The 520,237-nt window shown below is 34.1% G+C and overlaps 1 protein-coding gene and 1 pseudogene across 6 annotated transcripts in view; one reads left to right on the forward strand and one right to left on the reverse strand.

Annotated features, from left to right (window-relative positions):
- The first annotated feature begins 23,679 nt into the window (after positions 1-23,679).
- GPM6A (glycoprotein M6A) lies at positions 23,680-348,738 on the forward strand. Of its 5 annotated transcripts, XM_081269582.1 has the most exons (9): positions 23,680-23,884; positions 75,605-75,626; positions 199,251-199,309; positions 303,231-303,423; positions 319,484-319,640; positions 334,338-334,491; positions 342,277-342,353; positions 342,875-342,940; positions 346,638-348,738. In XM_081269582.1, the coding sequence occupies exons 3-9, from the start codon at positions 199,273-199,275 to the stop codon at positions 346,788-346,790; spliced, it is 837 nt and encodes a 278-aa protein (XP_081125708.1). In that variant the 5' UTR covers positions 23,680-23,884; positions 75,605-75,626; positions 199,251-199,272; the 3' UTR covers positions 346,791-348,738. The 5 variants fall into 5 exon arrangements, with proteins under 5 accessions (XP_081125708.1, XP_081125709.1, XP_081125710.1 ...); XM_081269583.1 differs by lacking the exon at positions 75,605-75,626; XM_081269584.1 differs by lacking the exons at positions 75,605-75,626; positions 199,251-199,309 and having other exon boundaries at positions 23,682-23,884.
- Positions 348,739-452,701: 103,963 nt separating this feature from the next.
- LOC308635318 (disintegrin and metalloproteinase domain-containing protein 21-like) overlaps positions 452,702-520,237 on the reverse strand; it is a 99,240-nt pseudogene continuing 31,704 nt past the window's right edge. The window contains exons 5-6 of the transcript in view: positions 453,062-453,228; positions 452,702-452,749 (exon numbers count right to left, since the gene is read on the reverse strand). The product of the transcript in view is annotated as a disintegrin and metalloproteinase domain-containing protein 21-like (transcript). The remainder of the gene's footprint in view (positions 452,750-453,061; positions 453,229-520,237) is intronic.

Genomic DNA, 520,237 nt, shown 5'->3' on the forward strand with positions numbered 1-520,237 from the left:
GTCTAAATGAATTTTAAAAAATATATACTAGCCAAACTCAAAAGTTTAAGAGTCACTGCAATAAGGTGAACAACTTCCCCTAGTTTATCCAGGGCTTTCATGGTTTTAATACTGCAAAGTCCATGACCTTGGACCTTGGAGTTCTCTAGAGTAGTTAATCACCCTATAAATAGAATATATTGTGAAGATTTAGCTATTGTACCAAGACCACACAATGTTTACAAGGTCTTAGTTTTTCAAATAGGCATTGGTAAATAAGAAAGAAAAATAAGATATTTGAGTTACAATTTCACTAATACTGTATTTTCTAAAGAATCTTTGCTTTGAAAACGTTAACAATCCTTTTCTGTGGTTAGGCTGACCTCTGGTGGGAATGTGCTTTCGACTACAATTATTTGAAAGCAGATACTATGGATGAGTTGGATTTGATCATTCTTTAAAGTTTTCTGTTTTTTAGTTTTTTCTGTTAGGAATGAAATATTTTTCATATGGAGTTTCTTCTTTAATATTAAACTTATGGAGGAAGTTCTGTAGTTATTCTGCAGATGTATATTATCATGCTGTGAGCCTATGCTATGTAATAAGAATAGGGAAAAGATTAGTCATTGGTGTTATTAGTACCCTATGTTCTTAGTTATTAATAGAGAGAATCTTATTTAATGTGAAATCCATAACAGGATTGGTAATTTAAAATTGAGACTCTAAGTACTGGTCTTCTCATTTGGCATGCCCTTGACTTTTCTCCCAGATTTCCACGTGCATTTCTCTTTTGCTTCCTTCAGATCTTTGATCAAATGTTACCTGTTAAAGACTCCTTCCTGATCATTGCATTTAATAACAAATATTTCCCTGATGCTTTCTTTCATTTTCATACTGCTTTAGTCTTCTTAAGAACACCTAGCTACACCTGTTATCCATTTGTCTGTCTTTCTTTCTATCTTGGTATCTGTCAATTTCTCACTATTCCAATTAGAATATAAAGTCAGGGACTTTGACTGTATTATCTACTATTATTCATAGTATCTAGGACAACACATCTACTCAGGTACCAATAGGTACACATATATATTGAATGAATAAATGAATGTCAGCTTTTAATTAGCATTATATCAACTCTTACACACAATGCTTGAGTCCTTGCAAAGAAAGTTTTAGTTAAAAGAAATCACACTGCAAACTGCCCTTTCAGAAGTAAATGACCTATTTACCTAATTTCAAAAAGTAGCTAGAGCGGTATTGATAACGTGTCACTCATGCAAGCCCAGAGGCATGCTGACTGTGAAGACTGTATAAGACCCCAAATGTAAGACTGACTTGTTAAAATATTTTTCTTGAGTGGCCACAAATTGCATGTAAGTTATAAGTTATGTGGGCCCAGAGATCAGGAGATCAGGGCTAGAAAAGCTACATTAAGTTCCAAGTTAACTGGATGAACTAAATCAATAATTAGGAAAGAGGAAGAAAAAAGAGGGGCAAGACAATTAGGCCAGGCTCCATAATGGTTTGGACAAATCACAGAAGCATTTCTGTGTGAGGTCAGTTGCTTAGGGACTAAATAGCTATGTAAATGTAACCAGTTTACTTACTGCTTCATAATAATGCTCCATAAATAAGTGAGATCATCTATTATAAAGACACATTTGTCACATTGTAAGAACTTAGTGTTAGCTGTGCTGTTTTATTTTAAGTTGTAGTTGTTGCATATAAATAGTCTAGGTACATTAAAATATCAAACATGAGGCCTGGTTCAGTCCACCTGTAATCCCAGTGGCCTGGGAGGCTGAGGCAGAAGGATTGCAAGTTCAAAGCCAGCCTCAGCAATGGCAAGGCATTAAGCAACTCAGTGAAACCCTGTCTCTAAATAAAATACAAAATAGGGCTGGGGATGTGACTCAGTGGTTGAGTGCCCCTGACTTCAATCCCTGTTACCAAAGGGGAAAAAAAAATCAAACATGACTAGGGCAATTCATGGCATCAGAAATTTGATTAAATTCCAATCCATTCTATATGTGTCTCACTGCACCTTTCACATGAAATCTCCACTTTCAACATTCCAAATGCTAACTTAGTCATTCCCATTCTTTCCTGATATCTCTATATCCCAATTGGCCAGATGATCAGAGACCAGCATGGTAAAATATGATCATACCACATCTCTAGAGCACCACAAGATCCTTAGATTCTTTTTTCATTTATTAGTTGAAGACAAAAGCAGATATGCTTTGAAACATACAGATGTTATCACTTTAGACCGCCTATTGAACTTCTTTTAAATGAGCAGGGAATCCATGTGTATGCTCTTTTAGTTATTCAAAATCAAATTACCATAATAAAATTATGTGTTTTTTTCTATTTTATAATCCACAGGTTTTGGGGGATTTTTTTTTTTTTTTGGTTTGCTATTTGGTTTAAAGTCCCTTCTAGAAATATTCTGTGTAGACCTCATCATCAATTGTGTTAATTATTTGGTCTCATACCAAAAAAACTGCTTTGCAGTAGATCAACATTTTATTATTTTTATGCTATACTAATTACAGTAAGATTTTATAAATGGTTCTGTGTCATCTAAAGGTTTATAATATCGATAACTGGAAATCTGGTAATAAATTAAATAACCTTTTGGAGTTATTTCAAGCAACAATTGTTAAACTTATTTTCATGGACCAATTATTGATCACCTCGAATATCAGTTTAAATAGAGAATCTTGTATTCCAATACAGGTATCCAAATGAGACAATATTTATTTTCAGAGTATTCATTAACTGTTTATATACAGATATGGTACAAGAAGATGTGATACCTTTCTTCCACGTAAGAGTCAAAGCTGGGCTGGGGTTGTGGTTCAGTGGAAGAGTGCTTGCTTAGCATGTGTGAGCACTGGATTCAATCCTCAGCACCACATTATATAAGTAAACAAATAAACAAACAAATAAATAAATTAAATGTACTGTGTCCATCTACAACTAAAAACAAAAATTAAAAACAAAAAAAGAGTCAAGGCCAATGCCCCTTTACCAAAGACATGTTAACAAGAGAAAAACAGGACATTTATTTTATCAAAAGTTCAATGACTTGGGAGACTTCAGAAGTGAAGATCTTAAGACTCAGGGTCTATTTTTATGCTTAATTTCAACAAAAAATGGACATCTGTCTAGAAATGTGGTTGGACAAAAAAGGGTATGAGCTCATGATAATAGACTGGGAGGGGAAACCCAGGAAGGCCTGTCTGTTGGGAATATTCTTCACTTCTCCATGTAGCATTCCCTCTTCCCCAATTAGACCTACTAATCAGACCAGGTAGGTCAGAGAATTTCTTTATGGGTAGATCTGACAAAGAAAGTCAGGGGACCTTTAAAGCAATATTTCTAGTATTATGACTGGCTTTGGGGAACATGGTTCTAGTTTTTATGATTTGCCTTGTGGAAGAGGAATTTTTAGTTTTTACGGAGTGCCTTGGAGGAGAAAGGGGAGAAGAAGAAAGAAAGGCAGGAGAAGGTCCAAGAGAGACTTATTTCTAAGACCTTTCCAATGTTCTTCAGTTCAAGTTACTCAGCATGTGAATGCCTCATTCTTTGGGGGTATCTTTTTCTGAGCCACAACATTAATTTGCATATTTATTGTTATGGCTCATAAGTATGTGTTATCTCAATCAGTTGGAAAGCTCTTTAAGCACAATGATGAAAACTCTTCCTTTTGTTCATGTTAATACCAGGGCTTTCTGTGCATTTTTGTTCATAGAAAGGTTGTAGATTTTGTGTTCATTTTTATCATTTCTACTTTTTGTTTTATAAATCAAGTCAAACAATATTTTCAGAGTCTTTTCTCATTTATCTGAATATACTGAATACATATTAAAACTTTTTAATAGCCTGGAATATTATTAGGCACACATATTTTGCTATTCAAACTATGTTTACCTCATATAGATTAATAATACCATTGTTATATATTCTAACTGTTATTACTCATTTCAAAAAACACCTGGTGTGTAGACATGAAAACATACAAACAAACCTTACAGTAATCCATGTCACATGCTTTTAATATTGGAGAGGAAATAAGAACTATTTTCTTTGTTAATATCCTTTGATTAAACAGGACTTACCTATGGAATCTTGGACTTTTAACTAAAAATGTGCCTGAGATGATCATAATTAATAGTTCTTGACACAGATAAAAAAATTGTTCTTAAGGTTTTTTTTTCAAGTTTTTACTTTGACAGTTTCAGATCAATGAGAAAGCTTTGAGAATATCTACAGTACTTCCACATACCTTCTATCCAGATGTGTTAACATTGGCCACATATGTTTTGTTTTATTGTTCTTTCTCTTTCATATAATTCTCCCTCCCTCCCTCCCTCCCTCTCTCTCTCTCTCTCTCTCCCACACACACACACATATAATTTTCTCTTTACATAATTTTTCCCTCTATTGAGACAAAGTAGCAGACTTGGTGTTCCTTCTAAATATTTCTGTGAGTAGTTCCTAAACTCAAAGACATTATCTTATATGACCCAATTACAATTATCCAAATCAGGAAATTAACATTAAAAATTTACTTAATTTACAGACATTCAAGACATTCAAATTTTACCAGTCTTCCCAATAATGTTCATTATAGCAAATGAAATTCCTGAATTATACATTGCTCTCTGTTGTCTGTCTTTTTGATCTGCTGTAGTCTGGAATATTCTTAGGGGTTCTTGATTTGTTTTTATAACCTTAGTTGCTGAGAGCCATAGTCAAGTAGGAATGACGCATGGCAATTTCCTTGTCAGCCTACCCAATGTTGCTTAGAGGGAGGACTCTCCATTGTGGAAATGGGCTTTTTGAAAAAAATTACTAATAATCTCCTTGTTCTTCTATTTTATCCAATATTTGACTTTAAACTTCTCTCTTCTACCTTTTTCTATCTTGAATGTCTGTATCTAATAGTTGTCTTAGCTTTTTGTATTTTTTATCTGAAATACCTTTATTTGACATTTTCAACCATTTTCTATCTTATTTCTATCTTCTAGGTTTTTATTGTTTGTTTGTTTGTTTTTTTAAGGTTTGTACATTCATCCTTAGTTGCTTTTTTTCCTCCTAGTTTTCTTTTGTTTCCTATTTTGTGGGTTTAAAATTCTTGTCTTTCTACATCTTCTCTATCTTCCTACGTCTTTTCTATCTTTTTTTCACCTTCCTATACTTCTGTCTTCAAAGTTTTTCACTTCAAATTTCTAATAGTCTTTCTCCAAATTGCTTTTATCCTATTATCTTCCCATTTTCATGTTTTTTTTAAGTAATGCTTTTAAGATTAACTAGGCTTCGAATGACGCAATCTTTCCTCTGTCATGAAGGCATCTTAACCACCTTCAATTTAACCTTTTAAAGCCTTTTGCAACTTACTTAGACATTTTACAACTTTTTACTTTACCACACAAAGATTATCTCATCTAGAAACATTTCTTTTTCTTTTAACCTTCCATATTAAAATATATTTCCACATCTTGAATCTTTTTATATCTCTATTTTCTTTTTTCCGCCATGAAGGTATCTCAACCACCTTCAATTTAACCTTTTAAAATCTTCCAATTATCATCTATACTGTACTTTTAAATGTACCTTTTCACCACCTACAGTTTCACTCTTTTAAACGAAGCTTAAATTCTGTTTAAATGCTTAATGTTAGTTTACATGGCTGCTCTTCAACTAAAGGCTTTTTTTTTTACTCCATTAAGAAGCTTTGTCTCAATCTGACATGTACAAATACCTTTTTCTTCTTTCTTCCTTTCTCAAGCTTTTAAAGTAAGTCTAGTTTCCTCAAAATCTTTTTAAATGGCATTTTACAACTTTTTACTTTACCACACAGAGATTATCTCATCTAGAAACATTTCTATTTTCTTTAACCTCTTATATTAAAATACATTTCCACATCTTGAATCTTTTTATATCTCTTTTTTAGCCGTTAACCCTTTTTATAAATTCACATTCTGAAAAAACTCTTATAAAATTTCTGATTTAGACAAATTACTCCACTTTAATAAGATGAAGTATTTTCATGTTTTTTTTATGGTACTATAATAATTGAAACCCAACTGAAACTTCTTATACTCTTTGTATGTAAATTTCACCTGATAGAATCTTAACTCTTAGTAACCTTGTTTCAGCAAAGACATAGACACAAAGCAATATTAAACTTTTTTTCCATTTACCAATTTATGAAAACACATATAATGTTTAAATATATTACCTTATGGATCTTAATAAGTAAAGAGTACTTGATTTTATATTTAGTGGTTGATATTTAACACTTTAGCTTTGTAAATTAATCAGATGTCTGTAAAAACCAAGATCTTAGACAAATGTAGTAAACAGAATTAGCCATCTCTTTCTTGTTGAAGAAAAATCCTTCTACAGGATACCATGATGGTCCCATTGATATACTTAATAACTCATCTTTAAAAAGCCATGGGCTACATTTTTGTGTTGTATCAACATATGCCCTAATTATTCTTGGTCTTACTGGGGTGCCTCCTTCCTCTAACAATTTCTCTTCCTCAGAGGCAAACAACTTCAAACTTTGAGCCAACCATTTTCCCCAGTTTGCCTGATAATGTTCTAGGGAGAGGCAACTTGAAATAAAAACAAAATAAATCAAAACAAGAACATATTGTTTTTTGAAATGGTCACCCATTCTCTCGCCTTCCCTCAGGGGCGAGCAATTTCACTTACCTCCAAGCTTCAGACATTCCCCATACGGGCCACCAAATGCCGCAGTCTGGCTGGACACAAAATAACCAAGACACCACAAAAACTTGTAGATTCCAACAGCAATTCTTTATTCCTGAACTCTCACCGGCACTCTATACGCACGTTCTGGGGAAAAATCCACACCTCCACCGGGCTCTGCATCCCAAATACTCTCTGAATCCCGCGAGAACTCAACTGGAACTCAAAGAGCGGGCGCCTGAGGCAGCAGGATACGCCCTATTCCCAGCAGGATCCACCTTAAACCTGGAACCGCCCTATTTCCAGCAGGATCCACACCCTAAACCTGGAACTGCCCTAAACCTGGATCCGCCCTGGTCCTTGAGCAGGGTCACCTTTCTCAAACATTCATGCAATGTCACTGCAAATGACCTGGGTCCAAGGCAAGCCCATTTCCATAATGGAGAGTCCTCCCTCTAAGCAACATTGGGTAGGCTGACAAGGAAATTGCCATGCGTCATTCCTACTTGGCTATGGCTCTCAGCACTTAGTAATTTTAAAGAATATAACTCTATTATTTTGTAGAATCTGAAACTTGTGCATATGGGGCACTTCTACACTAGATTCAGTTCATGTGTTTGAATAGGAATATCACAGAAGTGCATTGTATTCCCCGTCCATTGTATCAGGAAGTGTATGATGTCAGTTTGTCTGATTACTAGTGATATTAATTTTGATCATTTCAAGATTTTACTGTCTGCCATTGACCCCATGCAAAGTTACATTTTTCCCTGGTAACTAACAAGGATATTATGTGGGATAATCTGAAATTTAGATGTATAAATATCCTATTACTCATCAGACTTTCCTCCACTGGTTTGAGAATATGCTAATTATTCTTTGGAATCAATTATTACTACAATGGCTGCCAAATGGTTATTATCTTATTTTGTGATAGTTCTGTTTTAATCAGAAAAAAAGATATATTCTATAATTGTTTTTATCCTTTAGTAGCTTAATTATTTTCTTAATGGATTTTTATATCCCTATTTCTTTTCCTCTGCTAGTTTTATCTAAAAGTTCTCTAAAATTTGCATAGGTCATTTGGTTAAAAAGCTACTGACTTTATAGTTCATTTCCTTCTTATACAATAAGTAATTGTTTCCATTAACCATATTATTTTAATAATTTTTAAAGTAATGATGCTTAATATCTTAAGAGTGTGACACTTTTATATAAAACAGAATGTTCTTGAGACAGTTGAATGTTTTCCATTAGACTTAGGGTTAGATTTCTTCATAAATCTTAATTTACCACATCTGGGTCAGGTTTTTTTAACAGTATTATAATAATAAGAGTGAAGAGCAGAAGCCATAAAAAGATTTTTTTAAATTCACAAATGATGTTCAGTTTAGGCAAGTCTTCTGCCACTGGGCTACATCCCCAGCCCCATTTTATTTTTATTTTTGGTACCAGTGATTGAACTCTTAACCACTGAGCCACATCCCCAGTCTTTTTTTTTGTTGTTGTTGTAGTACTTTTTTTTTGAGACAGGGTCTCGTTACATTGCTGAGGCTGGTCTTGAACTTTCAGTCCTCCTGCCTCAGGTTCCCAGCATCACTGGGATTACAAGCGTGAGCCACAGCACCTGGTAGGTCAGTTTAATATGTCTCTTTTTCTTAATAATGTGGCACCATGTGGTTAGTATTGCATGATACAACCAACAGTTTACTTTTATATTATGAATCATAGTTTAAAGAAAATGTCACCTAAGTAATAATACCACTGAGCAAAAACTTTTGAAAGTATCATTGAATAGACACAGCAATGGCAGCATTTAAATTTACTAACCAAAGCTAGACTCTCTTTGTTTTCTAGGAATTTTTCTCTTTATTTACACATAGTATAGGGATATGAAGGGGAAAGATAATGTATAGCAATATACAAACATTATTTCTAAATTTATATACTTTACCTCTGGTTTTTAAAATGTGATAATTGCTAAATTTTAGTGAATTATTTGAAAGGGATGGAATAAGTCTTCATTTTTAAGATGAGATATAATTTTGTACAATGAAAATTATTTTGTGACAAATGGGAAAAAATCTTATCATGGAACTCTGGAGTGACATTTATTCATGGTTTACTGATAATAAAATTTAATATCTATTTTATTTTTAAGTCATCAAACAATGCCCGGAGGAATGCTTGGTTATTACTTTCAGGTCTATACTTTTTGTATAACTTGTTATACTTTTGAATCTCTACCATATTGTCACTATAAATGTATCTAAAGGGGATAATGATTTAAATTATAGCATCTTAGGTATACATTTCATGGTTTTTGATAATTCAGATTTACTTTTTTTGTTTCTTCTTTCTTTGCTTTGCAAAGTTTGAGGAAATAAATTTATCAAAAAGATGTTAACTTTCTTTTTTTGTCCAAAATGAAATCGGATGACATTCCAATGAGGAAATAATATTTATGGCAAAGAGGACAAATCATAATTTTGTGAGGATAGCAATCATGTATATGTTCTCTTTCCTTCCTTTATATCTTTATAAAGATTTTTATAATTAACCCTGTCCCATATCATCCCCCCCCCTCTGCATATCCACTCCATTTCCATCCTTTTTTTCAATTCCTAAACATTCCTGATCTGCTTTTCTTATAGCGTAACTACAACTATCTTTGTTTCCCCCTCTTTTTATTGTGGTAAAATACAAATGACATGAAATGTGTCTTCATAACCATTTTGGGGCTTACATTTCAGTGGTATTAAACACATTCATAATATTATATAACAATTACCACCCATCTACCTCCAAAACTCTTTTCTTCATGTGAAACTGAACTCTATACACATTAGACAATAACTCACCATTATCCTCACCACAAGTCCCCAGAAAACACCATTCTACTTTCTGCCTATATGGTTTTGACTATGATAACGATGTCTTATAAGTGTAATTACACAGTTTTTGTCTTATATTTATGAGTGGCCTCTTTCACTTAGCAAAATGTCTTCAAATTGTACCCATGTTGTAGCATATGTCAGAATGTTCATTCTTTTTTAGTCTAAATAGCATTCCCTCATGGATATTCACCACATTTTGCTCATCCTCTCTTCTGTCAGTATCCCGGTTGCTTTAATGAATTAGCTATTGCTAATATTGATGCTATAAACATGGATTACAAGTGTCTCTTGTATATACACTGCTTTCAATTATTTGGAATATATACTCAAAAGTGGCATTACTGTATCATGTGGTCATTATATTTTTTAGTATTGGGCAGGGAGCCACCATATTGTTTTTTTCAGCAGCTGTATTATTTTACATTCCTACCAATAGTACACAAGGATTCCAATGCCTTTATATCCTAACACTTGTTCTTATCTTTTCTTTTTTAAAAATAATGATGGTGGAATGTGATGGACATTATTATCCAAAGTACATGTATGAAGACACGAATTGGTGTGAATATACTTTGTATTCAACAAGAGATATGAAAAATTGTGCTATATATGTGTAATAAGAATTATAATGCATTCTGCTGTCACATATAAATAAAAAATAAATTACTATTCTCTTAAAAATTACATACCAAACTTTCCTATCAAGATTTATCCTTTTATCATTGTTACCACATATGAAGTAATATTACTTGTGATTTGGTGCATCTGAAAATCTTGAAGCACATTTTCTCCTTGAACTATAAAAGATGGAAAAAGATTGAACTAACTTACTGAGTACAATACTAAGTATAAGAAGGCAAGGATCAATCAGCAAAATAAAATACCAGATATTTTTCTAAATAATCATGTTATATGTAATGGAACTTTGATTTTTTTTGGATTCTTAATTTGGCAATTTATTTAGCATTTATTTAGTCTGTTCTTAGGCTCTATGTGCTGTGTCATATCTTGTCTTCATTTCAATTTTATGAACTGAGTGGCATAGTAAGTTATAATAGCTTTCTTTACACTTATGACTATAATATGATTATTTTCACACATCATCACATAATAAGTTAAAGATGTGAAATAACGGTTTTTTTATTCTCTTTTGCACTTCAGGATTTTAGCATAAATATACAAAGAAAGAATGAAGGAAGAGTCATAAATCATTGTTTATAGACTGGATAGGAGCATAATTGTGTTCTTATTTCCTTTTTCTGAAGAAAAATGTAAACTTTTTTCTTTAACTATTGCTTTTGTTTATTTAAGAAGTTCATCTCCTTTTCTTTGTGTATCTTTTCTGTACTTGAGGAGATATTAAAAAATATGATACTATGATTATACTAAATTTTTCTTTAAGAAACAAATACAAATAAAAAAATAATAGCCATCCTAATAAGTGTGAGATGTATCTCATTTTAATTTCCATTTGTGTTTCACTAATAGTAACATTGAGCATCTTTCATGTGCTTATTAGTTATTTGTGTATTTTCTTTAAAAAATGTCTACTCAAGTCCTTTGCCCATTTTGAATCAGGTTGTTTGTATTTTGGTATTGAGTTTAGGAGTTCTTTATATTCTGGGTATTTATTAAATATATGTTTTAAAATATTTTCCCCATCCTGTGAGTTGCATTTTTACTCTGTTAATTGACTAGAATCGATTTTATTTTCAGAGATGGATGTTTGAAGTAAGTAATTTTTCACAGATTGAACATATTTATGGAACAGAATATGGAATCTTTATTCCAATCACCAAGAAATTTTTCAAATTTAACAGAAACCCTTAAATATATTTAAGTGCAAGTATTTAAAGTGTTATATTTTTAAAATCACATTTCACAAATTCTAAACAATCTCATTCTTAAAATATACCACTGGCCCTGAAATAACATAGTCTTTTATATATATAAAATATATAACAAATTAAATGTTCTTTAGAATATATACTCAGAATATATGCTCATTGTAATTTTTAACGTAACTATAGCCAACAGGTAAGACATCTCTTATTCTGATTAAATGATTTGTTAGTAGATCTTCAGGCTATTTTCATATGATTTTTAGAGATCAGTGAAGCAAAAAGAAACATCATAGTAATGACAGGTCTCCATAGCCTCACAACTGTCTTTTGATCTTATTTATTTTTTGTAAGTAAGACAAACCAGAATATAGTTTTATCAGTTTTCTCTGGTCAATTAAAAATATCAAATTTGTTATACAATGTTTGTCAAACTTCAAGTTTTTTTTCTTGAATGATCTCATTAGCTCTCCAATTTATTTATTTATTTTGGTCAGAATCTAAATTTTGGTATTGGCCTTTTTTTCAATCTAGATCACATATAGCAGTTGTGTATGCTTGTCCCAGTGAACCAATTAGGTGACAGAAGTCACTGTGATTCCAGGAAGATGAGTTGACAAGGACACTAGACATGTTGGTTTTCTCCCTTTGCTTCTCCTTTTATCAGGTGATAGAATCTGTGCTTCTATCTGTGGAATATTCTTTCAAGAAGTAAAGAAATAGAATGTTTACCTTTCGATATGTAGCCAACCACCTCAAAATTTGGTAGTTCAACAATGACTTATTCCTTTTCATGATTGACCACCTGAGTTGTTCTTCTTTCCATAAAGGGTTGGCTAGGGTCTTCAATATCACTGCATTCCACTGATAACTATATGGGCTGGGAGATTCCAAGCCCTTAGTGCTTTCTGTTGTCTGAGGCATGTCTTTTCCAGGTAGTCTAATTCTACATGGGTCCTCTTTCCATCAGGATGCCCTGGACATTTTAACTCAAGGATTCAAGGGAACAAAGTGGTGGGCTGGCAGAGTGCTACTTCCACTATACTTTTGGGGGCATAAGACTTCACAAGATCAGCCTGATTAAAAACCAGGGGAAATGGACTCTACTTATATGTACAATGAATATATTACATGAACCTAAGGAGGGGATAATGTATTGGCACCGAATTTCTTAAACTCTCTATAGGAAAGCAATTATCTTATTATGTTATTCAGGTTAAATTCTCTTGTTTTTCAGCAAATATCATTCCCCATCAGAAAATTGTTCTTTCTGCACTCTGTACATGTGCTTTGGATAAAGTACTGTCCCTAGAGCAAATGCAAAGTATGGAACCTGAATTTAAGGCCCTCAGGATATGACATATTGTCTGGCTCATTGAGTTCAGGAATGAAAACATGATCTTGTGAAAATCAAGCAGGTGGAATAAAGTTTATTTTTCTGTTGGTTTTGGGAAAGAGACTCTCATTCTCTTAATGGAATTGAAGCAAGTTGGTTCTGTTATCCAGAGATGATAAATAGAAAATCAGTTAGAGGATAAATAGAATGAGACAAAGTAGAACCAAAAGCTGAATACAGGAAAAACCATACCTTTTTGACATAATGCAAGCCCTGGAATCCTGCTTGCTGGAAGATGGAGCTATACCTTGGTTTTCTCAGTGTTGTGACCCATTTGTTTGCATGAAGTTGTATGAATTGGGCTGTGCTCACTTGCAGTCAGAAAGGCTTTAACTAATAATAGCAGAACGCTAAGATAGTCTGCAGTTCCGTTCTATTCTTGGCTTTTGTGGACCAAAGTTCAAGGGTCTTGAAGTGAGTGGACAGAATCCCTCTGTGAGAAATCTGAAGAGAGAATGAAAGATTTCTGCAATATTAAAGTGGCATTTCTCAGACTTTAAATTGGAAGAAGAGTGGATAAAAGATCAGTAGGGATCTGATATTGTTCCAATTAGGTACCCTGAGGAGGTGGTTGTGCCTCAAAAGAAATGGCAGAGTGGTGTTTTATGAGAAATAAGACCCTGAATTCCAAAGAGACCATAGCCAAGCATGATGTGGAAGATACAGAGGTGGCTGGATTGTAGGATTTATGAGATATGAAAGCCTGAGAACACGACTTAAAGGATACCACTAGGACTCCAGAGACTGCAATATCCCTGAGATGGGAGGAGCCCTGGTACTCCCAAGGTTGAATGCTCAGCCACCCCAGTTTAGATTGAAGTTGATATTAGAGTTAACTTTCAGAAAATAAGTGATATTTTTGCATATCTGTATTTATAGACTGAGATTTATAATCAATAAGCTCTACCTAATATATGAGCTCAAGAGAATTATTTAGGTTTCTAGATAACAGTTTTCTTTGATACACAAGCTAGAAGATGAGTGATTTAGTCTGATACCTTCAGTGATTAGAGACATAGATGCCACCCATCGTTCTCATTCACAGAGTACAACTTTGGAGTAACTTCAGTATTTGAAACTCAGTTAGTTATATAAAAACTCCTCTGAATCAGCCTCTCTTTCCTATTTGTGTATCCCTCTACACACACACACACACACACACACACACACACACACACATGTAACCATTTCAGGGTTGTTGGGATATTTTATTATGTTCATACAAAAGGACCAGGCACATAAAAGACATTACAATGAAACATATTTACTATTTTCAACCTATCTGACCTTTCTTGAGTTCCTTCCTTATCTTATCTTATCTTATCTCATCTTAGCTTATCTGAGTGTTCTTTTGTTTCCCCAGTTGCCTAATCAAAATAACTTCTTACCATATTTAGGACTGTCAACATAAAAGAAAATGAAAACTCAAATACAGCAGTAAAAAAATATATAGTATCCAGCATTTCCAAAGATGCAAATGAATACAGAAACTTGAAAGTGCTTATCTTTATTAAAGAAATGTATGAGGTGTGACTTAAGTGATGTATCTTAAATGGGGCTTTGAATTCTGGCTCTATAGCCACGAAAAATTAATCTTGTCATTTTATAGTCCACAGAAGTGATATGGGTGTTGATATAGATACAGGATTTCCAGTTCTTGTACGTTAAATGTAGATCTCATTTGAATTGTATTTTAGCTGCGTATTTCTGGTGTCCTGGAAATAATTTACTATAGCATAAATACATTTGATTTGTGAAACTCTTCAAAAAATTTTCAGGAATTATCCTTATGGTGTCTAAAGTAAAATGAACAACATTTAAAACTGCTTAATTGGCAGAAAGAAAATTATGTCTCATTTGCTTTTGGTAATTGGGCCATATTTTACAATAAATTTAAAGTGAAGTTTCTTAACTTTCCCCTGTATCCTGTGGTGCATACAGAATGACATATTGTTAAAAAGCCTTTTTTATATGCAGAACCTACAATTCTTCTTGCATAAATCATTCTAACTTCTGTCTTTCACACTTCCACATTTGTTATCTGGAGGTTCTGTGTCATTTCTTAAAAAATTTTTATGTGACTTGAAAACTATTTGCTGTACTTATTTATACTAGGAGTATACATGAACATTCTTAATGCATTATGTGACCTAACACCTATGGATGAAATTATAGATCATGGTCATATTTCCTAATTTTTCTTATAAGTCAGTGAGTGTCAAACACTCAAAAAATATTTCTTATTTTTTCCTACATGTCTGGGATAAAATATTTTAAATTTGAAAGTATTATTTATTGAAATTACTAATGTATAGACATACACTGGCCTTTGGCAACTCTTCTAAATAATTATCAGTAAGCCATTGTGTACACCTTTCTAAGACTGCTTTTTTTTAAAAGTGCTATGTCCCTTAATCCATTTCATTTTGATCAGACTGTCAAATATAAAATTATATGCTACCATTCCTTGGTCCTACAAGTCATGGCTTAGGGATGGTACATGTTCCATCCAGATTGAGCAGAAATAGATAAAATATTCTAAAAAACTTGTGTAATTCTTAGATATAGTTGACAATCTGACTTTGAAGTTGATAGCAAGTTAAGTGTATTTACTCAATGTGAGTGATGGAATCAGAATTTTTTGGGTTTCTTTGTGAATTTGGTATAAGTTACTTAAATTTCCTTTGTTTCAGTTTTCTCATCTGCAACAAGGGAATAGTGTGGTTATTTTTGCGACAAAAGGTAGGTAATCCAGGCAAAGTACTTAGCAAATAAAATGGTACATATTAATACATGGGAAAGAGGGAATTATAATCAGATACAATATGTATAGTGTATTAGAACAGTACTTTAATTAGATCTTCATTCAATGTACATGACAGTTTCAGTAGCCTTGCTCTATACTAAGTGATTTCTTAGAGACCTTGTATTCTGTAGGGGCTGGGATATGACTTAGTTGGTAGAGTTCTTGCCTTGCATGCACAAGGCTCTGGGATCCATCCACAGCCCCACTAAAAACAAAACAAAACAAAACCTAAAAACAACAACAACAAAACAGAGAGTCTGTATTCTGAAGTTTTATTACAAATATTATGAGAAGCATTTAGTGGTAGTTGTTGGTGCTTGGTGAAACTATAGATATTGTTATAGTGAGAGGATATTATTTCAAAAATTTTTATCCCCCACAAAGTGTGGTAGGGAAGGAGCAAATAAAGTTAGAAAATAATTTTTAGTTTTAATGTCTGAACAATACATGAAATTTAAAAAGGACTGAAGTTTATACTAAGGGATTGTGTTAATCAGCTTTCTATTACTATATAAAATATCTTAGACAAATAATTTTATAAAGAGAAAAGGTTTATCCATGACCAGTTGGGGCCTATAACAAAGAAGCATATCATGGTGGGAGTGCATGATCAAACCAAGCTGCTTACCTCATTGTGTGAAAGCAAAGGGCCCAGGTTCTCACTATCACCTTTCAGGGTATACTCCCAAACACAGGAAGCCCTCCCCCTGAAAACCCACCTCTTAAAGGTTTCATCACCTTCCACTCCCAATACCACCAAGCTGGAAAACAAACCTTTAACACATGGGCCTTTCTGGGACATTTCAGATCCAAATGATTGAAGGGATCATATTGCACAGGGGTTTTTAAAGTTTGTTTTAAAGTTATACAAATAGGACTAACTTGAAAGAGAATCTAAAATGATTATAATTGTCTACTGCCTCAAGGACAAGGCAAGAAATATAGTATATTCTTTACATATGCATGAATGCAAAATAGGTCTTCTATTTCAAGACCCTTAAGAGTATCAGCTTTAACTACTGGAGTGGTGTGGTTGCAAAATCTCTGGAAGCAGATCAGATACTAATGGGGGAGTATTTCAGTAGTTAGAGCTGGAAACAGAGGGATAATGGGAACAAGCACAAAAGAGGAATGAAGTCACCATTGAGAGATTTGAATTAGATTAGGGTCAGCATTGTTCAGGAGAAGGATGATGATTTCTGTGCCAGTTCTTACTCTGAAATTTAGTAGCTGCATAATGTTGGGGAACCACTTGACATATTTGAATCTCAGTGTTCTCATCTGCATTGTGAATTATGCTAATGTATTACTTACTCTTTTGTTGTAAGGTTTTCAGAAATGAAAAATGTAAAGAGACTAAGGGAGTATGTTCAATAAAACTTACTGACTAAACATTTATCAGCATGTATTCTGGAAGTAATGCTCATGAAACCAAACCAACTAGGCGAGGTGGTTTAGCACAGTGACTCTCAACCCTGGTTGCACTAGAAAGCTTTCAAAAAACAAAAAAAGAAAGCAAAAAACACCCATGAGCCAGGCAAAGTGGCACATACCTGTCATTCCAGTGGCTCAGGAATGCTGAGGCAGGAGGATCACATGTTCAAAGCCAGCCTCCGCCACTTAGTGAGGCCCTAGGCAACTTATCGAGACCCCACCTCTAAATAAAATCCCCCCTCCAAAAAAAGGTTGGGGATGTGACTCAGTGGTTAAGCACTCCTAGGTTCCTTTCCCAGTATCAAACAATGCTCATGATGCAAAATTCTAATACATTTAAACTGTGGTGAGTTCCAGGTATTATTTTAAAAGTTCTGGGGCAAGTCAGGCCAGGGTTGAGAACCACTGGTATAGCCAAAGGTGAAAGAGGAGTGCTTTGCTGTAATTGGTTTTATATGAAAGTCAGCATCCTCAGACTTAGATAAAAGGCCAGGTTTTAAGTGCCCACCAACACACTTATCAGTGTACAAAATAATGGTTAGTAATTTCTAGGGCACAATGCATAAAATAACAATGGTAGTAAAAAAGGAATATCAGAAATTCTTTTACTAAATTGTCAACTATTTATTTTGAAAATATGTAAGGCTATTTTCATTAGCTTTTACAAATGCTTTCAGTTCTTTTCCAATTAGATGTCTGCTTCCTAGACTAAACGTATGAGGAGTGGAGAATAATAAAAATTTGATTTTAAAAGCAATTGTGGAAAACTCAAGGAGAAATTAATATCATTAATAAAAACCATAAGAATTCTATTAGCTTAGGAGTGAGTTTATTAACACTGATAAGTAGAAGAGGAGGCTACAAATCCCTTTGTGCTTAGAACATGTGACAGATTCAGTGCAAGTACTAATATGGTTTTACATCTGTCAGATAATGTATTCATAGAGGCAGATGTTGGAAAACTCCCTTTCCCAGTTGTATATTTAAACTCTGTAATAATGTGTACAAAGAGGAGCCAATATTCTTGGGTAAAAAAATACGGCATTGTCTACAACTCTACTAGGACTTGTTTTTGATCACTGGACACACATCTAGTTTTTAAATCAGTTAACTCAATACAGAGATACTGGTAGAGGGCTAGGGTTGTGGTTCAGCAGTAGAGCACTTGCCTAGCACGTGTGAGGCCCTGGGTTCGAGCCTCAGCACCACATAAAAAATTAAAAAATAAAATAAAGGTATTGTGTCAAATTACAACTAAAAAATAATTTTTTTAAAAAAAGGTACTGGTAGAGTTAAAGTCTTAATACTTGGCCCATTTGTATTTTGGCAATGTTTAAGATAACATATCATAATATCTTGCTAATGTGTGGAAATTGTGAAACTGGAACTCTTGGTCTCATGTGTATACTTTTACAAATTCATGCAATTCACTTACTACTAAAGGGACCAGTGAATATTTATTTTCACTATTGCAGAAACTTCAGTGGCAGTTGTTTCCAGCAAAGCAATACTCACTATGCAGCTTTTATGTGGTCTGGTTTAAATGTGTAATCATATTTAATTATTAAAGTATGCTGAATGTGATTCTTAAGACACACGGTGGGAGAAAATATTTGTAAAAATATATCTTATAAAGGACTGTTATCCAAAATATACAAAGAACTTTTAAAACTGGAAAATTAGAAAACAACCTGGTTAAAAATAGACAAAAGATCCAAACAGAAACCTCACCAAGATGATATTATAGTATGTAAAATAAGCATATGAAAAGAAGCTCCATATTATATATCTATAATTAATCTCTCTAATTGAGCAGAGTAGAGCAATCAAACATCAATGGTGGGCAGCAGAAGCACACAAGACAGTGACAAAATCAACACCAATATCAGGACTCTAAGCTGCACTCTTGTGCTTTACAAAAAGCATGAGGATCATGAGCGCCATGGAGCCCACTGTGATGCTATGGGTGATCAGTCAGGAGCTGGATGCAAACAACTGCAAATGAAGTTGAGCAAGAGGTACAAGTTGCTGTGCACGTAAAATCCAACAGATAGACAAAGCTTTGTGCAGTGGTGGATGAATGTGTGCAAACTCTCTGGAAGGCATCTTCTCTACAGGGTTAAAATTAATATGATATCCGGCCTCTTCAATTTCTTCAAAAGCATTGTCTCCAATAACTTCTAAGCTTAAGGGGCTGCTAGTAGCCATTAGAGGCTAACAGAATAGACTTCTGGCCATACCTGTAGTCTTGGTTCTTTGGCCCCCAACTGGGTGAAACTTCAGATACTGGACTATTCTCTGAGGCACTTTCCCCTCCTTTACTCTTCTTTGTCTTTGTCTTTTTTTTTTTAAATGAGGGAGAGAAGATTATTCCATAGAAATAAAAAAAAAAAGAAAGAAAATTTAAAACATGCTGTGTTTAAATACTTCAAGGAAATTAAAAACACCCCCGCTTTATTGTTACAGTTCTCATAAGATACTTCCTTATATCTTTTTGAAGAGGAGGCCTTGAATCTTTCAAAAATTCTCTTGTGACCCAATTGAAAAACAAAACTGAAAATCAAAACAAAACAAAACAAAACACTTCCTTCAAAGGAAATCATCCTTAAGAATAGAACAAATGCCAATGGATCATAATTGGGGACTATATCTGGGAGCTGAGGTGTTAGTTTTTCTTCCTGGGTAAAAAAGACCCCTGAGGGTCACATATATATGACAAAATTGCTGTGAAACAGCCTATTGTAGCTTGGATCTGGAGTGTCCCTCAAAGTCTCATGTGTTAAAGATTTGGTTGCCAGCCTTGGCCCAATTGGGAGGTGTTGGGACCTTCAGAAGGTGTGGGGCCTAGTGGAAGGAAGTTAGGTACTGGGGTTGTGCCCTCCAAAGAGTATATTCAAACCTTAGTCCCTTCACTCTTCTCTGTTTGTTTCCTGAATGTCATGAGGTAAGCGATTTATTCTACCATGTGCTCACCATCATGATGTTCTGCCTCACCAGGGGTCCAAAAACCAATGTACAAGTGGTCATGTACTGAACCCTCTTAAACTAAGCCAAAATAGAACTTTCCTCCTATAAGTTATTTGCTCAAGTAATTTGTCACAGCATGGGAGCTAACATATAACCACTACAATATTTATAAGACTAAGACAACTCAACAAAAGTGAAACCAAGCAAACAAAACCTATCATCAATGAAACGACATAAGTCTTAAGGATGGAAACTTCATTTTCTAAAAAACCAGGTTGATCTCTACAGTATCCCTTTTATCATTTGTTACCCTGCTTGAGGATCTGTGATTTCCTCTTGATTGTTTATCCATATGTAGATGATGACAACTTATCATTGAATTTTATGGCCATCCATGGAGTGTTTCCATTTATTCTCTCAAATAATATTTATAATTGTGATTAACGTTTGTGTAACTCATTAACATTTCAGTCTCTAAATGCATTAGGTCATTTTAATTGCACTTAGACAGTTTTTTCTTTCTCACCATTTCCTACAATCATGGTATTATACTTTAGTATCCTTGTTGATGACACTCCTAATACTCATTTCCAAAGACTTGCCTCAATATCAAGGATTGTCACCTTTATTGATTTCCTCCTTTGGTCTTACTCTGGGTTTCATTTTTATTCAATATCTATAATCTTAAATGCAAATATAGCAATAATGGTTTGTCTATTCCATCCATCCTCCTCTTTCATGCTTTATTTCCACTGAATTTGCTCTTAAATTTTATTTATATTCTCAGTATTTTCACTGTCCTTTAATCTTAGTCAACTTATTTCTAAAAGCATCATCTTCTATATTCATTAGCATATTAAACATTCTCACATTTCTTTTATTTTTGTAAAATAAACTTCCTTTACCCCACACACATTCTGGGCACCACCCTACTGCTTTCCTGATGAGCTATGAAGATGTTGTCTACACTCTTCCTACCCTCCTCTTCCTCATTACTCATTCTCTTCTGAATTTCTCTATTCCTTCTCCTTTGACAATATTCTTGCTAATGTTTTACCAGTGACCTCTGAATTGCCAATCAAAAGGCAATTTGGTAGTCCTCATGTTAATTTGCTCATTCTGCAGTATGCAATCCAGTTGACTATTTTTTTCTTGAAATTTTCCTTAGATAACTTTCTCTGGGTTCTCACCATAGCCCGTAATTATTTTTGTACTGATTTTTATAAGCTCCTCTTGCCTACAGTTATTCAATATTTGTGCGCTCTGATTTCTCACTTTTTGGTATTCTTCTTATTTGACATTCTCCCTCAATGAATCAAACCATTAGTAATGCTGAAATGATATCTGGCTGGGCCATAAAATGCTCAACGAACCCATCATTACTCTATGCCTAGATGAAGTCCCTTTAATCTGTAATTTGGCTGTGTAATCAAAAATTTCCATTCATGTCAGAAGTTTAGAATTTCAGTTAAAGCCTCAATTTTGAGTTTATAGTTGTTAAGAACTTCATATTCTAAAAAAGATATATTCATAGTATATCCATAGGACTTGATGGAAGGTGGTATAAACAATGGGACTAGAGATGAAGGGTATGTATGAAGTTGTTTTAGAGGCAGAACCTTCAGATTTAATGGACAATTCATTGGTAAGAATGGAAAGCAGAAATACTAAAGAGTTGGAGTCATAAAAAGAGCATATACTCACTGATACAGTGGATTAATTGGCATGTCTATTAAATCTCAAAACTGTATAATTTGTAAAATCTCAGACGAGATAATGGCCTCCAATTTATATGGTTACTGTAAGATAGATACTTAAAAATCAAAAATTTGATAATATTCACTTACAATAGTCCAAAAGAGAAATAACATCATGGTTTTGATTATTAGATGGCAGGATATGATTTATAGCTTTATTGAATTTTGAAATTCTTATTTATTGAGAATGTTTAAAATATTTATAAATTATATTCAGTGTTGAAGGATTCCACAATATTTTTTCAAGCAGCTGACATTCCACTTGGAGACTATGAGTGTGCTGAATTGATTAAGGTCATGGATTCTGGAGCATTTCTATTTGGGTATAAATCTCACCTTTCTATTACCTATATGAATTTGGAAAAATGATTAATATTATAGTGCCTTAGTTTATTCATTTGTAAAGTGAAAATAACAGTATTTCTCTTTTGCTGTGAAAATTATATGAGGTGGTAAAAAGCCCTAGGAATATTGCCTGATACAACCAATTGTACTCAGTTTGTGTTATTGTTATTATTATTTTGTATTTCAGAATCATGATAGAATTACACTGGAAAAGCCTTGAATGGTTCTAACTTTCAGAATTAGAATATTAACTTGGAATAGGCACTTAATAAATAGGCAGTAAATTGTTGGAGGCAATTCTAAATTTGATTTTATAAATTAATCTCCAAAATTACTAACATCATTATTGACCCAACATATAAGTGATATACTTTGCTACAGTTACAGTTCACGTTTATTAATTTCTAGAATGGTGATGCATTTCTGAATGATATGTTGAACACTTTTAACTTTTATGGACTACTTCCTTTCCCCTCCCAAAAGAAAGACTTCCTGTTTCCATTTAACTGAAATGCATTTACAACATCCCTGCAGGGAGTGTACTTCTTTCATTACATGATAAATAATTGTGCAAATGTTTCTGTGCCGTTTTAATGAATATTATCTGCATTTATCCATAGATTCTACTAAAGATATTTTTATTTTTCCTATCAACTCTTCTTAGACAGCAATATCCCTCAAATTAGGAATCATTTCCACTTTATTTTGTTCTTCCGGTTGCTCATGGTATAGCATGGTATAGATCTGTATACTTTAGGGTGTGTTTTGCAAGAAAAAAAAAATCTTAAGACACTTTGGGGACTGACTTACTGAAATAACTTTTCCAGGAGGAATCCTAAAAGAACTAGGTCAAAAACCCATAGAATTATATAAGTTTTTTTTGTTGTTGTTGGAGGGACCTTAGAGATGACTTTTTCCATATCCTTCATTTTACACATTAGGAAACTGAGTGCCAGCATACCAGGGGCAGATACAGAATCACCATCCATCCTTGCAATTGATAAGCCCCAATGCTCATTCAACAGCATCCACCCACTTTCCGATTGAGTCGCTTTATTTTCCAGTTGATATCTGCATATTATGGGGTGTGTGTGTGTGTGTGTGTGTGTGTGTGTGTGTGTGTGTGTTTTAGGACTTCACAGCCTTGTGAGATAACAGAAACAAACTTTACGAGAAAGAAGAGATGATAAAGTATAAAGTAAAGGGAGATTTTTCTCTTATATTTATCTTTATTAACATTATTATTAAGAAGAATTGTTTGTACTGAAGACAAGAGAAAAATTTAGGGAATATAAAAGCATCCTATCAAACCATCTTTTCTTTCGGAACAATCTTTTCTGAGACCCTACTTTAGGGATCATTATTTTGGATAAGGGGTCATTCGTGGGGTTCTGAGATGTGTTGTGGAATGCGTACTTAATGTGTAGAAGAGGGAGACATTTGCCTGAGGCTAATCTGAAAGTGAAAGGGGGCAGGGTAGAGACCTCTAGGGAGGGGTGCTCTGAAGGGAAATAGGTTTCAACCAGGGCAGGCAGGTGGAAAGAGGGAGGGGTCTGCATGCGCACAGAGTTTCTAGGCAGCGCGTGAGCTGTCTCCGCTGGGAGGGGCGAGGCTGTCACTCGCTGGGGCGTTAGAAGCCGGAGAGGCGCTTGGAAAACTTGGCCCTCCGGAGAATCTGGTCACTCGCACTCCTCTGGGGACCTCAGAAGAAGGAGGACCTTTGGCCATGGGTGAGTGTGCGAGTTGGTGCGGATAAGTAGCCTAAAGGCTGGGCGTGGGGACGAGTGCTATAGAAAGTGAATGTTTGTAGTCCTCAGATTGCACAGAACACCCGAGCCCCCCCCCAACCCCCACCCACAGCGGGGAGCCTGCCTCTGGACTTTTCCCGCAGGCGAGGAGGGGATAAGGTGGCGGTAGAGGCTGGGGCAGGTGCTGGGCCATTTAAAATGGGAGAGAGCAATAATCCTGCAGCCCGGGGGCGTTCGGTGTACGGTGCTCAGTGCTCTGGACGGTGTCTGAGGAATAAAGAAAGGATTAGAAGTAGTGGATGGATTCCAGGAAGATCGTCGTTCTTACTTGTTGTGGGGTTTGGGGAGCAAGTGGAGACGGGCACAAGAGATGGAAACTTCATAAAACTTCCAGCTCGCACAGGTTGAGTAGAGGGAGGCGCTGGGGCAAGGGGAGATGAGATTGGGGACAAGTTGCAGCCCTCGAGTCAAGTGAATGCTCATTTGCATAAAACGCTTGGAGTCTTAAGGCTGTTTCACCCTGGGCTAGACCTGGATAAATAACCATTATGGTTAAAGGACGTCCAGACTGGCTTAGGTCACTGGAAGGTACAGCTCCAAGCCGTTTAGATTCACTCGCGTTTCTAGGAGTCCTCCTCCTGGGAGTTCAGCAGCGCAGCTTGGAAAAGTCCCAGGAATGTTGGAGGGGTGGGCTGGAGGGGCGGAGAACTGGGTGTCGGTCGATCCAAACCCTGCAGGAGGAGGTGGTGGAAAAAGTTCAGGGAAGAGCAAGAGAGAGAGGCCAGAGGGAAGAAATCACCCACTCCCTGAAGACTTGGTGTGGTTTGTTCAGCGTATCTGTACCCGGGCAATACTGCATTTCCACGGTTACTTATTAGCTATCCACCAGTGATTGGGGTTTACTATTCAAACGCCAGAATACTCACTTCTTCCGGTCCAAGTCCTTTACCCACTCCTCCCCCGCAACCCCCTTGTCCTTTGTTGTGAGGGATTTCTTCAAGAGTAAAGGAGGCCTTTGGGACTGGTGTGCTCCTGTTGAAATTCCTAAATTCCCACAGGCTCGAGGGTTAGGGGATGCTTTGACTACTAATCGGTGGAGTTTATAGACACTGGCCAACTTGGAAGAAAGGAAAAAAGAGAAGGCTGAGGACATTTTTGCCTATGAATGTTAGCTCTGATCAAGACATTCATAGTCTCTTCTTGCTTGACCCTGGAAGAGCCTTAGAAAGAACCATTTTTAGGACCTTTGAATAAAACACTGTTGGGAATGATCTACAAAATAGATTTTTTAAAAGATGTTTTCCAAAAAGAAAACAATATTTTCAGGGTGTAAGAGAGAAACATTCTCTCAAGTGGGACAGAACTGTACTTTAGGCTTTAAAAAAAAATGCAGCATATAAACTCTTGTTAGAATAACACAGGAAGGGGGATTCTTACAAATGGAAAGCCAAAATAATTAACTCAATGTAATCTATTAATTGATTACTAAATGCATTAAGATGCTGTTTGGATCCAACATAATAAAGTATCTACAAAGAATGACATAATTTACCCTTATAAACTTGAGCTTGAGGATAAACTGCTCACAATTTTATAGTTAATGATTTCTTTAAGTTGCTTTTTCAGACTATAATAAGAGCAATTAGTCCTGAATTTTGCTTCAATTTCTACGGATAAATTGCCCATGCCAAATTACAGATAAGTATCCTGGAAAGGGGGCGGAGTTAACAACTGAGTTGTTACAATAATCTGGAGCTTGGCCTATAACTCTTAGAAACTATCTGTAATCTCACAGATACCCCAAATTTGTTTATTCTTTCTTCTGCCAGGAATGGATTATGTTTTTCCTTTTGTCCTTGAGGTGACCCAAACTCATGTAGATTTCAGGTACCTAGTGGGAGAAAGGGAGTGTGGAGGATGTTTAGTAAGTCAGAGGTCAGGAAAGCAAAGGAAAGAACAGGTAACTATGAATAGTGGAAGCCTGAAGTCAGGACTCAAGGGGCAGAGACTCAGAAAAGCAGTGCAAAATAAATCAGGAAGAGCCAACTAGCAGATGAGGGGTGAATGAGAGAAAGAAGGAGGGAAACACCTCCAGAAACTAGAGAAACATTTGGTCATTCAATTCATATTACTCTTCTTTAAATTTGCTGTGTAAAGCAGAACTTCATTACTTCATACCTCGTTTATTTAGTGGTAGTAGGGTAGGGATAGTAGGGGTTCAAAATTGGAGTCAGGATTGCTTGAAAAAGGGGGAATAACTGAAGGAGAATGCTGGATCCATCTTTTTCCTGTTATGCTGACTGAAATTTATCATTTACAGAAAGAAAGATGGTGCTATGGGGTGAATATGTTTCTTGTTTGTGTAAGAAGAAGAAATTCCTCCTGTAGCATTGTGGAAGAGTGAGAGTAATTGGTTAATCAAACATTCTGAATAATTTATAGTCATATTTGTAATGCACAAGGCCAATTCTCAACAGAACTTATTTGTATAGTAGGCATATTGAGATTTTTGGCATCTCTTACTTTTTCTTTTTGTTCTCTTTTCTTTCCTCAGTGATGCCCTTGGCTTGTGTGGGTATGCAGGAAGGTTTTCCTTTGCTCCCAAATTCTGCTTCCCTGAAAGGATACAGCAAAGTATTTCATATTAAAAAGGCAGAGCTCACCATTTGCAAAGAGTGTTTACAGGTCAGCTGTAAGACTGACTTTAACCATCAAGTTGCTTAATTGTGGAATTTTAGGCTCCAGTAGAAAGATAGAGTCAAGGAATATATTTAATTTAGTTCCTAACCATGATACTCACTGCCCTACTTGACCACATTTGTGTCATAAATATTTACTCTGACGCGTTAATCTTTGTTTTGTTTATCAAATGATATTGAATATTGTTTAGTTTAACAGGTATTATTATAGAAAGTTTCATGAAGGGAGTAATATTGAATTTGATTTGGAGATGAGAAGGATTTGGGAAGGGAAGAGGTGAAATCTTTGGTAGATTGGAAACACATAATAAAGATTTAAATTTAATAAAGGAAAAAGAATAAGAAAGTAAAAATATGATTTGAAGATTACCAACCTTTAGTGAGAGCTAAAGCCACTTATTGAATTATCTGTTTGAAGGTGGGAGCATAGGAAATACTAGTTGAGAAAGGATAAACCCTTTCTCAACTAGTTTGGAGAAAGAAGAAGAATACAAGCTACTTAATATGTTCTAATTGCCCCCAAATTAGAACGATGAAATGTGACATCTTATATGATTGACATTAGATTCAAGAGTCCATATATTTTGATAAGAAAAAAACAAGATGGAAATGGTTGTTCAACTTAAGTAAAAGTGGATTGGTTGTGGATCTATAAAATTGTTTACGAATTTAGGTAAAAAATAATGAGATACAGTATTATCCTGAATTTATGCTTTTATTTCAGGAAAAATATGACACTTTAAAAGCAGTCATGAATAAAGTACAAAGTGGTTAGGTTTGAAATAGGAGAGGCAGAGGACAATCCCATGTGTTTCGGGGTGGACCCTCAAACCTCTGAAATCTTGTTTTCTCTCTTTTTTTAAAAAAAAATTTGTAGATCAGATCTTAATTCAATAATAATTAGAAGAAAAACATGGACAAAAGATAAGGTTGAAGTACTTTCATTAAGAAAATTGAACATATTTTTATGACTCTAGACTACTAGGTAATACTTAAAGGATCATTTGATCTCTAGTATGTTACTTTTCTGAGATGATTATAATGATCTGATTATATTCTGAATGAGAGAAAGATAAACTAATGTAGGCATCTATTGCTGCATAATAACATCCCCCAAACAAGTGGATTATAATGATTCATTATTCTCTCTCATGGTTCTTGTGGGCTGACTCTCTGCTGAACAATTTTCATTTGAAGTCTCATGCTGTTACCATCTGATGTTGGCTGGGGATTCAGCCATCTGAAGACTTGATGGAACTGGTCTTTTAAGATAGCTCACACAAACCAGGGGCAGTGACACAGGCCTATAATCCCAGCAACTCAGGAGGTTGAGACAGGAGGATTGCCAAGTTTAAGGTCAGCATCAGCAATTTAGCAAGGCCCTAAGCAACTTAGTAAGACTCTGTCTCAAAATAAAAAAAGAGGGGTGGGAGGACTGGGGGATGTGATTCAGTGGTAAAATCCCTCTGGATTCAATCCCCAGGACCAAAAAAAAGATTGCTTGCACATACAGCTAGTAGTTGATGCTGCTCTGCTTGTGTTGGGAGTTTATCTGGGCCTACTCTTTTTTTTTTTTTTTTTTTTTTATTTCCTTCGTGAAATGATGGCAGGGTTCCAAGAACAAGCACTTCAAGAATGAGTATCCCACGAAACCTAAACAGAAGCTACAAGAATTCTTAGGATTTAGCATCAGGGAAACATCAGAACATGACTTTTGCTGCATGCCATTAGCCACAAAAGTCATCAAAAAGCAGTAAGATTCAAGGGTAGGGAGATTAGGCCTGTCCTCTTGATATCAAGAGTAGCATGCTTACATGAGGAAAGAAGCAATTAACTAATTAATCAACTAATTGATCTCATTCCTAAAAGTTATGTCCCATAAGTGTGCTTCACATTACAACTAAAATCTCTGTGTAATTTCTCTGAAATTTTGCATATGCATATGATCAATGACTGAACCTTTAATTACAAATATGAGGAAATATGTCACACTAAAATCTCACAGCAAAACATTTCAGCGTGGAAATTCATGCCTGGGTGGAAGGAAATGTGTTGGTAGAATACTGGGATAAAATCTGCTCAATATAGTTTCAAATAAAAGCAGTTAATCTTTCTATTTTCATTTAAATCTGAAGTTTTAAGACTATTATAAATTATTGTTCATTTTATTTATAATTGAGTTTGTGTCATAAATTGGAATATAGATGAATTATGAAAAATCTATATTAACTATTTTTTGTTACAATAAATAAATGCTTTATAATGATCTGCTTAGGAGCTGGCTTTATTTTGTAAGAATGGGCTACTTTTACATAATACATTATTTGAGTGGGTATGGAGTCATTAGAGACTTAAATATACTTATTTTTGGAAAAGATATAGTTAATTATGTTAAGATTCAACTTCATAAAACTTTTCATGTAATTTTTAATTGGCAATTAAAAGCATCAATTTGATTAGGAAAAAATATAGGTCCTTTCTGAGACAATTGAAAAACAAAATAAAAAATAATTAGGTGAGTTGGGTTTAAATTTAAGGACAGAATTAGTTTCAACCTAGAAACTTACAGGCCTTAAAAAAAATTAGATTCTTAACTGTGTTTCAACTCATTTGACTTGAGGTCATTCTATTTTCAACTGTTTGAAAAGAGGTAAGAAAATGAGGATAGATGATGGGAAGCCATATACTCATTACCCACTGTCCATAATATAACAAGCCCCAAACCCAGCATCCCAACAAGAAATGAAAACTAGTTACATAAACACTATGACTGGAATAACATATGAGAATTCAGGAGGAAATATGACACGTAGTTAAGAGAAATTCATCTATAGTTTGTTAAGATATTCATTCACTATAAGAGATCTATACCTAAACTATATAATAGTTAAATAAATACTTTTGCTATTTCTGTAAAACTTCTTTTCCTAGAACCTGTAATTTTACTGTGTACTTGAAAAAACTTACAGAATATATTAAACACTGATTCTTGGATCCTGACTCTGAAGCTCCAGATTCAGAAGGCTGCGGCTGCAGAGCTGGCCCTATAATGTTAGTTAGTGTACAGTCCCACTGATTTCCAGGCAGGAAGTCTGGGGTGTGCTTTGAGATTGGAACTCCAGAATGCTTGTCTCCCTCACAAGCTAAATGTTATTCCTTTACTTGTATCTGTAATATATTGTTTTAAATTCATTATTTGGTTATGACTCAAAAATATAATCAAAAGCTCCATTTACATTTCTATTTCATTTCACTATAAACTTCCTAAGTCTCTATAGTTGCTGACACTTTGTCCTTACTAAGTCACCCATCAGCTTTATGGGGTGATGCTCTCCAGAGTATACTGAAATGTCTTTCCTGAAAATGACTAACAACTTCTATCTTCAGGGTTTTGAGTATTATTTATGTTTATGTAAATTCTAGATCTGTTTTTCTGTGCTTAGCTGTCAACTGTCTTCACCTAGTTGTCCCTCTAGTTCTTCAATATCAATATGTTCAAAACTGAAACCATCCTTCCAAGATCTGACTAGCTCTCTCCATTCTCCATCCCCTCTCCTTCCTCTTCAATACTTATTGTAGAGGGGTGCTAGTAGAAAAAGGAAAGTGAAAGAACTATCAAGGCTCGTCGTCGGAGAAAATGCCCATTTATTGAAGAACAGCTCTGCATATTGAGCCGGGGGTGGTTGGGCAGTTATGACAGTTTAATGGTTGAAGGGTTTGACAGTTGGCATGGGTGCTTTCTGATTGGTGGGTAAGGATCATGTGAGTTAGCAGGGCTAGTCTGATTGGTGGGTAAGGATCATATGAGTCAGCAGGGCTAGTGTGATTGGTGGGTAAGGATCATGTGAGCCAGAAGGGCTAGTCTGATTGGTGGGTAAGGATCATGTGAGCCAGCAGGGCTAGTCTGATTTCTGGGTAAGGATCATGTGAGCCAGAAGGGGTCACCATTGGAAGGCTCTTCTTGGGGGATGGGGAAGTTAGTCTTTGGAGCCGCGGCAACTCCCAGCAGAAGGGACACTGGGAAAATGATTTGAATGTGATAAATGCTCAAGAGATAATTAAATTTTTACACATTGTTAGAATATGGTCAAGCCAAGAATACAGAGCACAAACACCTGGAGTTTAGTAACCACTGCATCTAGTGCAATTCTGCCTTTTCTGCATGCTCTCAATGTCTTGCCTGGGCATCTGTTCTGGCAGCTATCCTCTGTGTTGTAGTTATTTGTTAATATGTATTTTATTCTTCATTATTTGAGGTCACATCTAGACTCCGAAGGCAGTAACTTCTAGACAGCAAAGAAATCATCAAATACCTATACCGTTATGCTATTTTTTCTAAGGTCGAGTGTCATGCTAACGTAGAAAGTTTCAGAAACATAAGATTTGAGTGTTTTTACAGAATATGCATTTAGCTTTAGTAATGGCAGGAGACACAAAAGAAGGCAAGACTGTGGAGTGAGTGTATCTGTCCAGAACAGGTTAGGGATACTACTGTGAGAAGGATTTGACACTAGACCAGAGGCCTTTATGAAATAAGAAACATTAAGACAAGAAGGACTTGGAAGATTCAACTGAGATGTGGATCTGAGAAACTTAGTGCAATTTCAAGAGAGTCAAAGAAGGAAAGGGTTTTGATCTATGTGACCTATAGAGTTCAGTACAATAGAAAGAACAGAGAAGAGGAAAACTTATTTTTCTTTAAGGAATTTTAAAAATTGATATAAGCCTACTAAAATTCATATAGTTTTTTGGTTGCTTTACATTGTGTTATAATTGCCCAGTTGAGAGGTATCATGTCCATTTTGATAACTGTATTGTTTTTTTTATTATTCTTTATTTTATTTATAGAGCGTAGTTATACCTTGAATAGCAGGAATATACAGATCAATACATGATCTATGTTCAAACTATGAAATGGGTCAACAGAGATTAAACATATTGTGGTTAAACTTTCATTAGGTCAGAAGTCAGATGACGATCATTTGTATTTCAGTAACTTTGTATTATTGATAAGTGCTACCTTTTTCCACAGGTGTAGATGAAGGACTTGGATTAAATGTTCAGCATGAGTTTAGTCAGCTCTAATTGCTTGTAAACTAATACCTGACTGACTAAATTAAAAAAAAAAAAGTACGTTCAGCCCCACATCCTTATCAGATGATGAGGAGATACTTTCATAGCATGTGTCTCAAAACCACCATATAGATCTTTCCTTGTTAGCAATGCTCTGTGGTTTCAAGCCTGACTTTTAATCAGAGGAGACTCCCAGTGCTCAACCACAAGATTTGGCATTTTTCTTCTTCTATTTTTTTTTTTTTTTTGGTATCCGTAGATTTTTAAAAATAACTTGTATCAAAGAGGATTAAAAAAATCAACTGAAATGAAAAAAAAACAAAACATGCATGCAATATTTCTTGGAATTATCTGAAGCTTCATTAGTCCACATACACGTTGCTCACTTTAAATTCATTGTGTATTACTTTGTATAAACAATTAACATGTACTAACAATTTATTTTTCATATATGAGAGAATAAATTGACATATTTTAACAAGTAAGTTTCTATTTCTTTTGCCAGTAGCTAGCACCCTAAACTGTTAATGTTTATTGATACTTGTGTTTGTGTATGTGGGAGAGAGGTTCTTATTTTACATTTTTTTTTTTTTTTACTTTCATATGTGAGTCTAAGACAGTGTCTTGTGAAGCCAATATAATGCAAGAGGGATCATTTCACAAGTCCTAGAAATGGTATTTTTAAGGACTTTCTCTGTTCTTTGATGGTAAAAATTACCTCCCTGGTTAAATCCTGGAGTCTAAATCCCAGACAAATATATTGCTTTCATTATAAATATCAAGGGATACAGAGGGGATTGATATCTGGTAGAACATAACTCATTGCCAACTTATACCTTTTGGATATAGTATTTTGTGTTTGTTGTTTCTTTTAGTAAAGAAAAACATAAATATTCAAAAGAAAAGTGCTGAAATGGTGCTGAGCTTTCACAAATTCTGGACACTGTATAATATTTAGTAGGCATTTTCTATTAAGATAGGTCAACTATCTAGTCAATATTTGAAGAACAGATTATGAGCACTGCCTACTTAGGGAGCTTTCTGCATTCTTTTTTGATTTTTCTATTAAGTAGTACAAAAAGGGTAAAATAAAAGTCTACATACTAGACATATGAGAGGGTGACAAAGAATATCTGCTATTTTCATTATTTCATTCTTTTAAAAAATTAAAAAGAATACAATTTTATTCTTAAAATTAGATATCAGAAAGCAAACTCAAGATGCTATTCCTAGAGAGAAAAGTGTCAGAGCAGCTATTGATGCAAGTGCACAATTTGAATCTTTAATATACAAATGATATAGAAATCACTAGAAAAAATTAGCTTTAATTAATTTTATTCATCTCATAGTAATTACCTTAATGGCGTCCCTTTAAAATATATTGTGGTTTCAATAAGCCAAGATGCAAAGTGATACTCAACTCAAAACAGGTAAAAATTTAAGAATACCAATAATAATTCACAAATCTCATTTCATCATCTTAAAACTCTGTTGTTGCAGAATTTTTGTATGTAGTAGAGCCACCAACAAGTCCATAGTGGAAGAGTACTCCTCTCAGAAAATATCAGCCTGTTGATTTGATTGGACAGGTATTTCCAAGCCACATGCTCACTCTGGTTCTACCCCAAATGGCACAATGATACAGAGTAAGGATAATTTCTAATTCCATAGCACTTTGTGCTCTTTTGGAAATATAAAACTTTGCACACAGAAAACTATATGAGGGGCTGCGGGCATCCCTCAGTTGGTAGAGTACTTGCCTACCATGCACAAGGGCCTGAGTTCAATCCCCAGCACCACAAAAAAACAAAACAACAAAATAACCACAGAAAACTATATGAGAATTCTGTAAGATTAGATAAAGAAACATAGATTAAACACAATAATTGCTAAAATCATTGGCCAGGAATGGATTGGAGGTTACAATCATAGTTTTTTTCTGAATGAGACTCTTGAAGAGAAGCTGGAGGGCTTGTGACTTTCGAAGTAGGGGTGTGGGAGTAGCCCAAGAAGAGCAGGGGAAAAGCTGTGGAGGTGGGATGAACATGGTCTTCAGAACCCATCTGAATCAGCTTCCCTCTAGCTCTTATTCAAAGGCTACTAATTTTTCCATCTTCTGGAAATGGTTTTGGGGCCACACTATTATAGAAATTGTAGAAACCTTGCAAACAGTGACCTGGTGGTATGCAAAGGAGGGGTTCTGCTAACCCCAGCACCTTACTCTTCCTGTTCTCTCACCCTGATACTCCAACTCTAAGTCTCCTTGTTTCCCCACAGAGCACTTACAGACTTGTCCTATTTGCTGTGTGTGTACTCTGATCATCATGACTTTCTTTCTGTTCAATTAGACCTTAGTCAACAATCCAGCTATTCTTGATACGGCAGTTACCTTGAAAAGTCTGCTTCCTGAAATACTGAAGTATAACACCAGAGAAACACCAAGGCAAGCATAGAGTAGAAAATAAAAAGTTTTATATAAAGAGTAGTAAAACAGACTTCTCAAGGGGGAAGATGGGAATCCAAAGGTGGAATCCGTGAGATGAGGAAGTCCCATCCCTTTTATACATCTGAAGTTTCCTTTGTTCTCCTGCATTCTTCTTTATCTTGTTCATTTCCCCCAATCCTGCTTACATGACTGAGAGATGCTGGGGTGGCCAGAAGGTGAGCAGGTGGGCTGGAAGGGCCAAGGTGGACTGCTGGGCAGGAAGAGAATTGGCAGCCCAGGGGGCCTTAATTAGCAGCTCCCAGTCTGCTCAGGAGCTGCTCCATTAACATCCTTTTGGAAGAGGTAGTATAGGCAGGGAATCTTGGTAATCAAAGGGCTCTGGAGACATGAACATTCCAATCTCCCATTTTCTCCATCTGACCTGATCACCTGTTGACATATCTGCCTGTCTTTAATTCTTGCTTCATTCTTACACAAGAATTCTTCACTCTCTAGTTCTTTGTTCCAAAACACATGGCTTATGGTAGCATACTATGGAGGAAGGCTTGACATAGGATTAAGAAAATCATTCTATTACATGGTTGCTCATTTCCAACATTGAGGGATAGCCATCTGAACAGATTCGGTTAGAGATGTTAACAGAAAAGAAGGAAATACTAAAAATGATGAGAAGAAAATGCAAAACTAGTAGATAGGGTATTCCCTATGGCAGAGAGGAAGGAGTCACCTAGAATAAGCACAAACAAGGCAAGAGAATTGAAAATTTGAGGCTTGCCTGGCAACTTAGGAAGAAATTGACTCAAAATAAGATAAAAAAGAAGGATTGGGGATGCAGTTCAAAGGTTGAGTATCTCTAAGCTTAATTGCCAGTATTACAGAAAAAGTCTTAAAAATAAAAATTATAAACTTCACTTATCAGAAAATGCAGTAGAATTCAATATGATAATGAATAATAAGATATCAACAGTTATTTCAAAATATTTTATTTTTTTCTGAAATATTCGCATGATTTAATTGGGAGGAAGGGCAAAGAAGAAAGATCCCTTTCTCTTAGCAACTTAAATTTCACATTCTTGGGCTGGGATTATGGCTCAGTGGTAGAGCACTTGCCTAGCACGTGTGAGGCACTGGGTTCGATCCTCAGCACCACATACAAATGAATAAATAAAGATCAAATACATGTTTGAAGATGTGAATTTGGTGTCAACATACCTTATATACAAACAGAGATATGATAAATTTTGGTATAAAGGTGTATTAAGAATTGTGATGCAAAAAAAATAAGAGAGCTCATGTATAATGGCATAATTTGGTGTGAACATACTCTATATACAGAGTTATGAAAAATTTTGTTGTGAATGGATAATTATGAATGTAATAATGCACTCCACTATTAGCATGTATGCAAGAAATAAATAAAAAAATAAATAAATCAGAAAAGAAAAAAAAAGATATTGTGTCCATATACAACTAAAAAAAATTCACATTTTTACCTTTAGGTCTGTATAATCCTAGCCCTCTCTTGCAATTTCTTTTTTTGCTACCCTGCCCCCACCCCCACCCCCACTTTCTTGCTTTTTGATGGCTTTTAAAATTCAGATGGTGAATGTTTGAAGAAGGCTATTATCTTGGGGTTGAAAGACTCATTCAGTTCTCTCCTATCTTCTGTGTCAAGGACTGATCCAAAATAGCACAATTAAAATAAAACACAACATAATTAAAACAAAGCATTCTGAATAGGTAATTGAAAAAAAAATCTAATTGGATATTTGCAATTATGCCTGTTCATTTTTCACTGAAGCTTTCTTAATACATAGTGCTATGTGCAGAGGATTTTTGTGAAGCAGATGTACACAGGGAGTATGTCCCTACTGGTAGAACTTTAATATGGTCTTCCAATTCTTGCAAGGATTTCAGAATTGAGGTACAAGTAGCTATTTGCTCTCCTCGAGTTGAGTCCTGTTTTCTTTGTCACTGGCTTTCTTCCTTGGTCCCAGTGGCTGTAGCTCACTGTTTATTTATTGGCTGTTTAGTATGGAAAAACATCTAGTCTTTTAACATCGACAACAAATCAGAGTAATGAGCCTGCCCATCACGCTAGATTGGGTATAATCTTTGCCTGTTAGGTTCTTGGCTGGTTTTGCTGTATTTCACTATCCTGAAAGTTTGAGAAATCTGACTGCTTTGTTGGTTGTTGTTTTCCCATTCTTATTAACATTTGCCAAACCTTTTGTCATGCATCTTTAGACTCATGACAGCTTCTAGGTCAAATTTCAGTTTTGATCATTGCATCCTTTAGAAGTAAAGCTAAGGACCGAAATAGCCAGTTCCTTTTCAGTGGTTGCAATGGATGCTGATTAGCTGCATGCTGCTTGTGGAAGTCATAGCAACAGGTCCTACTTACTATCTTTTAGGCATCTCAATTAAGTTTCTTTAGTCTTTGAAAATATAACTACAAAAAAAGTTTCATCTCCTGGGGAAGATGAATATTTCCTTTCATTGGAGAACAACTTCATAGAGTTCATTAGGAATTCTTTTCTAGTGTTCATTTCTGAACAAGTAAGCTAGAAATTGTTTGTATTTCTTCCTTTCCTTTTTTCCTTCCAATTTTCGTAATTAGACTTTCAATGGATATAATCTTTTAATTTTTAAAATGATTAATTTCCAAGTGGTTTGGGGCCATTCCTTAGGTTACAAAGCTAAACATACTCATCAATAACAAGAAAAACATATTAAAATTGATAACAGAAAGATGATAGCTATGGTTACTTTATTTTTCTAGAGAAAGATAGATGTAGGAAGAAAACCTGTATTAAATTTTACTACTATATAAAATGTGAATAAAAGTGGATTTTTTTCACTTTTTTATAAGTCACAAATAATTGTAATTTCTCCCTATATAAAATCTCTTTGTAAGGACTTAAAAATAGCATACTACAGGGAAACAGTTTATAGCAGCACAATTCACAATACCTAAACTGTGGAACCAACCTAAATGCCCTTCAGTAGATGAATGGATTAAACAAATGTGACATATATACACAATGGAATATTACTCAGCAATAAAAGAGAATAAAATCATGGCATTTGCAGGTAAATGGATACAGTTGGAGAAGATAATGCTAAGTGAAGTTAGCCAATCCCAAGAAAACAAATGGTGAATGTTTTCTCTGATACAAGGAAGCTGACTCATAGTTGGGTAGGGAGAGGGAGCATGTGAGGAGTTGATGAACTCTAGAAGGGCAGAAGGGTGGGAGAGGAAGGAAGGGGTCAGGGAGTTAGCAATGATGAAGGAATGTGATGGACGTCATTATCCAAAGTACATGTATGAAGACATGAATTGGTGTGAGCATACTTTATATGAAAAATTATTCTATACATTTAATAAGAATAGTGATGCATTCGGTTGTCATATATTTTAAAAATAAAAGCAATTAAAAAAATCTCTTTGTGGCATAGAATTATAAGGTTTAGACATAATCCATTCATCAAGTGATTTTTAAACTTGCTGCCTGCTAGACAGAACACTTAATGCTAGATATTGCCAATACAAAGCTAAAATATGATACCTGGTATATTGTAAGAAAACATTAGGAGTTACATGGTATAACACAGGCTGAGGTAGAAGTTTATATATTGTATATGAGTAGAAGAGACTAGTTAAAATTCCTCCTAAAATGTCAGTTTGGGATGCCTAGAGTTTTGTTAGAGATGACCTATAAAACTTGAAGATGGTTTGCCTGGCATATGGATCAGAGTTAAAGCTAATTCTAGCCAGATAAGAAGATTAGTCCTCCGTTACCTATGGTTTTGCTCTCTGTGGTTTCAGCTATAAGAAGGTTAGTAGTGGACTAGCACTGTGTTATTTTATCATCATTTTATCATCATTGTTATCTCTTGATGTGCCTTATTTGTAAATTAAACTCTATCATAGGTATGTATGTATAGGAGAAACCATAGTATATATAGGGTTCAGTTCTGTTGGTGATTTTAGGCATCCACCCACCTGGGGGATCTTTGAAGGTATCTCCCATGAATAAGAGGGGACTATTGTAGTACAAATAAAGTATTAAAGCAACAAAGGAAGTGTTCAATGATTTGTAAGCTGAATACAGTTAACTGAAGAATAGAAATGGGGCAGATGTGCACTGATTTAGAAGACTGAAGAGGTAAACAAGAGATAGTTAAGGAGTCTGAAATGACGCACTAACTGGTTGGCCTTTACTGCAATTAGACAGGGGAGGCGCTGTTGGGTATTTGCAGGATGGATAAGATAATTACAAACAGTTTTAGCAGCAGTGGAGCTGAATATGATGAGTGGGATAGTCGAAACAACAAAAAGTATAAGAAAGTATTTTTAAGAACAGATTTAAAATTATCAAACAAAATCCTAAAAATATAGAAATATTTTCTAATAATTATTTTCAAATAAAAGTTACTGGAATGGAGGGGTAGTGAAAGGTCTGAAATTTCATTTTCAGTTTAAAGAAGAAATACCCAATAATTATCTTAGTAGATACAGAAAAAATATTTAATGAAATTTTATAATAATATATGGTAAAAATTAGAGGCAAATTAAAAAAAGAATAGATACTTATAAACTGATTAAAGTTTTTACATAAATCAATAAGTAACATTAAATTTAACATCAAAACACTAGAAGCATAAAAAAATGTTAAGAACAGGTTAAACATGTTTACTCTCACTGTCCTTCATTTTCTAACCAGGAGAATCAGAAAAGGAAAAAAAAATAATTACAAATGGAAAAACTAGAAAGAAATGGTCATTTTTCCATTAATGAAGATTATACACTTGTCTACATAGTAGCTTAAAGAGATTGCAAACAACTAGAAATGAGTTCAGAGAGGGTGCTTGGCCTAGATCAACATATCTAATTATGAGCATTACTGTAAAACAACAATGCCAAAAATTAATTAAAGATCTAATTTACTATAGCAAAAACTTTTATAAGAATCCTAGAAATGAATGTACCCAAAGTATCTGAGTTTTCAATATCAGAAAGTAAAGGTGAATACTTGATATTTTATCTGGTTAGTACATATGAAATTTCATTATCTGAAATATTCCCATTCCTTTTGAAATGTGTGTGTGTGTGTGTGTGTGTGTATATACACATATATATGTATATATGTGTGTGTATATATATATATATATATATATATATATATATATATATACACTTTTCCAATTGAATTTTAACAATATTTCAAAAACAAAGGAGTTTTTATGAAATTGACAAACTGATTGTACGCCTATGTATGCAAAAGTTACATTCTACATATTGACCTAATTCTGAAAAAGGATTAAAAATAGAGGGAGACTTAGGCCTATTAAATATCCAGATTTATTCTGATATAGTAGTACTTATAACTATAGTTGAAATACTAAATAAGTACATCAATATATAGAACTCAGTGAAGGTTCCTAAACATATTCAGATTTCTGTGTATCTTTAATAGTGGTGGGAGAAATTACTAATTAATGTAGGACTATTCAAGAAAAGATGTTCAAACAACAGGTTTGTATGAATAAATAATTTTACTGTTTCACTTTTGTCCCCTATGTAAAGATAAAATTATTGCTGGATAGACTAAAGATATAATTTGAAGCCCGATCTTAAAATTATAAAGAAAATATAAAAGAGTACAGGTTAAACATACTTCTATAACGCCAATCATGAAAATACACAATGGTACAACCATTTGGGAAAATTATTTGGCTGATTTTTATAAAATTAAAAGTATGCTTAAAATGATCAGATTAACTAAGAGAAATTATTGGTGTGTGTGTGTGTGTGTGTGTGTGTGTGTGTGTGTGTGTGCGCGCGCGCGCGTTCATGCTTGTGCTAGTCAGGTTTTTGTTGCTGTTACCAAAATATCTGACAAGAACAACTTAAAGGAGGAAAGATTTATTTTGGCTCAGTTTCAGAAATTCAGCCCATCACTGGCAGGCTCCAAGGTGGAAACTCTGCAGAAGGATGTGGCACACACAGGAGAACTGCTCAGCTCAGGGTAACAGGGAAGGAGAGAGAGAGAGAGAGAGAGAGAGAGAGAGAGAGAGAGAGAGAGAGAGAGAGAGAGACACAAGATATAGTCCCCAGTGGGACAAACCCAGTGACCTACTTCCTCCAACCATGCCCCACTTGCCAACAGTCACCACCCAGCAGTCCATTCAAATTATTAAACCTTCAAATGTGTGAGGTTAAAGCTCTCACGATTCATTCTTTTCACTTCTAAACATTTCCTAACACATCAGCTTTTTCTGGTAATATTTCTAGGTCTAAACTATAACAGTTCACACTCAAGAATCTGGAGATGAGTGTTCTTAATAGTATAATTTGTATCCCTGTACAACGGGGGAAAAAAAAACCAATGTCCTTCAACTGGTAAATGAATAAACACACTGTGGTGCTGCAATAGAATAGAATTATATTCAACAATGAAAAGGGAGAAACTACTGATCATAGAGCAGAGATAATGCAAGCTATGTAAAAGAAGCCAGACTCGAAAAGTTATCAATCCATTTCCATGACAAGCTAGGAAAGGCAACTTTTTGAATATAAAAGACATTATCAGTGACTAACAGAGGCTGAAAGTAGGGTGAGTGAGCATAAAGAAATGATAAATTTTGTGGAAACTTGTTCTATATCTTGATTGTGGTGGGGGTTATGTGACTGTATACATTTTCCCAAAGTGGTAGAACTGTAATTTAAAAGCAGTTGTATTTACTATATAGCAAAATAATATCCCACTTAAAAACAGATCAAATCAGAAGCAGGTAAGATTAAATATTAACGTGATTGATTTTGAGTGGCAGGTCATTTTTGTTATACTGCTTTATCTTTTTGTTTTGAGAATAACAATAACAAAGTAAAAATTATTTTTCTCCATTTTTAGTATATTAAGAATTCCTTCTAGAAAACATTTTCCCCCTCTGCTCCAAGCCCTATATTTCTACCTCCCTAATCTTTATATTTTTTCTCCATGTCCTTTATTCTCATACAATTTACAAAGTCTCTTAGGCATAATAGAAGTGAGAATTTTTGTTAACTATTTTCAATTAAAATCTTTCAATTTATTTGGTCATTAATGAATAATACATTCCATTTTAGTATGTTTTGAAATTGTTTACAGTTTAAATGGCAAAATGCTAACCAAAATCAAACCCTTTGCCAGGGAGCTGTTGTACTGATAGAAGTGGAACCTTGGAATCCTTACCTTCTGAGAACCAATATGTACATAAATAATTTCAGAGATTAAATCACTACTTTAATTGACAACATAAATATTTATGTTTTTTCAAATTTGAAATTTTTTTTTTTCAAAATTGAAAACTTTTACAAAAATCTGTCTTGAGGCTGGGGTTGTGGCTCAATGGTAGAGTGCTTGCGTAACTGATCCCAAACACCACATAAAAATAAATAAATTAATATATTGTATCCAACTACAACTAAAAAATAAATATTAAAAAAAGAAAAAAACGTTAAAAATCCTGTCTTGATTTCTACCCCATAGAATTTGAAAACATAATTATTATTATATCTTATCAACCAATTCAGTTTCCTGTAAGGGACCCGCGAAATGTTGGAGGAAGAGACCACAAGAGACTGGCTTCATGCAATTGACAGAAGGGGATTTATTGATTCAGCATGCTGAGGCTCCAGGCTCACTCAGGAAGATAGAGCAGCCCAGAGCCCAGAGCAGGGGTTGAGCAATGCTTACGTACACTTTTTTGGGGGAGGGCAGAAGCTTTGCATACATCAGGGCAAATCATCATGAGGCACGGGAAAATCAAACAACAACTCTTAGACATGATTAGTACATTCATTGGCGGGAACAGGCTGGGCAGGGGTGATTGGTCACTTCTAAGCGGGCTACACATTCAAACTGATTGGTTTTGGGGCCTGGATGCCTACGTGCTGGGCTACTCAGAGCCCTTAGTTATTAAACAGCCAGAGGATCAGGAGGAATATTTACTGGGCAGTTCGGGTATTGTCCTAACAGAGGAATTTAACAATACCTGGTCCTTCACTTTTTAACTCAGGCCCTGCAGCTTGGAAACTTTACAATGCCCGGTCATTTACACTTTAACTTCAATTTCTTTTACTCTTACATTTTCAATTTCTTTTACTCTTACAGTCCATTTGAAGAACTTGATTTTTGATAAACATTCACATATTTACTAGAATATTTTTTCTTAGTAGAAATTGATCTTAAATATATGGAATGCCACAGTCTGGCGAGTGGCCACAAAGCCTTGTAGGTTCAAACAGCAACTCTTTATTCCCGAACTCTCATGGCACTGCACGTGTGCTTTTCTGCCAATGCTACCCACTCAGCCCTTCCAGAACCCCCCACACCGGAAATCCCTCCTCCAGGCACTTCCCCAACCAATGGGTACTCTCCTCTCCGGAATCCCGCAAGAACTCCAAAGTAGCTGGAGAACTCCAAAGTAGGGGGCGCCCGAGGCAGCAAGAGCCACCCCATTGCCCGATAGTAAAGGTCAAATATACAATACAATCAATCCAGCATCACAGCAATTATATATAGCTTAACTCAAATCATCATCTCAACGGTTCTCTGGCATTACCTTTCAAACATTCCCTCTGGCAAATGCCAAGCGTCATTCTGACCCTCTTAACAATGGAAGACAATAATAAGGCCTGTCTCAGCAAGCTAAATATTCATGGTTCTGGGTTCAAATACTACTTTCATTAGTAGATTTTCAAAATTAGGTGTTTTAAATTTTGGGGGATGAGTAAAATATTACTGCTAATTACAGTTAGGACAAAATAGTAAATCAGCCAATATACTCAACTTCATAGGAGAAGCTATAAAATTCACAGAGCAAGAATCCAATGACTCTATTTGTAATATTACTGTTACTCCTAGCTCTTACTATTATTATTTACTTTTAATTAACATAGTACAAATAGAATGAAGCTATTATCTGTTTGTTGTTGAAGAATAAGTCACTTATATTTTCAGCAGAATATGGTATGTAAAATTCATTTTTTCCCCCTATTTCTTCCTGTGAACTGCTGTGGGTCCAGATCTATGAGACTGACTTTAAAAACTTAGGAGCTGCACAAATAAAGGTTTAATAAGATTGATATTTGCTTTTGATCATGGTTTTGAATTAGAATGCTGAACTTAAGAACAGAATAATTGACTCAATGATGTGATGATTTTTACTTATCTCATACCATCTGTAAAAGGTGTGTTTAAATAATCTCTTGGAAGTGTTATGATTAAATAATCAGCAGTATAGGTTAGAGCTTCCTTGAAAAACAAACCATTAATTTATGGGATTGAAATAGAATTGAGGAGTCTGCAGTATTTGTGAATTTATATCTCATAGAACTATAGCCAGTCTTTAAATTATCATGGCAGTTGTTTCTTAGTGAAAACTAAATTTTTATTCAAACATTTGATCCTCATCAAATGATTATGTATTTTAATTAAGGAAAGACTAACATTTACCTGAAATTGAAGGACAAATTTTGGGGGACTGATTGTAAAATATTCATATAATTTTTTCCTAAAAACGTTCTGTGTTTCAGTATGTAAAAATTTGGTCATGAACTAAGGCTTTACGTGGGCCATGATGGACTAGGTAATACACTGGATTAAGTCACCATTTTTGCTATGATTGAATGTAAATATAGCTGCATGGTTAGTGGTGGTTTTCCATCCTGCTCAATGTGATTCTCAATCAGAATTGCTTGGAGACCTTTTAAAAAGTAGAGATATTTGGCCCACTGTAGAGATACAATTTCATTTGATCCAAATTAATGCCCAGACATTGGTACTTTTTTTAAGAGCTCAGTACTTGAATCTAATATGCAGCCAAGATTAAGAACACCTGAATTAGACACTGGGGCCTTTTGATGCTGTATCCTTCATTAACTCAGGATAGACTCATTGCTGCAAATAATGATGCCTGCATATCAGTGGGTCATGCAACAAATATTTCTTTCTCCTGTAAACTACAGTCCAGTGCGGGTGTGGGGAAGGTACGCGGAAGCAAATACCGGGATATTGACCACTTTCACCTAAAAGTACCATCATTCCCTAAATAACTCAGAATTTTCCACATGGGAAATCAGAGAAGGGAGAAAAAGGAGGAATCAATGGGACAGTTTTGTGTTCAACCCTGAATTGACATACATAACAGCCACAATCCATTAGCTAAATTGAGTCAAAAGGCCTCGTATAAATTCAAGAAAGTCTGGAATTCTAGCCTAAGATGAGAAAAGGAAATAGGGTTCTGGGTATAGAGAACAACCTCTGCTATAGTCTCTTAATCTGGTACAGAAGACAGATTTTGATTAAAATAGTACAAAGATATTCTAACATAATAGTGTATCACCAGCTAGCTGGGCTGGCGACCTGTGCTGGGTCACACAATCTGACTACATCAATAATTTGAGAAAATTGTGAAAGAAGCACACAACACACAGAAAAAATACCTTTTGCTTGCTGGAATCAGGGATGGCTCTTGACCTTAAGGATCTGTTGGGGGCTGGGGATGTGGCTCAAGCGGTAGCGCGCTCGCTTGGCATGCGTGCGGCCCGGTTTCGATCCTCAGCACCACATACCAACAAAGATGTTGTGTCTGCCAAAAACTGAAAAATAAATATTAAAAAATTCTCTCTCTCTCTCTCTCTTAAAAAAAAAAAAGGATCTGTTGGAAGGAGAGAGCAAGCCATCTGAAAATCCTCTACTTATTGGGGAGAAGGGACATTCAAAAATGTTGAACCCAAATGAGGCAACGAATTGGGTCTCAAGGTGTGTAGCCCAGTATCATTGGGTGACACCCACTTCCAGAGCATCAGTCCCCAGATGAGTGCAGTGGAAACAGGTGGATCTCACCTTTGTTGCTTAAGGCAAAGGGTTCGTGCTCACTCCTCTGTGGCAACAATAGTGAATGGTAGAACCTCAAAGTTTGCTTTACTTTTTCAACACTTGTACAGCATTTTGAAAAACAGCATGTATTTATTTTTGAATGTTCATAAAATTTGGACTAAAAACTTTTTAAAGATGATAGTAATGATGTGGGGAATATGTAACTGTTATATAGAGAATAATGTGTTATGAATCAGAAGAGGAAAGATTAAACTGAAGTGTTTAGGAATTTAAGAGTGTTCAGTTAAGAGTCACACTTTCTCCCTTTTATTATAAAATATCGCCTCTTAAGAATAATCAGAAGTCCTTACTTTTATTTAGATATTAATGTTAGTGCATCAAATGGATATTTGATATGATATATACACTTTAGACCTTTAGATTTGTAGTTCATAGGCTTAACTACTCATGTTAGAGCAAGTTATTGAGTTTGCTTTTGATTTTATATAATTATTGTATTGTGCAAATGTAATTTTCTAATCATAAGGCTTTTTTTGACAATGATTCTTTTTTTTTAAAGAGAGAGTGAGAGAGAGGGAGAGAGAGAGAAAATTTTTTTAATATTTATTTTTTAGTATTTGGCGGACACAACATCTTTGTATGTGGTGCTGAGGATCGAACCCGGGCCGCACGCATGCGAGGCGAGCGTGCTACCGCTTGAGCCACATCCCCAGCCCAACAATGATTCTTTTTAAATAGGTTCATACATTACTGGTTTCGGATGTTGAGAAGAATGTTTCCATTTACTAGTAATGTCTAGGTTCTTTTCTAAAACTCTTATTTCAAAATACTATAAAACCTTGGTATTTATCCAAAAGATCTGAAAATCAGCGTACTATAGTGTGATACATGCATACCAATGTTTATAGCAGTGCAATTCATAATGACTGAGTTTTGGAACCATCCTAGGTGTCTGTCAACAGATGAGTGGATAAAGAAAATGTGGTATATATAAACAATGGAGTTCTGAACCATAAAGAAGAATGAAATTATGGCATTGCAGGTACAGGGGCGTAACCAGAGAACATCATACTAGGTGAAATAAGCCAGACTCACAAAGTGAAGAGTCTAATATTTTCTCTCATGTGTGGAAATGAGAGAGAGAGAGAGAGAGAGAGAGAGAGAGAGAGAGAGAGAGAGAGAGACAGGGGGAAAAAGAACATAAAAGAAAGAAAGAATCTCATGAAATCATAAGGAAGAACAATAGAGTAGAAGAAGGTATTTGAGAGGGAGGGAGGAGGGGAAGGCATGGGGAAGTACTGGGGAATGAAATCGACTAAATTATGAAATGTTTATGTTTGAATATAGCACAATGAATCCCGTGTATGTATTAAATTATAATGTGCTAATTAAAATTGATATCAGTAGAGCAAGCTGATCAAAGGGGTAAGGAGGGGAGGGAAAGGGAAGGCACAGGGAAATGAGATTAATCAAATTATGTACATGTACAAATGGCATAATGATTTCCACTATTGTCCACAATTATAATGTGCCAATAAAAATAATATTATTATATAGCAATGAGGCTTTTATTTTCATTTTCCTTTGTTATAAACACAAGATATTGAAATAAGTTGCTTATTTTAATAATATTTGACTGCATTCTCAAAAGAGAGGGCTAGGTAAAATACTGTAAAACTTTTGTTTTTTATATAGAAATATTAAAGATATGATCATTTATTTTCAGTTCATGATAGGAATTTTGATTATTGGGACATCAAACATCAATCAGAGATTCAAGTCAGATTCTGAAGTCTAGCTTTGATGATTTCTTCTGTCTTAGATGTGATTTCTTTTGATGACCAATTTTTCAAACTCGCTTAAATTTTATTTCTTCTGCTTTTTAACTAACCATTTACTCAAGAAATAAAGTATTACTGCAGTATTTCAACCTTATTTTAATGCATTTATTAGCATATTCACTTGCAGAATATTTATAAAATTTTAGAGAACCAGGTGGTTTTTCAGTGATTTAGTAAGGTAAAGCACCTCTGCTTACGTCCAGTTACATTAGTGAGTGAAGGATTTAATATTTGCTTTGTTTTTTTTTCTATATTTATTGAATTCTGAGTTTTTTTCTGTTTAAATTGAGGCACTTCTACTTATTGCTGATGCAACTTCTGTGATTTACTTGAATTCTGAGTTGGAGCTTCTGTACGTGGGTGGTTTTCCTTGCTGGTAGGGCTGTCATGCTGGTCAGAAGTAGAAGGCTTGGTGTGACCACCTTTCTCCTGGCGCATAGGGGGATGGAGTCAGAGAGCTCTCTTTACATGATCATTCTTCTGTGTACCCCTTCACATGAAGCCAAGCCACCATGTACTAAGGTCTCTGTTATGAGCCTTCACTTCATGATACTTATTGTTGGTTCTGAATCCATGTGGTTCTACAATGTTTTGTTTACTTAACAAGTACCTGCAATAAGCAAAGAGGTCAGGTTTATCAGTAAGAAACTGGCTTGAGAGGCAGCATGTTTAAACCATGAAAGAGTTAAAATTGTGAAGTAATCAGATGTGAAAAAATCAGTGTAAAGCATCATATTAAAATGGGATAAGTCAAATCTGAATTAGAAGAAAGCCTATTTGTGTTTTCAAACAGAAATAGCATATTTTTAATTCCTAGCATAAAATAAAGCTTCAAAACAATTCTTACTATAGTTTTGGAAAGAAAGATCTTATATTTCTAACTCAGTAAGTAGACAAGAATCATTTAAAATTACTTCAGTACTTTGTACATAGAAATTAATTTGGTGTTATTTAAGTATGGTTTATCTTCCAGAAAAATAAGAAATTAATTTGGCATTATTTAAGCATGGTTTCTTTTCCAGATAATAACTAATAAAGCACTAATATTTTCTTTTGTGGTGCTGGGGATTGAACCCAGGAGTTTGTGCATGTAAGTCAAGCACTCTATCGACTGAGCTGTTTCCCCAGCCCCAAGAACTAATATTTTTAAAACCAGTTTATTATCTAATTTTTGATTACTATATTCCATTAAATGAGGTACATTTAAACCTATGACAGATTAAGTGATCGAATACTAAAGTAATGGAATAAGAATTAGTTAATGTTTTAGGTAGAGCTATTTCAGTGCAAGGTCCTGGATTTGATCTCTAGTACTGGGGGGAGGGCAATAATCAGAATTGGTAGTGTTTTACTATATGGTGTAAATGTTTAAATATTTTTAAAGTTAACTAGGAGCTGCTGAGAAATGAAATTCCAGAGGCCTTACTCTAATGCTGATAAGTTTGGAGTTCTTTTGTTATTTGGCCATTTATTTATTCACAAAATAATTGTTGGTTGAATATCTGTCATGTACCTACTATGTTCCAGGCACTGTGCTAGGTGTTGAAAAATATAATGATGGTCAAAATAAACATGATTAGTGATACTAAAAATGGGGGAGAAATACAAATAGATACTTGCAACTCAGACATTGGTATTTGACAAGACAAATCATTAGTAATCTGAATTATCCAAATTTGGATTGAAGACAAATGCTTTGGCAGATGGAGCTCAAAATGTTCTTTTAACGGATCAAGAGTTTTGGAGAACAGGACTTTAGTCTGTGCAAGTTAACTCAGAGTTGGGCAGACTCACCCGTCCACAAACAAAGTCCACCAGTGGCTGCTTCTCAGAGCCTGTCCAGTTGACTGTGTCTGGCAGAGAGGAGGAGGGCATGCAGGTAGAAACTGGTGTATGACAGACAGTGGAAAGGCCTGGGCAAAGGCTGAAAGTGGAGAGTTTAGAGATGACAATCTCAAAGAGTCAAGGCAGTTCAGATTGGCTGGTGTACAAGGAAGAGGTTGGGTGAGAGGCCTGGAGGATGGGAGCAGGAAGGTATGTCGGCCACACTATGGACATGTTCAGTTGTTCAGGGAGCCACTGGTTTTACGGAGATAGTTGACAAAGCTTTAGTGGTTTTAAAATATCATTTGGAGAACTTTGGGCAGAGTGAAACTGAAAGGGACAAAACAGAATAAAGGTTCTACTTAATAGGCTCTTTTAATTATACCAATTACTATGTGCCGCAGTCTGGCTGGGCACAAAATCACGAGCCACTCACAGCCTTGTAGATTCAAACAGCAATTCTTTATTCCCGAACTCACACTGGCACTCCACACACGTTCTGGGGAAATCCACGTACTCCACCAGGCTCTGAATCCGAAATACTCTCTGAATCCCATGAGAACTCAAGGAGAACTCAATGGGAACTCAAGGAGCGGGCGCACCTGAGGCAGCAGGATACGCCCTATTCCCAGCAGGGTACACCTTAAACCTGGAACCGCCCTAAACCCAAGGAGGGCTCTAAACCCTGATCCGCCCTAAACCCGGATCCGCCCTGGTCCTTGAGCAAGGTCACCTTACATGCAATGTCACTTCAAATGACTTGGGTCATGCCATGCGTCATACCTACTTGGCAATGGCTCTCAGCAACTATAAAAGCACGGAAGATGAATTAAAAATTGTGAAGTAGTAAGAAAAAAAGTAGAAAAAATAAAACAGTGTTAAGTATCATAGAATTGTTTGGGATAAGGTTAGCTACAGGTGTTAGCAGGAGGAATCATGGTTTGGGTAAGTAGGTTGGAAGACATGGGATATTTCATCTTGCTGTCCCTTCTTAGTCATGTCACTGCTCATTAGCACTTCTACTGAGAGGGTGGACAAGGAAGGAAGCTGAATCAAACCTTTGTAATGTTCTTTCAGAACAGCCGTTCTGAAGAACAGTTAGTAATTTTTTAAAATTGCAATTAATAGTCACAGTGTGGTCTGGGATTCACTGAAGATTTCATTTATTCATCCTGTCCCAAGATCTCATTAGCATATACAATTGAGTCAAAATGATTTTAATTATTTAGTTGACCCTTTTAATTACCTCATTTTGCCTGTGATAGTTTGTGAACTTCCTGCAAATTTTTTTTAATTGGTTGTTCACAACATTACAAAGCTCTTGACATATCATATTTCATACATTAGATTGAAGTGGGTTATGAACCCCCAATTTTACCCCAAATGCAGATTGCAGAATCACGTCGGTTACACATCCACAATTTTACATAATGCCCTATTAGTAATTGTTGTGTTCTGCTACCTTTCTTATCCCCTACTATCCCCCCTCCCCTCCCCTCCCATCTTCTCTCTCTACCCCATCTACTGTAATTCATTTCTCTCCTTGTTTATGTTCCCATTCCCCTCACAACCTCTTACATGTAATTTTGTATAGCAATGAGGGTCTCCCTTCATTTCCATGCAATTTCCCTTTTCTCTCCCTTTCCCTCCCATCTCATGTCTCTGTTTAATGTTACTCTTTTCTTCCTATTCTTCCTCCCTGCTCTGTTCATAGTTGCTCTCATTATATCAAAGAAGACATTTGGTATTTGTTTTTTAGGGATTGGCTAGCTTCACTAAGCATAATCTGCTCTAGTGCCATCCATTTCCCTGCAAATTCTATGATTTTGTCATTTTTTATTGCTGCATAGTACTCCATTGTGTATAGATGCCACATTTTTTTTATCCATTCATCTATTGAAGGGCATCTGTGTTGGTTCCACAGTCTAGCTATTGTGAATTGTGCTGCTATGAACATCGATGTGGCAGTATCCCTGTAGCATGCTCTTTTAAGGTCTTCAGGAAATAGTCCGAGAAGGGCAATAGCAGGGTCAAATGGTGGTTCCATTCCCATCTTTCCCAGGAATCTCCAAACTGCTTTCCAAATTGGCCGCACCAATTTGCAGTCCCACCAGCAATGTACAAGTGTACCCTTTTCTCCACATCCTCGCCAGCACTTGTTGTTGTTTGACTTCATAGTGGCTGCCAATCTTACTGGAATGAGATGGTATCTTAGGGTGGTTTTGATTTGCATTTCTCTGACTGCTAGAGATGGTGAGCATTTTTCCATGTACTTGTTGATTGATTGTATATCCTCCTCTGAGAAGTGTCTGTTCAGGTCCTTGGCCCATTTGTTGATTGGGTTATTAGTTATCTTATTGTCTAATTTTTTTGAGTTCTTTGTATACTCTGGATATTAGGGCTCTATCTGAAGTGTGAGGAGTAAAAATTTGTTCCCAGGATGTAGGCTCCCTCTCTTATTGTTTCTCTTGCTGAGAAAAAACTTTTTAGTTTAAGTAAGTCCCATTTGTTGATTCTTGTTATTAACTCTTGTGCTATGGGTGTCCTATTAAGGAATTTGGAGCCCGACCCCACAATATGTAGATCGGAGCCAACTTTTTCTTCTATCAGACGCAGAGTCTCTGATTTGATATCAAGCTCCTTGATCCATTTTGAGTTAACTTTTGTGCATGGCGAGAGAAAGGGATTCAGTTTGATTTTGTTGCATATGGAGTTCCAGTTTTCCCAACACCATTTGTTGAAGATGCTATCCTTCCTCCATTGCATGCTTTTAGCCCCTTTATCAAATATAAGATAGTTGTAACTTTGTGGATTAGTCTCTGTGTCCTCTATTCTATACCATTGGTCCACCCGCCTGTTTTGGTACCAGTACCATGCTGTTTTTGTCACTATTGCTCTGTAATATAGTTTGAAATCTGGTATCGCTATACCGCCTGATTCACACTTCCTGTTTAGAATTGCTTTTGTTATTCTGGGTCTTTTATTTTTCCATATGAATTTCATGATTGCTTTATCTATTTCTACAAGAAATTTTAATTTGACCACATCAAAGGAATCACATCTTCAGTAAGAGGGCCTTACAGAAACCATAGCAATACAAGCAGCAAAACCATGTTCTTAAACTTTGTGAAGTTCACTTTGGGATTAGATGAAAACCTAATTTATAGCATACACACACACACACACTATATATATATATATATATATATATATATATATATATATATATATACATATATATATATATATATATATATATATACACACACACACACATTAAGATACACGCACACACACATATATAAATGTTTTCTTGTGTAAAATTGTGGAAGTGGACTGTTTTGGGTTTGTGACCTACAGTGGACACTTACTGCTTCAAGCCTTGCTGTTCCTTGACTTTAGAAGCTATTGTGTCTATAAAGTTGTCTTCGCACTGCTGTCAGATCTATTTCTTCAACCATTTGGTTCATGTTTTGCCATCTTTTTGAATGAGTATTCACTGTTATGCACACATTTTGTTTTTCTGGACATAACACTGTGAAAATATTTATATTCATAGATGATAGTCCTGTGATCATCCATTTATTTCCACTAATACCCAGTGAGCACTCAGGGTCACCCAGAATTGTTTACTGCCCTGTGGGTTCAAAGACAATTTTTTATATATATATATATCTCAACTATCTCAAGGTTCAAGGTAAATATTAACAAAGATACCTGTTAGATAGCATAGAAAAAGGAGAAATTAATTTCCCTTTTATATTCAAGGGAGGAAAATTCAGGTAAGAATGGAAAAGGGCAGTCAAACCACAGAGAGGAAGACTACACCAAATTAGAGGTATTAGCATATACAAAACACATTGAAAATGCCTTATATTTATTTTTCTTTATATTAACAAGAAAAAGGCTCTCTCAATTTTGCATCATAGGCTGTATCTGTTGATCCTAGTGATGTAAACTATTTTTGATGACCTTAGTACAACGTCTTTTATTTTATAATGTGGAACCTGAGTCCACAGAAGTGAAGTGACTTAGCCAAGGTTGTGTGGCTGAAATGAGGCAAAGTAATTGGATCTGTCCGCAGTTGGCTGCTCTGACACTGCCTGATATCCCGCATGAACATGAGAACCCTCTTTTGCTATTATCTTTGATACTTCATATATATTTTTTTCTTGTTTATAAGTTCTTAAGAAAAGTTCAGAAATGTTAACTTAAACTCTTGTGAGAAGAGTGATATTATTGGGTTAGCCATGGTTTTGTTTGAGATGTTCAGTGTCATCCTGAGCCCAGTGTTCATGCTCTGCCATGTTATTTGCTGCTGAAGGTACTTGGAGTAGAGAAATGTTTACGGACAACTAAAGATAGTTTCAGACCAGCGCTCCAAATAAAAGTTCTCTTTAGAAGAGTAGTGATTTTTTTTCTACTTTCTTTCAGTGTGGACAAAAATATATTAGGAAGGAAATAAAATTACAGTGTGAGAGAGGATTTGAGTCTGCAATTCATGTCCCAGGAGATTTCTAATGAATAAGCAAGACTATGAAGAAACATTTACCCTTATCTTTTGGAGGAGAAAGGGAATACCAGAGGAATTTGTTCTACTCAAGAGGCTTATGTTTACGGCTACGAGTTCAGCGGTCTAAGGGTACAGGGATTACATTAATTCTCTATGGGACAGCTGCCATATTTCTTGGTAGATATAAATACATGCCAAGTCTGCTATCTTAAATTATGGAAAGATATAGGGAGATGTTTTTTTCCATTTACTTTTATCTGCCCAGGCGGCAGATATTACAAATTCATTTTCAACAAATCTCCTGTCTTTTAAAAATATGTAAACTCATAGTTTTCAGTAATAAAGATTTCCAAGAAAATTTAAAAGATTGGTGCTAAAGTAATACTGTTTTCAAGCGGACATATTTGAGTTCAAATTGATTTTAAAACACCATGTTTGGGTTTTTTTGTTGTTGTTTCTATCTGTAAGTCCTGTTAGAAATAATTATTGGCATGAATTTAATGCACATTGGTGAGTTTGTATTCTGATGCAAGTAAAATAGTTTTTAAGCAAAATATCCACAAGTTATTTTTTTGTTTGTTTTTATTAAGAGATACTGGAGGAGCTAGAACTGTGGCTCAGTTGTGGCTATGGGGTATCTACCATGTTTCTTGGTAAATAGAAAACATACCAAGTCTGCTATCTTAAATTATGGAAAGATATAGGGAGAATTTTTTCCCCATTTACTTTTATCTGCCCAGGCTGTAGAGCGCTTGTCTGGCACGTGTGAGGCCCTGGGTTCGATCCTCAGCACCACATATAAATAAATAAATAAATAAAAGATCCATTGACAACTAAAAAAAATTTAAAAATAAGAGACCCTGGAATATTATATGGCTCTTAAACCCATTTAAAGCAAAAGAAAATTTAAATAAAAATACTGGTGCTTTTAATAGTTGACTCAGATATAAATCTAAAAACATTTTGCTGTTTTATAAATTTCCGAGCTAATCTAGGGTTCTTTGAATTGATGGGTAATAAAATATATGCAAGGAATCATAATGTGAAGGGGAGGGGAGACTAAACAGAAGCACTGTAGCCGAATTTAGGTCAAATACACTGCTCGTGACTGTCTTCTGACTTGGAATATTTTTCAAGTAGACAGCAGAGAACAATGTACTCCGCTGCATGCCCTTGCACTGTGGCTGTGTGTATCCTGCCAGGGAAATAGCTGTTTCACCTCCCAGAGGCAAGAGGACGCATAACTGACTTGTGCAAGATTAGTATTTGCCTCTGTTGGTTTCTGTTGGTAAAACCAAAGGGCTAGAAATCCTGCAGACTGTAGCTTTTCATTTTGTTGCTTTCAACAGCATTGCTATCCTACTTTCATTTTTCTAGAAAAAATACATTACTTTACTTCAAAGATTTCAGTATAGAAAGACACAGTCAACCAGGGACTTCTAGACCACTGTATCTCCCCTACCATCTCTCTGATCCTTTGTTTGGCTTCTTCTCTTCCCATTTGCTTCTCTTGGTATCTCAGTCAGCTCCCAGATGCCTCCTGCTTTCTATTCTATCTTTCTTTCCCAAGAGTGGGATATAATAAAGTTGGAAAGAACTATAAAGAAGAAGGAGGGGAAAAATTGAGAGGAGGTATGGGATGTCATTCTTTAGAAATGTGTTTGGTTCTCATTTTTATATGAAAAAAGAAAAATTTTTTCAAAGAAAACAATGTTCACATAATATTTTAGGCATGTTAAGTGCATATTTCCTCTGAGTTCAGCTGTGAAAATAAGTATAATTTCTGACATAGGCATGTGTAGGTTTGGATAAGGAGTAATCTAAAGGTAAATTCAGCCTCCTTTAAATGACCCTGCATTTTTTTTTTTTTTAACAAAAGAAAAAAGACAAGCATATCTCAATAGTGACTCTCATGACAGGTATCAGGATTCAGAGAGGCTTGGCAACAGTGGTAAACCTTGCAGTCTACAATTTTAACCGAAGTCACTAAAATATTTAGGGCTAATACAAAACCTCAGCATGCTCTATGTTAGAATATAGGGCATGAAAATGAAAATGAAAAAATGTCTGCAGATGGTTGATGCTACAGACAAACAGGAATTCTGGGAATCTGAGCCTTCCTGGGGTCTGTATCTATCCCTTTCCTAACTGAGGCTATATTGTAGTTGCAAGTTTACTCAATTCCCCAGGACATCTCTGTGCTGTCCATGGTAGGATCTGACTTCATGCCCTTGTCCTGCAGTCTGTGTTCTTCAACAGGACAAAAAGGCTGTGAGTATCAGGTGATGCCAATCGTTGGTGGACACAGGGCGCCTAACAATCAGAAGATTCCTTCTCCTGAGAGCTTCCTAATTTGAATGGAAGTGGTGACAAAAGAAAATAAAGTCTTTTGTTGGAGTTGCTGTTTGGGCATTTGAATGTGATCTTTTATTTCAGCACAGGAAGTTTCTTGTGGCTTTGAAGGTAAAGCTTTCTTCCAGCGCCTTCTCCCTTTTCCTTTTCTCACTTTTTAAAAAAAAATTTTAACTTATTTATTTGTTCTAATCAGTTATACATGACAGCAGAATGGTCTTCGATTCATTATATACAACTGGAGCACAATTTTTTTAAATAAATGTATTTATTTATTTTAATTAGGTATATGTGACAGCAGAATGTGTTTTGATTCATTTTACAAAATTGCAACACAACTTTTCATTTCTCTGATGGTACACGATGTAGTGTTGCACCATATGTTCAGTCACACATGTACCTAGGGTAATAATGTCCATCGTACTGTACCATCTTTTCTGCTCCCATACTCCCTCCCCCCCCCACCCTTTACCCAAAGTTCCTCCATTTTCCCCATGCCACCTTCCCCCATTATGGATCAGTATCCACTTATTAGAACATTCAGCCTTTTGAGTTTTGGGGATTGGCTTACTTTGCTTAGCATGATATTCTCCAACTCCATCTATTTATCTGCAAATGCCGTAATTATATTCTCTTTTAATGCTGAATAATATTCCTTTGTGTATATATACCACAGTTTCTTTATCCATTCATCTATTGAGGGGCATCTAGGTTGCTTCCACAATTTAGCTGTTGTGAATTGAGCTGCTATAAACATTGATGTGGCTGCATCACTATAGTATGCTGATTTTAAGTCCTTTGGGCATAAACTAAGGAGTGGGATAGTTGGGTCAGATGCTGGTTCCATTCCAAGTTTTCTAAGGAATCTCCATACTGCTTTCCAGAGTAGTTGCACCAATTTGCAGTCCTACCAGCAATGTATGAGTGTGCCTTTTCTCCTACATCCTTGCCAACACTTATTGTTGTTTGTATTCTTGATAGCTGCCATTCTGACTGGCATAAGATAAAATCTTAGAGTAGTTTTAATTTGCATTTCTCTCATTACTAGAGATGTTGAACACTTTTTCATGTATTTGTTGATTGATTGTATATCTTCTTCTGAGAAATGTCTGTTCAGGTCCTTGGCCCATTTATTGATTGAGTTGTTTGGTGGAGCACATTTTTTGACTTCTCTAGTTGTACCCAAAGTAGGGTCACACCATTCGTGCAATTATGCGTGTTCCTAGAGTAATGATGTCTATCTCATTTCACCATCTTTCCTATCTCCATGCTCCCTTCCCACCTCCCTTTTGTCCATCCAAAGTTCCTCCACGCATTCCATGCCCCCCACCCCATTATTAGCATTCCATGCCCCCCACCCCATTATTAGCATCCACTTATCAGAGAAAACATAAGGCCTTTTGTTTTTGAGATTGGCTTCCTTCATTTAGCATGATATTCTCTAACTATCCATTTACCTGTAAATGCCATAATTTTATTCTCTCTCTCTCTCTCTTTTTTTTTTTCTGAGTAATACTGTTAAGCTTCACATCCTATATATGACCCTTGAAGTTTAATTTGAATAAAGAGAGGAATAGGCTTTTGTGATGGGCCAGCCATAGGCTGTGTGTGTATGAACTATGACATAAGTACATGAATGGACTGGACTGACATTGCCTCTCTGGGCTGTATGTGTCCTTTTTGCTCACTCTGCCCATGATCCCCACATAGCACCTGAGAAGGGTGTGGCCTTCCAAGATGTCACTCAATCTGCTGATCAGAAGACATCCGGAAGCTAAACTCAACCCCCTGAAACATGAGCCCCCTTATTGGGGTGGAACTTTCTTAAGAATTTCCTCCTCCTCTTTTTTCTGCCTCCCTTGTGGGAACTGGAGCAGAGAAGCCATCACTGAAGAATCCCAAGAAAAAGGTCTCTGTCTCAATGTGTTTTTTTTTTAGTGCCAACCCAAATCTCACCTGGAGTGACCCTGAATGTCTTTGAAAGAATTTCTTTTTCTTTCAAGAACTATGCCAACTTTTTTGTATATTCCTTATTGCTCCCTATTTTATAAACATTTGTTGGTGCTTAAACACACGGACCATGGGCCCAAAGGAACCAAGAACCATCTCACCCAGTCTATTGTAATTGTTTACCAGTATTTTTCTTCATTTCTTTATGATTTTTTAATTGAAATTTTTCCTATTGTGTCTAAGATCTTAACATGCCCACTGGTCCATGCATTTATTGCAACAATAGGACCTGTAACACTCCGTTTCCTTCCCTGTTGTAAAGCACAAGTCTGGTGTATTTTAGTAAATGCCAAAAAAAGCAGTTTTCCAGTGAAAACAAACTTGTTTATTGGGGGATGGCAAAGTCCATGGGCACTTTATTTTATTTCCAGAAAATTTGCCAAATATTTATTTATTTATTTTTTTGGAAGGAAACGTTTTCTTTGATGAGAGAGAGAGAGAAAGATGGAAAAAAGGAGAGAGAGACAGACATACATACAGGGAGAGATGGTGGAATATTTCAGTATCTTTTAATGAACATTAATATCAGAATGCCAATGCTGAATTGGCATTGAAAGTAAAATAGTTTTAATTTTTATTGTTTAATGATTACTTGTCTTCCAAAACTCATTGTCTTCTGTTCTGTGGTATTTAAAAAAGATTAATAGGCCTTACTCTTTAGAGCAGTTTTGATTCATAACAATAATTGAGCAGAAAGTACATAAAATGCCTACTTGCTCCTTTACTCCTCCACACATAGATCACACATAGATTTCTAGTATTATTAGTGTTTTGCATTAGTGTGGCACTGAAGCCAGAATTAAAGACTGGCAGATGGGCAAGGGTCAGATCATGAATGGAGGCCAATTTGGTTCTGGGAAGTTGGAAACCACCTCTGAGGAATTGAAATGCTAATCTTCCTCCACCCTTATCAAAATAATCTGCCCCTGATCCAATCTGTTGCTAAAGTAACCTGTCCCAGGGATTGTCCCTCCCTATAGGGAGTTATAAAAGTTGTTAATGCACTCTGTGCCCCACTTCCTTCCTGGATGTCTCCACCTTGGCGCCTCCTGTCCATCTGCTTCTCACCTTTTGGCCATCCTACCAGAGCATCTCCTGGGCCTAGTCACTTATGCAGGTAGGAGAGAGATAAGGGGGAAGAGAGCAGGAAAACAAAGAAAATCTAGGATGTATAAAAGAGGCAGACCACTCTCATTTCTTGGGATACAAGGATACCTACTATAGCTCCTTACTCCCTCCTGGAAGATGTCTGTTACCTCTTTTTAAATAAACCCTGCTTTATATGCTTGCCTCTGCGTGCTTCTCTAATGTTATATTTCAACTGTGAGAAAGCAGGACTCATAAGTGGTAACTAGTGGTCTTCTGCTAAAAATGATAAACTCCTGTGGATACATTATTATTAAATGAAGTCCATAATTTGCATAAGAGTTCACCCTTGATGTTGCAACCTCTATGGGTTTTACAAGAATATAACGACACATGACACATAGCTTCCTTCATAGTAACATTTGGAATAGATTTTCTTTTCTAAAAACTCCCTGTATTTCATGTGTTCATCTCTTCCTCCCTTACACTGGTCTCTGGCCACCAGTGAACTTTTTAACTGTCTTCATAGCTTTGTCTTTTCCAGGATGTGATAGAGTTGGGAACACGTAGTATGTAGCCTTTTGAGATTGGCTTGTTCATTTAATTATATGCATTTAAGGTTTCTTCATGTCTTTTCCTGGTTTTTTAATTACTTTTTATTGTTATAAAATACTGCATTGTATGATATACCATTGTTTATTCATTCACCCATTGAAGGGCATCTTGGTTGCTTCCAGGTTTTTGCAATTGTGAGTGAAACTAATACAAATATCCTTTTTTTGTGTGTGAACATACGCTTCCAGCTCATGTTGGTAAATACTGAGAAGCGTGATTGCTGGATCATTTGTTAAAGAGTATGTTTAGTTTTATAGGCTCTGCCAAACTCTCTTCCAAACTGGCTATACCACTTTACATTCCTTCAGCCCAGAAATGCGTGAATGTTTCTGTTTCTCTATATCCTTGTCAGCATTTGGTATTATCTGTATTTTGGATTTTGCCATTCTCACAGTTGTATAAACGTATCTTTCTGGTGTTATAATTTGTGTGCTTCAAATTACATGTGATATGAAGCATCTTTTCATATGCTTATGTGAAATCTCTCCATCTTCCTTGATAAGGTATATGTTCAGATGTATTATGCATGCTTTTACTGGGTTGTTTTTTTAAATTGTGACTGTTTTAAGAAATCTTTGTGTATTTTGGATATCATATCTTCATCATATATGTGTTTTGTAGAGATTTTCTCGTAACCTGTGGCTTTTCTTTTCATTCTCTTTACATCATTTTCCACAGAGCAGAAAATTTTGATTTTAATGAAGTCCATCTAATTAATATTTTCCTTCATACTTTGGTTTTCTACTTAAACATTCTCAAAGAAAACTAAAATCACCTACATTTATCTTCTATGTTATCTTCTAGGACTTTTATAGTTCGATATTTTACATTTAGTCTATGATACACTTTGAGTTAATTTAAATGAAAATGTAACAACTGTGTTTAATATTCACTTTTTTAAATATAGATATTCATCATTAGTTGAATAGACTATACTTTCCTCATTGAATTGCCTTTGCTTTTTTTTCTTTTTGGGTACTAGGGATTAAACCCAGGGGCACTTAACCACTGAGCCACAAATCCCAGCCTTGTTTTGTATTTTATTTAGACAGGGTCTTCCTGAGTTGATCAGGGACTCATTAAGTTACTGAGGCTGGCTTTGAACTTGTGATCCTCTTGCCTCAGCTGGGATTATAGGCATGTGCCCCCAAAGCCTTTGCTTTTTTGTCAGAAATCAGTTGACAATATTTATGTAATTCTATTCTGTTCCATTGATTTTATTTGCTTTTCCTCCCACATTTTTTAGTGGTGCCTTATAGTTGTGCATACTGATGGGATTTATTGTCACCTATTTGTACATGCACACAATATGACAATATAATTTGGCCAAGGTCACTCCCCAGCTCTTCTCCCTCCATCCTCACCTCCCACACCCTTTAGTCCCTTTCCTCTTTTCATGAGATCTTCCCCACCTTTCTTTTCCTTTTTCTTCTCTAGCTTCTGCATACGAGAGAAAACATATGCACCACATTTTCTTATCTTTTCATCTGTTGATGGACACCTCAGCTGGTTCCATAGTTGGTCTTTTGTGAATTGTGTTGCTATGAACATGGTTATACATGTATACTGTAGTATGATGACTTATTTCTTCAGAATAAAGTATAGTTGGGTCATGTGGTGGTTATATGCCTAGCCTTTTGAGGAACCTCCTTACTTTTCCATTGCAGTTGTACTAATTTACAGTCCCAGCAACAGTGTAAAAGTGTTCCATTTTCTCCACATCCTCTCCAGCATTAATTATTATTTGTATTCTTGATAACTGCCATTCTGACTGGTGTGAGATGAAATCTCAGTATAGTTTTGATTTGCATTTCCCTTTGCAAGTAATATTGAAGAGTTTTTCATATGTTTGTCAGACATTTGCATTTCTTCTTTTGAAAGTTGTTCTTAATTCATTTGCCCATTAATTGGATTATTTTATTTTTTAGTATAACGTTTTGGAGTTCTTTAAATATTCTAAATATTGATCCTCTGTTAGCAAAGATTTTCTCTCATTTTGTATGTTCTCTCTTCACATTCCTAATTGTTTCCTTTGCATTTTCAATATGATGTTATCCCATTTATTAACTATTGGCATTATTTCCTGAACTTTAGATACCCTATTGAGAAAAGCATTGTCTGTGCCTTTATGTTGGAGTGTTGACCCTACATTTTCTTCTAGGAATTGCACAGTTTCTAATCTAATTCCTAGGTCTTTGATCCGTTTTGAGATGATTTTTGTGGAGGGTGAGAGCTAAAAGTCTAGTTTCATTCTCCTACATATATAACCAGGTTTTCTCAGCACCATTTGTTACAAAGGTTGTCTTTTCTCCAATATTTGTTTTTGGCATCTTGGTTAAGGATCAGATGTCAGTACATGTGTGGGTTTGTCTAATTGTTGTCTATTCTGTATTATTGGTTTATGTCTCTGTTTTTATGTCAATATTATGCAGTTTTTGTTACTAAAGCTCTGTAGTAAAGTTAGAAGCCATTCTGTCTTGGTTTCTGTAATTTTGTAAGTCTTGAAGTCAGGTAGTTTCAGGTCTCCAACCTTGTTCTTCCTCAGTATTATTGACTGTTCTCTGTTTGTGGAGTTTTTTTTTTTTTTTTTTTTTTTTTGCATTTCCATATAATCTCATAATTAGGTTTTTGACATTCACAAAATAGGTAGCTGGGATTTTGATTAGTATTGCATTTGAATACATATATCAAATGGGAAGAAATGACATCTTGAAAGTACTGAGTCTTCCTATCCATGTACATGGAATAAATCTCTCCATTATTTAAATCTTCTTTGGTTTATTAGAGTTATGTATCATTTTATATAGATATTGTGCAAATTTTGTTATATTTATACCTAAGTAGTTCATTTTACTGATACTAATGTGAATGGTAGTTTGTTTTCAAGTTTGAATTCCAAATGTCATTGCTGATATGTTAGAAAATTACTATTGTATATTATTAACCTTGTACCCTGAAACCTTACAGTAATCACTAATTAGTTCCAATAGTTTATTTCTTGATTCTTTAAGATTTTCTACATAGAAACCACATTATCTGCTATGCATACAATCTTCTTTCCCAATCTTTATATCTTTTACTTGCTTTGATGGCTTTAGTAGTCTTAATAGCTAAATTTCCATTACATTGTTGTAAAGGAATGGTGAGAGGGCCATCCTTCCCTTTTCCCAGGAAAGCTTTTAGTTTCTTACCATTAAATATGATGTTATCTGTAGGGATTTGGGGGGTATTCTTTATCAAGTTGGGAAAGTTTACCTCTGTTTCTAATTTGCTGAGAATTTTTATCATGAGGGGGTATTAGATTTGTTAAATGCTTTTTCTTCATCTGTTGATAAGATCATGTGATTTTTATTCTTTTCTTACTGATGTGATAAATTTGCTTCATCAATTTTTGAAAATTGAATCAGCCTTGCATACATTTTTAATTTTTACTACATCTTTTTAAATTCTTTTAAATTTTTACTATTTCTTTATTATTATTATTATTTACTTTAGATTTCATTTCTAATTTTCTAATTTCCTTGGGTGGAAGTTTAGATATTTATTTTGGGTATTTCTTCTTTTCTAATATATGAATTCATGATTGAAATTTCTTTTTAATCAATAATGATCCCTCTGTATTGATTCATAGCTTTTTCTTTGTTATTGATTTCTAGTTTCATTCCCTTTTGGTCTGGGAGCACATTTTGTATGATTTCTGTTCTTTCACATTTGTTAAGGTATGTTTTTAGACACACATTTTTGTCTCTACTGGTGCTGTGTTCTGAATGTCTACACAAAAAGTCATGCTGAAATTTAATCGCCACAATGAGATACTAAGGTGATGAAACTCAATCCAACTATGGTATTTGGATTCAATACTTTGGGGAAGAAATTAAGATTAAGTGAGACAATAAGGATGGAGCCCTAAATCCCATAAGACTGTGGCATTAAAAGAAGAGGAGGTGAAACCTGATCTAAGATGGTCAATTCCTTTTACCATGTGATGCCCTAATCTGTTCTGGGAGTCTGTATAGATTTCTCCACCAGGAAGAAGGACCTTACTAGATATAGCCACAAAATCTTGAATTTGCTGGCCTTGAAAACTGTGAGCCAAATAAACGTGTGTTCCTATCCGTGGCATTCAGTTATAGCAATAGAAAACAGACAAAGAAGATTGGTGAATACTCTGTATGAACCTGAGAAGAATGCATATTCTGGTATTATGAAGTGTCTTAAACATGCCAAGTAGATTCGGCTGTTTGTGTTGTCTAGTTCACTGCTTATCTGCCTTCTGCCAATCACTGATAAGTCTCCAACTAAAATAGTGGATTTTTCTTTTTATCTTTGCAGTTCTATTAGTTTTTGCCTCATATATTGAAAATCTGTGGTTAGGTGCATGCATATTAATGATTATTATGTCTTCTGGAGAATCGGCCTCTTTATTTTCATGTAATGCCCCTTTTTACTCCTGATAACTTTCCTTGCCCTTCAGTCTATTGTCTGAAATTAATACAATTACTATGGGCTTCTTGTGATTTGTGATGGCAGTATTATGAGCCGAATTGTGTGCCTCAAAATTCAGAATGTGCTTGTATTTAGAGATAAGGTCTTAAAAAAGGTAATTGAGTTAAAATGAGGTTATTAGGGTGGCACTAATCAAATATGAATGTAGTCCTTATAACAAGAGGAAACTAGGACATAGGAACACAAAGAGCGAAGACCCTGTGAAGGCAAAGACAAGAGATTATGGCCATCTACAGGACAAGGAGAGAGGCCTTAGAACAAGGCAACATGGCGGACTTTCATCTTGGACTTCTAGCTTCCAGAACTGTGGGAAAATAAATTTCTGATATTTTAGTTACACATTCTATGGTACTTTATTTGGTAGCCCTAATAAATTAATAATAGCATCATGTATCTTTTGCCTAACCTAGTTTCATCTACCTGTGTTTATATTTAAATGGGAATTTTGTAGACAACAAATAGTTGTGTGCAGTATTTTATATATTTGAATCTATCTCTTTCTTTTTTAAAAATTTGTGTATTTAAACCCTTGACGTTTAATGTGGTTATTGATCTAATTGGATTATTTTCTACAATGTTTGTTTTTGTTACTATTTTATATTTGCTTTTATTGCTCCTTGTTGGCTTATTTTTTTGTCCTGTTTTTCTTCCTTTTCTGGGTTTAATTGAGGATTTAGTATAATTTCATTTTTTTCTACTTTTTTAGTCTATAAATTATACATCCTAAAAATACTTTTTAGTGGTTGCCTTTGAGCTTACAATATATCTTTACAACTAATCCTAGTCTATTCTCAAAGAATACAACACTATTTAACACCACTTAACTTTTAATACTATAACACTTCCAGGTTTAATACAATTGCCTTTTAACAAATCATTCCAAGTTCTTCCCTGTTATCCATATAACATGGATGTCATTCATTTCACTTACCCATATATATGGTCAGTCAGTAATTGGTGCTATTATTATTTTGAACAAACTTCTAACTACTAGATAAATTTAAAATAAGAAAATTAAAATGTTTCATTTTACTTTTATTTATTCCATCTTTAATGCTCTTTCTTTCTTAATGTAGATACGAGTTTCTGACATAATTTTCCTTCTTTCAGAAGAACTTCTTTTAACAAATCTACTGGTGACAAATTCCTTCAATGTTTAGTTTTTTAATAAAGATCCACTTTGAAAGATAATTTTGGATTTTTTTCTGTTCAAATTTAATATTTTATTTAAAAAATATTTATTTTCTTCTAGTTTGCATAGTTTTGGAGAAAAATTTGACATCATTCTTATCTTTACTACTCTTTAGGTGGGTCCCTCATTGCCCCAGTTTCTTTCAATATTTTCTCTCTGTTTGATTTTCGGAAATTTTAATATGATGTTCCCAGGTTTCATTTTTGTTTTGTTTGTTATCCTGCTTGATGTTCTGTCAGCATCCTAGATCTGTGATTTGGTGTCTGACATTAATTTAGGGAACTGTCAGTCAATTGCTTCAAATATTTCTTTTGTTCCTTTTGTGTTTTCTTCTCACATTCCCATTATGCATATCTATGCCTTTTGTAATTGTCCTACAGTTCTATTTTATTCCATCTTCTTTTTCCCCTTGCATTTCAACATCCTAAATTTCTATTGAAAAAAATTTAAGCTCACTGATCATTGACTGTGTCCAATCCATTGATGAGTCTATCAAAGGTAAGGTAGTCTTACTTTGTCCACGGGTTTTTTTTTTCTTTCTTTTTTCTTTTTAAAATTTCTAGCACTTTTTAAATTCTTGGCGCTCACCTTTTTGTTTACATTACCTCACAGTTTTTGCATGCCATTTACTTTAGAGTCCCTAGTCTATTGATCACTGTTGTTTTAAATTTATAGTGTGTTAATCCCAACATATCTGCCAATTTTGAGTTTGGTTCTGATGGTTGAAATACTGTGTGTGTGTGTGTGTGTGTGTGTGTGTGTGTGTGTGTGTGTCTTAGTGTACCTGGTATTTTTTGTTGAAAGGAGAACATTATAGATTGCTGAGAATAAATGAGGTGAATAGGGCTTAAGTGTGAGGTTCATGTTTATATGGTTAGGAATTAGCCCATGTTTCTATTTGCTCTAGCCACAGTGTCAGACTAAAAATTTTCTCTGGAGCTCTTGTTTTTATTTCCCTTTGTCTTTAAGTTTTCCTGGAAGTTTCATAAGTTAGGTGTGAGATGTGTAGGTCTTAAGTGGCACTTCCCTGTCATACAAGAGTCCTGTTGATATGATGATTAGACTTTAGTCTTTTAATGAGCCTGTGCCTTTTATCCTCCTTCTTCTTCTATCCTTGAGGGAGACAGGAAGACTGAGTGGGATGGAGTTGGGGCTTTCCCTTCTTCCAGGTAAGTTAAGGTCCTGTAAAATATTTCCCCTTGAGGGCAGGTCTTTAAGAAGAACAGAATTCTCTGGGTATATTTTAAAATGCCTAGGTTCCTCTCTCCATAATTAGAAATGGTGATATGATCCAGTGAGGGGTTTTGTATGAAATTGATGAGATGATAATGTTAACCAGATGATAATGTCTGAAATTACAGTTCATCACTCAAAAAGTGTTTTATAATTTCAGCTACCTTGTAAGAAAGTTTGGATTAATGAAGTTTCAGGAATTAGCATACTGTATTGCTAAAGCTTAGGATACCCAAACTAGTGTTATTGTATAAGGTACATATTTTCGTGTATTAAATAGTATACATATAAGCATCAAATGATATTATTTAATCTTGTCCCTAATTTTTAATGAAAAAGTATCTATGACCTTCAATTAGATTTTTTTCCCAGAATTAAAACACACTTGTAGTTAAAAATAACTTACATTTTATACATTTTAACCTAACAATGTTCTGGGATTAGTCATGATATCATAGATTGTTAGAATTTGATGAAATCTTTGAAATTGTTCAGTTTTATTTTTATATTTTATAGATCAAGCCTATAAAAAGTTAATTGTGTCATCTAGTGTCAAAAAGCTAATACGTGGCTCTATTATATTATGATGTTTTAAAATGTGAATTTTAGTCACACAGTGCCACAGTGCCTAAATCAAAGTTATACCATCTTTACTTTTGATCAGGGCATTTCCACACAGTGAAGTTAATAATGAGGATTCTGAAATCCTGAAGGAATCAAAGCAATATCTGACTCATCACAAAATTCTATGCCTGGACTTTTAGTTTCTCCCTTATAATTCTAAAAAAATGTTATGTTATTATATCCAAGTTATTAAAAAAAACTAATCCAAGTTTGTCAATTCTGTTTAAAAAAGTTTAATTAGAACATATTGGTTCCAATCTGTATAAGAGCTTATTTAAGAAAGTAAGTCAGGACATTTGTGAATTCCAAAGTAGACTATTTGGCAATGATTTTGTGTTATTTGATAAGGACACTACTCAGTGGTTGGGTAACCTTGGTCCAGTTATTTAATCTTTCTGTACTTCAATTTTCTGTAAAATGGGATGTGGACAATGGTTTCCAATTCACAGTGCCATGGTAAAGATTAAATATATAAGTTGCTTAGAACAATATCTAGCAGTGATTTCCTACATTAATGTCAGTCATTATAATTAAAGCCCCCTTGGCCATTTTAGAGGTATGATCGTTCATTTTCTATGCTACCTTTAAAATGTTTCTTTTCATTCTGATAATTTTGCATGGATTTGTATGTGTGTGTGTAGCAGGGATGGGTAATGGTGGTGAGGCAGGAATATGTCCAATTTCAACAATTGTCATACAGAATGACAAAGCCTGGTTCTAAAACTCATTGTTTATAACCATACATCTGTGTTGAGTGAACTAGTGCCACCCCAAAATTCTTAGTTTTTTTTCTTTTTTAATTGATTTTTTTAAAAAAATAAATGACAGCAGAATGCATTACAATTCTTATTACACATATACAGCACAATTTTTTCATATCTCTGGTTGTATATAAAGTATGTTGACATCAGTTCGTGTCTTCATACCTGTACTTTGGATAATGATGTTCATCACATTCCACCATCATTGCTAAATGCCTGCCTCCTCCCTTTCCCTCCCACCCCTCTGCCCTATCTAGAGTTGTCTATTCCTCCCCTGCTCCCCCTCCCTACCCCACTATGAGTCAGCCTCCTTATATCAGAGAAAACATTCAGCATTTGTTTTTTGGGGATTTTTAAAAAAGTATGCTGCTTTGCTCATCTTTTCTGTTATTTTTGTTTAAGATAATTTTTAGTAAACCTCTGCAATTGCAGAAATCCTTGAATTGCATGTATGTATTGAATTGCTTCAAGTGTGAGTGTTTGCATGTGTAGAGAATCATTTTTATGTGAATGACAGGCTATTATATTGCAATTTACAGTACCTCAAAAATGTAAAGCTAGATATATTGTGAGCTCTTCTCATGGATAGACTATTAAACATATTAAAATAGTTAAGTGATATATTAAACTGTGCTTTCATTTATGAAAATGGGGACTTACATGTTATGAAATATGAATATAAAGAGTTCTCTATAATTTCCTGCCCTCATTCCCAGCAATTTGATGTGTTTACAGATGGTAATTATGCATCTTTATGGGATATAGGATGATATTTATACATTGTACATTAATCAACTCATAATATTTAGTTTATCCATCATATCAAGCATTTTTCATTTCTTTGTGATGAAAACATTCAAAATCCTTTCTTCTAGCTATTTTTATATGGTACAACATTTTTACTACAATCACCTTTCCATATAACAGACTGAGGTATCATTTCACCCCAGTTAGAATGCTAATAAAATCAAATTTAAAAGTGAAAAATGTTGGCAAAGATATGGAGAAAGGGGAACTCATATGCACTGTTGGTGAAAAGGTAAGTAAGTACAGAAATTATGGAAAACAGTATGGAATTCCCTTTAAAAATAAAAAATAGAACTACCATATGATCTGGTAATCCCACTACTGGTTATATATCCAAAGGAAATATAACAAAGAAGCACCAGTAATTTTGCAAATAATTTTACTTATATAATTATTTTGTGTTTCTACATCTTGCAAACTGTTTTCTGTGTGAAAAGCTTTATTCTTTTAGTTGATCCATGGTACATGTTGGTGAATAGCACGGGATGTTTTGATATGTTATATATTGTGTAATGATCAAGTCAGGGTAAACATATCTGTCCATTAAAACATTTGTCACTACTTGTAGTGAAAGTATTCAGTCTTTTTTCACCCTTAATGTGGTCATTTAATATTTCTTGAATTGATTACATTGTATAATATGGTCTTTCTTTCATCTACCCTGCATATACAGTCTGATCTTTTATTTATTTATATTTGTTCGAATTAGTTATACATGATAGCAGAATGCATTTCGATTCATTGTACACAGATAGAGTGCAACTTTCATTTCTTTGGTTGTACATAATGTAGAGTCACACAACACGTGTAATCATACATGTTCCCACGGTAAGGATGTTCATCTTATTCCACCATCTTTTCTACCCCCATTATGGGTCAGCATCCACTTTTCAGAGAGAATATCCACCCTTTTTGTGGGGGGGATTGGTTTACTTTGCTTAGAGTGATATTCTTCAACTCCATCCATTTACCTGCAAGTGCCATAATTTTATTCTTTTAATGCTGAATAACATTCTATTGTGCATATATACCACAGTTTTTTTTAATCCATTTATCTATTGAAGGACATTTAGATTGATTCTACAGTTTAGCTATTGTAAATTGAGCTGCTACAAACATTGATATGGCTGTGTCAATATACTATGCTGATTTTAAGTCCTTTGGGTATATTCTGACAAGTAGCATAGCTGGGTCAAATGGTTGTTCCATTCCAAGTTTTTTAAGGAATCTCCCTACTGCTTTCCAGAGTGGTTGCACCAATTTGCAGTGCCACCAGAGGGGATAGAGGAAGGCACAGAGTGTATGGTCTTTTGGACAGTAGATTAAGTGGAAGTGTTAAACACACAGACACACACACACACACACACACACACACACACACACACACACACCACCCCTGAGACTCCTGGCGAGTTTATTATGTATTCAGACAGTAATTATATTCTTCATTGATTTACCCCATCTACAGGCATGTGAAATTGAGCCTTCATATGAAGACGAGAAATTTTCGTTCTTTTTATTGGGGAGGAAAATGAATTAGAATAGCTTTTTGAAAGGGCAATAGCAAAAGACTAAACTGTGGCTTCATAGGATGAAATAAAAAGCTTCCTTTAACGTCAGTGAAGCTTTCTTTAATGTCAGCAATGCTCCCTTTGGAAACCCTAGTGCTGTGGCAAAGTAGATAACACAGATGTTGGTGGATAACACTATAGTTCATTTCAAGCTTAATGGGCTGCTAATATATTCTCAAAGTGACCAGAGGCAAATATTCTCTAGGGACCTTCCAAGATCTGTGGAAATGTGTGTTTCTGGTCAAGGGAGGAGGGAAGAAAATCATTTTTTAGAATACAGTTTTGGCCATTTCTACATGTCACCCAGCAAATGAATTTATAAAGAGATTTTTGAAAGCTGTTTTGTGGTTCTCAATGATGGAGGCTTTGAAAATACCCTTGAAATATAATTGCAGTATGTAGATCTGTAATCTAATGCTGTATAGAACAGCAGACTTGCCTCTGAATGAACAATGCTTTCCTAAGGTTTGTGGAGTTTTTTACTTTATTTGGCTACCATTCAATTACTTTTTAGGTGAATGATATCATTCAGGTATTTTATTTGTGCCAAATAGCTTTGTACAGGAAATCAAAAAAATAAACAATGCTCTATCATACCTATTTATTCTGAAACACTGAAATATTGATAACATTCTGGGACCACAAGTTGCATAAATGTTAGAAAGGCAGGAGCAGAAAGAAAATAGGTTGCTTTTTATATCATTATTTCTTTTAAATATTGATCAGCACAAGGCAGATAAATTACTTTGGGTTTTTAGAGAATTAACAAACACATTTAATCCATTGATTTCAATTTCACAAATCTGGAAAATTTATGTAACATTAAGTAAAATTTTTATTTTTAATATTGCCCTTCTACATATTTAAAGGGGTCACTGTTTGATGTTGACTTTGGTTTTCTTGGAACAATGAGGGAAAAGGCACTCTGACACTTTGGAATTTGCTTTGGATTAGTTATAGTTATTATAATTGATGAGTTTTCTCCTGCATTTCTGGTATCCCAAGACTTAACTCAAAAAGGTATTCTATATTTTTATTTAAATTCTCTTCAATATTTTGTTTGAAAATATTGTCCTAACTTAGACTATGCTACAGAAACTGTTTATAAAAATTTCATTTCTCTTTATTTATTTATTGTACTATTTTATGATATTCATTACTTTTTTCATAAACATAGAATACACTTGTTAAGCTGCACTCTACTTTGATTTGTAAATTCATACAGCAATTTTTATCACATCCTCTTGACCTTCCCTAGCCTTTGGACCTCTTCAAGAAGTTTCTTACATCTTTATAAATGCATTTTTATCAAAAAGTTTGCTGCCAAACAGATTTTTGTGATAGTTTTCAGTATTTGTGTTTTTGAGATTGTAGGGTATTCTTACAGTGCCCAGTATTGGGTCTGGTTACATAAGTTTGGGCTTATTGGACAAGTTCAGTAAAGTGTTCCATGCTTTATTTCATGATGCTGTTTTGCAGGTGTACTTCCAAAATATAGTGATATGCATTCATAATTTTCCGAGGAACAGTTTTCATAGCTTTACACTTGTTATATTTGCTGGCTATTTTTTAAAGGCATAGAAAATAAATAATTTAGTGCTTTTGATATTTATACCACTCTCCATGAAATTCAGAGAAGGAAAAGCTGGTATTCTTCTTGGCCCATATCAATATTTAGAAATCTTCCCTGGAGTGGCTATGTAACAGCCAAGATACTGAGACTCTGTTATCAAGAGAGAGGCATGCTGGGCTCTGGTTATTGAGTTTATTAAGTTTTTCTGCATAAGTGACACTCATCTCCACTCTTTTTCAGCAGCCCGTGGGCATCCAATTTATAGCACAGAGTCATTCCACTTCTGAAACAATAAAACCCATGATTTTAACTTGCAAATTAACCTTTAACTTTCGAATCTTATCATCTCTGCCTTTTCCATTGCAACAGCCATAATTTATGCTTTTATTTTGTGCCTGGATTATGAACACATCTTCCTTTGCCCCCAGAACTATCTTCTTTCGGTGCTAATCTATAAATGTCAAACTAATCAGCCCTCCCACCAGGCTAACCCCTCCTGTGACTCCTTATTAACTTTGTGATCTTTAGCGTGCCAAGAGGCCCTCAGAGTCTTTCCTTCATTTCCTTATTCATCTGATGCACAACCTTTACCTGTGCACACACTTTTCCATGACTCTTTGGATTTTTGAATTCTGCAGAACTCTGAAAAGGATGTGTCAGTCTTGACTCTTTCTCCTTCTTCCTGTAGATCCTTACATATCCAGCAAATACTTAATTCTGATCATCATGCCTAATATAAAATAAATGATAATATTTTAATCATTAGCATGATGACCCACTTTCTTCTACTCCATCTCTGTTTGCTTGATTGTCTTGCTCAACCTTTGTGTTCCTATTTCTCAGACAATTTTCACATTTGGTCATCAGAATCCTTTCATTTGTATTTTCAACCAGTCTTTTGGTTGTTCATGAGTGGGGATTGCAGTATTTCTTTAGACTATTTTGTAGAGTGCCTCGTTTCTAGATACAAAGTGGGAACTTATAGATTTGTTCAATTAGCATGCAAATTAATGAATATAGTTCCTTGAGAGGAGGTATCCTTGTCATATATTTCTTTGATATCTGCCTTAATGTTTGGTCTAAAGTACAAAGTTTTGGATCAATAAGTTTTGTAGATGGAGATTATAGGGTGGAAGAAAACTGAAGGAAACCCAGTGAGGGATCCAGAGCTCTCATAATGGGAAAAATGTGTCCATTATATTTGCATCTTCATTTTTCACTCTCCTTTAAAGCCCAAGCATTCAATTCTAGACATTTCAAAGCTGCATGCTCCATAAGAACTTTTCTTTTGCAAGCTTTTCTGGAGAGCAGCCCCCCCCCCATTTCTCTTCTGCATACATTTTATTTGAGCAATAGTTAAATATACAGACGGTCCCTGACTTATAATGTTTCAACTTATGATTTTTCAGCTTTAGGATGGTGTGAAAGCAGTGTGCATTCAGTAGAAATCATACTCTGAATTTTGAATTTGGATCTTCTCCCAACCAAACTGTAGTTCCTGGTCAACCACCAATACTCCACAGTGTTCTACTGTGTTGCTAAGTTAGATACTAGGTAGCTTAGGTGTATTACATGCATTATTAATTTAGGATCTTTCACTAACTTATGATGGGCTTATCAAGGTTAACACCATTGCAAGTTGAGGAGCATCTGTATTTTAGTTTTTGTTTTTTCCTTTGGTACTGAGGATTGAATCCAGGGGTGGTTTTTACCACTGAGCTGAATCCCCAGTTCCTTTTCATTCTTTTTTTTTTTTAAATTTTGAAATAGGGTCTCTCTAAATTGCTGAGGCTGACCTTGAATTTGCAATCCTCCTACCTCAGCCTCCAGAGTCACTAGGATTATAGTTGTATGCCACTGTGCCCAACAAGCATCAGTATTTTGATATACTTATTTCAGTACAAAGCATGTACTTTCTGATACTTACCCCACTAAAGTATTATGAAGAAATCACTGATTTTGTGTACTCTACTAGAATAAGAGATTTATTTGATTCTCATGTTTGTGTTTCAGAGAAATAAAAATCATCACATTATTCTCCGTCTCTGCCGCTATTGAATTTGTATTTGGTTTTCTTCAAATATAATTAGGATTAAAATTACATTACATTGTTTAGGAATATAGTATAGTATTCAGTTAGAAAGAATGCTTAAAAGTTTAAAAGTAAGGGTCAGAGGATGGATTGATCAACTTCCTTTTATACTTTTAACTTAAGCTGAATCAATTGAATACCGCCTAGTATAGTTTAACTGGTGGATTATTTCCTTTTTCATTGAATCTGGGCCTAAGTAATTTTTAAAAATCTTCTTTGAACAAGAGGTAACTTAGAATTTGACAGAGTGAAATTATGCAGATTATTTATTTAAAACTATAAAAATTTTAGTATCTTATCAATATACAAATTCCTAGATATAAGCAAACGAATCCAAAGTTAAGATTTAAGAAATGATGACAAGCGTGAGTGCAAAGGACGAGGTGTGATGGTGTACACCTGTAATCCCAGTGGCTCAAGAGGCTGAGGGAGAAAATCAAAAGTTCAAAATCAGCTTCAGTTACTTAGGGAGGCCCTAAGCAACATAGACCCTGTCTTAGAGTAAAACATTAAAACAAGGGCTGGGAGTATAGCTCAGTGGTTAAGCACCCCAGGGTCAGTCCCTGCTACCAAAAAAAAAAAAAAAAAAAAAAAAAAAGGACATTAGGGCAAAGGGAATTTAAATTTAATGAGGTAGAGAAAAATGAGAAAAATCAGGTGAACTTTGGTGAAATTGTGAAGCAATCATTCATATATATATATATATAAATATATATATATATATATATATTTATCATTAAGTTCTATTTTAATTTATAAATAAATAAAACAATATCAAAATAAAATCTGCCTGAAAAGATATTTCTTTACTTCTATACTGACCAAAATATACCATAGCTACCATCATATTTGAGCAAATGTACCCAGATGCTGTTGCAAATGCTTTAAATGTAATGGTTTATTTCAGTCTTACCAAAATCCCAAGGGTTGAATATTGTTACCCTTTTTTTATAAGGTCAGAGCGTGTAAGTTGTGCATCTGGGATTGGAACCTGGGGCACTTGATTTCATAAGTCTGTCATTTTCTGATTTTTCAGAACATGTTTTCTATTATGGAGTATTTCTTGATGAAAAAAAAAAAAAACAACCAAGGGACATGAGACAAAGAAATCAGCTATTTCTCCAATGAACTAACTAGACTTTGCTTTTTCCCATGGACCCTGGGAAGAGGTGTGGTATTATCCTGTTGATACAAGTGGAAAAACTATCATCCCAGAAATTCCTTTCTAGCACAAGACTGAAAAATGAAGTGTAGCCTTTGTCTAGTTGTGGAAAAATCTGTGTGGCCAAAGCTAAGGTACTTGAACTTCCAGGCATTGTGTGTTGGAGAGGAGGGATATTTCTTTCCACATCTCAGGATCCTTCTTAAGCAAAAATGTGGAATTTACATTGGATCCACAAATTGATATAGGTTTTTAAAACTATTTAATAACATTATCTGTCCCCTTGACTTAAATATTATGAGACTCTCCTAGCTTCTGAACTACTTTCTCAGTACTATTTTGATAATCTCTTTTGCTCATCTGATAGCTCTTTGCTACCAGACAACCAGAGAAGATGTTTCTCTTTTCCTAGTTAAATAGAAAATTTGTTAGGTCCAGATCATTTTTAAAGACTCAAAGACATAGAGACATATGAAGTCCTCTGAGTAACAGGTGCAGGGATACAGTTGGACTATAAGGATAACTTTACAATTATAGATACCTTATTTTTTTAAACTGACCATGTTTCAGAACATAAAAATGTATTGAAGTGAGAAAGAGAAATGATGACTTCTATCTCTATCCAGAGATGACCAACTTATGATCTCAGATTCACTGATCCTTGGACTCTCCTAGGGCTTTTCTTTGAACTCTTCTAGGACTTTCCTAGACTTTTAAAGTGAGAAAATAAGATAACACTGACTGTCATGTTTACTGCTTTCTAGTTATTGTTCTAAGTATTCTATATACACATTGATTACAATTCTATTTGTTTTATTTTCTTTGTTTTACAGATGAGGAAACTGGCAGAGAGAGGTGAGGAAACTTTTGCTTAAGCTAATATTGCTCTTAAGAGTTTGAACTGGGGGTGCTGGGTCATACCTGAGCGGTAGAGTGCATGCCTTGCGTGTGTTCGAGGCACTGGGTTCGATCCTCAGCATCACATATAAATAAATAAAGGTATTGTGTCCACCTACAACTAAAAAAAATAAATAAATAAATAAAAGAGTTTGAGCTGGGATTTGTATTGAGGTTGCTTCACAGCAGGGACTACACACATAACCAAGGAAGCAGTACTATCCAGTGGAACTTTCTGGGGTGTTGAAAATGTTGTCTGAGTTCTCCAGTACCACAGTGATTATCGAGCACTTGAAATGTAGACAGGGCACCTGAGCAAATGCATTTTAATTTTAATTAATTCAAATTTAAATAGCTACATGTGACTGATAACTACCTTACTTGTCAGCACAATCCTATACTGCAGTGACTCTTTAGGAAAAGTCAAAGTATACACTGGGTCAGAAAAGGACTAAACATATTTAATTGGACAAGTTTGTTTCACCCAGAGATCTTTGCTGTCAGTGTTTACTATGACTGCAAAAAAAAAATGTTCTTAAACCAATTAGGTTACTATCCTAACTCCAATTTAACAGTCACCTTGACAGGTTTTCTGTTTTTTTCCCCTAGTACTGAGAATTAAACCCCAGAGCACTTTACCACTGAGCTACCTCCTCAGCCTTTTAAAATTCCATCTTATTTTGAGATATACTCTCTGAAAATTGCTCTGGCTGCCCTCAAACTTGTAATCTTCCTGTCTCAGACTCCAGAGTAACTGGATTATGGGCACATACCTGGCTTCATGGCAGTTTTAATAAGCTGTGTAAATCTGCCACATGTCTTGCAAGCTTCAGAGCTATATGGTGTCTGGCAATAAAATACTAAATGATCATAACTAAGAATACTGGTAATTAAGGGAAGCATCAAGTAAATTTCTACCATATACGGCTTTATAGGCAATTGGCTGCTTCTATTGTGACTAAAAACTTCATTCTTCCCAAAGCTTTGTGCTTCATGTCTCAAAAGGGAAATCATTTAGATGTCTGAAAATGCTGTTTCCTGAGCCATTTTCACATCTATTTCACAAATGATCACTGCTTTAGAATACCTCTCTGTGGAAAATCATCATGATATAGCAGAGGTTCCAATGGAATATATTTATAGGTTTTTCAGCTGCAAAAAGTACACAATTCTGGGAACTTCTTTGATGTTGAATGAAATTCCCCTGCCCTTTGATATCCTTTATTATTTAATAAAATTTAGGATTGTAGTTATTTAGAATACAGACTGTGTTCTTGAATCAAAGCAGAACCTTGCCATTACTTAACTCTTATGACAAGGGGATTTCTGTTTTCTTTGGCCATTGTACTACAGCAGACCTGGACTTCTCAGTGGACAGGATGACTCATTATATTATTGTATGACTTAATGGGTTCTGGGAAAGCACTTATACAAATATTTGCACAAAAATATCTGTGGAATGGGAGAATGGATTAATGCTTTCTAATATTCTTTATTATATGTTGCTTAGATGGAAGAATTAAAAATTTTCTGTTAGAATAGTCCTTTCCCAAGAAGGCAGTGTAACTGTGACATCAGTTTCTTGTCACAATGAGGACCTGGGAAAATAATTGAATTATATCTTACCCCAATTCCTTTGGGGATATCCATATTATGATCCCTGCCTTATGTCACAATCTATGATAGAAATTCATTCTGCAGTTCAGAACATGGTTCTAGGATTCCTGGACATCTAACTTTGTAGTACTGGGGACATAGAAATAAACCTCTATTGGAGCCCCCTTGAGAAACATGTTTCTTTTGTCCTAAATATTTTTTTTTAAATATTTTCTTAGTTGTATATAGACACAATATGTTTATTAATTTATTTATATGGGGTGCTGAGGATGGAACCCAGTGCCTCATGCATGCAAGGCAAGTGCTCTACCACTGAGCTACAGCCCCAGGTCTTTCCCTAAATATTTGTTTCTATTATATACTTGCAATATTTCCAACATAAGAGAAAGTTGAAGAGATTTTTGGCTTTTGAAAGGGAGTGTTTTAGTTACATGTCTCAAGTAATGGTTGGCTCACCTGGGCCCTTAAATATAATTGTATTAGTCACGGTCTCCAAAGAAATATATATAGAGTGTGCGTGTGTGTGTGTGCGTGGTGTGTGTGCGTGGTGTGCGTGTGTGCGTGTGTGTGTGAGAGAGAGAAAGAGAGAGAGAGAGAGAGAGAGAGAGAGAGAGAGAGAGAGCGCGAGAGAGAAGGAATTGAGTCACATGATTATAGGGTCTAGTGAGTCCTCAACCTGAAGTGTGACCTGGCTAACTGGAGATCAGGAGATACAGTAGTGCAGATCCACCCACATCATGGAGGGCAATTTATTTACTTAGAGTTCACCAATTTAAATCTTAATTTCATTCAAAAACACCCTTCATGAAGAGGAATACAATATCTCAGTAATATAAATGTGAGGAATCCTTGATTTTTTTTTAGATTGTATTTATTTTTTATTTGTTCTTTTGAGACATACATGAAAGTGTAGTACATTTTGACATATTATACATTCATGGAGTGTAATGTCCCATTCTTGTGGTTGTGCATGATGTGGAGTTACACTGGTCATGTATTCATATATAAATATAGGGAAGCTATGTCCAGTTCATTCCACTGTCTTTCCTCAGTCCACTCCCCCCACTTCCCTTCATTCTCTTTTGTTTAATACAGTGAACTTTTTTTCCTCCCCACCTTGTTGTGTGTTAGCATTTGCACTTCAGAGAGAAGACTCAGCCTTTGGCTTTTGGGATTGGTTTATTTCATTTAGCATGATAAACTCCAGTTCCCTTCATTTACTGGCAAATGCCATAATTTCATTATTATTTTTATGGCTGAGTAATATTTTATTGTATATATGCACCACATTTTCTTTATCCATTCATCTGTTCTAAGACACCAAGGTTGGTTCCATAGCTTAGCTATTGTGAATTGAGCTGCTATAAATATTGATGTGGCTGTGTCACTAGAGTATGCTGATTTTAAGTCCTTAGGGTATATACTGAGGAGTGAGTTAACTGGGTCAAATGGTGGTTCTGTTCCAAGTTTTCTGAAGAATCTCCATACTGCTTTCCAGAGTGGTTGCACCAATTTGCAATCCCGCTAGCAATGTACGAGTGTACCTTTTCCCCTACATCCTCACCAACATTTATTGTTATTTGTATTCTTTATAATTGCCATTCTATCTGCAGTGAGATGAAATTTCAGTATAGTTTTCATTTGCATTTCTCTAATTGCTAGAGATGTTGAACACTTTTTCATATATTTTTTGACCAGCTGTGTTTCTTCTTTTGTGAAGTATCTGTACAGTTCTTTTTTACCCATTTATTAATTGGATTATTTGTTTATTGAGTTCTTGACGTATCCTGGAGATTAATGCTCTATCTGAGGTTCAGGGGGCAAAGATTTTCTCCCATTCTGTAGGCTTTGTCTTCATACTCTTCCTTTGCTGTGAAGAAGCTTTTTAGTTTGATACCATCTCATTTAATGATTCTTGATTTTACTCCTTGCAATTTAGGAGTCTTGTTGAGGAATTTGATTCCTAAGCCAACATGATGGAGAGTTTGGCCTATATTTTCTTCTGGTAGGCTCAGGGTCTCTGGTCTAACACCTAAGTCTTTGATCCACTTTGAGTTGAGTTTTATGCAGCGTGACAGAAAGGGGTTTAATTTCATTTTGCTACATAATTTCATTTTCCAGTTTTCCCAGCATCATTTGTTAAAGAGGCTGTCTTTTCTCCAATGTGTGTTTATGGTGCCTTTGTCTAGTATGAGATAACTGTATTGATGTGGGTTTATCTCTGTGTCTTTTGTTCTGTACCATTGCCCTTCATGTGTGTTTTGGTGCCAATGCCATAATGTTTTTTATTACTCTAACTCTTTAGTGTAATTTAAAGTTGGCATTGTGATGCCTTCTGCTTCACTTTTCTCACTAAAGATCACTTTGGCTGTTTTGGACCTCTTATTTTTCCAAATGAATTTTCTGTTTCTATGAAAACCATCTTTGGAATTTCAATAGGAATTGCATTAAGTCTGTACAGCACTTTTGGTACCATCCCAATATTAATTCTGCTTATCAAGAACATAGGAGATCTTTCCTTCTTCTAAGGTCTTCTTCAATTTCTTTCTTTAGTGTTCTATATAGTTCATTGTAAAGGTCTTTCACTGCTTTTGTTAAATTCCTTCCCAAATATTTTATTTTTTTCAAGGCTATTGTGAATGGGACAATTTTCTTAATTACTCTTTTCAGTTGATTCATCACTGATGTGCTGAATGCAATTGATTTATGGGTGTTAATTTTATATCCTGCTGCTTTGCTGAATTCATTAATGAGCACTAGAAGTTTTCTGGGTCTTCTAAATATAGAATAATGTTTGTAGACAAAGCCTTGATTTATATAAAGGTACATAATTCTGGGATTGGCGCTAGTTTTTTTTTTTTTTTCCAGAAAATTGTTACAATCTATTCATACTTGTCATCAGCTACTTATTATGATGTGTGTATATTTCAGATGACTTACATGCCTAATCCCTTACTGTTTGAACAGTCTTCCAAGGTACATGGTGTTCTCCACAGTGATGTTAGGGACACAGATGGTTAAGAGGTCATCTGCTCTGTTACTAGAAGAATGAGGATTCAATCCAGAACTGCCTGATTCCAAGGCCAGTGCTCTTTTCACTCTGCCTGCTGCATTAACTTCTCTGTCTGTTCAGGACCTGATGGTATGGAAACCCTGAGTGTCAATACCTGTTTCTAATGTTTGATCTCCACCTTCAATTCTGTTTCCACTGAGCAAGGAATTCACAATGTATGTTTCTTTCATTCAGTTTTTCCACTGAAAACTACAGACAAAAATTTATAAAGAAAAATGGCTTATTTCAGGGTTCCTTAATAGATAGATAGTCATCAAGAGAAGGCATTATTTCCCCCCCATGGGGGGGGGGAATAGGCAGGATGAGAGATCAAGGCTTTCAAACATTTATTAATGTGTTACAACGAAGAGTAGTAAATTCTAGGTTAAAGAGAGGAAACATCCTTTCCTGTGGCCATTTGGAACGGTGGCATTCACTGTAACAGAAGTCTGAAACAATCAAAAGAGCCTTTCTAAATATTATGGGGAAGATATGTCTTACAAAATACCATGTTTTAAAATTCAATATCCTTCCACCCCTTTCCATTTTGAGAAATCTACTTCATGACATATGTAAACATTTTGATACTTTGTAAATAAATGCTGAATTTATGGTTGGAAATTTTAGCAGGAATATTAAGAGTCTTGTTAGTAATCATTTAAGATGACAGGAAGAACCAAGGCATTTAAAAGTATTGTGGCCCAATTTAAAATATTTTATTAAGATAATTTTTTTCCTAAAATTAGTATTTTGTCTTTTTGCACGTAGGCATAGCAAAAAATAGCACTGCTCTGTTGGTTGACTGGAGCAGATTGTCCTAGGTTCTTCTGAGAGTAAAGTATATATGAAACTCTCCAGAGCTTTTTTTGTTTTCATTTTTGAAACACATTTCAATAACCGGAAATGATTTTGCAATTCCTCTCCTTGAAACTAGTGGTTGAACCTGGAATATTTACATTTTGTTAAGTCAGGAATAATGCACAAGTATATTTTTATTTTCATATTTTAGAATTGCCTCTATATTTGTGTAGGAAATATTGCTATGTGCATGCAACTTTCTATTTTAAGAGTCAGTGGAACTTGCAATTATTGAAATTTTTATAAAGTCACTAATATAATTTGAATAAAATTTGAGTAAAAATAAATGTGTGTTATAGCTCACCAGTCACAGCTGATTTTATTTCTTTATTTAGGATTGAACCTGGGGTGCTTAACCACTGAACCACATCCCCAGCTCTTTTTATTTTGAAACAGGGCCTTTCTAAGTTGCTGAGGCTGGTCTCAAACTTCCATCCTCCTGCCCCAGCCTCCAGTGACCCCAAGACACTGGGATTACAGGTGTGTCACCATGCCATAGCTTACTTATTTATTTTTTAATGATTTTTTATGTGTCATTTGGGTGGGTGTTCCTTCTCTTAAAATATCTCAATACTGTAGAAAGCAAATATATTCACTTCCTCAAAGTGTATTGAATTTTCTTGCTGCTATTCATTATCAAATGAATCGCTTTTCTTAACAGTGAACTTTGTGTTCATCCTTGTGTGAATACAATATGTGCTTTTAAGATTTTCTGATGGGGAAACTGTATGGAAATGGAAGGAGACCCTCATTGTTACACAAAATTAAATATAAGAGTTTGTGAGGGGAAAGGGGGAAAAAAAACAAGGGAGAGAATTGAATAACAAGCAGATGGGGTAGAGAGGGAAGATGAGAGGGAAGGGGAGGGGGGATAGTAGGGGATAGGAAAGGTAGCAGAATACAACAGTCACTAGTATGGTATTATGTAAAAATGTGGATGTGTAACCGATGTGATTCTGCAACTTGTATTTGGGGTAAAAATGGGAGTTCATAACCCACTTGAATCAAATGTATGAAAGATGATATGTCATGAGCTTTGTAATGTTTTGAACAACCAATAAAAAATAAAATGGAAAAAAAATAAAAATAAAATTTATATATGACAGCAAAAAAAAAAAAGATTTTCTGATGGAGTTCTTTTTTCTTTATTAAGTCATTTGTCATTCAGTGGTGCTTATATGTTGTCTGACTACTAAATAAGAATTTTATCTTCTTTCCCTCATGTGAAATTCATTGGACATACCGTTTGAGACTCAGAAAGCTACCAGTGCTTTTCCTATTTGATTTCACGGATTATCATCCAAACAACTTAATGCAGATAGTCAGATAATGTTTAAACAAGCTGTTTGCAATACATATACTCAAGGAATGTACTAAATGTGAAGAATGAACAGATACTATAAAGACTATCAGTTCAACTTTATCTTCTTCATGCATTTAAAGTCAAACTGCTGAAGGACTGTGGGAGAACCAGCCAGAGAATACGCCCTCATTTTTTTGTTGGTTCCAAGGAATTTGTTCTGAGGTCAGCTCTTGATAAGAAGAAACAAGGAGTGCTAGGTACGATTCAGTCAAACAGCTCTTCATTAATTTTCTTAATTAAGAAGACAAACTTTTTGACACAAAATATATGCCAAAGACAGCTAGTGATATCTTTAAGATAGATAAGATATGAAATTTATATAACTTGACTTTTAATAAAAAACCTTTCCCTTTATGAAAACATAATGTTTTTATTATAGACAAATAAGAAATTACAGAAAAGAATGAAAAAGAACATCAAAATCATTTTTATTAATACCACCCATTGGTAATTACTTTTGATATTTCTGAGCATTTCTTTTGAAATCATTTTATGATATGCTAGGGTTATGTGAAGTTTGAGTGAGCTGCTCAATTTAGCAGCTGTTTATGAATTCCTTAGTAGTATGAAGGGAGTTTTGCCGTGGGAGAAGAGATGTCCAGATCCCCCTCTCCATCACCCTCACAAAGACACCCAAATGCAGCTTCATTGGTAGAATAGGAAAAGGGCATTCGTGTTCTTAGGAAATTATCATCTGCAAGGATCCAAAGTTTATTCAACAACTGCCCTTTACTTACCAGAGTAACACTGATTGATGGTAATTATTATTGTAAACAGTATTATTATTTTATTGGAAGGGACATAGATCTATGGCAGAACTTTGTGGCAACTGCTTCAAGAGTTCTGTGAAAGGAATTCTTCTCTTTTTCTACTGATCATTTCTGCCCTCCTCTGTGGTTATATTAATCTGTATGATATATTTATATATTTCTCATTTTTATAATGCATTGTAAAAGATTTGGTGGCATAATCAGGGTTTCAGAGGTTAGGTTCTCTAAAGTCAGACAGTTTAAAGGAGATGAAGTAAGATGTGGTGTCCTTGTTTAGACTGCTGTGGTAGAACACCATAGTCTGGTGGTTTAAACATATGTTTACTTTGCACAGTTTTGGAGTCTGGGAGTCTGAGATCAAGGTTTCCTTGTGGTTGGGTTCTTGGTGAGGGCCTTCCTCTTATTTCACAGATGGTCGTCTTCTCATTGTATCCTCTTGTGGCAGGAAGAAAAATCATATCTCTGCTCAAAGGGGAACTACTCCCATGCATGAGAGGCTATACAACACCTTCATGTCCTAAATACCTCCCAAAGCCCTCAACACTAATGTCATCACATTGGGAGATGACAATTTCAACATATGAATTTCGGGGGACACATTCATTCCATATCATGAGGATACTATGATACTGAAGAAAAAATCACAAAGGCCTATTCTCCATAGGGCTTATTAAGCTGTAAGTAGTACTCTAAGATGTCCTCTTCAGTTACTAACTCTGACCTGGGATGTGATTGGAAAGTCAGTAAATATCATTTTTGTAAGATGCTATGTTGACAAGAGTGTTGTAGAGAAAAAGCAAAATTTCATTTGCTCACTCTGCTTTTCATTCACATATTGATGTACCCAAATATTCCATAATATCTGTCTATATATTCAAGGTATTTTCATAAAAATCTACAATATCATGAGAAGCTTGAAACTATAAAGATTTTCCATCATTTTTTTTCTTGAAGAGAAAATATAATGTACTTGTAAAAAATAGTCAGACCTCAATTCTAATATTGACTGTGAAATCTAAATGTTGGGTGCCTTTGATTAAATCATTTGTGTTTTTATACAATTATGTGTAATTTTTATTACTATAATACAATAATGTCTATTCTTCTAACCATTTATTTGGAGATACAAATAAGGTAATGAAATTAAAAGCATTTGTGGAAAACATAATTAATAATTTTTAGCAGTAATAATTAAAAATGCATATTGGATTTATGATATGCTTTTTATAATAATAATAATAATAATAATAATAATAATAATAATAATAATAAAATAATTGACCCTGAATACATCATTATTCTTGATTTCCTGAAACATGAAATAAGTAAACTTTTTTGACTTTCTTCAGTAGAAGTTTTCCCTCTAGTGGTTGCTGTGAAAATCACATAGAGATTTTCTAATGCTTAATGTTCGAATGGAAAATAAGCTAAATAGAATCGAAAAATGAATAACCTGAAATATTGAGGAGCTATTAGTTGTTTTTGTTGTTTTTTTTTAAAGAGGCTATTCATCTGGATTTTAAAGTTGCACAATGGCACTCAAATTTTGAAAATTAGAAAGGAATTCTTTGCTCCATTTATTGTATCCAGTGGATTTTAATGGATATGATTATTAAGATAATAATATGATTTGGGAGAAGCAGTAATAAAGCTGCACCCTTTCTATTTTGTCATATACATGAAGTACTTTTCAAAAACAGGCTTTTTTTTTTTTAATTTTGCTTTCTTTCCTGAGCTGGCTTCCAGTACAGCAGTAATCTCTAATCTTGGCTTCCTCATCGGAAGCCAAGCAGAAGTTCCGCATGAGTAAGCATATTTGATCTTTCTTAAAGGCATCTTCTTAGAAACAATTCCAAAAGGCAAAAACACTTTAATTTGTTGGGAAGATAGATACACTTAAACCATTTAACCCCTGGCACACCTACCAGGCCTACTCTTATCTGCTGTCAATCCCCTCTGTTGCCTCTTCTAGTCCTGTTCAGAGTGCTGTGAGCTGCTTCTTTATGCCTCTCCACATTGCTCTTACTGTTCCCTGTCTTAGCATATTCTGCATCTCTTTGCTGGCTCCTAGGGACCATCTACCTCCAAATCTCACCTCTCAGAAAGGTCTTCCATGACCAACCTAGCAAAATTCATCTTCATTACATCACCTATTTATTTACTCCTACATCACCCATTTATTTACTCCAGAACTCCTATCTCAATCTAAATTGCTATGTAATTTATCTATTTATTTTTTGTATAATTTTTAAAATTTATATATGATAGCAAAATGCATTACAATTCTTATTACATATATAGAGCACAATTTTTCATATCTCTGGTTATATACATATTATACTCACACCCATTCGTGTCCTCATACATGTACTTTGGATAGTAATGACCATCATATTCCACCATCATTAATTACCCCCTGTCCCCTCCCTTCCCCTCCAACCCCTCTGCCCTATCTAGTGTTCCTTTATTCCTCCCATGCTCCCTCTCCCTATCCCACTATGAATCAGCCTCCTTATATCAAAGAAAACATTTGGCATTTGTTTTTTTAGGATTGGCTAACTTCACTTATCATTATCTTCTCTAACTCCATCCATTTACCTGCAAATGTCATGATTTTACTTTCTTTTGTTGCTTAGTAATATTCCATTGGGTATATATGCCACATTTTTTTTATCCATTCATCTATTGAAGGGCATCTAGGTTGGTTCCACAGTTTAGTTATTGTGAATTGTGCTGCTATAAACATTGATGTGGCTGTGTCCCTGTTGTATGCTGTTTTTAAGTTTTTTGGGTATAGACTGAGGAAAGAGAAAGCTGGGTCAAATGGTGGTTCCATTCCCAGTTTTCTAAGAAATCTCCATACTGCTTTCCATATTGGCTACACCAATTTGTAGTCCCACCAGCAATGTATGAGTGTACCTTTTTCCCCACATCTTTGCCAACACTTATTGTTTGTATGCATAATAGCTGCCATTCTAACAGGAGTGAGATGAAATCTTAGAGTGGTTTTAATTTGCATTTCTCTAATTGCTAGAGATGATGAACATTTTTTTTTCATGTATTTGTTGATTGATTGTACATCCTCTTCTGAGAAGTGTCTCTTCAGGTCCTTGGCCCATTTATTGATTGGGTTATTTGTTTTTTTGGTGTTTAGCTTTTTGAGTTCTTTATATACCCTAGTGATTAGTGCTCTATCTGATGTGTGAGGGGTAAAGATTTATTCCCAAGATGCAGGCTCTCTAATCACCTCACATTATTTTTTTGCTGAGAAGAATCTTTTAAGTTTGAGTCCATCCCATTTATTGATTCTTGATTTTAATTCTTGTGCCACAGGAATCTTATTAAGGAAGTTGGGGTCTAATCCCACATGATGGAGATTAGGGCCTATTTTTTCTTCTATAAGATGCAGGGTCTCTGGTTGTATTCCTAAGTCCTTGATCCATTTTCAGTTGAGTTTTGTGCATGCTGAGAGATAAGGGTTTAATCTCATTAATTTTATTTTTAATTAATTCACTATAAGTGTCCCTCAGAAGAATGGAAGCTTCATGAGGCATGCTTATACCTCTTGTTCATGAGTGCATCCCCAAACTTAGAATAGTACTTGACGCAGGGCCGATGCTCAGTGTAGGTTGGCACAATGAATATATGAATGGAAGATGATATGAACATTGACTAATGCACATCTATTGTTTAATAGTCTTACTACAATATTGAAGAGTTTTTTCTGCCCTATTTTAGTTGAGACTCATTTTTCTTCCATTTTTGAAATAAAATTCATCGTCAACTTTACATTCAGATAGAGTCTGTAGAAATTTTGGAATCTTTTACACAGAGGCTTTGCTGTAGATTCATTCAATTTATACATGGGAGAGTGTTTAGTGAGTCCTTGTTTATACTAAATGAGAACATGATATTTTTCCCTTATTTAATAAATTCAGTTAGATTCCACAGCTTATTTGGTGATGTGTTCAATTTATTTTATCTGCTCAGAGGGTATTCCATAAATTAAAGACTTTTTTTTCCCTGAAATTTCTGTTCTTCTATCTTGTCTCTGTGGAGATAATTGCTGTTCACACACACACACACCTGACTTCATCACAGTCTTTTCTAGTCTCAATAATGATTAAAGAAATAACCTCTTCTCAAAAGGCTTTAAAAACCTTTAATTAGTTTTGATTGATGTTCTCCTCTGAAACTGCTTTAATTTCTTCTCATATTACTTCATGGTTTTGAGACCAAAATGTATACATGAAGCCTAAGGATTCAAGGTATCTGAAATGAAGGCTTCTAAATTTACATCCCTCAAAGACTGCCATGGATGCTCTGTAAAACATGTTATTAGGGCATGGTTGTGCTTAGTGGCTTTTCTACTTGTGTTTGTGGCCTATTAATGTGAATTGGTTGCCCAATGCAAATAAAACAGATAGTTTTGCCGAAATGTGTGATGAAAAAGCTAAGACTCCAAATTCTGTGAATTTCCGTGAATTTTCTGCTCTGTCATTTTCTTTGTGCAGCCCTGTGACAACAAGGGAGATGTGCATATATTGTGACAGTGTTCCCCTGGTAATATTTTTTTAAGAGCTGTATGCTTTCTAAATGTGATTTCTCTAAATGTGATAACAGTCCAAGTTGTTCTGGCTGATACTGTGTGTGTGTGTGTGTGTGTGTGTGTGTGTGTGTGTGTTTAAGGAATATATTTTTAATCTATTATAAATTAAAGATAGGAATTGGAATAAAATTGATATGTATTTTGTAGATAGTTGTGTTTGTAACGAAGATTTAAAGATAAATAGATGGAAAACAGCTTCTTTGAGTTATTCAGACTCTTTCCTTTTGCACTCATCCTTTCTTGCTAGCGTTTCCATAGTTACTGGCTTAATCATGATGCACAGAACCATTTCTAATTACAGTATATGCCAGCACAAAAATTAATTCTTTGCATATCTTAGGCCACAAACAGCTTGTAACTTGTTTTTTGGCACTTTATTACCACATAGTCTGAAAAAGACATTTGTACATGATTCTAAATCTGTTATTATCTGTTATTTGTTATTAAAATGAAAATAAGTCTCTAAAGTGGATTGATGTTAAAATAATGGATACACAAAATTTTAAGATATGAAAGTTGAATACAAATTAGGCAACATTAGTAAAATCCCTAACATATTAATAGCAATTATAAGCATTTAATGATCTTTTTCTTATCAGAAAACAACACTAATTGGATGTTCGTCATTTAGAAACTGAAATTACTAGATTGCTGTAATGATTAACCAGAAATCACTCTTTGACATTCATATGTTATAAACCATGGACTGCTTATATCAAAATTCCCTTTGTTAAAATTTTTAAAGGATCTTATAGATCACTTAGTGCAACCTAGTATTTCTTAATGTATTTGAAACTCTTACTGGGGACACTAGGTAATGTCTCCCAATGTCATACAATGAGATGGAACAGTAGACCAATTTAAATTTAGCTTCTTAGCTCTCTATCAATAATCCTATGTTGATCTAGTTAAGGCAGATATTGGAAAAAAAACATTATAGGTATTACACATTCACTTCCATTATTATTTTGTATCTGAGCAGCTATTATAAAATATCAATTATTATCAACAATAGAGATTTTGGAACATGGTTATTTATATGTAAATTTTATTATTACTGTGAAAATGCTATTTGATTCTTAATTAAAATATATTATATTTCATTTCTGCCTTTGGAAAGTGATAATAAACTTAAATATTATTGTTCGTCACAGAATTACCATATTTTTTTTTCTAAACCTAGAGGCACAGGTTTTTATTCGATTGTTCAAGGTATTTATTTATTTATTTATTTGAGGTGCTGGGGATTGAACCCAGAGCCTTGCTCATGGTAGGCAAGTACTTTGTCATTGAGTTACATCCCCAGTCCCCAAGGTAATTTTTGCTACAGGTTGTGAGGTTGCTCTAGAATATACCTGAATCATACTGACACTGGCAGACATGGGAAGGTACACATATTTTCAAAAGCAATTAATACATGGTTCTTTTGTGAGTTCATTAATCTAAAATCTCTTATGTATTTCACAAGGGGTAGTCTATAAGACATTTCAAATTTCACTGATAAAACTGGTCACAATCATAAAAGTTCATTTCTTTTATAGAATAATGAATGAACTACCACGGATCTGACCCTAAAATTACTGTATTCCTACCCAGCCTGGCCCCGGATCTTCATGGCATGTGTGCATTTTCACAGAAATAATACATGTAGGCCTGAGGTACCATTTGTGCTTCTGGGAAAACCCAGAATTGTCAAATTAGAAGTGCTGTTCTGCCTGTTAAGAAGATAAATGTAAAAGAAACAAGAAAAAAATTCCTGCTGCAAAGACAAGACTTGTTTTCTTTTTGCTCCTCTTTAAAATCATCATACTCTAGTTCTAGACCTAAGATAAGTATCCATTCAGATACACTTTATTACAAAATAAATTTTATCTTCAAGTGAATTTTATTCTGACTTTTTCCATCTGGCAGACTTAGTATTGCAGTTTATGGACATACAGATCAAGCATATTGTATTGTTAAATAGACTTAAAATTAGTGGACTACTTAATTGCCATTTAAATTGATGAGAGTGGGCTCTCTTTTATTGGGGAAGACATTGGCTTTCTCATTTGGTATTTTTAACTTGCTTGGCAGAAAATGTAAACCAGCCAGGGAAGCATAATTCTATGAAATACAACTGTAAAGATTTAAGAGACATGAAAATCCCTTAATTTGGGTAACAGATTTTACATCAAAAAGAACACAGATTAATAAGTCATTCACAGTTCCAAATACTCTAGAAGTAAAATTGTTGACAGGAACATTGCTCCATGCGTTTGTTTATCCTCCCTCGGGGTACTCTGGCAGGCAGCAGCTGAGTAGTATTCATTTGCTACAATATTGGGTCTTCTCAGCATTCTTTTGAATTCTAACTCTAATGCAGAGGTGGGAAGTTGAAATTTAGAATTCCACGCAGATACCTTCAATTGACAGTTTTAAGCAGGTGAAGATTCCCAGGTACAAGCAGATTTTAAAACAATTTTAATGACAGTGAATCATTAAAATTGTTTCAATAAAAAAACATGAAGAATTAGCATAACACAGAATGATAAAACTCAAACTGTATGTTGCTGTTTCACTTGAAGTCACATCTATAGAAGTGATTGATTAACCACTTCAGAATTGAATGAGTTGATTGATAGTCATCCTATTGGCCAAACTATTTACATTATTTGATTTTAGCTTTTGCTCTATCTAAGGGCATTTGTCAATTTGGGTACAGTTTTTCATTCATTGTTCAACAGGATTACACATTTAACTTGACTTTGCTTTCAACTTAGTGTCTTTACATTAATGTTATCTTAATAGCCATTCTCTTTGTTTAGATGCTAATTTAAATTAACTTTAAATTCGTTATTTAAAATGCAACTTGTTAAAAAAATAAATATATAAAGTAAAATGTTATAGTCTCCTTCATATCTCCCAACAGTTTCCCTCCTTCATTTTAAACCCTAATAAGTAGGTAATCACTATTATCAACATACTGGATAATTGATGGTATATTTCTAATTATTAATTGACTAGTTTCTTCCTTGATTAAACAGTTTAAGTGATAACTGTCATGAAGAGTACCAGGTCCATTTGTATGTATCAGGCATATTTCCATATATTCATGATATGAATTGAGTCACACTATACAAGTTTTATAATTTTTTTTTTTTAGTTTTGAATTTCTTTAAGTTTTTCTTGAGTGCATGTAATGATTTCTGCAGAGTTCAAATTCACCAAGTGAAATAGCTGAGTTAAGGAACAAGCACATTTATAATTTTGATATTTTGATAAATTGCCTTCCCCCCAAACTATTTCCATTTTTTTGTTACATTAAAAGTGGATGGTGGTTTCTGCTTTTTCTGCCTGTGGCAATATTGAATGTTTAGTAATGTTATCATGAATGTTGAGTAATGATATCATGAATCTTAATTCTAGGTATATAGTAAAAAGGTATCTTTTGATTTAAATTTCTTTGATTCTGAGATTGTCCAATTTTCACATATTATTAAGACATTTATATTTATATCTATTTTCTGTGACTTATTTATTGTATCTGTATCCTTTATTTACTTGTTTTTTATCACTTACTTTTAGGAATTCTATGTATATTTTAAATATTAATCCTTTTCCTAATATAATTTAGCAAGTAGTTTCTTAGTAATATGCTTATCTTAAAACTTCATGGTATATTCACTCTATAGATGTTTTAAACTGGGTTTTTTTCAATCTTTTTCTCTATTTTTTTGTTTTTATATTTTGTTAGGCTATCTTTTCATATAAAAATATTTTGAGATATTTCATATATATTTTCTTAGATTTTTTAAAGATTTATTTTAATTTAATTTATTAATTCATAAAATACTCATGGAGTGTCTATTGGCTGCTTAGATTTCTGTCAGATGCTGTATTGCTGAATGGAACAAATAGAGCAATAGCCCAGCTCTTAGGGTAACTACACTCTAGTTGGCTAAAATCTATAAAATTGTAAAAGTTTTAACTGGGATTTTATTGAATTGAAATATTAATTAGCTGAGAAATGATATCTTTATATTAATGAGTTCTTGAATTCAGGAATATGATAATTTTTAAATTTATTCATCATATTTTATTCCTTGTATTAAGTATGTTTATTTCTTATTTATAAGCTTTACATATATATATGTATATATACACACACATATATATTTCCTTTTATTGTACTGGTATTGAATACAGAAATTTCTAAAATTTCGATTTCTCTCAGTATTTCTTTTGTTCTAGCAGTGGTTTTAATGGTTTGGGAGAGGCTGTAGGAAAGCAGATAATGTCAAGTTGGACAGATGTTCTTTATTATTTGAGGGTAACTTTAATGAGGGTGACTTTAATATTGAGGGTCTGTGCCTTTGACTGCCATAAGTTACCCTGAGCAGTGTCCTGCTTCTTTTTCCTAATAACCACTCAAAGGCCAGTGAGAAATTCATGAGACCTGGGATAAACAACCAAACTCAATATCTAAGGGAACTACCAAGGAGGAGATCAGGGGTGGCGAGGTGGGGCGGCTTTTGGGTAGCAGTAGCTTTGGTAATTCAAGGATGGTGACTTAAAGCCATGCTGTCTAAAGAGCATGAGAAGATGACTAGCATTAAACAGGGATGAGAGGTGGGAGGGACAGGGAGAGAGAAGGGAAATTGCTTGGAAATGGAAGGAGACCCTTAGGGTTATACAAAATTACATACAAGAGGAAGTGAGGGGAAAGGGAAAAATAATACAAGGGGGAGAAATGAATTACAGTAGAGGGGGTAGAGAGAGAAGAGGGCAGGGGAGGGGAGGGGAGGAGGGATAGTAGAGGATAGGAAAGGCAGCAGAATACAACAGACATGAGTATGTCAATATGTAAATCAGTGGAAGTGTAACTGATGTGACTCTGCAATCTGTATACGGGGTAAAAATGGGAGTTCATAACCCACTTGAATCAAAGTGTGAAATATGATATATCAAGAACTATGTAATGTTTTGAACAACCAATAAAAAATTTTAAAAAAAGAATTTAGGAAGTAGAAGTAGAATATAGGAAGAAAAGAAGATGACATGAAGTAGTAGGGTGACTATCAGGGAAAGGCAAGGAGACAAGGGGATGTAAGAAGGAGGGTAAGAGTGTAGATACAATCAAAGCATGTTGAATGCATGTATGGAAATTTCACATTGAAACCAATTATTTTTTGCAATTTACATGTGTTAATAATTGTGTATTGAAATAGTTTAAATACTTAAGGTCTGTCTTGAAAGAATTGTTGATTTGCCAGTGCCTGAGCAATTGCCCTGAAAAGACAGCTGCTTTCCCAGAGGAGCAAACTCTTTCCTTGTTACATTGGTTGCAGAGTCTTCATTGGTTTCCAATTTGCCTTCAGGATGAGTATTCCCTAGAATAAAAAGTTATTCTTTTTGACAGAAGAAAAAAAAAAAGCCATGCTGTCTAAACAGTATATTGTGCTATTGGAACTCAGAAGGGACAATACTACATCCTGAGGTGTCTTGCCTCTGTGGAGGGAATTTTAGCAATGATATCTTCGCAGTCAAGAAATGGCTGCGCATGGTGGCTCATACCTATAATCCCAGTGACTCAGGAAGCTGAGGCAGGATGTTTGCCAAGTTCAAGGCCAGCCTGAGCAACTTAGTAAGACCCTAAGCAAATTAGTGAGACCCTGTCTCAAAATAAAAAAAAAAAATGGGCTGGGGATGTGATTCAGTGATAAAGGGCCCTGGTTAAATCCCTAGTACCAAAACAAAACAAAACAAAACAAAAACAAAAAAACAAGTATTCAAGAAACGCATGTGTAATTAAATGGGACAGAGATTATCATTCCTTTTAAAGTAACAGTTCTTAGTATCCTTTTTAGAACTTTATAGTTGGTTGTGACCTTTGAACCTGATGTAGAAATTTAAGCAATAATTTAATTTTAGCATTATTATTTTTAAGGATATATACAGAGGGTTAGTTAGTTTAAGATAACAATTTTTCAAAAGTGAAACTATACTTTAAGGTAATATAGAATAAAGCAATTTAATTGTCAAGACAATTTGTTATTGTGCCTGGAGGCATAAATATTAGCTTTAGAATTATAAATCCAAGAAAAATAAATTATATGGAATGGTTTTACTATTCGGATGTTGTGTTAAAGCATATCTGAAACCATTTATAGAAAGCTGACTTTTATGTTTATTTTTATTGAGCTAGTTAATTTCAAAAATCACATAAATTTTGGAACCAAGAACAAAATATGGCTGTGTACCCTTGAAAAAATATACATTTTAGTGTTTGAACAGTACCTTTTGAAAACTATATTGTTGAAATTTATTGAAAAGCATATAGTTTATGTGATTTCTCCTGTGTTTTCAGATTTGGGTGATATAGTGTTCATTACAGCTTGAATTTAGCAGCTTAATTAAATGATTCACTTTTAAATTAAGATATACACTATTTATCTAACATATAGTCAATATTTGGTGTAGATTCATTAGATTCATTTAGATTCATTCCTAAATTCCTAGATTCATGGATATAATTCCTTTCCTCTTAGGTAATCATTTATAAAAATTTAGAAATCACTGATTTACCAAAGAGTAACTGCTACAAAGTTATCACTCATGGTAATTGTGTTAGCTTTGCATTCCTGTGACCAACATACCTGACACATCAATTTAAAGGAGGAAAGATTTATTTTGTCATGATTTCAGACATTTCAGTCCATAGTTGGTTGGATGCTGCCTTGGCTCTAAGGTGAGGCTGAATGTCATGGCAGAAGGGTTTGGTAGAGAAAAGCTGTTAAGGTAATGGCAGCAAGGAAACAGAGATTAAGGGTCCAGGGACAAGATATAGTCCCCAAAGACCTGCCCTCAGTGACATATTTCCTCCAATTATGCCCTACCTGCCTACAGTTTCCATTACCTCCCACTAGTCCATTCAGCTATCAATGGATTAATACACAGATGAGGTCAGAGTCCTCATGATGATGATCCAGTTCATTCCCAACAATGTCCCCACCTCTGGACATTGTTGCACTGGGGACCAAGTCTTCAATACATGAGCTTTTCATGGATACTACTCCAAACCATAATGGTCAAATTTATGGAGGAAAAATTTACCTGCAATAAAATCCACCTATTTCAAGTATATAGGTCAATGAAGTTCAACAAATATGAAATCTAAGTAACCATTATCACTCTTCTGAAAGATTCCTGTGCCCTTTGCCAGTCACACAGCCCTAGCCTGCCCCGACCATCATGGATGGGATCTGCTTTTCCACCATAGATTAATTTTGCATACTGAAGAATTTTATATAAATAGTTGAAATTTTTGTGTCTTGTTTTTTTCACTCAACATAAAGCCTTTGAGATTCATACATATTATTCTATGTTTTATTAGCCCATTTCTTTTAAATGTTGACTAATATCCCAATATATGGATTTACATTGTTTATGGGCATTTCGGTTGTTTTTGTTCGGGGGCAACTATGTCTAAAACTTTTAAGAACATTGTATACAAATCCTTGTATAGACATACTTTTCATTTTTTTCACTAAATACATAGAGTATAATTACTGAATTATGTGGTAAGCGTATGTTTGTTATGTTTTTCTTTGTAAGAAACTGCAACATTGTTTTCAAAATTATACCACTTTACATTCCTACTAGCAGTGTATGATACTTAGTATTATTCTATATTTTCTCTAATGTGAAGTATTATAAATTTTTAAATTTTAATACTCAGAGTATATATTATAGTGGTATCTTCATTGCATTTCTCTGAAGATTGGAGAGGATGAGCATCTTTTTATGAGACTATTGTGTGTATGTGTATATATATGTGTGTGTGTACACAAACACACACACACATATTTGAAGTGTCCCATCCTTTTGTCCATTTTTAGTGAACTTGCTGTTTTTGTGATTAGTATTTTCTAATTTTTTGTGTTGTTATTGCTATAAAAGAGTACCACAGATTGGGGAACTTACAAGGAGTGCAATTTACTTTCTCACATGTTTTGGAGGCTGGGAAGACCAAAAATCAATCTCCCAGACGCTCAGGGTCTGGTGAGTGTTGCTTTCAAGTAATCTTGAGATGGTACCTTGATGTTGTTTTGATGGAGTGGAGGAACTTTGTATCCTCATGAGGTACAAGGCTGAAGGACAAGAGGGCCAATGGCTATGTGAAGCCTCTTTTATAAGGATCTTAATCTGATTCATGAACAAAGAACCCTATGATGTCATCACCTTTTAAAGACACTACATTTTAATATTATCACATTGGCAACACTTAAATTTTGGAGGGGACACATTCAAAAAACAGCATATATACTATGTATTCATAATTTCTAACACTCTTCATTCCTTTGTGTAGACATGAGATTTAATGTCATTTAATTGAAGATTTTCATTTAATCATTTTTTTTTTAGTGCAGAATCATTGATATATAGTACAGATCTGCTAGGAATGGAGTCCTTAAGCTTTTGTTTATTTGAAAAATCTTTATTTCACCTTTATTCTTAAAAAATAATAATATATACACATTTATATAACTAGATAAAGAATTTGAGGTTAATAGGGTTTCTCCTCAGCACTTTGAAAAAATGTTCCATTATTTCCTATGTTCAACTAATAGTAAAATATAGAAAAATAAGAATAATTCATCAAGATTTCCATCAATCATATATATAAAATTCAAACCACTTGTTTATTCCCTTCTGTATCCTGAGACAGAAATTGTTAAAACATTTCTAAAAATTCCTTTGTGAATATAAAAAGTTAGACCACATCTGGGAATTTGAATCTGTAGCTCAAATACTATAGCTCAGGTTTCAATAGTGTTTATTTATTTATTTAAATTTTTTAGTTGTAGCTGGACACAATACCTTTATTTTATTTACTTTTATGTGGTGCTGAGGATTGAACTCAGTGTCTCGCACTTGCTAGGCGAGCGCTCTACCACTGAGCCACAACCCTAGCCCCTCAACAGTGTTTTAAATATATACATTCCTCTCAGCTTGAGTTTTCTCATCTTTAAAAAGGGTATGATAATAATAATTACTTTCTAGAATGACAGGAATGATTGAGATAGGAGAAATAAATTTTTAGAGTTATGCCTGTCTCAATGTAAGTGTTCAGTAAATTTTCACTATGATGCAGATATTGGTGATTATACTTACCATGCCAAAAGACTGTGATTGCTACAATTGCTTGCTGTTTTTAAAATTAGATATGCTTTCTTGTCCCAAGAATCTGACATTTTAGCTAGGAAGAACTAAATACCATCACAATATTAAATAGGTACATCTATGTCATGTCCTGTGTAATGCTCTTGCATTATATTACATAGTTTTTGATCAATTAACAATTATTCCATAACATTGTGTAAAATTATGCAATGTTAACATAGAAGAAAAAAAAATCTATGTTTAGGAAACAGTTGCATTGCCTTCACTGTTTGGAATGTGGGAAGAAAGGAATGCCCTTTTTATCTGCAGGAAAAGTGCCAGGATTCTTGATAGAAGTCTTCAAATTATTTGAATAGCTTTTATTCTTAAGAATTCAAAGGGATTAAAATGAGGTTCAGCTTTTGAGTCTCAAAAACGATTTATCTATTTCTTTCCCTTACTAAACTGAAGCATCAGTTCTTTTGAGGTTTTCAAAAGAATCTCACCATGAGAGGAAAAAAAAAAAGAGATTCTTGTAAAACTTAAATTCAGAGTTGAGTATAATTATCTAAATTTAGTTTGTGAACCACATAAAGTAAGCTGTATAATATCCAAAATGCTCTTTAGAAAGATGAGTTCATCTTGAAACTTTTTTTCAAAAATAACAAGAAAAGTTTCTAAAGATTTTTAAGTCTAGGCTTATATTATGCTCTTTGTTGTTGCTCTGGTCTGGGTTAAAAACCGTTATTAAAAAGAAGGATATTTACATGGAAGTAATCTTCACGGTGAGCTAAACTCCTCTGGCATTTTGTTTTGAAATTTCTGGTGTTCTTTTCAAGCAGTGGCAAGAAGGCACAATTTTTACAGAATGTTTTTATTAACAGAAGAACTGTGCCTCCATTGGGAGTGACTTAACACTGCCTCTGTGCTTCTTGACTGTGGCATTATTCATCTTTCCAGCTCATATAGCATGAAATAAAGTGAAACAAATGTTGATGGCTGTTTGTGTTGGAAAAAAAAAAAACAAGAACCAGGGAAAAGGAAGGTAAGATGAAATAGTTTTTATGTTAGTCTTCTTCCATAGGGTATAGACTCCTTGGAGATAGAGGTGAGATAGAATAACTCCTTGTTTCAAAATATGGTTTGGCATCAATCATTTCAAGATAAGGTGCAAAGGCACGATATGTCTCAATCATTATGTTTATCTATAAGCCTCTATATCCATACCTGTATCTTTATATCAATTATCTATAAACCTCCATATTATCTATATATCTCTATTTGTATATATAATATATATTATTATATATGTAATATATGTATACAGATAGAGAGATATATCTCCATATTCCTTCTACCATTTTTTTGAAATATTCATTACACTCTTTACTCTGTGTGCTTCTACTTCTCAAGTATTTAGATATTTTTCTTTATAATTTAATGGTTTATGTACTTCTCTCTCTTACTAAATTGCAGCATCATCGTATTAAATATACTTTTTGTTTATTTTCACAGAATTACAGTAACCAACATAGTGGCTTAAACATGTATAGGGCTCTGTATACATTGCATGTGAGGGGGTAGTGGTAGAATTAATGGGTCAGGACAATATAATCTCACTCTTCTCCAAAGGGAAAAGTTTGAGGAGTGAAGAAGAGCATCAGTATAGATTTAAGAAGGAATTCTATTAGAATTGGCAAGTTGTATACATGACTCATGCAACCATGTGTTCCAGGACATTTTACAAGTGCAGAATGGTTTTAATTTGCATTTTATGTATTGAAGCTATCCTTCTTGAACCCATTGTCCTACCATTGGGGATATATTTTTTCAGAGAATAACTGTAGAGCGTGAGTTCTATTAGATCTGACTCAATGCTTCTAAAGCACTCTTGGCTTATTGAAGCCTAAGCTAATGAGGCTTCATTATAAGATTTAGCTTTCAAAATATTTTGACTGAGATAGGTGGTTTTAAGAATATGAAGATGTTCCTTTTTGTTTATGAAAGTGTCTTAGGTACAGAAAAAAATAATTAGTGTTCTAAAATTGAAGCCTGCTGTTTTGTTCCATGTCAAAGTGCTGTCATCTTCAATTTTGTTGGTATTTCTGGGAAGGCTATAGCTTTTTAAGTTTTGTTTATTTCATTTACTTAATCGCAGCTCAGAAGTGATTGAGAGTTAATGCATGTATGTTTATCCTACATAAGCCTTATATTCCTAGTGTGAAGTGGCGTCATCCATGTCTACCTTCTTCATTGGCCACATAATAAAAGTTAAACGTTCCTGAGATGGGGATAGTGTAGAAAGGGTGCATAAAGTGTGTTTTCAGAAAACACCATCCATGTAAATTCCCAAGGATATAACCAATTAATAATTTTTGTTTTTCCATGAAACCTCTAATCATAGACAGTTGACTATGAGACAGAAATTCCTGTGATAAGCCTGAGTTCTTTGGCCAAGCTGCACTACAAAAACAAATATATTAAAATGTGATGAATCAGAGTTCACTGCTTATTTATATCCTATCTCTTTTGCACATGATAATTCAAATAGGAAAACAAAATATCTGATGTTTTTATGGCTGCATTTCTTGGTGTATTTTCAGTTCCCTGCATTGCCCACCACATGCCAGCCTGGCCCACTGCAGCGCCCACTCACTTGGACAGTAAATATTTTCTTTCTGAAATGGCTCTGAAATAGACCCCTCTTTTGTGCCAAGCTCTTCTCAAAACAATAAAAATTTTAATGTTGAGATTTTGAATAGAGGAAATGGTAATGGAACTGGGTAGCAAAGCCTTTTCAACTTGTAATGCCCAGACACCACATAAGGGTCTATACACAATAAAGAGGAAAAAAAGTGGGATAACTTCTCATTATGGGTTTATGCAGGGTTTCACCAACATTTTAGAGTAATCCTCTGTATTATTTTATTCCACTTACTCAAGACTTTGTACCCTAAGTCCCCATGGATTATTGAGCAGGTTTATGTCAATAATTAGTTTATTGATTTGACAGTTTGTAACTTCTTGCATGCATCCATTTTCCCAGGTCTTCAGGATTCAGAAAATAAGAGTATGCTCAATTCAGGACACTTTGATTTATAAAGTATAAGTATGTGAAAAAGTAAGAAACTTCCCATTTTTTGAATCTGTAGCAGTTTCATATGCTTCTTAAAAAGTAAGGACATGGCTGGGGTTGTAGCTCAGTGGTAGAGCACTTGCCTAGCACGTGTGAGTAACTGGGTTCTATCCTCAGCACCACATATAAATAAAATATAATAAATGTTTATCAACAAGTAAAATTTTTTTTAAAAAGTAAGGACAATAATTTATTAAGGAGTGATGAACCTCCTGGCTCCTGTTAACCTACTGCCAAGAATTTTTAACATTTAGGAACAAATCCAGCAGAAAGGAGATTCATTATCATGACATGAGTTATACCTTTATTACTAATCAGTACTCTTCTACGTACAGCCAACCTTAAACAAACCATCCAGCATAGTGAAGAGAAAAGGAGGATAGGAGTTAGGTGGCCTAAGTCTAATACAGCCACTGACTGACAGGAAGTGCGTCCCTGGGCCTCAGTTCTCCCAGAGACTAAAACGTCTCTGCTTGCCAGAAACCAGTCTGTATTCAACATGTAATGGCTACTCTTGGGCTTCTTTTTGGAGTGAAAACACAGCAGCCATCTGCTGTGGATGTCTGTATTTCATCTATGTCCAGTGAACTGGGCAGTGTTTCAGAAATGATTGAACATTTCTTAATAGAACAAATCATCCCTTCACAGCCATTTTCTTCTATTCCAATAGGCTGTCTCAGAAGAGAAGCTATACATTTCTTCTATTGGTCTCCAAGCATTATTTTTATGCACCCTAGAAATAAAAACATTTTCTACATGCATATACAATAGGTGTACATTTATTATAAATCTACACATATTATATGTAATTATAAAAATGACAAAGAAATTATAGAAGCATTAATAAAGTAATTATTTAAAAAATCTCATTAGTAGCATTGATATCTATTTGGTATAGAATGTTTGAAATAATATTTTTATTGCAAACCCTGTGACAAAATATGATCTGGTATGTACCTATGAAAATGGGTAAAGGCCAGGATTCAAAGAACTGATTCTTAAGGCTTATTTTATTATATAGTTATTATATTAAAAATTAGTACTCCTTCAATTGACATTTCTCTATAAACATTAATATTTTGAATTGTCAATATCCTCTCTCTAAAATGCTAATGTTCCCATAGCACAAGAGAAAATTTTAGTAATTGGAAGATGTTATTCTAATATTTTCATACTGTAAAATAATAAATACTTCAGCTAGATACAGTGGCACTTTCCTGTGATTTCATCTACTTGGGAGGCTGAGGCAGGAAGATTCTAAGTATGAGACTAGCCTAGGAGCAACTTAGGAAGACCTTGTCTTAAAATAAACTTTAAAAGAGGAGGATCAGGGGACATAGCTCAGAGGTAGAACCCTCCAGAGTTCAATCCCCAGTATAAGTGTAATAATTTTACCTCAAATATTTTCACAAATAACGTCTTTGTGTTTTGATTTAGAGTAATTTTCTTGGATAAATAATTTTATCAAATAAAAATTCTAAAGTAAGTTTGATCTTTTAGAATGTTTACCAAATTTCAATTGTAGGTCATCTCAATTTCATTTAAATCTCCTATAGAGTGTAAAATTACCTAATGAAAACTAAAAGCTCAATTAAAAATTCTTCCTATTAGTCAAACTAGTATTAAACAACAAAAAATTAATTAAATTGTTTTAAATAATTGAAAATTTATTAAAAAATTTAATAATTAATTCTTGAAATCTGTTTGGTCTCTCATTTGATTTATCAGTTATTTTCTTGCTTTTCTTTATTTTTTTATTCCAGCTTATTCTCAGTAATTGCAGTTGTTCCAAAGCTTCAGCCGAAACACACACACACACACACACACACACACACACACACACACATATATATGACATGAGATAAAGTAAATATTTTATATTTATATATATATTTATATATATGTACACACATATATATATTTTAGTTGTACTTTAACCCAAGCCAATACATATATATGTGTATATATATATATATATATATATACACACACACATACACATATGTATATATATGAGCATGAGATAAAGTAAATAGTTTATATTTATATGTGTGTGTGTGTGTGTGTGTGTGTGTGTGTGTGTATTAGTTGTAGTTGGACCCAATACCTTTATTTTATTTGTTTATTTTTATGTGGTGCTGAGGATCGACCCCAGGGCCTTGCATGTGCTAGGTAAGCGCTCTACTGCTGAGCCACAACCCAGCTCCTCAAGCCAATACTTTTTGGTGCTCCACTTATTGAGAACTTTGAATAAACATTTTAAAATGTTTTGAATCATGTACATTAACAATCTAGAGAACTTATTTACAAATAAATACACACATACATACACACACATATATATGTATATATATAAATAGACATATAAATTTTGATAACTACATCCCTATTCTGATGAGAACAATATTGAGACTAACAAGTAGTTTGGATGCAACTATGAACTGTAATTCACTTTTGTCACTTTCAAATGCATTTATTAAGAACACTTTTTTAATTTCCAAGGCTGTTCTACAGTAAAAATTAAATTCACATTATCATAAAGGTAAATAATTTTTATCAATAATGATATTTAACTAGATTTACAATAGTATTCACTATAATTTTATACATTTCAGTTTCAACAGAATGAGCTTCTAAAAGCTTTGTTTTGAATATATAAATTAGATTTTAAAATTGAAATTATTCAGGGAATTAAATTTAGCTGATTTTCTATTTTCATTTCTATGTTCCTATTGATTAAATAGGATTATTTAATTGTGAAGATCATTTGCAAAATGGAGGCAATAAATTAATAATGTTTCTATGTGTATAAGAAAACTTTAATACAATAATGTACAAACTGAATCTAGAATAGTCAGGCACTTGTAAATTCAAAATCACCCTTTACAGAGTTATTTGTAAACATCCATTTTGTAGTTTCTCATCTTAAATCACTGTGTTCAGGTACACGTTTCTTATGCTAACAGTTAACTTTTAAGAAGTTTCTGAATCTTTCTCAGCAGATTTGTGTTTTCTGCTTTTTACATAGGCATATTACTATGATTCCCCCATCAAGACACATTTTGAAAAGTCACCTGTTCATTAGCACCTTTTTTTGAGAAATGGGAATTTGATACTTAATATTTTTATTAAACACAAACTTTAGAGATAGTTGTTGGCAAAATGGTTCTTTGCAAAATAAAAGACTTTAAGAGATAAGTTGCATGAATAATTGAGGATTTGCTCCATAAAATAAATGATGAAACTACTGTAGGACAGGTGTTGACTTCTCCTGATCTGTTCTCAGGTAGAACTGCTCACCTTCCATTTCCCTCATAGGTTTCATGATCCCTAACCTGTCATTTCCTATGTTTCTCACTGATCCCTCTGGCTAGTGATGTGATAGCTGTGGGCTCACAGTCGTTGGCAGTGGAACCAAGACATCTGGCTGGTGCAACATGTTGCGAGAGTGGACACAGCATCAAATAGTTCTTCACTGCCCCTCAGTCTGTCCCTAGCTACTGCTGTCCAGTCTGTTTTGGTTTATCTTTGATCACATTTTTGTAAGAAGATTTTCATAACATTTCATTTGGAAAGGGTCACAAATGGAGACAGGTCATTGCTAGTTTTTGTTTGTTTTTTTTTTGTTGTTGTTCTTTTTTTTTTTTTTTTAATTAAACCATACGTTAAAACGAGAGCTCTGTTGCACAAGTTAAATGCTCCTAGATATGGACATGCTAGAAGCGGGAAATAGAATGTAGAGAACCATCAAACCCATCTTTGCTTATTTGAGTGCAGTTATTAATCATATACATTATTTAAGAAAGAACAACTGATCAAGTACTCAAGTCCACCCCAGGAAAACCTGGATGATCTTAGGCAAATCAGGAATAAAGACCATTTTTAATCCTCAAGGCTGTTGTCTTCAACAACCTTTTTATGGGTAATTTGTCAAGATGGCTGCTGCAATGCCAGCCAGAAACACTTAATCCAGAAACAGGAAGTGAGGGTTGGGGATATAGCTCAGTTGGTAGAGTGCTTGCCTTGCATGCACAAGGCCCTGGGTTTAATCCCCAGCACCGTGAAAAAAAAACAAACAAAAATAGGAAGTGAGCTTGGAGTGTCAGAAACAATTCTTGGAAGTTTCCCCATCCCTCCATAGATTTCTGCACATTTCGTCTGCTTATAACATGAAATCTCATTGTTTAATGTACATTATTTTCTCAGGCTTATCTTGGCCACAACTTGAACTCTATGTTCAATGTCCTTTTCCGTGTACATTCTTATAACTGCCTTTGTTTGAAATAAAATATTCTTCTTAGAAATTTTATCAAGTTATTAATTTTTTCACTTGTATTATGTATCTGTATTATTCATGCTGCCAAATGTCAGGGACTACAAAGATTATGTTTGACAAAGTATTTAAAATCTGTTTAATCTTGCCTAGATCTTACTCGAGACTTGGAATTTTTTTTTCAGTAGAAAAACATGTACAAACCAATGGTTATATGAATAATAACAAAGTATCCATAAACTCATTATTTTTGTGATACTCTAGATAAATAATAAGTGTGGATTGTATTTTAATTTGCCATCACTGAGAAAAAGAGATGAAAAATATACTGTTTAAATAATATGGCAATATTATTCTTTTGTGGTCAATGATGTGCTTTCATTTATAACTGCTAACATAAAATCTCCTTATTTGTTAAAAAAATGGAGAAAAGCTAGTGAAAACAAGTTTAAAGAGCTTTTCATATTCAATTAGATTTTGTTTAGAAAAATATAAAATTACCAGTAGCTATAAATTTTGTATTTAAAATTTATATTATATAATATAAATATTCTTGTAAACCCCAAATGAACTGATTCTGATTAGATTCCGGGGAAAGCGAAATCCACTGAGCTAGTTTCATCCATATAGAGGTATTAAAATTGGGTTCCCTGCATTGCCTCTTCCTTTATTTCATTATGCCACCTTAGAAATGTTTTGATTGCACCAGTATTACATTTCTTCCTTTTGGTGTGGGCCTCAGAGCAGAAATAAGCCTTAGCAAACCATTACAGCTTGGCTGAAGTATAAGAACAAGGCAATCCCTAGCCAACACCTTAGGATCTTTAGGGGTTCCAAGATCCTCAAGAAGCTAGGGAGTCTAAAAGGATCATCAGCATCAACGTTTGAGAGAGGTAAAAATATGTTACTGCAGAATCATTTCTGATATTGGGATACTTAAGAAGACTGTTGTGGAACATACAGGACATTTGGGTATCATCAGATACTGAATTACTGGAAATTCCTTAAATTCTGATTTCAGCCTGGGAAGGAGATTGGCATTGTTTATTTTGTATCAGGTTTTTATGTGCCTTGTCTCATGCAATCTTCACGTAAACCCTGGGAGATAATGTATGTTGGTATACATACTACATGCTTCAACCCACATTATATCAGTCACATGTATGTTAGATAGGCAAGAAGATTTGAACTCATCCCTCTTGGCCTTCAGGGCTGGTGTTCAGTTACTGTACAAACTGGATCCTCCACTGCTTATCTCTAGCATTATTGCCCCATGAGAAATCAAGCACCAGAGAGGGATAACCAACCTGGAAAGGCTTCTAGTACCAGCTGTATATGGCAAATATAATTTGGGTTGCTGTTTTGCTGATTTTTCAAAATAGGATTATTGCAAAATCCCACTCCAAAACTAAAAAAATTTAGTTACATGCTTGGTCATGGTCAGACCTCGGAATATTTTCTATAATGTAAAAACCCACCCCTTTCTGTTCTCCTAAATGACACTGGGTTTTAAAAAATACGTTAAACTTACTACATAACAAAATTGAGTCCTTATCTAATTTATTTATTTATTTAGGAATTTCTTGATACTTTAGTTATTTCACATTATTTAACAGGTTATGGGGTATTTATTCTTTATATGTACTTTTATTTGAAACAATGGTCTTTGATTTTTGTTAAGATGGGGCATAGACTTATTTGGAGAATCTGATTAAAATATTGTGATTTTTCTCTCCACATTTAAACAATATTTGTCTCACAAGCTCAGGCAGTTCCCGGGTTTTGAAGGGCATACATGAAGCCATGCTCTCTGGTTAAAATCCCTTTTCCTGTGCCTGACTAATATACCAAATTGGGTTTATCATATATCTGGGAACATTCTTTTTTTTATTTTGCCAAAGGAAAGAATTAGTCATGGTTGTGTGCTTTAAGTATTCTTTTAAGAGGATGATTTTAATTTAATTATGTAAATTGATATGTTTAACATAGTCTGGTGAAATCTGTGTCTGCATATCTTGGATGTTTTGTGGTTTGTGTTTAATCTGGAGTTTTTTTTTTAATACATACTTTTGCTACCTCTTTATCTTTTCAGAGTAATTTCTTATCTTTTACAACTCTGATATGTAGTACTGTAGAATCATTTTCACATAAGCCAACCAAGGATTCTCAGCTGGGAAAGAGACACTCCTCTTAGGGTTAAACATGATTACTACTTTTCTCCTACTCTTATCAGCTTCTCAAGGTACTATGTGGCCCTTAATAAGGACTTTCTTCAAGATGTTTGTGGATAGCATAATGATTTTTGGTACAGTGTTTGGGAAATATTTTTAGCCATTTTGCATTTTATTACAGAAGGGTGATAAATGATCACAGTATGTTAATGCAGTGCAGCTTAAAGTTATACTTTAATTAAGCATGAATTACTGTGAGCAACCACAGAAAGGAAGATCAATCCACAAGAAAGGCCCATTGGCAAAGCATAAAAGGAAATTACTAGAATGATTCATCATGCATCTGTTTTATTCAGATAATGTGTTTTGAATTTCATCATTGCAACTGCTACCAAAGACTGTAATACCAAAAAAAAAAAAAAAAAAACCCTGAAGGAATTGCTTTTTAAAAAACTTTTCATAATTTCATTCTTTGTCTTAGTGCCTTATATAAAACTTTGCTATTCATCTTACCAATAACTGATAAAAACCAACGTGTCGCAATGAACCCTCCTGGCAATAATGACTATTTCTGTGATGGTGATTTAAAATAGTTTATTTGGGTTAACCAAAGAATGGGGTTTTACCTCCTTATTTAATATAAGACTGCCTTGTTAAATGCTTCAATGAACTGAAAAAAGAGCATGCTGAGTTTGGAGGAAGCAAAGCAAACTGACATCTAAGCTAAACTTGAGATTAGATGATTGAGAGGGGATGTGATTTTTTTTTTTGAGATTAGGTAATCTAAGACTAAATGTGCCTCTTTTTAAATAGATAAAGTCAAACTTGATAAATTAAAATATATGATTCTGAATTCTTTATTCTCAAAAGCTGTTAAGTAAAATAAAGGTAATTCCACAAAGATTTCACATTCTCTAAAGTTCCAGGGCATGTTAAGAATCACATTCCACTCAGCGAATATATTACAATGTGTAAATAAATTGGTTTTATGTATGATAGTCCTAATTTTCTTCATGGTAGAAATGATTTCCTTTTTGATGAATAGTACTAGCATTACAGTGACATTTCCTCAAGTACTACATAAGTATATGCTTTGACAAAGTTCTGATGAAAGGAAGTATTTGTAATCAATCACACATGTCAGTTGTGCAATTTAATTAAGAATAACAATATTCCATGGGGCCTAGCTGTGGCTTAGTGGTGAAGCACTCACCTAGTATGTGTGGGGCACTGGGTTCAATCCTCAGCACCATGTAAAAATAAATAAAGAAAGGTATTGTGTCCCTTAAAAAAATAACCATGTTCCAGATATTTTTGGCATATATTCAAAGCATAATTCCTAAGAATAGTAGTTTAGCTATTATTTCTGTAAAATGTGTTTGAACCCAATAAATGACTAAACTACCAAATGGAAACATTATGTAGATTGACTGCAACAAAAATGTTACTACCACTTATTTAGTGCTTTCTGTGAGAAGGGAACAGTTCTAATTTCTTTATTTTTTGTGTCATTTGATACTCAATAATTTGAAGATTTAATTAACCTCTTTATACTGGTAAGGAAACTAAACCACAGAGAGATCAAGTGACTTTCGTGTTAATACACAACTAGTAGGTAACAGAGGTGGGAACAATTAAATATTATGTCTTACTAAAGTGCCAGATGTTTCGGTTTGTATCTTAAATGTCTCCCAAAGTCCTATGTCAAAGGTTTGGTTGTTAGTCTACTGGAGGTGGTAGAACCTTTAAGAGGTGGTACGCAGTGGAACTAGGTTAACTCATTGAGGACTGTGCACTTGAAGTGAATATTGGGATCCCCACCTCTTCCTGTTTTTTTCTGTGCTTCATGGCTGCCATGAAGTGAACAGGTGTCCCCCACCATGTGCATCTGTCATGATGTTCTGCCTTGCTACAAGCCCCAAAGCAACAGGGCCAAGCAGCCATGGACTGAAATCTCTGAAACTGTGAGCCAAAATAAGTCTTTCCTCCTTATAAGTTGATTTTCTCAGGTATTTTGTCACAGTGACTGAAGGCTGACTAATACACCAGACAACTAGGATCCCAGTGGCTAATATCAGTAATAATTAATGTTGCTGATTCCATCAGACATTGCATTCTTGAGAATGGCATCTTTCCCTTCTGTTTACAAGTATAGTAACACATGCACAGACATCAGCATACATGTACACTTTGTTGGCATAAACCAGGCTGTTACCTTTTAAGACTACTTTCCTGTGACTGAATAATAATCTGTAGTGTATGTATAACACATTTTTAAAATTTATCCATCATCCATAGCTTGGCTATTCACTGTATTGTGAATATTACTCCAGTAAACCCAGGTATGTAGGCATCTCTTTCATATAGTAATTTCAATTTCTTTGTATATTTACCCAGAGGTGGGACTACTGGATCCTGTGGTAGTGCTGTTGTCCATAACAGTTGCCCTAATTTACATTCCTACTCAGTATATAAGAATCCCTCTTTCAGCATTTGTCATTTTTTATGCATTTCAGAATAACTAGAGAGAAAGAGTTTAATGCTTCCCAACAAATAGAAATGATAATATATGAGGGTAATAGAAATTCTAATTACCCTGATTGTTTATTGCACATTTCATATATCTATTGAATTATAATACTGTACTCACTAAATAAGTATAAATAATATGTTGATTAAAATAAAAAGGAATTAAATGTTTTTACCACATACACAAAATATTTTGGTGAGGTGATGAATGTTAATCAGTAATGCCACAATGCAGACATATGTCAAAAGGTCACACAACACCCCATAGATACAATCATTTGTCAGATACAATGATTAAATAAATCATTTTAATTCAATTAAATAAATCTATTTTAATTGAATTAAAATAGATACAATGATTTGTTAATTTGTATAGATAGACACAATGATTTGTCAGTTAAAAATAAAATATTTTAAAGTAAAAAAAAAACGCTACTTTTCTTTTAATGAGACTTACTCATGATCAAAGATGGCTAGGTATGATAAGACAATCTGTTGGTAATATTAATAGAGGTCTAGGCAAAGGATAAAGATCTGACCAGACAGACAGCACTCTTTGCACAGATGACACTCCTTGGCCTGAAACAACATGAAGACATTTCTGGAGCTATGTAGCTATCCATTATAGGGAAGTCCTAAGGTGGCAGTCAGATTTCAGGCTGAATTGGATCCCTGCTCGATTACAGCTGTCTATGAGGTAGTCAATAACCATCCCTAGCTTCATCATAGGCCAAGAAATGTAGTCTTTTAATAGTGTGCCCAATTCTAAATGGGAATTTTCTTAATTTGTGAGAAAAGGAGAAAATGGATGCTTGGAAGGCAATTAGCAGTCATGGATTCACTATTGACTACATCTCTTTATTAAAAGCAAAAGCTTTGACCTAATTCTTTTTCATTTACCCTTGCATACTGTTGAATAGAAGCCCACTTGAAAATCTTAGAGGAACTTCACTAATGCATTTAATTAACGGTGAATTTTTTTGAGGATAAAAAAAATATAAAGACCAGTTTTAAATTATAAATGTTTATGTAAAATTTCCAATTGCTCTTTTTTTTTTTTAAAGAGAGAGTGAGAGAGAGAGAGAGAGAGAAGGAGAGCGAGAGAGAGAATTTTTTTTTAATACTTATTTTTTAGTTTTCGGCTGACACAACATCTTTGTTTGTATGTGGTGCTGAGGATCCAACCGGGGCCTCACGCACGCCAGGCGAGCGCGCTACCACTTGAGCCACATCCCCAGGCCCTCCAATTGCTCTTTATAAGCTTTTTTGGACATATGAATCTCTGGTCTGTGGATCTTACTAATTAAAGAGGTGAGGTGCTAGGTTTAAGAAGGTTGTAGGAGAGAGGCCCACTTATAGGAGGTTATAGATGAGTGAGGCTCACCTTTTATGAATCATAATTTTAGGACCTCAACAGAAAATGATTACCTTTGGGCTGTGGTTATAGTTCAAGGATAGAGTACCCCTGGAGGTGGAAAAAAGTAAAAGAAAAGAAAAAGTGAAAGTCAATACCTTCGATTAGACTCCTGGAGACTTCACTTTCACAAGAAGAATCATAAGAATAATTGAATTTTTTTTTTAAAAAAAGGTGGAAAACAACTGTACTTAACAAACAGATATTTCAATTAAATATAAAGTTAATTTTAAACGTACTGAAAGTATACCTCATCCTATCCTAACTACTAAAGGTAATTTTTCTGCTTCCCTACTTTATGTCAATTAATTAGTGTTTTAAAATATAAGGCTGGAAAATCAGCAACTGTGAAGAAAGGTCTTTGAACTTATTATGCAGAAATAGTTTATGAAATAATAAGATAAATACAAATAATTCATGAAGAAGTGAATAAGGGATATAAACAGACAAATGAGAAAGGAATGGTGGGAGCATAAAGAGGGAAATAATTCTTTCATTTTCATCAGATACATATCAGATATAGAAAGCATGATGTGCTATTGTTAACATTGCAAGTTAAAAAAATGCACATTTCTGTATTTCAAATATTCCACTAGAAGCCATTTTTTAACCCAAAATATTAAGAAATTATAAACAGCTATCTCACTAAACACCAGAAAACCAAAGTAAGAGACTTTTGGTCAAAAATCTTCTGTAAAGGAAATGCTTGTTTTGTTTGTTTTTGGTTTTTGATCATTTGTTTAGTTTTACTGGGAATTGAATCCTGGGTACTTTACCGCTGAGCTACATCCTCAAATCTTTTATTTATTTATTTATCTATCTATCTATCTATCTATCTATCTATCTATCTATCTATTTATTTTTTATTTTGAGACAGAATCTTGCTAATTTCCTAAGCTGGCCTTGACTTTGCAATCCTCCCGTCTCAGCTTCTTGAGTCTAGAGGGTTATAGGCATGCACCACCGCACCTGGCATGAGGAAATACTGTTTTGTAGTTGCAAGCATTCTATTAAATCTTGCTAAGATTTCTTCCATATGGAAATAATAAACAATAGTTTAAGACATTTTCCAGAATTTACTTGTCAAACTTCATCCTCTTTGTTAAGAACAGTTTTTCTTCAGAAAATGCTGCAATATTATTTTGTGTGCCCCCTTTCTTTCCTCTAAAGGTTGTACTTTTCGGATTCTTTATTTTTTTCTAATGCTTTTTCACCTGTAGCTCAATAATTATTTCCTCCTTTATCAGTTCTCTTACCTAAGTAAAGCTTTGTGTTTCCTTAAAATCCAATAGATCCCAGCTTATATCTTTGTAGTTTCTTTAATGTTTTTAAAGAAAATGCATAGCTTGTACATATGGTTATCATCACTATTGTTGGAAGTGTATTAAAAAGTGCCCCTTTTTTTCCTTTCATTTTGCTGTTTGTGTTCAATTTCAGTTTTTTACAATTATGTTTGAAACGTATGGCCCTATAGAAACCTTTATGGTAGGGATAAGGGCTTATGGAATGTGTTGAGGGCTTACAGAATGTGTTAGGAAAAGAATTATGATAACATAATTTTTAATTTCATGGGATTTATCATGAAAACAGTTATTTTTGTTTAAAAATGTTTAAAATGAAGTAGATAATTTAAAGAGTTAAATGAGAAATGGGAAATGAGGGGAAAAGTCTCTGATTATTTAAAATTTATATAATAGTGTACAGTTCCTTATGAATTACCTACTGATACTTATGAGGCAACAACTTGGTTGTCTCTGCAGTGTACATGTTCTTTAGAAAACTTTTTTCTCCTCTGGTAGGGATTTCTTGAACTACTGAATATAATTTTTCCACTGCCTTTTTATTTGTGGGTTTTTTTTTGTACTAACTCATTCTTCCCCAATACCACAGTCTTTAACATGCCCATCTTGGATTATTTTGATGCCCTCTCCCTATTTTGTTCCAGGGAGAATGAATGAAAAGAAATCACCTGTGAAGTGGATTTTTAATAGATTCCCAGGCTATGATGATAATATATGAGAAAATATAAAAATCCAGGTAGCCTTTTTGATTTTTTTGTTCTGGTTAGAATTATGTCTTTTTTAGATAGGAATTCTTTTGCTATCTCGAGCCCTCACATCTCTTTGTTTTGTTTGTTTATTGATAATATTTCATTTCTGGCAACAGTGTATCTCTGTAGCCTCCATAGTGGCTTCATAATATAGACCAGGTATGGTGCTAAAAGAAGAAGGTTGCTCTTTCAGAAAATGTTAAAACAGAGAGTGCATCTTAAAATTGATTCCTGTAAAGACAAAGAAATGTGGCTGTGTGGAGAGAGGAAGATATAAAACTTCCAGGGAGCCATTTGCTTGCTTTACTGGGGGTTAACACCTCTCTATCCTGGCTGGGGGAAACAGAGGAGACTGGCGACCCAGTCTAATGTCCTTGTTAAGAACATTCCTAGAGATAAATGCCATTTGTTGGGAGAAATAGGCTTTGTGTCTTCCACTGGATGACTTTAGCAGAGTATTCTTGGGTAAAGAATTGCTGATAGTAAATAAACCCTGGATCTATGGATTTATGAGTCAGGATTCTCCCATCAACCACAAAACACTTGAAGGCTATAAAATGAAGATGCTTCATAACTTCACAACTCTCTCCTGCCTGAGTAATAACCTGCAAAACCTCACTTTTGTACCTCAGCTATTATTGATGAGGGTCACCTTTTCCAACGCAGAAGTAGGGATAGAGGTAAAGAGGTGTTGCATGAAATGTCCCAGATCTCTTTATCTGAGCCTCTTGATTGCTGACTTTGAAAATCTTAGTAAAACTTGACACAGTCTAAAAACTCTGATTTATGGCTTCTGATTTTACAACTGAAAATTGTAGGTTAGTTCAGATTATTACCTTCCCTCTGTTTTTTAAGTTGTAACCTTCTCCACTATTTCCTCTTTTCAGATGCCACTGATAAAGATAAGGTGTGATAAAGAATGAGATGTGATGATGAAAGGAGAGAATATATAAAATCAGCACTAGATTCAAGAAATTCATGCTCAAAGACCCTGATAATATGATCTATAGTTCATAGGTTTATTTTTTTTAACAATCCCTCATAACTTCCCTTTGGAATTGTAGGTACAAAAACAGACAAAATTCTAACGTTTCTAAAAAGCAGAACTTACAAGTTTGAGAAAATATGTGATAATTTTGATTTACTTCCAAAGCTGATGGAATTGGGTAGCTAGTATATGTTATATCTTTTGATTCACCCCTATTTCATGAGTTAGAGAGTCAGAAAATGTAGTAAACAGGAAATTAAGCTGTCATAATAGTATAAAATGAATGATATTCTTTAACCCAAACTCCCTACTGTATCTTACAACCCAGAAGAAAAATAGGGAGGAAGTGGCATGTGGGAAAGGGTCAGGGGAGATATGGTCAGGGAGAACTTTGTGGCCTGTGTAGCAGGGAGTTTTGGAGTGTTGTGTAATGTTGATCTACCTTATATGGCCAGTCTGTGAGAGAACCTGGCAATGGGAGTAGAAACATGGGATACCCCAGTCCAAGAACAACAGGCTGGAAGACAACCCGGGAGATTGCTGTGAGTGCCAGGACCACTCCTCCCTTTCTCCTTAGCTCTGAGAATGGGATGGATGGATGATGGCATCTATGTCAGTAGGCAGGGTGGAGAGCAGGAAAGGGAAGGTCTGAATGTTACCTTAGCATTTGTAGATGAACAAACCAACAAAGCAAAAAATGAACAACAAGCAAAACACCACAAGGACCAAAGTAAATAAGTAGAACTTTGCAAAAAGACTAATACACTATCCAGACTAATACACTATCCAGATGTTGCCATTGTGGCAGAAGAAAAATAATATTGTTTTGCTTCCTCTGCATTTATCTAATGGTGATTGGTTCATTATAATTTTGTTATCATTTGTGTTGCTTCATCTGTGAAATAACTCTTTTTTGACAAATTTTCTGTGTGGCTTTTTTTTTCCTTGTTGACTTACAGAAACTATTTTTAATTGAGGAAGAATAGCCTACTCTTTCATACTCATGAATATTTTTTCTCTGTTAATCATTTGTCTCTTGGTTTCAGATAGATAACTTATATTATGATTAAATTTGTTAATGATTTTTCTTTTTATTTATGACATTTGATTTTCATATCCTTCATTGAAAGCTCTCATCACTCAATACTGTGATGGTCTTATTTTGTATATTTATCTTTCTGTTTGGGAAAGAAATGTAAAAAAAGTTAGGATGACAATTTATTAAAATCTTTTTAACATTTCAAACAAATATTAATTAAAATGTATTAAAATATTGAAACCACAAAATTAGTTCTTGGGGTATATTAAATGGTTTGTGCCGCATGAAATTTATGATATAAAATAAAAATGTGCTTTATAAACAAGATTTTTATACCACGTAACAAGATGATAAGACTTCTGGAGAAAGAAATTTGAGCAGTGCACATTGGGTCAAGAATTCCATGCCACTGGGGTAGGTTTGCAATTTTAAAGATGGTGGCAAGAGTCAGTCTCATTGAGATAGAGATGTTATGGCGAAGACTTGAAGGAGCAAAGGGTTTGAAGATGGGAAGGGCATGGATAATCCTTCCAGCAAATGCAGCAGGCAGTGCAAGCATTCTGAGGCAGGAATATTCCTGGACAGTTCTAGGAGCAGCACAGAGCCTGGTGTGGTCAAATCAAGTGATCAAAAGGCTGAGTATTGGGAGATGGGGACTATAATGTGAGGACGTCTGGTCACACATAGTGCTGTGGTCTAGTGCAAGAACTATGACTTTTATCCTGAACAAATTAGGAATCTCTGCAGGGTTGTGAGCAAAGATGTGACCAATTTGGTTTGCATTTTAAAAGGGCTACTCTTTGCTATTTTGGGTAGAGACCATAAGGGGAAAGGAAGCAAGATGCCGAACAGAAGTATAATATGAACTCATGTGTTTAACAAAGTATATAAGTATAGATAGATTCTTTTTTTTCATATGTAAGTATTAAGACACATGAATATACATGCAAAGAAAAAAATCTTGAAGGATAAAAGTAAATGACTCCTTTAGTTGGAAGTTATCTTTTTGTTAAACATATGTTTTTCTGTGGAGCATACACTTGTCTAGGAAATTGAGATTATCATAACTACAAAATGAAGAGTCAATTTGAAATGATACCAGAGCAATGCATAAAAAGAAATTGTGACATATTTTCCCACTTATTTGCAACAATATATACTCTTTAATATTAATCATGCACAAGAGTTAGTAAATTTTCTGGAGAAAATTCTAGCTATATATTTATATAGCTACCATATAATGGATCACTTTGCCATGTATGAACATGTGCCATATGTTAAGTCACATTTAGGAAAAAAGATAAAGGCACACAAACACACCAACAACACATACAAGGCACATGAACAAGCAGTCAATGAACTATATTGTATTCCATTAAGTAGAGAAACAAAAGTGTAGTTGCTCTCATTTTGTTTATTTATAATCATCATAATGATATTTTACATTTATTCATTTCCAACATGGCTTTTGGCTCTATTTTTATTATTTCACTTAATTTTCTTGATCACTCTTAGGATATAGGTACAGACCAGGCATGATGGTGCATGAATGTAATCCCAATGACTGGGGAGGCTAAGGCAGGAAGGTTGCAAGTTCCATGTCAGCCTGGGTAAATTAGCAAGACCCTGTCTCAGAATAAAATAAGAAATGGCTACAGGTGTAGCTCAGTGTTAAAAGAGTCCCTTGGTTAAATCCCCAGTGTCATAAGTAAATACATAAATACATACATATATACATACATACATACATACATAAATGGATGTAGGTGTTTAGGTGCACTAGTAAAAACAAAGATATGAGGCTTAGAGCTGTAATCTGAACTGCCATCTGAATGGTACTGTGTTTTCTGAAGGTAGGCTGACTGAGACCTAAGTGCTTAAACCATGACTTCATACTCAGAAGTCATATATAAATCAATATGAAAATGCCTCATTTTTCATTGTATATCAAATATTTAAACATGTTATAAACATTGATTTTAAGGATTTTTTGTCTTTGTCAAATTAAATAATTTACTTTTTCCTAAGAAATCCTGCTTTGAGTTAATAAAAAAATAATCTCAATTTGTTTGCTTTTATTTTTATTTCCTCCTCCAGCCTCTGCCTGGGCACATTTCCAAAAGTTTACGTCTCTTGTCAGTCTGTATTCTTTTGCTGTGTGACACCATCCTGTATCTGGTTAATATAATTTTCTTGTTTGGTTTTCAAAACCTCCATTGGCATAGCCACATCTAAGCCTTAGTTATTACGTCTTTTGCTGCCTCTTTAACAGTCTGGGTTGTGCATTGAAATCACCTTGAACTATGCCTGTCCTGGAGATAATTAATTATTTTCATCATTAGTGTATTTCTCTTCTGCTTGATTTGCTTATTTATCTATCATTTTTATGGTATTTAAACATGAAAGGAAAAAATTATTCACTCTTCTTTCATTTCCTGCAATTAGTCATCTTCAGGTATTTGCTCTCTTTTACATATCTCTTTAGGTCACCATTTTCATGCATATAATTCTAGTTTGGGTTATTGCATTTTCTGTAAGAACCTACTAATTAATTTCCCTGCCGTCAGAATATTTCCTGATTTTCAATACATCCAACTCATTACCAAGTTTATGTTTTTGTTAGAGTAATTTTCTTGTGTTACTCATCACCTTGTGCTCTAAATACTTACCTGCTACTCACTGAATGTAGTTAAAAATCTCTTTGCCTGGGATACTTGGACTGTTATGATCTATGCCTGTTTTCCTCTCAGACCTTTTATAATTGAGTGCTAAAATGGAAGTCTGGGGTTTAATATAAGTGATAATAGTTAATATACCTAAAGACGGTACTGGACCTTAAGTAACATTTAAGACAGATATAAAAAGAGTTACGACTTTTCCAATGGACAGAGGAGTTTTGAGGATTCTAGAAAAAGTGTACCTTCTGTATTTTGATAGTCCTTTACCCACCTCCCTCTAAAACTTGTATTAAACTTTCCATTTGTGTACAAAAACTAGGGTTCTTAGGAATAATGTTGTGTCCCTGCTATTTGATGGACCAAGTAGACTGGTATCCGAGACATCTAAGAACTCTAAATGGGAAGAGTTTGGCCCATTCAGCCCAAGGTTTGGAAGTTATTTCTCCCTCCTTGTTTTATAAGGCCCAGGATGTGTGAGTGTCTGCTATGGTCTGTGTGTGAGAGTGAGTCAGCAAGATCCCAATTCATGTTGTCCAAAGCTGTCTAAACCAGGAGTAGGCAAGCTATGCCCTCAGGCCAAATCTTATTGCCTCCTTTTGTAAATATTTGAACATAGTCCTGCTCATTCATTTATGTATTGTATATAGTTGCTTTGGGCTATGGTAGTGAATTGAGTAGTTGCTTCAGAGACCATCTGTTTCCCAAAGCCTAAAATATTTATCATCTGGCCTTTTACAGAAAAAGATGGTTGAACCCTGGTTTAGGGAGGTGAGCAGATTTTAGCAGAAAAAGGCGATAATTATAGTTTGATTATTCAGGCTAGAGGGAGGAGATAGCAAATGACTAGAATAGGGAGGCAATCACCACAGTTATGAAAGGTCTAGTTGAGAGGTATAAAGACAGAAATTCAAAAACTCAGTTGATGTGGAAAGAGTCTGTTCGCTTTATCCATCTTCCATGTCCTGTGATTATAGCACCGGTCTGTTGTGGTCTCATTCAAGATGGTGTGTGCTGCCCTCTTTTCTTATTCTTTGCTATCCACCAGCCCAAGAGGGCTGAGAAAGTTGGATTCTAATCAGAGGGGGAGGAGGTGGAATAACACTGGGAGGGAAAGGGAAGGTAAGTTCACCCAGGAGTACCTGCCCTTGTCCAGCTCTAAATCAGGTCTAAAGCTTTTATTATTACATAGGCATCTTCACTTTAATTTTGCAAAGGAAGGTGTGTTTTGCAACTTAAAGACACTATGCAATATTTATGACCTAAGAGTAACCAGAGGAGACATATGAAAAACCTAAATTTTTGCAAAGGCCAAGGAGGAAGTGAGTGGCCAAGCTGGAGGAAGGTTCCTACCCTTGAGGAAGCTGGTTGTTAAGTATTCAGGAACAATGGGAGCCTGGGTTAAAACTACAGTAGCTTGAAATTGGCCACAGTGGCAGTATTGACACAACAGAAGTTAGTACATACTAATAATAGGACTTCCCTGGAAAACCAGTTTACTAGCATACCACTAGATTGCAGCAATTCCCGTTGACTACCTTGAAATTTTTTTTTGCAAAGTGCAACAAAAATTAATTATTTTTACTCTACCCTGTGAATTATTCATGTTTAATTTCATGGTTATATGTGATTCCTTTTCCTTTGATTAAAACACATGTCATTCTCACTATACCCTGAACAACTCTGGTTATTTCTTGTTTATCATGCTATTTTATCTAGTTTGCTCTCTGCTTGTCCCATCTGACAAGTCTTACTAATTTTTAAGATTAACCATCTTTCCTAAATCTTTTTCAGATTACTCCGATTTATATTGAATTTCTCTTTAGTTCTCTTGCTTTAGTATTTGTGTTTCATTGCATAACACATGATGTAATCTGCTGCCTGGCTTTTAGATTTTTTGCCCTCTATATTTTCTTCCTTCACTTATACTATATGCTGATGGAAATAGGAATCATAGTTTCTTTTTAATTCTTGTGTCCTGCCATTTCCATATTCATAGTTATCATTATGTAATTTATTTATAAATAAATATATCAATAAAATTATCCTTATGAATGACTATATTAAAATACATCCTGTTATTAATTACTTTTAATATGGTTTATTGCCAAAGTTCTGAAGGTCTTAGAAACTGAACCAGCAGATGGCTATTAGCTATGTATGAAAGGAAGGTCATTAAACTTCAGAATTAGAAGATTTATATTCTTCCCTCCCTTGTTGACTTAAACAGCTGTTCTTTTTTTTCTGAGAGAGTTTTTTTTTTTATTCTATGAACTGAAATTAATAACATCTACCTTCTTAGATAATTGTCATGGTTAAATCAAATAATTCATGTGAAAGGTTTTGTGACGTATGATTGTTTATCCATATGCATTAAGAAGGGTATGGAAAGATTTAGACATCCTGAGCAAACCCTGATATGTATTTGACTAAAGCTAAATTTGCTTTTTTGGGGCAAACTGGCTCCTCCCTGCATTTATAATCATTGATGATTATTAGCTAATTAGTAATATTTTGTGGCTTAAATTTACTGATAAGAGCTGGTATTAACATCATTTTATCTTTCACTTACTATTTGTGAGTTGTAGCAAGACCTGATTAAGTTGCTTAGAAGAGATTTGTTCCCTCTTTTTTGTTGTGTACCTCTAGTGGCAAAATAGTTACCTATGGAGATAATAGGGAGCACCCTGTTTCTGGAATCATTGGAAATAGTAAACACAAAGTTACTGTGTGCTTGTATGGATATGGTAAATAAAGGGACAAAGACAATAAAGCTGACTCAATCTTATTTTTCAATAATTTTATTTGCAGAAGCAAACAAAACCTAATATAAGAGAAACAATCTCTTGCTATGTGACTCATAATGAATTTATTTGTATTGTTTTTCCATAGTCTATTTCTAGTTGATATGAAATAAAGTCCCAGTGGTAATTCTATATTAAAATGGTCCTTTGTTCCTCCTCAGGAGAGCCTAATAATATTAGCCTTGCTGGAACCAACTGAGGCAACTTTCCTATAGGAACTGCTTTGTATGACACAAAACATTTCTTAAAGTTTGTCCCTAAATCTTCTGTTTTAATTATCATTGGTTTTCTTTTTGGAAAACTTGGGGGTTTTGACTCTGTCTTTCATGATTTTAGTTTATTGTGTTCAGACTAAAGCTAAGGGAACAAGTAAAACTAACCTTTAGAAATGATTAGTATCTTGGCAGGCATTGAATCTGTTTCATTTTGGGAAGAAAAATATAGAAGGCACAGGAATATGAAGAAAGGGAATTTTCAAGGCCAGATAGATTAGAAGTGGATGGTCCCTTTGGTAAGCATAGCATCATTAGCATGCTGGTATATCTGTGTAAGAGGTAATGAGGTGTCTGCTGTGGACAAATTATTTAGATTCTCTAGTTTAATTATAATTGATTAGCTTTAAAAAATTATTACCAAAAGAATGGAGCCTGGTTATTCTTACAAATTACAGGCACTACCTTATTATTCAAATAATAACTAATAGCCAAATGTTTATTTAGTGAATATTCTTTTTAATATTTATTTTTCTCTCCTTGCATTCACTCATTATATTTAATTCTTCCCTGCCTCCTGTTGAATCATTGAGACTTTACTACTCAACAGTGTTGGGGATGAAAACTATGTTTTCTTACCTATTCTAGGTTCATGGCTTAGGTTCCTATAAAAAACAAAAAACAACCCACCAAAAAAACAAATAGGTTAACTGGAGGCAAGCATGCAAACTTACTTAATACAAGTTTTATGTAATAGAGGAGCTTTCATAAGAAATTGAAGACTCAATGAAATGAGCAAAACTATACATATTTCTATGCTGTTTGATGAGAAAGTGAAGAGCCATGGGACATAATGTTTGAATAAGAAAAGAAAGGCCTAATAGTAATAACTGGAGGAAACATGGAAGTCTCCTTTGTTCAGATTCTTCTCTGTGTCCTTGTATCTAGAGTTGTAAGGATCTTCCTTTCCTGACATCAAAGTCCTATGACCTGTTTCACAGGAGCTTTATCCAATCCCAAGGTGCCATATTTTAGGGTAGTATGTCCTGAACCTTGTTAACAGTTTTGAATTTTGATGTTGAGGATAGGACTGTCTGCATGAATACTGTATGGCTGTAGCATACATGGAACACCAGATGACATACGTATACTGCATGCTTATTTGTATTACAATTAAAAAGTTCTGTAACTTCAAACAGATGAGGCTTTGAGACTAGGCAATTTAATGAAATTTAAGAGGGAAGGAAAAAAATAAAGGACTTTAGTCAGGATTGAGACTGGAACACTAAAATTAGAGGATTCTTATGGGAGATATTCAGTCTTCTCCAGTGTATACATGTGTGAATATGATTGTAGGTGGAAGAGTCAAATGTAGGAGAGGAAAACCTGAGATCTGAGGCCGCATGTGTTTTCTAAGGCTGAGCAGAAAGAGGTAGCATGACAACCAGGAAGCCATCACAGCAAGTCAGTTGTGAGGTGCCCACTGAGCCTGTCAGCTGCAATGGCTAAGGGGTCAGTTGCCCTTCAGAGGTTGATGGAGAAATGCTAACCAATCAACTGTAATGGCCACAGATCATGTGGCCTTATGGCAGTTGGTGGTTGTCTATGATGCTAAAGGTAATTTTACATCTTGGAAGAACCCAAAAGCTACAAATGCTCTTCGTTTTGATGGATTTCAATGGCTGATGACATTTGTGACTGAGGTTTCCCAACTTTGGGTTCTCATCAGGGTAGATTCTATAAAAAGTCAACAGTAGCATCTGTGTCTATAGTTCTGAGAAGGAAAGAATGTCTTGATGGGCTCCCCAAGTCAGCAGCATCAAATTGACTTCATTAGAATGACAACAAGATTAAACAGAGCAAGCAAGGTCAAACTACATTTCAAGGGGATCCTGAGTGTGGCTGCTGTGGGGGAGATGGTAATATGCAGATATGCAAGTTCAAAAGCTGTGCAAGGAACAGCACTGTGTTTCTGAATATCACCATGGTTACCATCTACAAAAATAATGAGGAGAGAAAAATAAGAGCACTGGAGTTTGAAGACTATTTCCCCCAAGATTGTTTTTTATCTACTTGATAAAATGAAAAGATTCCTTCGTTTTGTATTATCTTGTCTTAATAAAAAAAAAACCAAAGCACATTATAAATTTCTTTTTAAATGCTCACTCCTTAAACATTCAAGAATGTTTGTGCTTTCTCTCTCTCTCCTCTAGATATGCATCTTATGTTTAAGACATCCTTGCAAAATATCGAGTCATCTTTAAACTGACTGCTGAGCTACAATCAAAATTCAGTGATGACTTTATGTCTTTCACCCATTCACTGCTTCTTAGGCTCATTATCACTGATGCAGTGACATAGTTCTTGAATTTCAATGCTTCTTGTATCCAGCTGTGGCCATTGATTTCCTCATTGAATTTGATGGTGTTAAGCACAATAAGAAAGATGACTTAATGGGTCTTAAATGTTTACCGTCATTGAAGCTATTCTGCAATTTTCATTACCAGGAGAAGTCCCTGCTGAAATGTTATTCTTTTCTGCTCCCAAATGCTTTTGGTAAGCAAAGTTACAAGGAAATGCAGTCCATACCAGCTGTTTCAGTCTAATTGAGAAACTAAGTGCTCCTATTCAGTAAAATTCCACTAAAATACTCTTCTTCTCTTAATGATAAAAGGAAAAAGGGGGGCTGGGGATGTGGCTCAAGCAGTAGCGCGCTCGCTTAGCATGCGTGCGGCCCGGGTTCGATCCTCAGCACCACATACCAACAAAGATGTTGTGTCTGCCGAGAACTAAAAAATAAATATTAAAAAAAAATTCTCTCTCTCTCTCTCTCTCTCTCTCTCCTCTCTCACTCTCTCTTCAAAAAAAAAAAAAAAAAAAAGAAGGAAAAAGGGCACTGCATTTCCACAATTTAATGAAAGCATGAGTTTGACATTTTCCCAGTAAGCATTCTTATCCATCATGAAGACCAGTATTTTTACACTAATTCCGTAATGTTAGCAGATATGTGTGAAAGGAGTCTGAGTGTGCTATCCCAATGTATGCCACTTTGACATAAGGATTCTTTTGAATTGAAGGTCATAGAGAAACAGCAGACACAGGAAGGTCCTCTCCTCTCCCCCAGTTTGCCCAAAATCTTAGCACAGATGTCTGTGTGAAAGTTTTGATACAAGTTCTTTGTTTCTGCCTTTTTATTTTTTGTACCAGGGATTGAACCCAGGGGTGCTTAACCACTGAGCCACATCCCCAGCCCTTTATATATTTTATTTTGAAACAGGGTCTCTCTATGTTGCTTAGGGCCTTGCTAAGTTATGGAGGCTGACTTTGCACTTGAGGTCTCTTGGATTACAGACGAGCGCCAAAGCTCCCATATGTCTCCTGGTCACCTGTGTCAGCGGGGATGTATTAGCAATGTTACTGCAGAAAAATGACATGGCCTTGTTTATTTATTTTGAAGGCTAACTTTGGTGGCTTTTATAGTTAGTGGTAGAAAGAAGCGAGTTTGGAATATTTTGTGTTGCGTTTAGTCATTCATTCAGCATATTTTTATGGAGGGTCATTGCATGCCTCATATAATTCTTGGTTTTGCCATGGATAAAATGATTGAATCTTGCTCTCAAGGGGCTCCCATGTGGCAGAGGAGGCAGAAACCAAACAGACAATTCATCACAATGCAGACTTCACTGTGATGACTGTTTTCCTAGAGGGAGTGTGTGTGCAAGATCGTCCTTGGGAACTAGGATCCCTTTAACTTGAGTCAGATCTACCTGGGTATCCACCAGAAGAAGGAAATCGTACAAATGTTTCTACAGATTTATGGAATGAACAAAGACACTCCCTGAGGCTTAGCACTGGGTTCTCATGCAGTGAATAAGAAGCAGTTTGAATTCATAGAGGTGTGAAATCAACACAGGGGAAGGTGAGAGACAGTCGTGTAGATCTTGGAGAACTTGTAATTATCGATGGGAAAATTTGAGTTTTATCCGGCTGTTGGTATGGAAATACTGAAGTGATACATAGCATGATCAGATTTATATGCTGTATGGAGTACCTTTAAATTTATGTGCAAATGAGTTGAAAGAAGGTAGGAGTGGTGTGCATCAATTAGTTGCACTATTTGAGGGAGAAATAATTAGGAAAGCTAGAGAATTTCTGCTCAGATTGGTAGCTCTGATAAATTAATCAAAATTAATTTATGATTTCATGGTAACCTGGTATGATTCTGATTTAATATAGTGTTATTTTTGCCTGTCTCTAATTATTCACAAGCCAAAATTAAAAGGAGATGCTTAAAGTTGTATTTCTTGCCAACTCCAGTAAAATATAATGGACATCATTAATAGAGTCAAGGAAAAGGGATTCTAATTTAAGTACAGTCATTTAATAGATTCAGTAGTATATAGGGAGGATCTAATTGTGCAGCTTTGAAATCTAGGCTGATTGTATTCTTTGATCACAGCAGTTCAGTGGGCTCAGTGGACAGTGACTTTCCAGATACACTTTAGATATTCTGGAAGGGATTTTAGGAAGGGTATGCAGAGTCCTGTAAGAAAACCCTCTCTTTTGACACTTCAATTGTATGCCTCCTTTATCTTAAAAATCTTATACTTCCCAGAATGAGTGTATCATATTTTTCCAGTTTAGGCAGGAAGTAAACTCGCTAAAGGATTCCATTGCTAACCAGAAATCCTGTGCTATATGTGGGTCTAATCCTGTCCTCTGTTATGAGAATTGCTAAGATAGGCCAGTCTCTGGACTATTTTATTCCAAGTTCCTGCACTCGCCTTTCCCCTGCTCAGTGTACAGGAGATCCTGACCTCTGCCAGCTGCATTTCACTGGCTTCCTGTCAGCTAACTTCCTTCCAGCTGGATTTGATCAATGGCAAGTGTGGAAATGGGGAAGTGGGAGGTAGGAAGAAACCTGGGTGTTCTCTGTCTCTGACTGTACAGCATCTCTCAGGAGAGCAGCTTTTCTGAACCTCCAGCTCCCAACATTTAAGCTCATCATGGGCCAGCTGGACTTCACCACCTCCCCCCTCCTGCCTCTGCAGAAAACCAACTTCTTACTTCTTACTCTTATTAACCCCTAGGATGTCTCCCTATGTTCTGTTTGGCTTTTCAGCACTTCCATTTCCTGTACAACCTGTTTCCTGTATTGACTATTCAATTTAAATGTTCAGAATGTTTTTGTTTTCTGTGTTGGTCCCGACTGGTGTATGAGACAAGTGAGTTTTTTTTTTTTTTAAGGGTTTGAGTTAATCAACTTGAACATTTTCAGTAAATATAATTATGACCCGTGTTGCACTATTCAAATGAAAGGTGCCACTCTACAGAAGATGATTCGGGGGTTATTAAAAACATACAAGAACCAAAAATCTTGATTAAGCTTCAATATTTTTTCATTCACAAATGCAGAAATGTACGTTTGAATAATAAATACAATGATAAGTTCCTTTATTGAAATGCTGTTTTATATCTCTTCTCAGATTCCACCCTGCCTCCCCACCACACTGTGTAAGAAGTTTGGACTTTAGATACTCCATGTTTTTTATAACATTTTCTAAGGAGTTATTAAATGAAACATTTTTAGAATTTGTCTAAATTTTAGTGGTCTTATCATAAAAGGAAGAAATGAATTTTTGGATTCTTTTTTTTTTTTTTTTTTTTGGTACCAGGGGATGTTTGAACTCAGGGCAGTCAATATCCCCCAGCCCTATTTTGTATTTAATTAATTAATTAATTAATTAATTTTATTTATTTATATATGATAACACAATGCATTATAATTTTTATTACACATATAGAGCACATTTTTCATATTTCTGGTTGTATACACAGTATATTCACACCAATTCATGTCTTCATTTCTGTACTTTGGATAATAAAGAAAATCACATTCCACCATCATTAATAACTCCATGTCCCCTCCCTTCCCCTCCAACCCCTCTGCCCTATCTAGAGTTCATCTATTCCTCCCGTGTTCCCACTCCCTATCTGTATTTTATTTAAAGACAGGGTCTCATTGCATTGCTTAGTACCTTGCTTTTGCTGAGACTGGCTTTGAACTTTCAATCCTCCTGCCTCAGCCTCCCAAGCCACTGGGATTATATGTATGTGCCACTGCACCCTGTGAATTTCTGGATTTATTATGATTTTCTTTCCTATGGCATATCACAGTAGGATTATTTTCTTCATATTCCAAGTTCCCCTGGAGTCATCAGTAATGTGCAAAATTTCCTTGGTAACATTCGGCTGTAGTTTAAGAAACTGAACAGTTACTCACATGTTCTTTGGAATGATCAGGCAGTTGATGTTAAGAAAACCTGAGAATCAGGCCCTTCAATCTATCATTACTATCCCCAACATCATTTCTTCCATGGGGGTTAGCCACTATGTAGTGAAACAAAGCAAATAAAAAAGCTTTGCTAAGAACAATAAAGATGCTAGAACATGGGCTTGTGCAGTGCTTTCAGACAAAGGGAGCAGAGCACCAGCCTCAAGACTGGCCCAAAGTCTAGTCACTAGGACTCCAAACAAAGCAGATGATGGCAAGGTGCCTGGCATGTTGCTGACCCAGGCTGAGCACAGAAAACTCAGTCATGATCTGAGTCTTGGCATTGAAGCTGTGAAAGAAAATCACCCAGAATAACATCAGTAAAAGCTTTATTTTAAAAACTGCCCAGCATAGGGGCTCAGAGGGAAAATGGAACTTGTAATGGGTTCAGCAAGAAGGATCACTTGAGGTTCACTTAGTTTTAGAAATAATTGATCCAAGATGCATTTGCTGCCATTGTTTGAGCCATTAGGGTAAAGGTCTCCTGTTTGAAGGGATGGGCTCCACGTGGTGGTGGTGTGGGCCTATAATCCTAGCTACTCAGGAATCTGAGGTAGAAGAATTCCAAGTTTGAGGCCAGCCTGAGAAATTGAGCAAGACCCTGTCTCAAAAAGTGAATACAAAGGGTTGGGAATGTAGCTCAGTGGGAAAAGCACTTAACTGGCGTGTAAGTATTTCACTCTCCACTGAAAATTAAATAAATAAATAAATAAATAAATAAATAAATAAATAAATAAATAAATAAATAAATAAGAGGACAGGGAAGGAGGTAACAGGTGCAGGGATATCTTGTGGATTAGTATCTCTTACAAAGTGATTAAAACTATTTGCTGAATAAATAAATAAACAAGAATCAACAAGAAAAAATTTTAAAAAATAATGAGTGCAACAAGGTTTCTCAAGAGTTATCCATTACTTATAGTAGGATTGTTAAGAATGTTTCATGAAATAATTGGCTTATGAATTACCAATTGAATGATAGAGTTTTCTAAATCTGAGAGGAAGAAAAGCTATTCTATTATAGAGTTTTCTAAAACTGAGAGAAAAAAAAGACCCAAAATAATGACTAGAATTAAGAAAGGGAAAGAATGGGATAAAATAAGCAGTTATTTTATTACATTTTATTTTTACACATTTTTTTCTGAATCATGTTTTCTTAGGGTTAATAAAATAAGATGGAATGAAATAAGAGAGTACCCTCAGTTCCTATGTAAAGATTTTAATGACTCAAATTTAAATGCCTCTGACATTATCTTTTAATTGGATTTAGATAGTAAGATGACATGATGTTTAGTTTGTTTTTTGAGAATGTATGTTGTAATTTTCTTCAGTTACCAAAAGGCAGCAAAGTTATGTGCTTGCTCCTCATTTTAAACCAAACAAGTCCTCTGATTTCCTCCAGTCTGTGTCAACATACATGCAACATACAATATAAGAACAGGCCCAAGCCACAGTGAAACTTTCAGTACTGCGTGTTGATCTCTCTTCTTGGCAATATTACCGCATCGCAGCTTGCAATATTGTGAATCATAGCCTTGCCTTTTCATTTTATTCTTTATTTAGTACTATAATTATCTAAATGAGCTTTGAAATTATGAGTTGAAGCTTCAGACTAGACTCTGAATCTGCTATTCCAAGTATAAATTTGGTTCAATACTTTATACATCTAAAAAGAAAAGAGCAATGTGATTTTGAAGATACAGTTCAGGTTCTCACCACCCACCCTTCTCCCTTTACCTTCCCAAGAAATAACCACTGTCCTGAAAATAGAGTGATTTTTTTTTCTAAGTGTGTTTCTATGTTAATTACTTTCACTTGTCAGTATGCTCCAAACAATGACCACCAGCAAAACTCCTGTAGAGTCATCTCTCTGCATTTGTTGGGGATTGGTTCCGGGAACCTCTGAAGACACCTGAATCTGGAGATGCTCAAATCCCTAACACAAAATGGTGTAGTGCTTTCAGAGAACTTAGGCACACCCTCCACATTCTTTAGATGATTACTAGATTTCTTACAATACCTAATAAGATATACATGCTATGTAATTTGTTATTATACTTTATTGTTTAGGGAATGATGGCAAGAAAACATTCTGTACACATTTAGTACAGACTCAATTTAATTTTTTTTTTTGTAGTTGTAAAAGGTCAGAATGCCTTTATTTGTTTGTTTGTTTATTTATTCTTTATGTGGTGCTGAAGATTGAACTCAGTACCTCATACATGCTAGGCAAGTGCTGTGCCACTGAGCTACAGCCCCAACCTCAGACTCATTTTTTGTTTTTTAAGTTTTAATCCATAGTTGGTTGAATCCAAGGATAAGGAGCACATGGATATGGAGGGCCAACTGATTTGACTAAGTATATGTCAGTGATAGAGAATGCACTTCAAGAGGAAAGCATAAAGCATCTCAGTAAGAAGATGTTAAAGAGGCATTTATTATAGTTTGGAATTATATGAAGTCAGCCTGAATAGGGTTCTGAACTGTTTACTGTTACGAAACAGAAATAATTCTATTATTGAATATCAACCATCTTACTTTTTAAAAATATTTATTTTTTAATTGTAGGTGGACACAATACCTTTATTTTATTTTTATGTAGGGCTGAGGATCAAACCCAGTACATACCTCACGCGCATTAGGCGAGCACCATACCACTGAGCCCAACCCCAGCACCTCAATCATCTTACTTAGAAGGAGGGAATAGGACAAGACTAACCTATAGTTGGTAAAGAAGCAAGTCACTCCTTAGCAAGGATAAGGGATGTCTGGTATTGCTTGTGGTTGGGACACTATTCCTAGATCCTTTGTTTAACATGAATTCATGGTCACATTTTATTGTGACCCTAATGGTCACAAGGTAGTCTTCTCATAAGTTGATGTTCTGTGAAATGATTTATGTTCAATAGAAGAACAAAAATACTATTATAATCCTTATAAATCTTGTGAATGCTAGTTTCAGGCCAGCTCCTGGTTGATAGTGCCTGTCCCACCCCTATAGTGAAGGGACTGCCTTTTTCTCCTGTATCTGTGTATGTAGCTCTCTATGCATATACATAGGTATTTTTCATTTGTGCTGTGTGTAAGTTTGATGTTTTTTATTTTTAGATTTATATAATTGACATCATAATGTATGCATGGTCATTAGTAATTTGGTTCTTAAAGTATTCATTCTCCATACATCTAGTTTATTCCTTTTAACAGTATATAAGATATTCCATTGTACAAATAAATCACACTGAATCCTCTATAGATGGACAATCAATTTAATTATGCTATTTTGCTATAATAGGTAGTGCTTTCATAATATAACTAGAAATAGCTCTTTATATACAAGCATGTGGGCTTCTCTGAGTGTTTATTCTAAAACAAAATTGCCGGATTCCACAGGATGGGCATTTCATCTTTACTAGGAATTGCCAGATTGGTCTCTAAAATTAATTGTATGTATTTTTACTCTGACTTGCATTGTTGGAGAGTTTGGTTTCCTATATATTTCAACTGCAGTTATTATCAGATAAATTTTCCAGTCTTCTGGATATGTTATTTCAATGTGATTTTCTGTTATTATTGGAGAACCCACATATTTTTATGAGTTTTTTTTTAATTTGGTATTTTCAATTTGTGCATGACTGACTTATGTTAGTTAGTCATCTTTGCTTAATTGAGTCTTTTGCTTGTTGATTTGTAGTAGGTTTTTACTACATGCCCTTGTCTTGGGTACTAGTCATATGTACAGTCTGTTATGTATCTTTTTCCCTTTTTTGTGGTATTTTCTCACTCAGGAATTTTAAATTTCAATGTGATCAAATGTACCAGTCTCTTGCTTTATTGTGTATATTATTTGTGCCTTTAAAAAACATATACCCTATCCTGAAGACATAACATTGTTCTCTTTAATCTTCTTCTAAATATCTTGAAGTTTTATTTCTTATACCTAGATTTTAGTTTGCCTGATTATGTATGTGTGTACTTTGAGTGTAGGAGTCTGTTTTTCTTTCCTTTTCTTTCTTTCCTTTTTTTTAGCATTTTTCCTTTTCATTTGTAATGTTACTTATTTCTGAGTCAATTTTCATATATGCATGGATCTATTTCTAAGGTGTGTATTTTCTTACATTCTTCAGTTTGTCTAACTCTATGGTGATATCACAATGCTTCGGTGACACATCCCTTATTTCTTCTTGAAGGATGATTTAGTTATTGGTGATTCTTTGTATTTCTTTGTTGCTTTATATATACCATGTTAGCTTCTTTGGAATCCCTTTGAAAATTCAATAAGAAATGCTTTTTTATATATATAATTATGGGGGAAATATCCATCTTAAAATATTGGGACATTTTAATCAGTAAACAAGGTATATTATCCCTAGCTACTTAGGCAATTTATGTTCTTTAATGATTACTAAATTTTCTCAGTAAAGTTCTACAGATATTTATAGACTTAACCCAAAAATACAGAATGGATTGTTGTTATTGAATGTTATATGTGACTTTAATTTTTGTTGATATTGTATTCAGTAACCTTGCAGAAATCTCATGTTTGCTAACATACAAAATATATTTTTTTCTGATTTTCTATAACAGATTAATTTTATTTGTGAAAACAACTTTGTTTCATATATAAAATTTCTATTTTTTTCTCTATTTTTTAGAAGTAGACATGCTAGTGTGTTCCTGAATTTAAAGGAAATGCTTCTTATGATTCACTATGTAGTATGCTACATTCTATAAACTCTTGTAGGTAATATTTAACAGGCTAGGACAATTTTATTCTATTTCTGGCTTGTTTAAACATTTTTTACTAAACGCATACTGAACTTTATCAAGTTATTTGTATTGCATAAATGCATAAAATCTGTTGGTATGGTATGTTACAATATGATTTTATAATGTTGAATTATCTCTGTTCAGATATTAAACTATCCTTGAATTCTTCTTGGTTATTATATATTATTTTTACATTTAATTAGATTTTTTGGGTGGGCTGGGGATGTGGCTCAAGCGCTAACGCGCTCGCCTGGCATGCACGGGGCGCTGGGTTTGATCCTCAGTACCACATACAAATAAAATAAAGATGTTGTGTCCACCGAAAACTAAAAAATAAATATTAAAAAATTCCTTCTCTCTTTAAAAAATAGATTTTTGAGTTTCTATTTATAAGTAAAATCAACCTTAAAATCTTTCTAGTAATATCCTTATCTGTCATAAGTATGATTTATATCTAGCATCATTAAATTGAATTGAAAATTTTTCTTTTTTTTCTGTTCTGCAACAATCTGTTTAAAATCAAAGTTCTTTCTTTAATGAAATTATGGCATTTGCTGGTAAATGGATGGAAATAGAGAATATCATGCTAAGTGAAATGAGCCAAACTCAGAAACTTAAAGGGTGAATGTTTTCTATCATATGTGGAAGCCAGAGTAAAATAAAGGAAAGGGCAAGGGAAGCATAAAGATAAAGGGAAGATCAGTAATGTAGAAAGAGATCAAGAGGTAGAGTGGAGGGATGGGTAATGGGAGGCAATGCAGAATGAATCCTTAAGATTGTGTTATGTGCATGTATACATGTACAACAGAGAACTTCACCTTTATGTAGGGGTAGAAAGAACCAATAAAATATAAATTAATAGAAAGGAAGTCTAATAGAGTAGAGGAAGCAGAATGGGAAAGGGGAGGGAGGATGAAAGGGAAAAGGGGAGGTCATGAACTGAAATAGAATTCCATGCATATATCAGTTTGTCAGGATGAACCCAATTACTGTGTGTAACTATAAAGTTCTAATAGAAAATTTAAAAATTATCTTTCTTTAAAGTTTTCAGAGGGTTCTCATTTAATACTCTATCAAACTGGCCTATTCATCAGGTAAATTTTCAACTACTGGCTCATTATTTACATTCTTATACAATTCACATTTGCTGCTTTGTTTGAAACACCTAAAATGAGCATTTGATCAACATTTTAATTTTATGAAGTTGTTCTTATTGTTTTCATTTTCAAAACTTTCATCGTAATTGTCTTTTTAATGTCATTGCCTTTTCTCTCTCTCTCTTTCCCATCATGCTCATCCTTGTCTGTATTACACAACAATGTATATTTTCATTCTGACATTAGTGGATATTTGTACTATTTCAAGGTTAAGGATACTGTGACGGGTACTACTTCAAAACACTTCTAAAGTACAAGCATAAAAATTCTGAAAGTTGTATTCCTATGAAGTGAATCAGAGATTTCAGCTATATTCAAATTTAGTAGGTATGCCAAACAATTTTCCAGGGTAAATTCCTTGCAGCAGTGTGTGAGAGTTACAGTTGCTTTATATTTCTTCCAGCACTCAGTGTTGTCTCTCTTTCATTTTAGCAGTCTTTCTTAAGTTCCTAATTTGCAAAGAAATATGAACTCAACAGTAGATCTTTAAAGTCCTTTTACATATGTCAAGGAAGCATTCCATCTAGAAATGAAAAGAAATCCTGTCATTATAAATGGTTTAGGAGACAAAATCTGGATTTATTAGAATTTACAAACAAAAAAATAAACCAAATTTTGCCTTATTGTTTTTTTTTTTTCAGTGCAAGGTACATGTTGATAAAATGTGTACTGAGTTTCTTTAAACAGGATATATGATAAAACAATGGATATAGTTGTTAAAACTGTTCGAATATATGTGTGAATGATATGAATCATTACTGGTGTATGAAAATGTTGAAAGAAATAGAAGACAATGAATCTTGTGTTCTTCGCAAATGCTTGTTGGTTGAATCATGGAAGAGTTTTACAAAGATTTGCAGTTCTGTTAATTCTGATTCAAAATTTCTTTAAACAAAAGTAATGCTTGCCAAATATTCAATAATCAGGGATAAAAATGGCAATGTGATTTATGTTTTGCCATCAAAATCACACTGCACCCTATATGAATTAGCTAAATTTGAAGCTTCAAGGAAAGGAAAAGCTTATTTTTAATCTAGTAAGATAGATATGAGAATATATTTTGAAATTGAAATTTTTCATAATACAATCCAACATACTGACTTTACACATTTTTCTGTATAAATTTTCAATGTGTAGAAAATTTTAATCATAATCAACGATATTATGTAAATTGGCTGAAAAAGCTACAAGGAAAATTTGAGCAGCACCTCTTTACCATTGATAAATACAGAATGGCTTTTCAATTGTGCAATTCCCTAGTGCATTTTATCCCTGGAGGAGGCTCAAGGGGTACTAACAGAGGGGGACTCAACATGGAAACATCCAGTTTCTTGACATTTGACACAGAAATAATCACAGGATGAGTTAGTAAGAAAGGTACAGATAAAGATCCCATGTTCCTGGGTAGCCAGAATTAATAATTATCAAAATGGACATATTATCAAAAGCATTATATAGAATTGATACTTTACCAATCAAAAAAATACCAATGACATTCTTCACAGAATTAGAAAAAAGTAGTTCTAAAATTCATTTAGGAAAACAAGACACCCTGAACAGCCAAAGCAATCCTGAACAGAAAGAATGATGCTGAAGGCATCACAATACCAGACCTCAAGTTATATTACAGAGCTTAGCAATCAAAACAGTATGGTACTGGCACCAAAACAGACGTGGAAACCAGTGGAATAGAATAGAAAACACGGAAACAAGCACACATAAATACAGTTATCTGAGACTAGACAAAGGTGCCAAAATCATATGTTGAAGAAAAGGTAGCCTTTTAACAAATGGTGGTGGGAATACTGGATATCCACTAGCAGAAGAATGAAACTTGACTGCTATCTCTGATGCTCCACAAGTGTGAAATTAATGTGGATTAAAGTCCTAGAAATTAGACCCCAAACTCTACAACTTCTAGAAGAAAATGTAGGCCCAACACTTCATGTCAGCACAGGAACTGACTACTTTAACAAGACTCCTAACGTATAAGAAATAAAACCAAGAATTGATAAGTGGGATGGTATCAAATTAAAAAAAAAAAACTTTTGCACAGCAAAGGAAACAAGAATGTGAAGAAAGAGCCAAGAGCATGGGAGAAGATCTCTGCCACCTGTTCCTTAGCGGATTGATATCCAGAGCATATAAAAACTCAAAAAAACCCCTTAACACCAAAAAAAAAAAAAAGCCCAATTAATAAATTGGCAAAAGAACTAAATATACACTTTTTAAAAGAAGCCATACAAATGCCCAGCAAACACATGAAAAATGTTCAATATCTTAACAATTAGAGAACTGCAAATCAAAACTATATTTAGATTTCAGCTCATTCCAATCAGAATGGTAATTCTCAAGAATACAAATAATAAAAAGTGTTGGTGAGGAAATGAGGGAAAAAAAGTACATTCATACATGGTTGATGGGACCGCAAACTAGTGCAAACACTCTGGAAAACAGTATGGAAATTTCTCAAAAAACTAGGAATGGGACCATCATATGTGTCCCAGCTATGTTTACAATATTCCTTGGAGATTAAGTTCCATGGTGACCACCCTATACTTGGAGGTCAGAATGTTCCTCTTTGGTCAGTCTAGACTCTAATCATTTGTGAGCACATTGTGTAAATTCCTCAGTTGGGTGACATTTTAAATAACACATCTAATCTCTTATAATCTTACACTGAATGTTCTGTTTATCTTTAACTGAAGAAGCAAGCTTGACATAACTTTTAATGATTTTAGAGGTTTCTATATACTAAGGGTCTCCATTTTCATTTACCTGTCAAATTTGATGTTAATACTGAATTGACATAGGTCGTTAATATTCTTATTTTGAACAGATGAAGTTTTCAGACATAGTTTTGAAACTTGTTTCAAATTTAACTTTTGTTTAGAAGTTAAATCTATTGTTTTAAAAATGAAAATGTGAACCAGAGTTTTCAATCTTATTTTAGATATTAAAGGAAGTATTTTTTAGAGATAATCCAGTCATTCTTTCAAGTATGTTTGAAATAATTTAGGAACAGGACTGATATTCTTACTGTAAATTCTATGAAATATAAAGGCAGCTGATGTATTTCTGATTAAATTTAGCATCCAAATTGAGATAGGCTACCAATATAAAGTATGTTCTGATTTTGAAGCCCAGAATGAAAAGTAATGCGATATATTTTAATCATTAAAAATATTGATTAGATGTTATTTTGGTAATATTTGGTTCTGTATATTTGGTTAAAAATTTGTTGTCAAAATTTCTGTTATTTTCACTTTTTAATATGACTAATCAAAAATTTAAAATTATGTTTCACCTTATATGTCTATTGTATAGCAATAATCTCTAATAATGCCTTAGATACGAATATATTTGGCACAAGACATCTCAAACAAATAAATTACAAAGCAAATTAGAATTAGTTACCTATGTTTCAATCCAATAGTTTCCCATTGGCTTCAATAATAAAACAAACACCTTAAGCTTGTACAGACTGCATGATTAGACAATGTGTGCGTCCTCTTCTGGTCATATGACCAGTTCTTTCCCCATTGCACTTTAGTGTGCATTAAATAAAACCCATATTTTTAATATCTTTGCATATATTGTACTTTTCTACAGGTTTCAAAAGTTGCACAATCTGTTTTTGCTACTTAGAATGCTTTGATTCTCTTGACTGTGGTGAATTCCTATTGTGTCCAACACCACATTTATTTTTACTGCTTGTTATACTCCTTGAATTTACAAGTGGGAGGTTAATCACTATCTCATCTCTACTAGCTCTGTGTTTTCCACACATCTCTCTTTATTTCCTTCTATCATGATATTCTTGTTCTATGAATTTGTTTCCTTACCAGCCTGAAAATTCTTTTTGGCCTTATCCTTCACATTTCCTTCATGTCTGGCAAAGCACCTGGCTCATAATATGTGTATGAATATTTTTTTAAATGTACGAAAGAGGAAAAGTTAAAGTAATGTAAAACATTTAATTTTAAAGATAGAATGAAATAAGGGGAAATTTTTAAAAATTCAAAGTTTCTAAAAATGGTAGTCTGGGCCTGTCTGGCAGTCTTAGCATTGAAGGAAGAATAATTTTAAGTATTTGTCAAAATCTTCCAATAAGTAGTAGGAAAAAGATGAAATTTTCATTGTCTATTTAATGTGAACAAAGATATTATATTATTATTGAATCCTTTTTCTTTACTCTTAGTTTTATTAAGCATCCAATTTATTAAGCATCCAATAGCATAAAATAATTTCATTGTTCATGCATGCATCAAATTACCAGTGACGTCAGGGACATCAAATATTTTGATGAGTACATAGAAGAGCACATGGAAAACATTAAAGAAAACTTATATCACTAAACAAATAAAAGGCATTATTAAAGCACACACTACTTCAATGGAAAACGTGTTTTCTCGTATGTTAACTGGGAATGGATGAAGTAATGCATAAGGTTTCTAATTTTGGTTGATTAAAATGACAATAATTTATGGATAAAAATGTATCACCAACTATTAATATAGAAAATTAGATGTAAATTATTCTAATTGGTTTCTCTCCTAAGTATTTGCTTAACATTCTTTGACTTCAAATTACGTGTTGATTGTTGCTTAACATAGTGGGTGTTTAGAAAAGACTTTAAAATTTTTAGTTTTTAATTATTGTTGTTATTTTCTCAAACATCCAGTAATTGCCTTCTTGTTTAATCAAATAAAATTTTAAAGTATTCACGGTTATTAAAAAAAATCTATGTGTCACACTTAATATTTAGGAATGGTAGAAAGCCATTTCTATCACTATAAAGGTGCTCAACTGTGCTCTTTTTGAAGGTAAAAACTGTAGCTGCATTGTTGTCCTTGAACACCTAGAATTATTTTTCTTCTGATTTTCACATAAAAATGACTGTATTTAGCTGTCCTACCTTCCTCACCTGCTGATGAAGCTGGAACACAACTTCTTCCTGGAATTTGTGCCCTGGCCTATACCTGCCTGTGCTCACAATGAGTCCTCTGACTGCATTCACTTCAGGGCAAATATCACTTCCTGCTGTTGGGCAGCCAGTTATTTTAATTTCCCTGGTGACAGGGAATACTGGAGGCATACTCCTTCTACTGGTGCTTCTAGAACCTCCAAAACTGGAGGGCTGGTTTCTGTCAGAGGAGGGACACCTGCCCACTTTGACTTGGAGTCAGTCTGTGTTTATGCAGAATCCTGTCCAGCAAGTGTTACCAGGCTTTGTTACCCTTCTTACCTTTAACTCAAATCTTGTGATTTCTGGCCCTTTCTTTTCTATCCATGGGCTTCTACCCCAAAGCAGAGGACTAGGTAAGGAGCAAACACCAGACTATGATTTAAGGTGAGAATAGGCAATAGGGGAAAAGAAGCTTTGGATTCTTCAGAGCAATGGCAAAAGTTTCTGGATTGGTTGAGTCTTGTTCTTCCTCATCATTCTTGGCATTTCATTTTAGTTAACACTAACAATTTTTTTCACTTTCATGTTAAAGCATACCCTTTCAGGTCTGTGTAGTGTTATCTTTTTAGGTGGCATTTTCAAATGTCTTAAATTGCGCATCCCACAGGACAGACTTGACTGAAGGGATGTGGTTACCATGGTACTCAAAAGACAGCTTCCAGAAAGAAGTGTATCTCCTCCACATACAGAAGTAAAAACTGAAAATAGATAGAGTGGCATATTTTTCCTCCAGAAATTGAGGACAAAAAGTACAGTATATGTTAGTAAAATGCAAAGTCTAATTTTAGTTTTTAAAACTCCTTATTATTTTAAATCTAATCTATTTAATGAATTTCAGTTATGACTTTGGCTCTTGCATGAGTCATTACTTCTATAGCTCAGTCTGATAAGAAAGTCAATATTCGTGCATTCTAATATAAGTACTTTATGAAACTGCTCATCTGAAACTCATGGGACCGTCACCACACTCCCCCTAGGTCTCTTCCCACATTAATATTATTTTTAGATCTAAGCACCATATGGGAATCAAAATACATAGAGGAATCACAGTGCAGACTTCAGAAGGTTTGAAATGGATAAAAATTTATCTAAGCTTCTCAATTTATGGATGAAGAAAGTTAAAGCCAAAAAAGGTTATCTGAGATGTCCAGTAAATAAATTGATTAGAAATAAAACCAGCACTTGCATTTAGATCTCTTATGATTTTTCTTGCACTTTCTTCTATATTTCTCACTGCTTGCTTGATCACTACTTAGGCAAGTTTTATATCAAGGGCTATTCTACCAATGGCAAGCCATAGCTCTCAAAGATAGGTGCTCCTCTATAAAGTCTGTCCTTGAAAACCAAAGCAATAGTTTTGCTTTCAAGGCATCTGTTTTTAAAAAGGCTTAAGGGATCTTGGAATGATCCTGAATGATCATTCTATTTTTCTTCAGGTTGCTGAGTCTGGAACATTTCTGTTATTCTGTAATTCTGCTCTGTCTGGATGTCTCTGCATCTTTAGTCGACATACGTGATAGTGACTATAGGGATATGGTTTACCAGTAACCGGAATCTTGACCATATTTTGGGAAACATCACATAATTTGCTATAAAAAATGTAAAGTGTGGAAAATAGTCATTGTATAAGTCATTACACTTAGATATATATAAGTTTGTGTTATTTAATTTTATTTCGGTTCTCAGTACTACTGGTGATTTGTGTCTTCTCCTGTTGACTCAATTATTTATCTCATGATCACTATTACAAGTAATTTCTCTTTTCCTTCCATCTTCAAACCCTTTGCCTCTTACACTTGAGTGTTAGTGTTGGGGGTGAGTTGGGAATCATGTGAAAGAAATAAAACTACTTAGTCTAACTTAAGTAAAAAGAAATTTAGTGGCTTCAATTTAGTGGCCTCAGAGAGGACAAGACCAAGTAGCTTTGGATGCCCCAAAGTGAGAGCTTTGGGTATGGTTGTTTGGCAGGAGCCTATCAGGTACATCTGCAAGGGAGCCTGTGTTCCCTACCTTACTCTAGTGAATCAATATTCAGTGTCCTAGGAGAAAATCTTCTGGCTAAGCCCAGATGCATGTCTGCTGTCTTGTCCTGCCACTTTGCTGAATTCATTTATTAGTTCTAGTAGTTTCTTTGTAGACCCTTTTGGGTCTTCTAGGTATAGAATCATGTCATCTGCAAATAGTGATAATTTAAGTTCTTCTTTTCCTATTTTTATGCCTTTAATTTCTTTCGTCTGTCTAATTGCTCTGGCCAGTGTTTCGAGAACTATATTGAATAGAAGTGGTGATAGAGGGCATCCCTGTCTTGTTCCAGATTTTAGAGGGAATGCCTTTAACTTTTGTCCATTCAGAATAATGCTAGCCTGAGGCTTAGCATAGATAGCTTTTACAATGTCAAGGTAAGTTCCTGTTATCCCTAGTTTTTCTAATGTTTTGAACATAAAGGGATGCTGTACTTTGTCGAATGCTTTCTCTGCGTCTATCGAGATGATCATATGGTTCTTATCTTTAAGTCTATTGATGTGGTGAATAACATTTATTGATTTCCATATATTATTTTCTGTATAGTTTTTCAGACCTGAAACTCAAAATGACAGAGTATTTAATTGAATAAAAGATTACCTTAATGTGACAATTAAATATGAGTAGTCGGTAAATGATTGTCAATTTTTTTAAGGATATGATGTTAGCTCATTAAGTTGAGTAAAGAATACATAATTTCCTCATTATTTGTTTGAAAATTAACATATCTTTCTACCTATCTAGTCAATGGAACATTGCCAGAAGATATACATAAAATAACAAAAGAAATTTAAAAATACATGTTAATATTTTAATCTTTCTTCTTCCCCAATGTATCCTAAAATAAAGTCAATAGGTATTTATTGTCTAGTAAATAATTTCACTTCTTTTTAGTCCTCTTCCTCTATGACAGTTAATTAACATTCTTTCTAAACCTCAGGGGCTATAATTTAATCAATCCTAATAAGACTTGTTAGAGAGAACTCTGATAATCACATTTGGTTTCACAGAAGTGTAAATTTTAGAATCTTATTTTCACAAGAAGGTTATACCATCTGTCTACATGTTAATTTATTGCTTCAAATTGCATTAACTTTCTTGCACCTTTTATTTGTCACATAAATTTTGGCATTGTTTACATATTAACCCTTATGTTCCTAAGAAAAATATCGAGGAACTTTTACTCTACTCCAAATAATAATGGAAGTTTAAAGACAAGAGAATAAATTTCATATTCACTACGATGGAAGAGATTTATAATGCTTCTTCTAAATCTCGAAGAAAGCCAAACAGAAATCCATTCTCTGAGCTGTGGGAATATTTTAATCTTTCTCTTTACTTCAGTTTTACATACTTTAATGGCATAATAATTCACCATAGCTACTTTGTGGTAATATTTTAAGCTTTCCGGGCAAAAGTCAAGATGTCTGATGCTTCAGAAAGAAAGAAACAAATAATAGAAGTTCTTGGTACAGTTTTAGGAAGTGCATGGAAACAGAGGAGAAAGGTGTGAGACTGGAGTAGACCATTGACAAAGGAGATAGAGCCTACAGTGGATGGTAGTGCACCATAGTGGAAAGGAGGGCCCAGGTTTATTACAGAGGTGAGCAGAATCAGAAACTTGGGAATATCTGGAGCGGGAAAAAGGGAATACATTTCTTAACTGTTCCCCAGCACCATAGGGGGAAAATTCTTATCTGTTGGTGAGCAAATCAGTTATTCTCATATAAAATGGTCACTCTAGGTTGTATTCGTTTAAGGTTAGAGATAATACTATAAATTTTGCATAAAGACCCTGAACATGCAATGTTTCTGTGGAGAAGGCCCCAAGGCACATACCTGACAAATGCGCACATTTGTAACTTGTGCAAAAATGAGAGGAGAGATGATTAAAAAAGAAGTTACTTTCACTATTGATTTAACATGCTTGTTTATCTAATTAACAAGTTGAAAAAGGAAAGGCCAGTAGAGGTAAAAGAATGAACAAGTGAAATCTTTGAGGTTAAGAGAAAAAAAAAAGATATAAAAAGGGTGTATTTCTTAAGCTACAATTGCAGTTTCCCAGTGGAATGAGTCAGGCATTTTCTCTGGAATGCACATGTCAGGAACAAAAAACAAATGTGTTAGTTGAGCTTTAGTAAAGAAATGATCTCACATCTCTTTGGGAATATCTGTAGGGGGAAAAAAAAGGAAATAAAATTTTCTGTTTCTGCAGCAAAAATTGTGAGCAGATCACAGATATTCTTGTACAAAATGGTAGCTCAAAGTTGTATTTGTTGGTTAAAGGAATGTGAAGCTGTGGATTGTTGCACAAAGACTATGAATATGCAATGTTCCTACAGAGGAAAAATAGTATGCAGGTATAGGGGATGGTGTCTTTACTTGATTACAGAGGTAACGAAGAGAAGAGAAATAAAGCTATGTTGACTAAGGTGAAAGAAGAGGTTGAGAAACATTCAGGAATCAGGAGGTATAGGCAACTACTTTTGTTGGTAAGACTTTTGAAGATAAATATTTCAATATTTTGGTTAAACCATTTGTTCAAGGTAAGGAATATAAGATATATAACAAGACTGGAAATATGAAGCAAGGAAGATGAATGGTTTTACAGAAGTCCTAAAATATGATATTAATATAATGATGATAATAGAAACTCACATTTATTGAGCATTTCTTGTTTGTTTGCTTCAATTTTTTTTTTTTTTTTGTATCGTGGATGTATTTGTTTTGTCCTCACAGTGACTGTTTAGAATTAGGATTCTTTTTATCACCATTTTATACAAAGAAATATAAGACTTTGAAAGACAAAATTTAGGATCCAAGATAGCTGGTAGCAGAAATGGTTTCACATCTTGGCTGTCTAACCATAGGAGAACCATAGGAACTAGACTCTAAACAGAAGAAGAGAGAATCTATTCAAAGAGCAAATTTTTGTATTAAAAAGCCATGGGAGTAAGAACAGAGAGGAGAAGTCATATAGTGGAAATGAAATTAGTATATATTAGAAGAGGAAATTTTTAGAAATTGAGATAGCAGTTCAGAGGAAGAATTATGAGATTCAGAGTTTAAAGTAATAACTTAAGAAAGTTTTTAAATGTAGATATTAAAAAATTATGTACATTATTTATTTTTGTAGCCTTGGTATTCAGCATATAAGTGACTCTAAAATTTTGTTGAAAGAGTATAGAGATGAAAGAAAACCTCATAGTTGAATGTTCAATGTCAATGAGATAGCCTGAGAACCTGAATTAAAAGGATTAGAGTATTCCCCCCCACACACACACAGGTACTCTTCTAATGCATTGCTATTTGAAATGTGAAGACGTGAATTATTTCACTGAAAAATTTCATAAGTCATTAACTTGGTTCAAGGAAAGAAAACAGATCTTATATTTTAATGGGAAATCGAGATACTTTATTCTGGCTTAAAATAAAAACACTAATAAATTTTTAAGAACAAACATAAAACAAAAGTGTTATATGTTCTTCTGAATAATAGCATTCACTATGCTATCTATCTGTGTCAGAACTGTAATTTGTTTGTTAACTGTTGAGTGGGGAAAAAAAGGATGAGAGGCTTATCATATACATTAGTAATTTAGAACACAGAGTCTAGAATCAGTTCAAATGCCAGTGCTACCAATTATTAGCTGTGTGACCTGTGTAAACTTTATAATGTCTCTGTGCTGTTTTTTTTTTGCACTTGTATAATAGAAATAATAATTGTACTTACGTCATAAATTAATCAGGAGGATTAAATAAGCTAGAATTGATGAAATGGTTAGAAAAACATTTGGCACATATAGTAAGTTTATGCTGATATTTATTAAAAATAAATAAATATATTTATAAGCAATCCAAAGAAGCTATTTGGGTAGGTGAGCCATCTTGTTCTTTTTCATTTTTCCTATACACAAAAATTGTACATTTTTATAAAGATGAGACTAGTAGGCCAAATATAATATTAGAGGAAAATGCCAGATACACTTTGCTTCACTTAATTTTTATAAACTCTTATTACAACTGTGTAAAACTGCACAGAAAAACAAGTGCAATAAACATTGATGTTGATGGTTTTGAGTATTGAAATTGTTACGGATTGAGAGTGGCCTTGAAATTCTGTGAAGTTTACTCATTTGTGATTCTCTTAGACTTGGTCTTGCTTTGAAGTAAATCACTGTGACTAAATCAAGTCAAATACCCTGAATTAGCATTTAGAATGTTATGTACTTATTTAAATGCAATCATAAGATGTGAATTAGGGAGGGATTTAGGAACTGATATAGACTGTCCCACGTTATGAACAGTTCAGGTTATGGAGACTGAATCATGTGTACACTTCCTGAGTCTCATATCTAATGAGGACAAAAGAGGATAAGGATGTCATCCATTCATTCACCAAATCAGGACTTAACCTAATAAAGACTGTCACTGAATAATAACTAGATGTACCAAGTAGGCCATATTCTAGGCCATGAAATCAGTCTTGATGAATTTGAAATGACTGAAATCATACATAGCTTGTCTCTGTACACAACAACAAAATCAAATCACCTAGTCATAAAAGAAAGATAATTGGAAAATCCTCATGTATTTGGAGTCTGTTCAACACATGTCTATAGAACACATAAGGAAAAGTCACAAAATTAAGAAAATATTTGCAAGTAAAAAAAGAGCAAAATATGGCAAAACTTGTGGGAAACAGCTAAAGCTCAGCTTAGAAGTATTAAGTGTGTACATTGAGGAAAATAAATGAATTGAAAGAAGAAGAAAAAAAAAATGTCTCAAATCAATGACCTATGTCTCAACTTAAGAAATCGAAAAAGAGCAATCTATCCTCAAAATAAGTAGAGGAAATGTAATAATTAGAAGAAATTAATGATACAGAAAATATGAAAATTAACAGACAAAAATCAATGAAGTAAAATCTAGTTAGGTGAAATTGACAAACCTTTAGCCAGATTGTTTAGTAAAAAAAAGACAAATTATTCTATTTAGTGGGAAGACATAAATTATCAATATCAGGAATGACAAAGGGTATATCACTGCAGATACTAAACCAGCAATGCAAATTAGTTTTTAGTTCTCCATAATGAGGAACTTTGATGTCTCCATTACATCATAACAAGTAAGAAAACTGAACAGAAGAGCAAATCAACAACTCCTCTTGGCTCTGAAAGAAAGCTTAGATTACAGGGCAAACTGCTGCCTACCACTGTAGAGACACACAGGGGAATTCAAGGAATCAGGTTTACCAGAATATAGACTCCTGCATGGAAACAACTTCTGGAACTAGTGCCAGGATACAGCAGCCTGAGGCTCAATATGGACAATTCTAAAGTCTAAAACTCCAGGGAAACTCAATCATGGTGGGGAGTCATGGAGAATTACCTCCATGAGTTCATCTGGGTCAGCCTGGTTTCTACAGTGCATATAAAAGAAACAGCTTCTTAGGTTGCTGGCAGAGGCAGGGGAAAGGAACCAATCTGAAATACACCTGAGCATGCTGTTCTTTTTAACAAGATAGGTCCTTAGGAGGAAAGAGCCTAACCTGTTGGATATTACTCTAATTGATCTACAGGAAAGAAAATTGCCCGATCCCAATCAGCTGTAGCCATTCACATTAGAGAAGGGGCATAGCAACCTTAATGGCCCACACAACACCCAATAAGAGGAAGAGAGTGGAAAGACTGACACACACTGACTTCAGCACATGTACTGTAAAGTAGCATTAATGAAGATGGTATGATATCGGTGAAAGGACAGATGAATATAGCTAGGGAAATAGAGACTATTGGAAATAAAAATAAATCAGTGTGGGGCTGGGGATGTGGCTCAAGCGGTAGCGCGCTCGCCTGGCATGCGTGCGGCCCGGGTTCGATCCTCAGCACCACATACCAACAAAGATGTTGTGTCCGCCAAGAACTAAAAAATAAATATTAAAAAAAAATTCTCTCTCTCTCTCTCTCTCTCTCTCTCTCTCTCTCTCAAAAAAAAAAATCAGTGTGAAACAATGAACGTGGAAAAAGATTTTACACCTTTCACAAAAATTAACTCAAAAAGGTTCATAGATGATGGGACAAAACCTAAAGGACTTTAAATTTGGTGACTTTTAGATACAACACCAAGATACAATCCTAGAGAGAAATAATTAATATGCTGAATTTCATTAAAATTAAAAACTAGTTCAGCATGCAAAAGACAATGTCAATAGAATGAGAAAAGAAACCATAGACTTGGAGAAAATATTTGCAAAACATGTATTGGACAGTGACTGTAAAAATGTGCCAAAAGTCTTCAAATTCAATAATAAGAAGTATAAAACTCCTTGATTTCAAAATGAGCCAAAGATCTTAACAGATATGTCACCGAAGCAGTTATATAGATGGTAATGAGCATATGAAGAGACAAGTTCGTATCATATATCATCAAGAAAATATGCATTAAACATCAATGGCAAGTACAGACCTATGGCCAGGTCTGAAAAAGAAGGAAGTCTCATTCATTACTTGTGGTAATACAAAATGGTAGAACCACATGGGATGATTATTTTGTGATTTCTTACAGAGGTAAATATAATATCTAATAATCTAGCAATCTCACTCTTTAATATTTATCCCAATACACATTACAAAGTATAAGAAGCCAATCTGAAAAGGCTACATACTCTTTGATTCCAACAATATTACATTCTCAGAAAGGTAAAATTATGGGGACAGCAAAAATATCAGTGGTTTCCAGGGACTGAGGGATAAAAAGATGAAGCAAGGGGGATTTTTAGGGCAGTTAAAATAATTTGTATGATATTATAATAATATATGCATGCAATTATACATTTTCCAAACTCATAGAAAATATCACACACCAAGAGCAAACCCTAATGTGAACCATGGACTTTAAGTGATTATGATGTGAAAGCAGATTTATCAATTTTAAAAAATGCACAGTCATTGAGGATGTTGATAATGTGGGAGATTATAAGTGTGTGAGCAGAGGAGTTTATTGAAATCTCTGTACTTTCCATTTGAGGCTATGAACTTAAAAGTGCTATAAAAATAAAGTTTTATACTGGTGTATTATGGTATATTATGTGCATGTATGAATATGTAACAATGAATTCTACCATTACATGTAATTATAATCCAACAATAAAAATCTAGAAAAGTATCAGTTTTCAAAGGTAAAGAAATATTGTGGCTATTGTGACAATAAATTCACCAACTTAGGTAAAATTTTGAAATTCCATGGAAGATTCAAACCATCAAAATTCATTGAAGATTAACAGAGATATTAATAATCTTTATAGCTATTAACTAAATAGATTTTTTTAGTTGTAATATTTTTTTTAGTTGTACTTGGACACAATACATTTATTTTATTTATTTATTTTTATGTGGTGCTGAGGATCGAACCCAGGGCCTCCCATATGCTAGGCAAGTGCTCTACTGCTGAGCCACAACCCCAGCCCCTAGGAAATAGATTTTTTTAATTAAAGCCCTTCTACAAAGAAGCTCTGGGCTTAAATGACTTCAGTGATGAATTCAGCCAAAGATTTAAAGAAAAAAATAGTGTGAATTCTATGTAAACTCTTTCAGCTCACAGAAAGGATATACTGTTTATACTATCAAACCTCTATTCCCTTGATACCAGAACTAGAAAAAGATGATCCAAGAACATAAAAGTGCAGACAAATATTACTTCAACATAGACCAACATATTTTTAATTAAATATTGATTAATACTGCCAAATGATATGTAATAAACATGATACTTCATGATCAATTGGATTTTACCCCAGTAAATTAAGGTCATTTTAACATTTTCTAAAATGAGTACTGTATTTCGCTGTATTATAGTAGATTAAAAATCAAATTATTTTCAACAAAATTCAATATTCATTTTGTGATATAAATAATAGCAAATTACAATTATCTCAATAGTGAAATGGGATCTTTTTAACAAGCTGTGCTAAAAGGATACCCACATACAAAAAGTGCTCTTCAGTGAATTTAATATGGAACAAAAACTTAGACATTAGAGCAGAAACTATGAACTTCTAGAAGAAAATGTAAGTTCAATTCTCCAACATTTAGGAACAAGAAACAACTTTCTCAATAAAATTCCTAAAGCTCAGGAAATAATAGACAGAATTAATGAATGGGATGACATTAAATTAAAAAGCCTCTGCCTAGAAAAGAAAACAAGAATATGAAGAGAGAACCTACAGAATGGAGGAAATATTTGTTAGCTTCTCTTATATCAGAGCATTAATATCCAGAATATATACTCAAAATACATTCCAAAAGGAAAAAAACAAATTAATAAACGGGTAAAGGAAGTAAGCAGACATTTCTCAAAAGAAGAAATACAAATGGCCAACAAATGTTTGAAAAATTTTCAACATTTTCAGCAATTAGAGAAATGCAAGTCGAAATTATGCTGAGATTTCATTTCTGTCCAGTTAGAATGGCAGCCATCAAGAATGCAAACAAATAATAAATGCTCGAGAGGATGTGAAGAAAAAGGAATATTTTTACATTATTGATGGGATTGTGAATTGGTATAACCACTATGCAAATCAGTGTGGAGCTTTCTCAAAAGACTAGGAATGGTCACTATATGATCCAGATGTACAACTCACTGGTATTTAAACTCACCATGCTATGGCAATACATACATACCCACGTTGATAGCAGTACAATTCACAATAGCCATTATATTTATAACAGTCCAGGTTGTTATAAATGGATGGTTGGATAAAGAAATGTGATATATACACAGATGAGGTTTTTTTTTTCAGCCAAAAACAATGTTATTTGCAGGAAAATGGATGAACTTGAGAATATTATGTTATGCAAAGTAAGCCAAACTTGGAAAGTTTAGGGTTCTATACTTTCTATCATGAGGAAAATAGAAAGAATAGAGGAAAAGAAAAGAGGAATGGAGCTTATGAAAATCTAAGGAAAGGGACTAGGGGGAGGGAGGAGGGAAGGGAAAGGGAAAATACTGGGGAATGATATTGGCCAAATCTGTACAAATGTGTAAGAACAAATCTCACCACATTATGTGCAATTATAATATACCACTAAAAATATGAAAAAATGTGTTTTTTTCAGTATTACTTCATGATATGTGAAAAAAACCCACCTCAAATTGTATTACAGATATAAAAAAGTAACTCCCAATAGAAAACTTGTAGAAGAAAACAGAATAGTCTCAGTGACCTTGAATTAGACAAAAATAACAGGTAGTACAATAAAAACCACTATAATAATACACACAAAAGATAAAAACAAAATATAATAAATTGGATTTAACCAAAATTAAAGATGTTCACACTTTAAAGGATAGTTAAAATATTTAAGAGACTAGCCACAGGAAATAAATTTGTAAATCATATCAGATAACAAATTACACTATTTAGGATATAATAGGAAAGATATTAGTCAACATTTGAAAGGAAACAATACTTTTTTAAATTGCAAAAATATTCAAAAAGAGATATCACCAAAGAACATATTTGTATGGAAGTAGATGCATGAAAAATATGTTCAATCTCACTGTATGAGGCAAATACAAGATTAAATCTCAGTGAGATATCATAACACACCTACTTGAATGGCAAAATTTAAAAAGTCTGACAACAAGTGTGGGCAATGCTGTAGAGTAAATGGAACTTTCATGCATTGCTGGTGAGAATATAAAATTGTGTAATTTTGTAAAATCATTAAGAAATTACTTATTAAATTAAGATACACTTAGCATATGAACAAGCAATTTTACTTCTGGGTATTACCCTAGAAAATATGAAATTGTATATTTATGCAAAGACTCAAACACAAATGTTCTTTATCATAGCAGCCCATCTGAAAGCAAAGTCCATCAAAAGAATTATGAATAAAACAGTTATGGTATATCAGTATAATATACTACTACTCAATAAAAAGGAATGAATTATTGATATTGAAGTACTACAGATTAATTTTAAAATAATACTGAATGAAAACGTTTCAGAATAGGTGTGTATACTACACAGTTTAATTTATCTAAAATTCTATAGAATGTAAGGATATCATAAGATCTGTGGTTGTCTGAGTATGGAGCTATGGATCACAAAGAGGCATAAGAAAATTTAAGAAAGTGCTGGAAATGTTCTTTTTATTGTGGTAATGTTTTAGTATATGTATGAACAATTGTCAGCTCATCAAATTGTACACTTTGAATCTATCTAGTTTATTGTATGTCAGTTATCCTTTAATGCAGCTATTAAAAGTGTCTGTTTAGTATATTTTCCAGAAAGAGTAAAATGTAAAGAAAGTCTGGAAGACAGACAGGAGATAGGAGAAAGAAGAGAGAAATGGAAAGAGAAAGAGAGAGAGTGGGTGGGTTAGGGTAGGGAAGGTGGAGATAGAAAGATAACAAACAGAAAAAAAAGTTTGGAGAAACAGAAATGCTCATACTCCTGTGGAAATTTAACTGGGACATTTCCAAAGTTTAATTTTGAAAAATGCAAAGTTGAGATGACCCTATTTCTAACAGTAACCAAAGATTCAAAATCAACATCAAATATATCCACTAATTTACAAAAAAACCTATAAATAAATTGCAGAAAGATCAGTAGAGTAGAGGGAGGGGAGCAAAGAAAGGGAGGGGGAGAAGTTCTGGTGACCGAATTAGAGCAAATTTTATTCTATGCTTTAGTAATTATGTTAAAATGCATGCTAATATTATATATCACTAAATATAATAAATAAAATTTTAAAAAATAAAAAGTAAAAGGATTTAGCAACTTCTAGGTAAAAAAATTCTTGGTTAAAAAATCATTTTAATACTATGTAGCATTTATATAAATACCCACTGAATATACTTGACAGGATTGCTTAAATTAAATTAGCCTATCACTCCATCTCCCCATCAAAACAAAAAATAAAACAAAAACAAACAAACACAAAAGAACCCAACTGTGCTGCTGGGAATAAATGGAATGATAAATAACACCATTGGAGATTAAATTGGTTACTAAAGCAGAAGATTGGCATGTGTTCCAGAAAACTGTGCACTGTTTACTAAAGGATCTGTAGAAGAAGGTCCAAAGAACACTATTTTTAGTAGTGAAACAAAGCCAATAGTGTATAGGCGTTCTTAACAGTAGGTTGGACTAATAAACTGTCCATCCTAATACTCTGAGGATATTACACAGTACTGAGGATACTGCCCAACAGGAATGGATCTCACAAGCATAATGTTGACCAAATACAGACTCAGAAGCATTCATAGTGTATGGTTTTCTGAATAGCTCAAAAGCAGGCAGTCCTCATCTGTTTTGTTAGAACTCAGGAAGGATTATCTTTGGGTAGTGACTGTGAGTGGTCTGGAGGGAGTCTTCTGGAACCATGGCAATCTCCTATTATCTGGGACAACCAGTTTATGGAAATCCACTGGGATTTATTCTTTCCATGTGCACTCTTTTTTATATGTCTGATATGACTAAATAAAACCTTTTTGAAGAATCTAAACCTTAACCAAATATAAATATATTTAGGCCATAAATAAGATATAAATATAAAATTAAGGTTTGGATAGTATAACTTAAAAATGCAAATCTGACTTCTGCCTTCAGTTAATCTACATGCTTTCAATTATAAGAGATGGTTTTAGATCAACAGAATAATTAAAACTACATCTGCAAGGATAAATATGATTATTTATATTAATAAAAACTTTTTTGATAGAAAACTGTATGATGTGTTCCTTTCATATTATTTACTGCCCATTCACTTTATTCATTCCATTCCTGTGATGCACGATGAAATTCATTTTAAACTTGAAAAATCAATCAACATTAGGTATAGAAAATAGAAATAGAAGTGTCTTTAATCTCATCTCTACCAAGTTGATTTATGTATAAATTTTCATGTAGTTGATGATGTGTGAAGTTATGAATGGAGGCTCTATGGGACATTTTTATGTCCTGTTCTACACTCTTTATAACTGAATGGTGACTGTTTTCTGTTTTCTGGTGTTTTAGTTTTGAACTATGGCAGCAATACTGCCCAGCTGAATATTTAATAATAATTTTTCTTGTTATGGACTGAATTGTGGATATTTCAAGCAATATATAAGAGGTATGATTATCAGAATGGTTAGATGAATCATAACTCTGGCATGGCTTGTATTAAGCCTCTACTTTAAGTAATTTTCTCTACCAAAGTTGATAAGAAATCAGGTTTTCTATAATAATTTATCGTTATCTAATAAAGATGCTCATGGTGAAAATTAGAAGAAAAAATTTGACTCAAATTTACAAATACCATAAACTCTCAAAACATGAAAAATATATGTGATGTGATAATCCTTATCCTTTAGGTATTATTTTTTAATTTTAAATTTTAAGTGTATGTGATTTAAAGGATGTCATAGGAATCAAGCAGTAAACTACACATGAGGACTTCTCTCCTGTCTCTCAAACAGAACTCTGTTAAAGCACAATCTTGCCATAGATTCCATAAGAGCAGTATAAGAATAAGCTAGCCCTAGGATACTGTTTTCTTTCATAGAGTTCCATATTTATATCTTATTAATAAGTGGGAATGTATGTATTTGAAGTTTAGGGAAAACTTTTTTAATATCATAGGATTTCTTGGATAATAACTGTCCATTGTAGACTATATTTGAAGTAATTATAGGCAGGAAGCACAAGTTTCACTTTTTAAAATTGGATACACATGGGTAATATAGGTCGGGTATATATAGCAAAAAAATTCTAGTATCTATTTAATATTCCATAAATATTTAAAGCATATAAACTTCATGGGAAAGGATAAATTATTTAGTAGACTATATTGAAATAAAGATTAAGAACTTGGAAATTAGGAAGCGGAATACTTAGATAATATGTAAGAACTCTTTTTTTGATTAGGTTTCAGAATAAGTAAATAGGACACAACTATGTCTAGTCTTTTATAACCAACTTGGGAATAACAGCCTTAGAAAGCCATTTGGAATCATGTGAGGCTTAGTTTGCCTGTGATTCATTATAATAATAACACCAGAATTATGGACAGCATCCAACAAAAGTTAATCCCCACTAGTCCCCATCTTATTGAAATTTCTTCATGTATACACAGTTAATTAATGAAATAATGCACAAATAGGTATTCTGTTTCCAAATTTGCCTTCTAAAAGATATTATTATTCTATGCTGTATTTCCATTTCTTCTTCCTTTGCTTTGAAAGTTTTTAAATTCTGAATTTAATTTCTTTCAGAAATATAGCATTATTCAGATTTTTCAAATATCCTTGTATGGATTTTGATAACTTTTCTTTTTCATGGAATTGGTTCATTTCACCTAAGTTTTCAATTTGTGGGCATAGAATTATTTGTAATATCCTTTTAAAAATATACTTTTAGTGTTCATGGGATCAGTAATGATTATTCTTCTTTCATTTCTGATATCAGCATTCTGTTTCTTCTTAATATTTTATTCTTGGTAAGACTGGAAGAAGATCTGTGAATTTTATTCTTCTTTTCCAAATAACAACTTTTGGTTTTATTGGTTTGTCTCTGTTTTCTTCTTTTCAATTCCATTAGTTTCTACTCTTTTCTACTTGCTTTAGGCTTAATTTGTTTTTTCTCTACTGTAAGACAAAACTTAGTGTTTTGTCTTAATTCACTTTAAATTAAAAGTTATAAATGTGCTTCTAAGTGCTTCTTTCTTGATATCCCAGAAATTTGAAAAAACCTGTACAATTGTTTTTATTTATGTAAAGTATCTCTTGAAGTCTTCTTTAATTCATATATTATTTCGAAGTTAATAGCTTATTTTTGATATATCTAATATTTTCCAGCTATTTTTATGCTGTCTACTTTTTACATTAAATTCCTTAACATATTGCTTATGGTTATTTTAAACTCATAGATACATGATATGGCTGGTCTTTTATCTGGACTTCAAGCTCCAACATATTTCATTATAGAAAATATCAAAGAAAACCCCAGAGCACTGCATCTGGATTCTTGTCCTCTCTGTCTTAGTATCAGGAATCCAACAAGGAAGTGTAATCATGTGAATGAGGAATGGGGAGAGAGTTTTGTCTAAATACTCTGGGTTCATTTGTGTCTTCCTTCTGTGGTACACTCAGTTTCTATGTACATCTGTCACCCAGAACACCAAAAGTTCAATGAAGGATATTGATATATTTTCTCTACTGGAAAGAAATTTCATGGAACACATTATTATTAATTAAAAGTGAATAATACAACTGGGAGTGGTGGTACACATCTGTAATCCCATACTTTGAGGCTGGAGGATCAAAAGTTCAAGGTCAGCCTCAACAACTTAGTGAGTCCCCAAGTAATTTGGTGAGCACTTGTCTCAAAGCGAATAATGAATGAATGGATACGTAAACAAACAAACAAACAAATAAATAAATAAATAAAAGGACTGGACATGTGGTTCAGTGGTTATGAGCCCCTGAGTTAAATCTCTGGTATGAAAAACAGAAAGAATAATACATCCTTGATTTTATGTTCCTTGATTAGCTTATTATTAAAGCTTAAATTGTTCTTACATTTTGTTATTTTTCACTTATTATACAGATATTTCTTTATTCTCAAACTTTGAGACTCTAGTTACTGAAATTTTTGCAGTTTTAATTTAGACTTTTTTTAACTTTTTTTCTTTTTAGTCAGACTTTTCATAGTTTTTTTGAAATATAATTGACATATGAAAGTTGTACAATTAAATTCACATAATTTAATTGTTAAGTTTCAACATGTTTATGTATCTGTAAAATTATAACTAAGGTCAAGATATGGAATATATTCACCCCCTCCTTACTTTGGTTCTTGACCATTTTTGTCAGATTAACCACTAAGTATTTTGTGTTAAGTTTTTAAACCATGGCTAAATACTAAATATGTAAATAGCATTTTTGATGCTACTTAAATGAAATTTTTAAAATTTCAGTTTCTAATTTTCATTGGCAAGACATGTTTCATTTTTTTCTTTCACATGGGAGCTAGGCCCTTGAGAATATTGTTGAATAAAAATGGCATCTAAAAATATTCTCATTTTATTCTTGACCTTATGTGGAAAGCATTCAGAATTTAATTATTCTTATCTTAAGTTTAGTTTTATTTGTGAAGACTTTTTATCAAATTTAGTGTTCTTTTCATTCCCAGATTGCAGTAAGAACTCAATAAATATCAAGAATATCATGAATGGGTACTGTATTCTCTCAAAAACTTTTTTTCAAACATTACAAAATTTAGAGAATTTACATTTCTTTCTTCTTTTTAAATTCTCTTTCATTTTTTCTTTTGTATTTTTTATGATTTCATTTCACATCTTTTCTATGCTTGTTAGCTATAATGTTTTATTTTAGAGACTGTTATGGTATTTATAATATATATTTTAACTTAAAACTACTTTAAACATAAGAAACATGCAATTTTGTGTTTCATTTTACTTCTATCACATTTTATACTGAGATGAACTGTTTTCACGCATTTGTATCTTTTATATGTCTATAATTTACATGATAGATTGCTAATTTTGTTAAACTTATCATATTTCTAAGAACTTAAGCTTTAATTTTTAGAATAATTTTTGTTTGTTTTCTGTTTCTAGCAATTGAATTTAGGACTTTGCATATGGTAAAAACTCATTCTACCACCAAGCTACACATCTAAAATAGTGTTAGATTTACAGATAAATTTACAGAAAAAAAAAATTGAGACTTTAGTAAAAACAATTCTTTTGCACCACACACTTTCCTTTCTTATTTAAATTCTTACATTAGTGTGATGTATTTGTTACAAGTTCATGTATTTTTCAGATTTTCTCAGTGTTCCATTAGTGGTTTCCATTAGTTTTTACCTAGTGACTTTCTGTTGCAGGAAACCACACACACTATCAGTGTGTTATCAATATATTCTTGTTTTTTGAGCATTTCCTCATTTTCTATCACTATAAGATTCTCCAGGCTCATCTTGTATATTTCTTGTCCTATAATTGGCTATTTTTTCTATGAGGACTCTTCTTCTTATTTTTTTTGGTGAATGGTATCAAAAACTAAGAGTTGAGTGCTAGGTTATTGCTTCTAGGTCCTCTCAGGTATAACAGAAAAAAAAAAATGTGTGTAGATTAATCTGTATATATGCACATATTTACAAATATTTCTGTGTGTAAAATCTGTGTTTATATTAGCATGCATTCTTACTGATGTCTTCCATTGTAATCAATAACCACATAAATCATTCTAGCCTCCTTCCCTTGATGACCTTTAAATTTCCACTCCACATAAAAGGAATCTTATGCTCTCTGTGTTCAGTTCCAGTGCACTTGTACAGTGGTGTCAGAATTGTTGTCCTCTACCTGAGAGGAAAATAACTTTATTGACTAGAGTACAGTACTGTGTGCTTGTGTTTTTCGCTTTTGTCTTACAAGCTCTGTTCATTTCCAGTTATTTTGGTTAGCACCTTATTCTTAACCTCTTGAGTGAGTTTGTTTCAAACATTATATTTCAGTTAGATTCTGTTCAAATAGTTTATTCTTCCAGTGATCCTCTGTCCTAATAAATGGTTAAAAAAATCTTGCATACAGTTTGCACAATCTTTTTGTTTTAAAGTTATATAGTTTCGCATAATCAAGTTAATTTTTTAATATTTGAAATTATAATGGCTTTAATTTCCCTGCTTGCAAACTCTAATATTTAGTTCAGATCTTACTCTGTTTAGCTAATTTAATCTCATCCTTTGATAGAGCATTTTTTCCTTCTTTGTATTTGTGGTAATTTTTGATTGCTTCCTAAACAATTAAACATTTTTGTAGATTTTCTTTTCTTTCCTTCCTTCTTCTTTTCTGTTTTTCACATTCTTGAGCTATTCCAGGATATATTTAATTACTTGGAAACAGCTTAATCCCTTCAGGGCTTCCTTTTAAGCCTTCTTAGTTGAGACTAGAGCAGTGTTTTGTTAAATTATTTTAACTACTGAGGTAACCCTTCTCAGTCATTTACCTTTTCTCTGGGAATTATGAGATTTTCTATTCTGGAGAAAAGAGGCACAATTTCCAGCCCTGTGTAAGCAACAGGTGTTTTTACTTTTAATCCTGCTGGGTGGCTCATTCTTGTAGTTTCCTCACATACATGTGTTGATCAGCACCCTGATGAATGCTCAAGGAAGACACTCTCTGGATCTCCAGTGTTCTGTGTTTGCAGCTGTCTTCTCTTTGCTTCTCGGTTCCTTGAACATCTGATGTCTAGGTCTTCTTTCTTTTATTTATATTTTTAGAAAAATTCATTTACTTTTATGTGGTGATGAATCCAGTGCCTCACACATGTTAGGCAAGCGCCCTACCATTGAGCCACAACCCCAGCCCTTAAGTCTTCTTGAACTCTAAATTCAGTGTCTTCAACTTCAGCAGACTCTGCCTGGATTTTCCTTCTATGCCCCACTGCCAAGGAATTCTTTCATAGTGATAAGTGGACAATTATAGATCTCACTTCCTGTATAGTCTCTGTCTCAGGGATGTTTGTCTTTTGTTGTATGAATCCTTTTCCCTGAAGACAAGTGCTACATATATATTATTCAACCTGTGTTGTTTCAGGTGTGAGTGTAAATCCAGTCCTACTTACTCCATCCTGAAGTCACCATCCTGGAGCCAAAGTCTACCTGGTAGTCATTCATCAGGACTTTTTCTTTCTCTAGTCCTAAAATTATTTCATACCTAAACTTTCATTAATATCGGATGAATACAGTCTTTTATGAAACTTGAATTTTGGCATTACTCATCTTTAATTTCAAGAAGCTTCATGTAATTTCTGGATCACATCTCTACCCTGCATTTTATCTTTCTTACTTACTTTTTATTTCCTGTATTTTTTTAAAAATCATTTTTCTAAGACCTCGGTGATCTTGGTATCTTTACCCTAGATATGTTGATCTTATGCTATCTTGTGCATACATAATTATATTTCCAAATATATGCTTCTTCTATGATCAAAATTAGTTCCCCAGAATTTTGTTTAGCAACATTTTTGGTTAACCTGATGCTTGAGAAATAAGTTGCTCCTCTGTTTCATTTGATTTCTGCTATTATGGGAGTGAAGTCCCTTTGTTTTCAAATGTATTGAGAGATTTAAATCAATTTGGCAGTTTTCATTTAATTTCAACATCAGATAGTCATCTACAACTCAAGTTAACCTGTACCAGTTAAAACATCCATTTTAGAAATACTGTTTGATAATGAAATAGTTAAAGGGATTTTGGCTAGCAACAATTGTTTGAACTTGCTAAGAAGGATTAAAGTTTTTATTTTTGGTAACTGAGTGATATTAATATCATAATATCTTCACACAAAAGTACTCCTTAGAAATAAAGCCTGAGAGGATCATGTGAGTTCTCAAGTTGCCACAACTCATATTTGTTGGGTATTTTCCTTTTTTTAATTCCTTAGAAAATAACCCCTTACATAAAAGCGTAGAACAACTCTACTGTTAATCTTATTAATTCTTTGTAAAAAAGAAATGAAGATTTCCTGATTTTTCTAACTTGATTTCATTGTTTCTGTGGCTTTGCCTAGCTGAGAAAGAGAGAAGAAAAAAAAAAACTTGTTTGATTTTCAATTATTGTCTGATTTGTGCTATGCTATTATCTGATACTTTCTTAATATTATAATAAGCTTCGACTTCAAGTTTTTAGTTAAGATTCCGTGAGAGTAAAAGAAAACTTGTTAGCCATTTTTTTGTAAACTTAGCTTCAGGATTTATTTTCTTTATTTTTAATAAGTAATCCTTTTGATGTTACACTAAAAGGACACATTTCAATATTTGTGAGTCGAATTGAAATAACCACTCTAAATATGTTATTAGGAATACAAGTAGGAAATTATTCTTGAAGTATTTTAACCTTGTGAATGAAAGTAGTTTGAAAATTTCTTTTAAATTGTAAACAATAGAGGAAAGTAAGGCAATTCACTCATGTTCAGTTGTCTGCTGTGGTTCTCTGTAAATGGGTTTTGCGGAATTTATATACCCTAAAAATACAATGTTAGACCTGAGAAAAAATATTATGTTAGCAATAACTGGATGGCCTATTTGGGATAAAATGTTAATAAAAGGAAAAAAAATCTGTACTGATCCTTGATTCAGACACTTCACCATATCTTAATCTATCAGTTACTTTGAATGCGGTTAAACCAATTTTCTGATTCCTTTGTTGCTGTAAGAATGTGAAATGTTTAATTTCATTAGCATTTCCACATTTTCATTAAAGCTTCAGGATTTTTTTTCAGAGAACAACAATAACAACAAAAGAGTTCTTTTTAATGTTTTGAAGGCAGCAGAATACTTATAGGAAAGAACTTAAAATCTATATCATTAGGAACTCTGAAATGATTTTCCAGATTCCTTTCATTGGATTTTTAAAACAGTAATCCTATGTGCATTTTCAAGTTTGGTTGCAGCAACCCTTAATAAGAACTCCAAGGGATTTCAGACAGAAAAGACTTGGAATGAAGATGTAACATAAGACAAGTAAGGCTGTTTCACCTTTTCTTTGTCATCTCTAATAAAGTAGAAATAAGAGCAAGAATATGGATGGCTCTGAGCCCTGAAAGAAGGCTTAAATTTTTAAAAACTCATCTTTATTTGGTCTCATTGCATCTGTCCTTTGTATCAAAGTACTTCCCTGGTGATTCATCTACCTCTGAAACCCCTTGCTTCTTATCAGTTTCTTTTCTTATCACAATCTTTTAAAAATTTAGATCTTCCAAAAGTGTCATTTTTTCCCAATCTTGTTTCTCTGGATATTCTCTATTGAGTTTTTTTTTTCCCATTTCCTCTAGTCACATGTTCATTCCAAATTGTTTTATTCTTATGTATCAGAAATAATGCCAATTGCTAGAAATAAAAGATTTACTCTTCTGGTATCATCCTTTTATTTAATGTTTAATAAGACACCTAATGCTCCCATTCCAAATATTATCGGGAATCCAGCACCCTGCCTTAGGAGCTTCTTTAATTGTGTTTGTCTTTTCCTGAAAATTTTTAATTTTTGTTAGTTGTAGATGTACACAATAACTTTATTTTATTTTTATGTGGAACTGAGGATGGAACCCAGTGCCTCATACATGTTAGGCAAGCACTCTGCCACTGAGCGCCAGCCCAAGCCCCTTGTGTTTGTCTCCTACTTGAATTCCTGCTCCAACTGATCTTTTACCATCCAGTCATTTCCTGTACCTAAGATTTCCTTTCCATATTGCTTCACCCTGTGTGTGGTCACTGCCCTGCTTTGTTAAGGCACCTTTGACACATGCCTGATGCATCACACAGATTGTTATGGAAAACTAAAAGATAAATGAAAAAGACTAGAGTCCAATATAACTGGGAAATTATTTAAAATTCTTATTAAATTGAAAACTAAACTAATCCTTGAAAAGTAAATGAAATTTCTACAACATGCAAACTGAACTTACAAATCACAATTGCTGTGCATTTTTTGCTACCTGTAGGTGCAGCGAATAGTGTGGGTCTGACAGAAAGTAAGGTGATGTGCTTTTCCCTCCTTACTCTGAAGCTTAGGTATCTGCAATTTCTGGTTGCCACCAATTAGAGAACGAGGTGCCTCTCCCTCTTCAATGTAACCTGAATATGATTCCCTCTAATTGCACATTAAGAGTATTTGTTAGCTGGGCAAGGTGGTGCATGCCTGTAGTCCCAGTGGCTTGGGAGATTGAGACAGGAGAATGGCGAATTCAAAGCCAGCCAGCCTCAACAACTTCGAGGTACTAAGCAACTCAATGATACCCTGTCTCTAAATAAAATACAAAATAGGGTTGGGGATGTGGCTCAGTGGTCGAGTACCCCTGAGTTCAATACCTGGTACCAAAAAAAAAAAAAAAATTTGTGTATACATTTGGAGACTATATCCTTCAGAAAGCAAAGGGATTAGGAACCATGAGAGTAGGTTGCAGTTATGTGCACTATATCCTACAAGAAATATTGTTAATTAGAAAAACTGTTGAAAGTAGACTGGGAAAAGAAACCTGTTATGATGGGTTAATTTATAATATGTAACATATATTAAAACTAATATTCCCATAATACAGATACCGTTTTCATATATATATTATAAAATGAATATATATAGTTTTTCATATGTAAATATTTCTTGCAATATATTAGAAAAACAGGTGCTGGAATCCAAGAAGATTCCACCTCAGATCATTTGAGGTCAAATAGTTCAGACTATTATTGCAGTCAAGTGTGTATCTTCCACACTATTTCTCAACCAGAGTTCCAAACCACCTTCATTTTTTTTCTTGCATGATCTGTTAGTATAGCAAAGACAACATGTCCCAAACTGAATTGCCTCAGCCCCAATCCATTATGTTCATGTACTTCTTATTTTTGTTCTTTACTAATGACATCCTTTAACCACTTGGATCTGTATGTTCTTCTTCCCTGTTGTCCTCATATCCAGAATTTTCCCTTCTTGAAACTTTAAACCTGTATTCATAAAAATGTTCTGATTCATGCTCTCTCTTGCATTCCAACTGTAACACCCTTGCCATGCTAATTCTGTTTCTTGTTATATCCCGTGGAGGCTATTAATAAACTTGTAACTATTTGGCATGTCTCTAATCCCTTTCTTTTAGAGCTTAAGATTCTAAATTAAGAGTTAAGAATCATGCTCCTCTCTTGACTAACATCCTTCAGGATTTTTTCTCTCAGTCTGACTAAGATTTTTCATTTTTCTCTTCATATTTTTACTTAAATGCCACTCTTGAATTTACTTTTATTTTTTATAGAACTACATGAGGTTGGATGGCAACTCTTTGCTGATTTATTGACATCTTTCTTTCCTTCCAGACTCAACAGTCAAGTCCCTATTCATGATTTAGTTCATCCAGCCTCTTCGGGAATTCCACTCCCTATTTTACTCATCTACACATGTCCAAATACATGTAATTCTTCAAGTCTTAAATCACATAACACCTCTTCCAAGAAATCTACCAGGACTCATCTTTCTTTCCTAGAATTCATTTTACATTTTATTTATACTTACATTCTCTATTTTATGATAAAAATTTGTCATTTCATTCTTACCCTGACTCTGAGCAGGACAGTGCTTACATATAACAAGTTCCAATGTATATTTGTTAAATGAAAGAAACGTCATAAAATCGGCAGTAGTAAAGATAAGGGAAATTATTGAGGGGTAATTCTTAATGTGGTACAATTATTATTTTCATGGTTTTGTCAGTGAAACCATTTTTTTAATTAATTGAGGCAGTGTATATTATGCAGCGGTAGCACATTAACTCCCAAATCTTAAAGGTTTAACCTATCAAAGGATTATATTTTGCTGGTATCACATATGGGGCATCAAGGGAATCTGTACCACATTGCTATTTAGGGCACTGGGTCACTGGAGTCTCAATATCCGATTATATTCACCAAAAAAAATAATCTAGAAAAGCACACATTATATTTTATTCCTGTTATCCAGGATTCTGCTCAGAAGTGACAATCATATATTCTGCTCAGTCCATTGGCCAGAATTACTTATAAGGCACCCCCAATCAAGAGGAGGCTGGAAGAATTGGGAAGCATGTGGGCATTTGGTGCACTCTGTTTACCACTCCCTCCCTACCAGAATAATTTGCATTTAGAAAACATGCCTTATGTTTCCAGATAGGAAATATTTATTATACTATTAAACCTAGAAATATGTATAAGATGAATTACATATTTTGAAAGTAATAAATTTTATATGTAGAAATAATTATGCAATAACATTTAAGACAGTTTAATATCATCTCTTATTAAAGAATCAATTGAACAACAAAACACACAAAATTAAAATTGAATGATTTATCAATTTTCTTAACAAAAATTTGAACTGTATGTACCTTCTAATTATTTTCTTAATTTTCCTTTTATGTTTACAGATATTACTTGTATATATACCCACAGATAAATGAAACTCTACTATTGTAATATTTCCTTTGTTTAATGATAACAATATTTATGAAATGTTTGTGTTAGTTAATAAATAACAATTCTTTATTGTATACTAGAAATGTGTTGACAGCTTTATGTATGTAATCTCTTAAAATTTCAGAATATTCCTCTTTGGTAGGTAAATTATTAATATTATCAGTTTATATGTAAGAGAATTGAAGCTAGGGTGGGATGATAGCTTTCTGAAATTATCACAGTGCAAGTTAAAGCTAGAAGTTGATTCTCATTATTTGTGACTCTAGTCTCTTAACCATGCTGAGTCTTCGAGTAAACTTTCTCTAAAGATATTAGCTAAAGGTACTTAATTTGGCTGTCAACGTCCAGAATTTTATGTACATATTTGATTTTAAAGACTGTAAGTGTTTGGCTAGTTTTAGAAGTTAAGTATAAAATGAAAAGGAAGATCTAGGGCCTTCCTTTTAAGAACTCATTCATTTGATTCAATTCCCAAAAGAATTGAAAAGTTTTAAGTTATTGACTTTCAGAAGTGAATGGGAATGTATTCATGTGGGAAAGGCCTTACTGGGACCTCCCATCTTTGAAACTAAGAAGGCCAGACAGCTATAAACAACCCGTCATTAAACATTCCACATTACTGCAAATGGTCAAGAAAACACTGTTCTAGCACTTAGCTTTTGGGGTCTCTAGATTATAGTGTTGGTGCTTTGACAGTAGTCCAAGAAAAGAGAGATATGAGAAATAATGGGGAAAAAAAGTTGGGAAGGAGGCGGACAGAGGAAAAATAAAGATGTGAACTTAAGAGGGAATTAAATAATTTAGCATTTCATTTTTTAGGATATTGCCCTTGGTTAGAAAACACTTTTAGATTTTTAAAAAAATATTTTTATTAGTTATTCATGGACCTTTATTTATTTATTTGCTTATATGTGGTGCTATGAATCAAACCCAGTGCCTCATACATGCTAGGCAAGCACTCTACTACTGAACCACAACCCCAAACAGGAACTCTTAGCTTTTTCAGAGGAGGAGATACATACCCGAAGAAATTTTATTGGCTGAAAGAATGGAGGGCATCTAGTATGTAGTATTAAACAAAAATATGTGTGTCATTGACGAATTCTTGGGTTCATTTTGTGTTAAATTGTGTATTCAATTTCTTTTTCTGTATTTAGCCAAACTTCTTTCTGCTTTTACCCTGAGTAACTATTTTGGCTTAGTAGCTATCTGTATTATGCCTTTTCCTGCATGTTTTAGAATGCTTAAAGAGAGAAATTCATTGATTATTGGCTCTTATCTAAAAGGCGCATATTGGCAACAAAGATATTCCAAAAATATTTTGTTTTGAGCTCAAAACGAGGCCATGTAAGACAAGCGTATTGGACAGCTTTATTCTTTTATCTTTATTTATTTGTTTATTTTATATATATAAATTTATTATTTTATTTTTTTAAATACATGACAGCAGAATACATTATAATTTTTATTACACATATAGAGAACAATTTTCATATATTTGTGTATAAAGTAAGTTTATGACAATTTATGTCTTATATATGTACTCTCTTTTATTTTGCATTATAATTCTTATTATATATTTATACCACCATTTTTTATGTTATTTTTTTTATTGATTGTTCAAAACATTACAGAGCTCATGATATATCATCTTTCATACATTTGACTCAATTGGGTTTTGAACTCCCATTTTTACCCTAAATACAGATTGCAGAATCACATCTGTTACTTACTCACATTTTTACATAATGCCATATCAGTGACTGTTGTATTCTGCTACCTTTCCTATCCCCTACTACCCCCCCTCCCCTCCCTTCCCCTCCCATCTTCCCTCTCTACCTCCTCTGCTGTTGTTCAATTCTCTCCCTTTTTTTCCCTCCCCCTTGCCCCTCATAACCTCTTATAATTTTGTGTATCATTGAAGGTCTCCTACCATTTCCATATGCTTTCCCTTCTCTCTCCCTTTCTCTCCCCCCATTCGTGTTTGTTTACTGTTAGTCTTTTCCTCATGCTCTTCCTTCCTGTTCTGTTCTCAGTTGCTCTCTTTATATCAAAGAAGACATTTGGCATTTGTTTTTTAGGGCTTGGCTAGCTTCACTTAGCATAATCTGCTCTAATGCCATCCATTTCCCTGCAAATTCTATGATTTTGTCATTTCTTAGTGCTGCATAATACTCCATTGTGTATAGATGCCACATTTTTTTATCCATTCATCTATTGAAGGGCATCTAGGTTGGTTCCATAGTCTAGCTATTGTGAATTGTGCCGCTATAATCATTGATGTGGCCGTATCCCTATAGTGCACTCTTTTAAGGTCCTCAGGGAATAGTCCGAGAAGGGCGATAGCTGGGTCAAATGGTGGATCCATTCCCAGCTTTCCCAGGAATCTCCATACTGCTTTCCAAATTGGCCTCACCATTTTGCAGTCCCACCAGCAGTATACAAGTGTACCCTTTTCCCCACATCCTCGCCAACACTTATTGTTGTTTGACTTCATAATGGCTGCCAATCTTACTGGAGTGAGATGGTATCTTAGGGTGGTTTTGATTTGCATTTCTCTGATTGCTAGAGATGGTGAGCATTTTTTCATGTACTTGTTGATTGATTGTATGTCCTCCTCTGAGAAGTGTCTGTTCAGGTCCTTGGCCCATTTGTTGATTGGGTTATTTGTTATCTTATTGTTTAGTTTTTTGAGTTCTTTGTACATTCTGGATATTAGGGCTCTATCTGAGGTGTGGGGGGTAAAAATTTGTTCCCAGGATGCAGGCTCTCTATTTACCTCTTTTATTGTTTCTCTTGCTGAGAAAAAAACTTTTTAGTTTAAGTAAGTCCCATTTGTTTATTCTTGTTATTAACTCTTGGGCTATGGGCGCCCTATTAAGGAATTTGGAGCCCGACCCCACAATATGTAGATCGTAGCCAACTTTTTATTCTATCAGACGCAGTGTTTCTGATTTGATATCTAGATTCTTGATCCATTTTGAGTTAACTTTTGTGGATGGCGAGAGAAAGGGATTCAATTTCATTTTGTTGCATATGGATTTCCAATTTTCCCAGCACCATTTGTTGAAGATGCTATCCTTCCTCCATTGCATGTTTTTAGCCCCTTTATCAAATATAAGATAGTTGTAACTTTGTGGATTAGTCTCTGTGTCCTCTATTCTGTACCATTGGTCCACCTGCCTGTTTTGGTACCAGTACCATGCTGTTTTTGTTACTATTGCTTTGTAGTACAGTTTGAACTCTGGTATCGCTATACCTCCAGATTCACACTTCCTGCTTAGAATTGCTTTTGCTATTCTGGATGTTTTGTTTTTCCATATGAATTTCATGATTGCTTTATCTATTTCTACAAGAAATGCCGTTGGGATTTTGATTGGCATCGCATTAAACCTGTAGAGAACTTTTGGTAATATCGCCATTTTGATGATGTTAGTTCTGCCTATCCATGAACAGGGTACATTTTTCCATCTTCTGAGATCTTCTTCTATCTCTCTCTTTAGGGTTCTGTAGTTTTCATTGTATAAATCTTTCACCTCTTTTGTTAGGTTGATTCCCAAGTATCTTATTTTTTTTTTTTTGAGGATATTGTGAATGGAGTGGTTTTCCTTATTTCCATTTCAGAGGTTTTGTTGCTGATATACAGGAATGCCTTTGATTTATGCGTGTTGATTTTATAACCTGCCACTTTGCTGAATTCATTTATTAACTCTAGCAGCTTCTTTGTAGACCCTTTTGGGTCTGTTAAGTATATTATCATGTCATCCGCAAATAGCGATAATTTAATTTCTTCTTTTCCTCTTTTTATGCCTTTAATTTCTTTTGTCTGTCTAATTGCTCTGGCTAGTACTTCGAGAACTAAATTGAATAGAAGTGGTGATAGAGGGCATCCCTGTCTTGTTCCAGATTTTAGAGGGAATGCCTTCAGTTTTTCTCCGTTTAGGATGATGCTAGCCTGAGGTTTAGCATATATAGCTTTTACAATGTTGAGGTAAGTTCCTGTTATCCCTAGTTTTTCTAGTGTTTTGAACATAAAGGGATGCTGTACTTTGTCAAATGCTTTTTCTGCATCTATCGAGATGATCATATGGTTCTTGTCTCTAAGTCTATTGATGTGGTGAATAGCATTTATTGATTTCCATATATTGAACCAGCCTTGCATCCCAGGGATGAATCCTACTTGATCATGGTGCACAAGTTTTCTGATATGTTTTTGTATTCGATTCGCCAGAATTTTATTGAGAATTTTTGCATCCAAGTTCAATAGAGATATTGGTCTGTAGTTTTCTTTCTTTGAAGTATCTTTGTCTGGTTTTGGGATCAGAGTGATGTTGGCCTCATAGAATGAATTTGGAGGAGCTCCTTCTTTTTCTATTTCTTGAAATAGCTTGAAAAGTATTGGTATTAATTCTTCTTTGAAGGTTTTGTAGAACTCCGCTGTATACCCATCTGGTCCAGGGCTTTTCTTGGTTGGTAGTCTTTTGATGGTTTCTTCTATTTCTTCGGTCTGTTTAAATTGTGTGTGTCTTCCTGTCTCAATCTGGGCAAATCATATGCCTTAAGAAATTTATCGATATCTTCACTATCTTCTATTTTATTGGAATATAGGGTTTCAAAATACTTTCTAATTATCTTCTGTATTTCTGTAGTGTCTGTTGTGATATTGCCTTTTTCATCCCGTATGTTAGTAATTTGAGTTCTCTCTCTTCTTCTTTTCGTTAGCATGGCTAAGGGCTTGTCTATCTTATTTATTTTTTCAAAGAACCAACTTTTAGTTTTATCAATTTTTTCAATGGTTTTTTTTTTTTCAATTTCGTTGATTTCCGCTCTGATTTTAATTATGTCTTGCCTTCTGCTACATTTGCTGTTGTTTTGCTCTTCCTTTTCTAGGTTTTTGAGGTGTAGTGTGAGTTCATTTATTTGTTGGGTTTTTCTTTTTTTGAGGAAAGAACTCCAAGAAATGAATTTCCCTCTTAAAACTGCTTTCATTGTGTCCCATAGATTCCGGTATGTTGTGTCTGTGTTATCATTTGATTCTAAGAATTTTTTCATCTCCTCCTTTATGTCTTCTATAACCCATTGATCATTGAATAACATATTGTTTATTTTCCATGTGATGTAGGATTTTTCCTTCCTTCTTTTATCATTGATTTCCAATTTCATTCCATTATGATCAGATATGGTGCATGGTATTATCTCCACGCCTTTATATTTACTAAGAGTTGCCTTATGGCACAATATATGGTCTATCTTTGAGTAGGATCCATGTGCTACTGAGAAGAACGTGTATCCACTTGATGATGGTTGATATATTCTATATATGTCGGTTAAGTTTAGGTTATTGATTGTGCTGTTGAGTTCTATAGTTTCTTTATTCAGTTTTTGTCTAGAGGATCTGTCTAATGGCGAGAGTGGTGTGTTGAAGTCACCCATAATTATTGTGTTGTGGTCTATTTGACTCTTGAACTTGAGGAGAGTTTGTTTTATGAACATTGCAGCTCCATTGTTTGGTGCATACAAATTGATAATTGTTATGTCTTGTTGGTGGATGGTTCCTTTTAACAGTATATAGTGTCCTTCTTTATCCTTCTTGATTAACTTAGGTTTGAAGTTGATTTTATTCGATATGAGTATGGCCACTCCTGCTTGCTTCCGAGGGCCATGTGAGTGGTATGATTTTCCCAACCTTTTACCTTCAGCCTGTGTATGTCTTTTCCTATCATGAGTCTCCTGAAGGCAGCATATTGTTGGATTTGTTTTTTTGATCCAGGTTACTAGCCTATGTCTCTTCATTGGTGAGTTTAGGCCGTTAACATTTAACGTTACAATTGAGATATGATTTTTACTTCCAGTCATGCTTCTTCATTATTTATTTTAGTTTGGCTAGTTTTACTTTTTGGTTATTTTCCTCCCCCTTTACTGAGATACCTCCTGCTGTTAGTTTTGGGCACTATTTTTCAATTCCTCTTCTTGTAGTATTTTGCTCAAAATGCTTTGCAGTGCTGGTTTTCTTGCTGTGAATTCTTTTAGCTTTTGTTTATCGTGAAAGATTTTAATTTCATTGTCAAATCTGAAGCTCAATTTTGCTGGATACAGTATTCTTGGTTGGAATCCATTATTTTTCAGCGTTTGAAATACATTGTTCCGGGATCTTCTCGCTTTCAAAGTCTGTGATGAGAAATCGGTCGTTCACCTAATTACTGAATGTAATCTGCCTCTTTTCTCTCGTAGCTTTTAATATTCTCTCCTTGTTCTGTACGTTGGCTATCTTCATAATTATATGTCTTGGAGTTGGTCTATTATGGTTTTGAATGTTTGAGGTCCTGTAGGCTTCCAGGATTTGGCAATCCATTCTATCTTTCATCTCTGGGAAGTTTTCTAGAATTATTTCATTTAATATGCTGTCCATTCCTTTGGTTTGAATCTCTGTGCCTTCTTCTATCCCTATGACTCTCAAATTTGGTTTTTTTATGACATCCCATATCTCTTGAATGGATTGCTCGTGGGATTTAAGCATCTTTTCTGTGTTGACTATATTCTTTTCAAGTTGATAAACCTTGTCTTCATTATCTGATGTTCTGACTTCTACTTGATCAAGTCTATTTGTAATATTCTCGTTTGAGTTTTTAATTTGGTTTATAGTTTCCTGCAATTCTAGGATTATTGTTTGATTTTTTTTAAAGATCTCTATCTCCTGGTAGAGCTCGTTCTTTGCCATTTGAATTTGTTTGTTTAATTCATTTTCAAAATATACTTTTATTGCTTGGACTTGCTGTCTCATGTCTTCTCTAATATTCCTTTCCATTCGAGTTAGGTATGCCTTGAGTTCTTTCCCTATCCCTGTTTCTGATGTTTCTATGTCCTCCTGTAGAATTAAGTTGTCTTGCATTGTTTGTAATCCTTTTTTCCCTTGTTTTCTCATGTTGTCCACGTTACTTTCCAGCTCTATTTGATTATCGTGTTTCTGCTCTCTTCTATAGATTTGTTTTGGTTCTGTATTACTCTGATGTCTCTCCTTTGTGTTGTTAAACTATGCCTGCTAACGTGGATTCCTCTGGGAAGGAATTCCGACGTCCGAGCTCCAGTGACGACACTACTCTGCTATGACGGGCCCCAGGCTCCTTGCCGGGGTGTCCTAATGGGGGTGTGTGACTGGACTGTCTCTGTTTGGTTTCAGCTCCCGGTCGTGGCAGGCGGGCGGTCTCCAGCTGCCCAGTATCACAGGCCGCGGGCAGGTGATCTGTCACCAGCGGGCGGGCATTCTCCTACCGCCCAGTTACGCGGGCAGTGAGTGAACTGTTGCCGGCGGGCCTGCAGTTTCCAGCCGCCCAGTCGCGAAGGCCTTGCCTCTAGACCCCTGGTTTCTCCTGCTAGTGTTGGTTTCTCCTGCTAGACCAGATTTCCCCTGAGTGATGGTTCTTGGCAGTTCAAACTGTACTCTGGGCCTGCCGTTTGTTGAGTGTGGAGGGTGGCTATTGGGAACCCCGGCACTCTATTGTTTTGTTTCCCTTGTGGGGGATAGAACTGTACCACTTCCTTCCCCCTCTGAAATCCCATGCTCAGCCCGGGGATCAGTGCGGGCTTGGCTGGCGGGATTCCACCGAATCGCAGCCACTTTTCTCCCTGCTTGCTAATTAATCGCTTCTCTGTGGCGCCACGCCTTCTGTAGCCGTGGGGCAGGCCGCGCGAATCAGTCAGCCCAGCTCTCAGGGGTCACACAGTTGCCTATTGGGATCCCTGGCACTCTATCGTTTTGATTTTTTCTGCTTGCCCCTCCCCCAGCGCTGGCTAGACAGGTTTCGTTTTGGCTGATTATGGGAGGGGGGGTTGAAGGTCAGGTGTCTCTAGTTTTCCCCTAGTCTTTATGCAGGCTCACTCTGATACTCCCTCCCCCGGAAAGCTTAGGAGAGATTTTATTCGAATTCCCCGATGTATGGGGGATGAGCTGAGTGACACACACCTGTTTTATTGTTGCAATCTGTCGCAGAGTGGCGGTGGATACTTCAGCTCTCCAAGATGGTGGCCACTGATTGCCTTGGTGGAGTGTCTGCTGTGGGGGATAGGACTGTACTGCTTCCTTCCCCATCTGAAATCCCGTTCTCCCCACCATTTTTCTTTTATATTTAAATGAGTCATATTGAGACATATATCTCATAGTTGAAAAGACTGAATAAACAGAAAAAACCTTTGCATTTTTGTCTTAAAGTACTTGATATGATTTGTTTCATGTCTGTGATTATTGAAATTTAATATTATGTACCTCAGTTTTTGATGCTCTGAGTAACATCACACTATAATGATCGTATATAAATTGGTAAAAGCAAATAAACAAAGACAGATCTTGTACTTCAATATAAACATCTCTTAATAACTAAGAAAATCAGATTTTTAAAATATTAAAAGATTTAAATGTATTAATCAGGTTTTTACTATATGATAGTTTCATTTTGAAAAGAAATCTTAGTGATTTACTTGGCATCTAATCCAGGCAACCTCATAGGTAATAGGTCTTACAACATGTACAGAGGGCATATTGGCTCAGGGTCACAGTGATTAGTTAGCCACAAAGACTCCAAAGATAGTTCTCTATAAATTTCTTAAGGGAAGAATCAATGATTTAATTTTCTTTCCAACATTCAAGGGTTTTTGTTTGTTTGTTTGTTTGTTTCTTGTATCAGGGATTGAACCCTAGGGCACATCCTTAGTCCTTTATTATTTTTCTTTTTTTGAGACAGGGCCTCACTAAGTTGCTGATGCTGCCTTTGAACTTGCAATCCTCCTGCCTCAGCCTTCTAAGATACTGTCATTCTAGGAATTTTTAAGATGAAGTTTTAGAGCCTTAAAGTATGATTTCATGTTGGTCTTCATGAAACAGCAAAACTATACAGTTTTTTAGGTTTTCAATATTCAGTTGTAGCGGGTAAGATGGAAGGTTCAAAGCTTCTATCAGATTATCAAAGGGACTTATTTGCACACAAATTGAGAATCATCGAAATAATTGTTTCTTTCTTTTATTGTTAAGTATAAGGTAAACTGGAATAAATTACCTAAAATCAAATGGAGAACAGAGATACAATATTGTGGCCCTCTATGTTTGGAAAAGAGCACTTCAAGGACTATTTCATATAGGTAATATTATACTTTTGAGGTGGGCTAATATTTCAAATGAAATGGAGAGAAATGCAGACTGGATTGAGGGAAGCATGTGGATACATATGGTGTATATTCATTTGTTCCTATATTAAATACAGGAAAGAATACAGTGCTACATACATTTGACAAGAAGATTAGAGCCAGTTTCTTTTTTCCTTAAAGTCACTAATTCACATTCTTATCAATATATAACTAAATTTAACTATGATGTAAATTAGTCTTTCAAATTACCTAGGGGATATAGCATCATATACTAGGGAAAAGATCTGAACATAGAAATAAGAAGAATCATGTTTATTCTTTTTATGGTTAGTATGTGATGTTTCTGAGCATCAAATAACTCACCTGTCAACAAAGATTGATAAGAGTATCTGCTGTTTCTACATTACACTGGGTTGCTGTGAAGATCAAAATCAATTACATAATAACACCTTTAAAGTTTGTAATGTGATATAAGAGATTTTAAATAGCATGTTCAAAATTGTCTTACATAGTTTAAAGCTAAATTTGCTTTTGGAGATTTTTCTTACATTTATGAAGGCTTTGAAGCATAATCCCCAAAAGAAATTCTATTCAAAATATTGTTGTTACCCCAGAGAGGAAAAGCTATTTTTCCCAAATATTCTTCTGTGTTTTATGTCTATAACACCAAAAAACTCTAAATTTTAATTGAAAAAATTGCATATGAATATAGATTTATCTTATATCATAAAATGATATTGATTTCATTAAAATTAAAAATTATTATGACAACATATATATCCATTGTAATTCTGTCTTTAAACAATGTGGTTAATTGGGAAGTTTTCAAAATGATAGATTACAGATACGGAAGCTGTAAAACTCATTTTCTTATTGAATATCAGTTTATATTTTATATTTTGTTTCTTCATTTCCCAGAATTAATAGAAAAAGTTGTTGAATGTGTTTATGATTACTAAACATATCAGCTCCCCCACCCGGTATAAAGGGCCGTCATGTGTCATGTTTCATGTTGACATCTATTTGTTGTTTAACGTGTATATGAAAGCCTGTTCCTCTTGAAAATGTTTTGGATGATTGAATGTGTCGACAGCACACTGCAAAATGTGCTGGCCCTTTAATGCTCTGTTTCTGTTGTCATGGAAATAAGATTTTCAAGTAGGTTTGTCTGCTGTGCTTTGCTTTTTATAGACTCATTTCAAGTTGGTTTTGGACAAGCATCCTTATCCTTCAAATAAAAACACTGATCTTTACTTTACCTTCTTCTTCAGTGTTTTTCCCAGTCGGGTTTCTCAAAACCCTGGGGGGTCAGCAGTGTTAGAATTTTGAGGCATGTACATTACACACACACACACACACACACACACACACACACACACACACACACTGAGCTATTGAATTTAAAACCAAAGATTTAAAAAATTATTACAATATAGATACAGGTTCCAGTTCCAATTTCAAACTTTTCAAAAAATTATTAATTATATTATTCCAGTTTCAATTTATATAAGAAAACATTTTGGAATATAAACAGAACCATTAACTACTCATGTCGTTTACTAAAATTCCTAAACTTGGTGTACATTTTTCTTCATGAATCGGCCTTTATTTATGTCTACAATGCAGTTCTACAGAGAGACTGGTTGGATTTGATTCTGTTCCTAATTAGTTTGGATCTGAAATGTCCCCCAAAGCCCATGTGCTAAAATGATCCTGGAAAGTGGTAGAGCTCTAAGAAATGGAGCCTCCTGGGAGATCTTAGGTCACGGAGGTGATTATGGGATAATGTTCTCTTCCTTTCCCACTCTGCTTCTGGCCTCCATGAGGTGCTGTGTCTGGCCTCCAGGAGGTGCAGTGTCTTGTCTGTTCCTCCATGTGCTCCCAGCCATGCTGGGCTACCTCAGTATGGGCCCAAAGGTGATGGGGTCAAAATACTATAGACTGAAACCTCTGTAATTGTGAACCAAAGAAAAACTTCCATTCTAATAATATGGTTATCCCAGGTATTTGTTACAGCATGGAAAGCTGATAAACAGAAATTATTCCCAGCTTCCCAAATCAGGCCTTTTTCCTATGTGATGGGAAATTTATCATAGGTTAGGCTTATAGTTAAATGTGAGAAATTCTTTTTTCTATCTATAGTGAGTTGTAGCTATAAACATCTTCCAGTATCTAGCACCATGGCTAAAAAATTATTTTTCTCCCTGTTTTGTTGGAAATATGTATCTTCCTGATGAATTGGCCTGAAGAATCTCATTACTAAAGAATCCATTGTATTGGTTCTGATTTAAATATCAATTACATTTTCTCTCTCTTTAGGAGTTATTTTAATTTCTAAATTTTTAATTTTAGTTATGTCTTAAAAATATTGTGGTAGACTATATTAGCATTCTCCATTGATTCTTCAGATAAATGTATGTATTTGTGGATGTAAATAAAGATGAAGAACCAATTATTAAGTATTTTACTAGAAATCTCGTCTTCAAACCTACTCTTTTCCCACCAACACTTTTGATGATGTGTCTGTTTCTATTCAACTTATATCACAATTTTTTAAAAATTTTGTGAGTTTCTTTTTTCTTATTTTTGGATCGGAAGAATCCCTTATATATTCAGAATACAACCTTGTAATCCAATAAGGCAAGCACAGTTCCCAGTCCATAAGTGTCTTGATTTCAATTTTCTTAACAATGTCTTTCAGAAAGGGAATATTTTTGTCTTTGATAAAGACAAAACTGTTTTCTCCCAATTTGTCACTGTGTTTCGTTTTGCTTATTTTTTAAGTAAATCATTTAAAAATATTAGTATAGAATATTTTCATATTCTTTTCTTGCATGTGGGATATTAGTTACAGTTACATATGCTTCTCTCATTCAGGCAACAAAGGAATTTATCCATGTTTTATTTCGGTTTTCATTTAATTCTAACCATTTGTTTTCCTCTTATTCATCAGGAGATCATTCCAGTACATGATGTGAAATTCTTCTTTTTCAAAATGGCTGGCTTGCACCAATACCATCTATTTAGAAGTCTAGCTTGTTAAAAGAGGCTTTCCAGGTTTACTTGAACTTGAAAAATCTTAAGTGAAAAATACAACATGAAGATCAAATTAAGATCAAATATTAAGAATGTTAAGATCAAATAAGATCAAATATTACAATCAAGGTTAAGATTGAATTAAGATCAAATGTTAAGATGAGCATTAAGGTAGTAGAAAATGGTTACTCAAATGGCTGTTTCTTTTTGTTGTTCTTGAAACCAGTCTGTTGAGATATATATATATACACAAATTTACTCATTTGAAGCAACATATCCAATACTCACATAAAGTTTTCTTAAGTGTTCAGGAGGGAGTAATAGGTGAAATGTGAGTGGGAAGGTAGTAACAAAGTTCAATTATATTTTTTTGTAATAGGTTTTGCTTCATCAGAGTCAATTGCTGATTCTGTTGCAGGCAACTAATGTTTAGTGCAATAGACAGAAAAAGAAAAGTTGCAACTTTCCTTATGTAGGACAGTAATATTTTGTGTGGTTTTTTACTTCTGATTTTATTTTCCAAGGTAAATGGAAATATGAATTTTCATTTTTAAAGATAATAAGCGTTAGGTTCTTCTGAGTGGATTTAGGTTTGGGGGAGGGAGCAGAATCAGTAGGTCATTTTTGAAAATGTTGATGTGAGATGCCTACAGAACGTTACTGGAATGGTGTCCCATGCCTGTAATCCCAGTGGCTGAGAAGGCTGAGGCAGGAGGATCATGAGTTCAAAGCCAGCCTTAGCAAAAGTGAGGCGCTAAGCAATTCAGTGAGACTCTGTCTCTAAATAAAATACAAAATAGGACTGGCTATGTGGCGCAGTAGTTGAGTGCCCCAGAATTCAAAACAAACAAACAAACAAACAAATGAAATGTTAATGGGGCTCTCTCTGGTGGGAGTCCAGTGTTCAAGGACATTATTTCCTCAAATGCTAAGGACAACGAGTTGAGTTTGGTAAATCATAAAAGTCACTGCATTAGTCTCCAAATTAATGTGTATCTGTTATTTCAAGTCCAAACAACCTTACTCTCTGAAGCTTAAATGATGGTATAATGTTCATTTCTACATTTTTGAGGGGCAGTGCAATAATTCCACATTGAATGGTAGTTTAAGAACTGTTTTGGGATTTCTTCTTATTTATTTATTTATTTATTTATTTTTAATTTGTTTGTTTCCCTTGATCACTTATCTTGAAAATCCAAGCAGAACATGGTGTAAGTCATTATTAGAAGATTGTGTATGGTTTAACCAACACCTATTAAGTGTCTATTCTTCCTTTAAGATATTACCAGAATTTGACTTTCTCACTAACCATATACTCTTTTGGTTTGGCCTGTTATCCTATCTCTTTTGGTTATCATAGTAGATCTCTAATAAGTCTCCAGTTCTGCTCTTGCTCCTTGCAGTCTACTTTTAACATAGTAAGCTTGGTTTATTAGTTTCCTATTATTCTTGTAACAAATGACCACCAATTTGGTAGGTTAAAACAATGCAAATTTATTATAGATATTTTTGGCCCCGAGTCTGCAATGGGTATCAGTGGGCTAAAATCAAGGTATAGGCAGTGCAGTTCTTTCTGAAGACTCAGGAGAAAATCTGTTGCCTTACTTTTTCAACTTTCTAAAGTTTACTTGATGTATATGGAGATGTGGTTCCATAGTGAAGAATGATAGTGAGGACAAGCATAGAGAGTGTAGGGTTTTCAGGGAATATCGATTATAGAGCATCTCATGGCCGAGAGAATCAGCTGTTCTCCATAGTGTCTTGCCCTTTTGTAATATGGAGCATCTGCTGGGAAGTGGCTGCCCTACTGGGAACCACATCTTCTAGCCCCCTACAGTGAGGGACAGCCAAGTAAGGAGTTCGAGGCAAGATTCTGTCAGTGGACTCAAGGACATTCCCCCCCAGGCCAGCCCCATAAAACACTGCCTGTGTTCTACACCTTTTTGCACTTTTCTCTTTCTGCTTTTTGAATAGGAGATAATTCCCAGGTTAACAATAGAAGTCACATGTTTAAGATGGCAGGGCTTACTTGGGTGCTGTGGCCCATGCCCATAATCCCAACAACTCTGTAAAGATAAAGTCAAAGGACCACAAGTTCAAGGCCAGCCTCAGCAGCTTAGAGATCTCATATTAAAAAATAAAAGGGGACTGGAGATGTAGACTAGTAATATGGCATGCCTGGGTTTAACTTCCAGTACTGCAAAATAAATAAATAAAAATAAAATAATAGTAATAAAATAAAGATGGCAGAACTAACATCAACCTAAATTTCTGAATAACTACTTATAGAAATGTGGTCCTGCCAAATATTTCACCTTCCTAATTCTGTAAACAAAAGCAAGAAATTAGCTTCTATTGTGTTTGATTCATTTTCTGTTTTGGGACCTTTTTGTTACAACAATTAGTTTACCCCCTTATTATGTAGGAATGGTACTCTAGTGGTTTAGAAATCTGTAAAGTTAATTGTAATGAAGTAATTTTGGAAAGTTAAAAAGATTAAAAATAATTTTTATAACAAAATTATTAATTGTAGAAAATTATAAAGCACAGATAATCAGAAAGATAAATAGATTCATAATCCTATCTTAAATGTCTAGTTTCTGTTAATATCATTAATATATACTTGTATATGCATTATTCTCTCTTTGCTAAAAATTTAGGATTAAATAACAGTGGTATTTTGTAATATTTTTGTATCTTAATATTTTTGGTACTTTGTAAAACTATAGCCTCTGGTTTTTCAAATAGACCCAAATAAAACACACACACATGCACACACACGTGCACACACATTCACACACACACACACACTTAGGTACTTACATGTATTTATATGAGTTATTAACAAAAAGGAGTTGAAAGACACATACCAGGAATTAACATTGGTCTTTTGGTTAGTTTAGTGGGGATGGGAATGCAGAGGGATAGAGAAGATCATTAATTGCAAATATATTTTTGTATCATCCCTTAGATTTTCTTCTTCAGTCGCTTCTGGGGCTACAGAATTTTCTTGAAAGCTTCCCAGATGATTCAGATATAAAGCAAAGTTTATTGGATGATCTCTGATTTCTCAAGGCAGCCATATTCTTTGCAGGTAGTAAGCCATTTTCTAGAAAGTTAGTATACAGAAGCTAACAAGGGTAATCGGGTAAATTTCCACCATGTGATAAAATTAATGTTTCCTAATCATTTAAATGGGTCCTGGTGAATGATATTCTCTCATATTGTTTATATAATGGTTTGTTCCCAAGGAGAAAATCTATAGCTGGGGCTTACCAGAGTAAACAGACCTGGCAAGTTTTAACAAGCACCCAAGAAAATTAGATCTAGTTCTGCAGCTGTCTTAACTATGCAGGGAGAATAGGATGGGACCCCATGGTGTGCTCAGCAGGAGGACCTGGAGGGACTGAGAATGGAAGCAAGAGCAAGGGCAGAGTAGTAAGTGCCAGCAAAGGAGAATGGGTGCCATGTGGCTTACTCATGGGCTTGTGACCCTGTCTGGAACATAAAGGGATGAAAAGAAACACATTTACAAGCAATCCACTTTAATGCTCCTTTATTCTCTCTCTTTGGGAGAGAGACATGATGTAAGATTCATGAGAGCTTCACCAAAGCGAAGAAGGGATCTGTTTAATAGTAGTCATGGTAATAATAATTCTAAAATGTATTATAAGTCTTATTTTTACAATTCAGGTTCTCTCAGCTCTTGTCAGTGCAAAAGGTATAAACAGTTTTTTTCTTTTCTTTTTTTTTTTCCTTTTAAATTCTTGTTAAGGGAAAAGTTCACAGGTGAGAGAATGCTGATAGTTTAATCCATTCCATTCCGGATTACAAATATAATGGAGACATTGTGTACATACTGGAGCAAAGCGAGTTTACAGTACACTTTCAATACAAAAGGAGTAAAGAAGGAAAAGGCAATCTGTGAAGGTCAGAGCCACACACTGATTGTAAATATGCTAGCAGACTGCATGCTTGAGTGGGAGTGCTGAGAATTCTGCACCCTTTCTCACTTTTTTAAAGATTTTGTAATCGTCCCAGCAAACAACACAAGCCAAGAATAGAAAGAAAAAGAAAGAAAGAAAAAAAACACTAAAAAAAGCAGTTGAACAATTCTAAGGCATGGTAGAGTCTTTTGTCCTTTCTCCTAAGTATAAACTAACCCTTCCCCCTGCACTGGGCTGGGTGCCCAAATGGAGGCATGGGGACATTCTATAGCAGATTTTCTCCTTGCTTTGTGAAAGCCAGGCCATCATTTTCAGATTAAAGTCCTCACAAATAAATAGTTGTAGTAAATCTTAACACATCTCTTTCGGTTGAGTAGTCAACAGCCTTTTGGCAGCACCGTCTCTGTTTTCCTCTGAAGTTTGGTGCAGATATCCATCTCACATGTACCTAGCAGGATGCCTATACAAAGCCCAGGAGGACTAGCTTTTTTTCTGAAATGTGATTGTTCTAAGATTTTGCATTGCAGCCTTTCTCTTGAGGGGCCTTGGGGCCTTCTACCCATTTTCCTCTATTATAATTCGAGAAATGGTGTTCTGTTCTTTCTTCTCTGAGACCTGGCAACTGCATCTTGGTTCAATGTACTGGGTGTAGGTGATTTGAGATGCCCCTTAGGGACCAACAATCTCTTGGGGCTGGTGTTTGAGGGGAAAGTTCAGATGGCCACAATGAATCACTGTTTTGGCTGTGAGTCATCTGTGATCAGGGTATACTCCTTAATTTTTCTGTCCCTTATTTTCCTTATTTGTTAATTGAGAAAATAATATATTTTAATTTCTCTGTGGTGAACAATGTGAAGCTCAATTAGATTTCACTAAAAATATTTATCTATTTGCATGTTCATACCTTGTCTCATTTCTAGAGATATCTGTTGGCGACATACAAAAGCATAAAAGGTTAAAAGTTGCTTTATGGCTGGCTTAAGGATATGGTAAAGGGACTTCAAGTCATACCAAACAAGCAAACCAGCATTATATTGAGTCTGCATGTTTATCCAGCATTCTGCAAGTGGTAAGAAGCAGAAACTGGGAAGAGGGTCTGTCCCTAGAACTGCTTGATATACTGTCATCTTTCATTGGCTGTCATTTTTGGAACTGCATCTGTGCCTCTTATTTGGTTCCTATTCTTCATTATTTCATTTGCTTCCTTTAATTCTACCCATCTAATACCACACAGGAGTCTTTAACTGTACTCATGGTTTTAACCAGAATTTTTTACAGTTGTTCTTTTTCCCTTTTTATTAAAAGCCTATCCAGAGTGGGTAACATTATTGACCCAGCTCCTCCTGTATTTAGGGAAAGCAGTCTTCTTATCTTTGGGGGGAAATGCTCTTCCCAACCAGTGCTGCTCATACCAGTAATCAAGAGGAATGATTCTTCTTCCTGGTGCTATTTTGAGGCATGAATATTGGCAGCTAGCAGTTGTTGACAGTCATATTCCCTAGCTCCTGGGAAAGTTTGGAATATAAATGATGATTCCATAATACAGAAACCATCCTTCTCATCTTTAGGGGAAGGCATACTTGTGACCCAGACACTCCTCTTATGACTTACCCATTTTGTGGATGTGCATGGTGAAACTCCTCATTTGCTTTAAATTAGCTACAGCTGTGTTTCAAAAAAACCTTAAACAATATGCCACATTTACCATGTATAATTTGGATATTATATTATGTATAATTTAAACTTTTTAAAAGTTACCCACTTTTTGGAAGATGTGAAATAAATAGTAAGACATAAAACAGTCTAGTCTCTATCAAGTATGTTAAAATTTTATAGGAAAATAAATAATGCTGATATTAATGTTTCTTTCCTCTTGGTCTAGTTACCACTGCTTCCCTCTGCTAGAACTGAAGCAGATTAAGTTCTTGGAGGGCAGAAATGTTTTATTTATTTCTATGTTGTTATTACCTAGCACAACTTCTGATACTTAATAAGAACGATATTCATAATTTTGAATAGAAATAAACAATATGTTGCCTGAAAAAATAATCCTTGGCATATTCAGATATCTTATATTACATTATGTACCAAAATCTTTTCTTATATACTCCTTGTCATTATAAAGATGTTTCCCTTTACTGTCAGATAATTTATCTAAAAGGATAAAATAACTGTCTTATTTACTTGGGGTTGAGGTTTAAATCTCAAATACTGATAAAAGGTTAAGATTAAAAAATAATCTCAGGGTCACTTGATCTAAGAATAACAGTTTCTTATTTACTTGTTTTTAAGTTAATTGCTGAGACAGAGATTAGATAGCTTGGATTTATGAGGAAATAGAGGGAAGAGAGAAGGAGCTAGCAATCAGAGGAAAAACCAATGGGGCTGTAATCTAGACATGGGAGTACTAGTAAAGGTATTTTCAGTGTTGAGAAATCAAGTAGAATTAAGGTGGTGAAATGGCTCTGACAAAGTTCAAAAGTGAATGGAACTTGAATTATAGGGGACTTTCTAGTGGGTGGAGAGGGAGGGAAGAAGCTGTCAACTAATCTAAGAAACACAGAATTTGTTTTGCAAAACAGAGAAATGTGTTATTTGCCTGCCATTGGGTCCATCAAATAGGTATGTTGAATTTCATGTTGAGGAATTTGTCTTCGATTCAATGGGCATTGGTCTGTTCAAAATAAATTACTCTCTATGGTCATCCATAAAGTAATATAGACACTGGAACTGTGAACCTAGTGTTTTAGGCTTTTGTTTTTAAAAATGTGTCAAAGGAACTAACGTTGCCATGAACACAGCACAGCCATACAGAGACACCTTTAGCTTTGACTAATAGTCTTTATACTTCGCCTATTAGCTACACAATCTTGGTGGAATCACTTAAATCCTTTGTGCCTCACTTGTAGTATATTAAAAATGGGAATGATAATTGTATCTACCTAACAGAGTTGTGGAAATTAATTGTAATGATATATGTCATATTTTTAGAACAGTTTCTGTTATATAAAAAGGGCTGATATAAATATTAGCTGCTATCATTATCATCATCATCATTACCATTATTTTTATTTAAACTATAGGCTATGGAGTTATAATACATAAAGGTATGAATAGTATGTGTGTAACAAATGTGAGATAATAAACATGCCTAAATCTAACATCTAGCTCTCAGATCAGACTGGTGTAAAATACAACCTCACTAATGTTTACTGCTCAATAAAAATAAAAGGTTTTCATTGTTGTGGCTAACTCATATGTGATAAATTCACTTGGACAGCTCAATTGTGTCAATGCCCAAGTATAAATCTTTCTTGGTCCTCCTATCTCTACCTGTCGGTGTCCCTATGCATTCCTCCCTCCCCCCAACTCCCTCTGTGTTCCTGGCCCTCCTCTCCCTTTCTCCAGCCAATGGCAGGCTATCCAGTAGCCTCTGGAAATGGACATCTACCTCGTGAAGGGGCAAGCACATACCTGGACACTGGGCTTAGTTAGGTCTCCTTTGCCCAGGTCATGATAATGACCAGAAGTTAATCATTCATATTTAATATGAAGACTAATAAGTTTTAAGTAAAAGTGGTGTAAGGGATCATTTCAGTGCAGTTTAAGTCTACCATGTTTGAGGTGGATTTAGATTTAGTTTCTTAGCAACTTTCCATATTCTCCAAGAATAGTGACTTTATACTCTTTCATTCATTTTAATATTTTATTTACCTTTTTATATTATACTTTCCCCAGCATGGAGTACAGTAATAGTTTTCACCATACTTTGTTGTAAAATTAATCTATTAAGTAATCTTTCAACTTGAAAACGTCCCCCTTTAATATAATGCTTTATTACTCAAATACATCAAATTCATTTTCCATTTATTTTATATGTATAAAAAGTTTAACATTCTTTACAAGTTTAAAAATTGGAAAGAGCTTTTAATGCTGATATTAAACAGAAAACACTGTTTTACATTCATTCTACTTATACAGACCACTCATTGTACCATTAAAAGATAAAATTTAATGTACCAATGGTCCCTGACTTAGGATGTTTTCATTTATGACTTTTTTTGAATAAATTATGGTGTAAAGATGTACACATTCAGCAGAAACCATAGTTTGAAATTTTGTGTGTGTGTGTGTGTGTGTGTGTGTGTGTGTGTGTGTTGGGGGGGAGTGGATAAAACCCAGGAGCACTTAACCACTGAGCCACAACCCCAGCCCTTTTTATTTCTTATTTTAAGACAGGGTCTCACTAAGTTGCTTAAGGCCTTGCTGAGTTGTTGAGGTTGGCTTCGAATTTGCAGTCCTCCTGCCTCAGCCTCTGGCATTACAGGCATGAGCCATCAGTGCCCAGCTTTTGAATTTTAAATTTTGATCTTTACCCAGGCTAATAATATGTAGTAAGACATTCTCATGATGATGGACAGCAACAGTGGGGTGCCAATCTGTTAGTCTTGTGATCAGGAAGGGAAATGATGATATGCTACCTCATACTGTGTTGTTAAGCTGTGATGTTCAGTAGGATCAGTGCATCAATACCATTTTTTGGATTACTGTGCTTTCAGCTTACAGTGAGTTCCTTTGGATATTATCTCACTGTAAGTCAAGGAGTATCTGTGATTGAAATTTACCTTACAAATACTGACTATTCATGAACCCTTTAAAGTGGTTTCTTAAAACTCCTAATTCATTTTGATAATTCATAGGGTCTGTGAGTTCTGCCATTCTTTTTGTAATTACTGTATTTGCTATTGCTTTTAGCTTAGTAAATTTCAAAGACTCATTGACAAATTTGGGATTTGGAAATGTAACCAGGTCAAAAAAAGTACAAATTTTTGGTAGCAAATAAGCTCATTTTGTTAACTTTAATTTAAAAAAATTCTTTTCATGGGAGATTATAGAGCTTTTATAATCTGAAAAACTCTCTTTAAAACAGATAATTTGTTCATAAATAGCACAACCATTCTGCAAAGAATAACAATTGTCTTGAAACAACACAGTGAGATTTTTGTCTGCCTAGTTTTTTCTGCTTCAGTAACAATTAAAATGAAGTTTTAAAATGAGGTCACAGAAGATTCCCAAGTTCAAACACATGACATGTCCAAAAATGCCCTCTTATTAAGTCTTGAGCAAAATTTACCATATGAGAACCTCAGGTACTCTCAGATATTTCAATGTGGTTTATTTGCAGGCTGTAAATACCATGCTTTCTCTTCTACAGTTACAAGACATTTCTACTTTGTGATCAAATTTGTCTGGGGAGACCTATGACATACATGAGTCTAAAGCTGACACAAGGAATTACTAAAGCAGATCATTCTACCAGTCTATCAAATCAAATATACTTACCACTGAGAAATTGATATATACTGTTTTAGGGAGAAAAAAATCCTATTTATAGATACAAAAACAGATTACTTTATGAATCAGGAAAATATACTGTAGATTTAAGACCTAACATTTTTGACCTGAGGTCTTTCAAGAAAAAGGTCTTTTCCTAAACAGCTTGTGGGAGAGTAAATTATTTGAACTGACACCAGAGTGGAGGACAGATAAAGGAAACAAATAATTTACCAAGTGTCAACCATGTCTGTGCCAAGATTCGTGCTGAATGCACTCATTCTCACTAAACCCCTGTTTAATGTGAGATGTTTTTCTTCTTTTATAACTGAGAAACAGAATCATAAAGAGGTTATGGAGGATGCACAGGATTGGCAAAGCTGTCATTTGAATTCTGCTGGATCCAAGCTCCTTTTAGCACCTCATGCTAGCCCAACAGCACCTTAGAAAATGGCCAAAAGCCTTCTATGTGAGAAAAAAATAATCCATCCATTTGTTCCCTAAACTTATTGAATAAATGACTACATTGTTTCCTTTTCACCCTAATTCACAGAGGTAGTTTAGTGTGATCATTAAGAGTCTGGACTTAAAAAAGCAAACTGCCTTGCTTCTAATCCCAGCTCTGCCATTTAGTGGCTGTTATATGGGGCAAGTTAGCTTGTACTTTCTGTCCCTGTTCCATATGGGTAAAATGGGGACAATAATACCGTGTTCCTTATGGGGTATTTGAAAAATGAGTGAATGAAAGTATGAACAAAAATGCTAAAAACTGTGGCTGGCATAAAATAAGCCCTGATTGTTTTGGGTTATTGCTCTGAATTGTGTGGCATGGGCTAATGAGCTGCCATCGGCATTTGCTAGCGGTCCTATAGTTGATGACATTCTTTATACACACGATCCACTTCTTCCTGTTTAATAATGGTTATAATTACACTGTATTCATATACCATGTTATGTTTTTCAAAGACATTTTTCATCTTTGTTCATCTGGAAAATTTGCTTTTCTGAAGCCCCTGCATCTGTGAAATGGTTCTAATTGATACCTACCTCATGAGAATACTGGAGCGATAAGATGAGACAGTGTCTATAAAACAGCACAGTATTTGGCATTTGGTACATCACTTTGGGAATTCAGCAGGACAAGTATTAATAAATTCTATTTTATCTGAGGAAATGGAGAAAGATCATTTTTGCCTAAAATTATACAGTGAGTTAAAAGTGCATCTTAATACATAGCATGTCATCCTGTTAATCCATCAAGAAGACTAGTTATGGGGCTTGGGATGTGGCTCAACTGGTAGCGCACTCGCCTGGCGTGTGTGAGGTACTGGGTTCGATCCTCAGCACCACATAAAAATAAAATAAAGATATTGTGTCCACCTAAAACTAAAAAAAAAAAAAAAACCATTAAAAAAGACTAGTTATTACCACCCACCTTTACCACCCAGTATTGTGTACTGTCCTTGGTTTTATGTATGTCAATATTTACCTCATTTAGTACATGTAAAATCAAAAGTAAACATAATGTTTAAACTACTACATTGACAACTTAGAAATGCTGACTGGCCATCTGACAGATATATTTCAAAAGTAAGTGTGTTATAAAGGAATGTGGCTGCTTTGGAGTCACACAAACTTGTGTCCCAGGTATATGGGACTCACCCTATTATGGGATTCACACGCACACTTGCTTGTGCACACACTAAGAAAGAGGGAGAATGAGGAATGAATTTCTGCATTAAGTAATGTTTTATGGTCTTCTAAGCCTCAGGACACAGGTTGGTGGCAAATGGTTTTTGAAATTGAATGCAGTAAACCATGCTTTTTGTTTTTCTATTAAGTAAAACTTTGAGGATCTTTTCAACTTGACTTAGGAATGTTCAACTTGCAAATGTTAGATTGTCCAACATATCAAAACAATTACAGAATCTCACATATGAACAGAAAACACAAATGACTGATGGCTCACATCATTCATTGTCTTGCTTTTCTTCCCACAAATATTGTACAAATAGTCTTATGATAAAATTCTATTGATGGCAATTTCATGTAGAGGTTTTTAGACATACTTTATGTCTATGGGTAACATTAAAGGGCCTCAGGTTCCCACCCACTCTTTGCATAATCTTGATTTATTTTTGGTATTATACATACCAGAACCCCAAATTGTCTTTTTATATTTATGACCCTGTATGTCCCAATTTTAGTGAATAAATGTCATGAGAGCAGACATATGAGAGCTGGTATATATTTTCTGACTTGCCACAGAACTTAGATTTGAATGTAGACAATGATAGGCACTCACATATAGTTGAGGAATTAATGAATAAAAGAGTACTCTTCTGCAGAATTCTTTTGGTGAACTTGCATTTTCTTTTTTCATGAATGATTATGGGTTCTATTTGATACTTTGACTCTCATGAAATATACTTTTGATGTTAGAATTTCTATAGCCCAAAGTAATCTCGTACACTTACATATGAAACCTTACTTATACAATTCTAACCTTCATCCTTTCTCTAAGAAAATTATTTTTTAAATTTAAAAGGCATAAAGAGATGCCTAAAAGGTACTTAGAAATTTGCATTAATATCATGTTCACTTAGTGACAAGTGTTAAGAATGTTAAATTAAGGTAACTTTTTTTTTTTATTGGAGCTATATATTTAACCCAGGGGTACTTAATTATTAAGGTTTGTCCTCAGCCTTTTTTATTTTAAGACAGGATCTCACTAAGTTGTTTAGGGCCTTGCTAAGTTGCTAAGGTTGGCCTTGAACTTGTGATCCTTCTGTCTCAGCCTCCTGAACCACTTAAGAATTTATTCGAATCACTAATTTTCAGAAAATTAAATTCAACTCCTTGTTTACATTTTGTTTACCAAGTCATTTAATGTACTAGAAACAAAAAAGTTTTGAGAAGATTTTGTATTCAAATTTTGCTTCTTCATAGTCAAGGAGCTTGAAAAATCATTTTTTAAAAAAATCTCATGTTTACCACCTAGGGAATAGAAATAACACTCATGGGTTTATAATTAATCAATAAGAAAAAATATATGCCTAGCACTGGAATATGAATGCCTCACATATTTGTTAATTGTTGTTGCATAAAAAGGGCTAAACACAGAAAGCTGGTCATTTCACAGTAAGTGTATCCTCAGTCTGGCTTCTTGAACTGTGAGAGAGAAACAAGGACAGCTCATGGTGTGCTGCTCTCAGTGACAGGCAGGGGAAATGAATAGCATTCATGCTGAAATATTAAAAATGAAAAAATGTATGAAACCTGGCACATACAAACTGTAGACAAATGCTATTGAAATTCAAGCTGTGGAATAGAGGGAGGAATAAATCACATCGGTCTCAATATTTGCAATATTAAATGCTAAAAACAGCTTTGCATTTTATCTAGGACAACTGCAGTGGGATATTTATTGGTGACTTGAGCCTACTGCTGGAAAACCAGAAAGGATTGTTGTAGGTTGACGGATTGCAGGGCTGTTGTATGAACACGGTGAAGTCAAGTGGTGCTCTTCAGGGTTGATTTGAAACTACCAGTGTGCACATGAAGGCAAAAATAACTTTTAGGATGTAAATTATTATGTAAATTAGTTGTGCTGTTTGAAGTATCCAGTCCTTTGCTCTTCCTGGAGCTATAGTCTGTGCAAATATCTATCCAAATAAACTGTTGCATCAATTTTTTGTTGCTATGACCCAAATACTGGACAAGAACAACTTAGAGGAGGAAAAGTTTATTTGGGGCTCATGGTTTCAAAGGTCTTAGTCCATGGTTAACTCTCTCCATTGCCCTGGGTCCAAAGTAAAGCAGAACATCATGGTGGAAGGGTGTGGCAGAGGGAAACTGCTCAGTTCCTGGTAACCAGGAAGCACAGGGGTGGGGCGTGGGGGGGGCAAGAGATAGAACTCAAGTCCATGCCCCAGTGACCTTCTTCCCCAGCCATGCCCCACCTGCCTCCAGTTACCACCCAGTAGTCTGTTCATATTATCAATCTAAATGGATTATTGCACTGATTAACTTCTGGACATTGCTGCATTGCCTAACACGTGGGCTTTTGGGTATATATCAGATTCAAACCATAACAGCTATATTTCATTGCCAATAAAACTTGCTTCAGAAAATGTAGAAAATGTTTTCTGGATGTTTCTAGCACAGTCAGCTCTTGGGCCTGCTTTCCCTACTTGGTTATTAGATCACAATCAAAATCTTCTGGCTCAAAACTAACATGGCTCCCAAATGTCCTCAGATATTGTATAGTTTGCACATGATTTATCTCCCTAAAATCCATAGGCTGGAAGCATGGTCCTCAATTTAATGGTATTAAGAGGTGGTGAGAATTTTAAGAGAGAGGTGGGGCGTAGTGAAAAGTAATTAAGTCAATGAGCTACCACTCTTAGAAGGGATTAAGTGGGTTAAGTCTCATAGGACTGTATTAGTTAAAAACAAAAGAAATTTTTAGAAATTTTTAAAAAGTGAGATTACTCATGCATTTGGTCTGTTTGCACTGTTTGTAGCTACTACTGTGGCCCCCATCAATGTAATGCCATCTTCCTTGAAGATCTCACTAGATATTGCCTCCAGAGCTTAGATTTTTCAGCCTTCAAAGCTGAGAGTCAAAATAAGTTTTATTTCTTTATAAAGTTCCAACCTTAGGTATTTTGTTATAGCAACAGAAAACAGACTAAGACAGGCATCTAATTCACACACACACACACACACACACACACACACACACACGGAAAACAGTACATAAAATCACACATTCCTTTCAGAAGAAAGAAAGGAGAAGTCGATTGCTCTCTGTTTCCTCAGTCATTAATTCAGCTGTGTTACTAGAAAGCAATTTGAAGAATGAGAAAAATTATCAGTCTATCAGTACTCTTTTTGGAGACAAGAATTTTTAGGTTACCTAGGATGATCTCTGGAAATGTAAGAATACATTTATTTTTTTTTTTTAATCCACAAAAGGACTTGCAATCTAATGTATAAGCAGAAAGGGTAAAATGCTTATGGTAAAGCTAAGAAGACTTGAATTTTATTTTTCCTCATCAGTTCTCTTTGCACCATGTAGAGCAATCAGCTTTTTCAGAGAATATCTTTCACCATCTGCATCTTCAGCAAGAGCCAAGGAAAGAGATTTAAAATCACTACTTGAAAACTCAGAAATTATGACAAGCTACTATCTTTTCATAGCATGTGTCTGCCCACTTCCTTTCTTGGGCCCTCTTTCCTTCTTTCTTTCTCTGGCTCTCTCTTCCTCTCATTTATACAAGCCTGTTATTGGTAAAATGCAATCTGATATATAAGGTTAGTCTTACCTGAGATTTCTAAATTGTTGAACTTTGATTCAAGTGAATGAAACAAAACTCAAAACCATTTATTCTTCAAGTAAGTTGTATCCTATCTTCCATTGTTGTAAACAATATTGACTCCCCCCGAAAACTGGAGAAATTCTTGCATTAAGTGTCTTATAATTCTGTTATTTAAGTACTGAATACCTTATTTTTGTGTGATGTAAGTTTAATATTAGAGTGACCAAAATTCAAATTTGAATCCCTTTACTCACTGGCTGTGTAGCCTTAAGAAGCTGTTTAACTTTTGAAAGCTTCAAGTTTTCTCACACGAAAGAATGCTGTCCTCAGACATGTTGCAAATGTTAGAAATCACAAAAATCGCTAGCTCCATACCTAGAACATAGTAGGTACACAAGTAGTTATAAGCAAGTTACTATGATTAGTTTTATAAACTGATAATTATAATATTGTAGTAAGCCATTTAAATAGTATGGAAAGCATGCAAAGAACAAAAACCTCAAATCCCACTATTTGGAGATAATCATTAACATTTTCAAATATATGTCTGGAGTTGTTCTATGCATATATTTATGAGTATTCTAAAATGCAAGAGTATGCTCATCATGCTATTTTGTTTTATACTTCTATCATTTTATCATAAATAACTTTCCATTGTTAACAAGAATTATTTACATGATTATTAAGTGCTATATACTATTTCTGATTTTGAACACTTTAAAAATATTTTTAGTTTTAGATGGACACAATATCTTTATTTTATTTATTCACATGTGTGAGGCAAGTGCTCAAGTACCATTGAGCTACAACCCCAGTTCTGTTTTTGAACATTTTTATAACTGATTTTCTTCTAAAGTGGACAATTAAATAAGAAGAGTTGCCAGGCATGGTGGTGCATGCTTATTATTTCAGTGACTTAGGAGACTAAAGCAGGAGGTTCTAAATGTTGAGGCCAACTTTGGCAATTTAGGGATAACCTGTTTCAGAATTTTACAAAAGTTAAAAAAAGAAGAAAAAATGTAGCTCACTGGTAGAGTGCCCTGGATTCAGTTCTCAGCCACACACATACACATACACACACATACCATGACTGGGCCCAGTACAGGGTGCCTGTAGTCACAGATACTTGGGAGGCTGAGACAGGAAGATTACTTGAACTCAGGAGTTTGAGACGTGCCTGGACAATATATCCAGAGCCCATCTCAAGACAACACCATACATTATTTATGTTTAGACAAACTGGATGGAAAAGGAGAATATTTTCAATTAAAAATCTTTCAAAATATTAAAAACAAATTAAATTAATTACCTACCACAACCAAATTGAGTTTATAGCAGGAATGCAAACATTTTAACATCAGAAGACCTACAAATGTAATTCTCTAATGTGTTAATGGAGATAATATATACAATCATCTTTATATAGAAATAATTTGCAACATGCTTAAGATAAGTGGCTCTCTGCAATATGAAATAGAACTTATTTAAACAGATAAAATACATATATCAAAACCTACTACAAACATCACACAATGGTAAAACCATCAAAGAATTCCTTTTAAAAATAGTGTTCAATTAAACATCACATTTGTGATCCCAGATTGCCAGTAAGATAGATAAAATAAACAAAAGTATATGGATTGGAAAGAGAATTTTCTTTTTAAATGTAAAGAAACACAAGTCACCAAGGAAAAATTGGTTATAAGAACTCCATTTAGTATCTTACCATGAAGAGAGTGAAATGCAAACCACACTGTAAAAAGATATTGGTAATACATTTATGTGCTGAAGAATTAGTCTTCAGAACTTAACAACATCTGTAGAATAGAACCCAAAGCAAACAACATTGAGAACTTGAGCATAGCATGTGAATAAGCACTTTTCACAAGAGGAAAACCCAAGGCCAGTAAGCCTGAAAGTGCTCTCAATTTTTGAATACGGAAGGAAATATCTATTAAAGCAGATATATAGTTTTCATTTGAATTTAAATATTTTTGGCAAACTTTATATAAATTTTCAAATATCATTGAAGATATAGAGCAGAGTACTTCCAGACAGTTCATATGGAAGTTTAAAATTGGCACAAGGGTTTTGAAGAGTTTCTGATATATTTTCATATCTCATAATATTGAATATGTACCTAATATCATTTCCCACTCAACAATCCCACACCAGGATATGTATGTATGTGTGTATGTATATATATATATATATATATATACATACATACACACATGTATATATATATATGTGTGTGTGTGCGCGTTTGAGTACACATGTATTATATATATATATATATATATATATATATATATATATATATACTTCTATATATGCACAAGGAGACATGTATAAGAGTATTTATGGTAAATTTTTTAGTATTTTCAAAATTAGCATAGCAAATGTTCATTAACAGAATAGATCCACATATGTCGTCAAAAATTTGAGAAAAAGTTGTGGAAAGATAAATAAACAAGTTCAGTATCCTTTGTGTGAAATGATCAAGATTGGACGTTTAGATGTTAGAATATTTGCAAACATTTAATGAGTTATCTGGGGAATGTGATTTAAGTCTGAATCCTAAATTTACTTAGGTTTCATATGCACCTTATCCACATAGCCTAAAGGTGACTTTATATAATAGTTTTAGTGCTCTTGACTTTAGACTTGACCTATGACCTGAGGTCTGCTGTAGAATTTTTAACTTGTGGCACCAAGTTGTTAAAAATTTCAGATTTTGGAGCATTTTCAGTTTTGAGATTTTAAGATTGGGCATATTTAACCTGTAATATAATACCATCCATATACAATCAAAGCTTGAAAAACAAACAATACAAAATAAAGTGTGTGTATGAGTGTGTGTGTGTGTGTGTGTGTGTGTGTGTGTGTGTTTAATTTTGAAGAAAACACACAGGAATAAGAATAACCCAAATTCTCCTAGCAGTTCAGAAAGCTGGGGCAGGAGGATCTCGAGTTCAAAGCCAGGCTCAGCAAAGCAAAGTGCTAAGCTTCTCAGTGAGACCCTGTCTTTATATAAAATACAAAATAGGGCCAGGGATGTGTCCCTGAGTTCAACCCCCAGTTCCTCCCCCCAAAAAATCCTCAAATTCTTAGTGATTAGCAGGAGGCAAAATTGGAGGAGATGAAAAGGAGAGGAATACAATTAAAGAAGGCATAGGATTCCTTTATATTTTATTTTGTGCACAATTTGGTAGATATGCAGGTGTTTATTATTGAGGTTTTATATTGCATCTGAAAAGTTAATTTTAATTTAAGATAAAAGAAAATAAGAAAAGAACTATTCATAATGTTTTAGCTGCTAAATTGTTTCATTGAGTAGGGTTTTAAAGTAAAAAATCATCTATTAAAATCTCTGGATTTTTACAGAAATACTTGGATACTAACTGTGTTTTTAACTAGTTCTACCAAAACATATTCCAAATCCCAAATAACTTTCTCTATTTCCACTCCCTATAGTGGTTTTAATCTGAAACCACCTTTCTTTGTTGAGTTATTGATGTTTAAAATTAGTATATTAGTATATTTAAATTGTATGATCTTTAAATATGAGAATCATTTCTTCAGCTGTTGTGTCCCTTATAGCAACTGGCAGTAGATTACACACACTGGTTTGTTGTGGTGGTTTTTTGATGAATACAAATATTTATGTTGAAATAGGACTTGATGACAGGGAAGTCAGCCCATACTAAATGTTCTTGGTTTGGTAGACTGGGGAAGTTCAAAGAATGGACTTTGGAGTTAGAATACCTCAGTTTGAATTCTAGCCTCATTTGTACAAATATTTATACTTTCTGCTTCTATTTCCTCATCTATAAAATTTTCTCATATTCTGTAGTCATTCATTGAATGAATACAAACAAGTTGAGTGACTTATATAGTTTACTTTTCGATGAGTCCAATTTAGCATTTTTGAGACCCTAAAGAAGTATCTTGGGCCATTCTTTATTAGGTCTATTTGAATTAATGTTTGAATTTTGAGCAATAGACAAGCTACTGCTACTTACCCATTGCATCTTGGAAGCCTAGTTTTTACTTATGATGGTTTCTGCAGTGTTTTCTAGAAAACATGATTACCCAAGAAAAACTTTTGTTTTCTATCATTTTGGAGAGAGGCATATTAGAAACTAGTTAGAAGTTTTAATATTTGTGTCAACTCTTAGCTTGTATGAAGATATGAACACTTATAACTGGTTCCTTCTTCCTATTTTAAAAGGGCAACTTTGGTCTATGGAGAGTCATCCTTGAATTTTTGTATCTCTCCTTTCTTTTATCTGTGCTTATGACAATAAGGCTCCCCTTTTAATGGGAAACAGGGCAAATATTTTCATTGTTCCCTTTTTGTTTCACTGTTTGCTCTTTGAAATACAATTTTGTCATTCTATCATCAACTTTTAAGGCATGGCATTTCTTATATATGAACATAACATATTCTCCTGGAATTGCTCTAAGTTACGTTAACACTTAAAAATGTTTTGTGGAAGCTGCTAAACATAAGATAAGGTATATTTTAAGCCACTGAATTCATTCATTCATTTATTTATCTATCATTCATTCATTCATGCATGCATTCAACAAATATTTTTTTGAAAGCTCACTGTTTCCTTGGGTTGTGGGAGGTAGAAGTATAGATCTAATGGGGCTTAGAGGCTGGAGGCTGTGTAGAAGAAATATGCAGAATGAAAACTTTGGAATATCACACTGTAATGACATATGCTCTGTGTACCAAAGGAGGCCTATTCTGTGGGATAGGGAAGTTTCACCTGAGGATAATGTCCCAGCTGAGATCTAAGGAATAAATCAATCTGGTGACCTGGGGCTACAGGGAAAAGTGCTTTAGGCAGAAGGAACAAATTGAAACTTTTGAGAAATTAGTAAGGGAAGAAGAACAGTAGGGGTTGGAAGAAGATGGGTTTCCTCCAGGTCGTATCCCATCTTTCTGTCCATTCTAGGTGGTTGAATGTCATCCTAAGAACACCAGGAAATAAGTGACCAAGTGTAAACAGGCTATGACATTGTTGTGGCAGGATGCCTGGCTAACTGTGAAAATATGGTACTAACAGACTGGAGAGAAAAGGTATTGGTATGAAATGCTTGAGGGACCAAGGATAAAATAAGCACAGGATGCTACAGAGGACCAGGGTAATTTCTTGGAATTAAACACTAATGGTTTTCCCATGGTCTCCCCTTTAGACTCCAGCTTTGTAGGACTCATGTTAAATCTGAGGAGGGTCTTTCTCTTTCTTTATTTAACTCCAGGAAATTTGGGGACCACAATTTGAATTAGAATTGGATTTTCCTTCATAGACTACTAAAAACCTTGGGGAGAAGATGCCTAATAAACTAAGTAAGAGAGGGCTTACCCCCTGTCACCAGGCGTTAGTCATTACATGTAGTCAGAAGAATATCTCTCCTATGGGCCTTTGTGTGTTCAGTTTCAGTAGTCTAGGATAACTTTCCTTTCTCACCTGCGCTCTACCAGATTCTTTCCTGGCTATTTTTATCTCTCTTAGGTGAAAGGTCTTCTGCTTTGATCAGGTCAGATAAAACTGTACCTTCTGGAAGATGAGGGAACTTTCAAAACTATCAAAACTAAATATTAGGTTAGATATTCCTGTTTTAGTTTCCTGTAACATCTTGTGCTTGCGTGACACTTATTAGGTAGCACTTGTTATTTAGCATTATGATTTGGGGACTGTCTTGTGATGCTAGGTTCTAAGCATAATTAGATCAGAGATTTGTCTCTTTTTACCTACTTAAGTTCCTTTTTATGTAGGAATGCTTAATAAACATTTGTTCAATTAAGAATGAAAGGAAGGCTGTAGGCTGTGGTGCACCCCTGTAATCCCCGCATCTCTGGAGGCTGAGGCAGGAGGATCGCGGGTTGGAAATCAGCCTTAGCAATTTAGTGAGGCCCTAAGCAATCTATCCAGACACTGTCTCAAAATAAAAGATAAAAAGAAAAGGGCTGGGGATGTGGATCAGTGGTTAAGTGCCCCTAGTTCAATCTCAGTACCAAAAAAAAAAAAAAGGAGGAGGTTACAAAATGACAAGTATAGCAAGACTTGTGAATGCCATGACCATTCTGTGAATTGACTGTTTTGAATAATTACATAACTCTAAAGAGTGTCATTTTAATTTTATGTGTATATTTTACATTTTACATATATATGTAAAATATACTTTCTACCCTTGGTGGTGCTTTTGGTTTTTTTTAAAAAAAATTACGGAAGTCAATTGTTGACCCTAGAGTGTAAAGCAGCAGTGTGGCCTTTTTCTTTGTCAAAATGTGGGAAAAACCAACCAAGACATTTTATTCTTGAGATGATACTGCATCTGTCTCTGTCTCTGACTCTCTCCTCTGTCTCTCCCCTTTCTCTATCAGCAAAAATACAGTTTCTAAGCAGTGTTTATATCTGTTAGTTCTGTACACTATACTTGATTCACATAATCATATTTCCCACATGTCCGCTTTGTTCTCTGACTCAGAAACCATGAACATTTTTTTCTCATGTTTTACAGTTGATGCTGAACTTGGAATGACCAATTTCTTGTTTAATCTGTAACTCTGTTTACTTGACTATGTTTTGAATTTTGAATCACAAAGATAACTGCCCTATGTAATAGAAGAACGACTAGATATTTACTCAGTTCACATAGTATGTTTATCCACAAGATAAGATGGACCATTAAAGAAAGAGTTCTCTCTAACTTAAATAAGAAAAGTGAGAGGGACTTAAATGACAAATATGTCTTCTAGCTTACACATAAAAAATGATACATATTATAAATATTGCTTAGGTGATATTTGAAAGGGAAATATCACTTGACATTTGTGATCATAGCTTTTTAACTATGTAGTGAACTTATAATCATGCATTTTGAATACATGACTAAGAGTAGAATGAAGCAAATGTAATGTGTATAATGAAAAGAATATTAGTTGAGGCACCATGGCCTTCTCGACTTGTTGTGGGTAATGGAGATACAGAGGGATCATCTTTGCCAGCAATTAAGGTTCATAACAGTGTATGTGGAATTCATAGTTAATGGACCCTAAGATCAGTCATTTTTCTTTTTCTAGTTCATTTCACATACTTGGATATTCTAAATATTTTTACTTCAAATGAGAACAGATCTTTAGAAAATAATCCTAAAGTCAACAAGCATTCAACCACAATACTTCAACTGCTGTCCTTTAGGAGAAGGGAAAATGGAGAGCTACTGTGTAGTAGGTACAGTATCTCAGTTTAGAAAGATAAGAAAGTTCTGGAAATGGATGGTAGAGATGACTGTATAACAATGGGAATGTACTTATTACCACAAAACTATAGACTTAAATAATTAAAACGATAAAGTTTTACATATATTTTACCACAATAAGACAAAAGATGAGTCTTGGCTTACCAGCAGTTGAGTTTTGCTAGAATGTTATATGTGCCTGTGTTTTTCTTCAACTGTTTGGCAGGAGTCCATTAGACTGAAGTGGAGGTAGATCTTTGTATATTTACAAAGTTGCTATAAGTGTCTATTGTCTATTTTTAGAAACAATTGTTGAGTGGGAAAAAAATGTCTCTTCTAGTGGAAAAAGTTGATGATTACAGGAATGTATTGTTTTGTTGCATTTTCTGGAAGAAAAAAAATACTTTCCCTTCATCTTATCCAGGAAATAATTTTAATTTTTTCTTTTCTCTATAGTTTCCCTCTCTTTTGCTTTACTTGTACAGTGAAAAAGAAAGCAAAGAACTGAAGATGATTTTTGAACGCTGAAGGCACTCATAGTCATTTACTAGCCCTATCCCTTGGTGTCCTTAAGTGTCAATTTTCCCCTAACATATAGTTTGGGAAACAATGCTTTCCCCATTTGCCTTACAAATGGGAGAGTGCATGTGAATATATTTTATAGATTATAAAGTATTATAAACATTTCAGGAAATGTTGTTATTTTCATGGGTAGTACTATTAATAATTTGTTTCACTAACGATTTCTGTGATATAATGTGAATAAAGAATATAAATGAGAAGTGATGCTCCTTCTGTTTTGACTGTATGCCAGGTTATGTCAGCCTAGGGATGAATTGAAGCAGAGAGACTGCTATGATTGGGCTCTTTTGATTTCCCTTATGGTTTCTCTCTCAATCTGTTCCCTAAGCAAGCAATTCTCTCAAAAGCACTTGAATACATACCACACACACACACACACACACACACACACACACACACACATTCAGAGAGAGGTTTTGAGCTATTGAAATAAATTGGAATCATCATTATCTTTGGGTTAAAAAAAGCAATAGCAAGTGATAATGGAAACAGGAAAATTGAACATTCATTTATGATCAAATGGAATGCACACTTGTCTTTCCTCTAAATACTTGCTTTTGAAATGATTTAGAGGGTGGTGTGCAACATGTTAATGACGTACTTTACAGAATGTATGTGAACTATTTGCTATTATGCAAGAAACTTATGCTGTGGATAATGAGGATGTGAATTAATATTTTTCACAGTTGTAGTTGTGTATGTGTATGTTTGTGGTGTGTGTGTGTGTGTGTGTGTGTGTGTGTGTGTGTGTGTGTTTGAGCCTTTCCTCTATGCTTGCTTATTTGAGACAGGAATGCGTAAGTCTTCCTTCCTTTATACCCTAGTAAAGGTTTGTGTTGCCTTGAAAGAGACACTGTTTATTTCCTTGTATACCTCTTGTGAAGTATTGAAACTCTGATTGTGTCTTGTCACTCAATAGGTTGAAGTACAAATGCTAATTTATTGCCAGACTGCAGCATTGTGGTTCGAATTCCAAATCAGACTGCAGATTTCCATTATAAATTGCTACCCTGTTTTTCCTTATCTAGAATTCCTTCCTTCTTTTTATCACCCTACTCATTCCTCAATAAGGACCCTTTAAAAATTCTCTTTCAAGAGAGTCCCATTTGAAATCAGCAGTTTAGTGGGATAAAATCATAACAATAAATTACAAAGACATCAATAGATTCCTTTTTCCCCCAGTGGTTTTCCTCCTTTCATGTAGGAGTCCTATAGCACTAAGTAAGACACTTGCTTAAAACATGTATCTCTCAGGCTTAAAGGTTTATACTTAGTCCTTTGAAAACCTTGCTTCTGTTTCTTTTCAAATGTGAAAGATGTGAGCTTACAGGTCCTCTCTTAATAATAACCTTTTAGAAATAAACCCTGAGATAGTATAATTGCATCCCTTCTTGGCACCTTTAAATCAAATTAACTAGATACTTAGAGAGGAGAGAGAACAGGAAAACACATTTTTGCAACGCATCTGACTGGGTGAGAAGCAACTGCTGCAGCATAAAGAACCGACGGGATCTGGGCTTTCCCACTCTGGTAGCAAAGGGGGGTGGATTATGGGTTGGTGGTCTGCTTCATGTTAGGAGGACACCCCTCCATCTGTTCACAGCTCAGCCTGTTTCCAATTTAAAGCCCAGATTTCAATACAAACCTCAATTTCTTTCCCCCATTTTAAATGCAAAGCAAGGCTTATGAATCATAGTGTCTTTGCTCCTGGAATTCAGACCACATTTCCCCCCAAAATTCTCAGGCTGTTTGTTTGAATACCTGCTTACTGTGGTACACAATGGGCAGCTTTGAGAAGAAAAATTGATAATCTTCACGGAAGAGTAATTTGAATGAAATTACACTTGACAGCCAGTCTCCAAGCAAACAAGAGGAGCGAGGGAGCCTTAGCTAAGCTCTAAGGACTTGCCCAAGCCACTGCTGTTGGAGCTTCCCAGGGAAAAAAAAAAAAGTCACCAGTTTTTTCAACATCTAATTGAGCTTTTGATTAATTCCGTGTACCAGATTCTACTGAAGAAAGGTAGCCATGGAAGAGAATATGGAAGAGGGACAGACACAAAAAGGTACTGTGCTAAAAAGGGTTTATTTGTAACTAAGTAATTATTTTGCAGTTTCCTTGTTTGCTTTAGACACTTGCCAGTAAGGCTAATGAATGTTTCTCTCTTGGAAGGCGTTTTTTTCCCCTCTCCTTTAGTCTGATCCTCACTTGCAGTAATGTCTGGCATGAATGTTGTCATTATTTGCAAGTCTTTCAGATATAAGTATCCAAATGCAGAATCAAGCATTAGTGATAAGAGCATTGTGGTATTGTGAACTGTTCCTTAGACCAGTCTTTGTTAACCTTCATTTATGTTATGTTTTCACGGTTGTCGAGCTCCGTCAAGAGATTCATGGTGTGAGCCACAAACACAATATTTGGAGCAAGTTGCAGTTGAATCTGATGATGTAACCATTATCGATACCTTTGCATGGCCATCTGATAGAACAAAGACCAAGATCATTTATTATATTTTGGCTGGTGCACCTTTTTAAACAATCTCTTTTCTTTTTCTTTGTATGAATGCAGTATGGTTTTAATATAGATGGGGGAAAGTTCATGGATTTTTCAGAGCATATATGTAATGACATTTAGGTTTTCTTTTCTATATGGTTGACCGTAATCAACTTCTGGGTAATAAATTTTAAGAAAATTTTCTGATGCATCAAAAAAGCTTGCATAGGTCTGTCTGGCTATATCACTTAATGGGAAATTGCCATTTTTATAGGTTAATACTTGGCCAATGTTGGCAATTTAAATGACTCAAATGCCTCTGTTTTTTATGTGTCAGTGATAGCTTCAGAGAGAACTGGCTTTCATCCCAACATAGGCAGCGTTTTTCTCTCCTATTTGCTCTCAGGCTTATGTAATGTTACAGAAAATGCTCTTGTTTTCTTAGGATTGAAACAGTAACACAGGTAATAATTAAGAGTAGTATTAAAAAAGATTTAGCTGTCAATAAAGTTGATTTTAAAAGTATACAAATGCATTTTTTAAACTGCATTTTATATATAAAATAGGTGGTTTGGAAGTATAGTGTGGATTTTCCTATTTTGAGATATTGAGATATGCTGCGTCTTCTCACTTAACACACACACACATTGAGATATATGTGGTGTACACACATATGTAATCCGAGAATTGATAATAAGTGCATAAAGGATTTATCAAACAATAGAGAAAATAATAAAATAATAGATAAGCTGATCTTCAAGTTTTAGTCTTTACTATCCTTATTAGTGATACTCTGTAATAGAAATGCAATAACCTACGTAAATGTAATATGATCTATTTTTTTAATTAAAAACTTCAACTACCTTTAGTATATGCACTAGTAACCTAGGTGCTCATTGGTGATTTTAAATGGCAAATTTTCTTGCTAATTTCTGTCCTTATAAAGACTCTCAATAGACTATGTCATTTTATGAATAATATATCTTAGTTTAATTTATTTTCTAGCACATTATGTTACTGCTTTTTGGCTATTCAGTTTGTATAAGGAAAGATAAGCTGATTACTTCACATGGAGAAAAGATATTCATTACATGAAATAAAACCTTGAGTTAAATCATGGATTGTGGTAACAGGTTGGATGTGTCTGAGCAAGCCTGGGTAGATGCAGGAACAAGAAAAATGATGTAATTAGTTATGATGTTGTTTTCTCAGGTAACACTGAGAACCTTGCTCTCACGGGGGTGGGGCAGTAGGCTGAGAGGGGGACTTGCCTCTCATGGTGGGTTTCTCATCATTAAGGTGTGTATAGAAAATCAGGATCAGTGGTGGAAAACAATTTCAAATCAGAAAAACTGTAATGGTCTGTAAGCACATAGACATATATAATTATTTTTCTTGTAAAAGAAGATTTAGTCCCCTTCATTCCTAATCTGTTTGCCTGCATTATGCCCATAATGCCTTTTCTGTGGAAATAAGTTGTTAGAAAGTTACATTTGAATATAAAATGATCTTTCTACATGTGTGGGGTAAGGGGAAGGATTTGAAAATGTGATGTGAAAAGGATTTAAGTTGGAGGAACTACTATCTTGACAAGCATACAAGGGTCTGGGCAGACAGATATGATCCATCTCCTGTAAAGGGCAGCACTGTGTTTTTCACCCTGTTTTTCTTGATCTACATGGAAATTTCACTAAGAATTCAGATACCAAGAGTTCCCCTCCATTTGGAAGATGCTTTCCTGACCCTTCTTAGGCTTTAATTTTTTTTTTTTTTTTTTTTTTAGTATATAACAATGTTGTTTCTTGATCAGTTTGTTTAAGGAAAGATAAAGTGAATATTTTAAACAGCAAATGATATTCATTACATTTAATAAAACCTTGAGTTAAATCATAGATTGGGGTAGTAGGTTGGATGTGTCTGAGCAAGTCTTAGAAGATTCTGGAACAAGAAAAATAATGTAATTAGTTATATATATATTTTTTTTCTCTCAAGTAACTGAAAATCCTTCTGTCATAGGGGCAAGAAGCAGCTATTCTTTCCTGTTTTAACTCAGAAGGACTTAGAATTATATCAGTGTTCACCCATATCACCTTCCAAATTCAACTGGACTGTAAAAAGGAAGTCAGTGGTTTTATTATTTAAAGAAACATACATGGTTGAAACTTAGAGATGTAAAATGATCCAACATAAAAATATGTATTTTATATATATAAAATACCCCCCCACACACACACACACACTAAGTCTGTAAAAGGTAATTCAGAGCAGTCCTATTTTCATCTTGATTTAACTCTCTGTGTTCAGCCCAGGAGGGAGGATGATTTAAAAGTTTGGGTGACTTCAATCTGCTTCTGTTCAATCAGCTCATGTTTTGATGTGAAACTGAAATGAGGTCATTAATCTGTTGCTTCATCCATTTCTGCAGCCCTTGTCAAAGGTGAGTATTTCATTGTGGTCATGAAATTCTAGTGTTTTAAAAATCATGTAGTTCTTGTAAAGCATGCCCTGTAAATGAAAACCAATTACTGTTGCTTGTATTCAACCAAAGCAATAGTGTTCTAGTGCTAAAAAAAAAAAAAAAAGGAACCATAAAAATAGACTGTTTTGAACTTGACCCACAGGTATGGTTATAATAAACCTACCATTATTGTCATCAAAAATCAAGATATATGGTAGCCAAGCCATGAAAACAATGGCTCCAATTAGTGTAGCAAGGTTAACCAAAGTTCATGAAAATATTTTTTTATGAAGATTTAAAAGTTATACTATTCCCTCTTAATCGGTTTGCTTTCTGAAGTTTCAGTTACCCTTAGTCAAATGTAGTATGAAAATATTAAATAAAATATTCCAGAAATAAACAATTTACCGGTTTTAAATTTCATGCTGTTCTGAGTAAAGTGATGAAATCTCATGCCATCCTGCTTCATCCTACATGGTATGTGACTCTCCCTTTGTCCAGTGTATCCAAGCTGTATATGCTACCCACCCAGTAGTCTCTTAGTAGCTGTCTTGATTAGAAAATCAAATATCAACTAAGGACTGTTGATTTTTCACAGTTATCACAGTTCTTGTGTTCAAGTAACCCATATTTTACTTAACAATGGTTCCAAAGCACAAGAGAAGTAATGTAAACAATTCATATATGCCAAAAATAATCTGCCAATGCTTCCTTTAATAAAAAGGTAAAAGTTATGAATACAATTAATAAAGAAAAAAGTCTTATGTTGAGATTGTTAAGAATGAATCTTTCGTATTTGAAAATATTAAGAACGGGCTGGGGATGTGGCTCAAGCGGTAGCGCGCTCGCCTGGTATGCGTGCGGCCCGGGTTCGATCCTCAGCACCACATACAAACAAAGATGTTGTGTCTGCCGAGAACTAAAAAATAAATATAAAAAAAAAAATTCTCTCTCACTCTCTCTTTAAAAAAAAAAGAAAGAAAGCTGTGCTTCCTTGTCATAGACAGATTCTTAAAAAAAAAAAAGAAAAAAAATATTAAGAAGGATAAAATAAATTCATGCTAGTTTTACTGTCACAGCTCAAAGTACAAAAGCTATAGCTATAGCACGTGATAAGTTCTTCCCCGCCACTTTATCTCATTACATCAAGTCATCATGAAAAGGAGAAGGGTAAGTATAAAAATAAGATATTTTGTGGGGGAGAGGGAGAAAGGGGGAGGGGCCATATTTGCATAATTTTTATTGTTATGATATATTATCATAATTGTTCTACTTTATTAGTATTTTTGTTAATCTCTTACCCTGCCTAATTTATAAATTTAACTCCATTAAGGTGTAAACATATAAGAAAACTATCATGCATATAATGTTCAATACTATACATGGTTTCAAGCATCCACTATGGGTCTCAGAACATATTTCCTGCAAATAAAGAGGGACTGCTGTTTACATTTATGACTCATAACCATGAGATTATGTCTGAAACATTTTGGCAAATCCTATGGGGAAAGATGTGAATTTGGGAATTTTGAATGCATGTTTAGGTAGCCAAATGGGCAACCATTTATTTTTAGATAAGTTCAAGGAATGCATTACATATTAGAGGGGATTTTCAGAGGAAGTCTGATGAATCAATGAGTGGAGGCATCGAGGAGCACAAAAGGCAACAGCCTCAGTATTATTTACTAGGTATGATAATCCAGCAGCATACACCTAAGCTGTCAACTTCTCAAGCTGAACCAAAGTCAACCATGGACTTCTTCTCCAACTCTGATGCCTGGATACTAAGTCTTCAATAGCATAAGCTTTTGGTGACCTTCAAGGAATGGCTCACTAGTAGAAGCAGAACATCAGGCTCAGTGTGTACAGAGACCAGTTTCATCAATTCACCTTCATCACTTGGCTGTTTAATGTCATCATTCATCCTTAGCCCGACGCCACTAAATGTCAGCATAGATTTAACTTCTTAAAACAGCAAGACTATCTAGAGGAAAAGGCAGTGTATAGGCTTATTTAGTTATTTAATTTTTGATGGTAATGCCTGTATCATAATTAAAATATATACATTCTTATATTTGACAAGTGAACTAATAATTACTTTTGACATTATACATGTAGTCATGTATATTACTATAAAGGAGTCTTATATGCATGAATGCATATGTCATACATAGGTTGACTGAAAGTCTTTTAAAGTTTTTTGACTAGGTTTATTTTTGCCTTGAAAAATTACTCTAGAACCATATTTTTTCCTTAAGCAGACATATTCTCTGAAGAAGAGACTCCATTAAAATAGTGAAGCAACTTTGGCTGTATCATACTAGCATACTTTGGTCAACCTAAATTGCCCAGTGATTTTAGTAGCAGATACTGCCAAAGGAATTAACTTAAATTAACACATTGACTCTTCACAATAACCTTAAGTGGTATTAACATTGAGGGAACTAAAAATCAAATAGGTTAATTAACTAGAAAAGAGTTACACACTAGAGGAGTAAGTTGTAGAGCTGGGTTCAATATAGTAATTCTGAGTCTAGAATCTGTGCTTCCACCCTGTGCTAGGATCAGAAATGACCTGCTCAGCACACCCCTTTCTAAGCAATTCTGCTGTAGTCACACACTTCTACTCTAGTCAGCCATGTCCTGTCATTTATAACCACATTCTTTACTACCAATTCTGGATTTTGGCAGGATGTGAAGTTTTCCCGAGAGCAATCCATCCTAAGTACACCAACCATTTACTACCTATAAATCCTCCATTTTGGTCCATAAAGATGAGCTAGGTCAATTTAATTCCTCTCTGGAGAACTGGGAAAAGATAATTCTTGATATGTCTCTATTTCTCCAAATATATTTATAAAAGTAATATTCATCCACCACGTAATCTGAGCCCATCTCTATTCATTATAATCAGAAAATATCTAAATAAAAGAAATGCCCAAATGATTTTAGGAGTCTTATGTAAAAGAGGCTTACTGTTAAGAAATTTGCAGGGTTAAACCTGGTGAGTGAACTAAATGTATACCAATTTGTACTTAATTTAAACAGGACACTACTTTTTAGCACTTCTTTGATTATTCTGAATTGTTTCCCTCTTTTGTTTTTACAATTTGAATAACAAATTCACCTTAGACCATTGCCTACTAGTAAATATTGGTAATACAGTACTTTGAGACTATTGAAAAGAAATTTATGACCCAGAATCAATTAAAGTATCTGCTTTATTAACAGGCTTAGAATTTTTAATGCCATGTCTTAAAACCTGTGAACTGGTGGTAAGGAAAATAACAAAGACAACATCAGTACCCTTCTAGCAATGACTGAAATGTAAGAATTAACTAGCATTATTTTGCTTCTTAGATATTATCTACTTGCAGATCTTGAGAAAAGAACTGGTTTTGTCCACCTAAAGGACAAACTTCATCTCAGCAGATGTGGTCATGGGTCTTCTCTTCAGCTGCCAACTCAGAACTTGGATAACAAGGACAGAAAAACCATGAATGTTCACATTTTATAAAGCATATGGAAGGAGGTTGTTTTAGGACTTGTCAGTTATGCTTTGCTGGCACTAAATGTGCTTAACCTGGAGTGGGTTTCTCCATCTAAGAAATTATTTTTACCCTTTCCTGGTATCAAAGATAATTGCAATTTTCTCCTATTAGTGGAGAAAATTAGGTATATTTTTAATTTAGTAGATAACCTGCTATAGTTATTATGGCTGCTTTGGTTTAGATAAAATGTTTTTGAATTTTATCATTTTATGTTTTTATTACACCAGTTACTAATCAGGTCTTATACATCAATGGCGTTATTTATCTTAGATACCCCAAGTGCTCAATAACATGTTCCCAACATTTTCTGAGAAAAAGCGTATGTGCAGAATTTTTATCATCATTGAAATGAGTGTGAATTCGCTTTTTAAAAATGAAAGTGCTTAATATAGTTACTTCATTAACTCCTCCAATGAAACTTTATCTTAAATATTCAAAGAGACTAAATGAGATGTTGAGTGTGGTAGAGTGAGATATTGAGAGTGTCACCTGCTGACAGTTCTTAGAAATTAATTCTTCTTTAATTCATCAGAAAGCAAAGGGTCATGAGGAATTCATAGGGTAGAGGAGATAACTCTATTGCTTCAGTTTTGAACTCTGCCCTCCCCGCCATACATCCTCATCCTCATCCAAAATGCTTGGCAGTTTTCTTCTTCATGCATAGAAGGCAGACTGCCTGGCTTATTTTCAAGTATCATTTTGGATAGCATCCATACTAACAGGTGGCACTGCTTGTGGATTAGCTGACATTATGAAAATAATTCATGTTTCCCCATGTGCTCTCTACTCAAGTTGTGACTGTTGTCTTGGATATTCTTAATCTGAAAGAAAGAATACATTTCTTTTTCTGTGAAAATAAAGAAGATAACTGAGGTGTTTTCTCTAATTGTGAGCATAAATTTAACTTTGGTTACAGATGAAAATCAGTCACTTATTGGAGTCTGTTTATAGAGTTCCTGGAGGATAAAGTTATAATATGCGCAAATCTGATGGTCAAGGGAAAAAGGAAAGATGATTTTTGGCTTTTAGATAATCTGTGATCTTGAAGTATTAAGATATATCAATATGTTGGAACATTAAATACTCTTTTAAGCAAATTTATTTCCAAAATTAAGGAAGACACCTTGGCACATTCTTTAAGTTGCTTAATTTTATGGAATTACATTTCCATCATGCAAAAAATGATGAACTTTCAGTATCTCTGCTTCCACAAAAGAGAGGAATGTGGGGAAATCTGTCCCTGAGAATGAGACTGGGAATCTGAACCATATTGCTCATGTTGCCTACCTTTTTGGAGTAGACATGCTTCTTCTAGGTTCTCAAGTAGAAGTAAGGCAATTCAAGATCTTTGCTAATTATCATTTTCCCTTGATTTTCAATATAAATTTTAATGGTTGGACAAACAGCTTCTATATTTTTAAAATAAAATTTGTTTTCTCCATGAGAAGTTTCCTTTGAATGTTGAATCAGCTATCTCTTCTTAATAGAAAATACAAAGAAAAACTTTACAACTGTACATCCTTACTTTTATTAATGGAAATAAGATTTAGTAAATAATTCAAATAAAAAGCACATGATCTGCCAGTACTACATATTTCTTGTATTGGTGGAAATCTGTTTTAAATTTTAATAGTTTATGCCTTATCAATTTTGCAGTTCAGTTTAGTGATCGCACATCAGAAACAAAGCTAGGTGTGTTTAACAATGTGTTTTGTTTTTCAATAAAAAACAGGAGTTGTAACACCTGATATTTAACAATCCCAGCACTGTTTTAAACACTTCACAAGTAGCTTTGTATATTAATATATATCTTAACATTAATGGATGGATACCAATTACAGTTTTCTTGTTAATATCAAATGTTCTTTAACCCTACGGGCATGCTACTTAATTGATGGCCATTTAGTTCAAATTCTACTCCCTAGGGAGCTAGGAGACAATCTCATACAAATATCCAGAGGAGAAAAACTGATTCTAGCTTAATGGATGAAGTAGTCTTCCATTTTAGTTCTGAGAAAGACTACAAAGTAAGCCTAAGAGAGAAAGAGCCAAATGATTTCCCCCATTTATCTCATTAACAAAGTATTGTTCCAATAATAACATTCAAATTCAAAATTTGGAACTGGAAAATAGAAATGTAGTAAATAATTGCATTTATTTATTTATTTGTTTTAAGAATTTAACCTTTATTTTATTTATTTGTTTGTCATTGTTTATTTGTTTTTATGTAGTGCTGAGGAATGAACCCATTGTCTCACCTGTCCTAGGCAAGTACTCTACCACTGAGCTACAACCCCAGCTTAACTTGCATTTATTTTTTTATTAAGACACATTTAAATATTTTCCAACAATTTAGTTTTGAAAAGAAAGACTAAAACATTGAGCACTACAACTCTTAGATATAAAATTGAATATGGTTTGTCATTTAAAACCAACCTTAAGCTCTGAAAAATTGTAATACCTGATATGACCAAATTCAGATTCATTAACAGTTTCTTATATTTTAGAGATTTTATTTCATTTCCCCTTCGTTTTTTAAAAACTCATCTTTTACAGCAAAAAATATTTTTCATATTACTCATAGAAGAATTGAACTTAAAATACTTAAATCTCTTTCCTCCCTGGTGCACAATAGAAACTTGTAATTATTTCATACCATATAGAATTCAGAAACCATGCAGTCAAATTCTATGAACTTTAATATATACAAAAGCCATAAATTTTTGTAGTTGATCATCATAATGTGTGGGCAATTAACTTAGGGTTTCCTAGAACTAGGCTTTTTGCTAATTCTTGGTTCTTTTTCTTCCCCTTAACTCACTTTTGGTGTAATTTACTCTGTTTTATTCAATCCTAGTTTTCTCAAAGACCTTATTTTCAGAATTTGTTTTCTAATATTATTATCTTTGAGTTTCTGTGGGGTTAATGCGAGTGTTCTCTGCAATAATGAACAGGTGAAACACCTATTGTTAATTTCTGGACCTTAGAAGGAGGTTAATAGATGCAGACTTCTTATCCGCGTCTCCTTTCCTCTCATCCTAACACAGTGACCATTTGCAAAGTAACTAAGCAACTTTCCTTGAGGCAGAGAGTCAGAATCAAAAATGCTAAAGGACTAATCACTTTTTAAAGTTGTCCTAACAGTTATTCTTTAAATGTTTCTTTAATGTTTAACAATAGGGCATTTCTTCTTGTTCATCTTTTTTATGTACATGTGATGTCTCATCTCTCTTTTGATTTGTTGGATTCATACTGGGGATTGAACCCAGGGTGCTCAACCCCTGAGCCACATCTCCGGCCCTTTTCATTTTTTATTTTGAGACAAAGTCTCGCCAAGTTGCTTAGGACCTCACTGAATTGTTGAGGCTGGTGATCCATCTGCCTCAGCCGAATCACTGGAATTATAGGCGTGCACCACTGTGCCTGGCTTATATCCCTTGTTTTGAAAAGTACAGATATGTTAAGGATATGAATTTTTTAAATCTTTTGTTCATGAAGTTAATCTGAAAAGTGTATCCAGTCACATTGAGAATGAGAGGAAAGAGAGAAGAAGATGAGGAAGACAAAGATGAGGACAATCATACACAAAAAAGAGGTGAAACACTTTTTTCTCCTAAATAGAGGCATCTTACAAAGCAGCAGAAAGTGGCTTGCAAGAAAGGTGCTGAGACTCCAATATATACTATTAAATTTGAATTAAAAAGTTCTTTCATTCTTTGATCTGAGATATATTTAGTAGTTTGATAACAGCTTCAATGAAAATGAATAGATTTTCCTTTTTTCTTACAAAAGAGCCTACCCATTTTTAGTATTCTGTTTCAGCAATTAAGTGAAATATACTGAACTGTCAAGTTCAGCAAATGATTACTAAAACTTAGAAAGTTACGTCTTATAACATTTTATAAGATGCTGATATAGAAAATGTATCATAGTGCTCTGTGTATTTGCTGACAATGGACTTAATTTGCTTATTATTAAGTGTTGATCAAAGAAAACAAAATTGTAGAAAAATCCAGTTTGAAATTATTGAGGACAATTTAATAAGATAAAGCCTTTAATAGGCTTTCTAGTGAGTTAATTTCAAAGATAATGAATTCAAAGAATAGCATGTGAATGTGTAACAAAATTTCTTTCATCTTTTATGCTTTAATTCAATTTTTACATTTTATTGTGTATGGTCTTACATAATTGTCTAGGGTTTTTGATGTGAACAAGATAGCAGCTGAAAACAGGGCATTTAAACTCAGGTCAATGGTATGTAAGGAGTACTTACTCAGTACTTTGAATTTTCATCTTTTTCTCCCTACAGTTTTGTTTGATGATTTTTTTTTTGATGAACTAATCATGAATTTATGCTTTGGAAACTTGTGATGCCATTACTTGTGAGTTGGGGGGTGAAATATTCTTAAACAGCCAAAATAACTTTTCAGTTGTAATGCCAGTGTTATAATCAGACCAAAAAGTGTGATCTTGGAAAAAGAAAATGCTTTTTATTTATTTATATGTATTTTTTTAATATAGTGTTTTGTTACAATACTAGATAAAAATTTAATCATCAAAGAGGTGGCAAACTTTTCTTATTGACATTGATCTCTATACCACAAACAGGTAATAGGAGCACTATGAATATTAGGCATATGTGGTTCTTTCTGTAATTTTTGGCAGTGTTATCTGCATATGAAATGTGACTATTACTTTTACATGAATATAAAATACTTTAGCCCATTATTGTTTCTGGTAAATTAGAAAGAATCTTCAAGTTGTATTTATAGCAATGTCATCATTGAAATATTTGGTCTTTCCTCTGGTACTGAGTTTCTGTGGTGATGCAAAAGCAACATCATTAAATTTAATGGTGCTTTGGTATTTTCGTGATGTTGAATACTTCATGCATGTGTTCCATAAAATATGGAATAGTTTTTAAAAATTAAAAATATAGAATCTATTTATTCATCTAATGTGCTCTAAAAAATATCATATCCCTTGGCCACTCCATTTCCTTTGTATCAGATTATTTGCCCATCCTTTCTTAATTATTGTCAAAGGTATTTTGTTTCCGCCTTTAGTTATAAATATATTTATTTTTAATTATGTTCTGAGTTATTTATGACTTAGTTGACTATATCATAGATATATTAGATAGACTAAACAATGTCCAATTGCTAATGTTCTATCATTCTTATAAACAGAATGGCTACCCAATATTATCCATAATATCTGTGCCTTACATTTGTGGAAATTTTAAATGTGTTCAATATTCCTTTGTAGAAAACAGAAAAATATTTTTAACATGACATGACATGACAGATTTGCATATTATATTTACCTATACTGTAATATCAAACATTCTCCAGATTCTGAGGTCATTGATTTGATGCTTTATTTTCTGTGTTAGCAAAAATTGGCAAAATGAGATTTTATTATGTGATATATTTGAGTATCATGAACAAGCTAACATTTCTCTTAGAGGTTACATGAGTCAGTACTTCGGAGGCTTGTTAAACATGTTGTTAAAGTGATTATGACTTTGCCTATCTTAGGGTAAACGAATGTCTTTTAATCTAGAGAGCGGAAAACTCTACTTTGTTTTTCCTTGGGTAGAATAACACTCAAAAAATCACTTTCCATATATGTGGCATGACTCAATGGAATCTCATCTCCCAAAAGCTGAGAATAGCCTTCTGTTATGAGAGGTTCTTTTAGATCCTCTATGATAAGTTTACAGGGCAATTTTTGGTTCTTGAGGGAGAATGAATTAGTTACCCTTTCGGTATTGAATGTAAACAAAGAATTAACTTACTTGTTATGACCTCTGTGGTTATTTCAAAGTTTCATTGTGAAAGAAACAAAAGCCTTCACAGGATGAGTTTTATGATCTGTTTTAGAAACACGATGAAGCAATAATAAAGTTTCTTTCTTTTTTTTTTTTTTTTTTAGTAATGGTGGTTGAACCCAGGTACTAAGAAAACCTTCACCAAGCAACATCCCCAGCCATTTTTTATTGATTGATTGATTGATGTATTTAAATACATATTTTTTGTATTTATGTATTTATTTTTTTGATTTATGTATTTAAATACATAATATTTTTGAGACAGCATCTTGCTAAGTTGCTTAGGGCCTTCCTAAATTTCTGAGGCTGGCTTTGAACTTGGAGATCCTCCTGCTTCAGTCCCTGAGCCTCTGGGATTACAGGCATGCACAACAGTGCCCCAAATAATTTAGGTTTCAAAGTGAATCACAATGTTATCTAGCATTGGAGACAAAGGAACGTCCTTTATTTTATGCAGATACATGATTTTATCTGTCAGTTTTTAATATGGGTATGTGAAAATGTTGAAAAGATGGGAAAGAATTTGATGTGCCTGATCTCACTGTAAGATTAATATAATTGTTTTAGAGCAATTTAATGCAGAGTTTCCCTTCTTTGACTTAATTCCACTCAGTAAAATTAAAATGACTTTTACATTATCTAAAATAGCTTACATTGATTATATTGATTAAGTAAAGCAATCTATTTCTTTAGATTCTGGCATGCTATATAATTTCATTTTTTAATAAATATTCTTTTTAGCTATTTATGTTTCCATTTTATAAAATGTCAAGTAAGATTTCCAGTCATCCATCACAAACTACAGTTATTGGAAACATTTATTTACATCTTGACCACTTAGAAAACTACATAGTATAAAACAAAATTTGCACTATCAAATTTATAGTATTTGAAACAAAAATTTTCTTTAAGATAAATTATCAAAAATTAATCTAATTTGAGATGATAAAAAATTGTATAAAAACATATGCCTGGAGGAGTATTTGTATCCTGTCTTTATCAAAAGGGTTGTATTGTCCCTTGTGCTTTTTGACTTGAGGGTTTTTTGCTTTTTGGAAACACATTCCATTACTGGGATGACACACAGTAGTCTCTCAGAGGTGCCTTTTGTACCTCAATCTTAACTTTAAAAAGTGCCTATATTATTTACATACTTTATATGCTTTTACTCTCTTGCACTAATATCATCAGTTGATTTTCCAAAACTGTTCTTCAGGTGACTCTTCGATTCCTTGAAATTTCTAGCAGTTCCTAGAATGAGAGGGGTTATGAAGCTTACGAAGTCTGTTGTTTTCAAAGAGGTCATAGAATGCTACTGCCTCCAATTGACAGTGGTTTGCAGTCAAACTTAATTTCATTTTTTTAAGCCAAGAAAGAAATGATCTATATTTTAGCAGAGGGCTGATGCCTGTGAGAGTCTAGTAAAGAGAACTGGCTGGCACTCATAGGACAATTTGGCCAAGAGAAATTGTGGAGTGCTGCCCAATCAATCTATCCAGGGACAGGAAAAGGAGACAGTAGAGCTGTTGGGAAAGAATAGCAATTCTTCTAATTTTTCACAACGAAAAAAGTAAAAAAGAAAGGAGAAATTAGTCTTCTATATTTAATCACCCGCTGTGTATCAGGCCCCTGAAGTCTCTGGACTCTTTACTTGTAACTAGCCTCTGGCAAGGATTTCCAATTGCTTGCATCTTGCTCTCATGTGAAACACAGCTGAGGACATGCCAGACAAAAACGGAATCCTTCTTTTGTGCAAAGTAAAAAATGCATGTTGTATTTCCCTTGGTAAAATGTCTATCCTGAGGAAATTCACTGTATTCTAAGGAGAAATTGGGCCATGAAGCAAAAAATTAAAAAATAACCTCTGAATTTCAACTGTGTGCTATATTTGCTCTGGGAAAAAAAAGGACTCAAATTGAAGAGATGAATAGTACATATTTGAGGGAAAATGCAAAATTCAAAACTTACCTTCTGTGAGGAGTTACTCCCATTCTATCTCCAAAATATAATTTTTAAGGTTTTTGTTTGCTTATATGTATTTGAAATATGTATAATATATGGATATTTTTGTTATATATTTTGGTTAGAAATTTTACAGAAATAATTAACCACATTGTTCATTATTAAATCTAATTTGTGTTCCTCAGTTTTCTTTATTTCATGACATAACATTTCTATTTTGCCATATAAATGAGGTAGTAGTGTGAAGGAGATACTCTACCTGCCCTATGTAGCTAGATTACAAATGTCAAAACAGTATTTATAGCCTTAAATAGGTCATCTTAAGTAGAAATAACTGAACTTTCTTAAAATTTATTAAATGATATACCAGCAACCTTCATGAGAGGTGAGGTAATGATTTTGCCTTAAATTATTAGGTGTGAATAATTTATGAAAGAAGAGTTATTGCTGACTATATTAGCAATGGATGTGTTATGTTTGTGACTTTGGGGATTTAACTTTACAAATTCCTCATGTGTACCAGAACTATGGTCCAATGGAATGATTTTCAAACTTCTGTTAGCTTTAGTGTTGCCTGTTTTGAGGTGTGTTAGAACATAGATTGCTGCCCTCTCCTCCAAACCTTGAGTTTATGATTCAGTAAGTATGAATGGGGCCCAAGAATTTGCATTTCTGACACTCAGAAGATGCTATAGTTGCTAATTCTGGAATCACACTTGGAGAATGACAGTCTAATAGATTATTGCCACAGGTTAACACTTGGTAAATTTTCCAACAGTTATTTGTAATTTATATATCAAGATAAAGATATTATATATTTGAAATCCTAAAATTTGAGGAGAATGCATAATGAAAGATCAGAGTTACTTAAAATAAGATAATCAGTGGTATTCTGGACAATATCTTAAAATTTTGCTTTGAAGAGTCTAACCTATTTTGAAACTTCCATATCATGCATAAGTTTTTGATTAGTTAAAAAAAACTGTTTTGAAATATGCAATGGTACACAAACTTCAATCTGCATTATTCAATAGATGTAGAAAAAATAGAATCATGGTATAATGAGAAAATATTATTGAGGTAGAAAACTTTCAATTATTGAACCTGTTACTGTGTGTAACAACAAAGCTGTTACCACATATTTAGTATACGTGGGAGCTGAATTATTTGAGGGAAGAATATAAACATTGACATCACATCACATCCTATGACTATCATGCACTACTCCTGGTTTTAATAGCATTATCAATGCACTAGTTAGATAACAACATCTTTAATAATGAAACTTTATGTTAGATATCAGGAAATATCCAGAGAAGACCACCTCTACATATAGTTGAAATAGCTGGTTATCAATATTATGACTGAATGATATCATGTAGCACCCCTTATTCAAAACTAAAATTAATAAGATGAAAATAAAAGGTGTAACTACTGGGACCCTATTTTTATCATGTGTTATATTCTCATAGTTGGTTTCTAGCATTATTTTGTTAAAATATACTTAAAAGAAATATTAAAATAGAATAGCAGTGTTTCATGCATGGGTTTGGAATACGATATCAAATTAGCTTTTTTTTTTCTAGAGAAGAGAACACACATTAATGTGAGAGAATTGATAACCTACTATGAAATCTGAGAAAGGGCCTAGGGTTCAAACACACAAAACGCAGTTCAGAACTTATAGAATTCACGAAATTATTGTTTTCGATCAGAACAACTTTCAAAGTGTGTTGTGTATACACTGGGGAGGAAATTCTTATGGGAACTTATTATATGTTCTTTCATTTCAAAACAAATAAGCAAATAGCTTCTTCAATGAAGGAGCTGAAAGACTTTGTGCTCCCCTCTGTGCTACCCCTAGGAATACCACAGCAATACTTCTTCCCAGAGGTAAATTTTACTCCTAAATTTGTGATGTTTGTAGTAAAGTAACATAAAATAATTGCTAATGCAATAGAATGGGGGAATGGTTTGTATTTTAGCTTTCACATATTCATAAGTAAAACTTCTAAAATTCTTAAGAGAAGATAGTAAAAATAACTATAATTATTCAAACTTTAATTTTAATCCTAACTCTGCCACATACTGGCCATGTTTTAGGGCAGATAATTTCTAATTAAGAAATTTAATTTCTTCATCCACAAATAAGAAAAAAAATGTTACTTATATGTTGTACTAAATTAGATAGTATTTTACAGTCATCTAATACAGCTGTATTTCCCTTTGGAATTGTCTTGCATTCTACCTTGAATATGTATTTCTTACTTTACCCTAAAAGATATCTCTTCTTTGAGATAGTCCATATGCTCCCTGAATGTATATTGACTTTCCTAAATAAATGTGTGCCTCTGAAAAGAAAAAAAAAAATCTAATGCTCTGTTTGTTAAGATGGGGATGATTTAAATGGGAGGCACATATATAACTCTTATGATGAATAAGATAAGGAGATAGTTATAGAATGACTGTCTGCCAGCCACTCTTCTAGTTGTCCCTGAACCTGACAGATTCGAGAGCTGTTGATGTGTAAGCAGAGGCAAACTACAACTAAAAAAATGCTCATGTGCAAATAAATAGACATATAAGAAAATATAAAATATATTTGAGGGAAACATGTTGGTATGTTAGAAACAACAGGATTGCAGGCAAGCTGTTGTACATGGTTGCAGCCTCATCTGAAGACTCAAGTGGGGTGGAGGAAGGAAATCAACTTGATACCTTGTTGGCAGGACTGTTTCCTCACCACATGAATCTTTCCACAGGGCTGCCACATAATATGGTAATTGGCCTCTTTGGAACAAAGGATCTAGAAGAGATAGGTAGAGAATTTGCAAGATGGGAACCACTGTGCTTTTGTAATGTTATCTTGAAAATGACATCCCATCACTTCTGCTATTTTCTATTTTTTATAAGCAAGTCAATAAATGCAGCTCTTACTCAAGTGAATTCAGAAGGACACGAGTACTACTAAGTAGACATTATAGAGTGCCATCTAAGTGGCTGCCTACAAGGATATCCATATACCTCAAATGTACCTAAAATGGAATTATTTACTAATTGCTGGATGTACTCTACACCCACTGTTCTTGACTTCTATCATTTCTAATACCATTTATGTATGTTGTGTCCCAAGCTAGAAGCTTATGGGACACTATTAATGTCTTCCCCACTTTTCATATATATTTAGTTGGTCATCAGATGCTTTTCTTTCAGACATTTTACTTAATCATGGCGTCTCATTTTTGTGCATTTAAGACTCTTAATCAATGCTTGCTTTAAGCTATTGCCATTGTCTGCATTATGCTTCTCTTCGTCTCATCACTATTCATTTAATTAGAGTTTCTTCCCTCAAACTAAATATATTCATGAATTCTGTTGCTTAAAGGCTTCCATTGTTTTCACTACTTGGAAGATTATATCCATTATCTTAATTTTGGCCTATCAGTTCTTTACAATATGGTCCATAGCAAACTCTCTACTGCCACTTTCCAATCTCATAATTCACTCAATATAGAGATACTTAAGCTCACAGCAAAACATCTCCTCATTTGATATGTAGTAGCCTTTCCTAATTTCTTTCTTTATCCTCTTTCTTATCTGACAATCACATTCATCATTCAACCCAGGACTCAACCAGGGTGTCATCAGTGAATCTTTCCCAGACTCCCACATTCATCACAATCTGTGAACTTCTTTAGGTTTCAGCACATTTCTATGATGCCACTCCATTCACTGGGTCATCAGTTATGTTTACTCTTTTCCTTTCTAGACTTTCTAGAATAAAGTCCAAGAATTATTAATTTTGAATTAAAAGTTTTGAATAGTATACCAATTGACATTCTTTATAGATTGAATGAATAAATTACTCCTCATTTAAGTTATTGTGAGTAATTGCACCATATCTAAGTCAGGGAAATATTTGAAATATAGATGTTCCAAAGAAGGGTGATAAACAAGATAAGTGTTTGATTTTGGTTTATATTAGGGACTCACATAAAAGATGTCATAAAAGTTATAATAATATTTAACACTTGTTGAGATAACATGTTGCTGAGCTTTATTTCAAGTGCTTTGCATTTACCAATTCATGTATTCTTGACAACAACACTACTAATAAGATACTTCCATGATTCTTGTTTTACACATGACTAAACTAAATCAAGATAACTTAAATTTATTAAGGTTAAAAAATAAAGCCAAAACAAACAAAACATTCTGATTGTGATAGATGGATGAAAATTACAAAGCAAGAGGATTAGCATTTACACTATCATATAAAACTACTTTTAAACATTTACCCCTCTAAACACCAAGATATTAGAACACTGGAAGAACTTTGGAAACTTAAGAGAGGTTAAGGAGGAAAAGAACTTGAAGGAATTAGATGATTGAAGTAAAAAAAGTAGTTAATCCATGAGTACTTTGTAGAATATTATAGCATACAGCAATGCTTCCAGGCAGAAATGGTGGGCATCCAGGACATCTCTATCAACAATGTCCTGGGAATCATGGAAGAAGAGTATTTGTACTGTATGGAGTCATAGAAAGTGTTTCAGAATGGCAATTATTAGTTGTTTATTTTTAGGGGGAATTCTTCCAAAAGTGCATAATATAATAGTCTATGATAATATTTTTCTCTTTATTAGTTAGAAAATATATCAACATGGATAATTTGGTAAAATATAAAGTTAAGTGTAAAACTTTTTAAAAGCCCTTGGAAGTACTGTTTAAAAGTACACATTGCATTGTTTATTTTATGATGGCTTCTTCTATTATTTGTTTTATGTTTATAATATAAAAATGTAAAATATAGACATTAGTAATTGGAAAGGCATCATGGCATATACTCTTGTCTTTCATATAAATTTTTCTGTGAAATAGGGAAACAAATTTTCATCAGATTCTGAAAATCCTGAAGTTAAATTGGAAGGTCAACAGTCTTACATGTATTTTAAAAAATAAAGTAATGAAACAAGATATAATTAATATCTCAAATTTTATTAATATTAATAGCAGCTGATGTGCTTTAAGTAAACTTACTTATTATGAAAAAGTAATTCCATTTCCAATTTTATAAAGTATCTCTATACAAAAGGGTATGTTTCTCAATTTTATTAAAAATAAGTATATTACTAGAGCAGAAATACCATATATGATTGACTTTTCTTTTGGCTATTTTCTTCCTTTAATTACTCTTAATCTTATTTAAATTTTTAAAATATATTTCAAATAGCAATTAACAAATATCCAATGTAAAATACCAAAATAAAACAAAAAATAGCATAACTCACACTCTGAACTTAGTGTTTCCCGTAAGTTTGACTTATCTTTTCTTTAGCATGGAAGTAAAATAATTTTATAATGAGATCAAAATATTTAACTAGAGTCAATAATTTTTATACTGTGTGAAAAAAATACATCTAGTTGTTGGTAGCACTGTTATCTGCCTGAATAAATTCTTTTGTTTCAATGCCAGTTTTACTGTTGAGGTTGTGTGAAGATTACCAGTTCTATGGTTAATATCTAAATATGACCACAGGGTATCATTAAGACATCTATTTGATTAAAAAGTGGCTTACCATAAAGATGTTAATATGTGTAAGCGTTTCTGGGAGTTTGGGAGACACTATGTCAGTTTTCAGAGAAAGTAAAAATGACAATATTTGGAAGATAATATGCTGTTTTAGAATGTGTGTGTGCTCATATATGAATAATTGAGTAAAACATAAGTATTCCTATTTTGTGCTGAATATTTCTCCTGTGTGTTTTAGGCTAGTGCTTCCATTTTAATGAAATCATTCTATGAGTAGTCTTTACCTATTAGGAAAGAGAAACTTGAATTTTTTTCTCTGATACAAAGATAAAGATGATAATTACAGTCAAATTCTGAATTCAATTTTAGATATGTTAATTTTTTATAAAATGGTTTTTCATTATACATAAGAACATTAATAATAACATATTCAAGAGTCTTTACAAATTCCTGTTAAATAATGAAGCAAACTCCCCATTCTGTGGCTGACACTAGTTGACTGGGTAGCATATGGCAAGTCACTTAACCTCCATGACCTTAATTTTCTTATTTGCAATGGTAAAGAGTTGCATGAAAGCTCCTTATCTATGCTTCTATTAATTTTAGACATGTTCTTTAATCCTGATATTTTCAGTAATAATGTAAGAACATTATTACATTCCTGCCATTGTAAAATAAACTAAAAGGACTAAAAATCTTTTCAATTCACATATTCTATTTGTCTCTACTTTTCAATAAGTAAGCATACCTGTCATCTGGCATTATTTCTAAAATAAACTTATTTGAGTATCTATTTTCTTTTACCTCATAAATAGAGCCTGCCAGTAGAATGATAATATTAGAAATTGAATCTCAAGTCCAAAACACACAGGGAAATATTTGTCAGAAAACAGGGACATTCATCTTTTGCACATTTATATTTTCTCTCTCTTTCTCTCTCTCTCTCTCTCTCTCTCTCTCACACACACACACACACACACACACACACTCATTCAATAAAACCTGATTGTTTTCTTAAATGGCCAATTAAAGATAAAACATTTTATGTTATATATCCAAAGCATTAGTTAAACATTTCTTTCATCTCAGTGCTATGTTTTATGCTGGCCTTTTTACTTCCTGGAAAAAGAGACAACATATTTCATGTTAAATGAGTAGTTGATTTCATTCTGTTTCAGAATTTTCCAATCTACAACATGTGTTGTTCTCACTTTTGAAATGGAGACCTTCTTAAGTCACAGCCAGTGGGACTGTATAACTTAACCCAGGCCTTTAGAAAGTCTTATTTTATAATCCAGAACTGAGATAATTTTGATATTGAGAAATTTACAATTTGAAGAATATGTTCTCCATATACCATATATATTCCCTGTGGCATTTGCTTTTGTAATGAAGGAGAAGCTAAAACTCAGACTTGAAGTGTTTTTGATAGAAAATAGGCTCATAGACAATAATCAAGGCAAAGGATTAAACACTAGCATTCTGATTATTTGAAAAATTGATGGCAATCTTATTGCAAACATCTATAGTTCAGTCTCAGGAAATCTCATTAATGTGTTAGTCCCTTTATTTTGCTGCTGAATTTGTTGACAGATAGTAATTGGGTCACTGTATTGAAAAGCCCCATGTAAGCTCAGAATTCTCTGTGCTGGTTGGCATGACAACCATACTGGTCGATTAAACATGCTCAGAAATTGGGAATCTGGGCTTCTCAGAAGCTGGTAACTGGATGAAGAATAGAAACAGTCTAGATAATGACAAATTGGGCAGAAATTTTTGCCTCAAATGTGTTATTACATAATTATTTCTGTAGCATCAATAAACTAAATTTATATCACATATAAAAGCTAAATTCTTAAAAAATTCATTTGGGTGATTACAAAATGTAGTTTTGTATTTACATGAAATTTAAGAAATAAAGGTTGAAATTGCCTTACACAATTAATTTACTCTATTAGGAATAAGGCTGATATTACTCCGAACAAATATAATTGCTATAAATGGTAATATCTGTTTAGCTCTTTTCCTTTATAAACCATTATGTGGAGGGCATGGCAGATGATATCTGCAGATGACACACGGAGGCATACTGGCACACAGGCACAGTATTTGCTGGCCAGTATTGCCATAGCCAAAATCAGGGACTAAGAAGATGGTGAAAGAACAGATCATCAAAGGGAGAAACAGAGTCATATCAGGATTGGAGGTATGGCTCACTAGTATCTTTTATCTCCCATGTTTAAACTCCATATCTTTGACTTATAGATAGCTTTTAATATAAAGACAAAATTTAGAGGTGGTAAATTAAAACAAGTTATTACGGTTTCTTTTTTTTTTTTTCTTTGTTTCCTCTTTCATCTTCTTGGATTTTCAACACCTTAGATAGCAGTCAGGAGTAAAAGAAAAAGGAATTGACTATCTGGCAAGTGTTGTAATGACAAAATAAACTGGACATAAGGTATTTACTCTTTCTGCAATTCATTTAGAAGCCAGGACAGTCAATATGTGAGATAAATAAAGGGAGCATATTTAATTTTATTCCTTCTTATTGATATTCCTTTAAAAATCCAAATACAGATATCTTGATTAAAATAAACATATGTATATCAACTATAAAAATAAATATTTTAAATAGACCAAGTTCATTCCAAAGATCTATTGCTAAAATAAATTTTAAAGATCACTTTCCATTGTAGTATTTTTGTAATCAATAGGTTTTTACTGATTATCTTTCTTCAAAGGAAATTAACTATGTAGGGTTAAGGAACTAATTAGTGATAGAACTGGACCTAAACCCCTTGGGCCACATGCAAATGCAAACTCTTTTTATAGTACCAGGATTAGGTGTCTTCTAATCCCACTACCTTCCAGGATGCAGGCAAAGCACAATAATCCTGAGTCCATGAAATGTTCATTTAATATAAATAACTAAAGCAACCCTGTTGGTAAAATGAGTTTTATTTTTTAATGAGTTTTCTTTTCCTTTTTTCTGTTTTTTTTTTTTTTTTTTTTTTTTTTTTTTGATCATAGTTCCTTGTCTGGAACTGTGGCTCCAATTTATTGCTGCATACACTTGTTTTTATTTGTGTTTAATTTTGAGATAGCCATATTAATATCTTTATGATATTTAAATATCACTTTTGACCATTCACAATTGCAGAAAGATAGAGTTAAATACTTATCATGTCTGATATTTGAAAATTAATTTCTAAAAAATAAAATCAACTACTGGAATTACCCTGTAATACTATAGATAAATGATTCAGTAAAATCTTCATTTTTTGCCATGCAGATAGTTAACAGTGATTAAATCTAGCTTCGGTTTGATTTAGTTTGAATTTTCTACTTTAGGGGTTTAGGGCTTACCTCATCTTGTATTTGCATCTGTTATGATATTTTATTGAGGCTTTTCAAGTACTGGGATCAAAAATGTTGCATTTTAAAAAATTCAGTGGTCTCTACATTTCTATTTTATATTTCTTCTATTTCTGTTCATGAAAATAAACTGAATATTGATTACCAATTTAACGATATTTTTTGATTAAAAAATTACTGATTTTTCCTTGATTTCAGGATTGAAAACGCATGGGTTTTTTAAATTTCCTCTTGTTTTTCTCAGACATACCCATTAAAAAAACTTTGCCTTTATTCTGTTTTGTTGTTTCTTTTTCTTCTACCCATGGGCTTTTCTCCTTTCTCTTTATGTTTCTCTTGTCTGTCTTGGTGTTTCCTTTTCAGATGCATCCTTTCTCTCTCCATCTTCTGCTTGCTTTAACTACATTATCACGTGTTAATTAATATCTACAAAAGAACAAAAAGAGGGTGGAGGAGGAGGGTGAGAGGGAGAGATGTGCTGGGAAAAGAAGAATTGAGATGAAGGAGAAGAGTGTGGGTAGGGAAGATGGGGGCAAAGGGTGAGACAATGGCAAGGAATGCTCTTTATGTAATCTAAAACTTCTCAGTATGTAATTATATGGGACATATTTACATTTTTTATTAGATTAGTTAATTTATTCATTACTTAGTAAGTATATGAAGAATACCCAGTGTGTGCAAGCTTTCATCAAATTCTTGGGTATATAATAGTTAAATACAAAACAACCAACCAAGCCCAGTCTTTATGGAGTCCATATTCTGGGGGTTAAACATTAAAATGGTGCTTTGTATTGTTTTCGAACATACTTATCGCAGCAGAATAAAAGGAACAGCTTTTTCAAAGAAAACCATGTCTTGCATACCATTAAATTTCTTTGGCTATGAAGAGTGATGTCAGCAGAGCAGATGGAGACATGGGTCCAGATTTGAATCTGAATTAGAATTTCTGCACTTGTAAAGTATCAACAAGTGTGTGATCACTGATGATATTGGTAATGAGGAGACCAACCTAAAAGTGATTATAAATTGAGAACCCACTCTAAATTTAGAGCTTAGAATACAACACTGTAGCAAGCAGCAAGATAGGAAAGAAAACTTGCCCCAAATCATATGCTGTGTTTGAATCAAGGCAGAACAGAGGGCAGAAAGGAGGGAGAAAACAGTATCCCCACAATCTCATGAAGACTGATAAGGCAAGGTCATGGGTGACTTTGGTGAGACCAAAATCAGATAAATCTTGTTTTTTTTTTCAAGGGGTGGGAGTTACCGGGGATTGAACTCAGGGCACTTGACCACTGAGCCACATTCCCAGCCCTATTTTGAATTTTATTTAGAGGCAGGGTCTCACATAGTTTTCTTCCTGCCTCCATTTTGCTGAGGTAGGTTTTGAACTTGTGATCCTCCTGTCTTGGCTTCCTGTGCCGCTGGGATTACAGGCATGTGCCACTGCTCCCGAGCCCTCAGATCAATCTTTGAGTAAATCTTTTCTGCTGTGTTTTTCTGTATCTCATATAAATTAAATATATTATTAAAGCTTTCAGATATATTTTAATACCTGACATGTCACATTCCATAGAAAAGCATGTTCGTTATGTTTTTGTATTATTTGATCTTTGTTAATGTCTGGATTTGAACATGCACTTACAACAAGAGCGAAGAATCAGAAACAAGAAGGGTAAATGTAACAACAAAAGAAAAAAGAAGGAAACCTTCCCAAATGATAGGCTAAAAGGGAACTGGCAGAGGGAGGTCAGTTGTGGGAGGCGATGCCATCTAGAGAGTGGCTGGAAAGGTTAATAAATGCTTTTAGAGATGACCACAGATGTCTTCTCCCCCTTTCTTATTTACAGAATCAAGTTTAGGTTTGTTCCTGGAACACAAAGAAGGAAGGCTCATTATTTGTGTGTTTGGTCTCACATTTTCTGTTGGAGAAGGAGCAGTGGTGTCTAATGGATTGCAGGATGAGAGGCTAAAGTGGGTGGTGGTGGGGGCCAGCCCAGCATGAAGTCGGTGAAATGAAAGAACACAATTGATTCCAGGGAACAAGGAAGGAAGAAGTGATAGGGCACATATCCCATTAGTTCTGAAGGAGAAGTCAAGGTTTAGATTTGAGATTCTTTCATTTGCATGAGTGATACGAAGAAAAGATGTTGAAAACAGGAATGACATAAGAAGGTGGCAGGTCTGGAGCAGAGATGTCTTATAGCTATTTTGAGTTTAAAATGATACCATGTGGTGATGACTCTAGGTGACAGGAAATGAGGGACTGAAATAAGTAGAGGGGGCAAAGGCCTGGGAGCACCCACCTAGAGATTTCTCTGAAGCACAGATAAAAGATTCAACATTGAATCTTTGTAGATAGCCACATTTAGGTAATTGGAAGAAGGAGAGACAGTAAAAGAGAAGGAAACTCTGGATCAAATGCTGACTGCCCACCAGTATGCACTTTCAGAACTAAATCTTTCTTGACCTGCGAAAAATAGGGTGTTTAGTGTATCTACCTAAGATTCTTAAACATTCTGGATCAAAATGTTAATGTCTGAGTAATTTTTCTTCTTTCACAATGTCTCTAAACCAAAAGAAATACTGAACACTTTTAAGAGATGTCAGTGTGTTTGGGGCTGAAAATTTAGAATACTCAGTAGTATCCTGAGAGTATGCAGCAACACTGTGAAAGGGCTTGGGTGTCAGGTCAGAAACAATACATTTGTGCTCTGCTTTCTCATATCTTTTATATCTTTTCATGTCAGGATGTATATTGCATGATATAATTGCTTGTGTCATTTTCTGTCTTTCCTGATGAACTGAATCTACAAATTACAAGAGGAGAGGACCAGTGTCCATCTTGTTCATTATTTCATCCATTGTGCCTAGCAGGGTAATTGGTTTGTGGCAGGTGTTCAATAATTAGTTGCTGCATCAATCCAAATTATGAGTTGGCTAATCTAGTCATCATATATGGGGTGATTTGTCTGCATATATTTTTCATATAAATTTCAAAATTAATTTCTGGCATATTCCTTTTAGTGGAAATTATCCTTAATTGTCTACATGAAATCTGTTGATAATGTATAAGTAATATGCATAAACGTGCTTAAATCTTTTTTTTAGTTCTGTGTAAGGGGGTCAGGGGAGGCAACAAAGCAATCAGTTTGGGTAACCGTTAAGGGGCAGATGAGGTAGAGATGAGAATAATAACTATAACCAAAATTAAAATTCAGATAATGCAGTTATTTGTTTTGTCTTCTCAGTAGCTGTATAAGGTATGATGCACAACAAAATATCTCCAAAGTTAGTGGTTTAAGACAACATTATTTTTAATCTCTTCACAGTTATGTGGGCTTTCTGATTCATTCGTTGGCTCCCTGTGGTATTAGCTGGGATAACTACAGTCCTCTGAGGGCTTAATTGGGCTGGAAAGTATAAGGGGTCTCAGTTGATGCTGGCTGGTGACTGTGAGCTCAGCAGAGATCTTGTGCCAAAACACCTATATGTGAACTCTGTGTGGAACTTGGACTTATCACAGTATGGATGCTGGACTCTGAGAGGGGGCAAATCCAGGGCAAATGTGCTTAGAGACCCAGGCAACTGTCACAAAGCTTCTTATGATTTAGCTTTGGAAACCAGAGAACTTTATTCCTGCCACAGTGTCCTTGCAAAGGCAAGTCACTAAAGCTAACCCACATAGGAGAGGCTGGGGCTGGGAATTAGATTCCATTTTTAATGTAATACCATGAATGTACAGAGAAGGAATGAATTGAGAGTGGCTATCTTTGGCTATGTAGTGTATGTCCGTACTATTATTTTTTTTTTTTAATTTTAGAAATGAGAAGATGGATTTATGAAGAGATCGGTAACTTCATTTTGTAGGTTGTTAGTATAGAAGCTAGGACTCAAACTCAGATAATTTGCTCTCAAAGTCTGTGCTCTTATATTTTCAACCCAGTACTGCCTCCTACTCTAGTAAGTCTCTCTCTCCACACATGCACACATATATCCACACACCCACATACTCTCTCCTATTTAGAGTTCACCATGGTTGTGATAATGAAATAATACTTCACTTTTGCATTGTTTATATTAGTGTTCACATTTATTATTTCATTTACTCAGGTATTGAATTTCAGTGGTTTAATTTTGAAATAATTTCAAATGCATTGCAAAGATGGTCTAGAAAATTCCAGTATACACTCCACCCAGCTTCCCCTTACATAACCATTTTACATTTATCAAAACTAGTAAAATTGATATAATAAGGGTGGGGGCTGTGGCTCAGAGGTAGAGCTCTCGGCTACGATGTGTGAGACACTGGGTTCGATCCTCAGCACCACATAAAAATAAAATAAAGATGTTGTCTCCACCCATAATTTAAAAAATAAATATTTAAAAAATTGATATAATAATCTCCAACCAACTATAGACTTTGGGGTTTCCTAATGTTTTCTACTCATGTTATTTGGTGCTTTATGATCAAATCCAAAATACCGTGTTGCACTTAGTCATATACCCTTAGCCTCCTTCCATCTGTCATAGTCTTTCTATCTTTCTTGTCTTACATGACCTTGCCACTTTTGAAGCATATGCCTCAAATAACTTGTTGAATTTCTCTCATATTGTGTTTGATATTTTGTCATGATGAGATGGAGGTTGTGGATTTGGAGGGGGAATGCCTAACTCATGATATCAAATCAGGAAGTTTGTATTATCATCATTTCTTGCTGGTGATGTTAATATTGACCACATAGCTGAGGGCTTCCTATCATGTTGCTTCACTGTAAAATTACTGTTTTTTTTTTTTTTCCTTTCCACACTATCCTTGCTAGAAGTGAATAATTAAGTCCATTTGAGTCTACTCTACCTTACCTTAAAAAAAATAAATTAACCTCCACCTTCTGGAGGAAAGACTATAAAAAAAAAATCTGTGGATCTGTTACAACAGTAATTAATGTATATTTCAGGTAAATGATCTAAGCTATACAAATATGATGCCTTTCATAGAATCAGTTTGAATCTCTCTAGATTAATCCTTGTTTTTTATCTCAGATTTGAACTTTTTTATTTTTTAATTTGTTCTAATTAGTTACACATGACAGTAGAATGCATTTTGACACTCAGTACACAAATGGAGCACACCTTCTCATTCCTCTGGCTGTACATGGTGCAGAGTCACACTGGTAGTGTACTCATACATGTATCTACGGTAATAATGTCCATCTCATTCCACTGTCCTTTGCCGCAGTCTTGGCTGGGCACAGCATCACGAGCCACCACACAGCTTTGTAGATTCAAACAGCAATTCTTTATTCCCCAACTCACACCGGCCTCCACACACGCTCTGGGGAAATCCCAGTTCTGCTGCCGCCCAATTCACCTACTCCACGAGGCTTTTTTCCCAAAATACTCTCTGAATCTCACGAGAACTCAAAGGGAGCTCAGGTAGCAGGAACGCCCTATTTCCAGCAGCAATAATCCTCAACATCGAACTTCCCTAAAACCCAAGGTCTTAAACTGGGAACGCCCTTAACCCAAGGAGCGGGATACTTCCTCAAACTGCAGGATACACCCTAATCCTGGATCCACCCTGGTCATTGAGCAGGGTCACCTTTCTCAAACACACATGCAAGGTCACTTCAAATTTCCAAGGCAAGTCCATTTAACATGGGGTACGCTGGCAAGGAAATATCCATGCGTCATTCCTACTTGGCAATGGCCCTCAGCAGTCCTTCCCACCACCACACTCACTCCCCTCCCCTTATTTCCCTCTGCCCAATCTAAAGCTCCACCATTCTTTCCTATGTTCCTCCCTACATTATTCATCCACATCAGCTTATCAGAGAAACATTTGGCTTTTGGTTTTCATGGGTTTGACTTATTTCCCTTAGAATTATATTCTCCAGCTCCATCCATTTCATTCTTATTTAAGGCTGAGTACTATTCCATTGTGTTTATATACCACATTTTCTTTAACCAGTCACCTGTTGAAGGGCATCTATGTTGGTTCCATATTTAGCTATTGTGAATTGAGCTGCTAATGAACATTGATGTGGCTGTGCCACTGTAGCATGCTGATTTTAAAAGTCCTTTGGGTATAAACCAAAGAGTGGGATAGCTAGGTCAAATGGTGGTTCCATTCCAAGTTTTCTGAGGAATCTTCATACTACTTTTCATAGTGGTTGCACCATTTTGTAGTCCCACCAGCAATGTATGATAAACCTTATCCCCTGCATCCTCACCAGCATTTACTGTTGCTTATATTCTTGATAATTGCCATTCAGATTTGAACTTTTAACTGTAAATTAATTTTTATAATTATTTAGTACTTTTGCCAGTAAATGCTACAATATAATGTGGGTGTCAAATGGGAACAATTTAATAATGTAAATTGTTCTTATCAATCTATATGAATCCTACTATAGTCTATTTATCTGTTAAATTATTAAAGATTTAAAATGTACAGTTCACAAAATTATATTCATACTTAAATGTTCAATATATTAGCTTTGCCTAAATGAATCAAATAAAAATGTATGTTCCTCTTATGTAAATATGTCAAGGCATATCATTTGGCACAATGAATAATAGACTTTAATATTGTAGAAATAATAAGATAATTCCTGATTACTTAATAATTTATGTTTACAGTTAGAATCATTACTATTACAGTAAAGGAAGACAATTATTATTACTTTGTAAGGAAATGAAGTTAATTCAAAGCAGTTTCTCATTTTAATATGTAAAAGAAGAGTAGAAACAAATAAGCTATTTCTAAGCTAGAAAAATTTGAAAATAATTCAGAAGTAATATTACGCTGAGATGTTTCATTGTTTTTCATAACTTATGACAATGTGTTATTTCAAGGCACATTAGAGATATAGATATTGCAAGTTATGTATTGATTTTAGCCAGTATATTGACAAAAAAGTAAACTTAAATGTATATTTTAGAATAATAGTTATTGAATTATGTATTCTGTATAGATTATTAGTTCAAACAATAACACTGTACATTAAAAGATAAATGAGAATAATTATTTTCACTACTAATATTGACATTTATTAATTAATTATACCTTAATGTAAAATTAAGGTATAATTACACAAATAATGTAACTTACAATATTTTAATGTAAATAGTTCAAATGTGGAAGGTAATACCAATTTAGGAATTACTTCAATAGTTGCGAACATTCTTACATATGAAGTGCTATTTTTTGTTTGATAAAAAAAAAAAAAGGATACAGTCAGAGAAGAAAACACAGGTCAAATAATAATGATATCCTCATTCCTGGATCTGAAATTACTTCTGTCTCAACCTCAATTATATGAAACTCCTAAACTCCTCTTTTTTGAACTGCCTTCCTTCTATTGGTCAATAAACTATAATTAATTGCTATAGAAGGGAGAATATAATAGCACTTGCATTTTATTAATTTGCCACATTGTATATCAAAGAACCATCAAGAATAGAATGCTAATGCATTGCTTTCATTTCAAAAGAACATATGACTTTGTAGGGAAGGGAGACATGGGTGAGAACTTGTACCTTATAGGACTGGATATGAAAACTGAGTTTTCATTCATTTGGAATTTCAGGGATCTCATATAATGGCAATTTTTGTGGTAAGAAGGATGCCTAATATTTTGAAGGGTAAAAGTGGGTGGTAATGTCTTCACAAATTTCTGAGGTGGATGAGGAAGAATAATTTTTTGAAACACAGAATATTCTCTTTGTCTTTCTTGGGGTATAAGGGAAAATGGTCTTTAAGATAAAATTTGGGTAAGATGATTGGAAGATGTTAGCCAAACATTTTAAACCCTAAATAGAGGAATTTAACAATAATAAAAATGATGATGATGATGATGATGATGATGATGATAGCTGGCACATATTGAGGCTTTCTGAGGTCTGGGCTTGTAGCAATCCAATTCGATAGATTCTTATCTTTATTATTATTATTGTTGTTGTTTTAGTGCAGATATCCCTGAGGATTATAGGTTTTTCAAGACTTGCTCCTCTTCTCATGATCATTCTGCTACCTGAGCTTTGAGTCTTTATGAAGGGGAATATGTTGTTATAATGTAGTACTTTAAAAAAAACAAGTTCAGAAATGTATATGGAAAAGGAGATTTGAAGTCAGCATAGAAGTTGTTGCAGTACTTTAGTTATCTCTTTTAGAATTAAATTGTTACTAGAAAGATAAGGATGTGATGAGATTGGACAGTTATTAGCTAACTGCCCTAACAGGACTTCAAGGCCAATTTGATATAGAGAGAATAAAAAAGGGAAGGACACATGGTTTTGACCTTAGGCAACCAGGTGAACTGTGAGCCTATCACTATAAATTAAATGGTGAATTTTCAGCAAAGAGTTTGCATTGGAGAGTTTTTGGATGGCCACATTATAGGATAAGGCCACAGTTCTAAAACTGTTGAAATGTAAAAGTGAATTAAATGAGATGTCAAGACTGTGAATGAAGAAATTGAACAGTTAAAAGTATGGGGTGGAGTTAGCAGAGACAAAAAGGAAGGAATTGCTATGAGGACAGAATTCAGTGAATGCTCATGTTTAGAGAGGAAAGAAGTGAAAACATCAAAGGTAGCAAATAATTGTATTGAAACTTATTGCTGGAAGGTAGTTCAAAAAAAAGGAGTTTAGGATTTTCACATAATTGAGGTTGATAAAGAAGTAATTTCAGATCCAGGAATGGGGATGTCATTACTATTTGACCTGTGTTTTCTTCTCTGACTTTATGCTCTTTTCTATCAACACAACAAAATGAGGAGCAGTGGATTCTCCTTCCTTCTACTTCCTTCCCTCAGTTACTTAAGGCATCCAAACAGACTACTTGAATTCTTCAGGCCACTTGGGTCACTCATAAGATATATAATTTTATTTTCTCACTAATGGGTTTTACTTGAGAGGTGTTATTAAAACTAAAGAAATTAATGTGATGGTAATCATTTTCATTTAATTTTGTTTTTGTTTTAATTACTATTCCTAAGATTCCTTGCTTCATTTTTAGGTTGTTTACATGCATCTTTGAGTTCTTTCCTGGGTTTTGTGATGAACTATGTATCTCTTTGAGCATCTTTCCCTTCAAATTAATTGATCATATAACCTTCTAAGGCTTCTAAATTCCTCTACCACAGCTTTGTCTTTTATGCATATTTTATGATTCAACCTAACTAATATGAGTAGTTAGAATTTAGGTTTTGGCTTAGTCCTACCCTTCAGAAATTTCTAAAGTAACCCCCCCACAAAAAAAAAAACTCAAATTATTATGGATGGCCAATTGAAAAGCCATTTACTTTGGAGATAGGGAAAACACTGGAATGATTATGATATTGGTTTGCTTACTTCTCTAAAGCTTTGTAGGATCCAGATATTGTGAGTACTATTTAGAAATTATTGTCTATTTTCAGAAATTTAAATTGTCTATATTATTGATAAATACTAAATTATTAATCAAACACTAAAATTATTAAGAAAAAATACCAAGTAAAGACAAAATACAATCTTGACTGTGCATGCATTGAATGTGACATATTTTATACACACTATTATGCACTATTGATATGGCTTGGATGTATGTTCTCCACGGTTATGCACTGGAAACTTGGACCCCATTGAGGGGATATTAACTGGTGGTGGGGCCTTTAATCGAGGAGTGGGGGCTTGTCTCATAGGAGACTGAGCAAGTCTGACCACTCCCTGAACTCTTGGGCTTCCTGCCTGGCCACATGATCTCTCCTTGCACATGTTCCCACCTTTGTGACACCATCTGCCATGATGTGATGCAGCCACAGAAGCTCTTGCCAGAGCCAGCACCATGCTGTTTGCACTCTCAGCCTCCCAACTGTGAGCTAACTAAACCTCCTTTCTCTAAAAATTACCCAGCCAAGGGTATTTCATTATAATAACATAAAATTTATTAATACAGTTATAATTATTCTCACCACACCTGCATGCTAGCTGTTCATTCGACAGATACTTGTTGAGTGCCTACTCTCAACCATGCACTTGGAAAGAAAAAGAGACAGTTATTTTTCAGTTTTCTGTCAACAGAATGCAATCTCTTATTCTCTACGAAATTTAAATACACTCGTATAATCTTTGTCATCTATAGACAATACATTCGAAGCATGACTTAATTTTAATAACATTAAATAAAAGGTACAACCTTATGATTGAACTAATTTATTTATGCCAATTTAAAATCCTGTTAGCAATTTTAAATACCTATTTATTTGGCATTTTCTAGTTAAAAAATGCTCATTACTAGTTATAAAATATGACAGCTAATCCCATAATTTATAAGTAGATTCAACAAATTTACTTATGGATTCCTGTGGAGAATCTACCTATTGTCGTAGTTTTACTAAGTCAATAAAGAAGGGAATATTCCATATCTTTCAATTGGATGTTTGTATATAGAGTACCAAGTGCATGTATAAAGTAAATTAATTTAAAAATAGATTTTATTATTCATTGATGCCTACTATAGGATAGGGATGAAATAAGGCATGTAATTCTATTCACTATCTATTTAATATCAGGCAAACATTTATTTGAAAATACTCTGAAAGGCTGGGGACTATTTTTCTTAAAGACAATGAACAAAACCTATTATATTAATAATCTTTAGTTAACATACTAAGTTTATTACTGGATCAGTTATTAAATTGCCAGAAATGGAATTCAAACCCCAAAGTTTCTTCCTCCAAAAACCATGTTTCCATAGCAACTTGTCTCACTGTCTTTCATTTACCCTCCTCCCTGCTGCAGTCGTCTCCCACCAGAACATCTATAGCTGTGAGGACTGTAAGAATTAAATGGGGAATTGATAAATTTTATATTAAAAAAAAAAATATATACACACACACACACACACACACACACACACACACACACACTCTGTTTCTTTGCTGTTGGGAAAAAAAATAGATTTTCTTTATGTAAGGGCTTGGTGTTGGAAATTGATTTGAGTCTGGAGGCCTTAACTACATGTGCTTTGTAGACTTAGCTCACAGTTGGTTTCAGCATTTCAATGCATACATATTTATTTTCCCTTTGTTCCCAAACCTCCACTTCTTTTATATATCTGTTACTTTGTACTTATTAAAATATATATTTTAAAAGTATGGTGTGGGTTGGATAAGTAATAACCTTTAGTAGGTAACCTTTAATAGAGTAAAACTTTGTTAGAAAATAAAATATAATATGAAACTAAGTATTATTGTAAGTAGAGATTCTTTGCCTATTCATGAAATTGATTTCCCAGGGCAGCTTCTTGGTCATTGCTAACCCTTTTCATGTTTCCAAGGTCAATGTTTGAATACATTAGAGACAAGTTAAAAGATGCTCAGAGATCCCTTGCACACCTGACGTTTTTGGCAGCAGCTCAAGTTTTGACATCATGAATCAGCACAGTTTGCTCTTTCAGATCTGAGCTTCTGGAACTCCTTCCCTGATTCCCTTCCTCACATCAAGGTTGGCTAGGTCTTTGTTTGGAAGCCAAATGGCAAGATACATTTGCTCTTACTGTCAGTTACATGAAAAAGGCACAGTAACCTAATTTTCCATAGAATTTACATATAAATTGACTTAGCACAGGGGGTAAGTCAGTTCAAAATGGGACACTTTTAGTATAGACTCCCAGTATAATATTGAATTGAAATTTTTATCTGAGAAAGTTTTATTAAGGCTTTTGCCATAGACCTCTTTGAAAAAGTCTTTTCTTATCAAATTGTTATTTTAGTGTCCCTTAAAACAAACAAATAAAACAAAACAAAACAAAACCCCTCTGGTTTCAACTTCTGGTAATTTTTATGGTAATTCTCAAACCACAAATAAATAGTGACATCAGCTATATTGTGTCCTTGGTGTTTTATAATCTGAATGTTTCCTTGAACTTTAGTGTCGATTGATGTGTCTTTGGACATTTTTACTTTTGTCTCAGTTTCCTCTTCAGTATTCTAGTCCAATGTCAGTCTATACAAAATAAAATATAACCTTTCTCTTTGTGGTTCTATCTCAGTAGGCTGATTTATAGATTTCTAACTTAGATTTCCCCAGGGTGTTGATTCACAGTGATGGGAAAAATGGCTCTATTGTAATAGATTTTTTTTAACTCAGCTAATCTGAGATATATAAAAATATCTATATTTTTAGTGTATTTCACATGTGACTTGTTTTATATTAATTTGTGTATTTTTATATCACCAAAACATTTTTTTGATTCCTCTCTTTATATGGGTGTTAAATTTAATAACCTTTCAAAGGAATATGAAAATGAGGCATTTGGGAAGTAGGCTGCCATTTGCTTACTCTTTTCTATACCATCCAATTTGCCATTTTTTTCTCATTTGATTTTGAAATATAAAATATTTGGTAGTAGATAGGAAAGGATTAAAAATTATTAAGATCTGAAACAATATTTGGGTGAATAGAAAAATCAAAATATTTTAGTGAAATTTTACATATGTATGCTAAATATCAAAATCCCTACTTTCCTTTGCCAGGTATGACTTTAGAGAAATAGCATTATAGACATGTTGATTGTTCTACGTTGACTTTTATGTAGAATCTTACAAACAGATAAAACACATTGTCTTTTCCTGTGGGTCTCTTTAATGGCTGCAAACTATGAATTGATACGGGGTCCTCATGGTTTTATATCTGATTGACAGTAGAGATTTTAACTTCTTGAAATTTTGTGACATTAATATTGTTTACTTGATACAGAGATATTTCTCTTAACCACAAATATTTTGGAAATACAACTTTTATATGGCCTTGAAGAGCTGTGGAACACCTATAGAGATTTCCAATGATTTCAGCCTAAATTAATATAAATGTGAACCTTCTCAACCATGGAAAGTTTTGCATACTCAGGTGCAACACAGACAATAAAAATGTTACTACATACATCTACTCACCTTATGTCCTGATTTTGTTTTGTATTCACATTAACAAATGTTTTGGTTTGAATTTGGGGATCATCACTTTCATTTAAAAACAAAAATTATTTTATAGATACATTCTTAAGTTAAAAATGATGAACAAATAAATGAAATTCAACCAATTAGGAAATGTTGAAAAACTATTTATTTGTTAATTTAATGTACTGCTAGTTTCACAAACTCAGAGTTAAAAGTAGCTATTTTATATAACTTTTTAAACAGTTCATTAAGTATTTCATGTTAAAGATGACTTCTATTATTCAGTCATAATTAAATTTTTAATTGATTAATTGTGGTTCAATGATGTAGCATTAACATTGATATTGGTTGCTCTATTGTTCAGTCCTTACAAGGCTATTACCATTTACACAGGACTCTTCATTATATAGAAATTTTTTTGAAATTCACTCAGTACTCAAATTCTTTTCTCAGAAAAATGTAGTGATTGATGATTTTCAGTTTTCCTTGGAACTTATGTATTACTGAACTCTATCTCAAAACAAAATATTGAAAAAAATTGAAAAACAAATGCTAATTAGATTTGCTTTATCATTTGATTTTGGAATGTCCCAATTTTTTGAACATGTATTTCAAATACTTCAGTATTAGTACTTTAAATTGAGACAGGAGGAGAATCTAATGACATATTATTTAAAGAATTTAAATCTTATTCAAAATGATTGTAAATCTTAGAATGTATCTAAATTCTTGTTAAGTTTGTTCACATTTTAAAATAATTAACAGTGTCGGGTTTTATTAGATACTGTTTCATTACTCCAATAATTATTTACTGACCTTTTTAGAGATCATAGGTACAGAAGAGAGAAACAAAGACAAACTCAAATATACATTGCCTCCTCAGATAGTTTTATATGCATTAATAAGATCTTACTTTTATCAAATAGTTACATTGAAAATAATCACATTATCAGAACTGTGGATTACATGACTTGGTTCTCCCTAATGGACATTAGACAATTTGGATTTTCAATGATGCTCAGGAATTTCAAACCGCATTAGTCAACAAGTTTGATACAATTGGGTTTTGTTCATTTGATATATGGAGTAAAGAAAAAGGGAATTGTATTTATTTCATTTCAGTTAAATTTATTTTGAAGGGTATATTGTTAAAGGCGTTCATGAAATGGTGTATCAGTTTGGTTTTGACATGTACCATATTGAAATTTTCCCTTTCTACTTTTAAAGGAAAGGATTGTTCTTCAGTTCTTTCTTGAGGTTTTTCAGACTCAGATTTGTCCTTCAGATTTTTATGTACTGAAACGAAAGCTTGGGCAAGCCTTTTGTCTGGAGATAACTATAGCTTTTACACTAGCTATTGCTGTGTTTCTATGGAAACTGTGCAGGACTCTGAGGGCTACAGGTTTGAATCCAAGAACACACAGTGATAGCCAATCAGTTTCTTTCCATTTTTAATTCTTCAATAAATAATTGTGATTTCTGTTATTCACTAGAGAATCTAAATAGAGTTCCATTAATTTTTCCCACAAATGTCATAATACATGCATGGTATTTTGTATCAGATTAGTATTTGTTCAATATTAGAGTTACTAATGTTATTAAAGATAATTTGATAAATATGAAATCAACATTTACCTAAACAATTGTTCTTTTTTATATCAGATAAAAATATTTTCTTAAATTTGAATGTTGAGATTTTATTTATTTTTTAATTTAAACCATTCTGGGTCAAATCATCCTTGTTCTCTCCTATTTTTACTGTAAAAATACCATGTTGAATGAGGGAATAATTTCAAAGCAAAGTATTTGTTCTATTTAAGACTGAGAATATGAGAATGGAAATTTTTATTATTATTATTGTAATTATTATTATTATTATTATTATTATTATTATTTCATCACAGAATCCTGGAAGGCATATACTGATCTTATTCCTTGACAAATATAATAATAGTAGTAACAAATAAGTCACAAACATAGAAAATCAAGCTTCTTAAAACACTTTCAACTGTTCTTCAATATTTACAATGGCTGGTAAACAATGGGCTCATAAACATACATGAACTGATGGGGAGTATCCATAGGGATGGATGGAAACACTTCCAAATAGTCATTGGAAGAGGATTTTCAAAATGAAGATTATACAAACGGCAAGGATTAGTTATTTATGTAATCATAGCAAGTTTTCAGCAGGCTGATTTATTCCAGTGACCCTATTCAAGTCCTGAGGTGAATTATTGACCAAGAGGGTTCAGAGGAAATTCAATATGCTTTGATTTGTTTGCAGGTTACTGTTTGTTAGTTTCATTTGATTTCAGAATACTTGATAATTATGTTTTAACACTGTACAATGAATCTCTCTCATTCTGTGTTCCACCAACCTTCTTCATTTTGAAGAGTAAAGGATACGTAGAAAGAAGAAATATGAAAATCCATGGATGATTTTAATAAGTAGAAAAAAAAAGATGGATGCTGAACCCAAGAGAATGTGGAAAGTGAAACTTGAGAATGTTCTGAGAGATTTCTCTTCCCTTCATCTTTACTTTTTATATACTCTTTCCCTCTTTTACTCCAGGAGTGAATGTTAACCAGTTAGGTAGACTAAAGGCTCAAAATTCAGCACAATGATAGGAAGGCACGCTGGCCAGTCCAAACAGAGATTGTATGGATTGGGTAGACTGAAGCTTCTTTTCTGGACTGTTTGTGACATTTTTGAATGAAACTCTGGTGACACAGGACAAGACGAGCCTTTTCTCACTGTGACATAACTGCAAACATGTAATATTCTTCTTGGATACTGCACTTCTTTTAAGTCTCCTAAGAGACTTTTTCTTTCCAAGTGGCTTTTGCTCAGAATTTATTCCTCTCTTACTAATTAAATATTAGCATTTATTAAGGATAAGTACAAGAGCAGGGTCCTGTTTGAAGTAACTGATGATAATTTGTGATTTTCAGATATGGTGACCTAACAGTAAGAGATCTCTGGGACAAAAGGAATCTATCTACCCAACATGAAGGTGTTTGGGAAAAGCTCATAAGATCTCCTTTTCCTTTGCTTTGTGATTGGGACACAGGTACTCAACAGAAGAATAATGAAAAAGGCAATTTCAGTCATGTTCAGGAGAAAGTAAGAGAGCAAGAGTTTGATAAGTCTGGTGACTTCTCACGTCAAACAAAATTAATACAGACTAATGATAAAGAAAATTAACTTATAAGCTGAACACAGAGAATTTAAGGTTTTCACAGAGACTCAGCTAGTGGATATAATTAGACTATGGTAAGGTAGAGGCATTTATTAAAAAGAATAGGGTCAGGAATCTTGTCCATCAGTTTCCTATTATACACCCAATTCCTAGCACTATAACTGATGTATAATAGTAGTAATAAATAGGTTTTTTTGTTTATTTTTATGGGGGTTTAAGGATTGAACCTAGTGCCTCACACATGCTAGGCAAGCGCTTTTCCATTAAGCTCCAGCTCCAGTCCAGTAATAAATATTTTAAATTAATGAATTAATAAATGATCTCTCTTAGAAGCTGTCATGTAATCATTGGCAATATATTTTTTTTCTCATTTGATTTTTATTTGTATTTTAATTTGATTTTTTATGCTTTCATTCTATGATGCTTCTAAGACATAATTAAAAAGTCATACAAATGTAAACATTAAATGTGTTGGAGGACCAGAGGCAATAGAAGTGAGGAAATTCAACTTGCATATGTAAAAGACAATGCGTATTTTTTGCATTTTGGGGCATGGACAGGAGTAAAAGTATCAGGAGTTAAGAGACGTTAGCCATCATCAAGATGATACAGGTTAAAGTAGATCAAATATTTCATAAAATATGCCTCCCTCCGCATACACAAGAGCCAATGAATGGGCATTACATATTTGTGAGAGGTCACTTCAAAACTCAAAGTTTTTAAAAAATGCATTTTTACTTTTTTGTCTCTGTTTTTGCTGTTCACCTATGAGAACACGTAGCGGAAAGAAGAAAGTGAGAGAGAGAGAAAGCTGGGCAGCTAAGCAAGGGACAGATCATAATAGAAATACCCTTTCTAAGAAACTTAAAATTCATTCTTAGACAATATCTTAGGAAATATCTCTTAGAAAATGTATTAATAACATGAGTGATATGTTGCAATATTGTTTTGGAAACATCACTAGCTGCAGAGAGACATAATTAGGAGGTTGGATATTAAACCTGGGCAAGATTGTTGATCACAGGACTGCTAAAAGAATTTAGGTACCTTTTTCACAGTATCTAAAAGTGAAAATAATAGGCCAAAGATGCGAAGATTGTTATAATATTCACCTTGCTATTGTTTCTGAATGTTCTAATAGAATGTTACATAGAAATAAAATCTATTTGATGAGACTACTAGTTTATTTAGATTATGATTAGTCTTACATTTAATATAAATTTCAATATCTTCTGAACATTAATTTTTCCATGGGAATAAAAGCTGAAATACCTGAAATATAATGGAATGATCATTGTTAGCAGGGAGGATTAGCATTAGCTATGAGTTTGTGGTGCATGACCAGACCTTCTTTAGACCAATGACTGACCAATCAAGAAACTGAATGTGGGACTGTACATTGATTTGTTACATGGTGGACTCTGAAGTTCTACCCTGCTCCCTTTTATAATCTACTAGTTAAAAGTTGGCAAGCATGCAAACCTGGCTCCCCAGATGTTCAGTCAGCTTTTCATCCCTGTGACCAAAATACCTGACAAACAACTTAGAGGAGGAAAGATTAATTTTGGTTCATGGTTTCTGTGCCTGAGGTGAGGGAGAACATCATGGCAGAAAGGCATGGTGGAGGAATGCTTCTGAGCTCATGACAACCAGGAAGCAGAAGTGGAGAGAGGGCCTGGGATAAGAAATAACCTTCCAGGACATGCCCCTGGTAACCTACCTTCAACTAGGCCCCATCTCCTACAGTTTCTGCTCATTTAAATTATTAATCCAATAGTTGATTGAAATTATTAATCCATCAAAGGGATTAATATTCTGATTAGATTAGAGCCCTCATGATCCAACCATTTCCTAAGACCCCTATACATGGCTGAGTTGGGCACCGAGCTTTCAATATATGCATCTTTGAGTGTTACATCATAACACCATATGAAGTATGAACCATGACACTAAACTTGGTAGAGATCTCTCTTTGAACTATTCTAACAATAGATCAGGGCATACACTCAGGTGGCTTAGGCAGGCACTGGGGAGGAATGTTGGCCATTACCAATATTCCTGCACTCATTTTATCATTTGCACAATTTATTTGTTAATCTAGTTTATCATACTTTTTTACCTAGTTTTGAACTCAGGGTCTGAACATCAGATTTTTTAAAAATGAGGTAACATATACCCCCTACTAGTAAATTAACTTTCAATTAACAGTTTATTATTTAAGAATATAATTGATATTCAAAAAGTTACTTTTTAGACAGTACCATATTTTCTTATCTTGTAATATAGACACATGTATGTCTATATTTACCTTTAAATATTTATGTTCAGAATTACATGATATCAGATATTTAGTTTGCCTGTTGTGAATAGTGAGGGGTACAAAATGTTGTATAGTAAAAATTTAAAATGCATAAATTACCTTTATTGGATCACAAATTAAATTTGCAGACAATGCATCATTAAAAAAGAAATTTACCCTAGATATTTTTCTTTCTTTCTTTTCTTCTTCTTCTTTATTATGGTGCTAGGGATTGAACCCAAGGCCTTGAACATCTAGGCAAGCACTCTTCTTACTCAGCCATATCCCAGTCTTTTCTCCTTCATATTCCTCAAGATTAATAACAGTACAGGACTAAATTTTGAACTTTCTTTTCTCATTCTTATTTGATCTAGCAATTCCTAAACCCCACAAAATGCAATAGTCACTTGAATATCCCCAACAAATTATCTCTCTTTCCTGCATTTGTAATGCATAGCATCTAAGACATCTTATGTAGAAGGAGTTCCTGTGTTCTTCCTGTGGAAGGATTCTGGAAAGCACATCTGTCTAATTGGCAGCACAAATCTGATACACTTCCTTCATATAATGCTTGTACTATTTTATGCAACATTCGCAGTCTAAAGATAGATTCCTTTTTAAAACCACTTTTGAGCATTTCATGTAATTTCTCTGTCTTAATCAGGTGAAAGCTTTTTCTTAGAAGTGTATGTGTCAAACTCAGCACTATCATATTATAATTAAATACTAATGCAAAATCCAATAGCAGTTAACATAGAAAATCTTTAACCTTCAAGAAAAATATGAAGTATATTGTTGATTTTAGTTGAAATTTCAAATTTTTTTTGTGTTTTTATCTTAATGTTTTAAAAAGATTAAATGCAAAATATTAGCAGTTTTGGAAATTGCTAAACTAAATGATCTATGTCTTAAACTCCTGAAAAAAAAATGTAATACCCACTTCAGCCTCTTAAGCAGAGGACTTGCTACTCCTGTATCTTGATCTGTGATCTGAGATATTGAAGACTCTTATTTTATAGAGTTTATAGTTTTCCCCACCAAAGGAAACCTGGAAGATTTTGGATCTTCTAGAGTGAAACATCCCTTCCATGTTAACATTATAGCTCTGAATTCATGGGTGGCAAGCCTATGTCTTCTGAACACATTTAAGTAAATTAACTGTTATGTGGAACACACAAAATAGATTTTAAAAATTACAAAACTAAAATGTATAGTTGCCCAACGACTGAAGCTATGATTAAACCCACATACTCAAAATGACAGCATGCGGTAATTATGGAGTTGATTTTATAAAAAATCTACTGTAAAAAAAAATAAAATGTGAAAATTATGCTCTCTGAGAAAATATGCTTTCTAAAGTATGTTTACTTTGAAACTGGTAAGACTGCATAATGAATTTATAAAGAATTTCTTGAGGTTTTAAGGGTGAAACAGCCAAGTCAGTGTTTCTGAGTTTGGCAAAGGCTTGCTGTATGTAGCACAAGCACATTTTCTTTGGCCAGGTTACAAGCATATTCATGTATAGAGAAATCATCTTCCTGTCCCCCACAGGAGTGTTACCTCCCCACAACATATGTAGCTCTGTTCTGCCAAAAAGGGGGCAGATTTTGAATCTTGGCTTTCAAGAGAGCTGTTCCATCTGTAGCTTATGATCTTTTCTATAAATTTTCTAACTTCTCTTAAAAGAATAGTGTGCATCTTCAGGAGAAAAGATGTGATTGCTGAATATTTAAATAATTCTGATAGATTTTATTTCAAGAACCCGATAGACTCATTAATAATAGAAAAGAAAGAGTAGCAGTCTTGTCTTTTACTGTGTATCCTTTTCACGCTCTGAAAGGCAGTGGCTGAAAGCCAAGGGGATTGGCTCATTAACTGCCGAGAAGGTTCTGATTAGAGGGGAAGGCTCAGAGGTAAAGGGTGAGTGGAGGCCCTGATATACTAACACTCTGCCAGGACCCATGAGGTGAGATAGCATGTGTCAGTGAGAGATATGTTCCGGCATTATAAATCTCTTTAACTTATAAATTGATATATTAAAGCCATCAGGTACAATGGAGTTTGAAAAAAATATGCAAAATTAAACCAGTGGCCCAAACTCAACTAATTAGTATAAATTGAAATTGTTTTACTTAGAATCACTCATATAATTTGGATTAACATCTTTTCAGATTTTTAAATTTTGAACTCATGTAGAGGCTGATTTTACAGCTCATTGTTTTCCAAACAACATTTGACCTGGTGTTCTTCAGAATCATTATGTTTTTTTTTTTTTTTTCATCTGTACAACTTAAGGGAAAAAATGAATGAAAACACTATCTCTAATTTCTAACATTTCAAAAAATTAAGCAAACTATTTTAGAACCCAAAGAATAACATTGACTTAATTATATATCACCATTTTACTTTAAGATAATTTTTTTTTTTTTTTTACTGTGAACAACTACTGATTTTAAAATCTATTCTGGGAGTGCTAGATTAAAAAATAAGCAGTCAAAAATGCATAGTAACACACTATATTAAGTGCTAAAAGGAAAATAAATTTAATATTCTTCAAAAAAAGACATTTGGACACCTAGTTTTGTTTGGGGGATTTGGAAGGTGGTTTGGAGAATTTAACATTGGGGAGAGGTCTCAAACATGAGTAGGAAATTGTTGAATGAAGAGTTTTTAGGTGAAGGTGGGGAATTAAAACAGTATTGGAGTAGGTTTTAGAACAGTGTGGTGCAGAGACAGTTCTGACAAAAGGCCAGAATTGTTGGGGCATAATGAGTGGAGAACACTAATAAGTTTGAGGAACAAGCCAGAGACTAGGTCATACAGAAACAGGTTGTATCAAGATGGAGATTTTATTTTAGCAATAGTGGAAAGCTTCCACAGGGTTTAGGGCAAGCAGTTGACACAATTTATTTAATTTTATTTTGTCAAGGAACCTTACATTTTATTAATCATAGTGCGGCAGAATTAAACAGTCTTCCTGCTGTCCAAACCAAATTAAGCATGGCAAACTCAAGGAGAAAATGCAAACTCCAATGTTATTACTTGGCTAGAGTCCTCCCCAACAAGATGGCATCTCACTAACACAGCAAGAGGAGTACCAGTGTTTGAGACTCACATCAGGGTATTTTGTCTTAAGATATTCCCTCTCGTCTTTTTGGTGGAGAATTAATTTGTGATGGTCAAGATGGCAGGGAACAGTCAAGGTAAAACATGATAGTGAGCAGGTCTAATGTAGTGGCAGTGTGAATAAAGCATAGAAGAATTCAATAGATTTTGTCCATGGAACCCAAATGAAATCAAGACGGATTTTATATACTCTTAATGAGGGAAAGAATATGCTAAGCATGGCTAGCAGGCTTTGAGATTGAGTCACTGAATGAATGGAGTTGGCATTTTATAGAAATTGGGAAAGCCAAAGAAGATAAATAATTCAGCCTTGGACATGCTGTATTTGTGATGTATTCAATACATCAAGTAGGTTCTTGTCTATCAATCTTGGGATTTACCTATATCCTTGATAGTCGGTGAATTTTATGCTTCACTAAAGATATGGAGGATAAATTTTACTGTTGGTATGGGAAGAATGAGTTTTGTATTAAAAAGATATATGTGTATGGGTGTGTACATATATACATAATATTTTTTAAGAAAAAAAATTTCTCAAATCCAATATTATTTTTTATTCTTAATCTGTATATGGGGAAGAAGCATATCACATAATATCTACATTTCTTATAAAAGCAAGCATCGTGTTGCTAAAATAATAGAAATTACTACCAACCAGCAACAAATAAATAATAAAAAGTTTCTATATCTATATAATGAAATATCACGAAGAGGAGAGAAGTACTTACACAAGCACAGATGAATCTTAAAGATTTTTCTAAGGGGAGAAATCAGACATAAGAGCATACATATCACATGATTCCTTGTACATGAAATGCATAGAATGGGAAAATTCACACAGACATGAGGTAGATGAATCATTGCCAGGTACTATGGGGAGACACAACATTTTGAATACAACAAATGTATTGAACTCTATGCTTCAAACTAATTAAAATGGTGAATTTGGGTTGTATTTTACCTCAGTGAAAAAGCGAAATTAATATTTTATTTGCTCTCGCACAGTAATTTAGGATTTTTAAAAATTGAAACCTTGTACTGAAGGAAAAATACAAATTCCAATTAAGTTATTTTCTTTGGATAAATAGAAATTTTACTTGGGGGAAAAATACTTGCCCATCTCCTGATAATAGAAGGAAGATCTGATTCTGTAAGAAATCAATGTAATTAAAGTTTATCATTAGAACATGTAGAATGTACTATTTTGAACTGTTAAGTAAAGAGCCTATTATTAAATAGTCTGGGTTTATTCTGCATCATTACATTTTATTCCCAAGGAAAAAAACTACTTTTAATGAGGCAACATTGCAAATGTCAGAAAATTTGACAGATCATTAAGTGGAAAGTGAAATTGATTTTCATCGATCATTAAGCAAGTTCAAGCTGTTTTAAAACCTCAAAATTTTAGTAAATTAGTCAAAATAATATGATTTTTAAAAATAGTATCTCTTGGGCTGGGAATATAGCTCAGTTGGTAGAGTGCTTGCCTTGCATTCACAAGGCCCTGGGTTCAATCCCCAGCACCACACTCGCACAACAAAAATAGTATATCATTAAAAGAGAAAATTCTTGGTGGAAATCACAGAAAAGAAACTGATTTAATATAAGTCAAGTGAGGTTTTGAAAGGTTACTTTTGAAAACACATTGGGAAATTTATATATCTCTCTAATAAATTTCAAAAATATTATAAAATGTACCTACATGCAGTAGCTTATTGATGAACATTTGTCAGCATGTATGCTCAGTAGATTTATTGAGATATAATTCACGCATAATATTCACCCAATAATGTTTAAAATCCAGTAGTTTTTAGTATGTAGGCAACATTGTGAAGCCATTACCAAAATCTAAATCTGGAACATTTTCATTCCACAGAAAGAAACCTCCCACCCACCAACAGTGACTAATCATTTACCCTCCCTTCTTCAGTAAGAGGCAACCACTGCTCAACCTTCTATCTCTGTACCTTGGCAACATCTATTTTAATGTGATAATCCATTTTTTCCTTATTTGTGGTGTTAGCATTTGAATTAAGGTCTATGATTCTTTGATAAAAAGGAAGTGACCATCTGAACTTGCCCTTGAGAGCATTTATTTGCGGCAAGTCTCAGGGATGCTCATATGTTCTTTTGGTTTTTTCCCACATGGAGTCCCTTCTCCATGATATTTTTTAATCTAAAAGGTTTTTTTTTTTTTCACAACGTTACTCACAAATAATATTTTATCTGTCTAGAAATGTAAAACTGTAGATTTGAATATATAAATCTTTATGATAATAGTAGTCCTATTTTCAGTGATTATTTAAGTCATATTTTAAATAATCTCACAAAGTCATAATGATTATAGCAAGAAATAAAAGAGTAACAAATTAGCACTGAATATAATGAATGTATACCTAGGCCTTCAATAGTTTATAGACCTATAGTAAATGCTAGTGCTAATCTAAATATTGAGAAACAAATGAAATTAAAATCAGTTTAAAAAAAGAAAAGGAGCAGAGTATGGGAAGTCAGAATGCAAATGCACAAAAATGAGACTATAATTTATCTAGGGGAGCTAATGGAGATGAAGGCTGAAGGTCTCCAGGTAGCCAAGAAAGAAAGGGAAGCCTGAGAAGAAAATGGAGGGAAAAAATCAATATTTTAGTGACTTAATTTAAGACTAAATGAATGAGTGAATAAAATACAACAAACAGACCCATGGACAATATAGTAATATAATAGCAATCATAGATTATTTTGGCTGGATTTATTTTGCAGTTGTTTACAATATTACAATGTTTATGCACTATTTTGAAGACTAAGTAAACTGGCATGAAATGTATCCTAGATGTCAAGTAAGCATAGGATGAATGAGGAACTTCAGAACACAGTAAGAGAAGATAATTATATTTGAAAAAACCGTAATCTTTTTCAGACATTAAAAGCTTATTTTTACTAGATGAGAAATTGTTTGTTATTTATATGTTCATAGACTAGAAATGGTAACTTAAATTAGACTATACAATTTTTATCTTTAATTTTTTCTGTGGTGGAAAATATGTTATTTGGATGAATTGCATTAGTTTAAAAATATTTTAAAATAGCATATAATGTGTTATTAATTATTAACTTATGTATTTCCAAATTATTATATTGTATTCCAAAATTTGAAATCTTTTGCCTATCTTATTATGGAAAAATAGATATTAATAATTGAATAGGTTTTATGAACCAATGCTTACCTTAAATATTGGTAAAAGTACACTGTTGCATTTTAATAGAAGTGAAGAACTAAATTATAGTGAAGTTAACTGTCATCTCATTTAACACATATATATTGAGATGATGTCTGCACCACTATTGGTTCAAATTTCAGTTCTGAGTAAGACTACTTGAGTTTTTAGCTCAGTGTAGGTCTCAAAGATTACCTTTGAAGTTTTTTTTTTCACAAACTGTTATGTGAATTTCTGTATCAGTAAATTCAGATAACAAAAGCACCTCCCTCAGAAGTTTGTACAATGATTAATCAAAGAATACATGGAAAGTCCTTATGACAAGACTTGGTGTTAAATAAGCTTTTAATGATTGTTAGCTGTTGTTCTTATGTTGTGGTCCCTCTGAGATTATCCGGATGTCTTTTGATCTTCTGTCACTGCAGCCTGCATTTCAGGCATGCCCAGATGGAACATTTCTTATTTTGAAAGTTCTGCATGTTCTTTTAAACTTCTAAGCAGAAAGATTGTCTGTCTGTCTATCCTCTCAAATTTCCTATGTGTTTAGATTTTTCTTGTTTATCAAACTTTTATCTATATATTTCTTATTCCCTTGCTACCTACCTACCTACCTACCTACATACATACCTATTTACCTGCATGTCTTTAGTGGCTGAATCACTATACTAGAGTCTAGTTTAAAAAATATTCCCATAGTTTTCAATACATTAAAATTATTTAACCTTTTTCCATCATTTTCAGGTAATTTATAATCTGAAGTTGCATTTAATCTTAAAGCTTCTGCTCCATGAACCTCAGAGTCTTTTAAGTATACTTTTGTGAAATAACGTAGGGTTGTATAATGGGAAGAGACATCATTGTTAAAAATAATCCTTAAGGCATGTTATCTTGCTGTCCCCTTATCCTTCTTCAATGACTTCTTCTAGATCTATACATGGTTCTTCATTTTAAGTGTCACAGCCTGTACTATAACAATCACCCTGTCATGGGGAATCACTTGGGAAGTGTCAAAAGTTTAAAAAATGTTCAAAGGACAATTTGATTTGAGAAGAAAGTGTTTTAGATTTAGATTGAAATAAAGCATACTTGTATTCTTTCTGGTACTATGCTAAAGAATAAATTTCTTTTTTATAAAGATGAAAATTTCTTTCTTCCTTTATTAAATATGATTTCTTGTATTCTAGAGATACTGAATTTTTTATTATAAAGTAATGTACAAGTATTGTAAAACATCAAAAACTGTATGGTATGCTATAAAACAGAAATTAATAGTCTGCATTTAGCTCTCTGCAAACTCCTGGGCTCATTTCTGAGATAATCATAATTACTGTATTCATATCTTTCTATATACATATTCAATTCAAATAGAAGTCATCACTTTAAATTCATCATCTGTTAGGAACTAAACTTTAGGTGGACATATGAGTTGCATAGACAGGATGCTAAGATAATTTTGAAATCCTTTTCAAAATCCAGAAAAAGACACTCAAAATACCCAGGAAAATTTATTTAGCAAGCTATCTTCAAAAGGGAGAAGAAGGATAGAGAAAGAGCATCATGCACTTGTTTAAAAAAGATACAATTTCTTATCAGCTTGATTTGTTATCTTTACTGCTAAATTTTCTTGAAGAATTATGTACATATAAATTAAATCATTATTTTGACTTCTTGTCATCTTATATTACTCTAACTTCTGCCTAATTTGGTTTCCATTTAACAAAGTTCCTTCTGTATAGGAATTCATCCTCATAAAGCAGATAATCCTTATGAAAAATTCATACATCTCCAACTATCAGATAACTGAACATTTTGTTTCCTACATTAACAGGCTGGCAAATTGGTGGTGGCTGTTCAGGGATGGCTCAGTTTTTGTCCACGTGTGTTTTTCTACAAGAATTCTAGTGCATACTCATGACTTGGTAGTAGTATTTCTGAGAGTGATAGACAACAGTCCACTCTATAAGCTAGCTTCAGAAATGTCATGTTATCAAACTTGTCCTTCTCTGTTGGTCACACAGAAAAGGGGCCTTGGCCCTCATGCATTAGACCTCATATGAGAAGATTACATCAGGGTGTATCACGAGGAGGCCATCATGAAGGCCGGCTACTTCACATCCTAGAGTGACCCTCCTTTGTGCTTTCCTAAGCCTTTCAGTTTTCCCATTTTCACCCCTTGCTATTTTGCAACTACTTCTTAAAAATAAATATTTTTTTAGCCCTAAAGTCATCTTTTGTGCTTGCAATCCCAAATTACTTTGAAACATTGATATTTTGTCAAAGGGGCATCTTATTTTGCTTACTCTTTTATTGTTAATCATTCCAGGTATTTTTCAATACCAATTCAGCAGCATATGACTGTTAAGAACTCAATGTATTATTTAATGTGTTTATTCCACTGTTTACAGACATTTCACATAATCATGCATCTAATTCTGAAGCTCTTTCTAGAGTACATGTTCAATTGCCTATTAGATAGCTATGATTTTATATTCCAGTGAATATGGAATATAAATTTATGTCTTTATGTCTGTCATTTTCTTTCCCTTCTTCTGGTTCCATGCCCTGTTATGTCAAACTCAGTGAATGGTTCCAACATATCATAGTCTCAAAAGCCAAATACTCAGCTACTTGAGATTCTTTTCTCTCCCTCATATACATCATGTAACTGGTTGCACTATTTCATGGAGTCCATCTTCTCAATACTGTTGAAGATTGCCATATCATCTCCTCTGCTTTCCTATGACCTTAATTCATATTTTTCCATCTCTTTATAGAGTTATGTCACCAATATGAATGTTCGCCATTATTTCCACCTCTCCATCAACAGTCCAATTTTCAGAATACTTCAAAATAATTACCCCCAAAATGCAATGTGAACATATTTCTCCCATGCTTAGAATCCTTTGGTAGCTTCTTGTTAGCCTGCCACACAACTCTCACTGTTCCTTCCTTAACTCTTTCCAGTCTTCTCACCACCATGTCCAATTACTATACTTTCCAGATCATGCTACATAGACCCTAACTCCCTGAATACTGTGAAATTCCCAACACTTCAGACCTTAGCTCCTGTGGTGACATAATGAACTTTGAAAATGTCTCTCTCCATTCTCTCTTTGACCCTAGTAAATACTAGCTTAGCTTTCAGGCTTAAGTCCCAAGATCACCTCTTCTACAAATACTTTCCTTAAAATAACTTTATAAGAAAAACCCACTCCCCTGATAGCAATCAAACCCTTCAATTTCAAAGGTATAGGGGTAGTTATGAGAGAGAGAGAGAGAGAGAGAGAGAGAGAGAGAGAGAGAGAGAAAGAGAGAGAGAGAGAATAACTTGTTTTTATTATATCTCCTGAGCTCATTGTAGTGATTGACGCACAGCAACTATCAAGTAAAATCCTTAAGGTTAGAAACAGAAAAGTATTTATATGACCTGGGTATATGAGTTTCCAGAATATTTGACTCATCTCTACGAGCACTATATAATTACCTACAAAACAAATCAGTTGTGTGGCAATGGCATTTTCAAGACAAACTATGTTAAGCTTTCAGAGAAGTAAATACTACTAAAGATTGAAAAACCCCTGTCAATACAATTTTGAAATAGAAACAAATTAATACTTTCTTTACCGCCAGATTGAACTTTGATGCTTAAGGAAAACTTAATTTATTTTTGATTATTTAATGTTATAGTGTTAGAAAATAAGTAAAGCCTTTACCATTATCCTGAATCTCAGTTCTCGAAAAAGATACTATTGATGTTATGGTTCCAGAGTTTCATTTCAGAACTGAAAAATCTGTTTCTTAAAATTTTAAGATAAATTGTATGGGTAGTCTTCCTGACTGCATTTAAAACCCCAGAATTTTGATTTTGTAGCATTCATGTAATTACAGAGAAGAATATAAGGCTTTAAATATGGCTAAGAACGCCACATTTTTTTTTCATTTAGAACATATTTCAGTACATTTATCATTCTGCCAACCAGAAACGCCATATTGTTTTCTACAGTATGATCACTCTCTTTTATTTCCCCATAACTACAACAGATTATATTTCTTTGTGTCATTATGTTAATACAAGACTGAAAACGTATTTGTGAAAAAATGTTGAATGCTATATTTTGTTCTTATAATGTTTAATATTCAAATTACACCAAAAATTATTTTTAAGATTTTTCTTTTTCTTGAGACACAATTGACAAATGCCACATTATTATTCAACTGCAGTTCTTATAGTGTTCTAGATGTAATTAGCAGTTGGTAGTAAAGGGGTTAGGATTCAAAGAACTCATTGAAATATGTGCTCTTAAATTACTTTGAGAAATGGTGAGTTGTGAAGTTTTTACCTGGCTGGTATTTTTGGATGTGATGAGGCATCATTATCAAGGGAAAGTCTGCCAATGGAATGCCAACAAGCTGGCACTGATACTTGGTGCAGAAGGAACAACATGGTCCAGTCTCTGGCAAAGAATAAGCCCTTGCCAAGTAGCAGATATTTTATATGAGTGACTTCATGAAGGGCAGGGTTTCCATAATATTTGACTTCTTTCAGAAATACAATATTTAGAAAAACTATATCTGAAATTTTTACACATGGTTGGTTAGAAAATAAAAACAAGAATTCTAGAAGACTATTTAGGAGGGTGTTAGTTTAAATATTCAAAGTTTTCTGCAAGAAAATAATATATAAAAATAATAAATAACATTATTATTATTATAATAATGTTAAAGAATAACATTTCCAGTGGAGTAGGATACTTGGGACCTTATACTTTCTACAGAGCTGGAGCAGTAACTCAACGGTATGGTGCTTGCCTAGTGTGGGGGGAGTCCTGGGTTCAACCCTAGCAATGGAAAAAATAAAAAAGGAGTTCACAAGAGTAAAAGCAAATTATTCCAGAGTTTATTAACTCAGTTAAAACTCTCTACTCATCAGCCATCCAGTTAATAAACCATTCCTATTTTCATTTATAAAACGTAATTATTGGGCTGGGGATGCAGTTCAGGTCCATTTCACTTTGATATTTTTCATTTGCAATCTGAAGTGAAAAGTATTTCTATACTCTATTCATATGTGAATTTTGGTAATCTGTGTTTTTAACTTTATAACTGTTTTCAAACCATTTTAAGCAGCTTTTTCATAGTAAATATAAAGCATCAATGGGTATTATATTTAGCATATGTAGTTATGTAGCTCATGTTAAAATCATTTCAAGAATAACTTAAGGAGCTGAATAGGGAGCATCTAATATTAATGATATTGAAAATCTGCAATTGTTCCGTATAGCATAATAGAGGAACAAGATGGCAAATCTAACTCTGAAAATGATTTAATTTCTGTGGGTTTTACATGTGTCCCATATGAGAATTGTAAACAGTAAGTTTCAGTTCATGGGAATGTTAGTGGAATTGATTAAATGATACTTGCTAAAACTGGAGAACATTCTGTCTTTAGTTGTCAGCACATTGTCAAGCGTGATGCTCTCCTTGCTAACCATTGGACTGATGGACAGCTCTCACTCTTCACAGATGGAGCCTTACCCAACACAGCCTCATGTAGTAAAGCTGTTTCTTTGCCTCACTGGCAAATTAAGTCCACAAGTCCTTTTTAAGAAAGGAAGTATTATAACCAACAGAGATGCTGCAGAGTATGGTTGATAAAACAAGAGGTCTTTGCCTATAGACTTTATCATATAAAAAGATGCATGAACAAATAGAGGGAGCTAGATGTAGTTGTTATTTTCCATCATTGTAATGTGTCAGAAGTGAATATTTGTAGTGACAGGAGCTTGAAACCAACCTTCACACTCTCAAGAATTTGTCCCTACCAGTCCCTTTCCTGAGTCCTATCCTTCAACTGCAGTCCTATTATTGCAGTCCTTCCTAGTTGGAGCAGAGTTCATGAGAGCACCAAGGCAGGCTCTCCATATTCTGGTGTAATTAGTAGACTAATTCTACTGGAGTCCAATTTAGGAGAATTCCCAATAGAGTAGCATGCACGTAGGCATAGACTGATCCATAAACTCACTGAAACCAGGGAACTGTTCAGTGCACTACAGACTAACAAGTTGATATTTTGTCCTTAGAGGAAATGGAAGGCCCGGCAGGACAACAGAGAAAGTCACAAAGGGGAGGATTTGACGATATTTAATATGTGACTTTTAAACCATTATTTTGAACTGGTTAGAAGATAGGAAGCTATGCAAGAAATGATGAGATGAATGATTCTGCTAAGCAAGAAACAACCTACATAAATGGTAATGGAATAGATAGAAAGCACATGTTAGAAAGTATGACTAGGTAGGACTGGCTAAATGTACTATGTGGAAACCTTGAAAGAAAGCGGGGAAAACAGGAATACTCTATAGAATTTAGCAACTGGATACTTCCTGGTGTCATGAAACAAGACTGGAATCTAGAATTTTTTAAATGACAGGAAAGAAGGGACTAATATCAATTTGACTCCTGTTATCTTTTCACAATACCCTCTAAGTTCAGAGAAAAATATATTATGCATTATTTCTAAGTTTAACCTATTCTACATTATATTCTTACTTTCCACTGAAACCAGGACCTTGGTCTCTCAATTTTACTATCTGAAGTGTTTCTAGATTTTACTTTGTCCCCTCCCCAGTAAGAATCATGTTCAGTTTTCCTGAACTGTAAGAAATAAACATATTGCTTCCTGTGACTGTTGGTCACCCTTTATTTATTATCCATGATATAACCCGTGTAAAATTATGTCACATCTCATTCCTCCATATGCATCTGTCTTACAGTTTGCACAAAACAGAAACAACCTGTGTCCTTCACTAAATGAATAAATAAAATACTCATATGTATATGTAATATTATTCATTCTTGATAAAGAAAGAAATTTGCCATGCTCATGGGTAGAATTGGAAAACATTATAAGTGAAACAAGCCAAGCACAGGAAGACTAACACGGCATCAATTATATGTGTAATTAAAGCAATGGAGCTCGCAGAAGCAGAGTATAATGGTGGTCACAAAGGCTAGGGGGGGTGGAAGGAAATGGAAAGGTGATGGTCAATGGGTATAAAATTTCATTTAGACAGGAGGAATACATTTTGCTTTCTATTTCTACTGCCCCGTGTGGTGAATATAGTTAAAAATTGAGGATTATACAGTTTGAAATTTCTGAGAGTAAATTTCAAATGTTCTCACCACACATATATTTAATATTTGAGGTAATGCATATGTTAACTAGCTTCATGTAGATTCAACATCATATTCGTAAATCATAACATGACTTTGCAAACCTATGAAGGTATTCAGTGGTAAATTGATGATTTATGGTTTACAAAGTAAAGTAAAATAAATTTTAAAATAAATAAAAAACAGATAATGTAGAAAAATTATTAAATTACTGAATGAGGGAGTATAAAGTATAGGAACACTGTACATATAGTGGTACAGACTATAAATACCTCTAATAGATTTAAAATATATTAAGTTTTATATTTACTTTTAAAGCATCTAGCATGTAACTTTAAAACATTTAGTAGCCTATTCTATAGTATCCTTTACATAATAACATATCTAATTAAAAGTTTCCTTACTCAAATTGAGCAGAGAGCACAACATTCTATCTTGACTCCATAATAGCACTGTTCCACAGGCCACTATGATGAACACCCATGTGAAGATTAACATTAAACAGGGATGATAGGCGGGAGGGAAAGTGAGAGGTAAGGGAAATTGCATGGAATTGGAAGGTGAGCCTCAGGGTTATACACAACTACATATAAGAGGAAAGGAGGAGTAGGAGAAAAATTATATAAGTGGAAGAAACGATTTATAGTAGAGGGGATGGAGAGAGAGAAGGGGAGGGGAGGGGAGGGGAGGGGAGGGGAGGGGAGGGGGGACAGTGGAGAATGGGATAGACAGCAGAATACATCAGTCACCAGAAAGGCAATTTGTAAATCAATGGAAATGTAACTGATGTGACACAGCAATCTGTATACGGGGTAAAAATGGGAGTTCATAACCCACTTGAATCAATCTGTGAAATATGGTATATTAAGAACTATGTAATGTTTTGAACAACCAACAATAAAATAATTTTAAAAAAAAGAGTGGTGGTTATCAAAAAATAGTCCCCATTATTGGTGTTTTTTAAAATTGTATATTTAAGAAAAATGTTATGATAATCTGGGTGTGTTGTTATTTTTCACATCTGGTTGTTCTTTTTCACATCCTTCTGAGAACTATTTTATGACAATTCCCCCACAGGTGATAGACTGGAAAGAGTTGTAAGAGAAGGGAAAAGCTGCTGCCACATTGGTGATGTCCTTTGCATCTCTTGTTCTCCTGCTACTAACTTCATTCTCCACAACCTGTCATTTCACTCATGGCTGAGAGGCAATAGTCAGAAAGCCTTCACCAACTATTGTATACCTAAATTCAGACTCCATAACCACATTTCTGTTCAAAGTACCCACCAATTTTTCTCCAATGTCAAGCTTATTTCTAAACCAATTTGTGGTATTTGAAACTCAGGAGGGTTATGACTTCTGTGAGCCCACACTTTCATGCGTACTGAAGCACTCTTAGATTGAAAACTGGAGATCTTGAGAAATACTTGAGATAAAATCAATATAACATGCAAGAGGTTATAAAAGTGTATTTATATTTAGAGTTTGGACTTTTTAAAATTTCAGCTTCTATTTAACTAAAGCTTTTAAAGCAATTTCAGATAAAATCATGAGCAAAATATCATTATGATTATAATCTTTAGGGAAATATTTCTATGCTCCACAAATAATGTATACATATTGAATCTCAGTAATAGCCACGGTAGGTTCACTTGGAATAAATTGCAAATGTGAGGCTCAAGATGATTACATATCTTGGCAATTGGGACTGCTGCTTCAATGATCATGAAAGCACAGAAATCTCTTCAACAAACATTTCAAAACTTTTGGGCAAATACCCAGAAGTGGGATTTCTGTATCATGTGATAATTTTGTTTAGTTACTTTGAGGAATCTCAACAGAGATTTCCCCCAATGGCTGCACTAATTCATATTCCCATCAACACTGTACCACATTGTTTCCACAGCCTCATCAACACTTGTTCTTGCTCATCATTTTTTTTAAATAAAACCCATTCTGACAGGTGTGAGATGATTTCTTACTGTGATATTAATTTTCATTTTCCTAATGATTAGGAATTTTGAGCAGTTTTTCATGTATCTGTTGGCCACTTGTATGTATTCTTTAGAAAAATCTCTATTCATGCCTTTCCCTGTATTTAATTTTTTATTCTTGTTACTTAATTGAGCTCTGTTATATGCTGCAGTCCGGCTGGGCAAAATAACCCCGGGAGGTGACAAGCAACTTGAAGGTTGAAGCAGGAACTGCTTTATTGCTGAGCAGCAGAAGTATATATATCTAACTGATTACATACAGCTTGACTCAATCAGCATCATCCAATCATAGCATTGCTCTACTACAGATACAGCAATCAGCCAATAAGGAGTCCCCACCATCCTAATGGCTCCGTGGTGTTGCCTCACAAACCACTCCTCCTGGCAAACTGCCAGGCGCCATCTTGACTTGGTGGTGGCCTCCAATAGTTATATTTTAAACATTAGCCCTTTTTTGGATGTATGCCTTGCATATATTTTCTCCCAGTTTAAAAGTTGTCTCTTTACATTGTTCAACAGAAGTGCAGAAGATTTGGTGATTTAATACTGAATTCAGGTTTGTAGTTATTAAGACAGTTCTGAAATAGGACATGTTCTACTTTTTAAAACAAATATATTTGAATCCTGGTATGTTTATCTGATAAAAGATTATTCAGACACTTTTGCTGCAGTTTGCCAAATTACTTGCTTGTCATCATAAAACAAGGCTGATTTCCTGATTTTCATTTCCATTAGTGTATCTGTGGATACAGATTTACATCCACTGTGAAAACAACTTTCCTAATTTCTAATATCTCAGGTTTTTAAGTGGTAGGCTAAATCATCCTTTAGTTAGGAATAAGGAAACTCTTGTCCTATTGGACCAAATCAAATTGGGCAAAGTTTTAGGAATATTAAAAAAAAGTCATTCAAAAATGAGTACATAAAATATCCATTCTCTTAAGAGTACTGTATTTCTGATTTGCCATTTGGGATATCTATTAGGAGCTTGAATCTAATTGTGAAAGGTTGTGCATTTCAGAAATTTACCTGTAACAACACCAAATGCCATTTTGTTTCAAATTTTTGATCTTTTAAGAGACACAGGGTTGGTTGAATATGATTGAATTCTTAGTATTATATAACTAAAATACAGGTAATAAGCAAAATAAGATGTACAATTGCAATTATCATCAAAATTTTTAACATTTTCACACTAAATAACTAATAAAATCCCTAATCAAGAGTGGCTACAGAAGTATTTCTATAATGAGTATTTCTGTTTCAACCCTTTTCCTTATTTTTCATTGTGATTTCCCCATCAAATCTTAATTCTTTTTTTACCAGCCTATAACTCATACTTGTCTGAATGTGAACTAAGGCTTTTTTAGGAAACTTGATGTTTTATGAATATATGGAAATTTTAGTCTCTCTGTCTAGAACTGCTCAAAATGTCCACTTTAGTTCAGCAGATGATGAGTTCATTAACTTTTCTTTATTCCTGCAACTAGCTGCCCTGTCCTAACAAGAGCTCTAGTCATCACTCATTTGGGCTATTAGAGGTGACACCTTAGTTTGTTTTTTTTTTTTTTTTTTTGTCTCTGATCTTGCCCCAGTTTAAATTCATCATCTGCACTACAAGCAGTGTGATTTCCCTAAAATACAAATCTGACTATGTCAGTCTCTGAATAAATAAAAATCAAATTCATCCCAATGAAGAAAACTTTCCCACTAATCCCTATCTCCTCCAGTCTTAGACACCCTGGTAACACTGATGTTGGTGACTATTTCTCATCACACACCATTTCTCCTGATTCCTTTGTGCCTTTAGTTATTCTATATTCTAATTTAATTTTCCTGATCTTGAAAAGTCCCTGTGTATTTTAGAAAAAATAATAATGTAAATATCACCCCTTTAAAAGGATTTCTGAGAACCACACAATATCTCATCTTAGGAGACTGCATTTTCCCTGACTAACACACTGGGTCTTTGAGACAGGACTAGCTCTTCATCTTGGCACTTTAAGCGAGTCAGTAAGAGAAAAAATGAGCAGTCTTATTTAGAGCTGAAATGTAAATGGCTAGTAATGACTTTTTGTTGAGAACCATTTCAACAGGATGATCAGGTGAACAAAAACTGTAGAGTATTGAGGATTGGGATGCAGTAGAATAAGTCTTAAATAACGTTTACTTAGTAATTCCATTTTTGAATACTAAAACTAGGGTAAACCTCAAAACTGGTTCTTAATGCATTTATCCACCAATACATTTGTAGAATATATTTGCTGATGACTTTCAGATGCCTGCTTTAATAATGCCTTTCATTAGTCACCTTAGTCTTACTTAAAATGCTACTCTTTTGCCTTATTTTTGGAGGCTTTTTTACATTTTGACAGTTTTGAGAGACATAAGGACATAAGGACATGAAACTCTTCTAAAACTAAGTGAGGTAAAATTAATTTTCATAAAATTAAAATGAAGCAAGGGAAGAGTATTTTCTAAACTAACTACTGCTCCTCTTTCTTCATAGTTACAAACATGAAGGAAAATTCATCCACTTTCAATATGTTTCTTGGGTTCAAAACATAAGAAATATTAGTTTAAATTTATTTTTCTAATTGGAGATATTACAAGAAAACAGAAAATCAGAGATTGTTTTCTCCACTGAATAGAAATGGAATGACATTTGCTACTCAAAAACACTAGGATCCACAAAGGAATTCTTTTAAGTAGTTATTAACCAAGAATTCTGCCATTTAAATTTCATCTATAATTTTCATATAATGTTGATTCTGTCCAAATTGAAATGAATACAAGCTATCTTTCAAATTTGTGTAGTGGCAGAGAAAATTTTAAGACTTATATCCCCATGTCCACTCATTTTTACTATAGAACTGTGATTTTGTTGTGGTTTAGATATTAAGTTCCCCCAAAAAACTCTTGTTGTAAGACAATGCACGAAAACTTGGAGGTGAAATGATTAGGTTCTGAAAGCTTTAATCTAAAGTCATTGAGTGGGCTTAACTGGGTGGTAACATTGGCAGGTGGGGTGTGACTAGAGGAGGTGGGTAATGGTGGGGCAGGCCTTGGGGGTATAACTGTGAGCTCCAATAAACTTTACCTACTTTAAACTTGTTCTCATCAGGTGTTATATAGTCACAGCAGTGAAAAAGCTGACTAAAACAGATTTGGGTACAGTTTGTACTTTAAATTAACAGAATCCGGTTTCAGAAATTATTTGTAATTTTTGAATGTGTAATGACATCAGGTGGGTCAAAATATGAATGATACGGTAACCTAAATTTATTAACCTGTTTTCTAAAATCCCTTTTAACTAAGTGAACTGGAAAAATATAGCCATTTCTGACATAATGTATCTATATATTTAACTTGATAAACCATTGATCAAATGCTGTTTACTCTTTTGAAAGTCATTTTTGAAATTGTTTCCTGTATATCTTGTTTTCTGGCATGTTTTTATATAATTCTCAGATTTATATGAAGAAATAATGATCAGGAATAAAACCCTTAATTTTATGAGATGAAAATGTGGATAATCTGATAATTTTTAAAAGTTTACATCTTTACTTAGCTGAATTAACAAGTTCCCAGGAAATTTTTAAGAAATCACGATTGCTTAACACCCTGGGAAAAACTAAATAACTCACGCTTCTTTCTAATGGTTCACCATAATATTTCCAAAATATTCCCTTTTATCAACCTTAAGAGTTAGAGGTTTCATGTTTTGGGGTCATTTACTTATAAAAAGGTTGAATCATAAGTGAAAATAATTAAGAAAAAAGATTTTCATATAGCTCAGTCATTTTACCAACCTTTGCATTTCATATGTAGAGAATTTTTCCAATGCATATAGTTAGTATCTTCAATAATACTTTATTTCTAATTATACTTAGTTTTCAAATTGGGAGTTGTAGTATCATGCAATAGGTTTTAGTTATTTAGAGCCTTAGAAAAACATTTTTTTTTTTGTAGTAATAGACCATTTTGTTTTGTTTTATGTATGTGACGATACGGCAGGTTTCATGCCTGAGATCCTTTGGAAGAAATCTCCATCTATAGATATTTAATAACAAGTAAATTTATTATTATTTATAATTGAATTTATATTTTTAAGTAAATCTCAATACCAGAAGATTAAATGGTACAACATGAAATTTTGGTATAAAATTGAGGTAGATGGAATAAAAAAATACCATTTTTTAATTTCAGAGAAAGAAAATTATGAAAATAATTAGGAACTTATCCTGTCAAGTAAAAATGAAAATAAAGTCTCTTCTATTCATCACCTTGTCAGTCACAGCTGTAGTTATTTTTTTAATGCTTGCTTTAGACTTATGCCAAATGCTCTCTAGTTTCTTAGAACAAGATATGACCACCTCCACAAATTATGTCAATTTTGTAGCTTAATGGGTGTTTTTTGTTTGTTTATTTGTTTGCTTTTTTATATGATGCAAAGGCTACTAAGATTCAAAAATAAGCTGAGAGTTTTTAAATTAAGATTTAAAAAATCAATTTGATATCCACTTCACCTGTAACTTTGTATATCTAAAACAAATAGCAGATGGTGTGTGGGGAGGGTGGGAGTGTAGAATGCATCTGAAATGAAGTTAGTCACATTATCTGCACATTAAATGATTTACAATATGAACACATTGCTCCTTTTTATATTGAGAATTACATTTTCAAAATTTCTTGGCATTCTGTTTGTTTATCAAAGGTTATTGTCTAGTGTAGGAAAACATTTAAAATATTCTCAGGTCACTGCATATCATCTCTCAGCCATCTATTTCCCCATTTATTTTTTCCTACATTCTGCGCTTTTTACTGTCTGTAACTAGCACACTCAGGGACACTATGAAGAATACAGAAGAGTCGAATCCTTTCCTTCTGATCTTGTCTCTGTATTTAGTTTTGTTGGGATGATTTCAAGGGAAAAAAAAGGCTAGAATATTTTCTCAAATTTGTGCCACCAACCAAAGCAAGATAGTTATTACTACTGCCAATAGGACATAATGACATTTTCAGAAGATCTGTCTGTGATTGACAGTAGTGATCAGTATAGAAAGGAGCTTTATTTCAGAGTGGCCTGGCTTTATGTCCAAGTGTCTAGTTTGGTCTTCTAGTGTACAAAATTAGTCACCAAACACCTCCTGTCTTACAACAGGTTCCTTTCGTGGTAGGTTCTCCTGTGAGCTCTACTCTGGATACTTCCAGTCTTAGAGTCCTTTAAACATTGGATGGTTTCAGAGTCTTTTAATTACTGGACCCCTTTTAAATAGGAATATATTGATAATTCTCTCTTATGTCAGCTCTCCCTGAAATGTCAACATCATAACATCAGATGCTTGAACTGTTATGAGGACTTATTTATTATTTTTCAATTAATTTTAAAATTTCACTGGCATAGAAATAAAAATGTTTTCCATTAAATATCCTTTATTTTTGACTTAATAACATAATTGAAAACTGATTTTTCTGTTCTATAGCAGAATTTTCAAAGAACAAGAAGCCTGGTACTAAAGAAACACAAGTTACTTCTTAAAAAGATTTTAAAATAAAATGTTTCAAAGTTCATGATAAAAGCAATTGGAATACTTACTGAACTGTGAGTAGAGAATATTATTCCTGTAAACGAAATATTCAGCCATGAATTTTTAGCAATAGTTATTAGGCTGCATAGAAAAAAATGGCATGCGTTTTTAGCATTCTTCTAAAAGTGGAATCATTTAAATTTTAGATGTTAAAGGTGAAATTATTTAGTACTTTCTAAGGCTTTCTTCCAACTCCAGTCCAAACTGAACCAACAACAAAAAAATTGAAGTAACATTTATACTCATTTATTTCTTAAATTATGTGATATCTGGAATTTGAATTTGAGTGCTATTCTTCTATAATTAAATTTAGTTTCCTTACATATATTTCACATGAATAATAAAATAAAACACTACTTTCTGTTATTTTTATTCAGTTATTGATATCACAATTCTATTACCCTGTCTTAAAATACCAATGCTTTGTTTCTCAGAAAGGAATAACCTTGATTTATTTTAAAATATATGAAATTATATTTGATATTAAATTTTTAGAATTTGCTCAGATTAGTTTTTCACCCATTCATCCAACATTTGAGATGAATATTACTAACTTTATATTATATAAATTTTAATACTTATAGATATTCAATAAAGAATAATGTTTGCCCTCAAGTAGCTTAGATTCTATAATATCAGACCAGCATGATACTATACTGATGATTATACTACACTGTGCTTAGTATCATGGTAAGATTATAAACAATTATAAAAGCACAAGACAGAATAGACTTCCTGGTAGAGGTGCTACCCTAACTGGGCCCACAAAGATAAACTTAAGTTAGCAAAACACTAAGAGAGCTGATAAAGCTGGAAAAGGTTGATGGGAGTAGACTTCTCAGCAGAGAGAATAAAATTGGCTCAAGATTTTGGAGAGAAAATGTAGAATGATCATTAATAGCAAAGACTTTAAAGCTAGATTAAGGATGATAAGCTCTGCTTTACCCCTGAATAGCTCTGAAATCTCGAATAAGCTGATTAAGTTTATTGTGCAGAGTAATTTTTTTTAAAACCAGGAATTGAACCCAAGGTTGTTTAACCACTGAGATACATTCTCATCCCTTTATATTTATTTATTTATTTGTTTATTTATTTATTTATTTAGAGACGGATTCTTTCTAGGTTGCTTACAACCTTTCTAAGTTGCTGAGGCTAACTCCAAACTAGAAATCCTCCTGCTTCAGCCTCCCATGCTACTAAAATTACAGACATGTACCACCATGCTTGGCTGTGCTGAACAATTTTTAATTTATACATCTAAAGAACAGGGGTAAAGAATATGAGGTACAAGTTGAACTTGATAATTATTCCAGTTTTTCACCCTAACATTGGTATTTACATCTCATCACCATGATTGTTGATGAACCCGCCTAATTAATTAAAAGAAAAAAGTAATGGGTGCATGTAAATGGATAGGTGTTTTGTCTGTACTCTGTGTCTGTGCTCAGAGACTACCTCAAGTTGTCCAGAAACCATAACTAAATTTTCTTGAAGAAAAGAGTTGAAAATTGGTGTACTTTCCATAGAGCAGTTATTTTACCTGACTCATGGATCCTAAGTACTTGTTCTGAGCAGCCATTTGGGGATCCTAAGGAGAAGTACAGCTAAATAACATTTCCTTGTTTACATTTGGCCTTTCACAAATTTCAATGCAAAGTACATTAATAATAGAGGTATACAAGTTACAAAAATGAATATCAATATTAGAAGAGTGGAACAAATTAGTTATTGACTATTCAATTCTTTCTGCCTGGTCTACCTTGTGAAAGCCTTGTTAACTGTTTAGTCGACTTACAGGTTTTTACTTTTATGCATTTTTTAATACTAAAAACACAAATATAATGATGGGAAGTGATAGTGTAGTAAATGTATTATAAGTTAGTAACTTTATTACAAATGCAGGGTTTACAAAATATAATAAAATAAAGCGATGTTAAGAGAAATAACACAAAACTGTGCTAATAATTTATGGTAGTGTAATTTATTAACTATTGGCTAAATATGTAGAAGTTAGTTACATTTAATAATATAGAAAAATTCAACAGAATTAAAAATTACACGGGGAATAGCTTCAAATGTATGCAGATAATTAAAATTTTAGTTACCTCTTAGAAATGAACATTAGGGCACATGATTTTATGTCCTGTTTCCTCTCATTTTTACACTTTTCAGAGGCTAATTATTCAAGTTGACAAACCATTCAATTAGCTGATTCCTTCAATAAGTAATGAGACTGTCTTGGTCTGTGTTCATTACTCTTGGTTAAATGACTCACTGGCAAACACAAAGCATTGGAATGTGTATGCTGGAATTCTAATAGGAAGTGGGAAGTTCTTGCAAAGAAGTTTGGTTTTCACTAGCAGCGTGAGTCCCTTTTCTCTGCATCCTTGCCAACATGTGTTATATTTTGTCTTTTTTACTATTGCCATTCTGACTAGAGACACAGGATGTCTTATTAAGATTTTAATTTGCATTTCCCTGTTTTCTTGATGATTATTATCTTTCAGTCCTGGGATCAAACCGAGGGCCTCAAGCATGCTAGACAGATGTTCTTTTACTCATGTTCATCCCCAGCTCTGGTTAGTGTTGTTGAACATTTTAAAATATATTTCTTGATCATTTGCATATCTTCTTTTTATCAATGTCTATTCAGATCATTTGCCCATTTTTAACTGGATTTTTTTATATTGAGTTTTTAAGTTTCTTGTGATTTTGGTTATTAACCTTTTATTATATGCATAATTTGCAAATATCTTCTCTCATTATGCAGTTTGTTTCTTGGATCTATTGATTGCTTCCTTTGCTGTACAGAAACTTTTGATACAACCTCATTTGTTTGTTTTCTTTCTGTTGCTAGTGCTTTTGTGGTCTTATCCAAAAAAAAAAAAAAATGGCTATACCAACTTCTTCAAATATTTCCCTGGTTTATTCTAACAGTTTCATAGTTTCATGTTTTATATTTGGGTATTAGATGTTTTTTTTTTTGAGTTGAGTTTTGTATATAATGAGAGAGAGGTTCTATTCTTTGCATATGGATGTCCAATTTTCCTATCACAATTTATTGAAGCAACTGGACCTTCTCCAATTTATGTTATTGGCTTTTTTGTCAAAAGCACATTGACTATAGATGTGTGGATCTATTTCTGGATTCTCTACTTGGTTCCATTGATCTATGTGTCTGTTTTTATGATAGTATCATGTTGTTTTGGTTTCTATAGCTTTGTAGTTGTTTTTTAGATCAGGTATTTAATGTTTTCAACTTTGTTCTTTTTGTTCAAGATTACTTTTGCTATTAGGGAATCTTTTGTGATTCAACATGAATTTTAGGATTTTTTTTGTTGTTGTTTCTGAGAAGAATATCGTTGGTATTTTGAGGAAAGAGCCATCAAGGAAAACTGTTTGGAGTTTCCTTGAAAAACTGAAAATAGAACTACCATATGATCCAACAATCCCATTATTAGATATACATTCAAAGGAAATGAAACCATATACCAAAGAGACATCTGTACTTTCATGTTTATGGCAGAACTACTCACAATAGTCAAAAAATAATGTGAACTAAGGTATTTATCCATGATGTATTTATGGATACTGAGGTATATATCCATATTACACACAAAAAATGGAACATGATTGAGTCATAAATTGAAATCCTGTTATTTGCAGCAACATAGGTGGAATTGGAGGACAATATGTTAAGTGAAATATGCCAGTAAGGTTTATTTCACTTCACTTAACTTAGTGTTTACAGTAATGTATTCTATATCTTATAAAAAACTAGAAGAGCAGAGTTCAGATGTTCCTAACAGAGAAATGATAAATGTTTAAAGAGATGGAAATGACAATTTTATGGATTTTAGCAATACACACTCTATAAAGGTAACACGATCACCGTGTATGCTATTAATGTGTACAATTACTACATGACAGTTAAAAAGAAAAAAAAAGTGAAAGTTTGTTTCTGTTTTGCTCACTTTTTTTTCAAGCTACTAATCAATAGACTTCTTTACAGTATTCCCAAACTGCTGTGGATTTCTATAAGCCTCATCTTAATTCTGGGAAACATAAATAACGATTTCAGTTATTGAGTGTTTCCCATGTGTCAGGTTTAGTGATAAGTCATTTGCTTATCAAGTTATTCACTACATAGCAATATTTTATGAATTAAAATTTCATCATATATCTAATATTGGAAAGGCCTGATGACTTGATACAGGGCCAAAAGTGGACAGGACCAGTCCCTTGTAGGTTATTGTGGTTCTATTCTTTCTATTCCTCCAAGGAAGCAGAAAGAATTTCTTTATCTGAATATACGCAAGCCACATTGTCACCAATTTCTTTGTAGTGACAAATTTCCAAACTACATTTTGAAGTCTGTCAAAAGAGGAAGTTTCAAGTCAAAGGCCCTCTTTCATCTGCTCAGGTTAAAGTCCTTGGGGGTCTCCCTTGACCGCCCTCATTTTCTCCCATCCTTTCATCCATTCTATCATGAAGACATACAGCTCTACCTTCTAGCTTTATCCATTGACACCAGCCTGGATTATTGTCACCTGTCATCTCTTTCATTCTCTTTCTATTTCACGTAGAATAAATTCCAAACTTCCTGCAATGGCTTTACATTATCTATTCTCATCTCTCCTTTGGCTTCATTTCACATTCTCCTCTTTTATGCACTCAACTCTGGAAACAATCCTCCATGAAAATACTACTTGAGTCCCTGCTGGCGCTGTGCGACCTGCCGTGGGCTTTCTTCCCCATACATACACATACAGCTAATTCACTCACCTCTTTCAAGTTTCAGTTTGACTCTCACCTTCATAATGCAGCCTGCCCTCCTGCCATGACCTCCTTACTTAATACTTCTTCCCACCCATCTTCTTGGCACTATCGTACTTTAGATCCCACCCTTATCCTGCTTTACTTTTTCTTTGTGTCACGGCTCTTGTCATATGTTTACATACTTGATGACTGTTTTATTATGTGTCTTTAGTTATTCTTCATTTTCTATTTGCCACACTTCAGGAGGTAGGATCTGTGGAGGAGGGATCTCTGTATCATTCACTAATGTATTCCAAGTGACTGGGACAACACTGCTTAACGGATAGTTATGATATGATTTCAATGACTATTAGAATAATTTTATTTATTTATTGGCATTTGCAATAGCTTCCTACACTCAGACTTTTCAGAAAGTATCGTCGGTGATATCTTGAGAATGTTTTTTGATGTAGTTAAAAATAGTCAATAGAAGGGTTTTCTAGGTTGCTTTAGGCAGTTTCAGAGACAGGAAAGTAGGTTGAATTCCATATTGTTTCCTCCCTGGAAAACTATCGCAGCCTTCTGCACAGTGAGATTCCTTGAGGCTCAGTTAAAATATCACTTTTGAAAGAAAGAAAGGAAAAGAAAGGAAGCAAAAAAAGAAAGGAAGCAAAAAAAAATTCTTCCTAATCATATATTTTCATTGCTATACTATAGCAAGACAGACAAACATCCCTGCCGTATAAGAATTATTGCATTTACATTGTACTGGTAAGAGACATACAGATGAAAAGAAGTAGAATATTTTTACAAAGATCATTGTAATGTTAAAAATACTTAACAGAAGGTAGATACATTGTTACCAGGAGTCTGGGGATTTTAAGTTTTTAATTGGGGGACAGTCCTCTCGGTGAAACTGCTACTGAGAAGGTCACATTAGAACAGGGATTTGAAGAATGTAAGGAAATGACCTTTGTAGGTCCCCTCCACACATATTCCAGGTGGAAAGATGTCAGCTGAAAAGGCCTAATGAGGTAGGATGGAGAACATTGTATTGGGGTCAAGTGGCTTTGGACCTAAATGAGTAAGGGGACAGATCACAGATAAGAGTAGCAGAAATTAATGTGGCTTGTTTTGAGTGTTTGTCTTTATTGACTGTGAACACCATGAAAATAGGATCAACTTCCTTATACAAAGCAGAAGAGTTAGTATATACCAGGTAATAAGTAAATATTCTTTTCCAGTATTTTAATATTGACTGAAATATTTTCCCCACTTTACTTCCCTTAAATGAAAATTTAAAAGCCAAGACAACATTTTAAATAAATAAGCTTTCAGCAGGCATATATTACATCAGTTATTCAAACCTTTTCCTTGAAATCATAATTTCTTTCATTTTGCATTTAAAAAAAAAGAAAATGCAAAGGAAATGACCATGTTTTTCTATATATCTGAATGATATTTAAAATTTTAATTTATTTTTTATTGGTTGCTCAAAACATTACAATGCTCTTGACATATAATATTTCATACATTTGATAATGTCATTTAAATTAAATTTGTACGTTTTTTTTTCATAGAACCACACACTTGGTAGTTTTTAGGAAAAGGTATTTTAACTTTAAAGGAATTCTTTAAAGTTAACACGAAACCCCATAAATGTCATAACTTTCTTCCAACAAAAATAATATGCAAATTTACCTAGCAATTTATATAATTTGCATGTTTGTGCTTATTTTCATTTTATGCTAAAAATCAATAGCTTTTTCTTAAAGCAATTTTATAAAACTATGCTGATAAGCATCCTTTCATTTTTATTTTTTATTTGTTCTTTTTAGTTATACATGACAGTAGAATGTATACATACATGGAATCTAACTTCCCTTTCTTGTGATTGTACCTGATGTCAAGTTATGGTGGAGATATATATATATATATATATATATATATATTCATATACCAACATAGGAAAGTTATGTCCAATTTGTTCTACAGTCAGTCTTCCCCATTCCCATCCCCCCCCATTCTCCCCATTCCCCCTCTGTCCAATCCAGTGAATCTCCACTCCATCCCCTGCCCACCTGCCTGTTGTGAGTCAGCATCCGCATATCAGAGAGGACATTCAACCTTTGTTTTTGGGGGATTGGCTTATTTCACTTAGCATTTTAGCCTCCAATTCCATCCACTTACCAACAGATGACATCATTTCATTCTTATTTATGGCTGAATAATATTCCATTTTGTATATACACTGTATTTTCTTTATCCATTCATTTGTTGAAGGGTACCCAGGTTGGTTCCATAGCTTAACTATTGTGAATTGAGCTGCTATGAAAATTGATGTGGCTGTGTCACTATAGTATGCTGATCTTAAGTCCTTTGGCTATACACTAAGGAGTGGGGTAACTGGGTCAAATGGAGGCTCTATTCCAAGTTTTCTGACGAATCTCCATACTGCTTTTCAGAGTGGTTGCACCAATTTGCAGTGCCACTAGCAATGTATGTACTTTTTTCCCCACATCCTTGCCAACACTTATTGTTTATTTGTATTCTTGATCATTACCATTCTGACTGGAGTGAGAAAGTACTTTTGATTTTATTTCCCCAACTGCTAATGATTTTGAACATTTTTTCATATGTTTGTTAACCATTTGTATTTTTTCCTCTGTGAACTGTCTGTACAGTTCCTGTGACCATTTAGTTAATGGGTTATTTGTTCTTTTGGTGTTAAGTTTTTTGAGTTCTTTGTATATCCTGGCGATTAATGCTCTGTCTGAGTTGCAGGTGGCAAAGATTTTCTCCCATTCTGTAGGCTCTCTCTTCATGTTCTTGATTGTTTCTTTTGCTATGAAGGAGTTTTTTAGTTTGATACAATCCCATTTATTTACTCTTGATTTTACTTCTTGTGCTTTTCAGAGTCTTGTTGAGGAAATTGTTTCCTAAGATAACATGATGCAGATTTGAGCCTACTTTTATTCTAATAGGTGCAGGGTCTCTGCTCTTAATCCACTTAGGAGTGAACTTTGTGCAGGATGACAGATAGGGGCCTAGTTTCATTTTAATACATATGGATTTTCGATTTTCCAACATCACTTATGGTCAAATTTTTGTCCTAAATTCTAATCTGGAAGACAAAATGTTTTATTCCTAATTATTTTTTAAGTGGTCAATTCATACTCCCTACGATAGGCGAATACAACAATCAAATGTGAATGTGATAAAAGCATAGATGAGATCACTGATTTTTCACAAATAAATGTCATCAGTCAAAAGTAGAGTACAGATTATGAGCCTCTTTTACACATAACCCATCAAAACTGCTCATGTGTCTGAGAACACAAATGGATATGTACATAGTGTACATATCATCAGTTAAAAATAGATGCACATAAAAATATAAAAGCTGTTACACCCCTTTGAAACTCCATCTGATGGATTTCACCCACAAGGTCCTGAGACTAAAAGAATAATTAATTATAGCAAGGACTGCTAGAAGAAACTGTCTATAAAAATATAAATAAACCAAGGGAGAGCCTCAACCTGTGGGGATCCATTCTGCCTTTTATTCTTAGACTGACCATCTTGTTACCAAAATGATAATTTCTGGCGTACAACACAGTAAAAACAATACCATGTGGTTGCTATCTTTTAAAATGTTTTTTGAAAACACTTACAATGCTCCAATAAAGGGCAATTTTTATTCTCTATGAAATTTCATCTCATTGACTTCATCTCTGATTTTAATTATTTCCTATCTTCTACTGATTTTGGTGTTGATTTGTTCTTCCTTTCCTAGGGCTTTAAGATGTAATATTAGGTTATTTGTTTGTTGAATTTCTGGTTTTTCAATGAATGAGCTCAATGCTATGAACTTTCCAATTAGTACTGCTTTCATAGTGTCCTAGAGATTTTGATATGTTATTAAACTATTCTCATTTACCTCTAAGTATTTTTTTAATTTCATTACTGATTTTTTCTGCTATCCATTCATCATTCAGTAGCATATTATTTAGTTTCCAGGTGTTAGAGTAGCATCTATTTTTTTAAATTTTATCATTTATTTCTAATTTCATTCCATTATAATCTGATAGCATGCAAGGTATTATCTCTACTTTTTGTATTTTATAAGCATATTTTTAAAAATATATGAAGGCTATTTTACTTAAATTTTCATTTAGAAATTTAGCTTTGGGGATATTATATAAGGTTTATTTTATATATATATTGCTAGAAAGTAAAGTACAGCTATTAATTCTAGTATTTAGAAATCCAGCATAGGTCAAAATAATCAAAAACTTCAGAAAGATGTACCTTGAAAACAATTTATTTTAAGCTGTATTAAATGACACTGATAAAATACAGAAAAGAAAGCAGTGTTCCAAACACAGATAAATGTTATTTCATGAAATTTAGAAAGCAAGCATTTAATAATTATTTATTGGTTTGTTGGAAAATATGTGTAATATGAAAAGTTCTTATAAATAAATCATCTGAAAGGTGTAATTTGGCATCGGAAAGAAATAGTTTGGTGGCCAAAATTTGGAGTTCCAAATACAAAAAAAAAAAAAATATGGGATAGTTTCCCTCAAGTGAATATTACACCATTTTTTAAAGTGAAGGATTGAATACATGTGGAATAATTTCATATAAATTGAGAAACCTTGAAAACTAGCAAAGACACAAAACAAAAATACACAAAACAGAGCCCCATTGCATGTTTTTATAGGGAGAATGATCAATGTAAGGTTGTGAAGTATGTTAATTAATCATTAATTGGGTCTGGATTAGAAAAAACAATCACAGCTAGAGGGAAATGGAAAGGAATATGATTCTAAGCAATGAACCCAGTACAACCTGAAGAGTTGCAAGTTAGAATGGCAGCTGTGGCAGTGCCTGGGAAAAGAAAAATTGGCAGAAAATCTGTCTTCAGAATGAAAATAGGCAATGAGAGAGGGATCTCGTGAAAATACAGTTTCATTTTTAGGGTTTAAGCCAATGGAAGTGAGTTTGAAGGACATCATTTATAGTTCAGTGTTGGAACCCTGGACTATGACAGAACATTAAGATGGACGTGCTGTATAGAAATTTAGATGTGTAGCGTGAAAATTTTTAAAAAATCTCCCAAGTGTCATAATATTTACACTAACATTTTAATCTAAATAAAATTATTTCTCAAATTTCTATAAAATGCCATTTTGGACATAATTTAAGATTACTTTGTAAGAAAAAAAATTTGTTATGTGCTATTACTCTTAAACACAATCAAACTTAAAGATTATGCAGATATCACCTTCATAGTCTTTGACCTGGATCTTTGTATATTATTATTTTCATAGTCTCTCAGATAAAATGAATGAGCCAGGGCCTCTTGCTGATTTGTGAGAAGCATGTGCTTCACAGATGAAAGCTATAAAGATAATCAAATCTCCACTGAAAAGTTACTTTTCCCCTATGTTAAGTAAAACAGTAGCAGGAACAAAGGATAAGTGAACTTATTTATAAAAACAGCTTGAACTGTTTAAATGTGTTGACTTCTTGGGTTTGTTTGTTTTACATCTTTCACAGCCAATATATTTTTCACAAGCAAAGAATACTATACAATAAAAACTATTTCACCATGGAGTTTTAAGCTTTGGTGGAAGATGTAACATGTCAGTTTCATTCATCATTATATTGCCAGTCTTTCACATGAGTCTGACAGTGGATGTGGCCAGTAGCTCAGTTCCATTCCTCTGATCTGTGTGGCCTTGGGAAAAACAATTCCTATTTCCATCGCCCAGTTTCATGGGGTTGTAAAATTCAGATAATAGCACACAAATTCTTGCCTAACAGTTGCCTTAAAGGCATGAAATCTCATCAAAATCAAAACCTTCTATATAAGTGTAATATCCTAATATAGTTTCATAATATTTCTATGAGAAACATGAAAAGTTGATGAGACCCTTTAATTCTGGGAAGAAATATTATGGAGACTGCAGTAAGATTTCCTAGTATCTGCTCCTGCAAGATAATCTTAAATTGCAATACTAAATATTTGAAATAGGTATAGAAAGGTGATATTTTCATGTCAAAGTATTCTCTTTATTTGTATATTTTTAAAAATATAGGATGAGGGGCTGGTGTTGTGACTCAGTGGTAGAACGCTCACCTAGCATGTGATAGGTTCCTGCTGGGTTCGATCCTCAGCACCACATAAAAATAAATAAATAAAATAAAGGCATTGTGTCCAACTGCAACTAAAAAATAGATATTTAAAAATATATAAGATGGAAAGTTTGTTGTCTAGCTTAATATAGTTGTATTTATTGAAACCCATGAGAACCCTCCAAATCCCTTGCTTCTACAGATTATGTAGATATGCTTAATGAAAAAATGTATACATAGAGATATATATGTACACACACACAGGCACACACAGACTTATGGAGAAATCCATCTTTTAAAAGTCATGGGCATTGTAAAATTTGAAACCTATGTGACTAACTCAAAATTAGACAGTTTGTACCATGTAATTTGAATCTTTTTAAAACAAATATTTGTTGAACATATGATTGATGACAGATTTTTCTAAACGCATAATCTCATTTAATTGGAGTGACCATATGTCTTAGTTTCTCCAGGCACTGTCAATTTATCCAGAACAATCCCAATTAGTTTCTTTTATTCATGTTTAATTATTATAGCACCCTATATTATTCTCAAAGGTGTTGTGAAATTGGAAAATAAATTTTGTTGTCATCATTTTATACCTACAAAAACTCTGAGGTGAGTGTTATATATAGCAACATCAGCAACAAAACATAACTGAGTTTTAGAAGAGGCAAGTAGATGGTTTAAAGCTATGTAAGTAAGAGATTGGTGCAGGATTCTAAACCAGGGGTGTGAGTTTCCATTCCCACTCTCCTTTCAGTTTTCTTATGCCTAGTCCAGTCTCATTCTTTGTTCCACAAAATATTCTATTATATCTGAATGAAAATGAGGGCAATTTGAGGTGTCCTTGCTTTACGATATACAAAGACTCTGAAAATGTACCCCAATTAATAATCAGAGTTCAGCTTTATATGCCCTCAATATGCACACACTGATGTAGTTCTCTGTGTATTTTGATTGCTCTGCAAATGTGCCCATGGATTCTCATATCTGTATTCTCTCATCTTTATGTATGCACTTTAACTCAATGTGTCAATAAAGTTTTAGTTCTTTTTTTTCTGTAATCTTATGTTTGTTTCTTACTGTTACAAAAGGCACATAAACATTTGATTTTCTTATCTGGAGTATGACAGGCTTATAGTGAGAATCAGTAAACAAAAACGTATTTTTCTATCTTCTCTATATATTTGTTCACAAGGTATTCACTAGCGAATATGATTCATTTTAGTAACCAAGTGAAGAGAGCTTAGTCTAACAATAATGATTTCTTATTTTTTCTACAAAGATAATATTGAGTACATATTACAAGCCAGGTGCTGACCTAGGTGCTGGGGATACAGCACTGAACTAAGCAGGTAAGAAGTCCTTATTGATCTTAGACTCGAGAAGCACACCAATATAGAATTTAAGCAGTATACATATTAGAAGTCAATAATAACTGTAGATATGAAATAAATCAGAAACTGATAGAATTAAACAATACTGTGGTGTTCTAAATAAGCTATATAAATGGGCACTACTTTAGAAATAGCACTTGAGCAAATACTTGAGGAGGTGTTGGAAGACATCTTGGAGATATCTGAGAGAAAAGCATTATAAGTATAAAGGAACCAACCATGCAAAGATCTTGAGAAAAAAAGCCTACCTGTCATGTTTAAGGAGCAGTAAGGCTGGATCTGAGAGTGATCTTCACCTCACTGAGAAAGACAGCCAGAGGTATAGCAAGTCTGAGCACTTCATCTTAGACTGTCGCTCTGATTTACTGAAGAGCCATTGGTGGATTTAAGAAGAGGGGGTGATGTGATCTAATTTTTAAAATAATCATTCATATTGGTCTTTTGAGGTCAGAAATAAGCTGATTTATTAACATTTAGTATTTAGAGTGCTTTTCATATTCTTTCATTGTTTATTCAACAAATATTTATTGAGCATATGGCCTCTCCAGGTCTTGTATTGGAAGCTATTCATAGGACATTGAGCAGAGAGAGCTGTGTTTTACCCTTATGAGAGAAGTGTATATAATTATAACATTTGTATATAATCAGAGATATGATAAATTAAGGTATAATGGTGTATTAAGAATTGTAATGCAAAAATAAATAAATAACAATATTAAAAAATAGAATCAAACATTTGCTTGAGATAATAATTCTAGAGTAATAAGGCCTTGTCAAAAAACCAAGGTAAGCTGCCCTGTGAAGGAAAGTTTAAACAGATAGGATGTTTAGAAGTAAAACAGGTGAGAATGAAGATGCACTGCGTGTGGTTAGGAGTGAACTCCAGATAATGTGGGGAAGTATACTATTTGGACAAGCTTTGTGTCAGAGGAACTCAATATTGGCTGCCACAGGGCATGTAGCTCCAGCTAAGTGTGACCTAAGAACGAAGAGTTTTGAAAGACAGGTAAGGGTTTTTCTTAATCTAACATCGAGAATATTCTGAAATAAGAATATGACATTGATGTATTTTAAGTTGAAAAACTGATAAAATAATTATTTTCAAACAAAGTATAATGAGTCAGTGATGATTCAATAAGACTCATTAAGAACGCTGTTAGTAGTGTAAAAGAAAAGGAAGACAGAACCTTGGTAGAAGAAGATAGAGATGAAAGGGTAAGCAGAAGGGGTGGGCAGGAGAGTTGCCACAGCAGGGAGAAAATCAAGAAACTTGCTGATTGTTGAAGCTTTTGTTCCCAATAAAAGCAGTGTCAGAAAGGAGGGAGGGGTAATTAATGGTCAATATAAGTGAGAATAAATCATGTGTGCTGATAAACACAGGAAATCATGGGAATAGATACAGTCCAGTTCAATTCAGTGATCCATCAGAAAGCCAAGTTGGAAGAGTTTGTAGAATGAGACAGATATATTGAAAAGATGTAAAAATGTAATCCATAATCAGAAGGAGATTGCCTATGGAGAGGTGGATTAAGACAGCAGTTATACTTTATAAGCTAGTGGTACAAATGAGACTAAGGAGCACTTTTATTTATTTATTTTTAAAACAAAAAATGATTTAATAATATTTGAAAGCCAATGGAAAAATCCATTGAGAAGAAGTTGGGTATGCATGAAAAAAGCAGGCTAATTGACTGTAGAAGAATTCAGAAACCTTGAGGAGAGTACTTGACTTAAAATAGTCAGGGAGACCTATTATCTTGTCCATAGTGGAGGGAATCTTCTTTCTGAAATAGGAGAGACTCAGAATGGGTCAAAATTGCAGTTATTGGAAGATTTCATGCCTTTTTTCAGAAAGAAGATGACATTCTTCTCAGTTTCTATGTTGCTAAATTTAGGTTGATTATAATACTTTGTCATTTAAACTGGTAAACTTTGAGGAATGAAAGTAGGTACTATTGATAATTAATCTGGCATTACCCGATTTTTGCAAACTCAAACATATTTTGAGTTCTCCCAGAAAATGACTCTGGTACAGAGATTTGAGCTTTTGGTATTATATTTGAAGGCAAAGGAAACATCAGTAGGGGAATAGGAAATTGAAGCAGCTAATAAAATTTGGGGCATAAAGGAAACCAATGAAGCATGCAGAGTCAAGCTAGGTAATACTTTGAGCAGTCGTGACCTCACCCAGGCAGAGAAACACTCAGAGCCAATGTAGATTACATATCTCAACACTTCCTTCATCCTAGAAGAGAAGATGGGATATTTGCACTCAATTCCTGTCAATGACTGAATGAAGGTTGTTCTTAGGTGAGCATCAGTTATGTTACGCTTGCCTTGTTGTCAGACAAAGCATTAGTGAGATTGAAGTCATCTTTAGACAAATAAATATGCAACTCTATCCTGCAGTGAGTGATATGCTAGGGGAAATGGAAAGGGGACCAACAGCTTTCAGCCTAAATTTTGACCTAAATTACAATGTGAACCAAGATGATCTCTTGAAATTGGTAGATAGGTGGGAAGTTGAAAGCATCCAGAACATGGGTAAAATATAAGCAATGGTAGGAGGAAACATGATTACTTGGGGGTGCTGAGGTTGCTGTACCCCAACTAGGAAACTTCTCATGGTAGTTGAGATAATTGTTTCTTTATCTAAACTTGACAGAAGAAGAATTGTCACCATGGCAAAGTCAATATATCAGACTTAAAAAGCCCAGAAAACAAAATCTTGTACTCTGAGTTGAGATAAACCTGTCTTTTGCCAAATAATACCTGCCAAAGAACTCTTCAGTTTGTTTCCTTTCAGATTTTTTGTTAGTGATGAATCATTTTAAATTCGTTTTCAAAAGGAAAGACTTCAGGTTTCTCTTAGATTCTCACACACACACACACACACACACACACACACAAAATAATCACAATCTATTTGCATGTGATCAGAATTTTTTTCTTTTTTTAAATACCAGGGACCAAATCCAGGGGTGCTCTACCATTGAGCTAAATCCCTAGTTTTTTAAATTTTTATTTTGAGACAGGGTCTCACTAGTTGCTGAGGCTTTCCCGAAACTGGTGAACCTCTTGCCTTAGCCTCCAGTCGCAGGGATGATAGGTGTGTGCCATTTAGCCCAGCTGTATTCATACATTTTATGTGTAAATTCTACCCAATAGTATTTCCAAGTACCTACCTATGGTTTAATAATACAATCTCATTTCAATTAACAAATAATAAATAAAATAAGTGGATAGTTGCTCTGTTATTATCTGAAGTATTTAAAAAACAAGATGATATGAAATTGATCTAGATATTTTAAAAAAACACACTGTAACAAGTATTTATAATTGTATGGCATTACTAGAAGTGAGTGAATTAGTGATGTATAGGCAGCATATAACCAGGTGATGAATTTCCTAATCTATTAATTATTGTGCACAATCCATAGAAAACGAGGTCACATTAGTTAAGCATTTTCCCCATGGATTAGTCAGGACTCTGGTACACGAGGCATTTAATTTATAAGACCAGAAATTGTTCTATGTCTTATGCTTCTCATGGATTTGTGACTAAAAGTTAAGGTTATTGAATAAATATAGACACGATGAATTTGTTTTTTCCTGGTTTTGCTCCATTAAATTAATATGAATGCTTCCATGTACAAATTTAGAAAATGATTAGCTTATTTATTATTGTCTTACATTGCAGACATCTCAGTATGAGTGAATTTGCATATGAACTCATTTTTATGTCTACTGTGCTGCTCTTTTGAAACCTTGCATTACTTCCAGTATTGTAAATAAACAATCCTTTGAAAGTATGTGTCACAAATTTCAAACAATCTGTCTTTCAGTTATATTCCTGTCATAATGTCATTTGGAGCTACTTCCATTTTAGAAAAATGTAGTGAGGATTTTTTGCAATTTAACCATTTAAAATTTCAGTATTTTGGGGAGGGAGATTACTAAAACTTGGGGGATGATGGGAGTTTTTCTGACATAAAATTAAATTTTTTTGCATTTTAATACTGGACCATCTCTCTCATGTACATTATGAATTAAAAATTCTACAGTCAATTCTAGAAAACAAGTCATAAACATAGAGTAAGCAATAAAATATATAAAACCCCAACTAGTTACCTTAGTAAATTAATATCTCAATATGTAACAGGCTTATTAAAATGTCTCAGTTCAGGGGCTGGGGTTGTGGCTCAGTGGTAGAGTGCTCACCTAGCATATGCGAGGTGCTGGATTTGTTTCTCAGCATCACATAAAAATAAATAAATAAAATAAAGGTATTCTGTTCAACTATAATTAAAAAAATATTTTTAAAAAGTCTCAGTTCACAAACATACACATAATAATCAGAATATGTTCGTGTTGTATTTGTACCATATAGAATTAACATTTCTGAGAAAAAAGTTTTTAAGAGTTTTTAAAGGCCTTTAAGCAGAATTTTCATTATATATGGATAGATACAAAGGTTTGACTGTGTATATTCTATTGCTTGAAACTCTGCTCTAGTTACATTAAAGAAAATGCAGGCTATTTGGAAATCATGAGATGATACAGAAAAATAAATTCAGTTTTATTTCTGTGAGCTATTTTACCATAAAAGCTAATAGCTTTTAATTGTTTTTATTGTTGAAAAACTGAATTATGATTAGGAGGCTTAAATCTCATCTAATGAATTGTAAGACATTCATTTTATTTAAATAATGAATATGGAAAGTACATATCAATTTATTTTGAGTATTGATTCAAGACATTGGACTATTCTCTACGATAACACACAAACTGAGCTTTTATTCATGCTATACTCATTAACAGTATTTTTATTGCTTTTTAGTTGTAAACTATATCACTTAATTTTGAAAAATGTCAATGTGATGGAGAACAAAAATATACTAATATAATACTCTTCATTAGAGAAATAAAAAATAAGCATGACAAATTAAAAACAGTATATCAACAGTGTTTTCTGCTTGTAATAATAAAAGTAACATTTATTAAGCTTTGTTATGTGCCAGATTCTCTTCCAAATACTTTACATATTTATCCTAAATGCTAAATTAAAAATAAGACAAAGATGTCCAATTTTAAAATGTCCTCCTCCCAAGCAGACCATTTAAAGTGAAATTGAATTGCAAAATGACACTGAATATGTGGCAGATTATGCAATTTATTTATAAATCATTCTGTTTCATTCTTCTACATATTTAGAGAATAATTCCATTATGTATCATAGATTTGCTCTATAAACGGAGAACTATTTGATGAGTATACAGAGCAGGATATCATGTTATTAATGCAATTTTAATTATTTTATTTTTATGTTTGCCTTTCCCCTAACATCAAAGCTTTTATGAATCAAAATCCCCTGTACTAAATAAAACTGCAGGTGACATTAACTTCTGGCACAGCTGGGGTGAATAGATCAGCAGTGCTGAAAGCTAAGCAGACTGATGAGAACAGGCATGCCCAGTGTCTCACATTATAATTAAAAACAATGGGCTGACGCTGGCCAAACCAAACACTTTGATGAGCCAAGTCTCATCCAAATTTAACTCCAGAAGTTCAGTTTTTAGATTCTGTATATGAAGGATGCGTTATTAATTTAAGGGAAAGAAAGCTCTAATGTAAGATTCACAGTGATAGAAATTCAGTATCTTATATTAATCATCCATTTCTCCTTTTTGTACATTTTTTTTTATTCTTGCCAATTTTATTTCCCACATTTTCCCACAATTGAAGTCTGGAAGATAATTCTGACCCCTTCATTTCTCAGGCTGACACTATGTCCTCTTGTTTATTTTCCTTCATTGTTCCTCCTAAACATGCTTCATATTTCTTCTATTGTTACACATTTAGAATGAGCCTTCATTACTCAGAAGAATCTATTTCACAGTGCACACATTTAATACTGATATAATGCTCTTATCTTTACTTCAACTCTTTTGTACTCCAATACATTTTGCACCAACCAACTCAATTAACAACCTCATTTATTATATCCATTCAGTAGTCTCTAATGACTCCACATGGCCATTAAAACATTAGGAAACTGTGTGGCACAAGACAATCTTCCAGTCCTCTAAGTCTGTCGTCCCTTACCCATGTCAGCAGATACAGGCTTCACAGTCTATTGACGTACCTCATGGCCTGCACTGTATTTTTCATCCAGTACCTTCTGTTTGTATTTGCTAGTAGTCTCAGGATATCTTAGGATATTCATGCAGAATATCCTACAGTTGTTTACTTCATTTAACCAAACACTGTCCATGTCTCAAACCCATGTTTAGTTCTAACTCTTAAACTTAAATATTCTAGTATGTATATATCATAAAAATGTAACATATCTTCTAATTGTTCCACAGGTGTTAGAAGGGTGGTGTGTTATCTCTTTTTTAAGCTCTTTCTGTGTGTGTGTGTGTGTGTGTGTGTGTGTGTGTGTGTTGAATCTCCCATTATGTGTTTTAAATCTTCTGTATAATTACCTATTTCTTTCAAAGAGAGAGACAAATTAAAACTTCCTACTATTAATGTCTTTTTTTTTCTATTTCATTTTATGTTCTCTGCAACTGTGACTTCATCAATGTCATTGCTATTCCTTTAAAGCATACAGTATTTATAACTATTATACTTTTATTATGCAAAGCCACTTTAACACCATAAAGTTTACTTTTCCCCAGCTGCATATAATACTTTTTTTTCCCCAAAATTCAATCATGACAATCACTTTCCTTGCTTTCCCTTTTACTCCATCTTAGGGAAATAAGGACTGAGATAGTATTCACTTGAGCACAACTAGATTTTTTTTTTGAGAGAGAGAGAGAGAATTTTTTAATTTTTATTTTTTAGTATTCAGTGGACACAACATCTTTATTTTATTTTTATGTGGTGCTAAGGATCTAACCCAGCGCCATGCGCATGCCAGGTGAGCGCATTACTGCTTGAGCCACATCCCCAGCCCAACTAGATTTAAAATATACATTACAGGCAAAAACTCTTGTAGGTTTGTAGACTATTATGTGTGAAATTATTAAGGAAATGTGTTTTCTATTCTTAGTAAAATTCCTGTCAGGTTCAGAAATTAAGGGAAAAGGCAGGCCTTCAAAGACACAGAACAGGACAAATAACAAACTGCCTATAAGTCAGGGGTGCATGGAATCTCCAGCTTCACAGATCTTTTGGTGATTTCCAACCTCATTCATACTTTAAAATAATTTCCATATTGTAATTACTAAGAAGATGAATGAAAAAAAGTTCAGCCAAAGTTCAGCTATTTAATGAAATATTTATTAACTTTTGGACAAAAATCCAAGTTTTGCTTAAGCATTAGAAAATTCTTTGCAACCATTCATTGAATATTTATCAAAAGATATTAATTAATATCTAAATTATTATCCATGACCACAATCTGGGAAAAACCTAAAAAAAATGGCAGAATATGTAAAAAAAATATAATGTTTAAATATCAGATGTCTGTAAAATCTGCATTATAGTTTACTATTCCATTATAGAATAATGTTACATTTATAATACATTTAAAAGAAATGCTATACTACATTATTCCTTGTACTTCTCAACGTAGATTTTCAAACCTCACTCTTTGGAAGACTTCTAACATTCAAAGTGTTGCACACTATTAAAATGATACACACTTCCTAAACTGAATCTGGTAAATGGACATGTGGCAAAAATGGACCAGGATAGTCTCATCCTCATCCTCCAAAATTGTTTTAGAAAGGCTGACCCCAGGAACCATGGGTACCTCTTGGAGAGGGGTCATGAATAGACTTGAAGGGAGGGCTAAATATAAGAAGTGTGCTGCCAACTACACATGAACATAAGATATTATATATAAACTTAAAATAGTTCAAGCAACTTTTTTTTGTTTTGTTATTTTCCTTATTTACTGTGAACTCCAGGTTTTCATTGACAAAAATAAACACAGGATTTTCTGTGTTTGAAAGATAATATTTAGTCAACAAATACTAATTGCGCCACAATGATGTATGAGTCACTTTTCTAATTTTTCTAGGCACATAAGATATACCAATGAAGATAACAGGAAAAAATAAAGCCCTAAAAATGGAAACTTCTGTTAATTATTGAGAAAAGCAGAAATATAACACAGTTCTACTTTCTGCCTTTTCAACACTACTTTCTCCTGGATTCAATGTTTATACACCATGGGGAAAATATCAAGGGGGCAGAAATGAGGTTGGAATAAGATGAACATCATTACACTAGGTACATGTATAAAGACACGGATGGTGTGAATATACTTTGTGTACAACCAGAGATAGGAAAATTGGGCTCTTATGTGTAATATGAATTGTAATCAATTCTGCTGTCAAATATAACAAATCAGAATGAAAATTAAAAAAAAATAGATTATATAGATGAGTCAAAGATGTGTTGCTGTATGATATGAAATTCAAAAAAGAATTTGGGCAGAGCAGGATGCAATTTGAATAGGACAGTCAGGGTAAAATCTGAGCAAAATCTTGTAGGGAGTTAAGGAGTTAGTTTAGCGGATATCTGAAGAATGTACCAGTGCACAGCCAATAGGAGTGCCCACAATGTGCTGGGTGTGAGTTGCAAAGCAAGGAGGAGAATGGGGCTGTGTGTGTGTGGGGGGGGGGGAGGAGCAAGCAGATGATGAGATCAGGGAGGTGCTGAGGAAGAACATCCTGCAAGGTCTCTGAAGACCATTGCGAGACTTTGGACTTTATGGAAATAAAGGACCTAGTTCAAGTTTTTTTAATTAATTTTTTAAATAAATGACTGTGGAATGTATTACTATTCATATTACACATATAGAGCACAATTGTTCATATCTCTGGTTGTTTACAAAGTATATTCACACCAATTCGTGTCTTCATACATGTACTTTGGATAATGATGTCTATCACATTCTGCCATCATTTCTAACCTCTGCTCCCTCCCTCCCCCTCCCACCCCTCTGCCCTATCTAGAGTTCATCTATTCCTCCCATTCTCCCCCTTCCTACCTCCTATGAATCAGCCTCCTTATATCAGAGAAAACATTCACCATTTGCTTTTGTGGGATTGGCTAACTTCACTTACCATTATCTTCTCCAATGCCATCCATTTACCTGAGGAAAGCCTTCCTTCTTTCCTTCATTCCTCCTTCTTCCCTCCCTCCCTTCCTTCCTTCCTTCCTTCCTTCCTTCCTTCCTTCCTTCCTTCCTTCCTTCCTTCCTTCCTTCCTTCCTTCCTTCTTTCTCTTTGCTGTAGTGGGGATTGGACATAGGGCTGCTTTGCTGTAGAGTTACATTCCCAGCACTGGTTTTCTGTTTGTTTATTTTTATAATTTTGAGACTGGGTCTCTCTAATTTGCCTGGATGGGCTTCAGACTTGCACTCCTGTGTCCCAAGGAGTCAGGATTCCAAGTGTGCACCACTGCTTTTGTCAAGGCCTGGCCTGTTTCTGATCTCATTTTACTCTCAATCAATCTTCAATTTATTGCTATGAACATTTTGTTATTCATAATTAAGTAACATATAAGACACTTTAATATGTCTCTTTTTCAGTATTGGAATTCCAAATGTATTGATGGTAATGTCTGTACTCATGTTGATATTCTGCTTATCCAGTAGTGAATTCAACATTAATATGACTTAACGTATCTTTATGAATAACAAGGCCAACTCTCTCCCTCTTATTACTCTTGCTTTTCAAAAGTAACCAGCTTATTAGATGGACATTCCATATTTTCTTTTAATTTGGTTAATGAATGATTAAAATATACTAAGTTCAAATTCAGCAACTTGTTAGTAAAAATAAGCATTGCAGCCAAATTCTCTAGTAATATCTTTTTTGTCCGCCCTTTAGCATATCAGCATCTGTTAAAATTTCAAACAAATATACCAACTGATTAGTCAGCTACACCTAGCTAGTTTACTGAACAGATAATTGAGACCAGTTATGCTAATACTAAGAATGAGGTGGAAAATTCTGACAATGGCTTTTATTATCATTTGTCAGACATGAAACACTGATAAAGTTCATATTTGTCAGGATCTTTGCTTTCTAGTCATGAAATGATCAAGACTGCTTCTGTGGAATGTTTCCCTGAATTTTCATTCTGTTCTGATTGTGAACTACCTCAGGTCTTTAGCCTCTTGAGTGAAGATAAAATAATCTTAGACGTATATATTATCTTTGTATAATTGAACAGCAGCAAAGATAGCTCTTATTTACAATCTCATTATTACAGTAAACCTTCAGAGTTACCATGAACCTCTTCCCCCAGAACATTATTTACAGTGATAAGATTTTATAAATAATGCTATTTTTAATAGTAGAGAAAGATTTTTACACATAATTCTTTGTGCATTATGTAATTTTATAAATTACTGTAATAATATCATTATATTTGAGAATTAATTAAAAAACGGTAAAATCATCAGACCATTAGAATACATTTTCACTGCCAAAAATGTCCTTCAATTCAGTTACTTTTCTTCACTTCTGAGTTCAGTCTTAACAGGAATATATTTAGACGTTTTGGATAAAAATAATCCATTCAATTATTTAAATATCTAAATGAAATCATATATGCTTATGGAAACTTATGGAAGACACATTGTATCAACAGCTTTTCATTTAGAAAACAGAACTTTATGTTCCATGTTACTTATGTGGTAAGCAGCCTCTTTAAGAATTATAATTCATTAGTCACTTATAATTACTAAAGATTTACAACATGCTAATGAGTTTGCACAGCAGATATAAGAATAATAAAACTAGTCCTACACCAATAACAACCTCCAAATGATGTTTTTAATTAGATTTTTCCTGTTTTACAAATAGAAATAAGACATGCTAGTAAACCTTAAACAACCTCTAGGTATTGAAAAAAAGCAGAAATACAACACATCTCTGTCACTACTTTTTGCAGGGTCTTTTCATCTTCAGCAACAATTGTTCGTGAATAAATGCAGAAATCACCACCTTTCTTTATGCTGTGAAATACACTTTTAGGGTTTCCTCTGGTTAGGTTGCATCTTTTGATTCTATTGTGATGAGTCCAATATATTTTTTTTTCCACAAAGTAATTTGAGTTGAAAATATACTGAAACTGAAGGATGGACATTTTTGTGGATAAAGATGACTTATCCTTCTTGTACATAAGATAACCAAAGCAACAATAACAACAAAACCCAAACAAAACGTTATTCAGTGCTTTCTGTGTTCCTGAGCCAAACTGTGTGTGAGATGCAGGATATATAAAGATTTGTGAAACATTGTCTCTGATCTCAGGAACTGATTATCGATCACATATAAATCACAACACAGAAGTGCTTAACCCAAGATTATATGTTAGATGTTATGAAGATTAACTTTTATTTAATATTTCTGCTTTTTCACATGTACCACAGACATTCTTCGATGAGATTTGCAGCAATTCTTATTTTTATTTCACAGCCACCAGAGGTGAGTGGCAGGAACTGAAAATGAGCTTTGTGTGTATTCATGAAATTCTGGGGATTAGTAACGTGAAATAAAAAGATTTATGTGAAGTGCAGGTTTTCATACGTAGGCTGAGCTCTTAAGGATATGCCCTGTGGTGAACAGAATACAAAAAGAGCTAACAGCCGTGCTCCTTGTAACATGTCCGTAGGCTGCTTTGTAGGCCTCTTATCTCTCTCTTAACCTTGATGTTTCAGTCCCCGTCTTCCAGGGGTCATATGAGAGATGATCAAAAGAAGCAAAGGACATCAAGTATTTGTGGTATGGAACAAATTAGTCCGGGGGTTAAATTTTCTGTACTAAAAACCAGTACCTCTGAATCTTGCAATCATAGTGCTCATTCGGACTGTAATAGAAGCAACAAGATGACAGGCTTATGCTTGGCTCCAATACAATCAACACGTCCTCTAGAACATTAAAAAGGTAATGTACTAGAGACTCAACCAACATTTCCATGGCCTGTAGGGAACAAAGCATAGCACAACAGCTCCTCTAATGAGAAAGGGGAGGGGGTGGTGGGGAGAAAGAGAATAAAAATATTATTAGTCTGTTGATTTAAAAATACAGTTTAGCTTTTTAGAGTCTCTGATGCCTGAGAAAAGATACTGCTCGCAGCAGTGATATTTTTGCCTTGAAATGCTGCCATTTTGCTGCCATTTTGCCTGTTTCCAAACTTGCATTAGACAAGTGAGTTTCTCAAGCAGCACTTCAGAACTACAGAGGAGAGTTTTCCTCCTCACAAATTGTGGCAATTTTTTTCCTAATTGTGACCAACTAATTGTTACATACCCATTTTGAATATCCCACTAATGTTTATGATAAAATAACTATATTATTACCATGAGACTATTTGTTTTGTTCTCTATTTCATACATATGTATTCTATTGGTAGTATTTCATATATATATAAATATACACACACACAATTATTTTCTTTTTTTTTAATTCATTCTACTGTTTCCTTTCTCTTTTTTTATTGGTTGTTCAAAACATTACATAGTTCTTGATATATCATATTTCACACTTTGATTCAAGTGGGTTATGAACTCCCATTTTTACCCCGTATACAGATTGCAGAGTCACATCAGTTACACTTCCACTGATTTACATATTGACATACTCATGTCTGTTGTATTCTGCTGCCTTTCCTATCCTCTACTATCCCCCCTCCCCTCCCCTCCCCTGCCCTCTTCTCTCTCTACCCCCTCTACTGTAATTCATTTCTCCCCCTTGTATTATTTTTCCCTTTCCCCTCACTTCCTTTTGTATGTAATTTTGTATAACCCTAAGGGTCTCCTTCCATTTCCAAGCAATTTCCCTTCTCTCTCCCTGTCCCTCCCACCTCTCATCCCTGTTTAATGTTAGTCATCTTCTCATGCTCTTCTTCCCTACTCTGTTCTTAGTTATTCTCCTTATATCAAAGAAGACATTTGGCATTTGTTTTTTAGGGATTGGCTAGCTTCACTTAGCATAATCTGCTCTAATGCCATCCATTTCCCTCCAAATTCTATAATTTTGTCATTTTTTTTAATGCAGAGTAATACTCCATTGTGTATAAATGCCACATTTTTTTTATCCATTCGTCTATTGAAGGACATCTAGGTTGCTTCCACAGTCTTGCTATTGTGAATTGTACTGCTATGAACATCGATGTAGCAGTGTCCCTGTAGCATGCTGTTTTTAGGTCTTTAGGGAATAGACCCAGAAGGGGAATAGCTGGATCAAATGGTGGTTCCATTCCCAGCTTTCCAAGAAATCTCCATACTGCTTTCCAAATTGGTTGCACCAATTTGCAGTCCCACCAACAATGTACAAGTGTACCCTTTTCCCCACATCCTCGCCAGCACTTGTTGTTGTTTGACTTCATAATGGCTGCCAATCTTACTGGAGTGAGATGATATCTTAGGGTGGTTTTGATTTGCATTTCTCTGACTGCTAGCAATGGTGAGCATTTTTTCATGTACTTGTTGATTGATTGTATGTCCTCCTCTGAGAAGTGTCTGTTTAGGTCCTTGGCCCATTTGTTGATTGGGTTATTTGTTATCTTATTGTCTAATTTTTTGAGTTCTTTATATACTCTGGATATTAGGGCTCTATCTGAAGTGTGAGGAGTAAAGATTTGTTGCCATGATGTAGGCTCCCTATTTACCTCTCTTATTGTTTCTTTTGCTGAGAAAAAACTTTTTAGTTTGATCAAGTCCCATTTGTTGATTCTAGATATTAATTCTTGTGCTATGGGTGTCCTATTGAGGAATTTGGAGCCCGACCCCACAGTACGTAGGTCGTAGCCAACTTTTTCTTCTATCAGATGCCTTGTCTCTGGTTTGATATCAAGCTCCTTGATCCATTTTGAATTAACTTTTGTGCATGGCGAGAGAAAGGGATTCAGTTTCATTTTGTTGCATATGGATTTCCAGTTTTCCCAGCACCATTTGTTGAAGATGCTATCCTTCCTCCATTGCATGCTTTTAGCCCCTTTATCAAATATAAGAAAGTTGTAGTTTTGTGGGTTGGTTTCTGTGTCCTCTATTCTGTACCATTGGTCCACCCGCCTGTTTTGGTACCAATACCATGCTGTTTTTGTTACCATTGCTCTGTAGTATAGTTTGAAGTCTGGTATCGCTATACCACCTGATTCACACTTCCTGCTTAGCATTGTTTTTGCTATTCTGGGTCTTTTGTTTTTCCATATGAATTTCATGATTGCTTTCTCTATTTCTACAAGAAATGCCATTGGGATTTTGATTGGCATTGCATTAAACCTATAGAGAACTTTTGGTAATATCACCATTTTGATGATGTTAGTTCTGCCTATCCATGAACAGGGTATATTTTTCCATCTTCTAAGATCTTCAATTTCTCTCTTTAGGGTTCTGTAGTTTTCATTGTATAAGTCTTTTACCTCTTTTGTTAGGTTGATTCCCAAGTATTTTATTATTTTTGAGGATATTGTGAATGGAGTGGTTGTCCTCATTTCCATTTCAGAGGGTTTGTCACTGATATACAGGAATGCCTTTGATTTATGCGTGTTGATTTTATATCCTGCCACTTTGCTGAATTCATTTATTAGCTCTAATAGTTTCTTTGTAGACCCTTTTGGGTCTGCTAGGTATAGAATCATGTCATCTGCAAATAGTGATAATTTAAGTTCTTCTTTTCCTATTTTTATGCCTTTAATTTCTTTCGTCTGTCTAATTGCTCTGGCCAGTGTTTCGAGAACTATGTTGAACAGAAGTGGTGAGAGAGGGCATCCCTGTCTTGTTCCAGATTTTAGAGGGAATGCCTTCAATTTTTCTCCATTCAGAATGATGCTAGCCTGGGGCTTAGTGTAGATTGCTTTTACAATGTTGAGGTAGGTTCCTGTTATCCCTATTTTTTCGAGAGTTTTGAACAAAAAGGGATGCTGTACTTTGTCGAATGCTTTTTCCGCATCTATCGAGATGATCATATGGTTCTTATTTTTAAGTGTATTGATGTGGTGAATAACATTTATTGATTTCCGTATATTGAACCAGCCTTGCATCCCAGGGATGAATCCTACTTGATTATGGTGTACAATTTTTTTGATATGATTTTGTATCCGATTCGCCAGAATTTTATTGAGGATTTTTGCGTCTAGGTTCATTAGAGATATAGGTCTGTAGTTTTCTTTCTTTGAAGTGTCTTTGTCTGGTTTAGGAATCAGGGTGATGTTGGCCTCGTAGAATGAATTTGGAAGTTCTCCCTCTTTTTCTATTTCCTGAAATAGCTTGAAAAGTATTGGTATTAGTTCCTCTTTAAAGGTTTTGTAAAACTCTGCTGTATACCCATCTGGTCCTGGGCTTTTCTTAGTTGGTAATCTTTTGATGGTTTCTTCTATTTCTTCAATTGATATTGGTCTGTTTAGGTTGTCTATATCCTCCTGTCTCAATCTGGGCAGATCATATGACTTAAGAAATTTATGGATGCCTTCACTATCTTCTATTTTATTGGAGTATAAGGATTCAAAATAATTTCTGATTATCTTCTGTATTTCTGAAGTGTCTTTTGTGATATTGCCTTTTTCATCCTGTATGCTAGTAATTTGATTTAGTTTTTATTTTGATACAAGGTCTTGCTAAGTTCCTTAGGACCTCCCTAAATATCTGAGGCTGGCTTTGAACTTGAAATTCTCCTGCCTCAGCCTCCTGAACCACAGGGATTACAGGCGTATGCCACCACACCCAACAGACATATTTCAAATTATGTATTTAAAATTTACCTGATGCTCAATTTTGGTATGCTGTATTCTGAAATAGAATTTAGCTATCCAATTTAAATGAAAATGATCTTTTAAATTTTGAAAAAAATGCCAGATTACATTAAAAATCCTTTATTATATTTGAATAAAATAGTCTGCAAATGTCATAGTGAATTTCCATGAACTAAATTAAAGAAACAAACTTTCTATAAATAATTAAAGCTATTATTTTAAAGATAATTCACATTTTAAAATATTTCTTTCATATTTTAACTCATTAAGAAAATTCTTCTTTTATTGTTTTAAGGTAACAGTATATAAAATATGAATGATTTTTATACTTATTTAAATGATGAGGCTATAAATTTACATTTTTAAGAATGGCTTCAGATTCCTCAATTGTATTTTAAATATGCCCCAATTCCATTAAAATGATTTGTATTTGGTCATCTACTGGAATGTGTTAATCTATGATTTTCTCTTTGTCTTTTAAAACACTGGAATTTTGAAAAAACTGTGATCCATACATTTAGGATTTTTTTCTTGGGGTGTGTGTGTGTGTGTGTGTGTGAGAGAGAGAGAGAGAGAGAGAGAGAGAGAGTGTATGAGAGAGGGAGAGAGAGATAGGCTTAAACCTTGACCAATATAGTTTTAATAATGCAAATGTTCTTTTTCTAAGATCAGTTTTTAAAATTCTGTTTCTTCTTTTATGGTTTTAAAGTAGCAGCATAATAAAAATATGGGGCTAAGGTGGTGGCTCAGTGGTAGGGCACTTGGCTAGCATGTGTGAGGCACTGGGTTGTATCCTCAGCATCACATAAAAATTAATTAATTAATTAATTAAAAGGTTAAAAAAAGAATGCTTTAAAAAAAGTAATAGTATGGGCTGGGTTATGGCTCAGTGGTAGGTAGAGCACTGAGGCCTTGGATTCAATCCTCAGCACCACATAAAAAATAAATAAAATAAAGGTATTGTGTCCAACTACACCTAAAAAATGAATATTTTTTAAAAAGTAACAGTGTAATAAAACATGAATCAAGATAATATTTGTTGATATGTCACAATTTTGTAAGGAATTTATAGACAATACAGATGTCCTCTTTAAAAGCCTGATAAATTAATTTAATTATAGGAACCTAAGGTATATCATATACAAACACTAATTTTAGAAAAAGAAATCCGTTGTAATTTACACAGTTATTATTATTCAAAAACTATTTCTCAATGATAATAACTATTTTAAAAATATTAAAACTCATACTGCTATACTTGGTGAAATTATATAAATTTTTATATACTGGTTATAGTTGCAAAGTAACTTCATGTGCCATTTTGTTTCATTCTATAACATATAATGCTGATTTAACAACCCAGGAGGCCTTACTACACTGAAGATTATTGGCAATTATAGCAGTTCCTTTGTGATATACAAAAGATACTTGTAAATCTTTTTTAAATAATCCATGCTTCATCCTATTAGTCAATAAGTGTGAAATATATTTTATTTAAAGCAGCATACCCAAATTTTTATTAGAAGATCAATTTTATCAACATATTCCCTCTTCTTTCTAGTTGCCTTGAAAAGGCTGTGTGTCTTAGAAAACTCTTAAGTGATGATTAATAATTTTTATTTGATTACTCATATGTACATAGTGGAAAATGGCATTCAACACCACTTCTACCACACAATATAAAATTTCAACGAAAGCAAATGTTTTTTACAATCTCTGAAGCCTCACTATTAGTGACTAGATTATTCAGAAAAATGCATAATTAGAAATTAATTTTAATAAATAATGAGCTTTAAGACATGTTATGATAATATTATTATCAACAAAAACAAGATTTCCACTAGACTTGTTTGCAATAGGATCCTCTTTTCTGAACAATAAAGGAGATTCTAAGGAAGAGGTGTTTGAAGTACAAGGAGGATGCAGCGCATCATGGGAAGAGCATCAGAAGAGGAGCTGAGAAGGGGAGAGCATGAAGGCAAAGCTTGGATCTGGGTATCAAAGGTGGCGAGTGTAGCTGGTGTGCAGTGAGGCGAGTGGACCGTGGTGGTAGTGGACACCAGAGTTGCACCGATGGCCTTTCAACCTCCAGTGTATAGAGTACACAGAAAGGGTAATAGTTAGTGTGATAGAAAGGCAAGGAGGGGTTTTAACTCTGAGAATAACATATTCTCTTTCACAGTTTTAAATCAGTCTTCTTCCAGCTGTTGAATTGGTGGCATGTGAGATAAGGTCAAGAGTAGAGGGGTGCAGACAGGCACATATGTGCTGAGGGAGACATAACCAAGGCACCACATTGTTTTGAAGCAAATGATTTTCAAAACCATGTAACTATCTATCGAACACTAGTGAATAAATTATGATAATTAATTTCATTCAGAGAAACACTCTGCATTTCTTGTTAGCTTGCCTACAAGGGCAATGACTTTAACTTTTATTGTCAGTATCTTCCTGTGGTTCTAAAGTTCTTATGTTCCTTTTGGACTCTGTCTGTGTTGTTTTTAGTGTGAAAGTGTGTTTCTGTGTGTGTGTGTGTGTGTGTGTGTGTGTGTGTGTTTGTATTTTGAGGTTAGTGAAGTATCATATTAATATTCCTCAATTTTGTGTAATGATCAAAGAAGAATTTTAGAGATGAACATATCCAAGTATTGCCAGTGACTGACTTGTAATATATTGGATGATAAATAACCTAACCCCTGCTCCTTCTTTTATAAATTTAAAATAATAATGTGTTACAAGATGCCTTTTGAATTATCTCACTGGCCCATCTACCTAAACACTCTTTGCTAGTTGCTCTGAAAGAGAATAGGCATTTTTGAAAGACATTTATAAGAGGAAAACAAAGAAAAAACAGTGTTTTTTTTTTTAATTATTTTATTGTTGGTTGTTCAAAACATTACATAGTTCTTATTATACCATATTTCACAGATTGATTCAAGTGGGTTATGAACTCCTATTTTTACCCCGTATACAGATTGCTGTGTCACATTAGTTACATTTCCATTGATTTACAAATTGCCTTTCTAGTGACTGATGTATTCTGCTGTCTATCCCATTCTCCACTGTCCCCTCACCCCTCCCCTCCACTCCCCTCCCCTACTCTCTCTCCATCCCCTCTACTATAAATCGTTTCTTCCACTTATATAATTTTTCTCCTACTCCTCCTTTCCTCTTATATGTAATTGTGTATAACCCTGAGGCTCACCTTCCAGTTCCATGCAATTTCCCTTAACTCTCACTTTCCCTCCCGCCTATCAAAGACCTAACAAGAGCATGCTACAGGGACACTGCTATATCGATGTTCATAGCAGCACAATTCACGATAGCAAGATTGTGGAACCAACCTAGAAGCCCTACAATAGATGAATGGATTAAAAAAATGTGGCATTTATACACAATGGAGTATTACTCTGCAATAAGAAATGACAAAATCATAGAATTTGGAGGGAAATGGATGGCATTAGAGCAGATTATGCTAAGTGAAGCTAGCCAATCCTTAAAAAACAAATGTCAAATGTCTTCTTTGATATAAGGGGAGTAACCAAGGACAGTGTTTTAACTAATTACCATTCCCCCAAGTTTCTTATCTTTGATCCCAAAATTGAAAAAAAAAAATGTCATGATTCTGAGGTTTGTCTTCAGGGTGGTATTGGTAGAAAGTTTGAGACTAATGACATCTTTTGGGACTGTTCTCATTATTTGTTGAGATAAATTTTCCATTTAATTAATTTATTCAACAAATATTAGTTGAATACCTACCCTGTGTCAAATACTGTTCTAGGGACGGGGCACAGAGAAATTAAAACAAATTCTTAACCTCATGGTTTTTACAAATTAACATACAAAGTCAACGAGTAAGATAAACAATATATTGGATGAGTGTCATGGAGATAAAGAAAACAGTTCTTAAGTCCAGAGTTCACATTTAAACTGAATAGACTGGTCATGCTTTAAAGATATCTGGGGATTCTGCCCTCCCTCCCATCCAGAGTTGGAGTCAACTCCTTAAGCTCCCCACCCCCAACCTGGACTCCCTGTGTTTACTTAGATAATAGAATGTCATAGAATTATGCCCTACCACTCCTGGGCTTAGACTTTAAGAAGATTAACAATTTTTGCTCTCTCTCTCTTGGGGCTCCTGCTCTGATGGAATCTGTCTCTTATGTCTCACCGCACTGAGAGAGCTCAAACTGGCCACTTGGAAAGGCCACATGAAGTGAGGTATACTAGGAAGTCCTCAGATGTTTCAGAGGGGCTAGCTGAGGATCATGCAAGCAGTGAATACCTGCCTTGGGCATCCAGCTTCATCTCCAACATTCAGGTGATCCCAGGCCATTCATATTCTGATTGAAACTGCATGAATCATCCTAAGCAAAAACTGTTCTGTTGAACTAAGTACACCCCCCAAAAATGTGAAAAAATGGTAATACATTTTTATGTTGAGCTAATAAAATTTTAGGATAGTTTGTTAGGTAGCTGTAAGCAACTCAACAAACATATTAATTTACAAACATGTGAACAAAGAAATGAATGAAATGAATGAGGAATATTTTGAACTGAAGTCTAAACATAGGGAGAAAACCATAAGATGTCTAGGGTTTTACCCCATTGTACCCCATGGAGTACTCAAGACAGGGGAGGTGGGGGATCAGGATTTTAACTGAAGCTCCCAACACCATCTGGACAAGCAAGGTGTGGTCTCCAAAGCTTTATGAGCATTTGGAATTCAGACCAGTTATGGTGTTCCATGTTTTTCCCTTCCAAGAATTGCTTTTGTATACCAGAAATGTGTCTCCACCTGATTGCTCCTTTACCCTCGGGGCTTATTTATCACAGTCGGAGAGTATGGTTCTAATCATTATTGAAGCAATTAAATTTTCTGCCTTGGGGAAAGAAGTTTTAATTAATCAAACCATTCTTGCTAAGTCATGTTGACCAGTACAGAATGCTCTGTAATTAGTGATATAATTCTCAAATATATCTGTATCTTAAATATTAATAAACATTTCTGTGATGAAAGCATACTTAAAAGAAAACAAAAATAAACACCCATCACTTTCCTGAAAAATTCACAGTAAATTGACTTCCACCTACTTTTCATTATCCACTCTACATAATCATTTGAGAAATTGTCTGTACATAATTATAACTTGCTCAGAGGAACTGTGGAGATCACACCAGTCAATGCATTAAGAGTCTTGGCACTGTTCCTGAAATAGTTTAAGTTTTCAGAAAATTCATAGTGGTATCATTAGCTGTAAGTTGTATATTCCATTTAACAACTTGTTCAAATTTCTTAGAGTAATGCTTCTTTATCCCTGTATTATGTCTATATCCCAGTTCATAAACTAGTTTCAAAACATCTTAGGCATTTAGTACAATTTTATATGCTATTGTATGGTTTCCATATGCTGTTTCATCTGTATGTCAGAATTAACTGAAGCACTTGATAAAAAGAGATAGGGTTCTTCATAGAGTACATTGCGAATCTCTATTTTTGACATGATTCCTGGTGATTTTAATAGGGAGCCAAAAAATTAGGAGCATATAAAAAATGCTTTCATACTCTGCAAATCCTTTCTCATTTGAAAGATATTCCTTTTAAAATTAGAAACTGGTTGGCTTAAGCATTGCATTTTAGCAATGACAAAAATATTTTAAGATAAAAATCTCTCATTCAAGTTTGTTGTCTTGGTAATGGCACTTAGTGTTGAATTCTTCAAACACTTATATTGATTATGTACTTTGCTTAGTCTATAATTTTTTTAATAAAATGTTAATAAAAATCAAATATTATTTGATCATTATTTGTACTATATTCTCAGATTATTTAAAAACATAGGTTATAACCTTATTGAAGAGTTAGATATTGTGAATTGAGCTGCTATAAACATTGAAGTGGCTGTGTCATTATAGTATATTGATTTTAAGTCCTTTGTGTATAAACGGAGGAGTGGGAAAAATGGGTCAAATGGTGGTTCCATTCTGAGTGTTCTGAAGAATCTCCATACTGCTTTGCAGTCCTATCAGCAATATATGAGTATACCTTTTTCCTCACAGCCTCACTAACATTTATTATTACCTGTATTGTTGATGATTGCCATTCTGACTGGAGTGAGATGAAATCTTAGTGTAGTTTTGATTTGCATTTCTTTAATTTCTAGAGATGTTGAACATTTTTTTATATATTTGTTGATTGATTATATTTCTTCTTCTGTGAAGTGTCTGCTCAGTTCCTTAGCCTATTTATTATTTGGGTTATTATTTTTTTTGTGTTAAGTGTTTTGAGTTCTTTATATAAAATGTGGAATATATATTCAATGGAATACTAGTTAGCTTTAAAAAAGAATGAAATTATGGCATTTTCTGGTATAAGGATGGAGTTGGAGAATACCATGCTATGTGAAATAAGCCAAGCCCAAAAAACCAAAGGCCAAATGTTTTCTCTAATATGTGGATGCTAATTCACAATAAGGGAGGGCACTAGGGAAGAATAGAGTTACCTTAAATTAGGTAAAGGGGAAGTGAAGTGAGGGGAGGGGAGGAGATATGGGGATAGAAAGACTAGTAGAATGAAACAGACATTATTACTTTATGTATATATATATGACTGCATAACCAATGTGATTCTACAACATGTACAATCAGAAAAATGAGAAATTAGACCTCATCTATGGAAGACATATCAAAGCACATAAATGCAGTCTACTGTCATGCATAACTAAAACAAATAAAAAAGTTTAAAATGTAAGATATTACAAAGTGTGTTTGCTAAACGCTTTGCAGTGTAAAGCATTGTTCATAGGTATAATTTTGAACTATTGTTATTCATATTTCTGATATGTTATACTTTATCAAAAGGGCTTTTAGATCAACTATTTGGATAATTTTTAAACTATAAGCCCATTGTCACTAATTCTGATTTGCTGAGAGTCACAGGGGATACATTGATCCTGGCTATTCTAATTGGATTCTCAGTTTACCACAGTAATATTAAATGTTTTTGTAGGATGTTTTTGGTAAAGTTTCTGAAAAGGTACTTGATATTTCTAATTTCATCTCTCAATAGTATGTAGGCTCAAGTAGTTTCAAAGTCCTATTTTTTCATCACTTCTGTATATACTCTGTAGAACTAATAGGTGCTCAACAAACATTCCCTGAACATTGACATAACAATCCATTAGCCACACTGTTAGGACAGCATAGGAAAAAGGAATGACCATCTAAAATAAATGCAGCATGGTCAGGTATTCTAATTGCTCTTTTATTTTTACCCAAGGGACATGTTTCCCCGCATAAGAGAATAAGAGAATGTCAGATTGGCTCTATTACATTGAAATTTCCATAGACACTTAAAGAACCTAAGGCTAACATTTAATCATTACAAATTTCAGAAATAATTCTCTGAAAAAAACTGGCTTTAATCTTTGCTGATAACTTCTAAAGTCCCTTGTCCGAAGATGACTTTAATACACTTGTCTTTGACCCCATTTGCTAGCATCTTCCTTTCTTAACTTGGAGGGCTCCAGAGGCCATGTAGCCAGCCTCAGGCACTGGGCTTCTGAGGTGCTGGCTTGGCTGCAGGGCAGCAGTAGGTAGAAGACACCAGGACTCCAGGTGGGGACTCACTGGAGGGAAATGTGGTGAGTTCTACCATCTGGAGACTGTGGTGTTCAATTCTAGGAATCTGTTTTTATGTTAATTATTTGATGATTCACTAATCTTCATTTTTCACTATCTTTATTATGTTTAGCTTTGGATGTTTCTTTCTGTCTTCTGATGATGTAATTTGTTTACCTCTTCCCTTCAATTTCCTTCTTTGTCATCTGTTCTACCTTGCCATAGGTTCTCTTTGCTTTTGGCCTCCCGTTAAAATGTAAATTTCGACTATTTTACTGTTGTTCCGTAAGTCTTGGAAGGCTCTTTTATCACCTTCAGATCTTTTTACAAATGTCATCTCAGTTATTCCTTCCCTGACCTTTTTATCAAAACCTGATACCACTATCTCACTCTTCTGTGTCCCCCTCCCCTGTTTAGGTTTTCTTCTTGTCACTTTTCACAACCTCATATATATTACTTTAGCCTCGTGCTTTCATCTACCTCCTAATTTTATAGGATTTTTGTTGATTTTGTTTCTACAGCTCCAGCGATTACCATAATGCTTCATGAACCTGGGAGGACTCAATGATTACTTGTTGAATGCATTCATAAATGTAAAATTATTGAACAAAATGTTAGCATGACAAATTCAGCAACTGATAAATATAGCATAACTCCTGTGTTTTAGAAACACAAATCTAACTTAGGAAAAAAAATTGTTTCAATGGCAGGGGAAAATCATAAAATCATTTTACCAAATGATGCAAAAGTATGTTATAAAATTTAAAACCAGAGACCCTCTTCAAACAATAAACAAACAACAAGTTAAGAGTAAAACAGGGCAAGCATTTTCTTTAATACCAGGAACACAAACTGATTTCTTTCCTCATCACTTCTCACTGCATTTTTATCTAACAGAGTAGACTGAACATAAGTATGAAGGCACAGGTTTTGAAAGGATAGAAATAAAGCTCAAAATTTTTCACATTGTTATGGTTATCAACATAAATAGTAAATAATCCACAAACTCAAAAATAATTCAGATAATCAAATAAAAACTTTTAAGCTTACAGATAAAAAAATTGAATAAGAATACCAATCAAAATCGATGAATTCATTTGTGTAACAAGATGACTGTTTCTAAAATTTATATGCTTAGTGACAATGAATGGATGAAGTGAACAAGTTGGAGAATTTTCTTTACCATAAAGCAAGATAGTTATTATATGGTGTGTAGGTATAGTATGATATGATGTAATGGGAGCTGATGTAGACACAGTAAAAGATGAATAGATGATTGGGATAGAATAGATGGCCCACAAACAGATGAATACCTCTCTTCTCTCTGGATACTTGATAATGCCTGAGGTGACCTTTTTACATTGGAGAATGAATTAATTTGCTAGAAAATGGACCAAGAAACATTTACCAATGAATACATTGGTAGTCTCTTTTCAATCTCACTTGGGAATTTCTTTTCTAGAATCCACAGTTATGTTGGTCTCTCTTCTCTGTTGTCTATCTTCCTTTTTTATATTTTTTTTCTTGTTGGGTTAAGTTCTTTTTCATGTTTTAATTTCCTGTGGTTTGATAAGTGAGCAAGGGTAATGGCAAAGGCTGTGTTTACTTCATACTATTTAGATAGAGGCAAATTAATCACATATCTCATAAAAAAAGATAATCATTATTGCCAAAGATATTGTATCTCAAGAGCTTCTAGTTTTTGAAAGTTTTATATATATGTACAAGTCAATCTCTAAACTCACTAAATATCTGGCTAATGCTAATGTTTCAGAGTATGTTGAAAAAAAATGGCTCAGAATTCTTCTAATATTTGCTTTCATTTGAAAGCTGAAAGCATAGTGTTATTTCATTTGGGGCACTGTGACCAGAAACAATAAAAGAGAAGCTGCTTTGCATACAAATGGATATAAAGAATATACAAATTTTGTGCCAATATTTGAATCTCCGCTTTATTTGAAGATTAAAAGGCTTGTTTTTATAACATCTGCTATTGAAAATGTTTCCTGTGCAAAGCAATCTGTATTGTTTTGATACAGATTTTTCACAAGAAAGTTATTTTCTCCAGTTACCACACTCACTTACTATGTCTTCATTAATATTCATTTAATAGAATGTTTTTTCACTTTGGTTCAGTAGAAACCCCGTGATGGGGGCAGCAGAATGCTCAGCTGTGAAGGTTGATTGTCGGGAGTGCATCCTGGCCGAGGGGCATGGTTGCCATGGTTTCTTTGCTGCTCTGCCAAGGCTGTTTCTCACTGTGGGTGGAAAGAAGCTCCCCTGCCAGCAACTACGTGGGATTCTGGCAGCTGGGAGAATTCTGAAATGATGTGCTGCTTCACCATATGGGAGTTTTGAAAGTCTTCTTTTAAATCCAATAGGCAACTCGTACTCATAGGAGGAACGAGGGTGATAAGGATGCAGTCCATTACGAGTGCAATATGTGCCCCACGAGACACTTAGAGTTTCTTCTCTGAATACAAGTGTTGAGGAGGATCAGCTCTTAAATGGAAATATTTTAGCCTAACCTTACAGTAATGGCTATTCACAGGGATTCGTATTTGTCAATAAAGATAACATCACTCCAAGGGATTTAAATGGTAGCACTTAAATAGGAGTACAAGAAAGGGTTCCATTTCATTTGGGGGAACTTAAACTCATTTGAAAATGAGAATTAACTCAGGGTTGTCAATTTGAGTCTGCCTGACTATTGCAATTTATCTCACACTTTTCAAACTTGAAAAGCTACTGCTTATATAATTAATGCTCCATTGTGATGACTTCATGATCCCCCTAGAAGATCTAGAGCCTAGCGTACAGGCTAATATAGGTCATCTAAGGCACGGTGGAAAGAAAAGTGAGCTAAGTACATACTGACTCTGAATTAGTAATCATTCCTCAGGGGCAGTTTGGGTGACCATTGGTAGGCTAGCCATTTTATTTGCCCCTGAGCTATTCTCATTCTGATTTCATCCTGGCCCAGTTGTAAACTTTAGGCTCTAGGGGTCTGCAAAGGTAATTACTATTTATGCATTTGGTGTTTAGATGTTTTTCTTGTGTTGGAACTTCTATTCTGAGTGTTTTGTTGAACATGCTCATCTGGCTTTAATACCTCAGGTTGTCTGCAATAGAAATATCCCACACTGTATACAAGGTTTTGAGAATAGCAAAGAGAGGAATGGGATTTGAAATGGTGGGACTATTACTTGTACTTGCCAAAATTAGAGGGAGCACTTCTTTGGATTTGTACCAGTTTTATTTCTCTTTTTCCTTTATTTTAAAACAATGAGATATGAAATTTAGAAAATAGAAAGCAAATAGTCCAGAGATTTTTCTTCCGCTATTAATCTTCACCCAAAACTGTGTCCAGTGATCTTGCCACACTGATTTCAGCCACCTATTAATGAAATTTCTTCCTACTCTGTGAGGTTTTCCAGTTGTTCTAAACTTTTCCACCTCCTCATATTGTTATGTGTCTAAATGTGCACGTATATGTCCATGGAGGAATACTCAGGAAATTATTCTGGTTGTACAAATAACAGCTATGAATTGGGGAGGTGTTCAAAATGTTCTTTTTTTTTTAACTTCCTCTGAGGCATATGAGCTATAGTTCTCAAGAAGACCAGTTCAATGAGTACCAGACTAGCTCAATCTCTGAGCATAAAGTTATTTTCATACACTTTGAGTTTATCTTATGCCCGTGTATTGCTACATAAATATAGGGTGAGCATCTGAATCTGAAATCCAAAAATGGTCCAAAATCTGAAAGTTTTTGAGCCCAGACATAATGCCACAATTGGAAAAATTCCACACCTAATATGTCCCAGTCAAAACACTGGCATACTAAAAATATTGTATAAAATTACTTTCAGGCTATATATAAAGTGTATATGAAACATAAATGACTCATGTTTAGATGTGGTCATATCTTCCTGATATAGCTTTTGATATATGCAAATATTCCAAAATAAAAAAAATCTCAAATCCAAAGCATTTCTAGTTCCAAGCATTTTGAATAAGAGATAATCCATATATATGCCTTGTAGATAAATTGCACACAGATATTCCTGTGACTGAGTTGAGTACAATCATCCTAATCCATTTTTAAATCTCATTTTTTATTTATTTCTGTTGAACAAGGAAAAGTTATTAGTTAGATGGGAGCCTTTAATGTTCCAAATGAGATTTAATCAAAAATGTTCAGAATGAGAAAAAGTTAGAGGAAATCTATGAAATGAGGATAAGTGTATGGGAGGCAAAGGTTTAGAAGTGGGTATATATAAAACAGATCATCTGTGGAGACATGCCTAGCCTGTCAAAACCCTCACCTAGATTTTCCTTTATCAACAGTGACTAGAACATAGTAGCTCATCAATATTTCCTATTGCAAAACATATGTACTTAATTAATGTCTTAGAACACATTCAGTAACCTAGAAAATTTTGACACTTATTTTGAACATGAACAACCATGGTTTTCTGTTGTCTCAAGTTAGATGCTGAATGCTGTCTTTCAATAAAGATGTAAGTGATGAACATCAAAAAGTAAAAGGGACTGCTGTGATTAAAAAATTTTTGACAACCATATGACAGCACAATAATAATAAGTTTAATAATAGTTACAAATAGGTCTAATAATGGCAGATAACAACTCTTGAGTCGTTCCCCTACATTAGACACTATTTTATGTATTAATTCAACCATATGAAGAAAATTCTTATTTTCACCATTTTATAGGTGATAAGATCAAAAGAATAAATTTACTAAAAATCACAGAGATGAGATCAGAATTCTATCCTGCCTACTCTCTTTTCTGCTCTGCCAGTGTCTATCTCATTTTTTTTAAGTCATGAACCATAGAAACAGATTATGTAGGATGAGTCACTATACTGAGAATATGTATTAATGATCTGAACTCAAATTCATTTCCCTTACTACATGCATCGAATTTGGATACAATCTATTGTCTTCCATTTTAAAAATTTACTAGCCAAAAGTCAACAACTTAAGTTTACAATGCACTAACTGGTTTCAACTCACTGAAAAATATATCCACAGAGTTCAAAAGATTAATTATCATTAACATAAAAGAATGAGTAGGGGCTGGGTTGTAGCTCAGTGGTATAGCACTTGCCTAGCACATTTGAGGCCCTGGGTTCCATCTTAAGCACCATATAAAGATAAATAAATAAAATAAAGGTATTGTATCCATCTACAGCTACAAAAATTATTTTTTTAAAAAGTGTGAGCATATAAAGTTTGAGAGCTATAAACTCAAGATAGAATGATATACATACAGGAATGGTAAAGATTATCAAAAGAAGTTTGAGCTGGAAAAGAAGGGCTTCTGTGGACTTGGGGCATAAAGGAGTCATCATAAGTAATAAGCATTTTCTGTTTCTGCAACATGGATTATAAAAAGGGAGTTGATCTTCATATTGTCCAGGAAATCGTAGGACTTGATTCATATGGTTGACCTGATAGCATCTATCAATGCAAATATAACTTCCCAAAATGCTAAAGTTGGATTTTTTTTAATTTAAATGAACAAAACATGAATTTTTCACATATTTCCTGTTGGTCTCTACAGGGTGTTTTGAGTGCTGTATTAAATGCCTGGGAGGGATTCCGTATGCATCTCTGATTGCCACCATCCTGCTCTATGCGGGCGTGGCCCTGTTCTGTGGCTGTGGACATGAAGCACTTTCTGGGACTGTCAACATTCTGCAAACCTACTTTGAGATGGCGAGAACTGCTGGAGACACACTGGATGTTTTTACCATGTGAGTCAATCTAGTACTTATATGAAGTGTATATGTTGTTTACATTTGCTGTGTGTTAAATAAATGGGCATCTAGAGTTAGGGAGGTGATAATATGGATGAAAAAGATACTACTAGGTGTACCTGGTTCAGAATAGCCTTGGCCTTTCCATCAGCACAAGGCTCTTGGCATAGAATCAGAAATAAAATTAATTCAGGTTTGCTCAGGCTTTGACTCAGGTTTTAGCTAGACTTCAAGTACCATTAGGTAGAATATTTACTTTTCTCTTGCTCTTTCAATTTAAGTAAAGGCTCAACAGAAAGATAATAAAGAACATACTGAGATATACATCTAAACTCTGCTGCTAATTCCAGGAAAAGTTTTTAAAAAAACAGTCCAAGGTACTCTTATTTTTCAAAACAGTCTAATTCAGCCACAGATATGGTATCCTCTACTTTTCCTGCCTCACAGAAAATTATGTCAAAATTGTGGAAGGTTCTCAGGCTTTCTATAAAAGGAGAAATCACAAGAAGAAACTGAGCAACTTTTTTTCCTCAAAATACCAGTTATGCTTTTCTTTTCCAAAATGGAAACTCCTGGTATTACTAAATCATGATGATATTGAAAGAATAGATTTTTAGAAAGATAACTTAAATTGTCTGAAAGTGAAAAGTTGTTATTCAAATTTCTGTCCTTTATTGCTTTATATTATAGTAAACAGGAGTTTGAGAATTAATTACAAAAAAATTTATTTCCAAATGAGTTACTGATTGAATCTATTCAGTGAGTTCATAACTACAAAAAAAGGAAAATGACTTGTTTATTACAAGTACTTTTTGTAATCGCACCATAATTTGTCCCAGGACCCATCAGTTTTTGTTACCCTTGCAATTTATTGCATTTATTACATACTACTTAATACTGTGTTTGTATTGTGCTTTATGTCCTTTATGTTGTCATTCTACATAAATTAAAATACTCTTAATGTATATTCACTTTTTCTGGAATAAGATGCATTTAGGCTTGTAAGTCTTTATGGTTATCTGGATGGCTAGAGAAGCTTTACTTTTTATTTCTGTAATTCCATCTAAAAGAAGTTGGTCAAAACTCTGATTAATGCAGGGCAGTTGCTATTGTCCTGGTTTAATTTTAATCTAAAACCCTAATCTGAGACAAGACTTGGTCAACTTAGACAATTTTCTACATAGAAGACAACTATTCTCCAACTACATTATCAAAAATATATCACTATGTTTCTTTATCATCTAGAAGAAGTTTGTTCTGAACAGGATATTTTTATCAATTATATTCATTATTTTGTTCATTCAGGTGAGTAATTTTCCATGAAAATGAGAAGAGAATACAGTTACTTCATTTGGATAAATAAAGCAGGAATTCTTTACTTTGAGATGTACTTCCAGACAGAATGGATAGAAAAATTTTTAGGAAAAGATAAGTTAGAATATTTATGTGGATCTAAAATATCTTAGAAGTGAAAACACTGGTTTAAAAAAAGAAATAAAGTTTAAAAACTATTATGAGAGGGGGCTGGGAATGTGGCTCAAGCGGTAGCGCGCTCGCCTGGCATGCGTGCGGCCCGGGTTCGATCCTCAGCACCACATACCAACAAAGATGTTGTGTCCACTGAAAACTAAGAAATAAATATTTTAAAAAAAACTATTATGAGACTAGGGAAACTCCCTACAACCCACACATAGTGATTAGAGGGAAGAGGAGGATTGATTAGTTAAGAAATGAAGCTTATGTAAAAACATAGTCCCTAACTGTGCAGTATCAAGGATAGAGAATCACCATGGACATTGACAAATGACAATGAAATATTAATAGCAAGGTAAAAGTTATATATCTTCCATTACAACTTTATTTTGCAAATTCATTCTAGAGAGTTAACATTACCTGCCAAATTGAATTCTTTACACCTGTAGCAGTAGACAGTTTATCAATTTCCATCAGATTAAATGCAAACATACACATAAAAACCAAAATTCAGTGGCTATCAATGACTTAGACTCAAACATGCCTGAATCAATTCTTAAGCTTATAAATGATATTTGTCATTTGGAATATAATTAAACTATTTGAAAATGCATGGTATTACTGCAAGTTAGTTTGCAGAAAGTTTTAAGAAGATGATTGCATGCCTCTATTTTAATGTGATAAAACTGACATTTTCTTTTTAGTTGTATCTCAGCCTACCCTGGACAAAATATGTTCTCACTGTTCATTATTTTAAGCTACCACAGATGTCCTTAAAAATCTACAGATTCTCTATACTTAGGCTACATTCAAAGTGCTAAATTTGGTTATAGAGTGTGAAGTTTGTTAGGAATCATAAGCCTAATAAATGGCATGCTTATAAACATCTATTAGCAACCAATTATCAAGATATATTTGATATTTAGACAACAAACTTTAATATATTTCTGAACTCAACTAAAGCGCTGAAATTGTGAGTTTAAAAGAGAGATTTGAGGACAGAGATTTTATTTAGTACTTTTACCTTTGGTGTGTTACATGAGAAATTAAATGCCACCAGTAACACATTTTTGGAATGGAAAAACATTGTTTTGGTTGGGAGAAATTAATGCCAACATTATCTCTCTTTTCTTTGTTCAAATTACTTGAATTTCTTCTATGGGTCCTGTGGAGCTGCCAAATGGATTAAGACTCTCTCTGCCAAAAAAAAAAAAAAAAAAAATAGTTCATGAAAACACAGAGGGCAGATGCATTCTGTAAACTTCTCAGTATGATCAGTGCCAATTGATAAGGTCAAAATTTGCATACAGGTTCAGAGGAAGTAGAGATTAACCTGTGAAGGGCTGAGGACAGGGGAATCAGAGAAAAGGAAAAGGTGAAATACAAGGCAGTGGAGAATGAGCAATGTGCTTTCAGGAGATAACTTCTTGCTTGGTAATAAATTGTTTGAAAAAAGAAAATTAAGAGAGTGTGAAGAAAGGATTTAGAGACAATTTTAGTAATTTACTGAGATTCTTATTACTTTTCTCCATAGTTTTCATGCTTAATTCAACCATAGTTTTCATACTATATCTTATACTTGGAAAGGAAAAGAAGCCTGTTCACTGGATGGCTAAATGAGAAGATACAATTTCCCAAGACTTGAGACTTCCACCCATGGTTCTTAGAATCTGAGAATTAATCCCTCCTTTATCTTGAGGACCACAAATTCTCTCTATTTTCTCTCCTTCATAATCCCACCCTTCTCCCTCCATTCTTCTCCATTTTCTCTCCTGTTTCAAATACTTAAAAGTATTCCTACATGGTCACTCTCTCCTGAAAGGAAATCTCAAGGGCAAACATGCTGAAATATGATTATTCTGATCCATAATCACCTGCCCAGCATGCAGAATGTACTTATCATAAATAAGTGTGCATATAATCTCCATTCTTATGCAATCTGTCTTTCAGATATTTAATGATAAACACCATTAGCCCACCCGGTAGAAAGTGATCTGAAATCTGGGTCTTATATTCCCAGCTGATGTTACCCATTGAATCACTTTGTCATATTACATTTGATGTGTGGAGACCTTCAGAGAGGGGTAGGAGAAGTGAATTTCTCAAAGATTTTGTGCCCTATTGATGTAAGTTTAATATATCTCTATCTCTCCTTACCTACTTGGTTTCCCAGAAGCTTTTTTTTATTATTTTTTTAAATCTGTCAGTTTAGTTCCTCAAATCTAGGTCATTTGTTGGCTCTAAACTCATAATGATAAGAGTGGAACTTAACCTATGGCTCCCATCAGTGTTCCTACCCTCCAACCACAACTTCTGTGTGTTCAGCGCAGTCACTTGGGCACACTCAACACTGGAAACAGCTCTCTACTCTGCCACTTTCTTTTATGATGAAGAAGAAATGTTCTAAGTTACCATTTAGACTTTCTTATCCTGAGAGATTTGGGGGAAGGTGTTATTGCTGTGATCCATTAGTGTCACTTGACAGCGAATGAGAAGGAGGGTAAGTATTTTACTTTGGAAAGTGGATTCATATAGGTCAATGAAATACAGACACTTGTTAGAAAATTAGCTATGAAACTGATTAAATCACTGATTTTTCTGGGTGAGTTGGCTTCTTGAATAACTCTCCTGAGAACTGAGAGAAGATCAGCCTTACTCACAATTAATACTCACCCATAAATTATATGGATGGTGCTTGGGCTTTGGCAAATTATAGTGAATATCCAGGATCTGATATCATTGATTACTGGAGTGAAGACATTTTGTTTTCAAAATGTTAGAACTGTGATTTGAGTTCAATGGATCAAAACCTGAGTTCACTAGATAATTAATTCTTCAATATTTCAAAGCAAAATCAAGCAGTAAGTTTGGATAAAATAGATTAATTGATTTCACTCTCAATTAACTTCATGTGGGTCTGTATTTCTGACTTTGCTTATAATTTTTATACATCACTTAGATACTAATAAAATAGGACACAGTTGTCAGTTGCTTAATGAGTGAGAATAAGAAGGGAAAATAACCATGATTTTCAAGACAAAATGAGGTTTTATAGGCTGATAAGAACCATAGCAGTATGCAAACTACCTGAACAGATCTAGGGTGCTGATAATTACACCAGACTGCTGAAGTCTTACTTACCACAATGTCTGCATATGAGAAAAATTAGTATCAATGAGAGATTATTGATTAGTCTTGAAAATTCAAACATAATTTAAATCATAGTTGACACTGAGGTTAGAAAACCATACTGAATTCCTGACTTCTGAAATAATAATCAAATAGTATGCATTTCATTAGCCAATATTTTAGCCAGGCTAGTATTTCCACAAATGAGTGTTCCTAAATTAATTAAATAATTTTTAAAGTGCTGAGGTAAAGTAATGTTTAGTCAGCATTTTCTCTGCTGTGACTAAAAGGATCTGACCAGAACAATTTTAGAGGAGGAAAAATATACTTGAGTGCTCACGGTTTCAGAAGTCTTAGGCTACAGAAAGCTGGCTCCATTCCTCAGGACTCCAGGTGAGGCTGAACTTTATGGTAGATGAGTGTAGCGGAGGGAAGCAGCTCACATCTGGATCAGAAAGCAGAGACTCCGCTCACTAGATACAAATGTGTACCCAAAGTCATGCCCCAATTCCCACCTCTTCCAGCCACACCCTAGCACTTCAGTTACCAAGCAAGTAATCCCTATCAGAGGATTAAATTTAAGATTCTTACAACCCAATCATTTCTCCTGTGAACCTTCTTGTATTATCTGACACATGAGCTTTTGGTTTTGGGGTGACACCTCACATCCAAACCATAACAAGCAACAACAAAAACAAAACCAAATACCTAAATGTGAAGAATTTAGATAAGGATACAACATACTTTCTGGGTTTGACCCAGTTTGGCTCTTTTCCATTGTAGATATCTTAACTTGGGCAAGTTACTTAACCTCTGTACCTCAGTCTCTCTTCAGTAAAAGGAACAAACTAATGTTGCCTACTTCCTAACGCTCTGATGAATATAAAATTTGCTGATATTTTAAAACAACTATTTCTGGTACACAGTAAGCACTATACAGTTATTTATTGTGATGGGGATAGTGATGATAAAGATTGTTAAATTAATGGTAATGCTCTATTCCTTGAAGCCCTGTTTCAATTGTAATGCCCACTGCCATGCTTCCTAACACCTGGTTGTTCCTGGACATGGACCACTTACCATAATACTGCTGTTGCTTTACTATTCCATCAGGATAGAGATTACAGCAGAGGTAAACATTTGAGCAAGGTTCAGGCTAGATTTGAATTTAAAGATCTAACTTCTCTCTTAACATTGAAAAATGCAAGAATACAATCATTTTAGGAAAAATAAAGAACATAATAATCTTGTTTAAGTGATATCTTGAAGGTTATCAGGGAGAAGCAAACTTACTTTGTTCTTCATGGTGAAAAGACACAGGCTTAGGATTCTAAGTTATAGGGATGGATTGCCTTGGAATGTAATGATTTGTTGGTTAGTGAAGCTGTTTAGATAAAGCTGTTAATGAATTTTCAGTTCTTAGATGCTTAGAATCTGTGATTCACTTAGTCTAGTTTATTTTTAAGAACAGTTATCTTAGTAATAGCCCCCATTTCACTAATTGAGTTGTTGTGAATATTGAGTATGTGAATATATGTTAACCTAGAATTCATTTTTGTTCTAAGATACTCCTGATTTCAAAAGTCTAGATATCTTTTCCAGGATAGTCTTTTGTTTGATTATTCTTTTAACATATTCATTCACTGAGCTAACCTATGTGCCAATCACTGTGCTAATCTTCAGGGAGGCATAGCAGAGCCAGACAAATTCCTTGTCCTTAAGACTGACATATCAAAGACAGGAGAGCAAAGTGTCATCCACATCACACCAAACAGATATGGATTAGAGAATGGTGGAGTCACTCCTTTAACTGAATTCTGTAATTCATCAGGCTAAACAAATGGAGTGAATAAACTATAACAGTTTGTGCTATATGGTATTTATAAAGACACACAGAAAATTATATTGAATGAGACAAAATACAATGGTAAAAAGAGACCCAACATGTGCATACTAACAAGTGCAAATAAAATTATGTCTCTACCTCATAATTTACTCAAAAAAGTTAAAAGTTGAAAGTTAAATTGAAGACTAAGCTAATTTTTAGGGGCTAGAATAAAATATAAATTAAAGCTCTGCTTATTATGGGATCTGAAGTATATCAGCAAAATAAGAAGTCACAAAGGATTTATGGATTTGACCTAATAAAAATTTAAAGTTTACTCTTTAAATGTTATTTAAACATTGAATTTATATAAAAACTGATAAAAATGTAGTATACACGACAAGAATTTATAATGTTAATAAATGAAAAACTAAGCCAAAAATATTCTAGTGAAACAAAGTTAAAATATAAAACAGCAATGCCAATAAAAATACAACAGATTAATAGCCAATAAATGTATGTTAATTATCACTAAAAAAACTAAGAAACATTTAAAGTGATGACATCAGAAAATTATAATACCTGGTATTAGGAAATAGAGAAGCCCTTTTTCTCTTTATGAATAAATTTTGACTTAAAACAAACTTTCTGGACATTATTTTGATACATACACTTTAATTTTTCTAGGAATTTAACTCTGGGAAACAATTTAGGCTCTGAGCAAAGACTAGCAAAGTGTAACTGTCATGCTGTTTGCAATATTGATGCACTTTTTTCCCACTGCTCCTGGAAAACAAATGACCACACATTTAGTGGCTTAAACAGCACAAAGTTTATTTTTATAGTTCTGGAGGTCAGAAGTCTGAAAGGAGTCTTACTGGGTTTACTGAAATGGGCTAAAATCATGGTGTTGGCATGACTCTGTCCCACCTGGAGTCTCTAGGGGAAAATCCATATCCTTGCTTGTTCCAACTTCCAAAAACCACCTGCATTATTTGGCTCATTGTCCCTTTCTGTCTTCAGAGCCAACAGTGTGGCATCTTCAACTCCATCTCTGATTTTGATCTTGCCCCTTCCACCTCTCTCACTTTTGAGAACCCTTATAACTATGTGGATCCACCCAGATCGTGCAGGATAACCTTCCCATCTTGAGATCATTACTCTCATTCCCAAGTCCCTGTTTCCATGTAATATAACATGTTCACAGGTTCTGGGGATTAGATTCTAGACATCTTTGAGAGGAGCATTATTCTTCTTACCACTGATCAAAAGTAGGGTACTGATAAAATACCTCTTCAAAGGATAGAATGTACCATAACCCTAAAAAATGTTGAAAATTTATGTAAGAGTTTAAAATATCTTTACTAAAAAGGAAGTTTTCAAATAGTCTATAGCACTCATAACTTTTGTAAAATTAAATTTATATTAAACTGGAAGAATAAACAGCAAACAGTTGGAGTTTTTTTGTTGTGATTTTTCATTCATTTTCCCCCAATGAACAGACATTGTTTTCTGGTTAGTAAAATAGGTGTGTATACAAATGATAAATGTATAAATTTATAAATTTATAAATAAATGATAAATTTGAAAGTTTACATTTTAAAAGTAAGCAAAATGCTTTAGAATAGGATAACATAAAGATAACTTTGAAAAACAAAAATTAGTGAAAGGAAAGAAACACTTAGGATTATTTAATTCTTCTAAGGACATTTTCAGTGGCTTCATATCAGAAGGTTAATAATGCATTATCAATGATATGTCATTGACAGAAATGTATATTTATCTAAATAACAAGAGTTTAAGTTTCCTAACATAAATGTGAAGTTATTTGTTATATTAAGTCGACAGGTAACGTGTTAATAAAAGAGTATTTTTATGATAAAGTAGAAGGAATCAAGTCAAAGTCAGGCTTATTATAATTTAAATATTTTGATAGTTTAAAATATTGAAATTAATTTTGGAATATAATATTAAGAAATTTTCATCTTCAGGTTGTTTGAAGAAAAAAAATATGCCTAAGAATATTTGAACATGCAGAAATTAACATGCAAGTTAAAGTGTATAACTTGTGGTAATCTGAATAATCGCTCCTAAAGATATCCAGATTCTAATCTCTGTCACCTGAGTATATGACCTGATATAGAAAAAGTAGACTAAAGAGTTTAATTAAGGTCAGGATTTTGAGGTGGTGAGATCCTTCTGGATTATCCAGGTGAACCTTCACAATACAAGGGTCATGAGAGGGAAGAAGAGAGATATTTGACCAGAGAAAAAGCCAGTGTGATTCCTGAAATGAGGTGTTGCCTACATCTTTGAAGATGGAGAAGGGGCCACTAGTCAAGGATTGCTGGGAATGTAGCTCCTGAAGCTGCAAAATGCAACATTCTGAAGTGTCTCTAGAGGGAGTGAAGCTCTGCCTGGATTCAGCCCAGTGAAACTGATTTCAAATTTCTGACACCCGTAACTATAAGAAAGTGTGTTTTGTTTTCAACCTTGAGTTTGTTTATTAGAGCAGCCATAAAAAAAATTAATATATAGCCTGATCATTTTATTGCAGTACCTACTATAAATCATTGCTTATTATTACTTATCAATAGTAATTATAAATTTTAGTGAATTTCACAAAGTTATGATTATTATTGACAGATATTCTTACAGAATATTAGTTTGAAATTCTTAAATTTCAAAAAGGCAAACCAAAAGGTATATGACTGATATAATTGTCATCCATGATTTGGTATTATACTTCCTACAAAATGCCAGACTTGATATACACATGCATTTTAATTAAATAAACATGACTTTGGAAACAAAGATGATGAAATAGTAAGCACTAGCCCTCTTGGCTAGTGGTCACGTTGAAACAGGTACAAAGAGCCGTGTGAAATAGCCCACATCAGCCCCTACCACAAGCCATACAGCTTGGCATTGGGCGAAAATGTCCCAACTGATGAGTTTCCCTTTGGGGGAAAGAGAAAAGTGGAGCGTTCATCCAGAGTTCTGACTCTTCAGAGAGCTGCCCAAGCACTCATTTCCATCTCAATTCATTCTTCTAATTGACAGAACTAATATAGTTTGTGTGACAGGGGTCCTTTGAGAAAAATTCAGTGTAGCCGAGATGACTCACAGCTAGAGAGGGAGGAAAATGTTCAGCAAACACCAACAGAACCAAATAGACTGTAACACAACCATAGTGGTGGACTTAAATACCCCACTTTCAGTAATGGATTAAATATATAGAGAGATCAATAAAGAAACAGAAACTTTTAACCAAGGTTTAGACCAAATGAACATGGAAGGCAAATATTATAACATTCTACCTAACATCAATAGAAATACACATTTTTCTCAAGTGCGTATGGAAAATTAACCAGTATATAAAATACATTAAGGCCCCAAACAAGATTTAACAAGTTTAGGATGATTGAATTCATGCCAATATAATTCTACATATAATAGTATACAAGAAGGGAAACATTGCTTAGGAATAAATGAATGAAGGAGGCAAAACATCTGCACACTGAAAACTACAAAACATTTCTGAAATAAATCAAAGACACAAATAAATGGAAAAAGTACCATATTCATGGATTAGAAGATTTTTATTGCTAATATGCCTAAACAACCCAAACTTCTTTACAGATCAATTCAATTCCCAACAAAACCCCAATGGCAGTTTTTACAGAAATGGAAAAGTTGTTTAATCCTAAAATACATGTAGAATCATTAAAAACTCTGGACAGCAAAACACTCTTATTCTTGAGAAAGAATAAAGGCAGGTACACATTTATTCTTGATTTCAAAACATTATAAATCTATAGTAATGAAAACAATCTAGCACAGACATAAAACAAATCAATGGAACAAAATTGAAAGTCCAGATATAATCTCATACATACACAATTTAATTATTGCCAATAGGGTGGCAAGATTGTCTCTTCAAAAATGCAGAAAATGTGGTCTCCTCAATAAATGGTATTGGGAATACAGGATATCCACATCCAAAAGAATGAAATTGGACCCTTAAACTATACACAAAAATCTGCTTAGAATGAATTAAAGATTAAAAGTAAAACCTGAATTTTTATGCATAGTTGATAGGAATGTAAAATGGTACAGCTGTTGTGTAAAAAGAGTACAGAGGTCCCTTAAAACTTTTAAACATACAATTACCATAGAATCTAGCAATCCTAATTTTGGGTATCCATCCAAATGAAGAGAAATCAAGATCTTAAGGAGATACCCTCCCTCCCATGTTTATTGCATCATCTATAACAATAGCCAAAGTGTGGAAACATACTAAATATCTGTGGATGGATGAAGAAAATATGGTTTATGTATGTAATGGAATATTATTCAGACATTCAAAGTGAAAATCCTGCCAGATTATAAAATATGGATGACAGGGCTTTAGTCTAAGTGAAATAAGGCAGCCACCAGGAAGAACATGCTGCATGTTCCATATATATGAGATATATGACATTCTCAACCTCATAAAAACAGAAGTGATGGTTGCCAGGGGCTGGTGGGAGAATAGATGAGTTGCTGTTCAATGGATATGAAGTTTCAGTCTTGCAAGATGAAAAAGTTCTAGATCAGCCACAAAACATTGTGTTCAGAGTTAACCATTCCATAAGATGCTCTTAAAATCTGCTAAGAGATCAAATATTACATGGATTTCTACCACAATAAAAATAATTTAAGATGAATTTTCTGCATGACAGTTGTGAACATTCAAAGCATTTTCAAAATCTCTTTAAAGTTGTGATACTGTGTTCACAATTCTAATAGAAAAGCAAATGGAACCATTAACTTCAATATATCTATACCCAATACTGGAAAATATGTTTATTGCTTATCCGTTAACACATTGAACTGATTAAGAACAAACTGATTAAGAAGGGACTAGTGGTCCCTTCTCCAAATTCAACAATAAATGTTAAAATTAACATTTTCCAACTCTAAGAAGAGATACTACATACTCCAGCATCTCTGTCAAATCTCTGTATTCTAATACATGATTATAGCATGCATCATAGAGGCAATGTCAGAAATAGTTCAAAACTACCTCCTATTCAGATGAATCAATAAATGTTAGTTTCTTGCCACCATCATAAAGAAGTCACCACAAACTTGGTAGCTTAAAACAAAACAAAAAAATGGAGTTTGGGTCCAGCTCAGAGGTAGAGCACTTGCCTAGAATGAATGAGTAAGCGCTAAATTCAATCCCCAGCATTGCATTAGAGGAAAAATAAGAGGAGGAAAATAAGGAGGCAATATATACTGGAGAGGCCAGAAGTCTGGAGTGAAAGCATCTGCAGGGTTGGATCTTTCCAGAATGCAAGGGTGTTCTTGGCCTCTTCCTGGAGCTGGTGGTACTGGCATTCTGTGGCTTGAAGACACTTCACTCCAATCTCTGCCTCCATCTTTGTACTTTCTCTTTTTCCTGCGTGTCTCTCTCAAAGTTCTCTCTGCTTGTCCCCCTTAAGGATACATGTGATTAGCTTAAAGACCCACCTGAATGATACAGGATCATCTTCTCCTGTCAAGATCCTTAACTTTAACATAATTTATGTAATATTGAGTAATATTCACTCATTTGCCTTATCAAGTAAGAGTCATAGGATTCAGGGATTATAAAGCGGATGTTGGAGGGATAGGTTTTTAGCTGACCACCATAACAAAGGTGTTTTTACTTTGCTCTTTTTACAATTTTTTGCTAATAAAAACTTTTTGTGAAAGTGAAACCACTGGAAAATTTTAGAGATACATGAGCAAAGAAAGCATGGCTGTATAGTTCTCTCTGCAATTTTAATCTCCTACTTTTTATGTGAGAAGAATCCAGATGGGTATAAACAGCAATTTGGAACTCTAAGATGCATAGGAAAGCTGAACAGAAAATCTATTTCTAGTTTCAATGGAGGGATTAAGCCTATTTCCAAAATACCTGCAAAAAAGGCATACACCCACAATGTTTTATTGATATTTTTTATTTAAACTTAAAAGTTATATTAGTAAAAATGTTGATTTCTAATAAACGTCTAAAATAGCAATAGGGATGGATCTGGAGAATATCAGGATAAGTAAAATAAACCTTACCTCCAAAACAAAGGTCAAATGTTCTCTCTCATATATGGATGCTAACCCACAACAAGGGGAGCAGGGGGAATAAAAGTTCAGTGTATAAGAAAAATGGAATGAGGGGAAGGAAGCGGAGATAGGAAAAGGAAAGACAGTATAATGAATTTGACATAACTTTCCTATGTACATATATGAAGACACCACAGTGAGTCTCACCAACATGTACATCTATGAGACTAGGGTTCTAATTAGAATAAGATATATTCCATTCTTGTATAATTATATCAAAATAGACTGTACTGTTAAATAATTCTAAAAAGAACCAATAAAATTAAAAAATAGCAATAGATATTATACATACATATATATGGGCATATGTATACATGCATACGTACATATTTATACACATACATATATATACTTATATATACATATAAACAAATCTAAACTTAGAATATTATTCAAGCAGACACCCCCACTAAAATTAGGGACAAGGAAGGTAAGAATAATCTCTACTTCTGCTCAACATTATTCTGGATGTAATTGCTAATTCAGTTAGATTAGAGAAAACGATCAGACACCTAAGACTTAGAAAATAAGAAATAAAACTCTCTTTTAGATAATAGGTTGATATATATCTGGAACAATCTTAAAGGATCAATGATTAAGCTAATTCAAAAAATAGGAGCATTCAGCAATGTACAGGATTAAAAAAAACTACATGAAAAGCAGCAACATTTGTATAGACAAATAATAATTAGAAGATTTGGTGGTAAAGCCAAATTTTGTTTACATTGGTCAAAACAAGCCAAAAAATAAACTTAACTGTAAGTACTTAAAATTGACCTGAAGTAAGAAGTAAATGTTCCCAAGAGTTATAAAAGTTGATGTGAACAAATGAAAAGGCATCCCTGGTTCTTGGTGAGGATTATTAAAGTATTAGTTCTCTCAAAATTTATTTACAAATTAAATGAAATCTAAAACAAACTTCAGTGAGCTTTTCTCTAGAATGAAAGAAGTTAAACTTAAAATTCACACGAAAAGATGAAAACATAAGAAGAGCTAAGAAAATACTGACAAGGAAGATCTTGGTGGTGTCTAACCCTGGAAGATATCAAGATACACCCAAAGCCTCTATAATTAGAGCAATGCTGTACTGACTGACACATGCACAGACTTGTGGGATAAAATGGGAAAGGATAGAAATGGACACATCAAGACTTAGCTCAATTAATCAATCTATCTATCTGTATTTTAGGATAGTTGTAGTATTGAAATAAGTCGATCAAAGATTATACTTTAATAAATGTAAGACAAGTAGTCAGTTTGAAAAATAAAATTGTGTCCAATTCTTATATCACTCAAAGAATAAACACTAAATTTGTATCTAAATATAATAAAATGAAACTATACACAAGGTAGAAGAAAGCAGAAGTGATGAAATAAGGATCAAGAAATCTATTAAATTTACAATAGTCTTAAAACAAAACAATTTTTTAGCAGTAAAATTAACCAGAACTGAAAGATGTCTAGAGGAACACAATAAAATATTATTATTTTTCTGTAATATTTAAGAGTTACTTAAAAGTATACAAAATGTACAGTTACCAAAACAGCTAATTTATTTCTTCCTCCTTTGAAAGGAAGTGGCTTCAGTTGTTCCCCATGTATAGAACTCTACAAAACAACGTATCTGTAATTTGTAACATAAAATATTGCAATGTTAGTAACAATATTGCAACCTTGTTTTTCAAAGTCCATTTTATTTTGATCAGTTCAGTATACTACACTGATTATTTTAAATTATTTTATTATTCTTTTCATTATTTTAAATCTACCATGTGTCAGAGATGATTTAATCTATTTAAATATTTAAGTATTGAGCTGCTAGCAGAACATATTCATTTTGCAGTAATTCAGAATTAGTAAGGAAAACAGTTCATCAGTATTCAGTTTTATATTGAGGTGCTCAGGTTGGAATAAAGTGGTATAAAAAGCAAAAACAAAAAACATTGATGAAAGATACTGAAGACAAATAAAAAGATATCCCGTGCTCATAAATTAGAATAAGAAATATCATTAAAATGTCTATACTACTGGAAGTGATTTGCAGATTTAATGAAATCCCTACCAAAACACCATGGATGAATTTTGCTGAATTATGCAATTATGTCTTACTTATCAAATTCACCCCACTGTGTCCAAAAAGTATTTAGCCTCAAGGTACATCAATATTGGTGCTGTGTTGACTTTTAGGTTAGAATGTCATGTCCTGTGTCATAAACAATGCATACACACAGTGAATACATTCCAAATGTTGTAGATGATCTGTTTCTTAAATTAAGTAAATGTAGAGCATTAAACTGGTGTATATCACATCTACATTTCACTGGCATTTTTACAACTCTGACCACATTGAATGTAAAATGGCCACTGGTCATAACAATATATAATAATAAATCTTAATGGAATGATCTTTAACTCCAAGCCACAATGATGGTAAATATTCCCATAGTTTTAAAAGACACCATTTGGAGAATAAATATAGAATAAATATTTTCAAAACTAGGAACTGCAAATAAAAACTCACTTCACAAAAACACTGTTGTTTTCTTTAATCCCAGTGAATATTCATATCCTAGATGCAAAGCTATGGACTATGAATTTACCTATTTAACATCTATCAATCTGTCATCTGTCTATTTATTCATCCATCCATCTAAACAACCTACCTATCTACCTTACTCCCTATCTCCATCTATTATCTATGCATCAGTTCTCTGTGTGTGCACTTTTATATTTCCTATGTAAATGCTTTATTTTAGCCATGTGATTTTTTTTCTTCTATTGGGCAATCAATTGTGAGTAAAGGAAAAGTATCTTTCCAAGCCTTTATGGAATTATGCTATGGTTTAATTCATGCCCAGTTCTGTATAATTAGTGATTCTGGCTAAATTTTATAGATAAATTACAATTTATCTGTAAAATTATATCCTTGTTATTACTGAGATTGCATTAGCAACAGCAGCAAATATTTGTGATGGTTTAAGTTAAGTATAAAATAAAACAAAATTGATTATTCAGAGGAAAGACATATTAAGTATGTCATTTTATGCAAAATACATCATTACCTGTAAAGTTTTCTTTTTAAAAAAAATGTTTTAAAATCTCAATGTTCTACATATAAATGTTTACATTCACATTTTGTACTAGTCAGATAAATTATCCTACTTATCAAATGAATTTAAGTAAACTCCTTTGGAAATATAATTCACTGCTTATCCAAGACTACACGGATGTGAACCAGGGAAGCGGGATGCTAGAAGGGAAGAAGATACCTACACACATGAAAACCTCAAATCCCTTCAGGACAAATATTAGAAGCGGCAGAACAAAATGTATATATACATTAGAAATATGAAGCAAAAATATTTGTAAATTCAGCCTCCACCGTGAATATCAACATTCTCCAACTTTCCTTCCAAAAGAGCCTTGAGCATACCAGAATCAATTTCTGCAGACCAACAACACTTTTCCCTTCTCCCCCAGGATTGACATCTTTAAGTATGTGATCTACGGCATTGCAGCTGCGTTCTTCGTGTATGGCATTCTGCTGATGGTGGAAGGATTCTTCACAACTGGTGCAATCAAAGATCTCTATGGGGATTTCAAAATCACCACTTGCGGAAGATGCGTGAGCGCCTGGGTATGTTATTTCTCTACATTTAGTGTTTAATGTGGGTTTATTTCAATAGCACACAGGTGTTTACATTCATCTGCTAAGAAAGTATTTTTTAAACACATTAACATTCTCTTCATTGATGGGCTATCTTAAATCTTGATGACATTACTTCCAAATTAAGATTTTTTTCTTGTGAAAATTCTTTTCAAATTCTCAAATTATATGCAGTACAACTTGCTTTGTTTCTAGAGGCAGCAAAAGTGCCTACTGATTTATGATTACTTTTTACAAAGGACTTTGACATTCCCATACAGAATAACAGAAAAATCTATTTCTAATTTATAGGCAATATGTATATCTGAACCCCACCTAAACATATCTCTATATATTTTACTATATAAATTTTGGGGTAACTCTAGTATTTTGTGATGACTTAAGAATTATATGAATTTTGACCCTAAATCTTTCTTGATGATATTTAGTGGTACATCAAATTTATACTCATATTGCTAGACATACTACAATGTAGACTAAGCATTTATATATCTTCTAATGCACAGGAGTGGTGAAAATTCAGAGTAATATGGTTGAAAGTACTTTTGTATGTCTTAGAATAATTTTCTTATAATGAAACACTGAAGTTTTTATTCTATTTTTCTGCTGTACAAGACATGTGTTTAATTATAGAATATAATTCATATTAAGTATGCTTTCTAATACATAATGATATCATTTACTTCAACCTCACAGAAAAGTTCAAAAATATTTGTTAACCAACAAACTTTTTCTTCCCTTGCTTATAACAAGTTCTGTGTTGCTGCTCAATATCATTAGGATAGGAATCTCAGATGAGAGTTTGCCTGAGTTGTGAATATTTGTAGTTATCTATGGAATAATTTTTTGTGATACTCATTTATTTCTGTTTTTTGGACAATGCTTAGTTGTACTCAAGGAAGTAAAAGACATGAATGTGAATAAAAGTGGAATTTAAATAATGTGATTAAGGGGCTTTAAACTGTATCTATCACCTACATTCCTTGTAGCATTAATATCAAATTACAAATCTAGAATAAATTAATATACAGAAAGATCTTACATTAACAAAAGCAACATAAATATTTAGTAGGCTAGTACTCAATGATATCTAAGCAATTTTTTCTAGTAAAAAGAAAGCCTCTTATTTTAGAATCATTTCCATTTTGCCACTGTAGTGAAATAAATTAATAATGGCCAGAATATAGCAAATTAATTTAATGTTGGGGTTTTTGTTATGATTGGGATAGTACTGTGATGCCACTGTGAGTCTCAGAAATTCACTTTCCTCCTCTGGATCACAGTTTACTCATTGGCAAAATCAAGATCATCTCTAAAGTTCACACCAGCTCTCCACAAAGCTACAAAAGTGAACCCATGAGAGATAAAGGTGTCTGTCTAAAAGCACATTTCTGCTATCAGGCCCTCTGGCCAGGACTATTGCAATCAATTTTGTTGTTTCGTTCAGAATTGTAAAATAAATTCATAGTAAAAATAATCACAGAAGGAAATGAATATCTGTGTGTAACTACTTGTCTTTGTGCCAGTTAAGCATCTTAAAGGAATCTCAAATAACTACTTCTAAAGCAAATCATAAACCACATTTTGTGTGTGTGTGGTAATAGTAACAATTGTGTCACTAGTCCCACCCAACAGGCTAGAAGGGTGGAAGCAGCTGTGTTGGTTCCCATGGTGGCTGTGCAGCAGAGATTCAGCCCACCAAGATTGCCCTAACTCTTTTAACACTCCGCCTGCCACCCGGGGAATGAACAGTACTGAGGCAGAAGTAGAAGCTGCATTCCTCTGCACATTGAAGAGGGCTCTGGGTCATGCTCAGCTACCCCAACACTAGCTTCTTGAAGGGAACGACTTTGAGGCCCAGGAAGTGAATAGCTGTGTGTGGTCCATTTCAGTTTGGCTTCATGAAATCCTGGGGCAGGGGCTGGGGGAGATTTGCCCTCTGTGCTCTCTGATACTTGTTTTCCTTTCTTTCTTATTTTCATTTTTCTTATTCTCTTCATCCTCCCCACCTCCATCTCCTCCTCCTCTCTTCCTTTTCCTATTTGTAGGTAGAATATATCTTCAAGTTCAATGAGTTAACCTGCTCTGCCTCTCTTCCTTACTTTTAAAAATGTCTGTGTTTCTGAAATTTTATCAATGCATTTCGACTAGTAATAGTAAATAATACTAAAAGGTGGAATCATTTTTTTTGCATCAACTCCATGAAAAGCTTCCTGAATTAACACTAGTAGAACTTTGTTATCCTATCCCTGTTTCTCTATACCACATAAAAAATAAAATGGTTACTAATTGAAACTACATCAGCACAAATGCAATTAATTTAAAAAGCAGAATTATATCACTAAACTTGGATGCTAATCAATATTCTTTCTTAGTGCTCTTGAAAGCACATTTGATCTGCATTGTTGCTTCTTCTCATGCCCTGTCAAGGCCCATTCAAATTCATTTCAAAAATTTGGTGCCATCATTCAAATGTCTGGTGTGCATATCTGTGTTCAAATTTCCCTTCTGTATAAGGACTCCAGTCATACAGGCTTAGAGTCCACTCTATTGACCTCATTTTTTCCTTGCTTACATCTGTAAAGACCTAATCTCCACACAGGGTCACTTTCTGGGATACTAAGAGTAGGATTTCATTATATGATTTTGCAAAGACAAAATTGAATCCATAACGATATGTCCTCTTAAAACAGCAGCAATATACTATATACAGTTTTTAAAGCAACCAAGAGAAGTGGTTACTATTATTACCTCATTTTGCAGATAAATTTTACAAATGAAGAAACATTCTACTTGTTTATTTTTAAATACCCTTCTTGTTAACCTTAGATATCGTAGCTTTTGATCACAGCATGTTAGGCTAGTACCTGCAAAACATACACTATATAATTAGCTTTCAATCTGTTCCATATGTCATAACTCATAGTTCATTTTTGTAGCTCAAAGTCAGTAATAATACTATGAAACATTGTTAAGTGCTTAATATGCCAGTTGCCATGCTCTGAACTTTAAAAACTATTAGGCCATTTCATCCTCCAAACAACTGGGTGAGGTAGATACTGGTACAACCTTATGGATGGCCAAACTACCAGGTAGAGAATTTGGTAGCCACAATTGTAAATTGTCTCTTTTTGCAATAAAAGGATGCTGTGCAGAAGATGAAAGAATTCAGTACTCTAAGATACTTTGCCATGAGTAGGATGTTTTTGATAGCTATCTGTAAAGAATCTTCAGGTAAATTTGTAAGCAGGATTTTCATCAAGGAAACCTTCATTCTAGACTGTCCCAAAAATTTATCTTCTTTTAAGATTAACACATATAAACAGACAAACAAAAAGCAATTTTTTGAACAAGACTGCCAATACAGAGTTCCTAAAATAAAGCCTCATCTCTCCATAGGATACAGCAAATCTAACACAGGGAAGTCACCCTGATTTTTTTCAGATTAGAACAATACACTTTAACCCTGGTTTTTCAGTAGGAAAAAATAAAAATAAAAAAGAGGAGAATGCAGACTGTTTCAGGAAGACCAATAATATTTAAAAATAATGTTTCAAAAGTGTTGCTTTATGGAAGAAAGATACAGGATTTTATGAGCTGTAAGTATTTGAAGTAGATTTTCAAGTATGGCTCAGAACTAAACCCAAATTCTAGGACTATAGACCCATGTCAGTGTAGCTACTGAGATGTTAACCATCTCAGCACATAAAATGTAGGAGGAAACCAATCAAAATTTTCACTCATTTTAATTTCTTGCGGTAAAATTGGACAGAAATTTTTGATTAGCCTTATATAATGGCATTGGCCGAAATGAGAAAACCTGTTACAAAATGTAAAGAGGCTTCTAGTGTTAGATTTTCAAATATGAGAGATTTAGTGACAGAGGCTAGAAACGCAAAATTGAGGGAAAAAAAAGTTTAATCATGCAGAACCACTCAGCTCGCCATAAGTTCTGATTATAACTCAATTATAATTAAAATAAATTCCTGAAATGTTAAGCCAAGTTTTTGTTTTGGTTTTATGTTCTTTTTTGGTTGTTCTTTTGATGATTATTCAAGTCATGTTGTATAGTCTTCTGCCAAACTTTTTTTTTTTAAATTTTATGCGTTCAGTGGGATTTCAAATTTCATTAGACATATCTTACATATCATCCTATGATATAATTTCTGACAAGAAATTTGTGATTGTTTACTTTTTATAATCCTAAAGTAATGTTTTTTTTAAGAAACAAGTGTTTTCATTTAGAATAGTTTTAGATTTACAGAAAGGCAAAGATGGTACAAAGTTTCCATATTTATGAAACCCAATTGTCCAATTACTAATATCTTACATTAGTATGGTAAATTTATCATAATTAATAAATCAATATAAATATTTACTCTCCATTGAAGTCCAAGCTTTATTCAGATTTCCTTAGTTTTTACTAAATCTTTTTTTTTTTTTCTGTAACAGTATCCTATTAAGGATTTAATCATTTTTCCCTAAGCTACACTGACCAGGAACATTTTCTTTTCATTTTTTAAATATTTATTTTTTAGTTGTAGTTGGATACCATATCGTTAGTTAATTAATTTATTTTTATGTGGTGCTGAGGATAGAACCCAGGGCCTCGCTTGTGCTAGGCGAGTGCTCTACAACCCCAGCCCAACTGGGGACATATTCTAAGAATTGCCTTGTTTTTGATAACCTTGACAATTTTGAGAAATATTAGCTATGTATTTGGTAATGTTACCTTGGGTATAATTTGTATTTTGTTTTTCTCATAATTAGACGGTTTTGGATGAGGGATTGAAGACCACAGAAATATGTCTTTCTCGTCCTAAAATATATCTCCGATGATAATTAAATCTGGAATGAAGAAGAAAAATATTTGGGATAGAGAGAAATTCATAATGTTAACTCCATCCCATAAATATACATACCTGGGTCTGAGGCTGTGGCTCCATGGTAGAATGCTTGCCTCACACTGTGGGGCGCTGGGTTCCATCTTTAGCACCACATAAAAATAAATAAATAAAGATATTATGTCCATCTACAACTGAAAAATATTAAAATAAGTAAATATACACAACTATAATTTTTCAATTGATAACTTAAAAATAAAAATTTAAAAAAGATCTTTAAAATATATTTTATCATAAATCACTATGTTAGGAATGAAATAAAAGTCATAGATTACAAATAGTTTTAATAGTCTTCTCTTGAGAAGTGTCTGTTGAAGTCTCACCCATTTCTTAGTTGGAGTATTTGGGGGCTTGGAGGGATTGGGGGCTACTGAGTTGAGTTTCATGTATATTCTGCACATCAACCCCTTCCAGGTGCATATTTTGCAAATATGAATATTTACACATTCTGTAGAGTGTCTCTGCACTTGGTGGATTGCTTTCATTGCAGTGCTGAAACTTTTTAGTTTGATGTAATCCTATTATTTTTGTTGCCTTACCCCCCAAAAATTCTTCTGTAGTCTAATGATATAAAACATTTCTCCAGTGTTCTCCTCTAACAGTGTTTGTACATTTGGGTCTTCTATTTAGCTCATTGATCTATTTGGATTTGATTTTAAATTATGGTGAGAGATAAGGGTCTAGTTCTGTGTGTTGATGCTCAGTTTTCCCAGCATCATTCATTGAAGAGACTCCCTTTACCTCCAATGTGTGTTCTTGGCACTTTTGTCAAAAATCCATTGTCTATAAATGCATGGATTTATTTTCAGTATCTAAAGTCTATTCTGTGTCTCAATGTGTCTGCTTTCCTATCAGCACCATATTATTTTGCTTGCTATACTTTAGTAGCATTTTGAAGTCAGGAAACATGATACCTCTGGCTTTGGTTTTGTTGTTCAGGATTGCTATGGCTATTCAGAGTCCTTGGTGATTCTATATGAATTTTAATTTTTTTTCTATTTCTGTGAAGAATTTCATTAGTCGATTGATAGGGCCTAAATCAAGTTACTAAAAATCACTTTGGGTGGTATGGACATTTTAATGATATTAATTCTTCCAATTTACAAGCACAGGATATATTTGTATTTATGTGTGAATTTTTCAATTTTTTTCATCTAAGCATTATAGTTCTCACTGTAGAAATATTGCAAATCCTTGGTTAAATTTATTTCTAAGTATTTTCTTCTTTTGTAGCTATTGCAAATGAAGTCAATTTCTTGGTTTATTTTTCAGATAGGCTATAGAAATACTAATGATTTTTGCAGGTTGATTTTTATATCCTACCAGTTTAGTGAATTAATTTATAAATTCTAACAGATTTTTTGGTGATCTTTATGTTTTCTAATAAATGCAATCATATTATCGGCAAAGCAGGGACAATTTAACATCATTACTTCAAATTAAAAAAAATTTTCAATGCTGAAGGTGAAACCCAGGGCCTTGCACATACTTGCCAAGCAATCTAACTCTGAGCTATACCACCAGACCTAATTTTTTCCAATTGATGGTCTTTATTTCTTTTTTCTTGCCTATTTACTGTGGCTAGAACTTTCAGTAGAATTCTGAACCAAAGTCGTCAAAGTGGGCATCTTTGACTTGTTCTAAATCTTAGAGGAAAACTATTAACTTTCCCCCTTCAATTTGATGTCATTTATGAATTTGTTATATCTGTCCTTTATTGTGTTGAGGTGTGTTTCTTCTCTACCTAAATTTTCTGTTAGAAGAGTTTTATCATGAAGGGCTATTGAATTCCATCAGATGCTTTTCCTGCATATATTGCAGTGATCACTTTGTTTTGTGCTTAATTTTTTTAACACAATGTGTTATGTATAGTGATTTGCATATGTTGAATGCTCTTTGCATTCTTGAGGTGTGTTTCTTCTCTACCTAAATTTTCTATTAGAAGAGTTTTATCATGAAGGGCTATTGAATTCCATCAGATGCTTTTCCTGCATATATTGCAGTGATCACTTTGTTTTGTGCTTAATTTTTTTAACACAATGTGTTATGTATAGTGATTTGCATATGTTGAATGCTCTTTGCATTCTTGGGATGAATTGCATTTGAGCATGTTGAACGATATTTTTCATGTATTGTTGAATTCAGTTTGTTGGTATTTTGTTAAGGGATTTTGTATCTATTTTCATTAGGAATATTGGTCTATAGTTTTTACTTTGCATCCAGGGTAATGTTGGCATTGCAGAATGAGTTTGAAAGCATTTATTTGTCTTCAATTTTTTTTTCTTTAGTAGTTTGAGTGAAATTGAGAAGAATTGAAGTTCTTTTTTAAATATTTGGTAAATTTCAGCACTGAAACCCTCTGGTTTGGGGATTTTTCTGTGAATGGAGACTTTTATTTACTGATTGGGTTTCATTACATGTTGGTGGTCTTCACTCATTTCCTGTTCATTCATTATTCAATCTTGGTATGTGTTTTAGTCAGCTATGTCACTGCTGTGACTAAAGGACCTGACCAGAACAACTGTGGAGGAAAAAAAAGTTTATTTGGGGTCTCACAGTTTCACACGTCTCAATCCATAGACAGCAGACTCCATTCCTCAGGGTTCAAGGTGGGACTGAACATCATGACAAAAGCATGTAGCAGAGGGAAGCAGCTCACTTGATGATCAGAAAGCAGAGAGAGAGATTCCACTCATCAGAAACAAATATATACCCCAAAGCCACACCCCCAGTACCCCACCTTCTCCAGTTACCACTCAGTTAATCACATTAGGATATTAATTCACTGATTTGGGTTAAGGTTCTCACAACCCAATTATTTCTTCTCTGAACTTTCTTGCATTGCCTCACACATGAGGTTTTGGGGGACACCTCACACCCAAACCATAAAAGTAGGATTTTTTGGTGTTTTCAGGCACTTATTTTGACTCATGTTTTTTGAAGTCAGGAATTGAAGATGTCCCAAATGGTGTCTTTTTCAAATAGAAGGAGGTCTTATCTACATTAAAAATTTGTGGTTTGGTGTAGCCAGCTTCATCAGAGGTCTTAAGTAAGTCTCTGGATAACTTATTGCAGGCTCTGTAACAGCATTTCATGCTTCATATTGTCCGTTATGTTATGGAGATGGCTTCTTTCTCTGAATGTCTTGAACCAACCTCATCTAACAATATTTTTTTTCTGCAGTTCCTTAACCTCTCAGCCTTCATAGGATTGAGGAAATTAGGGCCTCACTGTTGATTAGGCTTTGGCTGAAGGGAACATTATATGTGGTTTGATATTTTATCCAGACCACTCAAGCTTTCTTCATATCACCAATAAGGCTGTTCCTCTTTGTTATCATTCATTTGTTCACTGGAATGGGACTTCAAGGACTTTTCCTTTGCATTCATGACTCAGCTAACTGTGACAGGTGAGGGTAAGCCTTTGGCCTCTCTCAGCTTTTGACATGCTTTCCTCACTAAGATTAATCATTTCTAGCTTTTATTTAAAGCAAAAGATATGGAACTCTTCCTTGCATTTGAACAGAGACCATCATAAAGTTGTTAACTGATCTAATTTTAATATTATTAGGTCTCAAGGAATAGACAGGCCTGAGGAGAAGGAAAGAGATGGAAATGACCAAGAGGTAGTGGAGTGATCAGAAAACACATTTATTATTTAAGGTCACCATCTTATATAAGTATAATAATTATAATAGTGACATCATAGATCATTGATCACAGATCATCATAAGTTATATAATAATGAAAAAGTTTGAAATATTGCAAGAAATGTCAATGTGTGATGCAGACACACTTTTCCATAGGCTTTTTTTGGAAAATGGCACTGATAAATTGGCTAAGTTAATAGTTAACAAAAACCTTCGGCTTGTTAAAAATGCACTGAAAGCACTTTTTAAAGGAAGAAATACAAACAACCAACAAATATATGAAAAAGTGGTCCACATCATTAGCAATTAGGGAACTGCAAATCAAAACTACACTGAGATTTCATCTCATACCAATCAGAATGATAGTCATCAAGAATAAAAAATAATAAATATTAGGATGTGGGGAAAAAGGAACACTTTCACACTGTTGGTGGGACTGTAGATTAGTACCCAGACGTATCATTCCTTGGTATTCTGAATAATTAATCATCATAATACACTGATAAATGCATACGCACATTTACATGAACTGCCAGATTATTATCCATTTTTTTTAACTTCAGCAATACTATCCTATAAAGTCTAATGATGAAGATCAAAAAAGCCTCACATTAAGTATACTCATGAGATTTTCCATTCTAATATAGCAGTAGTTCTTAACACTGGATACCCATCAGGATCACCTGCAGTGATTTTTAAAATATAGAATCAGTACAGAAAGGTCTAAGCATCTCTTTCTATCTCAAATTTCTGAGATTATCTTAACGCATGGCCATGGTTGAAAACCACCACTAGACACTGCACTCCCCAGCCTATGTCTACCCTGTGAAATTGCTTGATCATGGGCTCTTTAAACCCTGAGATATGTCTGCCTTTAGTGAAATCTAAAGATATTTCCTTTTTTGTTGAAGTGCAAACATGATTGATTGATATTCATTAAATCCATTCCAAGATGAGAAAAGATCATTAAAATATGCTATTGTGAAATATAGGATTCTGAGCTAAAATCTTTACAAAGTATTTTTATATCCTATTCCTTGAAAGAGTTAATGAGAAAGGGAATTTATAAACAATTTGTTGGTATTTTTGGTTATAAAAAGACTTCTAGGTATATCAATAGATCCATTTGGTTCATTTCCCTTAACTTTAAATGTTTCTTTTACCTGAAATTCTTAATTTTATCATAGCATTCTATTCACTGATATATTTTTTTCAGCAGTTGGGTAATTCAGACTCCAGACTTTTGAAGTCAGAGGAGACAGCTGGATTCTTTTCATCTGTACTACTGACTTCTACCCTGCTATTTTTACTTCCACTGACACCTGCTAAATCAAGAAATTGTGATTTTCTTAGGTATTAAATCAACATTTGTAGACGTTCATATGAAAAAAAAATTATTACCTTTTACAAGTAATTTTCAAGTTAAGCACAATGTCGTCTTAATGGCTACATAATCAAGGAGCAAAATACATACACTTTACAAAGAAGAAGAAAACCTAGGTCTTGTCTTTCTGTTTGAATTTCTTCACTTAGATTTCTAACAGTGATTGGAATATCCAGGTTGACATCAAAGCAAGAAATCCATATTGTTTTATTTAGTTTCATGTCAGAGACAAATAATTTGTAATGATTTTGTTAAATTCCATGCTAACACATGGTAGGCGCTCAACAAATTTATGAGTAAAAAGAAAAACAAGTTTGATAACAAGAAGATTCTTGTTTTAACAGTCATTTACACTTTCTGATGACATGGTGTTGAAATGATATAATAATGGGATATGTTAGCTATTAATTAAATACTTGGCACTCCCCATTAACATTTATTCCAGTTTTACTATAAAAATAAGTTAATTAATTAATATAATACAAAATAAAGACATTTTAGTGATTTTTTTTCTTTTGTGAGTAAGGAGAAAGTGTTCCTCGTTTTAATATAGGTGAGTGATACTATAATGATTGAAATGAGAGAAGCCAAAGAGACCATTTTATATAGAGTCATCTGTAACTTCTGCAAAATCCATCCTTACTTCTGGAACTACCAGAAATGAAAACCCAGTGTTTGTTCAAAACAATAAACACCAAATAGAACATAAATCATTTCCTTTCTATCTGTACCTAACCTTTAAAAGTACAAAACAATTAATTAGTTTTAAATCAAACAACCTCCTCTCTGAGTTTATTGAGGACCAAGGTTACTGCCAAGTGACTTAATCCAGGATCTTCTCTTTTGTTTTCATGGAAGCCCTGTGTGAGAGGTTTTCCCAATTTCCAGTTTACAGATGAAGAAAATGCCTGTTAGGGGTTAAGTGATATGTCCAAGTCATAAAAGAATGACCAGCTCATCTGATATCTTCTTTAGAATTTTTACTAATGATACTTTTATAGTTTCTTCCAGTTATTTTATTCCCACTGTGTTCCCCAGTAGGGAGTTGAATTTCAGAAAGCATTTTATTGCAAACAAAAAGGTTTTCAAAATCAGAAGTTTTTACATCTTCAGAGGTTTTTCTAATAAATATAAAATTAGCTTATGAAGTTATTAATATTCAGATAATTGACACTCATCATTAACATTTATTGCAATTTTACTATCAAAAATCAGTTGATTAATTAATATAATACAAAACAAAGAAATATATAACTATCACGTTAATAGCAATGAAAAGCTAAAATAAATTTTTAATTATGGACTATTTTATTGATTACCTATAAAATTTTTCTAACTGGAATGATGCATGATTAATTTGAACAATTTTTCAGTTTGGTTAAATATCAGATACTAAAATAAAACGTTTTTATAAAATAGGTAGAATTACATTTTTAGCTTCCTTAAGTATTTCATGGATATGAACTACTACTCTGAAATAAGCTGGTTTACAGGAAAAATTCTGAAGAAGGCATGTATTTTTCTTAAAACAGCTTCCTCATTAATAGCAATGGATATATTTTCTCACCACAATGTTTTATCTGTAGCATCTTTCTTTATTAATTTGTTACAACATTAGATTTGAAAGAATGGAAGGAAATATGAGTCAGCTCTGTGGTTTAGGAAATCATACTTACATCGCCTTATAAAGCAGCAGCAGCAGCAGTTCAAAGTGTTTCAATCCCATTTGAATCTAAACCTATTGAATCCTAAATCAGGGTTCCACAGTGAACAACACTTTCTGAAGAAGCTATTGAAAAATCCCTCAGGGAAGACAGAAAGAAAAACAAGATAGAGAGGATGTGGCCCAAAGCATGCTAATTACTCTTCCCTGGACCTCAGAGATGCTTTCACTTATCCAAAGCAACATCTTTCTGGATGCTATACCCTCCCTACTCATTGTTCTTCAGACTATGCTTTAGCCTTGAGATCTATACATGCAAAAAATGAAAATGCTAATAAAGAAGCTTTTTCTTTCTCCAAAGAATTTCTACTAACAGAGCCTCTTCACATTTGGGACAGTTCCCAAGAAATTCTGGAGCCTTTTGTCTTGAGAGAAAGCTCACTTTAAGTAACTATGCCAGACCCAAGAGTTTCTCATTCATTTAATTCCTCCCAACACAAAATGAGATCTAATTCCCTTATTCTTTATGGTCTTATTCAGACAGAGTATAGTAGTAATAATCAGAATAATATTATGAGTAATAAAAACAGCTACTGCTTTGTCACAACTACTTAGGTACCAGGTTCTATGCTAAATGTATTCCATCATTATCTCATTTAAGCTTTACTGGAACTGTGAAATTAATTTAGAGCTCTTTCCATTTCACAAAAGCAAAATCAGAGGCATAAAGCCTAGACTCAGGCAGCAAGAAAACCTGTGTCTTTAATGAATATGCTGTAAGATCCCTTTTATCATGCAATACATGTGACATTTACATTAGGTACACAGTGTCCCTAACGTAATTCACAGTGTATTAAGCAAATAAGAAGTAAATTTAATCTCTTACATATTGGAATTAAATGGAAGATGACTTATGACATAGCATACAGTTTATTAATGTTAAAGGTGAAAGATATATTGCTCTGTTTCTCTAGTAGAGATTGGCACAGTTTTTACCACACTCAGTCAAGTGTGTTTTGAGACCTGATGTGTCTACATTTCTACATGGAATATTTCTGTTCTTTTGATCAGTAAAATAACAACAAAGTGTTATTAATGTACATGTCCCAAATCTTGCTGTAATCTTTATGTATATTAACCTTTGCTTAGTATTCAATGAGGAAGATTAATTAATTCTAAAAGTGATATAAATGTTGATAATTCTATTTAAAGAACAAATCACTTTCAAGGACATTTGCTGTCATTCACTCACTGATTTAAATAACTTCATGTTCAAGTTTTATGTGTCAGTATTTTTAGACCAGGCTTTGTTTCATCTCAGATGTACAAGATTTGAACACAACTGCCAAATCACAGCTTAAGAACATTTTGGGGACAGATATTGGCTCATCAAACTCTCCCTGCAACCACCACCACTTTGTGGTAGTGAACAACTGGAAGTCAAATTTTAGATGACATAAAACCAAATTATTAGAAAGCATGTGTTTAATCACATTCTGAGTTTCTGAAGTACTGTGACATTTGGCAACTTACAGAAAGATTTGATTTCAAGTCTCATTAGCTTTACATCTTGCCTCTCTTCCTATTTGTTACATTAATTTCCTACTGTCATTAATCCCTATAATTGACTAGGTTAATCACAATAAGACTTTATATAGATGAATAAGCTCAATCATGACACTGACACCAATTTTACTATTTTTCAAAGGTGCTATCTTTAGTATATATAATGTGAATTATTTAATATATTTGAATCACTTGATATTTACCTAAATCATAGGGTAAAGGGGTAAAGTGTAGCAATAATTGACCACCAAAGGAATTAATAGAGTTGAATAAGAGATTTAGTTTCACTGAAAGTATTTATTATATATTTCATTGCCATTTAAAAATACAGTTACCTGAGGTGCTCAACTTAATTCCAAATACACTATGCTTTTTTTGAATTTTCTACAGAAGTATGTTTCTGAAATTCAGAATAAATACTTGTTGAAATAGCTTTTGATGCCCAAGAATTACATTATAAATATTATCATTTATCATTCATCCATTAATCCACTCTATCATCTATCATCTATCATCATTCACTAATAAATGCATCTATATATATCTTTTTATCTTGTTGAAATAGCTTTTGATGCCCGAGAATTACATTATAAATATTATCATTTATCATTCATCCATTAATCCACTCTATCATCTATCATCTATCATCATTCACTAATAAATGTTTCTATATATATCTTTTTATCTAGCATCTATATCATTCTTGCAATAAAATATTGTGTAAATCTATGCTTATTAGATTCACAAATAATAATAAAAAATTGTGTCTCTCATTCAATTCTATCTAGGATACAACAGCTCCTTTTAATAAACATTATAAGCTTTAAAGTATTTCTGATAAATTTTAAAACTTTATTTTCAAAGGTAAAATAATATTTTAGTAGTTTTAAATAGCAAAAGTAAAATTAACATGTATAAATAAAATTTAAAGTTCACAAAAATCATTACACAGGAAGAGGTGTAGTATATGCTAATGTTATTTTGCACTAATATGATTTGAGAATTGCCATATTTTTAGTGGTAATTTTAGAATGATAATGTAGCTTAAATATTTATAATATTAAATGGTTCCAGTTTAGTTGTGATATGAATTTACCAATAACAGTTTAATTCACTTGAATTTTTTTTACAGCAAATTCCCCATTTTGTAAAATCTCCTCTAAGTAGACCTGCTGAAATTTTCTAGACTTAAAAAACAATTGTAGAGAGATTTTAAAAATAACTTCATAATTTAAACAGGCATTGAAATGCAGGTGGATGATTCTTTGCTTTGCACATCAGAACCTCTGCCAAGGTAAGATATTCCAGCAGGATTACTCATATAACCCATTTTGTTCACCATTTCTCAAATTCCAGTGCTGCGGCCCCTAGGAGTGCTGTGATAGTCATCTATGTAGTGTAACACTAAAAGCCTTATGTGTTGAGCTTGGTGGACTGAAAACAAAATTCTTCTTTTCTGGTAGACTATGTGTTTTCTCTCTATTTTTTTTCTCTCTTGCAGTTTATCATGTTGACATACCTTTTCATGTTGGCTTGGCTGGGAGTCACAGCATTCACCTCACTGCCAGTTTATATGTACTTCAATCTGTGGACCATCTGCCGAAACACCACATTGGTGGAAGGAGCAAATCTCTGCTTGGACCTCCGTCAGTTTGGTAGGTAGAAACAGGATCTCTGACTATAAAACATTCCCTCATATGGTTTTACTTAAAGAACTGCCTTTTGACAATATTATAAATCATTCCTTCTACCAAAGACATATTTATCAAACAACTCAGTTTTAAGATGTTCCTTTTTAGATTTAAATAAGTATGAATTCAAGGGCTAATGAACATTGGTCTCACAAAATATATCATGCATATATATTTGGATAGGCTGTCAGATTGAGAGTCCTGGTATGGACAGATTAAAATTATGGTTTCCTTTTTCTGATTTCTGTGTTCTTTTCCAATCTTAACCTGATGTCTGCATTCTACTTTCATTCTTCCATGATAAACTGCACAAATTGTGAAGTGTTTGTTGCCTTCTAAAGTGGGAGGGTGGCACTTTGAATTTAAAGATAAAGAAGTCAAGGAATGCTGAATTATCAGTTGTCCTTCTTGGTTAGTTTTGTCTGAGGCTAAATCCTATATGGAACACTAATCAGTACCTGTGCTTACCACACATAGACTCTATTCCAAGCACCTCTTATGTGTTATTTCAGTCTCACAAATCTACATGGTGGGAAATAATGTTCTCTTCTTTCATAGATGACAAAGCTGAGGCACAGTGAGGCAAATGACTTATGGATGGTTAAACAGTTGGTAGCTGACAGAATGAGGATTCAAATTCAGGCAGCTCATCTTCGGAGTGTGTCCTGACTCCTAAGTCAGCTTCCTCTCATATTGGGGGAAAAAAAACAAAACATGAATTAGAAGTGTGAAAAGTAAGAAGTCTAATCTCAGTTAACTTATTTGAGATTCCATCATTTTCTATGCCTTTATTTTTTTATCTTTATGTGGGTGCTGAGGATTGAACCCAGTGCCTCACCCATGCTAGGCGAGCACACTACCTCTGAGCCGCTACCCCTGCCCCTGTTCCATGATTTTTTAAAAAGTATGGGGGCTACAAAACTTATAAAAGATATGCAGACCCACATTTGCAACTGGATTTGGTTTTTTACTGAATGGGTATCAAAAGCCAATCTTTTAACATCTGGGAACACTCTAAATGTTTTTCTCTAATGAAATTTCCCCATACTTCAAATTAGAAGAGACATCTCACTAGGAAGTATCTGAAGGCCTTGTGCTTCTATGGGTACACTATAGACAGACTATGAGAACACCACAGCTGTTCTTTAGCCAGCTGTGTTCCAAAGCAGTGGCCCACACACCATTGTGTCAGATCAAGACCTCAGGCTCCCCTGGTTGGATCCAAATAAAAAGCAGAATAATGTGCCCTGTCCATGAAGTTCTCCGTGGGAGGGAGCAGGGATAGTGCTTCCTTCCACTGGGAGATATTTTTTTTGGATCCAGAACCTTATACACCTGGGAAAAGGAAACCTCAGTGACTGCCATGGGAGGTCACTGTGGACCAGCTACTTTAAAATACTAACTCTGGCTTCATTCTCTCTCCTTCATTGTTCTTTTGTTCTGGTGATCCTTACAGTTAAAACTGGAAAACATGGGATTAGCCTCCCAGACTGTCCTGACAGATAAAGTACTTGAATTTTAGATAAACAAGCAACTTTTTTTTAAGCACTAACATATTCCAAAATATTTTTGGAGACGTAGATATACTGAAATCATTTGTTCTTTGAAACCCAGATTCAGCTGAGGCATAGTGAAGCATAGTGAAGTTATTTTACCCTGAGTGCCCCAGTTTCTCTTATGAAAGTGTCACCACTGGAATGAGAAAGCTGGGTTGCCTTTCATGTGAACATCTGTATTTTCAAGAATACATGATAGGTTAGCATGCTTCTGATTGGAAACATTTCAGTTCTCATGGTGTAGTACATGAAAATGTGTGAGGTAGATGATCAGCTTTTTTGTCTGATCAAACCATATTTTAGAATGAAAATATTGGGAAACTCTAGCAAAATACTATTTGAAATTTCCTCAATTTGTATTTCTAAAGTGTAAGGGTCCGGCGAAGTGTCGGAGAAAGAGACCACAAGACTAGCTTCATGCAATGGCAAGGGGGATTTATTAGGGATCCGTTCCAGCGGCGCTAGGGCCCTGTGCTCACTCAGGAAGGGAAAGCAGCCCAGAGCCCAGAGCAGAGGTCAAGCAGAGCTTAAGTACACTTTTTGGAGAGGGCGGTGGGCTTTGCATACATCAGAACAAATCATCATGAGGCGCGGGAAAATTGAACAACAATTCTGAGACATGATTAGTCCATTCATTGGCGGGAACAGTTTGGGTAGGGGTGATTGGTCACTTCTAAGTGGGGTACACATTCAAACTGATTGGTTCTGGGGCCTGGATGCCTATGCCTACGTGCCATGTTACCTGGAGCCCTTAGCTATTAAACAACCAGGGAATCAATAGAGATATTTACTGAGCAGCTCCCCATTGTCCTAACAACTTTACAGAGATTACAGGTTCCGGGGATAGCAGAGGAATTGTAACAATAGGCTTTTACCTTTTAGCCCAGGCCTTGTAATCTAGAAGCTTTACAATGCCCTAGTCTTTTACACTTTAACTTTAACTTTAACTCAGGATTTTGCAGCTTAGAATCAGCTTAGAAATTCTACCTTTACAAAAGGAGAGGGAAAATAATTCTCTGGAAAGGATAAGTAGACCATCTTTTTAATATTTTTCCACTAGTTTGTTTTTTGTTTTCTAACCACTTCTGTTAATGTTCAATGTACTGAAATGCTTATGATATCCAAAGTAACCTAACATTACTCAGTATATTGAGACATACTTCTCTCTTTTTCTCATACACACACACACACACACACACACACACACACACACACACATGATTTCAAATAATATAAAGCACAGAACATGACTTAGACTCAGAGAATTTTACAAATGTTCTTATTAATCACCAACACAGTTGTCTGGTCTAAAAGAAATGAAGTTCTAAGAGGTGAAATAATTTTTCAGGGATATAGTTACCTAGCATGAAATGCTAGGATGGAAAGGTGAGTGTCCTGAATCTTGGTCCAGTTCTGTTCTAGGCAATTTTTAGAAAAGGAATTTTTTTCAATGTAAATGTTAAGTAAACCATAATTATACTCAGTAGGCAGAATAATGGCTCCTCAAAGACCAAAGATGTACATATCCTGTTTCCTGAAACCTATGAATACATGAGGTTGCATTTCAAAAGGTAATTAAAATTTCAGATGGAATTAATGTTGCTAGTCAACTGCCCTTTACCTAAGGAGGGTATTATCCTGGGTTAGCCAGAAGGGCCTAAAGTAATCACAAGAGTCCTTGAAAGTGGAAGAGAGTCAAAAGAGAAGAGAGAGTCAGACAGAAATGGACTACTGAGGGTGGGAGAGAGACCAGAAAAATGCAGTGCTTTGGCTTTAAAAATGAATAAAAGGGACCAAAAGCCAAGAAAATTGAATGACCTATGGAAACTAGGAAAAAAAAGGTAAATTGCTTCTTCTTCTAGAGCTTCTGGAAGGAATGCAGCTCTGATGAGTCCTTCATTTTAGACTTATTGTCTTCCAGGACTGTAAGAGAATTTGTGTTGCCTTAAGTCTTTAAATTTATGCTTACCTGTTACAGCAGCAATAAGAAACAAATATAGATTCTCAAGCCAAAGTCCATTTGTCATTTTTGTTTTCCAAATTTGTTATTTACAGTTTTCATGATCTTATATATTTAAATTATCATGGTCCAGTTCCTCTTCTATCAAAGCTAATGACATTACATCTCCTTGACAATTCTGCAGTCTTAATTCCCCTTCACACTGTAAGCTGATGCACTACATCAGGAATAGGTTGTGAACATCTTGGAGGGGGCTATTTCCTGCCTACCACTGTTCACTCTCTGGACACCAAAGATTTACCCCAAGGTCAAAAGCTTTTATCTAACTGTAACATCAACTTAAAGTCAACAGTCTTTTATGAGGACTTATTATGAATCAGCAAACTCACTTTTGAAAGAAAAAATCTCCAAGTCAAAAAAGTAAAGAATGGCAGACATGCAGCCATGACTTAGAAATATTACACGGTTTGTTCCAGGTATAACAGAGAACAAGTTGAGGCCATAAATAATCAGCACTTTTGACCTCAGTCCACTCTCTTCAAAAGGATATTTTATGTCTTTTGGAAGCTTGCTACATATGGTACTAATAGGAACACTTTTATGCATTTACCTATGTGTCCTTGTTAATTAGAGTCACTTCTGCTACATAATTCGGTAATTTATTTGGTAAAATCTTGGCTATATTCTTCTTGTTCAGGCTATTCCTTTGTGTAAATATTCCTATGTTAGGGGCCTTAGAGTTAACAGATGAAATTGAGGTTGATAGTCAACTGAGAAATAAGGTAATTAGTTTGAATTATCCAAGTAGTCCCAATGAAATCACAAGCATCCTTAAAAATGGAAGAGTTAGAAGAATCAGTTAAAGGGAGATGAGCTATGGAAGATAGGCATGGAAAAATTCAATGTTGTTGTCTTTGAAGAAGCAATAAAAGGACCACAAGCTAAGGAATATAGGTAGTCTCTAGAAGCTACAAAATGATATTCTAGGAGACCTATCATTTTTTAAAGTATAGTAAATGGCAAATTATTTAAAATGAAAGCATCTGTTTGATAGTTAAGAGTCAATTTCCTGTCATTCTCTGACCCCTTTCAGAGTGTTGTTTCTATTCAGCTTCACCAACTCTCAGAAATACCTTGATAAGAATTTTATATTATACGCTGAGAGATGGTGCTTTAACTATTCAGTAACCACCAAAAAGTTTTATTGCTTTAGTAATAAAAGTAGTACTATAGTAATCTTCATAGACACATAATGCATGACTCTCTGAAGATTTTCATATTGCAGGCACACCTAATTCTTTCAGTACTGGAAACACATTGCTTCTCTTTAGCCAGCTTGAAAAATATAGCATAGTACAGAAAAAAAAAAAATGTGAGTACAATCCATGCCACCAGATTCTCACTGTCCTTTCTTCTAATCCTTTCTATAGTGAGTTCTTGCTTTACTCTGTTCCCTGCCCTTTCTCCTAGTTTTTAAAAACTAGAAATGTCAGTCTGTTCATTTTAGCAAAAAAACTTCTCTGAAGCTAATAAGTATACAGATATATATATATATATATATATATATATATATATAAGTTTGTATGAATTTGATTTAATTTACTTAATTTTTAGTTAGACCATCTTGGTCATTTATAGACAAATACACAAGAATCAAAATAATTAGATTTTCAGATTTGCACCATAGCTCAATTACACGTGATCCTTTGTATGGCTTCATATTAACTAAGGTGTTTCATAAATTACAATCAATTTGGAACATATATATCTGTAGTATATGGTATACATATCACAAATCCTCATACAAACACAAATGCATATGGAATCAGGAGTTCTGGGTGGGAAAGTTGGGTAGAAATATTTCAAAGTATCATGGAGGAGTGCTTCATTAAGTAGTCATTTAAAGCATGGAAGGACTTAGCCATGGAAATATTCTTCTCGAGATGATTCAGTAAAATGTTTGCAAGGCAATGATAATACTGTGCCTGGCATCTTCAGGAAACAATGGGGAGTCCAGTGTGGCTGAAACCGAGAACAGGGGAGAGTATGTGTCAAGAGTTCATGGAACATGAAATTATGAGTGTGTTGCAGGACACTCTAAGTTGAGACTTTTACTTTGATGGAAGAAGAGAGTCATTGGAAGGAGAGTTCATGACCTGATTTACAGAGGGATCATTCTGGCTGCTGTAGCAAGGACAGAAACTGGGATGCCATTTAGCAAACTGTTGTAGGAATCCAGTTGCAATATATTGGTGGCTTAGATCAGGAGAGTAACCAAGGAGGGTGGGGTGCAGTGGTCTGATTCTGGATGAATTTGGAAGACAGGGATGGCAAAATATCATAATATCAATCTCATGTGCACTTTGAGAGAAAATTCAAAAAGGAATTTATTTTTTGACCAAGCAATTGGGAAGATTGATTTACTCTCGGAACAATGGAAAAGGCTATGAGCAAGTTTCCTTGGCAATGAATGGGACAGGCAAAGGAGAAGTTCAAGTCTGAAAATGTCAATTTTTAGATGTTTATTAGAAATCCAAATAGAATTGTCAAGTAAGAAGTTAGATGAATCCTGATTTCTGGGGAGAGACATGGGTTAGCTAAAAATATTTAGGAGTCACTAACATTTCAATATCTGAGGCTAGATGAGATAAAAAAAAAAGAAATAGATAATGATTAAATGTTTCAACCTAAGAAATCATAGAGAACACAAGGAATCAAACAGGATACTGAGAAGAAGGAGCCAGTGACATTAGAAAGAAAAATAGAAGCCTAGATCTTTAGAAACCAAATGAAGAGAACATGAAGGAACAGGGGGTGATTTGTCTTCAATACTGATAATTGCAAGAAAATAAGAGATGAAAATAATCCTTGAGGATTGTGAGTGAACTCTAGAAAAATTTCTATGAAAAGATGGAGCAAAATCTGACTCGAAAGGATGTAAATGAGAAGGAAAGAAAGGAAACACTTAGTGAGCATAGGCAACATTTTCTAAGCGATCTGCTGTAAATGTCAATGGAGAAATGAAGGCAATGTATGCATGGCATATCTACTTTGTGTGAATGATGATATCTGGAATGGATCATTATGGAGATATATAGCCTTGACCAGGAAACTTTCTCAATCATGGTGGTTCATTATGCAAATTCATAGGGGAGTTCTATATATCTACATATATATTTTTCCTTTTAGACCTATCTTGGTATAAAGGAAAGACTGCACAGATGGAGCTCTGCATTGGTTATGCTGCAAACAGAATTTTTTTTATTGCTTTACACTGAAATAGATACCATAAAGTATTGGCAAAGCAGAGCTCAATGACAGCAGTTCTGAAAGAGAGACAAGAGAGTTGATGATACACCTAAAAACGATGAATGCATAAATGGCTATACATACTAACACTAAATAAAAAGTAGCACATGCTAAAAGATTAGGTATTAGAATTCGCAGAATTCTTGGGTTTCTTTTTTGTTTTGAGTATTTCTGCATTTAACATTTCAATAGTTCTCAAAGCAAAATAAAAGATTCATTGTAGGTGAACTGACTACTTTCGTCTTCTAAAATGAGTTATAAAGCCACCACAGTTAGTCACCATGTGCTTATTTTAAAAACACAATATCACAGAACTAACATTTATAGATATTCACCTAAAAGTTCTAAACTGCTGTCTGGAAACACATAGGTTTAACAGTTCCCAGGTGATTCTGATGTAGTTGTTTCATGAGCCAACTCAGTAATGGTCAATGTTGAGTGAAATGGCAACTTTTATTTTCTATTTGTAATAGCATTCTTTTCAGTATTAGAGAAGAAACAGTACCCCTTTGGGCAATATGCCTTTGGAGACTAACAGAAGCATTGTAGCAGCTGAACAGATTTAGATCATGACTTCAGCACAGTCTAGGGCATAGTTACCAAAATAATTGTGATGCCTGCACCATCACATTAATGGGTGAAACCAATGAACTAGCTATAATTGAATCTGGTAATTCTGGTAGTTAGATTCCATTGACTTCAAATTGAAAATGTTTTAAATTGCTTGAAGGTGAGAGAATATTGCATCTTATATTCTATGCATAATTTTTATCCACAATGAAAGCCCAACACAGGAAGAATTTTTCATTATAACCTAACACAACCTAAAAATGGAATTTGCTGAGATTTGATCAACCATACGTTTTCTGTCTGGGGTCTTAAAGACATTTATAATGCTAACCTGTGATTTTCGACTTGTTATAGGGATTGTGACAATTGGAGAAGAAAAGAAAATTTGCACTGTCTCTGAGAATTTCTTAAGGATGTGTGAATCTACTGAGGTGAGTGTTTTAACAGTTTAAATTTGTCAGAATTTTAGAATTCATTTTGGTATTCAAAGAATGTAATTAAATCTATATTGAATTTCCTTTTTTTTTTCTCAGTGATAATTTTCCTTGCCCTGGTTTTATTCAGGGAGAGTAGAGAATACATATGAATGAAATGCAGTACATATGTCAGTAAAAATCATAATCAACTTTTCAGATGTTCTAGAAACTCATTTTAATAAACACTAAAAAATTTACAAAGAGATATCATAGCTTTATATTGTTAAATATTACAGAAAACTATCATTATCAATCACCGTTTCACCTTTATAATGCAATTTTATTGAAATGATGCAGTTGCAAAGATTCATATAACTTGTAGGACAAAAGATATTATAATATTGTTTTTGTGCCCTGGCCTATGATGTACTGAAAAATCACTTTTGCTGTGATGTACTATATTGTTCCTGAGACAGTCGCAATCCTGATTTCTCTTCTGTATGTAATTCTGACATGCTTTGTGGGTTTTGTTGCAGCTGAACATGACCTTTCACTTGTTTATTGTGGCACTTGCTGGAGCTGGGGCAGCAGTTATCGCTATGGTAAGACCTCAAAGCTTAATGCTTGACTTTGCAATTTAAATTACTAAGCTATCTGCTTGTAGAAATGATGATTTATCTCCTATTTGCAGTCCATATTAAGTACAATTACTTTGTCACTCAAAAAAGAGGTAAGGGGAACAATAAAAACCAATGTTGATTACATTAACAAAATAATTCATTAGGATTATAAATTTTGATTACTATTGACATAAAAATGATTTTACAGCATATATATATATATATATATATATATATATACAATAAAAATATCTGATTTTAATTTAAAAGTGTTTGTAACTGGTATGGTATTTTGAGTTATATAACCAATTCCTTATCTATAGTAATCTTTTTTCCTCTTAATTAAGAATTTTAAAACCTTTCTTGAGTCACATATAGAAAAAGGATGAAATTATTTATCTTAAGATAAACCTTAGGAGTTTTAAGTCATGTGCTCTTTTAGATCTAGTTTTCATCAGAAATATTAGCAAAAAGTTCTTAAGTTCCTCTTTCAACCCATCAGGCTTTTACTGAATTTTGAGGACCTGCTATGTGCCAGATTCTATCTCTTCCTTTAAAACTTACCATGAATTCCAGTGGGCTCAGTGGAATGCCAAATATCAACCATGATTAAGAACTCTTGAGCATCAGTAATCGTTTTGCAGCCAAGAATTTCAGTCCTGCTGAGAAAGCATTTGACAACATACAGCACCTCTTTATGTTCAAAACACTAGAAAAACTAGGGATAGTAGGATCATACCTTAACATTGTAAAGCTATGTATGCTATGCCCAAGGCCAACATCATTCTAAATGGAGAAAAATTGTTAGCATTCCCTCTAAAAAATGGAACAAGACAAGGATGTCCTCTTTTACCGTTTCTATTCAACATAGTCCTTGAAATTCTAGCAAGAACAATCAGACAGATGAAAGAAATTAAAAGGATATGTATAGGAAAAGAAGAACTCAAACTATCATTATTTGTTGATGACATGATATATTTAGAAGATCCAAAAATTCTACCAGAAAACTTCTTGAACTAATAAATTAATTCAGCAAAGTAGCAGGATATAAAATCAATACCCATAAATCAAATGCATTTCTATATATAAGCAATGGATCCACTGCAAGAGAAAAAACACCCCATTCACAATAGCCTCAGAAAAAAATAAAGTACTTGGTAATCAATCTAACAAAAGAGGTGAAAGACCTCTACAATAAAAACTTCAGCCTTTATTTTATTTTTATATACTGTAGTGTAAATAATATAGAACTCTTAAAGGTTGTCAATAATCTTTAAATGCATTAGGGAAAGGAATACTTTAAAAAATGTCTTCATTTGTTGTCAAAGATTAAAGCAGAAATGATGAGACAATACTAGTGTGCTAATGAGCCATACCATACCAGTTACAAACACTTTTGAATTAAAATCAGATATTTTTATTGTAAAATATTTTTAAAATATATAGCAAAACTTACTATGATACTGCTAAGATGAGTTTTAGGATGTGTTTCTAATTTAAACACTGCTCAGAATTTTAAATATAGTGACTATAAACCTCTACACAGGAATTCTATTTTACATGTGAAATGTTTAATATGATCATGTCGGCTAACTAATTGGAGGAATTAAAGTAGAGCAAATAAGCAAGAATTTTATATTCTTAACTGAAACTCAATGCCAAAATATGCTCTAGAGATGCATCAACATATTCCAGCCATTGATGTACCAAACACTATGGTCCCATGAGGTCCCATGTGGCATGGCTATGAGATTAGAGGAAACAGATGTAAATTTGTATTTAGGCATACATTCTCATATAGTGGATAAATTTTAGTGACATGTGTATGTACAACCAATAGTTCTACTACTGCTAATATTCTTGAAAAACTTAATCCATTGGAGGCACAGAACTGCTTTATGTACATGAACGTGTTCTGTAGTCATAATGTCACAACCATCATTGACCTCAGATGGTCTCATTCGTTGCTCACCATCTAGCCACCATTGTTATCTCCATAGTGTTGAGAAAATTAGATGAGTTTTACTCTATCAAAATATTTAAAGCATCATCTGAAACTCAAAGTAAGGGTTGTTAGACTGTGTAACTAGTACGTGTTCTCCATTATTTTATAGAGATCTTAGAAATTCTTATCTGTTAACAAAATGAGTCACCTTAGCATGACATTGGATGATCAGTGTTCACCTAGTGAAGGACAGCAACAAGGCTGGCAGCTTGTGTTCCCCATTAAGCCAGAAGAAAGCTCTGTAATACCCACTAGGACTTATTTGTAGAAGGACCCTAAATTTCTTTTCAGTATTTCACTCACATATATTTAATAATAATTTAGGGACCATGATTTCCCAAATGATAATAGAAACATCTAAAATATATCCATTTATCTTGCAAACATTTTTAGTACCTACTACCTATTAAGCACTGTTTATAACACTTGAGATTTTAACAACTAACTGACACATGAATTTGAGTATCTTATTTGATCCACATATATGTATATACATGGAGAGAGATGAACTCTCACTAACTTTATAAATGAACATGAATAGCTCACAATGCCTGCTTTCTAGTGGCTTAGGATTTCCATTAAGCAAAATGTGAAATTTTGAGAAAATAGAACATTTTGAAAACAACTCACAGTGACATGATCATTTTCCTATATCCTTGTGTCAAAAAATTTGAATATCTATTGATTATCTGAATATGCCATAATAGTCACGATTTAAAATCTACTTTAGATCCTTTATGTACCTCTGTTCTTTTTTAGAACCAGTTAGCCTCCTGTCTTTCAATTTACTCTTGACTAATTCTTAAAATATTTAATGTTCTTTATCCTAAATACTGGATAAAAACTCTACCCAACCTTTAGAATTCAGAGAAAAGAGATTACTGACAACCTAGCTTCTCTTCCCTATTCATCCTTCAAAATCTGTCATTTGGAAAACAGCTTTTTCTCTCCTGAGAACCAGGAGGGAAGAAAAGAAAGAAAAACAAATAAGTGGTCTCACTGCTGAGTCAATTCAGGTCAGACCAGGAGCTTTGTCACTTTTGTAACTTTATTATTCAAGACGGACCAGGAGTTTTTCGACCATGATACATTTCTGGTTATTGTGAATGTATATGCATTTTAAAAATCCGTATGAAATAATAACTTCTGTCTTATAGTTTGTAATGTCAACTGAAAGAAACTGTAAAATTCATTGCATAGAAAATTAACTTGATACTTAAATCACCAGTTTATTTTGGGGGTTTATGATCCCAATTTATATTACCCAGTCAGTAAGGCAATATAAACTCCTGTTAATTCAAGTCACTTGAATATAAAATGTACGTGAGAATATTTGTTTATGGATTATGAACCATAGGTACATGAACATGAAATGTATATAGAGTCTTACGGTTTGAATCAATGAGGGCAGATTGGACAGGAAGCACATAATGATGAAAATGAGTCTTGAATCACTTCAAAATTGATAAAGATGAGCTACTGAAAGAACAGGTGTTAGGAATACCGTATGGTTAGTGGATAGAGGAATAGGAATACACTTCATATTATTCTATTACCACACAAATTTTGGTTCCATGTTGTATGTGAACATTTATTGTATAATTTGAACGTTTCCTTCCTGATAGCATGTAGAAAGTGAACAGACCAGTATAAATTAATTTTGTCCTTGTTTAGGTTCACTACCTTATGGTTCTGTCTGCCAACTGGGCCTATGTGAAAGATGCCTGCCGGATGCAGAAGTATGAGGACATCAAGTCGAAGGAGGAGCAGGAGCTTCATGACATCCATTCCACTCGCTCCAAAGAGCGGCTCAATGCGTACACATAAATTTTTCTGTTCTTTCTACCATTTGAATGCATTGGTGTTGAATTAAGGGCCATCCAACCATCCAACCTTTGAAAAACAAAATGATAGTGCTTCTCATCAATGATATGTAGGGTGACTTACGAATCACCTAAATGCAATTCTTTGTTGTTTAGCACTGAAATTCCTAATTTGTTAAATCGGTAGAATTGGATCTCTTCTACAAGCTCCTATCCAGTCTTCTTTTGAAATTTCTCCAACTCATTTGATAGTTCTGTATGATCAAAGATACTAACATTGTCAATGCAAAGATTTGTTTGATTTTTAACCACTTCCCATGTGTTATACATAACACTTTTTGCATTATTTCTTATGTTTTGAGAAGAAGATAGCTTTTTATACTTTTTAGTTTTGATTTCGGTAACTAGTTTAACTACAGGTAACCTTCAAAGGGACCATTGTACATTATGAACAAGAGGCAAAGATGACATCATGATGAATCTTCTTGACATATGGAAATCTTGTCTGGAGATCAGTGGCCACCTTAGTATGGGCCCTGGTTAACGTTTTCAACAATCTAAGGTGCAATTTCTAAATTTATAAGAGTAGGTTTAAAAAAGTGCTTCTTATCTTTGTTAACATTGTAATTTTTCTTGATGTATTTCAAAGGTATTTCTCTCTGATTACTCCTATTTATGTTGTGAGCATGTAGAAACAGTGATGCTAATGCATGGCTAGTTGCCTTTTTAAGATTGTGACACCAGGCTTACCTTTTAAAGTTTAGTGTAGAGACAATTTTAATGGAAATAACTACTGTGGACTATTGGAGAATGATCTCTTTGTGATTTATGCAGTGGCTGGATTGGAACTTTTAATATGCTAATGTGGAACATTAATTACCTTTATGAAGGTGGTCTATTAAAAATAAGCACACTAACCCCTCAAAACTTGTTATACCTACTTTAACAGTTTTAATGGATTGCACCTCTGTAAACTATTCCTCAAATGTGTATGATATATTTGAAAAGGCTTCCATTAATATAATAACTTTGCTTGCAGCCTTCCAATCTATGTTGGCTTACCTGTAGTGTTTTCTCAAGTGTGGTCAGAGGCCACTATAGAATGTATTGTTTGGAAGTGTAGTGATACATTTGTGTTTTTATTTCAAGTAAGTCATTTTAACCGAATGTTCATTCATATTCATTTATAAGAAGTACCTGTATCAAAGGAATTTTAAAGAAAAAAGCAATCAGTATTACTGGACCAAATTTGGTGTTTGTTTTAACCTTGACTCTCTTCTTTTGATTATTTCTAATGCTACAAGAATGCTGTAAAGTGTCTTTTAAAATGATGTAGCCTGACAAGACATTTTTGTCAGTATATAAAACTAGGTAGTATTGTGCACTGATTTGACCATTGTGAAATCCTTTCTCAGTGTAAGTGCATTTCTAATAAAATTTATTGAGTGAAACAATCTTTGTACAACTACTAGTCATGCATCATCAGTAATTTTACAAGTTCTTGTAGTAGGTAGGGGGGTATTACTAGGGTTATCTGTGGCATGATTAAGCATTCTGTAGAATTAATTAATTTGGGGTTCGTTTTGCTTTTTTTTTTACACTTAGATTATCTTACTGGTTCAACATTTTTCTGATATATGCAGTATTAAAGATATTCAGCTAAAGTATTAATGGGCTTCTTTAAATTCTATATTATAGTGTTTCAGTTCTGTGTCTTTACAGTTTGTGATGATTTTTAAAACTGTCTTTTAAATTTATGTAACGATGTTGACACTTTTGGCTTTTATTTCTGGTATTAGAGTTTGTATTTTCACAGAGTGCTTTGTAGCAGGCATTACAATTAATCTGTTTTGTACATAAATGTGCCAACAGCTTGATGGTGGCGTTTTTGAAATGTAGAACAAAGTGCTTGCAAAATGTAATAAATACACTTGTGTACTTTGTGTACTTATTATTAGTTTCTGCAGTGTTCTTTTTGTTTTGTTTTGTTGATTCCTCTTTCTTATGTGTGTGCATTCCTTTCAAAAGCAATAGAGCTCATCTTCTTAATATTTTTGTTTTGTTTGAAAGGGACCTAATACTTCAAAATTCAGTGAAAATTCAGTGTGTGGACATTTAGTGCAGGAAAGTGAGCAAGTCATTAGAAGGTGAAGGAATAAAGACTTTGGGTGTCATTTATTTAGGAAATAATAACTTTTCCCAATTTGTTTCATTTTATTGCCTGATTTCTATTGTTTTATGCTTTCTTTAGTACTTTACAATCTCACCGAAAAACAAAAAAAGGCTAAGGCAATTCAGAAAGAAAAGTGATTTCTTGGTTTGCTTCAAAATATCAAGGTGAGAAGAATGAGATGAAAAATATATTTTCCAGGCTCTTTTTGGGGATCTAAATTTTTCTGGCCACACTAGAAATAATGGCAATTTAAAAATAGTTATCAATAAAAATATTTTTATAGGTTTACAAGTAATTATATTAATTTCTAGTTACACATTGCTATGAGAGGCAACGTGAAAATTTCTTGGATTTCTATTAGAAATTAGATTTCTATTAGATTTCTTTTAGAAATCTCTATAATAATTAATAATATTTCCAGAAAAAAATGTCAGTTATATTTTAAAGATCATTTTTTATAGTAAGAAAATTATTAACTAGCTAAACAGTAGTTAAATGATACTTCTTATTATTTCCAGTGTTTATTAAGTTTTTATTATGGCAACAAGGTCAGAAAGAATTATGTGCTGAAGGATATCAACATGAACATGAATTTCTTAATACCTTGCCTTATCCAAGGGGTTTCAAGATTCCCAGTGGAAGCCTGAAACTTCAGATAATACTAAACGCTATATAAATTATGGTTTTCTTTTTTTCTTTTTTTTTTTTTTTGAGAATTTTTAATATTTATTTTTTAGTTATCAGCGGACACACCATCTTTGTTTGTATGTGGTGCTGAGGATCGAACCCGGGCCACATGCATGCCAGATGAGCGTGCTACCTCTGGAGCCACATCCCCAGCACCCCCTGAAGGTTCTTATCGGTGAAGAAAACCTTGAATTCTGTTTCCTAATTCCCCTGAATTATCCAGTTTTTATAAATATTAAATATTTCTGCTATTCCCATTTTATTGACCTAATCAAACTTTTCTCTTTTTTTTATTCTTTTTTTATTATTAGTTGTTCAAGACATTACAAAGCTCTTGACATATCATATTTCATACATTTGATTCAAGCAGATTATGAACTCCCATTTTTACCCCGTATATTTGCATGCATACCCATGATATTTAATTTATGTAAGGCACAATAAAAGTTTAGCAATAATAACTAATCATAGGACAATTATAACAATATACTATAAAATTTATGTGAAAATCTCTTCTCTCTCTATCTCTCTCTCTCTCTTATCTGCCATGGCATGGTTAGGAACTATAGTATGAACAAAAGGTCAATTTATATCCCAGGAAGGACAGAGTAGGAAGACAAAAGATCATTACATGACTTAGAAGAGTGCTAAAAAAAAAAAAATTTCTAGAATTTTCCATCCATATTTTTGGACCACAGGTGACTATAAGTAACTAAGCCTATGGAAAGTAAAAGCACAGAAAAGGAAGGATTCCTGTATATGCTTTCAGAAATCTAATGATTAAAATGATACTGTAATTTTTGGAAAATGTTAAAATATACATTTTATCTTAAAGTGCTGCAGTCTGGCTGGGCACAAAATCACGAGCCACTCACAGCCTTGTAGATTCAAACAGCAATTCTTTATTTCCGAACTCACACCGGCACTCTACACACGTTCTGGGAAAATCCACATCCTGGGCAAAATTCACGTTCTAAATCCCAAAATACTCTCTGAATACCGAGAGAACTCAATGGGAACTCAAGGAGCAGGTGTGCCTGAGGCAGCAGGATACGCCCTATTCCCAGCAGGGTACACCTTAAACCTGGAACCGCCCTAAACCAAAGGAGCAGGATACTCCCTAAAACCTGATCCACCCTAAACCCGGATCTGCCCTGGTCCTTGAGCAAGGTCACCTTTCTCAAACATTCCCTCTGGCAAAAATGCTATGTGTCCTACTTGGCTATGGTTCTCAGCATTAAAACAAATATTTGTCATATGGGAATTACAAACATAATGTTAATTCTAAGGAAATCACTAACTTTGAGAATAAATTGTGTGTAGGCCACTTTAACTTCAGGGTGTAATTAGTTTATTTCTTCATGTTAAAACTTACAATTGGCAGGTTTTCTCAAAGAACAAGTGAATCAGATTTCTGTTATTTGTTTAATTTTTGCCTTACATTAACAAAAAGATACAATTTTAAAGTATGTTTTGCCAATGTCTTGGCTGGGCACAGAATCACGAGCCACCACACAGCTTTGTAGATTCAAACAGCAATTCTTTATTCCCGAACTCACACCGGCCTCCACACACGCTCTGGGGCAATCCCAGTTCTCCTCCGCCCAATTCACCTACTCCACGAGGCTTTTTTCCAATCTCCTTTGAATCTCATGAGAACTCAACGGGAACAAGCAGCAGGAACACCCTAATCCCGGCAGCAATAATCTTCAACCTCCAATTTCCCTAAAACCCCTATTGTCTTAAACCGGGAACGCCCTAAACCCAAGGACCGGGATACTTCCTCAAACCTGATCAGCTCTAAACCCGGATCCGCCTTCCTTGAGCAAGGTCACCTTACATGCAATGTCAATAGCGAAATCCATTTAACATGGGGTACGCTAGCAAGGAAATTTCGATGCGTCATTTCTACTTGGCAATGGCCCTCAGCAATGTTTCATTTAGGTAACCTGGTAGTTGAATTATGCTGAGCATTATGAAATTTGAATTAATCTATAGTGCCTGAAGGAAACACTTTTAAGTTTGCTACAAGTCATTCAGATAACAGATCATTTGAAATCAGTGGAGGTAAGCCTGTGTAAAATTCTACTAACTCATATGTAAGCATCTTTCCATTGTCCTATGTAGGTCCAGGTCCTTGAATTTCTTCTTACAAGAATAAATTTTACTTTTATAATTTTTAAGCGTTCTCAATTGTGGTTAAAAATTGAAAAGCATTTACAAATTAAATGAATGAATAATTAAATGCATTATTAATTGAAGTAATGAAATGACATCTGGACCACTGTATTTCTAACCCCTGAAATTGTCTAAACATGGGATTTAGAAATATAAAACAAAATAAGAGAAAGAATAGTGAAATTAAAAAAAGGAAAGTGATGAGTAGCTGACAAGTATGAATTCAAGGATTTCTTCTGTTAAAGTAGGGTGAGAAAGAAAAGAGCAGTGTTATTGAAAGATATATTTTATTGAGGGTATAGAATTTTTTATAAAGTAAAAGTATAAAAAAACCCAAAGATTAGACCAAGAAATAATAGCCTATTAAATAATGAGTAGGCAAAAAACAATTGAAATCCTCTACTTACCATGCTTGAGCAAATGCTCAATGTCCAGGTCTGGATAAAAAGAATGGTGCTTTCGTCTCCTAGAGCTGAGGATAGAAGGACAGCAGGCCCATTCTGTTTAATCACCCCACAGTGCCACTCTGCTCAGAAAGTGGGAATTTGCTATTTTACCTTTAGAAAAGTGGTGTAGGATTAGGTTTTTCACACGTTTCAACAAATATTTTTGTCTCTTAAGGCCTATGTGAAAGGGAATGTGGTACTCAAGATAAATCCAATTATGTGAGTCAGCCTCTCTGAACCATTTTTAAAAGGAGCAGTAATCAAAGGAAGGCACTCAAAAAGGGACCCGAGACACTTTTTTTGGAGGCATCACATATTTCTTTTCTTCTCTTTTCCTTTTCCTTCTCCTCTACTCTCTCTTCTTTTCCTTTCTTTGTTTAGTTTTGATGTTGTTTGATACGTTCAGAAACTACTTGTGCTTTTTTCTTGGAAAAATTTATGAGAAAAATGTATTTGAGTTATATATTTACACATAAATTAATACTCCCATTTTGACTGATTTACTCATTGACACACTTGTACAGTCTCACCCATGTGATGCACTAAAAATACACATGGAGTACTTCTGTGCTTTCTACTCAATGAGCATTTAGAATTAACAAATTTTTTTTTGTCTTTTAAAAACAATTTTAAATGCTGGCATTTAATAATCTTTATATAAATTTGTTTATATATATATATATATATATATATCATCATTTATACTGAGAAAGATATCAACCTAGCTTTTCAATATATAAAGGGATCCCAGAGAGGTGGCACACACCTGCAATCCCAGCAACTCAGGAGGCTGAGGCCTGGAGGATCACAAATTCAAGACCAGCCTCAGCAACTTATCGAGATCCTGTCTCAAGGTAAAAACTTTCAAGGGCTGGGGATGTAGCTCCTCTGTTCAATTCGTAGTACGAAAACCAAAACAAACACCATAACCCCAATATTAAAAAGGAGAAGAAGATTCCCAGTAACAATAAATGTACATAAAGAATACTAATGTCATTCACAGAAAATTTTAAAAATCCAGGAGATTATTTTAACACAAGTTGGAAATGCTATCTCTTTACCTTCCCATTTGTGTCTACTCTGAATGACTTGATATGACGCAAAGTTCTCATGGCTTTGAGATTATAAACTACATTTGCTTTTCTTTATATACACAATGTTCACGATAATTACTATATTCATCCTTGTTCTCAGTACGTTTTTTGTTTATAAAGAGGAGATCAGGTCTTTGAGAGAAAATGCAAGTAAATCCTGAGTGAGAACTGAGTGTTCTTGGCATGTGAATGAGAGTTAACAAAACAAAAAGCTTTCCTGAAAAACATTTTCATACTTTTAAAATAATTATGCTTTCTAAGCCACCTAGATCTCATCTAAGAAGTGGCATACAAAGTAGATGAGAGATGAAGCAGATTATATAAAAATTACATCTTTTATGTAAAACTCATATCTTAAACATTATAGCTATAATATTTGGTCAAATTGACACAAATTAATGTTCAGGGGAAAATGCCTATTGATTTATATAAGTATAAATTTCATGCTTAAAATAACCATAAAAGCATATTTCTTCTAAGCCAAGTGAAAACATCCTTCCTATATTGAGACCCTTCATCTATCAATCTCACACTTTTCCCAGTTATCCCTTCATACTCAGGAGCAGTAAATAGTCTGGATTGCCTAATCCATTATTGTAATCCCTCCCTTGGCAAATCCTCAACTTCTTTGACTCTTACTCTTTCTTGAATTTTCATGGTAAAATACGAAGCCTAGTTTAAGTCATCTGTCTACTTCTGCCTAAGAAAACATGGTTGGAGAAAAATATGTACCCAGAGTGACCAAGAACAACTACATTTAAGTTGCCAATAAACCCTCAGAGTTGCCAATAAATCTATTCTGTGTTTCTATAACAGGGATTGCCAAACATTCTCTAAATGATCAGATCACAAGTAGGTTTTATGTGCTGTGAAGTCTCTGTCACAATTACCTAACTCTACTCTGCACTGTAGGAGCAACCGGAGAAGACAGGCATCTCTCCATATCTGAGGAGTTTTGGTTCCAGGACTCCTTGCAGATACCAAAATTCACATATGCTCATCTCTAGATTATAATACAATATAAATACTGAGTAAGTAGTTGTTACACTGTATCATTTAAGTCATGATCATAAGAAAAGGAGTCTATACATGTTCAGTAAAGAAATAATTATTTTCTGAATATTTTTGAATAAAGAATAAATAGAATATAAAGTATTCTGAGGAGAGAAATGTTATGACAATAATTGACGAAGTAAGACACTGAAACTGTTGTGACATTGGGCTGTGATGATGAACTTTCAGAGGAAATATTACTGAGAAAGAAGCCAATTAAGTCTTGAAAGAGTTGAGAGAGTAAGTAAATTCATTATCTGGAGAAAGAACATTCTGAGGAAATGGAAGAGTAAGAAAAAATTTCTATCAGAATCGGCAATCAAAACAGTTAAAGAGAACCAAGTCATTAGCTTCTCAATTTCTGTTCTTTGGTTATTGTTGTTGTTTTTCTTTGTTTTTTATTTTTTTTCTTGTTCTTTGTTTTTTAATCATCTCCTCCTCCTCCTCCTCCTCCTCCTCCTCCTCCTCCTCCTCCTCCTCCTCCTTTTTTGGTATTGGGGATTGAGCACAGAGGCACTTTGCCACTGAGCTACACCCCCAGCTCTTTTTAAAAATTTTAATTTTAAGACAGTGTCTCACTAAGTTGCATAGGGCTTCACTAATTTGTTGAGGCCGACCTCAAACTTGCAGTCCTCCTGCCTCAGCCACCTGAGCTGCTGGAATTACAGGTGTGCACCATCACACCCAGATAGCCTCTTGGTTTCTGAGTAGCAATTAATACATTTGGTTATTTCCTCCTCTTCAATACATACCCTTCTCTCATGATTTTCGTATGAGCTCTCTTTGCTATGCCTTTATAAATCTCTTTTGCTCATTATTCCTCAGCAATGCAATATTTTAGCTTTGTAAATCCTTGTTCTCATTCTCATAGGAAATAATCTCTAATCTCCTGGTAGTAAATACCATCTATAAACCAATGCCTTCTCCCCTTTCAGGGCCTTTGCCCTTGCCATTCTTTCTGGGAATGCTTCTCCTCAATCTTGAGGAGTATGATTCATCTAGATGCTTCATCACTTTTCTCCTTGTTCAAAATGTTTTCTTAGTTTCCCTTTACACCTAATGTATAACCAGCTCATATGTCTTCCCTGTTTTATTTTTTATTGTTTTAAATTTTGTTGCATTATAATTATGTATAATACTGGGCATATTAGTCAACATTTTGTTATTGTATCCACAGTACACAACAAAAACAACTTAGAGGAGGAAAAGTTTATTTGGGCTCATGATTCAAGAGATTTAGTCCCTGATCAGCCATGTCCATTGCTCTGGGCCCATGGGTGAGGCAGAACATTGTGTAGAAAGGTATGATGGAGGAACACACTCCACTCATGGCAGCCAGGAAGTAGACAGAGGAAGGGGAAGGGGCCACAGTGAAGATTCTAGGGCATGCCCCCAGTGACCCACCTCCTCTATTCATGCCCCACCTGCCTATAGTTAATACCTAGTTAGTCAACTCAGAGTAGGATGCACTGATTAGGTAACAGCTCTTATGAGTCAATCATGCCACCGCTGAACATTCCTGCGTTAACACAGGAGCTTTTGGGTGACACCTCATGTCCAAATAATTTCTCCCTGTCCCCTAAAAGCTTATGTCCATCTCACAAAGCAAAAAGTATTCAGTTCCTGTACATAGGCTTGAAAGTTCCAGCATTTGCCCAGATATTCAAGTTTGGTCTTCTTGGAGACCAAAGACAAATCTTGACTGTGAGCTAATGTATAAAACAACCCCTCTTCTTGGTACCAAATTCAAAATGAGTTACATATATCCAATATATAAAGGCACAGAGTACACGTTTCCATTCCAAAAGGGAGAAATAGAGACATAGACAGAAAGGGTGGAACCAAAACAAGATGGAAACCCAGCCAGGTAAATACCGTATGAAAGACTCCAAGGTCTGCTACTAGTCTGCACAATAGCTGGTTGTCTGAAATGACAGCTGCAGTAGCTTCTAAATGCTCTTGCAGCTGAACGTGGTGAAACAAATTTCTAGCACAGCCCCTGTGCAAGCAGTGAAACCCCATGGTCTCTTCTCAAAGGAACTTTCCTTTCTAAACCATTGAGCCTATGATGGGAGTGATCTTGAATAATCCTGAGATACCCTCGAGCCATCTCTCCCAATGCCTCTGTACAAAGTACATAGCATTTTTTTAGTGGCTGTAATCTCTTTAACACCACATCTTCTTTGGCTCCAGTTTTACATGCATTTTTTTCTGATCAAATTGCAAGGTTTTTTTTTTTTTTTTTTTTCAATCCTTAAGCTCTGCTTTCTGCTCCTGATTGTCACAGAAAACCTGGCTAAAAACTGCCAGCAAAATCCTTGCCACTGATTGAATGCTATGGTGCTTTGAAATTTCCTCTGCTGGATTAATTAGTCCATCATCTTTTAGTTCAGCCTCAGACAATTTCTAAGGATGTGGACAAAATGTAGACATATTCTTTGCCAAAATATAACATGAGTGGCCTCTAATCCAATTGAATCCTCATTTCCTCAAGAAACTTCATTAGCATAGTCCTGGTTGTCTGTATTCCTATTAGCAATCTGGTCATCTGAGCCCCAACTAGAATCACCCATTAAGCTCCACTTATAATATTCTAAAACTTCTCCTGCCTGTGCATCTCCAAGTTTTTAAAATTCCCCCAACATCAACTCTAAAGAATTTTGAACCACATAGTCAGGTTAGTCACAGCAACAACCCCTCTTTTTGGTACCAATTTCTCTGCTAGCCAACATTTCTTCACTGTGACCAAGATACCTGTCAACCAACTAAGGGGGAGAAATTTTTTTGGTTCATGATTCTAGAGGTTTAGTCTCTGGTCAGCCAAGTCCATTGCTCTAGGCCCATAGTGAGGCAGAACATCATGGTGGAAATGTGTGGTAGAAAATTGCTTTCTCTATTCATGGCAGCCCAGAAGCAGAGGGAGGTAGGGGAAGGGGCCACAAGGAATATGAATCTTTCCAAGGCAGGCAGCTAGTGATCTACCTCCTGCAGACGTGCCCCACCTACCTTTGTACATATATGGATATTGAATGTACCACAGTGAATCTAAATATCATGTACATCCATAGAATATTAATTTTTAAAAATATGGTAAATGCTAATAACATCAATGGAGGGAAGGGATCAGGGAATGTGGAAAGAAGGGGAAAGGACAGGAACTTGGGTCTGAAGTATTCCATGATTGTATTATTATATCAAAATGGATACTACTGACAAGTATAAGTAAAAAGAACAAAAAGTAATATCATACATCTCATAAAGCACAAAAGATTTCTTCATTTATTCAAATGTTTTCTTTAATAATTAAAGTGTAATTGTTAAATTTGTCATTGGTAAAAGAAATAGTCTTTTAAAATATTGTTTGTTATATACACTGTTATATACAGATGTATCCAAAACTCAGCTTATTAAGAAAGATTTATATAATAATTTTGGGGTTAGATTTCATATATTTGAACATTTTCTATTTAAGGATAGCATATATGCAATGACATACCCAGGGCATAAATAGATACAGTATGATTTTCACTAATTGAGCACCCCAAGAACCAAAACCATTATTATTATGTCAGAAGCCCCCTTTGTACTCATTCAGGCATTAACTCTCAAGGTGGCCACCATACTGAACTTTCCACATATTTAGACTGTAGGAATTAAATCGTATTTCCTCTATTGTCTGGCTTTATTTTTATGAGAATCTTCACACTGTTACAAATATTTGTGGATTATTTTCTTCATTAATATGCAGACTCCCATTGTGCAATAATTACGCTTTTTTTCTGAAATTATTGATCATGTCACTTCATCTATGTTGTAGTTTGGATCTAGTGATATCCCCTCAAAAGCTCAAATTTTGGAAGCATGGTCCCCACTATAGCAAGATTCAGAAGTGGGACTTTGAGGCAATAATGAAATCAATAACCTCATTAGTGGATTGATCCATTTGATGGATTAATGATTTAAATGGATTACTGAGTGGTAACCTTAGGCAGGTGGCAGATGGTTTGAGAAAGTAGGTCACTGAGGACATGCCCTTGGAGACTATATTATCTCCATCATTCATCTCTTTTACTCTCTCTCTGCTCCCTAGTAGCAACCTACCTGAGAAGCTTTCCTCTGTCATGCCCTTTCACCATGTTGTTTTGCCTCGCCTCTAGCCCAAAGCAATGGAGTTGACTGAACAAGGACCAAGACCTCTTAAATTGTGAGTTCAAAATAAACTTTTCCTCCTATCAGTTGTTCTTATTAGATATTGTGGTCACAGTGTTGAAAAGCTGACTAACCTACAAGATGGGAGTGATAACAATACCAACTCACAGGATTTTAGTGAAGAGCAAATACACACACACACACACACTCACTCACTCACTCACTAACACAAATACATCATCTATTGATTGATCCATTTACTTAAATTAGCACTTAGGCACAGTATGTTTTAGCTAACAAACATATTTTCATAATTTTTGTTATCGTACATGCATTCATTCATAAAACATTTATACAGCATTTTCCATGTATAAAATACTGTTTTAATTACTTGGATTCATCATTATAGAAAAGATACTAACATCCTGTCCCTTTTTAGATGAAATTTAATCTAGACACAAGTTAATGCCTTCATTTAGGCAGGAGATAATGTGAATTGTGATCAATGCAGTAACAATAGACAAAATGTGAAGTGGCCAGGCTTTGGATATATGGCTAAGGCAGAGCTAGGATTTCCTGAAAAATTGTGAAGAATATGAAAGAGAAAGAGAAAAGGCAAAATTGATTTCAGATTATCTGGCTTGAGAAACATAAAAGAGGTGTTTCTCAAATGAGGTGCTAAAATCTATCAAAGAAATAGCTGGGAGAAGGAAAATTAAGACTTCAATACTGGATCTACATTTAAGATGCCTATTACATCTCTAATTGGGATTTATGAATAGGTAGTTGTATATAAAATCTGGCAGGTTTGGAGGGAAGGTAAAAAGAAAATTGTTATTGATATTTGAAAAGTATTTAAAATCCTGAGACCGAATGACATTCCTTCAGAAATTAGAGTATGAAAACTAGATTAAATCTTTGATCTATCCTTTGAGAAGGGTGGGGAGAAACTCCACCTTGAGTAAAATGATATAAATGCACTCTACAAAGTCTTACCTGTTATCCAGATGCAGTGGCGCATGCCTATAATCCCAGCGACTTGTGAGGCTGAGGCAGGAGGATCACAAGTTCAAGACCAGCCTTAGCAACTTAGTGAGAACCTATCTCAAAATGAAAAAAATAAAAAGGGCTGGGGATGTAGCTCAGTGGTAAAGTGCCCCTGGATTCAATCCCCAGTACTAAAAGAAAAAAAAAAGTTTCACCTGTTGAATATAGCTATTTAAATCTGGAGGGATACAAGAACAATGATTTGAACAATTAAGGTAAATAGGAATGCGGTGTTCAGGAAAGACCAAAATTTGAAATGCTCCTAAAGTAACCAACCATGGGTTTGCCATTATTTTTTTATCTATCTTCTCTGACCTTGACTAAATAGAGTCTAAATCTGTAAGTGGACATTAGAGTGGAATGGAAGAAAGCACCAGGAGAAGCCCTTTCATTCACTCTAGCTTGACGAGCTTCAGTCTTCTGCTCCTCAGAGAGTGGGGGAAACATCCTGTATGATGTTTTCCTCTGTTGTCTCGTGCTCCACCTCCCTGGCATTCCTGTAATAATGGTGATGGCCATGACAGCAGTGACAAAGGCGTCATTTTTTTTCAGAAGGCAGGAGCTCTTTTCTCAAGGGGACAGCAGAGGTTTCTATGGCATTTAAATTTTTCTCCTCTCCTGCTGCTTGGCACAAACCCCAGTGCCTTGATCTTGGACTTTTTTAGTTTCCAGACCTGTGAGGAATAAATCTATATTGTTTATAAATCTGTTTTATTTTTATAGCAGCCCAGGTTGACAATATCAATTATCTTAGAGATCATAGAGTCATAAAATCTCTTTGTCCTCAGAGGATGTATATTAAGTTAGATTATGATTTTCATCCTAAAATATTATCCTGTTAAATTACATTCTGTTATTTGTTTCTGAGGAATAATTTGCATCTAGACGACAATACATTTCATGATTAAATTCTATATTTATGTCCACTAATAAGCCGAATTTTACAAGTGTACTTTTTCTACCATGATGTCCCCTAGTAAATTCAGTTGCCATGATTCTCAAAAGCATTTTATATATATTTAAGAACCCAACCAGGAGTAAAATAAAAATTGATTGTGGGTCGGATTTTATATTCTATTGGGGTCTAAAATATCAGAGATGTTTTATAACATCCAGGCAAACTAGATTTATATTTGACATATATACATGTGACTCCCTGTAAAAATATAAAATGCACAGATTTTTACTAAGAGATAAATTTTAAAAATAAGCCTAAAGTTTACGTGCGTGGTAAAAGAAAGTGAACAAAACAAAATATAATTTATGCAGCTGTGCATGCTAATAGTGAGGGTCATCCCCAAACCCAACGCAGTACGAGGCCTGCTATTTCACAGAGTCAAGAGCCATTGAACATCAAGCAATAGAGGGGCACACAAGCAAGAGGGCAGTCACATAGTACCAAGAATAGTACTTAACTTTGTATCACTCACATGCTTAATGAACTATTTAAGTTCTTTTACTCCAACCACTCAATTCATTCGTTTGATTTCTCTACTGATTTTCTCATTTTTTTTCCTCTTCCTTCCTTTTATTATCAGGAAGAAATGCCCCCAAAGCAAAGGAGTGTGGCAGCATTAGCACAACAAAGGGAGAACTGCAACCATTTTAATAAATGTTGAGATGAATTCAAGATAGTATGAAGAAAATAATCACACTCTCACAGATGTTCTAATAAACTGATCTATTCAGGTGTATTGATTTAGTCAACATATACTTGCTGGAAACATTTTAAAAACAGAAGTCACTTCCTAAACACAATGAGAAACTAAAGTAAATAAAACCTGGCCCTGCACTAGAAAAGCAAAGAATTTACTGGGGAAAATGATCTCCATATTGGTATAGTTACTGTGGAGCAGAAAACATGCCTAGAGTGAGTGTCACAGGTCAGCATAGAGCAGGTCCAAGAGGAAGAAATGAGTTTCAACATTGAGCTGAGTTTAATGAGTAGAATATAGAGCCGGGAGTCTATATAAGCAGATGATAAAATGGAATATAAAAAAGATATTGGGGATATTCCGTGAGTTTTCAAGAATTGGTATAGTTTATTAGGATAAAATTCACATAATGTATTTAAAGAAATAATGGAAAATAGTTTAAAATTTTCTATGCGAGATTTAGAAAATCTACTTTCAATGGGCCAAAGGAAATCATGTATGCTCTTAAATAATATCCAAAATATTAAAACAAATAATAAGAGAGAGCAAGTATTACTGAAATATTGTTTAGAGTGAATTGAACAAAATGGATCTGAAACAGCAATGAAATTAAAATATATTAAACTGGTTCAGGAATGAGTCACTGGAAATCTGAACCAAAGAAAAATATTAAGGATAGAAAAATTCCAGTGGAAAAAAAGTACATAGAGTCTAGTGACAAGTTGAATGTCACAGGAAAAAAGCTATAAAGAGAAATCAAAGATCCTTCTTTGATTTAGTGTCTGAATATAAGGATAAAGTTGTTATTAAGAAAGAGAAGAGGAGAAGAGACATTTGAGGAGGAAAAATTGTAATTTTAGATTTAGTAAGACTCAATATCAAGGTAACCCTGGAATAATCAGGTGACAATGTCTAGAACAAAATTATATAATAAGTATTCAAACCTTAGACAATTTCACTACAGAATTTTAGAAAACATGCATTTCAATTCATAGTATACATACAGAGCAAAGTTTTCATGTTTCTGCTTGTAGAAACAAAGTAGAGTTACACCATTCATATACATACTTAGGGTAATGATGTCCATCTCATCCCACTATCTTTCCTATCCCCATTCCTCATCCCTCCCCACCCACCACTTATTCTATCTGAAGTTCCTTCGTTCCTCCCATGCTTCCCTCACCCCCATTATGGATCAGCATCCCGTATCAGAGAAAACATTTGGCCTTTAGTTTTTGGGGATTGACTTACTTCACTTAGCATAACATTCTCCAACTCCATCCATTTAACTGCAAATGCCATGATTTTATTCTCTTTTAATGCTGAGTAATGTTCCATTGTGTATATATACCACAGTTGCTTTATACTGAAGGGCATCTAAGTTGGTTCCACAGTTTAGCTATTGTGAATTGTGCTCTCATAAACATTGATGTGGCTGTGTCCTTGTTGTATGCTGTTTTTTATGTCCTTGGGGTATAGACTAAGGAGTGAGATGGCTAAGTCAAATGGTGGTTTCATTCCAAGTTGTCCAAGGAATCTCCATACTGCTTTCCATATTGGCTGCTCCAATTTTAGTCCCACCAGCAATGAATGAGTGTCTCTTTTCCCCCACATGCTCGCCAACACTTGTTGTTGTTTGTATTCTTAATAGTTCCCATTCTGACTGAATGAGTTGAAATCTTAGAGTAGTTTTGATTTGCACTTCTCTAATTCCTAGAGATATTGAACATCTTTCATATATTTGTTGATTGATTGTCTATCCTCTTCTGAGAAGTGTCTGTTCAGGTCCTTGGACCATTCATTGATTGGGTTATTTGTTTTTTTGGTGTTAAGGTTTTTGAGTTCTTTTTTTTTATTGGTTGTTCAAAACATTATAAAGCTCATGACATATCATCTTCCATACATTTGATTCAAGTGGGTTATGAACTCCCATTTTTTACCCCAAATACAAGTTGCAGAATCACATCAGTTACACATCCACATTTTTACATAATACCATATTAATGACTGTTGTATTCTGCTACCTTTCCTATCCCCTACTATCCCCCTCCCCTTCCCTCTCATCTTCCCTCTCCACCCCATCTGCTGTTGTTTAATTCTCTCCCTTGTTTTTTTTTCCCCTTTCCCTTCACCAACTCTTATATGTAATTTTGTGTAACAATGAGGGTCTCCTTCCATTTCCATACAGTTTCCCTTCTCTCTCCCTTTCTCTCCCCCCACTCGTCTCTGTTTAATGTTAATCTTTTCCTCATGCTCTTCTTCCCTGTTCTGATCTTAGTTGTTCTCTTTATATCAAAGAAGACATTTGGCATTTGTTTTTTAAGGATTGGCTAGCTTCACTTAGCATAATCTGCTCTAATACCATCCATTTCCCTGCAAAATCCATGATTTTGTCATTTTTTAGTGCTGCGTAATAATCCATTGTGTATAAATGCCACAGGTTTTTAATCCATTCATCTATTGAAGGGCATCTAGGTTGATTCCAAAGTCTAGCTATTGTGAATTGTGCTGCTATGATCATTGATGTAGCAGTGTCCCTGTAGCATGCTCTTTTAAGGTCCTCAGGGAATAGACCGAGAAGGGCAATAGCTGGGTCAAATGGTGGTTCCATTCTCAGCTTTCCTAGGAATCTCCATACTGCTTTCCATATTGGCCGCACCAATTAGCAGTCCCACCAGCAATGTACAAGTGTACCCTTTTCCCCACATCCTCGCCAGCACTTGTTGTTGTTTGACTTCATAGTGGCTGCCAATCTTACTGGAGTGAGATGGTATCTTAGGGTGGTTTTGATTTGCATTTCTCTGACTGCTAGAGATGCTGAGCATTTTTTCATATACTTATTGATTGATTGTATGTCCCCCTCTGAGAAGTGTCTGTTCAGATCCTTGGACCATTTGTTGATAGGGTTGTTTGTTATCTTATTATCTAATTTTTTGAGTTCTTTGTATATTCTGGATATTAGGGCTCTATCTGAAGTGTGAGGAGTAAAAATTTGTTCCCAGGATGTAGGTTCCCTATTTACCTCTCTTATTGTTTCTCTTGCTGAGAAAAAACTTTTTAGTTTAAGTAAGTCCCATTTGTTTATTCTTGTATTTAACTCTTGGGCTATTGGCGTCCTCTTAAGGAATTTGGAGCCTGACCCCACAATATGTAGATCGGAGCCAACTTTTTCTTCTATCAGGTGCAGAGTCTCTGATTTGATATCTAGCTCCTTGATCCATCTTGAATTAACTTTTGTGCATGGCGAGAGAAAGGGGTTCAGCTTCATTTTGTTGCATATGGATTTACAGTTTTCCCAGCACCATTTGTTGAAGATGCTATCCTTTCTCCATTGCATGCTTTTAGCGACTTTATCAAATATAAGAAAGTTGTAATTTTGTGGATTGGTCTCTGTGTCCTCTGTTCTGTACCATTGGTCCACCTGCCTGTTTTGGTACCAGTACCATGCTGTTTTTGTTACTATTGCTCTGTAGTATAGTTTGAAATCTGGTATCGCTATACCTCCTGATTCACACTTCCTGCTTAGAATTGCTTTTGCTATTCTGGGTCTTTTGTTTTTCCATATGAATTTCATGATAGCTTTATCTATTTCTACAAGAAATGCCATTGGGATTTTGATTGGCATTGCGTTGAACCTGTAGAGAACTTTGGGTAATATCGCCATTTTGATGATGTTGGTTCTGCCTATCCATGAACAGGGTACATTTTTCCATCTTCTAAGATCTTCTTCTATCTCTATCTTTAGGGTTCTGTAGTTTTCATTGTATAAATCTTTCACCTCTTTTGTTAGGTTGATTCCCAAGTATTTTATTTTATTTTTATTTTTTTGGAGGATATTGTGAATAGGGTGGTTTTCCTCATTTCCATTTCAGAAGTTTTGTTGCTGATATACAGGAATGCCTTTGATTTATGCCTGTTGATTTTATATCCTGCCACTTTGCTGAATTCATTTATTAGTTCTAGTAGTTTCTTTGTAGACCCCTTTGGGTCTTCTAGGTATAGGATCATTTCATCTGCAAATAGTGATATTTTAAGTTCTTCTTTTCCTATTTTTATGCCTTTAATTTCTTTTGTCTGTCTAATTGCTCTGGCTAGTATTTCAAGGACTAAATTAAATAGAAGTGGTGAGAGAGGGCATCCCTGTCTTGTTCCAGATTTTAGCGGGAATGCCTTCAGTTTTTCTCCATTTAGAATGATGCTTGCCTGAGGCTTAGCATATATAGCTTTTACCATGTTGAGGTAAGTTCCTGTTATCCCCAGTTTTTCTAGTGTTTTGAACATAAAAGGATGCTGTACTTTGTCGAATGCTTTTTCTGCATCTATCGAGACGATCATATGGTTCTTATCTTTAAGTCTATTGATGTGGTGAATAATATTTATTGATTTCCGTATATTGAACCAAACTTGCATCCCAGGGATGAATCCTACTTGATCATGGTGCACAATTTTTTTGATATGCTTTTGTATTCGATTCGCCAGGATTTTATAGAGAAGTTTTGCATCTATGTTCATTAGAGATATTGGTCTGTAGTTTTCTTTCTTTGAAGTGTCTTTGTGTGGTTTTGGGATTAGGGTGATGTTGGCCTCATAGAATGAATTTGGAAGAGCTCCTTCTTTTTCTAGCTCTTGAAATAGCTTGAAAAGTATTGGTATTAATTCTTCTTTGAAGGTTTTGTAAAACTCTGCTGTATACCCATCCGGTCCAGGGCTTTTCTTGGTTGGTAGTCTTTTGATGGCTTCTTCTATTTCTTCCTTTGTTATTGGTCTGTTTAAATTGTGTGTGTCTTCCTGACTCAATCTGGGCAGCTCATATGACTTAAGAAATTTATCAATGTCTTCACTGTCTTCTATTTTATTAGAATATAGGGTTTCAAAATACTTTCTAATTATCTTCTGTATCTTTGTAGTGTCTGTTGTGATATTGCCTTTTTCATCCGGTATGTTAGTAATTTGAGTTTTCTTTCTTCTTCTCTTCGTTAGCATGGCTAAGGGTCTGTGGATCTTATTTATTTTTTCAAAGAACCAACTTTTAGTTTTATCAATTTTTTCAATATTTTTTTTTCAATTTCGTTGATTTCCGCTCTGATTTTAATTATTTCTTGCCTTCTGCTACATTTGCTGTTGTTTTGCTCTTCCTTTTCTAGGGTTTTGAGATGTAGTGTGAGTTCATTTATTTGTTGGTTTTTTTCTTTTTTTGAGGAATGAACTCCAGGAAATGAATTTCCCTCTAAAACTGCTTTCATCGTGTCCCATAGATTCCAGTATGTTGTGTCTGAATTGTCGTTTATCTCTAAGAATTTTTTGATTTCCTCCTTTATGTCTTCTGTAACCCATTGATCATTCAGTAACATATTGTTTATTTTCCATGTGATGCAGGATTTTTCCTTCCTTCTTTTATCATTGATTTCCAGTTTCATTCCATTATGATCAGATATGGTGCATGGTATTGTCTCCACGCCTTTATATATACTAAGAGTCGCCCTATGGCATAATATATAATCTATCTTTGAGTAAGATCCATGTGCTGCTGAGAAGAACGTGTATCCACTTGATGATGGTTGATATATTCTATATATGTTGGTAAGTCTAGGTTATTGATTATGTCATTAAGTTCTATAGTTTCTTTATTCAGCTCTTGTCTGGAGGATCTGTCTAATGGCGAGAGCAGTGTGTTGAAGTCACCCATAATTATTGTGTTGTGGTCAATTTGACTCTTGAACTTGAGGAGAGTTTGTTTTATGAACGTTGCTGCACCATTATTTGGTGCATATAAATTGGTAATTGTTATGTCTTGTTGGAGGATAGTTCCTTTTAACAGGATATAGTGTCCTTCTTTATCCCTTTTGATTAACTTAGGTTTGAAGTTGATTTTATTCGATATGAGTATGACCACTCCTGCTTGCTTCCGAGGGCCATGTGAGTTGTATGATTTTTCCCAACCTTTCACCTTCAGCCTGTGTATGTCTTTTCCTATCATATGAGTCTCCTGAAGGCAGCATATTGTTGGATTTGTTTTTTGGATCCAGGTTACTAGCCTGTGTCTCTTGATCGGTGAGTTTAGTCCATTAACATTTAAGGTTACAATTGAAATATGATTTGTACTTCCAGTCATGTTTATTTATTTATTTATTTTAGTTTGGCTAGTTTTACTTTTTGGTTTTTTCCTCCCCCTTTACTGAGATACCTCCCGCTGTTGGTTTTGGGCACTATTTTTCCATTCCTCTTCTTGTAGAATTTTGCCCAAAATGCTTTGCAGTGCTGATTTTCTGGCTGCGAATTCTTTTAGCTTTTGTTTATCGTGAAAGATTTTAATTTCATTGTCAGATCTGAAGCTTAATTTTGCTGGATACAGTATTCTTGGTTGGAGTCCATTATTTTTCAGCGTTTGAAATACATTGTTCCAGGATCTTCTCGCTTTCAATGTCTGTTATGAAAAATCAGCCATTAACCTAATTGGTTTACCCCTGAATGTAATCTGCCTCCTTTCCCTCGTAGCTTTTAATATTCTCTCCTTGTTCTGTATGTTGGCTATCTTCATAATTATATGTCTTGGAGTTGGTCTGTTACAGTTTTGGATGTTTGGGGTCCTGTAGGCTTCCAGGATTTGGCAATCCATTCCATCTTTCATCTCTGGGAAGTTTTCTAGGATTATTTCATTTAATAGGTTGTCCGTTCCTTTGGTTTGAACCTCTGTGCCTTCTTCTATCCCAATGACTCTCAAATTTGTTTTTTTGATGAGATCCCATATCTCTTGGATAGATTGCTCGTGAGATTTAAGCATCTTTTCAGTGTTGACTATACTCTTTTCAAGTTGATAAACTTTGTCTTCATTATCTGATGTTCTGACTTCTATTTGATCTAGTCTATTTGTAATATTCTCGTTAGAGTTTTTAATCTGGTTTATGGTCTCTTGCATTTCTAAAATTACTGTTTTTTTTTTTTAAGATCTCTATCTCCTGGTAAAGCTCATTCTTTGCAGTTTGAATTTGTTTGTTTAGTTCGTTTTCATAATATACTTTCAATTTTTGGACTTGCTGTCTCATGTCTTCTCTAAAATTCCGTTCCATCTGAGTTAGGTATGCCTTGATTTCTTTCCCTGTCCATGTTTCTGATGCTTCTAGGTCCTCCTGTAGATTTAAGTTGTCCTGCATTATCTGTAATCCTTTTTTCCCTTGTTTTTTCATGTTGTTCACATTACTTTCCAGCTCTGTTTGACTGCTTTGTAATTGCTTTCTCCTATACATTGTTTTGGCTTTGTTTATCTCTGTTGTCTCTCCTTTGTGGTGGGAGATTATGCATATAGATGTTGGGCTTTGTTGTTCTTTAGAGCTGATTCATTCAATTTATAAAGGGCTTCCGGATTTTGTATGCATATAGTGATTTGTTTTTTGTTCTTAGGACTTTAGGTTAGGTTCTATGCAGGTATAGGGGTTAGTATGTCTTGGCTACTTTAGAAGATTGCTCTACTGAAGGGGGATACTAACCATCGATTGGATCAGGGTGTTGGTAGTAGCTAGGTATTTAGGAGCACTATAGACAGCCTCGAAACATTCACCTATTTGCATTTAGACAGTTACATGAAATGGAGGACATAATGCTTGGGATGAAAGTTGGGGGGAAGGGGAAGGAAAGTGCTCTGGAAAAGAACGAAGGAGAGGGAGATAGATAGCATAGAGGAGAATGGAAAGAACAATAAAACTTGGAAGGGGAGAGAAAGAGGGAAAAAGGGAGAGAAAAAATAAAATAAAATAAGAAATAAAATTAGGTCTTAGAGATCCATTTTCTTCTCTTCCTGTAGGCAAAGCTGTGCCCTCCGGGCTGAGTTTTGCCCTCAATGTGTCAACAGCAATCCCTGTAAGGCGGCTCCTGGGAGTCTCTCAATCCTGTTGGTCCAGAGCCTTTTCACTTCTATGGCCCCTCCTCCCCTTCCTCCTGCCAGCCAGCCAGGTCCTGCTCACCAGAGGCGGTTCCCCAAGGATTTGGTTACACTTTCAGCCCCACCGAGTGCTCTATTTCCCTAACTACTGAGCACTCTCTCTGTCATTCATCTAAGCCCCAGTGCTGTGGAGCTGTGGTCTGGGAGTCAATAGTTTAATTTTTCTGGACCCCTTTGGTGGGCACACGTTCGGAATCTGGCAGCTAAGATCATTGGTGTCGCTGCTGATGGTAATAGGAGTTGGGGGTCTAGGAACCCCTCTACTTCCCTCAGCCCCTACAGTCACAACCACACTGCTGGCGGTAGGAGGAGTTGGGGGTCTGGAGTGTCCTCTGTTTCCCTCCGCCCCTACCGTCACTCCCTCTCAGTTGGCGGTTGGGGGAGTTGGGGGTGTGGAGTCTTCTCTGCTTCCCTCCACCCCTATACTCACGCCCACGTCACTGGCAGTAGGGGGAGTTGGGGGTCGAGAGTCCTTTGGCCCTTATGGTCACGCCCATGGAGAGATTTTGAAGTTTCCCGGTTGTTTGTATCTGATGTGGGTGGGAGTCACACACCTACTAAAGTAGATTCCGCTGGGAAGGAATCTCTTTGGCCGAACTTCAGTGATTTCCCCTCTCTGCTATGACGGGCCCCTGGCTCCTTGCCGGAGTGTCCAAAGGGAGGGGTGGAACTGGCTTGTCTCTGGTCTGACACAATGTCTGGTTTTAGTTCCCAGTTCGCTATTTCATAAAGGCTTGGTTAGATTCCCTTCACATCATCTGGGGGGGGGAGCCGTTTGCCGGGTGGGCGGGGCCATTAGCAGAGCCGGGAGGGCGCGTGCCGTCTGTGGGACCAGGCGGGGACCCTTCTTGTTGCACCAGGCCGCCGGGGGCCGCCTGCAGAGCCGGGCAGGTGGCGGCCGTGTGGCTAAGAGCCAGGTGGGCGGGGCCGCCAGCAGAGCCGGGAGGGCGGGGGACTGTTTGCCGGGTGGGCGGGGCCGTTCGCAAAGCTGGGAGGGTGCGGGCCGTCTGCGGGACCAGGCGGGGACCCTTCTCACCGAGCTGGGCCACTGGGGGCTGCTTGTAGAGCCGGGTAGGCGGCGGCCGCGTGGCTAAGAGCCAGGTGGGCGGGGTGGCCGTTCGCAGAGTGAGCGGGGCCGCCAGGAGAGCCGGGATGGTGGGGGCCGTCTGCCGGCCAGGTGAGGACCCTTCTCGCTGCGCCGCTCTGGGCCGCCGGCCACTTGCAGAGCCTGGCGGGCGGTGGCCGCAGGATTGGATCTCTGTGCCCGTGTGGTGGGCCAAGATTCACTTGTCTGGGACAAACTGTCACCTCTAATAAACTTACTAATTCCCGGTAGGTCTCCTTTCAGTGGAATTTTGCTAGAAGTTCCTCAGTAGGTAGAATGTAGCTGTTTTAATGGGTCTTTCTGATCCCGTTAATGTGGAGATACTGAAAGTGCTGCTTCTTCGCAGGCCGCCATGTTGGATCTCAGTTTTTGAGTTCTTTATATATCCTAGAGATTAGTGATCTATGTGATGTGTGTGTGGTAAAAATTTACTCCCAAAATGTAGGCTGTCTATTCACCTCACTGATTGTTTCTTTAGCTGAGAACAAGATTTTTAGTTTGAATCCATCCCATTTATTGATTCATGATTTAATTTCTTGCACTATAGGAATCTTATTAAGGAAGTCAGAACCTAATCTGACATGATGAAGGTTTGGGCCTACTTTTTCTTCTATTAGGCACAGGGGCTCTGGTTTAATTTCTAGGTCCTTGATCTACTTTGAGTTGAGTTTTGTGCATGGTGAGAGATAGGGGCTTAATTTCATTTTGTTGCATATGGATTTCTAGTTTTCCCAGCACCATTTGTTGAAGAGGCTATCTTTTCTCCAATGTACTTTTTGGTGCCTTTGTCTAGTATGAGATAACTGTATTTATGTGGGTTTGTTTCTGTGTCCTCTATTCTGTACCATTGGTCTACAAGTCTATTTTGGTGCAAATACATGCTGTTTTTGTTATTATTGCTCTGTAGTATAGTTTAAGGTCTGGTATAGTGAATGAAACCACCTACTTTACTCTTCTTGCTAAGAATTGCTTTGGCTACTCTATGTCTCTTATTTTTCCAGATGGATTTCATGACTTGTTTTCCTATTTCTATGAGGAATGTCATTGGTATTTTGATTGGAATTGCATTAAATTTGGATAGTGCTTTTGGTAGTATAGTCATTTTGATAATATTAATTCTGATTATCCAAGAGCAAGGTAGATTTTTCCATCTTCTAAGGTCTTCTTTGACTTCTTTCTTTAGGGTTCTGTAATTTTCATTATATAGATCTTTCACCTCTTTTGTTAAGTTGATTCCCAAGTTTTTTTTTTTTTTTGAGGCTATTGTAAATGAGATAATTTTCCTCTTCTCCCTTTCAGAGGATTTGTCACTGATAAACAAAATTACTCTAATATTTCATCTCACTCCAATCAGAATGACAGTTATTATGAAGACAAACAACAATAAGTATTGGCGAGGATGTGAGGAAAATGTACAATCATACACTGTTGGTGGGACTGCAAATTGGTGCAGCCAATATGGAAAGTGGTATAGAGATTCCTTAGAAAATTGGCAATGGAACCACCATTTGACCCAGCTGTTCCTCTCCTCAGTCTATACCCAAAGGACTTAAAAACAGTATACTACAGGGGCACAGCCACACCAATGTTTATAGCAGCACAATTCACAATAGCCAAACTGTGGAACCAACCTAGATGCCCTTCAATAGATTAATAGATGAAAAAAAATGTGGCATATATACACAATGGAATATTACTCAGCAATAAAAGAGAATAAAATCATGGCATTTGCAGGTAAATGGATGGAGTTAGAGTAGATAATGCCAAGTGAAGTTAGCCAATCCCCCCACCCATCACCCTCCCCCAAAATGTCAAATTTAAGGAGACTGATTCATAGTGGGGTAGGGAGCGGGTGCATGGGAGGAATAGACAAACTCTAGATAGAACAAGTGATGAAAAGGGAAGTCAGGGGCATGGAATTAGAAATGATGGTGGGATGTGATGGGCATTATTATCCAAAGTACATGTATGAAGACATAAATTGGTGTGAATATACTTTGTATACAACCAGAGAGATGAAAAATTGTGCTCTATATGTGTATTAAGAATTGTAATGCATTCTGTTGTCATATATAAATTTAAAAAAATTAATTAAAAATATCTATCCAGATAATGCTATGTTTTTAAATAATTTCTTTTGTTAATATGTTATATCACATTTATAGATTTGCATTATTGGGTCATCTTTATATACCTGCATTAAATAGTAGTTGATTATAGTGAATTATCATTTTAACATGTGATTAGATCTGTTTTGCTAAGTATTTTGTTGAGTTTTGCATCTATATTCATCGTGAATATTGGCCTATAATTTTCTTTTCTTGTGGGTTCATGTGTGGCTTTGGTATCAAGTTATTATGGAGTCCTGAAAGTCCCTCTTCTTCAATTTTTCAGAAGAGTTTGAGCAAGATTGATATTAATTCTTCTTTACATATTTGTTAGAATTCAGCAGTGAAACCAACAGGTAGGTCCTGGTCTTTTGTTTGGTGGTGTTTTTCATTATCGATACAATTTCTTTACTTATACTGGGTATATTTAGACTTTTTTATTTATAACTTGGTTTTTGTAGGTTGCACGTGTAAGTTGTAGTTTTTTAATTAATTAATTATTTTTTTATTATTTCTTACATACATCACAATAGAGGAGTGCATTATATTCATAATTTTTTTGCATTGCAATTCTTAATACACCTTTATACCTCAATTTATCAAACCTCTGTTTGTATATAAGGTATGTTGACACCAAATTCACATCTTCATACATGAATTTTGTATAATGATGATCATCTCCTTCCACTATCCTTGCTATTCCCATTCTCATTGTAGTTTTTATATTCAAAGTTCTGGTTCTCAAGTTGTCTCCCATGTTTCTTCATATTTCTGTGTAAGCAATTTTAATGTCTTCTTTTCATTTCTAAATTTAGTTGAGCTGTCTCTTTTTTTTTAAGTTACTGTAACTAAGGTCAATTTTGGTTATTGTTCCAAATTTGGTTGTAAATTTTGTCAATGTTTTCTATTATTTTCCAACTATCTCATTTGTTTCTGCTTGGATCTTATTTCCTTACATGTACTAACTTTGGGACTAGTTTATTCTTTTCTAATTCTTTGAAGTATATTAGGTTGTTTACTTGAAATATTTTTTATTTAAATCATTTTTGATTCAGAAATGTATTATTATGAACTTCCCTCTTAGAACTTTTTTTTTGTTGCATTCTGTAAATTTTGGAATGATGTGTGTTCATTTTGTTCAATTCAAGATATTCTTATAGTTTTCTTTTACTTCCTACTTTGACCCATTGGTTACCCAAAACATTTAATTTAAGCTCCACATATTTGTGAATTTTATAAAATTCCCATTACTAATTTCTAATTTCATATAACTGTGGTTGGAAAAGGTATTTGGTATAATTTCAATCTCTGTAAATTTGTTGACTTGTTATTTGACATAAGATAAGATATATCCTTGAATCAAGAATACTTGAAAATAATGTGTATTCTGTGGCAGTTAGATAGGATGTATTTTTAGCTCCATTGACTCTACAGTGTAGTTCTAGTCCAATGATTCCTTATTGATTTTCTCTATGGATGATCTGTCTATTGTTGAAAGTGGTATTGAAGTTCCCTAAAATTATTATATTGCAGTGTATCTCTTCCTTCATGTCTTTTAATATTTGCTTTACATATTTTGGTGCTCCAATGTTGAGTATTGTTATAGTTTCAATCATTTTGTTCTTTGATTAATTGACCCCTTTAAAATTAAGTAATAACAACCTAAGTCATTTTTTTGTAATTTTTGACTTACATATACCTACTGGCCTACTGGCTCTATACTCCATTTACATGGTATATTTATTTAGCTCTTAATTTTCGATCTATGTGTTCCTTTAAAGATATAACGAGTGTTTTTAAATAAGTATATAGATGACTCATATTTTTTTAAATCCATTACAGTCTTATATATTGATTAGAAAATTTAATCTAATTACAATCAAGGTTTTTATTAATAGATATAGACTTACTGAAGACAAATAAAATTATCTTAAGTAGGGTTGTTTGTAGCTCAGTGGTAGAGTGCTTGCCTGGCACATGTGAGGCACAGGGTTCTATCTTCAGCACCTCATAAAAAGAAATAGATAAAATAAAGGTATTGTGTCCACTTACAACTAAAAAAATAGATTTAAAAATAATGTCCTGCCAGATACGGTGGCACATGCCTGTAATTTCAGCAGCTCTAGAGGATGAAGCAGGAGGATCACAAGTTCAAAGCTAGCCTCAGCAAAAGTGAGGCACGTGGCAACTCAGTGAGACCCTATCTCTAAATAAAATACAAAATAGCGCTAGGAATGTGGCTCAGTGATTAAGTGCCCTGAGTTCAGTCCCCTGGGATATGAAGGGAGAGATAGACTGCAATATAATAACTGTAGGAGACTTCAATATCACTTTCAACAATAGACAGATCATCCATAGAGAAAAATCAATAAAGAAGCATGGACTAGAACTACACCATGAACTAAACGGACCTAAAAGTACATCCTATCTAACTGCCACCGGATACACAATGTTTATATATCAATGTTTATATATTCTTGATATATAACCCAGGATATAGCTTATCTTAGGTCACACAACAAGTCTTAACAATTTACAGAGATTTAAATTATATCAAATACCTTTTCCAACCACAGTGATATGAAATTAGAAATCAGTAACAAGAGTTTTAGAAAATTCACATATTTTATTTACTAATTTTATAGCATTAGAATATTTTAAATTTAACTTTGTAGCTATTTTTACCAGTGAATTTTATGTTTTTAGATGTTTCCTTTTTACTAATTAACATGCTTTAACTACAGCTTGAGGAACTCCCTATACCTTTTCTTACAAGGCAGGTGTAGTGGTAATGAACAGCCTTATCTTTTGTGTCTCTGGAAAAGTATTTATCTCTCTTTTATTTATTTTTTAACAATTTTTTTTGTAGTTGTAGATGGACAACCTGTCTTTATTTCATTTGTTTATTTTTATGTGGTGCTGAGAATCGAACCCTCACACATGCAAGATGAATGCTCTGCCACTTAAGTTACAGCCCTGGCTCTCTCTTTTACTTTTGAAGGACATTGCTAAGCAAGATATTCTTGACTAAACTTTTACTCTTTTAGCATTTTGAATGTATCATTCCATTCTCTCGTGCTGGTAAAATTTTGACGAATAATTCTGCTGACAGCCACGTTGAAATTCTCTTCTAAGTGCTATGTTTTTTTTTTTTTTTTTCTGCCTACTGCTTTCAGGATCCTTCTTTGACCTTAATTTTTGACTGTTTGACTGCAATATGTCTTGGTGTATTATGGTCTGGACTTCATTTTATTGAGATCTTTGACCTACGTGTTTCTGAATATGTATCTTTCCCCAGATTGGGAAGTTTTCAGCAATTATTTCTTGCAGCAGCTTTTCTGTGCCTTTTTCTTTCTTCTAATATGACAAAATTAGATCTGTTGATGTTCTCCCATAGATCCGAGGCAGTCTTCATTACTTTTCATTGTTTTGTTTGTTTGTTTGTTTTCAAGCCTGTACGTTATTTGAAAAAATAACATCTTTAAGTTCATAGATTATTTCTTCCACTTGATCATTCTACTGTTAATATTCACTATTAGATTTTTCATTTCACTTACAATATTCCTCAGCAAAGAATTTCTTTTTATATGACTCCAATCTCTATTAAAACTCTTACTTTGTCCATTTATGATCTTCCCAATTTCATTTACTTCTTTCTCTGTATTTACTTGAATTTATTGAGCTCCTTTAAAAATTATTGTGATTTCTTTTTTAGAGAGTTTGTAATCTCTATTTCTTTGGGGTCCACTACTGGGAACTTACAGTGTTGTTTTAGTGGCGATGTATCTCCTTGTTTTTTTTTCCTTCATGTTTCTGGTGGTCTTGTGTTGATGTTTGCTATGCCTTTAGACTTTATGGGCTTGTCTTGGTGTAGAGAGACAATGCTACATGTGAATGTGAATGCACTGGCTTGAGAGAAAGCCACATTTCCAGCCCTATGGAGAGTGCAGCAGCATTATCTTTATGTAGGGCTGTTAAGGCTATGATTAATAAAAAGCTCAGATATCATCTGCAGCCAATGCTGTCGATGTGCACAGCACTGGTTAGGGTTACTGGAGTTTTCCAAGGCAATGGATTCTAGAGTCCTCCCAATAGTTTTCTTCACTGAGGACACAATCAGTGTAAGGTATCCCTCTTGACACTGGTTCTGGCTGAAAGACCTGCTTACAATGGCAGTAGTGTAAGTGATGGATGATTGGCACTCATGAACTAGCCACAGAACTTGTAAAGGAACACCTGTGGAGGAATACTCGTGAGGAGGCGTGAAAAGAACAGACACAGACACAAAAGTATAAGCAGACAGACACGATGGAGCGGGGAGAGGCATGAAGTGAAGTGGTGAAGAAGAAGTTCAGAAGTGAAGTATCCGCTCCTCCCTGCCTGAGAGTTTATTAACTCAAAGAACGCATACCTCTCGTTACCATGACTACATTCTAATTAGTATTTCTTCAACCCAAGAGCTAGCTAACTGAGATAAGGTCCAGGTTAATACAAACACAGAGCCCCTTCTCTGCGGACATTGCTAAAGAAACCAGATAATGCCTGAGTAGTTGTCTTCTTATCTCAGAGGGAGGAGGCTGGGCATTCCAGTCCTGGGAATCAGGGTGCCTGTCACCCCCCAGCTCCACCCCCCAGGAGTTTGATTCCTGGAGGGAACACTTCACTGTCTGTTTCCACAGTCAGAATACCTATAGGAACTGATGCCTGATGCATGGCTATATGTTCAAGCCCTTTGTCTTTGAGATATGGATTGTTAATGGCAGCAGTTCCTGGGGCAGAAGGCATCCCTGCTGCTGTATTGTAATGAGGCTTGTGAAGTTGCCAGGGACAGGAGCATATGCATATAGAGAGCTATAGTGACTTCAGGATTGAGTGTATGGCTGAGTTATCTATAATAATTGATATCCAGAGCACAAGTACTCACAGAGAGACCTGAGGTACAGAGCCAAGAGTTTGATATAGCTTGCTCCAGCAATGGCTCTGTTGTTTGAGGCATGGGCAGCAGCAATGGAGACACAGAGCCAGAGTCTGAAGTGTGGGCACTCACAGAGCAGTTGAGGCTCAAGGGTCAGGTGAACATGTGAGACTAGCAGACACATTGACTCAAATCTCAAAGCAGTACAACAGTGATTGCTTCTCAAGTGGGTTGAATATGCAGCCCTCTCTCACTGGGTTCCTACAGGAATGACAAAAGATGATAAGTGGTAAAAGATGCCAGTGTTCTATGTGGAATAGGCATTTGGGGCCATGTTGGTTCCTACTGCATGGCTCATGCCACAGCCTCCACCTTTCTTCTTTGTTGTTAGCCATCTCCAGCCATCTTAGGTACAATAATATATATCACCATAGATCCTTTGTGTATAGATTCTCTCTCTCTCTCTCTCTCTCTCTCTCTCTCTCTCTCTCTCTCTCTCTTTCTCCATTGATGCAGATTCTTAAATGGGTTATTGAGCCCTCCCAGAACTACTTTAATTGATGGATATGTGTCTATATTCGTTTTTCAGTGGAGGATAAAACCTGCTATCTCGTGTGTGTACATCACTGTCCTGAAAAAAATAATTATTAATAATTGTAAGTAAAGGCGTGTTGTAGACAACAAAAGTATAGCCCTCTACCTATTGAAAATTACATTGTCACACTTTTGTGTTGTGTGGCATTACTTTCTGTGATTTCTATTACCAGGGTCAACCATGTCCCAAAACTAGTAAGTTGAGAATTTCAGAAATGACCAAATGGAGTGTGTGTGTGTGTGTGTGTGTGTGTGTGTGTGTGTGTACACTAGGGGCTGAACACGGGGTACCTCATACAAACTAGATAGGAACTTTACCACTTAGCCACATCCTTAGCCCTCAACCCATGTGTTTTAAATTGTGCACTCCTTTGAGAAGAATTATGAAATCTTATGTAATTCCCATTAATGTCTCCATGCTGAATGTCAGTAGCCATCTCATTTATCAAATTCACAGTCACAGTGTTTTAGAGCTTATGTTCAACCAACCCTTATTTTACTCAATGATACACCCAAAGTGCAAGAGTAGTGATACTGGCAATCCATATATGCCAAAGAGAAGCCATAAGGTGCTTCCTTTAGGTGAAGAGATAAAAGTTCTTGACTTTAAAAAAAATCAAAAAATCATATCTGAGGTTGATTAGATCTGTGCTAAGAATGAATTTTCTATTTGTGAAATCATAAATAGAAAAATAAATTACTGATTTTGCTATGGCACACCAAATTACAAAGGTTATGCCAACTGTGCATGTTAAGTGTTTAGTTAAGACTGGAAAGACATTGCATATGGAGGTAGAAGCATGGACTGAAAATGTGTCCCCACTGTCAACAGTGTGTTACGCCACAAAGCATTGGGCCTACAGAGGAATTTTCACGTTGTGTTTCAGGAATTTACTGAGGGTGTGTTTAATTTGTGCCCCATGTATAAAGGGGAACTACTACAATGATCAGCCTGAATCTTTTGTGTGGTTGTATTTTTCAATAGAGCAGAGAGTAGACCTGTAGAAGGGTTTGATTAGTACTTCTTTATATTTCACCCCCGGTAGACAGAAATTGGTGCAACAACCAAGTTATTTACACAGTGAATGTTTCCACAGCAGTAAGCTACAGGGCATTTTAATGAAAATGCAGAAGAAGGAATACAATGTACCATGAAAATCTGGGGGCATTTTATTCAACATAGTACAGGTTCATGTTTAAATAGATATAAATCATAGATTCACATAATCAGATAAAAGTAATAGGAAGACACTAAATAGTAGACCATCACTTTTATTAAATATTACCTAAGGTTATGCTCATTAAAAAGTAGTTGTTCAATAAATGATGATTAAGTACCTGTCATTTAAAAGTATTCATAAAGCAGGTGAATGAAAATTGTAAAGAGAGTGTTTTATATTGAGCTACTGAGATTTGTGAAGGTCGCCTTACCTGTCAGAGTACAATTAATCAGAGGATAATTCATTTATTACATGTGGTGTCCTTGTGTTCATAGTATATTTCATTATTACTGACCCCAATGAGAAAACAGTTTAAATATTATTTGTGTATGTGTGAAGGAAGGAGAGAATAGCTTTTTATAACGTGGAAATATAGACCAGTCTTTCATGTTTGGCACACTGACTCTGTAAAGCATTATATTACATATATGAAATGAGAAATTTTGGAAAATATGTGATTCATTTCTAAAGCATTTTTTATTTAGAAGTCTACCTAAATATTTAATCTAATTGAATGTACACTTTAGGGGAGCTAATAGTATGATATTAGTATAATCTAGGACCAGATTTTCTAGACTAATTACCTAATTTCCACATGTAGCGGCATTTTCCCCTGTAGCCAAGATCTTGTGAGGATTAACAGTTAATACACAAGTCATGACAGATACAGTATAGAGCACAAGTTAGTGCTGTCCATGGTCCCTGCTACTCTCACTAGTCTCAGCACCACCCTAGGCAACACCCTGAGCATATGAGCACAAAGCCATGATGTAATAAGCAGAATGAGTATACACTCTAATGTTTCCATCACCCCTTTTTAAAAACATTGCTTTGAAGATTTTATGTATATGGGTATTTTCCTAGGTGGAGTTACATGACACACATGCATACACACAATAAAAGATTTCTTTAGAGATTTAGAGTAAATATTTACACAAATTAAAAAAATACAAGTAAATATACATTAATGAAATCAAAGTTTTGAAGCAACAGACAGTGTGGATACAGAAATGTTCATGGAGGTGGGAGAGCAGTGCTTGACTTTGAGAGAACATTCTTGGCAGAAGCAGTCTTCCTTGACCATCCACAGAGAGGGTTGGGGAAGCCTCTGGGTATAGGGAGGAGTAAAGCATAAAGGACAGGGTGAGGGGAGGCTGAAAGCAACTTGTAGATCATCACTGCTTAACCTGGGGATGGATTCCCACACGTCCTGCCTCCTGCTCCTTCACTCCATCCAGACCACATAGGTAAGAACTTCGTGTTTCTAAGCAGAAAATATCAGAGGGAAAATGCCCTCATGCAGGATTGGCTGAAGCACTGAGTTTCGGTTGCAGAGTAGTCATGAACACAAGCCAATTATAGCTAGATGCAGAAGTGAACACATCCTAGAATGACCCTCAAAATTTGATATGAAATGCAAATTGACCTCTTACCATTGCATTCAATTCAAAAAATTGATGAATAAAGATGGTAACAGAATAATCAATAAGTGAGGTACAAGCTTGTTTGCTTCTGTGGTTGTTAAAGGAAAGTGAGGCTGGACAGGCTGAAAGGGAAGAACTTGGACACCTGTGACCTTTCTGATTTGAACCTGTGCACTTGATATTGACAACCGTTCTATTCACAATGTAGAGAGGTGGGGATAGAATTGATCTGAGTTCTTTAAATAAATGCAATTGTAAGATAGGTCAATTTGCATTTCACATCAAATTTTGAGGGTTGTTCTAGAATGTGTTCACTTCTGCATCTAGCTATAATTGGCTTGTGTTCATATATTTCTCCTAATGTTTTATTAAAAAGCTTATAGATTTTTTATTTAATCTGAACAATTGCTTTTTAACATCTCAATAAGTTGATGATAACTGCAATGCTGATTTCCACTGAAGGCAGGAATTGATTCTTCTGCAAGTAGGCATAAAGAAAATGGAAGATCATTATTTCATTTATGTAATTAACTCTGTACCATTACATCATCTTGTATTCAAATAAGAGTCTAGTCTTTTTATTTCTTTGTTTTCTTCACTCCTTCTCTCCTGAAAAACTGAATACAAGTTTTGTAAGGTCAGAAGGAGGCATAGATTTTCCTTATTTCCAGAATAAACAGGTCATGGTTTGAAGACCCAGAGATTTGACATATCTAGTTCAGAGGAAAGATCATGTCACACCACTTTATACCTTATTCCCTGGCTCATTGTTTACACAAAACATTAGGAGTTTCCCTGTTAGCAAGACAGTTTTGCTACATTATTGAAAACTTTTGGAACATCACATTTTGAGAGGAATGCCTGCACTACTGTGCTTTACATATATTCATTTTATTAGATTTATTTTATTTAATTTCTCTTTTTCTATTTTTTTTTCCCACCAGGTACTCTATTTTAATAAAATTTAATGATTCATGAAGAAAATCTAAGGTAAATCTATTATATAGATAAAGTAGAAAATACAAGGTGTCCATCCATTGACATGTATAAAATGATGACGTTTCAGATGAAAAATAATTTTTTTAAATTTTAGCAATATATGTAAACATATGTAATATCTTTACACATGTTCTTCAATGAATATATGTAAAGGGAAACTACTAGAATTCTTTGCAAGTCTGCTGATTCATGTATTTAAAAGTGTGCTCTATCCAAGACAGATGATTATCCCAGTTTTTATAGCTATACTGAGTGCAGTCTTAATTATTAAACCCTACTTATTCCAACAGACCTCAATTTATTCGACAAATTTGTTGATCATTAGTTTTATGGTAGCTGAATATTTATTTATTTATTAGGAAAAAATATCTTATTTTTGTAGTGATTTTCCCCCCACTATAAGCAGTGTTTTTTTAGCTCTTATTTTTAACCATAAATTTATTTCAACCCATTGTCATCTCTTACAAAATTTATTTATTTATCCATTAATTTTATTTTTTTTTAACTGCTAATGTCTTGTCCCTAAAGGACTGAACATAAAAGAACATTCAGGAACTATATGACAGTATCCAAAGAGTAATTTATGTGTAGTGGAAATGCTAGAGGAAAAGAACAACTGACATAATGTTGGCCAAGTCTGAGCCAAAATGAATGATAGAAACTAATTCCCAGATCAGGACACTCAAAAAACCCACAACTATAGTAAATGACACACACACACACACACACACACACACACACACACACACAAGTAGGAACTCTATATTCAAACTGGAGAAAGACAAATAAAAAGTCTGAAAGGAAACTGCCACATGAGTTACTCTGAATTTAGAAAAAAAGTCAAATGATGTTACAATGAACTTAACCTCCAAATGATGCAAACAAAAAGTAGAGTCCAACCTTCAAAGCACTGAGAGAAAAACAAAATCCTGCTAACAGAATTCCACATCAAAAATTCTTCTGAAAAATGTAGGAGAAATTATGTCATTCTTAAACCAAAACCAAGGGAATTTACTGAAAACAAACCTACTATGTAATAAATATTAAAAGATTTTCAGGTAGAAGGAAAGGGATATAAGTTTGAATCTTAGATCTATATTTAAAATGAAAAAAGTATCAAAGAAATAATTCAAAGTAAAATAAAATCTTGTATTTTTCTTTCTCTTGAATGCTAGATATTTGTTCAGAACAATTATAGCAATATAATGAATGATTATAGAATATGGATAAGTAAGGTAATGAAAGAAATATGAGACAGAAGGGAGGATATTTAACATTGCTATAAGGCACCTATGCAATATGTAAAATAGAGTGAAAGCATACTACTTTATTAAATAATATATATTGCAAAACATTTTAATGACTAAAAAAATCTATAAATTGAAGTTTAAATGATACCAAATAAAACTGAATCATAAAATTCTAAATTAAAACAAGACAAGGTTAAGAAGAGGTAGAATAAGTAACATACAAGTACATTGACACTTAAGAAAATGTTTATTTACTAAATTAGGTGAAGTAAGAGATTAACAATAACTAATAATAAAATAGAACAATTATAACAATGTACCCCAAAGATATTAGTTGAATTTAGTGCTTCTCTCTCTGTTTATAACTGTTTCCCTTCCCCTCTCTCTCTCTCTCTCTCTCAAAATATCATAATAAGTCCTTATCAAAATAAGAACTAACTAAACAAAAGCAGGTACTACCATAACAATTATTCTGGCAACCAGGATGGCTACTAGAAGACTATCATGCAGGTAGCATATTCAGTGTGGTTATGCTGGACCAAGGGATTTCACATCTTAGGAGGGACAGAGCAGGAAGGTGAGATATCTCATCACACTGCTTAGAATACAGAGCAATTTGAAATTTATATTTATTCCTGGAATATTTCACTTAATAATTTCAATCTGTAGGTAACTGAAACCATAGAAAGTTAAGTTTCTTTTAAGGGTGAACTCCTGTACGAAATATATATAGTGTTACATTAAATTTTCCGTATTATAGACACATGCCTATAATCCCAGCAACTGAGGCAGGAGAATCACAAGTTTGTGGTCAGGCTCAGCAACTTAGTGAGACCCTTAGCAAACTTAGCAATACCTTGTCTCAAAATAAAAAATAATAAAGGACTGAGGATATAACTCAGTAGTATATGGCCCCTGGATTCAATCCTTAGTACCAAAAATAAATAAATGAAATAAGATAAACATTTGGACAAAAGCTGCTTCCTAAGTAACAAACTGAAACCTAGGAAACCACAACCTAAATCAACATATAAACAATCAGCAACCTAATTTAAGGGTATATTCTTATAACTGAGTCCCAGATACCACAACAGTTAAGATCCAATCAATCTCAAGTTGATGACTCCTGAGAATACATTCATATAAGGCAAATACCTCATCATAACATGCCCAAATAACACAAATGCCATCTGTAACCAGTCCAGTTATTTATGTACAACACTTTCTTTTTCTGTCCATCCCTGTTGCTAGGTGACAATTTCTGAACGTCTCCTGGTTCTGAGTGGTGCTCAATATATAAATCATTCTTTTAAAAAAATATTTATGTACATTTTAGTTGTAGATGAACACACAGTATCTTTATTTATTTTTATATGACGCTTGAGGATCAAACCCAGTGCCTCACACATGCAAGGCAAGTGCTTTACCACTGAGCTATAGCCCCAGCTCGATAAATCATTCTTTTTTCAAATAAAATTGGCTAAATTTAAGTTGTCTAAAGATTTTATTTTACCAAGAATAATAACGTGCAGACTGAAAACAACAGCTGCTGCCAATGTCAAATCTGACACTGACATAATCAGCTCTCCAACAGTTCCCTCAGGGTTCTAGTCCCCATCTCACTCAAGAGGGGGAAACCAAAAGGAGGGGATGACAACAAAAGAAACGGTCCTTGTCTTCATGAACTTGAGACAACAAATTAAACACACACACACAAACACACACACACACACACACACACACACACACTATTAGCTGTGCTTCTGCTAAGAAAACACAAAGAGATTAATCCAATTAAAAATAAACCACTAGGATTTCCTAAAATGTAATGCAGGGATATGTTAGGAATTACCTTTACTCATGGTATTTATTACTATTACTCATGCTAATATTTATGATCTTAAAATATAATAGACATCTGGGGTTCTCTTTCATATACCATAATATTTCTGACATATACCATAATATTTCTACTGAAGGAACTCTAAGAATCAATTCATGGAAAATTTAATTAGGATTTATTTAGTTCTTTTTTTTTCTGAAACTGTAAATTTTTGGTATCAGTTTTTAGGTAAGGTTTAAATATTTTGCTCTTTTTTCACACTGGATGGTTTCTCCTTTATGCTACACCTTTTTTGTGAAGCTGAAGTTGTCCTTTTTATTGATGGGGAAATTTTAACATTTTGTTCCATTTTCATGGATGTAGTTTCAATCTTTTCAAAAGAGTAGTTTCAACATTTTGACCCTTTTTACTAGGTGTAGCTTCAACCTTTTGATCCTCTTTCTGAGATATAGGTTTAAAAGTGTTCATTGCTTCCTCTTGTTGGTTATGAAGCACACTCAAAAATGAAATCAAAATAGTGGAGAACACAAGAAAACTAACTAATCAAATGACTATGAACAGGAAGATCAGCACTGCTTCAATCTCAGGGGGTGGGCCAATCTCAACACTACCTCCACTGCATTTGGGTAGGGACCCCTGGAGTTGCAGATCCCTCTCAGATTGCAGGCAGAGGGTGAACACACTTCTTATGGTGACATATATGGTCTTCACCACAGACTGTACCATTTTTCACTTCACCAATGTCAGTCATAACCATCCCCAAATGGTAGTCAGTACTCCAGCAATTGCTACCATTGACTTGAGTCCAGTGCACAGTGTTATGGTCTTTCAAAGAGGGAATTTGTGTCATGTTCTCACACAGAACTCGTCCACACAAGATATCTGAGATACTGCCTGGTACATAGCCTGTGTCTTCCATACCACAGTGACCAAAACAGTCACCTCGGTGTTAATTTCCTTGTAACAAAACTGATTTGTAGTCTTGGCTTCTTTGCCAAAAATTTTCGTACACTGCTCATCATGACTGTTGCATCGCTTTTCATAGAAGAAGCTATCGTTCCTGCAAGGGATCCCATCCTCCACATACACATCATCTGGACACTTAGGTGAAGTGCCATCGCACCACTCTGGCAGATCCAGTCATTTTCCTGTGCTCTGCACACTGTGCCTGATGGCCTGAACTTGCAGTCTTTGCAACAAAGCCACAAAGCACAATCAGCCCTAGGTTTCAGAGTGAAGTCTTGCAAAATACATAAATCATTTGTACACGATTTTGTGAAGCCACAATCATACTGCTCTTCTTCTTCAACCACACTGTTGCCACAGTGCTTCATTGTGATCATGTGCTCTGGATTTGGTGTATTTCTTAAGCAACTCCTTTTGGTAGTGGCATCTCAAAGTACGGAATAACTGCAGTTGCTGAATACCTCCAAGGCGCTTAGTGCGGCGTTCATTATGCATAATTTTCTCCCACATGTACAAGTTATATAATTATCATTTATCATCTCCAATATATGACCGATCTCATGTGCCAAACTTGCTCTAAAATAAAATAGACTTTCATCCATTAAGCACCCCAATCCACATTATAATCCATCATATATACTCCAAAATCATACGTTGCAAAAGGGACTCTCAAACAAAATTGTTGTTTTATGATAATCTGTGCAGCATCATGAGGCACACGAGAATTAAAGTTAGTTTTCTTCCAATTGCAAAATTTTCTCACTATTGTATTTGCATTATCTACTCCAAAATAGTTTCCCTCATTTCAGATCTCAAGTCCAATGAGAACCACATCAATATCCATTGAATTATGAAAGGAATCTACTACTAAATTGACACTGATGATTATTTCCATATGTTTATTTGTTACATTGCTTCCCCCTAAAATGAATCACCCATGATCTACCACAATTGCCAGTTCAATAAACCAATGGTGGATATAACAGTCCAAATAGGAACTTTGCATCAGAATGGTACTCACATTCTCTTAAAACTTCAATTACCATGCTATTTCTTCTTCTGTCAATCCACATTTGGGTAGGGGTTGTGTCTCCTCCTTATCAATCTTACATACCAAATGTTCCAATGTGGCAGAAAGTGTTTGGGCTTGATATCATAAGCAACATCATTTATCTGTAGCATTCCTTGAAAGCCTCCCAAACGAGAACCAAGAGCAACTAGAGATTCTGAGTCCCTTTCCATATAGCCATGATACATATTTGGAGGTTCCACTGACATCTATACCAAGGTAAGCTCCTCTCCATGCACCTCACATCTGTTTGAGGTGCACCTTTCTGTCTCTTTCTTTCTGGAGGATGATAGTGGGCACCTGTCGGCTACTTAAATGCAGCTAGTGCAGTCTCTACTCCTCAAGACTCGGGTGAAAGGTTTCTCAGCCTAGGCAATTCTCAATCACCTGTTCTGTGCATTTGTGCAGATCAGGCATGTTGGGTCCTGCCAAAGCTGCTTCCTATTTTTCTGTCCAGGCCCAGAGAGCAATCGGCATAAGTGCACAGTGTCTCTGGTCCCAGTCTACCTCAGTAGCATGAAGATGGGTAAAAGGACTGGAACAACTGTGGAATTCTGGTCCAGGCCACTCTTGGTTGAAATCCAAAGGTTCTTTCTTCAAATCCCACTCCCAACTGCCCTAATAGGTATCCAGGGTGACTGGTTGATAGCCGTACTGAGGGAAAAGGCCAATAACAACTTGCTTCCTGTATGAGCCTCACAACACTCTCTTATCCCCCTCCCCCAACTTGTTCCTCCAGGGTGCTTCCCTTGTCTTAGGAATCAGACATTAGCAATTCAGATTGTAGGGATGAAAGAAAGACAAAGGATGATTAATAAAAATATCCAGGTTCCCTTTGTTGGCATAGTTAGCCTTCACAAGCCAGTTTTAAATCTCCCATTACTTATGATGTGACACTACATCTTGTACAACCAGAGAAATTCAAAGTTGTACTGCAGTTGTGTACAATGAATCAAAATGTATTCTGCTTCATATATACCTAATTAAAATAAATATAAGCTAATTAAAAAAAAAAAACTCCCCTTACTGTTCCTGTGCTCAACATATGGAAGAGAAAAAACAAAAGACAAAAAAACAAACAACAACAACAAAAAAAAAACAAAGCTGCAAGAGGGAGGAGTTCTATTTAACCAACCCCTCCCATAAACTCTTCCAGAAAAGGGTGTTTGTTTTGTGCCTAACAACAAATAGATGTTCCCCTTACCCTCCAGAAATTCATTTACTGTACTGTACAACAAATAGGCACAAAGGTGAAGAGAAGACATATACAATTATTTTCTTTATTCATGGGTTTTTCCCAATCAGGAGTTAAAGTGGCAAAGAGTGCTAAGAGCCACAGCCAAATAATATGATGCATGGCATTTTTGGTTGAAAGGTGACACCAGCTAGCCATTGAGATGATATGATTATGTTAAGATTTACATTCATATGGATATTGGACTCCTGCTGTCCACCTCGGCCTGCTATAGGACACCTGGAGAGTTCCCATTGGTTGGGGAAGTGAGGTAGGAGGGATTTCCGGAGGAGGAACTTCCTCTTAGGATCCGGGAGAACGCTGCGTGTGTGGATCGGCAATCTTCCCGGGCTCGTATGGGGCATTGGCGGCAGTTTCAAAAATAAAGTTTGTTCCTGCTTGAGTGGCTCGTGATTTTGTGCCCAGCCAGACTGCGGCAAGGAGGAAAGCAGTAGTAATGTCCTTAAGTCTGAATCCTCTGAGAGTCTCAAGCATAGGGCAAACTGGGACCATAGCACTTTGCCAAAGAAGGCCAGAAATGACTTTGGCAAAGAAGAGTGATCAGAGACAAGTTTTCTGGACCATAATGAAGCTCAAATTTAGGGAGACATCCCTAGGAAAATTAATGGGTTTTCTCTGATGCAAGAGAAAACTGGAATTTTCCATTGCTCAGGTGGGAGCTTCTCTCTCAAGTCAGTGTGTAGATTGACCAGTAGTCTACATACTGGGAAATTACAAGTGACCAGGAAAAGTGCCTCATTTTCATGTGTCATCAGGCCTAACCTCAATGTCTACCAGGAGAGAAGGCCTTAAGAAATCACCTACTAAAGAAGAAAAATCAAGGGAACCCCCCAACTTAAAACAGATTAGAACAAATTCAGGAGAGTTTTGGAGGATCTAAATAAATATATTGGGATGTTTCAGAACTTATGCCAGATGTTTGACCTCACCTGGAAAGATATTATGTTATTACTTAGACAAACTGTAGCCTCTAATGAGAAGGAGATCACTGTTGAACCCTGATGCAAAGATAAGACCACCGACTCCAATTTTAAATCAAATTAAAGCAATCTTATATTTGTGTTCACAGGAGCTGGCCAGAACTGTCTCTCCCGAAACCCCTGGGCTAGAGATCAGTTCCCCAGCTTTCCAGGATAACGATTTTATAGCACAAAAATTTGCAAATGGAGGTGTCTTGAGAACTTATAGATAACAGGATTTTGACAAGCATAATACAAAGGCAGATAGCAGGTTAATGATCTACATGGTATGATATTTCAAGGTAGGGAGTAAATTTAGATCCCAACATCAGAATTTAAGAGGCGCCACCGAGGTTTCAGAGAGGGTTGTTATCTGATCAGGGGGAGCCAGGATTTATGAGGCGCCACTAAGGTTTTGGAGAGGGTTGTTATCTGGCCAGGGAAAGCCAGGCATGTGTGAGTTCAAGGCATGGGCAGGAATTACAAACAAGTTTAGAAATTGCAGTAATTTATAGTAAAACAGAAATTAACTTTTCATAACTTTGTGACGAGATGGCTCCCAATCTTAAAATGCATTTAGGCTGGGTTCATCAGCCACCCAAAAAGCAGCTAAACAAGTTGGGGATGGACTACATCTTTCCCAGGCCCCCAGCAGCACAAACCAGAATCAAACCTTATTATCCATCTAGAGCACAGGCAATTCCCAGAAATGATCCTAACTGGGTTCCAAATGATGAGCAGGATGCCTGGAAAATTATTATAGCAGGAAGGACCTGCTATTCTCATGAAGACTCAGAAAGACGTTAAAAACAATAGACTGCCCTAAATCCTGAATCCATAAAGGGCCATCTATTTTAAAGGATAAATATAAAAATGTTTACTTCCCCTCTGAGTTATAAACAGGTTTGGAAGGCTTTAAGACATTAAAACAGGACCTTATTTCAAGCCCCTATCCTCAACTTACCTATGGAGAAAATTAACCTGTTTGTCACTGAAGGAGGAGGAATAACCCTGGGAATGGTCACACAAAGAGATGGACCTGCTCAACAGCATATCTCAGTCAGAGCTTATTTCAGTAAGAGCTTAACATCATTTTGTTCTCAAAAGTAATAAAAACTAAAGTATCATAATTTTCATTCAAACCTGTTCAATTACCAACTAGAAGAAAAAAATGGTTATAACATCTTAGACATGAAGTTTCGGCTCAGAATAGTAGTTTTCCCCAGCTTCTTCCAGACCTTAGCCAGGACTTAAATTGAAATGGAAATGGAAGAAGCCTGCAGCCTAAGCTAGTCTCAGACCCAAGGGGTGGGGGGAAGAAAAGAAGTGTCTTTTACCTGAACTCATACTAGAATAAACCAAAAAACAAATTGTATGATAGTAATTTACTAATTATCAGCTGTATTTTTTTTTCTAGAACTCTTGCTTTTTCTTAGATTCTGTTTTTTTTTTTTTTTTTTTTTTTTAAATCTCATAATTTTGATCCTACACAGCTAGGATAGTGTTTTTCTGATCAGACCTAGTTTTTATTTAACTCAGAGTTGTTTTTTTTTTTAACATCTGTAACATTACAATGGAGATTCACCTACAAAAAGCTACCAGGCCTTTCCTATTGTGTTATGTGCTGTATGTCTATGTGTGCATGTCCATATAAATGTACATGATATCAAAACTGGCAGATATATAATGAGCACTCAAGAATTAAAATAAAATGGATCCAAATAACTTTAATTCACATGATTTAAGAAGTTTCAATTTAAATTGGGTAAACAGGGACTGGGGATATAGCTCAGCTGGTAGAGTGCTTGCCTTGCATACAGAAGGCTCTGGGTTCAATTCCCAGCAGCAGACCACACACACACACACACACACACACACACACACACACACAAAATGAGTATACAGATGAAAGTATTAATATGTCTTCAAAATTACTTAACTCACAAGTCTCTCTAAGAACAAATAAAATATTGATATCAATAAAATGTCTAATATCCATTGTTTCTAGGACTTTCCTTCAACAAGGGAGAAATGATAGAAATTAGTACTTTAGATGGCTAATTAGTATTTTAGATGGCTAATATGGTTCATTACACTTTTCTTATATCTTGGTAAAAATAAGTAAATTATATTTGACATGAGATTACTCATAAAAGAGTTTGTTGGAGATCTGATTAATTTATAAAGTTAAAATGCTAACTGTTAAATATAACATCAAGTAATTTTAACTCCTTAAATTCCATTAGGTAAAATTATTGGTGTTTTCACAAATTGGTAAATAAAAAAGCTTTTAGAATTGCTTGGTAATCACTGAAAACAAGGTTATAAAGAGTTTAAAGTACCAACATGTATTTTTATATACTTAAACACTGAATTTTCATAAAATAGTAAACAGATGTGACTTTATATACAAAGGTTTATAAAAGATTTATGAATGCAAAGGCCCAAAAGTTTCAACTATTCCAATTAATAGTAATGCAAATAGCGTAACATATTTGTTTTTATTAAAAAACAAATTAGAAGGTTCTAGGTAGGAAAATTATATTTTATAGAAGGAAAAGAAAGTATTTCTAGGTAAGAAATTCTTTATGTGGTGAAATAAAAAGACAGTATAAGTAATCGATAAAAAAATGTCCTGTGTAAATTGGTTATATACGTATGTGAAACAATCAGTCAAAGCTATTTAAGGTTTTTCCCTAAGGTCATATTTTAATGTAGTAATATAAACCAATGTTTAATCTATGTGTTAAAATGACAAGGATTTCTTAAAACATTAATTTACCCATAATATTGTGATTATTAAGTTTTGGGTTTTTTTTTTGAGCAAGCAACCTTGAAGAAATTAATTAAGGATTATACAACCATAGTTAAACAACAACTGTTATTTTGGAGTATTTGTTATTTTTAAAAATTTATTTATGTATTTTTCTTCTAATTTGTTATATATGACAGCAGAATGCATTACGATTCTTATTATACATGTAGAGAACAATTTTTCATATCTCTGGTTGTATACAAAGTAGAGTCACACTGTTCATGTCTACATATGTGTTCTTAGGGAAATGATGTCCATCTAATTCCACTGTCTTTTCTACCCCCATTGCCCCTCTCTTCCTCTCCCTCCCCATTGCTCTATCTAGAGTTCGTCTAATGCTCCCATGCTCCCCCCACAACCCATTATGTATCAGCCTCCTTATATCAGAGAAAACATTCAGCATTTGGTTTTTGGGGATTGACTGACTTCATTTAACATTATGTTCTCCAACTCAATTTATTTACCTACAAATGCCATGATTTTATTATATTTTAATGCTGGATAGTATTCCATTGTGTGTATATACCACATTTTCTTTATCCATTCATCAGCTGAAGGGCATCTAGGTTGGTTCCACAGTTTAGCTATTGTACAATGTTGTGCTATAAATATTGATGTGGTTGTGTCTCTATAGTATGATGTTTTTAAAATCCTTTGGGTATAATCCAAGGAATGGAATAGCTGGGTCAAATGGTGGTTCCATTTCAACTTGTCCAAGGAATCTGCATACAGCTGTCCATATTAGTTACACCAATTTTCATCCCACCAGCAATGTATATGTGTGCCTTTTCCCCCATATCCTCACCGACACTTAACTGTTGTTTTTATTCTTATTAGCTCCCATTCTGCCTGGAGTGAGATAAAATTTTAAAGTAGTTTTGATTTGCATTTGTCTAGTTGCTAGAGATGTTGAACATTTTTTTCATATATTTATTGATTAATTATGTATCATCTTCTGAGAAGTGTCTGTTCGGTTCCTTGGCCTATTCATTTATTGGGATATTTGGTTTTTTGATGTTAAGATTTTTGAGTTCATATATCCTAGAGATTAGTGTTCTATCTGATGTGTGATTGTTAAAAATTTGCTCCCATTCTGGAGGCTCTCTATTCACCTTACTGATTATTTCTTTTGCTGAGAAGAAGCTTTTTAGTTTGAACCCATCAAATTTATTGATTCTTGATTTTACTTTTTGCACTATAAGAGTCTTATTAAGATGCTGCAATCTGTCGGAGAGTGGCGGTAGCACTAAGAAATGACAAAATCATAGAATTTGCGGGGAAATGGATGGCATTAGAGCAGATTATGCTAAGCGAAGCTAGCCAAGCCCTAAAAAACAAATGCCAAATGTCTGCTTTGATATAAAGAGAAAAACTAAGAACAGAACAGGAAGAAAGAGCATGAGGAAAAGACTACAGTAAACAAAGACGAATGGGGGGAGAGAAACGGAGAGAGAAGGGAAAGCATATGAAAATGGTAGGAGACCTTCAAGGATACATAAAATTATAAGAGGTTATGAGGGGCAAGGGGGAGGGAAAAAAAAAAAAGGGAGAGAATTGAACAACAGCAGGGGAGGTAGAGAGGGAAGATGGGAGGGGAGGGGAGGGGAGGGGGGATAGTAGGGGATAGGAAAGGTAGCAGAATACAACAGTCACTAATATGGCATTATGTAAAAATGCGAATATGTAACAGATGTGATTCTGCAATCTGTATTTGGGGTGAAAAAGGGGAGTTCAAAGCACAATTTGAGTCTAATGTATGAAAGATGATATATCATGAACTATGTAATGCGATAAATAATCAATAAAAAAAAATAAATAAATAAATAAAAAAAAAAGAGTCTTATTAAGGAAGTCAGGGTCTATTCTAACATAATGAAGGTTTGGACCTACTTTTTCTTCTATTAGGCCCAGGGGCTCTGGTTTAATTTCTAGGTCCTTGATCCACTTTGAGTTGAGTTTTGTGCATAGTGAGAGATGGGGTCTTAATTTCATTTTGTTGTATATGGATTTCTAGTTTTCCCAGCACCATTTGTTGAAGAGGCTATCTTTTCTCCAATGTGTGTTTTTTGTGCCTGTGTCTAGTATGAGATAACTGTATTTATGTGGGTTTTTCTCTGTGTCTTCTATTCTGTACCATTGGTCTACAAATCTATTTTGGTGCCATTAACATGCTATTTTTGTTTCCATTATTCTGTAGTATAGTCAATATCTGGTATAGTTAACCCACCTACTTTATTCTTCTTGCTAAGAATTGCTTTGGCTACTCTGGATCTCTTATTTTTCCAGATGAGTCTTATGACTTGTTTTTTTTTTTTAATTTCTTTGAGGAATGTCATTGAGATTTCTATTTGAATTTCACTAAATATGTATAGTGCTATTGGTAGTATGGCCATTTTAACAATATTAATTCTGCCTACTCAAGAACAAGGTAGATCTTTCCATCTTCTAAGGTCTTCTTTAATTTCTTTCTTTAGCATTCTGTAGTTTTCATTGTAGAGGTCTTTCACCTTTTTTGTTAAGATGATTCCAAGGTATTTTTTTAAGGCTATTATAAATGGGGCTTTTCTTGTTTCACTTTCACTGATGTATAGAAATTCCTTTGATTTATGGGTATTGATTTTATATCCTGCTACTTTTCTGAATTTATTTATTAGTTCTAGAAATTTTCTTGTGGAATTTTTTGGGTCTTCTAGTTATAGAATCATATCATTTGCAAATAGTGCTAATTTGAATTCTTTTTTTTCCTATCCATACCCCTTTAATTTCTTTCATCTAATTGTTCTGACTAGTGTTTCAAGAACTATACTAAATAGAAGTGGTGGAAGAAGGCATCCCTGTCTTGTTCAAGATTTAATTGGGAATGTTTCAATTTTTCAACTTTTAGAATGATGTTCGCATGGGGTTTAGCATAGATAGCTTTTACAATGTTGAGATATGTTCCTGTTATCCCTAATTTTTTTAGTGTTTTGAACATGAAGAGATGCTGTATTTTGTTGAATGATTTTTCTGCGTCTATTGAGATGATTGTATGATTTTTACTTTTAAGTCTATTGATGTGATGAATTACTTTTATTAATTTCTGTATGTTGAACCAAACTTGCATCCCTGGGAAAAACCACACTTGATTGTGATGCACTATCTTTTTGATATGTTTTAGTATTAAATTTGCCAGAATTTTATTAAGAATTTTTGCATCATGTTCATTAGAGATATTGGTCTGAAGTTTTCTTTCTTGATGTGTCTTTGCCTAGTTTTGGAATTAGGGTGATATCAACCTTATAAAATGAGTTTAGAAGTGCCACCTCTTTTTCTATCTCACAAAATTTTTGAAGAGTATTGGTATTAGTTCTTCATTAAAGGTCTTGTAGAACTAAGCTGTGTATCTATATGGTCCTTGCATTTTCTTGGTTGTTAGGCTTCTGATGGCATCTTCTATTTCATCGCTTGAAATTCATCTGTTTAAACTGTATATATCATCCTGATTCAATTTTAGCAAATTATAAGGATCTAGAAATTTGTTGATCGATGCCTTTGATATTTTCTATTTTATTGGAGTACAAGTTTTCAAAATAATTTCCAATTATATTCTGTAATTCTGTAGGGTCTGTTTTGATATTTCCTTTTTATCACATACATTAGTAAATTGAGATTTCTCTCTCCTCCTCTTCATTAACATGGTTAAGCATCTATCAATTTTATTTATTTTTTTCAAAGAACCAACTTTTTGTTTTGCTTATTATTTTTTCAATTGTTTCTTTTGTTTCAATTTTATTGATTTAAACTCTGACTATAAATATTCCTGTCATCTACTAATTTAATTTAAGATAATAAGTCATTACCTACTGGACAGATAGGATAATGCAAACCCCTGTTAAATAAAAGGGGTAAATGAATGCAAGTTTATGATACTGCTGGTTATGATTGATGAGTTCTGCTTCCTCACATGTTGAGGTTTAAACATTAGAGAAGCATGCTGAGGCAAGCATATAAAGCAGAGTTTATTTAAAAAGGGATAACATAGAGTTCTCCCAGGAGGGAGAAAGGGGCCATAGCTGGTATCCTGGTATCCACATAAGCGAGGTGTTCTGCTATTTTTATATTTTCTAGGCTTCCTTTGTTCTCCTGCTTTCTTCCCCTTATCTCTCTCCTTCAATTGACCTAGGAAATGATCAGTGGGATGGCCAAAAGTTGGGAAACAGGTGGACTGAAGTGGGAAGGGCAGGATGGAGCAGCCCAGGTCACATTAATTAACAACCTTATAGCTCCCTGTAGGGAAGGGCAATTCCTGCAACAGGTTACCTTAGCAACAGGTTGGAGTAGGGGCAGGTTCTTGATAAGGGTGGAGGAAGGACTCCAAAGGAATTAACATTTCAATCCCTTAGGGGACAGTCTCCAACTTCCCTGACTCACCTAAAATTGTCCTCTTTGATCTGACCTGACTCTATTTACTGATCTCTACTGACTGCCTGGCTAATTCTGGCTTCAGTTATAGACACTAAAGTTAAAGCCCAGCACTTCTACTTTAAGACTGGTGAGATTGACTTGCTGGCTGTTTAAGATCAGGATTTAAAGATTAAAGTTAAATTAAAAGGGCCAAAAAAACCAATATTTGGCTCTTGCCTTTTGAGTCAGTCTGAATCCAGGAAACAGGGAACTTCTCTAAAGAGCTTTACAACTCTGAGCCACATAACCTCATGATCAGGGAGGTTAATTAGACCACTATAGAACCATAAAGTTAATTGGTACACTTGCTATAAAGAGGAGGGTCATTGGAGAAGGGAGATATCCCTGATGCTTCCAAGGTAAGCCACATGGTACAGCAAGACCTGGATCCATGCTAGTGCAAATAGCATTAGCAAAACTAAGAAGCTGCTCTCAAGAACTCAGCTGACTCTTAAAAGATGATAAAAAAACAGTCATCCTAGCAAAAACAGTTAAATCCAAACACAGTTATTTCTGGACATTAAAAAAAATAGTTAAATGTAACTTAAGATATACCCTTGTGTTAGCCCAAGAATAAGTAATACTAGAGGCTGTGAAAGAGGGATGAGGCAGGAGTGACTGATAACTATCAAGAGAAACTGCCAGAGTAAGAAGTTTTTAGTTAGTTTAAGGCCTACAGATCTTCCCAACCTACACAGGTAGGCTTAATATTCACTAGTAAAATTATTTAGCCCTAATCACCAAAAGTAAAGGGACCTCTACTAAACAGGGGTCATACCAATAAAAAAGATATTTTACAAAATAAAATGGCATTAAGTAGCTTAACTACATCTTAAGAGGATGGGCATCTGTAACATGAAAATTTACATGTTGTTTACATTCCTGATAACTCTGAGGATGTTAAAGTTTTATGTACCCAAATAAAGGCCTTGTCCATTCTGGCCTTATTACAGGGACAACTTCTAAGCACTTACACCTCCTGAAGCACCCACCCCCAGATGACTTTACAACCTGACTTCAATCTGGCCTGACTTCTAAAAGGGAACTTTATTTATTTTTATTTTTTCTCTTTCTTTTTTTTTTTATTGGTTGTTCAAAACATTACAAAGCTCTTGACATATCATATTTCATACATTAGAATCAAGTGGGTTATGAACTCCCATTTTTACCCCAAATACAGATTGCAGAATCACATGGTTACACATCCACATTTTTACATAATGCCCAATTAGTAACTGTTGTATTCAGCTACCTTTCCTATCCTCTACTATCCCCCTCCCCTCCCCTCCCATCTTCTCTCTCTACCCCATCTACTGTAATTCATTTCTCTCCTTGTTTTTTTTTCCCATTCCCCTCACAACCTCTTATATGTAATTTTGTATAACAATGAGAGTCTCCTTCCATTTCCGTGCAATTTCTCTTTTCTCTCCCTTTCCCTCCCTTTTCCTCCTGCTCTTCCTCCCTGCTCTGTTCTTAGTTGCTCTCATTATATAAAAGAAGACATTTGGCATTTGTTTTTTAGGGATTGGCTAGCTTCACTTAAAAGGGAACTTTGAACTGCTTGCCATACCTCACATCACACCCTCTCAGCTCGAAGCAACCGGAGTGGTCCTCCATCCCTTCTCCTTACAGAAGTAAGAAGTTCCTAAAATTAGAGTGGGGAATGAAGCCAGAATTAGATAGGAAGATAGGCAAGGCTCAGATTCAGAGAATGGAGGAATTAAAATGTTAATTCCTTCAGAGCCATCTCAAAAGGCAAAACACCCTCTCTTCTTGGGATAACAGGATGCCAGCTATGCCCCCCCTTCTCCCTCCCAGAAGTCTATGTTACCCCTTTTAAAATAAACCCTGCATTATATGCTTGCCTTGGTGTGCTTCTCTAATATTAGACTTCAATATGTGAGGGAGCAGAACTTGTCACCAGTAACCAACAGTATCAGTAGCAGTCATTTTGGATAAAAGGCTGATCCTCAATCAGAGTACCCTGGTCAGTATAGGTGAACACAGAAAAGTCTTTGGACACTAAAATCTTCGTGGCCTTCATGTGAACAATTTGTTTCTGGCCCCCAAAGTGCAGGCTGTAGGAGAGCCACCCTGGAGTCCTTATGTGTCTGCCAGGGCCAGTTACCCTCAGGGTATCACCACATCTGGGGAGTTGTGGTATTGAGAATGCCCAATCAGGGACCCACCAGAAAGAAACAGAGATACCAATGGCCAGAACAAGAGACTGTTCTTCACCTGCAGCAGGGCCTCACCCATAGCCATTATGAAGTGAGGGTGAGAGCAAAGGAGGGGAGGGCAGGAGTCACTGCTTGTCAGCCTCCTGGTTGCAGGTAGCACTAATATTTAATGGTCTTTCTTCTGGCAGAGTCAATCCATCAGAGCAGCAACTAAACATAAAAACATAAAAAAGGGCAGAGACAGGGTTTAGATCTGAGCAGGCCAGGATGGAGGTGAAGGAACAGACCACAGGTTAAACTGGATTACTATTCAGATCAAGACGAGTCTCAATACAGTACATTGAATTTGCTCTCAAGTACTCATTAGGCACTGTTGGACTGTAGATGTGAAAAGACTGGCAGTTCGCCACAGGTCGATAATTATTGAAGCCAGAGATAGGGCCACACAGATACATTATACAGTCATCTGAATGTACACTTATATGTGAGCATTGCCATAGTAAATTTTTAAAAGTACATTAATGGGAAGGTAAACATATATCTTGTTCTGAAGAGGGAATCTTGATTGAGGCACAATGACTTGGAAAAATATCAATAGCCCTTCATTTTAATTTCAAAAGATCAATTTTTTAGGTACATTGATCAGAAGGAATATTTTAAAACTACTCACATATTTTTTTCTTTCTCATGGTCCTTAGTGTGTATTTCCATGCAGCAAATCTCTACTTGTTCTATCTTCATCAAATTCTTTCAAGTGACAAAAACTATTTTTAAAATGCTGGTATTTACTGTAAAGTTCAATAAAACAAAACACAATAGTGGAATTGGAGAAGGAATTGCTTTGGGTTGGTAGATGGTATTCAAAGATGTTTTATTTGACTCTACTCTTAAGAAAGGAAACATTATTCAAAGTTTCTGGATAGAATAAATGAAAAGGAAATCAAACTCACTTGGAAAGGAACAGTTGGAGATGGGATAATGGTGATGGCAAAACAAAGTGCTATCTGAAATAAAAAAGAAATCAATGAACCCCATAAGAGGAAGGAAAAAAGCTTATGAATCTACATTTTTAATCCAGGGCAAAGGAATCAATCTACTGGTATGTTTAAGATTACCAGCTCCTCCTAATTCTTTTTTTTTTTTTTTTGCACTGGGGATTGAACTGAGGGGCACTTGACCACTGAACCACATCCCCAGCCTCTTTTGTATTTTATTTAGAGACAGGGTCTCACTGAGTTGCTTAGTGCCTCACCATTGCTGAGGCTGGATTTGAACTTGCAATTCTCCTGTCTCAGCTTTCCAAGCCTCTGGGATTACAGGCATGCACCACTGTGCTTGGCCTAGGCTCCTAATTATTGAGATTAATCTTCATATGTATTTATCTCATGAATAAAAATGCATACACATATATGCCTATATCTCATATAAAATGGAAAATATAAAAAAACCTCAATGATACAGACATGAAAATGAGAAATATGCAACTAACACAAAGTTGGTTGGCATTTCTGACTTTTTCTCCCTGATTAAAACATTAATCAAATCACATGTATGCAGACATCGGGATGCCACTGGGAAAACATAAGTGAATGTTACAGGCCTAAGTAAATTAGTGGTCTGGAGCATACATTACTAACAGTGGTTGAGGCAAGCTTATGCCTTATAAATCTATAAAATTGCATTTAGTTTTACATAAAATACCTAACTTTATTTAGTGAGAGTATCTACAGGTTTTGTCAGACCATTCAAGTAATGAGATAACTGTAGTAAGGAGCTTATGAACTGCTAGCTTAGTTTAAAAATAAACTAGAGTGCAAAATCTGCCATGAGGAATCTAAAATATACTAGTGAAACACCACATTCCATGGTAAATAAAATTAAGATGAAAATTGCCAGAATCAGATGACATATGCCTGCACCTATTATATCCTACACCCAGGACTCTTCTCCTTGATTTTTCTTTTTTCTTTTTTTTTTATTCTACATTCTTTGATTTGTTCCCTTCAGAATCATTTACTGTCACCAATAGAATCATCCTTTCACAGAAAACAGCAATAATCTCTTCTCTATCTGTACATCTTTATGGATAGATTTTTATAATTGTATCAATGTAAACCCCAGCAAGGGGAAGATTTCCATTCTCAGAATCCCCAGTGCCAAATATACCAGATGTGGGGCTGGGGTTGTGGCTCAGTGGTAGAGAGCTTGCCTAGCACATGAGAGGCCCTGGGTTCTATCCTCAGCACCACATAAAAATTAATTAATTAAACAAAGGTATTAAAATAATAATAATAGTTTCCATTAAAAAAACAAATATACCAGATGTTCCATTATAATTTGTGTTGATTACCAAACCACTTCCAAATCACTAAACTGCCAGCCATCTCACAATAACATTAAATACCTTTCTTCATTATTCATAAATCAACCTCACAAATATTTCCACACAAATTCACTGAACAGCTGATTTACTGCTTTCTTCTCTGCTGAGAATCTTATCCATGACCACACTTTGTTTGCTAAGCATGTGAGCAACCCACACACTGCCTTGTATTGTGCATTTTCATCTTTACAACTAATTTTCAACCATATTTTCCCATCAAGCTATGTCCGTGACCAGCACTGTATTTGCACTTCTCAACCCAGTTTACATTATGCTTTTGTCCGAGTTTGCTCTTCATGAAACATTCTGCCAAGACTGCTTGAAAAATAAATCACTGTCTATTTAGGGGAATGACTGAAAAGGAGGAAACGTACAAAAATAAGATAAGAGAGCCTTATACTTCAGCCTAAAGATGTGGTCATGAGCACATATTTATTTTAAATACTCCTCTGTTTTAAATAATCTGTACTTTATTGTCCACATTGATTCTAACTTTCTGATTTTATAAATTTCCTCATTAGTTCATAGGATCCTAGATTGAAAATTAACATGATCTTTGCTTCTATGAGTGGCTATTATTCCCTAATTTCAGTAATGACAGTTTGAGTTGCAAAGCCAAAAAATTCTTCATTTAATGCTCCTAATTAGTATTTGCCTTTTCTTAGCTAGGTGGCAGGGGACTCATGTCAGACTGTTTATCATCCTCATCATTAAAACTATAGGAACATTTTGATTGCCTAGGTAAAGTAAGCAAGAAAAATAAAGGGGAGATTTAAATTGTAAAATGCTAATAGCCTCCTAGAAGCAAGCCGACCACTGGAAGAAATCTTTGACAACACTTCTAACTTGTGAATAAAATGCTGATTTATTCTCCATGGCTCTCTTGGTAGTATCTTTGGTGATTGTTTTGGCAAGTGAATTTTGTTTTGATGGAAAAAGATCATGTCCTACTGATGTAGTAGTGATGAAAGTAAGCTTAAAAACATGTCTGTCAGAAATAAGCAATAGGAAAAGTAATTTGAAAAAGACTTGTAGTGAGATTCTGTTTACACTTATCACATTTTTTTTTTTTTTTGTGGCTTCAAAGACCAACACCACCAAAGTGAGTATAAAATTTTCAATAATTTTGTGTAGCATGCCATACTACTGCAGAGACTTCAAAGAAGATGGTCATACTTCATCTTTGATAATTCTGGTGTCTTCTCTCTGTGAAGAAGTTCCATGAAATTCATTGATTCCTGTAATTATTACCTCCCTCTCACTTTTATTTATAGTCTAATTCAGTGTTCTTAAATCTATGACTTAGCAACATAAAACTAAAGCAATTTAGAAACTCTGACAAAATAGAAGGAGAACAATAGGAAGTAACAAAGACCATAGATCCTCCTAAATATTTATATATTTGGCAAAGAATCATGTTGTGCGTACGTGTGTGTGTGTGTGTGTGTGTGTGTGTGTGTGTGTGTGTGTGTTCAGGCATGCATAAATGCTGGTACTTGTCCCTGTAGAACATAGAACTAAATTCTTGAATAACTTACCAAGAGATAAATTGAGAGATCCCATAATCTTTCTGGTTATAGCTGTATTTATGGATCATTTGTAGCACCCATAGACAAACATTTTTTTGGAGACCCTCCCTTTCTTCAATTATTCTCACTTAAGTTCCAGACTTAGCTGCATAACAACAAGTGTCTCTCAGTTCAAGTAAATGTAGCCACATTTATTTCCCATTCTGGCTCTACTATCTCTACCATGTTTTCTTTTTAATTGATTTTGCACATGAATAGGACTAATTTCCTTGTTTCCATTCAATTTACATCAGTAACTCCTTGATATGAATAAACTTGGCTTCCTTACCCTGGCTTATATGCTCCTTTATACAGTATAATCATCTCTTTCTGTACTTTTTCTTATGCTGTTATCCTGGTTCCAGGTTCTTTCCAGAATATTAAACCATATTAATGAGCAATTGAAATTTATCACACACACACACAAAAAGATCAACCCCATTTATAATATTTTCTATGGAAACCACATATCTGTAGTCATCTGTATCTTTTTTTTAAGATCAACGAATAACAGAGAAACATTTCAAATCTGCACATAAATAAGCTTCACAGAACTGTTAAACTGAACTTTGTCAGTAACAAAAGGCAAAAACATAAATTGAATAGAGAAATGAAAAAAGCAATAATTGGGGAATAAATTTCATAGATAATTTGAGAAGCTGGCAATCTAAAAATACTGATCTGAGATGATAGCATTAGGCAAGCAAGCTGTGGTAAAAAAAAGAAGTTCTTTATTATCTGTGAGAGTTTGGATTTGGGGTTATGAACAAAAAATCACAAATGATGTCAAAATAAAAGAAAAGATATTTTTTATTTAAGTGTAGATTTGATTTTCAAATAGAAATATAAAAGTTCATTTTAGAAACCGAGAGAGTTCCAAACAGATGAGTTGAGGGTTTTATGTCAAAAAGAGAAAGAGAGAATGGATACTTAGCATGGTTTTTGGAAGGTGTAGGTTAATATTCTTTGGAGATAAACAAGGATTGAGAAAGTCCAATGACAGGAAACTGATATGAATCAGAGTGATTACAAATTTTGCAAGTCCATTGAAATATCCATGCCATCGACAGATTGGTCATTCTAGAATCTTTCCAATCCAATACAGTATTGATAAAGCACCAAAACTGTGTCTGTAACAGGAAGTCTCTATGACTACAAAGCAATTTCTTCTTTCTGTTCAACCATTCAATAGCCATTTGACTTTTATTTTATCTAGACATAGCAGGTTGTAATATCTATATGTCTGATATCTGCAATTTTCTTTCCATTGGCCTTTAATCTCATAAATTCTGCACATTTTCCCTCACTAGTCCTTCCCATTTTTTCTCCAGCTTTCAGCACTACTTGTTCTTAAAGGACCAAATTTTACCATGATGGTTTTAACTTCTCTAATTTTTTGCTAGGGCTTCCATAAGAAAACAGCACATTAGTGGCTTGCACAGCAGAAACATTGTCTAAAACTTTCCAAAGCTTCAAGTTCAACATTAAGGTATCCTTTGAGAAATACTTTCTATGAAGGTTCTTGAGAATGATCCATTTCAAACTTCTCACCCATTCTGGTAGTTTCTTGTTTTGTGGTGGCAAGACTCTAATCTTCACCTGCTGTCTTCCCTGTGCTGATAAACTCAGCCTAATTCCCTTTTAAGATCGAGAGCCATCTCATCAAAGGCAGGAAAAGTTAATTTCTGCTTTACTATAAATTATTGCGATTTCTAAACTTGCTTGGAATGCCTGCAGGTGCCTTGAACTCACCCGTGCCTGGTTTTCCCTGACCAGATAACAACCCCCCTCTGAAACTTTAGTGGTGTCTCATAAATTCTGATGTTGGAATCTAAATTTACTCCCTAAGTGCTGAGCCATTTAGACCATTAACCTACTACCTGCTTTTGTATTATGCTTGTCAAAATCCTGTTATCTGTAAGTTCTCAAGACACCCCCCTTTTGCAGCTTTTTGTGCTATAAAACTGTGCTCCTAGAGAGCCGGAGTGCTGTCTTCTAGTCCCATGGATTTCGGAAAAGGGACAGTCCTGGCCAGTTGGAATAACAAGCTTGCTTTAATTTGATTTAAATTGGAGTTGGTGGTCTTTTATTTGTGTCATGGTTTAAAAGTGCTCCAAATTTTTTCCCTTCTAAAGGGGCATCTACTTATATCAAACAAATTAGACTTAATTTCAAACCTGTCATAGTACTCATAAAAGTTCATTCTACAATAATAGAAAAGTTTTGCCAGGCAGATACATAACAATTTTAAATATATGTGTACCCAACATAAGAGCACCTAGACATATAAAACAAATATTTACAGATTTAAAGGGAGAAAAAGCAATCCAATAATATCAGGTGATATTAATACCCAGTTTTCAATAATGGTTTATATGTATACACAGGAAGTCAATACAAAACTAACAAATTTGAATAAAACTATAGAACAAATGGATGTAACACACATATGAACACCATGCTATCCAAAGTAGGAGATTTCCTTTTCTTCCCAGGTAAACACAGAAGAGCATTTTCTAGAATAGATAAAATTTTCCTCACAAACCAACTATCAACAAACTTAAAAAGGTTGAAATCACATCAAGTATCTTTTTCTAATAAGATTTAGAAAAAATTACTAACAGAAGTAAAGATGGAAAAATTCGCAAATTATGAAAATTATACTATTTATTTTTTATTTATATTTGCAGTTTCAGGGACTGAACCCAGGATATTATACATGCTGGGCAAATGCTCTACAATTGAGCTACACAACAAACCCTAAATAATAATCTCTTGATCAACCATAGATCAAAGAAGAAATGAAAAAGGAAATTGAAAACAATAACTCAAATAAAAATTAAGACAAAACAGAAAAAGCAATATTAATAGGAAAATTTTTTAGCAATAAATACCTTCTATTCAAAGAAAGATCTCAAATAACTGAATTTTACACCACAAGAAATTATAAAATAGGGGAGAACTAAGCCCAGAATTATCAGAAAGTAGAAAATAACAAAAATTAGAGAAGAAATAAATAAAAAGAAGAAAAGTATAATAAAAAATCAAAAACAATTGAAAAAATGAATAAAGGAAAAGAGCTGGCTTTTAACAAAAATAAACAAAATTAAAAAACCTTTAGCAAGAATAAGAAAAAACAAAGATACAAATAAACAAAATCAGAAAAGAAACAAAAGTTATTAAAAATGATTCCACAGAAATAAAAATGATCATAAAAAATTGCAATCCTACAGGTTGGATAATCTAGAAGAAGTGGATAAATTACTAGGAAATATGTAACCTGCCAAAATTGAATAATGAAGCAAAAAACTAGATCTCTGAACATACCAATAACAAATAAGTAATCAAAAGCTTCCCAATAAAGTAATTCCCAGGACCAGATGGTTCTACAAATGCTTTCTATCAAACATTTAAATAATTATTTCTAATCCTTTTCAAACTCAACAATTGAAGAAGGAACACTTCTTTGCCCATTATCTGAGGATAGCATTATCCTTATTCTAAAGCCAGATGGAGACACAATGTAAGAAAAAGAAAACTCAGTAGAATAATGAAACTGGAGGCAAAAATTCTGAACTAAATTCAGGACCAAATTCAATGGCATATTAACAGGATCAAACACCATGACTCAGTAGGAATTATTTCTGGGATTCAAAGATGGTTCATCCTATACCAACCACTCAATATGATATCTCAGATGAAAGATAGAAATCATAATAGTACCTCAATAGATATTGAAATGCACTTGGCAGAATCTAACACACTTTCAGGATAAAAACTCTTAAAGTATATGTAGAAAGAATTCATCCCAACATAGTACAAGCCACATATGAAGCCCACAGCAAACATTATACTCATTGATAAAAACCTGAAGATTCTCTTCTAAGAACAGGAATAAGACAAGGATGTTCATTTGTGCCAATTTATTTATTGTGGTAATTGATGTCTTAGGCAGATCAGTTAGAGAAGGAAAAGAACTAGTGTTCAAATCATAAAGAAGAAAGATTCTCTCTATTTGAAAGTGAGATGATCATATATTGAAAAAAATCCAAAGAATCATCAACAAATCAATTTTAGAATAAGTGAATGCTATAAGGTTTCAGAATACAAAATTAGCATGTGACTAACAGTGGCATTTCTGTACACTAACAAAGCACAAACAGAAAGGACATTAAGAAAATCCATTTTACTTTGATATTTAAATGAATAAAATGCTTTGGAATAAATTTAATTATCAAAAGGAAAGTTCTGTGTACTGACAAACTACAAACTTTAAATGAGCTGGGCACTATGGTGGCACACACCTGTAATCCCAGCAGCTCTGGAGGCAGAGGCAGGAGAATCACAACTTCAAGGCCCACCCCAATAATTTAGCAAGATTCTCAGCAACGTAGACCCTGTCTCAAATTAAAAAAAAAAGAAAGAAAGAAAAGAAAGGGCTGGGGTTGTAGCTCAGAATCTCAGAGGTAAAGTGCCCCTGGGTTCAATTTCTAGTATAAAAAAATTACATGAAAGGCACGAAAGAGAACACATATAAGTGAGAAGACATCGGTTCATATGTTAGATTAGCAGTGTTACTATTCACTCAAATCACTGATTTGAGTGATCCCCATCCATATCACAACAGCACTTCGTATAAAGGTGAAGAAAATTTTAAAAATTTATATAGAAATACAAAAGACACCAAATGTCCAAAACAATCTTGAACATGAATAAAGCCAGAGGTTTCACATTTCTCCTTTTTAAAATGTACCATAAAGCACCAGAAATTAATCCGGGCTAGAACTGACATAAAACAGACATAATAAGCAATGGAATGGAATGGATGACCCAGAATGAAGACCACACATGTGCAGCCAACCGAATTTCAACAAGGGCACCAAGAATGCACCATGAGGAAAGCATAGTGTTTTCAAGACTTTCCATTAGGAAACTGGATCTTCACATGCAGAAGTATGAAATTGGACAAGTGTCTTACAGCACAAACAAAATCGATGCCACGGTGGATTACAGATGTAAATGTAAGAGCTGATACTATGAAACAGCTGGAAGGAAATGGAGGAAATGCCTGTTTATATCAGTTGTGACAACAATTTCTTGGATGTGACTCAATATCAAGAACAAAAGCAAAACTAGAGAAAAGAGACTACATCAATTTGAAAAGCTTCTACCCAGCAAAGGAAAAAAGCAAGAGAGTGGAAAGGCAGTCTAAAAAATGACAGAAAGTATTTGCAAACCATAGATATGATAAGGGATTGATGTCCCAAAAATATAAGACACTCACAAAACGCAATAGGAAAACCACAACATGATATTTTAAAAGTGCAAAGAATTTGAAGAACCATTTCTCCAAAGAAAATATACAAAGGTCTAACAGATATACAAAAAGATGTTAAACATCAGGAATCATCAGGGAATTCTAAATCAAAATGGCAATCAATTTTTATACCTTACATCTGTCAGGATGGTTATTATAAATATTAAAAAATGATTTTAAAAATTGTCAAAGTGTTCAGAAATAAATGTTTGTACAGTGTTAGTATGCATATAAATTGTTGCAGCAGCTATGAAAAATAGGGTAAAGTTTCCTTAAAATGTTAAAAATTGAATGGAGTTGATCAATCAAATTGATCTGGCATTCTCAATTCTAGGTATTTATTCAAAATAATTAAAACGAGGACCTCAAAGAGACATAAACACTCACAGGTCCATTGTAGCACTATGCATAACTAAGATATGGATACAATATAATTGTCATTTATTAAATGGATGGTTAAAGAAAATGTAGTACAAACATATAGTGTAATATTATTTGGCCTCAAAAGAGGACACTTTGCAACATGCAACAACACAGAGGAGTCTTGAGAACATTGTGCTAGGCAAAGTCAACCAATCTCAGAATAAATACTGCACAAACCCCTTTGTATGAGTTATTGAAATTAGTCAAATTTGTAGTCACAGATTGTAGATTGGTAATCGTGTAGTTGTCAGGGGTTAGGAGAGAGGCAAAATAGAAAGTTGCTCTTCAAATATAAAATTTTTTATATACAATATGAAAACCTGCCTGAGAATGAAGTCAAAACTTGGAAAGCAGAGACAAGAGATGGAGAGAGAGAAGGTATCTTTTAATTTTTCTATGTTTTGTTTTTAGCTCCTAATTACAATCTGAAGTCATCTGTATCATTGCATTCCTATGGAATAAAAGCTAACAAATTTTCTTTGTGCTGAGTCAATTGATCATGCCTTTGTCATAGCACCTGTTGCTTTTTCTGTAGCCTTTCTCCAAAATCCTTTCTCTGGACTCACTTGTCATATCACCCTATCTGTGACACACACATGTCCTCGTGTTTCAAGATAATCTATCTCCCTGTGACCTTAATTTTTCACCATGTCCTAGACTAATAATTGATTCTTGTATTGTGCTTCCTAGGAGTGCTGTCTTTCTGAATAAAAATGTGTCTTTAACCAAAAACAACAACGAAAATATTCCAGAGATTTGCTATAAACATTGTACAAATTAATATTGTATTGCACACTGAAAAACTTTTGATCTAATGCTAAATGTTAAATGTTCTTATGTCAATCTTCTCTTTTTGATCAACTCTATTTTCAATATTATGTATTTTGTCTTCATTGCCTGAGTGAGGTTCTGTCTTCCAAGTGGTCGAATTTGTTAGTGATGTTTTCCTTTGAAATTTTGATTTGGTTTATGGCTTCATTCATTTTGAGGATTTCTGCTTGATTTCTTTTCAGAATCTCTATCTCATTATTGAAGTGATCTTTTATCTCATGAATTTTATCTTTGATTTCAATCCTTACATCATCCTTTATATCACAGGTCATTTTAACTATGTACATTCTAATCTTCTTCTCTGACATTTCTTCTACTATGGTGTCAATAGATTCTATTATTTGAGCATTTTAGTTTGTTTGGGATAATTTTTTCCCCTTGTTTTCTCATGTTGTTTGTGTGTCTACCCATCTAGCATTGTGGACCTGAGGCAGCATAGTTTCTTCCCTGCAGACTTATAGTGTCCTTGAAGGTTTCTAGTACTTTGCCTTTAAGGGGGAGAGAAATAATAACAGTACCCAATGCAAAAAATATATAGCCTTAAACCAAATAGCTCTTATTAAACAGTTTTGTTGTAATAAACAGAAATGTTATATTCAGTTATTATCTGCAATATAAACAAGAGCAAGTAAGTTTGCAAAAGGGTTTAAAATTTCAAGTGGTGGACAAAAAGAGAACAGAACTGGTGTAGATGTGATATTTATGAGGAAGGAGGAGAGAAGATAGAAGTAAAAAGTTATAGGAAGAGTGAAAGAGGAATTAATATAGGATGGCTAGTAGCAGGAGAAAAGAGAAAGAATTTAGGGAATCAGATAAGTGAAAGAAAAATATACATATAGTAAAATTTTTTTTAAAAAAAAAGAAAAAAATTAAAAACAGAAAGAAAAAAGTAAAAATAAAAGAATACACAACAAAACTGTAATATACTATTCAGAGATCCCAGTCCTCAATAAGCTGATGCATAAAACAATGCTTGGTTTCAAAAATGGTAGAAATGTGAGAGAGAAAAGAAGAAGCAGAGAAGAAGGATCTTGACCAAAAAAAAAAGTGTCGCTAGGGTGAGAGAGTTAGTCCTAGAGGTAGAACTCCTAGAGGGATGGTATAGGCTTAACTATGCTCCTGTGTCTTTGTTGGGTGCTAATTGGTCTGGAGATTTTAGGTCAGTACTTCTCTAAGACCCAGTAATTGCTGGTCCATGTTGGAAGACTGCACCTCACCCAGGACTCTCCTTTGAGTTTTATTTGTGTAGTGTAGGAGCCTGTTCTTAGCCCGTTATTTTTCCTGTAGACCTTAATATCCCCTGTCTCTGATTCAGTCTCTGAGCTTGATCTCTCCTGCCCCTGCCCTTTCAAATTCCCAGTGAGGCACTTCTGTTCTAGCCAGTCCTGCAAGCATATGGATTGGAGGAGGAGGGGGAAGCCACGTGGGTTTCTGTGACCAGTGTTCTTCTGTGAAAATCTCTCCCCATGGTTGATTTTCTCCTGGTCACTTAGGCACACTAGGTCAGTGTGGATTTGCCTGGCCTGTTTTTTAGACCAGACTTGGGTCTTCCAGTAATCAGATCCCCCAGATGATGGCCCCTCTGCCAAGCACAATGGTTCCTTCCACTGTACTCCATGCATACTATGGAGAGAGAGATGAAGGCTTCCCTCCAGTACTGATGCTGAGAAACACAGCTCACTCTTTTTTCAAGTGGTGTCTCTGTTTTCTAAGCTCTCCATACCTCAACACACCTTAGCCTTCCTGATAATGAAAGTTCCTTTAATCCCTTTATTGCTTTACTGTTTCATTCCTCCAGCTGTGGGGCTGGAGATTTATCTCCCTTATTTTATTACACAGGATCTCCTAAGTCCCCAATCTGCTTTGAGTGTCCAGTATTAGATTACAGTAAAGTCCTCCCTAATTCTCAATCATTCACCCCTCTTATTGTACAGCTTTCTGTCTGCTTTTCTTGGTTCCTGCCACAGTCACTAGGGAATCGATGCCTTTATACTGTCATCTTTCCGCCTCTGGCATGGGTGTTTTTAAAGCTCCCTACATGAATGTGTTTTTATAACCAAATTATGTAGCAGGTGCAATTTTGCTAGCAATAGTCTTGATTGGGAATATTGCATTAACGTTTTAACTACAATTTTTTTTTATGAAATAGTCAACTGTGTATCCCCTGTGAGTAGAAAATTTCCCATTTATTTCTTTGCTTTTTATTTTATAATCCACTTACCAAGGCTGCTAATATTATGAGATCTAAGCCACTTTCCCTCCATGAGCTATAGGAGCAGCATATTAGAACATACCTAGAGCATTTTTTTTTCCTAGAGAATCTGAGTGCTACTAAAACCTGTGGTCTTGAGTATTAGTAAATATTAGAATCCTAAAGTAAAAGAAAATTGTACAAATAAGAAAAAAAAGTTCTCATTTTTTGAAAGGTTGTCTGCCATCAAACAAAACTCAAAATGGAAGTACCATGAAATGAAAAATTGGAATTTTTACTGTTGTTTCCAATGAAGACAACTAGTTGTCAATGTGTAAATCAAAATAAGAACCAGAAATATTCTGGATAAAAACATTTGCCATTTATAGGAAGAATTAAAAACACTGAACCAAATGCTCAAATGTTCTGGGAAGGCCAAGGTGTACATTTGAGCACCACATTTTCTCATCAGAATCTCAGTAAAACTTCCAAATCTATGTTAAGAATAACTTAAAAACTAATGTAAGAGTGCAATGAGATATTGAAGGTAGATTTTATTGGAGTGAATTTTTTTTTTTTTTTTGGAGTGAATCTTAAGGAGATCTCTGACCCTTAACCAAGGAAGGCATCCCTCTTCCATACTGACACAAAGTCACTGAGAAGGATTTAGTTCTGTTTTAATGTCCCCCTCCCCTTAGCTAGGGGAACATATAAATTCCCAAGAAATTGTTATCAAGCAGAAGCATCCTTCAACAAATGTCATTTCGTTTTCTTTTTATAATTAGATACCATCTGCATTGATTCCCTCAGAGATATGCTACTGTGGTTCCCCTTTGGAAATTTTATATATTAGAATAGAACTGGAAACTCCTGTATCTCTAAATGAACAATCTGTTTGGGTTACTTATTGGTATAAAACAAGTTTCTCTAACTTAGTGACTTAAAGTCAATTTTATCATTTCTAACAAATGTAAAGGTCAGGAATTCAGGTAGATTTTGGCTGGGCAACTTCTGCTTCATGTCATGTTGACCAAAATTTATCTGGTAGCCTTCAGTGGGAGGTGTGGCTGGTTTTAAGGGTTTGAGTATGTTTACTCACAGTCTGTCTTTCTTACAGGGATTGCCAGAAATTTGGGCTTGGTGGGGTCTTTCTATAGTTTGCACAATACCTCTGTAGCATAGTGTTCTCTTTGCACTATAGTGTTCCAATAGCAAACCTTTTAGGAAACCCAGGTGGACAACATGTCATACAAGTGTATGGTGACATGTTATCCACCATTATAGTATCATACAACCCTAAGAATCCTCTATTATCTGCCTACATCTCTCTTCCACTAACATTTGCTAACTACTATTCTTTATATTGGATCCATTCCTGATGATTGCCATTCTGACAGGAGTGAAATAAAATCTTGCATTTCTCTAATTGCTAGAGATGTTGAACATTTTTTATATATTTGTTGATCAATTGTATTTTTTCCTCTGTTGAAGTGTCTGTTTAGTTCCTTAGCTCATGTATTGATTGGGTTATTTGTTTTTTTGGTGTTAAGTTTTTTGAGTTCTTTATATATCCTAGAAATTAATGCTTTATCAGAGGTGATGTGTAAAGATTTTCTCCCAAACTGTAGCTCTCTCCTCACATTATTGGTTGTTTCCTTTGCTGAGTAGAAGCTTTTTAATTTGATTCCATCCCATTTATTGATTCTTGATTTTACTTCTTGTGCTTTAAGAGTCTTGTTAAGGAAGTCAGATCTTAGGCTGATATGGTAAAGATTTGGGCCTATTTTTCTTCTATTAGGTGCAGGATCTCTGTTCTAGTGCCTAAGTCTTTCATCCATTTTGAGTTGATTTTTGTGCAGGGTGTGAGATAGAGGTTTAATTTCATTTTGTTACGTATGGATTTCCAGTTTTGCCAGCACCATTTGTTGAATAGGCTATCTTTTCATCAGCGAATGTTTTTGGCAACCTTTTCTAGTATGAGATAACCTTATTTATGTGAGTTTGTCTCTGTGTCCTCTATTCTGTACCATTGGTCTACAAATCTATTTTGGTGTGAATATCATGCCATTTTTGTTACTAGAGCTCTGCAGTATAGTTTAAGATCTGGTATTGGGATGCCTCCTGCTTCACTTTTCTTGCTAATGATTGCTTTGGCTATTCTGGGCCTCTTATTTTTCCATATAAACTTCATAATTGTTTTTTTCTATTTCTATAAAGAATGTCATTGGGATTTTAACAGTAATTGCATTAAATCTGTATAATGCTTTTGGTAGTATGGCCATTTTGACAATACTAATTCTGCTCATCCAGAAGCATGGGAGATCTTTCTTTAGTGTTCTGTAATTTTCATTGTAGAGGTCTTTCCTCCATATTGTTAGATTGATTCCCAGGGTTGATTTTTTTTTTAAGCTATTGTGAATGGAGTAGTTTTCCTAATTTCTCTTTCAGTGGATTCATCACTGAGGTATAGGAATGCATTTGATTTATGGGTATTGATTTTATATCCTGATATTTTGCTGAATTCATTTATTAGTTCTAGAAGTTTTCTGGTGGGATTTTTTGATCTTCTAGATATAGGAGCATGTTATCAGCAAATAGTGATAGTTTGAGTTCTTCCTTACCTATTTCTATCCCTTTAATATATTTCTTTTGTCTAATTGCTGTGGCTAGAATTTCAAGAATGATGATGAATAGAAGTGGTGAAAGAGGACATCCCTGTCTTGTTCCAGTTTTTATCGGGAATGTTTTCATTTTTTTCTCCATTTAGAATGATTCCAGCTAAAAGACCTTCAGCAACAGGCAGGAAGAATTCTCTTTCTATGGGGAAAGAGGTCAGCATGTTTGTCCTATTCAAACCTTCATTTGATTGAATAATCTTTACTCCATCTACTTATTTAAATGTTTATGTCAAATAGAAAGACCCTTGCAGAAACATCTAGAAGATCATTAGACTAAATATCTTGCCATTATTTTGGCCCAGTCAAGTTGACACATAAAATTAAACATCCCATAAGCTAATGGGATAAATAATTATTTAGTAGGATTATAAGATTCAAGGTAAATATAGAAAAAACAATTGGATTTATATATACTAGAGATAAATAATAAGAAATTATAAAATTGAAGTAAAATTTATGTGATAGCATAAAAAACTTATAATACTAGGTGTAAATTTTACAAATGAATCAAAGTTTCTACATAGAAAATGACAAAGGTTGCTGAGAGATATTTTTAAAAATTTAAAGAAAGAGTTATATCTTCATGATTAGGAAAACTCCATACTCTTAAATATCAACTTTCATAAACTATTTGTAATGAAATACAATCTCACTCAAAATCTTAACATTCTTTTCTTAGAAATTGATATGTTGATTCTAAAATTTAAGTGAAACATCAAATGACTTTTTGACCTTTATGAAAGAGAAAAAATAAAATCTTACACTACCTGATTTCATGATTTACTGTATAGCTTCCTTAATTAAGCTAAAACAATTTCCAGTATATAACTAAATGAAACAATATAAAGCCCAATGATACATCATTATTTATACATCATTTAATTTTTGACAAAGATGTTAATATAATTCAATGAGGAAAGTATAATCCTCTGAACAAATTTATTATTATAATTGGCTATCATAAAAATATAAAAATTTCAAAATTTTAAAAAACCTTAACTCTTACTTCACATATACCCCCAAATTAGCTCAATTAATTACAAATTCATCATGCTCTACACCAGGTGTCATGGCACATGCTCGTAATCCCAGATGCTTAGGAAGCTGAGGGAGGAGAATTGTGAGTTTAAAGCCAGACTTAGCAACTCAGCAAGACACTGTCTCTAAATAAAATACAAAAAAAGGGCCTGGGGATGTGGCTAAGTGGTTAACTATCCTTGGGTGGCTCAATCCTTGGTATCATAAAAAAAAAATTCATACACTTAAATGTAGGAATTAAAACTATGAAAATTCTAGAAAAAAATAAAAATTTTTACACAAATATATTAAAATAAATGCCAACAGCCATTTTTCATTATTGCCAAAAATTAGAAATAACAAATATGTCCATTAACTGATGAATGGAGAAACTACTATAGTTATATCCATTCCATGGAATACTACCTTGGATTATAAAGAACAAATTCTTTTTAAAAAAAAAATTTATGTATATTTTTTAGTTGTAGATGAACACACAGTATCTTTATTTATTTTTATGTGGTGCTGAGGATCAAACTCAGTGCCTCACGCATGCGAGGCAAGCGCTTTTCCACTGAGCTACAGCCTCAGCTCTAAGAACAAATTCTTAATACAGGAAATAATATCAATGAATCTGAAAACCATTATATAAGTGAAAGAGGCTAATCACAAAAACTACATACTCCATGATCTCATTCATAAAAGATTCTATAGTGACAGAAATAAATTATTGTTTGCAGGACCAGAGATAAAATAATAATTGATTATAAAAATACCAGAATCTTTCATTCATTCCTACTTTGGTCATTGTGTAAATATGTGCAGTAATGCTTTGCTTATAATGGCTTACTTATAGAATGGGTACTTAAATGTATTAGTTTTTTAAGGCTGATATAACATGTTGCCCCAAACTTGATAGTTTAAAACAGAAATTTATTTTGTCATAGTTCTGGAGACCAGAAGTCTCAATGCAAGGTATCAGCAGAGTTATTTTTGGAGACACTAGAGAATTCATTACATTTCTTTCTGATACCTTCCAGTGTTCCTTGGTTTGCACAACCATTACTGCAGATTCTGTCTCTTCTATTATCTTCTCCTCTGTGTCTTCTATTTTTGATATCTAAGAACACATGCTATTTGCCTTAAGTCACAATCTAATCCAGAGTGATTTCCACTTGAGATTCTTAATTACATTTGTCAAGACTTTATTTTCAAATAAGATCACATTCACAGATTCTGGGTAAATGTACTTTTATGATTTGGATCTGGAATATCCCTCAAAACCCATGTGTTTAAGAAATGGTTCCTAATACAAAAAGGTTCAGAGTTGGGAATTTTAGACAATGATTGGATTATATAGCTGTCACCTCAGCAATAATTTGAATGGACTACTACATAGAAACTGTAGGAAGGTGGACATCACTGAAGTAAGTAGGTCACTGGGGACATATACTTAGGGAATATATCTGGTCCCTTATTCTCTCTGTGTGATTCCTGGCTGCCATAAGCTGATTAGCTTTCCTGTACCATGCCCTTCAACCAACATGTAATGTCTTACCTCAGGCCCAGAGCAGTGGAGTCAACTAACCATGGGCTGAGAACTCTGATATCATATCATGGTCCATATAAATCTGGCCTCTTTAAGTTGTTCTTGTCACATATTTGTTCACAGCCATGAAAAACTAACACATAAATAGATACTGAGAAATGAGTTATTGGTGTGACTACACCTGACGATGTAGTTCACAAAACTTTGGAACAGATTTGTGGGAGAAGTTTGGTTAAATTTGGAGATGCAGGATGGAAACCTTCAATGTAATCAACAGAATTTAATGAATGATTCTGGTGGTAACTCAGATCAAAAAGCTGATAGGAATGTAGACAGTAGAGACTGTGCTCAAGAAGTTTCAGCTGTAAGTGAGAAATCTAATGGGAATTGTATTAGAGGCCATGGATGTTACATTAGAGGCCATGCAAAGAACTTGTCTGCATTTTGTCTATGTCTTAAAACTTTCTGTGAGACTGACTATAAAAGTGATGAACTAATTAATTTGGTGGAGCAAATTTTAAGGCAGCATGACATTCAAGCCATGGCACAAATATTACTTCCCAATTTTATCCAGGTTTAGTGTGAGAATTGGAAGCAAAAAGCAGAGCAGAAAATTTGAAAATAAATTGCAGTTAGACCAATGAAGTGTACATAAAATTGGGGCCAAGGAAGGTGTAATTACTGAAGAGATTATGCTTTCACTGAAGAGAATCTAAGTAGTTATAGATAGAATAGAAATTTTAGGCTCAATTTTGTAAAGGTGAAGTCTCCTTCAACAGTCTTTGCTTTAACAATGAGATATAAGCAGTAATAAAGCCTTCCAAAAAAGAAAAGTCAAAGATCAGAAGGATTTTCAGGTGAATTCTACCAGACATTTAAAGAAGATCAAATGCCAATGCTCCTTAGATTATCTATGAAATAGAAAGAAATAGAACACTTCCAAATTTATCCCCTTCATACCAAAACCAGATTAGGACATATCAAGGGAAGAAACTACAGACCAATATTATTGATTGTTGCAAACATCCTTGATAAATTATTAGTACATCATTTTAACAATATATTAACAAGATTATACATGGTGACAAATTCAGTGTTATCCCATGAATGCAAGATGACTTAATTTATAAAAACCAATGAATGTAATTTATCACTTAAATAGAATTAAGAACAAAAATCACATAATCGTCTTGATGGATGAAGAGAAAGGCTTCAATAAAATTCAGTACTCCTTCATGATCAAAACACTGAAGAAACTAGGGAGAGAAAAAACTTACCTTGGTATCATAAAGATTACATATGACAAACCCAAAGCCAACATCATAGTGAATGGAGAAAAAAAACCTGAATGCATTTTCTTGAAAAATTGGAACAAGACAAGTATGACCACATTTGCCAATCCTGTCCAATATAGTACTAGAAATCCAGTTGAGCAATTAGGCAAGAGAAGGAAATAAAATTAAGGAGGGAAGATGTCAAATTATCACTGGTTACAGATATGATTCTATACTTGGAAGATCCAAAAAGCAGAAGACTTCTAGAACTAATAAGCAAATTTAGCAAAGTAGTAGGTTACTAAGTCTACAAAGATCTATAACTTTCCTATATACCAATAATAGATCTTTTGAGAAAGAAATTGGGGAAACAATCCAATTCACAATAGCCTAAAAGAAATCTTGAACTAAATCTTATCCAAGAGATGAAATATCTCCACAATGAAAACGATAGAACATTAAAGAAAGAAATTAAAGAAGACACAGGAAGATAGAAAGACCTCCAATATTCATGGGTAGGCAGAATAAATGTTGTTAAGATGGCCATACTACCAAAAGCAATATACAGATTCAATGAAATCCCTATAAAAATACCAATGACATTTATATGTATTTCAAAATTAATGAAAACTAGACCAAGAATTTAGAAAATGGAATTGTGGTTACTTTAGGGCATTATCAATTCAGAAGTAGCATGATGATACCAACTGAGCATTGGATGTTCTATATCCTTATATAGGAGGTAGTTATATGGATATTATGTAAGTAAAAATTCATCATGCTGTAGCCTTAAAAAATACCAATGGCAAACAAAAAGAAGAAAAGAAGTGCTGGCGGCATCACATTAACTGACTTCAAATTCACAGAGACAAATCCGTACAAATATTGCCTTTTAATCCTTGACAAAGGTACCAGAAACATACACTGGAGAAAAGACAGCCTTTTAAACAAATGGTGCTGGGAAAACTGATTATCCATATGTTGAAGAATGAGACTAGATCCTTATATCTTTCCATGCACAAAAGTCAACTAAAAATGAATTAAAGACCTAGGAATTAGACCAAAAACTATGCAACTCCTAAAAGAAAACAACACTCCAACAAATAGGCAAAATAAACTTTCTCAATAGGTCCCCTAAAACTCAGAATTAATGCCAAGAATCAATAAATTGGTTGGCATAATTAATAAATTTATGCACAACAAAGGAAACGATCAAGAATGTGAAAAGAGAATCTACAAAGTGGGAGAAAATCTTTGCTATCTATTCTTCTGACAGAGGATTAATATCCAGAATATATAAAGAACCCCAAAAAACTTGGCATCAGAAAATAATAATAATAATAATACCCTAATTGATAAATGTCAAATGAATTAGACAATTCTCAAATGAAAAAATACCAATGGCTGACAAATACATGAGAAAATGTTTAATGTCCTTAAGAATTAAGAAAATGTAAATCAAAACTACACTGAGATTTCATCTCACTCATCTCACTCGAGTTAGAATGGCAGTCATTAAGCATATAAACAATAAATGTTGGAATGTATGTGGAGAAAAAGGAAGAAGTTTACACTGTTGGGGAGACTGTACATTATTCTTACAACCACTGTGGAAACTATTATGGAGTTTTCTTAAAAGACTAGGAACAAAACCACCATATTACTCAGTTATACCAAAACTTGGTATTTATCCTAAAGATCAGGATCAGCATATTATAGTGATACATGCATACCCATGTTTATAGCCCCACAACCACAACAGTCAACCTATGGAAATAGTCTTGATGTCTTTCAGTGGAGGCAGGATAAAGAAAATGTAATACACACACAACACACATACCCACAACGCACGCACAACGGAGTTTTATTTAGCCATAAAGGAAAATTAAATTACTTTATTTGCAGGAAAACGGATGGAACATGAGAACATTTGTTGAGCAAAATAAGCCAAACTCAGAAAGTTAAGAGTTGTATGTTTTCTCTTTTAGGTGGTAGCTAGAGAAAAAAAGAAAAGGAAAAGTGGGGGTGGGCGTCTGTCTTATGACAAAATCTAAAGGAGATCAGCACATCAGTAGAGAAGAGGAAAGAGATTAGGGGAGGGAAGACAGGGAAAGGGGAAATACCGGGAATGATATTGGACAAATTATATTGTTGTGTTGTGTGCATGTACAAATACATAATAACAAATCCCAAGTTATATACAATTGTGATGCACCAATTAAAATAATTAGGGGGAAAAAAGACTTTAAAAAGAAACCATGGGGATACCCTGTTTGGACAGGGGGTGCCTAGAAAGTTATTTCCCCATGATCCATTTCACTATGCTCAGCTGGCCAGGCACTCCAAGACCACTGCAGCCCTGGACTCATGGAGCCCAGCTATTACTTGAGCTTGGTGTCATCCACATGGTGCTGATTTTGTAGGAATGCAAAATGCTGGGGGTACAGTATCATGGATATTTCCACTGAGATTTCAAAGGAAGGTCTGGGAACCCAGGGAATGTGTGGCAGGGTTGGAATTCCTACAGGCAGCCCCTGAAAGGGCAATGTGTGAAGATGTAAAAAAGAAAACTGAAGCTGCAATGGAGGCCACAGAAATTAAGAAATGCCAGGAATGTGGAATGTCTGCTGAGGAAAGCTGCAGGAGCCAGAAGAGTCAGGCCAAGTTAGAGGCCATGTGGGCTACAATTGGCAAGGCCAAAGGGGCAGGGCTTCCCAAGCCCTTTAGGGCCAACATCTCATAAACAAGTGACCTGGATGCCAGATATGGAGTTATAGGCTTATTGTTTGCCTTTTGGTGTTTCTGTATTTCATTGTTCCAGTTCTTTCTTTATGTGCCCCTGTTATTCCCTTTTGGAATGGGGATGTTTATTCTGTACCATTGTTTATTGGAAGTAAGTTTTAAAATGTTTTTTTACAGGATCTAATAACTAATAATTCACCTTGAGTCTCAAAGAATACTTGAATTTGAGCAAGGCTGAAACTGTTAAAACTGCAAGGAGTCTTGGAGACAGAGTGGATGCATTTTGCATCATGACATAGGCATGAGCGTTTAGAGGCCAGAGGAAGAATGTTATGATATCAATCTGGAATGTCACCCCAAACTCATATGTGTTCAAATTGTGGTGCCAGGTGCATCAAGGTTCAGAGGTGGGGCTTTTGTGCAATGACTGAACATGTAGGCTGAACCTCATGAATGGATTAATCCATTTGATTAATCCATTTGTTGGATTAATAATTTGATTGGACTATTAGGCTATAACTACTAGGCAGGTAGTTATGGCTGGAGGGAAAAGGTAACTGAAGGTGTGCTCTTTGGGACTATATCTCCACCCTGTCTCCTCTTTTCTCACTTATTTCTTCTCCCTTCTCTCTTCTCCCCTACTTCTTCCTGGCTGCCATGAGCTGAGTAACTTTTTGCACCATCACTTTCTACCACACAGTGGACCCAGAACAGGAGGAGAAGGAGGCCAATCGTGTACTGAGACCTCTAAAGCCTTCTTTAAGTTGTTCTTGTCAGGAGTTTAGTCACAGCCACCAAAAGCTGACCAACACATATAACTTGTGTTTACTTCAGCTGCATGACAAAATACCACAGACTAAGTCACTTAAACTACAGAAATTTACTTTCTCATAGTTCTGGAGATGGGAAGTTGAAATCAGGGTGTTAGCATAGTTGGATTTTCCTGTGGGTGCTTTTCCTGGGTATGAAGATGGTCCCCTTCTTACTGAATCCTCAATGGCAGAAAGAGAGTTCAGGTGTCTCTTCCTCTTCAGATAAAGACACCAGTTCTGTAGAATTAGAGTTGCATCTTTATGATTTCATGTAACCTTAACTGCCCCCTTAACAGCCTACCTCTAATATTGTCACTTGGGAGGTTAGGGCTTCAATACATAAATTTGGGGTGGGGGGGGGATACAGTTCATTCCACAGCCACTATTAGACATGCTCTAGTGCTTTTCCTCCATTCTTCCTTCCTGTCACAGCCAGAGGCTACGCAATCACCTGGAAAAAAAGGAACAGAACAGTAACAATGAAGAAAGGTGTGATTTCATATTTTCCTTTGTAGATCTCATTCCCTACATTTTCCTTTAGACAAAGGACTCCCATCTTTATGTGCAAATTATAAAAATAATACAATTATTTTTATAATTCTGTAATACAGTTTCTTTGAAAATAATTTTTGTTATGTTTGCTTATTTTGCTTTCTGGGAAAGTCCATCTATGATATAAACTTGTAGTAGTCACTCATTTTATCTGGAAAATTGACAGACTTATTCTTCTGAATTGCTATGCCCTACTTCTATGGGGGGGGGCCTATATGAAACTGGAGGTCAGTGAGTTAAAATATTTCTTTGAAATGTTTTTACTTTAAGAAACCATATTACTTATACATGTTAAAGCTGTTTTTCTACAAATACATCTATTTTCCTATAAATATCAGTTCTTTCAATTTTCTGAGTTTTGAACCACATGGGTAAAATAAATGGTGACACCTGCTCTTCCGTGTTCAAATGAATTTCTGCTCAATGTAGTTGGTTATTTGTGCTCAGTAAATAATTGGGTAGTTTTGGTATTTATCTTCGAATTTATAACATTATTTTTCTAAAGTTTTATTTTGCTTAAATTTTTATTAAATATTGGGTATATAATATACATGAATGCACACTTTGATTTTTACTGATCAGTCTTATCCAACATGTTTTCAATCTCATGTTCCAAAGTATGCAAAAATTTAAAATAACATTCAAGCTGCAAAGTTCTGCTGTTAAGATTTTCACATCCTAGAAATCTGTGATTTCCCCCTCCCCCACCCCCTCTGGTTGCACAAAGAGCTATTGTTTGATGAGGATGAAAGTTTATGAGGTAATTCAACTCAACATCCAGTTAAAGAAACTAGACATTTTCACAAAACCATAAATACAATGTGAAGACAGATTGAGAGTGAGATGTCTGTTGAATATGTTCTCTGCACAGCTCCTCAGAGCAGTCTGTACATAGAAATATTCTCACCCCATCTGTTTCCTCTGCCTCAGTGACAGATCTGCTCCTGTCAGCATTCCATTCACCAGCAAGAGGGATAAGATGTCCAGGTGCACATGGTTACATCTGATCTCCTGCCTCATCATCTTTGTAATAGATTTACTAAAAAGTCAAGACAGGAAGTAGCTAAAAATGGGAGAAATGCTTCAATTTAATAGATTTGAAGTAAGAGGAGAAATAAATTCTACATATTCTTCTAAGGTGAGCTGAAATAAAGTCTCTTCCATTAACTAGTTTTGGCCACAGAGTCATCCTGTGGCTATAGCATGTTCACAGTGCGCTGAAGGAAAACATACTCATGAATTCACATTGACTGTCACACCCATTATTTGACAAATTGTTTTATATCAAGATTTTAGAGGAGTTAGGAAAGAATACCCATAGCATCCTGGTGAAAATGGTTATGTAATCTCAGCTCACTTTATAGCCTGGAGCAAACTGTTTCTTCTAAGAATTTCAATTATTTTATATGTATAAAAAAAGTCAGCTGATGAGACTTGATATCTCTGTATGTCAAACGTACCAGAAAGAAATTTTTTGCAAGATGATTCAATATCCTATTACTAATTGTGCTATATGAGTTTCGAATACTAATAAATTATGGAACATTAAGTCTAATAAAGCGTTGTGATTTATTTGGATGATTCATTTTAAGCTCTTGGAACAGGAACTGTTTTGAATACATCTTTGTATCCCCCCCACAGAACCTGGCACAGTGCCTCAGAGAAAATTGGAATGAATAGATTTTTGTTAAGTGAATAGATTTTACAGTCCCAGTCGGTAGTTACAATTTCCCAGAGTAATGAAGAGACCTTATTTTAGAACTGGATTGAAAGAATGATCTCACACTAAAGACCTGAAAAATAAATGTACCGGAAATGTAGCCAGTTCACAGCAGGAAATCATTGCATAACTAATCTTGAGGATCTTTATGGTGACAGTCCCCAGTTCCATCTGTGCCCTTTACACACATATGCACTGTGTATTTCATTGTTAATTGCAGGCAGAAGGCATTGGTAGGTCTCATTTAATTGTATACATCATGATTGGGCTGAAGACTGAATCTCTGTCCCTCCTCATCAACTTCTGTCTCTCTCCCTCTCCAAAATCAGGTTCTGAAGGAAAGTGACATGAGAACAAATAGAACTGCAATTTTGTTGCTTGAACACACTAAGTATCTGTAGACTGATGAAATTAATGATACGGATTTTCTGGCACAACCTTTTGAAAATTCATGACCAACCTTAAATGAAAAGACTTTCTTTAAATATTATTTATTTATGATTACTTATTTCAGACACTAATTCATTCATAAATTTACTGATTTTAGCATGAACACAGGATGGAAAAGGTACTCTTCTAGCCCTCAAAGAAATAATAGATCTGCAGAGATCTGACAGTGTCAAAAATATCCACACAACAGGTAGGAAGGATCAGATTCACAATAGAGGAAGAACAGGAAAGAAAACTTTAGAAGTTTTTATTCTTTTCCATGAAGCAACATATGAACTACTCTGGAAAAGAGGAAGGAAACACTTCTTGAGGGGTTGAGGAGGTCAAAATATGTTTTAAGCAGTTCCTTCTCATTTCTTGGTGATTTGCATTGTATGTGTATATATGTATGCATGCATAATACACATTGCACACACATACTGATATTTTTATTCATAACTCTGCTTAACATATTATTAAATCAGGATTGTAAAAATAGTTACAACAAATGATCCTCTTACCTGTGATATGATTATTTTAAACAGCATACAATTTCTTAATCTTTTTTTTTTAACATGCAGAGAAAATGGCTGAACAGAAAGTCTGTCGCAGAAAGAAAAAGGAAGCCTTGAGTCTATTCAGAAAACTATCAGATGCTGACATCTAGTGGCTTTCAGAAGCCATTGTTACATTTAACAATGCCCTATACTGTCTATATGTTGCATGCTTCCAAGTGCAAATGCACACAAGCACAGATATATCTTATTTATTTATTCTATTATGATTATCTATATATAACCCCGGTGATATTTAGAAAAAATGTAAAACTTCAGTGAGACATTTTTATGATCAATTGCATTATACATTTTGTAAAATGCTGAAAAAAATCTTTTCTTCCTTTCTTATTTTTTTTTTTTCTTTTCCTTTTCCCATTGTGTAGACTAATGTGTTTGTAACTAGCTTTGCCACCTCCTGGACTTTAGACTTTTTGTAATCTGAAATAAATTTATTGTGCACTAAATTCTGACATTTTAGCCATCAAAATAGAGGAAGGGAACTGAGTGGTGGAGAAATAGAGGGATGAAGGAGGTACTGGGGTATGAAATTAACTGCAGAATAACAGTTCTCATTACCGTTTTGCTCTGTGTGTTTGGTATTTTCCCATTACATTAAACAGTTGACATTTTTAAGGATATATATTGTATATGTAGCTTTTCTGTCAGGTTCATTTTTAGCTTAATTTCTCTTTCTTTCCTTCCTTCCCTTCATCTTTTTTTTTCCTTTTTTCCTTCCTCCTTATTAAGAAAAGCAGATTATATTGAATGTATTCTTGACCCCCCTAATTATGTATTTTGTCCTTGATTCTCTCTCCAAAGTTATCAATTTAATGGGTTTGCAAGGATCTTTCTAAGCATAGACTTTCGTCCTTGCATAGTTCACATTCATTCCTCCAGTAGACTGCTCAGACAATGGTTCAGTGTCAAAAGAAATGTAAAATAATCCATTTGGTGCTCTTATTCATGAGTTCTGTCAAGTAAGTTGTTAGGAACCCAGAAATATGATAGGGGGAAAAAAAGAAAAAAGAAAGAATAGAGACAGATTGTAGTTTCCATGGGTAGTAAAGAGCTTACTTCCCTAGTTTTAGTTGTGATAAGCTGTAAGGATTGTTTCAGAGGCCTGCTTGGAAATTTGAGATGGGCCTAAGGGGCCATCAGAGAGCACCTGGAGGAGGGACATGCAGAACTCTCCAAACAGTACCTGCTCCTCCTTCCCAATTCTGCTCTTTCTCTTTCACATACACTCTGCTCCTACACTTGAAGTTGGTTTTAGAATACAGCCAAAAGAGAAGATCAAACTGATTTTTGAACTGAGGCTCACAGATGGGAAATCTTGATAATTTGAATGAACTCATGGTAGGTTTGCTAAACCATATGGCCAAACTTTTCCTAAATATTATTGAAGTCTTTGGGAGACTATTTCAACTTAATTTTACCTAGAGATTCTTGGTAAATTCTTACCTAGGCGTCTTTACAGTGGTATAACTTTTAAAATCTTCTTATTAGTTTTTAAGACCCCATATAATTAAAAGCAATCTTGATTTAAAAAAAAAAAACTTTGAAGACATCAAACTTTCTGATTTTGAATTGTATTATAAAGCTATAGTAGTCAAAACAGTATGTGACTACATAAAAATGTACAGAGTGACCAATGGAACAAAGTAGAGCTCAGGAATAAGCCCAAGCACATATAGTCAACTAGTTTTCAACAAGGACACCAAGAAGACACGCTGGGGGAAAGGACTATGTCCTCAGTAAAAGGTACTGGGAAAATTGGATATCCACACCCAAAAGAATGAAATTGGACTCTTATTTTACGCCATACACAAAAATCAGTTCAAATTGATTTAGGTACCTAAAAGTAAAACCTGATCATGAAAATCCTAGAAGAAAACACAGAGGGAAAGCTCCTCCATACTGGCCTTGGCAATTATTTTTCAGGATATCATGTCAAAAGCTCAGGTAACAAAAGCAAAAATAAACAAGCGAGTCTACTTCAAATCTAAAATGCTTCTGCACAGTAAAGAGAACAATTAACAGAATGCAAAGGTAGCCTATAGAATAGGAGAAGATATTTGTGAATCATATATCTAATAAACCATTAATGTCCAAAATATTAGGAATTTGGGAAATCAAGAACAAAAACCAAACAAATTGTTTAAAAATGGGCAAAGGACTTGAGTGACAATTTTTTTTTTATAAATATAACTTTATTTACCTTTTTTACCACAAGAATTTATTTTTTTAAAAAGAGAGAGAGAATTTTAATATTTATTTTTTTAGTTTTCAGCAGACACAACATCTTTGTTTGTATGTGGTGCTGAGGATCAAACCCGGACTGCATGCATGCCAGGGGAGTGCTCTACCGCTTGAGCCACATCCCCAGCCCTTGAGTGGCAATTTCTGCAAACAAGATAGAAATAGTTGTAGAACTCCAAATATGCCATTCCCCAATATATTTCTTTGTTATATTTCAAGATGATTATGCTGAGAACCTGCAGACCTCTGCAGACATAAGATTGACTCTGAAAGGTTGCCCTTTTTTCAAAAACATTTACATCTAGAAAGTGAATTTACATCTGTGAAGTACAAAACCCATGGATATAAAGAGATACATCTGATATCCCCCTTCCTTTCCTAGAAAGTTATTTTCATGGGAAGAAGAGATTGGGAAACTGACACCTGGCCCAGGAAGAGATGACAACAGGTGTCTGTTACCTGGGAGACTTCATCTGTCTACCAAGACAACCTTTGTTGGCTGTGCACCTGCATTCACTACTCTTCCATAGCCTGTGTCCCGCTCTTCCCCAGAAACCCAGGCCTCTATTGCTTTGCTTGGCTGTAGATAAGGTTTAACTATCTTGCATTTCTTTGAGTCTCATACTGTCTGATTTCTATTCTATTACATTTTTAGGCATGTAATAAAATTGCTTATTACCCCCCGTATTTTGCTTACTGTTAGATTTTTTAAAAATATTTTTTAGTTGTCAATGGACCTTATTTTGTTTATATGCAGTGTTGAAAATTGAACCCAGTGTCTCACTCATGCTAAGCAATCACTCTACCACTGAGCCGTAATCACAACCCTATTGTTAGTTTTTATTGCACTGACTCAAATTATTAAAATTTCAGAGAACAAAGCATATATTTTAAACTTCCCAATAGTTTTGGCACACCCCATAAAATAAATAAGTAAATAAATAATAAAAAGTAAATAAATAAACAAATAAATAAATAAATAGAAGGAAAGAAAGGAAAAAGAAAATCACTCTATTCACTTTAGAAGTGATGGAGAGGTACCTGGCCCCTGATTAAGCTGGTACAGATAGGAATTCTCACCCCATGTCTGTCTCTTTGACATTCGAGTAATCTTTTCAGGAGAATGGTAAAAGTCTATTTTGTCTTTTTCCTTTCCAAATGTAGATTGGAAAAAGGAAATATTTATGTGAACTAGTTCTGTTAGTAAAAGTGACTTCTGGTGTATTTTTGTGCGCATGTTGAGTACTCTAGTTTTATCTTTCTTTCAGAGATGGTGTTCATTTTTCATGTCTCTGCCTTCTGTGGGGATCAACACCAGAAGGAAAATCATAAGATCCTTCCTTTGTGTGGTTCTGTGTTTCAGAAGCTTAATCTTATAACCAGCCAATATAGTATCTGGTCTCTACCACTTGGAGGTTATAAGTAGTCAGCTCACATGAGGTGGCCAGGCAGGTGGCTGGGATTCCAAATCCTGCTGATCCAACTATGCCACACACTGGCGGTTTGTCTTTGTTGTCTAAACCTTTCTTGCTTTATATTTAGACTATTTTGGTGGAGTGGACATTTTGGAAAAGGGGCCTGACTACTCCACCACCATTCCAGTAACACCAATTGTCTTTATGATAAAGATTTATTCTGGACATAGGAATTTATTCCCTGCTCTTTCAATGAAAAGACTTATCAGAATAAGTTGTTATTGGAATACATGCACCACTGGAGAGGCCAATTTGGTCAGTGATCAGATGATGGTGAACCCTCTCACCCTAAACAATTATCCTACTGACATTTATGGGAAGAACAAACTTTAAAAATGCACAAAAAATAGTTTCTAAGTCGTAAGAAAGAAGCAATTACATAATTCATTGAAATATCTTGTAGGAAAACAAATTACAGTATAAGCTGACAGTAAGTGAAAGCTGATAATCAGGTATTAATATTTTTGAAGTCTCTGTTTTTTCTATTTGCTCCAACTGTGCATGTATTAATGGAGTTTTGTACCTGTCTCGTGACTAAAATTTGACAATAAAAACTGCAATACCTTAATTTTTGTTTGTATTTTGATATATGTATGTATATGTGTGGAGAGAATCTTTTTTCCACATGCATGTGTTTTTGTATTTTCTAAATGTTAACAGATTGAATGAAGGAATGATTGTAAATTGAACAAAACTACCTCAAATATTTCTTCAAGTATACATGATTTTAATAATCTTTTGTAAATAAGAATACTGTTGGTCTAATTAAAAACAGGTCTATTAAAATTAAGTACAATTAATCTATAAGACTTTTATCTCTATTAGTTGTTTTACAATTATAAAAAGTGTGAGTTTGACCTAAGAATGAGTAACTCAAGTAGATATACATATATAAAATATAATAAAAGTTTATAGGGCTGGGGATGTGGCTCAAGTGGTAGCGCGCTCACCTGGCATGCGTGCAGCCCGGGTTTGATCCTCAGCACCACATACAAACAAGGATGTTGTGTCCGCCGAAAACTAAAATATATATAGTTTCTCTCTCTCACTGTCTTTAAAAAAAGTTTATAAATGTACTTTTTTAATGATATTTTCTTTTAAAATGTAAAATGTTTCTCTAATCTCTGTGGTAGCTATACTCTCAGAATTTTACTCAGTTAAATTAAAGATACAGATTCATTAAATAGCTAGGTCATTTTCAAGTAGGATAAAATATTAAAATACTCATTGCTAAACATGGATTCAAGTATACTTACTTATGGCTTCTTACATTATAGAAAAAGACAAAATACATTTAGGTCTGTTAGTAAATATGTCCTATCATTCTAAAGGGATATATATATTTCTAGAAATGATCAAATCTGTAGAATATTGGTTTCCAGCTGCTAAAAATTCAAATCCAGTTAATGTATTGGTTAAACTGCTATAGATGAGTGGGCAGAGATGTGGGCAAAGCAGGGAAATGAGGATTGTTTTGGTAGAGGTGATAAGGCATAATGGCATGATTTATGTTTAAGGAAAAGTTATGTTGCTTACTTTGCCATTTAAAGATTGCTTTCAAATAAAGTAATAAAGCAAAGAATTTATAGATAAAAATCAATGGATGAAGAATGATGGGCAAAAGAAGGAGAATAAGAGAATATCTTTCATGGATAAATAAAAATTAAGTACATTTATATTTGAGTCTTAATATCTAAAGCAGACTGATGAAAAAGTAGAATTGAGTTTTCTCTTTTAAACTAGATTTTGTATGATATTGATAGGAAACAATAAAGGACTTTTGCTCACCTTCGGAGTAAATAAAAAAAATTAAAAGGAGAAGTAAAGGCAGACTGTCTCATACTGTTTTGTTAGTTGGGAGAGTTGAGTTCCTTCTTATGGAAAAGCTGGGTTTTAATTTTATTTTGCTTTGTTTTATTACTGCTGAATGGCTTCCTGTGTTTGCTCTTTTAATTTTCTCTCTGGGTAAATGGATGACTGTTTTTGCAGTGACCTGTGATCCTATTTTGATGAAGTGTTTTAAACCTTTGACATATTTAACAAGTTTTCTTAGACTTATATTCATGTGAATGTGCCACTAATGTGTTCCAGAATTTTATGGGATTTCTATAAATCTGACATTGGTTATGTTATCAGTCATCATTCTGGTTATGTTAAATTGTTCTATGCCACACACACACAAAAAAAAACCAAATTGTCCTTGTCAATTGCTGACTATAGTGAACTCCTATCAAATCTAGCTATGACTATTTTAAGTCTTTCCTTTTATACAAAATTGTTCCATTCTCATGCTTTTTCTAGAAGGTATTTGCAAGCAACTATGATCTTATAGATCCTATAAAGTGTTGTATCTTCAAGGAGTTTCACGTAAAGGATATAAGAACTCTGACTAGTATTTTCTTTAAATTTTTTATTTATTTTATTTTATTTTATTTTATTTTATTTATTTTTGTACGGTGCTGGGGATTGAATCCAGGGCCTTGTACATGCAAGGCAAGCACTCTACCAACTGAGCTCTATCCCCAGTCCACTCTTAAATATAGATTTCTCATAACTTTGAGACCATATAACTATATAATTCCAGAACTTAAAAACTGGACTTGTAAATTGCTGACCAAGCATTAAACAAAGCAAAAAAAAATTATGTGGACATGAATTAATGAGAATTATGATTTTTTTATCTAAAATATTGGCGATTCTTTTTATATTTTTCCATAGTAAAAAAACATGATTTTTTTAAAAAAAATGTACTATTTTTAGCTTGTAGCAATTTAGTAAAGTATGCTTCCTATATCCAGAATTAAAACATTTATTTTTCCTGGTCCTCTTCCCCAAGAATTTTGAAAGCATTTGTGAGTATGGCAATATAATCATTTATTTAAACTTAATAAGGATCTGAGAACTTTGTAAAAGGATGCAATGGGAAATTGAAATGCTGTGCATAGTGTTGTATTCTCAGGTATTCCAAATATGCCTTAAAGAACAGAGTATAGACTTTATGAAGCTAATAGACACCCTGGAAACTGGCTTAAGACCTTGTCTACACAGTTCTCATACAGTTTACAAGACTTGCAGAAAATATAGATTCTTTTCCTAACAGGCTCAGGACACCAGATTTCAGGAATCTTGAGGAGAGAAGAAGCCATCCCAAGTGTCAAACTATCACAGGCACAGTCAACGGTGAGTCCTGATTTGTCTTCCTAGCATTAAGAGGCTTTTAAAAACGTCTAATCTGAGAATGCTTATTAAAAGCTCCAACAAAACACATTTTAAATGAGCTTATATGATCAATCACTTCTTGCGGCACCTTATGAAAATAATCACATGCATTTAATGAGAGTTACCTTCCTCTACAAATAATTGGACTTACTGCGATTGTATTTGGTAAAGCTGAGGTGACTCACTAAAGAAAAATCATACTTCAAAAGAAAACTATATCAAAGAAGACATTTGGTATTTGTTTTTTAGGGATTGGCTAGCTTCACTAAGCATAATCTGCTCTAGTGCCATCCATTTCCCTGCAAATTCCGTGATTTTGTCATTTTTTAGTGCTGCGTAATACTCCATTGTGTATAAATGCCACAGTTTTTTAATCCATTCATCTATTGAAGGGCATCTGGGTTGATTCCACAGTCTAGCAATTGTGAATTGTGCTGCTATGAACATCGATGTGGCAGTATCCCTGTAGTGTGCTCTTTTAAGGTCTTCAGGAAATAGTCCGAGAAGGGCAATAGTTGGGTCAAATGGTGGTTCCATTCCCAGCTTTCCCAGGAATCTCCATACTGCTTTCCAAATTGGCCGCACCCGTTTGCAGTCCCACCAGCAGTGTACAAGAGTACCCTTTTCCCCACATCCTCGCCAGCACTCATTGTTGTTTGTCTTCATCATGGCTGCCAGTCTTACTGGGGTGAGGTGGTATCTTAGGGTGGTTTTGATTTGCATTTCCTTGACTGCTAGAGATGGTGAGCATTTTTTCATGTACTTGTTGATTGATTGTATGTCCTCCTCTGTGAAGTGTTTGTTCATGTCCTTGGCCCATTTGTTGATTGGGTTATTTGTTTTCTTATTGTCTAATTTTTTGAGTTCTTTGTATACTCTGGATATTAGGGCTCTATCTGAAGTGTGAGGAGTAAAAATTTGTTCCCAGGATGTAGGCTCCCTATTTACCTCTCTTATTGTTTCTCTTGCTGAGAAAAAACTTTTCAGTTTAAGAAAGTCCCATTTGTTGATTCTTGTTATTAACTCTTGTGCTATGGGTGTCCTATTAAGGAATTTTGAGCCCGACCCCACAATATGTAGATCGGAGCCAACTTTTTCTTCTATCAGACGGAGAGTCTCTGATTTGATATCTAGCTCTTTGACCCACTTTGAGTTGGAAGGGAGGAAGAGCAGGAAGAAAAGATTAACATTAAACAGAGACATGAGGTGGGAGGGAAAGGGAGAAAAAAAAGGAAATTGCATGGAAATGGAGGGAGACCCTCATTGTTATACAAAATTACATATAAGAGGTTATGAGGGGAATGGGATAACAAACATGGAGGGAAATGAATTACAGTAGATGGGGTAGAGAGAGAAGATGGGAGGGGAGGGGAGGGGGGATAGTAGAGGATAGGAAAGGCAGCAGAATACAACAGTCACTAATATGGCATCATGTAAAAATGTGGATGTGTAACCGATGTGATTCTGCAATCCATATTTGGGGTAAAAATGGGAGTTCATAACCCACTTGATTCTAATGTATGAAATATGATATGTCAAGAGCTTTGTAATGTTGTGAACAACCAATAAAAATAAAAAATAAAGAAAACTATAAAGCACCCGCTCCAGATTCTAGATTCTATCCCTGATCATTGTTTTTCAGCTTTTTTTCTCTCTCTCCTCTTCCCTCCCTCCCTCCCTCCCTCCCTCCCTCCCTTCCTTCCTTCCTTCCTTCCTTCCTTCCTTCCTTCCTTCCTTCCTTCCTTCTTCTCATTTTGATACAGGGTCTAGTTGCTCAGGCTAGTCTCAAACTACAGGACTGAGCCATCACTCCTGGCTAAGATTTTTCTTCAACTACAATTTGGATCAGATCCTGAATTCTTTCCTGGCCGCCGCTCTTAAACGAATGTTTCCAAATGGTATCCTAACTTTCTGACTTGGACTCACTGAAGTTAAAACTGACATTTTCCTGAAGGTGATGCTGGTCAACTTGAGGTATCTACTATGGAGAAATTACCACCCTCTGAAATGTAGGAAACTCTGTCAGATTGCCTCTACCTGTTTCCACTCCAGCTGCTGGTGACTCAATCAAAATATAAAAATCTTCTCAGCTGAAGATATATTAACATATTAAACATACCTTATCCCATCATTCAGATTTGTCAAAACATAATATACTGTATTCCTTATTTTTAAGAAATTAAATATTGCTGATTTAATTTAGCCTGTCTCTATGCCTAGAAGGACTTCATAAGGATGAAGATTAATACTTCACACCTCTTTCCTTCTTCAGAATTAACTGCAATCATGAATAAAATTGTATCATTATTATGTATATTTTAATAAATTAGATGCTAACACGTTTATGTATTTTAGCACATTACATGATTTTATTGTATGATTTCTGCCTGCTCTTTTCTTTCAACACTAATTTAAAGATAGAACCATGTTAATATGTAACTTTATGTAACTAAGCTTAAATAGATTTACCCAGATTGTTATACAGCTTTGATTTATGCTATTAATTAGCACATAATACACCATTGTCATAAGTGTACTATATACATATTGTATTATGTTATATATAAGTGTATTATGACATATTTATCTATTCTTAAAAAAAGGGTTTAGGTTTTCAAATATTTCTCTTATGAACAATGTTACAAAGAATGTTAAAGTGCACATGTAAAGTGGTAACCCTTAGATGCATATTCTTCTGTCACTAAATTGTGAGAATATACAAGTTTCCTTGCTAATTCATTCATTAAAATTCCCAATAGTAAGATAAAAATTATCATTTCTCCAGATAATTTTCTACATGCTGGGTTATCAGAGTTATTACTTTTTGCCAATGTCTCAGAAGTAACATTGCATCTAATTATGGTTTAAATTTTCATTTTTCTGATAAATATATGAAGATGGAAAGTTTTTTCATCTGTTTATTATTTTTTTGCAATTCTTCTCTTATAACTGCTTGTTTTTATTTATCTTATATCAATTTTTCTATAGGAAAGCAAGTGGTAACAATAAGAAGTCAAATTTTAACTTCCTTAGAAATAGAAAAGTAACCCAATTTTATTTTTATATGAAATTTTAAAATGCCTTAAAATTTCACAATCAACATGAAAACTTAATAAACAATTTCACAAATTTAAATGCTACAGAAAAAGTCCTAAAATGCCGTATGTTCCAGTGTTATAACTCCTTGTTATTCATTTGTGAAATAACTTCTAATCTTCTGTAATTTATAAAGGAGATTTTCACCAATAATATATTACTGAAGAAGTATAAGTTAACTTATCAGTATTTTTCCAATTTAACATTATACTTCTAGAATAAAATTTAAACAAAAGCCTTAAACCAGTAATTTTCTGGGTGGAAAATACTTCTACAGAAAATGCGTATGTATTATATTTCAGAATAATTTTTCATCTTAAAGTGTGTCACTCATTTGAAGTAGTTGCAAACTATTGTCAAGAAATAATAGGAAGAAAATATCATAGTTTTTACAGTACAAGTGAAATGATGAGTTTACTATTTACTTAAAATTTATCTAATCATTTATTTTGTGAACTATAGGATTCAGATTCAAAATCAAACATCCCAACTCCTAAATGCAGATCTTTACTGGTATCTAATCAGGTTAAGTTGACAAGAGAGGTGCATTGCAACATTTGTGCCCATTCAGTGAAGATGCCCAATGATGCTTTTACCTCTCTGGTTGGGGATACTTCTGTTCCTAGTGCTTTGCCATATTCTTGACCCCTACTGAGGCATTATCTAAGGTAAAACAGGCCTTACCTTGATCAATTCAAACCTCCTTTGATTACCCATTGTTGTACCAATAACAGCTGATCAAGTTACGTTTCCTCTGCATGTGTTACCACCAATATGGAGGAAATCCCATGTCCCTATTGGATGTTTTCTGTGTTTGGTAATAGACAATAAAGAGACTTTTTGCTGTTTTCATTGTTGTTATTTTTTTTTTCCAATGTCATTGTGCCTGTTTAACAATAGAAGACGAGGCCAATTATTACTGGACACAGATTTGACATAGACAAAGTGTGGAATCTTCTAATTGGTGTGATTTGGGGGATTCTGAAAAGGCCTGCTGCTTCTAAAATACTTACCAATCTATTAACTGATGCCTGAGTTTCCATAAGTAATGTTCTATGCCTCTGTCTAATTAGTGTGATCCTCATTGCCAAGAATATTCAGTTTGCTTTCTATAAAGAAAACTGGAGGAAAAGCAGAGCTGGGTCATTGTTCTACTTCTGCAAAAAAAGTAGCTGAGAGCACTTGTACAAATTTCTCAACTCTTAACTTCTAGTTTTTCATTATAAAATGAGGGCATTAGAGTGCATATTTAATTAAATACCTTCCACTCTTGCAATATCATGGTATCTACATTAGCAATTTTCAAACTGTCTCTCTTGGGACCTCTGACAGGTCAGAAGGACTCTTTCAGGAGTCTACAAGGTCAAAACAATTTTCATAAAAACTTTAAGATTCTTTTTGCCTTTTTAAATTCCCATGTTCTCCAGAGTTTTCCAGGTATAATGGAAAACAGTTATTCACAGAAGTATTTCATTAGTTAACCTGCAATAAGTTTATAATTAGTATTTAAATGAACAAATAAACAGTATTTTAAACATATTTCTCAGCTTTAATTTCTCAGATAGTGCCAGTAGATTTAACGCACATAAAGAAAATCTCTTTGGGGTCCTCAATATTTTTAGGAGTTCAAAGAGTCTTCAGTCAGGTGCAGTGACACACACCTGTAATCCTGGCTGAAACAGGAGGATCACAGGTTCAAAACCAATTTCAGTGAGGCGCTAAGCAACTCAGTGAGACCCTGTCTCTAAATAAAATCCAAAATAAGACTGGGGATGTGGCTCAGTGGCCAAATGCTCCTGAGTTCAATCTCTCATATTCACCCCCTACATGCAAAAAAAAAAAAAAAAAAATCTTCAAAACAAAAAAGTTTAAGAACTCCTGGTTTACACCATAATGGTAAGAGTATGAGTAATGTTAATGTAAATGGTAAATGTATGAGGTTTTATTTTCCTAAACATGAATTTTGATGGAGAAAGACAGATTGAAAGTCTGAGGTCATTGAAACCAGAAAATAACAAGTTTGGAAAAAGAAAAAGTTATTACTATTTCTAATAATAAAATGATAATAGTAAATAAAGATTCTGAAGCAAATAATTAATGAATTCACTGCAAAGATGCAGATGAAGGTGACCTTGCTGAATGTTTTGAAATCATGAAAATAAAGCTGCTGTCCCAGATAGGGAAGTCAAACTTGTAGAATGAGTAGGGGGAAAAAACAAAACCCAAGAAAGTAGCTATGCCACACTGATAAAGTCAACTGCAATATGGTTTTGTGGACAACCAGAACATTGAGTGGGTTATTCACTTAAGATTTTAAAAAATTAGGCAATAAAAACATCTAGTTTGTATTAGTCCATGAAAGAATTGTACCCACTGCAAGATTGCATTTCAATCTTTGTAGCAATGTTATTCCTAACAGTCTTGAGAGGTGTTGGGTTCAAAATTTGTAAATATATGGTACCAGTAAATGATATTTTTCATGTACAGAAATGTTTTATAATCCAAACTATATTGTAAGATACTACACAAGATAAAAGAGAACCTATTTTTTAAATTGACTGTTAAATCCATTAAACAAAATTGGTAACAATTTTCTGTCTCTTTCTAAAGTATTACCAAGTATTTTGTATAATTGCATTGACAACAGATCAGAAAGAAAACGGGACAGAAACAATATTGAAAAGACACGTGGCATGAATTTTCCCAGAATGATGAGAGATACAACATACAGATGAAGAATTTTAGCTTACTCTTAGCAGGATAAAAACAAAGAAAACAACTAATTTTTGCAAACTGCTGCAAAACAAACAAAAATTTAAGCCCACCAGAGTTGGGATGTGAAGCATATCAAAAGAGCCAAAAAAAAATAATGTCAATTCCCTTTGCACAGAAAAAATGTAATCAGAAAACAATAACATTGTTTTTGGAAAAATGATCAATCTTACAGTTCTTCACTAAGAAAAATGTCATTAGAAAATAAGGGTAAAATGAAGGTCCCCCTCCCCCAGACAAAACACAAGCTGAGAAATTGTTTCCATTGGAATTGCATTATAAAAATGCTAAATTCTTCAGTTAGGAGGAAGATGACACTACATAGAACTACAAGTCTTAGAAATGAAGAACATCTCTAAGGGAAAATATATGGGAAAAGACAAAAATAAAAAATAAAAAAATAAACAGTAGCCACTTAAAATAACATTAATTTTTGTGATAAAAATAGGCTTGTTGTTTTCTAATATGTCAAAGTAAAATATATAACAACAATGGGGAAAAGGAATGGTGATAAATGAAGTTAAACTGTGGTGAGATTTTTTTTTTTTTATGGAAAGTGATACAATTCTAATTTAAGGCTGAACTAGGTAAGTCATGAATGTGTAATCACCCAAATAATAACATGAAAATTGCAATAAAGTAGCAGTTGGAGGATGTAAAATGGACAACAAAAAATACTTGGTGAATTCAAAAGAAATTAAGAAAGGGGTTAAAAGAAAAAAAGAACAGATGGGACAAAGAGAAAACAGAGGAAGATGGCAGACATAACTCCAATTCAATCATAATAACATTGAATATAAATAAAACATAAACTAAAGCAAAGTAGCATATATTCAGTTATTTTGCACAGGAGAGTAAAATTCAACTATATGCTATTTTTAAAAACATTTTGAATTTAAGGGCACAGACAAAACAGAAGCAAAATAATCAAACAAAAAATACCACACAAATAAAAGTGGTGTGACTATTTAAGTATCAAAGTAAATTTTAAAGCAAATGTTGTACTAAACAAAAAGAAGAACATGTCATAATAGTAAAAGGGTCAATTCAATGGAAAGACAGCCATCTCTAATGTGCATGTACCTAATGATACAGTTCCAGCTTTCAAAATTAACATTCTCTTTTTCCTCATTTTGATACACAAGGAAATTTCTTTCTTTGGAACTGTGACATGTTCTAAATTTTAGATACTCATTTTACACATGATTTCTATGTATGAATACAGAAGGAAAGGATGCTACCTGAACCTGCCAGGTGTTTATAGTTATATCAGTGTTTCAAAAGGTATGACAAGATGCTTTTCACATAGAGGTATTCTGGGAAAGTAAAGCACGGTCAATGTCCAAGTGAAAGCATTATGGGAAATTTCATATTGCCATTTTGAAAAAAATTATACTATCTTACCAATATTGTCAACTTATTCTGTATATATCACCTAGTATCCTAGCAGGTAGAGACTGACAGGGAATTTGCATGTTTCAGGAAAAGTGTATGATTGAGAATGATGAAGGCGACAGAGTTCTTCAGGGTAAATGGTTAAAGCTTTCCATGAACCAGAGCTGACAGGACAGCAGAGTAAACGTTGATGGGAATGCAGGTAAGCAAATAACTAGATGGGTGGGTAAAGTTGGTAATCACTGAAAAAAGATGGCTCTTCCAGTATTACCCTAATATCCAATATAAACAATACAGTTTGGTAAATACTCTTCACCACCATCAGATGGGTAAGTTACAAAAACATAACACATTGATCATCATGAAAATAAACCTTTTGTAAATTTTGACAAGTCTGGTTTCATAGATAATTAAGGAATGATGGATTGTAGAAATTACTTAAGAGCTTTTATTTTCTTCAAGAGTATTAATAAAGACTATACTTTTCTGTGTCTACTGTCACCATTTAAGATGGTAGATTTCACAACAGAAAGTAAGCATTTTAACTCTTGGGAAGGAAATTGGACTACATCTTTATAAAATATTCATTTCATTATTAAAGACAGAATATCACCAGTTTGGGCCTATATTCACATAGAATATATATTTTTAAAAGAATTTTTGAAGTGCGCTGTTGTCTTTGATAGATGTGGCTTAGTTAATCATGTTACTAGTGAATGTGTCTTTGAAAAATTGCCTGATTTTAATCCACTGAATTCAGAGTGCTAGTCTTACACATTTTGCTTTTAAAAACTTGTGACAACTTAGAGAGCTAGAGCCATGAGTTAATTTTTTCTTGTGATGACATCTATAGGAGTGACAGTATTTCTTTTTCAGTTGCTTAATTAATGTCAGAATTAATAAATCATAATTAGCGTTAAGATATAAATATCTGCTTATGTAATTAAAGGCAACATTCCTTAAAAAAGACAGGCAAGCAAATATATCCTTTGGTGACTAGTTTATTCCCTTATCATGAATCTTTAAAGTATGAATATCACAGATCTCCTAAAGTATTTATAAGATTGCACACATCATCACTAATTATTTTTCGTATGACATACATTTGGTACCCCTGTTGAATTTATTAGCCATAGTATTCATACATATATTTAAGGACACAAAACTTATATGCAAAGAAAAGAGAAATTTCCTTGTTATGCTTTTAATTTTTGAAATTTACAGTTCTATTGTTGTATTCTGGGCTATAAAGGTAGCTCAAATAATCTAATAAATCACAGACACAGAAACAAAATGAAACATCTTTTCCAGAACAGTTCCATTAGTGTAGTAAAAACAAAGGCCAGATTTCAAGGGAAGAGAAAAAAGAATTGTGGCAATTCAAATGTTCCTCAATTTAGGATGGAGTTACCTCCTAAGACAAATTAGGATCCCCCTCTCCTTCCCCATCCAGTTGAAGACCTGGTCCTGGGATCTGTCTCTTTATGAGCATATTTTTGCATATTTACTTATCTTTCTGCAAGCCTATGTTTATACTATGCCTTTCCTATCAAGTCTCTTTTAAGTTACTATTTAAAATTACATATTTTATATAATCATATATTACATTAAAAAGAATGATCAAGAATGCTACTTATTTTTTACTCTGTATATGAATGTAGACAAACTGGTACAAAGCAGAATGAAAAAAGTTACATGAAAAAATGACGAAAAGTCCTGGGTTATATGTAATACTAAATTTTAACTTCAACTAGTAAATTGGCCCTGGAAGGAATCTAGTTCTTTGAAATATTTAATTTTTGCATTTAAATTTTTTGAACAAGATAATGCAGATGAGTACTTTATTTGAATTTTGGAATGAATTGTCTTCTTACTCTATTCAACTTATACTTAGACATATGGGCTAATGATAATCATGTGCAGTGCAGGATATCTTTCCAAGGTTGCTTTGAGGAAGCTAAAGATTTAAGCTGGTTCACCAAAGCTTGCATACTACCATTCAGCTTCATTTCTTTTCTAGAAATGGAATATTTACCAAAACCTGATGAATAAATTTCAAAAATTGCAGTGACTTTTCATATGCACCAATGCAGGGAACTGAGATTGGCATACTCTTTTCATCTTTGTTAAAGCTAGGACCATATTCATCAAAACTCACTGGCCTATGTCTACGTTATATTGCATACTTGGAACATATCTTCCTGGAGATTTCAGTTTAAACATTAAAAATTAAAAATCACAAATAATCAAAAGTTACCTTGTGTTATGATCAGAAATAATTGGCATTCATGGAAGAAACATGTCATCTTGCTTGATGGGTGGAAGGAACAGATCTTTTAGAGAATTTACAGGCTTCTGGAAGAATCAGACACCAACAATTCTACAAAAACTGGTGGAAAATCAGGAGACCTGAGTTTTTGATCTGGTTCTTGTCTGGAGTTTGTAAGATGTTCCTGCTTATGTTGCATTGTGTCATCTTTATGAAGAACTCAAGGAAGATTATGTGTCCATTATTAGTACTAATAATATCTGTGTTTCTCCTGAGTAATTAGTTCAACTGAATCTTTAAAAATGCACAAATGTCATTTGGTTTCTAGGAAGCATATAGCCAATGTTATAAGACATTGTATGCAAGTGTTTATCTGTGAGGTATTGCAATTTTTTTACTCTAATTTCTCAACCTTTTATTATTCTTTTCTTGCTTTACAATATGCACATTTTTCTGGTGTCTCAACTTATTATTTCCCACATCTTTAGCTGAGTTTTTTTTTTTTTTACCTTATTGGAGCCTTGATTCTTCCACCTCTAAAGTAGTATTTAGAAAGTTCTATGTTTTAAGATACTTATTTTTTATAATATTACCTGAACTTCTATTACTAGGGAAAGATAATAAGAATTATAAAAACACTACCTAGTTGTACTTAAAGACAGCATAGGAAAATATTATAATTGCATTGAATGAAAATTTTATCTACTTTTATTTAGAATCTCTCCTGAACTTCTAAAATGGCAAATAGACTTACATAATTCAGAAATTTAATGAACAGAAATGGATATTTTTTTGTAATTGGAGGTCATGCACAGTTATAAAATGATTTTGTTACACATGAAAGGCTGCCTGAAGAATAAACTATCCCTAGAATAAACCGCAAGTATTTTAAAGAGAAGATAAAAGGTTAATTATACCCCAAGTCTTGTCTAAAATCTCCATCTTACCTTCTTCATTGTATTATGCTGAATGAGAAACAGGTTATTCCAATTAATAAGTTCTACATTATGAGAAGAGAAACTTGTCAATTTGCAATAGGTAGACATGTACCATAAAATGCTTTCTAACTTACAGAAAAGGTGTTTTAACATTACCCACTGCTAAACAATACAGGAGCTGATTTAAAGAGGCTATATAATTCTTTTGGAAAACACTAGACTATCAAATATGCAGTATTCCTGAGTCATGATTTTCATAAGTTAACAGCCAGATGAGAGTGCTGTGGGAAAAGGCATGCTAATTTGTTCCAATTTAATGGCATTACTGCACAAGCTACTGAACAGTGCAGCAGAGCAGAATCAACAGCTGCTGTGGAAATGAGATTATTTTAAACAAGCAGAGGGAGCACATTTATGACCAAGGTCAGAGCCTGAATATTGCTCTCTAAGTAGTGCTTGGATAGTCAGCATGGTATTTTGGCAAGGGGAGAAAAGAAAATTGGGTGAAGTCCAAAGAGGACAACGCAGATGAGGTTCCACATGATTATAGTACTGTCACATTTAGCAAGAATCTAGCGCCCCTTATTTGTAATTCATGACAATAATAGCATGGCCGAGATGAAAACCAGGCAGTCACATCATCACAGAGAAAGTCAGGCAGGGCATGATAAATTAGACCTCAGCTACAGTCTAGGCATAATTAAGAAGTAAGTTTCAGCATAGTTAGCAGGGAGCAATTCCACTGAGCAGAAGTAATTCCTGGAACTTTCTGGATGTATGAATTAAAAGTAGGGTTGCCAGATTTGACAAATAAAATACAAGAAACTCAGTAAATTTTGTGTCCGATAAAATGAATAATTTTTAATAATAGCATGTGCCAAATACTATATGTGCTTATACTAAACATTTCATTATTTATCTGAGATTTATGTTTAACTGGTCATCCTATGTTTTAGCTAACCCTAATTAGAAATAAATATTCACCAAAGATCTTGGATGAACTGGATTAAATCTCCCTATCTATAGGCCTTACTTCAGCATAACAAAACCTTCCATTTAATACTTACGTTGGTTTCTCTTGTGGTAATAAAAAAGTTACTGCAAATTAGTGACTTAATAGCAACACAAATATAAAATTTTAGAGTTTTGTAGGTTGGATGTCCAACATGGGTCTCATTGGGCTAAAATCATGGTGCTACCAACTCTATTTTTCTTTTGATGGCTCAAGGAAAGAGTTTGTTTCCTTACCTTTTCCAGAGTCTGGAGAACCCCCACAGTTCTAGGCTTATGTACACCCCCCCTTCCTATATTTACTAAGCTAGAAATGGCAGACCAAATTTTTCTCACAAGGCATCATTATGACCTTCTGCCATGGCGTATTTCCTTCTAAGTCTTTTATTTTTCTATTTTCACTTAAAGGACCCTCATAATTCCATTGGGTGCATAATGCATGATAACCTCCATCTTAGATGTTATCATATTAGAGGCGTGGGAGCTGTCACATTAATTTATATATATTTATCTCAGACAACAAGCTGCCTTTTCTCAAAATGACTTGCCATGCTACTCTTCTTGGCTAATCAGATTCACTTTAATAAGGTTCAAAGAAAGCAGACCGTATGTGAGAATCAAAACAATAATGGGGAAAAGCCCCAAACATATCAAAACCCAACACTGTAATTCATTTATTTAGCATCATTTTCCTAATAATCTATTATGGTATTCTTGTGCTTCATCAATTCATGAGGATTAGTATATAAAATGCAAGTGACAATTCTAAAAATATGAAATTTTAAGAAGAGAGAATTATAGTAAAGTAACAGTAGGGAATGATTTTTTTTGATTTATTTTTTATCAGAATACTGTATGTCTAAACAGATACCACACACACACATTGGGGTCAAATATTAATTTACAAGCTTGAATGGAAAATTACTGGGAGAAATTCCATTCTTAGTCTTCTATCATACTAAGATAACTTGTTAGATGAAGCCACATATATGCCAGGATATTCCCCATCTGTGTCTGGAAAGATCTACATCTATTGGATTTAAAAGGGAAGACCTCATTGTTTTCTTATTTAGGCAATATGACCCTGTGGGGGAAGATTTCTCTTTTATTTCTGGAATCTTTAATCTATGTTGGTGTAAATATCAGTTAATTAAATTTCCAAGGAAACTTAGGTTATAAGGACATTTCAACATGATTTTTTTCTTTATTTCTTTTTATAACATATGTTCAATGATAAATTACTATGGCATATACTATATTAAATTACATCTTTAATGCCAACAAAAACATCAGCAATTACTGGACAATCACTAGGAGTCACATTATGTTCTAAATTCCATGCATATTCTTCTGTGGTAATCTATGCCACTGCTAAAAAAAAAGTTTCTAAATTTTGAAGATTTTTAAAAATTTAATAATATGGCAAGTGTAGAAATTAAATATAACTTCAAAGGAACAGATTGATTTGAACTATTCAAGTCAAAAAGGGCCTTGAATAATTAGATTCATTTTTTTTTATTGGATCCTTGTTTTGTTGTGATTGAACTAGAGTTGGAAGGGAGGGATTGTAACAAATCAAACAGAAATCAAGAATTTACTTCAAATGTCATCTCTAGAGATTTGAATAATTAATGATTTCTCTTTTCAACCATTGGCATTTATCTGTATCTTCATAGAAGGTGACAGGTATTTAGCATTGTAAATATGATGCTGGTAGGCAGTCTTTACATTTAAATCAGGAATTTAAAATCAATTCTCTAGGTAGCACTTAGCATCCGAACTTTTATGGCAGGTTTGCCCAGACATTGAATGCTGTTTCTCTCAACTCTAATTACTACAAACAAGATCCATTTTGTGTCAGTACTCTGGAGATCAAGATGAACAAATGTAATTTTCTTACCCAGCAGGTAAATGGAATTAGAATTGTCTACTCTGCTATGAAAAATTTTACTCAATTTCAAATTCCTATAAGGTATTTAATCCCATTAAGTACTAAATTATACATGCTTTTGCTTAAAAATTTTGGAAAAGACTTTAATTTAATTTTTTTTTTTTTTTTTTGGAGAGGGTACCAGGAATTGAAATCAGAGGCACTCGACCACTGAGCCACATCCCCAACCCTATTTTATATTTTATTTAGAGACAGGGTTTCACTGAGTTGCTTAGCACCTCACTTTGGTGGAGGTTGGCTTTGAACTCACAATCCTTCTGACTCAGCTTCCTGAGCCTCTGGGATTACAGTCATGTGCCACCACACCTAGCTAATTTCAATTTTTAACTTTACACTTTCCATTTTTCTGCCCCCACTGTTCAGATAAACCTAAATTCCCCCAACCACTACATTGGGATTTGTAACTCTTTCAGATGTTATCTGTATTACGTTTGTTTTTAAAAATCAAAAAATCTAAATAAAAGTTCCTTAGGAAAAAAAAATTGTCATTTACTAACACGCCTCAGGACAATGAAAGATATCCTGGGTAGGGCAAAAAGTTTAGGCACACTGTTTTTTTCTTTTGAAGAGGAAGCTATTTATTTGTTAAGTGATCATGATGTCTAGGAAATCAAAACATAGTTGTTTTCTAGGAGACTAACTGAAATATATAAGGATAGATCTGATTTAACTACACTATTTCCCCCTCACATAAGAATGTACTAGTCACTGGGTAGTGGTCTCCTGAAAAATGCTTTAAAAGAGATCTCACTGAATCCCTGGAGTAATTGAGAACGCTGCAGGGATGCTGAGTAGCTTTTCTGAGTTCTCCTGATTGAGCTACAATTGCTCTCTGTCTTTTATTTGTCTCCCCATGGGGAACCAGTGGCGTTTCTCTCTACTCTTAAATTAGAATGCCAATCTTTAGACAGTTGCCTGAGCTTGAATCCCAGCCGTGCCACTTAGTAGCTCTGCAAGGTTGTGAGAAAGACATAATCTCTGCCTCAGTTTTGTTATTTGTGCAATGGGGATATTATTTACCACTTATAGTCTTTTGAGGGGAAAAAAAACATCTAAGTCATGTAAAACACTTATAACAGTACCTTCCAGCAGCAAGTTTTCCAGAGGGGCCAATGTTAGTTGCTTATATCCTCCTTTATTTTATTATGTTTATTTTTTAAAAAGTAGTTTATAATAATGTCATAGATAAAATGGTCTGAGACAATGATTCAGACAGAAAAAAGGTGAAGGGATTTTGTTCTTAGGTCAATGGACCTAGGAAGAGTTCATATGATTATCAGAAGACTAACATGGGGTACACATACACATGGGAAAGGCTATGTGATCCTCACTTAATGACCAGCTACTTCATTCTACAAAATACCATTTTTGAAACTTCTTGTTGTTTTCTAATACTTCCTATAAGAAAATGATTTTAATAGGTTTTCTAAATAATGCTTTAGCATATAAAAAAGCTTGAAATCCAAGCTGAGAAATTCATAAGATCATGAAAGAACTAAAAGGCTTAATTTATCTTTTGTCTTTCAGTATTTTGAGTGAATATGATGGCCTTATATGTATCTAGGACAGAATTACACAATTATTTGTTTCAAATGGGAGCACTGTGCTAAATGTCTATTACCTGAATCAGAGCTACAGGAGGAAATTGGGCTGTCAGTTTGTTTTACACATTGGTATTGAACAATGTTATTAAAAGCAAGATACTCTTTTCTGTTGTATGCTTTCTCTACTTAATTTTAGGTGATTAGTTTCAAATCACATTAAATAATAGCTTTAAAAGAAAAGGAAACTAGAGCTATCTTAATCAGTTTTATTTTTAGTTCTGTTTCTATTAGTATGCAAATGGTACCTTTATTTTCAATTTCACTATATCAATTTTATTATATAGTCACAACTTTTAAATCTGCTGTTATGTATTTGTTCAGTAAAGCTATGACCTCTTATGTGTCTTGGAAACAAACTCAAAAGTATTCAAATAAAAGATGGTTTTTAGCCACAAGATGTCACTCTTCGTCTTCAGTGAAGTCACTTGGGTCCTTAATAGAATTAGAAAGATAAATTTGTTTTATTAAACCCACCAACACTGTTATGTTATTGTCTTACCTCCTTTCATTTCACACATGATATAACCAAAATTATTTACCAATTTCTGGATTTAACGAGAACAAGACTAAAAATATACACTATTTTCTAGGGTGAACTATGTCATAATTTTGAAAAGTTTTTCAAATTTGAAGGAGTTTAGTATTTAGTATTTTAATTTAGTATTGTAGTATTTAATTATTATAGTAATTAGTTTAGTATTATAGTATTTTGATTGCTATAAATTAATTAAATACTATAATACTATAGTTTAGTATTATGGTATTTTAACTACTATAAAGTAGTAATTAAAATAATAATAATAATAATGATAATAATAATAATAATAGAAGGGAGATGAGTAGAATAGAGCAAGTGGGTGGTAAGGGAGGATGGGGGGAAAGGAAAGTGGAAAGGTACTAGGAATAATGTTGATCAAATTATATTAGGTACATGTACAAATATGGCCTAATGAATCTCACTGTTATATACTATTATAATGAATACATTTTTAAAAATTGCATTTTTAAAAAAAAATTAATAAAATGACAATTTGACTTAAATATAACTTCAAAGGAACAGATTGGTTTAAATTATTCAAGTCAAATAGGGTCTTCATTAGCTAGATTCATTCTTTATTGGATTCTTGTTTTATTGTGAAAGAACTAGATTTGTAAGGGAAAGATTGGGATAAATCATGGATTCACTTCAAAATGCTATTTTTAGATATTTGTATAAATATCAATTTCTTTTTTTGACCTTTGACATTTGTTTGTGTCCTTCTAGAATGTGACTGTCTTTCAATACTGCAAATATAAAGCCCCCTAGTTACAAAGAATATATTGATAATTATGGCTAATGACAATTTTATTTTATTAGCCAAAGAAAAGGAAGAAAAGAAAGAGAAGAAATTCGATAACATTCTATAGTATTAATGTCTGGTAGTTTGATTATCCAAAGAAATTTCAATGTATCTCAATTGGGACAACTTTGATTTAAATTAAAACTAAAAATATTTGGAGGCTTGTTAAAATGCCCAAATCAGTTTATTTTCAAATAATTAAAAACTACAATATCACTATCTGTATATTTATTTAATTGTATATGTATGTGTATATATATATATATATATATATATATATATATATATACACACACACACATATATATATCATAATATGAAGGAAAAAATTAATACCACATTCCGAAAGTTTTGCACCTACTAATTATGTCCAAACCAGCAACTCCAAAACTATTACACACAAAAGTAGACTTTTGGGTTTAATTAAATTCCACCAAAATTCTTATGCTGAAAGCCTCTAACATATCAGAAAGTTATCTGGAAGTAAGGTTTTTATGGGTATAATGAAATAAGGTCATGCTGGAGTAGGGTGGCCCCTTGATTCAGTATGGTTGGTGTCCTCATAAAAGGGGGAAATCAGACACACTCTCAGGTTGGCTCCATTGTAGATGAAAGCAAGTAATGCAGCTACAAGTCAAGGGATGCCACAGTCTGCCAGCAACCCACTAGAAACAAGGAGAAAGCCACAGAGCTGATTTCTCCCTCAGAACCTCAGAAGGAGTCATACTTGCTGAAATTCTAATCTTGGTCTTTCTAACCTCCAAAACTGTGAGACAGAATTTTCTGTTATTTGTCCTTCATGATATAATGTTTCTGTTATTTGAAGCACTCAGTTTGTGGTACAATGTTACAGTACCCTAAAAAGTTATCGCAATTAGAAACTAATAGATATTTAAAAGGAAATTGAAAGAAATTGGGGGTCAGTGCTTCTTTCTTGAAATTTCTTTCTTTACATTGCTTCCAACGTCTCTAGCTTTCCTTTTTCTCTGTCTCTTTTGCTGAATCCTCTTTCGCTACCTGACCCTCAAACAGGGAGATGTCTCAGGTTTCTGCGGGTAGAATTCTACATTTACTAAGTAATCACTAAGTACATCTTCAAACATCTGCTGCTTCCTGAACGTATACCTCGAAGCTGACCCAATGGATAATTCTAAGCTTCTGCATACATTGACCTACCTAAAACGTGGATATCTATAGGCATCTCAGCTGTAACGCATCTCATACTGATATTGGTTAGCAAATCAGTTTCAGTGGATTTCATCTCCATCCTCTGGATTGGATTGCTGAGGTAAAAAGACTGTAGAGTCCTACTGAACTCTACTCCTACTTTTACGATCCACTTCCAATTAGTTGGAAAATGTTATTTTGTCTTCTGAATAAAGTATAATCCAGTTAGTTTTCATCACTTATTCCATTATCACCCAAGTTTCTCTTATTTGTCTAATTCATTTCTTGCTACACACCCCTTAGGATGTTCTCCACATAGCAATAGAGTGACCTGTCTATAATAAATTTTGAGTGGAGGGATTTGGTCCATACATTGACAGAGAGATGAAGGGTTATGAACTCTTTTGAAATAAAAATTACCTTGATATAAATGATGAATATTTCTGTGGCTTAATCTTAATATCTGTGTAACTGATTTTCTTTGTTCAATGATTTAAGACTCCTTCTGTAAATATACGCATATATATCCACCAGCATGTATGTGTGTATATATATATATATATATATATATATATATGTATGTATATATATGTGTGTATATATATATATATATATATATATATATATAAACTTTTCTTTATGAATCCTTTCTTACTTTATAAGTGAGACTCTAAATAACATGCTTTAATTATTTTTGAGGAAATAATTATTTCTTGGGAACAATTAAAACAGTGTTAATGATATCACTATGTGTCAGTTTGCTTTTCTCTGGTAGTATCTTTATCTGAGAAAGAATAATAGAAGAAGGAAATGAATGGCCATTTCAAGGTTGTGGTTGAAAGTGTTTCTATATATATATGAAAACTTATTAATAGCTATATGTTGTTTCCATCACAAGAATACTTTCATGTAAAATTTTGCATAAACCACTGTCGAGACTTGTATGGTGTATCTGTAGTTCATGTGTAAAACTGAATCTATGAGACATGCTTGCCTTCCTGTTGACACTACATAAAAATAGTTTTGCTCTTCATTTGACTTTTTCTCTAAAATGATATATAATTCATTGCAACACGATGACATTGCTAATAAAAGATTAGGCTGACACTCCAGTAACATTTTTTATACATGAATTAAAAAGTCAATATTAAATCTAAAAAAAAATCTGGTTAACAAAATGTAAATACTATGCAATAACCTTAATGTAGTTTGGTTATTTTTTTCTTTTCCAAAGTGAAGATGCATTTACTTAATCTAAATAAAGAGCATTCAGTGTTTTAAGGATGTTTTAATAGCATTCTTCTTCTGCTTAAACTTACTTTGCCTGTCAAACTAGGATTGGGACCTGACTACATGTGATACTTATGTAATATATACTACTGAATGTTTAGCAAATTAACATTGGATTCTTTAGGGGCTTCTAATTAGACTACATATATCAGTTACCTATGCAGTCAGATATAACCATGCCACCAAGATTTTGTTAGGGGATGTTAACAAATGTGTTGGGTATACCTTCCAGGCCTGGCTCATAAAAAACTTCTATGTGTATTTCTCCATGTTTTTTCTCTATTAAATGAAATAAATATGGGTCCTGTTTCATTGAAAGACATATAGTGAAGATGGCAAAGTCTTTGTTGGCTAAATTAAGAAATAACTACCAGAATAACTGAGCCTCCCAGAGATGCCTTAGTCCACCAGAAACATCTGTTTGAGATGGCTAATGTCAATATGACATTAAACTTCTGTGCATTTCACACGTTGTGCTATTTATTACTCTAGTTTATTACCATAACTAGTGTCATCCACACCAGGATTCACAGTTTAAAATGAGACAAAGGAGAAGGTAGAACAATTATGAGAACAACAGATTAGTCAGAAAAGAAGACAAAATCTACACATTTTATAATAATGGCTGTACTTTTCAAGAGACAAGTACAGTCTTAAATCTTGGTTCTAAGATAACAAGGATCAAATGAGAATAAGACAGTCTGACAGCTAATGAACTCACAATATAAGAAAATAAATTCAAAATATTTCACAGGATTAAATATTGTTATTAAATTCTTATTTCAGAACTAAAAGTCTTCAGAAAATTTTCTTGCCATCCAAACTAAAAAATTGCTATAGTTTACACAAATGTTTAATAGGACCTTTTGGTTAATACTCTTAACAATGTTTCAGGGTTGTAGCAATAATCTCTGATATGTGTCAATGCAATTACACCAAAGTTTAGTTCAGTAAAAATGATTTAGAGGATGTAAAAATAAAATAGTTTTAATGTGCATTTTTCTATTATTCTAGATTTGTAGAGAAGCAGATATAATAATATGTGGAACAGTGGATTATTGTCTGAGAATTAGCTCCCTGAAGCTGTTTTGTGAATGTCATTTAAATTCATAGGCATATGTCACATCTGATGTGTAAGTAGGGTTAGTATCCTTTTAAGAAAACTGAAAATTCTAGCAATTTTGTGTTCCACATAAGAAGGCCTTCCCTTCTCCTCAAGAGAATGTCAGAAGAAGAGCAGACTTCATGGTTTAAAACATTTTGTTTTTATTATTGTAAAATTATTTTCTCACCACAATTCTCATATAAATACAATTCCAAATATTCTCACTATGGGATTTCTTATATTCATGCAATTCCACATAATAATGCAAAAAAATCTAGATATTTCAAAACAATATCAGAAAGCCAATGAAATTCGGATTTTGTTCATGTTTCATAGTCTTGCTTTAAATAGTGAATGAAAAAACACTTGTCCTCAAATGAACTTTACATGTTATAAAATCCCAAGACTTTTGAACAGAGAGATTTGGGAAAAGAATTCATCGGAGAAATATATCTTGAGTCTATAATAAGCAAATTAGTTACATGCATATAATTAAGAAGGTAAAAGAAAATAACACTCTTTTGTCTTATTTGCTTAGTTATTAAAGAAACTGATACAACATTGCTTATTTCTTTTTCTCCTTTATATCATCAACTTTAATGTTCTAAAGCAAGGTACCCCTGTCAATTCTTGTGTTTTCTAAAGACTGCCTGCCTTTCTATGCAAAGGAAGTATTAGTTAACTTAGTTATTTGTATAATTGAAGATGGCAGAGTGTATGTAAATCAGAATGTGCTTTTGCATTGTGACAATATCTACTGTTTCACTTTTGATGATGAACAATTTTGACTGCTTTGAAAGGGCACACAGCTCTAGCTGCCTTCATTAGTGCTATGTCAGAATTATTGCTCTCAGGGTTTGTTAGGCCATCAGTGCATTTTATGTATCGGTTTACGTATTGTGTTGGAACAGACTGATTTGCAGATTTGGTATTATGTACACCATAAATCTGGAGTAATAATACTGCTAAAACCAACAATTCTGTGGTTGTCCAAATCCAAAATGAAAAGAAATAGAGAGAAAAACAATATGTGATTTAGAGGCTGAAAACACACGGAAAATACAATTTTCAACTATTGAATATTGCTTACAGTGCTTGCAAACCTGAGAAAAATTGGCAAATCTGATTTAGGAAACCAAAGAAAAAAATTTTTCTGGGAGGCATAGACTGGGAAAGAAGGGAAGAATGTATATGTGTGAGTCTCTATTCACATTAAGGGGTTCCTGAGGACCTACCCACAATACAGATTAGGGACCAATCCTCTTCACTTCTCCTAGTAGGACTATATGAACAGATGAAAGCATATAACCAAGGCTCTATAAAAAGAAATGACTTCATAATATTTTTCAGGTTAAAAATGGAGAAAAAAATACATGACAGAATATATTTATGTGGGAAGAAAACAATGACAAAAATCATCATGGTTCTTGTATGTCTCCTTTGTCAAAGATCAGTTCACTGCATTTCTGTGGTTAGACAAAATCCATAACTCATAACAATGAAATGAGTTTCCAGTGCAGAGGATAGGAAAAAGCATTTGCAGCAAGAAGGCAAATGGAATGAATAAGAAGACAACTCCAGCCAAATGTGTCAAGGAGATAAATGCCAAATAGGTGGCAGTAGCTCCAGAGGTCAGCCACATTTAAATGTGGGGGACAATGAAGAAACATATGAAGCTGGAGCAAAAGGAGCTATTCAGAGAGAGCACATTATAAACTCTCTCTCTATATCACTGCCATTAAGCTAAGCTTTGACTTGAAATTAGGTCCAAACTATACCTTCTCGCCTTCTCGGGTAGTATCTGTACTTTGGTTGGAGATATGGGGCTGTTTTCCCGAAATCCAGTTACATTCAGAGGGAATGGGGTACTCAGTGCTTGCTGTTAAGATTGGCAGCAGGCTCACTCTTTCTTCCTGAGAGCCTATCACATCCCTCCTCGCCATCACTAGACAGACAGACAATACAAAAGCATCATTAGGAATTTAAAATCACAGTTACAATATCATTAAGGCACACACACACAATTGAAAAAAGAAGCACCAGACTAATTTGTTGTAGCCAAGCAATATTGTTGATAGAGCAAACAAAAATGGATATTAAAATACTGTTTCACTCCCTGAAGTTCAGAGTAACAATTGAATTTATATTCTAAATGCCCATGAGTCCTTACTGAGTTACTAAATCAAAGTAAAAGTATTCCAAGAACAAGGCTTATATGTTGGGATAATCGTATGGGGGACAATGAAGGAACAGAATGATTCCTTGAAATCCCTGTCCATATAGATGAATTCTAGATAGGGAAGACGGGTGGGAGGGAAAGGGAGAGGGCAGGGGATTAGCAAGGATGGTGGAATGTGATGGACATCATTACACAAAGTACATGTATGAAGACTTGAATTGGGTGTCAACATATTTTATACACAAACAGAGATACAAAAAATTGTGGTATATATGTGTATTAAGAATTGTAATGCAAAAAAACACAACAAAGTACATGTATAAAGGCATAAATTAGCATGAACATACTTTATATACAGAGATATGAAAAATTGTGCCCTATATGTGTAATAAAAATTATAATGCTTTCCACTGCTGTCATGTATTCAGAAAGAAAGAAAGAAAGAAAGAAAGAAAGAAAGAAAGAAAGAAAGAAAGAAAGAAAGAAAGAAAGAAAGAAAGCCCTATCCATGAGATTATTTTCTGGGTTTTCTGGTTGTAAGTTAATTTAGCACAGCAATTTCTAGATTATGGTATGATGTCAACAAGGATTCAGACTTTCTATGGGAAACAAAATTTCTTTTGGTAAAAACAAGCATGACTTTCAAAGTCATAAATTTTTCTTAAATGCAGAAATTTGAATAATTATCCTGAAGCACTTTTGAAAAATATTCTTAAAGTATCCCTTTTCATTTTCATAAAGAAAAGTCAATCTCGGGGCTGGGGATGTGGCTCAAGAGGTAGCGCGCTCGCCTGGCATGCGGGCGGCCCGGGTTCGATCCTCAGCACCACGTACCAACAAAGATCTTGTGTCCACCGAGAACTAAAAAATAAATATTAAAAATTCTCTCTCTCTCTCTCTCTCTCTCTCTCTCTCTCTCTCTCTCTCTCCTCTCTCTTTAAAAAAAAAAAAAAAGAAAAGTCAATCTCAAAAACACTATATTTGTTAGGATGCAGATTTGTCTACTCTAATGAAGACTGAAATAGCAAAATGTGTGTTAGCATGGAAGAGGTACAATAGTTAAAGTATATAAATAAAATCCATACATCAATTTCCCATTCCAGGGTAGTCATTACACCATTTTATTGTATTCATTAATTATGTATGTTTGTGTATTAACCATAAATTATAAACTTTATATCATCTGTATAAAAGAATTGGGTTATAATGTATATATATATAATTTCATGTCACTTGTTTTTCAATCTTGAACATACCCATGGAATTATCATTTTTAGTTTAGTGAGACTGTTCTTGAAGTCTTATAATATTTCTTCTTTTATATATATATTAAATTCATTAGATCATTTTCCAAATGTAGAATATTTAAGCATAACCCAATTTTTTATTATAATAATTAACAGTATAATTAATATTTTGGCTTCTAAGTTATCATTTAAATTTCATATTATTTAGGAGCATAGCTTCCTAGAAGTACAGTTCCGGTGTGGAGAATCTTATAGCTCATGATTTATACTGCCATTTGCTTTTCTGAAAGTTTGTAGCATTTTACATACCTAACAGTGACGAACTTGCTAAATTCTTCATAAGCCATGATTTTCATAATATTTTGAAGAATTCATTGTTTGAATACTTTTAGTAGTTTTCTTAATCCTTCGTGAACTAATTTGGAAATTTATATTTCTCATAATATGGAACAATGGTAAACAATCCTATTTTAACTATCTTTTAGTTTGTTTTCATTACTTGCTTTTATTATGATGGATTAATGACAAAAGTAAAAAAGAAAACTTCTCAAACTGGAAGGAAAAGAAAATGATCATTTCTCTGAAAACTATATAAGAAGAAAATTTAACTATGCATAAATTAAGTAAATCACAAAGAAAATCCACATATTAGATTTCAAAAATTAAAAACTAACTATAAAAAAGTAATTACTGGAAAAAACACCTGTCACTGACCTGGTTACATATTAATGTATCATGAGTGTACATTCAGGACCACACACACACATGCTCCAATGTTGGGATGCATTTCATAGGGTATTTGTTAGTATTTTCTCATTATCTCATTCGACTTTGAGTTTTATTCTTTCACTCTTTCGTTTTTGGTTTATTTTATCTTTCATACAATATTACATGGTATATGATTTTCCTTGATGTGGAGTAGACTGCTCACACTCATCACCAACTTTGTACTTATTGCCAGTTTTATATTTATCATCACTAAGTATTTTTTCTTAAAACTTCAAAGCCAGTTAGCACTTGTCTGAAGATGATGAAAGTTATAAACAAGAAGCAAATGCAAGTTAGTAGTAGAAAAATCTAGGGAAAAAAAGATAATTATTCTATTAGCCTGCTGTTGGGATACATGCTTACCATTATGATTGCATAGTTAACACACACATATATTATCGTTTTAACTTATTTAAAATTTTAATGTAATATAGAATGTAATGTCAAAATGCCTCTCAAATTTCTCAAAAACCACCATGATTTTGAGGTGTTTTGACCTACATAAATAATTTTGAAAAATCAATATGAAGCTGATAAGATACAATGAACATTTGGCCTTGGTTTGTAGAGATAATACATGACTAGAATATGATGAGCTATGAGTTTTTTGACAGCTATAATTGAATCTCTGACTGTTCAATAACAGGCAAGTTCAGAAACAAACTTGGGTGCTTATAAACCTTTTAAAATTGCTTATTGAATTATTATTTTTGGCTGACAATGTTATATTTAATAATTCTGTGGCAACAATCTCTCAAGCTATTTAAAGGTATTCAACATTTTAAATTCTCTACTGAAGAATTAAATTCCAGCTACAGAATTTTGCTATGCTTATCTATATAGCATATTAAATTGCCCAGGATGTTAATAAGAATTTAACATGCTAAATGAGAGGCACATAGGTTATTACCGAACTGACTTTGAAATAATACAGTAACAGAGTTAAAAGATAGTTTGAAATAAAGTAGTCTGATTCAAAGAAAGGTTTAGCAGCTGTCAGTCTTCAGCCAGTATTTTAAACTACTTTCCCCAGATTTATTAGAAGAATCATTACTTATGGCAGCTTATAGCCTCATGAAATATATTTCTTAAATAATGGGACTTGAAAGTTAAAGTCATTCCTTGATCAGTGGGCTGCAAAGCAAATGTTGTGTTAGCAGGCATAAAAATATTGCTAATCTCATTGTGCTTTTCCATCAGAGCCCTCGGGTGACCATGTACACTGCCAATGAGCTTTAGCATTTTGAAAGGAATCTTTCTTGTGAAGAGCTGTGACTTGAGCCATGACTTCTGATTCCCCCATGGCTGCATTTGCCTGAGAACTTCCTGTGAGAAAGTGCAGTCAGGATGGCCCAGTTGCTATGGTAACACCCTGCCAGAGGAGGCTACCCACCAAGAGCACTGTGTTAGTTGGAACCTTGAGCTCAGGAGCCAATCCCCCAGGAGACAGAGAATTCTTGGCATAATAAGATGACCTTGATGTCTCACAAGTTTTGCTGCATGCTTCAGACTCTCTGCTTTGCTGAAACTTTATCACAAATAATATTTTGATGAAACCTATGCAATAAATGTGCTCTGGTATCAGTCATGCTTCATCAGGACTTGTCTGCCCACCTGGCCCCAGCTTTTTCTCTATGTTTGTCGTTTGTCTTTTCTTCATCTCTCATTGCCCCTCTGGTTTCTGAATGAACAGCTATGCTGGTTGAGGCACTTTCTCTAATAAATAGGTCTCCATATGGGGCCTAGATTATTCAAATATCATGTTATAAGGAGATGCACTCCCATGTGGGCCTTGTTCCATTAATCAAGCACAGGCAAAGTGAGTTAATGTAGTTCTTAAGGGTCCTAGAACCTTGGAATGACTTTAAGCTTCAACTTAAAGTCACAGAACTAAAGACAGTTAGTGCCTTTTTCTGGATCATGCTTTGGCTTAACTGACTGAGATGACTGGTTTCATCTTCTCTTCAGATTCACTCAAATTTTCTCTATCTCAGTAATAAGTCTGTTTACACTTCTTTTCATTTGTTCACTGGATTAGCACTTTTACTTTCCTCCTAGAAGTTTGCCCTTAAATTCACAACTTAGCTAGCTAAGAGGCCTAGTTTTGGATCTAGCTCAGCTATAACATGCCTTTCTTTGAAACTAGCTTTCTTTGGACCTAGCTCAGCTATAACAAGTTAATCACTTTAGGGTTTAGACATAATTTCCAAATTGTTTTGTCTCAAGGAATAGGGGTGCTCAAAGAGAGGGAGAGAGTCAGGGTAACAACCAGTTAGTGGAGCAGTTTTAACACACATGTCAGATATTTTCTCTTTTCATAAGTGAGGTTCATAGCACTGCAGAACAATTACAATAGTAATATCAAAGTCCACTGATTGCAGATCACATGGTAGATATAATATTAATGAAAAAGGTTGAAATGTTGTGAGAATTACCAAAATGTGACAGCCACGTGAAATGAGCACATACTGTTGGAAAAATGGCACCACTATTCTTTGCTTGAGGAAGAGTTGTCATGAATTTGAAATTTGTTGATATAACAATTCTGCAAAGCACAGTCAAGAAAAGCACAATAAAAAGAGGTATGCCTTTATCTAAAAAGATGATATGTATTCACCACATTAAACCATATGGGTGTTAGTGTCTGTTAACATTTTAAGAAATATAATAGATGAAAACATGGAATGTGTTAGCAAAACATAGTTACAATAAAGGTTCTATTTAGTATCTGAAGTTTTCTTCTACTCAAATCCTCCTCCTCCTACTTAATGAGTATACAACTATTACTCACAATACTATAAAGTACACCTCTAAAACTCAATTGTCTACATGTTTTCAGGAAAGTCAAAACAAAAATTGGGAAAACGGAGACACTAAATATAGTTGACATCTCTAATTTTAAATTGTCTTAATTTTTGTATATTGAGTTCAGAAATATAGGGAAACTATCTCCAGATTTGGCAACAGAAACTTAAATGTTACAAGAAAAATGTGACTGGCACATCCTGTTACATCCTGTTAACAGTAACAGGTCTGGTACTGTTACAGCAGCCTTCTCATGGCCATGAGACAATAGACCTGAGGACAAAATGGGCAATATAGCTAGAAATGCAAAATCTCCCAGCCTTGGGTCTAACCGCATTTTGACTACCAAACTACATCCACTATTAACATCCTACTTTACTTCATATGAAAAAATACAAGCATCTACTTATACTGTTGACTATTGGAATTTCTTCTTGAATTTCAAAGTATTTCTAGTTATATAATTACCACCTACTGTTTTCTCCATTATTTTGTCTCCAGGTTATGTTAGTATTTGAGAAGTAGACATTCATCCTTTTTGTATTAAAGTATTGATTGTTACATTTCCCAGTATTGGCAAATCTTTAAATTATATTATTTATGCATGTATAGATTTTACAACTCAAAAGGAAGAAGAATTAACTGCCCATGAGCTATCGGCAGTGTAAATCCCAAATCAGATTATTAGAAAATAATTTATGTGACTAAAATTTCGCTTTCTCTAAGGGTCTCATAGTTTAGGACTTTATAACAGAGATATTCTACTTTTTTTCCTACATACTTCGTTGCCACTTCTGTTATTAGTATAAAAAAGTACATGTTTGAGTATAAGAATCTTTCAGCTTACACACTCCATCCTAGATTTACATCTCTGATGTGATATTTTCCCATTCTTGGTGAGGAATAATTTCAAAGGATTGCTGAATAAATAGAAAAGTGATATCTCTGAAGGCAACCACTTAACTTTTTATTTTCCTGATCATGAGCTTCAAAGGTTGTTGTACGCATAAAAATCATCTTTTTTTCTGTTAAAAAAATCCTACCACAATGTATCACACTTGATTTAATATTTTCCCCTGCTATACAGGATCAATTCTTCAGAAGCAATGGTCATGGAATAGTTATTTCATAAAGGCTTATTTGTTGAATAACTGAATGGATCAGTTTTCAGACAATATTTTTCTAAATAGACTATTTTATTGTGATTTTAGATTCATAGCAATATTGAGTACAAGGTACACAGATTTCCTATGTATCACCTGTCCTCCCACACATCACAGTTTCTCACATTATTGACACCCCTACCACCAGTGGCACGGTTGGTATAGTTGAAAGCCTACACCAGAACATCTTTATCACCCAAAGACCACAGTACAGCAGGTTTCTCTCCTTGTGTTGTACATTCTGTGGGTTTTGTCAATGGTATAAGAACATATGTTCACATTTATGGTATTATACAGAATAGTTTCACTATTCTAAACATCTACTGTAGTCAGCCTCTCATTCCTCCCTCCTTGTGAATTCCTGACAGCCACTGATCTCTTCACTGTCTCCATAGTTTTATTTCTCTAAAATGTCATATTGTTGAAATCATGCCATATAGTTTTTTTTTTTTTAGATTTGTTTCATTTGATTAGCATTAGATATGTGTTTCTTCCATGTCTTTACATGGCTTGAAAAAAATTCATATATATGCTTTGTTTGTTTATCCATTCACCAATTGGAGGAAATCTTAGTTGTTTCTGAATTTTAGCTTAGCTAACAAAGCTGTCCGCGACATCTGGTTGCAGGTTTTTGTGTAGACATGGATTTTAAACTTATTTGGGTAAAAACCAAGGAGTTCAGTTAGATGATATGGTAAGAGTATGTTTGGTTAAAAAAACAAACAAAAACCCCAAACAGTCTTCCCAAGATGTTTGTGTCATTTGAAATCCAACAACAAATGGAAGTTCGTGTTCATTTTAAAGGACTGCTGAATAAATAAAAAATGATATTGTCAGAATTTGGTGTTGTCAATGTTTTGGATTTTCACCTTTCTAATAGGTACAAAATAATGTTTCTTTTAATCTGTGAACTTCTAGTAGAGCACAATGTCATTTTTTTTCTACTTTTCTATGGACATGGAAAATGAAAAAGAAAGTTCTCAAATTTCTCTTTATGATTCTTTAACCTTAAAGCATACATCAAAAAGTAAAGAGAGTGATTATCTTTGTATGCAAATTTTCCCATTTTGAACATTTTTATCATATTTTCTCCCCTGAAAATTCAACCGAGGCTGAATACATTTGGCCTTATACGTTTTAATATATATATTGTTCAGAAGCAAATATAAGTTTTTAAAGATAAGAAATGTATTATCATTTAAGAAAATATGTACAGCTGTGTATATATAGAAGAGGAACATCAAAGTTGTAAATCTATTAGTTTATATGAGCTATTTACTGCTTCCTTTTCCTTCTGAGGGACAGAGAGAAAGCTTTGCTCTTAACTTTTTACAACCTTTGGATGGTAAATCTTAAGATCAATATCTCCTTCCCTTTCACATTGTAAAAGAGTGGTTTCCGTATCTCTCTGAGGAACATTGGCTACTCAATCATACTTCAATTTCCAAGATTTGTTCTTTAACTCCAGTTGTAGTGGCCTTTCCTTCAAAAGCTAACCATTCATTAACACGAAAATATTTCCTCCAGAGTTCTATTGGGTAAGTAATGAAAGTAAAATTATACTTATTTTTTTCTCTAAAAAAGAAAAGATAATTGATCTGTGTGCCCACATTATTGCTCATTATTCAGAATATCCTAGGTCTAGAAACACACTAGATGTTTATTGATAAAGGAATGGAAAAGAAAATTTCTCTCTCTCTCTCTCTCTCTCTCTCTCTCTCTCTCTCTCACACACACACACACCTGAATATACACAAGAATACTATTCAGTCTTAAAAGAGAATCCTGCCAATTTCAAGAACATAGATGAACTTGAGACTATAATACTAAATGAAATAAGCCAGATACAGAAAGACAATACTGTATGACCTCATATGTAGAATCTACAAAAGTCAAATTCATAGCCACAGAGAGACAAAAGGTGGTCATGGATTGTGATTGGGAGAATGAGGAGATCAGACAAAAGGTACACACTAACCATTCTAAATAAGTTCTGAAGAACTAATGTACAATATGAAAACTGGAGTTAACAATAATGTATTGTAAACACCTAATTTGGTAAGGGAGTAGATCTTAGGTATCCTCAATACAAATCATCATCATCCTCTCATCCTCCCCGTCAACATCATTGAAAGACTGTGAAGTGCTGTGTATGCTAATTTGTTGGCTTGTGGTAATATGTCAAAATGTATACTTACATCAAAAAATCCTGTTGGACTCCTTCAATGTACACTATCTTTGTCAATATTACCTTATTAAAGCTGAAAAGATAATCAACTTATTTGTACTTCCCAGTCAAATGCTCTGATTAGATTTTAAGAGGTGATGAGCCAAGAACTATTCCAAATCTGAAGTAGAATACATTTAAATAAGAAATCAATGGAAAACTAAATTTGTTTAGGTAGATAAAACTTAGGGGAAGCAACAGAGGAAATCATCGTATTCAATCACCACAGACCTTTAATTTAAACTCTGGACCCATAACTTGACTCATTTAGCCACAGTACAGAAGTCCTGAACGCATTGGAATAAAACTTCATGTAACCTCCAAAAGAATAACCAGATTCATCTCCATGTTCTACCCAGGAGCCAGGACAAAAGAAATGAACAGTTGGGTCAAATAAATCATTTTTGGTTTTTGGTCTTTAGCTACACACACCTAATGAATAGCTCTCATATATTCTTAATTTTTTTCCTCAATAGTACAAATTCAATTCATATCATTCTTACTTATAGATTAGAAATATATAGAGTTGTAGTGTGTAAGAAAATTACTGATATAAATTCAGAAGCTATCTGGTAAACAACAACAACAACAACAACAAAATCCTCCCTCATTGGTATTGATATTATATTTTGTGCCTTTGGACAGAATAGAAAAGCCTGATCATACCCCTGAGGTTTTATCCATACCATGAATGAATGTTTTCTAAAGATGTTTTCACCAATGACCAGGGTCCAGAGCTACTGACTTCCTCCAAATCTTGCAAGAGACTTTCCTGCAATCTGAATGCACAGAACAGCCAGCCCTGCCCCCTGTCTAACCTTCCTTGGGTGGTGGTGATCCCCTCTGCCATGTTTTGCAAGCTGAGTGCAGACAGACACAATGCACTTGGGCAGATTACCATGTCAAGTGCAAATCTTGGTGCCAGGAGCAGAAGACATGGATCTTGTATAATAATCTCTAGCTGTGGGCAAAAACCACCAAGAGTACCCATGCTGGACAAGAACAGGGTTATGAAAGCCTTGCCTAAAACCTCCTTCAGAGAGCTAGTCTGGGACCCCCAATCCATGTGCTGTCTCCCTTGTACTAGAGCACAAGCCCCAACAAAACCTTGTTCTGTTGGTATCACTTGCCAAAGAACCCTGGCTGATTGGTACTAGTTTTGTCTTGGATCTCTAATGTCTGTCAGATGGCATTCCAAAAGCTTCCACTGAAATGAAATAAACTCTGAAAACACTGTCCAAGGACAGGATGAGAAGAGCATGGGTATTTTTTTTTTTCAGGCAGATTTGTCATCAAAATGTGAGCTAAGTTCCTCTCAGTCTGAGAAATGAAGAAGATGATGAAGAACAAATGGTTAGTACAGTGATAATTGGAAGCAAAAAAATGTGAGTATAAAATAGTAAAATTGAGGCCATAATAAAAAGCGATGCTCAGTTTATAAAAATTCCAATGTCTTCTGTTTTAACCTCTTTACACACAGGTAAAAATGAAATAAATATTGGAGTAAGACAGCAATAATAAGGATTCAGAAGTACATTGTCTTGGAAGAAATGAAAAGAAATAAATAAATGATTGTGGTGAGATAATGAAGTTTATTGTTATATCTCTACCATCAACTTATGTGTTTTTTAAAAATCTAGACAACAAGGTGGGTAACTCAAAGCTCTCACCAAAAGTGGACTCCTTTGTGAACTCATAGTACTTGGCTGGTCGCAGGCCTGTGTTGCTGAGCCACAGGCCTGAAATATGAAGCTTGATGCCATTACTGAGGAGCTCTGACTTCAAACCTGCAAAGAATGGTACTACAATCCTGGGTGTACCTAGTGTTTCCTTGGGCTGTAGTTTCATATAGCCCCTAATGCTGACAGTCAGTAGATGGACAGTTAGATGCTTCTCAACAATTAAAAGGATTTCACAAGATAAACTCTCTTTTCAGGATCTTTCAAGTCAATAATAAGCATATTTGAATGACCGAATTTCAGAAGTCTGCAAACTCACATAGAACCTGACATGGGTTTGAATGTTAGATATCAATAGCAGATTTTTAGTTTTCATGTGAAATTTTGAAATACAAAAATAAATTGAAATATTTTCTCCATAAATGGTTACATTAATAATATTCATGTTTATTTGATTTTTTTTGTATCGCTTACTAAGAATAGAGAATTATTTAAGGCAAACAAACAAACAAAAAACACTATTGAGTTCCAGACCTCTTCCCCGGTACCTGAATGATACTATTACTTTGGAAATATCCAAGTCAAATTTACAATGAAGGATCCATGGGTGTTGTCCTTGGTAAGTGAAAACAATGATTGGCTTTTTAATGTGATAATATAAGAGATTATTGATACACTTGAAGGTGAGAGGAGAATGGACTCTGAAATCAGGAAGAGACAACAGTAAATTGAGTAAGAATATTTACTCAATTATTTTAATTTATAAAAAAAGATTTTTATCTATATTTTGTGACTACTAATGCATATTAATGGCACAGGTTAAGAAGTTCCAGTGGGTCATTTCCATCCGTGTATATGTCCTACTTTGATCATAACCACTCTTTCCACTACCCTCTCTTATCCTCCCGTCTCCCCCATCCCTTTCTGTTCCCTAATGATTCTTAAATTTTCAGGTCATCCTTTTCAGATGAAATAGCATAGATTTCTGTGGTTTAGATTCTTTTGTTCTTAAACTGGAATAACGTTAGTGTGAATATTGAAGAATATAGCACATAAAAACACCTGGCATCAGGTGGACCATACATATTTGTGCTTTTTTCATCAAATCTCTTCTAAATGTCTGAGCATTTCACAATTATTTGTCTTGTATAATGCAGAAACATTCTAGCAATGTAATTTCAAGTCATCAGAAACATTTCATAAATTTACCAATAATATTGACAGCCTAATAACTTTAAATTCTAACTTGTACTCTAATAATCCCATACTATGATTTGCATAGTTCCTCTTGGCCATGGAAGACCTCCTCCTCCTCCTCCTCCCGAAAAGTCATTTTCCACTGATACAGGCCTTATCTTCTCCTCCCTCCCAGAACTGTACTCATTTGCTCTTGCTCTTGCATTGTTTCCTTAGATTCTTCTAATGATCCATTTACACTTGACCCATAAATGTACTCCGGTGTCTGTCATCTAAATAACAATCCCCTTTAGCTCTAGCTGCTTTGCCTTTCCTTTCTGAGAAGCTTCTTGAAAGAGCCAGTCATCCAAGCTTCCTCTACACTCTTGAAGACCATTTCCCATCTGGACCTGGCTTCAATTTCTACCCTACATCATTCTTTGTAAAATATCAACATTTACTTCCATATGGCTGAGGTCAAATATGTTGTTTTCTTTAATGAAATATTTCTGTAGATTATGATACTTTTGGCCATTTTCTACTTCTTCAAACTTTCCCTTAACTTTGACTCATATAAACAAAATCTTAGTTTTCTCCCTTAAATCTCTGGGGTCTTTGCAGTCCTTTTCTAAGTGCCACTCTTCTGCTTTATTCACACATACACCTGATGATTCAGGTCTTTATTTAACATTATGTTCTCTTCCTACCATTAGTTCTTGCAGGATAATCTCATCTAAATATATGTACTCTACTACTGATTATATACCAGATATATAATTGTAATCTTAATCTCTCATGTTTTCTATCTATATAAAAATGCCTAATGGAAAACTCTTCTCAAGTATCTAAAAGCACCTTAAGCCAATTATGAAAAACTCATGTATAACATTCCTCTATTATTCCACATAGCACATTGGCTTAACTCCCAGTATTTCCATCTTAGAAAAGGTCACATCTATCTACCCAATTTCCTACGACAAAATCTAGTGACCAGTGTTGACTTGAATTCTTCTTGCTTATCATGCTGTTCCCTCATTGTTTAATGTTTTTGTTGTTCAAGTTGCATTTCCATTTTTTATGGCTATTCTCAATACTATTACTTTAATTTGGACCTTTATAATCATTAGTATTGTCATTATTTTAAATTTAATTACAGCAAAAAAGAAAAATATTGACTCTGCCATCAGACTTTTTAATGCTGCTGTAGTCAACTTTTGAAACAACAATATAGATCATGTCACTTTACTAATTAAAATGTTAGGCACCCTCATTTATATCAGATATATTTAAAAGTAATCAACTTTATCATTTGAGATGTTCATTATCAATCCTTTTCTATTTCTTGGGCCTCACTTTCTGTTATTTTCACAACTATTTTTGTTTTAGCTGGTTTTAGTCAGATGTTTTTGTAGCTGTGACCAAAAGACCTGACAAGAACAATTTTAGAGAAGGAAAAGTTTATTTGGGGATCGTGGTTTAAGATGTCTCAGTTCATAGACAGCTGGCTCCATTGCTCTGGGCCCAAGCTGAGGAAGAATCTTATGGTGGAAGAACATGGTTGAGAAAAGGACATTCACACCAAAAATGAAAAGACAGAAGAGAGATTACCTTTAACAGGGACAAAATATGTACCCCAAAGGCACACTTCTGATGACCCACTTCCTCCAACCACACCCTACCTGCCTACAGTTACCACCCAGTCAATATCTATCAGGGGGCTAATGTACTGATTATGTTAAGATTGTCATAACCCACTCATTTCCCCTCAAACTTTCTTGCAGTATCTCAGAAATGAGTTTTGGGGGCCACCTCATATCTAAACCATAAGAAAATGTAAACAAATAGTAACAGTTCTTCAAATGTATAATATTGTTACATTCTTTAATATGTCCTTGCTCTTTGGATGGAATACTTTTCCTTTGTCTCCTTGACTATTGTTACAATTCTTAACAATTTTCAGTTTCTTGCCATCTTCGAAATGCTCTCTGGGTTGATGCCACATTTCTTCCTCTACTCTTACTCTTTCCATCAAAACATTTTTCATTTTACTTCTACTGGTTACTTATTTCTTTTCTCAATAAACTCTAACTCTCTGTAGATGAAATCACAACCTATTCAGGTCTGAATGTTTAGCTTATGGTATTATGTTATGATATTTATTTAACATAAATAAGAGCCCAGAGTACTTATGAGAAAGAACATTCTTTGATGGGATAAATCAGGAGGTACAAAACTAAATTCTTCCAATGATTTTACAAAAATTGTCTTTGTTGGGTCAGATAGTTAAGCTGTATGACTTCAGAGTTTACAACTACTAGGCAATGAGATGTTCCCAATGCGTGTTTTTATAGAATAAGCTTCTTTTATAATTTCCTAGGTCCATTTATATTCAAGCAAAATGTCTTTTCTGAGTAAACTGGAGTTTTGGAATTTATGCAACTCTTCTATCTCTGTTTCATAGTCTTTACATAATTCCTCACTTGTTTGAACTCATTTATGATTTAACTTGTTGAGAATCCATCAAAAATTCCAGATGGTAATCCAAAATGCTATCTAATAGTATTATATTTAAAATATAATTTTCAAGGTGAAGAAGAATTAGAGATTATCTAATCTGGTTTCTTTATTTTTAAGGAATCTGAAGTTTCAATTGTTAAGTTAGTTAACCAAATTACAGGGTACACTAGTGATGTCAAGCCTCAACTCAGAATCCACTTGATGAATGTATTTCTACTTTTCATTAAAGAAATTAGCTATTGTAAGAATTATCCTCAAATGTTATCATCAGGGTGTATAACAAGTTTGGAAACACTTGGGTAACAGAAATAGATGTTGTTTTTAGTTTAGTCTGGCATTATCAGATTCTATATTTGCTAAAACATGTTTGCTGAATGCTTAGCAAGCCAAAGCTTATTTTCCAAAAATTTTGAAACATGACTCTCATGTAAATATAGAATGAACACATGCCAAAGATTTTACTTAATCCATATAGTGACGAGGGTGTCAGTGAGATTTGAAAACATTCTAAGAAGAATTCAAGATTTCTTACAAAGTCAAATGGTTGATGAAATGAATTTACTAGGCCTATAGTGGTTAGGGTCCTATGTGGCAATAAAATGCTAACCTTTCTAGTCACATTTTATGATGAACAGAATAAATGGAAGATAATATGAGCTTCACAATATCTGAACTCCACTTAAATTGTTTATAGAAAGACACACATAGGTGCCTTCTTCAGTATAGTTCAATAACCCCTGAATTAAATTATTAAACATATTTCCCAAATGACAGAAAAGAATTTGTACTTATTTGTTTCACTTTCAAGTTTTATACAATTTTTAAAATATATATTTTAAAATTCTTTATAATATACTCTTCTATAGTTTGGATCTAGAATATCCTGCAACAGTTCATGTATTGAAGGCTTGGTCACTAATGTAGTAATGTCCAAAGGGGACCTTTGGGGAAGTCACTGGATCATGAGGGCTCTGATCTCATCAGTGGATCAATGATTTGATGGCATTAGTGGGAGGGTGTGAAAACTATAGGTGATGGGACTAGTTAAAGCAGTGAATCCTTGGGGTGTGGCTTTGGGGGATAGATCCTGTTGCCAGCCCCCAATTCTCTCTCTGCTTCCTGGCTGTCATGAGCTGAGCAGCTTTGCTCTACCACACTCTTCCTCCATGATGCTTCTGCCTTGGAGCCAGTCAACCATGGACTGAAACTGTGAACCAAAACATTCTTCTCTCCTTTTAGTTATTTTCTTAGGTATTTTTGTCTCAATAACAAAAAACTGAGTAACAGATTCTACCACATCAAATGACATAGTAAACTTTCTATTTTTTTTTTGTAAATACACAAATATAAAAAGTATTTGAAGGAATTGTTATGGTTTAGATAGGAGACGTCCCCCCAAAGCTCAAGTGTAAGACAATGCAGGAAAGGTCAGAGATTAAATGATTGGGTTGTAAGAAGCTTAAAATAATCAATAATTAATCCACTGATGGGGATTAATGGGTGATGATTATTGGCAGATAGGGTGTGGCAGAAGGAGGTGGGTCACTATGGGCATGGTTTTGGTGCTTATATTTTGTCCCTGGTGAGTGGAATTCTCTTTCTTACTTCCTGATTGCCATGTCCTGAGCTTCTTCTCTCTTCCACACCAGTCTTTCCTGATTCGCTGCCTCCCCTCAGGCTGAGAGCAATGGACTCAACTGTCTATGGACTGAGACCTCTGAAACCATGAGCCCCAAATAAATTGTTCCTTTTCTAGTTGTTCTCATCAGATCTTTTGGTCACAGCAATAAAAATCTGACTAAAACAAGTACTGATATCAGGTAGAAAACCTCACAACTGCTAACATGTAGTACAAAATGCTCATGTATTATGTGGATTGAATGAGGGAAGCAACTCAAAATTCTAGTAACAGTGCTACAAATTTATTAATCTCATTCTCCAAGTCTGGCAACATGGTATTTTGAGTGTATTTTGATCACTGTCACTACAATCCTAAAGTTAGAAAATATTTATTCACAGTTAACAGATGGCAAACTAAGATTCAGAAGATTAAAGGCCCTCACTCAAGAAAGTATAAAAAAATAGTAGAAATGAATTAACATCCATCTGCCTTCAGTGTTCATTTTTTTCCGCTACTTTACATTGATGCTTTTTTTCCCTACTCTTTTGCTTTCCTCTTTTGCCATAAGCCTTTAGTAGAGTAAGAGTTGAAATGATCTTATAATAAATGACATTTTTATCCAATGGAAATAGCTTTTAAAGGGCCAATTATACTTAATTAATAACTAAATAAACATTTGTTAAACACATAGTATATTTTAGTTCCTATTGTTATTATATAACCTGCATTATCTTATTAAGTATTCACAAAGCTGCTGTATAATACAGGTGAATATTCCTTACACTTAGCACTTGGGACTAGAAGGGTTTTAGATATTAGATATTTTTCAGATATCAGATATTTGCATGTACAAATTTATCTTGGGGATGAGACACAAATCTAAACACAAGCTCCACTTGTTCATTTGTTGACAGATGGTATAGAAATCAAAATGTTTCTTTAGTAAGGTGATGTTGATAAGAGTGATGACAGAGATGATGGAGTTAACACTACAGAAAGAGTGCCCATGTATGACCTGTTGAAAATGCACAAGGAGCTTACCGAAAGACTAGAGCAGTGTACACTCAAAACAAGAATCATGTCAGTTTATAAAATCAGAGAGACTTCTAAGATGTTAAAACAAATTCAATATTCACTTCTTTCAGGTTACTAATGAACTCTGATATTTATTTCATATGTAAAGAGGTCAGGCACTGTTTATTTTTTCTTGCTGTATATACAGAATCCTTCAAAGTCACCATTTTATTCATCCTCATCCCTGAACATTGTTGCAGATCAGAGCAAATCTGTGTCTTTGCAACCACATAAATGGCATGCTTCAAATTAAACTTCTTTTGAAAACCTTCCACATCCATGTCTCTGTTTACAGCTGGTAGCATGTTAAGAAAGTATTTTCCTATGTATTGATTAAATGGTAACCTGGTCACATGGCTGAATTAACAAAGTCACCTTTGGGGAAATGTCCGTGGCATAAAAAGAATTTCCATAGGAGGATGAGCAGAACAGTTGTCAAGGTATAACACGATCTTGTCATCATCATCCAGCCCAGCTTCCTGCACTGAGCACAAACAAACCACTGGTACAAAATGATTATGAAAACAATCCTAAAATTACAAAAAAATCTTTCTGTTGATGTTGGTATTTTTTTAGTTTAATGATAGATTGTAAAAAAAAAAAAATCACTGCTTTTAAACAGTGAAGATGCAAACTGTTTCCTATCACAGCAAGTTTATATTGACCGTGCTGTCTCTATTAGCACTTTCCAGCCCAACTATTCTGTCCTTGGCCTCCTTAATTTCCTATAAGGGCTGTTTCATCACTGGGCAATAATGACAAAACAGTGATGTTTCATCAGCATCATAGACCTTGACCTGGCAGCAGATTTTTATCAGCAATGACCTTGACAAACTCATCATTGAATCTCTCCACTGTTTCATGATCAGCAGATGCTTCATCATGAGTCTTTAAAATTTTAATTCCATGTCTTAATATTCTGAAGTCATCATGTTGAATACTCAATTCATTGCAATAGATCTTTGCTCATTTCATGATCAGCATACCATTAAGGAACATGTGTTCATTGTGGTGCTGATGGATCCACTCTCCAATGCACGATCAAGATTCCTGTTTTGCTTTGTGCACTGTTTTCCTATTTTTTTCCTTAGCTCTTTTGCTTACTTTTAGCACAGAATTTCAACAGTTTATCCTTCTGTTTCTTCAGATCATATATATGGTGGTCATTTTAACAGCCTAATTTTCTGTAAGATTTTTCACACTATACTGCTGTCCAACAGCTTGAGTGCCTATGTTTCAGATAAACCTAAATGCTTTCTTTTGTTTCTCATCCCTTGTTAGGGTTTGGAGTTTATTGAGGTGTCCCCCAATAAGATCATGTGGCAGACAAGGCACCACAGGTGAGTGATTAGATTATGAGAGCTGTTCTTTGATTTGTGGATTAATTTATTTGACAGAATTAATGTATTTGAAAGGAATACTGTAGGTAGGTATGGCAAGACTGGGGCAGGGGGTCAATGAGGGAATGTCCTGGGAATGTTCATCTTTGCTATGGCATGTTTCCTTCTATTTCTGTTTCCTGGTGCTAAGAGCAGAGGAGCCCTCCTCTACCACACCCTTCTGCCATGATGCTCTGCCTTACCTTAAGCCCAGAGCAATGGAATTGGCCAGCCATGAACTTAAACTCTGAAACCAGGAGCCAAAACAAACTTTTCTTCCTCTCAGTTGCTTTGGTTAGGTCTTTTGATCACAGTGACAAAAAACTGATGAACACATTACTATTGCCTCTAGGGATATCTGCAAGCCTTTTTGACATTTTCAAAAATGCCTTTATACCACAGATCAGAAAATAAGCCCAAATCACAAACAAACAACAAAAAACCCACAGTCAGTCATGGCAGCATCTGAGGCATCTTGGGGGATTTGCTGTTTGCACAACCAGTCTGCATACTGGCTTCATTTTATCATTTCATGTGTATGTGCTTGCATAGAAGAATCTGGGCCAGAATAGAAAAGATACATTGCAGTTGAATGAGGCCAGGAAGATCTTTTTTTCACCTTCAGGACATTGAATAAACTGTGTTGTGTGCTTCTATCTGACTGCCACTCATCACATGAGGGCAGAATGTGAATTTTTCCAGTGTGACTTCATGTTGGTCTCAAAAATTTCTGAATTTGGAATATTTTGGATTTGAGAGTTTTTGATTACAAATATTCAAACTGTATACAGTTTTGAACCACTAGTTGCAAGCTCAAAGTAGACGCTGATTTAGTCAAGAAAATGAAACTTATTAACATGGTATACAACAGCTAACAGGATTCCCTGGACAGCAAGAAATCCAGTGGTAGAGGAAACATATACAGAAGCAAAGCTTATGGGTGAGTCAGTCCTGTGATGATACCAGATAACTGGGCCAGTGAGAGAATTACCATCACCCTCCACCCAATAGCTTCTGCAACTTGCCCTGCTAATGCCCTAGGCACATGCTGCCTGCTGAGTCCAGTACTTGGGCACTACTGCCTAAGGAGCAGGATTTGGATGTAATTACCTTCACATCCAGAGATAATTACCAAAGATCCTTAGTCTGGAACAGGCATCCCTCACTAGCGTCAAAGCAGGAAAGGCAGTATAGTGACATTTTAAATTTCTGTTGAGCTCTATCTTCCAAAAAGATTCATGTGGTGAAAAATTGTATCAAGCTTAAAAGAGGATTCATATGCTCTGTAACCTTAAAGGACAACTAGTGACCATTTAACAGCAAAGAAAATTGGAGTAAAGAAAGATTACAGACTCTGTTAAAAGACACACTGTTAATCATCAGCAGGGGTGTGATTGGATTTTTATACTCTAAAGTCTCTCCTTCTAAGCACCTTGTGATCTAGGAAGGTTCTTCTGTCCATTATGTATTTGCTCAACCATTCCCTCAGTTCATATTTGTTTGATAGAAGTCATCTGTGCGTGCTTTTCATTGCTTTCTGTGCCTAATTGCTGAGAGGTCCCTGATATTGCATGTTTATTTTGTGAAAAAACAAAGGAAGCACCCATTCATGTATGTATGTGTACAAACAATCACTTATTCTACCGGCAGTTCGAAAATCATACACAGTCTCAACCTCAATCATATAATAGTTTCCATTTAAATGTGAATTTTTAATTTATTTGCACATTACCTTCTTTAAAGGTGTACAAGAATTTGAAGAAATTAAGTATTGAAGATTGTGAATACTCTAAAATAATAATTGGCTTTTCAAAATATCTTTTTTTTTTTTTTGCCAGAGATAAATGTAAAAGACGGTAAAAGGTGAAAAAAAATTGTAGACTGCAAATAATTTGAAACAAAGGAAGAAAGCTTTTGGCAATGATGGTTGCTAGGAAACCATGTCTTAGTCATATAGTTTCAAATTTACTGAATATCTCATGCCTTGCTTTAGGTATATAGAGTACAAAGAGGAACAAAAGACAAATCCAGTTCAACAGAATGTTTTTCATTTTAAATGTTTAAAAGGATGGCTGCCAAACTAATTAATTGAAGAGCATCCTCTACCAATAATAAGGTTAATTTTTTTTTAGTTGGAGACATGGACTTAAACTGGTATGGTTTATGAAGCTATGAGGATAAAAATTAATTATTTAGCTTTTTGGAGAATTTGAGTCACCATTTTAAAATTAGTGATCCTTTTTCATAAGTTTTTTTTTTTTAGAAAATCAACAATAGTTTTGTGAAAAGTACCTGTATAATGTAACTTGTATTTTTCATTTAGCATTTGAACCAGAAATGCATTGATTTTGTGCATATACAATTCTCCCGTGCCTTTTTAAAACTCCTTCTTTATTATCTACTCTATTATCTCTTACCCAGCACATGAGAATAGCCCTTTGACTGGTTTCCTGGTCAGTGGTCTTTCCCTTAGATCTAGCCATCTTTCCTTAGCAAAAACCTTATCCTCAGGAAAAATATGCTTTCCTAAAAAGGATCAATAATTTCTCCCAAATTCAATAAGCTGGGAAAAAATAAGTAGGATCAAAGAAACAAAAAAGAAAGAATTCATTCCATACAAATTTTGAAAATTGTCAGTGACAGAAAGAATTTTACATGAATCACTAAGTGGCTCCTTTTCAATTCCTTCAGAAACAATTGACTAGGACAAAGTGAGTGGACACATTTTTTAAAATTCTTAGCAATTAAAAAAAATCTAGAAGTAAGGCTGCAGAGCAGAGATATCGTGTGGCAGTTAATTGGGAGAGCAGGGACAGAGGCCACATGGCACTCATGATCTACCACTGTAAGGGTATATAATCTAAGAGTTTTGGGGGCTTATAAAGTTTGTTTTTATTTGAAAAAAAAGGAAAGAAAAAGAAAGAAAGCTATTCAGAGTGACCTGATAAATTTCAAAAGACTTCAGAGAAAGCAAAGACAAAGAAAGTTAGAAAGTTAAGAACTTCTGGAGGTGATCATCCATGACCCAGAGGAGAGATGAACAGAAATCTCACTTTAGTAACTTGCTCTTTTGCTAAATAGTAACAATTCTATATCTAAAGCTAATTCTAAATTTTGCCTGCTATTTCAGCAATACTTAACACTGTAGAGGAACTATTAAAACAAAGAAAAATGAGTGATTACATTATTTAATGTAAGCCCAGAGGAAAAATATAATTATTACCACATTATATGAGAGATCACTTCAAATTCCAAGATACTTCACTGTAAAATGCAAAGATGATTAACTAATATAGCTGATTATATCATTAACATACCCAAATCATAACATTCCTAATACAAACCCAGGAGGGGTGCAGCTCAGTTGTACAGCACATGCTTGGCATGCACAAGCCCATGAATTCCATCTTCAGTCATCAGCACCAAAACAATGGGAATCAATGAATAAATAAAAGCTGGTAAGAAAATAAAAGAAAGAAAATATTATATCCACATGAAGAACACAAACAATAAAATACTGAGGGATGAGGGTAACAAGAAATATACTAAACCTATAAGCAAATGAAACGTTTGAAACAAGTTGGCACATTTATTAAAAGAGAATTTAATAAATCAAAGAATCTACCCCATTTGGGAGGATTCCATTATTTAAATATAAATTTTCCTTAAATAGATCAATAGATGATATGGAAGCCCAATAAGAATACTAATGATTTTTTTCCCTTCCCAGGGTGGATAGAGAAACTTCACAAAATGATTGTAGAACACATCTGCAGAATGGAAGTCAGTAAATAGGAACAGAGGACAGGGATAGAGGAAACTAAGAATAGAGTGGCAGTAATGGTCTGCTAGTAAAATAAATTCTGACACTAAAGCAATGAAAAAGAAAAGGAAGCTCAATCTATACTTAATTCCTTTTGGCAGAATACACTCAGCAAATCAAAAAGTTTGAGAAGAAAATGTATACTTTTGCACATTTAATATGCTTAATTATTTTAAGTGAGAAAGTATTTTTTAACTATGTTGTGAAACCAACAAATCCAAAATAAATTCATGACTCAACATATGTAAATTAAACTTCATTATGACAAAAATATAAAAATAAAAATCCGTCATAATGTCAAAATAAGGGGAAAGAATAATGAAGCTGCTCTGGGGAAAACTATTTATCACACATAAGAGAGTATATGTCTTTATAACTTATAACGTGTTATTAGGATAAAACAACCCAGTAGAAACAAGGACCAAATTGTATAAACTGAGCATTTTCCTCCAAAATCAGATCTAATAAAATGACCAGATAATATTTATACGAGGTCCTATTTCATTTTAATTGATAATAGAGTTAATACCATTTTTCATTTCAGAGATTAACATGAATCTAAAATAATCAGCGCTCTTTGTGGATATATGGAAAACAAAGATCATAGAAGAAAAAAATTAGCACAAGTTATCAGCAATTGCCAGTTGGACATGCAAGATTCCAGAGGTCCTTCTCAATATGTCTGATCATATTTACACAATCAGTAAAGTCTCCAGCTCCACTACTCTTTCAGCTTAGAGTCTGGTCTTCAATAGTTGTACATTTCAGGCCACAGGTTGTGTTCACAGGAAAAGAAAATTTAATTTTCTACATCTCTATTTCATATTTCAAGGCCTTACTTGACATTGGCCAGAATTTTTGTCGCTTTCCCAAGGTTTGCCTTTGATTCTGAGCCACTACCATGGTGGGGGTGTTTCCTGTGATCCGTCATTTTCAGTTCTGATATAGGTTGTGATGGTTCTTCTGTCTTTGGATCCTGACAAGTGATTTTATGCATGTTGCCATTGCATCTTTGAAATATTTTTTGACATTTATTTTGAAGTTTTAAAAGTCTCCTCTGACTATCTACGGTGGGAGCACAGCTCACGTTTGCAAATAGATTGCACCAAGTTACGTGGATATTCTTTTGTATCTTTATCCATTGGGTGGGCAGTTTTGAGTTTGGATGTACCAGCATTTAAGCTTCTCCCCCCTATATTAGTACTACTCTGTTGACAATATTATTCTTTCGGATAATATTCAGGAGGTTATATTTGCTAATTTTGAGTCCCTTCGGGACCTACACTAGAGTTTTAGAAGTCATCAACTTTCTCTCTGATGAAACATTTCTTCCCAAGGCAATAAATGGTAAGATGTCAGTAGGTCAATGCTCCAGTAGATTAAAAGGAAATACATAGGAGAAATTCACAATATTTAATAATATCAGGTGTCAGTTCTTCTCACCGGTAATTGATACCACCAGGAAAAGAAGGAGAAAGATGGAATTCTATAGCAGTGTGAGGAGGAGGTGTGGGGGCCTGTTGGAGCTGAGCAAGAAAGTCTTTCTAGTCCATGGGCATCTGTGTTCTTTCTGAATTATGTGAGGCACGATGATTGGGAGGGAAGAAAATTGTAGAATAGCAGTGTGTAAATTCCAAGGCAGAAAACAGCTTGAGATGAGGCTGAATGAAGATGTAGAACATACCTTCAGCATAGATGTTTTGATGAAGAATTTACTTTTTTTTCTTTTGCTGTTGATCACAAAGAGCCACACATTTAAAACATAGAGATAAATTATTTTTGCATTTGGAAAAAACAGTGGGGGTGTCGATTTTTAGCATGAGTTTGACATAGCAAAACCAGATGCTGACCTAGTGCGGTGGTGAATTCCTATAATCCCTGTGGCTCCTGAGGCTGAAGAAGGAGGATCCTGAGTTCAAGGCCAGCCTCAGCAACAGCGAGGTACTAAACAACTCAGTGAGACCCTGTCCCTAAATAAAATACAAAATAAGGTGCCCCCAGTTCAATCTCCAGTACCCTAACCCCCCCCCCAAAAAAAAAAAAAAACTCTGAAACAGATGCTGGTAGACAAATTCACAGGCTATTTCAATAGTTCCGGCAAAGGTTTGTCAATGTGTCAACTTAAATTTCAGGAGAAATTTAGGTGGTATTGAGAAACTGTAAGACATTGTATGAGGAGGATAAGGGGGAACAGTTAACTACAAGTTGTTATCTTGATTTTGTACCCTGGAGGTAAAACAAACCAAAAAAGGAAAGAATAGAAGGGGAAGAACAGGACTTTGGAAGATGCTTGACCATTGAAATTGGAGCACAGATTTTATTTGTAACTTTTAAACATTTGATTCCAAATCAGGAATATAATAAAAATAATCAAAATTTTTTGTGATAAAATGTTATATCAAGAAAATTCTAACTTTTAAATAAGCTACTTAAAATAAAAGCTATTTGGTTATTTGATTTTTTTCCCCCAGCCTAAATTTAAACACTTTTAAAACTGCTCTCTATGGACTGATCAAACCCAAAGAAGCTAAAAATTCCATGCAAAAAATAATCCACCTGTTCCAGTGAATTCACAACTGTAACACATTTCACCAACATCAGCCCACATCAGTAACAGTTTTCTATTTAAATCTGCTTTTAGAACATGCTTCATCATGGCCTCTTGGTAAGTTCTGTGGTTCATTTTGTGTTTCTACTGTTTGTTAGTGCTGATTATTCTTTCTTTAAATCTCCTAAATTGCGAGCTCAAAAATAGTCTCAGTATGAGCATTTCAGTGCTCCTTGTGGAGTCAATAATTTTTTAAAAAATAAAATTAAGACAACAATAGTAATCATGGTTTGCTTTTAAAGTCAGTGCAGCTAGCATTCATTACATGTACTGTCATTTGAATGAGGTTAATGAAAATTATCACAAAAGTCAGCTGTGAGAAACTTCTGTGCAGGGAAGACTGGATCCAGGCACACAGAACCAAGAGTACTACAGAGTAAATTTATGTTTGGTATTATTACTTAATTCCATATTGTTTTCCAAAACCATTTAAATATAGCTACACTCATTCCAGTAAGAAATAAGAGTTCCTTTTGTTCTATATCTCATAAAGACTTGTTTTTTTCTCTGCTTTTAAAGATTAGATCTGAAAATCTGTACTTCTTTCTTTGTAAAAAAAAATGTTAATGACTTTTTTTTTTGCCAACTTTACTGGGAATTTTGTAAATATTTTCTCCCAATATGTATTTTATCTCTCCACTGTCTTAAAGATGTCTCTTCATGAATAATTTTTTTTGCCTTTTTATTTTTTCCCCACATTTTTATTGGCACATTGTAGTTGTGCATAATGGTATTTGTTGTTACATATTTGTATATACACAATATAGTAATATGATTTGGCCAATATCACTCCCCAATGAATAGATTTTTAATGCATTAGAATGAATCAATATTTAGTTTCGTAACTTGTGCTAAGGTTATTACCATTTCTTGTGCTATATTTATTACCATTTCTTTATTACCATTTCTTGCCTTGATGGCATAAAGATAACCTCATGATTTTCCTCTAAAATTACATTGTTGTGATATTTTCCCCCAGCATCCTGGCAATAGTTATTGAAAACTCATGCTTTTCCCATTCATATAACATACTAATTCTGACCTATACTCTGACCTTTTAAAATCTATGTGCTATATTTATTGTGAACACCACTCTCTTAATTAGTATAGATATTCACCGTCTTAATATTGAGTAGAAGGTAATCTCCTCAAGTGTTTTTAAGATTTAACAATGTGTTGGTCATTTTTTTACTTTTATACACTTACTTTTATGAATCAAATCATTAAGATCCTGAATATGTCAACTGAGTTGTTACTGGAATTATAATGACTTTTTTTTTTTACCATGGAAATTGCACCCAATCTATTTTATCATAATTTCACTGAATAAATTTGAGAAGAATAAAATATTTTTCAATTAGAGTTTTTTAATCTTTAAATGAATTATATTTCCATTTTTAAGTTCTCTTTAATGTTTTGTGTTATTTTGTTAAAAATTTTTAAAGTGAATATGTGCAAATACAAAACAATGGAAGTACTCAAGGAAATGGAGTGTGATTAAATATTGAAGAGTTTCCAGGTCCTTGTAAGGGTAGCTTTCAGTTTTGGGGAGCCCAAAGTTTTAAATTTTTTCCCCTTTATAAGAAGCACAAATAATAGTATGAACATAAACTTAAGTACAACAATTAGTATCTATTCAGAGTGAAATTAAACTACATTATAAATATTAGAAAGCAAATACCCAAACATCATAAAATCCAGAAAAGTAATGTTTACTAGTTAACTCTCTGCCATAGCTCTATAATTCTATCTCCCCCATGTATTCCACTGCTATGTATTTGGTCAATTCCAACTGCTTCTCTATTGAGAAAAGGGATAGATCTGATCTGTAGCACTTGCCAATTTGGTTTCAAGCTACAAACTTGATAACACTAAACACAGAGTCGAAAAAAGACACATAATAAACACTCTCCTGATAGGAGCTAGATGAATATTCAATACAACACTGACATGTCTGGATGATTTATACCTCTTGCCTCATCATTTACTACATGTTTCTGATTATCTTGACTAATTCTGTGTCATCTCATTGAAATAAATGTCATAAATTTCATTTTAACTGACAAAATCAATGCAAGTTAGCAATAGTTTAGAAAATTTATGTAATTATATATATACATATATGGGCTTATGTGCATAATATATACTTAATTAAATTAATGTAATTATATTTTCTACAATTTGAAAACATTTTTGTAAGTTTTAATGGGCAACTCTATTAAAAGTGTAATAACTGTAAATAAATTTTTATCACTTTTAAATAACACTGAATATTCTCATTAATTGACAAGATGTTAATCTGGTACATTTTTATTTGATTTACATGCATTCTAAGTAAACATAAACTTGCTGACTGGATTTTTCACCATGTTTGAAGGGTCTCAGTAATTCTGTCTAGAACTCATCTGGTTTAAGTAATTAATCTATTTTGAGGAAGTTTTCAAGAGAATGATATTGTATAACCTTTTATCTTTGAATGGGCTGTAGTGCCTGCCTGTATTCCCAGGTACCTGGGAAGCTGAAGTGGGAGGACTACTTGAGCCCAGAAGGTTGAGATTAGCCAGGGTAACACAGCAAGATTCCCCTCTCAAAATAAATAAATAAATAAATAAATATCATAGTGCATATCGAGTTGATGTATTCACCAAATGAACAGTGCATATTCAGCTAATGCATTCACCAAATGAACCTTCAGGTATGCCCTACTTTTATACAAATTGTGCATATTTTAACATGACTATTTTATCAAGTTGCATAATTGTGTAATCAGATTATTCTTATTTCTACATACTTTGCATTATTGATGAGTATGTGTGCATTTTGCTATTTGGACACTTGCTTTCCTGATGCCATTTTGCTGGGTCAGCAAAATACTACATGCCATTTCTTCCAGAACTGTCAGATGTTGTCAGGACCAAATGTGTCAGAGTTGCTAAAACACAATCCAATGTCTTGGCATGAATAAAACATGAATATTCACACAAGAGAAATTCCCACTGCTTCCCTACTGTTTTAACTTATGTTCTGCTAATATATGAATTATTATAAAATTCTATTTCATGTGGTTATTACAAACGAGGTGGATTATTTGTTATTCCATTTATTGCATTATTAAGTATATTATTTCCATTGTATTCGATTTCTGCTTTAACTCTATTCATTATCTGCTAGTTTCTCATTTCATTCAAGAAAATCTTTAAATATCTTATTCAATATGTACAGGTAATTTCAGATATTTCTTATTTAGTACACTTGGATGATTTTTAATCCCTAGTGATGCTGAAAATAGAAGTGCTAAATTAGATCATTTTCACACTTATTTCTCCCTATTTATAATTTAGTTTTTTCCTAATTCTACTCTTAGTGTTATCTATTTATAAACGTGGCAATAAACTCAGATGTGGTCTAGCAATTAAATAAAAAAAAGTTTAATAGAAGTTTAATCTATTGTTATTATAACATTTATTTATTTAGTGCAATAATGAATGAGGTAGTTCCTTTTTTCAAAATTTCTGTAATATTAGCCATTATATCTCCAGATTATTAATTTTGATTTTATATCTCTCTTCTTTCCTGTGCAGTATGTTAACATTTTTGCTATCAATATATAAATAAAATTTCTATTGCTCTCAATTCATCATTAGAATTTTTCATTTGTGTAAAAAGTTAAGCTTTATACACTCTATTTTAACTGTTGAAGAAATATCTTTCAAAAGATAAAAACTTACTTTAGTCATTATTTTAATCATAAAAAGCACCACTGTCATGCATTGACTTTACAAGTAACAACAAAATTGTTTTAATTTTATCAATTCATTATAAAATAATAAAATCTAAAGAAAAATAATTTAAAAACCTAAGCAAGATATCTCTCTTCAATATTAATGTCTTCTGAGAGTAAAGTTAAATATTTAACATCCATAATGACACAAAACAAACTATTCTCAGGAATTAAAAGCATTCATTTCAAGGTAACGTTAAATTGCCACTACTTTCTGAAACTCTCTTTGACTCCAAGTCTAAATTGGGTTTATAAAGCCATTTTCTTTTCCTCCTTTCTCTGTGTCAAACTTTTTTATTTCAGTTGTCAAAATTGTTATCCTTAATTTCATTTTGCTTGTTTAAGATCTATTTCCCTATGAGAGTCTAAGCAGATGGCAAGGACACATTATTTTGCTCATTTCTAAGTATGTGGCATCTTGTACTACAGCCGAGTAAATAAATCAATTTGCTAAGCATCTACTACTGCCAGGCAATGTACTGGGACAATATACAAGAAATGAATAAACTGTGGTGCCCCCCATCAAGAACTCACAAACCTGTGTGAAGAAAATAATTTAAAATGAATAGCAAAAGTCAATGTTCAAGTCACAGTTGGGACACAAAAGTTTGCTCTGTTAGCAAAGAGAAAGGTACCTCTTTCAGCATAAAGTTAGAAAAAAAGGTAAAAAAAATGCTTAAGCTAATATTTGAAGAATGAGTTCACATAGACTAGAATGGAGAAAGTGACATGCAAAATAGAATAAATAAAATAAACTTTGCAGAGAAAACAAAAACAGGGGTGATCTTAACACATTAAAACATTGTTTTGTTACCTTTAGACCTCTATTCTTTGAGCATAATTTATTGTTTCTTCTCTACTTTCCAGTTTTTCTCTTTATCTTTGTTTTTCAAGTTTGATTATGATGTGTCCAGGCATAGTTTTCTTTGTATTTATGTCATTTGTAATTTTCTGAGCTTCTGGTAACTATTTACCACGACTTTGTAAAATTTTTGTCGACTATGTCTTCAAATATTCTTTCAATCCTTGTCTCCTTGGGGCTTCAATTACTTATATATGAAACCAGTTGTTTGCAGTTCTTCTTATTCCTTTGTCTTTAGATTGAGCATTTTCTCTGGACATGACTGAAGTTTCACTGGCACTTTCTTTTGTTGCTTGAAATTTGCAATTAAGTCTATGTGGTGTATTTTTATGTTCATATATTCTACATTATCAGTTCTAAATTTTTTATACTATATGATATTTCTGCTGAGATGTACATCTGTCCATGCAGTATGGTTAATTTTTAAGTACTAGGATTATTTTGACATTCTTGTTTGTTATCTCCCATATATGAGCTATCTTGTTTTCTATTTGCTTTTATTTGGCCATATTCACATACTTATGCTTCTTTGGTCATCCGGTAGCTTTTAATTATGTAGTGGGCATTAGGGTTATGCATTGTAAAAATTTTAAGGTTTGTTTTCTTTGTCTCAAGGAAATTGTTTTTGTTCATTTGTTTATTTTTATTTTAGCAGAAAGTGAGCTCTGTTAAACTCCAAGTCCATAATCTGTCTCCTTTTTGTGGCTAGCAGCTGAAGTCACTATTCACGTCTATCAGTATTCCCGCTGGTTCACTTAGAACTTTCAAGTCTTCTCTCTGCAGATATGTTTAAAAGTCAGTCAAGGGTTGAGGCCAATTTTTTGTATAGATTTTAGGGCTTTTACTTCTGTAATCCTCTATTTCTAATGTTTTATCCTCCCTTACTTTCTGGCTGTTTTATTACCTCAAAATCCAATAAGACTGCAGTCTTCTCTTTGAACAAACTGGAGACTGTCCTTATATGAACAATGATGTTATACAAAGCAGAACCCTGGTTCAAGTACCAAATTACCTCCAGATTCTGCATCCAATGCCTTTAAACTATTTTCTTTCAGTATATCAGTGACCTGGAGTTTTTAATTATTATTTCAGGGAGAGTTTGTTGATGAAACGTCTGCCTTAATTTTAAGTAATATTCTCTAACTATTTCTTCTAATGGCATATAATAAGAGAAAACACAAAAGCATTACTAAAAATTAAACAGAAATTATAAAAATGTTTAATGTACTACCTAGACAAGAAAGATAATAAAAGTAGTGAGGACATAACAAATGTACTTTAAGATGATTGATTATGTTTACCTTTTTTGTCATCTTAAAGATTCAGTATGCCTAAAGGAGAAAATATATTTGAAAAAGAAATCAACACATATTCATAATGGAGTTTGTTCCATCAATGGCAAATATGTATTGAGAAAAGATTTTAGTTAAAATATTGTAGAAGATTTTATAGCACTTAGGAAGGAAAACTAAAGTGTTCTGGGGTTTGGACAAAAAGTTTAGAAGTATAAATGCTTATATTGGCATCTACATTAAGAGTGTGGCTTCCTAATGTGTTTTAAATTCTTTTGCCTTACCTAATTACATTGAAATAAAAGAACAGAGGCACAAATAACACTAAAAGTGACAGGCACTGGCCACCATTGAAACCAACATTTATATACATTTATGGGAAATGCAAGGTGGAATTTTGTTGATTGAAGGTTAAAAAAGAGAAAAAAGCCATCCACATTCACACAGGATAATACTAAAATGGAGATGGAATTTTTTTTTCTTTCCTGGACCTCAGAGAAGCTATACATAGAAAAATCAGGAGTGGACTCTGAGGCCGTGATATGGCATCTGATTAAAAGGTTATCTATAGAACTGGATACTCTCTACTCCTAGTTTCTCATAAGAACTAGCACAGAGTACATCAGCAATAGTATTATTTTCTTCATTTTGGAAACCAAGAATTGGTCTTAAGTAAAACATCTATTTCTGGAAAGCTAAGCCTATCAATATAGTGTTAATGGTTAAGACAGACAATCAAACGATAGAAAATGTTAATCTGGACCCTCAAATAAATACAAAATGTGAAACAATTTAATATGCCTTTTATTTAAAAAGTGATTTTTAAATAAAAGGAATGTTAAATTGTTCTACTACTAGAATAAATTTCTTTCTTTTGCCTATATTATTTATTTCTTTTCCTTGTAACCTAAATTGGAAGGAAAGGTGTTACTTAATCCACTTACTTGAAAAGGGCCCATAGTTAGCTAACCCATATAGGGAAGATACAAATTAATGAAAGACACCATATGTATTCAGAAAAAGATAACGGCAGCTACTGAAACTAAATAATGAAGTTTTTACCCATTGATGTAAATGGATAATTTTTGATTGCCAGGGATTTTATGAAAAATAATAACACAAAATGATCAAGATAAATCAATAAATCAATAAGACAAACCCCAGCAAAAACAAACAAACGAAAAGCACATAATCAGTAGATAGACAAGATCTTCAACTATTTAACTTTCTATATTTAGAGAGATTTGATACTCATTCAGAAAAGTTTTTTTAAAAAAGATCAATCAATGAACAAAAAAGAACACTTTAAACCTACATTTATTATATACAGATTATGCTGCATGGAAAAATAATGTACTAAAACTCAGATTTTCAAGATCTTTGGCTAAGATCTTGAAAAAAATCTATTTAATGTTACCATTAAAACAGTTGATTAAAAAGTGAAAGGTATTTTAAAAAATTGTGCAAATCTTACTAGAAGTGAGTTTCCACATTATGCACAAGTAGTGCCACTGCTAATCCAGTGTCCTGTATACTTCCTATTAAATTACTTTTATGGAGTGAAAACTAATCATATTATCTGCTTGAAATAACCTGATGGCTTTCAATGGAAAGTTCTCTGGAGAAGGATAAAAATTCTTAACATGGTCTAAAGGGTCCTCCAAGTTCCATCCTTTGTCTCGTCTGGCAGCACATGATTCCTCATTCCATAAAGGTGCCTTACCGAACTCACAGAGCACCTGTATTCTTCCAGGTGAAAATTACCAAGGACATATACTTCTTTATAGTTTCAGCATTAATTTTATTCTTCCCTTACTTATATGATTTCATAAATCTGCTTCATCCTTGTATTAGTTTGCTAGGGTTGCCATAATAAAATATCACAGACTGGGCCGTTTAAATGTTTAAATGGCTGAAATTTATTTTCCCACAGTTCTGGTAGGTGAAATTCTAAGAGTAAAGTGCCAGAAGATTTGATTTATCCTAAGGCCTGTCTTCTTGACTTGTGATTGGCTGCCTTCTTACCACCTCTTTACATGATACTGCATGCTTTTGTGTCTTTTTGTATGTCCCAATTTCCTCTTATAAACGGGAGGAATAAATGAATTCTAGATAGGGCAGAGGATTGGAGGGAGAGGGAGGGGCAGGGGATTAGCAAGGATGGTGGAATGTGATGGACATCATTATCCAAAGTACATGTATGAAGACATGAATTGGTGTCAACATACTTTATATACAACCAGAGATATGAAAAATCGTGCTGTATATGTGTAATAAGAATTGAAATGCATTCCACTGTCATTTATTTTTTTAAAAATTAATCAAAAATTAATAGAAATGGCATTCTGATTTGATTGGGGCCTACACTAACAGCCTCATTTTAATTTAAGCAGAGTTTAAAAGGCCCACAACCATACAGTCAATTTTGAAATATTGGGGGTGAGGGTTTCAAAATATGAATTTCTGAGGGACACATTTCAGCCCATAACATTTTGCTATATTCAAATTTCCATGAAGGTATTGATTTTTATCTGATTTTCCTTACCAATATCTTCCCAGCATCCAACACTCAGCAAACAGAAATTTCTTAAATATATTAAATGAAAGAATACATGAATTGATGAAATATTGAAACTTTATGTAATTTCTGAGGAAAAATAGTAGATTGGGGGAAGTTCTTATTTTGTGTACATGATATGCTATTATATATTTCATTTCAGTTTTGGCATTTTCTTTGTAAGATAGTGAATCACTTCTGGTGTACAGTGTTCCAAAGTGTTTATCTACCATATTATCTTTCTCCATTCTCTTCATCATAAACTTTATAGTTTTCACTCCTACAACATTTCTGTAATGAATCTCGCATTGTTAATTCATGATTGAGAATTTCTTGAAGGCAGAAACAGCATAATTTTACTACATAGGAGTTCACATTTTTTCTATATCCCTTTAATACATTCTATCCTTCTGTTTTCTAATTTTTGCCAACTGAAAGGACTAGAATGCTGTCTCAGTGATGTTTTCATTATCATTTCACTAGTTACAAGTAAGCGTAACCAACTCCTCATATTCTTAATGCTTTGCTTGTCTTCCTAGTGATGGGCTCTTTTACAAGGAGAAAATACCTCATCTTTCCTTTTTCTTCTTTAGAGTGAACAGGTATGTTGTACCATCTTTTGTTTCTGTATCATACTTGCATTAAACAATAATTTCAGGATGGGAAAAATTATAAGAATGTGCTTAATGGAGACTAAGCCACAATATATTCAGGAAAGCTGTTTTGGAAAACCCTGGATACATCATTCATATATAAAACGTTCTCAGAACTCCTTGACTATCACTATTTACCCAACTTTCCCTTAAAGGTTTTGTCATTTCATCCCATAATCAATCTGTTTATGAACTCAAAAACCAATATGATGACATTTACTGGAGGTAAAGGGCAGTTCCTAAGAATCACTAAAGCAAAAAACCATCCAAAACTCTAGCTAAAAAATGAAAGGGAAAAAAGGTGAATTTTAGGAACTTTGGAAAAGTTTGGGGGCATAGTATAAGGAGTAGATTCAACTTAAGTGCTGGTCTTCTAGATGCCATCCTGGGAGTCTTCCCTGATGTTTCTTCTCTAGTAACTCTCATTATGCTGGCTGGATATGTAGATTTTCCCACAACAAACTTGTTTATATCTATTTTTATTTTTTATTTTGGTGGGGATTGAACTCAGGGGCACTCGACCACTGAGCCACATCCCCAGTTCTATTTTGTACTTTATTTAGATACAGGGTCTCGCTGAGTTGCTTAGCACCTAGCCATTGCTGAGGCTGGCTTTGAACTCTCCAGCCTCCAAAGCCACTGGAATTATGGGAGTGCGCGTGAGCCACAGAGCCAGGCCTTTTTTTTTTTTTTTCCTTGTGGTGCTAGGGATTGAACCTGGGGCCTTGTGCATGAGAGGCAAGCACTCTACCAACTGAGGTATATGCCCAGATAGACCTGTATCTATTTTCTTAACAGTATGCCCTTTCTTTCAGACATTTAATTTATTAATAAAATGTTATTAATTCTCAATCCAAGATTCTCAGTCCACATGACTTATAGCTAGTTACAGAAATAATATTAAAGAGAAGATTATTGCCTTCATTATAAACAGACTCAGAAATGTAAATTTAGTGTGAAAAAATTAAAAATAAGTATATTTTTATGTCTCAGGTATGTAAATGATTCTTCCAAGATTTTCTTCATCTAACAATACTTAACAGCGTGTTAAGAGTATCTTCTATTAAAGAGAATTCTGTGTTTCATTAAATACTATGTTAGTCACTTTTTTGTCACTATAGACCAAAAGACCTGACAAGAACAACTTAGAGAAGGAAATGTGTATTTGGGCTCGTGGTTTCAGAGGTTCAGTCCATGATTGGTCAACTCCATTGCTCTGAGCCTGAGGTAATACAGGACATCATGATGGAATGGACATCATGGTGGTAAAAGAGTACTACTCTGCTCATGGTGCTAGGAGGCAGAGAGAGCCAGGGGAAGTGGCTGTAGGGGAGATGAACCCTTCCAGAGCACACCCCCAGGGAACCACGTCTTCCATCCATGCTCCACCTGCCTACAGTTACCACAGAATCAGTCCATTCAAAGGAGGATCCACTGATTATAATGGTCATAGTTCTTATAATCTAATAATTTCACCTCAATATTTGTGCATTAACACAGGAGTTTTTGAGGTACTTCTCATGTCCAAACACAATAAATACTAAGGTTGACTACTTCTAAACATACTTTTTTAGCCAGAACTAAATTAAAGAACTATCAATGTATAATTTTCTCTATCATTAGCATTATTATTTTTTATTTTTTATTAGTGCATTATATTTATACATAATAGTGTGAGTTCTTGCTACATACTTGAACATATTAATAGCACATATACAGAAAAATCACAGTTTAGGCTTATCTTCTTTAGACTGTGTATTTCTTATGGGTGAATGTAGTGTCTTGTTTTTCTTTGGATTTCTAATACCTAATAGAATTCTTGCTGCATAGAAAAAAATCACATATAATTGTGTAATTAAGATATAGCAAATAGCAATTATGTATTCTGCTACGATTTAGACAATATCTAAAGAAGTTCTTTTTCTGATATTTTGCATCATAATTAATATATTTTGTATTTTATTGATGCAAATAGGCTCAGCAAATTTTGTGTACAATTGAAATTTGCAGGTGAAATATAACTAGTTAAGACTATTTATACTAAATCAGTTTTTTGAGCAAAGGATTAAATATGGGAGAATTACATTTTCACCATTATTTTTTCATAATTTGATATTGAAGAGATAACTCTTTCCAAGACAGTAAAAAAATCCAGTTTTTAACTAAATTTTTATCAATACTCTTTATATCTATAATTTTATAAACAAAGTCCTTGATATATATATATATATATATATCCTTGACTTTGTTTATAAAATTATAGTGTTTATAAATACTATAAATATATATATATATCCTTGACTTTGTTTATAAAATTATAGTGTTTATAAACACTTTCCTTGACTTTTTTTTCCATAATTGCATAGAAATATGTATAACACAGATATTTACAATTAGAATAAATTATGTTCATATAAATAATTATAATGATACTCATGTTATTCATTTTTTTCAATCAATTTAATTTATCGGAAGTTTTCCAGAGCCAAAGAATGTTCTACTGCAAAAGAACTTTCATTTCCAAAAGACTGACATTGGAAAACCCAACATGGTGTAAATAATTGATAATAATCACTGAGATTTAAAAAAAAAAATTCTTTAGATGTAGAGGTCCACATCTCTAGAGCAGTAAAATCAGAAAGGTGTCTTTCAGTGCATTCAGCTTTTCTGAACAACAACCTCCAGCTAGTCATCTTACTTTCCTTTTAGTTGTTATCTCCATCCCCTGAGCTCTGTGTGAGCTGAAGCCTCCTGTCTTTCTGTCTCTGGCCTTATCCCTCCTTGTACTACTAGAACTGAAACTTGTTACTAACAAAGCCTATTGCTTTTTCAAGTCACTTGCTCTTTATACTCCTTTCCCTTCTTTCCTTATCCTTCCTCAGGAAACTGCAGATTTATGTGACAGATGAAGCATCTAACCTTTCTCCCTTCTCTTTTCTTTGGCAAGTGTACCAACTGGGACATCATGGGCAAAGAGTACCTTCCGAGACCTCTTTGCTCTGTCTTCAAAGAACTGATGGCTGCATAGGGTTCAGCTGTATTGTCTTTGCCCTGAGATAGCTGTCCCTGTTTTACTTTCAGATGTTTTTATTGGTTAGCATCTGTTTTTCTCTTTTTCTTATTTCTTTCACCAGAAGAGATTATTCCCACTGGGTATACTTAAGAAGTTTAATTAATTTATTTAGATGATGATTACATTCACTGGTGAAAGTTTTCATTATTAATATATTATTTCTCTACATATTTCCCTTGAATATGGTAAGCCTTTCAAGTAAAAGAGAAACAAAAACCAAAAACAGTTATTATAGCTAGAAACCCCAAATAAATACTGGTATATAAACTGAAACATTTGGCATAAGCCAACCATATTATTCTAATTGTTTTGATATGTTTCACAACTGCATTTTTAAATTTTTCATTAAGTTTTTAAGTTTTAGTTTGTTTTTTAATTAACACATAGTAGTTGTACATGCTTATGGAGTACAGTGTGAAGTTTCAATAGATTTATACATTGTCTATTGGATCAAGCATATTAGGGTAAGGAGTATATCCGTCATCTAAAATGTATCATCTCTTCATAGTGAAAAAAATCAAAATTCTCTAGTTATTTGAAGTATACAGTAAATTATTGTTAACTATATTCACCCTACTGTGAAATTGAGCACCACAATTTTTTTTCTCCTATTTGCCTGTAAATTTTGTACCTCTTAAAGTGCGTGTTATCTTTCCCCACTTCTCTTCTTGCCTCTGGAAACTACCACTTCACTCTCTGATTCTATATTATCTGCTTTCTTTAGCTTCTAGCTGAAGTCAATTTCCTGTTTTCATTGTTTAAAAGAACATCTTCAAAATCACATTTTCTTTTTACATATATGTAATTGAGAAAAATATCAGAGTTTTTATGCCCGAGCTGTAATTAAAATAAGCATTAGAAAGTATCTTTTTTTACCCTAATTTCGAATGAAAACGTCATGTTTCTCTATGTGTAGAATGTCTTTTTACCCTCTTATACCTTTCCTGGAGTTTGACATGCACATGTACACTTATCTGGTATCTTGGCCCATAAAGATAATGAGAATAGAAATTGGGAGTTTGGAAGGTGGGAGTTAAAAAAAGAAAGGGAGAAAAGAAACAAGTATTCTTTACAGAATAACTGACTGAACTCAGGTTACAAGAGTTAGTATTTTAGCAAAAATATTGTTGCCTGTCTTGTAGTTTTGTTGGAGTTTTTTTGTTTTTGTTAACCTGAGGTCTGATTAGGTAAGGCCATCCTCAGTAACCTCCAAGGACTTTTGCCTTTCAGTGATGTGTGGGATCTGAAGATGTCTTTTTTTTTTTTTTTCATCTTCTTCAAGGACGACCAATTGTGGCTGATCCAGAGTTTGACCTAGAGGCCAAGAGTCAGAAGAATTAGAATTTTTTTTGAAATATAATTACAGATTAAATTATGGTAGAGAAGAAACTGAGGAATGTATTTTGAAAATGGAGGACTCCCTTACATTTTCTTCTAAATCATGCAATATTACATTTATTTTCCTGGGTTTAGACCTCTTATGAAACATCTGGAAGCTAACCTGGAATTTAAATAGCATGGCAATGTGCACAGCCAAGCCTGCCTGGATTGGATCACACTCACTTTGGCTTCAAACTATTAGAGGAACATAATGTGGAGGTGGGTGCTCGCTCTTAGATGGGCAGGTGATTCTAAGAAGCTTCCTGAAGGAGTATTCTTCAGGGAAGACAGCAGGTAGAGGGAGATTTGTATACCTGCCATCTGAAATGAAATTTTAAGTACATGTTGAGGGAAGAACTTTAATTATGTAGATAAATCAGTGGGAGTTGATTGGTTGGTGGAAATAAACCATCAGATTGTAGAGAAGAGGGCTTTGCATCTGGACCTGGTCCAGTTTGACATTTTTTATCATGTAACTGTACGATATTATATACCCAATACAAATACATAGTATTAAGTCAATTTGTTATAAAAAGACACTAAGAATTATGCATTTTAGGCTCAGAGAAACCACCAATAGTGAGATCTAAAGATAGCAAAGTTTGTTGTGGAATGCTAGTGAGCTAAACTCCCACTCCCACTCCCTCTCTGCTCCTCAGGCTTAGAGAAGATATGAGAGAGATGAAAATCGCACTTTGGTCAAGTGCAGGGTTTGAAAGTGTGGCTTGCCTCACCACTACAGAGAACTATAGATTGATTCTAAGGGACTAAGGGAATTCTTTTCAAAACTTGCTGTGCCACAGTAAGCAGATGTTAAATTCAATTTATCTGTTGAATTACTGGCTTACCTTAGCTACTTTGGTGGCACCAGAGAAGAAGGTAATTGTGTGGCAAAGGACTGGTGGATAGAAAGAGTGTCAAGATGAAGGATCAGTACTCCAGCTGGGCATGGTGACACACCTTTGTAATCCCAGAAGCTCAGGAGGCTGAGGCAGGAGGATCACAAGTCCAAAGCCAGCATCAGCAACTTAGCAAGGCCTTGGGCAACTTAGTGAGACCCTGTCTCCAAATAAAAAATAAAATTGGCTGAGGATGTGGCTCAGTAGTAGAGTATCCCTGGGTTAAATCCCTGATACCAAAACAACAACAATAAATTCTGTGATCTCTACTCCTTCTCTTGTTCTTGGTTCCTTAGAGGAATTAAAGGTCGATTCTGCATGTGTCAGCAAGGATGAGAACTGGCATGGGAAATAGATGATTAAGTGGGCTATAAGCTTGTTGTAGACCATTTTAGGATAGGTCAATTCTATTGAGGTGCGGTTCATAGGGCCTACCTTGTAGGCTGACTACCACAACTACTATTTTAGAGACTTAATTCAAGGTTAAAACTACTTCTCATTTCCAATCTTTTCTGGCAAATCTTAAAGTAGATAATATAAAACATTTATCTAAAGTAAATAGCATGTGAAAAAAAGTATACATATATAGAGAGGACACTTAACTTTAGATCCAACTGATTATTTTCTACAGGTTTTATGGTTTGGAACTGGAATGTACCCAAAAGCTCAATGATAGAGTGCTCAGAGGTGAAATGATTGTGTCATGAGAGCTATAATTTTATCAATGGGTTAATCTATTTCATGAATAAGCAATTTGAATGGTCTACTGTTTGGTAACACTGGACAGATGGGGCATGGCTGGAGAAAGCAGGTCTCTGGGAGTGGGCCCTTGGGGATTATATCTTGTCCCTGGCTTCTCCTTCTCTCTCAGCTACCCAGCTGCTAAGACCTAAGCAGTTTCCCACCCCAAGCCTTTCCATCATGATGCTCCTGCCAGTTGATCACGGATTCAACCCTGAAATTCTGAATCAAAATAAAGCTTTTCTCCTCTAAGATGTTCTTGTCAGGTATTTTGGCCACGGTATGGAAAAGCAGATTAACATAACAGTTTTAGAGAAAGCTTGGTCCTGCCATCCCCTTCTTGTCTCCAGAACTCTAAGATAATACATGCCACTCTGAACTGACCTCAGATGTGAATTGTTTAAATTTTTATTTTCTTAATTTCTCTAAAACTGGATTTTTATATGGGCACAACTATTCCTGATGACCCAATGGTACAAAAACTCAGAACAGGAAAAACGAATTTCATATTTTTGTTTAACTTTCCCTATTCTTATTTTTCCTCTGCCTCTCACTGCTATCTTCCTACCCCCAACAGAGCTCTAGGAAGCATTGTCCCCTCCACGTACCTCTACTGTTCGCCCCACTGCTAGAGTCTTTTCTGCTTCCTGTAAGTAAGGGATCTTTTGCCTGTCACAGACCTTGTATGCTCCACTTTGTCTTTAAGCCTTATTCTTGTTAATTAAAGGAACCTCTCTGGAATTTAGAAAACCCCATTCTCTTTCAACAGAGGCTATATTTCTACTTTACTATTCCACGAGGAATTTAACAAATCTGTTGGAAACTCAAAGCTGAGTAATGAACTTTCCTTTAGAGACTTTTCTCCTTCAAAAGTACTCTGAATGTTGCTTGTTTTTCACTGAGAAAGATTTCAATGTTACTTTATATTTTCTCTATTATTCCATGTGCTCCTAGACCTGTCTGCGTTGTCTGAAAACACAGAAGGTATGTGAAAAGCATATTTTCTTCTTTAGCAAAATGGTAACTGATTGAAGCCCAATCTAAAAACAAATTCCTCCTCTTAGAAACATGAATGTCATAATAATTTTTTATTTAACCTTGATAAACATTCCCTTTGTGTGTAACAGCTCAAGGATAGTGTTGCATAAGAAATCTCTGATGTGACACATATATTCCCATCAGCATTTTGTAAGAGAATATTTCAAATGTTTCTAATGTCAAGTTAGGCTTTCCTTTTCATTAATATTCAAATTGATTTCAGACACTCTAGCAGCCATTTGGCTACCAAATGTTGAAATAATACTGTTTATTTGGAGAATTTCTTTTAGGCTAACCAGTTTTGAAATTCATATTACAAATATTGAAGACTTTGGTAATTGTTACAAAATATTAAGAATAGGATTAAGATATTTTACTGCAGGATCCAAGATAATTTGTATTTCTTAACAAAATCAATTTCCTTCAGCTTTTGTCTATCATTACTATGATATAGAAATATGCTAGAAAATGTCTTTGTAAGAATTTATGTATCTGCATTGCATAGAAAAACATGTAAGATCAGATTCCAATGGCATATTTGTTTTTGAAGCAGTATTTTTTCTCTTATTTTACATTTTGGAAATACAAATTATTTAATAAAATTATATTTTACCATCTTTTTCTCACTGTGTCTTACATGTTTTTCCTCCTTTTCAATAATTCTAAGCATATGAGTGATGCCTTCTATTAACTACGATCTATTGTGCTTTCTTCCTTGCATGTTATTTATACAGGGTTAAAGTGACTTAACTGGATTATTTGTCTCCTCAGAAATACCTATAAATAAGCTTAAATTTGTGAAAATAAAGTCTTACAGTATGAGCAAGCATCAAGATGTTTTACAAGTGAAAAACTAATATAGAAAATGAATATGAGTATCTTTGCATTGTCCAGTAACAAATAGTTTCCAACTCAATCAAAGTTATTTGTAAACATTATGACTCCAGAGAGTAGGGAATCGAAAAAATCCTAACTGGTCCTAAACACTTCAAAATATTATTACAAGCAGAAGGTTGACAAATCAGTATCAGTACAAGAGAAATTGGAAAATGAAAAGCCAATCATGACTAAAACATAGTTTAAAATAAGCATAGTTTGCCGATGGATATTGGTGGAGATAAGGAAGGCTAACTATACACTCTTGGCTGCGTAAAAGTTGAAGATTGTCAGCAAGTGCTTATGTGCACAGAAATAGTGGTCTTGCACAAACTTCAGACCTACCTCCTTATTGCACATGGATGCCTCTGAGTTAGTGCTGGGGAGGAGGTACCTGGCTCCTGGGGCTACGGGCTCTTCCAACATACCAAAAGAAGTACAATTACTCTGATTTGTTACTCTTGTAGGCAGGACTTGGATTGCTACTTTATACATTATTTTTCTGCATCTCCTACAGGCATATACTTTTGTCCTGTAGAGCTGTCTCTCCAAAGGTTAGGTGAGGTAAGTGTAGGATAGGGGATTAGCTGCTAGCCAGGGTTTTCTGAATCACTGAACATCATCCAATAAACAAACATCTGAATTCTAAAGCTGAAAGTACATTTTCACTTTTATTTTGTGAATTTCATTCATGTCATTTCTGTTCATTTATTCTTTTTCAAGGTGAGAATCCTTTCTAAATTTGATGTGTTGGTTCCAGAGAGAAGATATAAAAAATATTATTGAAATAAAACCTGTTTGCTCTTTCATCAATTTAAAACTTCATGTTTGATTTTCAGTTTTATTAGGTGTTGAATAAGATTAAGAATTGATATAACTTGGCAATGTTCATTGCATTTGCATGTAAATATGAAAAAGTGAATTTTGGCATACAAAATCATAAAAGCTCTTGGAAAGTAAGAGAAAAAATTACTTAATTATTTTTTGTTTTGCTACCTCCATTAAGTATGAGGGTATTTCCTTCAGTCCTGTGAATACCTTCAACTAAAATTCAACAGATTTGCACTTGAAAGTGAAGATTAAAAAATAAAACAATAAGCCTGGCATATGTATTTCCATTCACAAGATGTGTCTTTATTTTTTGTACTAAAGCCCCCAATAAATCAAGGAATAATGAATTATGTAGGCATAAAGAATTAAGGTATACACACGTTTATAATCTCTTTATCTTTGTGTATTGCTGGAGTTCTGGATACTTTCCATTTAGCAGAGGTGGCAAAACAGTAAAGAAGGTTTTTTTTCGGGGGATGTTAAATGATCAAAATCTATTTAAATTTTTTTATCAGTGGACTGAAACATGGCCATAATGATAGTTTATCATTCATATATAATTTGTCTTTGAAAAAAAAACTCTCCTAAAAGGGTGAATATCATGTAAAGAGAAGTCATATAGCTGAAAGTTTTTTGTTGTTCTTTCCAGGATCCATTTGACTCCTAGTAATTGTGACATGAAGATTGAAAATAATATCTATTAATTGCTAGCATTCCTTCAAAGAATGTTATTTTATGTTTTGTAAAATTCTATGCGTAAAAAGGCTAACATTATTGTATATTTGCAATCAAATGATAGGCAGATGAGAGATTTATAAAGCAATAATTTTTTTGATGCATCATAATTATGCATAATAGAGTTCATTGTTACATATTTATACATGCACAAAATAGGTGAGAATTTTTGAAGTTAAATAAATTAAAAAGTAACAACTTCTTCATTTTCTAAGAATAATCACATTTTTTCTAGATCCGTGAGTTTCAGCAGTAATTAATCAAATATCATTAATAAATACTTACAAATGAAGTATAATTCTCCCTCATATAGTTTTCATCATTTTACAACAGTATTTGGTATTTCTGAAATTTCTCTTAAGTATCCCTTAATCTTGGAATTCTAAAACAAAAGTTAGAATATTTTGGTTAATTATATGTGATTGAAAAACAAATGTGAGTTATGCTAACTCAGAAAAAAATGACTAATTAATAGTAGGAATTTTGGTTCCAGAATTCCCTTTCCTCAAAGCAAAAAAAAAAAAAAAAAAGAGCAAATAATAATGGGTATATCCTGCTTAATAGAAGTATTCAGAAAAACCAAAAAAAAAAAAAAGTCCCAATCAATAGAGTTGGGGCAGAGATTGAAAATAGGATCATAAAAATGTTCTACCTTCTTTAGGACTGCTTTGGACACAGAAGAGAACAAACAGATTGTTACATTCCATTTCTCCATAGCCACCTGTCAAGGTTCTGTCTGTAAAGACAGACTCAGGTGTAGGCATCCAGTGGTCCAGTCAAGTTGACACATAAAATTAACTATTGTATCATGAAGGCATTCCACAACAAAGGTATTCATGTTTCTCAGCATCACAGTAATAACTATACATCCCACAGTGATTCCTGCTCCACCAATTTAAACTACTTGTGAGAGAGCTAGATCATGGTTCAATCCCAGGACATACGAGGCTTGAGCATCACTCCTTTCCATAAGAATTCGTTGATGCCACAGCTCAAGTTGGGCACTATATATGCCATTCTGTATGTCTCTATGTTCTTGATCACACCAGTTAGGACAATTGCCTATTACTTACCCGTGGCCTTCCTGGGTGGTATGAGCAAGAGTAGGGGCAGCCAAGGTCTATATCTTCATGATGAGATGCCCAGTGCCTACTATGTAATAATATGTAAATAACTGGTCATATAAATCACAGAAAGATCAGTAGAGAGAAGGAAAGAACAGGAGGAATAAGAGAGGAGGGGGTGAGTGCTGGGGGCTGAACTAAAGCAAATTATAGTCCATGCTTTTTTGATTCCATCAAAATGAATACTAATGTTGTGTATCACTAAAAACAATCAATAATAACAATAAAAAGTCTAATTGGAAAAATAAAGTACCCTTAGCTACAGATTGGCTAATACCAAAGAATAGGACTTCATTATAATCGAGGTATGAATTTTGGGAAACACAGAGAAGGGAATATAAAACTTAAAATATTCTTTATAAGCTTAATCTTACAGAATACTTTTAGAATACTTTGATCTGTTTTTAGAACTTACAAACCTAATTAATTTTCATCAACTCTTCTTGGCCTTTTGGTCTCCAAGTTTTGTCTTGATTGCGGTCTCATTTTTGGACTGAGGTGTACCTCCTACTGAGTGGTTATTTTTATGATGTAGAGTACTGACAGGTCAGACTTGGGTCAGAAGAATTGGCAAGTGCAAAACTTAGAGCTATTGAAGTAGAAATGATGGTTAGATTCTAACCTCAAATTCCTTTATATTTATTTACTGGTATTTTAAATTATGTATTGGCAAATTATAGTTTATTTTGGAGTACAAAGTGATATGATGATTTTTCAGCACAATGTAGAATGATTAAATCAAGATAATTATCCTATCCATCACTTTAAATATGTGACATTTTGTAATGAGAACACTTGCAATTTACTCTTAGCAAGATTAAAATGTGCAGCATTCAATTATTAGCTATATTTACCATACTGTGCAATGGATTTTTTAAAAAAAAGAAAACTTCCTCCTCCTATCTAACTGAGGATAATTCTGCCTTTATAGAGTTCATAAACATTCCCTCTTCATTGGTATTTTGGAAAAGTTTGTTGACAACTGGTATTTGTTCTTTAAATGTTACATGGGATTGGCATTAGATCTTTTTCTTTTTAATTTTTTTTAATATGGGAGATTTGTTGTTGCTTTTGTTATTGATTCAATCTCATCCTTTGTCCTAGTTTTGTTCAGTATTTGTATTTCTTTATGATTCCATCTTGGTAGGTTGTGTGTGTCTAAGAATTTATCCATATCTTTCAGGTCTTCTGATATTTTGGCACATAATTGTTTTCTTGTGATTCTGTGTATTTCTGTAGTGTCAGTTGTAAGGTCTCCACTTTCATTTCTGATTTATTTATTTGTGCCTTTTCTCTTTTTTTTTCTTGGTGAGATGAGTTAATGTTTATCAATTTTATCCTTTCAATTCAATCACTCAGTTTTACTGATTGTTTTTACTTTTTTTTAAAATTTCAATTTCTTTTTTAAATTAAATTATTTATTTATTTTAATTTGTTATACTCAATGGCAGAATGCAATTCATTTTATATTACACATATAGAGCACAGTTTTTCAAGTCACTGGTTGTACACAAAGTATTTTCACACCATTCATGTCTTCATACATACACTTAGGGTAATGATGTCTAACTCATTCCACTGTCATTCCTACCTCCTTGCCCACTTCCTTTTCCTCCCTCCCCTTTGCCCTATCCAAAATTCCTCCATTTCTCCCATGCTCCCTTCCCGCATCCCCATTATGAGCCAGCATCCTCATATCAAAGAAAACATTCAGCTTTTGGTTTGGGGGGATTGGCTAACTTCACTTAGCATTATATTCTCCAACTCCATCTATTTACCTGCAAATGCCATGATTTTATTCTCTTTTAATGCTGAGTAATGTTCCATTGTTTCCCTATCCATTCATCTACTGAAGGGCATCTGGGTTGGTTCCACAATTTAGCTATTGTGAATTGTGCTACTATAAACATTGATGTAGCTGTGTCTCTGTAGTATGCTGTTTTAATGTTTTTATAGACCATTTCACTTATGGCTGCTCTGATACTTATTATTTCCTTTCTTCTACTAACATTAAACTTAATTTTTCTCTCTTTTTTCCTATTTCCTTGATGTGGGAGGTTAATTTTTAAAATTTGAGGTTTCTCTGCTTTTTTTGATGCAGATATTTATTGCTACAAACTTTCCCTGGATAACTGTTTTTGCTCTGCCCTAAAAATTCGGGTTTTTTTTGTTTTCATTTTTATTTATTTGAAGATATTTTTTCAATTTCCCCTCTTAATTCCACCATTGACGTGTTGTTCCCTTCTATGTATTTGCGAATTGTCTGAAATTCTTCCTGTTATTGAACATTTCTGGTTTCATGCTGTTGTGGTAGGAAAAGATACTTGATATGATGTGTTCCTCTTAACCTTGCCAAGACTTGCCTTGTGATCTAACATGCAATCTCTGTGCACTTGAGAAGTATGTGTATTCTGCTTTTGGTGGATGGGATGGTCTGTTTATTTCTTTGAGGTCCATTTGTTCTAAGGTATTGGTGTTGCTCAAGTCCAGTGTTTCCTTATGAATTTTTTGTATGGATGACCTATGCAATATTAAAGTGGTATATTGAAGTCACCTGTTATTATTGTACAACAGTCTATTTCTCCCTTTACATCTTTCAATGTTTGCTTAGATATTTAGGTGCTCCTTTGTTGGGTACAAGAATATATTTATAATTGTTGTATCCTCTCAATGAATTGCTCCTTTATCATTACATAATGCCCCTCTTTGTCTTACATTTTGACCTAAAATCCATTTATCTATTTAGTCTGATACAAACATTGCTACCTTTGTTCTCTTTGATTTCCATTTGTGTCTGGTAACTTTTTCTATCCCTTTTCTGTCCGTCTACGTATGTCCTTAAAAGTGAAGTAAGTTTCTTGTAGGCAGTGAATAACTGGGTCTTTCTGTTTTACCCATTAATGTATTCCATGGCTTTTGAAGGACCATGTTTTGCCCTCTGTGATAATTAGCCCTCATTTTCCCATAGGTGATGCACAATGTGGCAATTGGCCAGATTCTGATGGATGGTGTATCTACTGGCTGAGTTCTGGGATCAGTACATACTGCAGTATGATCTGCCTGGGCCACTGGGCATATCCCTCGCCATGAGGTATGGCTTTTTTTTTTTTTTTTTTTTGGTACCAGGGATTGAAATGAGGGGCATTCAACCACTGAGCCACAAGCTATATCACCAGCCCTGCTTTGTATGTAATTTAGAGACAGGATCTCATTGAGTTACTTAAAGCCTCCCTTTTGCTGAGGCTGGCTTTGAACTTGCCATCCTCCTGCCTCAGACTCCCCAACTACTAGGATTATAAGCATGTGCTACCATGCCAGCAGGTATGGCTCTTTGAGTTTAGCAATTAGACAGTGTTTTCAGGTAAGACCCCAGGGATATGCCGATCAGAATGGACATACCAACTGCTGTGTTCAGGAGAAATGTACACTTACTCGATAGGTTTTGAGGTTATTCTTTTAAACCATGAGGATAGCTGATTAAATTCTTGGATATGGTATACTTGTTATGGATTGTTGCAGACATTTGCTGGGGTTTATTCACCCTCTCTGAGTGGAGTCTCAGAGTAGGGTCTATGGCTGGATCTGGAAGCTGGCTGTTTAGGGATTCAAGATAGCACTTCCCACCTTTCTGGGAATGACTAGCACAGGATTGCCAGTGCATTATGCTGTTAGCTGGTACCTCTGATGAAACATCACTGCTGTAGATACAATGAATATTCACCAAAATCTGCATGCTGGGTTCTGTGGGATCTGCCTCCTTGCTTTGTGCCTATCTGACCCCAAAGTATCTGTCCTTACGATTTTTTTGTTATGTCCTCCACTGCCCATGAAATAAGAAAAATAATTTTGAATATTAAAGAAGTAGTATGATCAGCTCCCTGGTTTTCTTTTTCCACTGTAGAAATAGAGGGCTCTTGGGAATCTTGTCCACGTGGTGGTATCCTACTTGGAGAATGGGGTAGAATGATACAGTATAAGATAGACCATTTCTCTGATCTTTTCAATGAGGATTTTAATTCAATTCTATGGAACATGCAGGTGACTCAGGCTTATCCCCACATTCTGGGGTTTGCACTGAGGGATTTTTATCCGTGGATAGTTGATCTTTCCATATGTGATGGGAGGAGGCCTGAGGCTTTGTATTCCACCATCTTGCTACTGTGACTTCTCTAACCTCAACTACCTAATCTCAAACTCACAAATATTCACTTGGAATGCTCCAGACTTTACAAGTTTGACCAGGTATATTTGTATGTCTAAGGCAACCTAAAATTTTAATCAACATCCCACCCCCCCCCCAACTCCAGACAACAGCAGATTTTCATGGGCAGATGAACTTTGAATCTGTCAGAGTACATTTTGAAAACAGGGTTAGTTGTTACACAAATTTCAAAAATAAAAATACAGAGCTCCACACCCATATCATGACAAGAGTTTAGAATAGTTTATAAAGCATCTTAGGAATTCTTTAACCAGACCCATAATTAGAATACACATCTGAATAGGTGAGGTCCTAAAGGAAACCATACTGTGGTAAAAGAAAACCAGCCCTTAAGATAGCAACTGTAAAAGGTCATTATGAGTAATGACAAAGGAAGGAGCCACAGAGAGAGTAAACCAGAATTATCAGCATTGTCTGGGTTTTGGGGTTTTGGAGGTCAATCTCTGCATTGCTATCTTCCTATTCAGACCCTCCCTTTCTTCCCAAATGTTTATGTTCATGAGAGGGTGTGGGCTGTGGAATAGGCAAGGAGATTCTCAAAAGCATCCCTGTGAGAAAATACTCAGAGAAAAGTTGTTTACTTCTAGAGCTCAAGAAGAATCGGTGAGAATAAATCTTGGGAAGGGCCTGGAAGAGTTTGGCTGTGGACTGGCACAGATCTTAGGGGACTGAATGCTGCATCTTCGGGCTCTTGGCTAGCCTCCTTTCTCGTAGCATCAATGTCTGACTCAGTTCATGTCATATTTCCAGTTCTTCTAAAAAATTTCAATAATTTTAAACATTGAATTGAATATAGTAAATTGAATTCCCATGAACCTATATCTATATCCAGCTTCAAGAATCATCAAATTATACCCACTCATATTTCCTCTGTACCTCCACCAATTTTTTTTTTTTTACTTTTCTTGTACAGTTTTATAGTGAGTTTAAGACAAAACAAGGGCTCTGTTTTAAACACTTAACAACATGGCAAAATAGTAATACATCTTTAATGACTATATATATATATATATATATATATATATATATATATATATACAGATGTATATAGATATATATATATACACACACATAATTCCTGCTGATATTATTTTCATTTTTTTTGTTTAAATCATGATCCAAATTAATTGAATTTAAGTAAATAAGATTATCCTGAAGAATCTGGATTGTTCTTATAACCATTTGGAAGGCTTTAAAATCCTGGTGGGGGAGGGAAGAAATTTGGCCCATGCCAATAGACTCCTAGTTGTTCCTAACACCCACTTCCTAATGGCTTGCCCTACAGTGTTTGAGATTGCTTAGCTTGGCCTGTACAATTGCAGAAGTCAATTCTTCACAATAAATTTATACAGCCTGTCTGATTGATACAGGTATTTTTATACCCGTTTTGTTTCATTACAATTCATTTGTAAATCATTTATCCTTTGCAGTTTTCATAATTTTGATTTTGAGATTATAATAGTTAGAGCACTCATATATATATATAAAATTCCTCCCTCTCCCTCCCTGTCCCCACCCCTTTCTCTCTCTTTTTGAGGTGCTGGGGATTAAGCCCCGTCTTGGGCATGTGAGGCAAGCACTCTGCCAACTGAGCTATATTCCCAGACCTCTTACCCATTTTTCTTTGTGTATTTCCAATGCTCTCAACATAACAATCACTTACATTGGTCATGATTATTTGCCAACTGAGGTAATTCAAAAATTTCATTTTTTGAAATCTCTGGGCCATTAGCAGTTCTGGTTTACTTAGTTTTATTTTAATTAATTTTTATAACAGGTTGTGAAGGTACTGCTAGGAGCCTTAGGAGACTTCCCAAATTTATAGATATACTCCTTATTTTTATCATGTAGTAGGAAACCAAGTTCTCTTTGATATTAGAGTCAATCACATCAGTCAATTCTGTCTTAATTACTTATTGATTGACTGCTTCAGGAGTACTGTGTGACCAAGTGAGAGTCTGAATTTTCAATTGGATGTTATGTGTTCCCTAAAGGAATAAATATTGGGAAAAATACTTAAGATTATTGGAGATAATAGTAAGAAGAGTTATTCCCACTTCTTTCTCTTGAGTCCCAGATCTGTGAAATTTTGGTATGGGAAAAACAGCAGTTTCTTATAATAGAAGAAACAGTCAGTGAATACATAATCTAACCTGAAGAGCAAGGACCCAGCTCTTCCAAATATTGTTCCTCAGCCGCACAGAAACAGATTTTTTTTCAGCTACAAAACACTTATCTATCAGGCATGCTGCTTCAAGGTAAAGGGGGACACACAAAAGTCAACTAATTCTATGATCATATTCCTATGTAAAAGAAATTTGTAGTGAAAGCAGTGCATGTGTTGTACCATTTTTGCGAACAAGGCATTCTGTGAAATCACAGATGATGTTTTGGTGGAAGAATTACGTGTAGGAAAAGCAAATTCTTATCCAAAGTAAGTACTGCTCCTTTTATGATGGAAGCATTCAGTGAAATTACCATGTAGCTGGAGTATTCCTATGAGACATGATGCCATATTTGAAAACACAGTGTTGGGCTTACTATTGGTAACCACTTAGAAGTGTAGCTACATCAGTCTGGTCTATGCTTCTGTATCTATGCCTTAGCTCTGGCCTTGATGCTGTGGTCATGTGCTTCATGAGCCAATTGAGCATGAACAGGATTGACTTGACTAGGCGAAGAAGCAGAATGGTTCATCTTGTTCAGCTTGTTAATAAGGCCCTTTCTGCCATAGATGCTGTTTAGATATATTCACAGTCTGTACCAAATCAGAGAGGCCTCTCCATATTTCTTTTCTGCAGTCACCTTACTCATCATTTCCAATTATGCTTCTTCCAAGTCTTTACATGTCTAATCAAATTGTGAGCCGGTTCTCAAATGCTAGTGCTCAACTGTTTTTCTGGCCATGTCTTATTCCAGGAAAAATGAGGAAATGATTGCAGTGCTCAAAATTCTGCTTTCACCATAATCCTTCTGGGCCATCCTTAAGGGAGGGAAGAGTATTCTAGGTCCCTTTCAGATCATGCTACCCTTAGCATGTAGAACCATCCCTAAACCAAATCTATATTGTGTCTTCCCCACTCAAATTGTCATATGATACTGCCCATGAAGCCACAGCAATGGGTTGGAACAGAGGAGGTAAAATATCAGAAGAAACCATGGGAATCATAATTCCTTACACATTTAACTTATTTGTGCTTTCAAAACCTACTCAAGCCCAACTTCATCTATACCATTTACAAATAATGGTGGAATGTTGCTGTGTATGTCCAGCTTTATGCTAGGGTGAGTCAGAGTTCATCCCAGGGCTGTGGCCCATATAAAGATTTAGTCTCAATCAGATTCCAGCAGCATGCTAAAATCTGTTCTCAATAGTTGAAATATTAATCTGAGAATGGATTATGTATCTTTATTCCAAAATTCCAACGGTCAGTGGTGTGATTCAATTATGAGGTGTCTAAAAAAACTCTCCATTGAGCACATTTAATTGCTACATTATATTAGGGTGGTAAGATTTATAAGGCTCAAATGGTAGAGAAGTTTTCATAGCATCCTGAACCTGATGTGGAACCTTGTCTTCATCTAAACCCCTCACAAATCTAGCAGCAATTCTAACCTCTCAGTAAATGGCTCAAAGTAGCATCCCAAATTGAGTTATATGCTGTTTCTAAAATTGAAATGGCTCAATAGGCTTCAAAGCTTTTCTTTGTGGCACTTTAGTCCTTATCCTTCAGCTTGGAAAGACATGTCAATATGCCCCTGATCAATAAACTTCTAGGGTATTCACTGAAAAATCTCTGGAGATCTTTGAAACTTTTTAGGACTTTTTGGCCATCTTCTCTCATGCATGTATCATAGCAATGACATTAGAATTAGAAACAATCTGTGAGGTGAACAGGGAGCAAATTTCTACCCCTCACACATCAGATAGAGCACTAATCTGTAGGGTATATAAAGAACTCAAAAAGCTAAGCACCAAAAAAAAAAAAAAAAAAAAAAACAACCAAATAATACAATCAATAAATTGGCCAAGGACCTGAGCAGACACTTCTCAGAAGAGGATATACATTAATCAGCAAATATATGAAAAAATGCTCATCATCTCTAGCAATCAGAGAAATGCAAATCAAAATTACTCTAAGATATCATCTCACACCAGTTAGAATGGCAGCTATTATGAAGACAAACAACAAGTGTTGTTGTGGGGGGAAAGGTACACTCTTACATTGCTGGTGGGACTGAAAATTGGTACAGCCAATTTGGAAAGCAGTATGGAGATTCCTTGGAAATCTATGAATGGAACCACCATTTGACCCAGCTATTCCTCTTCTCAGACTATACCCAAAGGACTTAAAAACAGCATACTACAGGGACACAGCCACATCAATGTTTATATCAGCACAATTCACAATAGCTAAACTGTGGAGCCAACCTAGATGTCATTCAGTGGATGAATGGATTAAAAATGTGGCATTTATACACATTGGAATATTACTCATCACTAAAAAAGAACAAAGTCATGGTATTTGCAGGAAAATGGATGGCCTTGGAGAAGATAATGCTAAGTGAAGTCAGCCAACCCCCCCAAAACAAATGCCAAATGTTTTCTCTGATATAAGGGGGATCACTCATAGTGGGGTAGGGAGAGAGAACATGGAAGGATTAGATTAATTCTAGATAGGGAAGAGGGGTGGAAGGAAAGGGAGAAGGAAAGGGATTAGCAAGGATGGTGGAATGTGATGGACATCATTATACAAAGTACATGTATGAAGACTTGAATTTGATGTCAACATACCTTATATACAAACAGAGATATGAAAAATTGTGGTATATCTGTGTATTAAGAATTGTAAAGCAAAAAAAAAATAATAATTTCTCCTGGGGATGCAAAATGTTACAGACAGATTGGGAAACAGTTTTGCAATTTATGGTAAAGTTAATAATACATTTATTAAACAATTTACCAATCCCAAATTACACAAGAGAAATGAAAGCATGTGTCCACGTAAACACTTGTACATGAATTCTCAAAAAAATTTCATTTGTAATAACCAATAATAATAATACTGAAGCAAAAAAATAAAAAAAAAGAAGTCAAAAGGAAAGGAAGCAGAGTCAGGCCATCTGGTCATAAGGTTTCACCACATCTGGGGCTGTTACTGGAAGAGTCCAGAGAAGTTCTTGGAGATGAGGGAACTTGACTCAGAGCAAGTGGGGTCCTTGGCATATATGATGGAAAAGGATTTCATCACATGCCAGTCAAGACACAGAGAGTTTTTTTGTTGTTGTTGTTTTGTTTTAAGAAAGTAGATACAAGGGCTGGGGATGTGACTCAAGTGGTAGCGGTACTTTCCTGGCATGTGCGGGGCGCTGGGTTCGATCCTCAGCACCACATAAAAATTTTTTAAAAAAATAAAGATGTTGTGTCCACCGAAAACTAAAAAAATAAATACTTAAAAATGCTCTCTCTCTCTCTTTAAAAAAGAAAAAGAAAGTAGATACATACTCAAGGGAGAATGAGGGCTATCTCGAGGGAGAAACACCTTTTAGAGTAAAGAAAGGAGTACACGTTGAAGAGAGAATGAGGCCATCTCAAGAATGAGAGGCACTTTGGGGATTCTCAAGTTCTTCTTTTACAGGAAACTTGGTGAGGTGTAGGCATGAGAAAGTAGGTGGGAATGCCATAAGTCTGGTGATCACAAGATGGTTTATGGTGATCTGGCCATTCTCAGGATTCTTAGTCTGATGTAGTCTCCATTATTTGATCAGTAGATAATGTTGGAAGATCCCCTAAATTATGGTTTCTTAAAATATTGCATATCTCTTTGCTCAATTATTTATTGCTTAAGCTAATTAACAGTGTACAAGGTAATCTTCATAAGTGGGAAAAATTATGATAACTTTAAGATTTACAGATTTCCCAGAAATTTGGGAGTAACAGGACTGGAAAATTATGTGGAACTTTAAATTAAAATCATTTTTCCTTGTCAAAAAAAAAAGACTTCCTCTAATCATGACATCATCAAGGAGGTGGATCATTTTGATGTTCTGTAACATACACATGTGGTCAAGTCCCTAGACAGGTTACAATTGAGAGGTGGGAGTAATATAATGCTGTTGTGGGAAAGTATGTTGTCTTTACTAACCGTCATAGAGAAAAGTGTTTGACCAATTGGTAGCTGCATTCCACGTACCAAGAAAGATGTTGATTTTTTTCCAGTAACTAAGCCAAATCTTAAAAAACAATACTGCATGTAGAATCACTACCTCATAAAATTTACAACAATCTTGTCTCTTTTCCTGAGATCCATTTGTGTTTTGTTCCATCCCAAAAGGCAAATTGCATGGAGGAAAGAATAAAAGTAACCTTGATATTAGCACTAACCTTTACAGTTTCTCCAGGAAAATGTAATATTGCTTTTTATTTATGATATTTTTTTAGATAGAAGCTTTTTTTTCTTTCTCCAATTTTATCTTTCCTAATGTAGTAGTCCATTGGCCAGAAAATTAATGTGGGTTTATGCCAATTGCTTTGTGGATCTATTTCAAGCATGTATTTCTGAACTTGAAAAATAACTGGGGGCTATTCCTGACCTCACAGTGCACTTCTCTGAGATAGACTACAGCCTAACTATTAATCTGACAGACAGGTTGATAACATTGGTGTTGAGTCTCTAGAAAATAATGAGTTCAGGTCAATGAATAATTCCCCAATCCTGGTTGTTTCCACTAATACACAGTCATCCTGTTAAGTGGATATTGGAGAAGGCTGGAAGAAAGATTTATTATGCAAATATTTATAGTACACCATGGCTGTTCCTCAAGGAGACCCAGCCTGTCCAATGACTCTATGTCATGAACAGACACAAACTTTAGAATTTGGTCTTTCAAGTCAGACTTTTGTTAACCAAATTTAGAACTTTGTACTTATTTATATCATTAAGGCTTTAGTAGACTATTCAATTATTTGAGTTAGAATTAGGCAGAGTCACAGATCTCAGATGGTCAAACCATTTCCATCATTGCGTCTTCTCTGCTGTGCACTTCCTTTCTTGCAATAAAATGATGCTACTTGGCCTCTTATGCCCTGGGTTCCACCATTCTCTTTGAAGTTAGGAAGAAACATTTCTCAGTGTCATTCCTAGGCTGCAGATATTAGACACTACAGTGCTTTTAAAGGACTTCTGTGTTCCCCTCAAAATGTATTTCTCTAAGAATGCCCTCTGGACTTTCACGGTGGACACATAGTTGTGAGTAAGGTGCTAGCCATAATATAATAAATCCACCTCAGTTTAATAATTTTAAGTTGTATCTGGATAATGTTTTATGTGAAGATAAAAGGAAATTAGCCACCTCAGTTTTATTCAGTATAGATCACCTATGTTTAATTCCAAATTTCCATCATCCAAACATGCTAACAGAGCAACTCCTGGCCTTGTGAGCTAACTCTTTAATCCAGCTTCTCTGCTCAGTGCAACTGTAGCAAATTGTATGGTCTCTCTCATATCCTTTTTTTTTTCAGATTCAATACTCAACTTTTGGGGACATAACATCTACTTTTATTGTAAATGTTATATGTAGGGTGTGGGGTATTTTTTCTTTCTTTCTTTCTTTCTTTCTTTCTTTCTTTCTTTCTTTCTTTCTTTCTTTCTTTCTTTCTTTCTTTTTTTTTGTCTGTTTGTGTTCCGACTATTTTCATGCATGGATTTGAGAAGGTTTAAACACAATGTCGCTGCTCCTGTAAATTTTCCCCAAAACGTATTTTGAAGCAAGTAATTTATTCAAAGATAACTGGTTTTCTTAATAAATGCAAAATTATGGTTTTTTGAATATTTTATTTAATATTATACAGAGAGGGAATGCATAAATCACAATGGCTAAGATTAGCTTTATTTTTTCAGATTGTTTGAATAATTCAAAAAACCAAGAACACAAATTAAAGGCAATAAAGAGAATTGTTTACTGATTCATTTTTAATGTGTGCAAAGGTAAATGTCAACAAAGGATATGATCTTTCTAGCAAGAGCAAGAGAAACCCCAACAAGATCAACTATAAGAAATAACACCGTTGTCATGGAAACATGTGTTGTGGGTTTTCTTTTTCTTTTTTTTTTTTAACTGAATCTGCACATTTTGCACTAACAAGGAGACTGGGGCTAGTGTTTTTCATACCTATAGGAAATATTTGTCAAGAAAAAATAGATGACACTTTTTCCTGGGAATGATTTAGGGCTGTTGGAGCACAGAGCATACCAGAGAGGAAGAGCTCTTTCCAGCAACAATCCCCTCATGTCAGAACCAGGTGGCTTTTGCATGATAGCCACTTCTCTCCTGTTCTGACTTGTCCAGTTCCTTCGAAGTTGTTCTTAGGAATTTTTCATATAAGCTGCAGTATTTTGTGGGCTGATGGTGAGGAGAGGTAGCCTGCATGTAGAAATTCTATTTTTAAAGACTCATGAGAGCTTATTTTGACACTAATTTCAAAGCTACTTGTTTATAAAAGATCTTTGTTCTCCTAGCCCCATCCACATTTGGATAGCTAAATAACCACTGAGTATTTACCTTGTATAGAAATAATTTCCCTTTCATTTATGTCTCTAACATAGTCACAGAAGGAGATAAAATGAAAATCAAAGTTTCCATAATTAATTTGGTTCCAGTTTGAGTCACGAGAAAACATATACACTAAGTATTTTATTTTCATTTTCATCCATCTTTAAACTAATTGAACAGACATTTCATTTATGAACTCTCTCTCTCTCTTTCTCTCTCTCTGTCTCTTTCTCTCTCTATGTGTGTGTGTGTGTGTGTGTGTGTGTGTGTTTGTGTGAATATTTTGAGAAATTGTTTCCAATAAAGAGAAAGTGTTTATAATCTTCAGTGACATTCTCTAGTTCACTAAATTTATTTTATTTTTATGTTTTGGAGACATTAAGGGTCACCTTTATTTTGTAACCACATGAATGGCATCTCTATGGCAGAGTATATTCATTTATTCCAGTTTCACTGGTCTTTCTGCCATAGGTTGATTTGGTTGTCATGTATTTGCAGTCTCGTTTTTTTTTTTTTTTTTTTCATTAGTTTTACCCCTGAAGAACAGTATCTTCATTGACACTTCATTCTAGAACTGGACTTCCCCAAAACAAATGATTAACCCACCTAATTCTGTCACAATTCTCCTGTCCTTAAAGGTCAGTTCAATTGTGCTTTCCTTCTGGGTTTTTTCCTAGTCCCCTGAGTCAGAAATACCTTTTCTATGACCTTTTAGAGCATTGCAATACCTTATTTTTTTTCTTTAATAACTTTTGACATCTAGGAAAAGTGTCTCCCAAGGCCAAAAAAATCATCAAATTTGACAATCTAGTTTATGTTTTTTCTTTCCCAGCTATAATGATTTTAAAAATTATGATTTTTCTTTTTGCTTTCACAGAATATAACAAAATGTTCAAACACATTCTTAATCAACTTGCCATTAAACATTTTATTTCAAATATCTATTTTCTGATAAAAATTGAGGGTGGAGAAATCTCTTTGGATATCTCTACTATTTTTTCACTGAGTTCACAGCACTGGAAATGGGCTTCTAGTGCATTTCTTTTACAGACTATTTTTCAAGAGTCCTTTCATTGAGATTTGTGTGTTAGAAGTCTTGTTATGATTTACTCATGAGTGATTCATACACACAAATTAGCATCAGAGAGATCCCAAACTAAGCATGTCAGAGTAGAGCTAAAAAAATGATTACATATCATGACATGTTGGTACTATAAATAAATGGTACAAAAGTGAAACCGGTGAAGACTCATTAGTCTTCTATGGTTATTTACATCCTTCAGTAGATTAAATGTACATTTAAAGAACAATTTTATACTGATTGACTATTTTCCTTTTCAATGAAACACAGTAAGGCCTAGATGAATGCCTTACATAAAACTGGTTTTGAAAAAAAAAATGTTGAACTAATCATAGTGCAATGCTTCTTTAGAAGACTAGGGGAACAATAGGAGATGTTAGTTAAGAACTATCAGATATACCATGATTTTGAATGCCAGGGTTTTCATTCTGCTACTTACTAGATTTACCACCTTGGAAAACTTATTTATTCTGTGAAAGTTTTGGAAAAGTTCACCTACAAAATTAAGTAGAAAATAATAGAATATACTTTTTGAAATTCTTATTAAGATTAAATTAGCCATTCCAGGCACATGCCTGGAATCCCAGCAGCTCAGGAGGTTCAGGTAGGAGGATCACAATCACAAGTTCAAAGCCAGCTTGAGCAACTTTACCAAGATCCTGTCTCAAATTTAAAAAATTAAAAGGGCTGGGGCTGTGACTCAGTGGTTTAGTGCCACTGGCTTCAATCCTTAGTAACCACCCTCCCAGAAAATATTAAATTGGCTAATATATTTAATTTGATTTTATAATTAATAAGCATCCAATACAAATTACTTGCTATGCTCCATTTTAATTGTAATCATTATTTAATTGTGATCATATAATTTTCCTTTAATTATAACCATTCTTTTTCTCTATAAAAGGTGTGCATGAGAAATATTCTAGGGAAATATTAAACTGGCAAAGAACAGCAATGACAACTATTCTTTATTGAGGCAAAGCTTACTGTGAGGTGGTCTAAAAAATAAACACACTGCATGTGGCCCCAGTAATATAAAAGAAACATGATGTTCTCAGGTTTTTGAAAAGTACAAAAATGCTAACCTAGAAACTTTTGCAGAGAACAACTGTTTTTTGTTAGCTGAATATTAAGAAAAAATCATTTTTATGATGCCAATATCTCTTTTTAATAAACTGATACATAATAATTTTACTTATTTAAGGAGAAGTGTGTGACATTTTAATACATGTATACTTTGCATAGTGTTCAGATTAGGACAATTGGCATTTGTATTTATATATATATATATATATATATATATATATATATATATATATATATATATAAACATACACACATATATACATATATATGTGTATGTTACTTGGGATATTATGAAAATTTTAACAATATGAATATGTATATATATATGTGTAATTTTTTGTATTAGGCACATTTAAAATCCTCTCTACTAGCTATTTAAAAATATGAAATTAATTTTTGTCAGCCATAATTATCCTATTATACTTCCTCCTATTCTGCCACCCCCTGTACCCATTAACCAGCCTTTCTCCATCTGTCTTCCCCCATATCCTTCCCAGGCCCTGGTAATCACTATTTTCCATTCTCTGCTGCTATGAGATTAACTTTAGTTTTCACATTTAAGTGAGAAATTGTGAACTTCTTCTTTTTGTACCTAACTTATTTCACGAAACAATGTCTTCTAGTTCCATCTATATTATTGCAAGTGACAGAATTTCATTTTTTAAAAAACACACTGACGAGAGAGAGAGAGAGAGAGAGAGAGAGAGAGGGAGTGTGTGTGTGTGTGTGTGTGTGTGTGTAAAACACCTTCCTTATCCATTTATCCATGGATTGACTTCTCAGTTCAATATCGTGGCTGTCATGAATTGGGCCACAATGGACATGTGAGGGCAGCAACATACTGACTTCTTTGCCTTTGCATATAGTCCCAGTAGTGGGATTGTTGGATCATATGGCACTTCTATATTATGTTATTTTATTTCATTTATTTTTTCTGGAACTTCCATACTGTTTCCCATAATAGCTGCACTAATTTACTTTAGAGTTCCTCTTTGTTTGTATTCTTGCCAGTATTTGATTATCTTCTTTTTGACAAGAGCCATTCTAGCTGGGGTGAAAAGTTATCTTGTGGTTTTTATGTGAAATTATCTGATGACGAGTGATGTTGAGCACTTTTTAATATACTTGTTGACTTAAAACTTCTATTGAGAAATGGCTATTTATATAAGCCTGTGTTTTAACCAAATCGTATGCTTTGCTATTGGATTGTTCCAGTGTCTTATACTGAATATTAATCCCTGGTTGAATAGATAGTTTGCAAATTTTCTGTCCCTTTCTGCACATTGTCTCTTCACGCTATTGACTGTTTTCTTGCTGTGCAGATATTTTTTTACCTTGATGTTATCCATTTGTTAATTTTTTTCTTTTGTTTCCTGTGCTTTGGGGGCCCAATGTCTTAATGCATTTCCCTATGTTCTTTGTTGTAGCTTTATTGTTTTGGGTTGTAGATTTAAATCTTTGATCCATTTTGAGTATTTTTTTAATATGGCAAGAGAAAGGGGTCTAGTTTCTTTCTTATGAATATACAGTTTTCCCAGAACCCTGTAGTGAGAAAGTTTTCTCCAATTATGTTCTTGCAGCCTTTGTTGAAAATAAATTGCTGGTAAATACTTGGATTTGTTTCTGGGTTTTAAATTCTGTTCTATTTTTCTACTTGTTTGTGTTCATGTCAGTACCATGGTCTTTTTGTCACTGAAGCTGTGTCATATGTTTTGAAATCAAGTATTGTAATGCTTCCAGGTATGATCTTGCTCAAGATTGCTTTGGCTACCTAGAATGTTTTTAAATCCCATATAAATTTTAGGAGTGAAGAATGTAATTGATATTTTTGTGAATAATTTAATTGCTATTTTGATAGAATCTGTACTGAATCTGTAGATTACTTGGGGTAGTATGGAAAATTTAACAAGTTTTTTATTCTCATACATGAATATGAGATGTCTTTCAATATATTTGTGTCTTCTACAATATCTTTTGACAAAGTTTTATAATTTTTATTTTAGTGGTCACTCATTTCCTTCATTAATTTATTCCTAGAGTGGCTTTGTTGTTGTTGTTGTTATTCTTTTTTTAGGTTTTGTGGGTTTTTTGTTAATAGCTGTTGTGAATTGTATTGCTTTCTTGACTTATTTCTCAGTACTTTCATTATTGATACATAAAATCTATGGGACTTGTATGTTGACTTTCTATTCTGCAATCACCAAATTTTGGTAGAGTTTTTAGATTTTTCTATATAAAAAAAATCATGTCATCTGCAGATAAGGTAATTTGACCTTTTTCTTTTCCTGTTCAGATATCCTTTATTTCTATCTCTTATTGTTCTGGCTTAGATTTCAAATTCTATACTGATCAGGACATGGTAAAAGTGGACATCCTTGTGTTTTACCCAATCCTAGAAAAAAAAGATTTTAGCTTTTCTCCATTCAGTGTGACTTTAGTTGTGAGTTTCTAATAGGTAACCTTTATTGTGTTAAGGTATAGACATTTTTTCTACTCATTTCTCATTCTAGTGTGTTTTTAATCATGAAGTAATGTTGAATTTTATTAAATATGTTCTTGCATTCATTGACATGATCGTATGTATTTTCCCTTTCATTCTGTTGATGTGATTTATAATAATAATGGATATGCATAAGTCAGAACTGTTTTTACACTGCTGGGATAAATCCCACTTATTCATATTACATACTATTTTTGATATGCTCTTGATTTCTGTTTGCAGAATTCTGTTGATAATCTTTACATCTATGTTAAGGAATATTGGTCTGTAGTTTTCTTTTTTATTGCTGTTTTCTTGTTTCGTTTTAGTAATGCTAGTTAGGGTAATGCTAGCTTTGTAGAATGAATGTAAACACATTTGCTGCCCCTCTTTTGATATAGTGAAATAGTTTGAGAATAACTGGCACTATTTCCTCTTTGAAAAATCAAATTCAGTAGTGAAACCATCTAATCCTGGCATTTTCATTGTTGGGAGACTTTTTACTACTGATTCAATTTCAATACTTTTCTTTCATGGTTCAATTTTGATAGGCTATATAGATTCAAAAATTTATTTATTTCTTCAAGGTTTTCCAATTTCTTAGCATATAAGGTTTTTTTTATATAATAATCTCTAATGATCCTCTGTATCCTTTAGCAACAGTTGTATTGTTTCATTTTTCCTCTATTTTTATTTCATTGCATCATCTCTATTTTTTCTTGGTTAGCCTAACTAAATGCTTATTAATTTTTAGAAAAATATTTTAAAAACATCAATCTTCATTTTGTTGATACTTTTATACTTTAGGCTCTGTTTATTTCTGCTCTGTTCTTGTGTCTTCTGCTAATTTTGGGCTTGCTGTGTTGTTACTTTTCTTGTTCTTTAAGGATGAATTGTTAGGTGTTTACATTTGAAATCTTTCTCTTTATGAATGTAGGATTCTTGTTGCTACAAACTTCCCTCACTACTTTTGATGTATCACATGAATTTCAGAAGGTTACATTTTCATGTTCACTTATTTTCAGAAATTGGTTAATTTTCATTTTCATTTCTTCATTTAATCATTGGTCTTTCATGAGAATGTTGATTAATTTCATGTTTTTGTATGATTTCTAAAGCTCTTTTTGTTAATATTTAGTTTTATCCCATTAGAGTCAGAGACTATACATGCCAAGATTTTACATATTTCATTAAAGACCTTAATAACTTTGTAAATATTCCCTCCTTTTTTATTTTTGTGGAAACATATGAGTAGGATTAGATTGAATTATTAAAATATTTTATAGAATACACTACATGGTCTTGGGCTTTGCATGTTTTTAATTATTGGTTACTCCTTAATTGTTATGAATATATTCACATTTTCTATTTCTTCATAATTCAGTCTTGGTAAGTTGTGTGTTTCTGGGAATTTATCCATTTCTTCTAGGTTATCCAGATTTTTGGCATTAATTATTCACAGTATTCTCCTATGTTGAAAAAAAACTTACACCATACATGAAATCAATTCAAAGTGGATTAAAGACTTAAGCATAGGTCTGTAAACCATAAGCCTCCTGAAAAAAACATAAGGAAAAATCACTGACCTTAATGTTGGTAATTAGTTTTGGAGATTACACCAACAAAAGCAAAGAAACGAAATTAAAAAATAAGTAAGGAATATTATATCAAACTAAAAAGCTTCTGCACCACAAAGGAAGCAACCAGAAAAATGAAATGGTAATAGAATGGAAGAAAATATTTTTAAACAATATTACTCATAAGGAATTAACATCCAAAATACAAAAGGAACTCCTAGACTTAAGGGCAAAACAAATAACAAAATTCCAAATAACCTAATGGAAAAATGTGCTAAGGGACCTGTGTAGATGTTCCTCAAAAGAAGACTTACAAATATCCAACAGGTAAATATACTAAAAGTCACAAAATATGAAAATATACTCAACATCATAAATCATCAAGGAAATGCAAACAAAATATACAAGAAATCATTGAATTACCCATAGTGAGATGGGTATTATTAGGAAAAAAAAGACATCAAATCTTAGGATCTAGGGAAAGGGAATTCTGGTATAATGCTGGCAGGAATGCAAATTGGTCCAGTGGAAAACAATATGAGGCAACTCAAAACTTAAAAATGCAACTATAATACAACCCAGCAATACTAGAACTGAAGTCAAGAATTTAAAGAATACCTGCACTCACATGTTTATTGCAGCATTAGTTGCAATAACTAAGATAGAAAACTTATCTAAATGTCCATTGATGTAAGAAAGGATATAGAAAATGTGGTATATACATGCAATGAAATATTAGTCAATCTTAAAATATAAGAGAACTCTGGCATTTAAGAAAATATGGATGAACCAGGAGGATGTTCCCAATATGCTTACCACAGAAGTTCAAATACTGCCTGAACTCACTTATCTGAGCAAGTTCAAATAATTAAATTCATAGAAGCAGAGAATAAAATCATTACTGCAGGCACGGGGGAAAGGAGTACATAAAGACCTATAACCAGTGCATGCAAACTTTTACTTAAGAAAGAAACATGAATCCTGGTTGTCTATATAGCAAAGTGCTTATAGCTAACAAAATCGTACACTTGCTTTTTTTTTTTTTTTTTTTTTTTTTGGTGGTGGGGATTGAACTCAGGGGTGTTCAACCACTGAGAGACATTCTCAGCCCTATTTTGTATTTTATTTAGAGACAGGGTCTCACTGAGTTGCTTAGCACCTTGCTTTTGCTGAGGATGGCTTTGATCTCACAATCCTCCTGCCTCAGCCTCTCAAACTGCTGGGATTACAGATGTGAACCACTGCACCTGGCAATATACTTAAAATTTTTTAAGGATAGATCTTATGTCAATATTCTTAACACACACACACACACACACACACACACGTGTGTGTGTGTGTGTGTGTGTGTAAAAACAAAAATAATAATACTAAAAATGGTAGGAGAATACTTAGAGGGGGAGATGGAAATGACTGTGAACTTATTGGTGGTGAAAATTCACAAGTATGCACTTATTTCAAAACCTATCTAGGCTGTTGCAGAAGCCACTGCCACCTGGAGGTCTGTTCTCTGGGCATGGCTGACACTACCTCTGACACTACCTCTGAGGCTGGTGTGTCCTGATGTCTGGAGGTCTCTCCAATGCTGCTGCCTCTCATACTGCTGCTGCCACCTGACCACCACCTCAAGGTCACCTGGAGGTCTTCTTTCTGGCTGCTGCTATTGCAGACACCGCTGCCTCCAATGTAGCTGTCACTGACACCACTGTTCCCCCTTCCCAAGATTGTCTGGGTGATGCTGCCCCCACAGGTGCAGTTGCAGCCCCTGCTGACACTGTTTCACGGCCACTGCTGCTGACCCACAGCCTGCTGCCACTAATCACTGCCACTATCACTGCTACTACTGCCTAGAGGTCTGCTGAAGGGAACACTCCAGATTTGGTTGCATATGACCATATCCATCTTGGGAAAAAACAAAGGAATAAAGTGCCTCAAACAAACCAAAATGCTCTAATGAGAGAAGCTACTGATAACACAGTGTAAGGAATGTCAAAGAAGGAGTTCAGAATGTAGATATTTAAATTGATCTCTGAAGTGAGGAATAGTATAAGGAGAAAAATCAAAGAAAAAATACAAAAAGTGAATAAAAACGGCGAAAAACAGAGATTTGGAAAAAACCTGAGCAGAAATCCTCAAAGGAATCAATAAGCCAAATTATAAAATAAAAAGAAAGCATCTTATGAGATAGCATCAAAAGACCAAATCTAAGATTTATTGGGATAGAGGAAGGCACAGAGATTCAAACCAATGGAATGCAGAATCTTTTTAATGAAACAATATCAGGAATTTTTCCAAACATGAAGAATGAATTGGAAAATCAAATAAAAGAGGCCTACAGGATAAGAAATATACAAAATTACAACAGCACTACACCAAGGCACATTATAATGAAAAGGCCTAGCATATAGAATAAGTATAGAATCTTAAAGGTCACAAGAGAAAGGAATCAGATCACATATAGGGAGACACCAATTCATATCTCAGCAGATTTTTCAACCAGAACTCAAAGCCAGGATGATCATGGAACAACATATACCTAGCTATGAAAGAAAATGGATGCCAACCAAGAATCTTATATCCAGCAAAATTAAGCTTCAGATTTGATGATGAAATGTAAAACTTTATGATAAATGAAATTTAAAAGAATTTACAGGGAGAAAGCCTACACTAGAGAGCATCCTCAGCAAAATATTCTAGAAGGAGGAAATGAAAAACATCAATGAAAATCAGCAAAGGGAGGAACTATACTAAAGGAAAAAATGTTTAACATTGCTAGTAATTACAGAAATGCAAATCAAAACTACTGTAAGATTTTATCTCATGCCAGTCAGAATGGCAGTTATCAAGAATACAAATAGCAGTAATTGTTTGTGAGAATGTGGGAAAAAATGTACACTCATACATTGCTCTCACTACTGGACAGATCATTCAAACAAAAACTAAATAAATAAACTATAGAACTAAATAATACAATTCATAATTTAGACTTAACAGACATATATAGAATATTTCATCAATGAGTGAATATACTTTCTTCTCAGCAGCACATAGCTCCTTCTCTAAAATATGCCATATCTTATGCCACAAAGCAACTCTTAGTAAATACATACAGAGATAATACATTGCATTTGATCAGTTTATAACAATGAAATTAAAAAATCAACAAGAAAATTAAAAAATGGAAACTACTCTAACACATGGAGACTAAATAATACACTATTGAATGATGAATGGATAGTAGAAGAAATCAGGGATGAAATGAAAATATTCTTGGAGGTAAATGAGAACACTGATACAACATATCAAAATCTCTGACACACTATGAAGGCAGTACTAAGAGGCAAGTTTACTGCATTGACCACATTCATTAAAAGAATAAAAAGTCTACAAATAAATTATCTAACACTACATCTCAAAGCCCTGGGAAAAGAACAAGTCAACACTAAAAGCAGTAGAACACAGGAAATAATTAAAATCAGAGCTAAAATCAATGAAATCAAAACATAAGAAACAATTGAAAAAATTGACAAAACAAAAAGTTAGTTCTTTGAAAAAATAAATAAAATAGAGAAACTCCTATCCATGCTGACAAAGAGAAAAAGAGGGAAAACTTAAATTACTAAAATAAAAGATGAAGAAAGAAATGTCACAATGCACATGTCTGGAACACAGAAGAAAAATAGAAACTGTTTTTAAAATTTATATTTTAACATTTAGAAATTATCTAAGACATTGACAAATTTCTAGAGACATATGACCTACCAAACTCAATGAAGAGGTCATACACGATTTAAACAGATCAATTTCAAGTAGTGAAATAGAAAACACCATGAAAAGCCTACCAACCA

The sequence above is a fragment of the Spermophilus citellus genome, assembly GCF_964194105.1.
Source record: "Spermophilus citellus genome assembly, chromosome: 16".
Classification (NCBI taxonomy): domain Eukaryota; kingdom Metazoa; phylum Chordata; class Mammalia; order Rodentia; family Sciuridae; genus Spermophilus; species Spermophilus citellus.

What these genes read in the sequence shown, in the direction of transcription:
- GPM6A (XM_081269582.1), top strand. Translation starts at nt 199,273, where the DNA reads ATGGAAGAGAATATGGAAGAGGGACAGACACAAAAAG. An exon ending in AGAGGGACAGACACAAAAAG is followed by an intron (nt 199,310 to 303,230) that starts GTACTGTGCTAA and finishes TGGTCTCTACAG; the next exon opens with GGTGTTTTGAGTGCTGTATT. An exon ending in ACACTGGATGTTTTTACCAT is followed by an intron (nt 303,424 to 319,483) that starts GTGAGTCAATCT and finishes CTTCTCCCCCAG; the next exon opens with GATTGACATCTTTAAGTATG.